General features: G+C 42.6%; 2 protein-coding genes and 1 long non-coding RNA gene across 10 annotated transcripts; 1 reads left to right on the forward strand and 2 right to left on the reverse strand.

Moving 5' to 3' along the window:
• Positions 1 to 32,176: 32,176 nt before the first annotated feature.
• Positions 32,177 to 159,543, reverse strand: PTN (pleiotrophin). 2 transcript variants are annotated; one of them, XM_038400344.2, is made up of 5 exons: positions 159,330 to 159,543; positions 68,461 to 68,570; positions 64,376 to 64,549; positions 62,096 to 62,257; positions 32,177 to 38,310 (listed from the first exon to the last, which is right to left on the reverse strand). In XM_038400344.2, the coding sequence occupies exons 2-5, from the start codon at positions 68,567 to 68,569 to the stop codon at positions 38,258 to 38,260; spliced, it is 498 nt and encodes a 165-aa protein (XP_038256272.1). In that variant the 5' UTR covers position 68,570; positions 159,330 to 159,543; the 3' UTR covers positions 32,177 to 38,257. The 2 variants fall into 2 exon arrangements, with proteins under 2 accessions (XP_038256272.1, XP_038256264.1); XM_038400336.2 differs by lacking the exon at positions 159,330 to 159,543 and adding an exon at positions 158,629 to 158,956.
• A 21,240-nt stretch (positions 159,544 to 180,783) lies between these two features.
• Positions 180,784 to 211,272, forward strand: LOC119855030. 2 transcript variants are annotated; one of them, XR_006282662.1, is made up of 4 exons: positions 180,784 to 181,345; positions 199,919 to 199,984; positions 206,260 to 206,342; positions 209,902 to 211,272. It is a non-coding gene; the product is annotated as an uncharacterized LOC119855030 (long non-coding RNA). The 2 variants fall into 2 exon arrangements; XR_006282663.1 differs by lacking the exon at positions 199,919 to 199,984.
• Positions 183,198 to 487,305, reverse strand: DGKI (diacylglycerol kinase iota). Of its 6 annotated transcripts, none has more exons than XM_038400320.2 (34): positions 486,925 to 487,288; positions 388,705 to 388,813; positions 376,130 to 376,225; positions 373,220 to 373,294; positions 357,511 to 357,567; positions 352,562 to 352,627; positions 346,694 to 346,765; positions 345,941 to 346,057; positions 330,237 to 330,332; positions 329,858 to 329,932; positions 329,366 to 329,461; positions 325,950 to 326,032; positions 313,291 to 313,351; positions 309,529 to 309,642; positions 308,446 to 308,583; positions 307,162 to 307,240; positions 302,515 to 302,570; positions 301,397 to 301,459; positions 300,896 to 300,969; positions 299,752 to 299,863; positions 295,111 to 295,310; positions 271,751 to 271,851; positions 255,419 to 255,498; positions 253,100 to 253,144; positions 246,374 to 246,443; positions 244,653 to 244,693; positions 242,706 to 242,833; positions 242,150 to 242,275; positions 224,965 to 224,990; positions 202,924 to 202,961; positions 199,809 to 199,929; positions 192,945 to 192,981; positions 190,906 to 191,005; positions 183,198 to 189,225 (listed from the first exon to the last, which is right to left on the reverse strand). In XM_038400320.2, exons 1-34 carry the CDS (start codon positions 487,122 to 487,124, stop codon positions 189,109 to 189,111), a joined length of 3,069 nt encoding a protein of 1,022 aa, XP_038256248.1. In that variant the 5' UTR covers positions 487,125 to 487,288; the 3' UTR covers positions 183,198 to 189,108. The 6 variants fall into 6 exon arrangements, with proteins under 6 accessions (XP_038256248.1, XP_043374545.1, XP_043374549.1 ...); XM_043518610.1 differs by lacking the exon at positions 486,925 to 487,288 and adding an exon at positions 435,004 to 435,582; XM_043518614.1 differs by lacking the exon at positions 486,925 to 487,288 and adding an exon at positions 429,498 to 429,574.
• Between the last annotated feature and the right edge of the window lie 9,797 nt (positions 487,306 to 497,102).

A 497,102-nucleotide genomic window follows, 5' to 3' on the forward strand; every position in this document is an offset into this window, starting at 1 on the left:
CTCTCTTAGCAGCACAGGAATGTAAAGTTTATGAAACAATGAGTGAAATTCTATTGATTGGAGAGAGGCTTCCTCAGATGTACCTGGCTGGTCAATGTCATGGTGTAGCCCTTTTAAGTCAAAGCCTGTCAGATGTTGAAGACTGATAAGTTGTCACAATTACAGGGCTAGCTGCATCTCTGATGCCTTGCTGGTCTGGGTGCACTCCAGAAAGACCTCATGCAACTACCCTCCTCGAATAGAATCCCACCATTCTCCCACTCTGAGTCTAAGTGTTAGGTTTCAGTACCATGTGTACCAATGCTTACTCTGCAATGGGCCCTCCTCGACTCTGTCCCTGCTGTTCATCCCTTTAGGAGTTAGTGACCAGTGGTGAATGAATACAATGATTCAATATCACCCTCTTAAAACAAGGCATTGTTTAATCTTAACAGTAGGAACAAAGCTCAGCATAAGTGAAAAGTGATTTTAAAACAAAAATATCTACATGCATATCTAACTTACCTGGAGTCCTAGGCAGGCCTATCTTCCTTCATAGCCCTACATTTTAGAAATCTGTCAGTCTCAAAAAAAAAACCCTTTGTCTCCCTTTATTCTCCATTTTCTGAGCTTGGTTTTGGGTAGTAAGTCCAGTTTGGTGAGATCTGCTAGAGAACAACCCAGAGCATCAAAGTGAATGGCTCTTGCACTGTCTCAAATGTTTACTTGAGAAGGATATGATAGAATCCACTTCCCCTTTCATCGGTGCATTTCCCAAGTAACCTGGTAATGAATTAGCTGAATACAGTAATCATCACAATAACTTGATCAAAATAGGGTATTCAAGAATCAGTCCAGGCAGCGCAGAATCCATGACAATGTCATATTTAAAGCTTGGGTAAAGCAAAGGGCTTTTCTACAAATAGATGAAACTATCATACCTTTAGCCCAAGAGCAGAGGTGTCCAAAAAATAATTGGAGAAAGAATTACAGAACCAGGAGTAGGAATGCAAGATAGTGCTGAGAAAGTCCATGGAGCTACCTTGCTGATATTTCCAGATGTGGTAGTCTTCAGAGGACAAAACCACTTGCAATACTGTGAACATGTATCATCCAAATGCAGCAATTAAATGAGAATGCCATGGAACCTAATACCTCAGTGGAGAAGCATACAGGGATTCTCAAAACAAGATCTCAACCAGGGTTACCATCAGCTTGAGCCAGACCTTGAATTCAGAAACCTCACCACAGTTCACAATCGTTGGCATCAGGCCCAGTGAAAGAGTGTCATTTGGAATATCTGTGGTTGCCTGACAGAAATAATCAGTCCTGTGAATAAAATGTGCTGAGCACAGAGATGACTCTTGTCTTTGGCACAACAAGCGCTAGAGAGTGTCCTAGAGTCTGAAAACACGACACTACTTTTTAAAGTGTCTGTTAGTCTTCCATGTATTTGCTGGGAACAGAGTGGCCTCCCCCAAAATATTTGTTGCTTCTGCAGCTGTTTGGGGGGTTCTTCTGGAATGTGCATGACACACTCTCGGTCAGAGAAGCAGCTTGCTTGTTCACAGATCTTTCATCCAGAAAATGGAAATTCTACTCTGTTAATGTAACAGCTGGGAATGGTACACAGATGTGGAATAAAAGAACATGTAATTTACGTGATTTCATTTTTCTGAGTGAGGCAGTGGCTGCAGTGTCCCAAAGGTAGAACCACCCCTGGGAGCGAACCTATCCCTGATAAAGGCCTTGATCCAGCGAAGCAGATGAGCATGTGCTTCACCCTCAGTACATGTTCAAGCGCTTTATTAAAATAGGGACAGACTTAAGCAAATGTTTAAAGTTAACGTGTTCTCAATCTGGCATGTGTTTCAGTGCTTTGCTGGGTTGGGGCTGCAGGCAGGAGGAGTTGTCCTAGCTTTGCCCCAACTAGGAGTCACTTACCATCAACAAGCTTTACACCAGTGGTTTCCCCCGCTGCTTGCTGATGTCTGAAAAGGTTCACAGCTCAAATTTCAATAACATTAAAACAGGCTGTAGCTCAGCATTGATTAAACAACAGTATTCTTTAGGAATTATTCACTTCATCCCACACACTGACACTAACTTTGGGTAATTAATATTAATAAGTGCAGAAGGAATTAGTATTGACTAGACCATTATTCTACAGTGCTTCTGAAGCCCTTGTGAGAAAAAAAATAAAAACAACCCAGCCAAGATCCCAAGGAGTTTAACAACCAATCATAAGATGCCACAGTCTGACATGCAAACCTACCCATGGAATAGTTTTGGTCACTGCAGTGTGGAGTATTCAGACTAGCATAGATAAAGAAAGAAAATGAAATATTCAGAAAGAAACAATGAACACAGAACAAAGAGAAATGCACGTAGAACACAGGAAGTTATCTGCCATTTTTATTTGTTTTGTATCACCTATATTTGATCTATCTACCTATGTCCCTATACAGTCCTCATCACCATAGCATTGAGTGTCTCAAACAGTGAACTTATCTCCTAACTCTACTTTGAGGTACGGCAGGATCACCCCCATTTGGAGATGGAAAATTGAGGCACAGGGTGATCAAACGACTTGTCCAAAATCACAAAGGAAATCTGTGGCAGAGCTAGAAATAGACAACAGGATTCCTGAATCTCAACCAGAACCACAAGGCCATCCTTTGGACTCAGTTTTCCACCTGGAGAATATTGCCATTGGATGACGATTGGTTGGTGAAGAAGTCAGATGATATAGTATGTCATTGCATAACAATCCTCAGGATGTATGCAAGGGGAGAAGAATGCAAAATCTCTCATAAGGAGTTTATGCATTGATCATTGGTTCATTGACTTGAGGGAAGGGGAAGGGCCTTTGATGTTTTTCTGTTTGACCCATTAGCTGAGGGGGGCAGAGAACTACCATCATTTTATTTAGTGTAGTGTTCTGAAAATTCCATAGGTGAGAACTCACCAACGTAAATTGTGTTCATGACCGAAGGAGTTTTTGGTTTGAGGGAGGTTGTGGGAAGAGTTACTTTTCCTCCCCTTTACTTCCTCATATCAGTGTAGCCCTTCTCAAGGCAAAGAGGATTCCATGTTCTCCACCACTCCATGATGTAGCTGGGGAGTGAAGAGGGCAGGAAGAGAGAGCATTCAAGAATGACAAGAGGCACTTCTTCCATTAAGGGTGATCCTGGGATTCAGGGAGAAACCCAGAAACCAAACCCATGGAATTCCTCTGTGTTTATTACACCAGGAAATCAGAAAAGATGAAATGTCAGGTCCACAAAATTTGCTAATCTAGACAGATGTGCAGCAGGCCAGGCTCATTTATGTGTAGGGTGTGGCCTCCAAGGTGCCTGTGTGGCTCCTTCAGGCAATCACCCTCACTCCCTGACAGATGGGCTCCATTGGAGTCATGCTACCAGGGTTTTCCCAGCCCAGGGCTGCTTATGGATCCCATTTATTGATCCTACTGTGGGAAAATTAATCCTGCCTGAGGCTACATTACCCTTGCACCCTCATTTCCATGGTGATAGTGTGGAAATAGTGTTCACTCCTGTGGCCACAACTCTATCCCATCACTCCTTTCCCAGCCCACCCACTTCTTTCCCCTGGGTGGTAGCTGGACCCCACAGCTGAGTTTAAACGAGGCAGGCAGTGCTAGCCACTAACCCCCCCACACACCCCGAAAGGCTTCTGCAGCATGCACTGGGGATAGCCTATGCCTGGCATGTATTCTCTGGTGGGGAGATGGGGGTGGGGAATCTGCTCAGGTTGTTCCAAAGCCCTGCTGTGGAATCTGGAGGAGGTATGAGCAGGAAATACCATAAACTGGCTTCTATTCTGCATTGGACACAGAATGAGGAACAAGGACAACTTGTAATATCTTAAAATTAAAGATATTGCTTAAATATGCCAGAGTCTCAGACACTCCTAGCTGTAATCAGAAGCCTGAGTTTCAGCTGCAATGCCCAGAAGCACCTCTTATCCTGTGAATGGCTGCAATGCTAGGCTGACTCAGAGTATGGCGGAAGGTGGTTTTTTAGTGCCTTGTTGTGGAGAGGGGGAAGAAAGCAGACCCTTCCAAGGAAAGCTCTCTATTTTCCACTCTTCTTCTCCTTTATTAATTCAGGCTAGAATATGCAATCCTTAATCACACTGGTGAGCATTTACTCCCTCATGTAGTTTTTTTTTACTTCTGTGGGGTGGCAGGGAATACCCATGTGAGTAAGTCCTCACTACTAAGTGTAAGGATTGCACAATCTAAGTCCTTTATTTGTAGTTTCATCTAGGTTTCAGCATTGGAATAGCAGGGCATCTTGAAGTGCACTGGCAAAGCATCTACTTGCCTACGTCTGCCTCTAAGCAGTGCTAAAAGAACTGGCTTTTTTTTTTTGGTCAGCAATTTGCACTAGGTATTTTTGAACTCACCCCCATGCAAATCTATGTGGTGCATTAGCTCACATTTATTTCCTTGCAGGTGTGCACACAGCAGAGGTCATTTTAAAAACGATTGCCATCAGATATTGTCAGAGTGGGAATGGATTGAAGTGTTAATAGTCAGCGTCATTATCCCTTATTCTCTTGCCATGAATCAGCGCACTGCTGCTTGTTTATTGACTGACAGATTATCAGCAAACTGCTGCCTTTGTGTCCAGGAATGCTCAGAAGAAAAGTCCAGCAACTCTAACTGCCATTATTATAACTCCATAGCCTGGCTTCCTATGAATTCCTATGATACAGCAAAATCTCCCATTCACCGGAGGTCTGATCCAAAGCTCAATGAAATCAATAGATGCATTCCAGTTGACATTAATGAGCTTTGTATCTGACCCCAGACACCTAAGGTTAAGGAATCAAAACAATTCAAGAGGAGTAAGACAAAAAGTGCTAGTCTTCACTGCACAAAGGCCACATTTTTCAAACCAGGGAGCCTAAATTTAGGTTCCTAAATCCATATTTAAGTTCCTAAATAAGAGATGCCTGTTTGTCCAGGTGGGTTTTAATCACAGAGCTTTGAGTATGTACTGATAATGATAGCACTAAAGAACATACTATAGGGACCAGCCCTGCACTGGCAGGGGCATGGGTCTAGCTTAGTTTCATTCAGCTCTACCTCCTGTGAATCAAAGTTGAGTAGTTCTATTGGAAAGGGAGAAAAAAATTGAAGAGCAAACGGCATGCCTAGAAATGCTGTAGCGGCCGTATGCTCAACTGCCAGGAAGAGACAGGAGAAACAGCATTACAGAAAGTACCTTTGGGGCCCTATGCCACCAATCGACAGCACTGCTGTGAAGATTGGTCTTGCCTTCAGTACTCTGATTGGCTAGGGGATGGGCAGCCTGGAGGAGATGACTTCACCACCCCCACCCATCCCTAGTTCCTGCTGCCAACTCTCTTCCCATCGGAGTAGGGGGGCATGATCTGAGACAGACTGGGCAGCCTGCAGGAGAAGGCATGTGCTGCCACTGCAGGGACTTAGCCAGCCAAACAGAGCCTGATCTCAGAGCTCAGGGAGAGGCCCAAGTTGTACGGTCGCTAGGAGTCTGCACTAGACATAAGAATCAGCCACTGCCCCATGGGAAGGAGGTACGTTAATCTGGGATTTAGGAGCCAAGATTGAAGGGGCAGTGGAGACTGTAATTGATGGAAGCACAGTTCCTTTTAGGCATTTTATATTTATGCCATAATCTCATTGACTGCTCTTTGCAGTGACACTGGGGTTTTGTACATGCTAGTAAAGCATTGGGTTAGATCTGTGCATTGGGTAAATTTCTTCTTCTCAAAAGATAGTAAAAGTTTGGAACAATCCACCATAACATCCAATTAAGAATTGGAATTGGACTCAGAGTCTCATGCCATGCACCTCACCTGGAAGGGTGGTACCTCTGAATTAAAGACAACTAACGAGACATTTTTCCAGCTGCAAAACCAGTTGCTGCTCATGATGGTGGCAAAAGGAAGACATAATATACCTGCAGTATGCTTTTGTGTCTCTTCACATTGAATTGTGGCTACGTGTTACTTAGAATAGACTGCCCTATATAAACTAAAGAAGGGTTTGAATTCCTGGGGGAAATAAGTACAAAATGTGATGGCATAAAAGAAGATTGTTCTCTAAATAGCTTGCTTTCCATCAAGCATCTGCTGTCCACTCTATTAGATAGACTAGTAAAAGTCTCTCTCTCTCTCTCTCTCTCTCTCTATATATATATATCTTTGTAAACTACCATTTTAAATTGAACCCTGCAACAAACTGGAAACCAGTGAAAACTGGGAGTAACAGGTATAATGTTTTCCCTGAGAACAAGCTATCTCTTAACAAACAACCATTGCACTCTACACCAGCTGAAGTTTGATGATTGTAAGGTGTAGCCCCAAGCAGAATACATTGCCACAGTCTGCTCTCAAGGTGAGTGATGACACAGGCATGAACCACTGTGACGAGGTCACTGAACTAAGGCTAAAGACTTACTAAGTTGCCTACGACTAGGTCCACTTACCAGAACTTTCAAGATTTTTGATCACAGGTTTCAGAGTAGCAGCCGTGTTAGTCTGTATTCGCAAAAAGAAAAGGAGTACTTGTGGCACCTTAGAGACTAACAAATTTATTAGAGCATAAGCTTTCGTGAGCTACAGCTCACTTCATCGGATGCATTTGGTGGAAAAAACAGAGGAGAGATTTATATACACACACACAAAGAACATGAAACAATGGGTTTATCATACACACTGTAAGGAGAGTGATCACTTAAGATAAGCCATCACCAACAGCAGGGGGGGAAGGAGGAAAACCTTTCATGGTGACAAGCAGGTAGGCTAATTCCAGCAGTTAACAAGAATATCAGAGGAACAGTGGGGGGTGGGGTGGGAGGGAGAAATACCATGGGGAAATAGTTTTACTTTGTGTAATGACTCATCCATTCCCAGTCTCTATTCAAGCCTAAGTTAATTGTATCCAGTTTGCAAATTAATTCCAATTCAGCAGTCTCTCCTTGGAGTCTGTTTTTGAAGCTTTTTTGTTGAAGTATAGCCACTCTTAGGTCTGTGATCGAGTGACCAGAGAGATTGAAGTGTTCTCCAACTGGTTTTTGAATGTTATAATTCTTGACGTCTGATTTGTGTCCATTCATTCTTTTACGTAGAGACTGTCCAGTTTGGCCAATGTACATGGCAGAGGGGCATTGCTGGCACATGATGGCATATATCACATTGGTAGATGCGCAGGTGAACGAGCCTCTGATAGTGTGGCTGATGTGATTAGGCCCTATGACGGTATCCCCTGAATAGATATGTGGACAGAGTTGGCAACGGGCTTTGTTGCAAGGATAGGTTCCTGGGTTAGTGGTTCTGTTGTGTGGTGTGTGGTTGCTGGTGAGTATTTGCTTCAGATTGGGGGGCTGTCTGTAAGCAAGGACTGGTCTGTCTCCCAAGATCTGAGAGAGCGATGGCTCGTCCTTTAGGATAGGTTGTAGATCCTTGATGATGTGTTGGAGAGGTTTTAGTTGGGGGCTGAAGGTGATGGCTAGTGGCGTTCTGTTGTTTTCTTTGTTGGGCCTGTCCTGTAGTAGGTGACTTCTGGGTACTCTTCTGGCTCTGTCAATCTGTTTCTTCACTTCAGCAGGTGGGTATTGTAGTTGTAGGAATGCATGATAGAGATCTTGTAGGTGTTTGTCTCTGTCTGAGGGGTTGGAGCAAATGCGGTTATATCGTAGCGCTTGGCTGTAGACAATGGATCGAGTGGTATGATCTGGATGAAAGCTAGAGGCATGTAGGTAGGAATAGCGGTCAGTAGGTTTCCGATATAGGGTGGTGTTTATGTGACCATCGCTTATTAGCACCGTAGTGTCCAGGAAGTGGATCTTTTGTGTGGACTGATCCAGGCTGAGGTTGATGGTGGGATGGAAATTGTTGAAATCATGGTGGAATTCCTCAAGAGCTTCTTTTCCATGGGTCCAGATGATGAAGATGTCATCAATGTAGCGCAAGTAGAGTAGGGGCATTAGGGGACGAGAGCTGAGGCCTCGAAAATGAAAAATGTGGCCCAAGAACAAATCCGCACAGACACCCCCCTGGAGCCGCGACCTGGGGTATTCTATCTGCTACCCAAGATCCATAAACCTGGAAATCCTGGACGCCCCATCATCTCAGGCATTGGCACCCTGACAGCAGGATTGTCTGGCTATGTAGACTCCCTCCTCAGGCCCTTCGTTACCAGCACTCCCAGCTATCTTCGAGACACCACCGATTTCCTGAGGAAACTACAGTCCATTGGTGATCTTCCTAAAAACACCATCCTAGCCACTATGGATGTAGAAGCCCTCTACACCAACATTCCACACAAAGATGGACTACAAGCCGTCAGGAACAGTATCCCCGATACTGTCACGGTTAACCTGGTGGCAGAACTTTGTGACTTTGTCCTGACCCATAACTATTTCACATTTGGTGACAATGTATACCTTCAAATCAGCGGCACTGCGATGGGTACCCGCAAGGCCCCACAGTATGCCAACATTTTTATGGCTGACTTAGAACAACGCTTCCTCAGCTCTCGTCCCCTAATGCCCCTACTCTACTTGCGCTACATTGATGACATCTTCATCATCTGGACCCATGGAAAAGAAGCTCTTGAGGAATTCCACCATGATTTCAACAATTTCCATCCCACCATCAACCTCAGCCTGGATCAGTCCACACAAAAGATCCACTTCCTGGACACTACGGTGCTAATAAGCGATGGTCACATAAACACCACCCTATATCGGAAACCTACTGACCGCTATTCCTACCTACATGCCTCTAGCTTTCATCCAGATCATACCACTCGATCCATTGTTTACAGCCAAGCGCTACGATATAACCGCATTTGCTCCAACCCCTCAGACAGAGATAAACACCTACAAGATCTCTATCATGCATTCCTACAACTACAATACCCACCTGCTGAAGTGAAGAAACAGATTGACAGAGCCAGAAGAGTACCCAGAAGTCACCTACTACAGGACAGGCCCAACAAAGAAAACAACAGAACGCCACTAGCCATCACCTTCAGCCCCCAACTAAAACCTCTCCAACACATCATCAAGGATCTACAACCTATCCTGAAGGACGAGCCATCGCTCTCTCAGATCTTGGGAGACAGACCAGTCCTTGCTTACAGACAGCCCCCCAATCTGAAGCAAATACTCACCAGCAACCACACACCACACAACAGAACCACTAACCCAGGAACCTATCCTTGCAACAAAGCCCGTTGCCAACTCTGTCCACATATCTATTCAGGGGATACCGTCATAGGGCCTAATCACATCAGCCACACTATCAGAGGCTCGTTCACCTGCGCATCTACCAATGTGATATATGCCATCATGTGCCAGCAATGCCCCTCTGCCATGTACATTGGCCAAACTGGACAGTCTCTACGTAAAAGAATGAATGGACACAAATCAGACGTCAAGAATTATAACATTCAAAAACCAGTTGGAGAACACTTCAATCTCTCTGGTCACTCGATCACAGACCTAAGAGTGGCTATACTTCAACAAAAAAGCTTCAAAAACAGACTCCAAGGAGAGACTGCTGAATTGGAATTAATTTGCAAACTGGATACAATTAACTTAGGCTTGAATAGAGACTGGGAATGGATGAGTCATTACACAAAGTAAAACTATTTCCCCATGAAGAAAAGGAGTACTTGTGGCACCTTAGAGACTAACAAATTTATTAGAGCATAAGCTTTCGCGAGCTACAGCTCACTTCATCGGATGCATTTGCCCATTTCCCCATGGTATTTCTCCCTCCCACCCCACCCCCCACTGTTCCTCTGATATTCTTGTTAACTGCTGGAATTAGCCTACCTGCTTGTCACCATGAAAGGTTTTCCTCCTTCTCCCCCCTGCTGTTGGTGATGGCTTATCTTAAGTGATCACTCTCCTTACAGTGTGTATGATAAACCCATTGTTTCATGTTCTCTGTGTGTATGTATATAAATCTCTCCTCTGTTTTTTCCACCAAATGCATCCGATGAAGTGAGCTGTAGCTCACGAAAGCTTATGCTCTAATAAATTTGTTAGTCTCTAAGGTGCCACAAGTACTCCTTTTCTTTTTAAGATTTTTGATGAAAGCAAGAAATTCTCTCATTGCTTCCCATGCAGCTATAGCACAGATGACTTCACAAACTCTGTGGTTAACTGGTCAGATTCAAACCAGGACTTTTGTCACTAGCATTCTACAAATCTTCTTCCCCACTGTCTTTATACCAAGAACATCTATGGGGACAAAGCTGAGGAACAAACGAACAGGAGCTATCCTATCGACAGCTGTGAAGAAGAGAGTATTTATTATGTCTAACATGGCCATTGAGAGAGCAGGCTACTCATTGCACAGTAAGCTTTCAATCCAGGTACAAAGGCAGACCCATAACTCAGGTCCTTTTCCTGAGTGGGAAAGTGCACTCCAACATCAAAATGCACCAGGTAGTGACTACGGTCCAACCCCCACCTCTGCCATGTCAAGTCCCATCACTAACACAAGAGCTTCCATTTCCCCAGCTGCTAAGACAGCACCTTTCTCTAGTATTAAGTAGGCACACATTCATTGTATTTATAGGTGTCTAAGTCTGTAACCTGATTCATATCATTTTGAACCTGGTTGTCACCCAGCGCATGCTTCCAATTTCTCTCCTTCTCCAGGAGGACCTCAGGGAGACTCCTATATACACTAGTTTGAGGCAGAGACTTGCTGGAACACATAGCCAGTCACTTCTGCTGACTCTTCCTGAAGTGACTGTTAAATCTCCACAGTTAAGACCTGTCAGATTGCAACAGAGCTTCACAGAACTCGGTTTGAAAGAAGCCAGAGAGGGTGAAAGGAAGAGGAATTCTTTCCAGCTCCTTTTCTCTTTTGTCAGACTGATGGTTTTAGAGGGGAAAATATGAGACCTTGATCATTTAAAAAAACAAATTGATTACACAAAACAAGAGAGAGATTGTGGAAAGATATTTTAATGGCACCATCACTGGTAAGTTGCTGTTGGGATGTCTCAAAGTATCTAGAGATCCTCGCATCAAAAATCTCCTTGGTGGCTTGCCAGGCATGCCTTACACTCTGAGGCAAGCATTATGGGCTCCTCAAATGCTAGGTTCCTGGTTTTCCCAGTGAGAAGACACATTCAGCAATAAAGTCCTAAATATGATTCAGGGGGGAAACCAAATAGCATGTTCTAGGACAACCTAGAGACTCTGGGCTAGGCTTCTGATCAGGACGCTCTTATGTCCAATCTTCTGTTGCCTGGGACCCATGCAGCATCTAAGGATGTTAATGACTCCCAAGTTTGCCCTTGCAGCCACTGGGGCACCTTCCTTGGCACCAGTTCTTAGTCAGAGATGTTCCTCAGCAGCTCCCCAGAGGTTCTATTGGGTCCACCTATTGCTGCACAGTTGCTTCCTTGCTAAACTCCTTCCCTTTTATCAGCCCCACTCTGGACTAGCTCAGACACATTCACAGCCATCTAGGAGCTGCTCTCCCTTCTCCTATCTCTCCTGAGATTTATCTGCAGTTCCCTGATGCCTCACCTCTGCTCTGCACATGACTGCAGGACTGCTCACTCCCTAGCTCCTTGAACATACTGTCTTCTGACAGATGGTTGAAAACTTTTGAATTTAAACCATTTGATAAAAACAAGGTGCATCCTGTTTTCTGATCAGACCTATGCCTGCTTCTCTCCACTAACTCTCTTCTTGATTCGCTGCAGCTGGGTTTTTGCCCACTCTATTTTGTTAAGATAGCAATCACGAAGGTCACTGATCTCCTCTAAGCCATGTCTAAAGGCTTCTTTTGTCCTTCCTCAACTTCCTCTGCTGTGTTTAATCCTATCTTAAGAACATAAGAATGGTCAAACAGGCTTCTTCCATTGGTCCATCTAGTCCAGTATCCTGTCTCTGACAGGGGCCAGTGCCAGATACTTCAGAGGGAATGGACAGAACAGGGCAATTTATCAGGTGATCCATCTCCTGTCATCTAGTCCCAGCTTCTAGCAGTCAGAGGTTTCGGGGCACCCAGAGCATGGGGTTGTGTCCCTGACCCTCTTGGCTAATAGAAAATTCATGGAGAATAGGTCTGTCAATGGTTAATTATTTTTTGAACATGTTATATACTTATATTTGTTCATACCTTCCACCTGAACATGATCTCCTCTCCCCAAGTCTTCGCAACTCTGTGCTTGGCTTATTCTCTTCCTGTCTCTCAGACTACTCCTTCAGTGGCTCCATTGGTGGTTCCACATCCTCTCCTCTGCCACTCTCCATTCTTCCTTGGCATCCTTCCTCTTCTCCCTCTCGCCTCCATCCCTGGGTGACCTCACTGATTCACAGCTTCACCTACCATCTCTCACGTGATGCCTATTCACTTCCGTCCTCTCCACATCTGTTTCGTTTCACTTCTGCAACTCTAACAGCTCCTGGATGTGCCATTGTCAGCTCAAACTCCACATGGCAAACTCCTCATCTCCCCCCATGTGCTCTCCTCCCATTCCCTTCTCGGTCATGGCTAATAATTCCACCACCTTCCTCAAATCCCAGGCCCACAATCTCCATGTCACCCTTGATTTCTTCATGCCTCACATCCAGGTCACTGTTAAATGCTGTTGCTGCTGCTTTCACAGCTCCTTAAAAAGTCTCTACAATATATCTGCATAATCCATCCTGTCCTCTCCATTCCTATTGTCAAAACCATTTTTAATTAATCTCTTTGTTGATGTCCCACCTATATACAATCATTTACAGTTTAGACTACTGCAGAGTATTTCCTTCATACCTTGCTATGAAATATCAAAAGCTAAAAGAAGTTAATGAAACACTGAAGTTGAGAAAGTCAGGAAATAGCCTTCCCACAGCAACATTAATTTGGCTACAGTATACGTATGTATAAAGGTAAACATATTATGGTGAAAACAAAATACTACATCATGAGCCAAAGTCTCTGCTGGGAAACTGCACTGAAATGACTCCATATGTGCAATTTGACATTTACATCACATTGCTGTGGGAACATTAACTTTTGTTTCATGACTTATTTGTTGCATGATTTAATAGATTAGATTTACTATAGGCAGATAGGCACTAAGGTACGAAATGAAGTATTTGCTGCCCCTACACAGTAGCAAAACAGCCAGAATGACAGAAACCTTAATGGAAAGAGATAGCAAAGCAATAAAAAACAGTCCAGCTCTGTCATACTGCCATGTTTAGCCAGTCTGCTGTTATCAGTTCTTTGAAAGGGGCAAGTTAAAATGGTGACTACAGGGCAGTTCTGTCTCCTGATAAAGGAAGCAAGTGTGTTGAATTTCCTTGTAATCGGAGCTGCTGGATTGCCTAGCTTTCACAATTCAATCCATTATATTTCTTATGGAAAATAGGGGGTGGATGATGGGAGTGTGGAGTTTGGAGGAGAAGGTCTTTCATTCTCTTTATCTGGCCAGTTTGGCTTGCTTTTGTGTCTTGCAGGGGAGGAGAGAGAGATGATTAGGTGATTTTATAAACTGATTAGTGGAAACTTTTTCTTATCAACATCAACCTTCATTTAAAAAAGAGAGAAAGAAGAAAAATGTTATATGCTCAATCGCGATTGCTGTTAAGAGAACCACGCCCCAACTCCCAGCCCCCCCACCACCAAAAAAAACCCACATAGGAGCTACACTAAGCAGCATTAAAGAGACATGAAACTAGACTCTCGGCCAGTGTAAATCAGCTTCACTCCATGGAGTAATGCCAGTTTAGACCAGCTGGGAATGAGGCCCAGTGAAGCAGATTCACACTTTTTATAACACTTTTATATTTCTCCCTAGAATCATTTCAGACTAGACTGGTTTAAACACTGAACTGATGTGCTCTCCAGAAAGGCAACCTACTTATGATGAAGTCTGTTCAAAACAGTGCAGTTCTAAAAATCTAAAGTCCATACACTGCACTCTGTCCACACACACATACACCTCTCTCCCAGTGATACCAAACTCAGTTACATTGAAACACCAATGGCAGTACATGGCTTTTAGGGCTAATATAGTCTAGTAGATGCCACTAGTCTTCCTCCTCACTGTCGAGGCTAGATCCTTCCCAATTTCTGTACTCTCTTTAACAGCAGTTTATATCTTGTGACTCAGACTCCAGCTCTCTCCCACAGGTGGGAGCTCTGTCATCTCAGTTAATCCTCAATATTTGGATATTTGCTCTTTTTGACAAATGGGACACAAACATGCTTGATAACTCGTTCAAAGCCTTGATCACCAACCTCGTGATTCTACTCCCTGTCCCCAATATAGATTTACAAAGCCTATCCTCACTGCTTTACACTTGGGCTGCTTATGCTGTTAAAATTATATGCCTGTCTGTTTCAAATCAGAGGCTCTCACATCCAGCACTTTCAAGCCTTAGGGGGCTTTAATTCCTGGACTTTCTAAACTGGAATCTCTCTGTTGCACCTCCCAGCTTTAATCCTGATCCCTGACTATCTCTCGTTCCCTGGCATTTATGAAGTAGCTTTCTCTGGATGTTTTCTAATCAATTCCCTAAAACAAACAGATAAGATCCTATAAAAATAGTCCTGACTTCAGCATCATCTTCCTCCATTCTAGGTATCATCCTGCTTCTTTCCAATGCACCCACTGTCCTCCCACGCCTGTGCCACAGCACTGCCCAACTACCTTTTCCTGCACAACTGGGCTGCTTTTTCTCAATATGGGCTTGCAATGGTCTCCTGTCCCCTGCTGGGTCTGGAGGGACTCTGCTGCCATTCCCCACATTCTCCTCATGCCCCACTGAGGAATAGAGCACTTACTACAGGTGCACACCCTCGTGGCTGGGTGTGGCATAGCAGCTCATCTCCAGCGCTCCCTCCAATGGTGGCTTGATCCTGTGATGGTCTCATCTGTTGCCCAAACCCTCCAGCCAGGTAACATTTTAGTTCTATGCTTTTGGAATAAGAGAAAGTCCAACAAGTAATTCCAAGACCTTGTGTTGGCTCTCTAGCCCCTGACTCTGGGCCCAGTGGCCCTATGCCACTCTCTCAGGGTTCTAAATCATCCACGTCTTTTCACATCAGAGGGCTTCATGCCACCTTCCCAGTGACTGGTAGGGGAACTCAGGACCACCTCTCCCGCTCCATCTACCCTGGACTCCAGTCCAGGAACCCTAGGATGAGCAGCCAAGGTCTGCTCTGTCAGACATCTTCCTGTCCTTCCTATTATTAGCCTTTATTTAGGCCTTTTCCTCAGACCCTTCCTGAGCTCTTTGTAACTAGCAACACTGCCCAGGGCTTCTTCCCAGAGGTCTGATCCCTGCCCTTGTTCAGAGTCAGCCACAGAATATTGCTCCAATCCTGTTTTTTCCAGGTATCTTCCCCTACCCCCACAGGGCTTTCTTCTAGGGAGCCTTCCTATTCACCACAGCTCTCCATTCTCTACCACCAGGAGTGTGACTGCTGAGTTCTTCATTCTCGCCTTGCAGCTCCTCAAACTTCAATCCAAGCGTCCATTAGGCTGTACCGTCACTGCGTCCATGTTCCTCCTGGCTCACAACAACCTGCCTCTGGCTCCCAGTCACCTAGGCTTCCTCCTGGCTCAGGACCTGTGGTTCTGGCTTCAGGTCTCCCAGGTTTCTCACAGGCTTTAACCCAAGAGAGGAAACTCCTGTCTACCTCTTTCTTTGGTCTCCTCCTTGGTCGGTTTTTCCCCCACTACCCTATGTGCTTTCCTTTATGGAGAACTAGCTCCTTCCCAGCTAAGTTTGATCACCAACTATGCCTACAACCCAGCCAGAGGACATCCAGTGGCCTAAACGAACTCATGCTCCAGCTAACCAATTGTTAACCAGTGTATTGTTTATATACCCCATCATATCCATCCTCCAAGCAACCCTCTGTTCCTTCTAGAAGATTAAGTAACAGTTCATCAGAAACACAGCAAGGCTCTTACCTATGCTGTTAAAAAAATAAACTTCCAGGGCCCCAATAAGGAAAGTGCAAAAGAAAACCCATCAACTACACATATATAAAGTGCACTAAACCAAAAGAGATTTCTGAAAAAACCAGAAAAACTGAAAACTGAAAAAAAAGATTTAGTCTTTTCCCAATCCCCTTTTTCCAACATCATCACCTTCAACTTATCACTGACCAACAGGCTGGGATTCTCTTTTTGTTATTATTGGGAAGAGACATTGATCATAAATGGAACACCTGGTATCTCTTTTGTATTAGAGGGTTTTCTGACACTGGCACTGAACACAGATAAACCAAAGAGTCAGGGAGCCTTGACAGCTCTTCCCCAATGCATTTTTAGCTTCTGTCTATGCACAGTTTTCAGACGGCATTAGCACCTTAGAGAACCATGTTACACACGGTTCTCACTGGGAAGATGCTGCTGACGCATTTTGAAAACTTTATTTGGCTGGAGCATAACCATGTTACAAAGCATGTAAACTGTTTTCTGATGCTTATTGGCCTGGTCCACGTGTACTTTTCAAGGAGCGTCAAGCAAGAGCTGTGCTTCAGCCCTGCAACAATGTGTGAAAACTGCTTATTGACAGGCGCTTGGTACCTATAACTACATAAGATTGTCATAGACACATAGGTGGCTTGGTGCCTTAGCTGGCATAAATAGCCTTTCAAAAGCAAGTCCTGTTTAAGAACTACTTGGGGATTTCTCATCTCTTGGGGAGCAAAGGCTAGGAGTCTTGCAGAAGCCCTTGGTCTTTGGAGGGAGATGATAGACAATGGGTGGGAACACGAGGAGGCATCTTATGGGTGTGGGGGGAAGAACAGCTCAGAGTAGCATAACAAAGAAATGATCTTACTCATTCCTAGATTTCTTTCCCCTTAGTTAAAAACCTCCCACCCTCACTTCTCTTCCAGACTTGCCAAATTGCTCATATTGGAAACCTCGTCCAAAGCCCAAACTCAGAGAAGTAGAAAGGGGGAAGAAACCAAAAACCACAGACAAGTAGAATTAGAACTCATCTACTGAGGGAAATAATCATTCCAAAACAGCTCCCCAGGTAGACACCATTTCAGAATAAAAGTCACTTTTATTCCAGAATAATTAGTGCTTTTCCAAAGCAATTTTTTTTCCAGAATAAGTGACTTTTATTCTGGAATTAAGTGTCCATATGGGGCACTATTCTGGAACAGCTATTGTGGAATCCATAATCACTATTCCAGTCCATTTCCTCATGTAGACAAGCCCCGTAGAAGAATTACCCACCAGCCAGCATGCCCCCTCATGGCTGGGCATAGCATAGCATAGCTGGTGCCCGCTTCTGAGGGCTGCTCCAGGATGATCAGCCTCTTCTTGTGACTAAGCCCTCCAAACAGGTCACTTATAATCTCCTCTTCTCCCCCCACCCCCAACAAGGTAACAGAAAGTCCCACCAACAAATAGTTTCAATGATCTTGTGACTGGTCTTCAGTGCCTGACTTTGAGCCCTCTGGTCCTTACACTCTCTTGTCTCAGGGCTTCCAATAGCCCTTACCACTTGTGCCAGGGAATTTCACACCACCTTCCCTGGAGGCCAGCAGGGGAACCCAGGCCCTCCTTCTTTTCTGGGTTCCAGTTCAGGCACCCTGTAGTTAGTAGCCAAGATCTGCTCCATCTGACCTCTTGCTACTTCCCTGAGCTACTTCCTACTTGGCCTGTGGTGGGCGCTTTTTCCCAGCCTCTTTCCAAGCTCCATAGAGTCCTTTCCAGCTCTGGTAGCAAGCAACACCTCCCAGAGCTTTCCACCTGAAGATCCAGTTCCTGCCCTTTTATCAAGACTCACAGCAAGGTTTGCACCACTCCCTGTGGTTTCTCAGTATCTCTCCTGACCTGCTCTCAGAATCCCTTAGCAGAAGAGGATCTCAACACCTACTCTCCCCCTGAACTTCCTTCTCCTTTCTGACCTGACATCCTTCATATATGAAGGATGTCATATATAAACCCACTCAGCTGGGTTTCCTCTTTAATTGACCCTGACATGCCCTATAGTTGCCTCCAGCTGTCACAACTGACCTGTCCAGCTCCAGATAACTCTTCCAGAGTCAGTCTGATGGTGTACACCCCATCACAGCCCTTTCACAATAGAAGAGGAGAAAGAGTGGAGCAAGAAGCTACTGTGGGCAGTGTGTTCTAATAAAAGCTGGGTCCAGCCCCACACTCCGTTGAAAGCCTCTCAGATCAGAAAATGTTTCCTGGAAACCTTTCACTGCCTCAAAGCCAGCCCCGTAATTGATTCTACATCTTCATTAACTCATCCATTTCCAAACTAAATATGGACTATATTCAACAGGCAAATAGCGGGAAGGAGAGAAGGGTAATGGAAATAGAATTGTTTTGTTTTGGGGTTTTTTGGTGATGTAGTTTCACTAAAAGCTCTAAATTAAATAGTATTCCATAAGGTCTCTCTCCCACCTGGCTGCCCATACAAGACATTGACCTGTTTGAGGGATTTCCCTCCACTCTCCCTTTAATTTTAGGTGCAATGTAAACTGCAGAGTTCACTGGACTGAGGGCTAAAACAAGCGGTGGGATTCTCAATTTGACACAGTGTTTACGAAAGAAATGTGCTTCCCGCAGCTGATAGTAAGGAAGAGGTGTCCCCACTGTTTACATTTCATAATTATGATCAGATAGCTTGGGTCATTTTTTCCCAACACTGTTTAGGGTCTTGTTTGATTTTCAGGAAAGAATGCAAATGCGAAGACCATGCCAGAGGCAAAAATTGCTTCTGGAAGATACCATTTCACCAAGGTTTGTATGATATAGAAGGCTTATACTTGACTAGGCAGGGAAAGCACAGATGCAGGTGGCAATGGTCTTGTGACTTGACAGAATAGAGGAAGGTGCTGAGAATAAGGATGGTACAGCTAGAAATAGCTCAAAAGATGCTCATGTAAAGCAGTTCAGTTTCCAAAATGAGTAAGATCCCTTTTAAAAATAAGTTTTGTGCTAGTGGATGGTGCCAGGATGCTTGGAAACTGAAGCCCCTTTATTATCCACACAGCAGGTACAGAACAGGACACAACGATGAAAGCTCTCCTACATCACCTCGCAGATGATATGTCTGGCTCCTGTTTCAGAAGGACCTGTGGGTAGGAGAGGAGAGTTTGGTTACCATGCCCATTCAGTCCTTGGAGTCACTCCTAAAAGGCTGGCAAATTGTGGTACCTGTTTCACATCAGAGGTGAAAGTGTTCTTTGTGCTGTGGACACGTCATAGCAGAATTGGCTGAATAATGACACTGTGCCTGACACTGGGATGGGGTAAATGAATACATTGTGTCTTTAATATTATTTGCTCTTCTATAGAGCTTCCTAAATAATGAAAAAATGATTTGCTAATCATTTATTCAGTAACATTTGTGTTGATTTATTTACACCAGGTCTAATCCATAGGAATTAGACTGAGGTCAGCTTATTTCACCATCTGCTGTCATTGTGGTTTTTGGTCAAACTTGCTACCAATCTACACTAGATTTTATGTTTCAGTCCTGACAGAAAAGAAAGACTGCATCCCAGGACTGGCTCTGTTGAGCCAACTAGCTATCTCCGCTCTCTTTCCCTGGAAGTTCATGTCCTCCTCAGCAAGATATAGCAGGAGCAATAATTTTTTACTGTCAGCTCACAGAATCACAATACATTGTACATCTTGCCAGCAATGGCTGGTTAGTTTTCACAGTGTACTCTGCCACTTAGTAAAGCGGCACATACTTAAAGTCTAAACACACTAGCAAAAAATAAAAGTACATTCCAAAGGAAGAAAGGCAATCTTGCTCTTTATAGTCAGGACATATCAGAATTATTAACTGTGCATTAACTGTGCATTAACTGTTCACTCTCCATTGAGGCTTTCCAGCCCACTAGACATAAAACAAAAGCTTTCAGAACAGAGCCAAATACTTCTGGGCCCAATCCTTCAGTCCTTCTGACTCAGGCAAAGCACCCATTGAGTTCAGTGGAAATTCAGCTGGAATCAGGAGTGCAAAACTGTATCCTGAATAAATTATAAATCTTAATTAATCTAGTGCAATATATTGCTCACTAATATTCGTTCTAATTTTTACGGTGTTCACTTTGACACTGCTCACACCCTTTTTGTGTTTGTTTTCCATACACTTGCAGAAATGTTTGTGGATACAGCAAAATTTAAGCAATATTTTAATCTGCAGTTAATAGTCTCACCAGCAAACTAATTTGAACCAGGCAAGGGGCAGAAATGTAGTACATGATTTACAGTGTGTATCCAATGAAAACTAACCAACATAGTTCAGATTTCAAATATCAAATTCTTGCCGTGTGGTGCTCATGCTCAATCTACAGACCAATTAACTAACTACAGAGTATATGAAGCTGTCAGCTCAGTGTCACCAAAAGTTTTGATATATAATTCTGAATGGCAGATACATTTGAAATGGTTATAAGTTGTTTAAGGACAGTAACTAAACAGAAAAATGCAAAATTTGTCCAAAAAAATTCACTGAGAATTATTTGCCTATTTTTTATAAATACTATTGAAAAACAAGGCACAAACCTGACAACTATTCTGAAAAAAATAAGGGTGATATATAGCATCCAAAACTGTGGGCCTGGAAGTGGGATGACCCCTCCATTTCACCTCTCTGCCCTTCTCTCTTTCTGTTTCTATTCTTCTGTCTACCAGAATGCTCTTTAAGATGGAGGTGCTAGAAGATCAAAGCAGTGCTGAATGGCCTAACCACAGTGTCTCCTGCGGGGCAGTGCAGCAGACAGATTCAATGTAGAGTAGTACTTTCTTCTGTCCTGAAGACTGTGCAAATGTCAAGTGAAGAAGAGAACAGGACTAGAACAAATCCAGATATTCCAGAGGTGATGAGAGCACTTAGGATGGCAGAGGGGATGCATAGGAATCTGGATTTTATTGGAAAAGTAGCCAGCCTCATCTACTCATCCCTGTGCCCAGTATAGACTCTGGATCAGCCCTACTTCAGCCCCAGCCTTCAGCCCTACTAAAAGAAATCCAACTCGTCCTCCAAAAATCTTTAAAATGTACATAAGTAAAGTGTTTTGGAGGCTGAGCAAGGAAAAGACTGAATTAAAAGATGTCACACACAAAATGCAGGTAAATTGAAAAAACTCTTAGTAGCATAAACTGACTGCCAAAGCTGCTTCATGCAGCAACCTGCTCAGAGGAGCTGAAGGCTAGAAGTGAAGCACCATTTAAAAACATATATTTTTGTGGTAAGCAGAGACAGACTAGGGCTTTCTGGAGATGGAATCTCACCAAGGAATGTAGAGTTGCATTCTGCATTCCCTTTGATATGACAGCCTGACTTGCTTGCCTTGTATGTTTATACAGCAGAATGATTCTGTGAATGTAGGGTTTATGTCAGCTCTCTGTTCCATACTAAAGGCATCTGTAATCCATTCTCCTCTCTATTAAACTCTTTGTTATTCAGAGCTGTTACTTATTTTGAGCAGGGAAAGGTCGAATTTTATGGGATCTGTTTAGCAAGGCCACCTGGCAGAATGCTTTAAAAGAAACTGTCATCAACTTCTGGCACAAAGATGCCTTTTCCTGTATTTCAGGAGTCCAGGATGTAGAACTGTGACCAGATGATGTAAAGTGGGTATGAAGAAAAGGCATCCTGCCATCTCAGAAACCCTATAGTACAATTTCCTAAGATGATAGTTCTAGCTAGTTTACTTTACCCCACTGTGCTAATGACGTAAGGCTGGCACTGCATCTCCTGCCAACATTATCCTGCTGTAACAGAACGGCAGTTTTTAGACTTTGATTGTAAACTCTTTGGAGCAAGGACTATGTTTTTGTTCTGTGTTTGTACATTCCATGACTGGGGCTACCACAATTGTTGTCATACTGGCACCTTGCACAGGAAGGCAGGGCTTTGCTGTTGAACCATCCTCAACTCAGGTGCTTGAACCAAGATGCAGAGCCATGACATGCTGACTTATGGCTGGTGAATCTTGATAGCTCCAACCAGGATATAAGAGGGGTTGGATTGTTTCGGCGGGGCAAGAGAGTTAGAGGTGGAGATGGAAGATCCTGCAGAGAAGCCCAAGGAAAAGCCAAGCCTGGGAACAAAAGTTCGGCTGAGGTTTATATTTTGTTAACATTTGAGTCACCAGGAAACCCAAACCACAGGAAGGGAATAAGTTTGGCCTATAGATGTTGTGTACAGATTGTTCAAAGCATGATGGGAATTTCTCCTGGCCAGAGCTGCATTTACCCATCACTGGGCCTGAGGCAAACACACACTTCTGTGCCCCTACCTTCTCATGAATAACAACAGCCACACAGTAGACTCACTGCAGCTAGGCTGGCCATGCTGCAGCTCTGCTGGGAACAGCTCCTCATCCTGCTGCTGTTCAGGATGCTGCTTAGCGTGACAGAGGGTGGCTGGGCCAAATCTGAGTCCGTGGCATTGTGACCTGGTTAGCCCCAGCCTCGTCTATCATGGTGAGAGGTGCTCCAAGCAGCAGTAGGATGAGTAGCCTGTCCTGGTGGACACACAGCATGGCCAGCCCAGCTGCAATGAGTGTACTATATGGCTGTTTGTTGGCCCTCCCCACCACCACCAGTTTGGAGGCACATGCCTAATTTGCCTTTGTGTTAATCCAGCCCTGCTGCTGCTTATTCCCTCTTATAGAATGTACCCCTCCCATCTCCTTCAGGAAAAACAGAAAGAGAATAATTTCAGTATAATAAGGATAAGACTCTACAATGCTGTATCAAGCGTAAGCAAATAACCATTCATTTGGGCTGGGACAGTTCAAGGTGTTGGTAATGGCCATGAGATTTGAATTTTTCATTTCCAGGCCACTGGTCTGAATCCAGTCCTTGTGTGCAGGAAAGGACATTTGGTCAATACAGTCTAATCATGCCTGTTCCATAACTACCATTTCATGTTTCTGTGCTGAGCTGGTTATATGGTTTTGATTTAAAAATTTTCCCTTCAAAAAAATGTGGTTTCCTCAAAACTGAAATTTTATGTGGGAATATGTTTTCAGTTATTTTTTCAATGAGGAATTTTAAAACAAAATGAAAATTTTCATTTAATTTCATTTCAAATTGAATTTTTCGTTTTGCTTGGTTTTGAAAAGCAAACATTCCAGATGTCAACACTCTGAATGTTGTCCTTTCCCGTCTCTTTCCTCTTTTGACTCTGAATGGAATGGAATGAATGACCAGGATTGACTGGGCACTGAAAGTGAATTACCCTCTCACCCTCACAAGGGCAGGGTTAAAGCAGATTGATAGGGCAGTGTAGGGGAAGCTTCCCGCATCATTCTCCAGGCTGTGCCTCTTCCACAATCTCAGGCAAGATCATCAGCTGGTATAAACCAGAACAGCTCTACCAAAGCCAGTGGAATGATACCAATTTTGCACCAGCTGAGGATCTGGCGCGTTATCTCAAGCACAGGGTTACCTTGCTGTAATGGGAGGAAGTTGCATTGTTAATTCCCATTTAACCTTTGCCCTTCACCCTTTCCTGCTTTACCTTCGTATGCGACTTTCTCTTGCAGGAGTCCCATTCACAGCACCCGCAAAGCCCTCTTTCACTTTCACTGACTCTGCTTAGGAAGCTTTCTCTGGTTGGAAGTGTAGTATCAGGCAATTGAGATCTATACCTTCAGAGATTGGTGGAGTATATGAGACTTAGCGATAGCAGACATGGCAATTCCCATCCCTTTATAGCTGTCAATTCAAAATGAGTTTCCTTTCTATGAACAAAGGCAGGAAAGGAAGTAACTGCCATCAGATGGTTTCCTGAACATGCGAAATTCATGAATTCCCCAGACTTTCCAACTGTTCAACCTTTTATAAGTCACAGCTGTGTAATCTCCTGTCTCCCCCATGCCTACACAGCGCCAGAGTCCCCTAACCACATCCCCCATTACACTGGATCGATATATTGTGCAGTCTTTGAATATAAAACATTGAAAAGGTGATCTCAGTACTGTTCTTGGATGGCCACATCTCAGATACTGCTAGCACAACTGGCTTTAATTGACAGCTTTGTTGGCAGCCTCAGCCAATAGGCCAGTTTCTTGGCAGAGGTGGTCTCTCCAGGCTGAGACAGAGGTACACTTACTAGAGAAGTAAGCTTGTTTAACCCACTGTTCAGTGTTTGTTATACATTTTCTGCTGTGCCTGATTCACAGAGGGTCTGAGTCTACTCCAGCTGCCAGCTCAGGAACTTAGGTTCCGATCCTCAAAGGTATTTAGATGTCTAACTCCCATTGAAATCAACAGGAGTTAGGGGCCGCAATACCTTCAAGGCTCTGGGCCTTTTATCCTTTAGATCAGGCTGTCAAGGCTCATGATTTAGCTCTGGAGGTCCAGGATTCAACCCCCAGTGACCAATGGTGATGATTGCACAGCAGCTATCCAACCTGCACCCATTTCGTACATGAATATAGGATTTTAGCTACCAGGATTGTCAAGCCAGCTCTTTTCACCTCCACGCAAAACTCACATAAAAGAAAAGTTAAATGAAGTTCAGCCTTTGCTTTCAGAGGTGACATCATTTGGGTTGGCTGTTTTCTAAAGGCATAAATAGCACCAGAGTGCGGAGAGACAAGAAGAAGTTAATGCAAATTTAGTAACACTTACAAAGCTCTAAAAGGCAGGGATCTCCCCATTTACATGCCTACCTAGCTTTTCTGAGTCCTTCCTGGAGGTGGGTAGCCCTTCTGGAATAGCAATGAAATCTGCCACCAGCTGCCCCTGGCTTCCTTCCTTTAGCATTCACACCTCCTGCATGGCAATGAAATCACAGAGGATGAATCTAATATAAATTTTGTCCTAACAAAGGCTCTCACATGCCAGGAATTTGGCTCAGAGTTCCTGTCATTTCAATAGAAGATATAGATGTGGGGGGAAAAGAACATCAGTCTGACAAGAACTAGCCTGTGCCAATCTGTAAGCAAGCGAGAGACAGGGATGAGAATTTGAGGGCCTGGTAGGGACTGTGTTGATAATATATTTATAAAGCCCCCTTTGGCCCAAAGGATTCAAAAGCTCTATACAACCTCTGGCCAAATCCTCCTTGGGACCTCTCATGAACAAAAGCAGTGAAGCCTCCAGTTTCAGATCTTGCAGGAGATACACAGAAACCTTGTGGGATCAAGTGTGTCAGTGGAAGAGAGGGGATGCATTTCTAGCTATGGAATGGGCCCTTCAGAGCTCTTTCCAAATCATCTTCATTCCCTCTCAATGGCATCCTGTTTGACTTGCTTGTTTCCAGGAGTCCTTCCACCTGCTGCTGAGACATGCCATTCACTCTTCTTCCCAGCAGCTTTGTGGATTTCACAGAGCAGTGGTGAACCAGGAAAAGGCATCAGAGTCAATTCTCCTGAGTCACTCTTGGGTGGAGTGTCCTGTCACACCCGCCATGTCACACAAGGAAGCAGAACACCAGAAAGAATTGTACTTTCTGAGCACCCAAGGTATCAAACAGCAGAATCCTTCCCTGGCTCTTCCTTTCCCTCCTTCCTGAGCTTCTGGGATGGGGCATGCTCCTGTTTTAATTTGTAGACTCCTGTGCTCTATTCTGGCAGGGCCATACCAGTCACTACACTAATCAGGAGCAGAGGGTGGGGGAGGTTAGACTCTCTGTTTAACCCCCCCACACTCTTTCTGGACCCTTTTAGAGGAAGTTGTGAATGGATTCTCTAATCTTTGCATTACATTAGAGAAAGGGTTGACTACGTTAGAACTGGGGTGTCCGAGTTCAATTTCTGTACTGCAATAAATACACTCTGTGGTCTTGGCTCATTCACATTAACCTCTCAGTGCTCTGGCTTTCTAGCAAAATGAGGATAAAAAATACTTACCTCACAGGGATGTTGGAAGCCTAATTAATATATGTAATAGTGCTTTGCGCTCCTTGGATCAAAGGTGGCTAAGCAAATGCATAATGATCCTAATAATAATAAATATTTTTCCTCCTTTTAAAATGAGGGTTTTCCACATCCTTATGTAATGGAAACCACTTGTTCAATGAGACATACCATTTAATATTATAGTATAGAATGGGTGGAACCTTCTGGGGGTTTTATGTTACTGCCCATTGTTCACTCCGTCCTATAGCAACCTTTATACTGACCCTGAGTTGCTGTCATGCACTGCACTAAAATAAAATATCCGAGTCTTTTTATTCTCATAGTGATAAATCAGATCACTTTTGGAAGCTTAGCTGATAAGGAGAGTGAGTAGCACTGATGAGACACAGACCCAGCTCTAATCCAACCACTTACAAAACAGTCTTATCACTGAGTCTGTATGTTTTCTCTTTGCCACACTCCAGCTTTGCAGGCTGCCATGTGAGACTTATCAACAGGAGGTGTTGCTAAGAACGAAACAGAACCTTTGTACTTAAAGTCAGTGTAATGGTAAATGAGGCCCCGAGGCTGCCAAGAGTTGCGCATATCCTTAACTATACACACTGCAAGTTGAAGTCAATGAGACTACGTGTAGTGTGTAAAGTTACACATGGGTAAATATTTGCAGAATCAGGGGCTACGTCCTTTGCATTCTATCAGGAATGTAACATATAAAACATAGCCAAAAGCCACTCTATAGTGGAACACAAATCCATTTAAGAATATCTGGCCTCAGAGAACATGAGAAAGAATCTCAGGCCTTCCTACCCACATCTATTTCTTGTTTGTGTAATGATACTCTGGTGGGTGCACCTGTGGTGATTGAATTGCGGACCTTTTGGTCTAAACACATGGGTCTGTACTGCTTGAGTTTAAGCTCCAGATTCATTAGCCCAAAGGCAGTGGCAGTCTCAAACCTCTCTTTGTGATACAATCACTAGAGGGAGATGAAGAGCCACTCTGTGTTATAGATTCATAGATTCCCAGGCCAGAAAGGACCATTATGATAGTCTAGTCTGTCCTCTTATATAACACAGGCCTAGAACATTCCCAAAATAATTCCCAGAGCAGATCTTTTAGAAAAACATCCAATCTTGATTTAAAAATTGCAACTGATGGAGAATCTGTCATAACCTTTGGTCAATTGTTGCAGTGGTTAATTGCCCTTACTATTAAAAATGTACACTTTATTTCCAGTCTGAGTTTTTCTATCTTTAACTTCTAGCCACTGGATCATGGTACACTGACAAGCCCATTATCAAATATTTGTTCCCAAGGTAGATACTTATAGACTGTAATCAAGTCACCCCTTAACCTTCTCTTTGTTAAGCTAAATAGATTGAGCTCCTTGAGTCTATCAGTAAGAGACGTTTTCTAATCCTTTAATCATTCTTGTGGCTCTTTGCACCCTTTCTAATGTGTCACATCCTTCTTGAACTGTGGCCACCAGAACTGGATACAATAGTCCAGAAGCAGTCACACCAGTGCCAAATGCAGAAGTAAAATATCTACTCCTACTCAAGATTCCTGTTTTTGCATTCATTAGCGCTTTGATCACAATGATGTACTGGGAGCTAATGTTCAGCTGATTATCCAGACCCAAATCTTTTTCAGAGTCACTGCTTCCCAGGATTGAGTCCCCTATTCTGTAAGTATGGCCTGCATTCTTTGCTCCTAGGTGTATAAACTTACATTTAGTTGTATTAAAATACATATTGTTTGTTTGCACCTAGCTTACCAAGCAATCCAGATCTCTCTGTATCAGTGAACTTGAACTGTTTTCTTCATTATTTACCACTTCCCCAATTTTGTGGCATCTGTAAACTTATATCAGTGATGATTTTATGTTTTCTTCCAGGTCATTATAAAAAAAGAGTTTAGAGCCAAGAATATATCCCTGAGGGACTCCACTAGAAACACACCCACTCAGTAACGATTCCCCATTTACAATTACATTAGCAAACCTAACAGTTAGCCAGCCTTTAATTTATTTCATGTCTGCCATGTTAATTTTATATCATTCTAGTTTTTTTAGTCAAAATGTCATGTGGTACCAAGTCAAATGCCTTACAAAAATTTATTACATCAATACCATTACCTTATCAACAAAACCTGTAATCTCATAGAAAAAAGATATCATTAGTTGACAGGATCTAATTGCCATAAATCCATGTTGATTGGCATTAATTGTATTCTACCCTCCTTTAATTCATTATTCATCAAGTTCTATATCAGTCAATTAGTTATCGTGTCCACAATCAGTGTTAGACTGACAGGCCTATAATCACTGGGGGTCATCCCATTTACCCTTTTTAAATATTGGCACATTTGCTTTCTTCCAGTCTTCTGGAACATTCCCAGTATTTCAAGGACTGATTGGAACATTAATATTAACAGCCCAGTTAGCTTCTCAGGCATCTCTTTTACAACTCTTGATGCAGGTTAACCCTGACCTTCTGATTAAAAATATCTAACTTTAGTACTCCTGTTTGACTGTTCATGAGATGATAGTGGAATGGAAAGGACTATTTCATTGATATGACTACACAGCTGTTTTTCCCCCTCAAATACCAGAATAAAAGATTTATTGACATTTCTGCCTTTAAATTATTTGGCAATTCTGCCATTTCCATTAGTAATGGATCATATTATCGTCTGGATTTTTATTTTCTTCCTAATATACTGTAAAAACCCTTCTTATTGCCCTTAACTCTTCTGGCCATAGAGTTCTCCTTGTGTCTTTTTGCTCCCAATTATCAATTTTCTATAAATCATAGCTTTGGTTTATGTTCATTACTATCAACTTCCCCTATATATACCTTAATTCTTCCCCACCAATCCCCCTCCCTGTGTTTCCCATTTCCTCCTGTGTTCTCAGCTTAATTTACTGACTGCAATATATCTCAGAATAAGGATTCTGGGCCAGATCCTCTGGACTGGGCATTTGCCACCTAGTGAATGTTAGGCAGATGAGAGAGCCACAGAGATTTCTGTAAGCCTCCTTTGTAGGTCTCTGATCTTTGGACCATTGGGGGTGGTCTAATCACAAAGAGCAAATAAATTGTGTTGAAGGCAAATGCCTAAAGAGCCGCTCCTGTAACCTCTGCCATATTTCAGAGGACCCCCACAGGGATTAGAGATATTCTCACACTGATTACTCTGTGACGCTTTTTCTATTAGTGTCAAATCTTGTCCATTATGTTATATGCTCAGAAGACTATTGCAATTTTAATGACAGGATTGTGCCTGCTTTAAAGATTATGGGATTTTCTTTTCTTTGGGGTTAGACGAACACTAGAGGCCAAGCAAATGTCCTTTGGGATAGAGCCTGTGAGCAAGTGACTTTCCCACCTGCCGTGAGACACAGCCTACATGACCTGCGTAAAGTGAAAAAAAAAAAACCTCTTCCCCCTTCCTACAGTTTGATTTTATTAGCAGACAGATGGATAATCAGACAACATTTGGGCCAGTCCAAGCCTTCTCCTCAGATTTAGCTGCTTGTAGTTCAGTCCATCTTTTAGATCCTCTCTGCCTCATATGCAAGCGTTCTCTGCCAGGGCACCCAGGACTGGGGATTGCTGCCTCAGTCTTTGTTCCTGCCAGCTGCAGGACTTGCTATTGCTGGCTGGTGTTGGGAATGGACTAGTTTTAGCCTCTTTCTTTGGGACAAGCAAGTACAGCCTTGGTCCAGTGTGGCATTTGTCCACCCTAATCACAGTGCCTTAAGAGCCTGACACTTGGCTTAAGCACTTGAACAAGGCAGCGAACTTTTATGAATATATACTGCAGGATGGCCAGCAAACCAAAAAGAGTTAAAGGAATGTCTTGGAAGTGACTGAAATACCCAAAACTTTTAGGGACACAGATACTCAGATGAGCAGCTGGAATTATTTCTTTGCTCTTTCACTGCTCTGGTAAATAGACTGTTGGGTTTTTTTGCTCCTTTCTCTGGAGCGTCTGGTGCTGGCCATTGTCAGACAGGATATTGGACTATGGGTCTGATCCAGTCTGGCAATTCCTATATTCCTATGTTAATAAGGCCTTAACTCTGAATGCTTCTTTCCCCACCAAACCCTATGAAATATATTTAGTAATAAATATTGTTCAGTTGGTCCCAGACCGCAAAGAACAAGGGTTACAGAAGCAGTACGCCCATCCCTTAAGGCAAGGATACTTTGATTGGCCACAGAGCTTCATTACAGAGTGACACAAAGTGGTGGCTTTCAGAGAATCTGTAGAGACTTGGGGTGTGCATGCATGTGTGTATTTTCTTCACAATGCACAAGTTGGTTTCTGTTAATTAATTCTAAACTTATACACTACATCAGTGTTATGATTTTTAACAAATCTCTCTCCCCTTAGAGCTTACATTTTGTTTGGTGCAGGCCAGTCATTCAGCATTGGGACTGTTCTACAGTTTACAAGGCCAGTGGTAGTTTTATGTGCAGTGTAACTTTACAAGGATGTAGCCTTGAGTAAGATTGTACTTTTAGCCAGGAATGCTGTGAACATGGTTTGTAAATGGAATATAGAACTTGCCCTGCTAGATCCGACCTATGGTCCATCTAGTCAAGTATCTTGCTTCTCTCTGTGGCTTCAGAAGGGGGCCATCCTTTCTGCCCGTTGGTAACTAGTGAGCTGAGAAACGTACATGAGAAGGGAAGGGAGAGAAGTCATTCCTCATCTCTGTGGCAATCAGCTGTTGCCGTGAAGCAGGAGGTCGGATTACCTTTACTTTATCCTACATAAGATACTTTATCCTATATTAGGCACCACATAAACCATCCACAGCCTGTGACTAGAAGTACCACTTGACTTCTATTCCCACTCACTACCAGGTATTACTGTATTCATTGGTCTATGTAATTAACACAGTGTATATAGCAATCTCTAGAGGTATGTAGAAAAGTGTCAGAAGAGGTGTTAGAAGCACAGAGCCTGATTCTCATATACACTAGGATCCTTTATGCCCTCTTCAGGAAATGTGTTCATAAACAGCCCTCAGAGAATTTCTTCTTCGGAGGGAAGCTACTGGTGTATAGTGCCATCGGGCTCTCTGCCGTCGTGTATATGGTATAGTGGGTATGTTTGGTGCAGGGCAGATGTGGGACAAGAGTGCCCTGCATAGGGAGAAATAGGAATCAAAGTATAAGTTAAAGCACCCTGAGGCTGCTATAACTTACACCTGGGTAGACCCCTGAACAGCCCAGAATACAGGCAGCACACAAAGGTATCTTAAAGCTGCCATAACTCCTCTCTGCTCCCAGTCTTATAATGTAAATGCTAGCCAGGCTGATTATGGCAGATTATTGTTGCATAAATAAAGAAGAGTAGGTAGCTGGTTTCCTTGTGGGCTTTGGCTTGCCAACCCCTTTAGCGATTTGAAGAATACAATGGCAGATTTCACAGCTTACAATATAGCTCATTGTCATCCTAACAATTCTAGAAGCCCATCTACTTTTCCTAGCTCTATCACCAATCCAGCCAACAACCAGCTTGAACTGACACTGCCAGACACAACACCTCTTGTCTGGTCAGTGGGGAATGGAACTGCCACTTCTACCCAGGAGCTGGTGGGGGAGTATTCAATGTATTTGATTATTTAAGAAAACAGTAGGGAAGGGAAACAAAACGGGAATAGGAAAGGCAAGAGGAGGACGACAAAGGAGAAAGACTTAAGAAGGAAAAGTGTAAGGGAGGTAGAAAGAATGGATAAGCCATCATCACTTTATTACCCCTCTTCTTTGTTCCTTAACAGAAATGAAAATATCTGATCTCCTTTCTGATGCCCAGTTACTTTCCCCACCACTAGCACCTCCCCGCCCCCCAAAATAATTAGACATGGCAGAAAAGGACTGAGGAGAAGATTCCATTCTTGAGGACTTGCATGATATTCTCATTTGAGACCATGAGAAAGATGGTTCCAAACTCCTCTCCACCTCTCAGTGTGTATCTATGTTCTGGACATTTAAGTGAGTTTATTAATAAAGGTTTCCCTTTTACATGACTGGGAAATATGGGAGGATTTTTGAGAGGACAGACTTCAGTCTAGATGCCCATGACATGACGAGAGGAGCTGCCAATCTCTGTTGCTTGGCCAGGCTTCTTCTACAAATAAAGACTCTTTCTAAGAGTTTATACAGAAAGAGGTTATTAAAAATGCAACACCCAAGGCTGACATCAAATTGACACCACAAAAAAAACAAACACCCCCTCCAAAACCTTTGGAATTTTCAGGAGACTTTCACAAGTCCATTATTGTTCAACAAGCAGATGTGACACCATGTACCTCTGTGATTTAGTTTGCATTAACATCTTCATCTCCACTAAGAGCAAGTAAGTATGTTGATTAATGGTAAACATATAATTCTCTAGGACCCTCCATGATCCTGTCAAGTAAGGAACCATAAGGAATGTTACAGGATTAATGCTTTCATCCTATAATGTGTATATATGGCTTTCATACAAGTTTAAAAAATATCAAAAAGATAACACATAGCTAGCTTACAAAATCAATATACAAATAAAAAAAGAAAGAAAAGGAAAGAACCCATGAGAAGACATCATAAGGTAAGGTTTTATGTACATAATTAGAAATTCACTGAGTGCAATACTCAGCCTGTAATTTGTTATTTTAATGTTCATTCCCTTTTATATTTTTAACACAACTACAGGGATTGGGAGGGTTTTATTTTATTTTATTTGCAGCAACCTAATCCATTCTCTCCCCCCTCCTTCCCCCCGGTTCCTATGTTCAAACACTTCTAATGGATCCCTCTCCTGGGAAGTTGCAGGAGGGTTGGGGGTGAGGGTGTGGGGGTGGGATGGAACTATGGTTTTCCCTTTACTTGGTGGTGGTAGAAGAGAACATCACTCTGAGACAGAGATCTTAGCCTTTGTTTTGAAGAATGTTTTGCACTCTGCTTGACTGCTCTTGGCTCTAACATAATAGAGTCACTGGCCATGATCCTCTGCTGGCTTGTATCTGGTGAAGTCATTGTGCTCACTTTGCCCAGGTGTAATTCATTACACAAAGGAAAGGGCCCTTTCTATTTTTATTGTTTTAGATTGGTGCTACAATTTTTTTAAGATACATTTTGAATCATGGATTCACTCTTTGTAGTTTCTATAAGTATGGTTGTTCTAGAAAGGTGTTGTGCCTGCTTAGTGACATCTTCATTAGCCAATTTCTAGCTCTGAGCATTAGTAGTATCTTGCTTTTCTGTTAAGACCCATTGATAACCAAAAAAAAACAAACAAAAAACCTCTGAAGAGTCAACCCTCCCTTTTCCAACCAGGAAAGTCTGAATGAATCACATAATTACCACACTGAAAGTATAAGGATTCACTGGGGGAAACTAGATAGTTCCTTGTTGCCAGACAGGATGAGGGGATTCAGGCTGTATAATTAATTATAGGAAGGTAAGGATGGATAGGAAGCAGAGGCTGTAAATTCTCTTACCTTTACCTCATGGAATTCAAAGCTGCAGCCTTCTCTCTGCAAACATCTCTTGCCCTGTTTAGAACCATAAATGGCCTTTTGAACTGGCTTTGTTTGGGGAACCCATCTCTTGGGTCTTCACCAAAGACCGAATATGGGCAATTGCTTTTGAAAATAGTAAGCTCATTTAATAAGAGAACTGTGGGTACAGTTGCATCATAGGCAGCAACTTCAGCATTCAAGAATTCAAAGGCTGGAAGTAACCAACTGGACTAAGGGCCTCTTTTGATTTTAAGGAGTTCTATAGACAAAGTAAAACATCAGGAAGGCCTCGTGCTAAAAAGTAATGAATGAGTAAGGGTTTATTTCTGCAAGCCATAACTTCCTCAAACAGTTTCTGACCACCCCTTAAGTTCTACCCCATCATCCTTAACCCCACCAAAGTTGTCAGGGTAATCTCCACTGTTTACCTTGAAAAAGGGGCCTTGTGGGTTTGAAGCGGTTCTCCTTTACATTGGAGTCCCTATTTTTCCATTGCATAGGATGTGTTCCACACTACCAGAAAGCCCCCCAGCTAGAGAAGACTTGTGAGGAAAGGACTTCACCAAGAAGCCCATCTTCCCATGTAATTTGACCAGCATCTTCCTAATTCCAGGGATCCCATTAATTCTCAACTTAATTTTGTGCAGGACTCATAAAATGGGCAAAAAAGCATCCAATGATCCACCGTAGCCCACAATTGTGTGTGCCAGGAAGAAACAAAGAGAGATTTTTGAGTGCAGGGACCTGCTGTGGGATGAAGGGGGCAAGTAGGGAGAACCAGAGATTTCTGGGGCAGGAAGTGGTAGGCTTGTGGCTGCATTCAGAGGAGACTTTTGGATCGCTCTCAACAAGAGCTCTTCCTCCCCCACCCACCCCCAGCCAAAAATTCTATTGCAGGTTCAAACCTCCAACCACCATTTGCTCAGGTTTGGAGAGGAGCCCCAGCAATGCCTTCAGAAGTCTGAGAGGAGCTCAAAGGGAAACCCTCCAACTCTGTCAGAATTTAGTGGGGGAACCTGCCTTTTGAAAGAATAACCCCTGGAAAATTATTCCAGGTTCACAGGAGATGCCACCTTGCAGGGCTTAAAGAATGGAAAGGGAGATTCCCCTTCCCCATCTTTTTCTCCACTGTAGACAGCTCTGGGAGGTTTGTGTTGAAATGCCAGATCTCATCAAATATTTCACCAAAAAAGACCTGGCAGGCTTACAGAAGTTGATATCGATGCAGAGCAATTTCAGCAGCACTTCAGTTCAGAAGACACAAACCATGTGATATACTGACACAGAGATAGTCCGGATTTGCAGAACAAGGGAACAGCTGCTTTCACCCCAAAGCTTTCAATCCTAATAACAATCACAAAGTAATCTGATAGTTCTTGAAGGAATTCCCCTACACAAACTGGAAGTATTATCATGCCCACACTCAGGCTAAAAGCCTGGTTAGTGCTGGGATATTGCATGTTAGGTGGCTGTTTTCATTCTCCCCTGGATCATTATCAATTAATGCACAATGCTTTATTTGAATTGCCTATCACCTGAGGCCAAACGATGAAGGAATAGCTATGCACCAAGGTGAGAGAAATATGTTATGAGTTCTTTTATCAGCATCAACACCACTTGAGTTCTTGTAGCTATGAGGATAATCATATTACTCCTTTCTTTTTATATTCCTTGCTAATGGTCAGCTCAGAGGGACTTCATTTCCCAGGCATGTCACTTGTGCTTTTAGTGATGCTCCATATTCATTTAGTTGCAGTTAATGCACAATTCAAAGACAGCACAGAAGCAGAACTTTTACCCAATTCCCACGTCAATCCTGCTCCACAGAGAGAAAGAGACATGAGAAGTAGACTGAAGTGGTGTTAATAGAACGATTTCTGAGTTGGCACCTAGTTATTCTGAACCAGGAGCCCAAGCAAGCTGCTGATTCCAATTGCTGATTTTTATTGTTCTCAAAATTGCAACATCCCTCTCCCCTGAAGAGTATCTCTGTAAGGAATGGCACTACATCATTAGATGATCCTGATTGGTGGGTGACACAGTGTTAGGATTACAAACAGGGGCCTCCCTTTCAGCATGGGGCGTTTCTGTCAGGTGCAATGTTAAAACTAGACAGCATCCCAAGCCACAGAATCTGGATCTGAATCTAGAGCCCAACGTCCCCAAATTTGCAGGTGTTTGAATCCAGGGTTTGCATTCAGATGCATCTTAAGCCAAATACTGGTCTTGAGTGTCCATAGGAGGTCATGTTATTTTAGGGATATTTATCATTCCCTCAGGGCCATATTATAGCTATAGCAAATGAAGACGGAAACCATTCCTGAAGCGAGACACTTACATCCACTTCTAACCCCTAAAGGCCTCTTTATAAAACTGTTAGCCCAGTGTATATCAGAGGAGAATGAGGCCATCTATCTGCAGTATTCTCAACTCCTGACAGCTCCTCATTTAATGGAGGCAAGCTACACCAATGTAAGAGCATCCATATGCAAAGCTGCACCAGTTTCACTACACTGGGACAACATCACATCTTTAGGCTATGTCTCCACTACAAAGCCTACGCCAGTATAGCTACATCACTATAGCCCCCTAGTGTAGACCAAGAGAACCCCGTCGACATAAGAACCCCACCTCCTGATATAACATAGCTATGCTCACAGAAGCACTCTTGTGTTAGCATAGCTGCATCTATACTGGGCGTGTGGTGGGCATAGCTATGTCTAACCAGGGGTGTGGTTTTTTCACACCACTGGCCAACATTCTTATGCTTGTATAAGTGTTAAGTGTAAACCAAGCCTTAGTAAGCTGTGCACATCTGTGTGTTGGCAAGCCTTCGAATGAAAGAAACTCTTTCCTCCTGGAACCACCTTCCTTTCTAGCAACTGCTCGTTTCTCTCACTGTTACATGCTGCAGGGGATGAAGGAGGGCTCCAGAGAGCAGTTTGAGAACTTCTGCCCTGCAAGACATAGCCTGAAGCATCCTTTCCATTCCAGAACCAGGGGGAGCACAAAGAGGGTGTGCCTAGTTTATTTGATATGGCGGTGGTGGGATTTTAGTGTGTTAGTGTGAGGAAAGGAAGTTCCACCATTTCTACAAGCCATGTCCCAATCCTGTAGCATGATCTGTTCAGATGGACCCCCCCTACACCCAGTGCAAAACCACTGACCTTGGCAGGTTCCCATTGATTCACATATTTTAAGTCCAGAGGGTACCATTGTGATAATCTAGTCTGACCTGCATAACACAGGGCATAGGACTTCCCTGCAAAAATTCCTGCTTTCCTATGCAGCCAAATCCTATCCCTTTTGATACTATAAGGTTGGGATTTTCAAATGCAAATTCAGTGGAATTTGGGCACTGAAATTCCTTAAACTCCTTTGCAAATCTAATCTAAATGTTTTCTTGGGTGAAAAACCAGTCTTCTCCCCAGTGTAGCCCTTTATGGGACTTTCCAGGAGCCAGTTGGGTAGCACTTTAGCTCATATAACAGAGGCCTTTTCCCTGGGCCTCCCAGTCAATTGAAATAGTGGACTAAAATAAGAAAAGATCAGCCCTCCTGTACCCTCAAAAAAAGGATAGATCCAATATCTATTAAAATGAGGGCTGGTCAATTTTTTTTTCAATCAACATTTCCCCCCTCACAAAATACTTTTTAAATGAAATTTTATTTTGACTGAAATTTCCCAAGTTTTAACCAAAAAAAAAACAAAAAAACCCCTTTCTTGGTTTTCACTTTCCCTTTTTTCTAACAGGATAAAAGAAAAGGGGAGAGGAAGGGGGTGAATGGAAAAAAATTGTTTCAAAAATCAGGTTTTTTTCCATTTTTGTTTTCTGGAAAAATCTGAAAAATTCCATGACCATTTTTTTAAAAAAATCATGTATTTCAAATTCTTCTGCTGAAAATACTATTTCTCAACCAGTTCCAATTAAAATCAATAGAAAGGCTCCCACTGACCTTAATGGGAGATGGGTAAGGCAAAAATCCAATGCTCCCAACAAGGCTGCATGAAAAGGATATCCCCGTACTGGGGAAGGGAGGGGTGAAGGTATTTTTGCAGAATCTGAGGTAAAGAGAGGGAAACATTTTTCTCTGTTACCTTGAATTTTTCATGAAAACAAAAGGAGAGTTTGGTGTTGTTTCAATATCACAAGCACTTTTTCAGCCAAGTGCCATACTAGAAATTGAGGAGTTTGCCAACCTCAGCTTTCTAGAGAGAGGATTTCACCATTCTTGCTGCCAATAAAGTGCCAGTGGTAGAAACAATGAGATTTTAAACAGTAGTATTTTGATCTGAATACTTACTGTCCCACTCCCCTCTTACTTTTTACCAGCAAATACTAAACCTTCCCACCCACCTCAAACAGACAGTTTCCACACAGTTCTCTAGTTCTGACAAGAATTTTAAAAGACTCCCCCCCCACACACACACTTCCACCCCCAAAGTCCTGTTTTAGTGTGTTACGGCCTGAATCCTACACATTACTGCATGTGGGCAAACTCCTGCTCCCATACACTGCCTCATTGACTTCCACGGGCTCAAGGCTCTGCCTTCATGGAGTAACTTGTCTGGATCAACACCTAAAATAAGACTTGAGGGGAAAAATACCTTAAAATACTCTACATTGTTCAATATACAGTAGTAATAATTTTCTGAATGAAATTACAGTTCTTTATTGCAAGCCTCTAAAATGTTGTTAGGGTTATACATTAAAAAATACTAGAGTAAAATTTTAAAAAGGTCTCTGTGTGTGTGTGTGTGTTTCCTCCTATTGTACAATTAAGCTATAAATAATTTTAGAGTAAATCGCCTAGATGTAAATGAAACTGTTAACTGATCATGCTTGCTGATGTCCCTTTCTCCTGCTGCCCAGCATGGCTTCTATTAATCCAACATCTTCTCCTGTTTCTTGCCTTCCTTTTTCTTCTTCTTGGGTTCTGCCAAGATGACAACAATGAAAAATATTAATAGATAAATACAGTACACACCCAAAAAAAAAACCACTTAACCCAGTGCTCAGGCAGGTAAGAGAAGCTTTTTTCCCTTATCTTCTCTATAGACACAAGAGCTGTTATTTCAGAGCCAGGGAAGAATATAAAAAGGAAGGAAGGATCAAGGAGTGCACAGAACCTTTTCTATCTGATTGGCTGACTCTGTTTGGCATGCAAGGCATTGTCTTGGGGACTTGCTTAGAAAATAAGAAAACAGCAGGCAGCAACTAGAGAAACCTGGTCACGGGTCAGTGGAGAGCTGGAGAAAAGCTTTGCACTCCCACACCTCCCTCATTTCCTTTCTGTTTCATTTGGCTTTCTCCGAACATGAGAGCGACTCCAGAGAGTAGTGAGAAAGCTCTCTCACTTCTCTGGGCCCTGTTCTGCCAGTGTCTCCCGTTTGTTCAGAACAGCACCTGTGCACATTTAAAATCCAGTCCAAGCTCAGACACAAAATGCATCCACTGTTGACTTGGGCGGTAGTCACCAAGAGTTTTGTCGCCAAGGGGTATGGAGTAGTACATGGCTAGCATTGGGTAAGTGAGGAAACAACAGTATCAGTTTAAGATTCCTATGTCATGGTCTTTTATAGATAAATCAAGTTCATAGTGTAGCAAAAGATTATGAACAAGAGGAGTTTGGGGGTTAGAGGAAGTGCATGGTGTGATGCTGGCAGACCAGGTGCCAGCTCATGACAAGGCTCCAGGCCTTACTGAACACATACAAATGGATAGCTGGAAACCAATCCTGCGTACCTGTGTGTTAGCATTATCAAAATAGATGTGAGATGTTATGTTACTAAGAATGTGTTTAGACTTTATAAAATGCTTGTAGGATGCAGCATGTATTGATCTCACGTATAACCTCTGTGGTTATAAGTAAGATCAATGGCTGTAGTTCATACTATAAAGTTCTGAGTGTTTGCCTTGTAAACCTCTGTAATTGTGTAACTCACTAAACGGGAAAAGAAGCAGTAATTAAGGCAAAGTGCTCAACCAGCACACAAGATGGCCCATTGTTGGCAAATGAGGTATTGTGGAGCATCAAAGAACAGAGAGAGACCTTCTTAACTGCTTTCCGAACTCTCCAGGAAGGAGAGACCAGTGCATGAACTCATCCTGTCACGTTTGGATTCTGGAGTGGAGGGGATAAAAATCCCTGACAAGGAGAAACTGAATCTCTCTTATGCTGTCTGGATTCGGAGGGACAAAGATTCCTAAACATAAGCAAAGAGATCCCCGTGCTGCTTGGCATGGGTTAGTCCTGAAAGACATTTTGAATGGGCAGATTACTACAGCTCTGTCAACTTTTGAATCACACACTGAAACTCATTTGTGTATAGATGCTTGCTTGCTCTGTCCTGTAAAGAGCTCTCTTACTTCTTATTCCTAGTTAATAAACCTTTAGTTAGTTTATTACAGGATTGGATACCAGCATTGTCTTTGGTATGAGATCTAAGGTACAAATTGATCTAGGGTAAGTGATTGGTTCCTTGGGACTGGGAGCAACCTGAATATTTTGTAATTTTCGGTGTAAGTGACCATTTATCACAGAATCCAGCTTGCCTGGCTGGCAAGATAGGCTGGAGCAGAGGTGGGCAAACTACTGCTCGTGGGCCATATCTGGCCCGCGGGACCATCCTGCCCAACCCCTGAGCTCCTGGCCCGGGAGGCTAGTTCCCGGCTCCTCCCCTGCTGTTCTCCCTCCCCTGCAGCCTCAGCTCACTGTGCCACCGGCGCAATGCTCTGGGTGGTGGGGCTGCGAGCTCCTCGGGCAGCACAGCTGCAGAGCCCGGTCTGACCCAGTGCTCTGTGCTGTGCGGCACGGCTCCCTGTCCTGGTGCTCTGAGCAGCGTGGCTATAGTGCTGCCAGCCACCGGTGCTCCAGGCAGTGCAATCAGGGGGCAGGAAGGGTTGGATAGAGGTTAGGGGAGTTCAGGGTGTGGATAGAGGTCAGGGCGGTCAAAGGGCGGGGAACAGGGTGGTTGAATGAGGGCAGGAGTCCCAGGGGGGCAGTAAGGAAGGAGGGGGGAGTTGGATGGGGCAGTGGGGGACAGTTAGGGGCAGGGGGTCCAGGGGCTGTCAGGGAGAAGGGGTGGTTGAATGGGGCAGGGGTCCCGGGGTGGGGAGCAGTCAGGAAGGAGACGGGGATTGGAGGGGGTAGGGGGGCAGTTAGGGGCGGGAGTTCCTGGTGCAGTCAGGGGACAGAGAGCAGGGGGAATGGATGGGGCAGGAGTCCCAGGGGAGCCATCAGGGGGCGAGAAGCGGGGGGAGGGGTCAGATGGGGCTGGGGGCACAGCCTCCCATAACTGGCCCTCCATACAATTTCAGAAACCCGATGCAGCCTTCAGGCCAAAAAGTTTGCCCGCACTGGGTTGGAATGTCTTAGGGGACTGTCTGTGACCCTGTTATAAAACTATTATAGTACTTTGGGAGTTCACATTTGTTTCTGCATTGGTAAAATCTAATTATAGAACATACAACCAGTGTGGGGTGTCTGCCCTGCTTTTTGACAGTCTGCCCTGAGGTTGGCACTCTTGGTCATGAGTCACTCCAGACAGCATGACACTTGGACTACTCTTGTATGTCATTTTTCATTGGTGGATCACAAGCCTCTCTGCAAATATTACTTAATCCTCACAAAGCCACTGTGAAATACAATACCGTATATATTTATACCAATATACATATGAAGAAACTGAGGCATGGCACAGTTAAGCTTCTTGCCCAGGACCACACAGCAAGTACTGGCAGAACTGGGAACACAACTCGAGTCCTAGCTGTCCAACCCTGCTTTAACCATTAGACCTCACTCTCCATCAAATTGCACCATCACCTCTTCCCTTTATAGGAAAAAAAATCCATATTGAAATCACAGGCCAAAAGGCAGCCTCCAAGCCATGAGTTTGCCAGGTGGGCATTTGGTTAGTGTTCTTCACTAGGCACTTGAGAGTCCTGAGTCAGACGGCTAGGTATGACTTTTTACTCTGATTGGATCATTCAACTTGATGAGCTGGGACTCATCCGCTGACATAAACCTGCATAGTTCCACTGAAGCTACCCTGTTTTACACCAGCTTAGGATCTGGCTCTGAGTATCTTGAGCAGAAAGATCACAGAGGGAACCTCTCTCCTATTTCTTGGTTACTGAAGCAAAAGGGGGGCACCAACCTCAAGAAAAGATAGAAAACCATGAAATCCCCAGAGCTCCAGCATCCATTTTTCACTTCATCTCCCTTGCCACCCACAGAATGTGCTAAGTAAGGGCTTATCTACTCTAAAAACACTGCAGTGCAGTGCAGCCGCAGCGCTTCAGTGTAGACCAGGGGTCTCAAAGTCCCAGACCGCGGGACATCTGCGGCCCGAGAACCTCCCCGCTGAGGCCTGCGGAGGAGAGACACATGCAGCCTCGCTGCCGGCAATGTCTGCAGCAGGCGCTGCCCTCTGCAGCTCCCGTTGGCTGGGGGAGAGGGACAGAGATACCATCACTAGTCGCCAGGCAGAGTCAGCCATGGAGGCAGCATCACTTTTTCCCACAATGAATATAAACAAGTCAAAATACTGAACACAACTATCTGATGCCCACCTTGCTGCAATCCTGCAGATTTCAACTGCTCAGTCACTGAGGCCAAACATCAACAAACTGACAGAACAGACGCGTTGCCAGATGTCTGGCAAACATTAAAACTCTCTGGCAGGCGAAGAATTGTATAAAGTTGTATGACAGTTTTATTATTTCTAAGAAATTCAAAATAAAAAAATTACAATATAAACATTTTCTTTTCTGAACACTATTTTCAGTCACATTATTGGCCCGCTGGGAGGATTTGAGGACTGGCACTGGCCCTAAGGTAAACTGAGTTTGAGCCTCCTGGTATAGACACTACCTACACTGACAGAAGGGATTAGGTTGATGTAGCTATGCTGCTCAGGGATATGGATTTTTCACACCCTGACCAATGTAGTTAAACCAACCTAATTTTCTAGTGTAGACCAGGCATAACTCGAAAAGTACATCTACACTTAAACCAGGTTTCAGAGTAGCAGCTGTGTTAGTCTGTATTCGCAAAAAGAAAAGGAGTACTTGTGGCACCCTAGAGACTAACAAATTTATTTGAGCATAAGCTTTTGTGAGCTACAGCTCACTTCATCGGATGCATTCGGTGGAAAATACAGTGGGGAGATTTATAGACACACACTGAGAACATGAAACAATGGGTTTTATCATACACACTGTAAGGAGAGTGATCACTTAAGATGAGCCATCACCAGCAGGAGAGGGGGGAAGGAGGAAAACCCTTCATGATGACAAGCAAGGTGGGCCATTTCCAGCAGTTAACAAGAACGTCTGAGGAACAGTGGGGGCTGGGGTGAGGGAGAGAAATAACATGGGGAAATAGTTTTACTATGTGTAATGACTCATCCACTCCCAGTCTCTATTCAAGCCTAAGTTAATTGTATCCAGTTTGCAAATTAATTCCAATTCAGCAGTCTCTCGCTGGAGTCTGTTTTTGAAGTTTTTTTGTTGAAGGATAGCCACTCTCAGGTCTGTAATCGAGTGACCGGAGAGACTGAAGTGTTCTCCAACTGGTTTTTGAATGTTAGAATTCTTGACGTCTGATTCGTGTCCATTTATTCTTTTACGTAGAGACTGTCCAGTTTGACCAATGTACATGGCAGAGGGGCATTGCTGGCACATGATGGCATATATCACATTGGTAGATGCACAGGTGAATGAGCCTCTGATAGTGTGGCTGATGTGATTAGGCCCTATGATGGTGTCCCCTGAATAGATATGTGGACAGAGTTGGCAACGGGCTTTGTTGCAAGGATAGGTTCCTGGGTTAGTGGTTCTGTTGTGTGGTGTGTGGTTGCTGGTGAGTATTTGCTTCAGGTTTGGGGGCTGTCTGTAAGCAAGGACTGGCCTGTCTCCCAAGATCTGTGAGAATGATGGGTCGTCCTTCAGGATAGGTTGTAGATCCTTGATGATGCGTTGGAGAGGTTTTAGTTGGGGGCTGAAGGTAATGGCTAGTGGCGTTCTGTTATTTTCTTTGTTGGGCCTGTCCTGTAGTAGGTGACTTCTGGGTACTCTTCTGGCTCTGTCATTCTGTTTCTTCACTTCAGCAGGTGGGTATTGTAGTTATAAGAATGCATGATAGAGATCTTGTAGGTGTTTGTCTCTGTCTGAGGGGTTGGAGCAAATGCGGTTGTATCGTAGAGCTTGGCTGTAGACAATGGATTGTGTAGTGTGATCTGGATGAAAGCTAGAGGCATGTAGGTAGGAATAGAGGTCAGTAGGTTTCCGATATAGGGTGGTGTTTATGTGACCATCGCTTATTAGCACCTTAGTGTCCAGGAAGTGGATCTCTTGTATGGACTGGTCCAGGCTGAGGTTGATGGTGGGATGGAAATTGTTGAAATCCTGGTGGAATTCCTCAAGGGCTTCTTTTCCATGGGTCCAGATGATGAAGATGTCATCAATGTAGCGCAAGTAGCACAAGTAGAAGACGTCTTCTTCTCCAAATGCAAACAGATGGACATCATACCAAAAGGACTGAAGGTAAAAAATCCATTACAATCTACATACCACACAGACTATGCTGACAGCTTGTGCCACACACTCTCAAAGAAACTGCAGAACCACCTGATCAACATCCTCTACAGCAAACAGGGAAAGATTAAGAATGCACTCTCAAAACTGGATACTCTCAAAGAACCAACTTTCCACACAAACTTCCTCGTGGCTGGACTTTACAAAAACTAGACAAGCCATTTACAACACACACTTTGCTTCTCTACAAAAGAAAAAGGACACTAAACTATCTAAACTACTACATGCCACAAGGGGCCACAACAGTGGTTCCCGTAACCCACCCAGCAATATTGTTAATCTATCCAACTATACTCTTAACCCAGCAGAAGAATCTGTCCTATCTCGGGGCCTCTCCTTTTGCCCCTTCAGCCCCAGGAACATGATACAGTTCTGTGGTGACCTAGAATCCTATTTTCGACGTCTCTGACTCAAGGAATATTTCCAACACACCTCTAACCAACATATTAACCCACAGAGACCTTCCTACCAACGCTACAAAAAGAAGGATTATGGGTGGACTCCTCCTGAAGGTCGAAACAACAGACTGGACTTCTACATAGAGTGCTTCCGCCGACGTGCAAGGGCTGAAATTGTGGAAAAGCAGCATCACTTGCCCCATAACCTCAGCCGTGCAGAACACAATGCCGTCCACAGCCTCAGAAACAACTCTGACATCATAATCAAAAAGGCTGACAAAGGAGGTGCTGTCGTCATCATGAACAGGTCGGAATATGAACAAGAGGCTACTAGGCAGCTCTCCAACACCACTTTCTACAAGCCATTATCCTCTGATCCCACTGAGGGTTACCGAAAGAAACTATGCCATTTGCTCAAGAAACTCCCTGAAAAAGCACAAGAACAAATCCGCACAGACACACCCCTGGAACCCCGACCTGGGGTATTCTATCTGCTACCCAAGATCCATAAACCTGGAAATCCTGGATGCCCCATCATCTCAGGCATTGGCACCCTGACAGCAGGATGGTCTGGCTATGTAGACTCCCTCCTCAGGCCCTACGTTACCAGCACTCCCAGCTATCTTCGAGACACCACTGACTTCCTGAGGAAACTATAATCCATCAGTGATCTTCCTAAAAACACCATCCTAGCCACTATGGATGTAGAAGCCCTCTACACCAACATTCCACACAAAGATGGACTACAAGCCGTCAGGAACAGTATCCCCGATAATGTCACGGCTAATCTGGTGGCTGAACTTTGTGACTTTGTCCTCACCCATAACTATTTCACATTTGGGGACAATGTATACCTTCAAATCAGCGGCACTGCGCTGGGTACCCGCATGGCCCCACAGTATGCCAACATTTTTATGGCTGATTTAGAACAACGCTTCTTCGGCTCTCGACCCCTAATGCCCCTACTCTACTTGCGCTATATTGATGACATCTTCATCATCTGGACCCATGGAAAAGAAGCCCTTGAGGAATTCCACTATGATTTCAACAATTTCCATCCCACCATCAACCTCAGCCTGGACCAGTCCATACAAGAGATCCACTTCCTGGACACTACGGTGCTAATAAGCGATGGTCACATAAATACCACCCTATATCAGAAACCTACTGACCGCTATTCCTACCTACATGCCTCTAGCTTTCATCCAGATCATACCACACGATCCATTGTCTACAGCCAAGCTCCACAATATAACTGCATTTGCTCCAACCCCTCAGACAGAGACAAACACCTACAAGATCTCTATCATGCATTCTTACAACTACAATACCCACCTGCTGAAGTGAAGAAACAGAATGACAGAGCCAGAAGAGTACCCAGAAGTCACCTACTACAGGACAGGCCCAGCAAAGAAAATAACAGAACGCCACTAGCCATCACCTTCAGTCCCCAACTAAAACCTCTCCAACGCATCATCAAGGATCTACAACCTATCCTGAAGGACGACCCATCACTCTCACAGATCCTCGGAGACAGACCAGTCCTTGCTTACAGACAGCCCCCCAACCTGAAGCAAATACTCACCAGCAACCACACACCACACAACAGAACCACTAACCCAGGAACCTATCCTTGCAACAAAGCCCGTTGCCAACTCTGTCCACATATCTATTCAGGGGACATCATCATAGGGCCTAATCACATCAGCCACACTATCAGAGGCTCGTTCACCTGTGCATCTACCAGTGAGATATATGCCATCATGTGCCAGCAATGCCCCTCTGCCATGTACATTGGTCAAACTGGACAGTCTCTATGTAAAAGAATAAATGGACACAAATCAGACGTCAAGAATTCTAACATTCAAAAACCAGTTGGAGAACACTTCAATCTCTCCGGTCACTCGATTACAGACCTGAGAGTGGCTATCCTTCAATAAAAAAACTTCAAAAACAGACTCCAGCGAGAGACTGCTGAATTGGAATTAATTTGCAAACTGGATACAATTAACTTAGGCTTGAATAGAGACTGGGAGTGGATGAGTCATTACACATAGTAAAACTATTTCCCCATGTTATTTCTCTCCCTCACCCCAGCCCCCACTGTTCCTCAGACGTTCTTGTTAACTGCTGGAAATGGCCCACCTTGCTTGTCACCATGAAAGGTTTTCCTCCTTCCCCCCCCGCTGGTGATGGCTCATCTTAAGTGATCACTCTCCTTACAGTGTGTATGATAAAACCCATTGTTTCATGTTCTCTGTGTGTCTATAAATCTCCCCACTGAATTTTCCACCGAATGCATCCGATGAAGTGAGCTGTAGCTCACGAAAGCTTATGCTCAAATAAATGTGTTAGTCTCTAAGGTGCCACAAGTCCTCCTTTTCTTTTAACACTTAAACCGCTACAGCAGCGTAGCTGCAGCAGCGCTTCAGTGTAGACATTACCTACAGTGATGGGAGGAATTCTCTAGTCAGCCTAGTTAATCCACCTCCCTGAGAGGTGGTAGCTAAAGAATTCTTCCATCAACCTAGTGCTGTCTACACTGGAGATTGGGTCGGCACAGCTACATCTCGTAGGGGTGTGGATTTTTCACTCCCCTGAGAAACATAGTTATGCCGATGCATGTGTTCAGTGTACGCCAGCCCTGAGCAATAATTGGTAAAGATGGGGCATAGTGTTACTGACCCTCCTGAATGATACAAAGAGCACTCTGAAGAGACCAGTCTCTCTCTCTATCTCCCCTTCCACTACAGCAAAGTAATAGCTACTCCCCCTCATCAGACAAGCCTTGGAATTTGTAAAATCTACTCAGACTCAGAGGTAGCAGAAGAAAATAATGCAGACTTCAACTAAAATTTGCTAAACGCATTGGAGATGGAAGAGGGTGAGTTACTTGTCCACAGATTCTTCCGTTGACCTGCTACTACCTCTTGGGGAAGTGGATTACCTACCCCATCGGCATAGGTAGTGTCTTCTCTGAAGCACTACAGCAGCACCACTGCAGCATTTTAACTGTAGACAAGCCCTTATTCTCACATGAGAAGGGGAAAGACTATGCCAATATAGTGCACCTTTCTGTCAATACAACTGTCTACACTGGGAGTTGTACTGGTATAAATGTATCAGTTAAAAAAAAAATCATACCCCTAACTGAATGTTATACTGGTACATAAACTATAGACCAGGCCTTAGGCTCATTTGAAAATCCCACCCCAGCTGCCTAACCATGGTTTTAGGAGTCTAATTTTAGGCAGTCAGGTTTGAAAATGTTGGTTTGTGTATTCAGACCCTGCTGGTTACTACTACTCATGTCTAGTAACAATTGCTACGCTCCTCTCCTTATTGCAGAGATTATAGATTGTAGCCTCTCCCCAGTTAACAAGTTGGGAAGCTGCTTTGAATTGTATTTTATTCATCTTTGCCCACTGTTCAACACACAGCTCTGCAGCTGTGTGGCTCTCATTTCCATCTTCCTCCTAATTCCACACTAGAAAAGTAACTTGTATTGTACAATAGCAAGTCAGCTTCTGGGGCCACAAAGAAACCCATGCCACCTTGCTCACTCAGCCCTGCGCTAGTTTCCTGCCTATGGCAGTCTGATGTGACTGCAGGGTCACAATGCTAGCAGTGCCAGAGCTGACCCCTTGTCAGGAAGCCCTGACTAGCTCACAGGGCAATGGCAAATTATCTGAACCCCCTACAATCTCATTCCCCCATATCTGCTGAACAAGGGGAAGCGAGGGAAAGATCCATTGGATACCCAATATCTGCTAAACCACTATTTCATGTTCCTATCCCAGGCATGAGAAGCGACCTGGGTCTGATTCACCTTGGCACAGATTGGACGCAAGATCTTCACTTCAGAACATTAGGTGGGGACCACATTTCCTATTAGGCTTTTTAATGTGGTCTCAGCCTGCTTTCTGCAGTAATCTGTCAAGCTGTCTCCAGTGATAATGAGCTTTTGGGATGGGAGAGTCACTGCACTGCTGTTGCCAGTGCTAACTGTCCCTGCACAGCAGCCTGATCTCGCTCTCTCTCTGCTGCGCAGCACTGAATCAGGAGATGCCAGGGGAGGCAGTACTGTCAGTGCTGCCGGCACTCCTAGAACACAGCCAGCTCTGCAAGTGCTCTGCGTGAGCAAGCAGGCTCCTGCAGCTTTTCCATTTAATGAATGCCATATTTGTGAAGAGGAAGTCACAGTCTCTGCACATCAGCTGTGCACTGGCCATGGGGAATGTGTTTGCACCTGACATGTGTTAGTTGTAAGCACCGGACCTGTTATGAGGAGCTATGAACAGATGAGAGGCAGGTGCCTACCCACTCACATGTAATTCTAACTTGAATTTACCCACTGCAGCATTCATTTAAAGGCACCTCAGGCACCGCTCACTGCAATTCAGGAGGAGCCCCACTAAAGAAGTCAATGGCATCAGTAAGGTAAAAGTTAACAAATAAAGGGCTTGATCCTCGAGTTCAGTCAAACTGTACTCAGCACACAGAATGGCAGAGGGGGCTGTTGGCCACATCTATGGTCTCCCATAAGAGCTATTAATCTGACTGGGGTTTGCTGGAATGTATCGGTAGCCCAGACCTGCCCTCTCCCTCTGGCTCTGCCCCAACACATACACTATGCTGCGGAGCCAGCGGAGGGAGTACAAAGAGTATTACACCATCTCTATGCCAGATGGGGATTCTCTCTTATCAGAGGAACCCTTAACTGCCCTATTAGGCCACTTTACATTCTCCTTGTATCACTGGAGCAGCAGAAAGGAACCAAAAGGTGGGCCAGGTATGGCCCCAACTATTTTAACTAAATCCAACTAAAGTGGATTTAACAGACCTCAGCAAAAATTTTCAAACTAATTTTTTTTCAATGCAAAATACAAATTCGGGTCAACCAAAACAGCTTCAGTTAAAAAAACTTATTTTTTCCCCCGGACATATTTTGTGTCGACATATTCAAAATGAAACCTTTCCTTTTTTTTTTTAAATCGAAACAACTTTAATTTGGAAATTTACTTCAATTTTATTTTTAAAAAATATTAGTTTTTAAAAGCTTGAAAATGAAACATTTTTGGGGACAATGAAACATTTAATTCCATTCAAAATTATTTATCTTTTCAATTGTTCAGTTCACTGAAAAATTAAAGAAAAAATTGTTTGGGTTAAACTCAAACCAATTTTTTTTTCGGTACAGGCAGCAAACCAAAAATATCAGTTATTCACACAGATCTAGTTATTAACATTTTGTCTGGATGTTTAGCAAAAAGTGTGTATCTAAAACTTGACACTATGTTTTCTCTCTTCCCCCCAATCACTTCTGAAATACTTCCCAATGCCCCTGTCCAGCTGGAAACCACAATAGTATGTCAATGCTCCAACCCAAGTAGAAACCAGAATATGAGGCAGTACACATGCAATGACAGAGTTCAGGACAACTGGTAATACAGACGCAGAATGGCAATCAAGTGTGCTTCACAGTGAAATAGCCATTTGCTGGAACCCAAAGCATTTCCTCCAAATAAAGAAATAGCCTATCATTGCATTGCATACAAATACACCTCAGAAAGAGCAAATTGTGTGGCTGTATATGGATTTAATCCTGCAACCATTAATCACACCAGCACTCCTTACTCATCAGAGTAGTCCCATGCATAAGGAGTATTCACTTGAGTAAGGGTTGCAGGCTCAGGAACTGTCTTTGATTAGAACAGAGCCACCATGGGTCTGATCCTGTTCCCACAGGGGCCAGTGACAAACATGCCATTGATTTCATTGGCAGCAGGCTCAGACCCTTATTTAGAAACCACCATCATTTGATAGCAACACTCTCTCTATGCATGTCTGAATCTTTCAAAATAAGCCACTTTTTACTCAGCAGAATGCAATAAAACATGGAAATCTTTTTGAACTGGTGAAAATAACCTTTTTCAGACCTAAATACAGTTTGACAAACATGGCTAACTGACAAAAATCTCTCTATTTCCCTCTAATCTGTGTCTGTCTTTTCTATGTACACTTTATGCTGTTTGGGGCAGGGATTTTCTACTACTCTTGTATGTGTAGCACTTAGCACAGTGGGGCCCCATTCTCAGTTGGTCCTTAGGCGCTACCATAATAAACATGGTTAAATAAACAATAAATACATAATAATAAATAATAATAATAATTTCAGTCACAGGCATTTTTCCCCCAAAAAATTGCCCTTTCATCATATTGAAACTATATAAGAGCATCATGGCAGAGGTTTAAAATTAAAAGAAGGAGCACTTTGAACATCTGTTTACCTAAAGTGGGACTCAAACCTGAACTGAAACTTGGAGGAACTAAAAAGTCCATTTACGCCATTTTAGTTTTTGTGCACCTCTGCACTTCCTGCATTCAGCGTGGATTCAGTGCTCAGTGCTATGATACCGTGAGAAAAGCAATGTTTTAATGAGATTTCCGGTCCTGGGAACATACGCCACAAGGAGTCAAACAAGTATTTGATCCAAAATGCTCAGCCTGTTCAGGCATATTCATGACACCAGAAAGCCAGTCACAGGAGCAGTATCACCAACCCCAAGCATTCAAAAATTAGGAGTAAGGCCCTGAAAAACCACAAAATTGGCTTTGAAATGATGAGATTTAATAATAAATAATAATAATAATTTGGGATTCCTTTTCTTCACATTCTAGTATTTAAGCCTTTAGGGTTACGCTCCGTCACATTTTCAGGCTTTTTTCTGCAACCACAAAAGCTAAGAACTTCCTTTTCTTTTAAAGTGAAAGCTGAGATTTTCATATAATTACCTGACTACAGGAGCTGGGGCTTTTAGAAAATACCAAATATCGTAAGACTAGTGATAAAATTGTTATTGTTGGCAACACTGCTGGAGCCTTTCCAGGTGTACGTGCAAGAAACATTCTCTGACTGATGTAGGAAGAAAGGAAAGTAATGATCAGAGGAGTGCTAAGTCCCCTCCAAGCATCCAGCAGGATTTAAGCCACAAAATCCTTGACTTTCAGACTCTCAGGAACTCTCATTAATGCCAATGGGAGGGTGTACGTGTGGATCCAGGACAATGTGTTGTTTCTGGTTTTACTCTCTGTGTTCACACACCAATCGGATACTGCTCAACAACAAAAAGCATCGCTCTAGAGTATTATACACAAAGGTGCATGTAGAAAAATGACTAGATAGCTTGACAGGTAGGCTGCTACTATATCTTATCCATGATTAGTAAATGGCAATTTAACAGAAAATAATTTGCTTGTGATTTACTGAAACTGGGGAAAGAATATTTGTTAAAGAGCTCTGCATTTCTCTGTCATGCTTGCTGCATCTGCCCACAGATTATATCTGTGTTATGAACTAAGGACACAGGCTTTGCTTTTATCAGTGATCCACACTCCAAGAAGCTGGCTTCAAGGCTTCTGTGACAAGAAGAAAAGACAGAGAGAAGGAGATGGAGAGAGAAAGAAAGGGGAAGAAGGAAGAATAAAAAGGAAGGAAGTGAAGAAGAAAGAAAGAGAAAGGAGACAAAGAAGGAAAGGGAGCTCTCTCACTGCTTGGAATGGTAATGAGTGTAAACATTTGCTGATGGCATATCTTTTATCCCAATAAATCCCACAGCTTCAGGCCTTTTCCTGCTGAAAGGCACTGATGAATGCCAAACCAGACTGGATGTGCGGCTGAAAGCTAGGAGGAGAGAGAGGCAAGGAGCATGTAAAAGTATCGGGATACTCAGATGGTTAAACTTTTCATGCACAAAGTTTTGCATTAAGGCTAACAGAAACCTTTGTGGTCCCAAAGGATTAATCAGCAGCCATATGGCATTTAGTCTTTTTCACCATTTGGGGCAGCACACAAAAAGAAATCTGATATACAAATCAAAAGATGAAAAAATGCTGAAACTCGGTATTCTAGGAAGCTCTTAGAATTTTGGGTTTTTTTAAAAAACCTCTGCAGGATCGTGAAATATCTGAGAATATGAGGTTTTGAAAAATAAAGTTCTTTCAAAGTGGGGAAAAAAAATTTGCCTCTTCTTTCTCCATCCCCTGAACACATTTTCTTTTTTCTGAATTAGAGGCGACTTCTGCATGGGTCAAACCACATAAAATGTTACCTTTTGATTCTATTAAGATGTTAGCAATTTGTCCAGCATTCAGATTTCTCAAAGGATATAATATAAGGAGGACAAAGCTGAAGGTCCCAAAGAGACCTGAGCAGGAAGTGCTGACAAGTCACCATCAAAGGCAATCAAATCAAGGACACCCCAACATTACCAATTGAGGGCTTCGCTGGCTCCTTGCCAGCAGCTCAAGACTAGCCCAGACGGTAGCCAATCTTTTCTTTTACAATCTACTCCCTGCTTCCATCAAAATCAATGGCAAAAATCTCCTTGACTCCATCTGCAGAAGCAGTGGCCTATACACAGAAATATGTCTCCTAGAGACTATAGTTCCCAGCAAGCGGTGTTCCATCTTGAGCTGAGTAGTCTTCCACCTAAGTCAAGATGGAACTCTTGGGGTAGGAGACCTGGATTCTAATCCTGGCTCTGCCACAGCCTTGGGACAGTCACCTTACCTCTCTGGGCTGCTGTTTCTCCTCCTGCCTTTTGTCTGTCTGAGCTCTTTAGACCATAAACTCTTCAGAGCAGCCGCTGTCTCTCACTTTGGGATGTCTACATTGCAGTTGGGAAGTGTGACTGGAGCATGTGCAGACATACCTGAGCTAACTTGAATCTAGCTAGATCAAAGCTTGTTTCACTAACAACAGCAGTGATGCCATGGCAGCAAGGGCTGTGGCACAGGCTAGCCACTTGAGAATGTACCCAGCGTCCCAGGTCGACTGGAATAGCTCAAGCCATTGTGGCTTCACTGCTATTATTACTCGAGCTAGCTTTGATCTAGCTCAGTGGTTCTCAACTGTGGTCCACTGCTTGTTCAAGGAAAGCCCCTGACATGCTGGGCCAGTTTGTTTACCTGCCGTGTCCACAGGTTCAGCCGATCATGGCTCTCACTGGCTGCAGTTCGCTGCTCCAGACCAATGGGGGCTGCGGAAAGGGCAGCCAGCACATCCCTTGGCCCATGCCGCTTTCTGCAGCCCCCACTGGCCTGGAGCGGCAAACCGCGGCCAGTGGGAGCCACAATCAGCCGAACCTGCGGACGTGGCAGGTAAGCAAACTGGCCCAGCTCACCAGGAGCTTTCCCTGAACAAGCGTGGACCACAGTTGAGAATCACTGTCATAAATATAAAGGGAAGGGTGACGACCTTTCTGTATACCGTGCCATAAAATCCCTCCTGACCAGAGGCAAAACCCTTTCACCTGTAAAGGGTTAAGAAGCTAAGGTAATCTAGCTGGCACCTGACCCAAATGACCAATGAGAGGACAGATTTCAGAGTAGCAGCCGTGTTAGTCTGTATTCGCAAAAAGAAAAGGAGTACTTGTGGCACCTTAGAGACTAACACATTTATTTGAGCATAAGCTTTCGTGAGCTACAGCTCACTTCATCGGATGCATCCAAATGCATCCGATGAAGTGAGCTGTAGCTTACGAAAGCTTATGCTCAAATAAATGAGAGGACAAGATACTTTCAAACCTGGGGAGGCAGGAAACAAGGGTTTGTCTGTCTCTGTGATGCTTTTGCCGGGAACAGATCAGGAAGGCAGCCTCAGAACTTCTGTTAAATTAGTAAGTAATCTAGCTAGAAATGCGTTAGATTTCCTTTTGTTTAATGGCTGGTAAAATAAACTGTGCTGGATGGAATGTATATTCCTGTTTTTGTGTCTTTTGGTAACTTAAGGTTTTGCCTAAAGGGATTCTCTGTGTTTTGAATCTGATTACCCTGTAAGGTATTTACCATCCTGATTTTACAGAGGTGATTCTTTTACCTTTTCTTTAATTAAAATTCTTCTTTTAAGAACCTGATTGATTTTTCATTGTTCTTAAGAGCCAAGAGTTTGGGTCTGTGTTCACCTGTACAAATTGCTGAGGATTCTTATCAAGCCTTCCCCTGGAAAGAGGGTGTAGGGCTTGGGGGGGATATTTTGAGGGAAGACGTCTCCAAGTGGGCTCTTTTCCTGTTCTTTGGTTAAAACGCTTGGTGGTGGCAGCATACAGTTCAAGGACAAGGCAAAGTTTGTACCTTGGGAAAGTTTTAACCTAAGCTGGTAAGAATAAGCTTAGGGGTTTTTTCATGCAGGTCCCCACATCTGTACCCTAGAGTTCAGAGGGGAAGGAACTTTGACAACCATTGATCTAGCTAGATCAAATCTGGCTTAGGGATGTCCATATGTGTTATAATAACATCTCCCGATTACAGGGTAGACATACTCTTGGTGTTTATACAGTGCCTAAAACAATGAAACCCACAGTTTGGGTCTGTTGACACTGCTGCAAACACAAATAATAAATACCAGGCCCTGCAGGTCCCATATGGCATACGTTGCAGATAAAGAGGAAGACCTGTTTGGGCAGCATTGTAGAACTCCGAGTGCTATATTTTCCAACCCTGGTATAGCACCTATTTAGCTGGAGTGAAAAAGAGAAGTTTCTCCCTCAGAGGATGGGAGCCATTTTTTAGGAAACCAACTCCAAGGTTTGGAAGAGCCCCACAATTATGCTTTTTCTTTTATTGTTTCACTGTCACAGCTGTTTGCCTAAAGTGAGAAAATCCCTCATTTTTATATCTCATTAGTTTGAGCAGCAACCTATTATTCTGCCTTCTATAGTAATAATTATTATGCTAGCCGCATGTATGCATGACTAATTACATTACATTACATTAAAGACTGGGAGTCCTGGAATTTACAGAGAGAGAAGGAGCCCAGACTGTGAGGCCTGTGATTTCAGCATCTTTATAATTTTTTTTTAAAGTTCCTAATGCTCCTGAATCTTTTCCCCCTCAGAAGTGGGGATATATATTTCATCCTTTATAATGGGAGAGGGCAGAGCACAGAGTGCACAGTCCAATCTACCAACATGGCAGATCATCCACTCCCACAACAGGGTCAGTCAGGTGGTCCTTTGTGCCAGTATGGCAGCCAGTCTGCTTGAGCAATAAGTAGTTATATAGCAGGCCAGTGATCCATTCAGACAACACCACAGTCCGCTCCTGCGACTAATTGGCAGCCAAGACATTTTGCCAAAATAGATAATCTGTTCTGGTGACACAATGGTTAGCAGTACATCCTGTCTGCAGCTGGATATCCAAACTCCTACTATGGTGTCAGATGCATTATAGCAACAGGCACCTGGTATATTTTGCTTCCAGAGCACAATCCAGCCTGACAGCTTAGCAAGGACCTGAAGAAGAGCCTCTGTGTACATCTCCTCTGTGAACACATCTCTCTTCCACCAACAAAAGTTGGTCCAATAAAAGATATTATTTCCCCCCGCCTTGTGTCTCCAGCATAGCAAGGAGGCAGACAGCTCATCTGATTGCTGGTATATCTGCTCAACAAGGTCCAGCTATATATTCTGGCACCTTCTAAAGGAAGATGTAAAATAACTTCCTGTCAATCAGCCTGAGTACAAACGAAACATTAGTATCTTGAAACTGCTCAGACTTCTCACTCAAAATCAGAAATTACAATGGAGACAGAGATACACCATATTTACCCTGAAAAATCGTGCTGTTTTAATAAACATGGGAACTGGAAACAAAAGGAAGCAGCACCCACTGCTCCAAGTATAGAACTTGTCAAGTGTTTTTGATTCTGTTCCTAGATCTGCCACTGGTTCTGTGTGTGACCTTGGACAAGTCATTTCTATATCTCAGACCATGCCTCTCCACAATGGGGATCATAGCAGTTCCCTCGCTTGCAGGGGTGTTGTGAGGATTACCTAATTGTTGTCTGTAAAGATTCTTAGATAAAACACACGATGTACTGCAGAATATTAGCATTAGTATTGTAAATCCCACCCAAGGTGCCCAGACGACATGATATAAGCAAGAATACAAAGAGGATTATATTCCCTCTGGGGTATGGAAACCCACACTGAGAAAAAGAGAGAATTGCATTGACAACTTGCCAGGAGCCCAAGGGCTGCCCCTTATCTGTTTTACTGGAGCAGACTACAGCCACCTTTACCTGTAATATGGAAGCCCACAGGTATTTAAGGTAACATAATCCAATGATCATAGAAGGTTGATCCAAGCAACCTTCTGGAATATTGGATGCTGGGACTTGAAATCTTCCTCAGGCCACACCCTGGCATTAAAGATGACAGTGGCTGGAAGTTGCAAATACAAGTTGGTGAACTGTATTTGGAGCATGAGCAATAATAACTGGTCATCCTGGCTGATGAGACTGAGTGGAGTAACAGCATGGTAATTCAGAGCAGATACATAAAAAATGTATAAAGAAGAAAGATGGGAAGGAGGAGGGGATGGGGAAGAAGATGAAAAATATGTGTAAAAAAATCAGAGAGAAAACATCACAATGGAGTTAGAAAGAAAGAGGGCTACATTGAAGAATGACCAGATAATGGTTATATACTGATGATTTAATCTCATATTATTTTAATCTGAAGAACAAACAGTCAAAAATATGAGAGAGAAAGATAGATTGGAAGTCAGGGAAAGTGAGAGGCAAGAAAGAGAGAGACCCCCCACTGAGACAACCAAGCTCAGTGAAAATAAATTATTCCCCTCTGAGAAGCAAAGGAAAAATATTTTCTGAAACCTGACAATAACTCATTCTTTTACTTTCTGGTCAACTGGAACCTGAACAATCATCAATCAAGTTTGGGTGGCCAGGAAGTAGGGCAGATGGAATTTATTGACAATGCTTTCCGCTCATCAACACAAGTTGGCCATTAGAGCAGCTGCTCACCAGAAGTTCCTGATTCCTTCATATCTGTCAGCATAGTTTAGAAAGACAGTGAACATCACTGGCATGGCAGACGCTGGTTAGAATGTATGATTATACATGCTTGACGAGTTTCAGTTGCTTCTGCTGGGATTCCATGATAAAAAATATTGCTTTATTTCTCCCAGCCTATTACATGTTTCCTCATGGCCTCATTCGTGTAACAGACACACAAACTATGGCATCTGGGATATCACAATTTGAGTGCTAACAATTTCCCAATCAACATGCACCAAATTCAAGAATGTATCAAATTTTTCATTCTGGGATATAGGTGTGTCAAAATATGATGACCCTACAACCAAGGATAAAGGCATTATCATCAGATATTGTAGCTCCCCAACAAACCTCCAGAGGAAAGTGCCCATTAGAAAATTTAGTGGGTTCTGATTCAGTAGGTTCTCTTGCTAAAAGTCAGCGGAGTTTCTTGAGGTGGAGGGTGTCCCAGACTACAATCAATACTTAAAGTTGGCAGCTATGCAGTACCAAGCAAAGAAAGAATGCTGAGGTGGATCAATTTCTGGTGAGGAAGAAATATAGGTTCATTTGAAACAAGCTTTCCAAGCTCTAAAATTGGTATCTGAATTAATGAAATTCCACCATCAGACAATGACAGATTGGACACAGCTTAAAGACCATTTTAAGGCCTTTCCACGGCTACTGATTAATAGTAAAGAAAATATATAAAATGGGAACAAAAGCCCAGGTCACCAGTTTCCCAAGCCTGAGGTTAATAAGTAGCTGCACTGATTTAGCTTAGCAGAAGTTTTGATAGAGCTCAAGCGGGTTCCTAGAAAAAAACAAAATATATACCTCCCAGTGGGACAGCTAAAGGGAAGTCTTCAATATTTATTTTTCTCCCTCTTTATATGCACTTTTCCTTCTTGCAATACAAAGAGCAATCTTGTAGAAAATCAAACAATGAATTTGTGAAGTGGCCAAGAGAATATTCACATTAACAATAGGAAGACATATGGTTCCATCCTAGGACCAGTGTTGTTCAATGTAATTATTAATGAGCTGGAAAAGGGGATAAGCAGTGAGGTAGCAACATTTTCAGATAATGCAAAATTATTGTCAGTTAAGACTGGAGATGACTATGAAAAACTTGAGAGTGAATTTCGTCTGTTCCATTCCCTTAACTTGGTTAAGTCTGTGCTAAAAAATTCAAAGTACTGCACACTGGAAGAAATAATGTGAACTACCAATACACTTTACTGGAGTCTAAATTAATTGCATCAATCCAGAGAAAAGACCTGGGTATCATTCTGGACAGTTCAATGAAGATCTCTGCTCATTGCGTAGAAGTGGTCATAAAAAAGATGCATAGTGAATGGGATGGTGAATAATAAAGAGACTATTAAATGTCATTATTTATATAAATCAATATATTTCAGGCCCTCACCTGAATGCTGTGTTCAGTTCAGTCAACTCATCTCAAAAAAGGATTTAGCAATAATACAGGAGAATTCAAGGAAGAGTAATAAGAAATATTAGAAGCATGGAAACACTTTTCTGAAGAGAGGTTGAAAAGACTGTGACTATTTAGCATAGAGAGAAGGCAAACAAGAGGGAACATGATAAGAGTACATAAAATAATGGATGGTTAAAGAAGGTAGATCGGGAGTTTCTATTCACCCTCTCTCATAATACCAGAACAGAGGGAAATTCAATGTAATTGAAAGGTGACAAATTCAAGGATGAAAAAAGGAAATACTTTTTCACCGAACACACAAGTAGCCTTCAGAACTCATTTCAACAAGATATCACTGAAGCTAGCTTGGCAGGATTCAAGAAAAGACTGGATGCTTACATGGATAATGAGAGCATCAGAGTTCTAGGAATAAATATTTTAAATGAAATTTTGGAAGGGATATAAATCCTCAAACTTCAGGGTGTAAGCCTATCTCTAATAACTGGGGCTTAGGAGGCTGTTATCCCACAACTGCTTACAGCAGGGCACTTACACCTTCCTCTGAAGCATTTGGTACTGGGCAATGTCCAGGGTACTGGACTAGATGGACCACCTGATCTAATATGGCAATATCTCTGTTCCTATGGTTTGAAATTGAGCCCAAATAATTCTCTCTCTATCTGTCTGTCTTTAAACAGGATAATCTACTTAGTATTTCCAACATTCAGTTGTTTGCTTGCTTTGTTTCCTTCCTTTCAGCCTAGTGCTGCTGGAGAGATAATCAGAGCTTATCTTCCTGCTGGTAAAGAACAGAGATGCTGTTCTTGAAGCATAATGGTTAGAGGTGAAAAAGATTAATCTGATGGAGAAGATCTCAGATACCAAACAGTCACTATACTTGCTGCCGCTTGTGATCCCTGGTGGGAGTAATAGCCAATCTATGACACTGCAGTTCACCCCCACTTAACAGGAGTTGCAGCATGTAGGTACAGAGCATTTCATGCACTATTCTGCCCCAAAACAATGTGTTTCTCTCCTCCTAACAAATTAAACAGGATCCCAGTCTAACTGGAGACAAAGTGCTGTTTAGTTGTTCCTCCATCTAGTCCCAGAGTCCATTCTAGGTGGGCACTGAAATCCATCTTACAATTCCCTCTTCCTCATGAAGAATGTAGTCACTTTCTGAAACAAAAATATAGTCTCACTCCATTCAGTATTTCAGCAGAGAAGACTTTGTGGGTCAGCTAAAAAAACTCCACCTAGATTTTTATGTCCTCCTGAAATACATTCTAATTTCTCACCCTACTCACCCACCATTTACAATCCAATTAACGTGGTGTTCCTGTTACACACACACACACACACACACACAAATGGGAGAATTCTGCTCTTAGATCAACTATGTTGATTTCTTGTCCAACTTGAGTTTCTCCATTGTATGCTACACTTGACTCTCACACAGCACTCCTGCCTATGCCTATGGAAGTTGGGCATGGGGGTAGAGTGCAGGAATGTTCCATAAAGATCTCCAGTGGAGATCTGAGAGTATAAATTATCCCCTCAGTTACTATAATTTTTAATTGCAAAGACTTACATTTACACCCATTTTTCATTTGCATTGTTTCAAAACACATGGAGTTGTATCTTCAGATTAAGTTATGCAGCACAGCCAGGCTTGCTGTAACCAGCATTTCAGCTCCCCAAAACCTTTGTGTTTGGAGTAGTCCAAACTTACATGACCTCTCTCTGTTCATGTAGCTCCATTCACTGATAGAGTGACTCAGTATCCTGATTCAGGAAAGCCAGTTCCAATTTAACAAGGGCTGCTACAATAATCCCAACAAAGCTTTCTTTTTTAAAAAAAACCCCCAAAGCTTAAAGGCTGCTTTTTCACCATCTGACTGCATCTCTCTCCCAAAGTGTTCTTCCACCACGGTTCGGCTTGTCTCACTCTGCCCCCTTCTGTCAGTCATTGATAGAAAATGCTGACGTGGCAAAGCTGCAGAACAGAGCAACCGACCAGAGGGGATAGGGATTGCAGAGGCCTTCTGGTAGTGTAGGATGAAGCTTTATCCAATAACCTCCCAAATGCAGCAAACTCAGCTAGTCTCCGAAAATCCAGTTTGGTCCTTTGAACATCATCATCAACACAGATTCTAGAATCATAACTCATCTGATAATTCTGTGAATGATGCACAAGGCAGATTAGCTACAGCTGTACTGATTGTAAAGCTCTCTCTCTCTCTCACACATACACACACACACACACACACACACACACACACACAAACAGATAAAATCTTTAGTTAAGGAAGTATGTATAATCTGATACATAAGGAGCAGACCATTAGCAAATGCTCTATGGACCACTAGTGATCCAATGATGACACTTTGGGAGTTGCTAATATAGGGGACACCTGTCATTTTTAATCATACACAGTATTTTTTTATATTTATTCAGAGAAAGAAAGAAATAAGAAACTCTGGAATCTACTTAATCTCAGCTGGTTTTTAAGTAAAATAGCATCTGTTCCAGCAAAAAAAAAATGGCCATGTGATGTGCCCTATGTGGTCTACACGAGGCATATTGTCTGAGACAAAGTGGTACTTCATGCAGTCTAAGCGCCCACTATAAATTATCCTGTACCTGCTGCTGCTGCAGAAGAGTTCATTAAAAAGCCCGAGTGATTAGAAAGAAAACAAGTTTGTCTGATATTGACCAAGAGAGTCTGAGACACATGGAAACAGGATGAATTAGTGGGACATATGGCTGTCCACAAACTGAGAATTGCATTGTTAATTGCAGCAAGAGACAACACACACAGCCCCTTCTTCCTGCCACCCCTGCATTACCAAACACTTCTCTTAGACTTGAGACCACTTGATCCAAAGTGCACAGAACATTCATTGATTTTGCAATGTTACTCTAGACACACTGAGCAGCAGGGAGAATAACCTTTTCTCCCCGTGACTTGTGCGAACAATGTTCCTTAAGCTAGTCCCATCACAAGGGAAAACCTTGGCTTATCAGCAGGCAGTTAAAAGTCTAACAAAAAGGAGATACAGAAACATTATTTGTATTGTTAGAAACATTTTCTCTTCCTGCTACTGGTATATTCCCATCCGTAGGGGTTGTGGGAAGAGCTCCTGTACCCTGAAGCCATGAGAGCATCAACACCCATAGTTATAACAAACTGGTGGCAGTACATTTGAAGTGGGGTTCAGTGAGGGATTCTAAATCTTCATATCACCTCTCTGTCAAGGCCCCACAGCTTCATGGCTTGGATACATACTCCTGGCTGGGAGATCAGAAGCAGTGTTGTGGCTGGGAAAGGACAAGAAATTACAATCCTTCCTCTACTCTTGACTTCCCATTAAGGCATCTGGGATTCCAGCAGTGACTGGATTTAAATGGAATCATGCATTACTGGCAGCAAATGAATTGTACCTTGAGGTTTGGGTTTGGTAAGCTTCCCACAGGGCTTTGAGATGGTGACAATTTTCTGGCAGTCAGCATTGTGAAGGGCTCTCTTCAGGTTCCCAGTTCGAGTCTTCAAGGCGGTATTCAGGTCACATTCTCCCCAGGCCTGGAACTGGTATTTACACTCCGCTGCAAAGAGAGTGTGGGAACACATCGAATTTTTAAAAAATAATCATGGAACATGAATAAAATGTTACTCAAGTGTAACCAGGCACATACTGCCAGTAATTTCAGGCAGGTGGATCAGACATCCAAAGAAAGAGGTGACTGGGGGCAGCAAAAATTCAAGGGACATTTTGGGAGGTAATTTTGCCCCCCAAATATGAGCAAATTTAAAAGCATAGCTATCTTGCTCTTGCATGTGTACGGGATTAATGTTATAAAAAAAGAAACTACATTTTAAATACTGAAACTACAAAAGAAGAGACAATTTAATGGAAAACATCCTCCAGATTCAAAAGGCCTCATTCTCCACCATAGAATCTCAGGGTAGAAAGGGACCTCAGGAGGTCATCTAGTCCAACCCCCTACTCAAAGCAGGACCAATCCTCAATTTTTGCCCCAGATGGCTACATGACCCCCTCAAGGATTGAACTCACAACCCTGGATTTAGCAGGCCAATGCTCAAACCATTGCATCTTGCGGCATCATTTACAAATGAGGTATGAAAACTAGCAAACCAGAATATTTTACACGTTTGCGCAGGTATAGAGGACTACACAAGGTATGAGAGAGAATCAGACCCTTAATATCTATTTTTTCTCATCAAGAAATTAAAATATATTAAACCAAAAGATTATGCCACTGTTTATCTATGACTCACTGTATAAAGTTGTATGGCTCTATTACTGCAGAGGTGGCCAGCCAGCTGATTACAAGTTAACTGACAAGACTTTTTCCACAGAATAGTTCTCACTAGTGAAGAGTTGGAGCAAAGAGTTCAGAGGATATGATCCAGCTCAGACGTGCAATTGTATGTATTTCTGAAAATTAACTATCCAAACCTCTTGAGTTTGCAAAATAGGGCCAGAAAAACCACAAGTGCCCAGGTGCAGCACTGGATCTGCCAAATCCAAAATTTCTGCACTAACTGTCTGCTGCATTCATTGTAGTGCCATCATCAGTTCAAGTCATCCAAGCTGTTTAGTAGAGAAAAGCCGAGTCTATAGGGGCAACCATATACCTGAGTCCTGATAACATAGCTTGTCCGGGATGGAAGGAAAAACACTGTCATATCTTAGTCTTTCATGGATTAAATGCTACGGCCTTTATCCACTCCCCAGCAAGTCTCGGCTGCTAGCACAAGGGGCTGCACATTTTATATCATGTTCCAGTGTGGAGACTGCAGTAGCAATGGGGGGTTATTCACAACTGTGGAAAGGCAATAGACAGCAACTTTAACATGCTGCTTGGCCTCTGGTTGGGTGGATGTCCTGCCAATAGGGTCCCTCTGATAGAGCTTGGTGAATATTAATTCATCATCATCATCGTCATTATTATTCAAATTCTAAGAAAAATGCAGTTTCAGAGTGACCAAAACCACTTGTGAATTACAGACAAATTTGGCAAATAGTTTCAGTCAAAGAAAAAGAAAGAGGAACATTTTTGTCAAAAAATGTTTAGTATTGACATTTTTGAAACAAACCATTTTGTTTTGAAATATTGATTTGAATTGACCCAAACAACTTTTTTTAAAAAAGTTTTTCATTTTGGCAAAGATAAAAAAAATCAGTTTCAGTTCAAAACTAACCATTTCTTTTTTTTTCAGATTTTTCAGCTTGACCACCACATCGACAAATCAGTTATTTGCTCAGTTCTACCCTCTACAGTGAGTATCCTGCCTTCTGATGGACTAAACCCAGGGTGACTCAAGCCCTGTCCTTGAAGGCCTGTAAAATCTGCCTTCTCCTATAGAGTATATCTCAGTGCATCACTTCCTGAATGGGCTGTAATCAGAGCTAGTGAGATCCCCCCTCCTTTGTCCAATCTTCAAAACTCAACAAAAATAAAACAGAATTTAAAAAAAAAATCACACAAATTTCCATTTTAAAAGCCATTTTTCATTTAAAAAAAAAAAAGTTAGTGAAAAATTTCCAACAAGCTCTAGTTGTACTGAACATGAAGCACTGCAGAGAAAGGCAGACCATACACATCGGCCCTCGGCCCAGGCTGAGCGCACACAAAGGGTCACTTCCCAATACTCAAGTTGGACATAAAGTGAATCACTCAAGACAGGGCAACCCTTACCTCCAAACTGCTTCTTCCAGTTGCAGGGGATCTTACATCTTTGGGTCTTCATAGTTTGTTTGCACTCGGCTCCAGTGCGAGTGCCCTCGCGAGTCCCTAGGCCACAGTCTCCACTGGTGGGGACACACACGCTCCACTGCCACTCCCCACAGTCGGACTTCTTCACTTTCTTCTCTGGATGGAGCCAAGAAAACCGAATCAAAACAAGAAAAGTGGTCATTACCCAGCCAAAAAAAGCCACTCTAAACAATCACAACAGGGAAACCAGTAAACAAGAGACTCTTGTAACATAACTGCCTTAAATTGATCAAAATTGAAGTTCTCTTCACAAGGTGCTGCAGGTTGTAGGTTGACTGACTTTCTAAAGGCTGACCTCGAACTGACTTCAGACCAGGGTGGATCACTGAGGCCAGGACAATTTCCCCGTGAGTGTGATGCCTCTGAGTCATTGCAGGCAGGATTCACCTCTCCAGAAAAGGGAGTCATCTAGAAGTCATCAGGGATCACTAATCTTCATACACACACGCTCACAAAAGAGGATGTTCTGCCCCCTGCTGGTGGCATATCAATATTTTCAGATTAAATATCAAGTACCACATGGGCCAGGAGTTTATGCATTAATATAGTGTTCCAAGGGGGATTTGGTGTATGCAGTGTTGTAGCCATGCTGGTTCCAGGACAGTAGACTGACAATGTGGGTGAGGTAATATCTTTTATTGGACCAACTTCTGTTAGTGAGAGATACAAACTTTCCAGTTTACACAGAGCTCTTCTTCAGGTCTGGGAAATGTACTCCATGGCACAGCTAAATACAAGGTGAAGCAGATTGTTTAGCATAAGTAGTAAAAATGTATTTCAAAGGACCATTCAGAATGAAGTGGCCACTTAACACCTCCCTAGACATAGGTGGAAAATGAGGGGCAATAAATAAAAATTAAAAAAAAAAACAAGCTGGGGAGAATGGGGCTTTGTGGATTATAGATTGTTATAAAAGGTCATAAATCCCGTGTCTCTGTTCAGTCCATGATTTTTAGTGTCTAACAAAGTTATGAATGTAAGCTCCCAGGCTCAATTTTTGAAGGTGTTGAACAGGTTTCCTTTGTGGATGAGGACTGAGAGGGGAGTGAGCGCTTTGTGAAAAGTGTTCACCCACACTCAAAGGACAGGTAATGGGGTACAGGCCTTTTATCTTTGTTGTATACTATACTTCATGTCAGAACACACTGAATTTTGGAGGCAGAGACGTAAGCTAGCAGGAGAAGGATGTGTCAGTATATCTGAACATGGATACAAATTTCATTACTGATGGCTACCCTACTACTTTTATAATGGTCCAAAATATATCCAAACACCTCCAAACATAGGTGTTATAAAGGTCCAGTGCACAAGAGTGCTGGTGAGAAACTGGACTTCATTTCATATTGCATGATCTTAGTCCGCTGAGAGAGATTAGCCAAACTGCCAACCCCAAGTATTCAAAAATCATGAGTCGGGCCTCAAAATATCATAAGATGTTTTAAATAATACATTTGAGCTCTTTTATTTGCCTTTCAGTTTTTTCACCTTTATGGTTCATATTTTCCAGTATTTCTCTGTACCCACAATGGCTAGAAATGCACTGTCTGTTTTGAAATGAAAGCTCAGATTCTGAAATATTCACAGGTCTCTCGGCCATAGGGCTTAAAGAAAAATGCCAAAAATCATGACTCTCATGATGCAAAGCATACGAGTTGGCAACATCCAGGTCTGAAATCTAGGTCTGAGTTTTCCAGCTCAGGACTGTCACTATTTAAAATAAGGACTGGGTCACTGCTGATCGAAAGCAGTTACCACCAGACGTGTGTTTGTCAGGTTCTACATGAAACAAAGTCTTAGTCCAATTCCTAATGGATGGGTTTCCATGTCACATAGACAGGATTTTTGTTGTTAGTACATTCAGAGTAAATAAGGCATTCATGCAGTTTTAAACCAGACAGTCCTCTTTATGTTTGGCTTGTCCAAGTTGTCCCTCATCCAGTACTGAGACAAAACCAGATGTGGTTTTGTCCGGGATCAGATAGAGGACGCCATTTTGAAGAGTGTGCCACTCTGCCCCTGCCAGAATGACCACACACATGCACTGTGTGTGTGAGGTCACGCCAGCATGGGCAGGGTCACGTTGGCAGGGGCAGGCCCATGCCATTCCCAGAAGTACCATAATGTCTGGTGTTCCGGGAATGCATGAGTGGCCACTCTAATTCAGAAGCCAACAAAAGAGCAAGGTGACTGAACCACACACTCTACTGGGGACCTCTCCAATAGCCCAAGTGATCTTGAGTCCAGGGCAGTGCTGGGGAAGGCTGTACTGTTGCTGCCATGCCATCCCTGTCCTCTGAGTAAAAAGAGAACTTCAGTCTCCACGGCTGTCAACCTGGCAGCTTTCACAGAAACTAATTTCTTACTCCCATTTAAATGAAAACATGTCACTGCAGCAAATCCCATCTGTGTGTCAAAAAGTTAATGATTATCCTGAATTTCATAACAAAACTGAAAGCATCTGACATTCTTCTATCCATGGAGTCTTCCTCAGGGAAAAGAGAGAGTGAATTAAGTTCAATCTTGGTATGCAATACCACAGCCATTGTGTACTAGGAAATAGTATGTAATACATAGACTTCCTAATGTACCTTAATCCTAATGCCAGTCTGTTCAGTTATTCCATTTCTGTGCACCACACACAGCTCTCTCAATGTACTCACACCTTCCTGTCAACTGTCTGTAATGGGCCACTCTCTTACCACTTCAAAAGTTATTTTTCCTCCCTTGGTATCCTGCTGTAAATTGATTTATCTCGTTAGACTGACCTCACACTTGGTAAAGCAACCCCCATCCTTTCATGTATTTATATCTGCTCCTGTATTTTCACTCCATGCATCAGATGAAGTGGGTTCTAACCCACAAAAGCTTATGCCCAAATAAATTTGTTAGTCTCTAAGGTGCTACAAGAATTCCTCGTTAGTTCTCCCACTGTACTTCAGTCTGGCCTTACAGGGACTCCTGCTATTCATTTTAGTTCTGGGTACCCAAATTATGGAAATGTACCTCAGACCTCATATGCACCACCCTGTTATTCCAGACTCGCTCTCTCACTCAGAAATCGCCAATGGATTTCAGACTTAATCTGCAATAATCCCTGCTTTCTAAATCCTGTGTCTTTGTGCACATTCCTGGCAATACACTTCAGTCTTGAGCTGCAGAATTCCTTGCTATTTTAGTCCTACCCAGCTATACAGTTCTGCCAATGCACCTTAACAGCAATGTACATTATCCCCTCCTAACATCGCCTCTTTCCTGAGCACAGTATCACTTTTGTCAAACAGTGTACAGGTTTATAATATGGACATATGTCCTCAGACTAGGTGACAGAAATTCTGAAGCAAGGAAGAGGTCAACATAAAATAAGAGGCAAATCCAAAAATCCATTCCAGCTGGGCACCAAATCCAGGTTACATTCTCTTTTTCTTTTTTCCATCTTTGTATTGAAAGGAAATGAATAACTCAAGGAATCTTCTCCCTAATTATTGCTAGGGACTTGTCCTGTTGGCAAATATTTTTTTTCAGTCATGGATGAATCTGTAACTCGGGTTTGTGCCAGCCAGGTTTGGATTCTGAGGTGGGATGGAATGTCACATCTATCCAATGGAGAAGAAGCAAATGGTACTCAAGAAACTCCCCCACATGTAACAAACTATTTTCTTTTAATTATTTGAAGGGGAGAAACAAGTCCATGCATCCCAAAGGTAAAATACAGTGAAAAAAAGTTTGTGAAACATACTGATAAATACAATAAAGACATTTTGGCCTAAATCCTCAAATATATTTAAACATCTAATTCCCATTGAATTCCAAAATCAATTTCAGTGGGTGTTGGATGCCTAAATAACTTTGAGGATCTGGGCCTTAGAAACTAGGAGCTTGATCGTGACCCCACCAAAGTCAATAGGAAAACTACCATTGACTTCAGTAGTGCAAGATCTGGTCCTAGGCTCCTGTCTGCTACCTCCCAGCTCCATATCTACTGCACAATTGGTTACTTTGTACCTTACCTGGTTTCTCTTTTTTGCCAGCCTCAGTAGTACCCATGGCCACCAGAACGAAAATGAATGCCAAGAGGGTGGCTGTGAACATTCGGCACCGTTGTTGTTGCTGATGCATTCTGGGGATGGGGGGAAAGTATGGTGAGATTCGAGTGAGGGTACATAGGGAAAGATATGTCAGACAGCTTGAGAGAAAAACTCCAATCAAACATTCTAATGGAGGGGTACTACCAAATGGTGAGAGACTATGCATTTCAGTGCAGCTATACTTAGGGACAAGAGGAGCTCAAACAGGTGAAGCACAGGATCAACCCATTGGCCAAATGTGTACAGAGTTTTCCACTTCCTGCACAGAAGACAAAGTCTTTGAAATCTTCTTTATAGCTGCAATTCCTTATTTACCATTTTCATCCCAAATCCACTGCATTCCCAATGCAACACTTCTGTTTTACCATGTAGTGTATATGTATATGTAGTGTAGCTGTAGCCATGTTACTCCCAGAATATGAGAGAGACAAGATGGGTGAGGTAACACATTTTATTGGATCGATTTCTGTTAGTGAAGGAGAACTGAAGAAGAGCTCTGTGTGGCTCAAAAGCTTGTTTCTCTCACTAGCAGAAGTTGGTCCAATAAAAGAGATCAGCTCACCCACCTTGTATCTCATAGATAATACAGTAATTCTTTTATGATTGCACAAGTGGAAGAAATTTGGGGAAAATTATAGACTAATGATTAAAGTAGGACACAGAGTAAGGATTCCTGGATTCTACTCTCAGATCGGAAACAGACTCATAATGCAATATGAGCAAATCACTTAACGCATGTCTCAGTTTACACATCTGTAAAAGGAGGACAATGCTACTTAACTGCCTAGCCAAGGTTCAAGAGGGTGTTTAAAATATCAATTACGTCAAAGTGCTTTGGGATTCTTTGATGAAGATTATAGAGATGAAAAGTGATATTTGAATCATCATTGACCATACATCATTAGAGCTCCCAGGTCATACTTACACTTTTCCTTCTCCTTAAATTAATATCTATGGATAAAATAGGTTGAACTAACATGCCCAGAATGGGCAAACCATAAACAGAAAGTGTTTTCCCCTAGACTAGACCACACAACTAGCCATGCTAAGTGATGTTCAGATCTGGACTCGAGGGACAACATTCAAACACAAATATGAATAAAAACATATTTGCTCAGTGGTGAAATGTCACTTCCTAGCCACCCAGCTGAATCACTGCACAACAACCAGGACTGATTGCAGAAGCTTTGTTTGGAACATCAGACCTGCACAGTCAAAGTTTTTCAGGCAAGACCCATTTCCTCTTTCACCTGCCTTGCTGCATTTTGTGCTGCAGTTTAGGCATTTACTGCCTAGGAGGAAGCAACAGGAAGTTCCAACTACCAAGACAGCCTTAAAATTCAACCAAATTTATATTACAAATAGTGTTGCATGAAATGTTGGGGGCAAATCATTTATTCGCTGAAAAATGCAGTTTCAGGTTGACAAACTATTCGCGAATTTGGGTTGAATTCAGCAAAACGCTTCAACTGGAAAAAAATGCAGGGAGAGGGGTTAAAAAAAGTCCAAATGTTTCATTTTGACATTTTCACAATGAAACGTTTTGGCTTTTTGTTTCAAAACGACATTGCATTTCAAAACGTAGTCAGATTTTTTTTAAGGGAGTAAAAAATACTAACTGTTTCATTTCAGATCAAACAAAATATTTCTTTCAACCCAAAATGTTTGGCTTTTTTTTCATTTTGTTTTAGCAAGAAGAAACAAAAAAATATTCTTTTAAGTCAACAAGAAATGAAATTTGTTTCTCTTTCCCAAAAAACAGTCAGGTAAATCATTTCTGTAGTAAGGATAAAAAAAATGTCAGTAGAAAACTGGGGTTTTGACTACACAAACAATTTCAAGGAAAGTGTCTGCCGCCTTGAAAAATTTTGATTTTTCCATCTAATAACTGACATTTTTTAGTTTCAGAAGTTATCAGGCAAAGTTTTTGGGGTTTGGAGGGGTTATTTTCTTTTAAATGAAACATCAACATATTCCAAGAAAGAAAAATTTTGATCTAGCAATGAATCAGTGATCTATTAGTGTCAGTCCAGTTCTTGATGGAGTGGTGTCCCTAAAACAAACACCAACAAGACAGGTGGCACTAATGGGTGCCCTTGATAACTTGTAAAAAGAAAAGGAGTACTTGTGGCACCTTAGAGACTAACAAATTTATTTGAGCATAAGCTTTCATGAGCTACAGCTCACTTCATTGGATGCATGCAGTGGAAAATACTGCAGGGGGGGGATTTTATATACACAGAGAACATGAAACAATGGGTGTAACCATGCACACTATAAGGAGAGTGATCAGGTAAGGTGAGATATTACCAGCAGGAGAGGAGGAGGGGGGGAGAAAAAACCTTTTGTAGTGATAATCAAGGTGGGCCATTTCCAGCAGTTGACAAGAACGTGTGAGGAACGGGGGGGGGGGGGGAGGGGGAGGGGGAATAAACATGGGGAAATAGTTTTACTTTGTGTAATGACACATCTACTCCCCGTCTTTATTCAAGCCTAATTTAATGGTGTCCAGTTTGCAAATTAATTCCAATTCAGAAGTCTCCCACTGGAGTTTGTTTTTGAAGTTTTTTATCCTTGCAACAAAGCCCGTTGCCAACTGCATCCATATATCTATTTAGGGGACACCATCAGAGGGCCTAATCATATCAGCCACACTATCAGAGGCTCATTCACCTGCACATCTACCAATGTGATATATGCCATCATGTGCCAGCAATGCCCCTCTGCCATGCACATTGGCCAAACTGGACAGTCTCTACGTAAAAGAATAAATGGACACAAATCAGACGTCAAGAATTATAACATTCAAAAACCAGTCGGAGAACACTTCAATCTCTCTGGTCAATCGATTACAGACCTAAAAGTTGCAATATTACAACAACAAACCTTCAAAAACAGATTCCAGCAAGAGACTGATGAATTGGAATTAATTTGCAAACTGGACACCATTAAATTAGGCTTGAATAAAGACTGGGAGTGGATGTGTCATTACACAAAGTAAAACTATTTCCCCATGTTTATTTCCCCCACCCCTACTGTTCCTCACACATTGTTGTCAACTGCTGAAAATGGCCCACCTTGATTATCACTACAAAAGCCCCCCCCCTCCTCCCCCGCTGGTAATAGCTCATCTTAAGTGATCACTTTACAGTGTGTATGATAACACCCATTGTTTCATGCTCTCTGTGTATATAAAATACCCCCACTGTATTTTCCACTGAATGCATCCGATGAAGTGGGCTGTAGCTCATGAAAGCTTCTGCTCAAATAAATTTGTTAGTCTCTAAGGTGCCACAAGTCCTCCTCTTTTTTTTTTTTTTTTTTTTTTTTTGCGGATACAGACTAACAGGGCTGCTACTCTGAAACCTGATATCTTGTGACATTTTCAGCAGAGTAACCAAGGAGTAAATGGGCCTGGAGGCTGAATTACCTCTGGGTAGTCCGCAGAGTTCAAGATTGAGGCACACTAGTAGTGGGGCATCTAATACGTGGGGAACATTCACGTTGTGGCTTCCTGTGCACAGTCTGTTCTCTGGATTGATAGAGAAATTTCCCTCTCTGGGCTAACAATCTGGCAGCATTCACAGGCACTACTTTCATTTGGGACCTTTCACCTGTAAAGACTTGCGCTGCCTTCAGAGAGCACTGAATCCAGCCCTTAAAGCATTTGTAAATTGAAGAATACAAACAGTGATTTGATTTTCTGGAGCCATCCTATATTCCTACTGTAGAATTCTATAGGATAGGTCAAAACCTATATCAAGGCAACCATTCCCTATTCTATTACGCAGGTTCTTAGAGTACTCTCCATGGACTCAACCCTATTAAAGAACCCTAATGGTTTCATTTTTTAATGTAAATTCTTACCTTCCCCATTCCAAAAGACAACAACAAACAACAAACATTAGAAGAAATTTACACTTGAGAGAGGGGTCTAGGTCTCTAAGTAATGTCTGTAAACTTCAGTTTAGAAGCATATATACACTATGTCTGGCAGTAAATATAGTAAAACAATATATGGGCAAACTGGAATACATTGGAAATCTATTCAATAACCAAAGAAACATCAGGTGATTTATTTTTACGTGTGTTTGGAGTCTGAAATGCTTTCTCTACAAACTGAAACCCTATGGAAGCTTGATTCAGAGGATGTGTCTGGTACCTCAGATCTGCCTGTGACAGCACAAGACCAACTTTGAAGTTTTTCCAAGCTGCTGAAGCAAAGTCTGAACCTGAGGGCATACATTTGCTTGTAGTAAAGGCTGGCAACCAAGTACCCACAGTGCCTCCTCAATGAAATGCAAGAAACGGGAATCATGTGCCATAACGCACAATGCTTTTCATTGCATCAAACAAATATCTGTAATCTGATGTCATTGGTTGCAACGACAAAGTTATAGAGGCTGGCAGGGATAGTGCTACAAACAGGCTATAGGCATCACAGTATCCCCTGTCTGGAGGAGCTGGTACCAGATGTAGAAGTTTCTCAGGAAGGTGGGAAATCCCAAACCAGGCTGCAATCATCTGTTGTCAAAAGCACACATGAGTATTTTCATACTAACTCCTTCAATTTTCCTTGCAACTATTAAAGCTTTCTTGCAGACGGGGGTTGTTTTTTAAACAAAAAAGGACATTTTTTTGTAAAAATGACTTATTTTGAAAATAAAATTTCTTGAAAAAATTGAGCTTTTTGTTTTTTTGGAAAAAAATGTGACTTTTTTATTTCGATACTTTTGATAATGTTTCCAAAGAAAATTTTGATTTAAAAATATTGCCCAAAAATGTAGCAATTTACCATTTCAAACCTTGTAAAATAGAAAGAACTTTGATAGTTATGAAATTTTTCACACATTTTTATTGTTTTTTTTATTATTATTATTTCAACAAACTCTCATAAATAGGGCTAAGTGTGCTGAAGGAAAAGCTTTTTCTAGAACCCTGTGTGAATGATTGGCAGCCACATTCACAACCAGCAGAAAGATGCAGACAAAATGGGAGAAAGAAAATGACTTTGGAAAAAGGTGGTTTTAAGAGGGGACAGTGAAGCAGTGAACGCATGATAGAAACAGATAAAAGCAGAAAGCAGTTAGGACAGTTTAAATGGTGTGTTGGACTGAGACTGATAAAAGGAATAGAAAGCATAAGACAGAAAAATCACAGACACAGCTAAAAGACGAAAAAGGAGTAAAATAAATTGAGAAGAGAAACAAATAACTAATAGAGTTAGTAAGAGTGAGAGAGTGCAGTGAAAACATGAAGCCGATAGTGAGAAGAGAGATGCAGCTTTGCTGAAGTTCATTGTAGCAAGTGGCTTCTCCTGAGGAAGACGCGGTACAGGAATTACTGTAATTTAATGATTCATTTCACAATCAACTCTGGTGGAGAGAGAAAAGTAAAAGCAAAACAGAAAAGTGGGTGGCAATCAGAAATGGATCCTATTTCATGAGTTCAGCTTCACATCAGGTGTCAGAAAATAAAACCAGCCAGAGATTCTGCAGTTTCTTAAAGGCCTTCTGGTTCTGGGTGCACCTCAACTATCCCAGACACCTCTCTTACCAACTCCTCTTAGTCCTCAACCCATATTTACCATCACACTCATCTCCCCTGACTTTCTTCACCATCTTGGCACATTGCCGCCTGTGATGGGCATAGGCCACATTAGTTCAAGCAGGGGAGGGGTTAATTCCCTGCAGCAGCCTGCCCACCCCAAACGTGCTTAATCTGCCAGTTAGAGGGAGTGTTTGCACCCAGGCCCATCAGAGCATATAGTTAAGCAGGAAGAGTTAGCTTGGGGTTGGTCACAGGAACAATATCCTGTGGCGGAGTGGCTTAATCTGACTAGAAAGAGAGAGAAAAGCAGAAAGGCTGTATAAGCACCCATGGGACAAATGGGAAGCCAAAGGACTGAGGAAAAAACCTTGAGAAGAACAGAAAGAAGTGGCCATGGCAAAAAGAACTGAAGGGGTTCAGTGCTTGGATCAGACACCCACTTCATTTTCAGGGCCAGAACTCCCTGGAGATGGTGGGCAAGAGCTGCTCTTCAATGCCACAATACCAAGATGGAAGCCTCACCCCCACCCAACCCCCCAAATTACTCCAATTTACTCTCTCATTCACATCCCTGTACCCATCCTCCCTTTACTTTCTCACTCCATGTCCACAGGTCTTTGTTGCTTCGAGACAATTCAGGGTGTAAACTGTGACATGGTGTCACCACATAGGAGAACAAGTGCCATACTGCACCCCTTTAACAAGCATCGCAGGTGTGACCCCAGCAAGAATAGCATGTGCAAAGGAAGGATATTGGACAAATCTGTTTATGCATCCCCCCATGCTCACCCTTCCTGTGGTATTGGTTCTATCTCATGAGACAATCCTGCAATTCTGAAATATTGATTTATGACACAGTGGTGTCCAACTTCTTCAGTCCAAGAGTTGAACAGAGGTCAAGGAGCCACAATCAATACTTCAGTGCAGATTCTCTGTCTTGTTCTGCTTAGGTGGCATAAAGGGAAGGGAAACCACATAAGTCCCCTGAGGGAGTGAGGGAGACCTACCAGGTCTGGATTTAGGGGCAAGCAACCGCTTGGGGTGCCAAGCTTGGGGGGTGCCAGGCTTGGGGTGCTGTAAAGTATTCAAAAGTTTAACAAATGGAGTGGGGGCATCAGAGATGCTCCTCATCTGGGGCACCATTTGGTCTAGGGCTGGCCCTGGTCCCTAGCATGCATAGTCATTATAGTCAGCTCCTACAACTTCATCCCACTAGCCTTGATGCAGGGACATGTCAAGAGCAGAGAAGGGGAATGGCTAGAGAGTGCTGTGGTACAGCTTTCCCCACCCAGTCTATAGTCCTTCAAGGACCACTGCCAGCTGGTGCAAGTCAGAGCAGCCTCAGGGAGCTTTAAACAGTGGTTGATTTTCAATTTCTCTTATTCCGCCCCATCCCTGGGCTGTTCTGGGTGGACGTGTGCGGCGGAATGGGGTGGGGGGAGGGGAAGGTAATAAGAGCAATTGAAAACCAGCCACTATTTAAAGTTCCCTGAATCTCTACCTTAGTGCAGGTTACAGTGCACTAGTCCTCTAGGCTCTGACAGAGCCTGTTGAGCTCCTGTCCTACTCTTTCTTGGGCTCCCACAGCCTTGCAGATAATGGAGCAACTAGAGCTACTCTCCTATGATGCAGCGGGCAATCACCAGGAGAGCTGCTGAACAACTGACAGCAGCTACTCAGAGCTCACACTAGAACAGCTTCTGGGTCTAAAGGGGAATGGTGGGAGGCAGTGCCCCCTGGTTACAGTGCTGATTCATACACTTCCATTTTAAAATCCAAGGGTGCAGCTTAGGGAACACATTTTCACTTTGCAATCAAATACACCATTTGCTTCTGAATGCAATCACCTTGGAGGGCCACAATTTAGAGACCTGAGGCCTGCAGGCTGAACAACACTGATATAAAATGAACAAGGGAACTGAGAACAACATGACAAGGAGAACCTAGGAAAAAAGTGATTAATATTAAAAGAAAAAGAAAAGAAAAGAAAGATTAAATTTTCTTAAATAATGCCCAGTTAACATACCCAATCTGGCTTTGTTCAAGTAAATAAACCAGAGTAATTAGTTTAGTTGTGGATCACAGTTCCCCTTGCCCGTGATATTTGCATAGTTGATTGCATGTTTGCCTTCAGCATCAAGCTAAAGCAGGTAGATATGCAGCAGACATTAACACTTCCAGTTCCTTGGGCATAATTCATAGTTTGGGTTGATAATAGGGGTCCATAGTTGCATGAATTCTGTCATTCAATGTACATCATACTTTGGGCTGACATAAAACTCAAAACTATAGCTAGTTGAACAATTTTCAACAGAGCAATTTTCCGTCAGAAAATGCTGTTTCATCAAAATTGAAATGTTCTGAGGAAATGCATTGGTTTCAATGGAAAATTTTCAAAACACTTCATTTCAATAAGGTTGGAATATTTTATTTTGAACTAGTTCAACAAAAACTTGAAACTGCATTTCCTTATCATGGGTGCATTGCCTTATGAGAGTTCTAGTTTGGGCCTCGATTGTTTCTATGGGCTCCCTGGAGGACTGTATCTCCCACATGCATTGCAAGACTCAGTGGACAAAACTGCATGTGGATTCAATGGCTGAACTACATCCCCATGATACACATGGAGTCCTGACTCCCCTGATGCACACATATCAACCAATATATAAGCCAGCTAGGAAATTGCAGTTCATGTTCTCTATCAAGCGGACCTGCTTTCTCCTGCCCCAGTAGATCACAAGCCTGAGGAGATGGGGATCCATCCATTTGTTGCATTCTCCTGCCTAGTCAGGTTTTCCATTAACTCATATCAATGTCACTATTTTTTCTCTTTCCCACTCCCTGGAATGCATCATCAGCTCTAACCATATTATGTTTTCTGCCTATGTTGCTGGAAATAAACAGTAACTTTCTAGTGGGGCAGATGATTTTCAAAGTGACCCTGAATTAGAGTTCGTCAAACCATGGAAAAAGCATGAAAAAGTTTTTTGCTTTCAAACTTGTTTCATTTTGAGAGTTCAAAATACAGGAACTCCTCACTTAACGTTGTAGTTATGTTCCTAAAAAATAAGACTTGAAGCGAAACGATGTTAAGCGAATCCAATTTCTCCATAAGACTTAATGTAAATGAGGGAGTTAGGTTCCAGGGAAGTTTTTTTCATCAGACAAAAGACTATATTATATTTATACACACACACACACACACACACACACACAAAGTATAAGTTTTAAACAAACAATTTAATATTGGTACACAGTGATTATGATTGGTTTCAGAGTAGCAGCCGTGTTAGTCTGTATTCGCAAAAAGAAAAGGAGTACTTGTGGCACCTTAAAGACTAACAAATTTATTAGAGCATAAGCTTTCGTGCATCCGATGAAGTGAGCTGTAGCTCACGAAAGCTTATGCTCTAATAAATTTGTTAGTCTCTAAGGTGCCACAAGTACTCCTTTTCTTTTAGTGATTATGATTGTGAAGCTTGGTTGAGGTGGAGGAGTCAGAGGGTGGGATATTTCCCAGGGAATGCCTTAATGCTACATGCATTTACTAGCAATTGTCTGAGCCCTCAAGGGTTAACTGTCACACTCTACAAGGCAGCAGGAAAGGAGGGAGGGCAGACAGACACAGAGACACACACCCTGTGTGTGTTTGAGAGCTAGAGATGCACATTTCCCCTTTAAGTATGAAGAGTGGGGTCAGAAGTACACTGCCTTGTTAATTAAATCAGCAAGCTGAAACCTGCCGCAGCTGCTGCCTAAGGAAGCAGCTCCCTCCATCTGTGTGTCCCCCCTGCTCTATGGAAGATGGGGTAAGCGGGGTGCAAGAGCAGGGGGAGTGGGACACCCTGACATTAGCCCCCCTCTTCTTCTTCTTCTTCTTCTCACCTTCCCTCCCCCCCCCCCAGCAAGCAGGAGGCTTGGGGAGCAGCTCCAAGGCAGAGAGCAGGAGCAGCACATGGCAGTGGGGGGAGGGACAGCTGAACTGCTGGCAACTGATAGCCTGCTGGGCAGCTGGGCTGCTCTACAGGGAATTTAGGGGAGCAGGGAGCTTATAGGAGGCTGCCGGTCCACCCTGGTTCCAAGCCCCCACCAGCTAGCTGCAACGGGCTGCTCTTCCTGCAAGCAATGGACAAAGCAGGCGGCTGCCAAACGATGTTAGAAGGGAGCATTGCACAACTTTAAAAGAGCATGTTCCCTAATTGATCAGCAAGTAACAGCGAAACAAGGTTAACAGGAACGACTTTAAGTGAGGAGTTCCTGTAGATGCATTTTTGTTTATTTTTCAAAAATGTTCATGAAGTTGATCATTCTATTTTTTTAAAAAACAAAAATAGCTATTGAAACCAAGTACTGAAAATTTTATTTAAGAAAATATTCATTTAATGAAAAACACTGTTTTCAATTAATGAAAAAATTTGTTAGAAACAAATCTAACAGACTCTCCTGAGAAACAAAAATTCTGAAAATGTCAACTATTTTTTTATGAAAATGTTCATTTTTTAAAGGAAAACTTTTCATTCAGAAAATTCAACCAGCTTTACTGTAAATAAACTGAAAATTGTAAATAAGCAATTGCCCTTTGCTATGCTCAGTGGTGCACTTTTATTTGAAACATTTGCTTACTACTGTATGTCTTCCCTTACACACATATCAACTCTCTCTCTCCACACATGCACACACACACACCCTTACTAACACAGGGTACAAAATATTGTGCAAGTACAAGACGAAGGAACAATGGCTAAAGAACCATTAAACTGAGAGTCTAAGTCAGTGGTGGGCAACCTAGGGCCTGTGACAGTAATCCACTGGCAGGTCATGAGACAGTGTTTACATTGATCGTCCACAGACACGGCTGCCTGCAGCTCCCAGTGGCCGCAGTTCGCTGTTCACAGCCAATGGGAGCTGCGGGAAGCAGCAGCCAGCACGTTCCTGTGGCCCACACCACTTCCGGCAGCTCCCATTGGCCAGGAATGGCAAACTGTGGCCACTAGGAGATGCCGGCAGCCATGCCTGCGAACAGTCAATGTAAACACTGTCTCACAGCCCACCAGCGGATTAACCTGATGCGCCGTGTGTGGCCTGTGTGCCACAGGTTGTCCATCACTAGTCTAAATAGATGCAGGTCCGAATTTCCAAAAACGACTAGATATTTTGGGTGTCTCCATTTCTGAGTGTCTAGTTTGAAACATCTCAAAGAGGGTTCATTTTCAGGGAGCTTTGAACACCTTGCATTGGACAATCAGGGCTCTTTGGGGACAAAGGTGGAGGGGGGGCTCCTCAGGATCTGCAACAGCAGCAATATTGAAGTATTCAACCATCATAGTTGGACGGGGGGGAAAGCATCCACAATACCTGGCCACACAATGGTTGGCTCAACTCAAAAGCCAGAGACTGATGACACCGGCTTATGATAACCATGCAGTTTTCCTCCTCCCAACATTATCACACTCATATACACCTTAATAACAAAGGTTGAGATTAAGAAATTAATTACTCCAGTAAAAAAGATAGATTTCCCCAAGTTCAGATGTCATTGACTAGGTTTCCTAGTATGGTCTATTTTGTTCATATATACTTTTCCTCCAGAGAACCTTAGGCAGAGGATTAAAAGCTTTGGGGAGAGACTAGTGCTGTCCCTATAAGAGTAGTCCCCCTTCCCGCTGGCCTGTATTAAACATAGCATGGGTACAGAGGCTGTTACTCATATGTAGATCCCAGACCAGTGCATCGAGGCCTAAATTTTTATAATTTGTCTTCAAAATCAATCTCCTGGAGGCAAAGTGAGGTCAATTATATTGTTCAAGTAATTTCCTTTGGCAGAGTCCCATCACACACACACACACACACACATCTCTATCTACCTTGAGGGGGTGGTCAAGTGGCCCTTGCTGGTGGCTATCAAGCAGTGACTAATACTGACCTCTGCATCTGTTTGAGGCCCTACAAAACCAAGGCTGCTATTTTAGTTCATTTTTTTGTACCTGTGGCTTCTTCATTTAATGTCCTGTGTAAGCCATTTCTGCTACAATGATTTTGCTCCTGTCCTCCTCCCCCACACCACCACAATAAGCACATTTGTTGAAAATATAAACATTTAATAATAATCTATGTTCAGTTTCTTTGTGCAGACATTTTAAAGGGTATTAAATATGAAACTAAGAGTAATGGATCTGACTCAAGCCCAGAGAGGCCAGGAAATTCCATGGGGAGAATACAAAAGTAACTGCCTTAATTTTCTGCACTTTCCTATTTCAGTGAGACCAAGTCAGAGCCATTGGGTCTGATTCACCTTTACTGCACACCAGCTTTACATTGTGTCACCCTCCCTGATAGTCAACTTCTCCCACAATCACTTCATGCCAGCTCTTATGAATGGCATGCACTCTCCCCAAAATTGGTAAGCCCACTTACCTTATTTTCCTCAATACTCACTTCGGTCGTGACGTCTTCAGAACGCAGCCAGGAGGTAATGGCTAGGCAGGCAAGCTACCCTGTGGACACAGCTAGCCTACATGATAAGATATTCATGGTATTGTTACCGCCTATTCCTGCTCTCCCATCCCTATCCTCTGGTTTTTTTTCAACCTCCAGTTCGGTCTTGTCATTAACTGCCTTTGTAAATGCTTTAAGGCAGAGACTGTCTCTTTACTTCATGCCTGTACAACATCTAGCACAATAGTGCCCACATCCCTGACTGGGGCAACTTGACATGACTGTAACAAATCATTAATAACCACAATAATATGGAACCAAAGTCAGTTCTAGTGTAGGTGGTGCAGCTGCCATTGACTTCATACCTCCTTTTTCCAGGAAGGGAGGAAAGAAAAGGCAGAGAAGCAAAGCTCTGTTCCTCAGCTAAAAGCAGCAAGTCCATAGATTCCCTTCCTCCTTGACTGGTGGAGGGAAAGCTCCCCTTTCTCTTCCTATTTACTTTAAGCACTGTCCATACTAACTCATTGTACTGCGGGCATTGTCAGTAAAAGAGAGTGTTTCTTTCCCATATGCATAAATCATAACAGTCCGAGCAACAATAACTACCCTGTTACAATGCACTGACAATGGTCTGAGCTACCCTCTCTGATGGTACTTTTGTTGTGACATGAAGAGCTGTCCAATAGGAACCAGGCTGAGAGTCTCTGCCTCATTCTCAGTCAGTCTCCATGTATGTCTCTCCTTCTGCACCAATGGGAATTTTTTTAACGGTTGACCTCAGACAAGTAATTTCACCCTTCTGTGACTCAGTTTCTCCATTTGTGAAATGTGGCTAATGATACTTGCCTCCTTTGCAAAGTGCTGTGAGAGTAGCAATGAAAAGCGCTATAGGGCTATGTGTTGTTATCCCACATTAGCCACTGAAAAGCTATTTGATTGTAATAATTTTTGCATGATATTCTTCTGAGTTGTATTAAATGATTAACCATGTAGTGAATTAAATTCCAATCCAGCATCTTGCACTACTTACGTAGGCCCCTGTGCCCATGAAGGACCCTACTGACTTGAGCAGGGCCCCACTGGACACAGGGATCTTCCCAGATGCGGACAGTTGCAGGATTGGAGCAATACTCTGCAACCAATTACCAGTCCTTCAAGTTATCAAGTCATCTGGGCAAAGCTATATGAAACAATAGTTCCTCAAATCTGTGTCAGCCTCCATCCATTTCTACTCTTCAATCCTTGTTATGTCCTTGAATTTACTGTGCTTGAATTGACTGAGGTACTTGAATTAGGGTTGCCAACCCTCCTGGTTTGGCTGGGAGTCTCCCGGAATCAGGTTCAATCTCCCAGAGGCTACTGAAGTCAATCTGGGAGATTTTAGGCCGCTAAAAGTCTGGCGGTGCAGCGAACCTAAGGCAGGCTCCCTACCTGCGCTGGCTCCGCACTGCTCCCTGAGACCACCAGCATGTCCGGCAACGGCTCCTAGGAAGAGGCACAGCTATGGGGTCTCTGCGTGCTGCCCCCACCCCAAGCACTGACTCTGCAGCTCCCATTGGCTGGGAACAGGGAACTGTGGCCAATGGGAGCTGATGGGGGTGGTGCTTGGAGGCAGGGGCAGCACGCAGAGCTGCCTGGCCGCCCATAAATCTAGGAGCCGCTGCCAGACATGCCGCCACTTTTGGGAGCCGCCTGAGGTAAACGCCACCTGGCCGGAGCCCCCTCCTGCACCCCAAACCCCCTCTCACACCCCAATGCCCTGCCCCAGCCCTGAGCCCCCTCCTGCAACCAAACTCCCTCCCGGAGTCTGCACCCTGAACCCCCTCCCTCACCCCAACCCCTTGCCCCAGGCTCAGCCTAGAGCCCCCTCCCACACTTCGAACCTCTCGGCCTCACAGCCCAACCCAGAGCCCACACCCAGTCCCTCAACCCAATCCCCTGCCCCAGTCCAGTGAAAGTGAGTGAGGGTGGGGGAGAGCAAGTGACAGAGGAAAGGGGGCTGGAGTGAGATGTGGCAGGGCCTCGGAAAAGGGGAGTAGTATGGGTGTAGCCTTGGAGAAGGGTCGGGGTTTGTGTGATTAGACAGTTGGCAACCCAACTTGAATGGTGTGCAAAAAAAGTGTTGTTTAGCCTTTCCCCCAATACAAAAAAAACAGGGGTCACCCGCTGAAATTAATACAAAGTAGGTTTAATACAAACAAGTGGAAGTACTTTTTTTACACAATGCACAATTAACCTTGTAGAATTCATTGCCATGGGATGTTGAGATGATCCAAAAAAGAACCAGCTAAGTTCATGGAGGATAGGTCCATCAATGGCTATCTGCCAAGATGGTCAGAGATGCAACTCCATGCTCAGGGTGACTCTAAACCTCTGGACTACCAGAAGCTGGGAAGAGAAGACAGAGGTGGATCACTCCAAGTGCCCTCTTCTGTGTACTCCCCCGAAGTGTCTGGTACTGGCCACTGTTGGAAAATAGAATACTGGGCCAGATGGACCTAGTATGGCAATTATTATACACTCATGACTCTCAATTCTGGATATTTTTTTTTCTTAAGCTTTTCAAAATACTTTATACTCCTAAAGAAAATTAGTTCTAATTTTAATCTCTTTTGCTCATTATACCTCCCCAGCTCCTTTCTACCCCAACCTCTCCCTCAGCTCCAAAAAATATGCAATGCCGTTGGAAAATTATTTAAGCTGAAAGCATGTGACCTTTCACCTATGCCCTCTATTAATTTTTGTGAAGGCATGTGAGCCATGCTTATTTTATCCTGGAAATTGCTTCCTTGCTTCAACTAAAAATAAAAAGTGCAGGGTAGCTGTGTAGAAATGAAAGAGAAAATTAATTCAACCAAAACAGAATGTACTGTGCAAATGACTTTTGTTTTTCATCCTCCACGTGATTGTCATGTGTGAATAGGTTTGGGTTTTAAATCATTTTCTGTAAGAGGAATTAGTGAAAAAGGAACAGGACTTAGATAAGAGGCTGTCTCCCACTTGCAAATCAGGAAGCAACGGCAACACTGTGGGACATGTTGTTTGCCATGATGCTAAGAAAGCAGTTGAGTGGCGTGTGCCTCATCGACAAGAGCCAAAGAAAGGAGTGAAGAACACAACTCCCCATCCTCTGCTAACAACAGACACTGTGCATTGGGATGGGCTCACTACCTGGAGCCGCTCTCTCCCTTTATTTCCTTGACCGCAAGTCTTTCAAAATAAAGTTCTCAAACACGAAAAAATTAATAGCCAAAGTCATTCCTTCTAGGGTTTCCTGTGGGGGCATGGGGGCTTCCATCCCTCTTGCAGAACCTGCAAACCAGGGTCACCCCTTTTTCTTCTGGGGGTCTGCAGGTCCGCTAGTAAACAGACACCCTTCCCCTCCCCCCACCCCAACAATGAGAACAGGAAGCCTTTGGAGCCGTTCTTCCCTCCCCAGGGTGTGCCTTGATTGGTTTGGTAATTGTTTGTACCTAGGGTGTGAAGGCGTCCATTTTTCCGGGTGTTAAAAGTCCAGTTGGTAGTGCAGCAGCGCTCAGGCATGCTCCACGCAGCTCCCGGAATCTACCGGTGTGTCCCTGCAGCCCCTAGGCGCGGCCAGTGAGGCTCTGTGTGCCGCCCCCGCCCCGAGCGCTAGTTCTGCAGCTGCCATTGGCCGGGAACCGCAGCCAACGGAAGCTGCGGGCATGGCTCTTGCAGGCAAGGGCAGCACGCAGAGCCCCCTGGCCGCCCCTGCATGTAGGGGCCGCAGGGACATACCAGCTGCTTCCAGGAGCTATCTGAGGTAAGCACTGCCCGAAGCCCACACCCCGAATGCCCCTCTGCACCTCAATTCCCTGTCCCAGCTCTAAGCCCCCTCCCAGAGCCTGCACCCCACACCCCCTCCCACACTCCAGCCCCGTCCTAGCCCTGAGCCCCCTTCTGCACCCAAACTCCCTTCCAGAGCACCCCCTCCCACACTCTGAACCCCTCGGCCCCAGGCCAGTGTCCCCCTGAACCTCAAACCCCCTTATCCCTGGCCCCACACCAGACCTCACACCCCTAGCTGGAGCCCTCATGCCCCCCACACCCCAGCCCCCTGCCCCAACCCAGAGCTCCCTCCTGCACCCTGAACCCCTCATTTCTGGCCGCCAGCCCAGAGTCTGCACCCCCCAGCCAGAGCCCTCACCCCCTCCTGCACCCCAACCCCCTGCCCCAGCCCAGAGCCTCCTCCCACAGTCTGAACCACTTGGCCCCACCCACAGCCCCCACCCACACCCCAAACCCCTCATTCTCAGTGCCACACCAGAGCCCACACCCCCAGCCAGAGCCCTCACCCCCTCCGCACCCCAACCCCCGTCCCAGCCCTGAGCCCCCTCCTGCACCCTGAACCCCTAATTTCTGGCCCCAACCTGGAGCCCACATCCCCAGCCAGAGCCCTCACTCCCTCGCACACCCCAAACCTCTGCCCCAGCCTGGTGAAAATGAGCAAGGGAGTGAGGGTGAGGGAGAGCAAGTGACAGCGGAAGGGGGGATGGAGTGAGCAGGGGTGGGGTCTCGGGAAGGGGTGACACAAGGGTGTTCAGTTTTCTGCAATCAGAAAGCTGGCAACCCTAATTGCACCACAAGGCTCCTGCTCCTGGGCCCTCAAAGAAATGGTAACCTTGTTTTCCTGAAGACACCATCCCTCCCTGAGACCATTTCCACTTTCCCAGCAGCTGCCTCTGCCAATTCCTAGGGTCCGTTTGCTCCAGAACCCTCTCCCTTAAAGGGCGAGGCTATCCGATTATAAGCATGATGGCCACACTCCCGCCACATAAAACATACCTGCAATTTCCTTGTGCCAGTTTTCACTTCCCCCACAAGCTCCGTGTGTGTGTACTTTAATCACTCAATTTTCTGTTATTTTATCCTCTTTTGAAATATGCTTGAAAAATATTTTTAAAAACCTCGTTAGCTCAAATATCCTGTGTAGTTTGATGTTCACCGTCTCCCCCCGCTCTTCTAATTATCCTTCAAAGTGTAATAAAAGCCTCATCTTGTCTAATCCCAAATGATTCTTCCCCTCCCTCTGGGGTTCCTGGATCTTTATATAATTAGATATCATTTCTGGATGGAATCTCATACTGAGTCAAGTCAGCACCTTATGGCTGCTTGAGATCACAGAGTTCTCTCAGGATGCCTAAACAACTTAACCATTGAAAAAACAATCGCCAAAACAGTGGGGACTTAGCAGGAGACCTGTATCCCTTTTGAAGACACCTGCCTGCCCTAGAGCACTTGCATCTTCCTTTTATGCTCTGCTATCTTCTTTCTCCCTAAAGAAAAAACTTATTGTGCTGGTTAAAAAGGTGGTTTGCTCTTAGTACTAGTAAAATTCAGCCATCTCACTAGGTGGTAAGTCAATACAGCGTTCCACATCAGAGTGAAAATTCACTGATTAATAAACAGAGCAGTGTGAAATTTGCAATGTGAAAGCTGCAATATTTGTGAATGTGAGGGCAGAGCAAAAATTCATGGTAATTTCGAGAGTTCGGTGGAGATTGTTTAGCAAAATATATTTTCAATGCCAATATTTCTTGTGAAATTTTTATTAGTTTAATGATAAATTTTTAGTAAGATTTTGTGCAATGAAGGGTGAAATCCTGGTTCCATTGAAGTCAATAGCAAGGCTCCCATTGACATCAATGGAGCCAAGATTTCACTCTTGATGTCATTTTAACTTTCACCAATGAAAGCAGCTTCCTGAGCTGTGCAAAAATCAAACCGGGAATACTGATGAAGACAAAAGGGCACCTTTTTATCTGCAGAAAACATTTTAATAGAAAATAGAGGGAAAAAGATGTAAGGCAAAACCACAGAAATGTTTCCTTCCTGGTGTCCAGCTTAAAGTGGCCTGATTTTCAGAGAGTGAATGCACGGCACTTTCTGACAATCAGGCCTCTTTAAGGTGCCCTAATTAAGGCACCCAGTAATCTCTCGTCACTTAAAAAAAAAAAAAAATCTTGGCCACGATTCCTGCATCAGTTTCGCCAGCCGAGAATGGTGGCTGGAAATGCTCAGGATATCTATCTGTGCGAGACGGGAAATAGTTGCACAAATGAGGTGCCATAAATATGCCAGCATGACCCTGTAGTGTAGATGCAGTCTACAGTGATGGAAGAGGGTTTGCCGCTACTGTAGGAACAGCACCTTCCCAAGTGATGGTAGCTAGGTTGATGGAAGCATTCTTCTGTTGACCTAGATGCCTTTACACAGGGATTAGGTCAGCACAGCTACAGAGCTCAGGAATGTGGATTTTTCACGCCCCTGAGCATTGTCGCTATGTCAACCTGAGCTGGAATGACAGTAGGTGTAAAAGGAACTAAGGGTGTAGCTTCACAACATAGTTAGCTAAAGATGTAAATCCAGTGTTACTCGTAACCTGACTCCCACCCTGATCCCAACAAATATCTAATTTGAGTTAAGTGGGGATTTAAACTGGCTCATGAGAAGGTGGGTGTGTTGGAGCTTGAGTACTGTTAAAGCTCAATTTGGTAATACAGTGGGGACTCATCTGTAGAAGAGAAGCAGGCAGTGGGCAAACAATAAAAAAATTATCAGATCACTTTGAAAAAATATTATAAAGTTATAACATTTGTCAATTTATTTGACCTGCTCTACTTAGAAACTGAAATGAAGCAAGAAGAGAACTGAACACAATGTATTGTTCCATCACCTAAGTTTGAGGGTGCTTGCTCTGGGATTGCAACCAAGCTAGGACCAAAAATGGGTGTAATGAACCCCTTCTCCACATGTGAGCTGGTACTTTTGAAAGTGATCAATGTTTTACTTAAGCCATTTCCCTAGTGAGCCACAATCCCCACAGGATGTTCCCTTCAATCCTATTCAGGAAAAAAATGAACAGAGCTAGAAATCTTCTCAATGCTTTATCGGGAACCTTGCATTCTTACCAAGTATAGGAAAATTACAAAAACAAAGCTTTCCCACTTCCTCATCCTCAATCCATTAAAAAATGCAGTAGATCCTGTTTCAAAACCAAATGGCAAGGCCCTCACACACTCTGGACCTAAATTCTGTGGCAAGGTCCCTGGCTTCTGTGGCATTTTGGTGAATATACTGAAAATTCTGTGGCAGCATGAGATAGAAGTCTAAATGGAGGAGTTTATATTGAATTAAATATGAACTCAAGTGAAAGCAAAGAAAGTTAGGAGCCTAAATACCTTTGAGAATCTGGGCCTTAGGGCCTAATTGCATGGCAGATATTGTTGGGAGGAAGCTGGAGGTTTTGGCAGCTGGTTAAAGGAGAATTAGACTTGTGGCATCCTGGGATTGTGTAGTAAACATCAGAGCTGGATATTTCTTCTAAAAGGCAGGCAGAGAAATAGTTAACATGGGCACGTACACCGTCATCCTTAGGTTTCAGAGTTAATGACTTATAAAGATGAATAGGGCAATTCACAGATTTTTCCCCATGTTGTCTAAAGATTCAGGAGGTGAAATTCTAAGTTTACACCTGATTAATTTTTTCAGTGTAATCTTTACAGTCATGAGGGCTAAAAACAATCATTTTAATGAAAGCTCAGACTCTGGAGCAAAATTATGTGGCAAGTGGTGAATTCTGGAACATATTACATGACCATGGAATTGCAAAATAAATATACAAGGCCCTAGAAATAGAGGTTTCTGTTCAGGGTAAAGGAAGCTTGCATTCTCTGCCCACAACAGGAAGTGGGAACAGCTCTAAAAGTAGTTAAACTCACAGTGGAAAAGTACTCTTGATTCAGAGTGGTTCCTATTCAAAGGAGGTTCCTATTAATGTATCAGTTCTTTTTAAAATGCATTTCCAATATTATATATTGAAATAAAGAACTCCAGCATAAAAACAGTATAGTAAAGCTCACTGCAATTCACTGGTGACCTACTGGCGGAGCCGCCCAGAGGGGGCAGCAAGCGAGGCAATTTGCCCTGGGCCCCACAGGGGCCCCGCACAAGAGTTTTCAGGGGCCCCCACAAGAGTTTTTGGCAGCACATCCTTTAGTGCCGCCGAATACACCCAGAGTGAAGGACCTGCTGCTGCTTCTTCCGCTCCGGTGGCAATTCAGCAGCAGGGGTCCTTCCACTCCATGTCTTCGGCGAAGTGCCCCGAAGACCCGGAGCGGAAGGACCCCCACCGCTGAAGACCCCAGCCCCCCTGAACTTCTGGGAGGCCCTGCCTACTGGTTGTTTTAGGCCACGAAAACTTATGCCCAAATACATTTGTAAGTCTCTACGGTGCTGGTGCCACAAGGACTCCTCGTTGTTTTTGCTGATACAGACTAACACGGCTACCACTCTGAAATCTACTGGTTGGTTGTTTTTCCCAAGAGGATCCTTCACACCTCTCTCTGAGCCCCTCCTTTTCCTAGCCTCAGGGCCTCACATCACAGTGACCAGGTTCTGTTGAAAGAATGCTGAACTAAGCTCCTTTTGAAACCTTGAGACACCTCTCTCTCATCAGAGAATCATCATAAATCTCAGGGTTGAAAGGGACCTCAGGTGGTCAGCTAGTCCAAGCCCCTGCTCAAAGCAGGGCCAATCCCCAATTTTTGCCCCAGATCCCTATGCGGCCCCCTCAAGGATTGAACTCACAACCCTGGGTTTAGCAGGCCAATGCTCAAACCACTGAGCTATCCCTCCCCCCTAACAAATTGTCCTCAATCTTGAAGCAGGGGCTTGAGGGGAACACCATACTCCCACAGCACTTCCAGTTCCTACTATTTTGGGAGTAGGAGGTTGGAATTTAGTCTCTGTATTTACCCCCTGCATGGTGCTCTGAGACTGCCAGCCTGGCCTTCCCCAGTGTTTGAGAATCACAACATTTCCTGTGAGCTGCACCATCAGAACCCCCATTTATGGATATGCCTAATCTAGAGATACTCCTTTAATAACATGCAGATTTACAGAGACCTGGACATTCTACTGACAGAACTGTGTATGAACATACTGGTTTTAGATCCTCTAGCTCTATTATATGCCCTAGAATGCTCCCATGATTCAGGCTGTGTTTCCAAATCAGAGATGTAGGTCCTGAGCTGGTGTAAACGGGTGAAGTTCTACTGACCCCAGTGGAGATATAAATTTCCACCAGTTGGGGGAGCTGGCACATAGCTTTTAATTTTTAATTCTTTCCCTCCTCGCTAAACAGGTGGTATAGTTAGAGCCACCATCTCCCCTCCTCCTGTTCTGCTGCTCCACTATGAGGTGCAGAAATTCAGGACTGTATTCCCATATGAAGAAATTGGCAAGGAGAGAATGTGTGCTCTTGGCAGAGCCTTCCCCTGGGGTTATGCCAATAAACAATGAAGGGATTTAAAGGTGTTTACCCTTCCCTTTATATTTATGAAAAGGTCATATGGGGTAGCATACCATTCAGGGTTCCAGACACTCTGACATATTATTGTGAGCACCTCTGGCCTTAGAATTTTTGGTGCTTTAAATAAGCCTTTGTTACTATTAGGGATGGCTTACCTGGTCTGTCAGGAATAAGAGCTTGCCCAATCTACACTCAATTCCTGACCTCAAATCAACCCTAACTTTAAAAGGAAAAAAAAAAAAAAAGGATGTATCCCCATTTCACTCAGTTCCCCTACACATGCAGATAAAGCTGCAGGGCCCAACAATTCTGGCTGCCTCCCTCTTGGCTGTAGTCTTTATGCTCCTCTTTAAACTATATATAGACAGCTGTGCCTGTGCAAAGGCATCATAAAATGGGTGTTAAACCATAGAATCAGTGAACAGCATCCACACTACTACTTTGCAGTGATTTGGTCCTTACGCAGATTAGGTGCTATTGTAGTTACACTGGCTGGCTCTGTGAGCCAAGGTGCAAACGCCAAACAGGGCAAATCTAATCCAAAAAGGGGGCATGGTGAGCAAAGATTTACACTGCATATATTCTCCAGTTGGGTGCCTTAAGTAACGATAAAAAATGGCTGGTGTAAACTAAAGCACCCAGGAGGCCACAGAGAGAACCCATGCCATAAGAACATCCAGCACGGCTATGCTCCACCTCTACCTCTCTGGTGATGACTGCTGATGGGACATGTTCCTTTCCATGCTCCACTTCCCTATTGCCTTTTTGGTTCAGGATTATTGACTGGCATGTAGACCATAACAAATGTGATGTCTGCATTGCATATAATAGGGAGTCAGATTTACAGAACACTATGGCATAGGTGTAATGTATGAAATCACCACGGGGATTTGTGTAGATAGGAGGTGTGGGAGAGAGAGAAAAAAAATGGGCAAAAGAGCTGAGATTATTGGCTGATAAAATGAGGCCCTTTCCCATTGCTTGTGGGAAGTGCGTAGTTGTCACTTTGCAAGTTAATACCACACTGATGTATGTTTGGGAAAACCTTGCTGAGGCAGCAGCCTGGGAGTCAGAGCCTTTTCAGAGAGGCTCTTTCCCTCTGTCACAGTTATTTGGTATTTGTCTCAAGAACTGTTTGCATCTCTTTCCACATAAAGCCAACTGAGACCCTTTTTACTTGTGTGCTATTCTTCAAATTCCCTGAACAGTAGTGACAGCAGCATCAGTCCAGGGAATATACTACCACTATGACCTGCTGCTGCAATGACAAACGAATGAACAGAAGGGAATGGGAGCATGGCTGAAAGGCCCACACCATTGGCTCCTTTCATTCCCCTGAGAAACTTCGGTTTGTTTGGAAAAGTACTGGAGAATCATGCTGTAATTTACTCAATTGTACTAGAATTACCTGTGGAACTGCAGCTGTGACGGCAGGAAGATAGGAGACTTAAAAGACTCAGTCAGAGAAGCCTCTGAGGTTTTAGTTGCTTACATCAAACTGGATCTCCAGACCTTCTGAGGTCAACATACAAAGTCCTATGCCCCTCATGAGGGTAGATGGTTGAACATATTTGAAGTTGGGAATGGCTCCGACACCTTAATGCACCCTGGAATCCTTTGTTTCAAATTCTATCACAGGGATTTCATAGGCAAAATCTTAGATAGATGTCATGAAACGATTTGAAGTGTGTAATCTGTGTGGAGTGTGAAATGAACATAAATTTATTTACCAACAATTTGTGTATTACTCCTACTTATTTTGGTGATTTTGTTTCAGCTAGGGGAATGTTACGAACAAAAACATTATAAAGAAAACTTCTTCAAAACTGCACTAGTTTTTCCACAAATGAAATGGAAATGATTGGGGGAGGAGAGGAGAGAGGAGGGATTTTGTTTTTTGATAAATCCATTGAAAAGTCAAAAAGAGTCTGCTTTTCTTTATAGATGGAGATTTTCTTCACAGATCTAGCGGGTGGTGCACAAGTCAGTTCATTATAGTGTCAGCAGCATGTCTACCATAGATTATAGGGATTTCTCTTATACAAAGCATGAGTCTATAGAGAAATCCCATCCCCTGGGTTCCAATCCCAAAGAGCTAATGTAACCCATCACAAATTAAAACATACAGTTGTTCCTTAATAGATTCCTTGCAATAATTAGTGGCATCTGTGTAGGTGCAATACAGCACTGCCCCCTCCTGGAATATGACAGGTGGATTCAGGTGCAAGAGTTCCCTCTGGTTGAGCTAAGGGGGATGAATTTTAAGTAAGTTTAGTGATGGAGTGTTAACATGAACCTTTGCAAACACAAATTAAGAAACAAACAAATGGACTAACACATTAATTAATGCTTATATTTTATAGGACCAGTGTTGGTATACACAGAACTCAGAGTACTCAGCCCTTGCCTAGACAGGCAACAACTGAACTTACAGGCTACTCAGTCCAAAATGCATTCTGCATTGAGCAGAATCTAAACATTGCACCCACCAGAGGAGGATCAGATTCATAATACCACAAGTGGGTAGAGACCTATGTTTCTGGAGCCTAAATCCTACATTTGAATCCCATTTCTCCTGATGCAGCATGGTGACCTCACTGCTTGTAGATGTGCCATCATAAATCACTGCCAACTGGCACCTAATTAGGTGGACACTATTACCCAGTCTTTTACTTCCTGACAGAAGGAAGTCTCCGCTCGCACCAGCTCTTCCTCTGGCTCAGGCAGTAAAGACCTCCTGCTGATGGTTCAGATAATACTTCTGACCTCTTCGGAAATGAACGTGGACACAACCTGATGACCTATTTCAAGAAAGATGTGTGACTGAGGAGAGGGGTAAGTAAATGCACCTCTAGGCTGATATAGAGCAAGGTTTTTTGGTTTCTTTTAATACTTTTGATCTAATATTTGTTGCCTCTCCACTGGCTTGCTGACTGTGAGGTGTAGGAAATCAAAAGCTTCGTCCCCCGTCCCCACACACACACACGCCTGGGATTGGTTGACTGTAAGCATATAATCAGCCAATCAAAGGATACAAACTGAGTTTTTTATTGCTTCAGTTATTAGCCTTGCTGATCATGCAAAATAAAAGAGGGGCATTTTGCAGCCTTGTGGCTTGATGCTTCACAAAGTGAGACAACAGCCAGAGAATCAAGACATCTGGTCATTCAGACTGCTACACTGTGACTGAGGGAATCCTATTTGAGAAAGCAAATCCTTTATTTTTGCATTAACCTATGAGGCACACTAAAGCCCAGTCCTCAGTCTATTTTAACCAATTATATGGTCCCCTTATCCCCTCTTCTGTAATACTAACCCCACTACTGCACGCCTTTCATTCCAGCCTCACTCAAACACTCAGCCTACTCATCTTGTTCTTCTCCATTAGTACACCCAGCATTCTCCCCTCACATAAACTTATCTGCAAAAATACCTTTACTGTTTTTAGACTTGTCTCTTTTCTATCCATCCATTCCATGTTCATCTTACTGTTCTCTGTAGGTATTATTAACTCCATTTCCAAAGATGCCTTCCCCTGTCTCTCTGGATGAGAGTCTCCACACTGTACTCTCTAAAGAATTCTTTCTTTTATCTGCCTCTCACTGCAAGGTATTCTGTGATTTTCTGTAGGAGGCTGCTTCCTAAAAAATAAATTGCATGATCATCGGTTTTCACTTATGCTTGATCTAATTAAGTTTTGCCACCATAACACAACATGGTGCAACAGTGGTGTTTCCACTGTATTAAACAGGGCTTTGTTCTTTTCCTGCTCCTTCCTTTCCCTCATATAGTCAAACCAAATGCAATGGTTGAGTTTTAATACGAAAATAATTAGTACCATCCAAGTGCAATAAAAAAATAAAAATCCAAGCTGTCTGAATTCCTGAATTGGTTGATCTCTCAGAAAAACTTAGACAACACCAGCAGTCAAGAAGAAGATGAAACAGCTCAACAGCATTTATTCACAAACCATAGAAGGTGATGCATTTAAATGCAGCAACAGGCTCATCTCTCCAGTAGCAAAAGAGCTCAAGGAGGGAACCATTAACTATTATGCTGTCAAAGGCCACATACTGGGTAGAAGACAAGAGTGATATAATTAGTGGTGAACTCTGAGATAGATTAAAAATTACCAAAATTAAAGTAACACTCCTAAATTCATATTTAGGCATTCAAATAAAAGCTTATCTATCTTATATAAACATATATTTAGGAGCCTAACTTTAGGCACTAAGGTTTGAAAATATTGACCTATGGCAATAAATGTATTATTATTTTTAAAGACTAATATAGCATCATAATTGTGCATGGGAATTTACAAAACGGATAGACGGAGTCCCTTCCCAAAAGATCTTATTTAAACTGAGGGTACATTTTAGTAACTCCCCAAGCAATTTATACAGAAACGTAGGGCTCTTAAGCTGTGTTTGAATGCTGCACCCCTTTGGACTCCCCCTGCAATGGTTTAACTATGCACTACTCATGGTGATCGGGGGAAGTCCCGGATGACTGGAAAAAGGTTAATGTAGTGCCCATCTTTAAAAAAGGGAAGGATGAGGATCTGGGGAACTACAGGCCAGTCAGCCTCACCTCAGTCCCTGGAAAAATCATGGAGCAGGTCCACAAGGAATCAATTATGAAGCACTTAGAGGAGAGGAAAGTGATCAGGAACAGTCTGCATGGATTCACCAAGGGCAAGTCATGCCTCACTAACCTAATTGCCTTCTATGATGAGATAACTGGCTCTGTGGATGAGGGCAAAGCAGTGGACATGTTATTACTTGACTTTAGCAAAGCTTTTGATATGGTCTTCCACAGTATTCTTGCCAGCAAGTTAAAGTAGTATGGGCTGGATGAATGGACTATAAGGTGGATAGAAAGCTGGCTAGATCATCGGGCTCAATGGGTAGTTATCAATGGCTCCGTGTCTAGTAGGCAGCCAGTATAAAGCAGAGTGTCCCAAGGGTCGGTCCTGGGGCCAGTTTTGTTCAATATCTTCATTAATGATCTGGAGGATGGTGTGGATTGCACCCTCAGCAAGTTTGCAGATGACACTAAACTGGAAGGAGTGGTAGATACGCTAGAGGTTAGGGATAGGATACAGAGACCCCTAGACAAATTAGAGGATTGGGCCAAAAGAAATCTGATGAGGTTCAACAAGGCAAGTGCAGAGTCCTGCACTTAGGATGGAAGAATCCCATGCACTGCTACAGACTAGGGACCGAGTGGCTAGGGAGCAGTTCTGCAGAAAAGGACCTAGGGGTTACAGTGGACAAGAAGCTGGATATGAGTCAACAGTGTGCCCTTGTTGCCAAGAAGGCAAATGGCATTTGGGGCTGTATAAGTAGGGGCATGGCCAGCAGATTGAGGGACGTGATCATTCCCCTTTATTCGGCATTGGTGAGGCCTCATCTGGAGTATTGTGTCCAATTCTGGGGCCCACACTAGAAGAAGGATGTGGAAAAATTGGAAAGAGTTCAGAGGAGGACAACAAAAAGATTAGGGGGCTGGAGCACATAACTTATGAGGAGAGGCTGAGGGAACTGGGATTGTTTAGTCTGCAGAAGAGAAGAGTGAGGGGGGATTTGATAGCTGCTTTCAGCTACCTGAAAGGGGGTTCCAAAGAGGATGAATCTAGACTGTTCTCAGTGGTAGCAGATGACAGAACAAGGAACAAAGGTCTCAAGTTGCAGTGGGGGACGTTTAGGTTGGATATTAGGAAAAACTTTTTCATTAGGAGGGTAGTGAAGCACTGGAATGGGTTACCTAGGGAGATGGTGGAATCTCCTTCCTTAGAGGTTTTTAAGGTCAGGCTTGACAAAGCCCTGGCTGGGATGATTTAGTTGGGGATTGGTCCTGCTTTGACCAGAGGGTCGGACTAGATGACCTCCTGAGGTCCCTTCCAACCCTGATATTCTAGGATACCTCTAAAGCAGACCAGCACTTAAAAGACACATTCTATCCCTTGGATCTGATTCTGCAGTGCCCTGCACCTTGTGTAGTCATTTACACCTGTGCAAAATGCTTCTGATCTAGTAGTCTTTTACACTCACTTGTCACAGGTATAAATGAATACACAAGGGGCAGGGCAGTGGGAAATCGGGTACCTGAAGCCGTATCCTCCTGTTATGATAATAACAGAACAGTGGGAATGCTCTAGGATTTCTAAAGAATTTGGTATTGGTTGGTGCCTACAGCAGTCACCATGGTCAGCACTTCAGACACTCTTAAGTTTGGGATTTATGAAATCATTGAGATTTTCATATACTCCCCTAATCCTACTCCACCACCTCACTGCTTAACCATTTGAATGCCAAACATAGCTGGATATATGGCCAAAATCTGCCTGGTGTATTTTCCCAGATACATTGCTTTAAATCGTCAACATTCCAATGAAACACTGATGCTTTCAAGATAAATAGCAACACAAGGGTTTATTTATGACTTGTTTGTATTTTAATGGTAATATCTCATTGTGGGCACTCACATATCTGTTTTCTGAGTTTTTCCATTTCAAATTATACTTTGGCAATTTCCCATCAGGTAGCGATGTGAAAACTATAAAGGAGACTGAGTACTTAGCAGTCCAAGTGGCCACAAATAAAATGGTGACAAAAATCACAGGAAATTTCTAGATGGCAGCTTCAAAAGCAGATGTAGAAGGAAGAGCTCCCAAACTGCTGACTTTTTAAATTCCTCTTTCCTCTCCCAGGGAATAAGCCTCCCTAAGGTCTTTGCACAGTACCTGTGTCTCACACCGATGTGTACAGGATCAATTTACCACAGGGATCAGAAAGCAAAAGCTCTCAGAGGCCAAACTAGAGGTGGGAGAATTCTGGCAGCATCCTGCCTGCTACCCCCTCCCCTGAATTAAATGTCACAGATAGAATAGGAACAAAACTAGGTTTGTTTTCTTTATAGTGGTACTATACAACTGGATTTGGAAATTAATGCCAGCAAGTGGGTTGGAAAAAAGTCTAATCTGGATTTCAAAAGATAGCACATCCGAGCAGTAACAGAGATATTTCAGCCTTTCCTTCAAGCCCTCTTTGTACCTAAGGCTCCTGTTTAGCTCCTGTCAGAGGTGCTGCCTACAGCCTGTGAGGGTTCCAGTTTGAGTCTCAGCTGCAGTAATGTGCAAGAAACACCCACATACCCCCACCACACATCTGGGCACCTAACAAGAGAATCCACTTACGAACCACATCCACTCCAGTGTCTGGTCATAGGTGGATAGCTATATCACCTTTATTTGCAAAGTGAGCAAATTTGCCCACTTGTCATTATTTGCAATCAACTCTGTCGAAAGAGCCAGGGATGTCTTGTCATTTTAAAAATTACACTCTCCTGACTGACGTTTGTCATACATACATTAATTCCTGGGAATCAAGGGACTGAATTATGCTTCTTTGCCAAAGGCCATAGTCCCAGAAGCACTGAACATCATCAGCCCAACCAACTTCAGAAGAAGTCAAATGCACTCAGCACCTTGCAGAACTTGACCCAACCTTCCCCCCACCTATTCTATTGCACAGACACTAATTTATTGTTGTAGGTTTCCATATGGGGACTGAGTTTACGAAATAGATTACCTCATATACAAGTTCTTATAATCAGAGAAGGGAGAAGAGCTGAAGATTTCATGAAGTCTGCTAGGTATCTCACTGTGCTGATCTAGTTAACCAGGTAGGCACTCAGATACTGTGTGGTAATTACAGCTGTTGTAATAATGTGTGCCAGCATACACAACAGGAGGCCTGATTCAAAGCCAATTGAAATCAATGGCATCTTTCCAGTGACTACATAGGGCGTTGAAAAGATCCAGATACATTAGTTTGTTATTGTCTGGTTGTTCACAACAGGTGGGCTGCTGGCACTTGTTTATTATTTTTTGCTGAGAAAGGAACATTACAGCGTTTGTGTGGGGTGGGAATCTCACCTATAAAGAGCAAGTATTATATAAGAGAGATGCAAAGACAAAAATAGGGATTGATGAATCTGTTCAGATAAAAGTAACAGCAAGACAACTCAACATTGTATTTGCAAAACAATTTACCAACATAATGAATCTGTGCAACACCCTTGCTAGGCAGGTATTTATCATCACACACACCCATTTCAGAGGTGAGCAAATGGAAGCACAGAGAAGTTAATTAATTGCCAAAAAAACAGAGCCATAACTAGGCATTTTAGCACTGGGGACGAGCAAGCGTATTTGCTCTCCCTACCAGTTTATTTTCACCATTTTTCAGTCCCTTTTTTGCCCCCGCTTTTTGATGTCCTGGGCGGCTGCCCGGCTTGCCCTGCCTTGGTTACAGTCCTGCAAAGGACAAAGAAGCCCAAAGGCAGAGCCAGAACTTGGGACTCAGGAGTTCCAGGCTTCCAGTTTCTTGCTCTAGAGTCTAGACACTGTGGCATCATTGAGAAGATAAGCAACTTGAAATTTCACCCAGAACTTGAATCCAACCTTGTTTGAAGTTCTGACCTATTTCAAGTATTTTCCCCCCAAGCCTACTGTGTTTTATGTTTGTATGTTTCTGCAATTCTCAGTTCCAGAAAAGCAAATGACAAAATGCACAAAGTGGTTTAGGAGGACAAAAAGGGGGAGTTTTGTTTTATCTGAACCCTTCATCTTTCTCTGTTACTAATGTTAATTTCCTCTTCCATGGTGAGAAAAGAAAGAGCGATCGAGTTCCATCATCAAGGACCATAAAGCTGGATCTCTCATGCTTATGTTAGAGGAAAAGCAAGGGAGCATGCCTGCAGTTAATTAGCCCTGGCTGCTAATCACATCAACCAAAGATGATAAGCAAATTAAAAACTTCAGCGGAGCAGTTAGCCTGATGCTTTTCCCTGAGCCCCAGAGCTAGTTAGCGGGATGCTATGGTCTGGATATCAGCCTGATGGAGAGAGAGATCACTGGTATGTTCCTGTTAGAATCCAGAGCCCGGCCTGCATTCCAGAGTGACAACAGTTTATCTTTTGGGATGAGCAGGAGTTAAGGGGGGGGAGGCGCACTCCACCTGTTTACTACTCAATTCCATCAGTTGTGAAGGATCACAGCAGAGTTGTGAACACTGAATCCCCCCATCCGCACCCACATCCATCTGTCCTGATGCCAAAGCCAGCACAATCAAAGAGAAGCAAAATGATTCATTTGGTACCTTCAGTGTCAACACTTCTTCACAAGAATGCACATCCAGACAAGTTTAGCATCAGCTCACAAATGAGTAGAGTGGAAAAACGATGGAGGATTTAGATTCAAAGATGTTGTATTTCCCCTTCAGCTAATCCTTTCAGAAATACATATATATTTTTAAATAAACAAAAATACTACTACCTTGGACTTCAACAGCACCTTTCATTCGAGATCTCAAATAACTGTAGATATTAATTAAGCCTTCAAAGTAGGCATTACTACCTGCATGTTACAGATACAAAAATACAAACACAGGGATGTTATCAGACACAGTGTGTCCAGTGGGGGACACAATCACAGTCCCTGTGCTCCGCCAAGAGTAGGGACCACTCCAGCCTGTCTCCACTAGAGCTGTGAGACACCCCAAAGTATGCAGAGATTCCACAATTATGACTGTTTATATTACAGTAGCTCCAAGAAGACCCAACCAAGATCATTACGCTAGGTGCTGTTCATACACAGAGAGAGAGAGTCCCTGGCCCTAAATAGTTTACAATCTAAATAGACAAGACTGAGAAAGAAAGTATTATCCACATTTTACAGATAAAGGAACTGAGGAACAGAATCATCCAAGAAATTGACCCTGGATACAAGGAACCTGGAAAACTAGAAGATAATTTTGTCACAGAATAATGGCTTTAGGGCTGGTGGGACAAAGCAGGACTCATAAAATGTTAAAAGACTGGAGATGGGGGTCCCAAATGTGTCAGCTGATCTTCAGCTCCACTTCTCCTAGTCTGTAGTTGAATTTTTCATCTTTTTTTAAAAACAATCTGGTTTTGTTTATAAGGTACCTATCACACAGCAGTATCTAGGATACTATACAAAGTAAGTCAAAACTGGGTTCTATGTTCAGAAGGACCATTATGCAAAAATAGGCAAAGAAAAAGTTTCTACCAAGAGAAGAGTTGGTGCAGAAAGGGGAGCCTAAATGATGAAAAGTGGGCTGCAACAAGAACACTAATTGAGAAGGAACCTCAGTACAGACAGCAGCCCAGCTAATCCCAACTGCTTTAAAGAGAGACAGAGACTGGGGTGGTTGTTCAAGCACCTCACAACTTGATTAGTAGGTTTTGGACCCTGATGAGTTAGAATTTAAAACCTTGATGAGGAAAATTAAACTGACTTTTCTTTCCAAAAAGTTTTCTTCCAACCCTAGTAGACTGTAGCTTAAGTTGAAACTTCTTAAGGGGAAGCCTATAAAGAAAAAGTCCTATAGAATATCATAGTAATGAAACAAATAGGACTCAATAGAAATTACTTTCAAAATATATTGAATTTAATTCTAAAAAAAAAAAAATCACAATTCTCTAGGTTTTTTTAAAAACCTTCCTGTAAAATTATACCATAGGAATTTAATTTTTTATTAAAAGTTGTTAAAAAAAACTTGAAAAGTGATTGGTTTTCATCACATTATATACATGTTTTCCATGAGAAAACCATCAGTGAGCATCTCCTTCTGAAAAGCTGAGCCCAAAGGCTCAAAGTACAGACTCAGGAGAAGAGCTACATGAATGTTTTTGTACAAACCCATTTTTCCCCTGAAAAATACCAATTAGGATTGACCAAAACAATTTGGGTCATTTTCAGTGTTTTTTTTCAGTTACAAAAAAGACAAAAGTAAATCAGAAGTGTCAAAACAGTTTGTTTCAGCATTTCCGATTAACTAGAACATTTATATAGATATGTAAGGAAACTTTTGTCAACATTTCAGTTCACCATAAATCAAAGAATTTTCACTCTGAGTCAACCCAAAACTCCCCAGCACCCAGCCCTCAATTTTCCAGATTTGTATGCAAACAAAATATTCAGTGTGACATTGAGCCAGTGAGTTAAATGACCAGCAGGCTAAGTGACTCAAGATCAACCTTTAAGAACATATTAGGGAAGTACTGAAAAGGTAAACAGGATTGTTTTTTCTAGATAATTATCAAAGCCATTTTAAATGGAAGAGGGTTCTGTATTGTTAGAGAATTAGAAGTAAATACTAATTATATTTGCCTGTGTTTAACTACATCTTTTTAGATGTTAACAATGTGATCTAATCAACTTGTAGATGCTAAACTTCTGTTCCTGTCTGTTACTATATCCTATTGATTCAAAGATCAAAAAGGAATATTAACATTTAGATGAAACTTGGGCATAATAATATCATTGTCTATGTTTCTCTTTGCAGTTTGTAATAAACTGTCTATGAACTGCTTGAATGGGTAACTACTTTATACAAATGAATACAGCTAATTACCTATGTATACATAGGAAATAGGTGGTTTAATTCAAAGTAACAATGTATATTACCTATTCTTCATCCAAGGAATGTCTGCTATGTTATCTGCTGTCAAGAGGCTATCGTAGCCTGCCAGAGATCTACAAAAGAACTTTAGGGCCTGATCCTGTCATCTGAAATCTGCTTGAACTTTGTCGGGGAAGTTTAAGTCACAAAACTGAAGTCTCCATCTTCATTCTGGATTACCCTGCTATTTCTCATGAAAGAATTTAAACAGACTCTACACATGGACTGCTGATTGGATTATCACCTATGGAATTGATTCTGAACGAACTTTTTACAACTCAGCAGCTCACCATCTATGCTATGAAACTGACCTAAGAACTTTGTTCATATCTATACACAATGATTTAAGGCAAAGATTTTGTCAGAGATATTTTTAGTAAAAGTCAGGGACAGGTCATGGGCAATAAAGAAGAATTTATCGAAGCCCGTGACCTGTCCTTGATTTTTACTAAAAATATCCATGACAAAATGCAGAGCCACTGGGCAGCTGTGGGGCCAGCTAGGCGCTCCAGTGGCCCCTACAACCCATGGGGGCTCGGAACTCCAGGGTGCCCCTTCCCCAGCGACTGGGAGCTGCCGGATCCCCTACTGCCTGTGGCGGCCAGGAGCTATGGGGGCCTAGCCATGAACTGTGGGGTTCCCCTGCCTGTGGCAGCTTGGAGCCCCCCAGAACCTGTGGCAGCCAGGAGGCCTGGGGTACCCCTGCCACCCATGGCGACCAGGAGCTCTGGGGATCCCTCCATGGCGGCTGGGAGCTGCAGTGTACCCCCACCACCCACAGTGGCTAAGAGCTCAGGGGCTCTGCCTTACTTTATATCTAGCTGCCTATAGTCTAAAGGCATTTTTGTCTCAGCAGCTAGGAATAGCCAGAACACAGCAGCACTCCAACCAACCCCCACATGCTCCTGGGAACATGTCTTATGGTATTCCCCCTCCATACAGTGATCTTCATCACTAATACAGTATTACTAGATCAGGGCATTTAGACCAATGATATTTAGACCAATCATGCCTTCTTGAAATGGCACTGTAGGCAGCAGGCCAACCTACTGCCATTGTTCTCAGTACACTGATGTGATGTGTGGAAATCTCCCCTCCCACACACCTTGTCTCTGCTTTAGGGAACAGCCCCCTCATTAGTCATTTATGTTTAAGGCATGCAGCCCCATGAAAACATTTATTTAGTGGGAGATGAAAGACTTCCAAAGGGAAACAGATCAGTTTGGTTTGGTTCTGTCTCAGATAAACGTATGTGGGTCTGGAGACTGCTAAAAGATTTAACAATGGAAGTCCTACATCAAAGGAGTGGGATTTCCAGCACCTGTTTCCAGATTTGTGATGAAGGCTGTTCTATCCCATTCTCTCTCTCATCTATTTATGGATTCTTCTCCCCCGCCACAAGCTGGGCTTTTAAGCCGCTTTCTGCCAAAACAAGCTCTGATGATTAAGCGAACTACCTCACAAGGCTCAAGCCTTACATCTCCCTATTTACTGAGCCAGAAATAACACTGGGAAATAAAAGCAGACTCAGAAGTTACATACACAGAGGTTCTTTAGGAAAACATTTCTGGGAGGTTCAGCAGATTCAGGTGGCCCTTCTCAGTCAGAACACTCACCAACTATGCTGGCAACAGTCCACTCTACTAGGGTTCAGGTGAGTGTTAGGTGAGCAGTAACTCTGGAAAACTAATATGGCAAAACAATTGAGCATTCCTTCAGCTTATAAAGCTTTGAGCCTTTCTTTACCTCCTATTCCATACATTGGAGCTACAATCTTATCTCACTTGCTCCAAAGGTAAGTTCTGATTGGACAGCTTTCCATCATTTTTGGCTTCTGGAAACAACCACTCCTAAAGTAGTGAGTAGCTGTAAAAGCTAGTCAAATTATTGCTACACTGGTTGTTCAAATGGCTTTAAAAATGTTCCCCATGGTCTCAAACCTCCAAATTTGGCCACTGATTTGAGGCATTAGCTGAAAGGAATTTGGGACTTTTACTATATTAACCAAGAGGGCTGGAAGATTCCTTTGGGAAGAAAGGAGATGGCAAGGAATTTGCAAATCAGAATTTACAGTCCTTGTCACAAACGATATGTGTTAATAAATTTGAGTCAGCACTACTGTATGTCACATGGAAGGTTCCCTCAGAATGCATTCATTTGAAATAATTTGTTAAAGGAAACACCATTCTCCTGGTAACAGAGAGCCTGGTCCTGCATACTTTTGTTGCTTATTCACAAAAGTAGTCACATGAGTAAAGACTGTGTGTATGACTAAAGATTCAAGGGATTGTGTTCACAGTTACCTCAGACTGACATTTGCACCCTGGAACTAAACCTTTAGACTGGCACTTGGATCATCACTCGTACATCAATGTCCATCATAACAACCATCCAGGGACAGCCATACAGCTCATCTGTCTCCTCATACACACATTTACCTTTGTTCCATGCAATTCCGGAGTGCTATCACTTTTATTACTGTAAAATGATTTGCTTCGTAATTGTGGCATCATGAGACTGTCGTTATAGATATAGGTTTCAGAGTAGCAGCCATGTTAGTCTGTATCCCCAAAAAGAAAAGAAGTACTTGTGGCACCTTAGAGACTAACAAATTTATTTAAGCATAAGCTTTCGTGGGCTACAGCCCACTTCATCGGACACATAGAATGGAACATATAGTAAGAAGTACACACACACACACACACACACACACACACACACACACGGTGGAAGTTGCCATACAAACTGTGAGAGGCTAATTAGTTAAGATGAGCTATTATCAGCAGGAGAAAAAAAAACTTTTGTAATGATTATCAAGATGGTCCATTTAGACAGTTGACAAGAAGGTGTGAGGATACTTAACTTAGGGAAATAGATTCAATATGTGTAATGACCCAGCCACTCCCAGTCTCTATTCAAACCCAAGTTAATGATATCTAGTTTGCATATTAATTTAACCTCAGCAGTTTCTCATTGAAGTCTGTTTTTGAAGCTTTTCTGTTGCAAAATTGCCACCCTTAAATCTTTTACTGAGTTGCCAGAGAGGTTGAAGTGTTCTCCTACCGGTTTTTGAATGTTATGATTCCTGATGTCAGATTTGTGTCCACTTATTCTTTGGCGTAGAGACTGTCCAGTTTGACCAATGTACATGGCAGAGGGGCCTTGCTGACACATGATGACATACATCACATTGGTAGATGTGCAGGTGAACGAGCCCCTGATGGCATGGCTAATGTGATTAGGTCCTATGATGGTGTCACTTGAATAAATATGTGGACAGAGTTGGCATCAGACTTTGTTGCAAGGATAGGTTCCTGGGTTAGTGTTTTTGTTGTGTGGTTGCTGGAGAGTATTTGCTTCAGGTTGGGGGGCTGTCTGTAAGCAAGGACTGGCCTGTCTCCCAAGATCTGTGAGAGTGATGGGTCATCCTTCAGGATAGGTTGTAGATCCTTGATGATGCGTAGGAGAGGTTTTAGTTGGGGGCTGAAGGTGATGGCTAGTGGCGTTCTGTTATTTTCTTTGTTGGGCCTGTCCTGTAGTAGGTGACTTCTGGGTACTCTTCTGGCTCTGTCAATCTGTTTCTTCACTTCAGCAGGTGGGTATTGTAGTTGTAAGAATGCTTGATAGAGATCTTGTAGGTGTTTATCTCTGTCTGAGGGGTTGGAGCAAATGTGATTGTATTGTAGAGCTTGGCTGTAGACAATAGATCGTGTGGTGTGGTCTGGTCTGGATGAAAGCTGCAGACATGCAAGTACGTATAGCGGTCAGTAGGTTTCCGGTATAGGGTGGTGTTTATGTGACCATCGCTTATTATTAATTATTATTATTATAGATACAGTTATTGATGCTAAAATAATTCATATCACTTTGTTTCAAGCTTCTATCACTTATTTTTAATGTGCCTCATTTTCATGCTTGCAGACTCACTTTGTCCTACATTTGGGCCTCAGGAGGTTGAGACATATGCAAACTACAGTCAACATCCCTGAAAGGGAAGCAAAAGCACAAGCAGACAAAGATTGCATAACCCACTTAGTAGTGTTAGCTCTGGAGAAGCAGAGAGCTTGAGCTGTCAGATTTTCCATGTAACCATACGGGCCATGTGGAAAATCCCATTTGCTTATCCCCAGGACCTCACTTCTTTGCATGAGAAACTGGATGAAAGATAATAGAGAGAATGAAAGATCAGATGGCAGAACAGCAAAGTGATTGGGTGGAGGGGAAGGGTTTAAATGCCAGGGAGAAGTCAGTTGCTGGAGAGGTGAACTTAAGTGATTTGTACAAGACTTGTGGATCATATTCCCTTTGTGAAACTGGATGCCTGCCTTATGAAATGCTCAGGGAATTTGTGTATCACAAGGCTTTAACAGACCGTTCTATAGGGATCCCCTCCTCCCTATATCAACAGGAACCCATCCCTTCCCATTTGGCCTGTTACGAAACAGCCTTCCCTTTCAGCAGAGTCCTTTTATCTAATATGTCAAAAGAGGCCACACCCTTCTTTGACCTTAAGCATGCCAGCTAGAGCTGGTCAAAAATTTTGCATTGGAACAATTTTCTGTTGGAAAATGCTGATTCAATGAAACTGAAACATACCATGGGAACATGTCAATTCCATCTAAACTTTTTATGGAAAGGAGGCAGGAAGACAAGCCAGGCTGCCTTCTTTCCTGCCACCTCACCCACCCAGCTCCCTGGGCTCTCCAGCTCCCCTGTAACACACCTGAAGGGCTGCTGAGAAATCCACACCCATTTAGTGACTGGGCTGCCTGACTCTCTGGGACCTCCAGCTCCTCTGTGGCCTGTTCCCTAGGTGCCCAGCTCCAGCTGACCAGTCAGGCAGCCTGGGGAGCATCCCCCGCCCCAAATCATAGAAATATTCCTGCATGGGGAACGTTTTGGTGAAATGCAATATTGCAGAATTACCATTCTGCAAAAAAGTTGGAAATGTTGGTTTTTCATCCCATTGGAGATGAAGTTATGTCCCAAAGCTTGACATTTTTCACAGAACAGAAATTCTGGTTTCCAGCCAGTTCTAATGGCAACATATCGGAAACTTTGCTGCAGGCATCACTTGTCCTATACCAGACAGTGTATATGGAACTCATGTTGACCAGTCATGAACTTCACAGCCAGTTGTGACAGGGTGCTGTTGACAACTTCAAATTAGGCTCTGTGGAAGCCAGCACTCTGGCCACTTAGAACACCCAGGGCACTGAGTGTGGTGAAGACAGCACTTACATCTGCAGGTAGCCTGATGAGTTAATGAGGTAATTAGCTCACCCAGCTAGAGAACCCAGGAAGAAAAACAGACAGTATAAAAGGCTAACCTAGGGAGCAGGAAGGGGGTGCCTCATAACTGCTGCTATATGGTTGTACTGTACTTGGAGCATAAGAAAGAAGACATATAATAAACATGTGGTGACAGTACTTTTGTGGACCTCTGCTGTTTACATCACCAAGAGGGCTTACCAGCTAGGGTCTTCCTGAGAAGAAGGGGAACCAGTGGTTTGAGCATTGGCCTGGTAAACCCAGGGTTGTGAGTTCAATCCTTGAAGGGGCCATTTAGGGATCTGGGGCAGATATTGGGGATTGGTCCTGCTTTGAGCAGGGGGTTGGACTAGATGATCTCCTGAGGTCCCTTCCACCCCTGATATTCTATGATCATATTCTTCCTAAGAAGCAGGTACCATCTAAACTCCTTGGTGTGAAGTACAGGGATGATAGGGCAAGTGACTGTGGGGAGCAGGATTAGTCTCAGGGATCCAATGGGAGTGTGAAAGAACCTACATAAAATTCCTACATAATCACTGAAAGAAATTAAAGCCTTTACACGGTCCTACGTGTCCCATACAACACTGACTACTTATCAAACTTCACTCCCCTCTTTTACAATTCATGAAAGACAGATATGAATAGAACAGAAGTAAGAAAAGAGCACAGGGATGATATGGGAAAGCAGGACTCGTCTAGGGAAGCAAGGGTTGATCTGAGTCAGGGAGCAAAAACAGAAGAGGGATGGGAAGTAGGGACAAACACTGCAGAAGAGGGTGCATAAATCCTCACACATTAATTGTTATTTTCCTTCCTTTAATTTTGATTTCAGACACTGCATCATATCTGTTCTGTTTCAAGTGACAGGAGAGTACAGAATGGTAGTTAAACTCTGACAATCTGCCCTAAGTGGATTCCAGACACCATAGAGGAAGCATCTAAAAATGAAAACACAGAGCAGGAACCAAATTTCCCATCTGGAGATGGAATGGGCCTAATTTATAACCCAGAATATATTTTAAGCGCTGCTACTGGTTCAGTTTACAGCCCACACACATTAGAGTAAACCTCACAGAGCTGATCTTTAGAGATGTTGAACTCCCACAACTCCAGCTGAAATCAATTTGAACTCCGAGTGCTCAGCACTTCTGAAAATCTGGGCCTATAGGTATTTCTTGAGGAATCTTAGATATGGTCATACAGTTTGTATATTATCATTATGCCTCAACACACTCATCAATTTTGGTGATTCTAGTTTGTTGTATTTTTCAGGCTCGTGAGCTGAGCTTACACTTAACAATAGGACTGTTATTCCATTGGTCAAACTGGAAGATATAGAATGGCATTCCTCCCAGTAATGGTATCAGTGAAATATGAGGGATGATTACTAAATATTTATTCTCTTGTCAGAGGGGAAGGTACATCTGTACCAGATGGACTCTGTGATACTAATTAGTGACAGGTGACTCTCAAAATGATAGTTTTTAAAGCGCACCTAAAAGTTTGGACATTTGAAAACATCTTAATGTTTTGTGCTTTGCATTACTTAGCTGGTTCTCGTCTTTCATTTCCAATTCTTCTTCTTTCTTGTCAGGCTAAAATGATCAAGAGGAAAGACTCTCCTCAGGTATTTTGGTATTTCCATTCCCAGCCCAAACTAGGAAGCATAGAGGCAGACCCAGAAATGAAGAAAGAATGATCTTCTCTTAATGTTATAGAGCCTTAAGCAAAAATAAACAAACAAAACATAAAAATTAAATAAAATAAATGATTCAAGAGATGGAGAAAGGTCCACACCATTTTTATCTATGCTGGTTTGCCAAATTTTTATACTAATGCATCATGCTTCAAAAAGATCCTTCCCTCTTAAAATCCTCTTTTCTCCAGAGAGAAAGAATGGTCTTCTGTTTAAGACACTGAACCAAGACTTTAGAGATCTCAGTTAAACTTCCAGGTCTGCCACAGACTTGCATGTGATCTTGGGCAAGATAACTGGCTGTTTGGTTTAAGAGTCTCATCATCATTCTGTGCCTCAGTTTCTCATCTGTAAGATGGGGATCACAGTATTTCCTTTCTCCTATCCCTTGTCTGTCTTGTCTAGAGCTGTTTGGGGCAAACACTATCACTTAGCATGTGTTTGTACAGCGCCAAGCACAACAGAGCCCCAGGCTTGGCTGGTGTCTCTAGGCTCTACAGTAATACAAATAATAATAATAATATGAAATCACAGATGGGTCAAAACATTTCTCTGTGCCCCATTTTCTTAGTCTTGGTTGTTAATCAAGGAGATGAAATTTGTTCACTGAAGGTGAGGGGGCATTCTCTCTGCACTACATACTCCATCCACATGCAGACTTCAGCGTGCAGCCTCACTGAAGGATGATGTATGGTTACACAAATGAATTACCTCTATATTAAGTCACCAGACATAATCCTGACAGAGATTCCAAGCACTTGGATTCCTCTTTCTATGCAATTTCTTCTTCCCCTCTCCTCGCTTTGATTCCTTTGACAGCCAAGTTCTTGGAGAGTTACTCTAGGTTACAATGTGTCACCCTTAATGGAATTCAAAGCTGTAATTCAGAAAGTGGCCACTCTTGACCTCTGACCCCACTGCCACCCACTCTGCCCCCCCCTCCATCTCCATGGAAATGAATAGCAGAGCAAAAAAAATGGGAGCAGGCGAAGTCTAAAGCTTTTCATAGAGCCCCTGAGAGAAAGATGAATGAACTCATTCATCACTGAGTGAGAGACCCAGAGAGCAATGGTGACTGAAAAGCAATCCAGGAGAGAGAGCAAGAGAGAAAGACAGAAATAGAAAAGGTTACCTCATGCAGGAAGTTATGTGATTTGAAAAAGAAAAGCACAGGACGTAAGTCCCCTTTCAAAAACTAGCATTTCTACAAAGAAAGAAGATGTTATTCAGGGTGCAAGTTATTTCCTCAGCTCCTTCTCCAGCTAAGAACTTTATTTTGGGGAGCAGAAAGGGATGGATATTTGCAATGAGTGTATGTGTGTGTCTCTCTCTCACACAGACCAAAAAAACCCCTCTTTTTTCAAGCATTAAGGATGGGCAAATCATTTCAAGGAAGAAGAAAAGCAAATTAAAAGACCAAACAAACCAGAGTGCAAACCATGGTTCTGAAACACTTCAGAAGGTAACCTAAGCCTTTGGAGTTGTTTTTCCCTTCATCCCCATCCCCTCTAATTGTGCCATCCCAGTTCTTTTTGTGCCCACCTTCAGAAAACGGAGATGTTTACACCTACCAACATCAAGTGCAATTAAGAGGTAATGTCTTTTTCATTTAGAAGCAGCAGTGCACATTTCCAGTTTCCCCACCCCTCCCAGCAGTGCTTGGGATAGTCTCCCTGCTTGAGATGCCCCTCCGGGAACAAGTCAACATGAAAAAATTCTCACTGCCACCAAGTGAAATGAGTATCACATCAGCAGCCTGGGCGAGTGAAAAAGCAAGAACATTTTTCTCACACTGAAGCTTTTTGGATTTGTTTTCCTTCCTCTGAGGAGAAAATGACCATTTGTTTTACAGATAGAAAAATATGCCATTACACACAGCTCTGTTGTAGATTCTAACAGCACAAAAAAGCAGGGAACTCACTGGTACTGCAGAGGGGATGGGTCAATACCAGACTGGAGATTCAGCAGCAGCAAGGAGTTTACATATCTGCACCATTTGATCTGCAGGACAGCAAAAAACTTAGTAGAACGCAAGAAGCAGTGGCAAATGACTCCCTAAAGATGACATATTTCCCCAAAGCCATAGCTTGGGAAAATACTAGACAAAGGATGCATATATTATAGTGGGGCACCTTTCCAGATGAAACACACTCCCCAAAACTAAACTTAAAAAGCCAGAATCCAGCCAACTGGCTCACCGAGGCGTAGGAGAAGGCAACAATAGTGGCTTCTCTAGAAGCTTAAAAATATCCTTACCTAACTCCATGTCCTTGAAGATTTTCCCATTTTCATCCTCAGCTTGACCCAGACTGTGTCCTTAATCCTGAAAACATCAGGCCTGCTTCACACGCCAACTCTGTTTATCCTACACAAACTGATAGTGATAGGACTGCTCTCTCCAAGAACAGCACCTAGGAATGGGAAGTGTCATCTCACGTTCAGGGGAAGTCCTGTCTCATGGCAAACCAAAAAACAAAATCTGTAGTGCCCACATAATAAAAATCCCCTCCTACATGGCTGCTTCCAACTCAGCCTCTCTGCATGAAACTAGCTAACACAGTGCTAGGAAAACACCCCAGGGCTCAAGCACCCATGGAAAAAAATAGGGGGTGCTTAGCACCTACCAGCCACAGCTCTTTGATGGGGCTGCCAATCAGCTGTTGGGTAGCTGGTGGGAGGCACTGGGGGAGGGTGGAGAGCAGTGACCAGCAGGTGGGCAGGGGGCATTGGGGAAGGGGCAGAGTGGGGCGGGAAGAGGTTAAGCGAGAGTGGAGCCTTGGGGCGGAGCACCCACCAGAAAAAGTAAAAGTCAGTGCCTGTGCTTCCTTCCATTTCTGACCCCAAAGCCTTGAAAAGCCCAAGTCCTCAAGCAGTGAACTAGGTCACACTATCAGACATCACATTGTGGTCAACCAGACTGAAACATCATCTAACTGTGAGGCTGCCACTGTGGTTTCTTCTGTGATGCCTATAAAGGGGAGGGTGCAGTCTCCCCACTTAGCATAAACATCTAGAAATAACAAAAAAATGCTTGTGCCCCTATCCAGATATAATCCAGACTTATACCTTTGTTGCTGCATGTCAAACATCTACACACTGGCTATATGGTTTCCTTGCTCATCATCTGCTTGACAACAATACCAAACCCTGACTACCACTCCTCAATTCAGCATGCTCTAGAGATCCAAACTGCTGTTCTGGGAGCTTGAATGCTCTGGGTCCTGGGAACAGTGAAATTACCACCAAAAACCTTAAAAGCCTGGTGTGGTTCTGTGTTGGTGACACAGACAAGGAACTGCACAGTCCCATTGGCAGGATGGTCTATCTGAATTCAGTGATGTTTCAAGACAGAGAGTTAACTGGAATAAAGCAGGATTTATACTCCCTCTGGCCAAGCCTTTTAAAGCTGCTCTCCCATACCCCAGGACCTTTGCTTGCAAACTGTAGTCATTCAGGTCTCTGGAGATTACTGTTCCCTGTGTTATTTAAACAATAAACACACCTAATATTAGGTTTTCAGAGGTCTAGCCATATAGACATCTCTCCACGGGAGAGATAACACAATCAAATTAACACTATTTCCTACTCTTACTTACAGAACAGAACCTGTTCCAAAGAACCCCCTATTTCTTTAGGCCATCCAATGAGAGTTCCCTGGAGTAAGGGCAGATTAAAGATTATGGGTTTTATCTGACTCCCATTGAACTCTTTCCACTGACTTCCACTGGCCCTAATTTAGACATCCTACACATAGCTTTTGAGTCTCAAGCTTTAGCCTCTCTCAATTTTCTGGACTATTGTAGAAGGCACCATCCCAGGCACAGCTAAATATATCCCAGTTTAATAATTATATCAATGCAATTATCACAAGGATAAATCAGGAAACAGTGGGTCCTGATAGACAATGGGACAGTATGATATTTGCTTGAAATATAGTTGGTGTAATAAGAGTTTAGAGGCTGCTCTAAGCTACACCAGAGAACTGGACCAGTGTAGAACCAGCCCAAAGATTAGGAAGTCTAGAACTGTACCTTTCCACCCCTGTGCCTCCATGCCCAAATATTATTAGGTGCAGCTGAGAATCTGCCCTAGGAAATGTACTTAATGGTACACTTATGCATTTTCAGGGAAATGAATTAATAGATCTTTCCTATCTTTTTATTCTGTGATTCTTCTAGGATCTGATCTTTCAAAACCTACTGACCTGATGCTTCCATTTTATTATACCTCATGTCAGTGCTTAAACTGAGCTAGATTTCAAATATGCTGAGCTTTGGCAGTACAACCAGCATTTCTCCTAAATTTGGAAACAGAACTTTCTCAACATTCCACTTGAACAAGAAAAAAAAACAGGTAAAGGTTAAAAGGGGCAAATAAAGGGCAAACAGAATAAAGTGCATGTGTAGAGGGAGACCAGCTGATTGATGGATCCTTCAGTGATCACTACTATTTCCATATGCCCCCCTCCTCAATCCCCCAATCACTGTTCTCCATTCCTGATTTCCTCATCTTATGCCAACCAGGCTGCAATATTCCTTCACTTTCTCATCTTACCCTCCCTGCTTATACCTATGCTGAGTTCTCTGTTTTTCTCTTCTGACCTCCCTTCAAAAGGGAAGCCTTCTCCCAGATCACATTTCCAAAGCCATATACTGTACAATGCTTCATACTAAACGACCCACATGGTATCTGCAACCTCCAGGTCTTCTATAACAAACAAAAAATGTAATGGAAATTCCATTTCTTCAGAAGGCACTTAATTTGCATTTAAGTAATATTTACAGTAATAAGCAGCTACAATTCTGCATCCTCACAAGCCTAAGGACCTCTTAGATTTTACTCAAGCAAGCTGCTTCTGAGTGGTGGACAATGGCAAGTACGAATACAATCCCAATTATGTTAGAGGAGGATGTGATTCTTTATTAAGTTTTCTACTCTGTTACTATTCTGACAAGTCAGTATTAATATTTTATGTCCCTAGCTGCCTACTGAATAAACATATAAGGTACCCAAGTGCACTGCCTGTGCACGGAGTAGTACTGGGATTACCAGGTGATCTATTACCCTGCTTCTAGTTTTCATTATGACCACTCATTACTATTAGTAGTAGTATTACAATAGCAACCAAGATCAGGGTACTAGGCACTGTTACAGACACATACTATGATAAAGTTCCAGGCCCAAAGAGATGACAGTCTAAAAACAAGACAGATAAAAGGGTAGGAGAAAGGAAGTATTATTTTCCCCATTTTACAGATAGCGAAGAGAGACACAAAGATTAAGTGATTTGCCCAAGATTATATAGGAAGCCTGGGACAGAGCCAGGAACTGAATCCATGTTTCCAGAGTTCCAGTCCAACATCTTTCTAATATAATAACGAGGTGAATACTCTGTTATGGAGGTCAGTGTCCTCCTCTCCTTGAAATCAGGTTATACTAATAAAAGGATTCCTCATGCAGCCCAGTTCTTTGACCATTCACTGTCAAAGCTGCTCGTTTGAACTTGGAGAGTACCTCACATCCACAGATGCCCAAAGCAGAGACAAGTAGAGCTGGTCAAAGCTCAGAATTTCCCTTTTATGGGAAATGCCATCATTTCAAAATTTGTTTTCATTGCAAATTGGAATGAAAATAAATATTTTCAGAATTTCCCAAAAGATGGAAATTCTGAAAAAAACCCTTTACTTCTGAAAATTTTACTTCAGAAAAAAATTGAAATTTCATTTCAAAATTAAATTTTGCTTTTTAAATGCATTTTATTTTTATATTTTCACATTATTTCATGACGTCTCTAGTAGAGTAAGTATTTGATGCCTGTTAAAATATGCAGCTCATAATAGGTTAAATTCCTAAAATATTCCCTAACTTGAGGTCTTAGTTTCAAGTTACATTACAAATATCAGCTGGCAATTTGATTGGCATAGTTAATTGACATATCCAATACTTTGTGAGAAGCAAATGGTTCTCTTATCTGCTCATTTAGGAAACAAGGTGCTTAATAGTTGGTGGTTCTCTCTCATTGGTATTATTTAGGAAAATCAGACATTTCCTTGATTACTTACACTCGAGTATATGTGAGTTATAGCTGTGATAAAATGCAGTACCAAAACTACATGTGCTCTATGTACATGTATGTAGAACATATTGGCTCTGAAGGCAAGGTTACCCTATTTGTTGTGAGAATTAGATCAGCAATACCAATTCAGGCACTGTATTATGTATAAACATTCAGAGGGGCTTTTGTGAAATTATGGACCTCCCCATACAGAGCAATTCTTTTGTGATCCCTCTAGTATCCCCATTCTTTCCCACCTTCCCACTTGGGTCTGTTAGATGGCAGTTTCATACCACATATCTCGGGGGAAGTAATAAAATGGTTCATATAGAATGTAATCTTCTGAGTCTTGATGGACATAAAAAAAAATCTTAAAGAATGAGGCCAGCATTGTTCATGGAGCAAGGTGGGGACATATGGGTCATAACACTATTGCTCTGGCTATGACAGCAATGGATTAACTCATAATTTAGTTCATATATGTGTAATTCTGAGGAGTAATCCAATTATTTTTCAGGCTGAAAGATAACATGAATTGCCTTTCAGCTACCTTACTTGTCAGCACTGTCCCAAGTGTGACTGATGAGCACAGAATCACATAATAGAAATGAGGGCTTGTAGGTCATCACAGGAAGCTTATAAATGGCGTTTGTGGGCTATGGCAATGAGCACCTTATAAAGGCATGTAATAAATAAGGAAACAAATAATAAATCAAACCCATCTATACGCACCTAGCACACGCTTTCTTCTACTCTGCTTCCCTGAGCATATTGGTTGACATGGTCCCCAGCTTCATGTCACAGATTCATAGAGTTGAAGGGATGATTAAATAATCTAGTTTGACATACTGTATATCACAGGCATGGCATTTTACCCACTTAATCCTGTATTGAGCTAATAACTTGTGTTTGACTGAAGCATAACTTCCCAGAAAGGGAGCCACAAGCTTGATCGGAAGACATCAAGAGATGGAGAATTCACTACTTCCAATAGTAGTTTGTTCCAAAGGTTAATCACCTTCACTTTTAAAAAAGTGTGCCTTATTTCCTATTTGAATTTGTCTGGCTTCACCTTCCAGCCACTGGTCCTTGCTATGTCTTTCTCCATTATATTAAAGAGCCCTTTAATACTCAGTATTTTCTCTATGTGAAGGTTCTCATACAATGAAATCAACTCACCTCTCTGTCTTCTTTTTGATAAGCTAAACAGATTGAGTTCTTAAAGTCTCTCACTGTAAGGCATTTTTCTCCAGCCCTCAAATACCTTTTGTTTCTCTTTTCTGCACCCTCTACAATTCAACACCTATTTAAACTTTGTGAACTTCAGAACAATATGCAATATTCTAGTATCAGTCTCAACTACACTATATACAGCATACATTCCTATACCCCTGTTTATTCCTCCAATAATCACATTAGCCTGTTTTGCCACAGAAACAAGCCTGCTTGTCCACCATGTTCTCTAGATCATTTTCAAGGCCACTGCTTTCCAGGATACAGTGTCCCATTCTGTAGGCATGACCTACATTTCTTGCTACTAGATGTATAACTTTGCACTTGGCTCTATATGTTCAGAGAGTGACTCACCAGCAGGATACAAAATAAATTGGGGAGAGGATGGCTTTCTGCTTAAGGTACTAGTTGGATTCAGATGACATGGGTTCAATTCCCAGCTGTGACGGGTCAGAATCTGATCCTTAAAATCAACTGATGTTAACAGTGTTTCTGAGGCTCAAGATTTTATCATGACTTTTACAATATTTGATGTTTTCTTAAAATCTCATTTCCTAAATTCATGTTATTTCATGAATATCTCCACATATTTTAAAAAGTTTTTAGAAGTTTCATGGTTGCAAAGAAAAGCCCTAGAGTACACTCAAGTCACATTAAAAAGAATTAAAAATAAAAAGAACCTCCAATTTTTTCTTTAATCTGGTGATTTTCAAGACAATATAATTGGGGAGGGGCTGACTCATGATTTTTGAATGCCTGGAGTTGGCCATTACTCTATTAAATGGCATAGCTGTACTGAATTAGTGCTAATGGATTTTTCCTCATTAGTATAATTAAAAATCAATATTAGTTTTATAAGAATGTATTAGTATTTAGACTTTATAGAATGATTGTAGGATGCTGCATGTATTAATCCTACTTATAATATCTGTATCCCAGGCTATAGAGTTATATTGAATGTTTGCATTGTAAACCTCTGTAATTGTGCAACTCACCAAAAGAAAAAGCAGCATTAATTAATGTAAAGTGCTTATCCTGCACACAAGAGGCCCACTGAAGACAAATAAGGCATTGTGTAACATCAAAGGACAGAGACCTTGTTGACTGCATTTGTAACTCCCACCAGGAAGGAGAGGCCTGCATATGAATTCATCCCATCAGTTTGGATTCTCCATCAAGGGGAGATAAAAATCCCTAACAAAAATAAACTGGGTCTCTTGATGCTGTCTGGACTCTCAGAAGCAAAGTTTCCTAAATATAAGCAAGAGATCTCCATGCTGCTTGGCATGGGTCAGCCCTAGGACATAAAGAGCTGCTTATTACTGAAGCTTAAATTACATTTTTAAATCTAAGTAACTCATTTGTGTGTGTATGTTTCCCATTTTAATCCTGTAAATAACTCATTTCTTTTTCCTAGTTAATAAACCTTTAGTTAGCTTATTACAGGATTGACTACAGACATTGTCTTTTGTTTGATATCTGAGTACAACTGACCTGGGGTAAGTGACTGGTCCTTTAGAACTGGGAGCCACATGAATATTTTGTGATCTTTGGTATACAGCAACCATCTATCACTAAGTCCAGCTTGCCTGGGTGGCAAGATAGATGGGAATGCCCAAGGGAATTGTCTGTGACTCCATGGTAAGACTGTGATAATGCTTTAGGCATTCACACATGTTACTGATTTGGGGAAATCTAATTATAGAACATACAACCAGTTTGGGGTTTCTGCCCTAAGGTAGGCACTCACAGTCGTGAGCCACTCCAGACAGCGTGACATATACAAACCTATAAGGGTCAAATGACTGCCTGCTAATATCTACTCTAGTGCCACAGGGTTGATTTCGCTCAGCCAGCCCCATTTTAAAGAACAGGTTGCAGCTGTAAATTGCTGTAATGCAGCATTCATATGACTGATGGATTTTCCCCCTCATTTATTTCATTTTGTTTTCTTTTGCTGTGGTGTAAATTAAATCCCATTGTAACTACTGGTTTGATCCTGCCACATCAATCCAAAGCCTGATAGATGGTTACATCCCTCATCTTATGCAGCTGTATGACTGGAACCATTAGGAAAAGAGATGGGTTATTTAACAACACAAGAGTCTAAGGAACACTAATACTAAATTCTTCAAATAGGCTTGTAACCATGCCTCTGTGAGTCACAACTGAGAATGCCAAACTCGAGACAAACTGCTGAGAAACAGGGCAAACACAACCCAAAACTGGTGGCTATTCTTCTATAAGATATACCAAACCAGCAACAAAAGTAAACTTGTTTAACCACATTGGCTCACCACATAAGTCATAAAAGCAGTTTCCTGAGGCATTCCAGTTCTTATGTCACTACCAATAACGCTGGATTTAAAGGTGAGTGGTTCTTTACAACCAGTCTCATCAAATAAAAGGTTCTCTTGATCCCAAAGGACCAGCCATACACCCAAGTCAATGTATAACTCAGATCTTAGCCAAAAATCATGCTGATGTCAATCCTTTAGTATCTAAAATCTAAAGGATTATTTATAAAATGAAAAGAAAAGAAAAGTTAAAATTGGTTAAAGAAATCAAATACATACAATTGTAAAGTTCTTGGTTCAGGCTTGTAGCAGTGATGGAATCAGGGGTGAAACTAATATTAATTCTTACTGGTATGGGGCCGGCTCCGGCCCCCAGAAGGGGCGAGGCCTTGGGCAGAAGGGGTGAGGCTGGGGGGTCAGCCGACCCCAGCCAGTCCATCTGCACTGCCTGGCCCCCACAGCCCAGGGCTCCAGCAGCGATTTAAAAGGGCCCGGGGCTCCGGCAACTGCCACAGAAGTGGTGGCAGTGGCCAGGAGCCCCGGACCCTTTTAAATCGCCAGCCCCAGGACAGCTGCCCCTTTTGTCCTCCTCATCAGCAACTGGGGGTGAGGGGGGGAGAGACAATGACGTTAAAGTGCCACGGCAGCGCTTTAACGTCGTTGCCCCTTTTGCCTCCCCCGTCGGCGGCCCTGCTGGTAGGGTCCCTACCGGCAGGGCTGCCGACAGGGAAGGGGCAGCGATGTTAAAGGGCTGCCATGGCAGCACTTTAATGTGGGCTGCATACAGGCTGGTACCGGCTTCTTACCACTTTCATTGCTGGCTTAATAAGTCTCTGGTTGCTTCCAAATCATTGGAAGGTCCTCAGTCCATTGGTTAGAATGCTCCCATTAGTATAAGTTCATAGTCCAGAGGCTTGCGCAGGACAGAGGCTGGAGCAGGATAAAGGCAAAATGGAGGGGTTTCCAGAGCCTTTTAGATTTTCTGCCATATGGAGGGAAATCCATTGTTTTAAACAAAAACCTCAGCACAGCTAGTGGAAAATTAAAAGTACAAGATGGGAGTTTGGAGTCACATGGGCAAGTCACATGTCCATGCCCAATTTCGCTCAGTCATTACAAGAAGCCATTACCTATACTCCAAACAGCACATTTACAGGACAGTCCATTCAATGTAGATGGGTATCTCCCACAGTCCATTGTGAGTTAAGCATCCTTTTGGTGGGGCACTCAATTTGAATAGCCAACACATCTTGGAGAGACTAACTACCACGTGAGTGTTACCCCAGGAGCAAACATTTGAAATATAGAGCTAATACTCATAATTTCAAATACAAAAATGATACATGCATACAGATAGCATAATCATAACCAGCAAATCGTAACCTTTTCATAGACACCTCACTGACAACCTTTGTACAAGATTTGTTGCAAATATATAACAGTGGTTGCAACAATGACCTATATGGTCATATTTTAATCAGATAACATCACAATGCTGCTGTCACATCTGCCATTCTCTCCACATCTCAAAGAATTCTTTTCTGAGTAGCTCTTCCTGTAGTCACAATGGCACTCCAACTACCTGTTCTTGCCTCCAAACAGAGCATCAGAAGGAATGTGTAGGATACATTTTTCTACCCCACTTTTTTGTTCTATTTTGATGCCAGCAGTAGGTTTTCATTTTGGGGGGGGGGGGGGGGGACAGTGGATGGAAAGGAAGGAGGATTTTTGAGAGAGACTGATATTGTACTATACAGAATCCAGAGGTTCAGGATAGGTGCAGTGTGGAGTTTTGTTTTGTTTTTTGACATCTCGGGTACTGTACGTTAAAAATGGAAAAAAAGTAGTCAAAGGCACAGAGGGAATGAGGGAGGGGAAAAAAGACTAGGAGTGGCCAGATCAACGTTTTAAAAGTTTTCAGAAACCTCTCATATTTTACATTGAAAATAAGACACTCAAAGCAGAATTCAGTGAAGCCACACACAAACTTACATCGGCCAAGGAACTGGTCCACAACATTTAAGAACTGGATTACTTTAGTGAACACCTGACTGCGGTGGAGAGAGGCAACTCCTGCCCACCAGCAGTATGAATAGGTTAAGTTTGTATCATTCCTTGTCTCATTACAATCCAATGTTCATGTCGTGCCTTTTCCCATTGGGATATTTCTCATGAGAATCACATTTTCCCCCTTTTAAGGATGAATGTGTTATAGAGAGAGAAGCATTAAACAGCATTAGCTAAGCCAGGCTGACTGCAGACAAGTGAAATGTAATCTTTCCAGACTCTGCTCTGTCTATACTTCTCCAATATCACCTGTAACATCCCTGCTGGGCCACCACATACCTGTGGCAGCAAAATCTAGTCAACTTGTAGCACCTCGATGTGTTCCATCCCTGTCCAAGACACAGAACTACCCATACACTGTAGCCCTAACTTGTAGCATTCCTACTGTTCCATTGCTCTGCTCCCTCACAGCACTGCCATTGCACCTCAGTCCTGATTAGTATCACCATCTGCTATTCCAGACCTGCCCTTGAATGAATAGAATAAGGTACTCACAGCTGCTTATGGTTGTGCAGTGGCTCTTTATTTTGTGCTTATATGCTTAAGCACCTGTGAGCAGCACTACACTTATCCCACCAGTGACGGAGGTGAAGCATCAATCAGACCTTGAAAATCCACGAGTTACAAAGGGGGGGGGGGGGGAGAATAGCAATGCATTGTAGTAGGTCACCCTTTCCAATGTTCTAGAATATGACTGGCTCACTACTGATTGGTTTTCTACTGGCACAGCTTTGGCAGCATCTCATAGCTCCACTGTACAAAGCACAGGCTTGAGGTCCAGTCCAGTATCCACTGAATTCAATGGAAAGATTCCCATTGGCTTCTGTTGGTGTTAGAACAGACTTTCTGTGTCTATCAATAATATGACAAAAATGATAGTATCTCTGGCAGTTTCCATTACCATCTGGTCCATATACTAAAGCTATTCTCTTCCTCTTTCCCAAAATCCTGCTGCTCTGGAAGATTAGTCCAGCCACTGAAGCAAGAGAATGAAAGAGGCTGTGAAAAGGTCATGGTGTCACTCAAAAGATTGGAGGATTTAAAACTATCAGAGCTTTTGCAGAGTGCAGTGAAAGGGGTGAGTGAAATGGTCAGCTACTTTAAATAAATGCCACAAATTGTCTTCTGCAGTTACCACTCACCGGAGTGTGTTGGCAGATGATCTAGAACAGGGGTTGGCAACCTTTTAGAAATGGTGTGCTGAGTCTTAATTTATTCACTTTAATTTAAGGTTTTGTGTGCCAATAATACATTTTAACCTTTTTTAGAAGGTCTCTCTGTCTATATATTATATAACTAAATTGTTGTCGCATGTAAACAAGGTTTTCAAAATGTTTAAGAAGCTTCATTTAAAATTAAATTAAAATGCTGATCTTACACCACCGGCCCGCTCAGCCCGCTGCCAGCTTGGGGTTCCATTCACCTAGGCTGGCAGCGGGCTGAGCGGGGCCTGTGGCCGGGACCCCAGCTGGCAAAGGGCTGGCAGCCAAAACCCCAGACTGGCAGTGGGCTGAGTGGGTCCTGTGGCCGGGACCCCAGACCAACAGTGGGCTGAGCGGCTCAGCCTGCTGCCACTCAGCCCACTGCCAGTCTGGGGTCCCGGCACTATCCACATAGAGTAGGTACCTACCTTCTCCCTGGTTCTAGCCATTCTCTTCCTCCCTTTGCACCGAGATGAGGGTGGGAGTGCGCTGAGAATAGGGCTGGGGGTGAAGGAGCAGGCTGGGGGTTGGCGTGCAGGGTCTGGCCAGGAGCTAGAATGAGGGGAGGGGGCTCAGAGTTGGGGCAGGAGTTTTGGGTGTGGAGCCCTTACCTGGGCCGCTCCCATTTGGTGCGAGGGGTGCAGGTGGGAGTGAGTGTGTGTGTGTGTGTGTGTGCAGGAGCTCCCGTTTGGTGCTCGGGGTGGGGGTGGGGATGTGGGGGGTGCAAGAGTCAGGGCATGGGGTGTGGGGGGGCTGGGTACGTGTGGGGGGTGCAGGACTCAGGGCAAGGGGCTGGGTATGTGGGGGGGGGTTCAGGACGGTGGGCTGGGGTCGTGGGATGCTCCCAGCCCCCTGTCCTGAGCGGCTCACGGCAGGGGGCTGGAGGGGAGATGCCGATTTCACCCCCTTCCCCAAGGTCCCTGGAGCAGAGAGCACTCTGCGGCTCTGCTTTTCCCTCTATAGCAAGGGCTGTCAGCTGATCGGCTGCAGGGAGGGAGAGGAGGAAGGGCAGGAACCCAACACGCTGGGGGAAGAGGCGTGGGGAGAGGGAAGCTTGCCTGCCCTGCAAGGAGAGAGCGGGTCAGGCAGGGCAGGATTTTTAATGGCATGCTGCTGTCAGCCGGGATAAAAATTGGCTCGCTTGCAGTCTTTGGCATGCGTGCCATAGGTTGCCGACCCCTGATCTAGAAGCACGACCATTAGGAGATGCAGGTAAACAGCAACCTCAGCTCACTTCCATCACTGCTGCTGCTTTGCCTCTCATAATACATCCAAAGGTGTAATGCTTTAAGAGAGGTTTCAGAGTAGCAGCCGTGTTAGTCTGTATTCGCAAAAAGAAAAGGAGTACTTGTGGCACCTTAGAGACTAACAAATTTATTAGAGCATAAGCTTTCGTGAGCTACATCCGATGAAGTGAGCTGTAGCTCACGAAAGCTTATGCTCTAATAAATTTGTTAGTCTCTAAGGTGCCACAAGTACTCCTTTTCTTTTTGCTTTAAGAGAGTTACATGATGACAAGCAGCACTAAGCCCGTGTGTCCATGGGCTGCATCCTACCTAAGAGCTACTTTAGCTGGTCAAGAATAGGAACAAGCTCCTTTGTAAATCCAGCATAATCCAATTAAATGGTTTATATGAAAATGCTGAGAGACAGAATTTAAGAGGGCAGCCCACGCTACTAACCTAAGTATGCATCTTTGAAGAGAATTAGGGAAAGGTAGTTGCCTACATTCAGCGTAGGGCCATGTGTTTTTTCCCCTCTTTTAGAAATATATTTGTTCTAAACCTTCTGTTCATTAACATCACTGGATTTAAGAATGGGTTCAAGTGACCTTTATCCCATGAGTGCAAAATCATCCTGTTAAACACTGCACCACATTTCTGATATTGACCTGTCTTCCGGATCAAATAGCTTTGGGTCTCCTGCTATTGGCACACACTTGTGCAAGTTGATTTGCTTCTGCAATGGTTGTGTCTGTGTAGGTAACATGAAAAAGAAGATGCACACAGATCTGGGAATGGCTTGTGAGTTGCATGCTAAGGTAATACCCTATATGCAGTGTAGTTGTAACCATGTTGGTCCCAGGATATTAGAGAGACAAGGTGGGTGAGGCAATATTTTTTATTGGATCAACTTTTGTTGGTGAGAGAGACAAGCTTTCAAGAGTAATGTATTGACATTTTTCCTTTATGTGGAGGTGGGAGGTAAGGGAGAGGCTACCATATTTGTTCTGCTGAGTGGAAAAAAGGAGGTGAGTCGCTATGCTGCTTCTCCACCTACCAAGTCCCAAAATGGAGGATGCAAAAAAATTTCCATGCAGAAAACTGCAAATGCCTTGGGATTGTAAACAGTGTCTCTGTAACATCAGCTTCTTAACTCTGCACATAAATAATTTTCAACAACAGAAGTAAGGGAATGTCAATGTGGTACAGAACATGAGTACCTCTGAGACTAAAATTAGGGACATTTTAGAGGTATAAGTATGACTTACTGAAGTAAGCATTTCAAAAAACAGTTAACTACATTTTCAGTGAGGTGCAGGGAAGGTAATCAAGCACCAGGGTTTTTTTAATGCATTTAGAGTTAGGGGAGGCAAATGGAGCTTGGCCAGTTTAGTAAGGGTAGAAGTACCCAGTTAGTTGTACCTGTTCCAGAATGATCATCTATTTACTATGCAACCATATACGATTTGGTTTTAGCATTGACAGGGAAGAAAACGAAGTAAGAAAGGATACAGCCGTGGGTAGGAGAATGTATATAAGGAGCGAGGGCGGTGTGGATACTAGTCTAATAGGTTATACTGGCTGTAGAATGACTGAGCCTAATAGAGTACAAAATGTGAGTGAGGCCAAACAGCAAAAATTAAGATGTTTGTACACCAATGCGAGGAGCCTAGGTAACAAAATGGAGGAACTAGAGCTACTGGTGCAGGAAGTGAAACCAGATATTATAGGGATAACAGAAACATGGTGGAATAGTAGTCATGACTGGACTACAGGTATTGAAGGGTATGTGCTGTTTAGGAAAGACAGAAACAAAGGTAAAGGTGGTGGAGTAGCATTGTATATCAATGATGAGGTAGAATGTAAAGAAATAAGAAGCGATGCAATGGATAAGACAGAGTCCGTCTGGGCAAAAATTACATTGGGGAAGATAACTAGTAAAGCCTCTCCTACGATAGTGCTTGGGGTGTGCTATAGACCGCCGGGATCTAATCTGGATACGGATAGAGCCCTTTTTAATGTTTTTAATAAAGTAAATACTAATGGAAACTGCGTGATCATGGGAGACTTTAACTTCCCAGATATAGACTGGAGGACCTGTGCTAGTAATAATAATAGGGCTCAGATTTTCCTAGATGCGATAGCTGATGGATTCTTTCATCAAGTAGTTGCTGAACCGACTAGAGGGGATGCCATTTTAGATTTAATTTTGGTGAGTAGCGAGGACCTCATAGAAGAAATGGTTGTAGGGGACAATCTTGGCTCAAGTGATGATGAGCTAATTCAGTTCAAACTAAATGGAAGGATTAACAAAAATAAAACTGCAACTAGAGTTTTTGATTTCAAAAGGGCTGACTTTCAAAAATTAAGGAAATTAGTTAGGGAAGTGGATTGGACTGAAGAACTTATGGATCTAAAGGCAGAGGAGGCCTGGGATAACTTTAAATCAAAGCTGCAGAAGCTATCAGAAGCCTGTATCCCAAGAAAGGGGAAAAAATTCATAGGAAGGAGTTGTAGACCAAGCTGGATGAGCAAGCATCTTAGAGAGGTGATTAAGAAGAAGCAGAAAGCATACAGGGAGTGGAAGATGGGAGAGATCAGCAAGGAAAGCTACCTAATTGAGGTCAGAACATGTAGGGATAAAGTGAAACAGGCTCAAAGTTGAGTAGAGTTGGACCTTGCAAAGGGAATTAAAACCAATAGTAAAAGGTTCTATAGCCATATAAATAAGAATAAAACTAAGAAAGAAGAAGTGGGGCCGCTAAACACTGAGGATGGAGTGGAGGTTAAAGATAATCTAGGCATGGCCCAATATCTAAACAAATACTTTGCCTCAGTCTTTAATAAGGCTAAAGAGGATCTTAGTGATACTGGTAGCATGACAAATGGGAATGAGGATATGGAGGTAGATATTACCATATCTGAAGTGAAACTGAAACAGCTTAATGGGACTAAATCGGGGGGCCCAGATAATCTTCATCCAAGAATATTAAAGGAATTGGCACCTGAAATGGCAAGCCCATTAGCAAGAATTTTTAATGAATCTGTAAACTCAGGAGTAGTACCGAATGATTGGAGAATTGCTAATATAGTTCCTATTTTTAAGAAAGGAAAAAAAAGTGATCAGGGTAACTACAGGCCAGTTAGTTTGACATCTGTAGTATGCAAGGTCCTGGAAAAAATTTTGAAGGAGAAATTAGTTAAGGACATGGAAGTCAATGGTAAATGGGACAAAATACAACATGGTTTTACAAAAGGTAGAGCGTGCCAAACCAACCTAATCTCCTTTTTTGAAAAAGTAACAGATTTTTTAGATAAAGGAAATGCAGTGGATCTAATTTACCTAGATTTCAGTAAGGCATCTGATACCGTGCCACATGGGGAATTATTAGTTAAATTGGAGAAGATGGGGATCAATATGAACATCAAAAGGTGGATAAGGAATTGGTTAAAGGGGAGACTGCAACGGGTCCTATTGAAAGGCGAACTGTCAGGTTGGAGGGAGGTTACCAGTGGAGTTCCTCAGGGATCAGTTTTGGGACCAATCTTATTTAATCTTTTTATTACTGACCTTGGCACAAAAAGTGGGAGTGTGCTAATAAAGTTTGCAGATGATACAAAGCTGGGAGGTATTGCCAATTCAGAGAAGGATCGGGATATTATACAGGAGGATCTGGATGACCTTGTAAACTGGAGTAATAGTAATAGGATGAAATTTAATAGTGAGAAGTGTAAGGTTATGCATTTAGGGATTAATAACAAGAATTTTAGTTATAAGTTGGGCACGCATCAATTAGAAGTAACGGAAGAGGAGAAGGACCTTGGAGTATTGGTTGATCATAGGATGACTATGAGCTGCCAATGTGATATGGCTGTGAAAAAAGCTAATGTGGTTTTGGGATGCATCAGGAGAGGCATTTCCAGTAGGGATAAGGAGGTTTTAGTACCGTTATACAAGGCACTGGTGAGACCTCACCTAGAATACTGTGTGCAGTTCTGGTCTCCCATGTTTAAAAAGGATGAATTCAAACTGGAGCAGGTACAGAGAAGGGCTACTAGGATGATCCGAGGAATGGAAAACTTGTCTTATGAAAGGAGACTTAAGGAGCTTGGCTTGTTTAGCCTAACTAAAAGAAGGTTGAGGGGAGATATGATTGCTCTCTATAAATATATCAGAGGGATAAATACAGGAGAGGGAGAGGAATGATTTCAGCTCAGCACCAATGTGGACACAAGAACAAATGGGTATAAACTGGCCACCAGGAAGTTTAGACTTGAAATTAGACGAAGGTTTCTAACCATCAGAGGAGTGAAGTTTTGGAATAGCCTTCCAAGGGAAGCAGTGGGGGCAAAAGATCTATCTGGTTTAAAGATTCTACTCGGTAAGTTTATGGAGGAGATGGTATGATGGGATAATGGGATTTTGGTAAGTAATTGATCTTTAAATATTCAGGGTAAATAGGACTAATCCCCTGAGATGGGATATTAGATGGATGGGATCTGAGTTACTACAGAAAAATCTTTCCTGGGTATCTGGCTGGTGAATCTTGCCCACATGCTCAGGGTTTAGCTGATTGCCATATTTGGGGTCAGGAAGGAATTTTCCTCCTGGGCAGATTGGAGAGGCCCTGGAGGTTTTTCGCCTTCCTCTGTAGCATGGGGCATGGGTGACTCGAGGGAGGCTTCTCTGCTCCTTGAAGTCTTTAAGGACTTCAATAGCTCAGACATAGGTGAGGTTTTTCGTAGGAATGAGTGGGTGAGATTCTGTGGCCTGCGCTGTGCAGGAGGTCGGACTAGATCATCAGAATGGTCCCTTCTGACCTTAGTATCTATGAATCTATATCTCAATAATGTACTTGTTTGCAACCAACATAAGGCTCTTGGATACCATGAGCAGCTTACTAGGACAGAGTTTGCTAAAATGTTATAAAAGAGACAGAGAGGCAGCCACAGTTATAGCCCAATCCAAAACACCCTGAAGTCAGTGCAAAGATTTCCACTGACTTCAGTTGGTCTTTGGATCAGGCCTTAAAGTCATACCACTTCAGAACTTGACAGTGTCTCTTAAAATGAAGCTGATGAAGCTAAAAAACTTGGCATTCAGGGAGCACCTGATGTCATTTCTTAAACCTACTGAAATAAGTATAACCAAAGCTACAAAGGAAAAATAGATTGAGTCACAGAAGTGAGGAACTGAAGGACATAGGATTCCATGAGGCGGAGGTGGGCAAACTATGGCCCGCGGGCCACATCTGGCCCTTGGAAACATCCTGCCTGGCCCTTGAGCTCCCGGCCAGGGAAGCTAGCCCCCAGCCGCTCTCCTGCTGTCCCCTCTCCCCCACAGCCTCAGCTTGCTGTGCCACCAGCGCTCTGGGCAGCGGGGCTGCGAACTCCTACCGGGCAGCACGGCAGCGTCCTGGTGCTCTGAGCAGCATGGTAAGGGGGCAGGGGAATTGGATAAGGGGCAGAGGGTTCCAGGGGGCAGTCAGGGGACAGGGAGCAAGGGGCAGCTGGATAGGCATGTGAGTCCCAGGGGGCCTGTCAGGGGGCAGAGGTGTGGATATGGGTCAGGACAGTCAGGGGACAGGGAATGGGGGGTCCAGGGGGTGAGGTCCTGGGGGAGGGCGGCTGAATGGGTCGGGAGTTCTGATGGGGGCAGTAAGGGGGCAGGAAGTGGGAGGAGGTGGATAGGGGACAGGCTGTTTGGGGAGGCACAGCCTTCCATACCAGGCTCTCCATACAGTTTTGGAACCCCAATGTGGCCTTCAGGCCAAAAAATTTGCCCACCCCTGCTATAGGGTCTCTCCAAAGATCTTTTCTAGGCAGAGAGGACCATTAAGAGAGTCTCTCTGACTACAGATCCTGACTCTTAAGACTACACCTATATTTGTGAGAGTATACTATAGGTCCACAAAACAGATTGGTGTAATGATGTATACACAATGCTGAGAGATCAAGGTGACAATGACATCTATGTATTGTCAGAACATTATATCAGGACACAGTTTGATAAACAATTCCTTGATACAGTAACCAATTACTTATTGGAGCACCTGGCTGTGAAGCTTACAGGAAGAAAGGCTACTATGAAGCTAGTCCTGAGTAACAGAAATGAGTTTATTCAGGAATTAAGTAATACTGAACTTCTAGACTGGGATTTTCAAAGCATCCTTAGGGAATTAGGATCCTGACTCTCAATTAGTTTCAATAGAATTTGGGTATCTAACTCCTGTAGATCCTTTGAAATTCCCACCCCTAAATAACAGTTATAATATTGTTAAGAAAAGGAGTACCCGTGGCACCTTAGAGACTAACAAATTTATTAGAGCATAAGCTTTCATGAGCTACAGCTCACTTCATCGAATGCATCCGATGAAGTGAGCTGTAGCTCACGAAAGCTTATGCTCTAATAAATTTTTAGTCTCTAAGGTGCCACGGGTACTCCTTTTCTTTTTGCGAATACAGACTAACACGGCTGCTACTCTGAAACCTGTCAATATTGTTAAGGTTGGCATTACAACTAGAAGATCATATCAACTCTGGTAGCATTAAACTTCAAGAAGTGCACCATTTGAGGTTTTAGGGGAATTTTTTTAAAGACAGAGTTCGTTGGAAAGAGTCTGAAGAGAACGTTAAGGAATAAAAATCCAAAAATATCAACATGCAGATTCTTAAAGAATGCCTTGATGCAAATCCCGAAGGTCTGCATACCTCAGGCCAAGCAAAAAAGGAAGATTGAAAAAAAAATAGTATAATGGCATGGCAAAGTACTAGATTTTATTCCAGGCAAAGAAGTATCCTTAAAAAAAGAAAAAAAAAAAGGGAATCCAGCCTTTGTGATACAAATAGAAAGGAACAACTTTGGCAGGCGAGATGGAAAATGGAGATTAAGAGGGCTAAGAGTAAATTTGAAGAACAAAGAGGCAAATAGAGAGCGACAAGTAATAAGGAATTCTTTAAGTACATCAGAAATAGAGAGCTTGCAGGAGAGTTGGTGGGCCCGACAGGATCCTGTGGTGCAAAGGGGGTAATCAGAGAGATGAAGAGATTTCACAGAAGCTAAATGATTTCTTTGTTTCAGTTTTCACCTCAAAGCATGAGGGGGAATGCATACCAGTGAACCGCATTCTAATACTGGGCGGGAAAAAATCTGAGAAAATCATTAAAGGTAGAGTTATAAAACATCAATACAGGTACAGAACCCACACAAACCATCACAGTATAAAACAGCATGGTGCAGCGGTGAATCCTGCCTCTCTAACTTGTAAGAGTCTGTTAAAAGAGTTATCCTGGTGAATAAAGGATTAGTGGGGTACATTATATAGTTTTTCAAAAGCCTTTGTATAATAGCCTCTATGACAGGTTTCAGAGTAGCAGCCGTGTTAGTCTGTATTCGCAAAAAGAAAAGGAGTACTTGTGGCACCTTAGAGACTAACAAATTTATTAGAGCATAAGCTTTTGTGAGTGAGCTGTAGCTCACGATAGCTTATGCTCTAATAAATTTGTTAGTCTCTAAGGTGCCACAAGTACTCCTTTTCTTTTTATAATAGCCTCTAGTGAGTGATTTTGAAGAAACCTGGTAACCCTGGGATAAAAGGCAGAGTCATGACATGATTTAAATTTGGGTAGCAAATAAGACACAAGGAATGAGAATCATGACCAGCTCTCAGTACAGAAAGGATTACTAATGGGGGTGCCTCAGCGATCAGCACTAGGTCTAGTGTTGTTCAATACAATTATCAAGAATCTGGAAGAGAGACTAAATAACGAGAAAAGGAGTACTTGTGGCACCTTAGAAACTAACAAATTTATTAGAGCATAAGCTTTCGTGAGCTACAGCTCACTTCATCGGATGCATTTGGTGGGGAGATAACGAGATGTGCTGATAACACAAAATTATTAGGTTAGTTAAGAATGGAAAGGATTATTAGGAATTCCCAAAAGACCTAAAGTAATTAGATAATTAGGCAACACCATAGCAGATTAAATTAATTAGGCAGGTGAAAGGGGTTATAATACATCAGAAGGAAAAATCTAAACCATCAGTATATGTTCATGAGTTCTGTATTAACTATAGCCTCTCAGAATCAAGATCTAAGAGTCATGGAATAACCTGCCTAAAAGGGAAATGACTTCCCACCCAAATCAAAAATATAACTTCTATAATAAGGGAAGTTTAGAGAAGAAGAACATAAGAATGGCCATACTGGGTCAGACCAAAGATCCATCTAGCCCAGTATCCTATCTTCTGACAGTGGCCAATGTCAGGGGACTTTGACTTTTCATTTTGGAAAAGAGATGACTAAGGGGGGATATGATAGAGATCTATAAAATCATGACGGGTGTGGAGAAAGTAAGTAAGGAAGTGTTATTTACTCCTCATAACACAAGAACTAGGAATCACCAAATGAAATTAATACGCAGCAAGTTTAAAACAAACAAAAGGAAGTATTTTTCACACAACTAACAGTCAACCTGTGGAACTCCTTGCCAGAGGATGTTGTGAAGGCCAAAGACCATAACAGGGTTCAAAAAAGAACTCGATAAATTCATGGAGGATAGGTCCATCAATGGTTATTAGCTAGGATGGGCAGGGATGGTGTCCCTAGCCTCAGTTTGCCAGAACCTGAGAATGGGCAACAAGGAATGGATCACTGATGATTACCTGTTCTATTCATTCCCTCTTGGGCACCTGGCATTGGCCACTCAGAAGACAGGATACTGGCCTAGATGCACCCTAAGTCTGACTCAATATGGCCGTTCTTATGAGGGAGAGACCCCTCATAGAGTATAGGAACCCAATTTTGAGAGGTAGAGGGTACAGATATCATTGTGAATCAAGATGAATAGATTCATAGATTTTTAAAGCCAGAAGTGACCATTATTGTCTTCTAGTCTGACCTCCTGCATAATACCAACTGCAGAATTTCATCCAGCCATTCCTCTGTGATCCAGAGCAAATCCTTTAGAAAGATTCCAGTCTTGATACATTTCAGAGTAGCAGCCGTGTTAGTCTGTATTTGCAAGAAGAAAAGGAGTACTTGTGGCACCTTAGAGACTAACAAATTTATTTGAGCATAAGCTTTCGTGAGCTACAGCTCACTTCATCGGATGCATTTGGTGGAAAATACAGTGGGGAGATTTATATACACACAGAGAACATGAAACAATGGGTTTTATCATACACACTGTAAGGAGAGTGATCACTTAAGATGAGCCACCACCAGCAGCGGGGGGGTGGGGGGGAGGAGAAAAACCTTTCATAGTGACAAGCAAGGTAGGCTATTTCCAGCAGTTAACAAGAACATCTGAGGAACAGTGGGGGGTGGGGTGGGGGGGAGAATAACATGGGGAAATAGTTTTACTTTGTGTAATGACTCATCCATTCCCAGTCTCTATTCAAGCCTAAGTTAATTGTATCCAGTTTGCAAATTAATTCCATTTCAGCAGTCTCTCGCTGGAGTCTGTTTTTGAAGTTTTTTTGTTGAAGGATAGCCACCATTAGGTCTGTAATCGAGTGACCGGAGAGACTGAAGTGTTCTCCGACTGGTTTTTGAATGTTATAATTCTTGATGTCTGATTTGTGTCCATTCATTCTTTTACGTAGAGACTCTCCAGTTTGACCAATGTACATGGCAGAGGGGCATTGCTGGCACATGATGGCATATATCACATTGGTAGATGCGCAGGTGAACGAGCCTCTGATAGTGTGGCTGATGTGATTAGGCCCTATGATGGTGTCCCCTGAATAGATATGTGGACAGAGTTGGCAACGGGCTTTGTTGCAAGGATAGGTTCCTGGGTTAGTGGTTCTGTTGTGTGGTGTGTGGTTGCTGGTGAGTATTTGCTTCAGGTTGGGGGGCTGTCTGTAAGCAAGGACTGGCCTGTCTCCCAAGATCTGTGAGAATGATGGGTCGTCCTTCAGGATAGGTTGTAGATCCTTGATGATGCGTTGGAGAGGTTTTAGTTGGGGGCTGAAGGTGACGGCTAGTGGCGTTCTGTTATTTTCTTTGTTGGGCCTGTCCTGTAGTAGGTGACTTCTGGGTACTCTTCTGGCTCTGTCAATCTGTTTCTTCACTTCAACAGATGGGTATTGTAGTTGTAAGAATGCATGATAGAGATCTTGTAGGTGTTTGTCTCTGTCTGAGGGGTTGGAACAAATGCGGTTATATCGTAGAGCTTGGCTATAGACAATGGATCGTGTGGTATGATCTGGATGAAAGCTAGAGGCATGTAGGTAGGAATAGCGATCAGTAGGTTTCCGATATAGGTTGGTGTTTATGTGACCATCGCTTATTAGCACTATAGTGTCCAGGAAGTGGATCTCTTGTGTGGACTGGTCCAGCCTGAGGTTGATGGTGGGATGGAAATTGTTGAAATCATGGTGGAATTCCTCAAGGGCTTCTTTTCCATGGGTCCAGATGATGAAGATGTCATCAATGTAGCGCAAGTAGAGTAGGGGCATTAGGGGTCGAGAGCCGAAGAAGCGTTGTTCTAAGTCAGCCATAAAAATGTTGGCATACTGTGGGGCCATGCGGGTACCCATCGCAGTGCTGCTGATTTGAAGATATACATTGTCCCCAAATGTGAAATAGTTATGGGTGAGGACAAAGTCACAAAGTTCAGCCACCAGGTTAGCCATGACTATCGGGGATACTGTTCCTGACGGCTTGTAGTCCATCTTTGTGTGGAATGTTGGTGTAGAGGGCTTCTACATCCATAGTGGCTAGGATGGTGTTTTCAGGAAGATCACCAATGGATTGTAGTTTCCTCAGGAAGTCAGTGGTGTCTCAAAGATACCTGGGAGTGCTGGTAACGAAGGGCCTGAGGAGGGAGTCTACATAGCCAGACAATCCTGCTGTCAGGGTGCCAATGCCTGAGATGATGAGGCATCCAGGATTTCCAGGTTTATGGATCTTAGGTAGCAGATAGAATACCCCAGGTCGGGGTTCTAGGTGTGTGTCTGTGCGGATTTGTTCTTGTGCTTTTTCAGGGAGTTTCTTGAGCAAATGCTGTAGTTTCTTTTGGTAACTCTCAGTGGGATCAGAGGGTAATGGCTTGTAGAAAGTAGTGTTGGAGAGCTGCCTAGTAGCCTCTAAGATTTCAAGTGATGAGGAATCCACAACATCCCTTGGTAAATTGTTCCAATAGTGGATTACCTGCAATGTTAAAAACTTACACCTTACTTTCAGTTTGAGTTTACCTAGCTTCATCTTCCACCCATCAGATTTTGTTATGCTATGTCTGCTAGAATAAAGAACTGTCTATTATCAGAAATCTTCCCATGTAGGAACCTATAGATCATGATCAAGCTGGCTCTGAACCTCCTCTTGGATAAAGTAAATAAATTGAGCTGCTTAAATCTCTCACTGTAATGCAGTTTTTTCCAGAACTCGGGTCATTCTTGTAGCTCTTTTCTGAAACCTTGCCAATTTTTCAGTGTCCTTTTTGAACCAGAATTGTTTCAAGTCAGTTTCATTTGAGATTTGTAAGACAAAACATTTTTAAAATAAGATGTGGGGGAAATGCTAGAAGAATGTTCAAAACATGATTAACACTTATTTTCTGAGTCCCTTTTTTCTGAACTACATCAAGTATGGACAAAAACATTGAGCACAGTCTGCAGCTCTGGTTGAAATGTGCTCAGCGCAGAACTCAAGAGGGGTGGGAGGACAAAGGTGGCCGTAGATTCCCCGATTCCTGGGTTGCCAGGAGCCAATTTGGCCATCAATCCAAATTTGAGCAAGCTCATGGCTGCTCTAACTTCCATCTACTAGTAACAGTCCAAGGGACAGTTATGCCAGCTAGGACTCACCAGAGTGCTGTCATAATCCAGCCACACCCCTTCATTAGCCATACCCACAGCAAATGGAGTGGGGAGTGGTAGTAGATGGCATAAAGCCAGATACACCAATACTTTGCCACCTAGAGACTCCCCCAAGTAAGGACAATCCTGAGATGTTTGGATAGAGTAAGTTTATGGGGCCTGTAGACTGTTAGAGAAACAGGGACCAAACTGGAGACTAGAATCTGGCTCCATTTCTACAGGTCACCAATACAAGATGAAAAATCTGAGATGAAAAGGACCTACACTGAGAATTTTAGAGTGGGTGATGCAAAAAGCAGATGGATAAAGCTGAGACTTGCTTCCCACTGTCTGTGAAGAAAATACTGCATCTTCATAATTTAGCTGAAGAAAAAAGAGTAAGAGGTGACAGAAGTATTATAATAAATTATGAAGGCTGAACTAGATGCTCCTCTTTAGCTTTTCCTAGAATACAATAAAAAGCATATTCAAATAAATTAACAGAACTTGGAAAAAAGTCCAAGGAAATAATTATACATTGTGTAAAATAAGTAAACTATGGAACTCAGTGCATCAGGATATTACTGAAGTAAATAGTTTAATACAAGGATTTTTCACCTAGGGGTTGCAATCATACTGTCCTTCCAATATTGCCAAATCGGACGTGACCCTAGATAGATCAGGCTCCAGGTATTTCCCTGTATAGAAATGGTTGAGAATGCAGCTGTCAAAAATCAGAAAGTCCATCCTGCAGGAAATTTTTTTATTTCTACATTAGTTTTTGCATCAGATTGGGATGAAAACTCAAAACATGAAAATATTTTGCTGAATGCAAAATTCTGGAAATATTTTGATTCAGAAATGTCTAAATGTTTTGACATTCCCAAATTGCACTGTTTTGTTTTGTTCTGAATCAGTTCAACCTCAATCTCAGTCTCTATTACAGGATAACCCGGCCAGGAAGGGGCTAAGGGAGTTTCCTCATTTCACAATCTGAGAGAGGCAAAGGAACAGTCTTTGGGGCTGTGTGTTGGTCAGAATTACTTTGTCTTTTTGTGTGTGTTTTAACTATAAATTGAGCCCTAAGGCAAGGCCCTGAAATGGCCTTGGACATGGTTCTTTCCCGGGCTGGTGAGACACTCAAATAGAGGCCAGTCTCCCTGAGCTGCTATGGTGCCTCATGGGAGTTATAGTTAGAATTAGAGCTATGCAGGAAACAGAATTTCTGTTAACTCCATGATTTTGAAATTTGTTTTCATTCCAAATTGGAATAAAAACAAAAAATTTGAAACTTACTGTGAAACAAAGTTTTTTGGGAAAAAATGTTCTGTTTTGATAAAATAAAAATGTTTCATTCCAATTTTAAAAGGTATTTTATTTTATTTATAATATAAAATAAAATTCAAAATAAAAAAGTTGCTTTGAAACAAATATATATATAAAAATGTTCCCATCTAACAAATGTCAAAATGCAATGTTTTAACATTAAGGAAATGCTTTCTTTCATTTTCTTAAAAACATTTCTTAGAAACATGGAAATTTTTTTACAAAAGTTTTGATTTGGATGAAATGCTATTTTGATGTAAAAATATTGCCTTGGAAAATGTTCAACCAGCTCTAGTTCAGTTGCCTCAGGCCTCATTCTCCTCTATAAGTGGGGCTTCCTGTCTGGACTAATCTCTCATGATGCACCATGGTCATGGAACTCCCATTGCATACAGCAGCAGGTCAATCAGAGGGAAGACTGTAGTGAATCATGAGAGATGTAGTTCAGACAGGAAGCCCATCCCAGAGAGGAGAAAACTGGCACATGTAGCCCCCAAACTACAACTCTCATGACGCACTGTAGCACCACAGGTAGACTCAGAATGACATTGAACTGATACAAATATTTCAGTATTTCCTAATGAAAAAATAAAAATAACATCTATCAAAAACAAAAATAAACATTTTGATAGAAAATTCCTAACTGTGATGCTTCCCAGGCTTGTGAGACACCTCACTGCCATCTGCCTTTAGCGTGAGGAGCCCTTGTCTGTGCCTCCCAGCGGTCAGCTCCCTGATTCCACCAGCCACAGTCAAAACAAGCACTTTCCTCTCAGCCTATGTATGCTCCACCATCCCTTTGCAGGTTAGCGATAGATACACTCCAACCACCCCCTCAAGTGTCCAACCCACTGAACATTCACAGAATTCATAGATCTGCTACTCTCAAAGAATAGTACACACCAGCATATCAGTTTCAGGATCACCATTATGCTTAACACATTGAGCACTTAGATTTGATTACAGAGAAAGCAAGTTTAAATTTATTTAACAAAGAATAGAGATTTGATAAGAAACAAGTAGAATTAATGGAAACAAACTGTTTCATATAAAATAAAATCACAACAAGCATTCTAGAGCCTAAACGTAACTAACAAGACGCCTCCTTTTTTGATTCAGTACTCCTTACCCAAAGTCCTCCTTCTCACAGTATTTTTCAAACAGGATAGCTGAATCCTCCTTTCATAAGACCAAGCCAGCTAGCAGCCTGTCTCCCCACATGAAGAACATACGAACTGCCATACTGAGTCAGACCAATGGTGCATCTAGCCCAGTATCCTGTCTTCTTGACAGTGGCCATATCAGGTGATTCAGAGGGAATGAACAGAACAAGTAAGCATCAAGTGATCAGTCCCCTGTCGCCCATTCCCAGCTTCTGGCAGAAGTTAGGGACACTTCAGAGTATGGTTTTGCATACCTGCCCATCCTGGCTAATAACCTTTGATAGACCTAAAAAAAAGAAAAGGAGGACTTGTGGCACCTTAGAGACTAAAAAATTTATTTGAGCATAAGCTTTCATAAGCTACAGCTCACTTCCTCGGATGCATTCAGTGGAAAATACAGTGGGGAGATTTATATACACAGAGAACATGAAACAATGGGTGTTACTATACACACTGTAAGGAGAGTGATCAGGTAAGGTGAGCTATTACCTGCAGGAGAGCGGGGGGGGGGGGGGGAAATGTTTTGTAGCGATAATCAAGGTGGGCCATTTCCAGCAGTTGACAAAAACGTCTGAGGAACAGAATACCCCTGGTCGGAGTTCCAAATCCAGATCCCACTGAGGGTTACCAAAAGAAACTACAGCATTTGCTCAAGAAACTCCCTGAAAAAACATAAGAACAAATCCACACATACACACCCCTGGAATTCTGACCAGGGGTATTCTATCTGCTATCCAAGATCCATAAACTTGGAAATCCTGGATGCCCCATCATCCTAGGCATTGGCACCCTGACAGCAGGATTGTCAAATCTGGTGGCTGAACTTTGTGACTTTGTCCTCACCCACAACTATTTCACATTTGGGGACAATGTATACCTTCAAATCAGCGGCACTGCGATGGGTACCCGCATGGCCCCACAGCATGCCAACATTTTTATGGCTGATTTAGAACAACGCTTCCTCAGCTCTCGTCCCCCAATGCCCCTACTCTACTTGTGCTACATTGATGACATCTTCATCATCTGGACCCATGGAAAAGAAGCCCTTGAGGAATTCCATCATGATTTCAACAATTTCCATCCCACCATCAACCTCAGCCTCAATCTCAGTCCACACAAGAGATCCACTTCCTGGACACTACAGTGCTAATAAGCGACGGTCACATAAACACCACCCTATACCGGAAACCTACTGACCGCTATATGTCCTACATGCCTTATAGCTACAATACCCACCTGCTGAAGTGGAGAAACAGATTGACAGAGCCAGAAGACTACCCAGAAGTCACTTACTACAGGACAGGCCCAACAAAGAAAAGAACGCCACTAGCCATCACCTTCAGCCCCCAACTAAAACCTCTCCTATGCATCATCAAGGATCTACAACCTATCCTGAAGGACGACCCATCACTCTCACAGATCTTGGGAGACAGGCCAGTCCTTGCTTACAGACAGCCCCCCAACCTGAAGCAAATACTCACCAGCAACCACACACCACACAACAGAACCACTAACCCAGGAACCTATCCTTGCAACAAAGCCTGTTGCCAACTCTGTCCAAATATCTATTCAGGGGACATCATCATAGGGCCTAATCACATCAGCCACACTATCAGAGGCTCGTTCACATGCACATCTACCAATGTGATATATGCCATCATGTGCCAACAATGCCCCTCTGCCATGTACATTGGCCAAACTGGACAGTGTCTACGTAAAAGAATAAATGGACACAAATCAGATGTCAAGAATTATAACATTCAAAAACCAGTCGGAGAACACTTCAGTCTCTCTGGTCACTCAATTACAGACCTAAAAGTTGCAATTCTTCAACAAAAAAACTTCAAAAAACAGACTCCAGCGAGAGACTGCTGAATTGGAATTAATTTGCAAACTGGATACAATTAACTTAGGCTTGAATAAAGACCGGGCGTGGATGTGTCATTACACAAAGTAAAACTATTTCCCCATGTTTATTCCCCCCCCCACCGCCGCTGTTCCTCAGACGTTCTTGTCAACTGCTGGAAATGGCCCACCTTGATTATCACTACAAAAGGTTCCCTCCCCCCGCTCTCCTGCTGGTAATAGTTCACCTTACCTGATCACTCTCCGTACAGTGTGTATGGTAACACCCATTGTTTCATGTTCTCTGTGTATATAAATCTCCCCACTGTATTTTCCACTAAATGCATCCGATGAAGTGAGCTGTAGCTTACGAAAGCTTATGCTCAAATAAATTTGTTAGTCTCTAAGGTGCCGCAAGTTCTCCTTTTCTTTTTGCGGATACAGACTAACACAGATGCTACTCTGAAACCTTTGATAGACCTATCCTCCATGAACTTATCTAATTGTTTTTTGAACTGTGGCATAATCTTGACCTTGACAACATCCTCTGGCAAAGAGTTCCACAGGTTTACTGTGTGTTGTGTGAAGAGAAACTTCCTTTTGTTTGTTTTAAACCTGCTGCCTATTAATTTAATTTGGCGACACCTAGTTCTTGTGTTATGAGAAGGAGTAAGTAATACTTCCTTATTTACTTTCTCCACACCTGTCATTATTTTATAGACATCTATCATATCTCCCCTTAGTTGTCTCTTTTCCAAGCTGAAAAGTCCCAGACTTATTAATCTCTCTTCATATGGCAGCCGTTCCATACCTCTAATCATTTTGTTGCCCTTTTCTATACTTCTCCAATTCTAATGTATCTTTTTTGAGATGGGATGACCAGATATGCACACAGTATTCAAGATGTGGGTGTACCATGGATTTATATAGAGGCAATATATTTCTGTCTTATTATCTATCCCTTTCTTAATGATTCCCAACATTATGTTTGCTTTTTGGACTGCCGCTGCACATTGAGTGGATATTTTCGGAGAACTATCCACAATGACTCCAAGAATTCTTTCTGGAGTGGTAACAGCAAATTTTGACACCATCATTTTATATGTATAGTTGGGATTATGTTTTCCAATGAGCATTACTTGGCATTTATCAACATTGAATTTCTTCCACCATTTTGTTACTGAACCAGGAGAGGACCTTTCCTCTTATCCCATGACAGCCTACTTTGCTTAAGAGCCTTTGGTGAGGGACCTTGTCAAAAGCTTCTGAAAAATCTAAGTATGCAATATCCACTGGATCACCCTTATCCACATGCTTGTTGACCCCTTCAAAGATTTTAGTAGATTGGCGAGGCATGATTTCTTTTTACAAAAACCATGTTGACTCTTCCTCAACAAATCATGTTCATCAGGGTGTCTGATAATTCTGTTCTTTACTATAGTTTCAACCAATTTCCCTGATACTGAAGTTAGGCATGTAATTGCCGGGATCCCCTTCAGGGTCTTTTTTTAAAAATTGGTGTCATATTAGCTATCCTCCAGTCATCTGGTACAGCTGATTTAAATGATAGGTTACAAACTACAGTTAGTAGTTCTGCAATTTTATTTTTGAGTTACTTCAGAACTCTTGGGTGACTACCCTCTGGTCCTGATGACTTATTACTGTTTAATTTATCAATTTGTTCCAAAACCTCCTCCAATGACACCTCAATCTCGGACAGTTCCTCAGATTTGTCACTTAAAAAGAATGGCTGAGGTTGGGGAATTTCCCTCACAGCCTCAGCCGTGAAGACTGATGCAAAGAATTCATTTAGTTTCTCCGCAATGTCCTTATCTTCCTTGAGTGCTCCTTTAGCATTTTGATTGTCCAGTGGCTCCTGGCTTCCTGCTTCTGATGTACTAAAAAAAAAAATTGCTGTTACTTTTTTAGTCTCTGGCTACCTGTTCTTCAAATTCTTTTTTAGCCTTCTTAATTATATTTTTCACTTCACTTGCCAGAGTTTATTCTCCTTTCTATTTTCCTCAATAGGATTTAACTTCCAGTTTTTCAAGGATGCCTTTTTTGCATCTAACAGCTTCTTTTAATTTGTTGTTTAACCACATTGGCACTTTTTTGGTCCTCTTACTATGTTTTTTTAATTCAGGGTATACATTTAAATTGAGCCTCTATTATGGTGTCGTTAAAAAGTTTCCATACAGCTTGCAGGGATTCTACTTTTGGCACTAGGTTTCAGAGTAGCAGCCATGTTAGTCTGTATTCGCAAAAAAGAAAAGGAGTGCTTGTGGCACCTTAGAGACTAACAAATTTATTTGAGCATAAGCTTTCGTGAGCTACAGCTCACTTCATCGGATGCATTCAGTGGAAAATCTTTTGGCATTGTACCTTCTAATTTCTGTTTAACTAACTTCCTCATTTTTGTGTAGTTCCCTTTTCTGAAACGAATGACTGTGGTGGGCTGCTTTGGTGTTTCTCCTCCCACACATACACACACACACACAGGAATGTTCAATGTTATTATGTTATGGTCAATATTACCAAGCAGTTCAGCTATATTTACCAGATCCTGTGCTCCACTTAGGACTAAATCAAGAATTGCCTCTCCTCTTGTGGTTCCAGGACTAGGTGCTCCGAGAAGCAGTCATTTAAGGTGCAAAGAAACTTTATCTCTGCATCCCATCCTGAGGTGACATGTACCCAGTCAATATGAGGATAGTTGAAATCCCCCATTATTTTTATTTTTATAGCCTCCTCTAATTTCCCTGAGCATTTCACAGTCACTATCATCATCCTGGTCAGGAGGTCAGAAGTATAGCCTTACTGCTATATTCTTATTATTCATGCATAGATCCTATAGTACAGTTTGTTTCATTTAAGATTTTTACTTCATTTCACTCTACACTTTTTTTCACATATAATGCCACTCCCCCACCAGCACAACCTGTTCTGTCCTTTCTATATATTTTGCACCCTAGAATTACTGTGTCCCATTGATCATTCTCATTCCGCCAAGTTTCTGTGATACTTCTTATATCAATATCCTCATTTAATATGAGGCATTCAAGTTCACTCATCTTAGTATTTAGACTTTTGGCATTTATATATAAGCACATTAAAAATGTCACTTTTTAGCTGTCTGCCATTATGTGATGTAACTGAATGGGACTCTTTTTCATTTGACTATTTCTCATCAGATCCTACCCGTATTTTATCATCTTCCATCCTCTCCTCCTTACTTGGATATAGAGAATCTCCATTAATAGGTCCTCCCATAAGGATGTCTCTATCTGAACCACATGCTCCTCTGTACCTGTTGGCTTTCCCCCAGCCCTTAGATTAAAAACTAAAGTCTGGGGGAAAGCCAACAGGTGCGAAGGATTACAGGGTCTCTCTCTGCACCCCTAGATATATTAGACTGGTCCTTTGTTCTTCACCTGTAAGCAACACCCACACAAACTGTTCACCTCTTCCTGTTAATTTCTTCTCCTGAAGTCCCTGCAGTCTCTTTATTAGCATTTGACTCAATATGCAAATAGAATTCCACTGTAAAACACACAATACTCAGTAGTCAATGAGGGACATAAGTGTCTCCTCCCCCAGTGTCTAATAGAACCTGTCTTTAGGAATCTCACCTCTGGGTGGCCTCCCTTTAACTTCAGGCTTTAAGAACATATTTTCATACATATCACTGTTTACATATTATCCACACATACATTTCACAAAGATTATAAAGATCAATGTGACACAGGTTTTCACTAGAGAACTTACATGACACTGTTTGGTGAACAAGAATGTAAATAGACCAGGTATCTCAAATAGGGGATCCCTTTATGCACTCCTGTTCCCTCTGCCAGCTGGCATCAGCCACCTCTTTATTCAAAACCACTGGTTTAGTAAAATTCAAAATAGGATTAGAACTTTATTGCATATGTGGGAAGTGTCAATTTAAAGAAGAGATTGGCTTGTCATTTACAAGATGTTTTATGCAATTGGGAATTCTAAAGTAAAGTGAGATCTGTGTGTTACACCTCTTTACTCAGATTGCTTCTCCAGTTCATTGATATTTCACATAATTGCAGATGTCTGGGATCTGGGAACAAAGTAGGAGAGTGGGACATATGTTTGTGTACACCTAATTCTTTTCCATGCACAAATGAACACACTCCATAGCATTTCTAAAAAATACTTCTAATCCCCACACCCTACAATTAACATACAAAATCAGTGGTTTCTAATTATAGGAATTCTTCCTAGTCCATATAATCATAAATAATTTTAACTAAATTACAGTACATGTCAATTAAATGAACAAAGAACATTTTGTAATGCATTATACCTTTTTTATTTTTGCTCATTTGGTTGTATGGTAATTTTAAAATTTCAGTGATTTTGAATAACTCTCCCTGTCAATGAAAATTAGTGAGGTTAGTGGAGTTCTATTGTGTTGTCTGTATATTAAAAAAAAGTTTTTTAAAAAAATTCAGGATCATTTTTCATATCGCTCTGCCTATAAAGCCAGGAAAATGAGTGGCCATGAGTCCAACTGCACAAGACTCTGAAGGAGCCCAAAACTTCTAAAGTAACTAAAAGAACTTTTCTATACAAACAGAATATTATATTTATATATGATCAAAAAGGAGGAAAGTCTTTTGTATTTTTTTCTATTTTTCCTCATTTTTTTCAAGATTTTGAAATATTTCTTCTTTTGAAAAATATTGTCCAGCTGCATCATATGAAAAAAACTGGGGAGGAAAAAAAAATCACAGATTTTGAAATGTTCCCATTTATTTTTCTAATTTCAACCCACTGTACTAAACATATGCCACCTTTAAGTATAGCATGTCAGCACCTTTCAGGGCTAGAAGCAAATATTGATCACACTGGAAAGCTGGGAATCTGTACTTGTCTTTAGTATAAAGATCCTGCCTTTAACCCAATCCCTGCCGGACTGTGATGTATCAGACTTAATCATGACATTTTTAGATGTAGAAAAGTTGTAAGTCGCCTATGGACAGACACAATTTCAGAGTGAGGGAGGGAGGAAGGAAAGTCCACATTTCAGGGAGAAGGGGAAAATATTTCTCTGACAGATTGAATTTTCTAAATAAATAAATAAATGAACCACTGGAAGCTGCTGTGAGGTTTGGAATGCTAGAATAAGTCCTGGGGGAGATGGTAAGTCAGGTAATCAAAAGTCCATGATAAATGTATTTATCACATTGCTCTGAAATTTATCACAGGGATTTCTGTGATGGGGTTGGGGATGCATGTATCTATCTATATATTATGATGATAGTCTATACCATTATGTTCACCACTTTTACAAGACTGATAAAATTTTCTACAAAGCATGCCTTGTGAAGCATCATTTAAAAAGTCAAACTGCTGAATATTCTTGTCCTGGTAAAATGTGTGTGACAACATTGTATGTACAGCTACAAGATTCTACTGTATAACATTGTTATAACATGCTCTAAAGTTAAGAAAAGCAGGCCCAAACCCATTTTTCAGAGACAAAGTCACATTGACACTCCAATCAGGTGCTAAAGGACTATCACCTGCTTAAGCAACCATTCACCAGCAGAGGGAAGGTGTAAACACAAAATTTACATTCCATCACAGGGATGGTTCAAACCTCATCTCACATGAGACTGTTTTGTCAGCACAGATGTTGCTAGTACAAGAAGTTGAATTATAAAGAGCGGACAAAAGGCTTGACTCCACTCCTCTTCCCATCTTTCTGCTCATGACATCACTGAATACCTGAAAGACACTGAACTAAGGGGGAGGGGTCCCAAGTGGAAAGGAGACCCAGCCTGTGAAACTTACTGCAGCGTATGGTGAAGAAAATCTTCACTTTGAATTCTGTTAATTTGTTAAGTTAGGTATTAGACTGTGTTTTACTCTTATTTTCTTTTGTAACCAATCCAGACTTTTATGCATCATCACTTGTAATCACTTAAAATCTGTCTTTCTGTAGTTAATAAACTTAATCAGTGTGTTTGGATTAAAGTGCACAGGAAACTCCATTTGGGATAACAAGTCTTGTGCATTATCATTTTCCTTTAATAAAATGACAGACTTTCAATGTGCTTGTTTTGAAGAGTACTGAGCAGTACAAGATGCAAGTCTTGTCTCCCCAGAAATGTCCGAGTGTTGTCTTGTAATTCATGAGTAACTGGCCAGAGTGCTCTTGTATTTATGTGGAAGTGAATTTGCATGCTGAAGGCTGTCGGAACAGATCAGGAGTGGCTGTTCTCACAGCAAAGCAGTGCAAAAGGCACCCCAGCATAGTGAGTTAAGGGGACACCACTGTTCGACAGTCCAGATTGTACCCTGGATAATGTCACACACACAAATATATAAACTAAAAGGTATGTCTACACTGCAATAAGGAGGTGCAATTGCACCAGACAGACCTGAACTAGCATTGATCTATATACAGTAGAACCTCAGAGTTACGAACACCTCAGGAATGGAGGTTGTTCATAACTCTGAACAAAACATTATGGTGGCTATTTCAAAAGTTTACAACTGAACATTGAGTTAATACAGCTTTGAAACTTTACTGTGCAGAAGAAAAATGCTGCTTTAAACCATCTTAATTTAAATGAAATAAGCACAGAAACAGTTTCCCTACCTTTACAAAAAAATTTTAAAAGTTTCCCCCTTTTTTTTTTTTAGTAGTTTATGTTTAACATATTACTGTACTGTATTTGCTTTTGCTTTTTCCCCCCTCTCTCCCCTTTTTTTTGTCTCTGGAGCTGCCTGATTTGGAACTGGAAGTACACAATGAAGGGTTGACTGGTCAGTTCGTAAGTCTGGTGTTCGTATCTCTGAGGTTCTACTGTATATCAAAGCTCGCTTGAGTAACACTAGCAGTGACGCTGCAGCAGGACAAGTGGCAGCCCTCTGAGCATGTACGCAGGGTCTTGAGTGGGCAGAGTTAGACCATGCAGCTGCTGCAGTGTCACTGCTATTGTTACTCAAGCTAGCTTAAATCTAGCTAGATCAAAGGTAGTTCAGGTATGTCTACACTTGCTGCAATCACATATCTTGATTGCGGTGTACACATATCCTTTAAGTGGTGCCATTGGCTTCAGTGGAATAACTCACAGTGCACAAAGTTAACCACATGCATAAACCTTGGCACAACTCTGGCCTAAATTTGGACAGAGGGGAAGGAGAGAGCATTCCTTAACACCCCCTGCACACACATACACGCTACATCTATACTTGGCGCTAGGAGTGTGGTGCCCAACTCAAGTAGGCATTCTTGTGCTAACTTTCATTGAGCTAGTGCATTAAAAATAGTAGTGTAGCTGCAGTAGTACAGTCAGTGATGAGCGGTGTCACAGGCGAGCTGCCTTGAGTACAAACCAGACCACACCCCCAGCTCCAAGTGTACATGTCACCACACACACCTACAACCATCTGTTATACATCCAGCAAATTTTAGTCCAGGGGTTCTCAAACTGGGGATTGTGACTGCTCAGAGGGTCACAAGGTTATGATGTGAGGAATTGCAAGCTGTCAGCCTCCACCCCAAACCCTGCTTTGCCTCCTCTATTTATAATCATAGGTGCTGGTACTCGGAGTGCAGGGGGTGCCACAGTACCCCCTGGCTTGAAGTGGTTTCCATTATAAACAGGGTTTACAGTTTGGTTCAATGGCTCTCAGTACCCCCACAATAAAAATTGTTCCAGCACCTCAGTTTATAATAGTGTTAAATTAAAAAAGTGTTTTTAATTTATAAGGGCTGGGGGGGGTGGGGGGGTCACACTCAGAGGCTTGCCGTGTGAAAGCGGTCACCAGTACAAAAAAGTTTGAGAACCACTGTTTTAGTCCAAAACTCAGAACAAACTCAAAATGAACATTTAAGTCCGGTGGCACAAAGGGAGCAACTCCCCTCCTTCCCTTCCCCTTCCCTCCCCTCCAGCTGGGTATTCTTGGGGAAGTTCCCAGTAGGCATAGATAGATCCACCTGCTACACCACCCCACACAGTTCATTCTCCCTGTTGCAATCCACAGCTGGTGGATGGTCTCTCTGAGCTTGTTACCAGCTGGCAGATTTTAGAGCAGCCCCCAGTCTCCTGTAAACTCTGCCAGGGTGTGGCCTACATAAAGTTGGCCAGAGAATCAGGGAACTGTAACGGCTCCCTAGTGGTTTCCCCCTCTACTGCATAAGTGAGACCAGAATGGAGCCCGCAATGAAGAGTGTATAATTTATCAACAGCAAAGGAACACTCTGTAAACAATGGAAAAACAATGTCTGCCAAGTAATCACTTTACTTAAGCAAACATCTCTTATGAAGATTAGCAAAAACATCTGAAAACACACGAGTTAGACAAGAAACATGGGCCAAAGGGACCATGCTGCAAAATAAAGATTAAGCAAGCATGATGCAATGAAAACAGGTTTCAGAGTAGCAGCCGTGTTAGTCTGTATTCGCAAAAAAGAAAAAGGAGTGGCATCTTAGAGACTAACAAATTTATTTGAGCATAAGCTTTCGTGAGCTACAGCTCTCTTCATCAGATGCAACGCTTATGCTCAAATACATTTGTTAATATCTAAGGTGCCACAAGTACTCCTTTTCTATGATGCAATGAGGCTCCCTGAATCAAATCTTTCTCTGCCTCTGAATGCCTCTAAAGCACTGAAAATTATAGCCATTGGCTTGGAGGGAAACTGTAGTAGTAGTTTTTTTCTTCTTCCATACTATTGTATGCTCAGCTGTGCCCGGGTAGGCTGCTAATAGAAACAAGAGACTCTCACACAAACAATAAACATCATTGTGACCTCTGGGAATGCAACAATCCAAAACAAGCCAGTCAGGTGGCACAAGCCACTGGGAGGCAATCAGAGCATCTCAGAGGCCTTCCCCCAGACCAGAAGGAAAGCTAATTCACTAGGATGACAAATACAGCTTTTTCCTGGAAAAGCAAAGGAAAAACCATGCTGGGCAGGCAGAGTAAGAAGCTTATAATATTTATTTATTTATTGAGGGAAGAGAGTTTCTGGATTCATATTTCTTATGATTCCAACTGAAGAGAGACACAATTTCTGTCCTATCAGCATAATGGAGAGTAACCGGAATGGAAGCATTTCTCTAGGACAAGATTCTGATAGCTGTATTCACTCTGAATAGTATCTCACTTTGCAAGTAGTCCCATTGCAATTAATGGGACAATTTGCAGTACAAAGTAAGGGTGCCAGAATGGCATTTTGCCTGTTTGCTATCAAGCTATGAAGCACTATTACAATCGTAACTTATTTTGAATAAAACAAAGGGGAAAGGTGTCCTTTCAGAATTATGGTCCGACTCCTGCTGTCCTTACTCAGGCAAAACTTACCCTTACTTCAGTGAGAGCTTTGCCTGAGTAAAAACTACAGGATTTGGTCCTAAATTAATATTTATTTCCACCAGGGAGGGGAGTGGGGAATCATTCTGAATGAGTGTTGGTAGCCATCTTGACACTGAACCAGAGGTTCTTAGTTCAAGTGCCCCAAAGCAGGCTTCAGACTTGTACCCAGTGCTGACTCTGCAGTGCTATAATTCTGTTCAGAAGGTATTACGTTGTTAGAGATGCCAACCTTCTGGGAAAACATTATTCCCAAATCCCTTCATGTTTTACTTCTGATGGAAGATAAAGATCCCATTGCACTTTCTGACCTAGATTCTATGATAAACCCAGTGTGTGTATAATGAACAACATTCCCCGTGTAACAAACCAGGGTCAGGGCATTCTAAGAAAGAATGTCTGGACAAAGGGGCCACTTGGGACTCTTCACATACACATCCTTATCTATATGTATTGTGTGTGTGTTGTGGAACTAAGATGTGTGTCATTCATCACCTTGATAACTTTGTATATTGTAGCCTTTTTTACTCCTTTCAACTGTTTTTTGTCATTTTAGATCTTCAGGGTTTGAGGCCAGGATTTGTACCTCCATATATATTTGCAGAGTAACTAGCATCTTTTGGGTACTTCTGCAATAGAAGTAATAACAACATCCCATGCTGTGAGATCATTATTGCTGAGTGCACAGTGGCTCCTAGATTTTCACTGTGCAACCAGTATCTAATTAACTGTGGTCTATAGCACTTTGGAATACCTGAAGTATGAAAGATATAAAACCCAGTCTGTGTGATCATTGTATAGTTTAAATGCTACCTGACTTTGACAACTATTTTATCTATAGTCTGGAGATCATCTTAAAACAACAGGTAGGCAAAGTAATCTCAAAGTGCTCATAACACTAAGATGAACAAAAACCAAAACACAAGACAGGGGGCTCACTATAAAAGGCATTATGCCTATCATTGCCTGAAATTGAATGTAACAAGCTTTCAGGTGGCTTAGACACATTTTGGAGTGTTATTTTAAACCAAGTAATGAAATGTAGTATGCTGATTTCCACAACCATCGCAGTGTGTGTCTTTTGTCTATATTTGGTAATTCCCCCTCCTCCTCCTTCCCAGCCCACCCAGCACCTGGATAACATGATGATGAACAGGAGTACATGTTTTGCACCCTCCTCACCCCATTACCGCAGGACCTCACTGAGCTCTGGAACTTATGTGGGGATCAGAGGTAGATTCTGTCCCTTGGAAAGCAGTCAGACCTTGGAGGGGAGCCTAACCTCTGTTCCAAAATGTACACTGAGGATATGTCTACACAGCAACTGGACACCCACAGCTGGCCTTACCAACTAACTTGTGTTTATGAGGCTCGGGTTGTGGGGCTGTTTCATTGCTGTGTGTACTTCCAGGCTTGGGTCCTGTCACTCAAGGGTAGACACTGCTGAATACTTCAATGCACTGAACAAGTCTTATGACATCAAGGTTATATGTCTGCCAGTATTGGCAATAATAAAGTGTTGGCACCAAGAGGAACTTTACCTTTTCCATACTGAAAAGGCTGTTGAAACTTGAGAAGGACTGAAACACACTAATGAATCGGACACTACAGAAGCAGCTTCTCAGCCAACTCAGAACTAATAAAAATATAAGCAGCAGATTCCATACAGATTGCCAACTATTACTTCATTAGCTAGGGAATACTTCTGGCACCTTAGAGACTAACAAATTTATTTGAGCATAAGCTTTTGTGAGCTAGGTAATTCTCATAGTAAAGATGCTGGAATCAAAGACATTTTTCTCTGCAGCTGATGATGATGATGTCGTCACACTGGGCACCACCTCAACTTCATACAAGATCAAATGTTTACAGTGCTCATCTAAAAATCCAAATGTAGTTGAAACCCACTGCCCTAGCCACGCTACTGACCCCAATTATAATGATTGTTTGAGACCCCCAAATGGTATTATATGTTCAAAAGCAGCCACTGTCTAGTGGCAAATGTTTAGATACAATTCTGCTGTTTATTTGAATATCTCCTCCTTCATTCTTTGTTATTAGTACATGCACTAATAATGGTGGCTGCCTTTATATAAAATCAGGATCTAATTTTTTAAGAGTTGGTCTACATCTGCTAACAGTACTTAGTCTTCATCTGAAGTCATTACTACTTTCTAGTAGTGCAAAATAACAATTATTTCCAAATCGTATAAAATTGTAAAGAATGAAACAGCAACAATTCCACTATCAGCAGTTGGTGCAATGCTCATATGGCAGACAGGGGAACAGGACACTGGTTATGGTGGAGAAGACTCTCTTGGTCTTGATGGTCTAATGTCCTACATTATTTATTACATTTGGAAAGAAATAAAAAAAATTCATTGCAGGAAACTGTTCTATAGTTAATCTAAAGACTATGATGAATGAAGGCTAGCAATTTATTCTGTGGAGCTAAAATATTAATTCCATAATTTCGTGACTAACAAATCCACCCCCAGGGCCAGGTGGCTTTGGTTACACTGTATTTTCTGAAAAAAAGAAAAGGAGTACTTGTGGCACCTTAGAGACTAACAAATTTATTAGAGCATAAGCTTTCATGAGCTACAGCTCACTTCATCCGATGCAAATACAGACTAACATGGCTGCTACTCTGAAACCTGTATTTTCTGAGACATCCTCCACTTTCAACTCAGTTACTAGGCACTTGGTGGTGGAGAATGCACTGCTGGGACTGCTGCTGACACAAGTAACTAGAATAGATTTCTCTCTCCCCACAAAGTTTGTGTCACCATGAGAGCTATTGTTTCTAAAAAATTGTTTGACCACTGCCATTTCGTATGCCATGTCCATTAATTGAGCCAGAGTAGCAATATTTCTATAGTAATAATGCACAAATTGTTATGGCTGGTTATTTTACTAAAAGGCAGTTATCCACATTTTAAATACCACAGCTCACCCCTGTACTTTTTGAGCCCATTTTCAGCTTACTCTGAATAAAGCTTTCTATATAAGACTCCAATTGAAGTAAGGCTCTTCCATTCTGGCTCCTCCTAAGCCCTCTGAAATCCACTTTAAATATCTTACAATATATACTTTTCTACTTCAACCTAAACAGCTCTACAGAGAAGGAACATTCTATGTACTAACATTCAGAAAGCCACAATTGAGAAGATTTTCAAAAATACCTCTGTGACAGCAGCCATCGGGGACTTTGGAATTTTTTAAAATGTTATCCTTTGTATCTACATGATGCTAAATTGCCCAAACTAACCTAAAATATGGGCCCTTCTGCTTATCTCAAAACACCTATTGCCTAAGCCATATCTGAAGTTTGTAGTTGCTGTTGACTCTCTGTATAACCAGGGCCATCAGGTAACACTTAACAAGCACTAACTAATGATATCAGGATATGGATTATAAATTAGAAATGCACACCCTAAATGGCTCTGATAGTTTCACTAAACATACACAGCAACACAGAATGATACTCCTGCTGTCAGATGTCAATATCTAGCTAGGAGCTTGATGGCACCATAGAAACTGGGACACATAAAAGTATGATATTGACTGGATGGAAAATGAGGCTGCAGTTTAAGTTTGAGGCTACCCAGCATGCCAAGAATTGTGAATAACTTGCCACATAAACTCCCTGTGAACAAGGCAGTCCAAGGAGGATAAATCAGAGACAACCATAGCAGGGATATGGATTGACCAAGTGCAAGTCACTCTAAGCCTATGAGGAGCAGTATGTATGTGTTACAATGACCTGGTTTGATCCCAGGACAGCATTTTAAATGGTTTATTATGAAGAGGCTTGACATATAAACACATTTCCTCAATTAAAGCCCTGAAACTAAAGCTCTAAGAGAAAAATGTTTTTGATGCACCGGTCAGCAAAAGGCCATAAATACTGAAGTGGAGGTTACACTGTTAGTCACAGACCTGCTCCCATAAAAAAAACCCCAAACTTATGGAGAATATATGCAAGGGAGATGGCCTGTGGAGGAAAACAAGGTTCATGAGCAAAGCAAGTTCCCTCCACAGTGACTCAGTGTTGCATTGTAATTCTCTATATAAGTCATAACCCCACTAAGGCACTGCACAAATGTTTTAAAATACCACAGACTGTGTGTGTCAAATCAGTATGTTTTCAGAGCTCATGTAGAAAGGACAGTTCTTCTGTGAGAGTACTCCGATCTAACAGACTCCAGCGAGACCAAGAGAAGGGAGATCAGATCTATCTGTGACATATTTTGGTGGAAGTGATGCTGCTGGAAGTCAGACAGCACCTCCCACAAGTCAACCAAGAAAATGCCCACGTTAGCAATGAAGGCCTCCCTTGTCTGCACCATTTGCCAGAGAGGGAAGGAAGATGCTAGTGACAAAAATAAAAACAAACAAAGAATGTATCCCTTTGTAAAAGACACAAACTGAAGCCAGTGACAAATTTCCCTCCCACCTTTCTGTCCAAGTGCCTGCTCCAAAGCCCACTAAAGACAAAGGAAGTCTTTCCTTTTTTCTTCAGTGAGTGCTGGATAAGGTCCCAATTGCTAAGGAACTTAGTCCAGAGAGACACCAACTTTCTACTTGTCCTTCCACACATACTTGCCAGTATAGATGGTCATTAAGTTATGCAGAGCTTTTTCCTTCTATCTGGATAACTTTTCCTTTCCCCTCCATCAAACTTACAACAACAAACAAACAGCTTTACCATGTCACAAATTACATATTGCCTTTTCTGGGAGAAAGTTTCCCTTTGGATCATTTCTGTTGATGGATATTTCAGTGTTGTTTTTGAGGGGTGAGGTGTTTATAATAGACGATAAAATGTAAAATTCCCATTGTACAGCAGCTGTCATGCAACATTCAAAAGGTACATAAAAACAACTATCCCCTTAGAATAGCCTGCACCTACAAGCATACCTGTTCCCTCAATCCATTAGCTACCCCAAAAGCTGAACTTTGCATCAGGCTCAGAACAATACCAAACTGAAGCTGTGATGGAACAATAGAAAGGTAGCAAGTTTCAGAGCTGAAGAACCTTTGGCTAAAATGTCCTTCCACCTACTCCTCTGACTTAAAGTACGCTGGATCTAGTCAGACCCACTCTTCTGGCCACAGTTGTAAGGGTATTGCATAGGGAAAAGACATAATATATACAATTTCACACTGCTTATAAACAAGACCAAGTGGACATGGTCATGGCAGGCTTAATTCCTGGTGGAATTTAAGCTTCAGAACATTCCACAAATGTATTATTCATTCATCTCTAAAGCAACCTCCTGTGATGTCAAAAACTGAGAAGTGTGACCTCAGGTAGAGAGCAAGCAACAGGAGCAGATGAACTTTTAATGAAGTGAAAAAGATTCCCATTGCATGTAAATAGCCCTAATATGTATAAGGAAGACAAATAAATGACAGAAACCAATAAGATATATCAGCAGAATTATCTCTATACTCAATGGGAGAAGTTATACTCTCACTTAGAAGTCAATGGTGTTACTGTGTATTTACACCAGTCTTACCGACAGCAGAGTTTGGCCCAGTTTTCCCAAGCCTTTATGATTTAAAACAAACTAACAATAACAACTCTACAACTGATCCATCAGTGCCTGTTGGAGTTACTTTACTGCCACTAAAATAAGTGAGGGTCAAACATTTCTCTAGGATAAGCAGGTTAACTCCCATTACAGTCAAACAGAGTTAATGTGCAAAAAGAAAAGGAGTACTTGTGGCACCTTAGAGACTAACAAATTTATTAGAGCATAAGCTTTCGTGAGCTACAGCTCACTTCATCGGATGCATTTGGTGGAAAAAACAGGAGGAGAGATTTATATACACACACACACAGAGAGAACATGAAACAATGGGTTTATCATACACACTGTAAGGAGAGTGATCACTTAAGATAAGCCATCACCAGCAGCAGGGGGGGGAAAGGAGGAAAACCTTTCATGGTGACAAGCAAGGTAGGCTAATTCCAGCAGTTAACAAGAATATCAGAGGAACAGTGGGGGGTGGGGTGGGAGGGAGAAATACCATGGGGAAATAGGTTTCAGAGTAGCAGCTGTGTTAGTCTGTATTCGCAAAAAGAAAAGGAGTACTTGTGGCACCTTAGAGACTAACAAATTTATTAGAGCATAAGCTTTCGTGAGCTACAGCTCACTTCATCGGATGCATTCGGTGGAAAATACAGTGGGGAGATTTATAGACACACACTGAGAACATGAAACAATGGGTTTTATCATACACACTGTAAGGAGAGTGATCACTTAAGATGAGCCATCACCAGCAGGAGGGGGGGGAAGGAGAAAAACCCTTCACGATGACAAGCAAGGTGGGCCATTTCCAGCAGTTAACAAGAACGTCTGAGGAACAGTGGGGGCTGGGGTGAGGGAGAGAAATAACATGGGGAAATAGTTTACAATGCATCCGATGAAGTGAGCTGTAGCTCACGAAAGCTTATGCTCTAATAAATTTGTTAGTCTCTAAGGTGCCACAAGTACTCCTTTTCTTCATGGGGAAATAGTTTTACTTTGTGTAATGACTCATCCATTCCCAGTCTCTATTCAAGCCTAAGTTAATTGTATCCAGTTTGCAAATTAATTCCATTTCAGCAGTCTCTCGTTGGAGTCTGTTTTTGAAGCTTTTTTGTTGAAGTATAGCCACTCTTAGGTCTCTAATCGAGTGACCAGAGAGATTGAAGTGTTCTCCAACTGGTTTTTGAATGTTATAATTCTTGACGTCTGATTTGTGTCCATTCATTCTTTTACGTAGAGACTGTCCAGTTTGGCCAATGTACATGGCAGAGGGGCATTGCTGGCACATGATGGCATATATCACATTGGTAGATGCGCAGGTGAACGAGCCTCTGATAGTGTGGCTGATGTGATTAGGCCCTATGATGGTATCCCCTGAATAGATATGTGGACAGAGTTGGCAACGGCACCTGTAGTAGGTGACTTCTGGGTACTCTTCTGGCTCTGTCAATCTGTTTCTTCACTTCAGCAGGTGGGTATTGTAGTTGTAGGAATGCATGATAGAGATCTTGTAGGTGTTTGTCTCTGTCTGAGGGGTTGGAGCAAATGGGGTTATATCGTAGCGCTTGGCTGTAGACAATGGATCGAGTGGTATGATCTGGATGAAAGCTAGAGGCATGTAGGTAGGAATAGCGGTCAGTAGGTTTCCGATATAGGGTGGTGTTTATGTGACCATCGCTTATTAGCACCGTAGTGTCCAGGAAGTGGATCTCTTGTGAGGACTGGTCCAGGCTGAGGTTGATGGTGGGATGGAAATTGTTGAAATCATGGTGGAATTCCTCAAGAGCTTCTTTTCCATGGGTCCAGATGATGAAGATGTCATCAATGTAGCGCAAGTAGAGTAGGGGCATTAAGGGACGAGAGCTGAGGAAGCGTTGTTCTAAGTCAGCCATAAAAATGTTGGCATACTGTGGGGCCATGAAGGTACCCATCACAGTGCCGCTGATTTGAAGGTATACATTGTCACCAAATGTGAAATAGTTATGGGTCAGGACAAAGTCACAAAGTTCAGCCACCAGGTTAGCCGTGACAGTATCGGGGATACTGTTCCTGACGGCTTGTAGTCCATCTTTGTGTGGAATGTTGGTGTAGAGGGCTTCGACATCCATAGTGGCTAGGATGGTGTTTTTAGGAAGATCACCAATGGACTGTAGTTTCCTCAGGAAGTCAGTGGTGTCTCGAAGATAGCTGGGAGTGCTGGTAACGAAGGGCCTGAGGAGGGAGTCTACATAGCCAGACAATCCTGCTGTCAGGGTGCCAATGCCTGAGATGATGGAGCGTCCAGGATTTCCAGGTTTATGGATCTTGGGTAGCAGATAGAATACCCCAGGTCGGGGCTCCAGGGGTGTGTCTGTGCGGATTTGTTCTTGTGCTTTTTCAGGGAGTTTCTTGAGCAAATGCTGTAGTTTCTTTTGGTAACTCTCAGTGGGATCAGAGGGTAATGGCTTGTAGAAAGTGGTGTTGGAGAGCTGCCTAGTAGCCTCTTGTTCATACTCCGACCTATTCATGATGACGACAGCACCTCCTTTGTCAGCCTTTTTGATTATGATGTCAGAGTTGTTTCTGAGGCTGTGGATGGCACTGTGTTCTGCATGGCTGAGGTTATGGGGTAAGCGATGCTGCTTTTCCACAATTTCAGCTCGTGCACATCGGCGGAAGCAGTCTATGTAGAAATCCAGGCTGCTGTTTCGACCTTCAGGAGGAGTCCACCCAGAATCCTTCTTTTTGTAGTGTTGGCAGGAAGGTCTCTGTGGGTTAATATGTTGGTCAGAGGTGTTTTGGAAATATTCCTTGAGTCTGAGAGGTCGAAAATAGGATTCTAGGTCACCACAGAACTGTATCATGTTCGTGGGGGTGGAGGGGCAAAAGGAGAGGCCCCGAGATAGGACAGATTCTTCTGCTGGGCTAAGAGTACAGTTGGATAGATTAACAATATTGCTGGGTGGGTTACGGGAACCATTGTTGTGGCCCCTTGTGGCATATAGTAGTTTAGATAGCTTAGTGTCCTTTTTCTTTTGTAGAGAAGCAAAGTGTGTTTTGTAAATGGCTTGTCTAGTTTTTGTAAAATCCAGCCACGAGGAAGTTTGTGTGGAAGGTTGGTTCTTTATGAGAGTATCCAGTTTTGAGAGCTCATTCTTAATCTTTCCCTGTTTGCTGTAGAGGATGTTGATCAGGTGGTTCCGCAGTTTCTTTGAGAGTGTGTGGCACAAACTGTCAGCATAGTCTGTGTGGTATGTAGATTGTAATGGCTATACTTCAACAAAAAAGCTTCAAAAACAGACTCCAAGGAGAGACTGCTGAATTGGAATTAATTTGCAAACTGGATACAATTAACTTAGGCTTGAATAGAGACTGGGAATGGATGAGTCATTACACAAAGTAAAACTATTTCCCCATGGTATTTCTCCCTCCCACCCCACCCCCCACTATTCCTCTGATATTCTTGTTAACTGCTGGAATTAGCCTACCTTGCTTGTCACCATGAAAGGTTTTCCTCCTTTCCCCCCTTGCTGCTGGTGATGGCTTATCTTAAGTGATCACTCTCCTTACAGTGCGTATGATAAACCCATTGTTTCATGTTCTCTGTGTGTGTGTGTATATAAATCTCTCCTCTGTTTTTTCCACCAAATGCATCCGATGAAGTGAGCTGTAGCTCACGAAAGCTTATGCTCTAATAAATTTGTTAGTCTCTAAGGTGCCACAAGTACTCCTTTTCTTTTTGCGAATACAGACTAACACGGCTGCTACTCTGAAACCTGTCATTATGCAAGAGTTAATGTGCTTATCAGAGCATAGAGTCTGGCTCTAAGTCTCTGGGATCAAAGTGAGGATATTGCTGGCACCTTAGAACCATAGGACTGGAAGGTACCTCAAGGGGTCATCTAGTCCAGTCCACTGCACTCATGGCTTGACTAAGTATTATCTGGACCATCTCTGACAGGTGTTTGCCTAACCTGCTCTTAAAAATCTCCCATGATGGAGATTCCACAACCTCCCTAGGCAATTTATTCCACTGTTTAACCACCCTGACAGTTAGGAAGTTTTTCCTAATGTCCAACCTAAACCTCCCTTACTACAATTTAAGCCCATTGCTTCTTGTCCTATCCTCAGAAGTACAACAATTTTTCTCCCTCCTCCTTGTAACCACCTTTTATGTACTTGAAAACTGTTATGTCCCCTCTCAGTCTTCTCTTCCCCAAACTAAACAAACCCATTTTTTTCAATCTTCCTTCATAGGTCATGTTTTCTAGACTTTTAATAATTTTTGTTGCTCTTCTCTGGCAAATGTGGCACCCAGAACTGGACACAATATTCCAGTTGACATCTAATCAGCACGGAGTAGAGCAGAAGAATTACTTCTCGTGTCTTGCTTACAACACTCCTGCTAATACATCACAGAATGATGTTCACTTTTTTTGCAACAGTGTTACACTGTTGCCTCATATTTAGCTTGTGGTCCAATATGAACCCCAGATCCCTTTCCTCAGTACTCCTTCCAGGGTAGTCATTTCCCATTTTGTATGTGTGCAACTGATTGTTCCTCCCGAAGTGGAGTACTTGTACTTTGCATTTGTCCTTATTGAATTTCATCCTATTTATGTCAGACCATTTCTCCAGTTTGTCCAGATCATTTTGAATTTTAATCCTGTCCTCCAAAGCACTTGCAACCCCTCCCAGATTGGTATCATCCACAAACTTTATAAGCGTACTCTCTATACCATTATCTAAATCACTGATGAAGATATTGAACCGAACCGCACCCAGAACTGATCCCTGCGGGACCCCAGGTAAGAAGGGCATCCACAGCAGGTTGCCTATCTCAGGTGCAAACTGCTGGCCTTCCTCTTGAGCACACTTGCTGCCGGCAGATACTGACATTTTTTTCTTTACCCTGTGTAAAGTTCCCCCTTCTGCCCCTTAGCTTTTCAATACTGCCACATACTGATCCGCCAGCCTTTCATGCCACGTTATGATCAAGTGGCTAAACGGAGCTGGGCAGTTGCCTCAAATCCGCGCTCAGCTGAGAGCAAGGAACTGCCCCGTTATCCTACTAGCCTGCAGAGTAATGCTCGCCAGCTGCCCCCGGCCTGGAAGGCAGCAGCCGGCAGAGCCAGCCAGGCGTGGGAGCTGGAGCAGCTGGGGGGGGGGGGGTTAAAGAGATCATCCCCCTGGCGTCCGTCAGTGCTACTCACGGGGGCGGCACTTCTCGGGGTGTCTGGGGGCTTCTTTGAGGCTTCAGTCGCCGAGTCCCGTGTCTGCGTGGTGGCGGGGAGCAGGCTGGGCTGCGGATACAGGTGGCTGGGGAACACCGTCGCCTACAGCCCCAAGTCACCGGAGGGGAAGGGGTGGGGGCTCTTTCTCTCCCCCCCCCCAAGAAAAACCAGACTAGTGTTTTGGTCCCTTGGGCGAGTCCAGAGCTCCTCGGCCACCACATCCCCTGGAGGAGACGCAGCCCTGGCCGCCACCAGCTGGCCCCGGGCGGGCGGGGGCGGGCAGGAGACACCCCACCAGCAGTGCCCGGAGCTCTGCTCCGCGCCGCCCCCTGGCGCCGCTCAGTCCCCTCCCCGGGACTCAACAGCTTCGGGGCAGGGATAGCGCAGCGGTTTGAGCGTCCGCCTGCTAAACCCAGGGTTGCGAGTTCAATCCTTGAGGGGGGCCATTTGGGGCAAAAATTGGGGCTTGGCCCTGCTTTGAGCGGGGGTGGACTCGATGACCCTCCTGAGGTCCCGTGCAAGCCGGAGATTCTGGGACTTGCTACCTGCTGAGGAGCCGCGGAGGGAGGACGCCCCCCCCCCCCCGCCGCCGCGAGAAGCCCTGCGGTGCCCCGCCCCCCCCCCGCAGAAAAAAGCGCCTCGGGCGCAAACCTCCCCCACGCGCGCCCCAGCAAACCCACTTCGACGGACGCGGAGCTGCTTTCGGTGCGCGGGGACGGGCTGTGGGCTCGGCGGGCTGGATCTGGGGGCTCCTCTCGCGACCCCCCCGCCCCGCCCCGCCCCGCGCCGGCAGCGCGCAGACTGGAGGGCGGCGGAGCGCGAAGAGAGCCCTTTGGCCTCCTGTGATCCGCTTGGGAAGCGGATGAAAAGCAGGTCACTCCCGCCGCGGCCGGAGGGGGACGGGAGAGGGGCCGGATTTGAGTCGCTCGGTTACGGCTAAGAAAAGGCAGCGGCCTTCTCCGCAGCGTCAGAGGCTGCGTGCACTGTTTCAGAGGCGCAGCCTGGGAGTCTGTATCCGCCAAAGGGACAGGAGGCCTTGTGGCACCTGAGAGGCCAACACATTTAGTTGAGCAGAAGCGTTCCTGAGCTCCAGCCCACTTCCCCGGCTGCATGCGGTGGGGGGAAAAGCCCCAAATGCATCGGAGGAAGTGGGCTGGAGCTCAGGAACGCTTCTGCTCAACTAAATGTGTTGGCCTCTCAGGTGCCACAAGGCCTCCTGCTCTTGTAAGGTCTGTGGCTCAGGGGAGCAAATAGTAGAGCTTTGTTGGGAAAGAGACGCTCTACAACACCCTCCGCTGATGGTGACAGGTCCCCAAGTTCTGTTCATTGGAGATGCCGCGTCAGCGCCCTAATGTTCTGGGTCAGGAGGGCTAGTGCCTGCGGGCCCCTGGGCCAGGTAACTTTTATTTTTAAAAAAAATCCAATTGACTCCATCTGCCTGTTTGCAATGCGCGCACACACCGAGCTCAGGTGGCTAGTGTGAATTCACAGTCAGCCACAGCACCTGGGAGATTCACATTTACGGCCCAGGTCACCGTGAACAAATCTCGGCAATTTCAGACCCAAAGACTTCTCTCACTTTTTGGCACTATGGGCCTGATCCAAAGCCCATGGAAGTCAAGAAGACTTTAAGTTAACTGGGCTTTGAATCCAACCTTATTTGAATCTCTTGGCTGTCCAGAATTGGGCTGGAAACATTGAAAGAAAAATATGTCTGGTACTTTTAATTTCCAGTTAGGCTGAAAATACCACAAAACAACGTATCTTTTTCATGGAATTTCATCACTGCTAGTGCTGTTGACTGCTTTCACTTTAAGGGCAGGCTTTCCCCACTTTTAGCCTCATTGCATCTGTTAAATGAGGATGCTCCCCAATTAAATTAAAAATGTAGCTGACATGCTAAAGTCAGGCATATTCTTTCTCATTTCTAAACCCTAGAGTGAGACCATTTCTTGGCTATAAAGGCACACCGCATTTGGGGTTTTGGTCTTCTTTCTGGGGTCATAAATTTTGGGTCCTATTCCAAGTTAGTGCAGAAATCCAGTTCAGGTTCTCCTGTTTTTAGAGAAATTAGCTAAGAAAGTCCTCTGTCTGGCAAAGTGTATATTGCATCATCTAACACCTTCCACCTGTAACAATAAAAGGCACTGTACAGTAAATCCCAGACTGGATAATTGCACCCACCTGGATTCTTTCTGGGTGCGGTAAACTAATCCCTTCCATTTCTTCCTTTGCTTTCATCACATAGCCTCAGCGGGATTTAATGATAGCAATGTCACTGAAGACAAACAACTTTGATCATCAACACAAAATAGTAGACTGGTTCAGATAGAACAGTTCTCTCTAGCAACTGGGTAGCAACATAAGCCAGGCCTCTCTGGAGTCAAATGACCAGGAGTGCAGTGAGAAATCTACTTCTTCCTTGTGTGATGAAAATTATGCAAGACACACAACAATAAAGAGGGATACTTAGTAGCTGGCTTGTGCAGTCCCTGGAGTGCTCCACCTGAGAGCCGGGCCCTATTGTGCTAAGCACTGTACAAACATAGTAAGTGACATTCCCTGCCCCAGATAGCCTAGAATGTTTGACACCTCAAAGATTTGTTCATCTGATTTCATCCAGAGCACACAGTTTTGGTGGCAGAGTGAGGTTGGAGCAGACTGGTGAGACAAGGGAAGAATGTTGCAGATTGACTTGTACATTATTCTGTGGCCTAAAGAGAAAACTGAGACATACAGCGGGTCAGAATTATGTTTCCCCCTGCAGAAAATTTCAATTTTTTGTTGAAAAAAGGAAAACTGAGGTTTTTTTAGGTTTTTTTTTAAAAGAGAGAGAAATTTTCTGCAGAAAAGCAGTCACTTTCCATTAAAATTTTCATTTTGTTGAAAACCCAATTTTCCACTGTAAAACAGTTTCAGCTGACACTTTCCCCCCAGTTTCAGCAATCCCTGGTACCTCCCCCACCACATCTCAGATCTGAATTTGCTGAAACTGAGCACACACATTGAACCAAATTCTAATCTTGTGTGATGTGACTTGCATTAGGATTTGGAGAGGCTAAAGACTCAATTGTATACATGATTATGCATCTGTTCAACTGTAAATGAATTAAGGTCTGAAGGAACTCTAATCAAAAATGAAAGCACCTCAATTCTGGAAAGTTAAGTAATATGTGTGGTTTTTATTATTAATATTATTTGTATCACAGTAGCCCCTAGAGGTGCCAACTGAGTTCAGGACCTCATTGTTCTATGCACTGTATAAACATAGTAAGACATATTCCTGCTCCAAAGAGCCTACAATGTTTGACACCTTTAACATTAATAGACCTATGACAAGTGACTTTCTAGACAGTCTCACAGCTAGTGAGGTGGGCCTCCCAAAGTACTTAAAGCAAGATGGGACAGAATCAACTGGACAGCATGGAGAAGAATGGTGATAAGGAACCATGGAAGATCTAGTCTGACCAGTTAACTGGTGCAACAATATTCTCCTCGTTAGATGCAGCCAGTGGATTCTGCCAAGTTCTGCTTCACCATCTTGTCTCTCACTGTCCCAAACAATGGTTTATTTCCTACATCTAGATGGTCTTCTTGGATGTTGGAAAGGGGGACATGAAGGCAAAGAGTTAAGTCTGGGTAACGTGAAGGATAAAAAAATCTATACCGAAAGGCAGCCCTTGGTTGTGAATAATCTGGTCTAGACACACAAGGAATCTAAATTTAACTAAAAAGGAGATCTTGCTTACAGGCTACTAGAGAAACTTGCTGTGTCTGGCTAGGTTTTAAATCTTTTCCCTTATGGTTTGTTTGTAGCTATCCCTTTTAGACTGGTAAAAAACAAAAACAAAGATAAAGAATGGGTTAGCAGCTACAGGTGTCAAACCTTTACTTTTGAGTAGCCTCTTCACTGACTGAAACAGTGTCTCCAAGAGGGAAAGAAGAGTTGTGAAGACTGCTCCCTTTAGAAAGGAAATGAGCAAAAATCAAGGGAACAAGTTATACAGATTTTTTTGATGGTTGATGCACAATGGTAATGCACAGTAAATGACCCCAAATATTTCCACCAGCTGATGTTCACAGTATTTTTGGAAGGGATGGGTTTTCCTAAAGATAATCAGTATTGGATTTCATATTAGAATTCATCTTGCTGATTATTTTCCTTTGAAAGGTGTTGAGAGCACACTCTCAGCTCCCTTTGACTTATATTGGAGTTGTAGATGCTCAGCACCTCTAGGCAAGGAGTTCCAAAGGTGTGAATAGGAGTTAGGCACCCAACTTTCAATGAGAATTGGGAACCTCACCTCCTTAGACTCCTTTGAAAATTCTAGCCCTAAAACCTGAGTATGAAATTTGGAGGCAATACCTTGTGCAATTTGCCCCCAATAAGTGTTTCATTGCCTTTATTCCTATCACTTAGCAGAAAGATGCCATGCATTTCTAAAACCAGACAAGACACACATGCCAGTTAACAGGTCAGCTTGGTTTGAACTTTGTTTGTTGGTTTCAGACATACTGTAAATATCAATTTCCTTCTCTCACCCACTCGACTCTCAGCTGCAGCCGCCACCAGGAAGAAATAATATAATTCCGGGAAAGCGGAAAAGAGAACACAAGAACAGTTAAAGATTTTTTCACCTTTTGCTCCATTGTTGTTCTCCAGGGTCTGGCTGCCAAAACCAGCAGCGAGTGCCCACAGAAGCCTGCTTCTCTACTAAGATCAGACTTCCATTAGTGATACTGAATTATTTAGTAGATGTATTGAACACTGGAATCAACTGCTTCTGAATTGCGTTTCCTCTCTGGCCAGCTTTATGTTAAGGCTGCACAATGGCATGCATATCGTCACAGAAATTATCAGCCCTATAATTAGAATGGGGGAAAATGATGTGGTTTAAAAAACAATAATCATTTGTATCACAAACTGTAGTTTAAAAGTGATCCACTCATTAAAACTCAGTTTTGCAGGCATATTGGTGAAGAATGCAAACCAAGAAACTGTGAATTCAATATTATTATTATTTTAAAGCACCCAACAGTGTGCTAAGTGCTGCACAACAAAAACCCGCACATTTAAAACCTCAAAGTATCAATCTTAGGCCTCAATTCTGCAAACACTTGTACTTGTGTGTAACTTAACACATTCGACTAATTCCATTTTCTTCAGTTGGGCTACTGCTCACCTCCATAAAGTTACTCTTGTGCATACATGTTATTTATTTTAATCTGTTCTTATTCTGTGCTGGGGAGATGTGCTGGAATGACAGTCCTGGAAAGAGAGGCCTAGTTATGCATTGTCTGAAATTTCTCATCAAGTAAATGCTCCTGCTGAATAACACAGTTTCATAAAAATTGAAAAACGTCATGGGAAATTGTCAATTCTGGCAAAAAGTTTTGCTATTTTTCCCATATGAAATGTCAAAACAAAAAAATCTTTGTGTCAACTCACCATTTTGAAATGAAACAATATTTTTCATTTCGTTTTTACTTTAAAAATCGCATTTCATTTCAGTTTTGAAGTTTGTAAAAACTAAAACAAAATGCTATGTTATGTTCAAATATTGATTCAAAACAACAAGTTGTGTTTTGTTTCAACTTAAAATGTTTTGTTTCATTTTATTTTCTGGTTAAAGCAATGAAAATGACATCTTAAACCAAAACAAAACAAACATTGTCATTCTGAACTGTTTTGAAACTTCTAGTGGGAAAATATTGAAAAACATTTGTTTCTGAATAATATCATTCAAAATTTCTCAGAGGAAAATTTCAGTTTTCTGACCTGCTCCATTATCCACTTAACAGGTGAAATGCAAGCAGCAGTAACATCTTCGTGCTGTCCTGCTCTTGTATCTCAACTGTGACATGGAGGACTCCAGACTAGGTACACTGGATAAATTGATTAGCACATAAACACAGCATTTCAATAGACACAGAGGCACCAATCCTGCAAACACTAATGCACATGCTTAGCTTTACTACTGAGAGTAGTTCAGTAGGACTAGTAAATATACATTTACTGCCATATAAGTATTATGAATACCATTGACAGCAAGTCAAATAAGCTACCACTCCATGCTAAATGAAGTTTTGCCAATTCTCACAATGTTATCATAGAGTCGCATGATATGAGTGGTTTTTTTTCTTTAAGCCCCAGCTTCCAGAGTCAGGTGATTACACAAGATGTTCATCTTTCATTTTAAAGAAAGTAGGCTTCTAGCGCTCCTGATTGCAGGGAAAAGTTTGAAATGTTAACTCTAGGAGGCTCAAAAACCTGAAGATAAGTAAAAAGACCCAAAATGTATTAGTTTTTACAATTTCAAGATTGTTAAGCCAATCTCATGATTTTTTGTCTTGTGCTTTTTCAATACTTTGGGTTGGCAGTATTGTAAATTTAATTTTTTAAAATATAGCAATAATCTTTTACTTCATTATGTCTCTCCATTTTTTATTCATCTGTTTCCTCCTCCCCTTCACTTTGGTGTTCTCTTTGGTTCTTCCTTCTTCACATTCACTCAGCTAGGCTAATTTTCTTCTTTGTCAGGCTAGTGTAAATCAAGTGCAAATCCAGGGAAATCAATGCAATTACACAAGTGTAAAACCAAAGCAAGTGAGAGAAGAGTCAGGCCCCGTGTCCTCACAACCAGTAGAAATAAAGGTTCTGATCCTGCAAATTAGATCTACACAGTTGGACTTGTGTGTCTGGGAATGGGTGACAGGATGGATCACTTGATGATTACCTGATCTGTTCATTCCCTCTGGGGCACCTGGCATTGGCCACTGTCAGAAGACAGGATACTGGGCTAGATGGACCTTTGGTCTGACCCAGTATGGCCATTCTTATGTTCTTGTATGGAGCCTCATTAACTTAAGTTGGGTAGTATGTGAGTGCAAAGATCTTCTCATGCAGATCAGATCCCAGTATCTGTCAAGTGAGCAACAGTTAGGCCTATGCTCAAGAAACCCTCTCTTGACATTGATGAACATGGAAATTATCATTTTGTTTATCATTTTTTTAAGTATTATTGGTGAGATTTTCACAAGGAAATTATCTGATCAAGTTTCCTTGAGCTGCTTTGTTCTGGGATTAGACCAGTGTATGGTATGGGGTTGTAGTGGTCTTGCTCGTTGATATTTTCAATCTAATGATCAATAAGGAGCAGCTTTTCATGCTGAGTCTTTTGATCTATCAGCAACTTTTCTGTATGTTCTTTGGAGCAATATTGTATATACAATGCCTAGCACAAAGGGGGCCCAAATCTTGGCTGAGTCCTATAGACTCAAATGTAATATTATTATTAATAATAAAAAATTCCCTTATTCATAGAGTAGTATTGAAGGGTTTGCAGAGTCTGAGAGGGAGAGATGAAATTGCAGTTCAGGAGCAACATTCCCATTGCTGTAACTTACTTTTAAACATCCTTTACCGCTACAAGAATTCAACCATATTTCTATTTCAAGCTATAAATTATTGTTTTCATCCCTCCTGGCCATTCCCTTTCCATTTATTCTGAATAAACACTAAGATATTGCACTGCAGACCTTTCCAAACAAGCAGACTGAGCTTTTGGTTTCCTCCCATGCCAGACTGCTTACAATGTTAATATAGGTCCTGTTAGTAAAGCATCAATTTTTTATATATACACACACACTCTTGTTTGACAATGGTGCAATTTATATATATAAATATATATGAATTGCACCATTGTCAAACAAGAGTCTACAGAAACAATAACAAAAGATTTGTATTGGGGACTACTATTAGCTGCCTTGAGGCAAGGTGATATTTAATAAAATGTTCACATTATTAATATAATCTAGCTAGTTACTTTTCATTCATGGATGTAGAAAATCTGAGGCCTGTTGATTTCAAAGAGGAGTTTGGGAGAATCAATCACATTGCATTATTGGCTTTTAATATGCTCTTCATCTCAATTAATTTTCTTTTATTGATTGTTATTGCTTTGAATGGGGAAGGATTAGAATGTTGATAAATGGATTGAAAAGTTGTTTAATATCAGCAGGTGCTGTTAGTGTCCTCTTCTGTTATGCTGCTTTGGAATGTCTTAAAGTGATACTACCAGTGAGGAAGAGCTAGTCCTACAAAGAATTGATCAAACAGGAAATTTGCAAACGTATTCATGGATTCAATCCCCAAGTGTGATTTACTGTTATTCATAGGATCTTATTAATAGTTATTCTCCAACCATCAGAGAAGTGTTGGAAATGTATAGACATTTTTGTGCAGTAGCTTTTGTTTTGGCATGAAATTAATTGGTGAAAACATCCCCCCACCCCAGGCCTAAAAAAACCCACACACTCAAGGTGGGAAAATGTCATTCTTCCTGGAGTCTGGTTTAATAACAGAAGGGTAATTCTAGATCAATACTATATGAAACCCCCAGCTTAAGCCTTCTTCACAGGCTTGGCTCCTTCTAACAGTTAATTCCTGCAAACTGTCTGTCTCAACTCTAGCATATACATGTACACACATTGCGGCCAACTGAAAAAACGGGGCTTAGCATGGGAGCTGAAATGCAACTTTAACTGAACTATTGTTGCTATAATATGTTGCACTTCAATAACAATATCCAGCTCTTATTTGGACTTTTCATCAGTAGAGGCCAAAACACTTTGTAAAGGATATCTGGATCATTATCCCCATCGTACAGATGGGGAAACCAAGGCCCAGAGAGGTAAAATAATTTGCCCAAAGTCATCCAATAGACCAGTGGCAGAGCTGGGAATAGAAGCCAGGTCTCCAGAGTACTGCTGTCCACTGTACTATCTCCTAGGCTACACTACCTAGAGTAACAAGGTTAGTAAATTTTCTCATCCCCACTTTACAGATGGAGTAACTGAGGTAAAGAGGCTAAAGTCAAAATTATTTTTTTAAAATGACTATGTATTGTAGGTATCGGTTTTTGGGTGCCAAACCTGAGACATTCTGGACCTGATCTTCAGAAGTGCTAAGCATCTACAACTCCTGTTAATAAAAAGACCCCCAAACCCACTCCTAGATTGCTGGTTAGAATCAGTCTTCCACCTGATGTAGACATGGATCGGTAGAAAGCATGTTGCAGTGCTGCAGGCTATCTCCTCCTCAGCCTCCTCCCAGTTTTCATTTGAAGCCCCAAGAAAGTGTGTGTGTGGAGAATCAATTTCCTATTTTCTTTGTGGTGGAAGAGATGCAACTTGTAGCTTGGAAAAAAAACCAGTACACAAGCTCATGAAACATTCCTCAATGCAAGGGAGACAGGACATGTCTATACTTCAAAAAATAAACCCAGAGCAGTGAGCCTCAGAGCCCAAGTCAACTAACTTGGGCTCAGGCTATGAGGCTAAAAATAGCAGTGTAGATGTTCCTTCTTGGGATGGAGCTTGGGCTCTGAAACCTGGTGGGTCTCAGAGCCCGTGTTCCAGCTGGAGCAGGAATGTCTACACACCTATTTTTAGCCCTGTAGCACAAGCCCTGCATGCCCAAGACAGTTGACCTAAGCTCTAAGACTCACTGTTGTGGGTTGTTTTTTGCTGTGTGGCCAGACCCTAAGGAAACAATAAGAAACAAGGTGACATCCACAATAGCAGTAACATTTATCAGGCATGTTCTCAAGTAGATAGAGATGAGAACTGGAATTTAGGGTGCTTGGGGCTGTTAGCAATTGAGGCATACACACGGCTGTTTAGCCAGCTGTAACATGAGTATGCTACTCACTGACTTCAGAGGGGTGGTGTGGGGCTTATTTAGTTAATGTTTATATAACAGTTTGATATCCTCAGATGAAAATGGCTATATAATTGTAAATATATTATATTTTCATCTCTGAGAGAAGCTTTTCCTCAGAGAGAGTAAAGATGGCTTTGTGATTAAAGCCAAGAACTGGCATCTAGAAAACCTGGCTTAATTTCTTGGTTCTACCACAGACTTCCTGTGTATCTTTGGGCATGTCCCTTAGGGCATGTCTACAGTGAAGCTGGAAAGTAAAATTTCCAGTGTAGGGAGACATACTCACACTACCTCTGGTAGAATGAGTTTGCTAAAAAGAGCAGCAGAGTCATGGCAGCATGAGCATGGGACAGGCTAGCTTCCCTGAATACATGCCCTAGAGTCTCAGATGGGATTGTACTCAGGGCAGCTAGCTCTCGTGCTACCTCAGCTACGCTTCTATTTTTAGTGTGCAAGCTCAATCGGAGCTCACATGGGTCTCGCTACCAGAGATGGAAATTGCACCTTCTAGCTCCAATGCTGATATAACCTTAGTTTCACTGGGCCTCAGTTTCCCACAAATAAAATGGGGAAAGTCTATTTAGACTCTGAGCTCTTTGGAGCAAGGATTCTCTCTTACAATGTCTTCATATAGCACTTAGCTGTAGGAGCGTGATCTCATTTGGGGCTCTAAGTGCTACTGTAATACAAATAATAATGCCAATTCAGAGTCTAATTTAGTAGGAAAATATCTTTGTGATGAAATTTCCACACTATAGCTAGCCAAAATGCAGCCTCTATGGGCTTGGCTACACTTGTGAATTAGAGCACATTAAAGTAGCCCCGGGTGCCCTAGCTCACTACCCATTCACACTGGCAAGGCATGTAGAGCGCTCTGACTCCACAGCTAGAGCGCTCCTGGTACTCCACCTCGGCGAGATGATTAATGCTTGTTGTGTCTTGGCTGAAATGCCTGGGCATCAGTGTGAACGAGGTGTTGCATTACTGCGCTCTGATCAGCCTCCAGAAATGTCCTATAATCCCCTTAAGTCAAGTGGCCACTCTTGTCATTGTTTTGGAATTGCTGCAGGAATGCGGATATGCCCTTTGAAAGCTCCGTTTCTGACAGCTGGCTGCTTATCTGCTCTGAGACAAAGCAACCATTAGTGTGGAATGTGTGTGTGAGTGAGAGAGGCGGGGGGAAAGGGGGGGTCTGCTGCTGTCTGAACTTACAAGACAGCATGTTGACATGCTCTCAGTCCCCCCCCAAAACCCACTCTCTCTCCCCCCACATGCACACAACACACTCCCTGTCACACCCCACCCCACCCCCATTTGAAAAGTACATGGCAGCCACTTGCATGCTGGGTTAGCTACCACAATGCACTGCTCTCTGTGGCTGTTGCAAGAGCTGCTAATGTGGCCATGCCAGTGCGCTTTTGGCTGCCAGTGTGGACAGATTGCTTCACTTTCCCTACTGCGCTCTACGAAGGCTGGTTTAACTCAAAGCACTCTACATCTGCAAGTGTAGCTCTGCCATTGTAATGTTGTGCTGGAAGTCATTAATAGCTGCCATCAAGTGAGTGTTTGATCCAAAGGCAATCACAGACTTGGTAAAACCTGATGGTTTTGCTGAGTACCCACCTTTCATTCTAATTAGAACGTGCAATTACGCCCATTCATATACTGAGATAACTGAAAACAATAGAAGCTACTGCCCAAAGCAATCTGTGGCATGGTGAGGCCTGTGGAAAAACTAACCTGAGTAGATTAACAGGAGTTTCCCTAATTGCAAAGGCAGGAGGTAAGTTTTTGTTTTTGTCTATAGTGGAGTCAGAGGCTGAAAACAAGAGCTGTAGCCATGAGCATGGCCTTCAGTGGGAGCAGAGGGACTGAGCTTCTTGGGCACAGAGCTCACTGGAACGGCATACTTGGAAATAGTAAGAAAAGAGACTGCCGACTGGTTAGTTCTACGTGTTCAGGGAAACAGGACTTTGTGTACTTTCTTTGTAAATAAACAGGATTGCTCCAAAGAATATACCTGCCTCATATAATCAATGTCTCCTCCTATCAGAAACAGCCCTGCAAGGCCCCAAGTATTAGCTAAGAGGTTGGGTCAAAAGCTCAGCAGTACTCTCCTCTACAGGAGAAACAACAGCTGTTCCTCCATATAGTAGCTGTCAGCATTCACCTGCTTTTGTTTGCTTGTGTTGTTGCTGTGAGTTAATAAGGATAAATGACAAAAAGCTGGAATGATGGAATGTTTCATGCCAATTAAGGCAATTGAGAAGCAGCAAGGGATCTGCACAATGAGTCAAGACCCTGAGGCTGCATCCAATGTCTGTACAAGGCAGAAGTGCAGCTCCGGGACAATTGTAGATGAGCATCTCAGTCTGTAAACTGCCAGGGGATATACAATATATAAAAGTTTGATCACTCCAATAGATGGGTAGCAAGAGAGATGCTGAAACTGGAAAAATTGGCTGTGTCCATTTCTGGCCACAATTGCTATGGTGTTTCTAAAAAAGAAAAGGAGTACTTGTGGCACCTTAGAGACTAACAAATTTATTAGAGCGTAAGCTTTCGTGAGCTACAGCTCACTTCATCGGAAATGCATCCGATGCTCTAATAAATTTGTTAGTCTCTAAGGTGCCACAAGTACTCCTTTTCTTTTTGCGAATACAGACTAACACGGCTGCTATTCTGAAACCTGTCATTATGGTGTCTCTGAATTCCACAACATTCAATCAGTAGTTAGGCCAGGATTTTCAGAAATAACTCATGATTTTTAGGTATCTTATGTTCAATATGCCCAAATTGACACATCTGATTTTTAGAAAGTTCTGAGCACTTCCTTTCTGTAATGGTTAAAGTCACTGTCAATTTAAATAATTATTATTAGCATATTAGTTATTTTAAAAGATTGAAATATAGAAAATTATGTCATGCTTCAAAAAATCCTTAATATCAGAAAGTTTGAAAATATTCATTTAAGTTTCCATTACTCACTTAAATGATACCTACCGATCCTAACTAGCATCCCCCATTTAGCTGTCAGCTACAAGTCACAGACTCCCATTATTGCACCAAAATAACTTACACACTGGCCTGTAGCACTGTAAAATGCAAATCCACTTGCTAACTAGACACCAGCAACCAGATCGTCCTGTGCTTTCATGGTACAGGTCAAAGACCACATCTCAGTGCTAATGTTGGAACCTTAATTTAGTCTGCCTAGAAATTCTGATGTATAGGTTTTTGAAATGCAGCAGACTTTCAAACAAACACACACTTATAATGTATGGATAAAAACATACTACCAATGTTGTTTTAAATTAATAGATGTTTTCACTCTACAACATTAATTATAATCTTGGTAACACTTCACCATAATATTAATTGTGGTTTTGTTTGGGAATAAATCTTAAATTGCAGTTCCTTGCTTCATCACTAAGTGGCAGATGGCTGAGAGCTATGGGAGGAACTGTGGGCAGGACTGAAAAGGCCATTGAGAACTTTAAATAGCTGCAAATGGATTGAGAAGCTGTTAGAGTTACTCATTGTTTGTTCTGCCATCTTTTTCAATTGGACACCACGGTTATGTCTGCCCTGCTGCTTTAAACTTCGTATGATATGGCAGAACAGAGAGAAAATGAGAAAAGGTGAATGTCCAGAATAATAATGATTCGTCACATTTATATAATGCTGTTCATTCCAACATATTCCAAAATGCTTTGCAGACAATATTTAGACCATTTCACCCACCAGTGAATTTCAGATGCCCCCCTGAATGTTTTTCTGCTGGCCTAAATTGTCAGAGCAACACTGAAATTAATTGGAGCTCTGCACATTTTTACCAGCAGAGAAATTGACCCAGTATGTGTATAAACAGACAGATATATGTGTTTGAAACAACCGTGGAATCACACCTACACAACACGCAAAAGTCTAGCCCCTACTGGCTAGTTATATCAGCAAACATAAAATCAAATCCTTGTGTGCCAATTGCTGTCCCAGCATGGGCCCCACAGCAGATGGTTTGACTCAAGGTGGAATAGGGATAGGGATACAGGATAGAAGAGCCAAAGCACAGTTCAGAAGTAGTTTTGGTTTTATCAGAACTTTCCCAGAAAGTTCCACCACCATTGGACTATTTCAGCTCTTTGGTAAGAGACACTCTGCTACCACTCTCAAAATAGTTTCCAGCTTCTGCAGAACTGTGCAGTCAGGGTTTAAAAGCCACATCTCCTTCTTTACCCTGGGATCAGCGAGAACTACTCAGAAAGCCATCTCCTGTTTTATTTTCTTGAAAGATACTTAGATGCCTTGAGGATGACAGATTGAGCTGCAATCACAAGGTTCTATTACACTCACTACTACTGATCTCCACTGGCTCTTTGATTAGACAACAATCTGATTGTGAATACTGATCATTCACAATCTTTTGTCTGGCTCTCTCTCAAGTTGCCAGAGAGTCCTGCTGGTTCCATGTCTCAGTGTATGGATTTTGTATGCTGAGTTTCAACATTAGTGTTTCTTGTCTCTGGGGAGAAATCTTTATTCTTTTGACACCTGGGCTGGTGCATGTCACATTACTGCTTGTGGAACTCCCCATCCTTGAGTATGAGCATAATAGTATCCTTGGCCATATTTCTTGCAAGGGTTCAGAGCACACTGGATCACTTGGTAAACTGGGCCCAAGCAAACAATAGAGTTGTAATATGGCTAAATGTAAATGTATATGTCTAGGAACAAAGAAGGTAGGCCATACTTACAGAATGGGGGACTCTATCCTGGGAAGCAGTGATTCTAAAAAAGATGTGGTGGATAATCAACTGAACATGAGCTCCCGCTATAGCCAAAAGATCTAATGAAATCATGAGATTCATAAACAGGGGAATCTCGAAGAGAAGCAGAGCGGTGATTTTACCTCTGTTTTTGGCATTGGGCCGACCACTACTTGATACTATGTGCAATTCTGGTATCCACATTCAAGAAGGATGTTGATAGATTGGGTCACACCTCCCCCACTTACAAAGCTGCAAGAGGGTTAGCCATTGCCTGACCAGCAGGTAGCAGGTCAGACCTCCTTTCCTGGACAGGGCATCTGCCACCACATTTTCTTTTCTGTTTATATAGAAGAAACCCGTTTTGTCACCTTTGTCTGCATATAGTCTCCAGGACATAATGTCAGAGAGCATCCCTAATTTCATCTACAGTATTGTTACAAACATTTCACAGTAACATTAATGACCAGTGTGTTATCAGCTGTCAAATAATATATTACATGTCGCCTTTTATATAAATATCATGGTAGCCATGTGAGACAAGAGTTGCTAACACAGCATATTGTCAAATGGGCCTCCATGGCATGCTGACTTGATTAGGGTCTAAGTGTCTACATTGATAGTGGGCTCTTCAATCTAGCAGAGAAAAGTATAACATGATCCAATAGCTGGATTTTGAAGCTAGAGAAATTCAGATTGGAAATAAGGTGCAAGTTTTTGACAGTGAGGATAATTAACTATTGGAACCACTTCCCAAGGGTCATGGTGGATTCATCGTCACTGGCCATTTTAAAATCAAGATTGGATGTTTTTTCTAAAAGATCTGTTCTAGAACTTTGTTGGGGGAAGTTGTTTAGTCTTATACAGGAGGTCAGACTGGATCATAACGGTCCCTTCTGGCCTTGGACTCTATGAATTACCCATTTGAATCCTTTCATGTTTGCTAAAATTGACCAAATTGTTTTGGTGTCCCCCCTCCCAAAGCATTTTCAGCCAACTTACTAGTTGCATATATATATATATATATATATATATATCAATATATATATATCACCCAGGTGTAGTCATAAATCACTAAAACCTACTTCATGTGTGTATGTAGTTAACATTTTCAGTGTATCATCTCTAATGGGACCATTTGTGGTTCCGTCAGAAATAATTTGCTTAACACTGGTGCCCTCCTATTCAAGGGAAACATGGTCCTACTCATCCAGTTCTCCATTGTGTACTCTCTTGCATCAAGAAAAGGAGTACTTGTGGCACCTTAGAGACTAACAAATTTATTAGAGCATAAGCTTTCGTGAGCTACAGCTCACTTCATTGGATGCATTTGGTGGAAAAAACAGAGGAGAGATTTTGAAGTGAGCTGTAGCTCACGAAAGCTTATGCTCTAATAAATTTGTTAGTCTCTAAGGTGCCACAAGTACTCCTTTTCTTTTTGCGAATACAGACTAACACGGCTGCTACTCTGAAATCTCTTGCATCAGTTCAAAGAGAGTGCAATGTGCTACCATTCTGATGTTAGTGTTTTACACCTAATTTGCACTGATGTAATTGACACATGGTGTGGAGTAAACCCAGTATGTTTGATTATTCTTTGGGGGGGCAGTCTTTTAAGATGAGATGTTGGTAAGAAGGGTGATCAGTTGCATGCATTTCACTGTATATTGCACAAATAAAACCTGTCAGCAATTGTCTAAGTGTACTTAATCCTGCCTCAGTGCAGGGGAATGGACTGGATGAATGTTGGAAGAATGGGTGGAATAGAGCCCAAGAAGTGACGCCCATTTTGAGAGACACATTTAAATCTTGGGAAAGGGAGACAAAAACAACGTGGCATTTGCCAGCCTTGTGGGATATCTCCATATTGTGAATTTCCAGGAGAACTATTTATTAGAAACCAGCCCTGCAGCAGCTAAACTGCCAAGTAACAAAGAAAATTATTGTAGCACCTGACGTGGTGGTTGAAATCGCTCATGCCACTATACTAGTGCTTGATTTTAAGTGCTCAGAAGTGTGGGATGCAGAATCAGTGGGATGTAAGACTGTCTAGCTGTGCTTTCAGCACAATCTGGAATGCCTCTTACACTGGATGCGACTGTGGAAGCAGGATTGCACCTTTCAGAGAGCACTGGGGTATTCCCAGAGAACAGCTCCTGCGGCCACTTTGTACCAGCCTGTCGGTGCAAAGGAGCCCCAGGACCAGTATGAATGTGGCCCTTAGTGCACATGAAAGAGAGGGACTGATAGTGCTGGCTAGAGCTAGCCACAGTGGGGGCAGCACTGTGTGCAAGTTTCTCAGCTCTGTTGATATGTAAAGGGATACAACACCGCACACAATCATGCCAAATCCACGCAACCGCCGACACAGAGTCCTGCACCCGCAGTAGAGTTAGTCATTTTTTTTTTATTGCTGGGCTGGCTCAAACAGCAGGGAAAGGGGGTTTAGGCCTTTAAGCAGACAAACGGAATGCTGGATGCTGATGATTCCGTGGAGTTGGTGAGATGGAGGAGAGAATAACAGAACGGTGGGTTGGCGAGATGTCTGTGCTGCAGCCCCTGCCCTGGGCAGAAGTGGCAACCGAGGAGGCAGAAGCCCCCCAGATACAATTTCATGAAGGGAGAAGAGAGGATGCCTTACAAAACTCAGGATTAAATAGGAGAGAGATACAGAGACTGAAGCCCTCTGGTTTAAAGCAAATAGAGATTGCTAACTGGAGCATGGAGGGGGGCGGTGCAGGACAGGAGAGCAAACGCCGGCCACCACAGAGACTCCTGTTGGTTGGAAAAAAAATAGACCCGATATGTGTCCCTGGGTTAGCAACCAAAACATTATTAAACCGAGAACCTGCTTTCCCTGAGTGACTCTTGGAAACTGGGGGCAGGTCACAAGCACAAAGCTTTTGAAAACTGGGCTCTTTGGGCACGACCTCCAGCTGACATATCGGCCCATGCACCTAGATTCATAGATACTAAGGTCAGAAGGGACCATTCTGATCATCTAGTCCGACCTCCTGCACAGCACAGGCCACAGAATCTCACCCACCCACTCCTACGAAAAACCTCACCTATGTCTGAGCTATTGAAGTCCTCAAATCGTGGTTTAAAGACTTCAAGGAGCAGAGAAGCCTCCCTCAAGTGACCCATGCCCCATGCTACAGAGGAAGGCGAAAAACCTCCAGGGCCTCTCCAATCTGCCCTGGAGGAAAATTCCTTCCTGACCCCAAATATGGCAATCAGCTAAACCCTGAGCATATGGGCAAGATTCACCAGCCAGATACTACAGAAAATTCTTTCCTGGGTAACTCAGATCCCATCCATCTAATATCCCAGTCCTGCTTAGCCTCTCTTGAGCAGCCTGCCAGGCAAGCTGAAAACTGGGGGTTTTGTGATGTGCACTAACAAGGGACAAGGATGATCACACCAAAAAGATTTGTGAAAGGCTAGCGCACTAACCTCTTATGCCACCATAAGGGAAAATTATATAAGCAGCCTTTTCTGACTCAGTTTGGAACAGGGATTGATCCCAAGCCCAATACTCCAAAATGTGAGTTTCTGATCCCTCACTGTGTCCCAGCCAGTGGGACTGGAGTGAGAGGCCCCCAGGTCCCTGGAGCAACAATTACTGAGGAACACTTGGAAAACAGGGAATGTGAGGAATGGGGCTGGAAGTAATGCAATCACATGGACAGAGCAGTGCACAGGATTTAGTGTAGAGTTCCACTTGTTCAACTTAACCTGCCTTCAGCTTCACTCTTCGCTAATGAAACAACACTCACAACCTCTTGTCCAGCCTCATGAGCTTTCTACCGCTTTTGAATCTCAAAATTGTTCTGCAGCACTGACAGCTGCAGCAACCTGGCTTCACTGGATTAACACAAGGAAACTTGGCCCAATCAATGAGTGAGCTTCTTCACTTTTATTCTGTACATTTCCACACAAGTCACGATACAGAAAAGGTGTCCAAAAGTAATAGCAACTGGTAATTTCATTGTTTACAGGTTTCCCTTGCTTTCTGGTTGGCTCACATTTAAAACCTCTTTCTAGCAACACAGTGATCAAGATACTTTGTATAAATAGGAACTGCAAGAAAAGTAGGGAAGAAAATACTTTGTCACTTTATTACAAAAAAAACCCTTCCTCTTTCCCCCTGCCATCCCCCTCCACTGCACCCTGATCCTTTGTTAAACATGTCACCTCACTGCTGCTTTGCTTGGATTCTGTCTGCCAGCTGGCACATTCCTGGTGGTGCACAGCTCTGGGGCATTATGCAGTGGGGTCAGACAGCATAAAAGAGCCCTTTGTGATGTTTTTACAACTCCTGGAACAGATGTGGATTTGAATACAGGATATCTACAAATACTGGAACTCTGGATGCCCATGAAATGCTGGCTGAAGATGGATGTTTATGCCTTGGCTTTGTTGTTTTATAAAGAGGAATAAAACTGTTAGAAGACAATGGTCCAGATTCTGATTTTTTGTTATACTGGCATTAATCTTGAGTGACTTCACTGACTTCCATAGAGTAACTCCAGATTTATACAGGTGTAACTGAGATCGGAATTTGGTCCTCAGGCTTCGATTTATCACAGTTCCCTGACAGGGGTAAATGAACACCCACTATATTGCCTTCTGGAAATCTCAGCCCTTTCACCATGACCACCATACCTCCCAATATCTCCTGGTTGTCTGATAAAACCCAAAGGTACTTTCACATTAGATCAGTCTTGTCCCTTTTTGGAAAAGAGATACTCAGTTCTCTGTGTTCCATTACTTACTATCCTAATTCTGGTTCATGTATTATCCCTCACTCCCTGGGTGGCAGGAGCATAAAAATCAGCCCTCCCAGGGTGGGTAGGCAGTTGAGAATGAATGACATACATCTTTCTTCAGCAACCCTCTCAGGCTAACAGAAAGTTGCAGCACCAGGCTCCAAAGGGTGCAGCGTTCAGTACTCCTTGGCTAGAGGAAGGGATGCTGTGACACCTTTGATGGTGGGGTAGAAACAACGGGGGTGGGGGAAGGTTCTCAGATGTTTTCCCCTCCACCCCCCCAAAAAAGAGACAGCCTGTGATCAGTGAACTCTTAATGCTAAGAAAAACAGATGTTCTAGAGTTTGGCAAAACATATCTAGTGTCAACTGGGTGTGTGGAGGGAGAGGACCACCTGAATACCCTAATTCAAAAGGAAACATCACCTGAGTAAACATTTTAATATGCAATATTTTAAACATTGAAATCAAGCATGAGAAGTGCAAATCTCCTTTTCAGGAACTTGTCATCTTCCAACACTATTCTCTACATCAATTACACTAAGATAAAATAAAAACATAGAACAATGCTAATCCTCTTCCTTTAAATTGTGGCACCAAAAGAAGCAGGATACTAAATGGGACAAACTTTGCAAGGCACAATGAAGAACTGTAATAATGATTAATAATATGTAGCACTTACATAGCACTTTTCATCAATAAACCTCAAAGTGCTTTACCAAAGTGGATAAGAATTATTATCCCCATTTTACAGATGAGGAAACTGAGGCACAGAGAGGTTAAGTGACTTGCCCAACATCACATTGTGAATCAATGGCAAAGATGGGAATAAAACCTAGCTCTCCTGTTTCCCAGTCAATTGCCATATCTATTGGACCACAATTCCTCTCTATAAAGACATGCTGATTACTTATTATTTACTATAAATGCATTCTCAGTAATGTGGCATAACCTTGTAAACACATGGTTATCTAGACTTAAATACACGAGGCACAAACATATAATTAACATGAGGATTAATTCCTATGTAAACTCTTTGGGGGTACTGTAGCAAAACCATGGGTAAAATCCACAAGTTGTTGCTCAGACAAAACTCCCACTGAGCTACTTGTGGACAGTCTTATAAAATGTCAGCAATTCCTATAGACACAGCATTCTCATAAACATGTAATAAGAGTTTCATGACTATTTAGATGGGTGTTTTTGTCCATATCAAACAATTTGTGCCCATACCGTGATCTCTTTAACGTGGTGCAAGGCAGAAAATTAATTGCATCTCTAAAGCTGTGCAGAAGCAAAGTATTAGATTTAAAAAAATACTAAACAAAACAAAAAACCTGTCATTTGCAGCAATAAGGTTTATTCATAGACTAAAAGGCAATACTGAAATTCCATAGATAGTTGGAAAGTTTGCCCAGTGGGTATGGAAGCCCAGCCCTCAAAATTCACCTCCTACCAGGCTGAAGATTTCCCACTGTTAAGTCAGGAAAGTGTTACAATCAGGTGCCTCACATGAACAAGTTTTCTGGTGGTCTGTTTACAGTCACTAATATAAGCTGGAGAACATTAGTGCACATTCCATCTCACACCAAGCAGCCAAAGATGGCTCTCCACCTTGCTGAGCTTCAAGGAGTGATATACTAGGAGTTGTATTACAATGACAAAGTTATAGCCTCCTTTAGGAAGGTACTTTAACCTCTGACTATTCAATTTTCCATCAGAAGAGGGGGTAATGCAGAATGCTCAACTCCTGGTGGTGGAAGATGTCACTTGAGTGCCAACATTTACAAGGGAGAATTCAGAGCTGTGGAGTTGGGAGAGAACTAGGTGCAAAACTTCCTCAACCAGAAGAGGTTTCCCTATTACCAGGGAAAGTAGAAAAGAAAATATGAGGATCTTGGAAGACCTCCCCAGAAAGGAGGGTGAGAAAAAGACTTACTTGGAGCTGTAGGTATTTAACTGAGGCATTTAAAGTGAGACTCAAAGACATTTCCCTGTGGCATCTCTGGGATGGGGAGTCTCTGAAGAAAGGTCACCTCCCCCTGCAGCATTGGTGCATGGCATGTGGGTTTCTCTGCACATTTAGGACCCAGTTCTATGAAGTTTTGATATAGCTCAGATAGTAAAACAATTATTAGACAGACTTCAGTGGGAGTTCAGAGCACTCAGCACCCTGCAGAAGTTGCTCAGCCTCTCACTTCCTTTCCCCCAACACTGTGAAGTGATTTAAGGAGTCAGCTGTATGGCAGGGAACCATTCTGCAGTACATGTGAATGAATACTAGAGGCCCTTATAGGTCTTTTCCATCTCTCTATGATTCTGTAAGCCACAGGCTGAGCAGAGACAGGACTTTCATCATACTGAGAAGTTTTTGAGAAAGGAAATGATTGGGGAAGAAGAAAGTTGGGGCAGTTTGATAGCCCAACCAACCCCTGCTCATCCAAAAACTCCATGGACATTAATCTTTTGGAAGAAGTTGGCACATCCTGCAAAACCTTCAAAGAACAAAACAATTATTTGCCCTAGGCAAAATTCGTCAGTGGGATAAAGTGGAGCAGGTGGAGGTGTCGCAGTCAGGGGGAAAACACAGCTAATTGAGAATGCTTTTCATTTACTCCACATTTAAGGTTAAATGATGGACATATCACAACCAAAACCATAAGTGCAAACTATCCCCACAGTTATGCTCCTGTCCTCATACACCTTAATCTTGACACATGATGGAAATTCCTCCTGCTTCATTCCACCACCAGGAACTGCTCTCTTGGCTTGAGAGCCCTGCCCATGAATGCAGGTTTCAGAGTAGCAGCCGTGTTAGTCTGTATTCGCAAAAAGAAAAGGAGTACTTGTGGCACCTTAGAGACTAACAAATTTATTAGAGCATAAGCTTTCGTGAGCTACAGCTCACTTCATCGGATGCATGAATGGTATCTCAGAGAGCCACAGCTCTACTCATGGCAGGTCTTGACTACTCAAAAGTGCCCCAGGAAGGATTATCTAACAGGAACCTCTCTGTGATGCTGGTCATGCAGAGGGGTCATAGAGAAGGTAGCAGAGCACAGTATATAGTATCGGGAGAAGCCTTTTCAGCACAAATAAAGTGAGCAGGAAGTAGGGAGGAGAGAAAGCGGTATGTGGCGAATGATTGAATGGAAAGAAATCTGATGGAGGTAATAAAGGAAAGAGAAGGAAGAAGAAATGGGCATGGGATGGAGGGCAAAGGGAGAAAAAGCAAAAAGCAGCCTGAAAGAGTTTAAAATAAGCTCACCTTAAATTATTTTCCATTCCCTGCCTGCTCTTACTGCTACCTATCCCACTTTCTCTACAGGCTCGGGGACTGATGCATACGCCCAGAATGCCTTGCACAGAAGGAATGTTACCATGGTAATGGCGAGCCCACAAGGAAGCACTGAACCAAGATGGACCAATTGCCAGGTGCACATATAGGTCTGCTTCCTATTAAAACAGACATAAAAAAACCTTCTCTCTGTGATCATGAAAAAAAATGATGAAAAGTTACTGGAGAAGGGTGAGGGGAGGGGTGTTTGTCTTTTTTGGTCTGCAGCAAATGAGAAAAGTAGAAGTTTGTTTCAGGGTGGCATTGTCAGCAATCTTTATGGGGAAAAACTCCTTGGCAATGCAGGGGAGGGGGAAGAGGGGCGAATGTTCAAAATTGACTATTGCTCAATTTACAGCTTTTCTTCAGTATTTGCAAAGATCTCAGGAGTTGAAAACAGAGAATTTCATGCACTTTTGGACTGCGAGGGCATAGACAAGCAGAACTTTAGTCTGTCCCCTCCGCCTTCAAAAAATAATGTAGGGATTGCATTAATAAAGAAAGAAAACACTGAGCTCAGAACAGCAGCTCACTGTTTCCACTTTATTAAAAGTGGACAAATTTAGTCATGCTACAAAACTGCTCATTTCAGTGATATTCAATGGCTTATATTGTATTTTTTTTTAACTCTCACTCCTCTCCCCCCAAAAAAATTGTCTATGGCCTTCAACTGACATCCATCCTTCAGGTGTCCTCATATGTATCGAGTTTAACTTCAGCTTTAGTTTTCCCACCCCCACCTCAAATATCATAACACTCCATGGAATAAAACATACCCTAGAAAAATGAAACTGTCCATTAGAGTCATAGTAACCAGATAAATAACTCCTGTGTCTGGTATTTTCAGTACAAGAACGTCTTGTTTTTCTCAGTAACTATAACATTACTTCCTACAGATTTGATAGGAATCAGAAATGCATTAACCCTCTTCCCTCTAGACTGAAGGCTCTAGAGAAATATGATAATTAACAGACATTAAGGCAGTTAGAACCAGGATGTCCTTAAGCATATACTAAGGATTAAGTGTTACTATGGTTCATATATTAAATTGTTGCTGTATGACACAGCACTTGTCATAGTATACTGGAATTTTGCAAATTAATAGATGCCCATTTTAATCTATTCAAAAAGAACAGGAGTTCTTGTGGCACCTTAGAGACTAACAAATTTATTTGAGCATAAGCTTTCGTGAGCTACAGCTCACTTCATCGGATGCATGCAGTGGAAAATACAGTGGGGAGATTTTATATACACAGAGAACATGAAACAGTGGGTATGGTACATTGTTTCATGTTCTCTGTGTATATAAAATCTCCCTACTGTATTTTCCACTGCATGCATCTGATGAAGTGGAAGTGAGCTGTAGCTCACGAAAGCTTATGCTCTAATAAATTTGTTAGTCTCTAAGGTGTCATAAGTCCTCCTTTTTTTTTTTGCGGATACAGACTAACACAGCTGCTACTCTGAAACTTATCTGTTCAACTAATTTGTTATTAGACACGTCTTAGTTCTTAAGTACTTTTTAATTATCAGTGCTGTGTAAGGGTCAGATATTGATACCTTACTCACAGTGAATAGACCTTTACTTCTGGAGTAGTCTCATGGATGGGACTAATTGTGGAATCAGGTATTACTCAATGTGAGTAAGGATAACAGAATCTGGCTCTAATACAGTTAATTATATAATTAGTGATATATTACTTAAAGAAATGGTGTCTATTTCTTGTATTTTAGAATATACATCTCCTTACTGTACGTATGAAACTTTGAGCTGCTAAATCACTGATCAGCTATAATTACACAATTGTAATACAGCACTCCCAATTCAGCTTCTGTCTATGTAAGATGATGGAAAGAAAATGAAAACCAATGGCTGTAGAAAATATTTCTGAGTGAATTTTCTGTTCTCCCATTATTTTATCTCTGCCATGTCTATTTTTCTTTGAAAAATATCTAGCCTTCAGGTCTTCACACTTCTCTGGGATGGTGGGATGTCCAACCATAATTGGATACATTTCAGTGGGCTAAAAATCAAATCTTTCACTGAACTATTGTGGTGTGCATGTTAAAACAAAGAACACTTTTGTTAAAAAGGATTCCTTCCTTTACATCTCAAAAGACTCCAGATGCTGCATCTGGATGGGCATTATTAAAGCACTTATAGAAGAGGAGTATTTTGGCTCCTTGCCTCCCTCTTGCTAACTGGATATATGTGCCTCTGTGGGAAAGACTCTTCTCTTTTTACCATGCAAGTAATGAAAGACATCACCGAGGGCTGGAATATATCAGTTTATAGAAAAGGTTGGCTATAAGATGCAACCTGATTGCTTTATGAAGTGAGATTATTCAGCACTTAGTCTGCCTAATCATCAGAGGCTTGATCCTGTGCACATTGAAGTCAAATGCAATTACTTTCCTTGGGCAGGATCAGGCCTAAGGGAGGGATTTTTTCCTGCCACTATGGCAGCCCTTAGCCAGCAGAGTGAAAATTCCTCTGACACATGCACTGTATAGGACAGCCATAGGCTTCACTCTGCAGACCCCATCACAAACCCTAATGTAGGAGGCATGCAAGAGGCAGGAGGGGAGTCCCTCTAGCTCATGCAGCTACAGAAATTCTCAGCAACTGCAGGCTACAAAGCAGCCCATAGACAGACCAGAGAAAGGGTACTGTAACTTATAATAGCCAATCATTGCTCTAAATTACTCTGGGAGCCATGGCAGGGCAGCTTAAAGCTACCTTAAAGACCCTTCTACCTACTCAGCAGAGCCTTCCATTTGCACTGCCTGGTGGAGATGCAGCACAGAATCCTGAGAATCTTTTCCTAACATTTAAAAGTCTAGACTTAGATGTGCCACAGTTAAATAATTTTTGGCACATTATTGGACCTACTTTAAAATCCACTTTAGTGTGTTGGGGAGCTCCTCCAAATTTTAAATGTGTGTTTAAAAAGCAATTGCCTATTCTGTTACTAAGAAATCAAAAGGAGAAGACACCCACCAGTTTGAATCCAGTACTATTGTTTGTTCTGTTCAGAGGCAGCCAGCAAGGCATGAATTTACTAACAAACTGTTCCCAGAAATGCTGCAGTACTAAAGACACTCCTGGATGATGCTTTTGGCAAACAAGGAAATTAACAACCTATTGCCAGGTTGGTTTGTGTTCCCAGAGAAAAAGGAGGGAAATGTACCATTTGACAAATAGGAAAGGTCAAACAATGCAGGAAGAAATGCTATTCTCAAAGTGCTAAGGGAGCTGTTACAAACAATGGAAAGTAAAACCTTAAACATCAAATTTACAAAGTACTTGGCCATGTCCCTTTATTCTGACCAAAACCAGAGACAAAAATGGGGAAAGAGAAAATTATGAACTTCAAAGGAATCAGCACAAGGAACCATTTTATCAGTGCAGTGCCCAAGAGGCATGGACAGGACTGCTGGACAGAATTTCTCAAAGTGTCTTCAAGGCATCCAAATATCCAGCATGCCTATATACTCATCGAGTGTCATTACATATGTGAAAGCCCCAGGGAGCTTAAGGCTACCAATTTACCTGCCCATTTTATACTTTTTGCCAGTTCTTCTCACTATGAATTTGATGCATTGGAACTATCAACACCTAGGTGCACCCAAGCGCAGCTTCTGGGATAGCTGGATAGAAAATAGCAGCTGGCAAGCCACGTCTATGTGAGACCTGGTATGTTGATGCTATTTATTACAATTCATGTCACTGTAACAATGAAACAGCAAAGTTAAAGAGAGAAGTGAGCAAAAGGGAGGATTAAAAAGTTCAAACAAACATATCAGGACTAAATGCAACATACCACCACCAAACTGTGTGCTCACTTGTTCATCCAAATTAGCACCAGCTACACATATACAATTGTTAAGATCAATGGCAACAAAACATTTATTTTGTTCTATTTTCTTTATGTATCTGGTGCTCTAATGGCCCTTCCTTGTGCATTACAGAACTGCCCATGAACAGTTCAAAACCCAGGCTACAGAACTGTGAATTGATATTGAATGATTCCATTGTTGTTGTTTTCACAATTGGGAGATACAAAGGTGAGGGGTATCAGCATAAGAATCTAGACAGACAGATCTCAGACTGTGAGATGGCCCCCAGAGCTCAGCCTGGCTATCACAAATCTGTTCAGAGTGAGCTGTACAATTACTGAGACATTTTCACTGACTATTGCTGATGCTATACCGACACATACAACACCCACTACATACAGAGGGCTGAGGGGTTATTTTATATTGAACTTCCATTTTATAACCAAGAGCTGTAATTTCCTTGAAATCTACTGCTTGCCATGGCCTTCTTCTTCCTACGTGGTCAACAATGCCTAAGGGATTCTATAGTTACCCAGAACCTTGTCATATTTTATCACATAATGTATATAGAGAGATATATTTATAGAACATTGAAATATGCAATAACAAAAATAACTAATGTTGTTAAATAACAAAATGGTTTATTTTATTAACATTAAAAATATTTTCTGCCCCTCAGTTGCACTTTAAAATGGGACAGTGCAGCACTCAGAATGGAACAATCCAGGAGCTGCTACATTCTACAGCAAGAACCCCTATACAAGCAGATTAACTAATAATATTCTACCAGTCCAGCAACCTCAATGGTTGATCATCCCTAAATTCTTTACACTTCTAAAACAATAGCTCCATGGAAAAAAATAGCTGCTGTAAAGATATTTTAATAAATTAAAATATTTAAATTTAATTTAAGTGGGTTTCCAGCCCCACACTAGAACTTGGGCACTGCCCAATGCATAGACTGCAATGCAGTGCTAGGATGGACACCAAACCCTCATAGGTTCTACACACATGTATAATATTAAACTGATGCCCAGTCTGCTTGCTTCTGATAAATGTCCAGAATCAAGGATCCTGTGGCACTTTGAAAAGAATAAGGAATAATCCCTGCTAGGGTCCTAACCCAACATTCCCTCTCTCAATGAGACAGGTTCCGATATCCCAGGCTGAGAGAGAGCCATTGCAGAGAATATATGCTTTGTTTACCTACATAATCAATATTCCCCCAGGATGTAACATGTTGTTTCTGAAGTTCATTGGCACACCTTGATTATTGACTATGTGGACAGCCAAGTTCTGTTCTATCTTCAGTGCTGGGTTTTGTTTTCATCATATAGTAACTGCTTCCTACAGAGTTCTCAGAGAGAAAAACTTTCCAGAGGCACAATGGTGTCATTCTAGTCATAGCATCATTTTCCAGCTGCAGGAGAAAAATAGAAGGCCAGATTCTCATTTGGGATCCAGCTCCTTTAAACTGTCTGAATAGCACAAAGGAGCCAGAATCTGGCCACAGACGCCAAGTGAAAACTCTCCCTGCAGAGGGGAATTCTTAACTGATGTAAATAGCCAACTGCTATGCCGACCATTTTCCCAGTTCTCAGGTCACATCATGGGAGAAGAGGAAAATCGGTGATCAGGAGGGGTGGAGCTCAACTCTGCTACAGTAATTCACAGCAACTGTATGGTTCCCTAAGGACCACAATGAGCTGTCATAAGTTAGAGCAGTCATTAAACTGCTCTAACTGATGTCTGGTCCTGGGCCAGGGAAGCTTGAGAATCAGGGAACTGTAACTGGCTCACCAACCATCCTGATCCCATGCCCCAAGTGTATCTTGGCACAGGTCAGAATTTAGCCCAAGGTACCAGTCCCACTTCCTCCATTTCTCACATATAGAATGCACAACCAAAAGCTAAAAAGCTGCATGTCTTTCCTCACCGCTGGGAAATAATGCCAGGACTGCAGTGACACCACAAGGGGAGGGTTCTTTGTATGGAAGTTTCCACACAAAGAGAAATTTTACTCTGCTTTCTGTCCTTGTATGTATACACTGGCCCTCCATGGAAACCCCTGAATGAGTATCCAAGGGAAGAACTTAGCCTTAACCTTTTGTTTTTAAATTAGAAAGATAAAGTGAAGAGAGAAAATAAGACAAAATACATTTCATGTCGCCATTGATCTGTAGATTACAAATATAATCTTCTTTCAGCGGAAGAAATACTGAACAATATTTTGCTCACATTGAATAGAGCTTTGAAAACAAGGTAAATGAAAAAGCTTATTATTCAGCTCCCCCTCCTCTGCCAAAAGAATCACTTGTTTAAAAAAAAAATTGGAGAGAAAAATTCACCAGAATCACATCAATTTCATCCCCACAACTACTATTAAAGGAAGAAAATGACCTGATGGGTTTTCCTGGGTTCAAAACTGTACATAGATCCTGTTTAGCACCAACCATCAAAAACCTACACCTTGCAAATGCATGTGAAAAGAGAGAGAGAGAGAACTGGATCTTCAATTACAAACGGTGTTGGAATTATTATGCCAGGATTGAGCCTTGACAATTCTCATGGGGGTGGTCAGACTAAGGAAAAGGGCAAGCCCCCTTAATGCTGACAGCTGAATTCCATAAGTGATAGAGTGTTCATGTTAAGGTTTTCTGTGTATATATGAGAGTATGTTTGGGGTGTGGAGGATTCCTCTGTTTGATGGCTGTATTCTTTGGGTCAGGAAAGTAAGGAGCAGAATAAAGAAACCATGACTTGCCTGTCAACAGCAAAGCAATACATGTTTTTAACCCTATGGTGAGCAATGAGAGGCTAATGGTTGACATTTGTCTTCTTTTGACTAGGATAATCTCTCTCTGTTAAAGCTTTGTTCCAAATCTCTCTTGGAATCTGCCCATCTGTTTTCATTGTAATTTTATTATTTTAAAAATGTCTAATGTGGTGCTCATCCTCTTGTTAATATCAGCAAGCTTCGACAGACAGCTGATGCTTTCCATTTGGTTTCCTAGGACTGTAAGAGTCAGTAAGTCAAAGTGGCAGCACAAGTCAGTCAGTCAACCACAACTGCATCCATCATACTCTGAACTCTCCCTATCTTAAAAACACAACTTGACAGAAGCCCCAGATGGCTAATTATAGGCAGGATTCAGACCTGAGCAGAATCAGTCTATCATTATCAGCAGAGTGGCAACATGAGACATCTTATTGGTTACTGTGTGGTCTGTCAGAAGACAACACAAAATGTCACACAGCAACTCCCTTCCACTTAAGTATCATTTCATCAGGACACCTTTAAGATATATTCAGAGACTGATAGAAGGCTAGCTCTTGTCAGTGCTGTAAAGCTAGCTCGATCCAGCACCCCACAGAAAAGGGCAGTAGAAAGAATTTGTTCCAAAAGAGAAAAAAACTCCCTGGCAATTAAACACTGAGAAGTCAACTTCTGAGAGAACAGTAGGTGAGGACTCAGCAGGTTCAAAAGTCATTTTTTTCTAAGGGCATCCAGAGCTCCTCAAAGTCTTGCCTATCACCTGTCCATTTGTGAAGAATTAATACAGAGATAACAGGTATTATTTAATTGGTGACAAATGAGTAGGATGGGAGAGGAAGGAATGTAGGGCACTGTAGAAATGGAGGAAGGGGTTCGTTGGGTTTATTAATGTCCAAGTTAGTTTGGTTTTTTTCCTCCCTTTCTTTCTTTTTTTTTAAATAAATTGTACAGCTGAACATGGGAGAAGTTCATGCTACTTGCTGGAAGCAGTAAGGGTAAATTTCCGTGGCCCATGGATTCCATAGACCTTTGAGTGTTTCACCTTATCCCCAATGGGCCACCACATGGGAACACAACAGTTCCGTGGCAAGATTCATTAGCCCTTAGAAACTGGTGGCATGTCCTCAGATATTTTGCATGAGAGCTGGAGACACGTTGATTCCATCAGCTTCTTCCTCATACAATGCCTGAGTGTCTCAGCTGCAGCCTTGTTACTTCCTAGGGTTCTCTTCCCCTTCATGGACATCAAACTGCAGTCTCCAGGTCCTCGTGGGAAACCATCTGATAGTTCTGACGACTCTCCAGGTAGGAGGCCAGATCTGAGTCCCCAGCTTGCTGAGCCTTGTCTCTAGGTGTCTGACCCTACAATCAAGGGACACAGATAGAAAGCTTTACACATACATTTTTAGAAGACAAGATGAATTTACATCCCACAGAAGATAACACTAGAAGTACAGAAAGAAAATTCAGAAGCAGAAATGTGAAGAGGCAGCTTGACTGGTGTGAAGTTAAGGTTCTCCATGAGAATGTTCTAATTTTACTAATTGCGTGGCACCTGGGACTAGTGAGCTCCTCGTGTCTTGATGCCAGGCTTCCTCCTACTTAAAGTCTTTACCAGATTTAGAATAAATCCTTAAACTTTACAAGACACTGTGTGGTTTGCAGTAGCTGACAAATAGTATATAGACACCAAAATAGATTTAGTAGAGTTCCCATCCAATGGCTGGACATACTGTGTGTGCATACTGCGCAGTACTGTAGCTGAGGCATGAAAAGAAACCCATACAGACCATAGACAACAATTCCATCAGGTGTGTGAAGAAGGAGACTCCCAATATCTGAGTCTGTAGAAGCCATGTTGAGCTGGCCTCAGTTGATAATCACTCTTTAGGGTATCTTACTGCTGCCAAGTTATTTTAAGGTTGCTATAACCTAAAACCAGGAATCTGGATCGTCAAACTTAGAAAAATATTGCAAATACATTAATAAACATAGGAACATCCCAGTCCCTTATACCTCTGGGTTGATAAAGACAGGCAGGTATCAGGCTAGTCAGTGTCCACTTGGCTGCATTTCAGCCTTTGCTGACAGTAGTATTCAGTACTATTGTCCAAAAGGAACAGATGAACCTTCTCTTCACAAGAGACTACTCTGCACTGCAAAATATGGTAATAATGTTTTTAAAACTTAATTTATCTGTAGAGAAGCAACAAACCTTGGATTCTGGATTCTTGAAGTCTTACTGCCTTTTTAATCACACCTTTCAACCACTACCCATAGGTTGTCTGCTGTTACCAACTTCTTGCCAGAAGGGCATCTTATGTAGCACCTTCAAAGGTGATTGTGGTCACCTGCAGACAGGTCAGCTGGGGTGATTAGAAACCCTGGTACTCAATGTAATGTGTCAATGGCCCCTCCCTGTCCATGCTCAAGTTTATTTATGTTTGTGAACTTCTTGTGGATGTTCAGTCAATCAGACTGACATAATGGTTGAATATTCCTAGCCTCTAATTTTGCCCATATGTTTTCCTCATGCTCAGACAGTCCCGTTAGGTCTGTTCAATTTTGAGTTTATACTAAGAGGGTGGGGGAGATTGTGGTTGGCCTTGCATGAGTGGACAAAATGGAAAGTAGGGACATAGAAGGGGGTTGGCCATCCCCACAAAATAACTAGATCACAACCACCACATTGCATAGTCACCATTGAATCAAACTAGAATTCCTAATCAGTGATCCGTACATCTCTTTTTACAGTGCCCAGTGATGATACTACTCTGCCCTGGAGATGCCTCACTGACACTCCATTTGAGAAAACAGTTTCAGGATAGGTTATCACTATGGCAAAGACGACCCAGGTTGGGGATTTAACTGGGGTCTCTTGTGTTTGTTTAAATCAAGATATTTTTCTAAATAAATGACTTGTTTGAAAAGAAATGCTCTTGGAACATATAGAGGCCCTCAATCATGCAGACAGCAGGAACAGTTGCTGATTGGTCTCGCTTGTCTAAAGTGTTTTATAATTGGTTCATTTGGTTTAGTTACCTTGGAATCTGTATTTCTTAGAGACGCTCCCGCATCCACCAAGAGCTGGCAGATGCCACGATGGTGCTGGCAGGCCGCCTTGTGCAATGCTGTCTCACCCCTAAACCAAAGCAGAGGAAACTAGCCGTAAGTTAAAATGAAAAATGCAGCATTTTTATGCAGATCTCTCCTGTTATCCTTGGCATAGACATCTACACTTTCTCCCTCAGCTTGCATGCCCTCTGGATCAGTAGAGCAGCTTATAATGCCCATATGTCAGATGGAGTGCTTCCGGGTGGGTGGGGAAGGGAACAGGAACTGTTGCCTTCATATATTTCCTTCATATTGGTACTCTTACAGAAACAGATCACCAGATTCTGCTGGCTGCTGGAAGAGCAAGTTAGCTGCCTTTCTGTTAATTCACTGTAGGGTAAACAGTGGTGGTTTTTTTCTATTATTTCCTACCCAAACTAAATATTATTACACTTTGGCTCTTGCAAGTAGGGACAGATAAATGGAAGTCAAACTCCTGCACGCCAAAGTCAGCGCTTGCACCATATTGTTGCCTGATCACTGATCCCCACCTCTTCCTGACCTCCATCAGTGAGTTAGTGTTCTAGTCCTCCACAGCTGCAGATCGGCACTCCCTTTAAAGCTCTAAACCATTCTGATTTTCACAGGATAGTCTTGATTTTGACTGCCTCAGTATCCTGTGAGTGGGCCTCACAGGATGCGGAGACTGTCTCACAATACCACTGCAGTTGAAGCAATCTTCCTCATATGATGAGGAAGAGGAGGAGAATGTGTGCTCTGGGTGGGAGATGAAAAGGTCAAAGATGCAGCACTAGATACCAACTGATTTCCAGCTGAGAACTAAGGGACAAATTCATGCCTGTGCTGGTGCTAGAGCTAGTGCAGGGACAAAAGGCAGTGGTATGCAACTCCCCTTTTCAGGACTAGATGGTGAATGGTTCAACCTATGGCAAAGGCCAGGGAAGCCCTGAATGCTGCCCTAACTTGCACCTCTGTTGCAATGGCCTCTTTGCACCATTGCATGGTGCAGAATCACTGGTGCATGGGAATGTTCCATGCATGCCTCTTCATGCCCTCTTCCAGAGTACTCTGGAATGCTCCCTACAGTGGAGGTTTCTGTGGAGATGGGGCAGAGTTAGTTCTTTGCAGGGCACTGGTACCCCTGTGACAAGGCTATGCTTACCCTATTATGGCCCTTTTGTGGCAGCTCAGTATAGATAGCACAAAGGAGTCATAGATAGGGTGACTAAATAGCAAGTGTGAAAAATCAGGATGGGGGTGGGGGTAATAGGCACCTATATAAGACTAAGTCCCAAATATCAGGACTGTCCCTATAAAATTAGGACATCTGATCACCCTAATCATAGAGTAGCTGTGGCTTAACCCTAGAAAGTCCAAAATGGTTTGGGTTCTGACTATTTGAGATAAAAATTCTCTCTGCTTGTGGGAAGGCATTGTCAGCAAGAAGTTTTCTTGCCTTTGGAATTTACTATCCCTCTTGGGCCCTCCGGTTCTGGATTCAGTAAGTGTCAGGATATTGCAATTTTCACCTGTTTTCCTCTAGAACTGTGGTTCTCAAACCTTTGCATTGGTGTCCCCTTTCACACAGCAAATATCTGAGTGTGACCCACCCCTTTTAACTTAAAAACACTTTTAAAAATATTTAACACTATTATAAATGCTGGAGGCAAAGCATGGCTTGGGGGTAGATGCTGACGGCTCGCGGCCCCCCCACATAATAACCTCTTGACCCCCTGAGAGGTCACGAACCCCAGTTTGAGAACCCCTGCTCTAGGAGAATTAGGGCAATTAGGAGATGGGGGGAGATAATAGAGTTTGTTTTGGTGCTTGGGAGGAGAGGTGTGGTGTTCATTGGGGTTGGGAATACTTTTTTAGAAGTCTGCCATTTTCACACATTTTTATTTTACTTTTGTACCGCACCAAGAGATTTCCAATGAGCACAAATGGAAGTAAAGTGAAATAAATCAATCATTAAAGGAAGTGGGTGTCAAGTAGGTTGCACTTACGTTTCACTGTCTGTCATATCCAGTAACTCAGATGGACCTGTAAAGAAAGTCACGTGTCATATGCAGTGGTATTGTAGCCATGTGGGTCCCAGAATATTAAAGAAACAAGGTGAGTGAGGGAATATCTTTTATTGGACCAACTTCTGTTGGTGAGAGTGACAAGCTTTCAAGCTTACACAGACCTGTAAGTGAGGGTAAGCTCGAAAGCTTGTCTCTCACATATGTCATATGGTATTCTTTACATTCTATGATTTACTGTTAGAACAATAATCAGCCAAACTGTGCCTAATATTGTGGGTTTGGTTAGAGGTGGGCATGGTGAACCTTTCTTTGAAGTTTCACTTCCTTTGGGTTCATATCCCCCAAATTCAACTTTGACTTTCAGGTTGAATGATCCTGCAAAATTTACAGCAAGTCTCATCTGAAACCACCAAGTTTTACACTATTCATTACACAAGCACAAAATCGAACCCCTCTTCTTTTCCTCTTTTGCTGTTTTCCTGTGGATGCATTGGGAGGGAGGAGAACAGGACCCAATGGTCTATACCCCCTCCCCAAACACAAACATTTTCAATATCACTGGGGGAAGCCAACAGGCTGTCTCCTGGGAATTGTAGGTGGCCCACTACCTTCCTCCTCCATCTTCACACTGTGGGAGGTTGGAAAAGCAATCCCATTCCCCATATCCTTACACTGTAGAAACCTTTAAGGAGCCCTGTGGCTTCACTGTTTGCCCCCAAGTTACCAGCAACGTGCTCAAATGGCTCCACTGGCTGCTGCAATGGCCTCGAACCTCATATGGGGATTTACGGCAACTGAGATTTCACCAGCTACTAGGGAACCTGCTCCCATAATTAGCTGCTTATTGGGCCCATTCCCCACACAGCAGGGACTGTGCGTGCTATAGGCATAGCACATTCCATTTCTACTTGGAAAGGCTGCACTGTAGTCCAACAATAATACTACAAACATATACAACACTTTGAAAATGTAAAGTGCTACACAGCATTAATCTTAATAAGGAGCAACAATGATGGATTCCACATTCAAACCTCCTTGACTAGAAAGGTAGTCAGATATGGTGATGGACCTAGGAGCATGGAGGAAGGAGGAAAACAGATGACTCCTTGAGGATCTGAAGCCCCTGCACTCCGATAAGCGGGAACATGAAATTTGAATGTTCTCATTCCATTAGAATCAGGCAACTAAAAAAAAAAAAATCTAATGTCTGTCAAAAGAGCATTCTTTTCAGGCAATGATGCTCTTCCAGCTTACCAGTGTTGCCATTTGCCAGTTATTGGGCTTAGACAATACACTGTAGCCCACTGGGAAACACAACTGGAGCTTTGGCCCTCCCAGATACATACACATTTCTTTTGGGCATGGAGATAACTTTGATTGAGTGAGGAGTGGTGTGGGGAGAGGGGAAGACAGTTTGACTGGGTGTGGAAAGTGCCTTGGAAGATAGAGTAAGGGTAAAAAGGGAAATTGGGCTAGGGTATCAGGGGAGAAAGGGCAGGGGTATGTGGTAATTGGTCTGGGGTGCCAAAGGAGCTGGGTTAAAGTGATGGGGGATTAGACCTGCTAAGTAGGGAGACGAAGGAGGAGGGAAAATTGGACTGAGATGGAAAGGGGACGAAACTAGGGTGAAGGGGGATAGGGCTGATACTGAGGGGCTCAAAAAAGCATTCTAAAAATATAAAAATAAGAAAGCCAGCACATGTTCTGCCACTTTAGGGAAGGGGGGTTTTATGAGATTACACTGAACTAAGCTATTTATCAGAGCATCCCAACTATCACAGCCAGCTTGAGGGTCAGAGACTGGTAGTATGCAATTCACAGAATATGGTACCCAGATTGTTGTTTTGTTCTCTTACGTTTACAGCTGAAACTGGAGGCACTGAGTCATGCATAATATTAAGCTGGGCCCTTATTTATGTTCAGTAGTGCTTCTCTTATACCATCTCACACCTTCCTTCTAATTCCCCAACCCCTCTTTTTGGGCCTTGTTTTTACATCAGTCTCCCTGACGCTGCCAGCCGACCATTCCAAATCCCCTTCTGGTGCAGGACAAAAGCTGCACAGATTTGGGAAAGGCTGGCACTGGGAAAGCTAACAGCACTGTCATCCTGGCCCAGTAGGGAGCTGCCAGTTTTACTGGGGACTAGAGGCAAAGAAAGAAAAGGGGACTGAGACACAGAGAGGGAGATGACAAAATAACCCAATAGAAGTCCGGAAGGGAAATGCATGAGTGAGAGTTCTATCAAGGAAAACAGCAGGGGTGAAATAAAAACAAAAGATAGAAATGTGTTGGGAGGTGGAGGAATAAAAAAAGGCCCAGGAAAATAAAATAGGGGACAGGGTCGGGGGGGAAGTTCGCCTGAAAGGAGCTGAAAAGCAAGAACTATTGAGGAGAAGACCAGCTGGGATCACTCTCTGTCCTTAATGTCTAATAGTAATTTCACACAGTAAGACTAACTTTTTTCTTCCCTCTCTCTCCCCCGTTTGCTTCACCAAACCCACTGTCTGAGATCTCAGAAGGCATAGCAGACTGGGTTTTGGGGAAGGACAAGGAGTGAGATGTTCAAAAGCAAACAGCTGCCCTTTAGCTGAGCTCATTACAACATAAAAGAAACTAACTGACCACATTTCCAAGGCATTTCCAAAATCTATGGCACCATGCAGGCTAAAAGTCCTCAATATATGCAGCAAACCCGACCCCTTCCAACTGAGGCTGTTAAAGCTACTCCTAAAGATTCCCACCTTCTGGAAGGCCCACAAACATTAACTTGTGTCAGTGAAATGCCCTCTTAACCCTCACTTTATAAAACTGGGGAAGAGGGATGGAAGATTTTCTTTAAAAAAAAAATAATAATAATGTTTGAGGTTGTCAGTGCCTCTGGATGTCTAGTTTGCTTTGTCTGGACAAACGCCTGTCAGATTTGCAGAATACCTTGAATATCACTTATATTTGGGGAACAAAACTGGCTTGGTTCTTATCCTTAAAATTGGGAACATTTTTAAAAGATATTTGTATGCAATGTTATAGAACCCCCCAGGTTTCCCCTTCAAATTTAATCCTAGAGAGGGGATAATAGTAACTATCTTTTACAGTTGATGTCTTTTTAACTTGACTCAGGGTCTCCCCCATGACTTAATGGTGGGGCGCTACTTCGAAAAGTGACATTGTGGATTTCCATATTTAATGTCTCTCAATAATTTCCACATAAAATTTGCTTACAAGTAAAAAGATGGATTTTCTATCTGCCAACTTCAAACTGGGATAACAAAGCTTAGGTACCTGATTTTTCAACAAAGATTTTGCAGGCCAAATGCTGCACTCAGTTATACCACTGCAACCTCACTTTCTACCAGTTATGCGCTTAGCATAGTTATGCAATCCCTGTGCTTTCAACGGGATTACATAGATGTCATTTAGGGCAGAATTTGGCCCTGTATTTGGAATTTACCTAATAATTCTGTTCATGTGAGCCAAAATAGAATCCAGTTTACACTCCCAGAACTGTGTTGTCTCTTCAGTGCTAAGAGTGGTAAAATTGTGTCCTTCTCACCAAAGTAAACTGATATGACTCTGAAAAAGGACAAAAATGGCACCTTCCTACTCAATAGATCTGCTTCCTGTGTATATTCAGAGTACAACTCTAATATTTTGAGGGTAGCAAGGCTGTTGAAGTTTGAGGTTAGAGGATTGTTCAGGACTGGGCCTACTGCTGAGGATACTGACTGACATTCCACAAGCTCTGCCTCACCTCAACAGAAAGTTAGTGCAATATCTATCAGTGTCATCTCACTATTCTACAATGCAATCAAGGTGGATGTCACCCATTTCCAACAGAAACAAGGTGGGTGTCCACCTTGATTGCCTTGGTCTCAGCACTACAAAAGTAATCAACTGTTGAGAATAGGCCACTTTCACCTTAAATGAATTGGCCTTGTTAGCACTGACCCCCCACTTGGTAAGGCAACTCCCATCTTTTCACAAATATACTACTTACTGTATTTTTCACTCCATGCATCTGATGAAGTGGGTTTTAGCCCATGAAAGCTTATGCCCAAATAAATTTGTTAGTCTCTAAGGTGCCAGAAGGACTCCTCATTGTTTTTGTTGATACAGACGAACATGGCTACCACTCTGAAACCTAGATTATTTAAGTGATTAGCTTGTCTAATAGATTTATTTCCGTAGTGTAACAGAGCAACTGTGCTTTTTGGGCATTTCTTGGTCCATTCAGAATTTCTAAAGGGTGTGTCTCCACTCATATGGGAAGGACCCCTGACTCTAGGAATTCTGGGAGGAAGTTCAGGGTTTTGTATCTGTTTTTCCTGCCTCTGAGAAAGAGGAAAACTTCTTTGTTACAGCCATACAAGAAACCAGCAAAGTGTTGCTTCTATACTCTTCTAGAAAAGTCTATTCACTGCATGTGCATCCTCTCCTGGCTGGGCAGGGTATAGCAGCTCTCCTCTTCCTTTGGTGCCCCCCACTGACAGCAACCTGGCCCTGTGGTGGTCTTCCTCTTCCTGTGAGTTGGCCAGCCAGCCAGGTCACTTTTAGTCCCGGGCCTTCTGGGGAAACACGAGTCCAACAGGCCAATGATCTGGCAGCATCACACCAGAGGTTCTGCCCAACTTCAGGCTTTTTGGGCTTGTCAGCCATAGGCTCTGTGGTGTTCATGCCCCTGTCCTAGGGAGGCTGGTAGAGGAACCCAGGCCTACCCTCTACTCTGGGTTCCAGCCCAGGGACCCTGTATGAAGCAGATGAGGTCTGTTTGAGATCCTCTGCTGTCTCTCTCGATTGCTTCCTACTGTGGCCTGTACCTAGGCCTTCCTCACAGTCTCTTAGCCTGCTGACTCTTCTGCTGGTCCCAAAACAAAGGAGAGACAAACCACTTATGAGAAACAAAAGAAACAGAGGTCTTGCACCTGGCCTATCTTTCCCAAGGGGGCTATGACTCATATGAGTCTCTGGTTAGGCTCTAGCCCTAATTGGCTCTTCCTTTCAGGCAGCTTCAAGGCAGTCTCTGGCCCCAGCCAAGGCTTTCTTCACAGGATTAGTTCAAGATATCTACTCCCTCTCTCAGTCAGCCACCAATGAACTGGGATTTTCCTCTTTTATCTCCTTCTTCCAGGCTTGACACCTTGCACAGGTGTCACAGGATGGGGCTGATTGGGTCACAGGCTCTCATTAATTCTCTCTTGCTCAGTATGGGATCTGCATATCCCATCACACTCACCTTCCAGCGATAAACAGATTTGATTCTAATGCCTACTGAGTTTGTACCTGCATTGTCATTCCAGGGACTATGCCGGGTTGTTCTAGCACACTAATAAATACACTGCCGCATTGCATAGCAGTATCTTTATATGACTAACCTATGTTTTTTCTTATTTGAGACTTTTTTCTTAACATCTGAAATGTTTCAGATCCAGATCGTGGAACAGCATCTCCTCATGATGACACTGGTGTGTTTGAAAGCGGAATATGCCCATCATCACAAAGGGCCTCTTCACATTAATGTGTCCTTTTCTCTCTTCCCCCACCTCTGAGCACGTGATTGGATTTGCCTTTTCTTTATCATGTTATGTTCACCTCCCTAGTTCAATATGAGGAATCTATAAATTCTGCCTAATCCTTTTTAACATTCAGAACATTTTCCCTATATGATTTAGTGCTGTATTTTCAGCAGCGTGTCCCGGAAGGTATTTTGAAGTATGACTCCCATTAACCTTAGCCATATCCAAGAGTGCATAGGCAACAGACACACTACAGGAGCACGTGACTGGGCAGGGATTGAGGCAGTAGCAGGGATAAAAACCATTCCAGTATCTTCTCACATGAGAAAGGATGATGGACATTAGCTAAAATGATTTACGGGGAAGCATGAGATATTAGGAAGTGTCAGAAAACATCTGAATCACTGATTAATACACTTCATGCTCTGAATACTGATAAAGTGCTGGGGCCACAATCTACATTTTAAAGTACTATAGAGAAGCAGAAACATTACACTGATGAACCTTCAGCAAGTTGGCTCAGAGAGATTATCAATGAATGAGAAGTGTCCTGTGTAGAAATGACTTATTAATTTCTTGGATGCAGGTGTAGAGAGCGAGTAGACCTCCATTAGTGCATTGCCAATCCCCAGTCAGATTCCCCAGAGACTTATACAAACAAGGCAGCTGAGACATCCAGAGGAAGAGGATCTAGAAAGGTTTCAGGGGGTTCCTGCCAGACTGGTGAAAACAGAGCTGGTGTTTGCTCAATGCTATGGGTGGTCTTTGTTTAATCTTGCCATAGCCTCCTCACACTTTCTCCGTTTGCTGAGGAGACTCCTTCTCATGGATTTCCTGTTCATGTCCCTGCTAGCTTCAACTACTACTTCATCTTGAGTCTTCACATAAGTCTAACTGTGCTAGAATTCCATTGGGATGCACACATGCAAGATGTGCCTGAGGGAAATATTGGGGAGGGATGGAGGATGAGTACACAGGCCAGGTGTGTTCTGAGAGGTAGTCTGGAGAGAGGGCTCAATGAAGGAAACCACAGAATTCAGAGAAGTCCTATGACCTGTGTTATGTAGGAGATCAAACTAGATGATCACAACGGTCCCTTCTGGTTTTATAATCTATGAAAATGTTGCATCTCCTATAAAGTTGTCCTGTTATACTCTTCACTCTTTCCCCCTTATCTAGGGCTAGCTTCAACACTTCTTCCAAATCCATAGCAACATGCTGCAGAAGGACAGATTGGTAAGGGGTTATGAGTAAACTTTTATTCTACCACAGTGACACTTACGGCTACTTCATGGAATGTGATTCTCTGTGGGTTTGCACACAATTACTTACCATGTTCTAAGATGTATTTCACAATTTCAAGGTGCCCAGTCTTGGTAGCATGGTGAAGCAAGGAACAGTGGTCAGGTCCCTGGATTAACAGATTAGCTCCTCTCTTACAGCATTCTATGAACTGGAATGTAAATGCACAGGAAGAGGACAAGAAAACTGTAGGACAAGGTGCACAGGTAAATAAACATGCAGGTAAATTAACTGTCAGATTTGCTAGCAGGTGGCTAAAAAGAGCAGTGGTAACCACTAGCCAAACCGTTAGGCCCTTACAATGCATAGCAAATGATTTTGACCTAAAAGTAGCAAGGCTTACGACACACTGAGTTAACAATGTCAAATTACATTTCCTGAGCAGTGGATCATTGATGATAAACTGTAGATGAATTATGCTTGCAAGAAGGGCTGGTCAAAAAGAAAAATCATTGAAATTATTTGAGGTTTTTGTTTGTTTGTACATTTTAATGAAAAATTGGGTTTCAAGTAAACATTTCACAAAAAGTGTTTGCTTTCTGTGGAACATTTTAACTTTCCAATCAAAAAAAAACAAACACAAGTAAACCAACAAAATTGAGCCAAACCCCCAAAAATTTATTTGGAAATACACAGTGCCTTATGGGAGTTGTAGTTCAGGTGCCTTATGCCCCAAGTCCATCTGCAGAGATTGGGATACGGATTTTATGTGCATGTCTTGGTTATGACCTATGCAGATGTGTTGTGGGGTGGATCGCTGTGTGTTTGTATAAATACATATTATTATAGTGGTGGTGCTACAGTCTAAGTCTGTATATGAATTTGTGAATGGCCTATGTGTTCAGGATTGGGTACACACTGTATATTGTGTGGAAATAGTAAATTGCTCTTTTTATTTTCATGTATATTCCCATGTATATTTTTAGCCAGTAGGGGCCCTAAGCAAAAAGAAAGAATCATTCCTAAATACATTTGTATGTATTTTGCAGCTGATATCATGGGAAGAATATTTTAAGAATTAGATTTTGGGCCTTTTCCCAAAGTCTCCCTGCCTTGCCTTTCCTACTGCTGCCCCGAGAAGATCTGAACCTCTGTAAGGAAACCAACATGCCAGAGATCAGGTGCTGTGCTGTACCTCCTATTTCCTTATCCATATATTTTACACACACACACACACACACACACACACACACACGTTTCTACTTGGATCTCATTGTAGGGGAAGATCTGCATTGGGAAGGCAGGAAAGAGCAGGTGATTGCTCCTTAAAGTTGCTGCAGGCTTTGGGAATTTGTAAAAAAACACTATAAAACAGTGTTGAGATGACATAATAATATTCCATTGTCATAATGCAATGACACAAAGTCATGATGCACCTGAAGAAAATTCAAGGGGGAGTTGCACCATATAAATTACAGTAGCCTTAAGGGATGGGGAAACTGTGCTGTAAATTTCAGAATAGCATGTGATATGAGAGAAAGGTCAACATTGTACAAATGAATGGTGGTTACAGTGAATCATCGCTACTGCTGTGGCCAATGGGATAGTGGGGGTAGAGGTATGTATCTATAGGCAAAGATCAGGAGTGACAGAATTGCTACTTTTTCAGATAGCTTCAAGGCTTTTTCCAGTTAATGTTGCAATTGTTAGTCACAATACTCACGCAAATTCAGGGGTATGTGTGCAAATCCCAACCACTTAAGGTACATCTACACAGCAAAAACCAAACAAAATACCAAAAAAAACCCCAAAACCCCCAAACAAACAAACAAAAAACCAGTGGTAGCGAGTTTCAGAGCCTGGGTCAACAGACTCGGGCTTGTGCTACAGGGCTAAAAATAGAACCCAGGCTGTGAGACCTACCCACAATGTCAGATTTCAGAGCCCAGGCTTCAGACTGAGCAGGAACGTCTACAATGCTATTGTTAGCCCCACAAGCCTGAATGATTTCAGAGTAGCAGCCATATTAGTCTGTATCTGCAAAAAGAACAGGAGTACTTGTGACACCATAGAGACTAACATTTATTTGAGCATAAGCTTTTGTGGGCTAAAACCCACTTCATCGGATGTATCCAGTGGAAAATGCAGTGGGAAGATATATATACACACAGAGAACATGAAGCAATGGGTGTTACCATACACACTATAACGAGAGTGATATAACTCTTGTTACAGTGTGTATGGTAACACCCATTGTTTCATGTTCTCTGTGTGTATATATATCTTCCCACTGCATTTTCCACTGTATGCATCCGATGAAGTGGGTTTTAGCCAACAAAAGCTTGTGCTCAAATAAATTTGTTAGTCTCTAAGGTGCCACAAGTACTCCTGTTTTTTAAGCCTGAGTGAGCTGACTCAGGCTTTGAGACTCATTGCTATGGGGTTTTTTATTCACTGTGTACATGCACCCTTAGCTACTGAAAAATAGGGATTGCAATCGTCAAAAGTGAGCTTCACACTTATAGGAATTAAACACATTCCCTCTGCCCCCTTTCCTCCTTCCTGAGAGAGTTGCCATTAGCTGATACTTAGGGCTGGGCCAAGATTTTTTGGGTTTCAAGCCCTTCTGAATGTCAGAAGAACTTGGCTCATAGTTAATCCTGACATTACAGTGCAGTGCAAAGGGGAGCAGAGACTAACTAACTATCAGAAGTGTCATCTATCGCATGAGATAGTAAACCAAAGTCCCTTCTTCATACCTTTGTAATTGTCTAGGTGGAAGTTAAAAATATCCTTACACTCTTTTAAATGAATTGGGAACAACTCCAGTGTTCTGACCAACATTCCCCTTTCAGTAAAACAAGCTTTATTGTGCAAGGCTGGCTTGGTGATACCGTATTGCTCAGCACTGCATTTGCCTACATAATCACTTCACTGTGTAATCAACCCATTGCTCTGTGAAGTACTTTGGGATTCCTGGAGTATGAAAGGTGCAGTACAATACCAGATTCTATTCACTTGAATTTCAATCATATCTCACTTGGCTGTTGTTCCTCTAATATTCAATGTACCCTGCAAGTGGCATTTGGCGATCAAGGTTTACAGCGGTATGTTTATGTTTTGAGAGAGGAGTAGACTATAACTCATAGTTCATTACAGCTGCAAATAGCTGAGAAGAGGGAGAAACTCAACTTGCGGTACTTACCTTCAGAAGATCACCGTCTACTACTGCTTGTAAAAGTGCTGCAAAAGACAAAAGACAAGACTAACATCAGAGATAAGGACACCAGTACAATTATTATTTACATAGTTCCACAGATGAGTACAGTGCTTGACAGTATTAAAAATACATAGGAGGAAAGGTCCCTGGCCCCAGCAAGCTTGCATTCTAGTGCCACAATCTTAAATCACCAGAGCCATGCTCTGGGTATGGCTACACAGGAGTTGAAAGTGCAAGTTCCAAGTCAAGCAGATGTATCTGTGCTAGCTCTGATCAAGCTAGTGTGCTAAAAATAGAAATGTAGCTGCAGCAGCATGAGCGGTGGGATGGGCTAGCCACCCCAAGTATGATTCTGTTTGAGACCCTAAGTGCATATTCAGGGAAGCTAGTCGCCCCTGTAATTCATGCCACACAGTGGCTACACTTCTATTTTTACCGCATTAGCTTTATCAGAACTAGTATGGGTGTCTCCTTGAGCTGAGAATCACCCCTTCCAGTTCCAGTGTACTCATACCCTCTGGCAAACATTACAGAATGAGGGACAGAGTATAAACTATATTGTGTCAAACACTACTAAAAGTTTAGGCAACGTTTTCAAAAGTGGCCACTCAATATGTGCGCCTCAATTTTTGAATGTCCAACTTAAGACATATTAGGTAATTTGCAATGTGCTTGCAGCATTGGTTTAACTCTATTCCAGCTGAGGTCAGCAGTGAAATTCCCATTCACTTAAATGGGAGCACAGATAGGCCAACACTGAATGCAAAGGTGGTACTTCCTGGGATCCTCTCAAGATTTATACTGATGAAGAATCAGTCCCAGTAGTGGATAGCAGAACACTCAGAAATAAACAAAGGGGAAAGCAGAGCATTATTAATAATTTAGAAGTACCTAGACACCCCAACTGAGATTCAGGTTTCCATTCTAGTAGACAAACGCATACTAAGAGACAGTCCCTGCAGCACTTGCAATAAACAGACAACGGGTGGGAGGGAAAATGGAGGCACAGAGAGGTAAGATACTCAGGGTCATACAGCACATCAGTGGAAGCACTGAGACTAGAACCCCAATCTCCCAGACCAGTGCCCTACCCTACCCAGTAGGTCACATTGACTCCCTGCATGCCTCTCCTGATCTATAAATCAGACTAGATGATCACAGTAGTCTTTCTAGTGTCTCATTTGGGGTGTCTAGGCACTTCTGTAATACAACAATTAGTTGTGAGCCAGTGGATAGGATGCTAGACTGGGGATCAGGGTTCCATTCCTGGTTCTGCCCCGATGGACTCTGTAACTTTGGGCAAGTCTCTTCTCTTCTCTTCTCTTCCCACTGTTTTTAACAGTGGAACAATTTACCAAGGGCTGTGGTGGATTTTCCACCACTGGCAATTTTTAAATCAAGAGTGGATGTTTTTTAAAGATATGCTCTGGTTCAAAAGAAATTATTCTGGGGAAGTTCTATGTCCTCTATTATACAGGAGATCAGACTAGATGATCACAACGGTCCCTTTTGGGCTTGGAATCTATGAATCCTCATATACTGCCTCCCCCTATTCCTAATCATATTACAAGAAAAGAGGGTGACAAGAGACCCGAGTTCTGTGTGTTTTGGTGATAGCTGAACTATATAACTCATAGGAGAGTTTCTACATTCTCTGGGCAATAAGTAACCACAAATAAGTTAGGGTGATACAAGTTTCCTTCCACAGAGCTATTGTCTCCTTTCTTTCCCTCCTCTTAGCATTACATATACAGCAAAAGTCAATAGTGAACTTATCTTTCTGGAAAATAATGTAATAAGGCCCATGAGACAGAAAAGCATGCAAGTGCCTAGGTCCATCTTTGTTTAGAATAGCACTTAAAGTATGTGCTTAACTTTAGGCAGAAGCCGTTAAGGATGTGCTTAAGTGCTGTCTGGATAAGGATGCTTTCCTGAATCAGGGCCTAAAGGAGGAATAAGAAAAACAATACCATAGTATTTTATCTGGCAAACACAGCACTGGAACCTCCATGGTGACTATTCCACAAGGATCTCATTACTACTCCAGGAATAACATCATAAATGAGTTAAACGCTGCAGGGGAGACAGGGGAGAAACCAACAAATGTTTATTTTTTTTAAAGCACACGGAAAGCTGTGTGGTATGCAAGAAGTGGATTTCTATTGCCTAAGCAATGTCATTTTTGTGCAGGTGATTTGGGAACCTTTTCTCACTTCATCTCCTGGCAGTGTAGCAGTGGAGAAAAGCAAAACTTCACCCAGCAGAGTTCTGAATTTGGAAAGCAGTGCTACAATCGCAGTTCATATTTATCCTGCCGCACTTAAAGCGGTTTCTGAGTGAGCATTAGTTAACAAACTAGGTATTGTAAATCACCTGGCAGCCGCACCTAGTTCTTAAGTAAAGAAGGAGACACAAAGCAAAGGATAAGAGCCAGAGTTGGGAAAATACAATTTTGTGCCTCAGACTCGGTTTTCACATACACTGGTTTAAATCCAGAGTTTCTTCTCGGTCTTCAATGGATTTATACAGTGCAACACAGCAGAATTTGGCCCTTTGTGCTTATTTGTGGCTCATTTTGTATTCAAGTCTTGTCTTTTGTCTCCTTGGAAAATCTGACCTCTTCAGAATGGCTGTCTTCTGGGTTACTGGTATTGTCTAAGATATTTATATAAATACTGTGGCCTCCCCACAAAATGAGGAGTCAGAAAATGGAGGTTACTTACTTTAACTTGAAGTTCTTCAAGATGTGTGGTCCCTATCTGTATTCCACACCTGGGTATGTATGTGCCAGAGTCTGAAGATTTTAACAAGCAGTATCCATTGGCCCGCACGTGCACAGCAGATGTCCTTGTGCTTCCCAGGGTATAAGATGCAGTGTGGATGAATACCCCCTCAATTCCTCTTCTCACAGCGAATCCAATCCACATCCAAAGGCAGAGAGGATGGAAACAGATAGTGGAATACAGATAGGAACCACACATCTCGAAGAACTTCCAGTACAGCAAGTAACCTCCATTTCCTCAAGTGATGGTCCCTGTGTATTCCACTCGTGGGTGCTAACATGTGTATGGAGTTCCAGGTGGCTGCTCTGCATATGTCCTGCATTGGGACCTCCTGCAGGGATGCTACCGTGGTGGCCTGTGCTCTCATGCAGTGGGCCATTTTACCACTGGGAGGTGAGCTGCAAGCCAGTTTGTTGTATCTGATAATTCAGCCAGAAACCCACTTAGAAATCCTCTGAGAGGATATAGCTTGACCATGGGATCACTCTGCTATCACAATGAAGTCTCAGATTCTTCCTGATGGGTGTGGTTTTTACAGGTTAAAGGCCAGTGCTTCCCTGTCATTGAGGGAGTGAAGTCTCTTCTCTTCAGACGAACCATGGGGTTTCAGAAAAAAGACAGGTAAGTGAATCCACTGGTTAAGATGGAATTCAGAGAAGACCTTGGGTAGAAATTGAGGGTGAAGATGAAGGGATACTTTGTCCTTTTGAAATACCATAAAGGAGGAGTCCACCATAAGAGCTCCCACTTCGCTCATCTTTCTGGAGAAAATGAGGGCCACTACAAACACCACCTTTATGAGTAGGTGGGACATGGAACATGTCACTAAGGATTCAAATGGAGGACCAGTAAGTTTTGACAGCGTGTGGTTAAGATCCCATAGTGGTGTTGATTTAATGACTGTTGGGAAGACCTTGACAAGGCCCTTCATGAACCATGTCATAGTTGGGTGCATAAAAACAGAGCACCCATCTACTGGAGGGTGGGAGGCACTAATGGCTGCTAGGTGGATTCATAATGAGCTGACTGAGAGACAAGAGTTCTTTAGAGACAGGAGGTAATCTAAAATGATAGTGCTGCACCCAGTCTCTCCTATCAGGCTGTCCCAAACAATAGGTTCTAGTGGATTGTTTTCTACTCTAAGTATAGCCTGGAGAGGTGATGAACAAAAGCGTTCTACTTCTAACTCCCATCCAAACATCAGTCTGTGACAGAGAGAGAGCCTGGGTTGGGGTGTTTGACCCTGCCCCTGTCGTCCATCAGGAGTTCTGGGAAGGGATGGATTTTGACTGGAGGAGGATAGGATGACATTGATAGAAGATCTGGAAACCAAAAAACTGTCTGGCCCATTGGTAAGGCCCTACGATCCATTGGTCCATTTTGGTCAATTTCACGGTCCATTTTGGTCAATTTCACGGTCATAGGATTTTTTAAATCGTAAATTTCATGATTTCAGCTATTGAAATCTGAAATTTCAGTGTTGTAACTGTAGGGGCCCTGACTCAAAAAGGAGTTGTGGGGGGTGGGGGGTTTGCAAGGGTATTGTAGGGGGTGGGGTTGCAGTACACTACCCTTACTTCTGCACCGCTGCTGGCGGCGGCATTGCCTTCAGAGTTGGGCAGCTGGAGAGCAGCAGCTGCTGGCCAGGAGCCCTGCTCTGAAGGCAAAGCCGCCGCCAGCAGCAGCACAGAAGTAAGGATGGCATGGTGTGGTATTGTCACCCTTACTTCTGTGCTGCTGTCTGCAGAGCTGGGCCCTCAGTCAGCAGCTGCCATTCTCCGACCACCCACCTGTGAAGGCAGTGCCTAAAATAACCTTGCAATGCTCCTGCAACTTCTTTTTGGGTCAGGATTCCCAATTTGAAAAACGCTGGGCTCCCCTGAGAAATCTGTATGGTATAAAGTAAAAGCACCCAAGACCAGATTTCACAGGGGAAGACCAGATTTCATGGTCCGTAATGCGTTTTTCCATGGCTGTGAATTTGGTAGGGCCCTACCAATAGGAGAATGGTCCTGGCCTCTTCACAATGTATCTCTCTCAGCACCTGTGGAAGCGGGAGATGGGAGGAAACTCATATCTGAGACCGCTTTTCATGGATAGTAGGAGAGCATTGCCTTGGGAGTCGTACCTCTGGCTTCTCAGGAACAACATAGAGGAAATTTTATGTTCATTTGTGACACAAAGAAGTGCCATAAAGGTGTGCCCAATCATGTGAATATGTCTAACAGAATGGAGTCCTGGATTTCCCACTCATGAACCTTAGAAGTGCCTGCTGACGTTGTCTGCTAATAGTTGTGAACTTCTGGGATGTATACCTGGATGGTGATTATGTGCCTTATGTACCAGTTCCAAAGCCTGATTGCTTCCAGATAAAGCGAGTGAAATCCCGCTCCTCTATTTGTTTGTGTAGACCACAGTGGCGATACTGTCCACCATCACTTGGATGTAGAGGGAGCAAATGAGAAGGATGGTGGCTTTGCATGCAAGGCAAACTGCCCACAGCTGCAAAATGTTGTTATGCAGTCTGGCCTCCCACACGCCCTGCACAGTGAGACTGTTCAGGTGGGTGCCCCACCCCAGAAGGGATGTATCTGTTACAATGGTAGGAGTGGAGAAGAGAACTCCCACTTGTACCTTGCCTCGGTTTGACCACCAAGTGAAGGAGGTGATGATCCTGGTCACTTGGGAGTTGATATGGTGTTTGTTGAGTAAGTAGACTGAATTGAGCCAGGCCTGCAGAGAACGTAGATGAAGCCTGGTGAAGGGTGTCACGTAAATACAGGCTGCCATATAACCTAGCAGCAATAGGCACATTCACATTCAATCTCTGGAAAATCTAATAAATTAGATTTGAATGCATCATTTGAAATCTTTGCATGGGGAGGAAGGCTCTGGCAGAAACAGAGGCCAATGTTGCCCCTATAAAGTTAATTTTCCTTATGGGAGATAAAAGGGACTTTTCTCCATTCACGTAAACTCCTAGGGCTGCAAGACTTTGAATCAGAAACTGAATAGCCAACCTGACCTCCTTTCAAGAGTGGCCTACCAGGAGCCACCCATCAAAATACAGAAAGATTGTGTAGCACTGATGCCTTATCTAGGCCACCACCATGGAGAAAACTTTCATTAGCACTCTGGGTGCTGTTGCAAGCCTGAAGGGGAGGATTTGGAATTGAAAGTGCTCCCAGCCCACCATAAGCCTTAGGAACCGCCTTTGAGAGGGCTGAATGTCTATATGATAATATGTGTCCTTCATTTTGAGAGCCATGAACCATATCCCTTCTTGAAGAAAGGGGATTATTGATGCCAACATAACCATCCTGAATTTCAACTTTCAAATGAAGATATTGGGTTGTTGAAACTCCAGCATGCGTCTCCTGTTTCCCTCTTTTCTGGGGACTGGGAAATATGGAGAATAGAACCCTCCTTCCTTGATACTGAGGTGGGACACACTATATTGCCCCTCTGTGCAATAGGGATTCCTCTTCCTGAAGGGAGACTGTGAAGGGGGTTTGTGAGGAGGGAGGGAGAGAAATTCTACATGGAGTATCCCTGACGGATAATCTCCAGGACCCAACTGCCCATCATGCTTTACCCTCCAGTCTGGGGTTTTTTGTTTGGAACCAGTTCCTTAGAATCTGTGCAGAAGGACTTGTCCGACCTCAGTGGGCTCAGAGAAGGAGCATGTCTCTTACGGACAGTCCTCAATGGGGATCTATCCTTGTGCCAAGAGAGCATCCCTTGCTCTCATGGAAAGACTTGGAGGAAGAGTCTTTAGACTTAGAGACCAAGGGCTCTTCCTTGAAGCACACGCTCGAGGGGTGTGGGGGGTGCACTGCTTGTTTGGTGAGGACAACGTAAAGAGGGGTCTCATGTCCTTTCCATTAAGTGTTTTCTAATGGCAAAGCTCACTGGCTTCATGAGTTCTTGGTGGAAATGAGTGACAAATGATGGACTTTGTCAAAATGTTTCTCACCGAGACAGTAGAGGCTGCATTGATATTTGTTGCTGATGGAGAAGGATCTAGGGCAAGGAATGCAGTTTTTGAAGCCCAGGACTCTGGGCGTAGTCCCCGACCATGGGAAGGGAATCCTTAGTCCAGGGAAACAAACTACATTAACTTTACTAAAAACTAACTGTACTAGGCTAAAAGAATAACTATTTACAATCTTATTTACAGGATTTTCTGAAAGGCTGAAGCAAGAGAGGACACTGGATTCCAGCGCAGGACCATCTTACCACCTCATGGCCTGAGTGGGCATTGACCTGCACTGCCTCTTATTCCCTTACTTAGGAACATAAGGAGAACATAACTACTGCACATCTGCGAGCCAATGGACATTGCTTGTTAAAAATCTCTGGACTTGGGCACTTGGAATGCATGTGTTCCCATGTGTGGAATACACATATGGCCCAGCACTCAAAGAATGATTGGTGATACCATTTCCAAGCTGTCTTACACTTCCCATTATTTCAACATGTGCTGCCTTAAAGTCCCTCTCCAAAAGCAAGATATATTTCATCCCATTCAAACCAAAGTGACCACCTATGGCTACAATTCTGAAAAGATAAGGGGTAGAGTTAGATGTAAATCAAAGTTTCCTAGAAGTCGCACAACAAACCTATCTTCCAGCACATATCAATAACAAGAGATTGGCTAGCGGCTCCTCCTTTACTGTGATGTGATTGACTATTGAATGTGGACTGGCTATCAGTCACAAAGAATAATTTATAGGATCTTTTTCTTTCTTTTTTAGATCCTGATCCAGCAAAGCACTTAGGCAGGGTGTTAGTTGATGCATGACTAGACCTATTGAAATCAATGGGAAGACTTGCATAGTTCAAGATAAGCACTTGCTTAAGTGCTTTGCTAGAATGAAATCTTTCTGCATAAATAAAATACACACATACATAACAAAAAACAAAACTACTGCTATAGTGAATGGATTGAACTATAAGAATTCAGTGCTGTGACAGAGGATGCTATGAAGTTTAGAATACTGGAACAGATAGAAGTAGTCAGCTTTTTGAGGCAGGGACCATACATGTTTGTGCACAGCTTAGCACAATGAGGTTCGAAACCCAACTGGAACTTGTGTGTTAGGATACTGATGATGACACAATAATAAAATTCACCCAGTTTTAAAACAGGCGGTCCAAGCAAGCAAATATATGGTATTGGTGATAGAGAATAAAGGGCGAAATCAAATGAAAATGCTATTAACATGCAATGACAAAAAATAAAAAACAAATGTGAGAACAATTTTATTTGTTCTGAGCAAAATATGTTTGTCACTGGTATAGTACAAAACATGAATTATGCAATTGTTTTATCATACCAAAAAAAACCTTCAGGTCTTAAAGAGTCTAAAATAATTACTTGATCTAAAACATTTAAATCAAATTGTTATTTTCTTGATTTTTCCTAAGATGGACATTTGCAATGAGTAACAGAAATGTTTTATTACTTATTTTTTGGTGTAAGTGGATTTACTGCAAATGAAAGCTACCAGATAGACAGAACTGGAGACTGAAGTCCTTTATCCATATAATTGGCAAACGCACAGTCTGCAACAGTGCTAGATTCCTTAGATTGCCTTCTCAATAGGCCTCAACTCTCTACTGGGTGCCAAGGATAGTTCATATTCCATGCCTCTTCAAACCTTTGACCTCTTTGCGCAGACTGCCAATGGTGCTGTGTTTAGACAGGGACACCCATCCACTATAAAATGCATAGCCAACAATTCATTTAATATACGTTAGCTGTCGTATGGTAATAACTTTTGGTCACTGAGTTAGGCAAAACCAATACCCTAGAGATTTTGGCAGCATCTCTTTAATTAATAAACAAATAAAAAAAATACCAACAGTATAAACAGAGAAGTCTACAAATTGTCAGTTGATAATGCTGTAAGAATAGAAAATCAGCCAACTCAAAAGTACTTTACAGTTCTAAGGTCAGACCCTGCCAATGTGCACATGAGTAACTTTGCTCACATGGACAGTCTCACTGACTTCAATGGGATTGCCTGTACAAGTAAAGTTACTATTTGTGGCATAAGTGTTTTCTAGCTCTGGACCTGAAGGGCACCCCTCTCCACTGGACTCCCCCCCACCACCATTGTACAAACTAATATGCCTTGGGTGCCATTCAAAATTTGTATCATTTTGAAAGCTTCTACCGTTCCTAGTGGAATTCCTCATGAAAGAACTAGGAAATATATCACTGGAAAGGACAGAAGCTTTCAAACCAACAAAAATTTAGAAGTGTACCCATTCTACAAGCGGATAATTTTATCCATGGTTGAAATGAAACCACTTCTGGGACAAAACTTATCTATTTAACAGTGCAGAACAGCATTATACAGCAGCAAATGAAGACTACCATGTCTAACTACAGGGGCAGTGTAAGCGAAATGTAATTACCTAAGCTTTGGCTAGAAAAATCGGGATAGATAAAACCTGTAATTCTTTTGAAAAGTGACATGAAATATTTAATGATCACATATGATCAGGACCTTGTTTCATCCTCTGAGATGAAAGACGGTACTCCAGCAGCACAGTGCCTTCTAATACCATGCCGGTGTTCAGAACTTACTCACCAACACCATTTCCTGCAGGACATACTTCAGGCACTCCTTGAAAGTTTCACCGTGAAATACTGACTCACCCCAACCTTGCAAGGTATGACAGGACTGCAGAAGGTGATACAGTTCAGGTTCTTGGAAGTTATTAAATTTAACTTTGATCATTAACTGCCAGAAAATTCTCAACCTAGAATTCATGACTGCTGCTGTAGACTGTGTGAAATTCATGAACTTAAAAATTGAAAGCAATTACTGTTTTTTATGTTGAAAAGTTAAAAGCTGAACTGAATAGCAACCGAAATGTGGTGTTTTCTTTTTATGTAGCTGGACTTTACCTACCAGCTAAGGACCTGTAGAATACTAAATAATAATAAGAAAAGTCTTCAGTCTCAATTTTCCATGAGATTTATAGCAATTAATTTATAGCAGTTCTCTTTCTGTCAGAAAGCTAAATTTTCCAGTGTGCGAGAGATCTACTTAGGTTGTAATTTATAAATATATCATTTTCTCTGTAAACACAGCCACTTAATTGTAGCAGCTTTGTACATTCAGGGGTTATAGGGATTCAGATAAGATGAAAGCCAAATATGAAATAGTGAAATTACATAATATTATTCAATATTATGTAGAATTGACTATTATATTGGGCTATGTGTTACAAACCAAATTACCAAGAATTTTCCTCGCTCTTCAATATTTTAATTTATTTTAGAAATTTAAAAAAAAAATACCAAAACTCTGCCAATAAATAAATAAAATAGATAATGAAAAGTACATTATCATTGAAATGTACATTTCAAATTGTAACAACCTAAAAAGCAACTGCTTTTATTCTTTGGCATAATTACTTGAATAATTAAGGAAATCATATATTACAATGCAGAGAACACCAGAAAGGTAAGACAGTTGATTTTTTTTTTTCAGAATTCTGAAACTGTAAATCTGAGTGTTTAGTTAAACCCACATCAAGTGGCTCACCTCTAGGAGACTCATTCGCGAAGAGATTTCAAATAAAAAAAAACCTTTATATTCATCAAAATCTGTTAACTGTAATTAGGTGCCTTCAGTGGCTGCCCACAAATCTGAAGATATAACATGAATATATTAGCCCCAATACTATGAAATTCAAGCTTTAGTACTGTTATGTTAGAAGGTTATAATGGCTGCTCATCAAGCAGGCCTTTGCTCTATAGACATCACAGACATCGTTAAAACTGATGGGTGGCTAAATGAAAGGAGCAATTAAGTGTCCCCCTCTGTAGTGATAGTTGGAAACAAAAGGAAGCCACTGCCCAAAGCAATGGATACCTTGCAAAGCCAAACAGAAGCTAAAGGATGCAGGCTGAGAGTTTGCTAGGGATTGCTTGGTTGAAGCTGTTTGTGTCTGTCTGAAGATATGCCTACACAGCAATGTAAGCCCAGGCTTGAGCGCAGGCTCAAGCCAAACCCCCCTTGTGTCCATACACCAATTGTGTTAACCTAGGGCTTAAACCTAGGGTTACAGACCCTGAAAGGCTGAAGGGTCTGAGCCCTGTTGCTTTCCTGTGTGCTCATAATCCCAGTTTGACTTGGGTCCCAGAAGTCCTCCGGAGTATTCCAGAGTTTGTTGGGGCAACTTCCTTAGTCCTCTTTATGTGGACAATCTGTGGTGCAGTCTATTGCACTCTATTGCAAAGGGAAGCCACACCTCCCTTTGCAAACAGCTACAGCTCAGGTCAGCGTCAACCTATTGTCTGCTGAACACTGGTCTGCAAGCACACTATCAGAGATCCTGGAGGGTTTTCAATGGAAACCGATCAGAAGAAGCTTTCTGCAAAGAGAGCTGCTTCCTGGTCATAAGAGCCCCTGCACACGCAGCCCTAGGGGAGGGCAAGGTTGGGGAGCAGAGAGTGGACCGGAGACTAAGTGGCTGCCCTGTAGGGAGGAGGAGTGACAGAGCTCCTGGCTCAGCACAGCCAAGGGAGGGATGACCCCCAACACTCTGGCCACCCCAAAATTCAGTGGTGAGTGGCAGTCAGCCACAAAACTTTTCCACAGCTTCCCAGGGATCCCTGGGAGGCTGGAGTTGTGGCTTGGGGGGGGGAAGCTGCGGCTGGGAGCCGAGGGGAGCTGGCACTCCCTCCCCACCCACCCAGTTTGGGGACAACTGTTCATTCTTTGTAAATAAACAGGACTGAACAAAAAAAAAATACCTAACTTATATAATCAATTTCACCTGCTAACAGAAACAACATAGCAAGGCCCCAAATATAGGCTAACTCCTCAGGCCCAAAAGAATACCAAAGACATGCAACAACCACCAGCTAGGGAATTTCCTCTTGTGGGTTGTTGCTATAATGGTGCATACCACATGCCGAGTGAAGAACACACTAATTTGCTCCTTTCAGCACTCTCAGGGCTAAATTTTCCTTTATAATTGTCCAAACAAAAAACATCCATGCACAGAGCAGCCATTTTTATATGTAAATCCTGTAAAATAGCATGCCTGACTAACCCATTTATACATGCAAATGAGTACATATGCACATTCTGCTTCTTCAATTTGAGAGACCATTTTTGGAAGATGTCAGTCCTGTGACTAAGTCCTCTTTTAATAAGATGTGCAACTTGGATTGCACACAATGGTATAAATTTCTCATCAATGTTTGTGGCTGCCTCTTAGCTATGAAACCATCTTCTTCATAAGCAATTTAAAGGCAAGAGCTAACACAGGCTTCAGTGCATCTGCCAACTAATTTGGGAATAAGACAAGACTTTTAATATGTGAAAAGCATCGATTGCTCAATGTAGGTATAAATTTATATCATAAATCTTTTTCCTTTTAATACTTTAGCTTCAAACAAGAGACCGTATCAAGCCGTTTGCTTAGAATAGGGAGGTAAGAAAAAACAACCACTATTCTGCCACACACATTTGCTGTACAACTGAAGGGCCAGACTCGCATTTATACCAAGGCCCCTTCTCACCTCTCTGGCAGTATAAAAGGGTCTTTAAATGGTTATGAATTATATTTACATCCAGTTTTAGACCCATTTACACTGCCAGAGCAGTGTAAAGGGGCCTTGGTGTAAATGAGAATCTGTCCTGGAACACTCCTGTAGAGCACAGCTAGTGTTGAGATAAGAGTGTAGGGATGGCTGAGGAATGGAAATACTTGATTGGCTGATAGTGAGGTGATGCTTTCCCTTCTTGCATGGGGCAATTCCAAACGGCTTTCCAAAGGAAGGGGTGACAACGAAGGAGAAGGACATTCTGTGTAAATGGTCCAAGAAACAAAGAACAGTTGCAGATAGAGACAGTACCATCTGGTTAGGGTGACCAGATGTCCCGTTTTTAAAGGGGCAGTCCTGTATTTAAGCCCTCCTGCAGGTGTCCCATCAGTACTGGCAAGTCCTGCTGCTGGCCAGATCCTTGCTCACCAGCTGCCCACCCACCGCAGTGGGGGACGGTCCAGTGACCAATGATGGGCTTGGGTCTGACAGGCTGGTGGAGGGGCAAAGATGCAGCATGCGAGGCCAGCCAATCACCCTGCTGGTCTGTCACTGCAGCCCCTGCTGCATGCTGGCTCTGCCCCCCAACCCATTTATGGTCAGTGGTGGCTGCACGCTGCAGTGGCTGGTGAGTGTGGGCAGGCACCAGGCAGCGGCCAGTTATGTTTCGTCTCTGCTACCCACCCATCGGCCTTTTATGTGCTCCTGGAGCAGAGGCCTAGCACCCTCTTCACCCCCCCAGCCCTTGGTCCTGCCCCCAGGGACCATGGGACTGCTCCATCCCCTAGACACCCTCCCCTGCTGAGAAACCTCTGGCCGGGTTCCCTGAACCCGTGCAGTCAGGTTCCCTGGTCCCTGATGCACAATGCATCCTTAGGCTAAACCCCTTCCTGCCCACGCTGTAGCCGGAGGCAGCTGGGCTATGTCGGTGGCCAGTAGGAGCCTGGAGGTGTTAGCTGCCTTTTGACACTGTGCAGGCAGGCAGGGACAAACTGCTTCCAGCCTCTCAGGGGAGGTGAGTGGTGGGGAGAAGAGATGAGCTCTGCAAAGACATGGGCCAGGTCATCCCTTCCCCATCTCGTCCCTTCCCTCCCACACAGTGCTGAAAGGCTGCTGCTGGCCACATTCTGATGTGAACCTTGGCAGAAATCTGGGGAGGGGGAGCATGTGACCCTGCGCCTGCCCCCACCCCCGATGTTGCCTCAGGAAGATGTGGGACCAGGTACCAGAAGAGCTGGTGTGTCCCGGGGGCCCAGCCAGGCATGGAGGGCGGAGCGCGCCAGGTAGGTAGTCACCCCCCACTTTGTATGTGTGAACCCAAAAGTCTTAAAGATAAGAAGTTGGATTATTGCATAGTTGGATTATTTTTATTTGTTTTTAAAGGGGCTCAGTCAACTTGATGTTAATTTGAATGTTTGTACTGCATAGTTCTGATTGATTACCATTGAACTCGCTTGAATACGAGTATTTTTACCAGGTGTCCCGTATTCAGCATACGAAATATAGTCACTCTACATCTGGCTGGCATCTTCACTGTATCCTAGAAAGCTATTTGTTTTTTTAAACCAAGACAGGAACAATTAATGTCACTTTCAGGAGTGATGAAATGGAGGAAAATGTTGCTGACCAAGCAAGAATGCAGACTAGGAGGATTTTAGCTGGCTAAATCCAGGCACTTTATCAGAGTTGCATTACTTTGGCAAGGGGAGAATTTTAAGCAGAATAATTAAACAATAACATTTTTTATTTAAGAAAAAAGATAGAAAGCAAAAGAAAGTTAAGGGCCAGACCATTCCCCCCCTTATGCATATCAGTGAGCAACTGCTCACACAAGCAGTCCTACTGAAGTTAGGGGCTTCTCTTCTCTCTTTTCCAGAGGCCTTTGCAACCCGACATCTGGCCCTGCTGTGCCTTGTGTCTGCCTGTCAATACTCAGTGAGTAACTGTTCATCAATAGAGAAAGGATTCACAAATGAATCCTAGCAAACAATCTGCAAACCAGTTCAAGCATTTAATTTTTTGCAGGCCTGTTGATTTTTTTTTTTTAATTTACATTGGCACTGTGATCAGATCCTAAGCAGAGGCACTGCTCGCTGTCAGAAAGAGCGACGAAAAGAAAAATCCATGTGTTAAGGACTTTCCATCACTGAGTTCTGCTTAGATCTGGATATTCTCTCACTCTGACAATGTGTGCCTTGATCACATACTTGCTTCTGGGATGAAGAAATAAGCCATATTTGGGAAATTACCCCCATTTTTCTCTTTTACTCCTCACTCTGAGCCCTTACACTCACCAGGCCTGTCCTGCCTTCTCAGAAAGGCTACCCATGTCTCACTCTTGGCTCTCCATCCCTCTATATGAATCTATATATATAGGATTCTATGATGAGAGGAACCTTGGAAATACTTAAGAAAGATCAGTACTACTCATGAGCCAGCTACAAGGGGTCCCGACAAAGCGATGTGAGGCCCTTCCTCCTGCTACATGTACAATCCCAGCTTCTGTTGACCTAGAGAATTAAGGAATAAGCTCAACTTCTGAACTCTGATTCCCCAAGCAACAGACGATTGGGGCTGGCCAAGGACACACTTTCAGAGCACTTTCTTCCCTAAGTGGTTAATTAATCAAAGTAAATACCTGCAGTCAGGAGCCTCCCCTGCTGTGCTCTCTTTGATTTGTTCAGAGAAAGCATTCCAAGACATCTTGATTTGTTGCTGTGTGAATGGCTGCGACTTCACCCTGAGTAGGAGCTGTGTGAAACCATCGATCGCTCATTTGAGAGTATTTGGCATTCAGAGCACAGCTTTTCCTCTCTCTTCCCTCCCTGCCCCCAGCCCAGGTTTACCAGCACTAAGAGGTTTGGGGTTTTATTTTATTTCTTTACACAACATTCCACTCAGTGTGAACAGGAGAGTTAAAAGTGGAGCAGAATTCCTGCGGAAAATATCCCTTTGCACACTAACACCAAACTTCGGATACCCAATGATTTAATGGAAGAGAGAAACGAGGGGACCTCTGACAGACTATGGCCCAAGGGAGTGAGGCTCAGGTTTGGACTGGCCCACAAGGTTACGAGGATATCAGGAACAGAGACAGGCTTCTCACCACTTGCTTTATGTTCGGGATGCAGGTAGCATTGAAGAATAGCCAAGAACAGTCTGTGAGTGCTGACTCCAGGGAAAGGAAGAAGCTACCCCTGCTTGAAGCAAGAAGATTCTCCCAGAAATCCATCATCCCACAGCAGCCTGTGGAAGCTGTTGGAGAACGTCCCAGCAGACCCCCTCCACCCTGACCAAGGCCTGAGGAGGGCACTGAAGAACATGTTGGCAATGGACCCTCTTCCCTGGAGGCCTATGCGGGCGGGAGGGTGAAGAATCTCCTTGCAGGTCCCCCGAGATACGGTGAGGTGGGTGAAGAACCAGGTGTCAGGAGTCTCTTTCCCAAGGCCTGAGGAAAGGGGTAAAGATTTGCCTGAATGGAGCCCTAGCCTAAACTGATTTGTTGCTCTGAAGAGGGATTGTTTTGATATGTCAATTCAAAGTCACAGACTCAACCCCCAAAAGCAAAAAATACCGCAGCCAAACAACATATCAACTGAAATAGACCCAATCAGTAAATCAACTTAATGATGCCCCATCCCCATTCCTGTTCCTGCAGAAATCAATTCAACCTACTAACCCTCAAGAGAAAAATCAATCACATCTTTTCTCCCCGTCTCTCCCAGTAGCTTTATGCAGAATCTTCTGCATAACGACCTACTTTTCCTGGATACAAGTCAGCCATGAACTTTTCACTCCCTTCCCACCGTGCAAGCACTATTGGGAACCTCTTCAGCCCAGCCCCCACCAGGCCTCAGCGGATAGGTCTACATTGCATCTGGGAGCCTCCCAGCCTCGGTGCACAGTGCGGCTTGTGGGGCTCACTCTAGCCTGCTAAAAATATTTGTGCAGACATTGCTTTGATGTTTTGCTTTGAGCTGGAGTGCAGCTATTTTTAGCACGCTAGCACAGGCCCAGGAAACAAGTCTGTAGACCTGGGCCTGGAGGCTCGCTCCCAGATGCAATGTAGACATGTCTAGGATGAGGGTGGGGAGTGCAGGGGTGTTCTTCAATACCTTTCGCTCCCCTCCCCCCCCCAATAAACCTCTGTTTTGCCAGCAGGTTTTTCATTGCCTCCCAAAGCCTCAGTGAGATGCCACTGAGAGGATTTACTTTCTCTATAGTTCGGGAAGCTTCTTTCATTTGACAGTGCTGGTGCCCACACTGCATTCTGCATCACTTCTCAACAGTACTCACACCATCCCTCGGAGGCAGCACCTGCTGTCTTACAGGCATGGGGCAGTTGGGAAAGCCTGGGGAAATAGGTACATCTTGCAACTCTTTCTAAAAGCATCCAGGTTATTCAACTAGACACTAATTCAAAGACCCATTGTTAAAACTCCACTATACTCCTAACATGTAGAAGGACCAGCCACCTCCCTTGCGCAGTCTAATGGCCTATGGTCTCACTACAGGTAGCCTGCCTCAGTTTCCCCACTTGCACTGTTCAGTAAACTCAAAAAACACTTTTGTTCACTCCCATCCCTTCTTATGTTCTGCTTTATTAAATTAACAAACGTTCAAAATAAAGTTTTCAAGTCCATCCAAAAGTCTACACAAACCAAAGGTTTCTCTTCTTCCACCTAGGCATTTCTGCCTAGGGCTTTTCCTGCTTTGGCAGGCCCTTCCTAGGCCCTGTCTGGCTGGAGTCTCAGTCCTGTCTCTCTTCTCGAGCCTTCTCACTCTTAGACATTTCTCTAATCCTTGAGCATCATTATTATTTTTTATTAATGATTATTATTCCTCCTCCACAATGATCTCTTCCAGTTATGCCTCGTTCTGTAATCAGGGTTGACTAGCACCAGCCCTTAAGGGGGATGCAACTCTGTTACAAACAGCATTAAATGACTCAGCATCAGCCAGCCTGAAAATACTGCGGAGAGCATGTCCAGATTCGGAGAGACTAAAAACTGACTCCTGCCAGGATATTAAACATTTTTTTTTAGTGTCTCCATATACCTTTCTAAACAGAAAATCATCCTCTATCTTCTCCCTTCACAAATAATTATTAGAGTGCATTAAGAAAACTGGCTCCAAACTCCTTTCAATCTATTGTTCTCATCTTAATTCATTTCCCATTTATGTCCTATTCCCTTGTGGACTCAGAACCTACTCCCAAGAAAAGAGGGTGAACTTCAAAATAACAGCTCACTGGAAATGCCGTTGGTGCAGCAAAGAATGTGTTGTCATGCCTGCTAAAAGAAAAAAAAAGGCAAAGCAAAATTTTCAAGGATTGAGCAACAACAGGGGTAACTAAATGAAGGGACAATTACTGGGATACAAAACTTGTCATCTCCATGTCAAAATTTGACTCAGGTGGATAGTGAGTAATCAATGTTGGGCCCAAGTGCACCAAAGGAGATAGGTGCCTGCATCCCTGTTTTAGGTGCCTAAGTCCCAGTTTTGGGACGACTGTGACGTACAAAACTCCTGCAGAACCCTGTAGGCACCTAAACTCACTCGGTGTCCACATTTTTGCATTAAAAGTTCCTTAGGTGCCTATGTTTCTGGCTCTGGGCATGTGCACAACACCTTACTCTAGGCATCCAGACACCTATCTCCCACCTAAGCCCCAGAGTGATTCACAAACCAGGGGAAGACAGGTGTTCAGACACCTACATTGTGGGATGTTCCCAATACAATAAACGTGCTCAGCAGTTGCCTACCCAGATTGGACCCCTCAGGTGAGTTCACACAAAGCAGCAGAAACAGGAACTCCCTTATAACTTTTAGCCCGGTGGCTAGAGAACTCACCTGGGATGTGGGAGACCCTGGTAATGGGGGAGAAGGGATTGGTCACCTCTCAGATGCGTGCTGTAACCACTGAACTATGGGATATTATGACTGGGGCTCCCTCAGTCTCGCCTGTTGAAGCTATTGCACTCTGGATAGAGTCGCTAGAGAAGGGGGAATGGATCCTGGGTCTCCCACCTCCCAAGTGAGTGCTGTGACCACCAGACTACAGAGTGAGTCAGTCTCTCTCTCTCTCGGAGTCAGAGTCATTTGCGGGCAAAGAGAGAGCACAAACGTGAGAATGACTCTATAGCCTGGAAGTAAGAACAGTCATCTGGCTTTTTTTTTAAATAGGAAAACAAAGTTTATGGTTCAAATATGCATGTCAGACTCCTACCGCGGTTGTGCAGTCCCTTTCAAGACCTTACGGAGGCACTTTTATTGCAAGCCACTGTTTCCCTTTCTGAGTCAAAACTAAATGGCCTTGTGTTGTAGCTGATAAAGGTGCCTTTAACATGTGTCCACAACAAGGAGCATTGTGTGTGTTCATTGGATGCACAGTTCCAGACTGATGGTGCTTTATCCCCACTCCCTTTGAAGACAGCATGATGCATTGTCCTAATAGGGATTAATAGAAGTGCTACTTGCATTCAATACTAGATAGTGGTAGTACTTCTGTAATAGTACAGACACAAGAACTTCTGCTTGCAACTCATGCTAGAATCATTTAATGTGGAGATTGAGGATGGAAGAGGAGGAGGACACTCAGATACCAAAGTGAGCTGGGTGGTACAAGAATCTATACAGACTAGAATGGAACAGATCACCAAGGAAAAGGACAAGTAAAAGGACAGACATGGGAGTGAGGAGGTGGAAGGATGGCAAAGACATGAGGTACCAAGGAAAATAGTGGGAGAGAAAATAAGAATGGAAATTAAAGAGGGAAAGAAGAGATCAGAGGCAAAATGCGAAGTAAAAACAGGAGATGGATCACACCAGAGACAGCACCTCATCTCAGTAACAGCAAGAAGCAATGCCATCAGAAAGCCAATTGTGAGATACTACTAGAAAGTGATCTGGGTGCTAGGGAGAGGCAGGATTCTGCAAAGGGGAGAAATTGAAGTATGGCCCCCTACTTTATGTCACCATTCCAGTTAACACATTTCTGTAGTGAGTAATCTTACCTACCATGGTGCTGCAATACTCAGTCACAGTTGGTTGAATGGCAAGCTTGGCTCTGAATTTATGGCTTTCATGAAATTACATCATCTCTTTTATTCCACTTGGGAGCCCTCCAATATTTGATACATTTAGGACTGTACAGTGAGTTAAGAGTGTGTCCAGGGCATCGAGCCTCTCCTCCAAAGAGGCAACAGAGCATAAAAATTCTGTTGTGCTTCAAGCAGGATGCTGATAAGCTAAACTTACTCCATTGCTTCGTGCTGACAAATTCAAATAGCTATTCCACTTCCACCATACAAAACCTTGTAAAGACCATGGTATGATAGGCAGTAGCTAACTAGTTAAGGGGGAGAGGGGGGGATTTATTACTCCATTTCAAAGCAGGCTTTTTTAATTTTTGGAGCGTTTAAGGATACTGATCAAAATGAAGACTTGTACCGTAGGCACAGGTGAAAGGTATTTGTGGGAAGAAGGAAACAATAAAAACAGTGAAAGGAGAAAAGAATGAGTTAGGAAAGGGGGAAGAATTTAGAGATTAAAGTTTAGATGATCATAAAGAAATAGACCATACAATGTCTGTTGCTCCATTAATAGAACAAATGCAAGCAAAACCTATAAGCAAGTACAATTAATCATTGATGAGCTTATCCATTGACAAGTAATTCAAGACCAGGTCCCAGAAATCCGTATTAAAATGTAATGTTTCTCCTGAGCATTGGAGTGTAGGGGGATGGTGTTCAAATTTTGCAAGGCTCCAATACCCCCAGCTTGAGTGGTGGGGAAAGAAAGAGGGGGCACTTTCTTTATTGGGAAATGTCATTTCAAGAAGATGAAGGAAATTTTTAACACTTATTTGTGCTTGTGTGTCAATTTACTGGCATTTGCTGGACTTAAGAGTTCTGCCTAGAACCAAGTACAGTGCAGCTGGGTGCTATACAAGGTTTCCTCATACTGTTTGCCAATGCACTTCAATGGTACCCTGCAAAATTCCTTGTTAATTACAGTTGTGGGCCCCCACAACACTTAGTCAATGCCTCTCAAATCTAACCTTCCCACGACACTCTCAGTGCACTCAGCCTTGACCTGTAACACTCCTTACTAATCCAGTCCTGGGCCTTTGTTGAGCAATGACTAACACTTGTCCTGCACTGTGGGAAATGGTGTGGTTATCTTATGAAGTATACGCACTGGCAGCCAGAGAAGACTATTAAACTCACTTCATTTGTGCCCCAAGATCGTGTACAAATCTTCAGAGGTAATTCAGCAAATTATGTCAAGCTGGTAACTACTTTATCTGCCAAATATTTCAGGATAGAACAGGAGAGATTAAGTTCTGTTTGAGCATGACACTAAATGAATGGAATTACATAGTGGGTTCTGTGGGTGCAGTAGCATGCATGATTTTGCATCTGAAATCATAATGTAATGCAATGCGACACAATAAACCAACACTGTTAGAATGTCAAAAATATGGATAAAGACTGACATTCAGTGGCTCTTTTACACTTTCTAAATAGGGATACGGAAGTTCCATCTCCATATTGTTTAGTACTGGCTTAAAATAGAACTACAAACACACAGCAACCTGATTCTTATTTATATTAAGGCCCCTTTTCATGAATCTGGCACTGGTAATTTACTCCCACTTCAAGGGCCCTTTACACTGTCAGAACTGTGAATCTGAGAATCAGTCTCTGAGAATCAGTCTCCGAACAATTAATTTAACTATTAAACATTACAGTTCTTTTTCAGGCAGCACTGGCTAGAATCCAGTAGTTGCTGCTAACTTACATTATTCCTGTAACCCCACAAGTTACCAATGAACTTAATTCCTAGCCTGTAACACCTCTTTCTGTTCCATTCCTGAGTCTCCATATGACTACTTCTTTATGCACCTCACATCTGACCAGCATCACACCTGTGTTTTCCATTCCTAAATTCTCACTCTTGATAGGCCCCAGTTCTGACCTTCCTTCTCTTCCTGATCTCCCATGCAGCTCTGCCAATGCACTTCATTTCTTATCTGCAACATCCCCTTTTATTCCAGTCCTGGGTTCCCGTGCAACTTTATTAATGAATGCATCTTCACCTGCAACTTAACCTTGGATTCTTACATGTGGAAACCATCAATTGTGCTAAAATCCATAGGTGTTCTGAGAGAACAAACATACAAGACCACCAAACTGGTTTTAGTGGTAGTCCAAATTAGCTTGAAAGCAAAAAACAAATGTACTCATTCTCTTCACCTTCCAGTGTATGCTGCCTCTACCCTAACAGTCATAATAGTTTAGCTGATCGTGATTTAACCCATGCAAACTCTTTTGAGCATGTACATTTTCCCCCCTTGGCCGAGCCCCAGTGGTGTTGAGATACATGAATCACACTGCAAATGTTTTTAGTGCCTCAAGTTTAGTTGAGCAAAATTAATTTTGCAGAATTTGGAGTAAAGACCTAAACTCAGACTTGGTTTTTACTAAATTGAACTTTAACCGATATAAATTTGAAATTACAGATGAACTAAATATGAATATCAAAGTGCTATCTTTGCAAGGTTGCTTTTCTCCATCACAGGGATTATCAAACACAGCTTCCTAACTGGTCTTCTGTTCCATTTTTTAATCCTTCATCAATATCAATAGAACAGGATCTTACCTTGATCTTCTGAAGAGACGGGTGGCCTGGAAGAAAACAACAAAGATCAGTCAATCTTTTGTATGATGAAAAGGCTGCAGACAAGATTCGGTATCACCCTAGAAAATGGTGCAGGCATGTTGGATATGAGGGAGCTGAGATATTCCAATCCCAGCTTCTCTCAGTAAGAATGTCTGTAAGAGGGGTGACAAGAAGGGAGCTCTCAAACTATTTCAGGAGCAAGCCCTCCCAGCCAGAGCAGTTTTATGGAATAGTACCACAGTGCTGGGCTGGTTGCGAGGCAGCTCATAGCTACTTCAGCGCTTAGCAAGAGTTTCTGTAGGGTCTAACTGTGCGGGAAGCACACACCTACTGCAGTCTTGGGATCTCCAAGCAGGTATCAGGGTTGGAAATATGAGGAATAATGGTCATGGTGAGAAAGTAGTTCTCCAATCCCACCAGGAATCACTGCAGGGAATTGTAAAGAAGTGCTGGCTGTTTGGAGACCTCCCCAGGTTGGGTTGCTAGAGGGACTAATGGAAGAGTAATGGCTGCAGAAGAACTCACAGAATGTACACCCCAGATTCTCCTAGCAGGGGATAGTGTAAAAGCACTAGCAGTAAGTCACAGAAGATGGGAGCATTTTAACAGAAGCAATGTATATAAGTTTAGATAATAAAGAGCCCATGAAATAGATCTGCTAAAACTTAGGATACAGTTAACTATTGTATAATACAACTCAAGAGCAGGGTTCTGGGGATTGAGGAGATATACAACCACTGACTGAAAGGTTTGAAAACATTCCAAGAGTGACGAGGTATGAAGTATGGTCAACTAGTCAGGTCCTCAGCTGGTGTACATAAGGATAGCTTGCCTTACATTAGCAGAACTATCCCAGTGTACACCAGCTGAAGATCTTACCCTCCATCACCTGTGATCGAAAATAAAAAATAGCACACATAAATTAATGCAAAGTACTGTACTTCATTTTTCTCCCAACATATTAGCATGGGGCAGCAGGGCTGGGGTTAGCCACGTGCACAAATCTAGGACATGCTTTGGCTATTTAAACTCAGTTTGGCAGCGTACTGTGGGTCAGACCATCACCTGAGCCATTCCTACAAGGTGACTTTAAAGTAAATGCACATTCTTGCTGCCAAGATAACACAAGAGCTAACTGCTAGCATGGTAAGGCTTCTGTTTTCTTTCTGACATAGTTTAATTTTACACTGATGCACAAACATTACAGATTAGCAAGATTAAACAAGTGTCAGCATTGCAGGCAAGGTGATCAAAGCTAGAGTCAAAAAAGCATCTCATGGTATGGGATGGGGGAACAGAAAACATAACAGGAGCAAAAGGAGTATGTGTGTGAGAGTAACAAGTGGAGATAAAGGGGTTAAAAGCTTTGAATTCAAAAGAAATTGAGAGAGGAGTCACGATCTCCTTTCATAACAGGGGTCTGAGGACGAAGGACTATAGGGCATCAGAGTCAAATAGGCATATGTGTAGGTGCAAACATGAAAGATGGAGAGCAAAGAAGGAAACTTCCCTAATGAGGTTTGTATTTTTTTTTACTTTTTAAAAAGAAGAGCTTTGCAGGGAAAGAGAGGAAAGAGTTACACTCAATTAGAGAAAATAAAGGAAAAAATCAGATTGCCTAATGAAGATTATGACCATGCCAATATCCAGTGTATCTGTACGGATCAGAATTAATCAACCTGCTGCGACTGTTAAATTCTCTGTCTGCTGCTGAAACATCCTAGCTATGTCCTCTGCAGCCAAACAGGCCAGGTATATCCTGCCATTCCAATAATTTCCATGCAACATGGCAAGACTGTAGATAACCCAGAGAATAGCATCCAAAATATTAAACATTTGAACTGCCCCACAGCATTAAGCAGTAATTGTCCCTTTCACAGTGTATTCCCTTCTTCCCACATGCCCCCAGTAAGGAATAAAATTCTGCAAACATAGAAGGCTAAGTGATGTAGGATTGCAGATACCAACAGGTGCAATTCCACTCTCCTTTTAGAAAGATACAACCAAGCAAATATTTACAGATAGGACCCTATCCAGAATTCTCAGCTGTTTTATCTTGATACCTCACCTGCCGAAGTGTTTTCACCCAATCTGAGCCATTTATTCTTTTTGTTTGTTTCTTAGTCACACAATTTTATCACTTTCCTTATGCAGAGCAACAGTACAAAACAGGACACACAATCCTATAATTCAGTTAGATTACACCTGGGAAGACATATGCTATTATCTCTAAAGCACCCACAAGGAAAAAAATACAAAAAGCAAGAGAGAATGCACATACACACATACACAGCAGGAGACCACTTTAGCAAGCACAAGACTTGTATTTATCATTTTTTAAAATAATGGTGATGTGTGTGCAGCTCTGAAAAGCGCTTGGAGAGCTATGGATGAAAAGCAATATATGACAAACATTATTATTATTGTTTTCACTTGATGGGCTGCAGAAGGGTTTTTTTTTGTAGGTGAGGTTGTTTGTTTTTTGTAACGAGTGTGAGGAGTTTGGTCTCTTTTAGCATTGTTTCGTTCCTTGCAATCTATATAGTGTAAGGCTGGGATTTTCAGCATTAGCCTAACTTTGCTCCCACTAAAACCAATGGTGTTTTACCAGTGACTTTACTGGGAGCTGAGTTAGGCCAATACCAATCACTTTGGAAAATGCATCCTAAATTGTCAAATGCTTAGTCATTCTCTGCCAGAGCTTCTGGTCCAACCAAACTATGCTCATCACAGGACTGGAGAAAGGTGGGAAACAAAAGTGGCCTTAAGCCTAATGGCTGCTTTAAATTATGCCCAGTTGCCCCAGAGCCAAGAGGGGCTGGGGATCAGCTGGATGCAGCCATTTTCTGTCCACACCCCCTGCACTGCAGACTGGATAGGGTTGTGACATAGAAAATGCGATGGTACTTTGCCACCGAATGATTCCTCCATGTAGGAGGAATTCTCAACTGGCTGGATCCACTGGCTATACAGCTGCTTAGCACCAGCTGACTGATGCAGTGCAGCTGCAGCATGAGCCAGAGTCTATTAAAATAAACAAAATATGGAGAGCTAAAGAATCAAGCTGCAACGCGTAGAGCCTGGTTGCATTAAAAGGAAAGGCGAGAAGACAGAAGAGTGTCCCTGATGCAAAGAAGTTAGTTGCCCTACAGCCAGTGATGCTGAGCAAAAGCCCAGGTGTATACAGCTTGCATGAAACAAGATCTTCATGAATTAATTCTTCTGAGCAAGGATAGCTCTACAATACAGGGCAGAGAAGACAGCTGTCCAGGACAGCAAAACAGAAGAGCAACAAAATATTTAGTGAATATTTGCTGTGTAACAGAGTTGTTGGTGAGGAGGAGAGATCTCTTCTAGTATGCCTAGGAAAACAAAGACCAAACTGTGTGTGTCTTGACAGGCAAAGCAGACTTTGCTTCATCCTCCTCTAACAGAACCGCAACCCACAGATCTTGATATTTACATTGCTCCCTCCTTCCCCTCTGTAGTACCAACAAAGTGAGCCTTGGTCCTACATTTCTGTCATTGCCTGGCTACCCAAAAGCTGAAAAAGCTGGTGAATTCTGGGAAATTGAACAGAGACTTTGGCCCTTGATTTCCAGCTGGATAGGGATGTAACTGCAGCTTTTCTGAAGGATACAGATCGGGATAAAATGTCAAAGTGCAGCCCCAGAGGGATACCGTGTAGTAACACCACCATTTTAATGGAATATACATACATCAAAAACTAATAGGAAGACAATGCCTATAGTTGCTTATTTCCAGGATAGCAATAACTAGTGATGCCAACTGTAAGATAAAGTGCCACCGCCTTGAGAGAGATTGCACTTGGAGAGTCTATTTCCCTAACACCTCTCTCACTCCCTGGCTTGCCACATCTGTGTTTGTGCAGAGCAATGCTCTGATGTGTTAGCTATGGAGGGGACAAAGATGGCTATGGTAGGGATGTGGGAAGAAGAGTGGTGGTGCTATCATGTAGCCTCCTTTTCTTTCCACATATTGCATTCTCCTTTTAATGGGTCTCCGACAGTTGAGTTCCCCTCTGTACTGCACAGTGGACAGCATGCCCCCGAATGGGTAATTGCACTTGCAATCACCAATATACAAGGGTAAACTGTGAGTTGACTGCACAATTATCCCTTTTGTAAGCACAAATGCACATTTTGCATGTATATTTAAATGTACCCCGTACGATCATTATCACAGCAAGCTAGACAGAGATTTAGCAGTGCGTTAAAAAGACCTGAATAATAATCATTTAAAAAAAACTGGTTAGTCATCATAATAGACACCTCCAGGAAATTAAACAGCCTGTGCCATGAGAAGCATGGTGTTCACCTGCCTACAACATAGCATCAGGGCCCAGGAATTAAGGGTATGATCCAAAGCTCATTGGAGTCTCTCCACTGGGCTTTGGATCAGGCCCTCTCACAGGATTAATCTCCAGTATGGCCAGGGCACCTTCAACATCATGTAAACATTCCACAATCAGCCAAGCACTTACAGCAGCTATTTCCAAACGCTCTTTTCAATCTGTGGTAGTGAGGTTTATTCAGCATTGGAGGGATAGGGAAGGGAACATTTATTTGTAAGAAGGGAAAATGGGGAGTGTTGTGATGTAGAGCTCTGTCTACAGGGGCTTGAGAACCTAGAGAAACCCAACCAGCCTCCGACAGGTAAATTCTAACAAAATTTCCGTAAACAGATACCTTTTTCTTGAAGACTAAAGCCCCTAGAGAAACAAACATCAAGCTGATGAAAAATAGCTATTTTTATCAATAAACCTGCAACTGAAATCATTTGCACCAGGGCTACTTAAAACAAACCGCTTACAATTTAAAGGCCAAATAGCAATGTGTGTGCAGCACTTACATTGTTTTCCTATGACCTCCCCGCCCACACACTTTTCTCTACTTAAATGATGTAATGCTGTAATCTTACTAACCCACTTTATTTTTTCCAGTAACTAAATGTAGTGGACTGGGGGGGGGGAGGGAGGGGAGGAAAGGGAAGGGATGCTTTAGACTAAAGCTGTTCCCTTTCATTTTATGTTTTTGTATATATCTTCAGAACTGTAAATCTCCTTCCTGATTTAAACTAATTCATTCAGACCTCAGTTTTAATCAAAGAGAAGGTTTAACATATTAAACGTTATTCAATGTGCGAGCTCCCCCACACCCTGGCACCTGCACCTGTCGCTGATACAGTCTGGGACTGGAGTAGCTGTGAGCTCCCATAGCTAGCACTTTACCAGTGTGCTATACCACACCTCCTGATGGGAGATACTCAGGCTGGAGAAGCTGCTCAATATTCCATTCCATGCAGCATCTCCTACTGGGAAAGGCGGAACTGAACTAGCCGTATTGGTCAAACTGTCACCAAAATTATTCCTCCAATAGCAACTAGTGGGAAATAGTGGAACCAAATAATTGTGAGTTTCTCCACATGCAGCACTTTTGACCTACATCTACTCTCTACAGTGCCTTCTGCTGTGAGAAGCTAGGAGCACTTCCACTGCACTTTCTCAGAAGCCAACCAGTCTGTCTTTCCTTCCTTCCTTTAATCTGTTTCTCTAAGATAATGGCAATACAGCTTAAAGCAGTAAATAAAGAAAACTCCTGATCAACAAAGCTCCATGCATCAAACAAAATCCCATTCAAATGAAGAACTGTACTATTATTTGCCAATTTGCAGACATTCATTCAGGGATTTCCAGATCGTCTGGACAAACAATACAGATAGCTCAATGCTTCTTATTAAATGTAGTGATCTAATTTTGGGGGGCATTTCCCTTCCTTCCTTTCACTTCTGTCTCCATCCGCACATGCAGACATTGAATTGAACTGTTTGCAGGCAACCTAACATTCAAGAGCCCAGTCCAATGCTGCTTAGTGGAAATGTCTCATGAAAATAAGTAAAAAGAAAAGGAGTACTTGTGGTACCTTAGAGACTAACAAATTTATTTGAGCATAAGCTTTCGTGAGCTACAGCTCACTTCATCGGATGCATCCGATGAAGTGAGCTGTAGCTCACAAAAGCTTATGCTCAAATAAATTTGTTAGTCTCTAAGGTGCCACAAGTACTCCTTTTCTTTTTGCGAATACAGACTAACACGGCTGCTACTCTGAAACATGAAAATAAGTGCAGCTCCAGAGCATTTGTGCCCTTCATATTGTTTCGTCTCTTTTCCACTGCTATCTCACTTTTTTACTCTTGCAATTTGTTTTATTTCTCTCCCCACTATAATGATTTTGCAAGCTGAACAGGATGGAGGGAAGGGTGCGGAACAAACTGGCGATACTTGAAGTTTTACTGCCACCTAAGGGAGTAGGGGCATTTCCATTCAATGGTAATCAAACAAGGAAAGGCCAGGAGAAAGATGCAAGGATACAAAGCAACAGTTAACATTGCTTTAACAGAAAGAGGCTGAAACAGCTCCATAAGCTACCCTCTGAAAAAGAGGGGAATACTCTCCAAAGCAGATATTTTCCCCTGAGACCAGGAGGGGAAGATTCCTCTGAGTACCTTGTACACCTGCACTTCCTTCAGTTTTATGCTGTTGGCTGAGGAAGACCCTGATGCCACTCCTTTTGAAAGGAAGGATCTCCCCAAATGACTAGCAGGATCAATACAGAGCTATGTGAGGTTCTTCCCTTCACCCTATTCACCCTGCTGCTCAAGTCCAAATCAAGGCGTGTTCTAAAAGAGGGAAGGTGAAACATCTGTTCACTCTGAGCCTGATCCAAAGCCCCATTGAAAGCAGTGGAAAGATACTCATTGACTTCAATGGGCGTTAAAATTCTCACTGATCTGACCGATGAGTCATTGACAGTGGTGGGAGACAAGGGGCAGGGAGAAAAGAGGTAGCTGATAGGGAGGTAACTCTAGTGGGAGAATATGGTTCAGTCCTATATGCAGGCGGAATGACACACTAGAAGGAATATAAGGCCGAAGAGTTCTGCTACCCATTCAAAACCACGAGGAGGGGGGCAAGGAAGAGGTGAAGGGTATGTAGGTTACTCAGCTTGCTCTGGGAAGCTGAGAAAAGGCAGCAATCAATCTGGTGGTAAATTCATTGGATTCTCTTGCATGACTAAGGGTGTTGTGTAAATGACCTTTTCCAGAGCCTGCGCTAGGCATAAGCAGACTAAACAATTGCTTAGGGCCCTGAGCAGCAAAAAGGGGCCTCCTATTAATTATTAGTATGTGTTGGAGGCAGGAGAGGGATATTTCTGCTTAGGGCCCCCCATGGGCTAGCACCACCTCTGCCCAGATAACCTTCTGTCATCACCGTAAGCTTTTGATATGGCCCAAAAAGGAATTGTTTGGTAACTGCAAAGCCATAAAGAAGGTCTGAAAGCTGCTTTGGAACAGATTTAATGTGCTGCAAACTTAAATAAAAACAAATTACCCCCACCACTCCACACACAACCGCAGCAGTAGGCAAGAGCTCAATTCACCTAATTATAAACCTGACCCTCAGGCTAGATTCAGCTAATGTTCACAATCCTCTTGGTGAACCTAGGCTGAGTTCTGAGTGAACCTAGGCCAGTTTAGGGGTTATAAAGAACCTGCAAACTATGCTAAACTGTTTTTTTTATCCCAAAACAAACATAGGAGTTTCACTTAGTGTTTTGGGGATTGTTAATACTTGACACTCAAAGGGAAACTCAGGGGACAAGATTTTCAAAAACAGATGCCTAATGCTGGGTTCTTAAAGCCACATTTTGGTACCTAAATAAGTTGATAGACCCCAGGACCCCCAAATAGCTTTAGGCATGCTTTTTAATAAATGTTGGCCAAGGCACATGTCAAATCCACATTGAAAAAGAAATGAAGGGTCATCTAAACCCCAAGCAAAGTAAAACTGCTGAATTTTGCACAATGCTGCTGTGGATTAACTAATGGAGAATGAACCATATAATGCTTAGAGGTTTGGGTGAGTCCTTTAAGGGGCACAGCACAGAATTCACAGTCCAGAGGGCTGGAGTTAAGGAGGCAGCAGTAATCCCTTAAAGTTAAATTCCCAAAGGTAATTTTCTCTTAGGGTACCAAATAGAAAGATGTTGCACTAAAGCTGATATTCCCATTTGTTCCCCTGCCCTCCCTGCTATAGAGTTATATTATTCTGTCACAGACACATCTCCTTCATTCCACCGGAAAGAGCTTGAAAGGAAAAAAGAATGAGGAGAGAGAGAGAGAGCAAGGTAAGTCATCTATTCTACTCTGGCCTGGACAATTAGCCAGAGATAAAGAGGAAGATTTGTGGCTGCTCTGGCAAGCAATGTGGACAAAACAGATGCACCCTGCTATCTCATCTCTGTCAAAACAGATTTCATCTTTTAAACTCATTCCAACAAAAACTTACATTCCACTTAGAAAACTCATTTTCTCTCCCTTATCTGCTAACAATATTTGGAGGGGATTTTAAAACCAAATTGCAACAGGCTGTCTCTGCACCAGGACAGTGGAGTCCTTAGCCAATCATGCATTTGTTCTGTTGCTTGGAAATCAGCTCCAGGGTGAAGTTGGAGGCTGGGTTGTTTGCATTTCCCTTTCAGAGAGCGAGATGCCAGTCAGCTATGAGATCTCTCTAAAGAAATCAATTTGTAGTCTCGTGATGTGTGGGTGTGCTTTGCGTTTCACTATCTGCCAAAACAATTTGTTAGTAGGGTAAGTTTCCTCAACTGCTCATCAGATGCTGAGATTTTACAAAATCATTAAGAGCCTTCATTTCCAGGATCAGGAAGAGGGAGAAAAAGAAACTAAAATCCATGCCAAATCTGTTCTGGGGGGATCCACTCTGTCTAAATTATTCACTTAGAAGAGGGGTGAAATGAGCTGGTACAGGCCAGTACGGCGTACCGGTCAGAAGCCGGTACCAGCTCATACACAGCCCATGTTAAAGAGTTGCTGCAGCAGCACTTTAACATCACTGCCCCTTTTGCCTCCCCCATCAGTGGCCCTGCCAGTATGGCAGGGCTGCCAACCGGGGGAGGGAGGGAAGGGGCAACAATGTTAAAGCGCAGCTGTAGCAAAGAACCCTCCTTAAATGTCCTTTAATGTCACTGCCCCTTCCCTGTCAGTGGCCCTGCCGGTAGGGACCCTACTGGCAGGGCCACTTATAGGGAGGCAAAAGGGGCAATGACGTTAAAGTGCTGCCACGGCACTTTAACATCATTGCCCCTTTTGCCCCTCCCTGGCCATCAACGGGGGCGGCAAAAGGGGCAGCTGCCCCGGGTCCAGTGATTTAAAAGGGCCTGGGGCTCCTGGTCGCCCCCACTGATACCGTGGCAGCTGCCAGAGCCCTGGGCCTTTTAAATCACAACCGGAACCCTGGGTGGTGGGGTCCGGGCAGCGCTGATGGGCTGGCTGGGGAAGGCTGATCACCCCCCAACCCCATCCCTTCCGCCTGAGGCCCTGCCCTTTATGGGAGCCGGAGCCAGCCCCCGGACTGGTAAGAAGTTAATATTACTTTCACCCCTGCTTAGAAGTAGGGATGGTGGGAAATATTATATTTAACAGTATACAGAAAACACTGTATTTCCATCATATACTGAAGGGCCAGAAACACAGATAGTCTTGTCAGATCCAGCAGCTTTCATTACAACCCCTTAGCACCTCAGTCCCTAAACAGCAGGAGGCAGAAGACCTACTTCCAGAGGAAAAAAACAAACACAACTTGTCTTGCAATCTTTTATGCAAATAGGTTTGTGTCTATGCAAATGAAAAAGACACTTTCATTTCCTTTTTAATTGCATTTATTAACAGCAGAAGAGGTGGCACAAGACTGATTTAAAGTTCGGTTATTATTGTAAAAAGTCTGTAAAATGATGATGTGGGGCTCCATATATATTGGGTCTCAATTACTTTCATGGAAATTTTACTCTGTTAAGTCAAAAAATGATTTCTCTAAATGCCAGTCCTGATTCGATAAGTCAAGACCCTGGCACTGTACTGACAGGTGGTGCCAAAGGCTCACCCATTTATAGGGAACAAGTGATTAACTTGAGTGCTTTCTGCAGCATCTGTGATCTTTCTGCTCATTTCACAGACTCTGTCACTCACTAGGGACAAAGGGCCAGTAAAAGCTCCTAAAAGTTTATACTGGCTGATGCCTCAGAAACCCTGCTGGGAAGAGCGCTCTTGTATCCCATAAGGTATACCATGATGTACATCACTGGTGGTTGTTGCCACAGTCTGTGTTGCAAGATGAATTTGTGCCATGGCATTTTCTGTTTTCTCAGTTCTATGTCGCCAGAAGGCAACACCATGATCTTCATGCACCCAGAGCTCACTACAAGACAGCAGGAGAATGGCTGAGCTAACTCTGAGCCTTTCAGAATCCTGAATTCTGACTGGTTATTCCTGTCATGTCTTCCTCCCAGAAATGGGGGCTGAATGGGAGCAGACAGGGAATTACAGCTCCTGGATGCCCAAACAGCCAAAGGTGTGTTTGTTTCCAGTTGGTCCTAATGGGGGGTTTCCTTGCTGACAGAGCCAAACTACCAAGTTTGAGATCTGAACTGAATTCATGAAAATCAAAAACATTTTTAAAATAAAAGGGGTATGGGCAGAGCCAGTCCTAGGCAAAGATGTGGTTTGGTGTCCTTCCTTCCCATTCGGTTCCCAATCTGTGCAGCTTTTCCCTTCAAAATAGTGTTCCTTTTTCTGCTCAGTTGTCCACATGAGGTGCCTTTAGTTCTCAGCCATGCCCTGGATTGCGTTTTATTCACCATGGTGGTGATTAAAGGAGATGTTGAATCATATGGTGTGAAGAAATTTGGTGTGGCTCTGAGGGGCACAAGAATAAGCCAAAACAGGGACACCACTCTGGAGAAGCTGAAGAGAGACTAGGTGTGCAGAAAAGCCAAACTGGAGAGGACTGGTTCAAAACTGGCCTGCAAGTGACTGACCAAAGCAGTCCAGACACATTTGTTATCATGCCTCTTTTGAGGTAGAATTCTGGATTGACCCATTTATCATGTGCCTTCCCCACTGACTTTGGGGTAAGCTTTGTAAATAGTAGCAGAACCAACAGGCGTTTTTTCCAGGAAAATTTTACAATAATTGGACACTGAAATCAGCATACCAGAGTATCAGACACAGATAGCTGCAGCAGCTGCCATTAAGAAACTCCTGAAATCCAATGGGCTGCAGCATCCTGAAAAGCAGCACAAAAAGCTGAGAGGGAGTTCAGAAACCATACTTCTTTCTGCAGTCAAAGTGCAAAGAGACTGAGTTTCCCTGAGGAGTGGTCCATTTTATCCAGAGACATCTGCCTCCAGTACTGCAGGATGAGGATTGTTCTTAGACATAGTTTACTGTACTAAGAAAAAAAAACATTATATATTTATTTATTTACTGAAATCAATACAGAAGAAAACATCAGAAAGATTCTGGCAACTTCTACCAAGCCTTTGATTTTGCAAACATAGGGATCACAATGGAAGAATAGATTATTTTATACCATTGTATTTAGCCAAATATTCAAAAATTCTTGTAAAGCCTTGCTATTATTTCTCAGTCTATAAGCCTTCTTTGAAGGCATACAGTGAAACTTCTGAAATTCCATTCATATAGTGCTGGGACTGTCTCTGATTTCCATTGTTTCACGGTACATAAAACTATTCAAGAAAAATAAGGCTAGGCAGAATTCCTGCTTCCGAGTAGAAAACCAACTGTGTTTGGATGCAATGGAGAATACACCAATACACCTTTTAATCTCTCTCCCTTCCCCTCCTTGGTCATCTTGGGAAAGATGCTAAAAATGTAGGCCTTTCTCATATGCCACATTAGGGTAATGAGAGTGGTCCCTTATAAGCTATCTTGTTAAGAGTGGAGGGCAATTCAAGAGAAAGAAAGAGAAGGCCAACAGATGGAAAAAGAGGATGAAGTAGAAGGGAGAAGCAGAGAGAGAGAGGGAGAGAGAGAGAAATTCCATTTCATCATGCTATTGTTTTTAAATTACATTTTACATGAGAAAGTATATATGGGTGAGTGGGTGACAGGTTGAATTTGTGTGCGTCACCCTCTAAATGTGATTGGGTTGAAAGCCATGACTACACTCACAAATACATACCTATGATCTTAAACAGGCCTGGAAAATCGGTTTCTAAGGGTGAGTAAACTGCTTTGATAAAATAATATCCCACTCAATCCTTAAATTGGCACCCAGAGCTTAAACAGAATCTGAACCAAACAAACCTTTTAGTGTGTGGTGCTGAAATACTACCAGACAGACTATTTGGAGGTATTTGAGAATGAGTTTTATGATGTTTCATGCTCAGTTTTTCAAAAGTAAGAAGCATAGTGAAACATCTGAAGTTTTAAATGCTTATCCAAAGCAAACCTCTGGTCCTCCTCAGGTGCACTCATCACTAGCAGCTTGCACCACACATTTTCAAACTGCACATGGCCTCTTTACATTTTCATAATCCTGTCACTGCATGAACATTTCTCTCTCTTTTCACATCCAAACTCACTTGCCTGATGCTCCTCTCACCTTGTGCTACACACCATTTTCTTTTAAAAAACGCTTGTAACATTTGTACTGCCACTCTGATTTCCTCAGCAATGATCCAATTCCTTTGGTTGTCATAAAGCACTTGACCTCCAGCCTCCTTTTTCTCTCCACTCGGGCACTCAATTATTATTACCTCATAAAGCAGTTGCTGTGTGATATTACTGGCTAATTAATGTCCACTTATTGTGAAGTGTTGCTGCCATCTTCAAGCCCCTGTAGGCATTTTTCTTCTTCTGTACAACTTAACCAGATGGTGTGCTGGCCAACCTTCTCCCACCCTTCACGAGCCATGTACTTTACTCAGATAACACATCTAACAGCTCTGGACACACAATGCCATTACAGCTGGATAGATGTTAGACAAGTTGCTATTAATTACCCTTTCCAGGGGACTGAAGATGAAGGAGTTTGGCTTAGAGGTTCTTTCATTCAGCGTATCACCAACCTCTATCAAGTACTGGTTACAGTTCACATCTTCCCTTTTCAACACTCTTTTTTTCCTCACCTGCAGCAGCTATTATGGCAGGGGTGGCCAAACTATGGCTCGGCTCTTTTACAGTTAAAGTGCAGCTTGCGGAGCCCCATACACCCCTGCCCCATTCTCCACCTACAAGACTCGGACAGGGGGAGCTCAAGGCTTCTGCCCTGCAGTGGGAAGGGGGATGTCTCAGAGCTTCAGCCCTGTGGCAGGCGCCTGCCAGGGCTTGGGGCTTCAGCAGGAGTGGGGAAGAAGCCCCGAGCCCTGGCAGGTGCGCTTGGCTCTAGAACTTCTAGAAAATTACTGTATGCGGCTTGGAGGGTCAGTGGGTTTGGCCACCCCTGGAATAGGGTAACCATCCTGTGGCTGAAGGTTTAAGTGAATAGACATGAATGTTCCCTGATGACAGACCAGCAGACAATTCTCTAATGATTCAGTAAATACTCTGAATTCCTCACATTGCTCTGCTGCCAGAGAACAAGCACATCACCTCTGCATTCCACAGATGGTCTTCATGGACCCACCGAGACACACATTTCAAGAGAGCATGCCTAAATCCAGCTCTTACTAATGAGAACTGGCAGCTCAGAGGTGGTTTTGGAGTTAGGAGGTGGGGATAAAGTGACATTCCTTGTTCGGTGCAAAGTCTTTCACATCCTATCGTATGTCCAGCCAAGGACTGCTAAGAAGCATTTGATCAGATGAAAAGCAATTACTTCAATGAGACAACTTATGTGCTTAAAGTAAAGCACCTAATTATGTACTTTGCCAGACTGAGGCCAGTGTTCAGCACATTGCAGGATCAAGCTCATCCCTCCCACCATAGGCAGAGCATTTCTCCAGCCCAACCCTCTCAACAGATGATAGAGTTTATTCATTCAGAAAACCTTTTTTCAAATGTAACTACAGGAAGAATTTTAGCAAGCCAGAACACAACTACCCAAAGAGGAAAATTTACATAATACAGGGGATACCTCATGTCTTGCATGAAGTTCCATCAGATCTTTTAATAGCTACAAGTGATCAGAGGCCATGTTTTACATCTCATCAGCAATACCGTACAACACCTCCAGCTATACAGCACAATATGCCTTAGCACTATACTAGGGCATTGGTCTAGCACTCGCTCTGGAGGAGGAAAAAGTGCCTTCAGATGATTCACCAGTGCCATTTTCTGCAGTACTCTGGGTTTTCCTTGGAGGTCTCTTTTTCAAGCACTGACCTGGGCAGACTCGTCTTAGATCATGAGAGCAGACCACATCCAGAAGAAGTATGGCTGATGGCTGTTTGGTGTGTCCATGGAATAAATATATACCACCCTTTAAAATGCTGTCAGCCTTTTTGAAAATGCGGGGACAGTTGAAAAGACAAGGTATGTAAACAAATGCCTTAAGTCTCTCCAATCTGAATGAAAAGATCTATAGAGAGAGAATCTGAAAATAATTACAGTGCTTGGCGCTGATCCTACTCTTAAGCCCTTGGAGGGGAAAGAGGTTTGATTTTAATGGTTCCTAGGCAGGGGTCTTTGTTAGAGAAAATTAATTACCCCTTTGTTTTTAATTAAGTGCGCTTCACGTGAGTTTATTTTCAGATGGCATCTGATTAATGATATTTCAAGTTTTTCTCCTACTCCCTTTCTCCCTACCCTTTGATATGGAAGAGTTGTTTGTGGCCAGTGCTTAGGAGTAGAAAGGACTGATTGCTAAAACATTAGCACAGTAACCAGGAGTCAGGCTCATTTTACGGCTGGTGAACATAGGCCCAGAGAGTTTAAGACCAAAATTGTCAAAAGTGCCCACTAATTTGGAGGTCCTGCAGACAACAGTTGCCCTTCACTACACAATCCTGATTTCTTGCTAGAGCAGCTGCATCCTGTACACTGAATAAATCAGGGGAAAATTGTATGTGACTATGTAATATAATTCCAGGTTCTGGAGAGAGGGTTCTCTAGTGATTATGGAACCTTCTGACCCTGTAACCCTAGCCTATCTCTGTCCCACTCTGCTCCTATGCACCCACCCAGGCTCCTTCTTCCTTCCCCCTTCTGTTCCTATCCAGCCCACACATTGGCTCCTTCCCCACCCATTCTGCTCCTATCCATCACCTCCATCCCCTTTTGTTCCTTCTCCCTCCCTCTCTGTGCCTGTATACACTCCCACCCACTACCAGCTCCTAACCCCTGTCTTGTCTGGTCCACCCCCTTCCAGTTCCTGAAATCTGATCCCCCTGCTTCCACCATTTCTCACTCATCTGCTTTCTAGTGTGGATGTTTCCTTCTCTTCCTCACTGCCTGATGTAAGCAGCAGAAGCATTCAGAGCACAGGACAATCTCCTGGCTCTAAATTCTTTATGCGTGGTACTGCAGTGCCCCTACTCCCGCTGGGAATAGCAATCATAGGAAAAGTCATGCTCTGCATCCCTGCATTGAAGCATGCTCAGTATGGCCAGAATCTTCGGATAATTTAGCTGCTAGACTCTAACAAGTCTCTACTGAGCATGTATGAAAATTTTCCAGAGGTTTATAAGGTGGCTAAATTTGAGTGAATTTTCATGGAAATGGCAAAAGGCACATCTCTGGAACCAGGATGACTAAATTTCAAGTCCCTGATCCAAAGCTAAAGTGTCTCAATGAAACAGTTGTAAGATTTTTTTGTAAAAACAGGCAAAACAAAGTACTTTCTCCTAATCTTCCTCAGTCTCGGAAACAGCTGAACTGTTTTAGCTGGAACTTTAAAAAAAAAAATCTGAGGCAAACTCCTGTTATGGAAAATTCCAGCCCAAACAGTTAAACTTTGACAACGTTCTAAGCCACTGAACACAGGGTCCTTGGAAGTATCAGGTAATTGGAAGTATCAGGTAACCTTAACGATAGGCGGCACGACCAGCTGTATCTGCAATAAATGAATCCCTCTAATAAACACCATTGTTGTATCTATGCAAATGTTTCTTTACACATCACTTTAAACAAAATCTATCCTCAGAGCTGTCAGAACATTTTTCACACCTAATTACCTTTATTCCACTTGGCCAGGGATTATTTTACATCATTCTAATTTCTTTCTGCTTCACATGCCCCAAGTTTAAGGCCCTACATTCTGGCCTGGGGAATACTGCAGACTCTCCCGAGCTGTTTAGGTTTCCCCCTGCAATATTCACAGTCCCTATCATTCTGGGGAGCACAAGATGAAGGCCAAGAACTGAACCAAAATATTCCCCATGACAAGGCAGGAGTCTGTGTGATCTCTATATGTAATTGCTCTTTCCTCTTCCTCTCTCCTCCCCCTCCCCTTCAAATTGCGGGTAACTGGAAATGTAAAGGAAAATTGATGTAAACCAATCTAAATCAGTTGCTATAGTAAAAAGATGAGATTTTCAGAACCAACAAGCGAATTCTGCAACCCTCCTCCCATTTTAGTTTCAATGGTAGTTGTGTGTCTAAATCCCTTCATTAGTATTTGAAAATTTCAACCAACAGGAACAAGCAGCTGGGCTCCACTTCTGCAAAAATTGGAGAGGGTGGGGAAAATGAAAGATACATGCACACGCAAATACACATCTTTTATGTAATATGAGTCAGTTAAGTCTGGGGTGTAGCCAAAGAATCATCTCACTGACCCTCCCCAAATCTTTAAGCTGGTCCTGAACATCATGGTATGATCATGATGGATAGGAATCTGTTACATTGTGGAAGTGGGACAGCAAAATTTTGTCTAACAGGGCTGCCCCAAAATGCTAACCTTGGCTCTGAACCCTTGGAAGCTGTAGCCTATAATTTTCAAAATGACTAGTGATTTGGGGTACCTCCGTTTTGGGGTGATCAACGTGACACACCTTAAAGGAGGATTTTTCAGAGGTTAAGCATTCAGTTTGTTCTGAAAACCAGGACCTTTAAGGTGCCTCTTGTTTTGCAACCAAAATTTGACATATCCAAAATCACTACTCACTTTTGGAAATCTGGACCAATGTTTTTAAGACTATGGGAGACTGAAAGCTGGAGAAAGAAAGTAATGGAAAAGCAATAGACAGAGAAAGAGGATGAAGCAGAAGGGAGAAGTGGGGAAAGAAAGAAAGACTCCATTTCATTCTGTCACTGTAACCCACTACATTTTAAAAGATGGTGATGGTGCAGCATCAAGCAGAGAAATGCAGAGGGCTCTTACTGCAGCATGTGTGTCTGGCTGGCGTCCTTTTGTTTTTCAGGTACCTCGTAGTGCGGGGAAATCTTGCCAAGGCCACTGTCGCTCAGCATCCGCTTTCGGACTGCAGGGTTCCACCGATCCGATATTCTAAAAACACAAGGAAGGAAGAGAAAGAGATGAATTCCTGCTTTTCACTCTCCAGTTTGAAGCTCCCTTACACTCATTCATTTGCAGTACTTTTCTAGCTGGATTAGCCCTACATAGCTCATTGGGAGGAGTGAGTGTGGGGTTTAATTCAGTGTGAGCATATATTGATCAGTCAACAGGACAAGGGGAAATGGAGACACTTCATTGTAATTCCCAGGTTCACAGGTCAATTTAAGACCCCATATACCAGTATCTGAACCTCAGCCCCATAGAGAAAGAGTTTGTAATTTGATCAACGGATCTGTTCACCCAACTCCTTACTTTAATATCTGCCTTTTCCTCTTCGTACTGTTGGAGCACAGGAAGGGAAGTGCCCACGCCTGGAAAAGCTGCAAAGGCCAGAGCCCAGCCTGGGAAAGGAAGTGCTTACCCAGAGGCCTGCTCCACTACCAGATCAGGCATTCCCGGCGGCGTCCCCATCTGCTGTGATATCACCAGCTCTGGGTCCAGGATAAAAATCTCGTCCTGCGAAATTTCCGTCACAAAGTGCAAATGTTCCTTTTAGAAGGAGATAGAGAGTCAATAATGAGTCACCAGCAATCTGTCAGGAGGCCAAACTGACTATCAGAAAGCTAGGTGAAAATTGGCCCACCCTGCAGGTAGGGCCGGCTCTAGGATTTTTGCCACTCCAAGCAAAAAAAATTTTGGCTGCCCCCACTTTTTTTTCGTGCTCCCCCACCACCGGTTCTGCCCATCTCCGCCCCTTCCCAACCCTTTCCCCAAATCCCCGGCCCTGCCTCCTCCCCTGGGTGTACCACCCCTAGAAATGTGCTGCCCCAAGCACCTGCTTGTTTTGCTGGTGCCTAGAGTCGGCCTTGCCTACAGGATTTCCCCCTCCACCTGCAGCAAGTATCAATTCTGCAACAATGTTTACAAGGCTGGTTCCACCTTGTCTCCATTGATCTCTATTCTACGTTCCACCAACAACTTAGAAACACCTCCCAACAGACAACTGAAAGATCCACAGAGTCTGCTGACACTGACATTTTGGCTAGACACTCCTTCCAGTGTTCAGGATTGAGGGCTGCCCAGAAAGCCAGAAATGTCTTTGGCACAGAAGGACATTTCAGAGCCTGGTGGGACTCTTCCAAGCCATTTTACTTCTTTTGTGCTTTGTTTGTTTGTGGGGGTTGCATTTCCATTATCACTGCCCCTCTCCTTCCAGTTCCTCAGAGATATAGAAGAAGGTTCAATAATCCCCACCCTTTTACCATTCTGGGAAGTTCAATGTGAGTGTGAGGGAGGGTAAATTTGCAATCCTGTGCTCAGTGGAAACATGATGGATCCTCACTTTCAGCCCCAAAGAGACATGGGGGAGGAGGGAGAGAGCAAACCCAAGGGCATCTATAGCATCATAATGAAAGCTATGCAAAACTCGGTAGGATCACATCCCTAGAGGTTCAAGCCAACATTTTATTTCATCTACTTCACCTTGCTTGTGAGTTTTCAGGTTCTCCAAACCTTAAAGTAAAACCTCATCCAAGCAGTCACCTGGCATTTTGTCAAAACAGCAACTTGTGTAAAGACACCCCTTCTCAGATGATCCACAGCAATTGAAGCTGGGACCCTCTGGTCTACAAGCATGATCCTCTATGACTCAAGCTACAGGATCATCTCCATCAACCTGGAGACAGTAGCAGACTCAGGAGACTTTTTGACATGGTCCAGAAGAGGGACAAAGACACACTTGCACAGTGTTTTACAGTTGCATGTTTGTGATGCTAAACCATTAAATGGTTTTACAGTTGCATGATTGTAATGCAAAACCATTAAACCAACCTGATTAAAAACTAAGTCCAGGGTCATAAATTATTCTCACTCTCAAATTGGAAATAAAACCTGAAACCAGTGGAGTTTGATAATTGTTTTCTGTTTCTTTGTGAGCATTTTATACAGCTCTAATCATAATTCGCCATTTGTAACATTGTAAGTTCCACAGCTATCGAATGTCATTCACAGAAGATTAGGTTTTCAGGTTTGTTATAAACAGCAGAAGATAAACTGATAAATATTCTGTTTGCACACATATGTCCTTAGAAATAGAGGATAAGGAAGAAGAATGCAGAAAACTATTTGAACATTAAAGTGTCTGTAGATAAAAGGGCAGATCGTCAGTGGGTATAAATCTTCACTGACTTCAGTAGAGCTATGTCAATTTACACCAGCTGAGGATCTGGCCCAAAATATATTTCAGTTTTTCATGAGGCATCAGCAGAACTTTAAGACACATAGGAACAAATACAGATAATTCATTTTAAGCTGTATCTGACAATGCTTTAAAAAGATCTATAGAAACAGTAAATGGATGAAAATTTACCTGAGATCTGTCAATGCGGTAAAAACGATCAGCAGAAGTTGCTGTAAGAAAGGGAAACAGCAGAGCTGTGTTAAAGAAAAAGATCTGAGCAAAACTGAATCCACACTGTAGATTGGACTAAATTCAGCCCTTGGGTAAAGGCAACTAGAGGAGTCGTGCCAGCTTTTCGTGAGTACTAATGTGGAGATTTTAAAGGCAGAGTTTAACAAAACAAAGGTCATGGTACTTTATTAAAAATCCAATCACAAACAATATCACACACATGGAGTGAACTTTAAGGGTCATTGTGAAGTTTAATATATTTTATAATAGTAATAATAATAATACTATAACAGCTCTTATATAGTGCTTTTCATCCATAGATCTCAAAGCGCTCTACAAAGGAGACAAGTAAAAGTCTTTCCCTGTGTTGTTAATAGAGCTCAGCAGATACTGCTGAACAATTTATTTGTTCTGACTATATACATATCTGCCCTTGTTTCCCCCCACTTTCTGCTAACATTTCCAGCAAATGATTTTATTGGCAGGAATGTTCACTGAAACAGCAAATTTTAGGAAAATAATGCAAAAAGTATGGAAAGCAAATTTCTGGTATGATTGACTCTTATTACAAATCTGAAACCTAATACAAAGAGTTGCCTTTCATTCAGAGAACAACAACAAAAAAAAGCCCATATGATGTATGGGTCCAACCATATCAGCTCAATTTTTAAATCAAATAAATCAAAATGCTTGTGAACAAGCTGCAGATCAAATAATTAGCTAATAATTTTGAATTGAAAATAAATTCAAGAAAATTGCAGTCTGTTCATGGCAAAGGTGAAGAGAAAAAAAAAGGGGAAATTATTGAGTAAATTATCTGGTATTATTTTCCCCAGTTCTATTTATGAAAGCAGCTTAGATTACTAAAATTGAAAGCATCTGAACTGTCTATGTTGTTTCTCACTATCTGTGCTATCTGTTTACCTTATATATGGCACTTACTTTGGGCAATGAAACTTAGACTTGCTAGTTTCACTTTGAGGTTTTTAGCATTTTGCTGCTGGCTTTTAATTTTCAACATTGCAGATGAAAGTTGAAATCCCAAAAGACCAAAAATGAACCAAAACCAACAACAACAAAACTTGTCTTCAAAGGCAATTTCAAAGGCCTGCTATGAACAGATGCAGCCATAGTGGGGGCAAAGTACGGCCAGGAACAACCATGTTGTTTCTTTCAAAAAGAGCAGATGATGAGGAGGATGCATCTACACAGCCCATGGCAGCAAGCCTCCTAGCCCAGGTCAACAGACTTGGGCTTGCTCTACCATACTAAAAACAGCTGCGTAGGTGTTGCAGCTTTGGCTGGAGTTTGGCTCTGAAGCCTAGGGATGGTGATGTGCTTCGGAGCCTGAGCTGCAACTTAAAAGCACTGTCTACGAAGATATTTTTAGTGCAGTAGTCTGTCAGCCTGGGCTGGGAAGCTCGCTGCTGTGGGTTGCCACGGGCTGTGTTGATGGGGCCTCAGCAGGCACACTAGTCAGGTGGGCCTCTAGCCACACACAAGAGAAAGGTCTTGCTCTGCTTCTGAGAAAGCAAGAGGCGGCACCGTTCTCCTTCTGACCTGCCTAGCACAGCAAAGGGCAGCACCTGGCCTTTACGCTCATAATTTTGGAAATACTAGTCTCTCAATGTGTATCAATGACAAGACCTGATCATAGCGCCAGAGGCAGATACACTTACCATCTAGGAAGCACCATCTAGGAGAGAGCCTCTGAACAGAAAGTACTCGTGGGAAGGAACCTTCCTGATCCTGGGTGCAGGGGAGGGAAAGAACATTTAAAAAAAAAACAAAAAAAACTCTTTGGTCTAAAACTGAATTATTTACCCATTTATTTTTCTTTGTTGACTTTACCCTAAAGGTAAAAGCTAATTAACTTAGTCCCACTTTTCTAGCTGTCAGTTCCTGTGTGCAAAGCCATTTTCTTTGCCAACACCAGTCATATCCTTTGGGATCCACTCCCTTCAGCTCAGAGGTCTCAAAAGCCCAATATCGAAACTAGCTAAGTCGCCTACTATGTCACATGGGAATTAATCATTTACAGTGGTGGAGACGATGATGAATATTGAGAAGGGAGGGGTCTAAAAACAGACACTGGAGACAAACAAACATGTCAGTAAGGATATGCCTACACTGCAAAAATAGGTGTGTTCTTAATCAGGTTAGCCAACGTGGGTTAAAATAGGAGTGAAGACACAGCAACTCAGCTTTTAACTCCGGTTCAGAGTTTGAGTGGAATCCTGTAGGGTAGCGTGGGGTTGAACTCAAGTGCTAATCTGAATCAAACCCAAATTCACTGCTATTTTAACCCCAGTTAGATAACGCAGTGCAGGTTAATACCATACTTTATTTTTTGCAGTGTAGACATGCCATTATACACCTGTCTTCACCCTGATCACAATGCTTGTACGTTCTGTCCTTCCCTCCATCTATCTTCATATTTCTAGTCTGAATGCTCATTAGGTTGGGGACTGTGTCTTCCTCTGTGTTTGGAAACATTAGCACTTTTGGGTGCTACTGTCATTTGAACAAATAACAATAATCCACTAACACAGTGGTTCCCAAACTATGGGTGCCGCTTGTTCAGGGAAAGCCCTTGGCAGGCCAGGCCAGGCCAGTTTGTTTATCTGCCTTGTCCACAGGTTAGGCCGATCACGACTCCCACTGGCAGCAGTTCGCCGCTCCAGGCCAATGGGGGCTGCGGGAAGGGCAGCCAGCACGTCCCTCGGCCCACGCCATTTCCCGCAACCCCCACTGGCTGAGAACGGCGAACCGCGGCCACTGGGAGTCGTGATCGGCCTAACCTGTGGACAAAGCAGATAAACAAACTGGCCTGGCCTGGCCTGCCAGGGGCTTTCCCTGAACAAGCGGTGCCCCTAGTCTGGGAACCACTGCATTAACACAACCATCCTTCTGGCTGAAGAGAGATGCCTCTCAAAGCCTGCCAATGCTACTACCAGAACTGCCCAGAGGAGAATTGATAAAGAGAAATATGAGACTTCCCCTGCACACAATAGCACCAAAGAGATGAACATGCTGGCCCTGCAGCACTCTCAGTCTCACCTGCACTGGGGAGCAAAGAACCCAAACTCTGATCCACTATAAGGTGCTGTGTTGTGCTGCCATTAGACCAACAGGCCAGCTGATTGCAACACTGTGCTGAATGATTTGCCAGCGTAGGAAATGACCCCGGTCCAATTGGTCATAAGTGAACACCCAAATTTCTGTACATTTAGGGCCAAATTCTGCTCTGATTTACATCTAGAGCAGAGATGTCCAGTAGGCTTGCATGGAGTATAAATCAGGGCAGAATCTGGCCCTAAATTAGAATGCACAATGAATAAGGACAACAGACTATGATAGGTACGCGCCAGGGTACAGGGAATGGGGATAGGTAACAGCACAAAGGGGAGAGGAAAGGCTTCATTTGAGAAATAATTGTTTTACAGGGAAACCATAGCATGCTAATAGTTTCGTTTTGCTCCAATTATATTTTGTTTAAAGATCCAGCACCAGAAAGCGAGTTAGAGCATCACAGACTATAAAGACAGGAGGGACCATTATGATGTTCTAGTCTGACCTGCAAAACAGCCCATAGAATTTCACCAAGCAGTTCTTGCATCAAATCTTTAACTTCTATTTGAGCTAGAGCAGCAGTTCCCTGACTTTTCAGGAAGGCCACCCACCAACTGCATCTTGTCTTTTTTTGTGACCCACTCATGGTCCAAATTTGTGGGCCCAAAATCAGGCCAGCATCCTTCTCCTCCTCTGCCACCACTACCTCCTCCTCGCCCTGCCAAAGGGGTACTGACCTCTCACAGAAGCACCTTCCACCCTAGCACTGCAACCCTACTCCGGGCCCAGTGCAGAGGAAAGGTGCTGGAGTGGGGACAGGAGAGTGAGCACACCCCACACTCACCCAATAGTGGCAGCTCCTGTCCCACACGGCTGGGCCAAGCTTCTGGCTCTGGGCATTGCAACCTGGTGCATGAGACCATAGCGCCACTCAGGTTTGGCCCATCCACCATTCCGCCATGATGGAGGAGCAGCTGGGCCAAATTTGAGTGAGTGGCACTGTAACCCTGCATGCCAGGTTGCAATGCCCAGAGCAGGAAGCTAGGCCCAGCCCAATGGGACAAGAGCTACTGCTGCAGGGTGAGTGTGGGGCAGGTTCACTCTCCACCATCACCACCACCCCCCAAGACCCCGTCTCCAACTTCCCCATGACCCACCATTTGGGAAACAGTGAGCTAAAGTATATTTTTTTTAGAAAGACAACCTTGATTTAAAGACTTCAGATGATGGAGAATACATCATACCCCTAGGTAAGGGTAATTACCAGTGATTAATTACCTTCACTATTGAAAATGTGCAGCTTATTTGGAGGAGGAGAATAAGGCTGCTTAATACACAAGAGGGAAGCTATATTAGGTATAGAAGGTAACATAATGGACAGTTTCACTTTATTGTGCACAAATAAGACATTTGAAGCTTTAATACAGATACTGTCAAGTACTTTGTTTATTTAATAGTTTTTAATTTGTGTGGATTTACTTGCCAATATTTGTATAATTTAGAAATGTGGAAATAACATTTATTCCCCTGTGGATAGTTTTGTTTTTCCTGCTTTGCAAATGATTATTTGTTTTCCATCTATCTGAAATATTTCTGTCATGTTGATATCCAAGCATTGAACAAAATTTGGAAGAAACTAAAGAATCTAGGGGGAAGGGAAATGGTGTTTCATCTCTCCATTCCCCTAGGTAGCAGAGCTGTGCAAATCAGGATGCTCAAGAATTTGTTCGTTTGTTTGTAAATTCCTAGGGAAAACCTCCGAGTGAACTGAATGAGGTTTTACTTTCAGCTAAACTCTAGATAAAATTAAACTTCTGGTTGATCAAATCACAAGTCACATTTCCATATGTTAGTGGGTATCATGCACTGCTTCTTCATTTATCTAAAGGCATTAGATGCTTCCTCAACACTTGGGAGATTTAATAGGGTTATTCCAGTACTGTACACATACACACATTCCCTGTTATTCTTGGTCAACAGAGTGCTTGCACTCTCTAGGCATTGTTTACAATAAGCTGTTCCCATGATTAGTGTTTAATGTTTTGATGGACTGTGTCTTTTGTTTCTCAGCCAGGTGGATGCATATTCGTTTGGCATGAGGCAACTGCAAGTTGTTAACAACTTTCCTTGGAAGCCTACCAGCTTTTGTAAGATTCATCTTATCAGCTTCTGCCTCTGGGCTTGATTTGTGCTACCTATTATTGGCTTCCTTTCCTGACTATCCATGAGGAAAAGGAAAAGGCTGCTCCAGACAACTTATACAACGTTTCGGTGCACTCAAAGGTATGGTAGTTTGCTCAGGTCCGAGGAGCAAACTCTTGCCTGAGTTGCTACAGGTTCACAAGTTTCACTTGATGAAAAACTTCTTACACATATTACCTATACCCATCTCTCCTCCCCAAAAAGTAAAGTTGTCTCAATTCACTCCCAAACTTGCATTTTACTGGAGTCTCTAAGTCCTGCATTCATTTATTGCCAGTGCTTATCTGTCCTTCCCTCCTTTTGTCTTTGCTCACCATACATTTCCTTTCTTCCATCCACTGCCCTATGTTTGAATACAACTGTACACATAAGTCCTTGAAGAGACATGAGGAGAAGGAAAGCAGAAAATCCCCACTCTGTTTATGTGCATACTTATGCAAAGACTTGGCTTAGTGGTCTAAGCATCAGGTTTGAAACATATAGAAACATGTAAAGCTCCCTGGAACCTGACATCTGTAGCTAACAGGACTGACTCAGTTATTACCCTTCTGAGTGCCTCGCAAGTAATTGGAAATAGGGGTAACAGTAACCATCTTTCTTCCATCTCAGCTTGTCAGAGAAATAGTATGCTTGGTTTATAGAGTTTGTTTGTGTGAGTGAGTGAGTGGGTATGCTGTGTGTCTACAACTTATTGAGGAAAACTATGGCCTAGAGGATTTTTTTGGATTTATTAATGTGTGTGTGTGTGTGTGTGTGTGTGTGTGTGTGTGTGTGTGTGTGTGTGTGTGTACACACATTTGCATACTACTACTTACCCTTGTATAGGGTGAGGACTAGAGTAAAAGAAGCAGGGGATGCAAATGAGGAAGAATCTGAGGTTATTGATGGGTATCAGAGGGGTAGATGGCTGAGGACAAACTGAAGCAGACATGGGGACAGATCCCTGGACCCTATCAGAAGATGCAGTGGAAAGGATAACATTGACAGGTGGAAATTCAAATCAGAAATCTGCATGTGCTTCCTCCATTAGTTCACTAAGGGCAGGCCTGCCTCAGTAGCTAAACCCAGATGGGCAGGTATCACTCATATGAGTATGCATTAAACATATCTGAGGAACAAACAGAATGAAAAAAAATCTAGCAGCAATTTTTGAATTTGCAGCAAGCTCACTGATAGAGTTTATGCTGACTCTTCTCATTTCCAACTGCAGAGGAAGCCCAAGAGAGAAATGTAAATGTTTATAAGATTTAAAAGTACCCGTGAAACCTTATTAGTGAGATATAAAGACAATTCTATCAGCTGAAGCACTTTACTCCTGCTCTTGCCCTGATTTCTCTTCCTTTCCATAATTTATAGTTGGTTGCCAACAAAATATGGAACAGCCCCCAAATTAACCTAACAAGACAGTTTGTAGCAAGAACCCACTGAAAATACACAGATGCCTGAACAATCAAGGATAAACAAGCACAGAAGACAAAACAAAGGCAGTTCCATTCAGAGTGAAACATCGTAAAGAATTGATAGACGTTTCAAGCTGACTTGCACTTCCAGAGCCAGTTAGGTGATTCATTTATATAGAGCTGATAACTACAGTTAGAGCTATCTCAGTGTTGTAGGGGGGATGATCTCTGACATTTCAGACTTTGGCTACTCTAGTTTGTGCCTGCATATACATACACATGTAGTCCAGCATTTTATGTCCAGTAGTTCTCTTTGTGTGAAGCAGCCAGCAGCCAGTCAGGGTAATTCTGGATATGTATTCTTCTATAATGAGCTGAATGGAATAATTCTCACTATTTTATTGTCTGATGTATAATGCTCAATATTTGGAAGTGGCTGATACAAATATCAACAGTATGATATTGACATTGGAAGGGGAACAACAGAACCAACACACAACCATTCAAAAAAGAACTTTCAAAATCATTTTTTTCCAAATGTACATTTTCTATTAGTATCTACCAGGGCTCAAGCCATATGTTGGGGATTGTGTCTAACTGGAGTCTATGTCACCTAGCTAATCAATGATCCTCAAAAAATAATCTGTTCCTAAACCATAATGGTTTCGTAACTACAATGTACTTGAGTGTTTTCTGTGACGTACTTAATACCCTCAGTTTCTACTGATTTCAATGGGAGTTGGAAACATTAAACCATTAAAAGGATGCTCATCACCTTGCAGGTTTGAGCCCTGTGGTTTGGATTCTATCACTGTAAATCTTTACTATATCATTACTAATCCATTGCCAATGACAAATTAGTGCAGGAGACAAAGTTAATCTCAGGTGGGCAGTCCCAGTGATATATTCTATTCAAATCCCTGTTTTCAATGTTAAGGCGGTACAGTGGACAGAATGATTAATTCCAAGAGAGCATTTCCTAATACAGAACCAGATAAAATACCCCGGGCACAGTACCCCAGTTATCGCATATGACAATGTAGTTAAGAAATACATACTGGAGGCCTAATTTTCAAAACTGGCCTTCTAAATTGCAAATACCAATGGAAACCATGCTACAAAGAATTTTGTTTTATGGGCAAAAGAAAGATTTGCATGCACAATTTAGACAACCAGCTTCTAAAATGTATCTGTGTGAATCAATTTAAAGCTGGGATAGATGCACATTCTGATCTGTGTGGCGCAGAGGTTATAAATGTTCCAGGATTTCTGTTTTTAATCTCACTGATATACTGTGTTATTTCAGGCTACTGGCTGTGTGAGATATTATATTATTGTTCCATTTATCAGAAAAAGTGAGTGTATCTATTCAGGTTTAGCCATTTGTCCTATAGGACAAACTCTTCAAACCACTAATTTGAGAAAAAAATGCAATGGTTTTGCAGTACAACCTACATTATGATGTTGTACCAACCCAAAATAATTTTGAGAACAGTTCCACAATCCAGGGTTTGCTAGATAAGGGGCTGTCTTGTGAGGATACAGAAACTCATCTCAAATTTTGGGATACATGGTAATTTAAGGCTAGTCTAAGATACATACTCTATTCAAAGTCCAGCTTCATATCTGGGGAGTGTAAACTGAATTCAATCATCATATTAACTCTTTGCTGAGACTAACTTTTCTCTACACCTTAAAGAATTAAAACAAAACGTGCTCTTCATATTTTACCTGGTAGTGAACTCTCTGCGTAGAAGAAGTTACCGACTGCAGGTCCTAAAGTGAGAATAAAAGAAATGGCGATGACAATGAATCCAAAACCAATTTACAAACTCCACACAAGAAATGCCTGCATTAACTCCACTCAGTTTATTTATTTAGCGTGTGCAACTCCACCCAAGAACAGGATAAAAAACACATAAGAATTTTGCAACTATTTAGTCACATATTTTAGAGTATTGGCTTTTATCATGTTTGCAACTCTTTTGTGCTCACTTCCAATAAGTATTCTAGCAAATAACTCTACTGGCTGCAATGCTTGCTCACTCAGAGGATCTGAAGTTAATACTGAGGATATTTGTAGAAAGCAAATTTTGCATTTTGAACTGTTTGGCCCAGAAACCCAATTCTTAGAGCCCTGTGAGGATACAAAATTTCTATCTGCATCTGATCTGCGATCTGCAAACATGGATATTTGCATCTCTGGATGTAAAAAATTCTAAGAATTAATATATGTTCATCCTAAGAGTGAACAATGACGTACCAAGTGACCTGTGTCGCCCTATTAAGACAGCTCAAATTTAGAATATTCACAACAAACTGCATGCAAACAAGAATTATTAGCAGATGCTTTTCAACAAATACTTTGGAATAATTTTTAAATTTAAGGAAATCACAAACTATTCACAGATTCTTTTCTGAGGTCTACTACAACCTAACCTCAGGGAAGGCACAGCATAATGGTACCAACAGCAAGTTCCAGGGAGCTCTTTTATTGTAATAGGCACTCTGTCCAATAGTCTAGGCCCAGGATATGACCTACCATAAAGGCAGATTAATCACTGGCCCTAACACAGGGGAGTCAATGGGCATAAGCTCCCTCCATCTTCCTGTGAGACCTGCTAAGATAGCAAGTGTGGGTATGAGGGGGAGTCATCGTACACTTAGTGGGGCCTCCACTTCCCAGCCTGTGAGTAAGTAGGTGGGGAGGGGGTGAGCCTTGGCCCCAGTCCATCTCCTCCCACATTGTGCTAGCCAATGGAACTCAGCTAGCATAAGCAAGGGAAGTTAGAGAACTAGTTACATAGTTCCCCCACAAACTGGAGCCAGAGATAACTTGAAGTCAGAATTCCTTTCCAGGGCTCTTCCATGCTGAATGAAGCTACTTTCCATCCTTTACCCAGGAATCTGAGCACACGATTAATGTATAATGTAATTTATAATCTAATGGGAAATGTCCTCCAAATCCTCTGCCTGCATCATCACTGCCAAACCTGTCTCCATATTAAGATATAGCACACTTCAGTTTTGTAGTCCTGAAATGTTATTTGCATTTTAAGAGCTCCATTTGCTGATGTACGCCCTAGCTAAATTTTTAAAAATAAGTGCTTAATCTTAGTCTCCTAAATCTGCATTTAGCTATCTAAATAAGTAGCTTTGTTTTCAAAAGGGCTGAGCACTATAGCAGCTCCAAGTGACTTCAAGGGGAGTGGTGTGATGCTTAGCACTTTTGAAAATTGGGCCAACACCTATGGTGCCCTCAATATGGACCTGGGACCCTAAACCTTACTTCTGTTTTTGAAGATCTTGGACAAAAAATAATAGAGAGACTGATTAATAAAACACCTATCAGAAGGTAAAAATAAAGAAACAGCTGTTACATCACATTAATGAGAGTCCATTATCTTGATTCCTAAATACATGTCTATTTCAAATTATGTTGATTGTTGTTTACTGAAGCATTTGGAGATTCTGTCTTCGAGACAGAATGTAATGTTTAATCAGCTCTTAGGAGACAATTTGTCAATAGAGGAAGTGCAGCACTTTTATTAACTATCTGGCCCCCAGAGTCAACAGAGGCTTCTGGAAATACCTAGTTCATACTTGGCATGCTCATAGCTTTACCACAGATATTAGCAGAGTCACTTCCATATAAATATTACATCATTTGCATAGTCAGCTTCATTTTACTACCATGATATCATTGAAGGACCCACATTGTTTTTGCAAGATTCATGGGGTATCCAGCTATTCTGATCAAATTCAAACATCAGTAAATATAATCCACCTACTATCTTTCATTCCTTTCTTTGCTTTAAATTGATAGAGTATTCTTTCTCTCACTTCCTGTCGTCCAAATATCGTGCAGTGCTGCTCATGAATTTATAATGGCTCCCATGTCTCACCCCCAAGAAGTTTCCGTTTCAGGAGCGAGCAAAGCGAAGCGTTTCTTATACATTGTGTCTATAGCTATAATTCTGTATCACACTCAGACTTGAGAAAAGGATGTCATAAATCAATAAGCAATAACTGAAATTCTCACTGACTCACCTCTTGTAGTCGGTCAATGTACATACGACAGGCCTCCAAGTCACAATCTCCTCGTATAACTATAATTCCCAGAGGGATGGCTGGGGGCAGCAAAAAGAACCCTTTCATTAAAATCACTCGCTGTCCAATGTTAAACAAACATTCTCAGTGGCATTCTCCTTTTACTCCCCAATAAGATTTTACTATCTAATTTTAACGTCCACTTAGAAACCTGACCTATTTTCCCTTATCCATTTTACCATTTTGTAGTTATCCAATCATCTATTTTTCTGTGTTGCTAATACTGCAGGTGCTAATATGGCTACAGTTTGTTTACATCCTTCTTTGTCTGCCAACAATACCAATTATGTTGACACAGCAAAAGGAATAGTATCCCAACAAAGGAGTCATTGGTGTTGAGTGTTTTGTTATGCATTGCAAAAAGCTGTGATTATTTTTTGAAATGAGACTCTGGAGCACTTTTAAAACAATTTAAAGTCAATGAAAAACAAATAACCTTGGAAGCCTAAAAGTTATAGCTATTTTCTAACCATTTTTCTTCCATTGACCTCTGACTCTCTCTTTTTTTAAAATCTGTTTTGCAGCTGTGCACATTGATATGAGATTGTAAGGCTGTTTATGATCTCCAGCCTGGGCATGCTGATTTATTTATGTAGATCTATGACTGATGTTGATATTATATTTTTGCATTTTATTTATTTTAGCAGAAAAACAGCTGAAGCATTTGTATCAGAAAGAAAATCTGCCAACAGTTGCATGGACTCTGTGATGAGATACAAGGGAAAAAAATTTGTTCAAATTTTGAGATAGCCAGTCTTGACCGCTGATCCTCTAAAATAGACATTAAGCATTCAGAAGTTATGGCCCACCAGATTATAATTAGAGAGGGTAGAAAATGATCTGTTGAACCATTTTTCAATGAATGGCTTTTTGACAAAAAAAGAAATGTGTTCACACCTCCCCTAGCCCCCCAAAAATCCACTTTTGCAGAAAAAAAATCACATTTTTGTTAAAAACCCCCAAACTCATAAACCACAAAATGTTTTCCCTGGTCCTGGAGGCATCACTTTTAATGGCAGAAGGGAAATTCAGTCCCTGTAGCTACTCTGTTCTTGGACCCTTCAAGGAGCCTGCAAATGAGGGTACTACCTGTCTTTAGTAAGATCTCACCAAAGAAGCAGGAGAAGGGAGACTCAGAAGTATTTGTATTTCTAAAACGGACTCATTTAATAATGTCTTCCCTCCCACTAGATAGGCTTTAACCAAACAGAGCAGCAGCAACTGGGGAAGCAGCAAAGCAACAGCAGGAAGAGATTAGAACATTCATAGGAAATATTCCAGGAGAGGATGATATCCTTATCTTCATAACCAATTTAGTTGATTGGCTAACAAGGAGTCATGTAAAGTTACTTTTAACAGTAGGGTAAATTGAAAAAAACTAACTGTGCAGCAACAGCAGCTGCTCTTGTAATTGAAATAGGACTTGATTAAGAGGGACCCTGACATGTTTGCCTACTGAGGAGCTCTTCATTCTGATAAGTAAAGGAAACAGACAATGACAAGAGATAATGAGGAGAGTCTTCATGGTTCATATTCCCCTGGCCCACTGAGGCAGGTTAGAGAAGTGTAGCAATCTCAGGCATGGAAGGAAGAGTTCTGCAGCGTTCAAGCTCTGCACAGGACCTACTGGCCAACACAGACCAGAGCCATGGCATTAACACCATATCCAGCACTATTGATTATGAGCCTAAGAAAAAAGTAGGATGTTCTACTCAGAGGCGGGGGTTGAGAAAAGAAGAATGGGTATGTGGAAGGAAGGTAGCTGAGACCAAGGCTACATCTTCACTACCCGCCGGATCGGCAGGTAGTGATCGTTCTATTGGGGATCGATTTATCGCGTCTTGTCTCAACGCAATAAATCGATCTCCGAATCGACGCCTGTACTCCACCTTGGCAGGAGGAGTAAGCAGAGTTGACGGGGGAGCCGCCGCAGTCCACTCACCACCGTGAGGACAGCCAGGTAAGTCTAACTAAGATACTTCGACTTCAGCTACACAAATAGCGTAGCTGAAGTTGCGTATCTTAGTTTGAACCCCCATCAGTGTAGCCCAGGCCCAATAAGGAAGGAAGAGAATATCTCACATTCCTTCTGAAGGAATGAAAAAACACATTTTCTTCTAGCAATCTCCCACTCACCCACACCTTCATTCTTACAAATTCCAGAAAGGAGGGATTCCAATGCTGATCCCTAAGACCTTTCATTACCAAGAAGAGTTGTTGAGGAGAGCCTATAGAAGAGCAATGCCAATTGTTATGTGCTTTTTATTTGTTTAGATGCTCTGGGTACAGATGAATTCTCTTTGCTCAATATTTATTATTGCTTAACCTGCCCTGAAAAGAGAACTGCAAGCACTTTGATGAATGTATTTAAAGGCTGTTTAGTTTCAATTCTGTAGGTCCCTCTATAGCCCCTGCTGAAATGGTATTTTGTAATGTTTTACAGCAGTGATCAGTGAATCACAACAGATATCACTCTGCCTCCAATAGCAACAATGCACGAGGGGACCGTCATTGGGTCCTACATTTTCCTCTTTTTAAAAAAGTTTCTTTTCTATTAACCCCCTCCATTGACTAAGGAATTTATGTGCCTAACTGGGACCAAAGGCTTGTCCTACTGAAACAATGCAACTAACCAAGGACTGAAGTTGTTAATTAACTAGACAATAATAATTCCCCATGACTCAGAGAGAAGGGACTTGTGAATGTCTGGAATTTTAAGGAAATCCATAAATCTTTCTGAAATGTAAGTGCTAATATGCAAGGGACAGTTCAGCTACGAAATTTCCTAAAGTTGAGTTATTTGCATGAATGGAAGAAAAGCACAGTGTGCCTTTTAATCTTCATAGGTGGGAGAAAGAACATTAATTATGTTCCATATATTAATTTTAACAGGGTATCGATAAAAGAATTTTATAAAAATCATAGTTAAGTGATTCCACCCATGAAATGATGAGAGTGACATTTACAATGGGTTTGTATAAGTGCCCTAGCTCTTATGTATGAATCCTGGGCTAGTGTGACCAAAAACTGAAAGGTTAATTGCTTATTTTATCAGGTAATAGTAAGTACTTTCAATGTACATGTCAGTGTTCGTCCAAAAATCTCAAAGTGCTTTACACTGGTTGGCAGAGTGGTTGTCATTAAAAGAAAATCATGGTTTGCTGAACAATACCGATAAGTGGTATTTAGGATACTGTAGTTATTGCCAATTCTAAATATAAGGAAATACTGTGGTATCTCAGATAACATGGGATGGTACCATTTGATAAATGGTGACCACTGTATGTGTTGTTATCCCCATGTTTCAGGTGGAGTGTGGGAGACGGAATAGACAACTGTAGACTAGAGATTTGTTCATGACCACACAGCGAGTGATAAATTAGAGAAAGTACACAAGATTTCCAGATTCCCAGTCCCTTGATCTAATCACCAGACTATGCTGCTTCCCAGTTCAGATAACTATGTGCATGGCAGAGCAATGAGGCAGCAGATACAAATAAATTGCTTGGAAAGATCACCAAAGAGATCCTCTGAAAGGAAATCAGTTTCCTAAAACAAGAAGGGACAACCTGAATTTTATAGATGAAAAAGAAATTAAAAACAGCTAAACATGGGAGAGAATTCTCTTCAAAACTGGAGCTGGCTGGAAAATTTTATCAACAACAATCCCCACACACACTCCTCATTTCCCAACCAGCTCCATTGGACCCTTATATGGACCCAATGTGCCCCCACACTGAGGGTGTCAAGACAGCAAAACATAAAAGAAAAAATAACCCTAGCAGTGAGTCTCAGAGAACAGAGAACATCAGGTCATGGGGCTCCTGCTGCAAAGCTAAAAATAGCAGTGTAGAGGCAGAGGTCAGGCTGCAGCCTGGGCTCCAAGAAACTTCTTCCTTGTCGGCCAGTGATACCCATGTTCGCTATAGTTTGTATAAAGTATGCCTTGTGAGATATTATTTGAAAACTCATAATCTGCTAAACATCATTGTACTGTTATGATGTGTGTAACAATACTACATGTGAAACTATGAGATTTTACTGTGTAATGTTACTAAAATGTGCTATGGTTCTGAGGAATGCCCTCAGAAACATACCAAAGAACTGATAAATGGTATTGAGAAACTGTTAACTGCTTAATCAGAGACTCACTATCAGGGGAGTTGTAAACAGGAAATCTACAATTCACCTGCAAGATGTTTGCAAGCTCATGTGTGCCATGGAACTGCCTGATCCCATGACCCAGCAAAAACTTTTCCAGCACAAGGAATTAGAGTATAAAAAGGGGGGCAAAAATGCCTCTAGACAGCTCTTCTCCCTCCATCTCTACTCACAGCAGCAAGATCATTTGAAAGAACCATCACTGAGCTGGTGGGGAAGTGAAAGTTTTGGGGTGAGAGAAATCATCTTGCTTTCTAATCTTATTTAGCTTGGTAAAGTTTAGAAATTAGATTGTGGTTTTATCTTTTATTTCTTTTGTAACCAATTCTCACTTTTATGCCTTAAATGCTTATAATCACTTAAAATCTATGGTTTCAGAGTAGCAGCCGTGTTAGTCTGTATTCGCAAAAAGAAAAGGAGTACCGGTGGCACCTTAGAGACTAACAAATTTATTAGAGCATAAGCTTTCGTGAGCTACAGCTCACTTCATCGGAGTGAGCTGTAGCTCACGAAAGCTTATGCTCTAATAAATTTGTTAGTCTCTAAGGTGCCACCGGTACTCCTTTTCTTTTTAAAATCTATCTTTCTCTAGTTAATAAACTTGTTTTATTCTTTTATCTAAACCAATATGTTTTGTTTGAAGTGTTTGGGAAAGCTCTGCTCAGGTTAACAAAGGCTACTGCATACTCATTCCCTTTGATGGAATGATGGACTTTTAATGAGCTTACCCCTTTTGGGGAGGGGGGTCCTGAGCAGTGCAAGATGCACATTCCTGAGGTGCAAGGCTTTGACCGAAAGATTTGTAGGTGTCACCCTATATATAGTTAATATATAGTGGCTGGGAGAGCATTGATGTATTCAGCTGAGAGTGACTTTGCATGCTGAAGGCAGCGTGAGCAGGCCAGGAGTGACTGTTCTGACAGCAAAGCAGTGTAAAAGGCACGCCAGGTTAGACAGTTAAGGGGACACAGTAGTTCCACAATCCAGACTGTATCCTGGGGGATGTCACAATGGACCCAACATCACCCCACACTGAGAGTGCATCAAGACAACAAAACAAAAAACAACCCATGGCACTGAGCCTCAGAGCACAGGTAAATTAACTCAGGATCCTGGGGCTCATGCTGCAGAGCTAAAAATAACAGTGTAGAGGCTGGGGTCAGGCAAAAGCCTGGGTTCTGAGACCTTTCCCCCTCGACAGCTTCAGAGCCCAGGCTCCAGCCCAACCTCTACCCCGCTCTCTTTTTTAGCCCCACAGAGTTAGCCCTGTGAGTCCAAGCCAGTTGACCTGGGCTCTAAGACTCGCTTTGGTGGATCTTTTTTTTTTGTTCCCTATGTAGACGTACCCTTAGTGACCGCAGTGGGAGAGCCTTTGAGTGAGGAAACCTGGGCCGGGAGAAGGGAGGTTTGGTATTTATGCATATTGTAGAAGAACCAAGGCAGAACCCATTTCCTGGACTGCCTCACGCTCTTTATTTGATCACTGTGAAGAGTTTGCGATGTCCCTTGCAGTAAGACAGTTTGGCTCAGAGCTGGTTCTTCCAGCCTTTTGATCCTTCACCAACAGCATTTGATTTAGTTTTGATCTGGCAATCTTCCAGGTTTTCTACCCCGTCTGCCCCTGGCCCTTGTCTATTTTGGCTGATGGATAGCTAGTGTGCAATTATGACCTATGTACATTAGAGGAGGGCTATCACCTAGACAATGAGTATTACTGGCTAGTCACAGGCACCATAAAGAACTGTCCAAGGGTACAGTCTTGGGTAGCACAGTATAAATGACTCAAAACTGCATCAGTCCACAGATGGTCCGTTCTTTGGCTCTTACCAAAATACACATAGATAACTTAATTATCTTCAGTGCCAGAGTGCCACTTCATGCAGGTAAAAGGTATGAGCGTGGGAGCAGCCATAGAGATGGGTACAGCTCCCTAATTCTCCTGGTCAGTTCCTGTGCGGATGAGAGTTAGAGCTGCTTCCCAGCCCCTTTGACTTGCACCACCATTGCAGGGTATTAGTGAAGCATAAGCATAGCAAAGCAGAGTTCCACTATGCCCACTCTCTGCCTTCTGCCCACTCCCAACATGTGTCTACACCAGGAATGAGGAGTGACAGCCGGTGAAGAACCCAGTTGCACTAGAGAGTTCCCTTCCAACAGCAGAATTCTCTGCTGGCCAATTGCAGCCAGTTTCCAGTGAGGGTTTGGATCTGATTACAGAATCTGCTGTATTGGATCTTGGACATAACACTCTTATTATGGTGCTGAATGCCATTTTAAGAATATAGGTAGATGAATAAGACAGGCAGAATATTTCAATTAGTTCACTTCGTGGACCATTGCTGATGAAATTTGTTGCCTATAATGGCACTAACTTAAATCAAATATCAACAGAAGGCTGGATTGGAGACACAGCAATGTGGCTGGTACCATACAGTAGACTTTGCTATGCAAATCACCCCAAATGCTGCCTGGAAGAATTATCAATGATTTCTAAACTCCTCATGATGTTAGTTGTGGAATGTACAAATAAAGGAGAAAATTCCCACCTACCATTCCTTCATTATGTTGAATCCCTGAAGCTAGTGAAAATTTCATATAGACACAAATGGAAAAAGACTAAAAATGTGGCATATTACCACCAAGAAAAGATAAAATTCAATTAATGTCCTCATTTGCTGTTCCTAAGGGATTCAATTTGTGATCTAAACACTGCAATTTACCTGCAAACATCCTGATCAAAACAAGTGTGATCTCCTAGAAATTTCATTACCTTTCGGGATTGTGGAGATTATGTGTTTGGCTGTGAACAAATAGAAGATCCTGTATATTTTAGCAAATAAAAGATCCTATATGTTCAGGATGTTATAAGGATATCATTTTCCTATGAGATTTCCACAGACGTTAGAAATGTAAAGGGCCAAATCACCACAATAAATTCTCTAGAATCTTGAGTTGGAACTGTAAGATAACCAGACACATATTAAGGGGTTCAGCTTGTAAAGTGTGGTTGTAGATCAAGAACTGAGTATTTATTAATGGCATCTTCTTATCACAAACACTCCCTGTCTCTGCTCAGGTCATTTCTGCTGATTTTACTGAAAAGAACAAGGTTGTTTTTTTGTTTTTTTTAACTACTGTCAGAACTAGTAGGCCAATGGAGCTGTGATAGAGAGAGCTGCATTCTGTCTGCGTCCACATTACTGGCAACTTTGCTGGTTAATTTCTAACAGTCAGATCCTAATTGCTAGTTACAAGGTAAGAACTGGGAAAAAACAGACTGATTTCTCTCTCTCTCTCTTTTTTGGGGGGGTAGGCGGAGGGAGAAGGGCATTCTAGGTTGAGTTTTCAGTGCAGATTGTTAAAACTGGGCATATTTGATAAGACACATCTGAGTACATCTACAGAATAAATATGAAACTACACATATAAACTAGATTATGAATGCTCCTATGCTGGTGCATGGATGGAGGTGCACAGAGGACACTACAAACCTTCCCCTATTGTCTTGTTAAGCAAGTGCCTGCCACAATGTGGAAAGTTAGCACTGCCAACAGCTCTAGCCTTCTCAAAAGGGTCAGGGACAAGGAATGGTCATAGCTCACCTCCACCTCCCGCACCAACCCTGCACCAGCAGGCAGAGTTGACTGGTTCACTGGATCATTGGGCTGCCATTCAGCATACATGCCAGGGAGCCATTAGCCAGAATTCTGGTGTTTGGGGCAAGGAGCTTGGTGGAAGAAAGACTGGGACTAGGAGTTGAAGGGGAGACTGGGAGGGAAATGGAGGGGGCACTGGGAACCAGAAGGTGGGGAAGAGACTAGGATTGTGTGAGGAGAGGCCGGAACTGGCTGGGCAAGGAGTCTGGGACTGGGAACTAGGGAGGAGGGAAGACAGGGAGACAGATCTGCTGAGAAGCCCAAGTGCAGGAAGAGAACTGAAACCCACTGGGACAAGGAGCCAGGGAGAAGGTGCAGAGGAAACTGAGATTGGATGAGGATATCAGGGATGAAGGGTGGAACTGTGAGCCAGAGAGGATGGGGAATGCAAGTATGGTGGTGATTCAGGAGTGGATTTACCATGAAACAAACCGTGCGGTGGCATGGGGACCCCAACAACAGGGGGTGCCCCCAAAATGAAAGACAAATATCTGACAACCTGTCCCTGAGTCCCTTCCGGCAGCGCAGCAAGGCTCAGGCAGGCAGGCTGCCTGCATACTGTGGACGATGGCCTCACGCCGCTCCCAGAAGCGGCTGGCATGTCTCTGCGCGCCCCTGGTAGGGAGGGAGATGGCTCCGCACGCTCCCGCTGCCCTCCTCCCCCCAAGGGGTGCACAGAGATGTGCCAGCAGCAGCGCGGCAGGGTTAAGGCGGCTCCCTGCCCGCTCTGCATCCCTCCTTCCCTCCCTCTGCACCACTTCACTCCCAGAAGCGGATGGCATGTCCCTGCAGCCCCTGGGGGAAATGTGTGTCTCCGCGTGCTGCCCCCACTCTGAGCGCCAACTCCGTGGCTCCCATTGGCTGAGTCCTGGGGAGTGCCCAAAAATGAAGCTGTGCACAAGGCCCCACTAACTCTAAATCTGCCATTGGGGTGATTGGAAGCCAGGGGCATTAGAGGGAGTGGGAAACTGATTGAATGGATAAGTCTGGGGACAAGGAGAAGGACATGGATGGGAAACTGGGAATGGCTGGGCAAGGAGACGGGGATGCGGAGACTGAAATGGGAGACTAGAACTGGCTCGGCAAGGAACCTGGAACTAGGACGGGAGATCTGAGGAGTGAAAACTGGCTATGGCTAAGTGAGGAGAATGGGACTTGGGTGAGGATCCAGGGGTGGGGACAAGATAGCATTTGGAGAGGGTCAGGGACAGCATGGCAGGGAAGGGCTTGGGGGAAACTGCATGCTTGATTTGGCAGGGGAACACACCTCTTGACATACTGAATCTAACAGCATCGGGTTACACTGCTTAGAGCACACAGAATGTTAAACAGATTCTGTTAGAGTCACCATGCAGTTCCCAGTCCTAGTGACCTTATTCACTACTCTGTCATTGTGGTGATAAATCTTAGATGGAGATACTGTGAAGAAACAGAAAGGGATGCAGACTGCTTAGTTCACTGATCGTGGTGTGAATATTCGCTGCATATCCCCACAATGATAAGAATTTCTGCTCCACAATAGGAAGGAGGGAAAGCATTTATGATGGTCAGAATCTGAAAGGTTTTTATTACTAAAAAAAATAAAAGGTGGAATAAATTCAGTTTATGAGACCAACTCAACTCCTCCCCACCACCCCACTTTGGAACTTACTCTCCTGTAGTTACAAGGAAAAGCAGAGAGGATATCCAGGGACAGATCGAGAATGCAGCCCTCCATACCTAGAAATATCATTCTGTGTCACTTATACTGGCAATTCACAATTATTCATAATCAGAGTGCATAGTCTATGGATGGTGGGTAACGTAGGTCACGGAGGCTAAGCCTCCCTTAACCCAGGCCAGCGGCCCCACCTGCACTCTGCCCTGAGGCCCCGCCATTGCTCCCCCCCCCTTAAGCTGGTGGGGGCTGGTGGCCAGGTGCGGGGGCTGCCCAGTGCTTGGGCTAGCGGCCCAGGGTGGCTGGGGCAGGCCAACTGGGGCAGTGGGGAGGGGGATTTGGGGCTCCTCTGGCCACAAAGGGGGGCCTCAGGGCTCCAGTGGGTGGGGGGGCCTCAGGGCTAGCCTCCCCAAAGTGGGGGTTTCACCTGCCACCCATGGAATAGTCAGTGGGCCAGAGAGAAAGAACTCACAGATTCGAAGGCCAGAAAAAAGCATTGTGATCATTTAGTCTGACCTGCTGCATAAGAAACCATAGAATTTCCTCCAAAATAATTCTAGTTTGAACACCTCCTTAAAAAAAAATCTGGTTTCAAAAACAGTCAGCAATAAAGAATCCACCACAACCCTTGATAAATTCTTCTAATGGTTAACTACCTTCACTGTTAAAAACGTACGCCTTATTTCCAGTGAATTTGTCTAGCTTCACCTTCCAGCCATTGGATCTTGTTATACCATTCTCTGCTCAACAGAAGAGCCCATTATCAAGTCTTTGTTCCCCACATAGCTACTTACAGTCTGTGATCAAGGCACCTCTTAATCTTCTCTTTGTTAAGCTAACCAGATTCAGCTCCTTCAGTCTATCATTATGCGACTGTCGCAACATGCGCAGCAGCTCAGGCTAGCCACCTGAGTACAATCTCACCCAATCCCTGGGTATGTACTTAGGTTGCTAGCCCAAGCTGCCAGCTGTGCTGCCACAGCCACACTGTACAGCAACACAAGCTGGGAATCACACCTCCCAGCTGCTGTGTAGACATCAGGGTTGGCTCTAGGCACCAGTAAAACAAGCAGGTGCTTGGGGCGGCACATTTCTAGGGGCGGCATTCCGGCGCCGGCCATACTGCCCCTAGAAATGTGCCCCTGCCGTGCCTGCTCACCTCCGCTCCACCCCTGCCTGCTCCCCTGAGCATGCCACCGCCGCTCCGCTTCTCCTCCCTCCCGCCCAGGCTTGCCACGCGAAACAGCTGTTTTGCTAGAGCTGGCCCTGGTACACATACCCGAGAAGGCAGGTTTCAGAGTAGCAGCCGTGTTAGTCTGTATTCGCAAAAAGAAAAGGAGTACTTGTGGCACCTTAGAGACTAACAAATTTATTAGAGCATAAGCTTTCGTGAGCTACATACATCCGATGAAGTGAGCTGTAGCTCACGAAAGCTTATGCTCTAATAAATTTGTTAGTCTCCGAGAAGGCAGGTTTTCTAACCATTTACTTATGCTCATAGCTCTTCCCTGAACTGTCTCCAATGTATCAACATCCTTCTTGAATTGTGGACACCAGAACTGGACACACTATTCCAGCAGTGCCAAATAAAGAGGTAAAATAACCTCTCTCCTGCTACTTGAGATTCTCCTGTTTATGCATCTAGGGACTGCATTGGCCCTTTTGGCTACAGCATCACACTGGGAGCTCATGATCAGCTAAGTATCCATCCCCACACACACACACTCCAAATCTTTTTCAGAGTCTCTGCTTCCCAGGATAGAGTCCTCCATCTTGTAAGTATGGCCTACCTTCTTTGTTCCTAGACGTTTACATTTAGCCATATTAAAACACATATTGTTTGCTTGTGCCCTGCTTACCAAGCAATCCAGATTAATCTGTAGCATTGATCTGTCCTCTTCATTATTTACTAAGATGTAATGGTTAACCAATTTTTAATTCATTTAATGTGTGCCATCTTAATTTTGTATATGTACAGTTTCTTAATCAAAATTGTATGTGGTACCAAGTCAAATGTCTTACAGAAGTCTATGCATGTTTTCTTCAAATTATTACCTTCATCAGCCAAACTCATAATTTCATTCAAAAAAATATCAAGTTAGTTTGACAGGATCTATTTTCCATACACCCATGTTGATTGACATTAATTATATTGCTCTCCTTTAATTCTTTATTAATCAAGTCCCATATCAACTGTTCCATTATCTTGCCCAGGATCGACGTCAGATTGACAGGCCTATAATTACCTGGATCATCCCATTTACCCTTTTTAAATACTGGCACAACATTATCTATCTTCCAGTCTCTTGGAACTTCCCCAGTGTTCCAAGAGTTATAGAAAATCAACATTAATGGTCCAGTGAGCTCCTCAGTCAGCTGTTTTAAAACTCATCGCTGCAAGTTATCTGGATGTGCAGATTTAAAAATGCCTAACTTTAGAAGCTGCTCTTTAATATCCTCCTGAGTTACTATTGGAATGGAAAATATTTCATCTTATCATATGATGTGACTATATCATCTGTTTTTTCCCCAAATACAGAACAGAAATATTTAATGAATACTTCTGCCTTTTCTTCATTATTATTAATAATCCTACCATTTCCATCTTGTAATCAATGTTTCACAATTCCTCACTTCTGATTTATATTCGTCACTATCAACATCCCCTTTCTTCCATTTGTTATCTATTATTTTCTTTGACTCCACAGTCTGGTGATTAGGGCCCTCCCTAAGGGAGACCCAGTTTTAAGTTCCTGTTCCAATGATCATTTAGTTATCTATAAAAAGAGGCACAGCTTCAACATGATGAGTGAGATACTGTTATGGCAGTCCCCTACAATGCAGAAGACCCACATTCAAATCCCCACTCCCTGGTGGGAAATTGAACCCACGTTTTCCCACATCCTGGGTGAGTGCTGTAACTAGTGGGGTAAAAGTTGTACAAGTCCTTCTCTAGTTGTGCTGTGAATGGCATCTAAGTTTGGGTGGAGAGAGGGAATTGATCAAAACTATTCATGTCAAATTTGCAAATATTTTTGGGACAACCTAAAACTGCATTTTTAAATGAATAAACTATTCATCAATTATTTTTTTTTGCCCAGCTTTACTTACAGCATGTGTGAGCATGCACACCCATATACACACTATTCTCAAAAGAATGATGCTTTAATAGTCAGGAAGCTACTCTTTTTCTCCTTGCTGTAGGGTGCAAGGTATCCCCTACATTTTCACCATCCCAGTGATAATATCCAGGGGTAGGTATAAGAAAGAAAAGGGGGAGGGGGAGGCAGATAATTCAGTAGCGAATGTTGGTGAAATGCCTGCTAAAGCAACAAGAAAAGTAGAGCGTGACAGGAAAAGAGAATCAGGTGCAAATGGTTGTGCCCTTCAGAGGACAGAGTGACACCATTTAATTGCTCAGAATGTTTTCGAAATGAGGTGTCTACCTCCAGTAGAGCATAGATTAATCTTCACTGAACTGTTGGCATGACAAGTTGTTAGACGGGGGAAAAAATTCAATTTCAGATGAAGCAGCTGATAGAATCAAATGAGTATTTCAAGCACACAAGGAGAGTGAAATGTGTTTATTCTGAGTTAGGGTGACTCAGATTGTTATGCTGATGTCAGAGCTTCCAAAACTCTATTATGGAGACATGTCATAGGCAAAAATCTTAATAGCTTTCCTGAAGTGTTCCTGCAGGGATAATAAAGTGGGTTGTTATTAACTGGTTTCCTTTTCATGTTCTGATTTCTGTTTTCTTCTTGGTGTTGGTTTTTTATTACAATAGTGGAAGCAGGAAAGTGGGCAGTAATTGAGGCATTCTTGACTTTCCATATCCATGTTTATTCTGTTACAGTACAGAAGGATGTGTAGATTGAGAACCACAAGGGTACAGAGTGAGAAATACACACTGCTGAAAGCCATGGTGTTACCGTGGGGGCATGACCGGATGCAGAGCAATTGGCACGCACTTCAAAAGTGAGCCTCTACAACTCAGAATTCATATAACAGGGTCTCTCTGCTTGGCAGCAAACAAACAGCTATATTTCTGTGGAATGTAGGGATGTATGTTTTAAAATCAGCCTTGCAAAATTCTACCCATCCATTCGCCCAGGGTAAGTGATTTTTCTTCTTTTGACAGGTGAGTAGCAGATCATATAATTTTCATTATAATTATCTTGGTAAAGAGCAGGTGAGCAGTTTTTGTTTTTTCACTTGGGCTGGTAATTTTTAACGATAATTTATTGCAAAAGGCACAGGTTTGGAACTAGGGGTGCCGCTGCACCCCGTGGCTTCAAGTGGTTTCCATCATATTCAGGGTTTACTGTTTGGTTCAATGGCTCTCAGCACCCCCACTACACAAATTGTTCCAGCACCCCTGGCAAAAGGAGGAATCTCACTGATGAAGACAGAGGTATTTGATATACCTGTCCAGACCCACTGAGTTACGACCAAAAAGCATTTAATATATATATTCAATAACCCACTTCAGAAATGCAGTAGTAATAGTTACCTGCATTTTTCAGCTAGTTGAAGGTTTCTGGTCTCTTCAATCTCATTCCTTGCCACACCCATAACTATGTTTTGCTATTTAGACATCTCGACAGGAGATCTATGCTGTCTAGGTCACAAGATAACTGGGAAGGGAGGTTATGTCATTATGCTCACTGGACTGCATAGATAACTTGTTTTCCTAGGTATCAAATTCAAGATGACTATAATTTATGAAATAGTTTGGTTTCTAGCATCTGTAGAGAACTCTTCTCTTCCCTTGCACCATCCTGAAAGTTGATTCAAACTCCAATAAACTGAAGTAAGCACAATTTTGAAAGGAAGTGTTTAGCTCTTGGTCCAATAAAGTACAAGTCTCTTGACTTTTAGGGTAAGTTTCAATGATTATATATTCACTCAGGACTTTTCCAAGTATTGTAAGGGAAGTGGGGAGGATACATGTCTTCTGTCGTCTATTTTAAGTTGATTGTGGGGGGCAGCTGGAGGGGGACTGGGCTTTTTTTGTTTGTTTTCCAACATTTTTACTACCACAAAAAACATTCAGAGGAAGGAAGGAAGGCAGCGAGTAGTTGGGTCTTGGACCAGGAAAAGGCTGGTGAGAAAGAAATGCTGTACTAAGAAGAAGGTGAGGAACCAGTGTGGGATCAGAGATGAAATTAGCAGAAACTCCAAACAGCAGGATGAAAAGATGAAGGAGCAGGGTAATATTTAAAATGGTCCCCACTATTTTAAGAATTTGACATCCAAATTTTTATTTTTAGGATGAATATAAACAAAAATCCAGCAAATGGCCAGATTCCCATACAAACAAAATCCAGATCAGAGATTTGACACATCTCTCATAATACTTATATTAGTTACTAGACATTTAGTATAATATCATTGTGTTTACCAGTAACAAATAACCTAATATGTGTTTACTGTTGTAACAACAGTATCCCATCTTCTAAATTGTTTGTTTGTTAAAACGGGTTTGTTTTAGGCCTGTTAAGGGATTTAAAAAAATTAGTGGCAATGGGTATGTTTTCATTTCCTCAAATGCTGAGACTATGCAACAGGGAAAAAAATCCAAAAGAGGCATCAGTTCATCCAAAATAACATTTTCACAGTATAAATGAATATTTATGATCTGGTCCCCTTTGTCTAGGGTCCATTGGACTCACATCTCAAGTTTATTAACAGAAGCTCCACTCTACCATCATCCACTCCACTCCACCATCATCTTATTATAATTCTCATCAGCCCTCTGATGGAGTCTGTAATTGCTTTAATTATGGCTGAAATCTACCAGCAGGAGCTTACAAGAGGCTGTCAGAACCTGTATTAGAATTCAGACCATCTCAGTTCTATTGCTGGAAGAAGTGATGGTGAGCCAGGGAACTAGGAAGGGATCGGAGAGAGAGACTGAAACAGTATAACTATCTTTCTACAGTAAGAAAAGCAAACCAATTAAAAGGCCTGCCATCCTGTAATTACCAGGGAGTCCTGTATTATAGAGGAAGCTACAGCTTTGTTACACAACAAACAGACTGCTTATAGTTTAACATGAATAATGAGTCAGATGCATGAGCAAGACTCTATTAAACTGTTGTCACAAGCAGCCATGTCCCGCTTTGATTAATGATTCCATGTGTCATCAAGGAAAGGTTCTTCATTTTGAAGCCTGTGGATCATCGTCATCAGTGATGCCAATGCAACCGGCTGCCTGTTTTCAACTTACACCCTGAATGTGGCAATTAAATCAGTACAAGAGAACACAAAACACTGATTATTTTTTTCTATCTGGAGGGCTGAGAGCTGTTAAAGATTAAAGGATTCGAGTTGTATGATTCACCTGCAGAGGCAAATGTATCTGCTTTGTGACCATCCTAGATGCCAGTGCAACTCCTAGATATGATATGATTAATCCAATAATTGAACGCCTCACTGGAAATTTTAAGTCAATTACAGAATCTTTAAAAATGAGTAAAATCCAATATAAAAGACACTGTTTTGTTTTGTTTTAAAGACAACTGTTTTCAATTAATATGCCCAGTACAAGCATACTGTCCTGACTTATGACACTTGTCCAAGCCTATACCTGGATGATAAACAGGGATCATTTATTCTAGGGTTAATGTAAATAACATACAAAATTCATGCCTAATTAAGGACACACTTGTATATTCCATGTACAAGCTACGCATAATGAATACTTGATCCTTGCACTTTTTCTAGTATCAGGTCTATTACAGACATTATCTGGCAAAAGAAAGCAATAACTAAATCAGGCACTACTGACTTACAGGCTTCACGCAGTTTTTCCTTGTCATAATGCAGCCCCTCGTAATCTTGTAAACTAATCCTGTTCACTCGGATCCGCAGGCGGTCTGGGATGGAGTGGGGACTGCAGTGGAAAAAAAAAAAAGATCAGTTAGCAAAGACTAAAATCTCAGAGTGAAAAGGGGGTAGAGTATGGGGAGATTTTAGATGAATGACAAGAGGGAGAGAGCAGAAACCTCACCAAAATCAACACCCCCTGGGCACATAGTTTTCCATCAACAGACTTGAGTTTTTAACAGATTATGATGACTGCCATGACCGGTGTGTCTTTAAGGACCAAATGGGTCAAGAAGATTCCTTACTTGCTGTGCAGTCTGGAATCACATTTTTTTCTGATCTTGATAGTTTTCAGTTTGATGCCCCTGCTAAATTTCCAGGAGACAATTGGTGACTGTGTACCTGGCTGCAATCCCACTGAGGTCAATGTGACTGAAAAGGTGTAACTGAAGGCAGAATGCCATCCTCCAAATCCTTGTGACGGCTCAGAGTATATAGGCCCAATTCTCAGGACTGGTCGTTAAGCACATAGGGCAGCTCAGGGAAGTAAGTTCACAAATGTGCCTAAGAGACAGATTTTCAAAGGTACTTAGGTGCCTATAGATGCAGGTAGGTGCCCAGTAGGATTTTCAAACATGACTATGCAGGTTAGGTGCTTAATTGCTATTTGATTTCAATGGGATTTAGCTGTCTAACTTGCTTAGGCATTTTTGAAAATCCTACTAGGCACCTCTCTGCATATTTAGGCACCAAAATATCTTTGGAAAATCTGTCCTTAAGATCCTTATTGTGAATCCATCCTTACCTCCATCTGACCCTGACCTGATGTTTTATTCTACTATTCAAAGGGGCTACTAATTGAGATCTGAAGTAACCTGGCCACATTTGCATTTTCCAGCTGTAAATTTGGGCTATTTGTCCTTCCATCAGAAAGAGTTCAGCAAGACTAAAGAGCAGTTCTTGGGGCTACCTGGAGCAGAAGGTTAGAGAACAACTCTCTCTCTCCAGGAAATCTGGATGGTGATCTTAACCCTGTACCCAGTGGACACCTGGCCTACAATATGGTCAGGAAAGACCCAAGATTAGAATATCAGAGTGGTGCCATAAATTAGATGTAAGATGCTACAACAGAAACCTTCTGGAGGTTAGCAGGTTTGCAATAGTAGGATTGACATAATCGACAAAAATCTGTCAAGGAAGCCCTCCTCACAGTATATGTATGCCATACACAGCCATGAAATAAATATTACAATCATGTTTTACACACAACAATGAATTAAATTTCACAGCACCCCATGTGATGAGTGTGATATCCATTTTATTGATGGAGAAACTGAGTCGTGCAGAATGTAAAATGACTTCCCTAAGGTCACATAATGGCTGACAAAGTTATGAATCAATTCCCTGTCCTGTGCGTTATCAAAAGACCATCCATCCTACTTACATTTCACTCAATAATATGTCAGTAATATCAGTCTGGCAATGTTGCTAACACCTTGTCATAAATATAAAGGGAAGGGTAACCATCTTTCTGTATACAGTGCTATAAAATCCCTCCTGGCCAGAGGCAAAACCCTTTCATCTGTAAAAGTTAAAAAGCTAAGGTAACCTCGCTGGCACCTGACCCAAAATGACCAATGAAGGGACAAGATACTTTCAAATCTGGAGGGGTGGGGAACAAAGGGTTGTCTGTCTGTCTGTGTGATGCTTTTGCTGGGAACAGATCAGAAATGCAAGCCTTCCAACTCCTGTTAAGTTAATAAGTAATCTAGCTAGAAAATGCATTAGATTTCTTTTGTTCAATGGCTGCTAAAATAAGCTTTTTTTAATTTAAGGTTTTGCCTAGAGGGATTCTCTATGTTTTGAATCTGATTACCCTGTAAGGTATTTACCATCCTGATTTTACAGAGGTGATTCTTTTATCTTTTCTTTAATTAAAATTCTTCTTTTAAGAACCTGATTGCTTTTTCATTGTTCTTAAGATTCAAGGGTTTGGGTCTGTGTTCACCTGTACCAATTGGTGAGGATTATTATCAAGCCTTCCCCAGGAAAGGGGGTGTAGGGCTTGGTGGGATATTTTGGGGGAAGACATCTCCAAGTGGTCTCTTTCTCTGTTCTCTGTTTAAAACAGTTGGTGGTGGCAGCATACTGTTCAAGGACAAGGCAAAGTTTGTACCTTGGGGAAGTTTTTAACCTCATCTGATAAGAATACGCTTAGGGGGTCTTTCATGCGGGTCCCCACATCTGTACCTTAGAGTTCAGAGTGGGGAAGGAACCTTGACACACCTAATATACTCATGGTCTTCCAAAAATTAAAATATTATGCATAGATATATTTGTATGAAGAGACATGGTTCTATACACTTTATTAAGTTTTCTTCTTGGTCCTTCTGCTTTCCACTGTATCTGATCTACAGGAATTGTTTTGCCTGTTGGAAAACCAGTCTCAATACTAGCTGTGTTTCAGAAAGGTAAACTTTTTATAAGTGTGCCATTATTCCCTTGTCTGCAAATACAGCTGACTTAACAAAACATGTTGTCTCTGACCTGTCTTGGTAAATCCACCGAGATGGCAATTAGCAAGTATTTCAGAGTGAGCTTATCGTATACTTTTGGTCTGTTGGGAAAAAACAGTTGTGCCACCTCTGGGTAGATGAAAAGAAAGAAATTGAAAATGAAGTCCCAGTTAAAGAAGCACCTTAGGCACAGTTGTCTTTGCCTGAAAAGTGACAAAGAATAATGAATTCAGGGTTCTTCTGTAACTGGAGAATAAGACAACACACTGTAAAGAGCTTTATCAAAGAACCTCCTGTTCTATACAGGAGTTTCTGTAGCAATGACACAAATGACCTGTACATAAAGTACAACTTCTAAGGAATCATAAATGTTAGCAGCAGCAGGAGTGATGCTTTTTGCAATATACAAGCTACCAACATTTCTCCTGTGCTGATTGACAGAGGCTGTGGTGTCCAGGTGCCCAGAGATGTCAGGAAGCTGTCCATGTGCAAGCGAAGCTTGTCACGGTTTATTTGACAGACAGCTGGGCTACTAACTTCCAGCACAGCTTCAGGGGACATCCTTCTAACTTAACTGGCATTATGATATTCCATATAACCAGTTCTCTCCATCTGCAGTTTTTACAGTTAGGCAGACCAACACAGAGACAGATATATAGATAAAGGGGGGGCAGTGAGCACATAGATGAAACAATATCTATATAATTAGATTTAGTCACTTTTTGTCAAAGACATTTAGTGTCAGACAGCTGGCTGGCTGAGAAATGAATACGATAGTCTGAGGAGTTATGTTTCCTTGCAAGTCATATAAAATACAGGTTCCTAAAATGAAAAATTGCCAGGGATTTTATTTTTAGCAAGAAAAGAAGATAAAAAAAATTAAGTCTGGGAATATAAGAATTTAATTGCATGGTCTTTGTCTGAGTGAAGGAAAACATATTTCAGTGAATTTATTCAAGTTTGTGAAAAGTGACAGATTGACAGCCCTGGAAACTGAAGTCTTTTGTCCACAGGTACAACATGTTAAGGGGAAGTGCTGGCTTCTCCATTATGTACTGTGTTTTAACCTAAGCCCCAGCTCTGTGATTATAAAGATAATTCACTCTCCCAGCACATGGGTGCTCAACCTGGGGCCCGTGAACAGGCCTGGAGGTGGGGGGTCACAATCTCCTTCACTTTCTTTATGGTTAGACTGTGAGGAGGGGCACTGGGGTTTAAAAAAAGCTTGTATCTCTATTGCAACACAGGATCACACTATCAAAAAGGTTGAGAGGCACTGTTCTATCTCATTCATTCTTCTTTATGAAATTGCCAATAAGGATTCCAGTTATGAAGGTGGTTTGTGTGATATGGACACCTGTTCACTAGGCACTCAACTGAAATGACTGACTCATCCCATCTCACAGAGCAGTCTGGTAGCAAAATCCAAAACCATACTGGTGACCTTCAGTCTACAGAAGTATTTATATGGCTCCCATGACCATCATTTCTGAGCTCCACACAAACATTAATGTATCCTCAAAACACCTCTGAAAGGTAACTAAGTATCATTTCCCTCATTCTACAGAGGGGGAACTCGGGCACAGAGCGATTAAGTGACTTTCCCAGAGTCACACAGAAAATCTCTGGTACTGTCAGGAACTGAACTCCACTCTCCAGAGTCCCAGTCTAATATTTTATCAACAAGACCATCTACCAGTCCTCTAAATTATTTAGTAGGGCTGGCTGAATTATTTTTGTCGAAACTGGTTTTCAATGGAAAACTGGAGTTTTGATTAAATAAAATTTTTCACAAGGATTATCTTCCTTCTGTGGAAAATTTTCAATTTTTTTATTGAAAGCTGAATGACTGAAAAACAAAATATTTTTCTTTTTGAATTTCCACTGAAAAATCAAAAATTTCCGTGGAAAATTTAAAAGGAAATTATTTTTGTTTGTTCTCATCTAAATATTCCAGAGATGGGGGAGAGAAATCAACCAGCTCTACTCTTTAGTTTCTCAGGACAGACCCAGAAAACTCTGTGGAACTATCCCCCAAACACAGGGCTTTGCTCCTAATAATCCATTTTGCAGGTAAGAATATTGAGATGGTGAAGCCACTTATGGTTAAAGCATCTTTGGCAATCCTCAGATTTTCCTGAGTCCAGCCAGCCTGGTGTAGTCCAGAAACTGCATTGATTGTGTTGGTTAATGATTTCCTTGGGGTAATGCAGTGTTTCCCAAACTCGGGACGCCGCTTGTTCAGGGAAAGCCCCTGGCGGGCCAGGCCGGTTTGTTTACCTGCCGTGTCCACAGGTTCGGCCGATCGCGGCTCCCACTGGCCGCGGTTCGCTGCTCCAGACCAATGGGGGCTGCGGGAAGTGGCGGCCAGTACGTCCCTCGGGCCGCGCCACTTCGCACAGCCCCCGTTGGCCTGCAGCGGTGAACCGCAGCCAGAGGGAGCAGCGATCGACCGAACCTGCGGATGCGGCAGGTAAACAAACCGGCCCGGCCTGCCAGAGGCTTCCCTGAACAAGCGGTATCCCAAGTTTGGGAAACACTGGGGTAATGGATGAAAACCTAATATCCTTGGTGATTCTTTTGATGCATCAGTTGCTTTTGACTCTTTGACCATAAGATTTTGGTAACATGCCCATCAATTCTAGGAAGGGTAGACAAGACAACTCAAGGGGCTCCTCTCTGTACTTTTTCAGAAATCCTACTGGGAACAGTTGGGTGGTGGCTCATTTACCCAGAAGGCATTTTCTTATGGGGTATAGAATCATAGAATATCAGGGTCAGAAGGGACCTCAGGAGGTCATCTAATTCAACCCCCTGCTTAAAGCAGGACCTATCCCCAATTTTTGCCCCAGATCCCTAAATGGCCCCCTCAAGGATTGAACTCACAACGCTGGATTTAGCAGGCCAATGCTCAAATCACTGAGTTATCCCTCCCCCCTTTAATGGTACAACTAACAACCTTTCTATGCACGAAGACCAGGGAAGGAAAGGCACAGAGACAAAACTACCCTCTCACACCTACATTTGGTCCTACTATGTCAAAGCTAGAGCACATTAGTAGTGCAGCTTTGGGACAGGCCGCACTTGTCCTGCTTGTCCCATACTTGTTCTGTAAATTAGAAAGGGGAAGAGGGGAAGCAGGGACCCCAAAGTGCAAGAAGTCCAATCTATGTTTCCACGTTCAGACCCAGAACTGGAAGAGTGAAGTGAGATCTATAGTCAGTGGCAAGTCTAAAATAATATTTGGAGCTCAGGAAGGCATGTATGTGTGCAGGAGGTCGGACTAGATGATCAGAATGGTCCTTTCTGACCTTAGTATCTATGAATCTATGAAAAAAACAAGCCATACAACATCCTCTGCAGTAAGAAACACCTTTTCACAAGAAAATGCTTAAGAGGGTGCTTTCCAAATACTATAAAAAGCATTGCTTTAATTGTATGGTGCATCTTTGAATTTGTTTTTATTAAAAAAAAACAAGCACATAACCTTGAAATATACTATTTAACTTCAGTAGACATAATTCCTTTTCAGTTCAGTCACTAGAGTTAGTTAGCTGTTATAAATCAACACAGCTGTTTTTTCCTCAAAAAAACCTAGTGCAGCACTAAGATGCACATTTCAAAAATAAGTTACAGCTGCTAAAATATGCAGCGTGCAAGAAAGAGGACATGCCATTTTAACCATGTTCAAGATGAATGCTAATACTAAGCCACAAGATGTTACCTTCTTGGAAAAAAGAGCTCTCTGGTAGCACTAGGCTAATATTGGAAGTTGCAGTGCTAAAAGGTACTTTCTAAGGAGCAAGATTTTTATGCATTTAATAAAATCTAGTCATATGTAAAAAGAACTGGAGTACTTGTGGTACCACAAGTACTCCTGGTTTTTTTGCGGATACAGACTAACACGGCTGCTACTCTGAAACTAGTCATATGTAGCACATCCAGAGTTTGACAAGTTATTCACAGTGAACTAGATCTTCAATGAATTTACCCCTATTGTCAGTTCATGAATGTCCTGAAAACGCACTTCAATTTCTAACAATGTGTTCATTTAAAATGTATGTGATTAATTGCTTTCTATTCATGACAGCGACTGCTTTCAGTATTCACTATTTGTAATTCACGCACATGCAGTGAGATATCCCTGCTATGGATTTCACCTATTCCCACATCATGCACCAGCACCACCCCCTCCAGGAACCAAGGAGTCAATATCCACTAGGTGTACAGCAGGAATCAGGTCTTTATCATGCTAGAGAAAGACTCAGTTCATTTGATGCAATTATTTTAATTCCCACCACCTCCCTAAGGGAAATTGCTTACTGGAGAAGTGACACACTTTTATCTAATGATAACCAGTCTTTAACCTAAACTACAGCATTCCTGGAATTCTGTACCTGTGAACTAACAAGCCTGCTAAAGAGCCTAGATTTATAAACTTGAGGGATTGCATACAGACAGACACACAGACAGACAGCAGTAAAACAGCCATGCTCCAAGCAGGGCAATTGGCATCATCCCACAACTGCTGGATGATTAACTGCTGGCAATACTGGGATCAGAGCTTCATCAAAAGATGAGTGTGTCCTACAGTGAGATACACTAGGTTCTGATGGTGGCCAACAGAATATGTATGCATGTATGTTTCATATATATGTGTTCAGACATGGACCTGGGGAAGAAAGTAATACATCAGTAATGCTGTCTGTCCCTTGTCTTTGTCTGAACTCATGTAGACAACACACACATACATATTCTGGCAGTCACCATCAAAACACTGTATTTCCATCCAGCAGTAAGGCACACTCATCTTGTGATGAAGCTCTGATCCCGATACTGCCCAGTTAATCATCCAGACATTAGTGGGATGATTCCAAACACCCTTCTTGGAGCACAGCTGTTTTACCTCAGTTGTGAGTTTCAGCCTCCAGTCAACCAGGAAAGAGAGAATAGGAGAGGTCAGGTTGGCTCCTGATCTTGGAGCTCCAGCGTGGTAATCAAAACACACTTGCGCTAGGACACCAGGTTGATTCAACAGGGGGAAAACAACTTGTGATATACACACCCTAATTCCCATTCCAATTATTTATAAATCCGATGAACCGTTTCTCCTTGTTCATGTCTACATAAAGATAGAAGAAGGAGTCAAAAAACAACCCTGCAGAATCCAGTGAGGTATTTTTCACAGAACTTTCCAAATACAGCCCACCTCAGACTATGCAAATGCTATTAACAACACTGTTAATGGGATTCACCAAAAAGCATCCTCAGCTCTTCCCTCCCTTTCCCTCCTGCCCCTCACCCCCCCCAAAGCCCCTAAACTTTAGAAAACACAAAACTCCTCTGGGGCATGTTTGCAGTGGCAGATTAATGAATTACCTATCTCCTGAAGAAGAAATAAACATGCAAAACTAATTAAATGTCCTTGTGTTTAGAACAATCAGGAGCAGGATAACAGCAATCAAAGGAGAAAAATAAATTAACCTCACTGCTAAGACCTCATTGGCAGAGCTTGGAAATAATGTATTAAAAATTAGGTTGCTTCTGACAGCTTATCTATTTAAAACATAGGAACTACCTAATGGAAAAGAACCATCTAGATGGTGTCCTGTCTCTGACAATAGGCAGTGCCAGCTGCTTCAGATGAAGTTTAAAAAAAAATCCAAAATCCTTACTAAGCTATTTGCCTAAATAATATCCTGCAGAAGTGAGTTCCAGTGAACAAACAAGTTTAAATATCTTAGCCAGGATCCAGCCAAGCTTGCTTCATTCAGGATTGGGGATTTTATGCCTCCTAACAGTTCCCCCATTCTGGAGCTGGCCCAATGCCCCAACACAACATAAAGTAACCTCAGGGCTGCTGTAAGTTGCACCAGGCTGACTGTGGTCCCAAGGGGTTATTTTGGAAGCTAGGAATCAACAGAGTGGAAGCGTTATCTGGCCAGTCCCCAGCCATGCCTTCTAAACTCTGTCCCAGCACTAAATTTACAGCCCTTTGCACTACAACAGTGTCACAAAGAAGCCAGAGCATGGCTGAAAATCTCAAGCTTTGTCTTTTAAATCCATTTGAGTGTTATAAAGATTCAAGCCTGATCATGACCATCTCACTGTTAACCCAGGAATCTACTACAAAAAGTAATACTAGAGACCACCATTCTCTTTAAAAAATAAAAAAAAGTTAACAATGGTCAACGTTCATTCAACTGTACTTACATCTAATTGATTTCAATAAGTATACGGGGCCAAGTCCTCTGTAGACTAAATTATCTCCTTCCAATCCTACTGCTAGTTCATGACATTGCTGTGTACTGGACATTATTCTTATCAAAAAGGATCATTTCAAATAGCCAATTCATAGTGTCAGCTGTTAAAGGCCAATCTTGCTAGGGAATCTGACGCATTCAAATCAGGAGTTAGTTGGAGTAAATGGTTTATTATCTGTCAGACATGTCATTTGCACAATATATTAATTTCTTTCCTTAGGGCCCAATTCAGCAAAGCAAATAAATATGTACTTAACTGTAAGCACTTTTGTTCTTGCTTTTGTCCTATCAACGTCAGTTGGACTTAAGCTTCTTCCTTACACTATCTACAGTGTGCCAATGGAACCCAACTGTACTACCTCATAAAAGTAGCATTACGCAGGTACAAGCCTCACTGCATGCCTTAAGTCAGAGGTTCTCAAACCAGTGGTCCGTGAGCTCCATGCAGGTGGTCCGTGGATAGTTCCCTCTAAGGTGCATGCCTGGGCAGCTGCACATGAGAGAATGAAGGGCCACCCACCTAATTAGGGGAGTCACACAGCCATGACAGTGGGTGACAAGAGGGGGTGGGGAAATTTGGGACGTGCAGGGCTGCGGTGGCCAGAGAAAGAGGCGACTTTCCCCAGCTCCAGGGCTGCGGCTTCCGGGGAGAGACAGCCCTCCTTTCCAGCCCCAGCTCCAGGGCTGCTGAGGTGGAGGAGAAAGGGAGAAACCCCCCTCCTTCCCAGCCCCAGCTCAGGGGCTGCCGCAGCGGGGGAGAAAGGGCACATCGATCACATTAGAAAGGTAAGACTACTGATATTAAAATATGAGTTATGTGCTTTTATTTGTAGAACAAAAAAAATTATTATTAAGGATTTTTTTTATATAGTGCTTTTATCCAAAGTGCTTTACAATAGTTAGCTAACGGTACAACCAACATTTGGGAAGATCATTAAGTGGTCTGCCGAGACCCTCAGCAATTTTCAAGTGGTCCACAAAAAAAAAAGTTTGAGAACCACTGCCTTAAGTGACATCGGATGGTCTAGGAAGGATTCAGAAAACTCACTTTTAACACTAGCCCAGTGTGAAGCACGGAAATTCTTTTCCCAAAGAATCAGGCAGGCACAGACAATACTGAAGAGGTTCATTTCATGGTACCGGGAAGACTGATAAACAGCTTCAAAAGTGTGGGGATACAGTGACCAATTATATACCTTTCTCTTATCACTTTATTTGCATTTATCTTATTCTTACAGAGACAAACATTGTTTCAGAGACAGAGAACGCACTTAACATGACAGTGACAGGAACAGAACATACGCATCAAAACTATTTTGATTACATCGATTATCTATAACTGCCCTTTAGGCAAAGGGGTGGGGTGGGGATGAGTGTTTACAAATATCTGGAGAGCTGTGAAGGGAGGGTTTGTTCTGTTCTAAGAGCCGAGTTACTGGACGGACATTTGATCATATAAGTTTATCAAATGTTTATCAAATGTTTACGGTCTTTGGGCCTCTGGTGTTTGTGTTTCTGACTCAGCTGCAAACTAAATTTTTAACTCTTGCCTAACACCAGCTAATGATCAACTGATTGAAAACAGAAAAAAGGACAAAGAAAAATGAGCATCTCAAATGCTAATAATTCATTCGGGGGAGGGGGGCGTGAGGGACCTCTTCAATCCTTAATTCCACTGTTAGACATTGACCCATTTTCTCTAAATCACCCTCTGCTGTCTTGTTTTACTTTGGTCCTCCTTATGCTTTTTCTTTTATGGTTAGGGTGTTTATTTGGCCCTTTCAAAGAGTTTGTAGTGCATGTGCACACCATACAAACAGATTTCTTTAGACATTCATATTTCTAAAATCAGAAATTGATTCCTTTCAGTACTTTTGTTGCCCACACAGACAAAAGATGAGAACATCGCTGTAAATATCACACACACCCCGCTAGCCAAGAATACTCATTATATTAGACAACAACTAGACAATAACAACATTTTTCTGTATGCAGATCTTAGTAGTAAATAATCACAGCATATCCACAGTGCTCCTTTTATGTATGAAAAGTTTGTGGAAGTTGGATCCTTTAGCAATGCTTACATCTCTAAACGCAGGCCCAAGTATGTCAATTACTTCTTGTTTTTCAAGTAGCCAATGCTAATTTTTCAGATAAATCCAAACAGTTACACTGCTTTGCATCAACTGCACAGCTCAAATACGATATTCATATGCATCATCCCAACTGAGCATATACTCAAAGATCTAAACATACACCCCACTTTAAAAAACACTCCACTAAAAGTGTGAGTACTCGACTCTACCCATAAGTCCTCAGTAAAAAATCAAGGCATATTATAACCAATCCGAGTTTCAAAACTCTCTACTGTTCATAATTCAAAGACAATATCCCCCAACAGTAGCCTTTTATGATTTTCTGGCCCAAAAAACTCTGCCAAAGATTTGATAATTTGAGAGTTGCTTGGCATAGAGATTTGGATACACATCTCTGACCCAATGGAATACAATTGTATCTAATGTTAAAAAGCGATTACAGACCTGAAGCTATGGCTCATTCACCAAAATACGTTTCAGATATACTAGTCCCCACACAGACTAATGGTAATGAGCCTCATAAATGCTGACCACTGTTGGAAATGTAACTCCCTTGGTATTCATTAGCTCGTATGTTTTGGGAGTGCCCCTGTATCAAGAATTTCTGGTATGAGGTGGGTCAAAGTAACAATTTGATATTGGATGCTAAATTGGAGCCCTCCCCCTTAAATTACATTCTTGGATATATTCTGGAAAGCTGGAGTTTACCTGGTAACAAAGCAGCATGGTTCAAGCTTTTGATGATTAAAAAATTAATCCTGCAAAAATGGAAATGTCGATCCTGACCAAATATTGATGCCTAATTCAGTGACACGGCTGACCTTGCAACTAACGAATGACTGGCACGCCGCAGAAAGGGAATGCCTGAAAAGCCATTTGGGCTGACTTTTTAGAGATCTATGATTAACGTAGACTCGGAAGATATATATGTCGCTTCCATTCCCCTCCTTTTATCCAAACCCTCTTCATGTACTTTGGGTATTATGATGAATCTAGTATTTTTGTATATTTGTTGTATTTCGAAAAATTAATTTAAAATATATAATTAATGGTGTGTGTGTGTGTGTGTGTTTCTTTCTTTCACATTCTTTGCCACCCAAAATTCAAGACTTATCCAGTCCACAGACACTGCTCCAGAAAACCTGAAGGTTATCTAGGGTCCAGGCTCTATCCCCAAAACGCCACAGAATCCCTCTTGCTGTACTCTGCTAACTGGAACACACATACTTTCCGCATTACCCAACAGACAAGGAACATTTGAATCTCAAAGCAATCACAGCCCAAATCAAATTTCCCTAACACCTCTTGGGTTCTTACTTCAATTAATCAGACACATTAATTGGCAGTCATAGTGCAGCTGCATGTTTCATCTATTTTTACAGATTTCAAGATACAGTGTATCTTTGACTTACAAATTAGCTTGGGTCCCATATGTCTTAGAAATACTGTTATCTTTCTGCCTTATCCTGACAGTTGAGACCAGCTGGGATACTCAGGCTAACAGTACTCAGATTTGGAGGTCATTCTCATTGGATGGCCCTTGACTCTGAAACACACTCCCCTGCTCCTTTGTCCCCAGGTTTGTTAACATTCAGGGCATGCAGGAAGGCTTTACCCAGGCTTTTTCTAGGTGCTTGCTTTGAGGGGTGTACCTGGTTTTATTAAGTGGAGGAGTTATTTTCTTTGTGTTAATATTTCTTCATAGAGCTGAGTGAATATGTTATAGCAATAATACATGATGAATGAGGATATTTTCTTGTCTGTCAAATATCAATGAGCTGCTTATAATTTTTTGAAATGTATTTGTTCTTTTTTTTTATTTATTCACTGAATGCATTGAGCAAGTAAGTCTTGGTTTGATGACAGTTTGTGTGCAGTTCACTGCAAGTACCCAATATTCACAAATAGAACTGGGTTGGTTAGTTTTCACTGGGCAAACAGGCCACACACAGCATTGTTGCTGTTCCATGATTGTCTAAGCATAACTTTTAGAATCAAGATTCCACTGTGAATATTCACAGTCACAGTCTGAAATTCACTATTCTCTAATATATTCTTCAAATTCATTTTTTCCACAGACCTGCTTGTCATTCAAAGTTGTCCAGCAGAACATTCACAAAACATGACAACAAAAGTGGTGCAAACACAAAACCAGCTGCATGACTGAATAGTAACAAAACATTTTTGAAGTCAAGCTATACATATGGGGTTGACATAGTACATGGTGGTTGTTTTTATTGTAAATGTGCCCAGGGTTGATAATAAGGCACATCCTTATTAAGGGAATGAGTAAATAAAGCAATAACCATTGTCTGTGCCTGCTTTTTTAAAAAATCACCAATTCTCCACATTTTTATAGAGATGTTAGATTCTTAAATGATTGAGCTACAGGATAGTCAGTACCACACTGGAGTTATTGACAGTCAAAATACTGCCAGGAAGGGTCTGTTTTATTTTCTAATGCAGCTGCAAACAGAACAGTAACTTTCCCTTTCAGACACAGGTGCTGGAACTAGGGGTGCTACCACAGGTCATTGCTTGAAGTGATTTCCATCATATACTTGATTTACAGTTTGTTTAATGGTTCTCAGCACCCCCACTATACAAACTGGTCCAGCACCACTACAGGAATAAGTTTCTGATTTTTACCATTTAGAAGGAGAAATGCTTATGCTTGGAGGGTGGGACGGGGTTGGGCTATTTTTGGTTAAAACTGAAAACCAAAAATCCCAGTTCTGAATCTTGTAAGTTCATGAAAGAGAAATGCTATTCACTTCATCTCCAGGGATGTTGTGTGACCATCAGAAAAGGAACTTCTACCTTTTCAAGAAAAATGCATTTTCCAAAAGTGCAAGCACAGATGCAGCAGTATAGTTCTAGCTCCTCAATAATTGGTTGGAAGCTGTGCTAAGGACTAATTAGTGAACAATGCCATAGAATAAACAGAAGCATCAGCACCTGCTTAAGCCAAGCAAATGCTCTGGGTGTGCATTTGAATATTTAACAATGGCTATGTTTGGGACATGTGCTTCTGGAGGAACCCCAGAAGGTCTTGTTCATTTCTCCTTGACTGGAGGGAAAACAGTCGTGTCTCCTTCCAGCACCTGTCAATGCTTCTCTAAGCATTAGTTGGGGGAGGAAGAAGGCACTTGAGAGGTGCTTCCTGCCTCTTCCAGGTGGGGAACTGAGACAAATGTGGTGCCTTCAAAGCACTCCTGGCTTCTGACAACCTGTAGGCCAGAATCAACCCCAGCAGACAAAGAATGCAGCTGCACTTAGGACCTGACATTCAGTAGGGTGACCAGATGTCCCAATTTTATAGGGACAGTCCAGATATTTGGGGCTTTTTCTTATGTAGGCACCTATTACCTGCCACCCCCATCCTGATTTTTCACACTTGCTATCTGGTTACCCTACATCCCACTCATGCAACAACAAAAAAAGATCAAACAGACAGAAACAACTCCTATTTCAGGCATTTATCACTGCATTGCTGAGTCTGCTCCTTTGGGAGAAAGACTGTCTTGATCGCATTGTTGCCGGGATGGTGGGTACAGTAGAAGAGTGCAACAGACAAAAGTTAAGGGAAGCAGACAGAACACACATTAAAGGGAGGAAGGAAATGAAAAGAAAAAGCAGAGTACTCACAGAGTGAAGGAGTCAGGGGGAGCCGAGACTCTTCTCAGGTCTGCAGAGTGCCCTTTTTGGAGACTATAGGCAGCAGGAAATGAGCAGCCAAGACAGAGTCAGCACAACAGCATGGACAGACAATGAAGAAGCCAGGCAAGAGAGAGAGAGAGAGACATACAACATTTAAACAGAAACAAAAGGAATGCATCACAAAACATTTGAATGAAGACATGTGCAAAGTTCCAAGATTGCTCTAGGGAGGCAGCAGCAACCCCTCCCCCCCACACACACACACAAAGCTGCAAACAGAACAAATGACAATGTTCACTGCAAAGTGACACAAAGGTTTTTTCTGAAGGCTGTGGACAGGCTAATGGCAAACAATGTGTACAGTTACACTAGGTGAGATTTCTGGGCCAGGGTCCCACAGGCACTGAAAGATCTTAAGTCTGTACAGTTTGAAAAGCCTGTGATGCACCTTGCAAGTCCAGAAGAGCCAAAGCTTAATATGATGGATTTGCCTCCCCAAATCTGCCAATTTTTGTTAATGTTTACAAAAATAGTCTTAATTGGAATTCTTCTATCCATAATGGCAAAATGCAGTCCCTAGTCTTCCTTAACATATCTTCGGGAGCCATGCACATTACACAGCAACTCCCAAAGTTGGTTTCTTTAGTTTCTATACTCAAAGGGGTCTCTGTACCTCTCTCAACTGTCCCAATGGAATGCTTCTATATTTAACCTCTGGAACAATTTTTGTTTCATAATAGCAGATCATTCTTCTTTAACCCAAACTGAAAGCCAAATACTCTCTCGGTAGGGTTTTGTATGCCTCTGATTAGCTACAACTTGCAGAGCAGTGTTTTAAACCGGGGTTCCGGATCAGAGAGTGAGTGTGGGAAAAGGTTTCAGAGTAGCAACCGTGTTAGTCTGTATTCGCAAAAAGAAGAGTACTTGTGGCACCCTAGAGACTAACAAATTTATTAGAGCATAAGCTTTCATGAGCTACAGCTCACTTCATCGGATCAGACGTCAAGAATTATAACATTCAAAAACCAGTTGGAGAACACTTCAATCTCTCTGGTCACTCGATTACAGACCTAAGAGTGGCTATCCTTCAACAAAAAAACTTCAAAAACAGACTCCAACGAGAGACTGCTGAATTGGAATTAATTTGCAAACTGGATACAATTAATTTAGGCTTGAATAGAGACTGGGAATGGATGAGTCATTACACAAAGTAAAACTATTTCCCCATGTTATTTCTCCCCGCCACCCCACCCCACTCCCCACTATTCCTCAGATATTCTTGTTAACTGCTGGAAATAGCCTACCTTGCTTGTCACCATGAAAGGTTTTCCTCCTCCTCCCCTCCCCCGCTGCTGGTGATGGCTTATCTTAAGTGATCACTCTCCTTACAGTGTGTATGATAAACCCATTGTTTCATGTTCTCTGTGTGTGTGTATATCAATCTCCCCTCTGTTTTTTCCACCAAATGCATCCCATGAAGTGAGCTGTAGCTCACGAAAGCTTATGCTCTAATAAATTTGTTAGTCTCTAAGGTGCCACAAGTACTCCTTTTTCTTTTTACTGTGGGAAAATTGATTCTTGGTGTCCCTTCTAATTCCTCTTCAATGGCTTCCACATAGAAAAATGTTGTCTGATTTGTAAGCAAAACCTAACTGCCAGCATCACATGCTTAGCCTGATCTCTGAAAACCAAGCTATGTTCTGTTTCATAAATCTCCAGCATCAACAAGAGAGATTATGGAATCAACTTAACTGGCAAGTCTTTTAATGATGTATGCAGCAGAACAGAATGCAGCTCATTGTTCTGTAGCAAAATTGATTCTGCTAGTCTGGCTATAGTAAAGTCTTACTTTTGCCACTAATCTTAACAAACTGACTCAGAAGATGAATGGAAATCAGATATGAGAAATAAACAAATTTACCATTACCCCGTGATCTGCCTTTTTCCTGTCAACAACTTGCACTGTTCCTGAGTGTAAACAATATCAATCAACATTGTACAATTGTTGCACCTAAAAAGTCACTTCTGGATTGAACCTCTTTACTGGTTCATATTTATAATACCATTATTTGTAATGGTATATAGAATAAGGCAGAGACTATGCCTTCTTTTATGTTTGGAAAGCACCTATCAGAAACAAACAATGAAGTGGTAGAAACATTATATGTGTGACCACGGTATATTGACCCTGAACATTGTCCTCCAATTGCAATGCAAACATTCTTTTTAACTTTTAAACCAATTTTCTTTGACTGTTAGGGTTGCCAAGTGCCTGGATTTTGCCCAGAAAATTTGGTCGAAAAGGGGACCTGGCAGTGTCAAGTCAGATGTACTGACCGGACACCAAAAGTCTGGTTACTGTGGGCTAGGAGTGGGTGGAAGCGCCAGGTCATCAACCTGTGCCAGCCCCTGCTCAACCGGGGCTACCTCCTACCTGCAGGCAGGCTCCATGTCAGGCTGCAGGAGCTCCCGTCCCAAGCCTGGAGCAGAGGAAGCCCCACTCAGGGGGAGGGAGGTGGAGATGGTCAAGTGATGGGGGGAGAGGTCTTGGGGGGAAGAAGCAGGGCAGGGGTGAGGCCTCAAAGGTCTGTTTTGCAGCCAATAGAAAGTTAGCAACCATATTGACTGTATTCGGAACTTTTTTACATTTTCTTCTTGCAAATTAGTTTAATTGGCAGGATGTTTGCAGAAGCAGAAAATTTTAAGAAAATATTGTACGGTATTTATTGAAAAAGAATTTCAAATTCATAATCAGAAGATGTTCAAACCAGAAACCTGATTCTGGTTAGTAGTGGTATTTTCATCCAATCAGAGAACAGAAACAAGTTTCAAATAGGAAATATTCAATAATGAACTGAACATTCAATGATGAACAATGAAGAGACAAACATTATTCTATGAATAATTTCAGATAATAAATACATTTGAGAAGATCACAATCTGTTCATGGATAACTCAGTAACCGAAGAGGTGAAATTCACTGGATAAATTATTCATTGCCAATTATTTGCCTAGCTCAGGTGGAATGCAACACATGTGAAACTGTCTGGTCTTTTAATAGCTGAAGGCTTGAATGAGGCTATTAGTGCTGCTGCAGTCAGCAAGGAAAGGAAATTCTCCTTCAGCTTAAGTGGCTCAACGGTACTGCTAGATTTGGATCCCTGGCTCAGATTCTATTCAAGAGCAGATTTCTTGTTCATTCTCTTTTATAACTTTTAAGACATTTTACTCTCAAAAACAAACATTAAATGTTGCACACTTCCCCACACCTTGGGATGAGATGAATTGTGAAATGACAGAGAGAGGAGATGGCCGTTAGATACTTAGATACTAGGGTAATGAGCATGGTATAAAAACCTAGATTAGGTAAATGGATGAGAGCAAATTTTTCAAAAGTGCCTAAGTGACTTAGGAGCCTGAGTTCAATGGCAAGTCAATGAGACTTAGGGTCCTAAGTCTCTTAGAAGCTTTTGAAATGTTATCCGAGATGAGTTATGAGATAGATAAGGTTGGTGAATTCACATTATGGAGACTACTCCATTAAAAAAAAAATCTATAGGGAAGCTGCTCTCTAAAGGCCTAATATTTATCACTGCCTCAACATGAAAATATGAAGGAAGAAAAAGTTAGGTTCACCAGCTTCCTAATATACACTGACAACTCACATCCTATGCCAGGAGGTAAATGAATTTACTAATCAGCACAACAAAAGAAAGACAACCCAAACATCCAGAAATCACAACAGCAGAAGAGAAACCAAGGGAGCCCATTTAATAGCAGTAGTCAAGGGAAAGTAAGATGCCTACAATGACCTTCCTCTTCAGTAAGAAAGGTCCCCACTGTGTTTCTATTTTCTAAGGTTAAAAAAACTATGACACTAGAATATCTTGACTATTTCTGTTGGATTTTCTCACCTGAGCAACTTGACTTCAAATCCTGCTTAGGTTCACCACTGTAACATTTATTAATATCAACTAACGACTGTAGCAGACAGATGCCAAAACTATCATAACTTTCAATACTCAGATTCCAAGGCCAGAAGAGACCATTGTGACCCTCTAGTCTGATCTCCTGTATAACACAGATCAGAGAACTTCCCCCCCCCAAAAAAAAATTTCCTAGAGCTGATCTTTCAGAAAAACATCCAATCTAGATTTAGAAACTGCCAGTGTTGGAGAATCCGCAATGAACCTTAGTTAATTGTTCAATTAGTTAATTGCCCTCGCTGTTAAAAATAATGCCTTATTTCCAGTCTGAATTTGTCTATCTTCCAACTGCCAGCCACTGGATCACGTTATACCTTTCTCTGCTAGACTGGAGAACCCATTATTAAATATCTGTTCCTCATGTAGGTAGTTATAGACTGTAATCAAGTCACCTCTTAACGATCTCTTTGTTAAGCTAAATAGACTTTGCCTCTTGAATCTATCTCTATACTGTTTGGATACTTCTGCTTGTGAAGAAAGGTTACTGGTCAGAATAGCATTAGAATAAGTGCAAAGGCAGAAATATATATTGCTCACTCCAAACACGCCTCCTTCTAGCCACTTATTAACACATTTCTATTCACTAGACCTGAGCAAAATTTTAAATTTCTATCCCATGGGAAATTCCAACATTTCAACATTTGCTTTAAACCTGAAATGAGACAAAAAGTTGAAATTTGGAAATTTTTCATGGTATGGTGAAAAATGTGTATTTGGAAATGTTCAAATTTGTTTCAATGTTTCTGATTGAAACAAAACGTTGTGACAGTCCTGAAAATCAAAATGTATCCTTTCATTCTGTTGAGTTGACCCAAAAGGCTTCCTTTTGAGTCAGATCAACCTTAAACTGCACTTTCCTAGCATGCTGCTTTATGGGAGTTGTAGTTTGGGGACCCATTGTGTCCTATGAGCCAGACTCTCTACAGGTGAGCAGTGTTTATAGGTTCTGAAGGAAGACACTGCAGGAAAATAGGCAGCTCTTTGAGTCTGAGGAGAACAAGAGAGTTGGGATAGGTGTAGGATGGAAGGGGAAATCTCTGTAGCCCTCACTCCTTCCAGCATATGCAGCCACAAAAAATGGTTCTGCTCTTTTATAAGATACTGTATATTTTAGTTAAATACACAGAATTAAGTACAAAAGAGAGTCTTGGGTAACTAATTTGTTATAGCCAGTTTACTATTGCACTTTTCCATTTGATGGCTTAGAAATTCATTCCTCCAGCAGGTTTATCCCTCTATCAAGGATTGACCCGAAAGAGTCTCACAGTTAGATCCTGTCAAAAATTTTCCATCGAAACTGTTTTTGATGGAAAATTGGGTTTTCAACTTACCCAATTTACCCAAGAAGTGTCAGGGAAAAAAATCCAAAATTCAAAAACTTTTCAGTTTTCTCAAAGAAAAGTCAAAATTTTCCACAGGAAAAAAAAAATCAATTCACTCTCACCACAGTATTTTAGGGCATGTGTTTTGCCTTAGTCCACAGAAAACTGTTTTCTTTCATAACTGTTAAGTACTTATACCTGTTATTTGTATAAGTGGATTCCACTGCCTTTGAAAAAGTCATCAGCAGGGCAGATGGTAAATTTACCATTCCCAGCCAGCCCTCAATGCTATAAAAAAACAGAACTCCAAAAGAACATATAATGGGAAGTCAGAAACACATTAAGAAACTTGAAAAAGAAAAGAAAAAACTTTCTCACTTGTTCCACTACATCAGACAAAATTCCAAAGGGAGTTTCTGCTATTAACCTCCTCCTCCAATATCATCAAAGTAATTAATAATAGCTTTCAGAATTAGTGTGATCTGAGATTATTTTTTAATCACTATGTGCAGAAAGCTCAAGAAAAGCTTCCAGCAATTGCAGATGCAGTGCCAGACCCATTCAGTAATCTCACACATCTATAATTCGCAGGGTGCACTTTCCCCAGTCTGAGGAGAAAAATCCACCTATTCTATCAATTGTAAAGATTTTGATGGGATGCCTTTAAATGCTGCAGACATCAGGTTAAGAAATGTATATGACAATGTAAAAGGGAAAACTTGGTGTCTGTGATCGGATTTTGCAGAACAATGTCATACTGGACAAACTCCAGCTTAGTCACTCTGACCTCTTCCTCCTATAATTCATCTTTATTATGCCAAGAAACTCAACAGACATTCCACCTCCCCGCCCATTCCACCTTTCTTCCTAACCACCCAGACACACTGACACACATGCCTCGTAGAGGTTTGAGATTGGGATTAAAGTCCTTGACGAACTGCCAGTAACCCCCCAAAAACACAGACTCCCAGGTAGATATTTCAGTCAAACCAAAAGGTACCTAAACAACAGAAGCTCTGAACACGATGGAGTTTGGCATAGCATATTCAAACCAATTCCACCATGAACAATATTCTCCAGGACTCAGTGAACCTTAATTACTGTACAGCATTACCACAATGGGGCAGATCCATATACCCCATCCACAGTTTAAACTCAGATGCCATAGCTCATGCCTGATCATGCTAATAACTAGACTGAAATACACTACCTGCTTTCTTCCCACTGCTGTGGCCTCCCTCATGGTTGAAAACAATGGCTCAGGATTGAATTTTTCCAGTTTGGACTTTGTAGCACGGTTTGAGGTGATGAAAAGAAAATTACAGGTCATTGCTCAGGGGGTGATAGTCTTCTATTCATCAGCTGTTCAAGGTGAAATTTATGCCTAACATATTTTCCAGACAAATAAGGATCTAATATGGCAAACACAAGCTTAGATTGCTGCTCCAAAACGTTTGTCTCATTAACAGAACTGAACATGCAAAACTGAATAGGGAAGCATCGGTTGGTACAGCAAAGGACTTGATTTTATGAATTGATACACTTCTGCTTAAAAAGGTTGGCAGCCACTGGATTTGCTAAAAGGAATAACACACTCCTGAGTATGTGGCTGTTTGAAACGAAACACATTTGTAGGGTGCTGGAGGTATTTGGCTTTAAACCTACGCTCAGTATACTGAAGGCCTGCCTTGTCTTTTGCAATTTAAATAATACATCATGAAGAAGTTGGTGTGGATGCTTATTAACTCCCATCGCAGCAGCACAGAAAGACTCATTGATAAATCAAGAATAATAGCATTTTTAATATTTAAAGTTTTTTAAAAAAATATTCTTATGCTATTAAAATGATCTCTTGGGGATTTTTAAAATTAATGTTTTAGTATAAAAAGATATTTTAAAAATTTATCTTCTCTTCTTTGCATGTTTTCTGGCTTCCACTTATTTCAACCTTTCCCTGTTCCTTTTTAGGCTACTCTAATGCCACTTCCCTCTCATTTGATAGCTTATCTCCTTACTTATCCATTCTCACTTTTGTTCCTTTCTTTCCTGGTTCCCTGATCCAGAAACTCTCAATCCTAATCTACCCTCAGATGCAACTCCCTAAAGCTAACACTCTCATTGTAATCTGAGTACTCTAGCTTTTCTTTTAGCAGACTGGGAGCTGCCAAATATACTATATCTAGTGTCTCACGTAAAATGCATCCCTCAGTACTTCCTAATAGACCAGGAAAGTCCCCTTTGAATTGCTGATATTCCAGTGGAACACTGACGCTTCCAAGAACACTGCAATGTTTCGCCACTGCTCCGAGACTGCAGCACAGAAAGAATTACTATTTATTTGAGAGCTATTGAACTCTCTCAGTTAGGGGTACATATACACTGCAGCTGGGAGCATGCCCTCCAGCACGGGTAGACAAACTCAGCTAGCTCTGCTTGAGCTAAAATGCGAAAAATGGTAGTTCGCCATGGCAGCATCTTAGGCTAGGCACCCAAGTACATACCCGGGTGTTACGTATGGTTGTATTCAGGCAACAAGGCAGAGCCATCACAAATGTCACCGTGGCCACATAGCTGTTTTTAGCACACCAACTTGAGTAGAACTAGTACAAATCTGTCTACCTGTGCTGGGAAGCATGCTCCCAGCTGCAGAGTCACCAGACCCTAAGGCTTGGCCTACACTACAGACTTTTGTCGATATAAATGCATTGCTCAGTGGTGTGGAAAATCTACCCCCGAGCAACACCATTCTACTGTAGACAGTATAGCGTACACAGTATAGTGACGGGAGGGCTTCTCCCATGTCATAGCTACCACTTCTCAGGGCAGTGGAGTAACTACACTAAGGGGAGAAGCTCTCCTGTCGGCATAGGTAGAGTCTTCTGTAAGCGCTTCAGTGTTGTATGTGTAGACAAGCCCTTAGTGATTTATACCAGCGCACTCTGATCGGGATTCCCCACATGGTGACAAACAGCTCTATTCAGTGAATCCTCCGGCTGGTCCCATTTGCACCTGGGAGCAGCGTGCTCCCAACACAAAGACTGCAATATAGCCTGAGCACATATGTACCCTGCAGTGGACTGTGGATATCTGTTGAATGGTCTCAGCGTGGGATCAAGAAGACTCATTAATTTCAGAAAGCAGATTATATGGCACTTTAAAGAGTGTGAGAGGCATATCTGCACAGCTTCTATGTGTGTTAGTAAGAGTCACACAGTAGAGTCCACTGAGACCTCCCTGAATAGTTACCCCTTTGGATAACTGAAAGACATAACATCTTTCTGAAAGCACAACAAAGGGAATCCTGTTAGTTAAAGCACAAACGAAATCCGGTAAATATTTACAGTGTGGAGGACAGGAACATTTTGGGGTTTCTGGACCTCTTTCTCCAAATAATCTGATGGTTCAGTCCATGCAAACTCCCTGTTTGAATTCTCTGCCCAGTAAGAGCCTCCTTGTATTAGGACATGAACAAGTCCAACTCACTCATTGAGTAAAGGCATGGATGTTCTCCTCTTGCTCTTCTGCACCATATTGGCCTGGTTCCTTAGAGAGATCCGAATGAGAGACGGAGCAAGTCGACATGGCTCCCCATCCACTTGCATGGGGATAGACTTGTATGTTAACAGAGTCACTTCCCGGCACTGATGCAACCTTTCTCCATGACCTCCCACCTGAAGAGCAGCCTGCAGAACAAGGACAAAGCAAAGAGGAGGAAAGCAATAATGTCACCATCCTATATCAGCCATGTGAGTTAGCTAACTCCTCCCTAATACTGTTTTACCCAGCACTCTATATCTTCTGCTACAAACTATTCCGTTTGCACATGAGACCCACTCTGTTGCAGTAAGTGGTTTGTTCTGTCACAGGGAGATTTACCTGCTTGTCAGAATACAGTCCAAAAGCAGCAACTGTCCACTAATTTGGAGGATTCAATGCAAAGAACCCACTATTCTAAATTCATCACCACTAGGAAATTGCATTTCAGGCCAACCCCACATTCCCCCCCCCATCTAAATTTGCAGAATGGCTTTCCAGTGAGAGACATGGGTGCACATGATGCATTAAGGCAATGTTCCAATCAAAGCTTTTCAATAAGCCATTGCAATGAGGCATGACCAATGTAATTCCATTCACAGAAAAGACATAAAATGGGATTTAGAATGCTAAAATAAAGTCCTGGAGAGAAGGATCAGTGGGCAGAGGTCAGGTGAAGCAGTCAAACATACATGACAAATTCATTGTATCACATGGGTATGAAATTTATCATGTGGAGGTTGCCTCAGCATATGTGGTGTATATCTATATTTAGAGATATAGATATACACATATGCTTGCACACATCCAAGGTGCATTTCTGTATATTTCTACATCTTGTTTTAAATTATGATTACTTGTGTTGCAGTAGTGCCTACAGTCTACAACTCAAGGATCAGGGTTCCGACTATGAGATCTAAATGCTTTTTCAAGCAACAGTATTAATAGAGATTTTCTTTCTTACCAAGGCAATACTGTCTTTGATGTGAATTAGATTAATCTGAAATACTTATTATGACAGTTTATAAAGCAATTCAGCATCAGGAGTAGACAAGCTGAAAAGAACAAGGAGAAAAATCTTGTTCAATAACTGCGGCTGGAAAGCAATTAAATGCTATGTTCAATAATTGTCTTGAAGAAACGAAATGAGAGAGCTGTACCATGTGCTTTCTGGGACACCCACCCACTGACCCAACATTCTATCCATAAGTTGACTGAAACAAGTCAACAGAAACAGGTCTGCATAGTTTTCATCAAACAACACCTTCTTGACCAACAGCTTTTCCATTTGGTGCTTTTCTAACTTAGAGAAAAAAAATTAGCCAGCTTTCCAAGCCCATCTCCTCTCTCCTACCTAAGTACATGCAACCTCTTTAAAACCCAACCCAGGAGTAAAGAAGCAGTGGAAGAGGCAAGGGGGATAAAAACATATCAGAGACAAAAAGATAGACAGAGCTTGTTAATGACTCTTGCAGGGCCCTAGAGATTTAGGCAGGCACCTTGCGGCAGAAACGCTGTATTTTAATAAAATATGTGAACATTTGTCTCTCAGATTAAAAAAATCTATATTAATACAGCATTAGCATCAAGAGTTACAGGAACTGAAGTCAGGACATTCACTGTTTTGTTTCCCACAGGAATCTTAACTGTCCTATTATGAATATTACACCTGGGCTATTGGTTACATGATGATCATCATCATCATCATATTACTTAACATTTATATAGCGCTTTTCGTTCAAAGATCGAAAGCATATCACAAATGTGGGCAAGCAGATCATAAACCATAGTGTGATGCACAAAATGTCTGCTAAGATGCAGAAAAGGTCTATCGTTATAGTGACTCTTCAAATCACAAACACATATAAAACCTTAACTCTGACCTCATCTCCTTTTAGGTAGAAATAGCTCACTAAGGGACCTGATTCTGAATTGTGGCCTAAATGAGTTCATGCAGCTCAGGAGAGGGGTGGCAAAGGTGGCTGTGCATCACCTCTGTGGCCCTCTGGAGGCAACCTCGAAGACTACTCTAACTCACTGTTGCCTGCACTGATTCCCTGTGGGATGTTACATTGTAAATACAGTTCAGTGCATTCCAGCTGCACCTTCTCATTCCTCCAATACATCCTGCCCCTTCCCTCAGTTATAACCTGACATACATCTACACCAAGCACTGCAATAGTGGGGGTGATGAAGGGTTATTCCACCAGACCTACACCACTAGGGAATTCCTCTGATGCTAGGGGTACTCCCAGTCAGTTGCCACTGGCTTTTTGGCATCTATATGATAGTTCCACCAGTATACAAAGGCTATAGCAGAAACCCCAATCAGGGGCATAGACATTTAAAGTATGTCTAGCAGTAAGGCATCTTAGTTTTGCTTATGATGGAGATAAAGTTTATTTTAGTGTGATTGTGAGGAATTAGATGCCTGCATTGTGGATGGTTGTATGCCGAAACTGAAAAGCACTTTGGCATAGAACTGTGGAGCCTGTGAATGTGTTTGGGCACTATGGTGAAAAGGTACAAAGACAGAGGTTGGTCTGGAGGGTAACACCACTAACTGGTGGTCTTGTGTTTTTAAGGTTTGTATTTGGGAAATGCACTTAGAGTTAACTTTTTTTTTGTGGGAACAAAAGAAAAACAATTACAGTGGCACTTACCTGATGCTTTCAAAGCACTTTACAAACATTATTCAATCCTCACAACAGCTTTGTTGGGCAGGTAAGAATTATCACTCCCATTTTAGGTTAAGACTACATTTGCTCAAGACTACACAGCAAATCGGTGTCAGAGGGGAAGCAGAACTCCTATATTTTTAGATCGTTGTTCTGTGTTCTGACCAGTAGACAACACCCATTTCAAAAAGTTTTATTCCTTTTCCACTAAATCACAATGTTCTATTATTTCTCAAATACCATGTTATCTTGCTCAGGGTTTTAAATGGCATAATTTTAATGCATAATTGAAAGGTGATGACACAGGGTTAAGGTTGCTATGGAAATGTTCACTCTGAAGTCCATGGCTGGTGCATATACAAATGTAATGCTTAATTATGCATCAGCATCATTTTATGTATTAATGTACTCCACATACATAGATCTTTTTAGGTAAATATTCATTATAACACAGCACAAAATAAATCAGCCTCACTGGCTTTAGGCAAGACTTCTGTCTGAAGGCACTATAGACCTTGAGAGCAAAGAACAAGTCATTAAAATTTGAGCTAACATATGCAGACTGTACAATTTTTTTAATAATACGTGAGCACCAGCTAGAAAACACAAATACTTAAAATAACAGTTGCACTACTCAATCAGGAGCGTCTCTCTTATGGTCTATGATCTTCTTAAAATTTCTCCCACCCCCTCACTCTGATAAAACAGGGAAAATGGGAATTTTCTGAGAATATTTAATGCAGTAATTGAAATTCTTTTAAACTATTCAGATTTTTAGCTGTGACTTTAGGTGGAGAACTTTTGCAATACCAGTGATGGTCAATTCTAGAGTACAGCAGAAAGGAATGCTCAATTTCAATATGGAGATGTGGCCTTTAAAGGCCAGGAGTCCCAGCATGTAATGCTCCATATTCCAAGTAAGATGCAGGCCACACCTACTGAAGACGAGGAGGGCTACCATATGTGTCTATCTTATGCAAATTAGATATGTCCTTTGAGCACCTGGTAATTTGACAACGTGGTACTTCTCAACATTGCTAAGTTTGGACAACCTTTAATTATGTGATTAGTACAAATGGTTTAGAAAGAGTAAGTATATTTCACAAAAAGTTTTTTGGGGGAAAAAGACCTAAAGATTTTCTTTCTTTTCTTTTTTTAAACAACAAAATTATCCCTCCACTCCACCCCACAACACACATGATTTCTTACTTTTTCATTTCTTTTCTCCCAGTGAAAAAGTGAAAATAGGATTTTTTCCCACAATTTTGACATGGAATATTTTGAAATTTTCAAAAAAGACTGTCAAAATATTTTGTTTGTTTACAAATTTCATCAAAAAAAATTTTTAATGTAATTTTTCTACACACAAAAAATTTTGTTGCTGGAACCCTATTTTTCAACAAAGAATGTCTGACCAGCTCTAATGTATATGGGACATATACAAAAACCCCAGTTGTGGTGGGGCTGGTAACAAACAGCAGTTATTGTGCGACCATATTAGTTTCCCATAGTACAAACACACATACACATGCACACACATCCCTTTTATAATACTTTAATCTTCTTTGATTTTGATTTGGGAGCATTTTGTAGCACCATTAGATATGTTCAAAGCAACCAGGTTTTCAGGGAGTACATTTTGATAATGAAATAATACTTCTCTTCCTTTGAAAACCATTATTTGTTCATAAAATTGAAAAAAAAATTGAGGCTAAAACAATTTTTCTCCACCTTATTGAATCCAGGAAAGCATAGGAGAGAACCTTTTTGGTATGAAACTTTGTGCACCCTAGTGTTGAGCCATGGACATGAGGTGTTTCATACAAAATTGCACACAGAATACTCCCAGCCCTTAAGCAGTGTGAAATCTACTGCATGCAAAAAAAATACTCAGCTTGGCAAAAATTCTCACCAGAGAGGCCATAGTGAACCCAATGACCTCAATGTAACCATCATCATGGCGCTGAGGTTCAAAGTCTCTGTGGTCGCCGGGGGTACCCCAGGGCATTGTGCCAGCACAATACCTGCAGAAAGAGGTTTAGAAAATGAGAGCTTTAGGGAGCATACTAAGAATTTGCCCCACTGGGTCTTACAACAATTAAAAGAAAATAAAGCATAAGTACTGGCCAGTTCTTTATCTTCTGGGTGAACAGCCATACATCTATTCCAAAAGGTCTTAGAATCCATTCTGGGGCCTCCCAGTGACCATACATATAATTATAGGAAAGATCAGACAGGAAACCTGCCCTCCAACTTTCAGGCTGGTGGGGTAGGCAATTAGTTTGTCTATCCCAACTTCTGGTAGGTTGCTGAGTGGAGATGGGAGGCAGCAGAGAGGGGACAGTGCCTTTTTGCAGTAGTGCTCAGGACTCTTCTCTCCCCTCTCCCACCCAGTCCTCCTTCAGATCAGCTGTTCAGTTGGATTTTCACCTGCAGCCTTCTGCCAACAAAGGCTGCTTCGTTAAGAAGAAGGCAGGAGGCTGAAGCTGAGCTTGCTTTCTGCAGACCTTAGTTTCCTCTCTCCCTCCTGCTCAGAAGGTCTGGGAGCAGAGGAGATGCAAAAACTGGGATAGATTGGGGGAGGGGAGCCAGACAGTGGCCTCCTACCTAATGGCTGCTGCTGCTTCTCTCTCCTGCCTAGGGAGATAGGGATATATGGGAGACCTTGCAGAGCAGGGGTGGGGAGAACTTTGGAGAGGAGACACCACAAAGAACCTTGCAGAGAGGGCAACACAGGAGGGAGAGGAAGTGAGTAACTTGGAAAGGAAATCTTTGGCAAGGGGACAGGGAAGATGGGGGAATATTGGGCTTTTACACACCCCACTCTTTTTGACACCCTCTGAGATGTTAGGAAACAGTGTTTCTTCCAAACCCATTTGAAGCTCTTCTATTTGGAAGGTACTGATTTTTTCCTCCTGCTTTGTGTTTCTAATGAAGCAAAAGACAACTCTATCTGTTGACTTCATTGTTCATGTATTAGGTGCACAACTCTGGAAATTGTATTTGTTAATTAATTGTTCCTATGGAGCCAGCAGTTTGTTGTGACTGGAGCTTACCTGGGTATATTTAAAAATACTATACATTGGAACTTCAGCTCCTGAATCTTTGGGGTCAGGTCTGTTCCATCACACTGCAAAAACCAAAGCAACAGAACAAAGAGGGGTTTGTAAATGAGGTCTCGGACAGGATAATAATTGCTGTTACCCCATTTTGTAACAACCTGCCCAAGAACGTGGATTGCATTTTAGAAATGCATATCTCTCTATAGCATAGTTGCTGGGCACCATTCACTCTCTGTGAGATAGGGAAGGGTGTGTTACCCAGTGGGCAATTGTCATGTATGTAAATTCCCAAAGGCTTTCTACAAAATGTGTTTCAAATGTCATGGTCAAAACTGAAAGTAACAATCAATGGTCTGGTGTGATTAGGTTTGTGTTTTCACAGCACTCTCTCTCTCTCTCTCTCACACACACACACACACACACACACACACACACACACACACACTCTCCATCTGTCTCACTGCACAAAATAATGCCATGCTTTCCTATACTTACCACAACTTTAACATGTTTGGATAAATCTCTGGAACTCCTCTGCAGGAAGTCTGAAAAGGCTGCCTAACAGACATATGAAAAGGGAGGGAATTCAAATCAGAATTTTTTTTTATTTGAATGATCTACAGCTTCTTCCTTTCACTTTCCTTCCTTTGCATTCCTCCCCAGATTCTGCCATCACATACCATCCTGAGCTAAACTCTTTTCTTTCCTGCTCCCATTGACAGAGAGTTTTAGGCCAAGTTTCTTCTGTTAGCATCCAGTCAGCAGTGCATGTTTCAAATTCTGAAGAGTCCCTTGAATCAGAGCCGGGGGGCGAGGACACAGAAGGGAAGATTGGTCCACTTGTTTTGCTGCATTAAGGTGCTGCACTAAGAAAAGGCACTCCACTTTAGAAGATTTACCATGGAACACCATTGTGCACCCAAAACATCATGCAAATTCTTGCTCTTGTTCGTTTGTTTTTAAAGCATAAGGCTTCTGGGTGTGATGACAGTGATAGAATCTGACAGCGGAAAGACATGTATGATGGCAAGTATTATCTAGTCAATGACCTCGTTTCCTAATTACACCTTAGAATAAAACTGAAGACCCATCCACTTCCCCCTTGGATAAGAAATGGTCATCTGATTTGTATATTCATGTATGAAAATGAGATGCTCCAAATAGCAGCTCTCTGTCCTCCTCCCCACTCTAGCTCCCAGTCAAGGAATGCTCATCAGGGGCTGAAAGATATGGTCAACGATTTTTCCTGTGTGCTAGCAATTTCCCCAGTAAATTCAGTATCCAAGTGCTGCCCACATATGAGAATAAATGTGAACACAACAGTAAAGCGCTTGCCAAGCTGCAGCAGCGGATTCAGGATATTATCAGTCCTTCCTCCAAATGCTGTAGCACTCTTCTGAACTACTAACTATTATGGGAAAATAATACTTCAATCCCTTCCAAACAGACATGGGGAGGCATTGCCAGAAGTACCTGGAAGCAAACTATGTACTTTTAAAGGTGATGGGCAAAAGAAATGATCATAACCCTCAGGAGTGAAAGGGAGAGGAAAGGGAATAAATAATTTAAGTAAATAAACCAAGGCTATTCTGTAAAATCCATTCACAACTCACCCCAGCATAAAACATTTTATTTCGAAAGCGACTGTTGAATTTCTCTGGATTTGCTTCTGTAAAAGAAGAAAAAGGAAGAAAACAAAGTTGTCATAAGGGAGAAAGTTAGCAAAGTACCCTTGCTGTTCTGTGAAGTTTCATTCCAAGCTTTCCTGGAGGCAGGAAGACAGATTTACAGCCTTGGCATGTGGCTAGCTTTCAACCCATGATGGGGAAAAGGCAAGGGAAGTCTTTATTTTCAGCACTATCTACATCAGCAACCCTAAAAGAGCAATTCCATGCGTACCGTACATACACCACCCATTGGTAATTAAAAGGTGAGAAATGTCAAATGAACTTTTATTTTGCAAGAATCTACCCTCTGTGCTATTCTTTGCTAGTAGATTTCTATTTAGTGTAGCCCCTTCTTGGTGTAAAGTAGAGTGGATAAGGATAAGGGCAGACAGCCCCCAAACCATGATTCTCTTGAGGGAAATTTACCACAACACCACCTTAAAGAGTCACATTGTCTGTCTCATGACCCCACTGTAAACTTCCAACAGCACAATCACAACTTTTCAGTGACACCAGTACTCACTGTACACTGAGTAGATCTCCGTTTGGATTATTCGAAATCTCATGAAACATTTGAAACAAAAATGAATGATTCATAGACTTTAAGGCCAGAAGGGACCACTATGATCATCTAGTCTGACCTCCTGCATACTACAAGCCATAGAATTCAACCTAGTGATTTCCATACCTAGCCCATCAACTTGTAGCTAAAGTAGAGCCTAATTAGAAAGATAACCAATTTTGATTAAGTTATGGAGAATTTATCACATACTTAGTAATCTGTTTCCAATTAATAATTACTCACAGACAAAACTTTGTCTTTTTTTCCAGTTTGAGCTTTCCTAACCAGCCATTGGATCTTTTATGCTTTTGTCTGATAGACTAAAGAGCCCTCTACTATCTGATATCTTCTCTCTGAATAGCTATTTATAAGAGTGTGTTTAAATCACTTCCTAGCCTTCTCTGCGATAAGATAAATAGAGTGCTTTTAATCTTCCATTGCAAGGCATATTTTCCAGCCCACAAACCATTCTCATAGCTCTTCTCCAATTCCTCTAATTTTTTCAGCATCCTTTTTAAAATGTGCACACCAGAACAGGATTCCAGCAGTGGTCTCAACAATTCCATATACAGGAACTCCTCACTTAAAGTCGTTCCAGTTAACGTTGTTACATTGCTGATCAATTAGGGAACATGCTTGTTTAAAGTGGTGCAATGCTCCCTTATAACGTCGTTTGGCAGCCACCTGCTTTGTCCACTGCTTGCAGGAAGAGCAGCCCGTTACAGCTAGCTGGTGGGGGCTTGGAACCAGGGTGGACCAGCAGTCCCCCTATAAGCTCCCTGATCCCCTATGTTCCCTGTGCAGCAGCCGCCCAGCAGGCTATCAATTGCCAGCAGTTCAGCTGTCCTTCCTCCCACTGCCATGTGCTACTCCGGCCCTCTGCCTTGGAGCTGCTCACCTTGTTTGCTGTGCAAGGAGGGAGAAGTGGGGGGCTAATGTCAGGGTGTCCCCCTCTCCCTGCTCCTGCACCTCGCTTACCCCATTTCCATAGAGCGGGGGGACAGGACAGGGCTCTGGACAGAGGGAGCTTCCTGGCAGCAGCTGCCATCTCAACTTGCTGATCTACTTAAAAAGACAATGTACTTAGAGTGGGGTCAGAGTACTTAAAGGGGCCTTGTGCATCTCTCTCTCACACACACATACGGTGTGTGTCTCTATCTATCATGCTGTCTCCCCTCCTTCCATTCGTGCTGCCTTGTAGAGTGGGAGGCTACATTATCAAGAATGGGTTAACCCTTGAAAGCTCAGCTGATTGCTAGTTCATCATTTAGCAGTAAGGCAGTCCCTGGGAAATATCCCACCCTCTGACTTCACCACCTCAACCAAGCTTCACAATCATCATTGGTGTGTACCAGTATTAAATTGTTTGTTTAAAACTTATACTGTGTGTGTGTGTGTGTGTGTATGTATATATATATATATATATATATATATATATATATATATATATATATATATATATATACACACACATACACACACACACACACACACACATATATATATAGTCTTGTCTCTGGTGAAAAAAATTTCCCTGGAACCTAACCCCCACATTTACATTAATTCTTATGGGGAAATCGGACTCGCTTAACATCGTTTCACTTAAAGTCGCATTTTTCAGGGACATAGCTACAACGTTAAGCGAGGAGTTACTGTACACAGGTAATATCACCTCCCCTACTCATGCATGATGATTCCCTGTTAATCCATCCAAGTATCATGATAGCCCTTTTGACCACATCATCACACTGGGACCTCATATTCAGTTGGTCACCTATAAAGACCCCCTAAGTCCTTTTATGAATCATTGCTTTCCAGAATACAGACTTCCATATAGTAGTGTGACCTACATTTTCTATCTGTAGATATACGACCTGCACTTGCCTGTATTAAAAACACATGTTTGATTGCACTCAGCCTGCCAAATTATCCTGTTTGCTTTGTTGTGGGTAAATGTCAAATGCAGGACTCTGCCAAATCAATTCATTCCTTGTCACGTGTTCACAAATCACTTGTTTTGTTGCATCTGCAAATGGCATCTCTATTTGCATTCACCTCAAACAAGTAACTGGTCACATAAGCACTGAAGTCACCACTGAAAAGGCAACGTTCATTAGAAGTAACATTTGAGACACTTACTACCTAGTCTACCATTTGGAAATACTCAACTACCTTAGAGGGCAGTTGCATTTTCACACTGTGAAATGCCCGAATGGACTAGGAGAGTTCAAGTCAGTATCTTTATTTATTTACTTCATGATATTTTATATCATTAACAATAGGTCTGAATGCAGGAATTTGCATGCACATTCAATTTATTGGACCAAATTCTGCTTTAATGAAACTAGTGTAAATCCAGAGTAATTCCACTGATTTCAGTGGAGTTACTCTGGATTTATACCAATTGTAAATGAGATTAGAGTCTGTTCCATCCTGATTATTTCCATAAACAACACATGACAGAGGAAATTAAATGAAACCAAACACACACAAGACAACAATGACACCAAAATGTAAGCTTTAAGCTTTTCTCCCCCTAACACACAGAACTCATTTTGTAAGTTTTTGTGTTCAAGAAAGTCAGAAAATAACTGTGCCAGCTAGAATGGGAACAGCAAATGCATGTGCTTTGCAAGCTTCCCCATCCACACATACCCACACACAGATTGCTCTGTGAGTATTTTCTCTCTCATCTAAATTTTTAAAACACTGGCATGTCTGGAATAACATTCATTCTTTATGTAGCTCTACAATTTAATAATTAAGTAATGCTTCCACTAAGCAAGAGGGTAGCCATGAAACTCATCTATACTGTATATTTGCAACCATATTAGGAATGCACACTGGGGTGCATTCATAAAGAAATGCATAGTGCTGTCATCATTTCATTCCTGTGCCCTTCTGTGTCCCTTCATTATTATTCCTGAAGCTTACAGCAGTCTTAAACATTATAAAATATGCATTAGCTCATTCCATCAGGCATTCAGCTCTTTATTTAGCATGGCATGAGGGTGCTATCTTTTTACTTTTTTAATGGCATTGTTATAGTATAAAAATGAGAACAAGTGAGGCTTCCATTCAAAACCCACACAGCTAAATCAACAACATGCTGACCAAGGAAAACTGAACAGCAGCTTTGGTAATATAAATATGCTTACCTAATACATGTACACAATGTTCTGCCTGTCAAGCCAAAACTCAGCTGTCTAGGCATATTTGGAATTCTGAGTTTCTGGCAGGACACAATCTTCATCAGTATGAAGAGAAATAAAGTGATACAACAGCGCAAGCTTGAACTCCTGGGGGATTTTTGTGGATTATTATGAAGGCCTGTTTATTTCCTTACGAACATAGTGGATCTAGCGCTCAGTATTGTCCAACTCAACCCAATAATACTATACCATAGCCTTTTGTAATAAGTCTCTCTCTAGTTCTTCTGTACACATGACTTTACTACTGCTGCCATCCACAACTTCACATCCCTATCACTCTCCCTCTAATCCGCCCCCCACACACACACACACACACATTGGGGGGAAAATTTGCACCCGATATAAATTTTATTTTTCCTTCTGCTGTTTCCTTATTTTTGTCCACATGCCCTCATTCTGGATCAACATAAGCCTTTTATAGTATCTACAGCTCCCTTTAACATCTCCTTTAGAAGCTTCAAAACTTCATATATCTCCCCTCTTATCCTCTTTTCCTCCCATGAATCTCAGCTCAGCTTTTCCAACCAATTTAATCAATCTTGTTATATCACCAAAATCTTTTCTACTTCTTCAGTATCCTTTCTTCAGTGTAATGGACAAAACTGGACACATTTGTCCAGCTGTGGCCTAATAAGTCCTTCAGAAACTAGTGCTAGAATCATTCTTCACACGTTTTTGTCTGGGACAGAAGTTTATGTGTTTCAGCATTCTCTTTAGATTTTGGGAAACAAGTTGTATAGCCAACCCTAACCGAAATTCAGAAGCCATTTGTCCATTCCTATGCTTCCCACTGTTAAGGGAATTAAGAGTCCCTCTCACCTCGGGATTCATGGAATTCCAGCGTGACATGTGCATCAAATCCAAGGCTGAAGTAATTATTGAAGACACTGAGTGGAAGCTGCAATCAAAGACCAGAAAGAAAACATATGAAAATGTTTTGGTATAGTATGCAAGAAAAAAAGACCAAACATTTCATGCCATCCCTCAAATTAACAGCTTCTTGAAAAGCTAAATAAGGAGAGAAGAGAAAGATGTGGGAAATTTTATATGCAGAGTTGCTATAAAGGCTGGAAACAACTTTCTGAAGATAATCAAATGCAAAAATTAAAGAACACAAACACATCTGCAGTGCTTTATAGCCACATAAGTGACTCTGTAAACATGACATCATGGGGTTCCCTATTTATCATCTCTCAGCAATCTCCTACTTAACATGTCAAAACAAAGATTCTCCTAATTGCTGGCACTACAAACTCAGCATGGCATCTGAAAATCAAGCTGTGTTCCTTCTGCTTCATATATCATCAGCAGCAATAAATATCCTGGATTCAGAATTTGGCTGGTAATTCTGTTGACGATGCATGAGGCAGACTAGAGCACATCTGGCCCTTTCACTGCTATATTGGCTCTATTAGGCTGACAGGAAGGAAAGCTAGAGTTCAGTAAGTAAACTTGAAATTATAACTCAGAAAGGGTAGAGAGGCTATGTGCGCAGGAACAAGGAGTCATTTTCACAGAATCTCTTTTCTGGCTATTGCCTTACTTTAAAATAATTGCAGATTAAAACAGGAGAGAACAGAAATACAGCTCCTCCCATGACAAATATTGCCTCACCTTCCAACTCGCAGACCAAACAGGGGAGGGTCAGCGATGTAACGGGACTGCACAGAGGGAAGGGGATGACAACCTCAAAAGACGGAGGCTAGCAACCCATACACAAAACCTTGCTTAGAGAACAGATAAACAACTGGTAACCACTAGCAGCAGCCCAAAGAATATATATACGCTTTGTGGTTTTTCAATCAGTTGAGGACTGGATCATTTCTCACCACAGCTAACAAGGCAAGGGGGAAAACAAATGAGATGCCACAGATTTTCACCCTTTGACCCAGTGAACAAGGAGTTTGTTCAAGCGCTCAGATATTGAGCATTATGAGAGACAACAAATGGGCAGCATGCTGTAACTGTGATCTACTTCTGAATGTGGTGACATCTATAAACTTGTAGTAGGGGGAGAGGAGAGTGGAAAATGTTTTCCTGTGTCTTAGAAACCTCAGTTTGCATCCTCCAGGCTCTCTCTGCTGTAAAACAGGCAGCTCTAACCTTACGTGCCCCGTCCTCGATTTCTTCCTGCGGCAAATCGGGGTTTCGTTCCACCTGGAGGTTCCAGCGGTCCAGCTGGACAATAGTCCCATCTTCTACATGACAGAGGATCTTCGAGACAGGCTCATCGGTGTAACCCTGGAAGCAGAATGAGCACCATCAAAGGCTCACTAATGGACACATCACATCACATGTTAATTACCTGACTGAGAAACCAATGAAAGTACCAGGCCAGATCTGCATGAAGGAACTTTGCATGAAATCCAGATTAAGTCTGCCTAATGGGTTCATAAATGTATGTAGACTGTGGATGAACGAGGAACAAGAAGTTTGGCAGGCAACTGTTGAGAATTACAGTCTCTGACTGGCACAGTAAGGCCAACAGTATATGGAGGTGACTTAACAGACTTTACTAACAGTGCCATGACCTCTTCTGCAGTCCACAGGTCCTATTTACCATAGGTGGCAAGATTCTGTACACACATGCAATGAAATCCCTGCCCCAAATTGTTCATAAGATCTTGCCTTGTTTCATCACAAACCTGAAACGCAGTATGGGTTTGTGAACCTTTGGGCAGATGCAATTGGAGTTTCACATAAACCTTTTCATAGATGTCAGAGAGGGTTTGATTGTTTCAATCACAAACCATGCCAAAACGTGTTTGTTTCAGATGAAATGAGCTTTGACTTTTCAGGCTTGCATAAACCCAAAATCAAAGCAAAACTCAGAGGATACAAATCCATAAGAACCAAAAAACAAGCAAAAGTAGCATTCAAGAAACCACATGCAGCTGCTGAAATTCACACAGTTTGTTTGCAGGATCTGGGCCAAAGCAGGCACTAGTTATCAGAGCAGCTGAGGTGCCCTGTATTTTACTTCATTGTGTGGGCTAGAGACGTATTCATCATCCGATGAAGCGAGCTGTAGCTCACGAAAGCTTATGCTCAAATAAACTTGTTAGTCTCTAAGGTGCCACAAGTACTCCTTTTCTTTTTGCGGATACAGACTAACACGGCTGCTACTCTGAAACCAATGAATAGCTGGTAAGTCACACATAAGAAGGTACTGGAGTCAGTGCTTACCCCTCCCCAGTTGAGGGTGCGAGCAAGGTCATTTCCAGTGCCAAGGGGAAGGATGGCAACAGGAGGCTGGGGGCTGAGCTGTAGCTCATCCAGGATGGAGAGGATCCAGCCCACCTGCAAACAAAGAACAGGAAAGGGAAAGAAATCAAATTGGGTGGATTTAAATGGTGAAAAAGAAAGAGACAGACAAACAGAATCTATCCTCATCGCACAGATAGTCAAGTGATATCAGTGGGAAATGCAGAAACGAGCACTGCTGAAAACCAACTGGTTAGCCACCCTGCCTTAGCTTCCTCTTCTGCAAAATGGGGATAACAGTATTTATTAGCCTGCCTCACATGAGTTTTACAAGGAGCAACTGGATGTCAAGTTGTATATAAATACTGATTATTAAAAATAATGAATGGGCAATATTTATTGTTATATTGATTTAGCAACAATCACTTCCACCCTCTCCCTGAACAGGAAACAAAGCACCTGGAATTATGGACTTATATTTGTACCTGACTGAACATTGCTTTGAGGTTTTTTTATTGAAATTCTTGTCATAAAACAAAAAGACCTCCTTGGATTATCTTATGCAGAGTACTAAAAGCAAAACTAGACAGAGTTTTAAAAAGCTGAATAAAAAAATTAAGTTAAAAATTACTAAGACCAAACATCTGAAACTCATCCTAATTATTTTTTCCCAGTAATAGCATTGAAAGTAAGGGTTAAAGGGCATTGTACCACTGAAGATGCCATTCTTTAAATGAGGCACAAAACCAAGGTCCTGACCATTTATGGTTATCAAAGATCCCAAGGTACTTTTTGCAAGAATGGAAATGTTAGCTTTGCTGTCCTGGCCAAATTCCTACTTGAGCCCCAGTAGCTAAAGAATTCTTGTTTACTACTGAGTAGTGTTGCTTTGTGCTGTTAAAAGGCTTTCACATTCTACCAATAGCTGTGGATTAGTGGTATGTGGTGATGGAAGTGATTCTTGTAGGTACAGAATTTTTAAAGGACTTTCTGCATTTCTTTGAGCTGAAAAGGGCTATTTAACTATATTAGAATAATGTAGAATTTACACTTTAAAATGGTTGTATGGGAAACACAGTCATTGAGAGCCAGATTTTTTAAGGTCTTTAGGCACCTAGTGGGATTTTCAAAATGGGCTAGGAGCCTAACTCCGTTATCTTTAAAGATCTGGCCCCTGGTGCTTAGAATAGGAGATGGAGTCAGGAAACCCTAAGGTGAAATCCTGGGCCCATTGAACCAATTGGACCACCACTCTGCCATTGACTTGCTATCTAAAATTGGGCAAGTCACTTCATCTGTGCCTCAATCTTCCGGTCTGTAGAATGGAGATAATATTATTAAATCGCCTTTGTAAATTGCTTTGAAATGTTACATAAATTGATTCTATTTGAGTGGCAAGCCTTATTATTTAGTGTGACCCAGTCTCTAAATATCCAACAGCAATCTTGGGGTTAGGGGTGGCAAGGCCTACCATCTTTTGTGAACTGTGTGATGGTGAAAGGAGCTCTGGAGCCTACAGCCTTCCATGTATCCCCCAGGAAAGGGAGAGCAGGCAGTGAAACTGGAAAAGCTACCACCTTCTGTTTCATGTCAGCAAGGCAAAGTGATATCTGGTCTCACTGAATATTCACTGAGTCTATCCGAGCAAGATTTTTCATTGGCCCTTTTGGGACAATGAGATATTAATTTGTTTCAAATTTAACAGCCGCAAAGATAACAGTCTAGAGTTGTTCACAGTAATGAGAAGGTGCTGCCCCCTATTGCTCATGCTGTGAAGTCAAGAGAAAACAAGAGTTGGTAAGAGCCAATCAAGATGCACTCATTTTTATATTAAAATTCTGTGGACCTAGATTATCTCACATTATAGTTTCAGCTCCCTTAGATGGCAGACTGCATACGTTTGACAAATAAATTGGAAGATTATCTATTTTCACTGTGTCCTCCGCTGAAACAGTGTCCTATAGGTTCTGGAGGAAACAATCCCTACTGAATCACAAAAGATATCCCTTTGCAGGACCCTAGCTGGTTCGCTCTTACTTTCTCTCCAACAGTGAAGGCACCCTTCCATTAATATTAATATTCACTAAGGCTGGGATTTTTAATGGGCCTAAGGAGATTAGACACCCAGCTCCCTCTGAAACTCAGTGGGAGTTGGGGGCCTCATTCTTTAAGGATCCTTTGAATATCCCCGCCTAAGTTCACTGTAACCAGTTTCAACAGATTCAACCCCCAGTGATATAATTTCTCAGCTTGGGTGGCAGAGTTCTGTCATCAGGGTAGCCCCTACACTTTATATACCACCCTGGTGGAAATGCTATCTCAGAAGGGACAGTGCAATGTTATACACGTTGGAAAAAAGAAAAGGAGTTCTTGTGGCACCTTAGAGACTAACAACAAGGCTGCTACTCTGATACACATTGGAGTATGACAAAATCACAGGCAATATTGAGAGAAGCTGATTATGAAGAAGGAAGATTCTATATTGGCTCACAAATAGGCTACATCTACACTAGGAAGTAGGGGTGTGATTTTCCTCCTCACGTACATGTGCTCCCACAAGCACTCAGTGAGCTAGCAGTGTAGCTGCAGTAGCACAGGGAGCAGCAGCAGAGACATGGTTGAGCCGTGCCAGACACATATCCACCGATTTCAGGGGCGGTTGTACTTTGCATGGCTTGGCCACGTCTCCACTGCAGCTACCTGTGCTACCGCGGCTTCAATGCTACTTATACTTATGAAAATTCAATGAGAGTGAGCAGGAGTATGTGTGTATGAGCAGAAGAATCACAATCATAATATATAATACTTCAGCACCTATATACCTTAGATATTTATATGGTTCTTGTCAGTGTAGAATCTGAGCACCCCACAATCTCGAATTTAGAGATCCTCATCACACCCCTGTACTATCCCCATGTTACAGATGGGGAATTGAGGCACAGAGGGACTAAATGACTTGCCTAATGTCACACAGGAAGTCTGTGGCAGAGCAGGCAATTGAACCCATGTCTCCCAAGTCCCAGGGTAGCACCCTAACCACTGAATCATCCTTCCTTTCACGCACAGATATCAAAATACTTTACAAAGGAATTGGGAGAGGAACATACAACTTGCCTGTAGTCACAAAGGGAGACAATAGCAGACATCGAATAGAAACTGGATCTCCTGACTCCGAGTCACATACCATGGGCATAGTTGGGCAGGACAGAGGACATTGCCCCCCCAAACTGCAAGCCTTGGACAGGCATGGAGTTTGCCCCCCACCACCACATATGGCCCTGCTGGCCTGACTGGAACTGCCCCCCAAATACAGAAGTCAAATTATGCCTACGTCACATACCCTTCCCACTGGATCATCAGTTTTTGTATATCAGCAACAGTCAGAATGGTAATACAGGAGAAGAAAAGACCAGTAAAATTGAATATTATTCAGTTGTAAAAGCTGCTTAAGGGTGAAGGAAGCTTTTTAGGCATAGTATCACGAACATATTTTATGCATAACAAGTATGTAATCCACAAATATTACAACAGATAGCACCTTACCACCAGATATTCTTAATCGGGGTGCAAGGGAAACGTTACAATATATTTTATCATGTTGAAAAGTCTCTTAATTATTAATGTTCCCTTCAAGCAGATACTGGACTGAGGTCTAACTTGCAGGGGCTTTTTTGTCCAGCTCTGTCCTTTCTGAGTTAATGGAGACAATCATCGAGTTTGACATGAAACGCGCAGAAGACCTACCGTTCCATCCCCACCGCAGGCCAGGATTCGCAGGTTTGGCACTTTTCTATACAGTTCGAGTCTGGCAGGGGAAATGAAGGGGGAAGGGGAGAGTCGTAAGGAAGAACATAGGATGGAAGTGAGCAATTAGAAATACAGTGACTGCAATAAGGGATGTTTCACTCATAGACAATAAACAAAACAATGGAGGCAGTTGTACATACCAATGAAAAAAATATTACAGAGTGCCAATTTTATCACTAAGAACAGTTACTTCACAGTGTAGAGTTCAGTATCTGAGATAGGCAGTGGGATGGAAAGAAAATCTGCCCTTACAACAAAAATGCTCCATGTTTGGAACAACTACCAGCCACTGCTCAAGAAAAGTTTACACCTGGAACAGCAAGGATGCTGTAGATCAGTGGCTTTCAACCTTTTTTCATTTGTGAACCCCTAAAAATTTTTTAATGGAGGTGAAGACCCCATTGGAAATCTTAGACAAAGTCTAAGACCCTAGAACCCCAACCTGGGGTATTCTATCTGCTACCCAAGATCCATAAACCTGGAAATCCTGGATGCCCCATCATCTCAGGCATTGGCACCCTAACAGCAGGATTGTCTGGCTATGTAGACTCCCTCCTCAGGCCCTACGTTACCAGCACTCCCAGCTATCTTTGAGACACAACTGACTTCCTGAGGAAACTACAATCCATTGGTGATCTTCCTAAAAACACCATCCTAGCCACTATGGATGTAGAAGCCCTCTACACCAACATTCCACACAAAGATGGACTACAAGTCGTCAGGAACAGTATCCCCAATAATGTCACGGCTAACCTGGTGGCTGAACTTTGTGACTTTGTCCTCACCCATAACTATTTCACATTTGGGGACAATGTATACCTTCAAATCAGCGGCACTGCGATGGGTACCCGCATGGCCCCACAGTATGCCAACATTTTTATGGCTGACTTAGAACAACGCTTCCTCAGCTCTCGTCTCCTAATGCCCCTACTCTATTTGCACTACATTGATGACATCTTCATCATCTGGACCCATGGAAAAGAAGCCCTTGAGGAATTCCACCATGATTTCAACAATTTCCATCCCACCATCAACCTCAGCCTGGACCAGTCCACACAAGAGATCCACTTCCTGGACACTACGGTGCTAATAAGCGATGGTCACATGAACACCACCCTATATCGGAAACCTACTGACGGCTATTCCTACCTACATGCCTCTAGCTTTCATCCAGATCATACCACATGAACCATTGTCTACAGCCAAGCTCTACGATATAACTGCATTTGCTCCAACCCCTCAGACAGAGATAAACACCTACAAGATCTCTATCATGCATTCCTACAACTACAATACCCACCTGCTGAAGTGAAGAAACAGATTGACAGAGCCAGAAGAGTACCCAGAAGTCACCTACTACAGGACAGGCCCAACAAAGAAAATAACAGAAAGCCATTAGCCATCACCTTCAGCCCCCAACTAAAACCTCTCCAACGCATCATCAAGGATCTACAACCTATCCTGAAGGACGACCCATCACTCTCACAGATTTTGGGAGACAGGCCAGTCCTTGCTTACAGACAGCCCCCCAATCTGAAGCAAATACTCACCAGCAACCACACACCACAAAACAGAACCACTAACCCAGGAACCTATCCTTGCAACAAAGCCCGTTGCCAACTCTGTCCACATATCTATTCAGGGGACACCATCATAGGGCCTAATCACATCAGCCACACTATCAGAGGCTCGTTCACCTGCGCATCTACCAATGTGGTATATGCCATCATGTGCCAGCAATGCCCCTCTGCCATGTACATTGGTCAAACTGGACAGTCTCTACGTAAAAGAATGAATGGACACAAATCAGACGTCAAGAATTATAACATTCAAAAACCAGTTGGAGAACACTTCAATCTCTCTGGTCACTCGATTAGAGACCTGAGAGTTGCTATCCTTCAACAAAAAAGCTTCAAAAACAGACTCCAATGAGAGACTGCTGAATTGGAATTAATTTGCAAACTGGATACAATTAACTTAGGCTTGAATAGAGACTGGGAATGGATGAGTCATTACACAAAGTAAAACTATTTCCCCATGTTATTTCTCCCCCCACCCCACCCCCCACTGTTCCTCAGATATTCTTGTTAACTGCTGGAAATAGCCTACCTTGCTTGTCACCATGAAAGGTTTCCCCCCCCCCCCCCCCGCTGCTGGTGCTGGCTTATCTTAAGTGATCACTCTCCTTACAGTGTGTATGATAAGCCCATTGTTTCATGTTCTCTGTGTGTGTATATATCAATCTCCCCTCTGTATTTTCCACCAAATGCATCCGATGAAGTGAGCTGTAGCTCACGAAAGCTTATGCTCTAATAAATTTGTTAGTCTCTAAGGTGCCACAAGTACTCCTTTTCTTTTAGACAAAGTCTGTGGGCTCCAAGGGCTCCGCAGACTATGGGTTGAAAACCGCTGCTGTAGATGAAGAACAAAGTGCCCCAGCAACGTGGTGTGGCTGAAGCTTGAACCGTGTCTGCCTCAAATAGTTTTGGTTCAGCCAGTGCTGATAGTAAGTCACCTTCACCAAAACATTCACTCCAGTATCCGACACTAGTAAAGCAGATCTCAGTCCACTGTAGAAGAGACTGCAGGAGATTGTTAGTTATCCTGGAGCACCCTCTAATGGTACTGAAAAAGGCTACAGAGCAAAGTTGTTCTCGTATGAAAGCTTTTCCATAAGGTAAAACTTCACCTCTTAAGAGCTTCATGCTTCATAATTCATTTCTCATAGATTTCACGTTTGTTCCATGTGCTGTGAAACGAAACAGCTTATTTTCCTGAAAGCAGTAATGTCTTTTGACTGGTATGACCATAGTAAATAGTATACTACCAAGGGTTAAGCGATATATTAGGCCTCTTTACCCAACTGATAGCTCAATTCAGCAGTAATTCTCCATACAGAGTCATGGAACTTGGTTTTGTGGAAGAAAATTAAATCCAATTGCTGCAGATATGACTATGAAAAATGAAAAGCCTACCAGGAAGCAAGCATGGGCTCTTTCTTCCATGGCTCACCAGGCCTTATTCAATTGGCTTAATTTTGGTTATTTAAATCTTCAGTCAAACTGAAAGGAGAATTTCTCACTCCAGCTCAGAAGCTGGGAAACTTCTGATTTTCTCCTTGTATAAAGCAAACAAACCTGAAATTGAAAATCAGACTGTAGGTTGAAAACGCAAACACTCACTTTCAGGCCTACTGAGAGTCCTGGCGAAAGTAGGAGTAGAGCTAAAGTAGGATATATCCCTTGCATTTGGGGCATTTCTCCTGCCAGCTCCCCTAACTCCCACTATGTTTCCTCTAGACTGCTAATCTCCCTCTTACTTCTGAAACAGATGATTATACTGTGGAGGCACACACAAATCAGCTGCGTGTGTTTCTGCTGTATTTACACAAGTGCCTTCCTACTAAGCATATTGGTGGGTTCCAGTCCAATTATTAAACTGAAAGGGAGAGCAGTCTGCTAGAAGTTTGAAGGTGTGCAGCAAATTTCATATCACCAGCAGGATTGGAGGGAGCTGAGAAAATGGAAAACAATTACAGGTTTGGTGGGAACAAGGTAGAACAGAGGGAGAAAGTAAAACTGGAGAAACAAAATCCAAATTTCTTTCCAGTGTTGTACAACGTCCTCTACCTCTGAGTGAAACTTGACAACGATGAATTTAGCAGGGCTTCAGCCATCACCATGGTGTTGTCTAAACTACAGAAATTTACCTTAATAAGTATTTGCTCCTCAAACAATTGTAACACACCTTGCATACATACACAAAAGTACTCCAAACAGAGTTGCCACCACCTGGGTTTTACTCGGAAAGTCCAGTCTTTGGTTTTCTGTGTCTGTTTGCCATTTAGGGTTGCCAGGTGCCTGGTTTTTAACCAGAAAGTAGCACCCGCACCAAAAGTCTGGTTACCGCAGGGCTAGGGGAGGTGCCAGATCACTAACCTCTGGCAGCACCTGCTCATCTAGGGCCATCTCCTACCTGCAGGCAGGCCCCTTGAGACAATCCAGCGAGTGACGGGGAAAGGGGAGAAGAGCTAACAATGGGGATGGGGCTTTGGGAACAAGAGACGGAGCAAAGGCGGGGCCTCAGGGGTTCAGTTACAAGCATTTAGAAGGGTGACAACCCTAGCTCCAAAGAGTTTTTAGTGGGGCTAAATAAGTAGATTATGCTTTGTCAGGGAATAAAGACTGAGTTGAATTATTTTAGTATTAATTGTTTTAGGGACAATGTAGATATAGAAAGCTGAAACTAGTCCTCATATTACCATCCCACAGTGCACTGATGGCCTTTCAAAGTCTCCCAGAATGCAGTGTTGTTGGGAGCTGTGCCAGCAACTCTGGGATAGGTAATCAGAGAGCTGAACTGGTTTAGGACAGTGCTAGTGTGGGTGTGGAGCTACCCTGCAAGGTTTCAAAGCACAATTTAGCAGGGCTAGTGAGGATGCACTAAGCCATTTGTGCTTAAACCTGTGTGATACAGGTCCCATTAGTTCCGTTACTGGTGTTTCATTTCTGTAGTGTGGATAAGGCCAACAACAGTTCATCGTGTTTCTTCACCACCGGATATTAAATCTGAGATGCCAATAATTTAGTCAAAAAGCAACGGTGATAAAGAATAGCTGTGATGAAATGATATGGGGATGGCAGATGACCATGGTGAAATGCAATCCTGATGAAAGACCACACAACTGAATAATGTGGATCCAGGTATGAGGGACCCTGGAGTATAAATTGAGGGGCTGATTCTCATTTACACGCAAGCCCTTTTACAGTGGTCTGACCAACTCAACTTACACCCACTTTAAGGCCTCATTGCACTGCCAGAGTGGTAGGAAGGAGTCCTGGTGTACATGAGAATGATGCCCTGAAGTGTTGGATGTATGGACAATAAAAAATGGGAATTGTATCTGTTGTATGTTCTGCATGATCTTAGGAAAGGAACGGTTTATAAATAATTAAATAAATTAAATGCCTCTTTTTTGGGTAACAGACAGAGACGCAATCATTTCCAGCCTCCCTCCTCAATGAAAGGGAAGAACTGAAATCCCTTGTCAGCCAGCCCCTATAAAAGGGGAGACCTGCTTACCTGCCTGGGGGAACACTATGAGGTAAGCTTTGCCAGCACTGTGCCTGTGGCCCAGGGAACTAAATTACTACGTGGGCAGAGATGGTTACATATAGTTGCCACACCTGGAGAGTCACATCTAGTCCCCTGTAATGGATAAACTATTAGAAAAAGGTCAGCCAACATGTGGCTGATGACTTGGGTACCCAGCAGAGATTTAGGCATGGTGCTTTCTTCAGTTAGGCTGCCCCATGACTATGGGAGTCTAACCACCCATCCTATGTAATAAGGAAGGTCCTTGATTGGGTGCTGAATGCATATAATAAGAAACTGATAAAAAGCTTTTGATCAGATAAAAAATGTTTTAGAGCATTAATCATGTAACATATCAAACAGTGTGATATGAAGTATGATTTTGTGTCATGACTAAAATGTGATATCCCTTAAGGGAAACTTTTGTCCTGTATTTTTCTACTCATTCTTGTCCTGTATTGCCTTGAAAAATAGCAGGTCACCCCATTCTTCAGCTACTCCCTTACCATAGGAAGTGCCATCTCTAACTATATCATTTCCAGACTTAGTGTTTTATTTCATTATTTGGCTGGGCTCTTTCAGAAAATACAAATCACCTTACAATAGGGACACCCACACTTTGCCCAATTGAGTTGGCCACTTGCCAGGACACAAAAGTTCACACCTAAATAGCATGCAATAGAACAGATTACACCCTCCCACCTTTATTAGGGTTGTACAGTTCATGGAGGTTACAGGTTTCAGCATACAATGCTCCCTCTTGATTAAAGTGAACTCCACTCCACTGCATGGAGGTTACTCAGCATCAAGATGAAGCATTGCAAGCTGGGCCCTGGAGTCTCCACACATCTATATAAAAGAGGCAATGGCAAAAAAATCCAACCCTAAATTAACACAAAGTTAAGGATGCTTGGTGGTGTATTGTCCCATTTCAGAATACTGAGTTGAGCAAAAACAAACTTCTAAAAACCAGGAAATGCACAATTAAGGCGCAACTTTAATTCTGCCCTCTTTCAGCCATGCCCCAAGATGCCCTGATAACACACAAACCTTTACTCTGCCACCACACAGTTGATTAAATGTACACGCTCATCCCCTCCCAACTACTGTAGTTCTCCCTCCCACATCACTAGCAGTGAATGCAGCTCTCTGAAGTGTTCATTCTCTGCTATTCAAAATTTCTATTACTCTTACTTCCCCTCCTCCTATAACTCAACTGAGTGAGGAAAACTATGTTACAGTGGAATGGTGTTCCTGGCTATGTTTCAGAATGGTTGGAGGGTGGAGTTTGTGGCAGGGCCAGTGATAGAAATCACTATTTCTGTTTCTGCAAGGTTTCTGTTCCAAATGACTGACAGTTTTATGTTTGAGAGAAAGATCCTCTAACCCTGTCCAACAGATGTACCCCATCTCCTAGAAACAGTGAAGTGCCAGAGCTTGTAATGTTTCTATGACATATATTGCACATTTTGCAGTGGGCCATGAACCCTTCAATTTCCCAAATAATATTCTTCCAACCTTATTAATAGATTCTGAATTGCCGCTGTAGCAGTTAGACACTGAGCCAAATCAGAGAAAACTATCACAGCTCCTGGACTGATGAAGTCCAAATCTGCTCTTATATATTGTATGTGGTGCACACCAGGAATAACGCTCAGATCATTTCAGCCCAAGTGAATCACCATACTCTATGATTGATCAAACCTCTTAACTCACCAGTTAGACATTGCAGAGTGGACAAAATACAGGCCCCCAAAACGACACCAGTGGAGGCTACCTCTCTCCACCCAAATTAGCCTGTAGTTAGCAATCCCCATGTCACTCATGGTGTACTCCTTGCTCTCCTGCAAACTTTGGGAACCTCGTGATCCAAGAATCACCCGGAATCCACATTAGCAACCCTGGCAGTGCACATCTTTCTTTCCCCTCAGCACTCAAGGTACCTGCATTGTCAGGTGTATGAAAATAAATAGAGGTCTATAAAACCTTGACTGGCGTGGAATAAATTAATAAGGAAATGTTATTTGCTCCTTCACTTAACACAAGAACTAGGGATCAACCCAATGAAATTAATAAGCAGCAGGTTTAAAACAAACAAAAGTACATATTTCTTCACACAACACACAGTCAATCTGTGTAACTCATTGCCAGGGGTTGTTGTGAAAACAAAAACTATATGAGGTTTCTAAAAAGAACTAGATAAGTTAATGGAGGATAGATCCATCAATGGCTATTAGCCAGGGTAGTCAGGGATGCAACCCCTTTCTCTGGGTGTCCCTAGTCCTATTTTTCCAGAAGCTGGGAATGGGGGATAGGGGAATGGTCACTTGATGATTACCTGTTCTGTTCATTCCCTCTGAAGCACCTGGCATTGGCCACTGTCAGAAGACAGGATACTAAGCTAGATAGACCATTGGTCTGACCCAGTATGGCCGTTCTTATGTTCAGTTCCAAACCTCCACCCTGTGTGTCTTTAGAAACACTACATTAATCTGCCCCAAGATCAGGAAGTAGCCACTTGCTTCCCTTCCCCAGCCAGAGGCCAGTAAAATACAGATTTTCTGAAATAACCAATCCAAGGCTTGCCTACCACCCGTCCTCATTTCCCAGCCTCTCTGCAGCCACAACCCCTCGCCCTGTCCGTGATTCCCCCTCCTCACCCTCAACACACACACACACCCCCGAAGTCCTCCGGCTCCTCCCCACCTAATAAAACAAAAAAATTGGTTAGACTGGCTGCTGACTATTCTGCTTTGTTCATAGTGAATCTCCACATAAAATAAAAACATGTTATCTTAGAACAGAGACAACTTGTAGCAAACAACTTATTAAATCTGTATTGCACAGGTGTACCAAGAATGTCAGTGGCAGATGCTCATCAGGGGCAATGGCATCAGCATTTTCCCTCAGACTACCCAGGCAGGCATTAAGTAGCTGCATAGAAACTCTCTCATAATCTTCTACTTTATTGGAGTGGTGTCAAAATTCTCACGGGGTTACTGGTCTAGACAGTCAGTGGGGCAGGCCGGGCCGGGGCGGGGGGAAGCTGTAAACATGATATATCGTACTTTTAGTAAGGCTTTTGACAGTCACACATAACATTCTCATAAGCAAACTAGGGAACTGTGATCTAGATGTAAGGTCTATCAAGTGGGTGCACAATTGGCTGAAAAAACATATTCAAAGAATAGTTTGCTGTCAAACTGCAGTCCCACAGGGGTCTATCCTGGGTTTGGTACTATTAAATATCTTAATTAATTACTTGGACAGTGGAGTGGAGAGTATGGTTATAAAATTTGCAGATGACACCAAGCTGGGAGGAGTTGAAACACTTTGAGGGACAGCATTAGAATTCAAAAACAACCTTGACAAATTGGAGAATTCATCTGAAATCAACAAGATGAAATTCAAGGAAGGTAAGTGCAAAATACTTTATTTAGGAAGGGAAAATCAAATGCACAACTACAAAATGGGGAATAACTGGTTGGACAATAGTACTGCTGAAAAGGATCTGGGAGTTATAGTGGATCACAAATTGAATATGTGTTAACAATTGTATACAGTTGCAAAAAATGCATACTATAATTCTGGGGTGTATTAACAGGAATGTCATATATAAGACACAGGAGGTATTTGTACTGCTCTACTTGGTGAGGCCTCAGCTGGAGTATTGTGTGCAATTCTGGGCACCTTAGGAAAGATATGGACAAAATGGAGAGAGTCCAGAGGAGAGCAACAAAAATAAAAAGTGTAGAAAACTCGACCTATAAATAAAAGTTAAAAAAAAAAAACTGGGCAGGATGAGTCTTGAGAAAAGACGACTGAGGGGGACTTGATAAAAGTCTTCAAATATGTTAAGCACTGCTACTAAGAGGATGGTGATCAACTCTTCTCCCCTTGAGTGCAGGGGCCTGGTCTAGATGACTTATTGAGGTCCCTTCCAGTCCAACACTTCTATAATTCTATGTCCACTAAAGGAAGGACAGGAAGTAATCAAGTTAATCAGCAGCAAGGGAGATTTTTAGATAGATATTAGATATTTTGGAAAACATTCGAACTAAAAGGATAATAAGCACTGGAATAGGCTTCCAGTGGAAGCTGTGAAATCTCCACTGTGATAGATATGGCAATGTCTTGACAAACCTTATTTAATTAATTTAAATTTTATTGAATTATCTTTAAGTATTTTAGGAGTCCATTGTATTAAAAATGCAAATGTTTGTGTGTTATTGTGGGCTTGTATGTAACTTGTCAGGAAGACATGACTATATAAACCCTGGAAAGTGTTAAGCCTCCAAGGACTTTTTTAAATAATGGGCTGAGACAAGAATGAACTGTTAGTTAAGGAGGTTTTCTACAAAATACTTGGGAGAAGAGCAATACAAATACCTACCTCCAGACCTAATCTTTTGAAGCTTGCCCCCAAAGAAGGGACCTTTGAATTACTTATTCCCAGGATCAAAAGGCCCAAATAGCATAAAGGAGTAACTCCCAGATTCACAACTGTTATGAACTTCTGACCACAGAGGGGTTTGAAGGATTGTTCACCAGCCAGAGCCCTTGTTGAAGCTGGGGTGATTCCTTGTAAGCTTATTACCATGTGTGTAAGTTCTTTCGTTGTTTTTAATATGTTTTCTCTGTAATCCTCTTCCCTTAAGAATAAATGCACTTGCTTAGAAAGAGCTGTGTGGCAACAACTATGGGCAGTTATGCTGTTTGTAGTCTCTGAGGAAGGAAGGCAAAGCAGGCCTGCTGAGATAGTATGCTTTGCTAAGTAATAACACAGTGTAGCAGGGAACTGTCCAGCCTGGAAAAACCCCAGTTGGCAGGGAGAAGTGGGTTTCCACCCAAGAGAGGTGATGGCTGGGGAGCCGAGATTTTGAGAATAGGTGCCTTTGCTAGACCATGAATGGCAAATACAGATGTAATTGCCCTAAACTGCGATACCCATCACTGAAGGTTTTTAAGAACAGGTTAGACAAATATTTGTCAAGTATGGTCTAGGTATACTTGGTCCTGCCACAGCATAGAGGGCTAGACTAAATGACCTCTTAAGGTCCCTTCCAGCTCTGTATTTCTATGATTGTGTGTGCACGGTTATCTTTCCAGACTGCACATTTAGCTACGTGAAGAAGTGAACACTGGCAGCAGGTATATTAGGCCAGGGAAGGCTCTCCCTTCCTTGGCTGGAGCCGCTGCCGCAGGACACTGGGCTGGGGCTACTCCGGCTGGCCTGTGGCTGGGGCTGCTCGGGACAGCTGGCCCAGGGCTGGGGTTGGCCAGCTGGCATCGCTAGAGCTTGGGTCGGTCGACCAGCTGGGGCTGGCCCAGGACTGAGGGCGGCCTGGGGTTCCTCTGGTGGCAGGGGGCAGCTTGGGGTTCCGGCCGGCCTGGGGGTTCTCTGGCTGTGGGAGAGGGTTGGCAGGGGGAACTCAGGGCTCCTGCCATGGGAGCCACATGTGGCAGGGGTGGGGCCACTGGACTAGCCTCCCCGAAGTGGGGGGGGTCCAACCGCCGCTCATGGAAGTGAACATGCTCTTAAACACTATTCACAATTTGGGTCCCCCAAAAACTTAGTACGTAATGCAATACCCAGTATAAAAATTGACTGAGACTATATTGACCCACATCACTGCAATATTTTTATCTCTAGCTCTGCACAAAGATGGAAAATACCTAGAAATTTTTTGAAAAATGGTTATTTTTTCTGGGCCTATATCTCTGGAATCCCTTGCTCAAATGACCCCCCCCCTTTATCCTGGCATTAACCCTACTCCACTTCCACAAGGCACAGCAAATTCCAAGAAAATCCACACAAGCACCTGGATTTTAGAGCACTTGGATAGTTGTCTTTTAACGAGGAAGGACAGATGGAGGATGAAAGTGAAAAGTTTCCCCTGCACATCGAGCTGCAGCACAAGAGACTCTGAAAGGCATGAAGTGACCTGTTCATCTCACAGTGATGCTCTCAGCTGCATGAGAATACTCCTGGAGATGAATACAGCCTGAAACAGTAGCTCTGAGATGTGTGAACTGTTCCATTCATCTCAGTGTGTGTTCTCATCTCCCTAAGGAGAGCTTTTTAGAGCCTGGGAAAAGTATGACTGTTCTCAGATTCCTACCCAAAGAGGCAGAACTTCCCAAGATCCTGGCTCACATGGGGGGCATGGATGGGGGCCTCATACCCTCCAAAATGGGCATGCTCCCTCCTGAACCCAACTCTCATGAGGTGGAAGTAAAGGGAGGCCAACCCCTGTAAATGGGCCCAGGGCCCCCAGATCCTGGCTCACACATGGGGGCAGCAAGAGGATCTCAAACACCACCAGTGGGGCATGGTGTCCCATATCTTAGCTCATATGAGGGAGGCAACAAGGGACTCAGACCCTCACTAGAGGTGTAAGAGCCCCCTAGATCTGGGCACACATCTGGGAGGGGAAATTGTGGGTTGACAGATGCCCCTGCTCCTATTCTCCCCCCGTTCTCCTGCCACTCACCCCCACATCCCCCTTCCCAGTGTTCCTCCACTTCCTCCACCCCCAACTCTTCCCTCACCTGAGCCCCCTCCTCTCTCACCCCTCCCTATTTATGTCCCTTCCATAACCCCACCCACTCACCCCTAATACCTTTCCCCTCCCACCAAGGATTCACGTCTCATTTTTTTACTTTGATTACATTCCCTCCAAAATAAAATTGCCACTCATGACTCACAAATTGAAGCAACTTCCAGCCACTCAGTCTCAAATTCTTTTTGCTTTAAGTGGGGGCTTCTGATTAATTTATCCTTCCTTATGATAACTGAAGGGTCAGGTCACAGCAATCAGTTTCAATGAGGTCTGTGCATCCAGTCATTAGTACCTTTCAGTTTAACAGAACAAGGCAGCAGAAGGAAACTCTTTTTGCAGGGGCTGTAACTTGGAAACCCATTGGTCAAATAATCCCAAATTTGGATCACTAATGCTATCCCATGCCCCCATGAGGCACTCCAAAATTTCAAAGCAATTCAAGTAACTGTCAAGATTTTAGAGCACTTACAAGAACTGAGCTTTAAAGTGTGTAAAATCGTGAGAATGGGAAACCTCTAGCTGTTTTACTGTAGTGGTGCATGCAAACTGCACAAAATGTACATTTTCTTAAACACCACTCTCAGTTTGGGTCTCCCAAAGATTTAGTGGGTGCCATGCACGACCTTGACTGAGACCATTTTGACCCATATCGCATCAATAGCTTGATCTCTAGCTCTCTGCACAAAAACAACCCACACAGAAGTTTTTGGAAAATGAAATGTGCAGTTAAGCAAGTACTTAAGTCCTTTGCTGAATAAGGATGGACACAAGGATGGACTTAACTGCATTGGGGAATCAGGCTCTAAACAGCGGCTCACACTTTGATAAGCCTGGCCAACCTCCCTATTACTATCAGGAAGCCCCATCCAACCTACCCTTTGCCCACATACTTAACAAGCAAACAAAGAGGTCGGCAATGTTAAACGCTTCAGTACTTACGCATCTCTTGGCCCTTCCTGAGAGAGATCGAAGACTTGGCGTGGATTCAAGTACCACATGAACATCTGGAGAACCTTAGTGCCCTGTTAGGATAGAAAATGGAAGGAAAATAAATGAGCGAATAAGCTAATAACTCTTATACGTAATAATATTTATTATTATTATTATAAGGCTAAAGAGGATCTTGGGGATAATGGTAGCATGACAAATGGGAAGGAGGATATAGAGGTAGATGTTACCATATCAGAGGTAGAAGCGAAACTGAAACAGCTTAATGGGACTAAATCGGGGGGCCCAGATAATCTTCATCCAAGAATATTAAAGGAATTGGCACCTGAAATTGCAAGCCCATTAGCAAGAATTTTTAATGAATCTGTAAACTCAGGAATAGTACCGAATGATTGGAGAATTGCTAATATAGTTCCTATTTTTAAGAAAGGAAAAAAAAGTGATCCGGGTAACTACAGGCCAGTTAGTTTGACATCTGTAGTATGCAAGGTCCTGGAAAAAATTTTGAAGGAGAAATTAGTTAAGGACATTGAAGTCAATGGTAAATGGGACAAAATACAACATGGTTTTACAAAAGGTAGACCATGCCAAACCAACCTAATCTCCTTTTTTGAAAAAGTAACAGATTTTTTAGATAAAGGAAATGCAGGGGATCTAATTTACCTAGATTTCAGTAAGGCATTTGATACCGTGCCACATGGGGAATTATTAGTTAAATTGGAGAAATGGGGATCAATATGAACATCAAAAGGTGGATAAGGAATTGGTTAAAGGGGAGACTGCAACGGGTCCTACTGAAAGGCGAACTGTCAGGTTGGAGGGAGGTTACCAGTGGAGTTCCTCAGGGATCGGTTTTGGGACCAATCTTATTTAATCTTTTTATTACTGACCTTGGTACAAAAAGTGGGAGTGTGCTAATAAAGTTTGCAGATGATACAAAGCTGGGAGGTATTGCCAATTTGGAGAAGGATCGGGATATCATACAGGAGGATCTGGATGACCTTGTAAACTGGAGTAATAGTAATAGGATGAAATTTAATAGTGAGAAGTGTAAGGTTATGCATTTAGGGATTAATAACAAGAATTTTAGTTATAAGTTGGGGACGCATCAATTAGAAGTAACGGAAGAGGAGAAGGACCTTGGAGTATTGGTTGATCATAGGATGACTATGAGCTGCCAATGTGATATGGCTGTGAAAAAAGCTAATGCGGTTTTGGGATGCATCAGGAGAGGCATTTCCAGTAGGGATAAGGAGGTTTTAGTACCGTTATACACGGCACTGGTGAGACCTCACCTAGAATACTGTGTGCAGTTCTGGTCTCCCATTTTTAAAAAAGATGAATTCAAACTGGAGCAGGTACAGAGAAGGGCTACTAGGATGATCCGAGGAATGGAAAACTTGTCTTATGAAAGGAGACTTAAGGAGCTTGGCTTGTTTAGCCTAACTAAAAGAAGGTTGAGGGGAGATATGATTGCTCTCTATAAATATATCAGAGCGATAAATACAGGAGAGGGAGAGGAATTATTTAAGCTCAGCACCAATGTGGGCACAAGAACAAATGGGTATAAACTGGCGACCAGGAAGTTTAGACTTGAAATCAGACGAAGGTTTTTAACCATCAGAGGAGTGAAGTTTTGGAATAACCTTCCAAGGGAAGCAGTGGGGGCAAAAGATCTATCTGGTTTTAAGATTCTACTCGATAAGTTTATGGAGGAGATGGTATGATGGGATAATGGGATTTTGGTAAGTAATTGATCTTTAAATATTCAGGGTAAATAGGCCAAATCCCCTGAGATGGGATATTAGATGGATGGGATCTGAGTTACTACAGAAAATTCTTTCCTGGGTATCTGGCTGGTGAATCTTGCCCATATGCTCAGGGTTTCGCTGATTGCCATATTTGGGGTCGGGAAGGAAATTTCCTCCAGGGCAGATTGGAGAGGCCCTGGAGGTTTTTCGCCTTCCTCTGTAGCATGGGGCTTGGTTGACTTGAGGGAGGCTTCTCTGCTCCTTGAAGTCTTTGAACCATGATTTAAGGACTTCAATAGCTCAGACATGGGTGAGGTTTTTCATAGGAGTGGGTGGGTGAGATTCTGTGGCCTGCGCTGTGCAGGAGGTCAGACTAGATGATCAGAATGGTCCTTTCTGACCTTAGTATCTATGAATCTATAATCTTCGTAGTACCTTTCATTCTTTGTGCTTTACAGAACAAAAGCAAACAAAAAAGGAGTATTTACTAGCAAGCCAAAACAAAAACCATCCATCGTGACAGATGATTGCCCTAGAGAACAATCACATGACCTATCCCACTCTTTCTGTATTTGTAGCCTCTTGGGGCAGGGACTGTCTTTTTATTCTGTATTTTTACAGTGCCTGGCACAATGGGGTCATGGCCCATGACTCAAGCTCCTAGGTGTTCAGGTAATATGAACAACAACAATAACATATGTCCATTGAATTTAGAATGCAGATGTGTTTTGGCTTCAAATTCACAGTAGAGCTAGTTGGAAAAACTGTGATGGAACCATTTTCCATCAGAAAACCCAGTTATGGCAAAATCAAGATGTTTTGTGAAATAGTTCCAAGTTTGCTGAAATTTTGTTTTGGAGAAAAGCATACAAAAAAAGTTCTGGCAATGTTGAAGCATCCCATTTCAACATTTCCTGAAACAAACATTTTTATTTTTCGTTTAAAAATGACGTTTCATTTCAACATTTTATTTTATATTATAATAGAATATAAATGTTTTAAAAGGTCAAAATCAAAACTAAACAAAAAATATTTCAGAATTTTCCTTTGCAGGGAATTTTGAAATTTTTGTAAATTTGACGTGTAAACCCACTCTTTACTTCAGCTGTTTAATTCAGCTCTACTTGCATGACTAAAGTGTTCAGCCTGCTGCTTACAGCTTGATAATGGAGCAATATGCCTAAGCAACAGTGTCATGCTCTGAAACTCAGTTTTCTAGAGCTCCGTTTCCAACATATTTACAGTTCAGGACTATGTGGCTTTACAACATACGGTACGTGGCCAAGGGATGTTGGGAGATTTCTCTGATTAAACCAAACCAATGGTAGGGCAGGAGGATGACTGGCAATTACTTAGGAGAATCGGAGAGATCCATTTCTGTGGAAAGACTGAGGTTTCCTGAAAGACTCCAAGCCACTATTCTGGTTTCCGCTGAAAGAATCAAAACCTGGGAAGAAGATCACACAGAACAATCCAAACCTCAATTCAGGTGGGAAGAAGATTCGCTGGGAAGGGTCCAGTCCTCCATTCTAGAAGTCTGCATCCCAGGTCACATGCAACCCTCCCTTTCTGTGCCTCATTGGAAATCACTTCATGACACATAATTTAAAGGAATTTGTAGAAACCTTCCCACTGGGATCAAGCTGATGCCTTTACCTGATTCCCTCCACTTTTTGGATTGACAAACACCAGCAGTGGTTTCATGAGAAGCGAAGAGATGGGCTTTATCACAAATGGTCGGCCCTTGTTTTCCTGCAAAATCAGAAGTGGTAAAGTACTTTAATTAGAGCTATGCAAAACTAATGCTAAAATCTCTATTAAAAAAAAAGTCACAAAGCAGTCTCAAATTTTGTTTTTAGATGCTTCTGTGGTCATGAAAGCCACTAGATTAAAAATACCTGTGACCTTTAGTCAGAAAACAGCTATAGCATATAGACGACAAGATTCCCTGTGCTCCCCCTCATCATGCCTCAACTATTCAGCCTAGCCTATTCTACCTAGAGAATGAATCTATGCAACCCATATAAAGATGGAAGGATAGGCCAACCTGGGCTGGCTGATCGATAGACATGCTGGATTTTAATTGGCAGGCTAGAGATAAAAATATCCATTCAGTCCACCAGTCAAATAATATTAATTAGGACTTACCTCATTGCTTCTTTTGCTGGCTTTTCTTTTAAAGGATGTTCTCTTCTTCCGCCGGGTTGAAGTTTTTAATGAGTTCTATGCAAAAGAAAAAGAAAAAAAAAGATGCATGGAAAGCAAAACAAAAATCAAGTCAGCCCCAGAAGTAGCCTCATTTAAGAAGCTCCTTCATGCATGGTCCATTTGGAGAATGATACAGTGTCTGGCACATGCTTGAAGTTTAGATCACATGCGTCTCATGCTTTACACTTCCACACCACCGTTGATGGAGAAAGCCACACACGGAGACCAGACTGGTGCTTTGGAACTGGAAGCTTTCCCACGCCGTGGGGAGAAAAAACTCAGATACTCCCATAGACTCACATAACACCACATGTTGTACCTGCCAACCCTCCCAATAGGGGTAGGAGACGCCCGTTTTCCCTCCAGGGCTCCAGTCTCCTTCCCAATCAGGCTCGTCTCCTGGTATGGAGACCACCTGCACAAAAAATGTAATAAAACATGATAAAATGAGCTATTTTTTCATGTTTAAAAAACAAAAAACAAAACAAAACCCCAGTTTGAACTGTGGTGACCACCCTGACTCAACATAATGCATGCCACCACTGCATAAGATGCTGGCAGACAAAGTCAAACCTGGCCTACCATGAAACTAGTGTAATAATCTGATAGAGAACCTCCTCTGAATTTTTAATATTTAAGGATTTCATTTTTCTAAAATAAAAAAACAAAAATCTCTGCTACTCTACTGCTGAAAAAATAGTTAAAACAAATAGATATTCTGTAGGACCTACCAAAAAATTCTATCAGCAACAGCAATTAACTGAAAATACTTGTCTTGCCATGAGTGCAGGGGAATGGACTAGATGACCTCTGAGATCTCTTCCAGTCCTACAATTCTATGGGGAAAAAAAAAAACCCTATTCCCCAGAATAGCGCGAACTTCATTGATGGTGGACCACAGAAATGTGCTGATGTGGTCAGGGCCACTTTTCTTTTTTAATTGCTGCAGTTGTTGAATTAAAATAGCCATATCCCTATACATTTTCTCCCTATTCATATAGTGCTGAGTTTCAGCTGAGCTGGAAACACTGCGAAAATGGACTTTCCCCCACAGTATTTCAGCTTAGTCTATTCAAAACTAGAAGTACAGTGGGGCAGAAAATTAAAAGAAAACGTGCAGAACTTCTAACCTCAAGAAGTGAACAAGTTCCATTCTTTTCTTCTACACAAAAAGTTCAAGTCAGTCTTATTTTATCCAAATTGATCTAGACATCCCTACTGAGAAAAGTTTCACTGGCCCGGAGACTTGTGAGTGGACACGGCAAAGCTATTCATCAGAATCGGCTGTTTTTACTCGTCTTCAGCCAACAACCCCATTGCATTAAATAGTGTATTTACTGGATTCATTGCTTGATTCCCCACGCACCAACTCTGGCGTTTCAAACCAACCAATTTTCCTGTTGCTTTTCACCATGCATAAAGGGATCGGCATTCACATCGCACGCCCCATCAGTACCCACCCAAGACAGGGAAGCTAATGATCCAACCAGAGGACCAAATTTGGTTATGAATCCTGGTCACATGCCACCTGAGGCATGTTGCACCTATGCTAAGAAGCAGGAGACTGGCTATATAAAAGTGCTCTAAACTTCCCCTAATTTGGTGCATATGGAAGTGCATAAGAAAGCATCATTTGTTATTAGACTACACTGACAGGGGTAGGTGGATGGATCATATATATCCTACTGATTTTTTTCACTCTCAAACAGTGCAATCAGACTGAAAGAGGATATGAAGTTTAAAATCAGTGTAATGAAGCAAAAAATATTTCTCCATCTGTAGTAATCACTGTAGAGATTCTTAGATTCATTCTTCAGATCTTCTCCCTGGGTGGATTTTTTCTTGAAACCTTGTCACAGAGCTAGACGCAGTGTGTCCTAGTGGACAGAGCACTGGATTGGGACTCAGGAGATCTGGCCTATATTCCCAACACTGCCACTGACCTGCTGGGTGACCTTGGGAAAATCAGTGTCTCCTCTTATGTAAATAGGGATAATGTTACTTATCTCCTTTGTAAAGGGCTTTGAGTTCTACTGATGAAAAGCACTATATATAAAGAGCTAGCACTATATCAGAGCCATTGATTATACTTAATTATTTTACAGGAAGAAGCTGACAATCTGCTCTTTAGTGGAAGGCACTAAACCCAGTACAGCTCTTCTGGATAAAGCTGGGACAATTAGCGAAAGTAGCATTATCCTCATTAAAAAATAACCATGTGTAAATATATTTGTTGCCAAATCATGTAGTAAGATAGCTGCTTTTTTGCCATTGTGGACAAAAAATACCCACATGATAACTTTATTAGAAGATCACGCCATGGTATCTGTATCTACCAGGATTAAAATATAATAGTGTTTTGTATCTGCACACACTGGCAAGAAAAGACATAATGTGGCTTTGTCAATACTATATTACACCACAGTGTTTAAGTAGGCCTATTTTTGTGATATTTAGAGAGTCTGAATGTTTGCTATAACTTAGCAACAGTAGTTATACAACAGGTAAGAGGCAGGGGTGCTGGTTATACATATGCAAACTTTCATTTCAAACTGGTGAAAGAATAGCAGCCCTGGGAGACCACTGGGGTCTACACGGTGTGACGGCGCAAGGCCAGATGGCTATAGAAAAGTAGTCTTATTGGAATCCGGGAAGTGGGCGGACAAAGCCCGTCCACCGCTAAAGGATCCCCCCCAGCCTAAAAGGGGGATCCACACGACCAAGATACCCAAAAAATTCCGGGGGACAACTAATAAAATAACAGGGACAGGAGTGCGGTCAAAGAGTCAAATGAAGGGAACCGGACAGGGACACCGAGCAGAGAACCCCGGACAGCGCCCACTGCTCCTCAAAGGCATCAAGGGAGTCAGAGGACGCCGCCCAGAGGAACTCTGCCCGGATACGTGAATGGACCGAGGATCGGAAATAGGCCCTACAGTCACAGAAGACTCCATCGGCCAACCTCCTCACTCTGGTTTTGCAGATGGCCATTTTAGCTAGGGCCAGGAGGAGGTTGACCGGGAGATCCCGTGACTTTGTGGGGCCACGGATAGGGAGTGCATAAATGAGAAAGTGAGGGGAGAAGTGCAGCCAAAAACGTAATAAGATATTGGTGAGGAGCCGGAATAGGGGCTGCAGCCTGGCACACTCCAGGTAGGCATGTGCCAGGGTATCCCTCATGCCGCAAAAGGGGCAGGTGTCTGGGATTGAAGTGAACCGCGCCAAGTACACGCCCGTGCTCACAGCTCCGTGAAGGAGCCGCCAACTGACATCCCCGGTGGGCCTTGGGACTAAGGTGGAATATAGGCTGGCCCACCGGGGCTCCTCACCCTCCAAAGGTGGCAGGAGGTCCCGCCATTTTGTATCGGGGCGGGACACGAGGGTGCGGGCGTGAAGGGTGTGGAGCACGAGCGTGTAGAGATGTTTTCTTGGCGTGGTTTGAAAGCAGACCGGCTGCATCTCGTGCAGCCGGCTTCTAGTGAAGGGGTGAAGGGGTCGGATGGGTCCACGGGGCAGAGGTCCAATTAAAAGGTCCGGCGGGCCTGGGGTAGCGGGTGGGCGGGGCGTGCCCTCGTGCAGGACCCGGTCGAGATAAACCCGAGCAGCGGGCGGCAAAGCGGCCTTCACCTCCTGAAGTATGCGCTTGGGAGTACAAGGTCTGGAAAGCCCCATGCACTGAGCGAAGGTTAGGGGATCCAGCCAATCTCCCCGGTCATAGTCCAGGAGGTCTCCGACTCTTGTGACCTCTGCCAGGACCAAACTCTGGCGCACCAAGCGGGACTCCGCCACCTGCACACGGAGCTGGGGGTTGTGTAGAAGGAGCTCCGCGAGGAGATCTGTCCCCTCGGTGGCCGCCACGGAACTGCTCATTGTAAAGAGTTTCCAGGTCCGGAGGAGGTTCTGGTAGAAGACCGGCAGCCCGGAGAGGTCTCGCGGAAGACTTCTCGGATTGAGATAAAGGAGCTGCCGGTCGTATCGGAGCCCTCGGAAGCGGCACAGGAAGGCGTGCGCCAGTATGCTCCACGCCGGACTACCTGCACCATAAAGGAGCCTCTGCAGGGTCTGGAGGCGGAAGACATTTTAGGCCCTGCCCTCCCTCCTCCACAGGTAGATGGAGAACCCCTGCAGGGACCCAGTGCAGTCCTGACCAAAAGAATTCCAGAATCGATGTCCGGAGGTTGGTCAGGAAAGCCGGGGCCGGGACCAGGGTGTTGAGCCGGTACCAGAGCATGGACAGGATTAGTTGATTAAGCACCAGCGCTCTCCCTCGAAGGGAGAGGCACCGGAGTAGCCCTGTCCATTTCCGGAGCCGCTCTATCACCCCGCCCTCTAAATTCTGCCAGTTCTCCGGTGGAGAGGGATGCGTGGCAGAAAGGTAAACGCCCAGATAGAGCAGCAGACCCGTGCTCCACCGGATGGCCTGAAGCGCGGGTGGGAGGGAGCTCGCCTGCCGCCAGTCCCCTACCACCAAGCCAGAACTCTTGACCCAGTTGACCCGTGCAGAGGAGGCTGCTGAATAGATGGCCTGGAAAGCCTCCACCCGCACCAAGTCGCCCGGGTCCTGGACCACGAGGAGCACGTCATCAGCGTACGCCGACAGGACCAGCCGCAGCTCCGGCTCCCTCAGCACCAATCCTGTCAACCTTCTTCGGAGGAGACAGAGGAAGGGCTCGATCGCCAGAGCATACAGCTGGCCTGAGAGGGGGCACCCCTGCCGTACTCCTCGCCCGAAGCTGACCGGTTCGGTCAGGGTCCAGTTGAGCCTTACCAGACACTCTGCGGAAGCGTACAGCACCCGGAAAAAATTCACAAACCTCTGCAGGCATTTGGATTCGGACCCAGTGCTCAGGAGATACCCGTGATCCACCCTGTCGAACGCCTTCTCCTCATCTAAGGACAGGAGGGCGAACGACAGACCATCCCTACACCCAAGTTCCAATAGGTCCCGGACCAGATATAGGTTGTCGAAGATGCTGCGGCCCGGGACGGTGTACGTCTGGTCTGGGTGGACCACGTACGCCAGCACAGACCCTAGCCTCAGGGAGATGGCTTTTGCCATGATTTTGTAGTCCGTGCTGAGGAGCGAGACGGGACGCCAATTTCGTAAATCGCGGAGGTCCCCCTTCTTCGGCAATAAGGCCAGCACGGCTCGCCTGCACGAAAGAGGGAGGACCCCGCTCTGCAAAGACTCGGCCCAGACGGTGACTAGGTCTGGGCCCAGGACGTCCCAGAACACGCGGTAGAACTCCACCGTCAGCCCGTCTATGCCCGGAGATTTATTGGTGGGCATGCGACAGAGGGCTTCCGAGAACTCGGCCAGAGTGAGAGGCAGCTCTAGCCGGTCTCGGTCGCCCACGCTGACCGTCGGGAGCTCCTCCCAAAGCACTCTGCAAGCGTTAGGATCGGTCGGATCCGGGGAGAATAGGCTTGCGTAGAAGGCTCTCGCCCTTTCGCACATCTCCACCGGATCCGTGAGGGGGGTGCCATCTTCTGCCAGTAGGCAGATGATATGTTTCTTAGCCCCCCTCTTTTTTTCCAGGGCGTAGAAGAAGCGGGACCCGCAATCCATCTCCCGAAGGAGACAGATGCGGGATCGAACAAAGGCACCCCGGGCCCGATGGTCCTCGAGGGTCCGGAACTCCTCCCGCTTCTCCCGGCACGCTCCGCAGAGGGGTGGATCCTCGGGGCTGGCGGCCAGACGCCTCTCCAGCTCTAAGACCTCCCGTTCCAACTGCTCTATCGCTGCATCCCTCCGTCGGCTGGCGCCCCGGGTGTAGTCCCGGCAGAAGAGCCGGGCGCGCACCTTCCCTAAGTCCCACCACCGCCCTGCCGAGGGAAAGGCACACCACTGCCCTCGCCAGGCCAGCCAGAACTCCCGGAAGGACGCCACGAAGCCCGCATCCTCCAGCAAGCTGTTGTTAAAATGCCAATAGGCCGGCCCCGGCCTCTCCACGCAGAGGGAGGCTGTCACGGTGGCTATGTGATGGTCAGAAAATGGGGCCGGCCGGATGCTGGAGGAGTGGGCTCGTGAAAGATGAAAGCGTGATAAATAAATGCGGTCCAACCGGGAGTGGCGCGACCGATGGGCCTCCACCCGGACAAAGGTGAACGTGGAAGTGTCATCTGGGTGGTGGTCGCGCCAGACATCCACCAGGGAGTGGTGTTAGACTATCTCCTGGAGGACAGCGACGGCGGCCGGGCTCTGCTCGGTCCCCAAGCGGTCCCGCTTCTCAAGGGTGATGTTAAAGTCCCCTCCCAGGACCAGGCACTCCTGAGGATCCAAGGTGCCGAGGAAGGCGGATGCCTGCTGATAGAATTGCAGCCGCTCCGGGCTCGCTGCTGGGGCATAGATGTTGACGAGGTTGACTACGAGCCCCTCCATGCCGACCTGGAGGTGCAGCAGGCGACCCGGCACAACCTCGGCGACCCCCAGCACCTCGGGCCGTAGGTCGGGGGAGAACAGGGTCGCCACTCCAGCCGTGCGAACTGTGAGGTGGCTAAAGTAGACCCTGTCCCCCCAATCCAGCCGCCAGCTGTCTTCAGCGGTCGGATCCGTATGGGTCTCCTGCAGGAAAACCACAGAGTACCTCCCCTCTCGAAGGAAGGAGAGCACCTGGGACCTGCGGAGACCTATCCTACAGCCGTGGGTGTTCAATGTTGCGATGGTAAAGGGTGCCATGATGAGGGCTGGGGGGGATCCTCGCTGGCAGGGATGCTCATGGCTCCCGGCGGGCCGCGCAGCAGTCCGTGACCCACCCCGTAGGTGAGTAAGGAGTCACGGAAGTGGCGGACCCGCTGGTAGGCCGCGGCGCCCTGCCTCCCGGTCCTTTTCCCCTCCCCCATGAGGGTCCTTGTGGCCCGGAGGATTTGATTAAAGTCCCCCCATCGCTGGAGGGCAAGCTGGACTTTGTTGCGGGAGCCATGGACGTCTTCTAGGAACTCCCGCAACTCCTCTCGCAGCGCATGGGGGGCTGGGATTATGGTCTGGTTGCTCCCCGATGGGGCCCTTGGTACAGCCCCGTGGCCCAGCGGGACGGGCAGACAGGGTGCGGACCCCCGACGGGGCTCTTGATGGGTTGACCTGAATGCTGGGGCGATAGGGGGCGGCGGAGGGAGGATAGCAGCCCCTGGTGGGTCGGGACGGGCAAACACAAAGGCCACTCCCTGGGAGTCATCTGTTGGAAAGGGGAAGGAGACAGTCCCAGGGGTGGCAATAATATCTCGGGAGGTGGGCAGGATAAGGGCAGGGGCAGGGGTAGAGGTGAGAGTCTGGGTTGGGAGAGGGCTCTCACTGATGCCGGGCACAAGCTCTCTGGTGGATTTGGCAGCCACGGCATCAGGAGGTGGACTTTCTTCTGTAGGGTCCTCTCCCGGAAAGGAGGTCGAATGCTCCTCACCAACGAGGGATGCCCCTGGTGGCTCAGGTTCCAGCCGCGTGGCACTGGCCGTCGCCTCAACTGGCTCGGCGGCTCTCAACGGGGTGCCCTCTGCAGCCGGGTTGATGGAGGAGTCCAGGGGCTCCTCGGAGGTGGGAGCAGAAGCAACGGTTAGGGGGAGGGAACATGGGGAAAGGGGGGCTGGAGTGAAGTCACCCAGATCGAGGCCCGCTGGCATAGGATCGTCCTCCCCCTGGGTGACCGGGGTCAGACCCAGGGCCTCGATCTCCTCATATATAGATGAGAAATTGTTTTCCGCTACCCCGGGATTCTCCCCGCTGGCACCTGACGTGACTGTTACTTCGGGGCACACTGGGGTTTCAGATGGTGCCTCGGGGGTCTTGGAGGGGAGGAACTCCCGTGGAGGGGAGATACTGCCTTCCAGTGCTGCCACGTCATCGCCAGCCGGCTCTGGTGGATGGAACACACCCGTGGGTAGAGCGGAAGGCTCGGCATCAGTGCCCCCCTTCCTGGTCTTCCGGGGGGCCTCCGCATCAGATGGGAGGAGCGGAGCTCGAGCCTTCCGCTTGCCCCGCTTCCCCTGGACTAGGGCCCAGCCCTCCATGGCATCATCCAGGGGCTGGCTAGTAGGGGTTGTGTCAGGGGGCAGAGGCGATGGCTCAGGGACTCGAGGGGGTAACGGTGGGGCAGCACAAGGGAGGGAAGATTCCCCTTGGGGTGAGCCCTCTCCCATGCTTGGTGGTGTCCCTGCCGCACCCTCCTCCACAGGCCTTGCCAGATTGCAAGCAGTGGCGGCGGGGTTCTCCCGCTCGTCTGGGCATAGTGGGGGAGATGCCCCTTGGGCCTGAGCGGGAGCAATGGTGGACTGGGAAGGTGGAGGGGCGGTTTCAGGCACCGGGCAGCCAGGGTCGTCGGCGATGACGGGGCCGGTGCCCTGCCAGGGCTCAGGGGTCCTGGATTCCCCTCCTTCCCGGGCCAGGGGGCAGTCCCTCCGGACGTGCCCCATCGCCTGGCAGAGGTAGCACCGGGCCTCCCCCGTGGAATAATGCACCCTGTAATGGGTCCCCTGGTAGGAGACTAGGAAAGACCCCTCGAGTGCCTCTCCGTCGCGCGCCGCCGGCGGCAGTTGAAGCTGCACTTGCCGGCGGAACGAGAGGACGTGACAGAGGGCGGGGTCTTTGCAGCCCAACGGGAGAGGGCTGATGACAGAGATGGTCTTTCCCAAGTTAGAAAGGGCGGGTAACTGAGCGGCATTGTGGAGAGAGGGAGGGACGGAGGTCAGGACCAGGCGGACGCCCAGGTCCTCTAGCGGCTCTAAGGGGACGAACACGCCCCCCACCGCCAGGCCCTTCTCCACCGCCTCCTGGGCGGCAGCCTCCGATGCTAAGAAGACGACGACCTTGCCATACATTTTGGAGGCCGCCACAATGGCCGTGGGCCCCACCACCCTCGCCAACGCCCGCACATAGGTCTCCACGTGGGGTGAGGCGGGCACCAGGAGGCAACGGACGCCGTGCTTCCTGGTCATGGTGGGAAAGGGGCCCCGGCCGCTATAGATGGTAGCGGAGGCGGTGGGCTGGAGAAATGACGTAGCGGCAGGCGAAGGGGCTGCCGCCACCTGCACGTATGCTCTGGGGGCCGGGGGAGGGACACCTGCAGAGCTGGTGGAGAGAACAGCGGGGAGGGGCGCCCCAGCTGGAGATGGGGCCGGGGCATCGGGGGCAGCCCCTGCCATGGAGGGCCTGGTCTTTTTAGCGGGGCCCTTCCCCTTCTTCTTCCCCTGGCCCTTCCTGCCGGCTGGGGGGACTCCCCCCAAATCTGAGGGGGTGATAGACGTGGCAGCAGTGGAGGTCACCCCGGTGCCCGTCGCTGCTGGTGCCCCAGCGGGGGCGATGGCAGATGGTTTGGCAGCGGAGGTAGAAGCTTGGGGGGTTGACAGAGGGGCAGGCGGGGGAGGGGAGCTCGGGCTACTGGAGAGGTCTCACCCGTCTCATCCCCCGCCATCGTGAGCAAGGAGGAAAGGGGGACACCAAAAGGAGGAGGGGAGAGGGGAAGCAGGTCGACCACTCCTCCCCGCTAGGCTGCAGGCAGGGGAGGAGGGCGCCAAAAGGGGTGGGCTGGACGGGGGGCAATCAGGGGTTAGGGGTCAGTCACCGACACAAGGTGGAAATTCCAGCTCCTCTTGGTGCACTACGGGGGGGGGGATGCAACAACATTGAGGGTGCAGTGAAGAGGGTTGCAACTAAAAAGGGGAATTGCACAAGCGCATGGGAGGGGGCATGGGCACACGGAGCGAGGGGCTAAGCGGTCTGGGGTAGAGAATGGGGTAGAGAATGGGGTGGGGGTGTCTGGCCCAGCCAGGGGAGCAGCTGGAGCAGCAGGGAGAGCTTAGGGCCTAGTAGCAGCAGGAGTAGCAGCTTCCCACCTCCCTCCAAGCTAGAAGGCTATGGGAGAGTAGTAGGAGGGAGAGGGAGGGAGAGAGAGAGAGAGATTAGCTCCAGGCTAAACAAATCCCTGGAACCAGGATAAGTGAAATGGCAGCTGCTCCAGGTCAATTAAGACACCTGGAGCCAATTAAGAACTTTCCAGAAGGCAGGGAAAAGGCTAGGTTGATTGGGACACCTGAAGCCAATCAGGGGCTGCCTGAAACTAGTTAAAAGCCTCCCAGTCAGTCAGGTCGGTATGCATATGAGGAGCTGTGGGAGGAAGTTGTGCTGTTGGAGAGGCTGAGTAGTACACACCATATCAGGCACAAGGAAGGAGGTCCTCAGATAAGGGTGAAGTGGAGCTTGAGGAAGTGAGGGCTGCTGTGGGGGGTGGGGAAGTAGCCCAGGGAATTGTACATGTCATGTTTCTAAAAGGTCAGCTACCATAGCTGATACTAATAGGGTCCCTGGGCTGGAGCCTGGAGTAGAGGGTGGGCCCGGGCTTCCCCCCAGCACCACCACCTTTGCCCCCTGATTAATCACTGAGACTGGGAGACAACGGAGACTGTGCAAGGAAGGGTAACTTCTCCTCACCTCCCTTGCTGGCTTATGATGAAAATGGCTCAGTAGACTGTGACCCTTGTCTCTAGAGAAAGAAGGGTTACATGGAGGGTCACAGTGAGCCTCTGAGGCTAGTGAAATCTGCCAGGAAATGTGGGACCCACAGAGGCAAGGACAGAGCTTTGTCACAAAGGTGAGCTAAAGAAGTTGTTCCATGTGCCATCTTGTCCATATCAAAATCTTTCTTCTCCACAGGAAGAGTATGGGGTGTTTTGACAAAAACTAAATGCTTGTCAGTGAAATTCCATCTACAGTAAAGAACACCTGTAAGTGGATAGACCTTTATGTAAGTCCTGGATAGTCTCTAAAAGAGGGAAAAAAATCTCCTTGGTGACAATAATTTTGTCCTTCTTCAAAGATAGAAAGCACAGATCATATTATGTCATGGTCATTGGAAGTGTTCCAAGCCCACTGAGATAGATTTATGGAAGGAGTAGGACAGGGCTCTCCTTGAGTAATGTCAGGTGGTGAACTGACAGTCTTAGGTAGATCCTTTTATCTAGAATGCTGCAAATTTAATTTTCAGAGGTTCTGAGCCTCAGTAGCTCCAAATTACTTGAATGGGAGCAGCAGGTGCACATCACCGATGAAAATCTGACCCTATGATCTTCAGGCAGTTCACAAACTGAAATAAGGCACAGATAACAGTCTCAAATCACTGGCTTCAGCCAGCAATAACATAAGAAGAGAGAGTAGCCCAGTAGTAGACAGCTTTTGCAAACTCCTAAGGAAGGTTCCAAAGAGAAAGGAAAAAAGCAGATTCACTCACCTTGATCATAAACCCTTTCTCAGCATTGGGACCCAGTTACAATTACTGCCTATACTTTGTATCCAGAACCTCAGAAGAAGGGCTGGCTTTGTAACTTCATCACCCAGATCCTTCTCATCAACTGCTCCTCTCTCCAACATGCACACACACAGGCACACACAGCAAGTCTATTTAACAACATTCAGGCTGCCCGGTATCAAAATATAAAAAAGGACACTAGCCACTGTAGATACCTGGAGTTGCTAACTGGAACAGGTAATTTATTTGAACTCCAGGAAACCAGAGCCACTAAAAACAGAGAGACACTACAGAAGAGGCTCACACAATGAACATCATGAAGGAGGTATTGAGAATTTGCCATCTATGTAAATGGGTCATTACATACAGGGATACCAACTGTTACAAAATTATCCAAACTGTTCTGAATTTCCTTCATCTTGCAAATAGAAGCTTGCAAGAAATAAAAACTCCCCATTTTAGTACAGGCAGCAAGTCAACTAGGGCAAATTGACCTTATGCAATTACATCAGGATGTTGCATCACCGAGACACTGCTGGAAGTGAGAAAGAGGTCTGTTCTTTATTTAAATAGAGTATTAGAAAGGTGGTGACCCATGGTCCATATAATGATCATGGAAAAACAATAAAAGCAGAAAGTAAAACTAAGTGAAGAGTCTCTTCATGAAGCTGTCTTGTTTGCTCAGAAACAACCACCAAAAGGAAGTAAGAGGCATTGCTAGAATCCATTTTAATTTAGTAGAAAATCCAGTCCAGGACTTACCTGTGACCAGTCTGAGTTGTTAATAAGTGGAGCTGAGCAAATAATTTACAGTAAAAATGTTACTAGATATATATATTATGGTCATGAAACATCTACAAACAAATTTGTTTCCACATATTTATTCATTCATTCATTAAATTTCCTCTAATTTATTTATGAGTTTTTATTTATTTTCCTCATGGATTGATTACTGTGAATGTCTGATACTATCAGAAATCCAGACTGTGTAGATGGGTTAGAAATGGTCAAGTCATTCACAAGTTAGAGCTGGTCAGAAACCAGTGGTGGGGGGGCAGTTTCAGTGGAAAATTTTGACTTTTTTCACTGAAACTGAAAGACTGAAAATTTAAAACTTTTCAATTTTTCAACTGAAAAGTCAGAATGTTCTAGAGAGACAACATTCTGTGGAAAATTTCATTTAGTCAAAAAGCAATTTCTCCATCAAAAAACAGTTTTTGGCCGTTTTATTTTTTCTGGCTCTTTTATCAGGAGGAGGGATACCTGAAGGCACTGGGACTTTGAATCTCCCAGGAAGAAGTGGCTAGAGCTGATCAGAAAATTATTTTTCTTGCAGCAAATTTCCTTTTAATTGGTTTTGTTTTGTTTTTAATCTAATAAACATTTTTAATGAAAAATGAAAATAAAACTGAACATAGTTTGGTTTTCAAAAGTGGTTTTGGTAAACAAATGTTGAATGTTTAATCAACAACTTAAACAAAAAAAAAAGTCAGGTTTTCATTTTTTGTCCAAAAATTGAAAAATGTCAGCCAAAATGGGGACTTTCTGAACAAATGTTTGTTATGGTCTAAAAGCCTTCCCACACTACCGCACCCAACTCCCTAAAAATTGTTCCTTTGAAAATATTTTGACCTGCTTGTGATGGGGCACACCCCCATTCCAATCTGGAGAAGGCTAACAGGTCCTCTGAGCTCAATCCTTACCAAACATACACACCTTCAGAGCCTGCTCCAGTTGAAGGAAGCAAGCTTAAAATGGAGAGCTGCACACAGGAAGAGGCAGCAACCAGGAGGGAACAAGCTGACTATTGTTACAGAGTAACTGAGAGGGAAACGGCTAACAAGCCTCTACTGCCCAAAGACTTACCAAAACCCCCAAAAGACCTTGGAAAGGTTGAAAGGGCTTTGAAGCTGCCTGAGTGTGACCCCCAAGAAAGGTCCTGCCTACCATACAGCTCTAGAGGTAGCATATAAACAGTGCTTGCTAGGAAACTTTTAAAATACTAAAGAAGTGGGTGCATCTGAAGAAGTGGGTTTTTTACCCATGAAAGCTTATGCCCAAATAAATCTGTTCGTCTTTAAGGTGCCACCAGACTCCTCGTTCTTTTTGTGGATACAGACTAACATGGCTACCCCTCTGATATTTAAAATGCTAAACCTTCCCCTATCTGGGTCACACAGACCTTGCTCAAGGCACTGTTATCCCAGAAATAAGGCTACTATATGATCTAGAGGCTAGGGGCAATTTAAAAGTAATTTTGTCTCCACACATTCAGCCAAAGTAACTGCATGTGCATGTATGATTTTAGTAGCAAATGAGACAGTGAGATCTTTTCTGACTTAGTTAGCTCTATGCCTGGACTCTGTTGCGAGTTTTTGGGAGCCCTGTCACCCTTCTGTACTAAGCATCATCCTATCAAATCTAAAAAACTCTAAATTGCTCAAGACAGGGTACTTCGATATCTCCCACAGAGTGCCATGGATTCAGGTGCAGCTTCACAGGAGATGTAATCTGGGGAAAATTGGAATGGGGACACATCCTCCCAAAACAGTCAGTGAGTAACGGGATGAAGGGCTTATGCTCTTCCTCCACAGTATAGGATATACAGAGCTAGTGAAGATTTTTTTTAAACATAATTTATTTTGGGTTTTTTTTTTTAAAAGAAAAACATGTTTTTTTGGCAAAAAATAATTAACTGGAACTGACTGAAAATTTTCTAATTTTGAACAAAAAAATTGAAAAACATGGCAATATTATTCAAAAGAAATACCACAGAAAATTTATCCCACTTTTTGACCAGCTATGGAACTGGTCAAAAACATTCCAAGTTAGACATTTTTCAAAGGAAAAAAAGACAATTTTTCCACAAAAAAATTTCCCCCCCATCTCCCAACCAGCTCAACTGTAATTGTGTTTAAAAAAAATTCATTTCAAAATATATATATTTTTTCTGACATTTTTATTAAAACATTATCAAAATGGTTATTGAAATGTTTTGTTTACCAACAACTAGAAGTTCAGTAAACAAAAAAATGCAATAACCATTTTGATACTATTCAATTTTTTTGAAAAATATCTGTTTAAAAAAGTCATGAAAGACTTTTATAAAGCTGAAAATGGGACCATTTCAAATACCTTGGATGAGAAATAACATTGACATTTTAAAGCCTTTTGTGAAAACAGGCTTTCATTTTTTAACCAGCTGTAGGGACAGGATAGTATTGCTGACACTAAAGAATGAAACCGGAGAGGGCAGCATGGAGACAACAGAGGGCAAGCAGCAGGAGCTCAGAAACAGCAGGAGGCACGCTGACTGGCCACTGCCTTTTCTAAAAGATACTTTTTGAAGTAGAGTGTATTTCAGAGAAGTTCTCCAGTCTGTATTATACAGGAGATCAGGCTAGATGATGCCAGTGGTCCCTTCTGGCCTTGGAATCTATGAATCTATACATTCCTACTAGGATTGGCTTTTCCCACCATGATTTGGTTTTGTTTGGTTGGTTTTTTACATTCCAGGGGGCTTCTGATCACACTCTGCCATTAGCATTCAGCCCTTTGAGAGGTTTCCACCACAAGAGAGCATCTATTCTGGTGGTTCTTCCTTCAAGCAGCCTGTCAGAGGTCTCTGGATCACTTGGTTAAGATAGGATTCAGTAATCTGAGGACTGGTGGCTTGGCATTTTTGTCATAGCACATTTTGTGACATAAGGTCATGGGGCTACAGAGACACAACACAGGCATAAAAACAGCATACTGCCACGGTGGGAGCCTGGGTAGTTAGACTATCCCACGCACAGGTTGTGTGCCATGTAGCACAGAATCAAGTCTCACTTATTGTGGCAAGGGGCCACCCTAAGCAGGATACCTGGTAGGTTCTGGGGAACTCAACACATGGGGCTGGCAAGAGAACTAACTTTCCCATCCGTTATTTCCCATGTCCCTTTTCTCGTCTATCCCAATAATTTAAGTTAAACGGAGTATTATCAATAAAAATGGCTGTGTCCTTTGCATCACAGATCAGTGTTGAACACTCACTCTGAATAGGAGTCCAGGGATAAATTACATCAAGTACATTGCATTTACTGTTGTGAATTATCGGTCATCCCCCCCACATGCAAAGTAGCTCCATTTGCTCGGGTTGCCCTATGCTTGAAGAATGCAGTCAGCGCCTTCTCTGGAAAGGGGCTCTGGAAACCCTTTTTCCCCTGCTGTGTTCAGCAATGTCTTATCCCATCTAAAATATAGCAAATCTTGTGCAAACGCTGACAAGTTGAAAACTCATTTTCTGCAAGCATTTGACCATGGAAGCTTAATGTTCAGCAAGCATTCATGTGAGTAAAACATGATCGTCCAAACATTAGTGGAAAGTGAATGCAAACGGGAAGTGAGCACAGTCACGGCCAATTCATGTTTCAATTCAACTGAATATTTGTGGAAAGCTTTTTTCCTGTATTTGCCCAGCTCTACTTAGTGAAACATGCTCGAGTACCTAAAACATAGAGGATTCTTGCAGTCCATTAGATGATCTTTCAATAAGAAGAATGAACTGGATTGCTTAGTGCTAAAATCAGGTTAATCACTTATTGCCCCAAACCAGACAATGAAAGAATCCTTCCGGAGGGGTAGATGAAAGAGTAAGATAGAGGTTCATAATCATCATGGGTGTAGCTGGGTGTGAGAGGCATGGACAGGGCAAACAAACATGCTTTTGTGGAGGAGTAACCAGGAGCAAAAGCCAGGCTCGCCTTGAGCTGCCAAACAGCATCAGAAATGGACATCAGCATGCAGTTACCTGAGCTTTCTTCACCTTAATGATCCAAGTGGGAGGCACAATGACAGCAGCATGAGCCCCCAGGGAACACGGCTCCTCGATGTGATGTAACATGAAGCAGGTGACTTTGTTGTGAAACTAGCGAAGGGAGAGCAGAGCCATCAGTGAGGTGGACAGAGTGCAAGAAAAAGGAGAAAGAGGGAGAGAGAAAGGTATGGTGGGGACAGAAGAAACAGGGAGATGTGTGAGGCACTGAGGACTATACCCAGCTCAACTTCTTTTCCCAGTCCTCTGGACCACGAGAGCCTCAGGAACATTAACAAAAAAAAATCCACCTCCCCATTTTCTCATCCCTTGTCAAACGTGTCCTCTACCCACAAAAGACACCCCTGCCTACATACAGATAACTGTAGTAAGACCAAATTCTAAACAGGCAATAGTATACAAAATGGGAATCCCTTGTTCTCTGAACCAGGAACAGCAATGGAGTGCTTGAGAGCTAACCCTCTCATTTATCCCAGGAGTGGCCTTGTTATACTCCAAAAGAAAGGAGCCACAGTCAGCTCTCCTCCTCCAGAAGAATAGACTACCCAAGTGTAGCATCCTTGGGGAAAAGGAATAAAAAGGGTGATCCTAGGGGGCTCTTTTCCCCCTAATAAATGAGCACATCAAACGACCAGGACAAATGAAGTCAAACATGATGATCCTGTGTGGGCAAAACTACCCCCACCATTTACACAGCCCCACCTCCCAACCTCAGTTCTAGCCACTTACCGCCTGCTTGCACCAGGAACAACTGATGGCCACAATCTCTTTACTGTGGAAGGAGAATTTTTGCTGAAATCCCTAGGATGGTAGGAAGAGATAGGAGAGGAACGGTTAAGCTGCTTTCCATCACATCCAAATACTTCTCATCACATGAGAAAGTTTAGCACCTTTAACTTTTGTGACATGACTGAGCTAGATCAGTACAGGGTGGTCATATACAGTCTTTCACATCTCTTGGATGTCCTATGAATGGACTAAGGTGCCTGGGGGCTCTGAACTGTTGCACATTACTGTAATCAACAGAATATCATGACATACACAGTTCATAAACACCCATCAGGTTAAATCCACTGTTGTTATTTAGCTCCCTACTATTATGGAGTGCCATGGTTAAGGTTATTACTGAGTTTCCATTGTATAACTAATTTTGGCCTCCATGATAAAATCTATTAACAACCTTAACCTTATTAACCTTATCAGTCTCAAAGTTAGAAGATTCTACCTGGGGACAAGATAGCATTTTATGGAAAATTTGAAGTGACTCCTATCATTTAACATATATAATATTGAATTATAATACCCTAAAAACAGAGGTGTTGGACGCACTTCCCAAATTTGTCTTCCCCCCGCCCTAACTTCGTAGCAATAAAAAGAAGACTCAGTAGAGAGAGAGAGAACCTATTTTCATATATTTGAATAGACCTGCATGAAATTTAGAATCCATCCTGCAGGAAATACCAATATTTCAACATTTGTATTGCCTCATATCTGAATGTAAAGTTAAAATTCCAATTTTTTTTTTATAGAATGTAAATTTCAAAACCTTTAAATTTAGATATTTTCGATCAAAGCATTTAAACAATCCCAAAATCAAAATGTTTCATTTCAGTTTGTTGAAATGACCCAAAACACTTTGCTCTGAGTCATTTCAACTTTAAATTGAATATTCCAATTGTGGCACTTTGCCTTGTGGGAGTTGTAGTTCATGAGGCTGATGCCTGCACTCTTCCATGTGGGCCAGGCTCCCTTGCTAGACTACCTCTCCCCTGATGCACCCAGAATCATGTGACACCCATGATGTACCACACAGAGCTTGGAAAGAGGAAAATCCACATGGAGTATGGGAAATGTAGTCCTCCAGGGAGCTCAGCCAATAGAAGAAAATGAGGGCCTCAACTATGACTACCATCAGCAATGTGCTGATAGGGAAATGCAGTTCAATGTTTATAGCGTGACCAGATGCCCCGATATTTGGGCCTGTGTCTTATATCCTTATCCTTTTATCCCCCACCCCCGTCCCAATTTTTCACACTTGCTGTCTGGTCACCCTATACTGAACTGATTCAAACAATGTTTCAGGTCAGCTCAACAAAACACAATATTCCAATCTGAGTCAAAACAAAATATTTTGTTCAAATTTTTCCATCAGAAAATCAATTTTTTCCACAAAACTGAGATTTTGCCATTGAAAATTTCAATTTGGCAGAAAATTTTAATCATTTTTAATCAGAAAAAAATCCCAATGGAAAATTCCCAACCAGTTCTATGCTTTAAGGCCAGAAGGGACCATTAAATCATCAAATATGATAGCTTGTATAATATAAGCTGTAAAACTTCATCCAGCTACCCCTTATTAAGCCCCGTAACTTGTGATTGATGAAAGTATATATTTTCCAGAAAGGCAGCAAGTCTCAATTTGAAGACCTCAAGAAGGTGGAGAATTCATCACTTCTTTTGATAGTTTGTTCCAATAGTTAATCATATTCATTATTAAAAAAACTGTGTTTTATTTCTAATTTAAATTTGTCTGACTAACTTCTCGCCTCCCTTGGCTCTTGTTATGCCTTTCTTTGCTAAGTTAAAGAGCCTTTTACTATCTGGTATCTTCTCCCCATGAAGGTCAGTGACTTATCCACTGTAATCATATCACCTCTCAATCTTCTTTTTGATAAACTGAGCAGAAAAACTAAGCTTTACTTGAATCCCAAAGCTGACATCCAATGTCCAGGTCCAAAATGGAGTTGTTTGAAGAATTATAAAATTTGGTTTAGTAACAGTGCCAGGGAACATCTGCTCCACTGCTTCAGTAATCAGGATGCCTCTTATCGTATCTTCTTTGTGAGGGAGGAGGAGGAGGGCAGGCAGGTGCAGAAGAGCAGGCAGATATTATTGTTCAGTGCCATGAAGAGAGAGAATTAAAACAATAATCAAAAATAATCTAACTAGATTATCCAAATTTGGGCCCTTCACTTATCCAAGTCTTTATCTGTTTTGTACCCGCAGGATGTGGTTTACGAGATCACAATCAGCACTCTGGAATTCTCTCTCTGCCTGGCCAATGTGAGAAGGTGCATATTGCAGCTGTCTGTCCAATACTTAGCCTAGGCTGTCCCATACCTGGTCTGCTGTATTCACCGTACACCAGAGCCCATGGATCAAATTCAGTCTCCTGAGGCATCACACCTTGGGACTCCACACCTATACCTGTTTTTTCTCCATGTTTAGTCCCCTACAATCTGTTGATTTCAGGACTTAGTGGCCCCTCTCTCACCTGAGGGGGCAGGCTTTTCACCATGGTGATGGGCTTCACCCACCAATCCTGTCTATGACATAGGCCCATTGACTTCACAAGCACAAATAGCCCAACTGCTTCCTGATTGAGCAAACCTAGTACATCATTTTATGCGGGCCTAAAAATCCAGTCTCAGATCTACAGTATGTATGACAGGAGTGATAGAGACTCAGGACTGACACTGGGCAGATTGATTGCTAACTAAGGGCTTGTCTACACTTAAAACTCTACAGCCATACAGCTACAGAGTTACAGCTGTGCCACTATAGCACTTCAATGTAGATGCTGGGGTTCTGCCATCGGCATACGTAATCTACCTCCCCGAGAGGCAGTAACTAGGTAGACAGAAGAATTTTTCCATTGATGTAGCGCTGTCCACTCTGGGGGTTAAGTCATCTTAATTACGTCACTCAGGAATGTGAATTTTTCACACCCGTGAACGATGTAGTTAAGCCGATTTTAATTTCTAGTGTAGACCAGGCCTGAGTTTCTTCATTCACTGAGATATGAGTTTCTTTTAATGTTTCTCATAAATTTAATTCCTCCTTCCTTTGAAAAAAATATTTTGGCCCCTGGTGGATAGAAAGATTTTTTTTCCAAGTGGATGGAAATACCTGTCTCCCAAACTTGCAACTAAGAAAAAACAAAATCTGGTGCATTTGTTCCAAGGGCCATAAGTGGTATTTTTTTAAATTGAGCAGCTTGCTTTGTTTCTGGGTAAATCATTTTTTTCATTTATTCTGTAAGCTACTTGATTTCTTACAGCGTTAATAGTGAAAATGATCCAGCAATAAAAATATAACAATGGTTACTTTGAAGTAAAATAGCACTAATCTTCCTCAAATTGCTTTACAAATATAAGCTAATCTCTCCTCCTGTCAGGTAAATTAGTAAATATTAAGAACCTGAATTTACATATAGGGAAACTGATGCAGTAAAGTGATTTATCCAAGGCCACAATGGGAGTTGGTGAAAACAGTGGGATTAAAATATTGGAGTTTCCCACTCAAGTTCCTCTGATCAGCCTGCTGGCCATTGCCCCAGGCTTCCTCCTGCCTCCCCTCTGAGTAAGATAGAAAACTAGAATTCACTTTTTCTTTGCTGTTCCTGGGTTGGGTTTGCCTCCACTCACTCCTGAAAGAGATAGAATTATCCCACAAGAAATACATTGCACGGTTTGAGAAACACTAGGATGGAGCACTAACTCCATATTTGAGATGGGGTTGTTCCATTAATGCCTGATTCACCCGTTTCAGGTGTAATATGTAAAACTACATGTTGTGAGACCTTCTTGTGAAAATAAATCACATCGGTGCAGGATGGAGGAAATATATTTGGAGGAACAGAGCTTCTGGATCCCCAGATTGCATTGGGAACACAACCTGTCCAAATAATTGGAGTCAAAGTCATATTAGCAGCTTCCCACATGTAAAGGAGCTATAGGCCACTGGTTAATCACCTCTGATTTCTGTTCCCAAAAAGAGTGCAGAGCTTGCATTAGACAAAAACAGACTAAGCAACTGCTTCAGGCCCCAAGCAACTGAAGGGGGCCCCCTATTAATTATTAGTATGTCTTGGTGGGGGGAATATTCCTGCTTAGGACCCCCAGTGGGCCAGCACCAGCACTGATAAGGTGGGATCTTTCATAAGAAACCTCAGGAAAAAATCTCATGAGACACTATCCTGTATTAGACCATCGGTCCATATAATCCAGTAACCTACCCCCCTACCTGGCCTCCTAGCAGTGGCCAATGATGCTTCAAAAAGAAGTAAAGCAAAAAAATAAGCTAACACACTAAGCAAATGATGTTGGCGGAAATTCATTCCTGACCACAGGCTTATGACTAGAAGTTTGAGATGGGATTGCTCCTAAATCTTTATCTCAGCTTGAATAATGGTAAGTATTATTAACGTTCATTAAAATATTTTAGCTATCCAATTCCAGCCATAGGATTTGACTGATGACCTCCTAGAATAATGAGATCCACAGAATGATTAAGCACTTCATGAAAAATACTTTCTTCTATTGCTCTAAATTTACTTCCATTTCATTTCAATGACTGTCTCCTTTATCTTGCATGACAGGGGAAGTTAAAGGATGGTTTTAAAGGCAGAAGCACAAAAAAAGTAGGAGCACAAAATAAACAAATATTTGGTTATAGAGGAGGTCACTTTGCCATTAAAATACAAAGACATTTTTCTTGTTAGTGTTTTCTTTTATCCTTCCTGGTTTCTGAACAGAGAGCTCTACCAGAACATATGCATGCAAACTTTAACTCTCTGTGTATTAATGTGCTATTCTCTTTGCACTTCTACTGACCTCAACCTCAGGGGAGCCATGTCTTTTGTCAATTCCAGTCCAGACTGGTCATGTAGATACCATGAATATATCAAGTGTTGGTTCTTGTACAACATGCACTGACTGTTCTACAAGCATAATGAATCCCTTTGACACCAGTACTGGAGATAAAAAGCAACTCAGAGAATGGCAGAGGCACAAGAAAACATGGCTCCAATGTCATCGTGTGTCATATCAGCATAAGAATGCTGCATGTAAGCCTCTCACTGCTGGTGCTCACATACCATCTGCCATGAAGAGGATACTGCATCTTACTGCAGCTAGTACCTTAGCTCAGTATCCACGGCCAGTTTGTTACATCTGATTTTCTGGTTCTGGCTAAAAAATACATACCACGGAGAACCTGACAAGACATGGGCTCTGCCCTTTGTCCACACAATAATTAACTGCTGAACCTGAAGAAAAGAGAGATTTCTCAGGAAGAGAAGAGAGAGACAGTAGCATAACCTAGTTCTGGAGAAAGGAAGTTATGCCTAGGTGTAAATTAATTTCAGCACCTCTTAGATGCTTGGAGGACTGGAAGATCTGGGAGAAAAGGTCCTATAGGTAGCCAAGTTTTCTCTTATTTTTTCTATAGCCTTTGGAAATGGGTTTTCAGAGTCTGTACATTGACATTGAGCATTCATTGACAAATCCAGTCTAACACACTGAGAACAATTACGTACCAGGGATGAAGGAATGGTGCTGGACTATAGTGCACTAGTGTTTCACTTCTGGAGATCTGGGATCAGATCACAAGTAAAATAAATTTGCTGTAACCACTTTGGTCCCCATTTGTGCACATCAGAAACCCATCACCCCACTTGGCATGATTATCATTCTCAGCTCAAGAGAGGGCTGGAATAGAATAATTAAATGGTTGGGAAGAGCCACCTGCTGAATTGAATCTATCAGTGTCTAGAGAATCCTGGCATAATCATTATCATGTACATATGCCACTTACCTTTCCACACTGCTTACACTTTCCTTCCTGCCTTCGCCTGTGCACCCAGTGATGTCGGACAAAGTTCTGCAGGAAAGGGACAAAATGAAAACATTAGTAAATGATAGCATCTTACCATTACAGAGCACCTTTCATTCCTCATCACTTTCCAGCCATATATATACAAGAATCACTTCAGCCATGACTGAATTGCAGTCACTTTTGGAACAAAACGTGGCAGCCGTTAAGCAGACGTACTACCCCCCAGTTTATATTGGGAAATTAAAACACCATACACAACTGAAAGTGCAGGAGGAATCTAGGTAGACAGCATTCATTACCCAAATTGGAATCTGAACAGAACAACCCCCCTGCTACTCTCATACAAAAAGAATAGAGTACAGTCCAGTAAAGACAATTACAATATCCGCCAAGAGAGAAGAAGTATCCTTAAAGCACTATGTTTACATAGCATAGGGCCCACTTCTACTCCCCATTAAAGTCAATGGGAGGGGAAGTTCATCAATTAGTTCAGTGGGAGCTAGGTTTGGTCTTATAAGGCAAGAACATGGGTTGGCCTACAGGTCCACGCAGAGGAACAAGGGGGTGTAAGGCGTTCCTTTACTCCACCACATGGACAACCCACACTACGGATCACAGCATGGAGGGAGGGAGAGCAGTATCTGCAGGGCTGCTACCTCCCTTTCCATGCATGGTGCCTCAACTTTTTCCCCTCAATACACCAGCCAACAGAGCTGAGCAAATGTGGAAGGGGATGTAATCTGCATCTAGCATAGGCGCCAACTCCATGAGTTCTCCGGAGAAAAATTGCTCTGCACCCACCGGCAGCTCCCAGCCCCGCCGTCCCAGCTCACCTCTGCCTCCGCCTCCTCCTCCTCCCCTGAGCGTGCCGCGTCCCTGCTTCTCCTCCCAGAGCTTGCTGTCGCGAAACAGCTGTTTTACAGCATAAGCTGTGGGAGGGAGGGGGGAGGAGCGGGAATGTGGTGCGCTCAGGGGAGGAGGCAGGGAAGAGGCGGGGCTGGGGCAGGGATTTGTGGAAGGAGTTAGAATGGGGATGGGGCGGGGGCAGAGTCGGGGGCCACAAGCACCCACTGGTGCCAGGAGAAGTTGGCGCCCATGGAATCTAGTATAGACTAGTGGCAGATTTCTTCCCCGTGGAGAAACGGAAGAGCCAAAGACATGCTTGTAACTCTAAGGGTATAGCTACACTGCAAGTGAAGGGATGACTTTAGCCTGGGTCAGCATACCCATGCTAGCTCTAATGTAGTTAACAGGGATAACAATAGTTGCGTAGATGGTCTAGCAAGCAGTGTATGTACCCATGTTCCCCAGTGGGCTTGCACTTGGTTACATCTACACTTGGAGCTAGGGGTGCGACTCCCAGCTAGCAGAGACATTTATGCTAGCTCTCCCCAAGTTAGCATGCTAAAAATAGTAGTGTAGCCAGAGTAGCATGGGCAGCAGTAAGTGGCAGCACAGGCTAACCATCTTGAGTGTGTACCGATGGGGTCCAGGAGGGTTTGTACTCAGGGCAGCTGGTAATACACTACTACTTTTAGCATACTAACTCAGTGAGAGCTGGCGTACATCTGTGCAAGCTGTGGATTGTACCCCTAGCGCCAAGTGTAGATGTAGCCTCAGAGCAGGCTTGGAAGATTTCAATTTTTATTGGTCAGTGTTGATAAATATCGATTTCACTGTACACAGACAAACCGCCGAAAAGTATTTCCATCGACAGTAATTGACATAGGCAAAGAAATATGCTGCTTGAGATCTTATTGCAGTTTGATTTAAAGCTATTCGTTTTGCACATTTTCACATATGATGCTGACAATTTGTGTTTTAACAGTTACAAAGCTTTAGCTTTTTGAATTTCAACATTTATTGTTAAATAATTATTGTCTGACCCTCCCATAATTCCCCAACTATGAAAACTTAAATTGATAAAAATAAAAAATGCTGAAAATCCATGATTTTGTGCAACTGTGAAAATTTAAGTAGACAAAAATAAAAAGACACTTAAAAATAATCATCAATATTTAAGGTCAAAATAATTAAAAAAATAAAAATGAAATTCTGCCAACCCTTCCTAAGAATCACCAGGTCTGCCCGTAGGACAGCACAACTATGCACTGTCCCTCGCTATGGGTTAAGAGTAAACTCTCAGTCTAGACAATAATTTATGCCATACCCTCTACCCTACACTTTAAAATCTTTTCCTGAACTCTGAAACTTCCTTTTAACAACTAGTACTATCTGGCTTATCAATAAAGCTGGGATATTACACAAGCAAAGCAGCTCTACTTTTTTCCTTCTTTTTCTTTATTTAAAAAAAAATGTGAAAGCCTGACATTAAAACAGGAAATAAGTTTCAACAACTATATTGACTCTACTTTGTTGCACATGTGCTTTTTTCTGTGCCTTTTTATTCTTCTTAAATATGTTCCTTAGGGTTTATGTCATTAGATACATGCATAAATACTGTACATGCATATACATGCATAAATACTGTAAAACATACAGCATCTGTAATGTGGCCAAATTCAGACTGCAGTTGGAATTTGCATTTCTTGAGATTTTGTCGTTTTTAATTCTGTAAGCTAACAAGAAGTGGAAGGTTGGACATATGACCAGGGAAGAGTATAAAAATATTGCTCGGGCATGTAGGAAAGATATCAGGAGGGCCAAATCGCACCTGGAGCTGCAGCTAGCAAGAGATGTCAAGAGTAACAAGAAGGGTTTCTTCAGGTATGTTGGCAACAAGAAGAAAGCCAAGGAAAGTGTGGGCCCCTTACTGAATGAGGGAGGCAAGCTAGTGACAGAGGATGTGGAAAAAGCTAATGTACTCAATGCTTTTTTTGCCTCTGTTTTCACTAACAAGGTCAGCTCCCAGACTGCTGTGCTGGGCATCACAAAATGGGGAAGAGATGGCCAGCCCTCTGTAGAGATAGAGGTGGTTAGGGACTATTTAGAAAAGCTGGACGTGCACAAGTCCATGGGGCCGGACGAATTGCATCCGAGAGTGCTGAGGGAATTGGCGGCTGTGATTGCAGAGCCCTTGGCCATTATCTTTGAAAACTCGTGGCGAACGGGGGAAGTCCCGGATGACTGGAAAAAGGCTAATGTAGTGCCCATCTTTAAAAAAGGGAAGAAGGAGGATCCTGGGAACTACAGGCCGGTCAGCCTCACCTCAGTCCCTGGAAAAATCATGGAGCAGGTCCTCAAAGAATCAATCCTGAAGCACTTAGAGGAGAGGAAAGTGATCAGGAACAGTCAGCATGGATTCACCAAGGGAAGGTCATGCCTGACTAATCTAATCGCCTTTTATGATGAGATTACTGGTTCTGTGGATGAAGGGAAAGCAGTGGATGTATTGTTTCTTGACTTTAGCAAAGCTTTTGACACGGTCTCCCACAGCATTCTTGTCAGCAAGTTAAGGAAGTATGGGCTGGATGAATGCACTATAAGGTGGGTAGAAAGCTGGCTAGATTGTCGGGCTCAACGGGTAGTGATCAATGGCTCCATGTCTAGTTGGCAGCCGGTGTCAAGTGGAGTGCCCCAGGGGTCGGTCCTGGGGCCCGTTTTGTTCAATATCTTCATAAATGATCTGGAGGATGGTGTGGATTGCACTCTCAGCAAATTTGCGGATGATACTAAACTGGGAGGAGTGGTAGATACGCTGGAGGGGAGGGATAGGATACAGAAGGACCTAGACAAATTGGAGGATTGGGCCAAAAGAAATCTAATGAGGTTCAATAAGGATAAGTGCAGGGTCCTGCACTTAGGATGGAAGAATCCAATGCACCGCTACAGACTAGGGACCGAATGGCTCAGCAGCAGTTCTGCGGAAAAGGACCTAGGGGTGACAGTGGACGAGAAGCTGGATATGAGTCAGCAGTGTGCCCTTGTTGCCAAGAAGGCCAATGGCATTTTGGGATGTATAAGTAGGGGCATAGCGAGCAGATCGAGGGACGTGATCGTTCCCCTCTATTCGACACTGGTGAGGCCTCATCTGGAGTACTGTGTCCAGTTTTGGGCCCCACACTACAAGAAGGATGTGGATAAATTGGAAAGAGTACAGCGAAGGGCAACAAAAATGATTAGGGGTCTAGAGCACATGACTTATGAGGAGAGGCTGAGGGAGCTGGGATTGTTTAGTCTGCAGAAGAGAAGAATGAGGGGGGATTTGATAGCTGCTTTCAACTACCTGAAAGGGGGTTTCAAAGAGGATGGCTCTAGACTGTTCTCAATGGTAGCAGATGACAGAACGAGGAGTAATGGTCTCAAGTTGCAATGGGGGAGGTTTAGATTGGATATTAGGAAAAACTTTTTCACTAAGAGGGTGGTGAAACACTAGAATGCGTTACCTAGGGAGGTGGTAGAATCTCCTTCCTTAGAGGTTTTTAAGGTCAGGCTTGACAAAGCCCTGGCTAGGATGATTTAACTGGGACTTGGTCCTGCTTTGAGCAGGGGGTTGGACTAGATGACCTTCTGGGGTCCCTTCCAACCCTGATATTCTATGATTCTATGATTCTAAGAGACTTGAAAAACTGAAAATACTATTGGCAAAGTGAGGGGAAGAGGGTGAAAGAAAGAAAAGAAATAATGAAGAGATGCAGAGATAGAAAAAAACTGGTTGAAAGACAGAAAATAAGAAAGGAAGAATATGAAATATAAGTAAGAGAATATGAAAAAAGAATGATTGGGGAGAAAAAAAGAAACTGGATGAGAGAAAGAAAGATGGAAAGAAAAGAAATTGATGTTATTGATATAACTAATGTGGCTATTTGTCAATAATTCATTTTATATTCCTTGTGAAGAAGAGAATGTGTCCCAAAGGGGGCCAGTTCTCTTTCTAAGGCTCCAGTGAGTCTAAAAGCACTGTTCCTACTCCAGGAACAGGTGCATAAATCATAGAGGGGAGCAATGGTTAGTCATAAATTACTTACTTCTCTTGGAGATCTGGAGCCCCCCTCTCGGAAAGTTGGTTTGCACCGGAAATTAATCTGCCATTAAAAGCAAAGCAAACAAATAGGAAAGTAATCAATATTGTATAGGAATGTAAACAGAAATCAGAGGTGGCTGTAAATGTTAACAATGTGTATGGTAATATAATATGTGAGAACTGTTCCCATATATTGTATTAGATCAGCTCTGCAAAATCCCCTTTTCAAAAACATACTAGCTCAACTAAAAATCCAGTGTCCCAACAAAGAGACCCACCTTGCTGTTAAAAGAGCATGTGTGTGCATGCACCTGCCCAAACAATCCACATCTTGCCTCCCCATGTCTCTAAACAGTCTTCTCTTCACCATGTTGTGACTGTCTGTTCAGTGTCTCTTCTTTGCCTGCCCTCCCCCTCTTAAAAGGCAGCACTGCATCAGTTTAACCTTGCTTTGCATGAGCAAGGTTACCTTTGCAACCAGAGGCTGAGCTTAAGCTTGGGGTTTTAAAGTCAATGAAAACTGGGCATCAAACTCCTTCAGGGCTCTATGAAAATCCCAGGTTTCCTCCTTTTTAAATGAAAGCTAGATTCTGCAGACCATTCACATGAGAAATGTTGGGACTCACCCTGAATGAATAAATAGATTTTTCCACCTCTTTATCAAGCCATTCCCACTTACCCACCCACAAATCCTGGCCAGACTAGGAGTGCCTCAAAAAGGATCAGCTACATTCCCTATTTCTGAGGGCAGAGTAGAGTACAGGCCAACAGGCGTTTTCATAAAACTGAAAATGTTAAACAGATTGGACACAAAAAGAAAGGATGAACCAAATGGTTGAACCAAATGGTTGTGGGGAAGGAAAAGGGAAGAACTGGGAGAAAGGGGGATGCAGAGAGAATAAAGAAGTAATGGGGGGAACACAGAGAGAACAAAAGGGAGAGGATGATGGGAGGGGTGGAAAAAGAAATGGTGCATTTAAACTGAAGTTACCAATGGACCTCAGGTTTGCATCTCCACTGTTTTCTCTTTCTCCCCATGCTAAGGGGCTATAAAAAGAAGAGTCAGATTATAATCCCAACTCATTTCAAAATTTATGTCAGTAGTAGCAACACAAAATTGTAATTCTTAATACCGGTTTTACAGGATGCAAAATGCTACAGTGTAAAAATTTTACACACACATCCTGCAAATCACCTAGATGATCACAGCTTTTGATCTATATGCATAAAATGTCCAGCAATCAAAATGCTTGCTCTTGGTGCTATCCTCTCAGGCCATCTCACAATACTTGCAGAATACACAAGCATGTTCAACAGCCACACTATGGTGTACTTCTAGAAAGTACCACCTTTAATATTACAGCATTGAACAGACATAAGAACTGATGCGACAGCATTAGTCAATCTGTGTGAGTCTGATGCTACAATATCCTTCCTGAAACAGTATTTATAAGGTCAGTACTTCCTCTTTCAGATGAGATATGATCCTCTCAACCATTTCTGACCATGGTGTCCCTACAGGAGGGATGTTAACTTCAGTATCCTGACCAAATTCCACTCTGATAATTGTGCAGTTTCCTTAAATTCCTCAAATAGTTTTAATTTTACACTGTTTTTGTCTTGATTTTCTGTCCAAAACTGTTGCGTAGGGATATTGTGCATTGCTAAATAGCTGATATGCTTACCCCAGAGGTGGCTCCATTTCTTTGACAGATCAAATGATTCTCTATTAAATTTGTAAAATGCTTATCCATGAAAGATGCCACAGAAATGTAAGTTATTATTCAATTAATGGAATCCATTGTGTCCCCCTTCGTCAGACATGTTCCAGTTTGCTCTTTATTTATAGGATAAATATTTTGCTTTGAACTAACATGAATAAGAGCTGTAAATCAGATTTACCTCAGCTGGATTCACAAACAAAAGGGAGATTCTTGATCTGAAAAACTGCTAAAAGATTCCCTCACGCATACCCAAAGTAGTAATAAAGAAATTACAAACATCTGCATTCCTTTCTTTCATCCTTATGGTAGGTTTCTCTACAGACAAATTTTCAAAAATATAAGTAACACACTTTCTGGACCCAAAAACCAAGAGTATGGCCCCACAATCCATTCATTTAAAAGGGAAAGTATACACAGAAAACTACATTGAATGGAATTGTTGCTTATATATGCACAGTCAATATACTGGCATGATTTTATTAGATGAGGAATCTTCTGCCATCAATAGGTTCAGCAGTTCTCAACCTATTTACTGTTGTGGGCTGCATATGCAGCTCTCTGTGTGTTATGTGGGCTGCATCCACACAATGTATATGCTGAGAGCCCGGAGAGTGTGGCTGTGGATCCTGCCTGCAAAGATGGGGAGCCCTGTCCAATGCAGGGTGCCCCCCAGCTAGGGACAGTCCCCCCAGCATCCAGACTCCCCGCCCAGCACTGGGCTGGCACACGAGCCCTCCAGGGACTGACCCTTCCAGCACCTAGTCCCCAACCCAGGGACTGCCCTCCAGGCACCCAGCCCCCCATCTAAGGGCTTCCCCCCTCCAGCAACTGCCCCCAGCATCCAGGCCCCCAGCACTCAATCCCTCCCATCCAGGGACTGTGCCCCAGCCACCAATTCCCCTACCTGGGGTCTGTCCCCCATGCACCAGCTGCACCCCCTGTCCCCACACCTCAACCTCCTACACTCCCCTCCCCGCAGCCCTAGCTCCCTGCACACCCCTCCCCCATGGTCACTGGTCTCCTACCTTGGCTGTACCTAGCTCAGCTGTGCAGCCCACCCTGCCCACCTGCTGCTGCGGGCCTAGTGCTGGGGATCCTGCTCCAGTCGAGGTCACTGGACCCGTGATTCTGCAAGGTAGGGGGCACTGAGTACCCAGGCCTCCTGCCAATGCTGCTAGGCCTGATCCTGCCAGGAGGCGGCTGACGGTGGGCTCAATCCTGTGCTGCCCTGTTTTTGCATCCTGCTACCACCTCTGCGCCCGGGGCAGATGCCCTTCCCACCCCACACTAGTTATGGTCCTGAAGATATCACATGAGCCACAGCTGTGTGCTGATTGGGCCACTAGTTGAGAACCACTGGGTTAAATGATAAATATGGAAGATGATACTAACAAGGGGAAGAAGCATTTCTGAGAAACTTAGACTGACCGTCAAAGTGAAACATAATTAAACATAAAAAGAAAAGGAGTACTTGTGGCACCTTAGAGACTAACAAATTTATTAGAGCATAAGCTTTCGTGAGCTACAGCTCACTTCATCGGATGCATTGATGATGAAGTGAGCTGTAGCTCACGAAAGCTTATGCTCTAATAAATTTGTTAGTCTCTAAGGTGCCACAAGTACTCCTTTTCTTTTTGCGAATACAGACTAACACGGCTGCTACTCTGAAACCTATAATTAAACATATCTCTCAACTGTCCATTATGAAGGCAGAGTGGTTGGGCTTCCTTATTATAGATCCAATTGACCTCCATCCCAAAATGAAAGAGCAGCAACTTCATTTAAGTGATGTAAAATTATAGCATTAGACATGAATAGAAAGTAGCATAAACTCTGGCAAGTCAGTAAAAGTATAATTAGGAAGGCCAAAAAAAGAATATGAAGAGCAATTAGCCAAAGACTCAAAAACTAACAGTGAAAAAAAATTAAGTACATCAGAAGCAGGAAGCCTGCTAAACAATAAATGGGGCCACTGGATGACCAAGGTACTAAAGGAGCACTCAAGCGCCAATATTTTAAACACTAAAACCATTGCGGAGAAGCCAACTGAATTCTTTGCATTAGTCATCACTGCAGAAGATGTGAGGGAGATTCCCACACCTGAGCCATTCTTTTTAGGTGAGAAATCTGAGGAACTGTCCCGACTGAAGTGTCAGTAGAGAAGGTTTTGGAACAAATTGATAAATTAAACAGTAATAAGTTACCAGGACCAGATGGTAGTCACCCAAGAGTTATGAAGGAACTGAAATGTGAAATTGCAGAACTACTAACTGTGGTATGTAACCAGCCATTTAAATCAGCTCGGGAGGAGAGCTAATGTGACATCAATTTTTAAAATAAGGCTCCAGAGGTGATCCTGGCAATTACAGGCCAGTAAGCCTAACTTCAATACCAGGGAAATTGGTTGAAACTATAATAAAGAACAGAATTATTAGACATATAGATGAACATAATTTGGTAGGGAAAAGTCAGCATGGTTTCTGTAAAGGGAAATCATGCCTTACCAATCTATTAGCATTCTTTGAGGAGTCAGCAAACCTGTGGATAAGGATGATCCAGTGGATATAGTGTATTTGGATTTTCAGAAAGCCTGGACAAGGCCCTCACTAATGATACTTAAACAAAGTAAGCTGTCATGGGATAAGAAGGAAGGTCCTCTCATGGATCAGTAATGGGTTAGAAAACAGGAACCAAAAGGTAGGAATAGGGCTGTTGATTAACTGAAAAAAATTCATCGTGATTAAAAAAATTAATCATGATTAATCACAGGTTTTATTGCACTGTTAAACAATAGAATATCAATTGAAATGTATTACATATTTTGGATGTTTTTTCTATATTTTCATGTATATATGGTATTGTGTTGTAATTGAAATCAAAGTGTATATTATTTTGATTACAAATATTTGCACTGTAAAAATGATAAACAGAAATAGTATTTTTCAATTCACCTCATACAAGTACTGTAGTGCAATCTCTTCATTGTGAAAGTGCAACTTACAAATGTTGATTTTTTTTTGTGTTACATAACTGCACTTAAAACCAAAACAATGCAAAACTTCAGAGCTTACAAGTCCACTACTTCTTGTTCAGCCAATCGCTAAGACAAACAAGTTTGTTTATATTTACAGGAGCTAATGCTGTCCTTTTCTTATTTACAATGTCACCCAAAAGTGAGAACAGCATTTGCATGGCACTTTTGTAGCTGGCATTGCAAGGTATTTACATGCCAGATTTGCTAAACATTCGTATGCCCTTTCATGCTTTGGCCACCATTTCAGAGGACACGCTTCCATGCTGATGACGCTCGTTAAAAAAAAGTGTGTTAATTAAATTTGTGACTGAACACCTTAGAGTCATAGATTTTAAGGTCAGAAGGGTCCATTATGATCATCTAGTCTGACCTCCTGCACAATGCAGGCCACAGAATCTCACCCACCCACTCCTGTAATAAACCCCTAGCCCCTAACCTAACTCCTTAGGGGAGAATTGTATGTCCCCTGCTCTTTTTACCCACATTCTGCCATATATTTCATATTATAGCAGTCTTGGATGATGACCCAGCACATTGTTCATTTTAAGAACACTTTCACTGCACATTTCACAAAACACAAAGAAGGTACCAATGTGAGATTTCTAAAGATAGCTACAGCACTCGACCCAAGGTTTAAGAATCTGAAGTGCCTTCCAAAATCTGAGAGGGACGAGGTGTGGAGCATGCTTTCAGAAGTCTTAAAAGAGCAACACTCCGATGTAGAAACTACAGAATCCAAACCACCAAAAAAGGAAATCAACCTTCTGCTGGTGGCATCTGACTCATATAACGAAAATGAACATGCGTTGATCCTCACTGCATTGGATTGTTATTAAGCAAAAGCCGTCATCAGCATGGACATATGTCCCCTGGAATGGTGATTGAAGCATGAAGGGACATATGAATTTTTAGCACATATGGTACGTAAATATCTTGCGATGCCGGCTACAACAGTGCCATGAGGACAACTGTTCTCACTTTCAGGTGACATTGTAAACAAGAAGCGGGCAGCATTATCTCCTCAAATGTAAACAAACTTGTTTGTCTGAGCTATTGGCTGAACAAAAAGTAGGACTGAGTGGACTTGCAGGCTCTAAAATTTTACATTGTTTTATTTTTAAAAACAAGATTTTTTGTTCATAATTCTACATTTGTAAGTTCAACATTCATGATAAAGAGATTGCACTACAGTACTTGATGAGGTGAATTGAAAAATACTATTTCTTTTGTTTTTTTTTTACAGTGCAAATATTTGTAATAAAAAATAAATAAAAAGTGAGCAGTGTACACTTTGTATTCTGTGTTGTAATTGAAATCAATATATTTGAAAATGTAGAAAAAATCCAAAATATTTAAATAAATGGCATTCTATTATTCTTTAACATTTAATTATTTATAAATTATTTCATAATTTAATTATTCTTTAATTTTTTTAATTGCTTGACAGCCCTAGTAAGACTAAATGGTCAGTTTTCAGAATAGAGAGAGGTAAATAATGGTGTCCTCCAAGGGTCTGTATTGGGACCAGTACTGTTCAACATATTCATAAATGATCCGGAAAAAGGGGTAAACAGTGAGGTGGCAAAATTTACAGATGATACAAAACTACTCAAGATAGTTAAGTCCAAAGCAGACTGCAAAGAGTTACAAAGGGATCTTACAAAACGGAGTGACTAGGCAACAAAAGGGTAGAAGAAATACGATGTTGATAAATGCAAAGTAATGCACATTGGAAAACACAGTCCCAACCAAACATACAAAATGATGGGATCTAAATTAGCCGTTACCCCTCACGAAAGAGATCTTGGAGTGACTGTGAATAGTTCTCTGAAAATATCCACTCAATATGCAGCAGCAGTCAAAAAAGCGAACAGAATGTTAGGAACCATTAGGAAAAGAATATACAATAAGACGGAAAGTATCATAATGCCACTATATAAATCCAAGTACATTCACACCTTGAATAGTGCATTCAGTTCTGGTCATCCCATCTCAAAAAAGATACATTAGAATTGGAAAAGATACAGAGGAGAGCAACAAAACTGACTAAGGGTATGGAACACCTTCTGTATGAGGAGAGATTAAAAAGACTAGGAGTTTTCAGCTTGGAAGAGATGACTAAGAGGGGATATGATAGTGGTCTATAACATCATGAATGCTGTGGAGAAAGTGAATAAAGGAAGTGATATTTACTCCTTCACATAATACAAGAATCAGGGGTCACCCAATGAAATTAATAGGCAGCAGGTTTAAAACAAGCAAAAGGAAGTACTTCTTCACACAACGCACAGGCAACCTGTGGAACTTGTTACCATGGGATGTTGTGAAGGCCAAAACTATAACAGAGTTCAAAAAAGAATTAGAGTTCATGGAGGATAGGTCCATCAATGGCTATTAACCAAGATGGTCAGGTATGAAATCCCATGCTCTGGGTGTCACTAGTCCAGTGGTCACCAACTGGTAGATCGCGATCGACTGGTTGATCATGGAGCCTCTGACAGTCGATCTCAGTCTTAGTCTAGGGTTGCCAACCCTCTTTCAGCCAAACTAGGAGAACAGCCGCTAACAGTACGGTGGCACAGCAGGGCTAAGGCAGGCTCCCTGCCTGCTTTGGCCCCGGTGCCACTCCTGGAAGCATCCAGCACATTCTTGCAGCCCCCGGTGGGTGCAGGGGGTCTCGTGCACTGTCCTTGCCTGCAGGCACCGCCCCCGCAACTCCCATTGGGAATGGGGAACTGCGGCCAATAGGAGCTGCGGGGACAGTGCCTGCATACAGGGGCAGAGCATAGAGCCACCTGTCCCTTCTGCCCCAGGAGCTGCTGCCAGACATGCTGGCCGATTCTGGGAGTGGCGCAGGGCCAGGGCAGGCAGGGAGCTTTCCTTAGCCCCACTGCGCCACTGCCCAAAACCACCTGAGGTAAGCACTGCCCGGCTGGAGCCTGCAACCCAACCCCCTGCCCCAGCCCTGAACCCCTTCCTGTACCCCAACCCCTTGCCTCAGCCCTAAGTCCCCCCAGCACCCAAACTCCCTCCCAGAGCCCGCACCCCACACCCCCTCCAGCACCCCAGCCCTGAGCCCCATCCCATACCCCAATCCTGTCCCAGAGCCTGCACTCCAACCCCCTGCCCCAGCCCCCTTCCAGAGCCTGCACCCTGCACCCCAACCCATTGCCCGAACCCTGAGCCCCCTCCCGGAGTCAGCACCCCACATTCCCTCCTGAGCCCCATCCTCCTTCCCCAGCCCCTCCTTCACCCAAACTCCCTCCCAGAAGCCACACCCTGAACCTCCTCCTGTCCCCCAACCTCGTGCCCCAGCCTCAGCCCAGAGCCCCTCCCACACTCCAAGCCCCTCGGCCCCAGCCCAGAGACCACACCTCCTCCCACACCCCAACCCCCTGTCCCAGCCCGGTGAAAGTGAGTGAGGGTGGGAGAGAGTGAGCAACAGAAGGAAGGGGGGATGGATGAGTGGGGTGGGGCCTCGGAGAAGGGGTGGGGCAAAGGTGTTTGGGTTTGTGTGTACTGTTATTTCTACATTTTCTTTGAGGTAGATCCTGGATTGCACTTACATTCAAAAAGTGATTTTGTGCTTAAAAAGGCTGGAGACCACTGCCCTTTTCTGATTGCCAGAAGCTGAGAGTGGACAATAGGGAAAGGATCACTCAATGATTGCCTGTTCTATTCATTCGCTGGCATGGGCCACTGTTGGAAGACAGGATGCTGGGCTAGATGGACCATTGGTCTGACCCAGTATGGCCGTTTTTATGTCCTTATGTTGGAACAGGAAACAAAGTCATAGAGTTTTAAAGTCAGAAGGGATCACTAGATCATCTAGTCTGACCTCCTGTATATTGCAGGCCGCTACCACCACCCAGCACCTGCACACTAAAACCAGCAATGGAAATGGGACCAAAGTAAATGAGACCCATGGGAAACTAGACTGTTATGTTCCACAGTCAAATATTAGGAGGGATCAAGGTGTACCAGTGCCTGAGGTCTCTACAATGGCAGGGAAATGATTAAGTGAGATATACCCAGATAATCCTAACAAGTGTCCCATACCCACACACTGCAAAGGAAGGCAAACTCCCATGCCCCCCAAAGTCACTGCCAACCTGATCTGGGGGGAAAATTCCTTCCTGACCCCATATATGGTGATCAGTTAGACCTAGCGCATGTAAGCAAGAACCAGCCAGCCATGCTCATGAAGGAGAGACTGCTTGGTACCACCTCAGTGCCCTGTCCAATGTCCCATCTCCTACTGTAGCCATCTCTGGTGCTTCAAAGGAAGAAGATTAAAAAACCTCCCAGAATACAATGGGGGAAGGAAGGGTTCCCTTCCTGACCTTTGCCAGTGGCCAACTGAAACCCTGAAGCATGAGCTTTAGGAACAAAACCAGAGTGAACCCCAGGGCTATTAAGCCCTCCCCCTATATCACAAGCAACCCCATTGTACAAGGGCACTCATAAATTTGTCCAGCTCTCTCTCTAAACTAATTAAGTTGTTTGCCATCACAATTCCTACTGGGAGACTGTTCCAGAACCTCCTCCCTCTGAAGGTTGGAAACCTTTTTCTAATTTCCACCTTTAATTTTTTTGTGACCAGTTTATACCCATTTGTGCTTCGGCCAACCTTGTCCTTTAGCTTAAATAGCTCTTCACCCTCCTTAGTATTTACCCCTCACCAATGTATTTAAAGAGAGCAATCATATCCCCTCTCAGCGTTCTTTTTACAAAACTAAACAAACCAAGATCTTCCAGACTGCTCTCCTAAGACAGAGCCTACATCCCCCAGTAGCTCTTCTCTCCACCTCTTTCAGTTTAAATCCATCTGTCTTGAATACGGGTGCCTGGAATTGTACACAGAATTACAAATGAGGTCTTATGAATGCCATGTACAATGGTATTAATACTTCTCTCTCTCTACTGGAAGTGCCTTGCCTAATACATCCTAAGATCGCATTTGCCTTTCAGAGCCGCACCACACTGGTGGCTCATACTCATCCTGTGATAGACCCACACACCTAGGGCTCTCTCCTCCTCGGTCACTTCCAAACTGATGAGTCACCAGCTTGTATCAGAAATTCTGACTATTAGACCCTAACTACATGACTTTGCACTGTGTACTATTGAATTTCATCCCATTTCAGTCACTCCAGTCTTCAAGGCCATCCAGATTTTTCTGTGCAATATTCCAATCCTCCTCTGCATTGTCAATGCCTCCCAACTTCAGATCATCAGCAAATTTCATTAGCGCACTCCTGCTTTTTATGCCAAGATCATTAATACAAATATTGACTAAGATTAGTCCCAAGACCAACCCTCCAAGAACTCTCTGCAGTCCAATAAGTCACCTTTCAGCACAATCCTTTGCATTCTCCCCTTTAGCCAATTCCTTAGTTACTGTACAATGCTTGTACTGATCTCCATCTTTCCAAATTTGACTAATAATTTCCCATGCGTTACCATGTCAAATGCTTTACTGAAGTCCAAAAAAATTGGATCTACTGCACTTCCCTTGTTGAAAAAAATCAGTTCTTTTCTCAAAGAAGGAAATCAGGATACTACAGCATGATCTACCTTTGGTAAACCCACACTACATTACTTTCCCTTTACCTCCATGAATTTAAATTATTCTTTTCTTCGCAGTTTTCTTTAAACCTGGCATTCTATTAAGGTCAGACTAATTGTTCGGATCACTTTTTTCCCCTTTCTTAAATATAGGTATGACGTTAGCTATTCTTCAGTCATATGGTACTATCCCTGAACAGAAAGAGGTATTTAAAATCCTTGTTACTGGACTAGCAATCTCGTGTTGGTTCTTTCAGTATTCTGGGATGGAATTATCTGATCCCCAAAATTGGAGATTTAAATTTTTCTTCCACCTCTGAGGTGGCAATTTCCATTTCTATATACTCATTTCTATCACCCACATTGTATTCATGCATGTGTTCCATATTACCATTGTTACTGAAATCTGAAGCAAAGTATTCATTTAGTTTTTGGGCCATATCTAGATTATCTTTAATCTCCTTCCTATCCCTCTGCATAGCACCCCAACCTCATGCTTCCATACTCTCTTTTTACCTTTTTTTTTTTTTTGGCAAGAGCTAAGTCAGCCTGACTTTTAGTAATTCTCACTTTATTCGTACATTTTCTAACCTCCACAACATGGCTTTCTTTGCTTATCAGCCCCTTTTTCCATTCCATATAGACTCTCTGCTTATGCCTAACAACCTTTTTGAGATGGTTATTTATCCAACTGGGTTTGGAGTCTATCCATACACATTTTTTCCCCCTTTCGCCGGATGCAACTTTCAGATAGTTTTTGTAAAACTGATTTGAAGAAATTGTAAGCCTCCTGTACATTTAAGTCCTTGAGTTCTTCAGTCCAGTTGACTTATTTAACTAATTCCCTTAAATTCCCAAAGGCTTCCCTTTAGAAATCAAAAACCACAGTTGATGACATGATTTTGATTATCCTTATATTTAATTTAAACTGAATCTACTCGTGATCACTCAATCCAAGGTCGTTTCCTATAAGCAACTCTTCTGTGATGTCTTCACTACTTACTAAAATCAAGTCTAAAATTGCATCAGCTCTTGTTGGTTCAGTGACAATTTGATGAAGAAAACTGTCATCTATCACAACCAAGAATAACTGGGTCCTACTGGTATTAGCAGCATTTATTTTCCAATCTATATCTGGGAAGTTAAAGTCTTCTATTATGACAATTCCCAAAAATATTTCTCTCTCTAATATTAAAGAGATGACTATCCATAATGGAGAGAGACTGACCGTGGGGATCTATAGTAGGCCCCTAAAACCATCCCAACAGAAACTCTTTTACCATCCTTCCACAAAGTGATTTTGGCCCAAACTGATTCTGTTTGGTCCATACTATCACTTCATATTTCTTTACAGTGTATTGCTTCGTTGATGTACAACACTACTCCACCCCCTTTGCCTTTATTCCCTTCTCTCCTAAACAGCACATACTCTTCAATACCTGTATTCCTCCAGTAATGAGTGCTATTCCATCTGTAATTACTATAATATCTGATTTGACCTATTGCACCAGTAGTTCCAGTTCCTCCATTTTATTGCCCAGACTCATTGCATTTGTGTACAAACACTTCAGTTATTTCACTCAGGCCTCACCCAGTTTTCTACCTTGTAGTGTCCCATTATTCCTTATTGTATCTTCATTTAGTTGATTTTCCTGCTGCTGTGTATTGAAGCCAGGTGTGGAGATTTCACGAGTCTCTCGCAATCTTCTCCCCTCATCTCCTCGTTTAAAGGTCTTCTTTTATCAGTCATGTCAGCAGGGATCCCAAAAGGATAATACTCCAAGTGTTCAAGTGGAGTCCATCAGTTGAGAAGATTCTTCTTTTTGTGGATGCCTCCCAATGGTCGATCATCCCCCAAACCTTCCTCATAGCACCAATCCTTGAGCCATCTGTTCATCTTCGTTACCTTGTCATGATTTTTCCCTCCTTCTCTAGGGACCTGAAGTATTTCACTGAAAATCACCTGAGCTTCCACTTCTTTAAGCATCTTACCCAGCCAAGCGCAGTCATCCTTGATCCATTCCAGTAGAAATCTAGCCATGCCGTTCATCTCAACATGCAGCACAATCAGTGGATTTTTTTCTTGCACCCCTCAGGATCTTCTTCAGCCTCACATCCGCATCTCGTATCTTCAATTCTGGCAGACAGCATGCTCGTCTGTTCTCTGGATCTGATCTGGTGAATATGGAATCCCCAGTCACACAGACCTGTCTCTTGCTGGTGCTGGTATGAATCTGTTTTTATGTTCTCTCTAGCAGTCCCTTGTACATCATCTTCATTCTTCCTTAGGCTATCTTCATCATCTCTTCCTCTCTTCTGCAGGGATTGGTTTCCCTTGGTTTCTTTCTCGCACCTCATCTTCTATCTGTTTCTCCTCTTCATTTTCCGGTGCTGCAGACCTGTCACTCAACTCAATTTCACCACCAATAACTGGTCTTTTCCTCTGCCTTGTCCTCATGGTCATATTCTTCCATGGATCACACTCCTCTCCTGGCAGTCCCCCCTCTAGCTCCTTTTGTTCAGGAAGTGTCCATAAATCTTGAGTTGTCTGTACCAACTCCTCTCTCCTTTCCTGCATTATTCCTTCAAATACCCATCTGAATTCCATTGTCTCCAGCTGCATCTCTAATCCTTGAATCTTCTCTGCCATGAACTCTATCAGGTGACATTTCATGCATAAGTAGCTTCCATCAGATATCCTCTCAAGGATGACGTACATCCCGCAGCTTCTGCATCCAACCATCTTGTTTCTGTCCTCTCCTCCTCGGGTCATTTCTTAATAGCTATCATTGTCTTCTTTTCCAAGACCCTAGAACTAGAAAAAAAGAAAAACTTCCCAACCAAACTCACTTACAAATTCCCACAGAAACTCTGCTGTTAGCTGCTGGTTGTTCACTTTTCCAACATTCACTAATAACTGGCTTTTAAACCTAGCCAAACTCAGTCAGTTCCACGTGCTCATTAAGGGATATCAGGAAGCTCTGAATCAAACTGAAGTTATTGAAAATATTTCTTCTGTGAAAACAAATTAATCTTGCAATGCTATTAACCCTCTTCCAATGCTGTTCATCTGGAGTCTTGAGTCTTGTTTCACCGTTGATCTTTGACAGGATGGAAAAAGTCACCTAAATTCTAATTATTTTAGTTAAAATTCACCCCAGGAGAGAGGAACAAGCACCACTGACATCCCATAAAATGGGATTGAAGAGATGTGCGGATCTTGGGATAGCCTCTACATTGGGGTGAATTTCATACCCTCTAGACTAGTAGAAACAAACTAACATTCAACTCAATGGCCTTCATCTGAGTGTGCACTTTTTCTTATTACTTGGGAAACCATGAACTAATGGAGATGTAAGAAATTATCATCATTTTTGGTAAAACAGGTCAAGAATAATGGATCAATAAGATTTTGTCTTATTTTACCTTTTGCTGTGTTAACCAGAATGTACTAAAACTCACTGAAAAAAGAACCCCAACAAATTTGTATTTAATGACATTTTGCAAAACTCATCCAAATCAAGAAAAACTAAAAGCCCTTTCTAAAGGGCTGTGACTGCAAATCTTTGATGTATCACCCACTTCTGTGCAAGAATCAGTGTCAAACAAAAGGGGTAAAATTCTGACCCCATTCAAGTTAATGGCAAAATTCCCATTGACATCAGTGGCACCAGGATTTTTCCCCATGAATCCTATTGGGAAAAATTCATCCTGTGATAGTTAATTTATAATCAGGAATATATGTATTACCAGATGAAGGTGCATTGATAGAGAACTGCAGTATATGATCAATATAGTATGGGATTTTGAAGGTTTGGGGACGTTTCTTTAGAGGCAATTGTAAGCAGAATGGATGTCAAAACAAATTATTTACAAAGACAAGGAAAGATTTACAAAATCTTTCCAGTTGTAACTCAAAGTGCTAAATTCCTAAAGTTTAGGAGCAGTGAGACTCTAGAGCAGAGGTAGGGGAAACTATGGCCCACGGGCCACATCTGGCCCATGAGACCGTCCTGCCCGGCCCCTGAGCTACCAGCCGGGGATGCCCCCGTCCCCTCCCCCGCAGGCATGGCGCCCCGGGAGCAGCACAGCTTGCACCCTCCCAGGTTTTCCAATAAGCCAGTCCTGCCGCTCTGAGCAGCATGGTAAGGGAGCGGTGGGAGGGGTGTTGGACTAGGGGCAGGCAGTCCAGTAGGACAGTCAGGGGACAGGGAGTGCTTAGGGGTGGAGGTTCAGGTGGGAGGGTGGCCAGGAGACAGGGAGCAGGGGGGGTTGGATAGTGGCTGGGGTCCTGGGGGGGGCAGTTAGGGAAGGGGTTTGTGAGAGGGGGCAGTCAGGGGACAAGGAGTAGGGGGGTTGGATGGGTCAGGGCTACCGGGGGGCCTGGCAGGGGGCAGGGATGTGGATAGGGATCAGGGCCATCAAGGAGCAGGGGGTTTGATGGGGGTGGGGTCCAGGGGGGATGGTTGGGGCGGGGGGGTCTCGGGAGGGGGAGGTCAGGGGACAAGGAGCAGGCGGAGTTGGATGGGTCAGGGGTTCTGAGGGGGGCAGTCAGGGAGCGGGAAGTGGGAGGGGGCGGATAAGGGGTGGGGGCCAGGCTGTTTGTGGAGGCACAGCCTTCCCCACCCAGCTCTCCATACTGTTTCGCAACTCTGATGTGGCCCTTGGGCCAAAAGGTTTGCCCACCCCGATCTAGAGAACCCTGTTAAAATGTTTATAGTGGTTGTTGATCTCGTATTCCTTTTAACAATGGCAACTGCCATAAATTGTGTTATGCTGTTGTAATTGTGGAATTCTGTGACTGGCAAGTATGTACGGGATAGGAAGCAGGGCATTTTCTATCTTTCATTTTTAGTCTACAACATCTTCCCCTTCAACTAGAGCAGGTTAACAATATGCTTTAAAAAATCAGTTTAAAAAAAATCATACTTTCAAAATTGTTTCTGTTTCACATGGTTCAAAATAGACCTGTTTTGGAAATTTTTCAAAAATTTTGATTAAAAAATGCGTATCAAAAGCATTTTTAAAACATTATTGAAAATTTCCATTTACTATAAGCCAATTTTGATAATTATTTAGGTTACAATTTCAGCTAAAACTGGTAACATTTTAATTAAAACATTGCAAAAAAATTCATGAAAACAAACATTACCTTAAAAGTCAATCATTTTTGAATTTTGTGTCTTTAAAATGGCTTTTTTTCTATCAAAAAATATTTCCATTTGAAAAATTCCAATCAGCTCTACCTATGATATTATGAAAGCATTGTAATGTATTTGACATACAGTACCAGAAATTAAGCTCATGGAATTTTCAGGATAATGCTCAGTTATGGATTTAAAATGTGTACTGTACATTCACTATTCCAGCAGGTGGTGTCCTCTTACCTTCTCTAACTGTTCCATGCACGCATTATGGACCACAATCTTGCAGGCAGCACACTTCCGTCGGAGAGCTGATTTCTACAACATTTAAGAAGAGTGTGGGTGAGAGTGTATGGAATGGGGAGAAATCATTTACAGAAGCCAAAACGTTTATCAGAAGCCAGGCAGTTTCTCTTTCCCGCATCTTATCCAACAGGTCTTCTGGATTGTCTTCAAAACCTGATTGAGCTATATGTTGAAAAATGGCTTGAAGCTGAATAGTCGAGAATAAAGACAAACAGGGTAACAAGGTGGAACATGGGACATATGGAATGGGCATGTGGACAGGAAACAGAACTAAAGGCATTTTTAAAATAGTAAATAAAGTTACTGATGACATTTTGAATAAGACTTCCTTATCAGGAACTGTCTGAAATGGAAAAGGGCATAGCTAGCAAAGAGACAAGGAAACAAACACTTTACAGAGAGTTTCAGTAATGACTCAAGCCAAACTGGGAAAAAAGTTCCTCCTCTATTGTTCATATGAAGCATTGAATTTGATGAGGGCATCTCTCTGACCAATGCCTTGCAGAAAAATCCTGTGTAATTTATTAGAGAATGATAATCGTCCTGCAGTATTTTGTTAACCAACCTATCAAATGTTATAGCAGGAACATAAATGCTCTATTAAATTCTTTAGGGCTGTTTTACAATTCTGTACAAAAGAAATCATCTTCTATTTTTATATATATAGGCTTTTACAGAAATTTCCATAGAATCTTATTGGTCAAATTCCTATTAAAGTGATCACTAGGTGTCCATTAAAGACAGAAAGCCTTTACCATAAACTTAATTCTTTCTTGTTCTTGCACATACTTAATCATTCTAATGAGTCTCGCAAAAGACATTTTTACAGAAACGTTTATGATTGAAAGACGGAAGGATTATCAACATAATAAATTAAGGCTGATTTGCTTGAAACTCTGCCGTCATTTTTATCATAGTCATTGACAGCTTGTAATTAATGTTTTCTTTATAATTTTCAATATGTTGTTAGCTAGATTTTGGAAGCAACAGCCCTTTTGTAGCTAACATAACTCTAGTAAATTTGCATATTGTCACATTATGATTTTTCTTCGGAAGTCTCTCAATTTTTGGTGTTTTTCTTAAAACGCCAGCTGATAGAATTCTGATATAGCATAAGAATCTTAGCTTTTGATTTCATAAAAAGTAAGTTTCTTAGTCCTTATGATTGCAGAGAAAAGCTTGAAAACATGGAACAAGCATACCCTAACAGCTTAAAGACCAGAAGAAAAATAAAAAGAACCAAACACTTTTTTTTAAAAAAAGCATCATGATTTGTAAACCAATCTCATGATTTTGGGCACTGGACTCGTGATTTTTTTTAATGTTGGGGCTTGCAATACCGATTCCAAGCATTAGTAAGGAAAGACTGGTGGATAAATCAGACTAAGTCTTTTCCATCTCATGTACTATTTATCATAAAGTGTCAGCTCCAAAGGGTGAGAGTTCATATCCTACTAAGGCCTTACGTTTATTAAAATTTCTATGCATTTTTCCATAAATGCAATTATAGATTAATTATTTCATACAACTTTTCCATTAAAAAAATAAATCTGATCTAAAAATATTTTATATGTAAAAAGCCACGTAATAGAAAGGCCAGTGCAGCCATAGAAAGATGTAGGATCTCTAAAAAGATACAAATTGGAAAACCATTAGCCATTTAATTGATCAAGATAAGCAAAACATAATTAGAGTTAACTAGATTCTCCCCACCTACAGTTCACATACCCACACCAGAAAGCAGCACAAGTGCTACTTTGTGTTACACTACTAGATTCCCCGCAACCAACAAAACCTTAAAACAGAAAAGAATTTCAGTCAAGAAAAGGCCAGGCAATTAAAAATTGTCTGTTCTCACATATGAATCTACATCTGTGGGCCTGTTGGCTAGAAAAGCCTTCCATCAACTAAGATTCCCACCAGCCAGAGATGGACTAGGTTTTTGGGGGGCCCTAGACCAGAGCAATTGGGTGTCCCTCCCCACCCCTTCCACCTGCAGTCTCCCCCCTTCTCGCCCCTGGTGCTCCTTCTGGGGGTCGGGGTAGGGGGCTTGCCTCGCTCCTTCCACCCGACTCTCATGCCAGAGAGCATGGTCAGGGTAGGGGGGGTTGCCCCGCTCCGCCCGCATTGCACTCTTGATGGTGGGGAACAGGGTCGAGGCATGGGGGCTCCCAGCAGCAGCGTCGGGCAGAGCGGGGCAAGCCTCTACACTCCGAATCCGCTCCCTGGCAGGAGCGCCAGATGGGTGGGTGGAGTAGGTTGGGGCATGGGGTCGCCCATTTTTCCAGGGGCCCCCAATAGGCCAGGGCCCCTGGGCTTGGGCCCAGTTGGCCCAGTGGCTAATCCACCACTGCCACCAGCATTTCCAAAATGGTCCTGATTCACCACAGTTACTACGGTTTTATTCCAGGGTAACAGCACTGATTTCAGTGGAGATGTCCCCTCATCAAATTGTAATAACACAGTAGTGAATTAGGCACAGCATACTTTTAAGGGTTTATACTACTTATTACAGGCAAAATTCTCAGGGGTCTTAATCTCAGGTCTTATTCAGGCAAACTTCTACTGACAACACTGGGAGCTTGCCCAGATTAGGACTCAGTAAACACTTCATATTTTGTACTATTAGTAGAAATAGTACAATTTTTGAGAGGTTTTTAAAATTTTGTTTAAATAAAGCATTTGACAAATAGTTTTGTTTCTTTCTTTCTATCTATCTGCTGTAGCAAGGCACCACCTGTTACACTAGGAAATGCAAGTTCCCAAGCTTCTGAAGTAGTCTCTTCAACCAAAACTGGATTCATTGCCCTACAAACAGATAAGAAAATCTGAAACTGTTATACTCACTGCAAATTTGACTTGGCAACTGTCCTCCCCTAGGTAACACAGGTCCCCAGAGACACTGGTCTCCAGCCACAGATGTTCTCCATTCACTGCATTCTCCTGAGAAGAGATGATTGTTAAATTGGCTGAGGTGAGTACAGTATGCTAAAGAATTTGAACGCTAGCTTAAATTAAAAACGACGATGATTAACCCATCATTGCTTGTGATCTAAGCCACAAGTTTAGTGGTCTCAACCTAGAACCAGTCAGATACTTTTCCACAACACAAAACCATCACACTGTGTTCATAATTGGCCATCCCTCTCACAAGAAGCCTGTGGTAGAATGATAGGGGTGCCGTAGGTCAGGACCTATGTTCATTGACAGAGCTGTTTGAAGGAACTTTGCCTAGCACCTGCCCACACTATACCTAGGTTAAGCAGTACCATCAGTTCCTCACTTTCATCAGTATGAAATTTACCACTATATTTAAAATAAAAATTAACATAAAAGAAGCAAAAGACAATGTTATTGATTTTATTAATTGCAGACTAGAGAACCAGCCCAGGAAGTGCCAACTATCATATCCAATGTAACTGCAGGGGTATTTAGATAGGAGCTCTGAACAAATCATTTCTACCTGAGTACATACCACCACTCTCATGAAAAATGCCATTGAAATGTTAATGGCCAGAAGCAGTGATGAGCTGCCAAAATCTTAACAACCGGTTCCCTATAAAAATTTCTGATTTAAGGGATGTGCCCCAGTATGTATTTTTTGTACCAACAGGGTTACCATATGTCCGTATTTTCCCAGATGGCGATTTAAGAACCAAAAAGCCTGATCTGTCCGGGAAAATATGGATGTATATTAACCCTGCCTAAAGTTCTTTTTTTAAAAAGATGGGCCTGAACTAGAGATAAGCGCCGTTTCACATGTATGGGTCCCCGCCACTCCCTGGGGGTGTGCTAGGGCGACCAGATGTCCCGATTTTGGGGTCTTTTTCTTATATAGGCTCCTATTACCCCCCACCCCCGTCCTGATTTTTCACACTTGTTGTCTGGTCACCCTAGGGTGTGCACATGTGTGGGTCCCAGCTGCTCCCTGCCCCCCTCATTGAAGTAGGTGTGCAGGGTTACTGCCCTGGGAACTGCAGGGTACCAGTGGACGTGGGGCCAGCTGCAGACAGGGGCGTGGGGCAGGGCTAGCTGGAGGCAGGGGGTGCAGGGCCGGCTGTGGGCAGGGCAGGGGGTGCGGAGCTGGCTGGAGACAGGAGGGTGCAGGGTTGGCTGGAGGCAAGGGAGTGTGGGGCTGGCTGGAGACAGGGGCAGGCTGCGGGCAGGGCAGGGGGTGCATGCGGCAGGGTTTGGCTGGATACAGGGCAGGGGGTGCGGCAGGGGCTGGCTGCAGGCAGGGCAGGGGGTGCGTGCGGCAGGGGCTGGCTGCGGGCAGGGCAGGGAGTGCGGGGGTGGCTGGAGACGGGCTGGCTGCAGGCAGGGGGTACAGCAGGAGCTGACTGGAGGTAGGGGCTGGCTGCAGGCAGGGCAGGGGGGGTGCAGGGCTGGCTGGAGACAGGGGCTGGGTGCGGGCAGGGCAGGGGCTGGCTGGAGGCAGGGGGTGTAGGGATGGCTGGAGGCAGGGCAGGGGTGGCTGGAGACAGGGGCTGGCTGCAGGCAGGGGGTGCAGGGGTGGCTGGCTGCGGGCAGGGAGTGCGGGGGTGGCTGGAGATGGGCTGGCTGCGGGCAGGGCAGAGGGTGCGGCAGGGGCTGGCTGCGGGCAGGGAGTGCGGGGGTGGCTGGAGATGGGCTGGCTGTGGGCAGGGCAGGAGGTGCGGGGGTGGCTGGAGGCAGGGGCTGGCTGCAGGCAGGAGGTGTGGGGGTGGCTGCGGGCAGGGCAGGGGGTGCAGCAGGGGCTGGCTGCAGGCAGGGGGTGCAGCAGGGGCTGGCTGCAGGCAGGGGATGCGGGGGTGGCTGGAGACAGGGGCTGACTGCGGGCAGGGTGGTGGGTGCTCACGGGGAGAGAGGCTCAGAGCAGCCCGAGCAGCAGGATGCAGCCCAGGCCCAGCAGAGCAGCTGGGGACCCACCAGGCTGCACCGGTAGCCCCAGGGCCAGGGGAGCAGCAGCAGCAGCAACAGGGCTCGTGCCCAGGGCCAGGCGACAGCCCACATGGCTCCCACAGCGCAGCGCCCCCAGCGGTCGGAGGAGGAATTACATCACTTCCCGGCTGGAGCCCATCAAAGCCTCAGCGCCCCCTGCAGGGAAGCAGATTAACAACTGGTTCTAAAACTGGTTCAAAATTTAACAACCAGTTTGCGCGAACCGGTGAGAACCGGCTCCAGTTCACCACTGGCCAGAAATAAAGATCTTGAGTTTACATCTGAAGAATGCCACCTCCTGCTGGCTATAGAAAGATTCCAGTTTCCATCCTAATGTTATACTAGCTTAATAGCAAAAATAAAATGTTGTACGTGCAATATTTGAGCAAAGTGAATAAGCAAGAATCTTGCTCTACTAGAATTAAAGTACAATGGAAAACGCTTTGCCAGTCTCTGACATTTGATTCCCACACTGCAGAAGTTACAAATGATGTTGCTTTCCATCCAGATGGTGTCCAACAAGAGGATGCTTCCAGCCATTTGGATCAAAATCCTTTATTTTAAATAGCACTGACAGTTTTCAACACGATGAGATAAAAGTTACTTCTCTCTCACATAAGTATATTTCAGGTAAGGCTTTTTAATAGGGAAAGGTAGCAGGCATAGTTTCTTTGAGTTCTGCAATAGAAATGCCTTCACAATAACTAGATCAATATAATTAGCATTTAAAAATTGCAAGTAGAAAATTGGTATGTGTCAGAACCATGGTGCCAATTTACAAGAAGTCATCAGGTCACAATCCAGAAAGGACAGTGGAGGAAAGGAAAAATAGGTATTTTTACAGTGACAGATCTGTATGTCCACATTTCGCTGCATAAACCAGAAATAAGCAGCCTAAGAGTGACCAAAAAACTCCTCCCAATTATATCAGACTTGATACTGTCCCTAATAGGGGACTGAATTAGGACTCAGGTTCTATTTTTGATTCTGCCACTGACCTGCTGTCTGACCTTGGGCAAGTCACTTCCCCTCCCTGTGCCTCTGTTTCCCCTCCCACCTTTTGTCTGTCTCGTCCATGTAAATTGTAAGCTCTTTGGGGCTTGAATTATGTGTTTGTACAGTGCCTAGCACAACAGGGCCCCAACCTTAGTTAAGGCATTTAAGTGCTATAGTGCAAATACGAATAATAAAGATGACTTTTCAAGACTTGAGCTCTCTTAGGAACTAATCATGCTTTCCTTACTCATATGAGCAATTTTACTGAATCCATCTAATTTTTCTCCAAATTCACCCTCACAGTAAAGCTGTAGTCTACAGGAAACGTGGTAGCCAGAACTGTCAAACAGCTTTTTATAGTACATCGGGGAAAACAGTCATTTTTCCCAGTCACCATCATCCAATGCCTGAAATTCTAATTTCCTGCCCAGTTTATGGGGTGCTAAATGGAACAGTGGGACAAAGAAGCAGATGAGTCTTCCACTGTCCTAAGTTGTTTGAGTGGGACACAAGACAATGTTCAAGTAGGACACCTTCCCTGTTAAAATAACCAGTGGTTAACAACATATAATGGCTCATAATATTAGCTAGTGCTTAATCATGTAGATTATAAAGGAAGTCCGTTTGGAACAATCAGTTTGGGAAGCTAAGCAAGAAAGCACACAGATCCCGAATCCTGATTTCTAATCAGGAATCAAAATTCCCTAAAAAGAAACAGAACCAATTAAAAGTCCCTCTATTCACATCATGTCTCTCCACCACTTTCCATTCAAGGTTTCTAAAGATAAGGTGGCCTATTTTCATAACCCAGTTTAGACCAAATTAGATTTTGTTCTCTGTTGTTCCTGAATGGATCATACATTCATAGGGCCTGGTTTTCTATCAGAAGTTTGAATAAAACAAATCTGTACTCTGCTACTCTTTCGGGCCTGTGTTACACAGGTCAGCCTAGATGGCCACTGTGGCACCTTCTAGCCTTAACATCTATGGGCCAGATTCTCTGTGACCCTGCACCTAGTAATTTACACCAGTACAAAAAAAGGACATAAAATTTTAGCATTCCCATCTGGTAGCATTTACACCCATTTTGCACTCACTTTCCTCTGGTGTAAATTACTCCAGGATAGAGCTGGTCAAAACTTGGAATTTCCATTCTGAGGAAAATCCTGACATTTGAATATTTTCTTCAGTCACAAATCAAAATGAAGAAAATGTCATGATGGAAATATTGTATCACCTTATCAAAAGACTTTGGCCCAAAAAGGTTGAAGCACTTTGGCTTCATAGTTTCTACTTTTATATTTTACTACAATTTATGATGGAGACCATTATACAATAGCATAAAAGTTGAAACTATAGGTGCTTTGACCTTATTGAAGCAAAACTTTGATAATTTTTCATCAAAAAATTTGAGGACTTTGATACAGCCCCACAAAACATTTCAATTCTATCAGTATTTCTCGATGGAAAAATATTCCATCAGAAAATATTCAACCAGTCTTACTCCACAAGGTGGGGGACAACAGAAAATCAGACCCAAAGATTTTAAGACCAGATGGTGCCGCTAATGGCATCTAGTCTGACATGCTGCATAACATGGGACCTAAAGGGTGGCAAAGTCCAAATAATTATATTTATATTTCTGATGCATAGATAATTTTCTGCTGGAGACTGAGTTGGGCGGAGTTTTAATTAATACTTTCAGTGGTTACATTGTTTTGCACTTGCTGGCGGAATTGTTCATGGGCAGAGATTTACTGTGTATCAGGAAAATAATGGAATAAGGCAAGTACAAATTCCACCTACAATTTGGGAAAAGCCAGAAACTCCTCCTGTTCAATATTTTGCAGTATAAGAGAAAACAAAATACAAAAAAAGTTACGAGACAGTCTTTTTAGAAATATCATGAATGTAACTTGTAGCTGCTATGATTGCACTTGTAAATTGAGACAGATCTCCTCCCTGAAGCAGAAGCAGCTGCTGTTATGTGTTCAGATCCAGGCTGTTATAGAGGTTACACAAACACTGTCCTCTCTCAGATGGAGACTTTCCATTTGTTTGGTCTTGTTTTGTTACTGACTTAATATAAAACAAAGTCCTTTTGGTATATGATTTCTCTTTGGGTATGGGAAAACAAAACACACACTGCCCCAATTTGAGGAGAAATTAATATCCCCAGAATGGAATTTAGGGGCAAGTGTAATTACTTGTGTTTGACCACAACTAGCTGTGCATATTTCTCAGCTTGTTAAATTTGGTTTCTCCTTTAAGAAGTGCCCCAGTCTAGTTCAAAGGCAACCAGATTTAGTGAAACCCTTTGGTCCCCGCATCTGTGACAGCTCTGCAAGCTGCAGTCAGAGTGGTTTGAAACACAATGCAAACTAAACCTGGATAATTTAATTTAGAGTGACAAGCAGCCATGGATATTCAGCCAATCAGATCACCCAGTTGGCTGAACATTCCAATTTCAAATGAGATATAGCATGACTTGTAGCAGAAAGGAAGGATCTTTCCATAATTCCTGTCATAGAAAGAGCTTTTCAAAATTATATATGAACGGATTTTTAAATAAACCATTTAAAGGAGGGAAAACTTTCAAACATGCCAGGCTAAGATATTAATCCAATTACCACATCCACCTGTAGTGACAGCAAGCAATAAACATACAATTATGGTCAGTGCATAATATTTGTTGCTCTAAATTATATAACAACAATTCTGTACTATTACCACCTTTAAGTTACTGATACATACTCTCAACCTTAATTCCAGTTTAATGCCATATATTTGGGAATTTTCTTGTTTGTTTGTTTTTAATATTTAAAAATACATTCATACTAAAGAAGAAGCCCAAAGAGATGAAACCATGTGATATTTCTAATAATTTGAAGATATGCAGTATCAACTTTATACCACTCTTTCTCTTAAATTTTAACTCTTAGGGTCAGATTCACTGGTAGGCTGCTTCACCTCACTCTGGAACAAAGCTGCCACTGCACATGAGCTAATTTCCCCCTCTTTTCTGTCTCCTACATCTGTCTATATGCACGCACGTGCCCCTCTATCCCTCCTTTCCAATCCCCTGTACACATACACATCAGTTTACCTTCCTATTCCCCCAGTTGAGTATATTTAGTGCAATAGGTAGTTTTTTAAATACATTTTCAAAATAGTCAATTTTGCCATTATTCTTAATAACAAGTTTACGTTGGCAGAAGCTGCATAATAACCTTTTTCTAAAGAGAGGAATGAGCTCAAGCTGCCCACAACTAAGCTGGTGATTCCCTGTGCTGTCAAATGTGCCATTATCTTAGTTGAGGGAGCTTGGCTTCACTCCTATTGTGAGCAATGGAAGACAATAGCTATTTTGAAAGGGAGCACTTTTGTTAAGGGCAGCTGTAATCTGCGTGCCCCTGAAGACAATGAAAGGTAGAACCCATTTTGAAAGAGTCCAGTCCTTCATGGAATTCTCTAGGAAGAACATTATGTGTCACAGAATCATAGACATGCAGAGCTGGAAGGGACCTCAAGAGGTCATCAAATCCAGTGCCCCCATGCTGAGACGGGACCCAGTAAACCTTGACCATCGCTGACAGGTATTTCTCCAACCTGTTCTTCAATCCTCCAATAATGGAGATTCCACAACCTCCCTTGGAAACCTATTCCAGAACTTAAATGCCCTTATATTTAGAAAGCTTTTCCTAATATCTAACCTACACCTCCCTTGTTGCAGATTAAGCCAATTACTTCTTGCCCTTCCTTCAGAAGACATGGAGAACAATTGATCACAGTGCTCTGTGTAACAGCGTTTAATATATTTGAAGACTCTTATCATGCTCCCCCCCTCAGTCTTCTTTTCTCAAGATTAAACATGCTTCATTTTTTTAACCTTTCCACATAGGTCAGGTTTTCTAAATCTTTTATCATTTTTGTTGTTCTCCTCTGGACTCATCGATTCATCCACATCTTTCCTAAAGTGTGGCACCCAGAATTGGAGACAGTATTCTAGCTGAGGCCTCACCGGTGCCAAGTACAGCAGAACAATAACCTCCTGTGTATTACATGTGACACTTCTGTTAATACACCCCAGAATGATATTAGCCTTTTTCACAACTGTATCATATTGTTGACTTATACTCGGTTTGTTATCCACTATAACCAGAGAACCCTTTCAGCAGTACTCCCATCTAGCCAGTTATTCCCCATTTTGTATTCGTGCATTTGATTTTTCCTTCCTAATTGTAGTGTTTTACACTTGTCTTGATTGAATTTCATCTTGTTGATTTCAACCAATTGTCCAATTTGTCAAGGTAATTTTGAATTCTAATCCCGTCCTCCAAAGTGCTTGCAACCTCTACCAGTTTGGTGTCATCCGCAAATGTTAAAAGCACACTCTCCACTCTATTATCCAAATCTTTAATGAAAATATTGACTAGTACTGGACCCAGGACTGACCCCTGGAGGATCCCACTAGACACACACTCCCAGTTTGACAGCAAACCATTGATAACTATGAGTATGGTCTTTCAACCAGTTATGCACCCACCTTATAGTCATTTCACCTAGACCACATTTCGCTAGTTTGCTTATGAGAATGTCATGGGGGATGGTGTCAAAAGCTTTACTACACACCAGGTATAGCACATCAGCTGCTACCCCCCCACCCCCACAGCCACTAGGCAAGTAACACTGTCCAAGAAGGAAAGTAGGTTGGTTTGGCATGATTTGTTCTCGACAACTCCATGCTGACTATTCCTTATAACTATATTATCCTCTATGTGTTTACAAATTGATGGTTTAATAATTTCTTTCAGTATCTTTCCAGGTATCAAAGTTAGACTAACTGGTATATAATTCTCTGGGTCCTCTTTGGTCCCCTTTTTAAAAATAGGTACTATGTTTACCCTTCTCCAGGGTTCTGGGACCTCACCCATCCTTCAAGACTTCTTGATGATAATTGCTAATGGTTCCAAGATTGTTTCAGCTAGTTCCTTAAGTACCGTAGGATGAATTTCATCAGGCCCTGCTAACTTGAATACATCTAACTTATCTAAATATCTTTAACCTGAACTTTCCCTATTTTGACTGATGCAAAATAGGCATTAAACACTTCAGCCTTCTTGATGCCATCAGTCATTGGCTCTCCTTCCCTGCTAAGTAGAGGACCGTCACTTTCCTTCATCTTTCTCTTGCTCCTAATGTATTTACAGAACCTCCTCTAATTGCCTTTTATGTCCCTTACTAGATTTGACTCATTTTGTGCCTTAGCCTTTCTGGTTTTGTCCCTTCATGCTTGTGTTATTCTTTTGTACACCTCCTTAGCAATTCATCCATGTGTCCATTTTCTGTAGGATACCTTTTTGATTTTCAGATAATTAAACAGCTCCTAAAGGAGCCACATTGGCCTCTTCCTGTTGGGAAAGTTTGCAGTTGAGCCTTTTATATTGTTTCTTTGAGAAATGCTAGCTCTCCTGAACTCCTTTATCCCATAGATTTTCTTCTCATGGGACCCTACCTACCAGTTCTCTGAGTTTATTAACATCTGCTTTTTATTTTTAAGTCCTTTGTCCTAATTCTGTTTCTCTCACTCCTTTTCCTTAGAATCATCAAATCTATCATTTCATGATCACTTTCACCCAAATTGTGACCCCCTTCAGTTTTGCAACCGATTCTGCCTTGTTGATCAGAATCAAGTCTAAAATGCTGAAAGAGAAATAGAAAAAATAATTTCTCATCCTAAAAAATGTCTTCAAATACAGGCTATACACAATCTCAGTGATTTTTAACTATATGGGAAGACTGGATTCACTACTACTTCTTGATATGAGAGCTAAAGAAGCAGCTAGCTAAACCACACTCCACTTTTTAAAAGGGGTAGTGACATAGCCACATGCATGGATTCCCCCTACTCATGAGCCTCTGATGATGTATGTCTCTTCCCATCTGCATACTCAGTTCCCAACTACAAGACTTAGTTTTGCAGAAGCGTTAATAGGAAGAGACATCATTCAGTGTACAAATTAACGGAGTATAAGAAATGATGATTTACAAGGGAGACCATAGACAAGGAAAAGAAAAGCATTTATCTGGATTAATGTTGTTGTGACAAGTTAATACCAGTGGGATTAGAGTTGATACACTACATTTTATGTATATATAAATGTGGAATATCAATATATACAAATACACACACATACTTCAATCCATTGTTCTTTAAGGTAAGGGGTCAATAGCTCTGACTAGAACCACATACCAAAAAGAGGCAGAGTATGATGGAGGCATACAGATTCACATGTATGGGTGTAAATACAGCCAATGGGCAATATGGACACCCTTATGGAAAAGTCCTATATAACTGAATAGGGAAAATAACCTTTTTATACTTTTTTAAACATCTAAAACTCTTAATTAAATTGTATAGTCTTACCAAACAATCCTGTATAGGCAATTAAAAACAGAAGCCTATGAAATGATACCATCCTCTATTATATTACATTGGTTTTTAGAATAATTTTAATAGAAACCTATTTCTATTGAATAGAATCCTACATGTTTCATTCCTATTAACTTCTACAGGACCTTTCCACAAGACTGTATAACATGGCCAGAGGGTTATAATAGTTTCCCTCTAAAGAACACTCAACGTACTCCATAGGTCTATATAAATTGTCCATTCACAGAATGTACACGAGGGTCCAATCCTGAATTTTGCTACTTCAAAGGATACAAAAGTAGACCCTCTATATCCATAAGTCCTTCCAATTGCCCCTTTAAAAGATGTGTATCATACAATCAAAGGCCAAAGGAGTGTTCCTTTAAAGAACATATATCATAGATCTATACACTGCATATTATTAATTATTATTATTATTATTTATTGTATTACCACAGTGCCTAGGAGTCCTAGTCATGGAGTAGGACTCCAAACAGAACAAAAAGACAATCACTGCCCCCAAAGAACTTACAATCTAAGTATAGACAAGAGACAATAGATGGATAAACAGACAGGGGAGTACAAAGAAACAATGTTGGCCAACATGATAGCCAGTCATATCAGCACATCAGCAGCCTAACGGTTGTCAATTTTTTGTAGGAATCATAGAAAAGGGAAGTTTTAAGGAACTTGTTGAAGGAGCATACGGAATTCATTTTGTGGATGTTTACAGGGAACTCCTCCCAAGTGTGTGGGGCAGCATGGGAGAATGCACAGAGGTGCTCATTTGAAAATCTAATAAGTGAACAATGGAGGCTGGTATCATGCACGGGCTGATCGGAAGCAGGAGTCACATACAAGTCAAACTTTAGCAACCCGAGGACCCCCATTTTTATTTCAATTTTTCTCAGACCCCCCCAAGCCCCTCCCCCACTCTACCCTGTCCCCCAAGGCCCCACCCCACCCCTGCCCCTCCTTTTCCCTGCCTCTTTCCGCCCCCTACCCCGAGGGCGCCCCATCCCTGCTCTTCCCTCTCCCTCCTAGCGCCTCCTTCATGCCGGGAAATAGCTGTTTCATGGTGTGCAGGAAGCACTGGGAGGGAGAGGGAGGAGTTGATCAGCAGGGCCAATGGCCTGAACATGATTCCAGCCCCTTCCCCAGGCACACTCTGTCCTCACTCCTCACCCTCCCTCCCAACGCCTCCTGCATGCCGTTGAACAGCTGTTCTCCAGCGTGCAGGAGGCAATGGGAGGGAGGGGAAGGAGTTGATCAGCGGGGCCAGTGGACCCCCTGGAGTACCCTCATGGACCCCGGGGGTTCATGGACCCCAGTTTGAGAAACGCTGCCCTACTGGAAGAATACACACCACATATCTTTAGGGAAGGGCATACTGCACATTGCCCTATGGCCATAAAAGCAACTCCTCAGTGGATATACAGGTTAAAGCAGTGCTGCAAAAAGATTTCACTAAGTTAGAGAGAAGCCAAAGGGTAGCAAGTTATAAAAAGCTTAGAAAATGTGACTAACGAAAGTGAGGTTAAGCTATGAATTTATACATCTGTGGGGAAGCAAAGAAAACCTCAGGAGCAATACCTTGCTCTTATATAGCACTGGTCATCCGCAGAGCTCAAAGGTCAGCATTATTATTTACTTATGGGGAAACTGAGGCACACAGAGGTGAAGCAAATTGCCTAAAGTCACCCAATAGGCCACTAGCAAAGCTAAGAATAGAACTCAGACTTCTTGAGACCCAGTCAAGTGCTCTATCCACCAGGCCACCCTGCCTTCCATATGTGACACTGACAAATAACTAGCAAGGAGTTAACAAAAAATGAAGGGTGTGAGCAGGGAATTATTTTCAGCCATCATTGTGGACACATTAAGGAAGGAAACATTTATGCTACAAATTTAGGCTGCACTTTTTGGGCATGATGTCAGTCAGACATTGGAATAACCTGCCACAGGAGGTCAATGAATCACCTACACTGGAAGTTCTAAAGGAAAGTCAAGACAGAACTGACAGGGATGCTGTAGGAATCTATTAATATTATCTTGCAGTCTTATAGAGAAACAGATTAAATATCAACATGTCCTTTCCAACCCTAATACAAATGAATCCAAATACTCCGTCGAAGAATTTACTGTACATACCATATCCCTCAGGCTGTATGAGTTCCCCTTGACAGGTGAGCAGTGCACTTCTATATAGGTTATATAAGAAACCACTTGGGAGGATATACATTGTACCGTGCTGTTTTTGAAAAGTGCAAGTAGTTGTATTAGGCTACGATTTAGCAAGGTACTTAATTGAGTTTTGGCCTAACTTGAAGCACATGAGCAGTGCCACTGACTTCAATGGGAGACTCTCATGCTTAAAGACAGAGGTGTTTAAATATCTTGCTGAATCGGGGACTATGTTTCCTCTGGAGCAGGATTTAGGTTTTGTAAGGCCAATCCCTTTGGGATCCACACAGGATCTCTGAAACTGAGAGGACTGAACTTTTTTAAATATTCCTCTCTGCACTCTATTATAAATTCATAGATTTTAAGGTTAGATGAGACCATTGCAATCATCTAGTCTGACCTCCTGTATTACACAGGCTACCAAAAAAATTCAGCCAGTGATTTCTGCTTCAGGCCAGACAACAGTAGCTGAGGCAGAGCATATCACTTAGAAAGACATCCAGTCTTTATTTAAAGGTTGTCTTGACCTAAATCACAAAACAACTTCAAAAGGAAATAAAATCTCTCTAATACACCTATAGTTGTCATCTTAGGGCTTGGTCCTGCAAGATGCTGAGCACTCAAGCATGTAATTTTGCTGGACTGGTGCTAAACTTTAAACATATGCAGTCCCATTGACTCTGATAGGACTTTTCATGTGCTTAAGTGCTTTGCTGGATAGATGCCAGAGTTCTCTGCACCTTCCAGGATCAAACTCATAGTGAGCAGAGCTAACATCCAACCCTGTTACATGCACCTTTACCTATCCATGTAAAAAATGAAGGTTAGAGGGAACATGGGCAGGAGATGTTATTTAGATAAATTGCCATGATTAAAAATAAACACCTACACTCCATTCTAGTGTTGTTCTTGGCTCCTTCCCTGGCCCATTGGCGATTGCGATGTTGAGGGAGTGCACAGGAGCCAGATGCTGGAGGCCTGACCTGGAGATTGCTTTCCTGCAAGATGAGAAGAAAAAACAAAAACAAAACAACAGCACTCTTTTTTTTGTCTAGAAAATCAGTAGAGGCAGCACAGCTGTAAATCTCAATTTGGTGGGAACAGTGCTAGGAGGTTATATTATACTGTAAAGAGCCAGAGGAGCAGGTAAGGGGTGAAGGAAAGTCGAAAGGGTGTGAGAAGAATGCAAAAGCAGCTTAGTAGAGAAATAAAGTAAATTTGATAACTGAAAAGTACTGTTTAATACAGATCAGTTACCCTTCTAGACCCAAGCATAAAGGGAAAAATCCATTGGCCAAATTTAGCCCTCTGCACTCATTGAAATGGAGTTCCTATTCTTTACATCAGGGCTGTTGGGCTCATTGTATAGGCAACTCAAATGAAGATTTGAGTTGCTTTTATTAAAAGGGGGAAGGAAGGTCTTCAAAAAGGAAGAAAACACCCTGTTTGCTTTACTCAGACAGCTTGCCATCTGAAAAAGAAACTCCACTTAAACAACAGAAAAACTAACACAGAAAACTGAGATAACCCTTGGGATCAGGAAAGGTTCACATGTTGTCCCTTTTTCGGTAAACTCCACCAGGGATATACTCCAGTTTCTTTCCCCGTTCACTTCACTTCCATCTCTTTGGGGCCCATATGACCGAAATTCTCTTAGGAGGGATAGCATTCCCTGCAAAGGCCACAAATGTTATTCAAAGCATCAGCCAAAGGCACTCCCACACCCCCAGGGCTGAGTGCTCTTCCACCATACACTCCCCAGCCCCTGCTAGAGCAGCAAGTAAGATCAGCCTTGAACTTTGATCCCTCAAATGGAAGCACATGCTATCAGAATACCAGGCTGCTCCAGGACTTAGGCTTCTTAAAGCTATAGGGCTGCAAAAATCAGGACAGCATGGCCTGATTGGTGACAACCAAAAAAATCTTACAAGTTCTTTCTTCAGCGGTCAGTGCTGTGAGGTGGGAGTGTGTTGAGGGGAATTCCTCTCTTTTCGCAAGCCTAACACATACCTTTCTCCCTCCCTCCCTGGAAATGAAATGACAATCTGTTTTTGCAAAGCACTTTTCTGCAATAACACTCTCATCATACTATAGCTATTTATAGGCTCGCCTAAGCATACAAATATCCCAAAGCAACTTACAATAAAGGTCAACAGAGCCAACGACGACAATTTAGCTCAGCCATACGCTAAATGAATGTCTTTACTGCCCTGTAAACATAGAGTGCACTGTATGTCGATAGCAGAGGAGCTCAGAGCCCTCAACTTTTCAGTGCATGTCCTGGAAATAAGATAGGGTGAGAGGAAAATTATAAATCTTCCCCTCCTCCCACATCCTCAGACTGATACCCTATTCTGTTGGTACTATCTCATTTAATGAACACATTGTACATTTATAGTTTCCAGTCCCTATCCCTTATGCCACTGAATGTCACCAATATGTTGGCATAAAAGGAAATTTTAAAAATGTTTTACCTTAGACTAAATCCCCTTTAAATATGGGCAGGATCCTGAGGGGAAAAGCTCTCAACAACTGGCAGAAGCATTATGAGAGAATGATTTAGTAGCTAGCTAGGCATCTGTACAATGCACATTACCATGGTGTGATCAATAGACCATAATCTGTCCTTTATGAGAACCAAAGGAAGTCTGGAGACTGAGGACCTTTAAAGAGCTAATTTCACACTACAGCAAACTTTACAATGTAAAATACAACATATGAATATTTATACATAAAATAGTTTCCGGTATGTGGCCAGTCTCTCTCGATATTCCTTTTGGTACCATTTTGGTTATTAGTGCTTGGCAGAGAACCATTGCCCAGTATCATCTTCTTGATCTTGCCACAAACTCAGTTCTGTATTTATGGCATCACAAGCTCTTGTTGGAAATGAGTGAGGTATTACAATTTCTGCATTGCATCAATAAGGGCAATAACAATCATAATTTAGTGGCTGCTTGAACTTGAAGTCATAATGATTGGAGTAAGTTTCTACATTATACAAAAAATGTGTGGAGAGCAGGGTCTGAATCACAAGTAAAAGTACAATTAAATTATTTCATGAAAATGGCAAACTTTGCCAACAATATTATTCACAGAATATTATTTGCTGAACTATAGAGTTATTGAATAATAAATGCAAATTATTTGCATCTACTGAATTTAAACATGTCTAAATTTGCAACATATATTACAGGCAATAAAATATTTGACACGCACTAGAGATAAGGCCTCCAGTGGGAAGATGAATTCAACAGAGACTTAAAAAGTAAATATGCCTAATGAATGGCCACAGACTTCCCAATGTCAGGCCTTGGATACAATTTAAAGCCAGGATTACATTTGCACAAACCTTTTGTAACGAAACCTGAGATTCGGCCCATGGTCCCTGAAAGGTTAGCTGAGGTTGGTGAGACTTTAGGGGGAAACTTGGCTGAGTTTTATGCCTCCCTCCCCATGCCTACCAATGATGGATTTATGAGTTTGGCTGGAAAGCATGCAAAACACAGTCACTATGATGATGTTTTTCATATTTGTTGGAACACAAAACCTTAAAATAATCCCATGTGTTGCAAACCCATATAAAACATAACAGCCCATCAATCCCAACACAAGCTAAAAATACTCAGTGTAGTACAAACTCTTGTCAGAACACTGCTGTGAGAGGTAAGAGATATGGAGTGCCAGAGCAGACTGAGCTGAGTTGGAGAAGGTCTATATTGCAAAGACACATACCAAAGAGAGAAAAACAAAAGGCCACATCAGAGAGAAAATAATTTCATGTTCTGATTTAAATGAAAAAAAGGTTACATGGCAGCCATCCTGGAAAGAAAGAATCTGGAGGAAAATGCAAAGTGGATAAAGTAATGGATTCTATAATCAGGTGAATGACTCAGATTGTTCTAAGTAGTTCATTAGAGCAACTGTGACTTTTCAGGCAGAAAGGTAACATTAATTACTTTCCGTTATTTTTTCCAGCTAAGTGTCCTGAGCATGTGTGGCAGCAAAAGGCTCACCATGCAGCCTTTACCCACGAAGCAAAAGTAATCACATTATGAGAAAGTAATAGAAAAATGTATCTGTATTTAGCTATAAATTTCCTTTCCTCAAAGTAATAAGGTCCATAGATCCATACAATGGGAATGTCTGCTGGCTTACAGCTTGGTGGCAGAACCAGACCGGCCAGTCACTGTCAGCAGGGGCATGCTCCACCTCCATAAAGTTCTGATCTATGGACCTTAACTCAATAAAAAATGAGCAATATTTTGCAGATTACTTTTTAGATCTAGTAATTTATATTAGAGTGCATCAATGCACTTATAACAAAACCTCTGGGGTATATGGATAGCATTGCATATACCATATAGAAAGTAGTCTGATACTAATTCCACAGTTTATACCATTGAGAAAATACTGGAACAGTCCAGCTAACCAATCTTGGAAACTCAAAGAATTCTGACATTCAAGTTCAAGAACTGCATATTTTAAACAGCATTACATTTTCTTCTTCATTTCACTGAGAAGTCAGGCGAGACTCAAAGGATACATATTTGATTAGGGGGAATTTGAATTTATATCCCAGGTCTTGAGTTTACTGAACTTCTTCACTCCACCCTGGGCAAATAAAAATCCACAAACAAGCTGTTTAGAGTGCAGCAATATGCCTAAATCCCCAAGAACCACAAAAAGGTAATTAATCAATGTTATTCTTCTCATGAAAGTATTCCCTTGGTGTTAAAAACACCTATCTGGAAAAAAAAAGGATACTTTAGTACTGCACATATTTAACAGACCATAATTATTTTGTTTTGTCACTTGTGTTTAGTGTGCAATCTAGCTGCAAAAGTGTACAAGTTTTTATTACAGGTAAAATACATCCTCTCGGAAGTAGGGGCATCTTCTGAGTTTAATGCTCAGAAACTGGGGGGGAAATGCAAAGCTAACACAATAATCCCCAAAACACATAAGGCCACACATTGTCATCACCACCCTGCAAGTCCAGGGTGGATCCTGTTTCTGTGGATGTGTATGGTGTATACCCACACAAGTTGGTGCTAGTGAAAATCATGGACAAATCGCTCTGGCTAACCTCTAGCATGGTTTAAGCTTTCAGCACTCAGCTCTGCCAACATGATGTGCAGCACCCCCACTCCCTTCTGGTGTAACCTTGGACTCCACAAGTGTATTATTCTTATTCTCAGTATCCCTATTACAACCCCATCTCTCTCCTGTGCGTCTGACGAGACACTGCTAATCTGGCAGTTCATGTCCACTAAAGATTAACCAGGAGACAGACACATTTCCACTTATCTAATTTAGGATTTGAAATAGGAAATCCAAAGGGGAAAGGTTACTACAGTAACTGCATTCTACAAACAGCCTCCAAAATCTCTGTTCTATTGTTTGGCTGGTACTGATCCTATGAAAAACCAGATACCACTATCTCTGTGAATGAATCAATTTTGTAAAAGCAATACCCAGGGATATCTTGACTGAAAACATGAGGCAATGTGATAGGAATGCTAAAGACCAGGGGTAGGCAACCTGCAGCCCGCGTGCCAAAGGCGGCACACGGGTTGATTTTCAATGGCACTCACACGGCCCGGGTCCTGGCCACAGGTCCGGGCAACTCTGCATTTTAATTTAATTTTAAATGAAGCTTCTTAAACATTTTAAAAACCTTATTTACTTTACATACAACAATAGTTTAGTTCTATATTACAGACTTATAGAAAGAGACCTTCTAAAAACGTTAAAATGTATTACTGGCTCGCGAACCCTTAAATTAGAGTAAATAAATGAAGACTCGGCACACCACTTCTGAAAGGTTGCTGACTCCTGCTAAAGACATATGCACAGTTTGACCAAACATCCAGTTTCCACAGCCCTTGTCGCAAAATACTCAATGTTGCACTCATGAACTGGGAAGGACAGAAAATGCAAAGAGCTTGTAACACACTATGTTTTGTTACGACAGGCAACAACTCTCTGTATAAAATGCAAAAGCCACTTTCCTTCTTGCTGCACATGAATTGATGCCTTTGAAAGGATCTGTGACTGTCTCAATGAAGGGGTTTTACACTCATTACTCTCCAAGATCAAGGAAATAAGCTGCAGACCATTTTTACCAGCACTTACACATCAGGATGATAAGTGTTTTAGAAAGAACGAACAGAATAGGTTGTTGCCTGTTGTTGGGTTGTCAGACGCATGCCTATTTCCTCCTCGTCATTGGATTATGAACATGCTTGACATCTGATTCTGGTTGGACAACGAAAGGGTCAGACAAGTCATTTGCTGATGATGTCTCCACAGTCCTACAATAATAGTCAGAGCTTCAGCTGGCTCCATAACAGCATGGATCAATTCTACAGTTTCATCTAGTCATAGATATCTCAAGCATGTTCTTGACTTCATCTTCATATTGTTTTGTATTCAAGAGACCCAGGAGTTTGGGTCTCTTCCAGACATTCTGAAGCAGTTGATTAAAATCCCAAAACAGGCACCTCTAACGTTTCAAATTTTCTAGTCTTTACCCCTTAAAGAGCGGATTATGGATAGAACCCTGCAAACCTGCTGATATCCACTTTATATCTGCTGACGCAGAAATCTGCGGACCATGTTTGCGGATCACAGATCGGATGAGGATACAATTTTGTGTATTTGTAATTATGGATTCAACTGGATCCAGAACTGTGTTGAACTTCTTGATCCCTCAGGCTCTCTCATTTATCCAGAGATCATCTTCCTAGATAGTGAAGGTGCCTGCCTTCTTTTATTTAATAGCCCTGGTGCTGGAGCACTGAAACTGGTTTTCCAGAAAACTTCTCTAGGCACCTCCATCATTCTTCGCAATCTCAGTCTGGAAACTGAAAACAGCTACTGTTGGGAGGGAGAATTTCCTGAAAAGCCATTTTAAAAAAGCCCATGTTGGCAAGAGAATATCTAAGTTACACAGTTAATCAAAAATTTAAGCCATAAGGAATGGTTGAGAGAAGCTAAATCTCAGGAATTCAGAATCTCACTCAATTTCTGATCTCTGTCGGCTAGAAAGGAGGATTGTAAATATCACTGAACAGTATTTAACCAAAACCTTCTCCCCATCCCCAGTTTTTTGTTTCATTTTGTTACATTTGTGGGTATTTTTACCTTTAATTTTTTTAAGCAAATCTACGTAATTTCAAAACAAAATGTCATTTTGAAATAGAAAGTCAAAACATTTCATTTTAAAAATGTCAAAATGAACCAGTTAGATTTTTTCTATTTGGCCAGGACTATTAGCCAAATTCAACCCGAATTTGCGAAAAATTTAATTAAACCAAAAATACATTTTTCAGCAAACTATTTGAAAAAAAAAATTTACCCAGCTCTAGGTCTGGAACTCTTCCCACTTCAGGTGCAGATGGAAAATAGATTGAAGCAAATTGAAGGTAAGTCTCATATAATTACACTATTTTTTTCTCTCATATGCTGAACAGCAGATGTTTATTAAAATCTGGCAAGGAAAATGGTTTTCTTTTCTTGCAAAAGAAATTCACGTTCTCCTGATGTTGCTCAGACTACTAGAAAAAAACAGGGAAGGTTTGCTTTTCCAAGAGAAATTTCTGGCATTCATTTGGAGATATCTGTGCTGCATTCTTTGCAGGTACTTCTTGGTGTTATAAAATAGGCTTCCTCTGATTTTTAGAACCAAAAAAAAAAAAAAAAAAGAGAGAGAGACAAAATCCTCAGCAACCTGGGACAACGAAAAAAATGACAAGAGTTTTTTTTCCTGACACTATCATTGTAGATATTTTTCAGCCTGTTTTAAACATCAGCATTCTGACATTACTAGGCCAGATCCTCAGGTGGCACAAATTATTTACAAAAGCTGAAATTTTTTTGTGGCTTAAAAGCTATATGACCTCATGCGAACTTTAACAATGAACTTCTGATTTTTATCTGTCCTGCTAATATAAAGCACATGTTGTAGTTTTATATTGGATCCAACATAACCTATAAATGTGGAATTCATAGATTTCAAGGCCAGAAGGGACCATTGTGATCTTCTAGTCTGCCCTCCTATATAACACAGGCCAGAGACCTTCCCCAAAAGATTCCTTTGGAGGCTTTTCATGTTTCCCTAATGGTACTGTGTGCTTCTCTTTATGTTTTCCTTCTTCCTTTTAAAAAACAAAACAAAATAAGGAAGAAATTCCTCTTTTCCAGTTTATTTATTTATACATTTTCAGTTAACCAAAGATCAAGTGCCAACAGTGATTAAGAACAACAGATTCTCTTCCTCTTTTCTGAGCATGTAAATAAGAACGTGGGAAAAGGTAACATATACTCAAGTTCTCTGTGCAAATCAGAAATACCTGAAGATTCTTTTGACTTTTCAAGCTTTCAAAAAAAAGTAAGTCTTGACTGCTATGCTGGTACAAACTTAGGTCTAAAAACAAATTGTTACAATGTAACAGTACAAGAATCAAGCTCTATTTCCTAGTTGCCCAATATGCTTCAGGATATCAAATTCAAGGGATGACTCAGAGCTACAGCAATCTTGACATCATTCCAGAACAAAGATTTCAAAGAAATCTTAAGACACAACCCATAAAAAGAAAAATAATATACTGAAACACATTCTCTTTCCCTCTCTCCCCAAAGCTATTAAGGTCATTGGATTTCTGAGTTTAATTGTTAAGACAGAGAAGAGTGTTCATGCAAGTAAGCAAACCTGAGAGGAGAAAAGGATGTTCTGATTGTGTCGCTCCCAAGCAGCGTGGATAGCAAAGCATATATTTACTTTTCATCACAATGACACTTGAAAAAAACTGACAAAAATAAGGTATTGTTCAATAACCACAATGAAAAATCTCAGTATCTTTCATAAGAACAGAAGCACAGAGATTCAGATTTACCAGAGATTGCCTCCTCCTTTCAGAACTATATGAAATACAGATATAGAACACAGGTATTCATGACTGTGTCTTTTTTCCCCACTATCCATCTATCAACTGCTTCTGTAATTAGTCTGCAAATTCTTACTTAGCTTGTAAGCTTCTTGAGCACAGTACCTAGCGCAATGGGGCCCTAAATTTTGACTGGGGCCTTTATTACACATCAATAATAAATAATAATAATCAATGTTCAGAGCTATCTACATGTTTGACCCCACTCTAGTCTCTCTAAAAGCACCCCCTCAGGTTACAAGCCCTGCACCTTCATCTCTCTCAGGCTGGAATCCCATGAGTCTCCCACCCTCAGACTGGGTCCCAGGGGTACAGTAACGTGTACTAATTGTGATTCCTCAAGTAGGCCCAAGCCTTGCTAGTCTTCTCTTCAGGAGTTATCACCAGGGTGTGAATACGATGACATAAACCAGCCTTTCCAAAATAAAATATGGTTTAATCTCAATAGAATGAACAAAGCAAAACAAGAGCAAAAACAGGTTTAACCCAACAAACTGTCTAATTGAATATCTATTTTACCTAAAGCTTAGAACAATTTATCTAGACGCCCCTATTGCTAGGACTGCCACCCTACAGTCCCTCTTTCTCTCCTGGTCCAGCTAGACCATTCTGGCCTCTGGTCTGTGCCAGGGAATTGGCCACTCCATTGGGTACTAGTCTGGGGCTGGTAGCCCATTCATTCTCTTCGACTTCATGCAGCAACATCAATTCACTACAGTGGTACAAGTAAGCCAGTACAGTCAGGTACGCCATACCATTAAGACATATATTGCTGGTACGCCATACCAGAAAGACACATTGCCGAGAATGAATTTTAGAGTTTTGCGTAGATACAAATTTATACCTGCGGATGCGGATATCCGTGGATAGAAATCAGTATCGGCTGAACTGCAGGGCTCTCCTGGGAACCGCAGTGGTGAAAGGAGCAGAACGTGGGGCCACCACTCCCAGGTGCCAGCGCCCCACGCCAGCAGCTCCTCCAGCGCAGTTGAACTGCCCCCAGCCCTTTTACACAGCTGCGTCCTCTGTCTGGGGTCTGTACAGCTCTGTCAAAGGGAGGGGCTGGGGGTGGTACAGCCACACTGGAGGAACTGCCAGTACAGGGCACTGGCTCCTGGGAGCAGCAGCCCCATGTTCTGCTCCTGTCGCTGATGCGGTTCCCAGGAGAGCCCTGAGGTTCAGCGGATACCGATTTCTATCCACGGATAGCCACATCCACCGGTATAAATTTGTATCCACCCAGGGCTCTAGTCACGGAATATGTTTTGTGAGGGGGATCAGGGTCGGGGGGTCAGTACAGTATCGGTAAGAGTTACAATCTACTTGCACCACTGATTCACTAGCTCTGATATTTTAAACTCTTTAAAGTCCATCTTCCTCCCTTTGCACATTTCTATTAGCTCATCTCTCTTGAACTGCCCGGAACTCATGTGTCCAGCCTGTCCTCCCAAAACAACCTAAAAGATCCACTCTCTGCTTTCAGTCTAAAAGCAGTGGTTTAGTTCCTGGCAAAAGCCCCCTTTCAAGCAGCTTTGCTCAATGCTATGCTGTGCTCACATGTTGCCACAAATTTGTTACAGTCTTGGCTGAGTTCCCCTAGTGGATGGTCACCAGACTGTGGTGACTGGATCCAACCTTTGCAACCCACCTGCTTACAAGCCAGCAGGATCTCGGCGGAACCAGATACTGTCTCAATCTCTGAGCATCTTGGACATACTCCCAGGTGCAGATCCCTGCCTGAAATCCTTCTTTGGGACATGGAACTCCACACTCCCACTGCCCTAAGCTCCAAACCAATGCTGAGATTTCCCAAGCCTCTCCAGTCACTTATGAATCCTCCCACAGAGTCCTACTTAGCTGTGATCCTTCTGATTTACAGTTTAACTGCTTGGGGACCCCATGGTGGTTAAAGCAAAGTACATAGCCTTAGCACAGCACTACTTTTCTCTTAGAAAGCGCCAGAGCGCTACAGTTCTAGGCAAACAACAAACACTTGTATGCAATCCCTTCTCAGAGTCCTCGCCTCTCCTGAGAGCCCTTGGGTTTGGTCAGTGTCCTTGGAGAAGGGCAGGGACCCTCTTCCCCCTGCTTCTCCAGAAATGTCTTCTGTTTCTAGGGGTGGACTGTCTCCCTTGCTTAGAAAGTCTATCGTATTTAAAACCAATTATTGACACTTTTCATGTTTCTCTTCTTCCATTGGGGATGCTCCATGCACCAGCCTCCTGTTGTCTGTAGGGCAGAGGGTTGTTAAAAGCCAATGGCTCTGCCAGTAACAATCCCATTGTTCTAGCAGGGTAGAACTATTCAAGTGTTGGTGGCCCCTGGATGGTCCTGATTCAGCTTCCCAGACAGTCTGTTCCTGCTACCAAATGGAGGTTTTAACCCACACAGAAAGTGACAATCATAAATGATATTAATAAAATGACAAGGGATTCATAAATTGACCAACATGTTCCCCCACCTATCACAACAATATACCTGTGCTTGACATAAATTGAAGAAGTGGAGTAGAGGAGGGGAGAAAGAGTATGAACTGCAGTAAGTGCAAAACCCGTAAACAAATCTGAAAGCAAGTGAAAGCTCCTCCAGTGAGGTTTTAGGTAGTCTTCTGCTCTGTTAGGTCCTGATCCAAAGCCCATCAAACTCAATGAAAAGACTCTCATTTACTTTAAAGGGCTTTAGATCAGGCAACAGAGATTTACGGGCAAATCCTAAACCTCTTACACAAGTAAAACCCATTTGAGATCCATGGAAGTATTGTCTGAGTGAGGAATGAAGGATTTTGACATTAAATATTTCACACTGGACCTTCACTGCCCTCCAAGTTAAGAAATAAGCAAAATAATTGTGCCCAAAGTGACTTTCCTGCTTGAATACGCAGAAAGTTGAAAAGTTAAGAAACAACATACATTTAATCTTTTAATTTTTTGGACTCAGTTATGAGTGACTGGATCTCTAGAGTTCCTTCTTTTCTCTTTTCTTCAGTCTGTTGAACTGGAAAAATTATGCCCATGCAACTGCTAACTCAAAAAAATTTCGGTTAACTCCAGCAGATCTAGAGGACGACACAGGTGAGTATGAGTTAGCACCAAAAATTGCATGTTTGCAAAATGTAAATTCATGTTCTTTTTTGCTCCTGAATAAGAATGAGCTCTTAGCTTATATTCTAAATTCACTTCTGATGGTCAACATTACATTTATTAAATTTCTGATTAGTCATCCAAAAATCGGAGTGCTCCCCTACCTTACCCTAATATATTGCCCCTAGGAAGTACTTTTCATGTCCAATTAAAAAAATACATGACGTCATGTAACGTTACATGCCTCATTAGAATTATATTGAGAGTCTGTTGCCTTCATCTAGAAGCTGCCACTAATACAGTGCAGCACTGAAGGTCTAAGGTGCTACCAATTAGAAGACAGTCTACTTTACTCCCTTATAACCCTGAGAGAGAGTTGTCATGGAGATGGGGATAGGTCTGTTTTGAGACTTTGATTAAGAGAGCTTTCAGGACCACAATACTAAAACAAGAAAAGTGCCAACATTACATTGGCTAGAACAGCAATCAGCATGGCAAAGGAGAAAGCCTGGGTCTTCAGTGCTCATAAGCAGCTCTGTTGGAGCCAATTAAACAGATATTGTCAAATTTTTTTAAATTGACTAGTTTCAGAAATTTTAATTTTCTGATAGGGCTCCCTATCTGTGTGTGTTTGTTTCGTTTAAATTAAATTTCTTTTAAATATATACAAGTGTGTTTTCCTGCTCCCCTGGTGACTGATTATACAGGGCAAACTGTGAAACAGATGATAAACAGAGAACTGTCAAATGCACAAAGCAAACAGAGAGGGGAAAGCAATTGTCTCATCCCCTTTTTGGTTACAGTATTCCTAGGTGTTGCTTGTAAATATAGTAGATTGAAAATCACATTTTTTGTCTGAAAATTTTCAATGTGACCATGTCCCTACAAAGCCAGGAAAACCCTCAGCTGAGGTTAACTGGCATAGCTCCACTGACTTCAGGGGTGCTGCACCAGTTTATACCAGTTGCGGATCTGGTCCTTAATCTTTACAGAGCATGACTGTGTGAGAACCTTCGAGCCACTATTAGCAGATGTGCCGCACAGCTTGAAAATATTTAAATCAGGGACAGAGAGCATGAGAGTACACCAGGATCTTCTCATGGCAAGCACCAAGATCCCATTTCATTGTATTACTATTAATTTTGGTCATTGAGAGAGAAATATAAATTTGAGATTAAAGGAGTCACCTAACAGGATAATCACAGGATTGGAGCAAAATAATCATATATATTTATTAATTATTACAATTCAATATTATTGCCAGTTGGTTTCTTTTCATTTAAATGAAGTGATCATTAACAGATGTTGATTGACAGCACTGGAGACAGAAGTCATCCATCCATAAAACTGGCCCAGCTCAGGTAGCAGCTGTGTGAGCTTCCTACACATTTCCTCACCAATGGGCCTCAACCTTGACCTAGAAGCAATATTTCTAGTAGTCAGAGGGCAGTTCAGTCTCCAAGTCCCTTCCGTCTTTGGTTTCAGCTTTCTCTAAGACTTCCTACAAGGCTGCCAACTGCATTCTTCCCCTCCTCCCCGGCCCTCCAATTTAAATAATTATCCACTAGGAGTTGGCATAGGTATGTCCACTGTCTCATTTTACATAGGCTACTGAACAGCCCCTAGATAGGAACGTTTTTAACTGTTGCAGTCTCTGATTGGAATGACACAAGTGTCTGAGAGAAGGTAGGTTCCACAGTCCATCACAAATGCCTTGAGCGGTCAGTCTTTCACGCTGTACCGCCTGCTAACACCCCAGCACTTGTGGCTCCGCAGCTGGTTATAGAACAGTATACTATAATGCCTTAGGAGGCTAGATATAACAGTATTACCATCAACAAGAAGTATTTGATCAGCACTGTCACCATCCGACAACATGGATATCTCCCAGTTGTCTTGAAGAAGGCAGTCAGGTTCCACTCCACTTGTTAGAAGGAGCAACACAGGCGTTCTTGATGCCTGAGGCTTAGCGATAGTGGCCTGACCAAGCCTGAAAAGAAGAGTCCTGTGAGACTCTTAGAAGGTCAAAAACATTATGGTTATGCTCAGTTCTTTACTTTACCCTTTGGGAAAGAGGGGACTGGTAGGAAGTTTTCTAGGGAAGCAGATGCATAGTACCCCAAAGTGCAGGGTTTAGCTGCCTGCCATTGGGCCCTGGATCGGAGCCCAGTGGAGAGGATGAGCGCAGGCTCCCCTACCATTCCCTAAAATGGGACGACTACTAAAGTCTATCCCTTGGCAGGAACCCATTTGACAGAAGATACTGAAGCTACAAGGGTCCAGATCATGAGAGGGAAGATTCAAGAGGGAAACCCTGACTCCTTCACTTGATCCTGATGACCTTCCCATTATTGGACTCCTTATATGTACCCTGAAAGGAGTGGACTTGAAAATGGGACCTGGCTGAGTTACCTGAGTAACTAAAAGATCAGACCACCCCAGGGTGGAGCAATACTGAAAAAAGAATGAGGAGTCCGGTGGCACCTTAAAGACTAACAGATTTATTTGGGCATAAGCTTGCATGGGTAAAAAACCCCAATTCTTCAGATGCAAGGAGTGAAAATTACATATACAGGCATAGATATACTAGCACATGAAGAGAAGGGAGTTACCTTACAAGTGGGGAACCAGTGTTGACAAGGCCAATTCAGTCAGGGTGGATGAGGTCCATTCCCAATAATTGATGAGGAGGTGTCAATACCAAGAGAGGGAAAATTGTTTTTGTAGTAAGCCAGCCACTCCCAGTCCCTATTCAAGCCCAAATTAATGGTGTTAAGATTGCAAATGAATTGTAGCTCTGCAGTTTCTCTTTGAAGTCTGTTTTAGAAGTGAAAAAAGGGAATGCATGGAACACAACTTGCCACATCCCCACCTGACCATTAGGCAGCACTGGCAGTAAGCATTGTTGCCTTTCACAATGCCCTCTCAGGCTGTCCTCAGAGTGCTCTATTTCACATATGTAATGCGATAGTTGTGAAATCTGACCTTTTAAAAAAAAATACACACACACACAAACCAGAAAACCAGACAATTTCAGAGCATTTGATCTAATAATATTGCAGTATGTGCATTCAACAGTATGATGTTTAGATTAGCTATGGTTACTACTAATGTCATATTCTCAGTGCTCAAAAATATACTGATCCATAACTGTGTTGAAATTAAATTATTTTGTAAATAAAATGCTAATTTCCCCCCGATGTTTCTCAAACAAACAAGGCCATTTAAAAAATAATAATAGAGGAGGGCTCAGCAGAGAGGGACATTTTACACTCGATTCCACTGAGAAGTTATTTCTTACTAAATTCCGGTGATCCTTCAGACATAGGGCCAGATCCTCAGCTGGTATGAAGCAGGAAAGCTCTATCGAAGTCAGTGGAACTACACCAATTGTAGTAACTGAGAATCTGGCCTATAATGTACGAATTACACTGCAGGAAATTGTAAATAAGTCTCTATTCACACAGCCTGGGGTTCTGATTCCTCAAACCACTCAAGCTTCGTTCTTATGGTTGCCAGGATCTCATCAGCACCCATGGATGTGTATAGCTCATGCCGGGGTGAAAAAGGAGAGAGGAAAATATACAAAGCTGTGAGCAAAAAGTTAGAAAGTATTCATCATAAGATTTCTAGGGAAATGTACTTAATTTCTGTGTTTTCTTGTACTCAAATGTACTTGTTAGCAAGTCTTCCCTTGATAGCAGTCTATCAATTAGTTACTCTTTAGTGACGGTAGAGAAAAGCTGTTTTAGCATTAAGATGGATTTTGATGATCATTTGATGAACTATAGATTGAACATTTTTAAAATAAAATGTTAAATGGTGAAAGACAAAGGGTGTGGTGGCATGTGTATGCTACTTTAAAGATAGAAACAGCATATGTATGAGTCTCTGTGTGAGTGACTAAGTGAAAGAGAGACCATTAAATCCCTCCAAGTTTTGCAAGCAGAAGTTATCTAGCTATCAAAGCTAATACCATACGAACACAAGATTCATCCTTATTAGGTAGCTCCTTTCCTTAGATCCCCCTCAGAGCTGATTGTCATGACAACTCTGCAGCCACTGCTACTTCACAACCGTAGCATTAAGGCGTGCAAGCCCTAAAGTGATATTAAAAGGTTAAGAAAAGTTTCTACAGAGGGAAAGCCACTAGGGAGATAATTACGACTGCTTGTTAATATCTTTGTAACTAGCAGCAGGTAATGTCTTTAAAGAGAATACCACAGCAAAGCACTTGAATGCATACAGTCCTGGAGCATCAGAAAGAAGCAATATCTTCTTACCTGGTGGAGGGAGAGAATGAGAATCACCTTAGAATTAACCTGACTAAAATACCAGCTTCACCAGAGTTTTCCTGAGTAACTTGTCCCCTCCTGTGAAATTTTCCACATGAGGAGTTGTTATGGCCTTACCTTTCTTTGTAACACTTGGAAGCCTGTAATAGCCTTGTTAAAAACAAAAGCTCAGTTCCTCGGATGGTTTAAATCAACACAGCTCCATTGACAGCAATGGAACACCACCAATTTTTAACACCTGAGGTACTGTTCCCAAAACTGCCTTTTCCATCTTAATGAGCAACTCATATACTATATTACAGTTTTTCGAAGTTATATCAGTAAAGTATTGCGTTAAAATCATGTCAGCATTTCGGGGAAAATTAATAACTTACAAAAATCATTGGAAAAAGGGTTAACACACAACCTACATGCGATGTTGGAGATAGTGAAGTACTACAAAAATACAGCAGAAATGACTGGACATCAGGAAAGAGAGCCTTACACCTTACTTACATGACAAAGCTGTACCAATTAGACTGATTTAGTTATATCAGTGCGAATTCTTGTGTGGATACTCTTATTCCAGTTTAAAAGTGGTTTATTGTTCAAACTAATTTGGTTTAAATTCACACTCTAGATTAAACCAGTGCAAACGTCTCATGTGGAAAAGCCCTCAGAAAAACAAAATATGTAAATTATGTACAATAGCATACTAACTAATCCACTCTGAAATGTACACCGACTGAGAATTATCCAAACTTGGGAAGGCAGTGAAAAGGAGCAGCCACAGGAGGGGAGCGGGCAAGCCTTTCAAATGTTTCCAGAGCCTTAGCTTTCTTTATTAAAAAAAAAAAAAAAAAAAAAGGCAAGACTCTAGCTATTATGGTTGCAAAGAAAAACCTAGCAAACCTAACCCATGTGCAACTGATGCCGCCATGTCTGCCTATATTGGCAGCAACAATAACTTTGAGGTGTGAAAGGGTCCAATTCAGCTGCCAGTTACAATATTTTACATGTCAACATGGTTGACTATTTCACTGCTAAGCAAAGCATGCGAGAAAGGAGAGGAAGTATATTATGAAGGTCCACACAACCTACTCCGAGGGCTTGTCTAAACTACAAATTCTTTTCTGGCTCATGCCTATACCACTGTAGCTACGTTAGCAAAGCCCCCAGTAGAGAGACAATATACACAGATAAAAGGAGTTATTTTCCCAGTATAGTTAAACCTCATCCCCAAATGACAAACTATACTGGCAAAAGGAGTCTTTTTCTATATAACTGTATCTGCACTAGGACTTTTTCTGACATAGCTGTGTCAGTTGAGGTGTGTGATTCCTCCCCTCCCTCCCCCCAGCTGACATACCTATGCTGGCAAAACTTGGTAGTGTACACCAGGTCTGCGTGACTCCTCACTTCGGGTAGGCCTTTAACAACAAATTGCTGGTTTGCAAAGTGTTACTGGTTTCATTTTCTTGAAGGAGTGGGGCTCAGTTTTCAAAAGTTTGGGAAATACTGCAGTATCTGATGAAGACTGTAATTCCATCCTGGGATTCTGGTAATTTAAGATCTGTTGTTGTGGTCTATGGTGTCACCAGAAACCCTTGATGGAATTACAGATGCATTATGTGCAGATGTGAGTATGTTACCTCCCGAGTAGTATGTTTTATGGTTTTTTTAGCAGAGAAAATAACACCTGAATCAAGTGAGGAATTATTTATTCTGATTTATTAGTTAATTTATAATGTGTTTCATAAATATAGCTATTAGCTCAAGTAATATTTTCTTGTTTAAATTCAGTCTAACTTAATTAGTAATAAACTTGTCATTTTTTTGACAGTACTGTAATTTGGGTAATTTAAGGTAGAATTTAGTTTCTATGGTGCCTTTCATACTCCAGGTTTCCAAAAGTGCTTTATAAAGCAATGAGTCAAACACTGGCACTGTGTAATGACTGTGCAGGCAAAATGGAACAGATGTTATATGCTCAGCAATAGTTCATTCCCACATGGACATTCAAACCAGTTTCAGTATGGAGGATGGCATCGGTCAGGGCAACTAATATTTTCAGCAAGTGCAGTGGAATTTTAATCAGTCACCAGACAAGAGGAAAAGGAATTTGCCTATGTATCTCATGTGAAGGAAAGTATTTCTAATTACATATATTGCCCTTGTTTTCTCATCCAATGTATATAAGTCTTAGTACTGAAACCAAATTCATTGCTGACATAAAGGCAAACCATTTCTGAGGACAAATTCACTTCAGTAGTGAAGCTGTGTCCACAACATCAAAAATGCATTTGATCTCAGACTGAGGCAAGAGTGCTGCCCCATTAAAGGTGGCTCATCTCTGAGAAATACTTCTGTGGACATGGAAGTGTCTGCATAGTATAGGGAGACACCACGAATAAGAAACTTTTAGAAGAGAGGCAGCCCCCAGCCTTGAGGATTCTATTACCATGCATTCTGAAACCACCCAGGCTTTAAGAATTCCCTTCTGTCATCCTTGAGACTAATGGGTGACTGAGCTTTGGTTGTGCTGTTCCTAAAATGGAACATCCCCACCCCGCTCACCTGCTCAGTCCATCCCTTCCAAGGTTTCAAAGACTTCCTGAAAAAAAGAAAAGGAGTACTTGTGGCACCTTAGAGACTAACAAATTTATTTGAGCATAAGCTTGCATCCGATGAAGTGAGCTGTAGCTCACGAAAGCTTATGCTCAAATAAATTTGTTAGTCTCTAAGGTGCCACAAGTCCTCCTTTTCTTTTTTGCGAATACAGACTATCATGGCTGCTACTCTAAAAGACTTCCTGAACATTTCTTTTTCTGGGGTGTTTTTCTTTTTCTTTCTTTCTTTCTTTTTATTTTTTCCTTTTTTTATCACCAACCCCGTTGCACTCTCTTTCTCTCACCATCCACACCACACACATAGTATGATTCCTTTAAATGATGGTTGCACAGTTTTAGGATGTTTTACTAATGAAGACAATATCATGCTTTTCATCCATAGAGCGCCAAGTGACATTTTGTATTCTCACTTTACAGACGAGGCACAGGGAGGTGAGGTGACACATCCAAGGTCACACAGCATGTCAGTAACTGAGATGGGAACAATACCCAGCTGTCCTGACTATCAGTCCCACGAAGGATCCACTGAACTGCAGCTGCCCCTGTGTTTTAATTGTCCAGTCTATAGCGTCTATTCCATGTTTGTATCTTGTTGTATTTTAGCTTTAAATTATCCGAACTGCTCCTCAGTCACCCTGGCAGGGAGAGAAGGAGCCATTTATAAATGTTATTTTTGACATTTAAAAAACAGTTTAATTATTGTCACTGGAGAGCTGTATAAAGGTTGTCATAGAAATAAGCTAAGTACAGACTTGATGTAAGCAGGTTCAACTTCCATTAAAGTCAATGATAGACACATTCTTTAAACCAGGTTGTAAATTTGGCTCAGTCGAGGTAGTGCTTTTTATTGTGCTATGTCAACTGGGGTGAAATCCTGGCCCTACTGAAGTCAATGGGAGCTTTGCCAGTGGTGTCACTAGGGCTAGGATTGCAATCCTGTTTTCCAAGAAATGGATTAAGCCCTTATAATTTTCTGTACTAGTATTTTAGCCTCTTTAATTTGACTTTGCCCTTTGTGCATTCTATCTAGGTATTTTTATCCTCCCAATGGCCCTGTCCCCCGGCCCTTCAGTATCTGTGAACCAGTATTGAATATTGTAGGTATTTTGCTTATCTTCTTAATCTATATTGCAACTAACCAAAATAATAATAATAAAAAAAGTCAAAATGCTACAGTATTCTACAACAATGGCCCAAAACAGTACAGCTTACGCAACTACATTAACATAGCATTTTGAATAATTACAATAAAATATAGCAGGAGACTACCAATGTATTTAATATATTAAGTCATGGTATGTGAGTGGTAGCAAAAAGAATTCAAGTCTCACCATTCAGTATGTTACCAATGCATTAAGATTTAACTAGGACACTGAAGAAATTATGCTACTTCAAAGACAGGTAATGTAGCCTTATCACTGCTTCAAAAATCTGCTAATAAACATACCATTTTTCAAATCATAAAACATCAGGGTTGGAAGGGACCTCAGGAGGTCATCTAATCCAAACCCCTGCTCAAAGCAGGACCAATCCCCAATCAAAGCACGACCAATCCCCAATATTATACCACTGGCTAGCCCCAGAGCAGGAAGAACTGATAACTATTGTGTTTCTATTACTTCATGTACTCTAACTGCATTTTTCAGAGTAACAGCCATGTTAGTCTGTATCCTCAAAAAGAAAAGGAGTACTTGTGGCACCTTAGAGACTAACACATTTATTTGAGCATAAGTTTCATGAACTACAGCTCACTTATGCTCAAATAAATGTGTTAGTCTCTAAGGTGCCACAAGTACTCCTTTTCTTCTAACTGCATTGTTATAGATAAAAAGCTGTTATTGGCAAATTTATCACTTTTGTAATTTTACTTAGCACAAGTGGAACTATTGTTTCTGAAAAAAGGACCATCATAAAAGAAAGATATGGAGCTGAGTTAACTGGATTGTCATTGCATTATACAGACACCCCACTGAATATATTTTTGATGTGTGCATAGACAGAACAAATTTGAGCTTTTGCAGGATTATTATTATTATGTATTTAAACATTTATTCTGTATCTGTTGCATCTTCTTCATTAAATGGTTACCAGTCTCTGCTTATAGGGAAATATATGTCTTCTTGTGTCATATTTACATGCCTATTAGTTTCTGTTGACATTGATCAAGGATAAACAGTAAATAAATACAGTGCAAAAATACAGGAGAGAGTAATAAGGGATGGAAAAGACCTTTCAGATCATCTAGTCCCTCCACGTGCCAGTGTAGGACTGATATCTACAATATATTCTTCAATGACTTATCCTATCTAGTTCTGACCCTCTCAAGTAATGAAGCTTTCATCAGCTCCCCTGGGAGACTACTCCACAGACTTACAGATGTCTATAGGGCAGATCCTTAGCTGGCATAGTTCCATTGTCTGCAGTGTAGCTATGCTGATTTTCACCAGCTGATATTTTACTGCAGGATTAGAAAGCTATCCATTTTTATACCTGCCCACCTCATTTAAAACAGTATCTTATTTTACGTTTCAGATCTTCTTGTTCCTTTTGTTTTAAAATATTTTAAAAGGACACAAAATGAATCCAGACAAATAAAGGACCTTTAAGTTTCCAAAGCCATTTCACTGGGTTTCCATGGAAATGGGGGCCTACCTCCTTAACCAGCATGACATTAATGATCAGGTGCCTGAAGCTGCACAAAGGAGAAAAAGGGACAGAAATTGCAAGCTGTCCAATGGTGCGACAATCTGGAACACAACCTCAGCAATTAGGGGTGAGATGTGATATGGCCACGAATTTCAGCAAAAGCAGTTCCTGCTGTGTCCAAATGGAGGAGGATCGTTATTTTTAACCCTGATGAACTAAGTTTGCTAACTTTAGAAATATAATAAATAAAACAATAATGCTGGCATCATGTGGGGGGGGAGAAGGAGGAGTGAGAGAAAGGGCACTTTTAATGAAAGCTATTCTATAAATGTAAGGTTTCAGAGTAGCAGCCGTGTTAGTCTGTATTCGCAAAAAGAAAAAGAATACTTGTGGCACCTTAGAGACTAACAAATTTATTTGAGCATAAGCTTTCGTGGGCTACAGCTCACTTCATCGGATGCTGTAGCTCACGAAAGCTTATGCTCAAATAAATTTGTTAGTCTCTAAGGTGCCACAAGTACTCCTTTTCTTTTTTCTATAAATGTAAAGCCATGTTCCAGCCCCTTACATTGTATCTGTTTCCCAAATTCACTCTGCCATATATAGTTCAACAGTGGGTACTAGAATGGAATAACCCAGTATGGAAATATTTACAATTTATTGTTATTATGGTAGCATTTAGAGACTTAAACCAGGAGAAGGTTCCTATTGTGCTAGGTACTATACAAACATGTAGTGAACCATATGCCCTGCCCTGAGGATCTTACTATCTAAATAGTCAAAGGGTGGAAGGGAAAACAGGTGAACTGACTTGACCAAGTTCATACAGCAGGTCAGGGACAGAGATGGGACTAGAACCAGGTCTCCTGAGTCCTAGCCAGGGCCCTAGTCACTAGACCACATTTCATCTGTAATACATAGCTAACTTTTTTCACCTCTGCAGATCTGTATTCCAGTCCTGGCTTAGATCATAAGTGTTTGTGTAAAAAGGTTGTTGCCTCATCCTGTATCTTCATGTGACCTTACTGAAAAACTATCGCATGAATAGCCATTTCTGCTGCTCAAAAGAGGGTACCGACTTTAAACCATGCATGGATCAGGTCAGGATTGAAGCACTGTGTGTGTGCAAAGCTTGCACAGTGAGTGCCCAAACTATAGGGCTTGAGGTGGGGGGGAATGTCACACAGGTTCCATGTGCTGATCTCCCCACTTATGAATAGAAGTGGGGAGGCAACTATTTCCATCGCAGCTGATACAGATCCACAGAGGACCCCCTACAAGTCCTGGAATATGCATATGGAGAGATAGCAAGGATGAGTGCTCTATGCTCATTGTGTAACCAGGGGGAAGTCAACACAGAAATACACACATGCACAAACAATTTTAAAATCTTACAGATACAAGCTTACAGAGCCTTTGTACATCATTCAGGAATAGGGTGACCAGATGTCCCGATTTTATAAGGACAGTTCCGATATTTGGGGCTTTTTCTCATATAGGCGCCTATTACCCCCCATCCTCTGTCCTGATTTTTCACATTTGCTGTCTGGTCACCCTATTCAGGAATATGAACAGAAACAAGAAAAGATATTTCCTCAGTAAACCTCTACAAGCATTAGATGAATCCGTGTTGGAACCCCTTGTCCTATCAGTGCCATAAACACGGATTCACTGAAGTACCATTGGGGCACTAGTAGACGTGGTCACAGCTACAAAAAACTCTTGGGAAGTAAACAGAACTATGTGATCTTTAACATAGAATTAACATTTTCAAAGTGCAACTTATATAAGAAAACAGGATGTGGGTTGTTAATAGAATTGTCAGTCAAGAAGAATTCACAGGGTTCAAATTTTGTTCCATAAATGAAAATCAAGCCAGATTCACTGATATGCTCATCAAAATACCCAAACCTATAGGTAGAGCTTTGCAGACAAAGGTAATTGCATTTTGCATTTATTAAAAATACGTCAGAATGTGATTTCATTCAGATTTGAAATGAAAACACAAAAATTTCCAAATTTTCCATGAAAGTGAAAGAAGCAACGGACTCTGGAATTGCTGGCGTCCTCAACTCCAAGGCAGTCCACACGGTGAGCTGCCCCAGTCCTGTAGGCCACGGAAGCCCTAGGGTCCTGATTCTTAGGCAGGCAGTCAAGGAGTTGGGTGGGTTAGTTGCCAGGAAACCAGGCAGGCAGGGTTCCATCAGACCCTTGCCTGGATTCCAATGGAAATTCATCAAAAAATCAAACTGTCTCTGCAAAATGTTTTGATTTTGATGAATCAGCAAATTCCAACAAAAAAAAAATGTTCTCATAATTTTTCCAACCAGCTCTACCTAAAGTTGAACATGGGCCAAGTTTCAGATTAAGCTGGGGTAACAGACAGTAGGAACAATGCCATTGGTTCATATAGTTTAGACCCAACCTGTTGCGAGTTCCCTTTGAAAACATTTGAAGCTGGAACTCTAAATGAATCTCATAGTTTGATGGTTCATGTGAACCCAAACTGGAAAAGATGTCCACATAAAAAACCCATGAACAGAAGCCACTGAGTTCCATACAGGATCTAGGTATTAACCTGGAACCAATGAGCATCTGCCAGAATACATATATACCTGTGTAAAGTTCTAGGAGTTCAAAGAACCAAGTATTACACCTTTTAAAGGGAGAAATACATTTTCAACATGTGCACACACCTGTCTGCAGCAAAATCCATACAAAGGACATGCCCTGGGAACAAAGTGAATTTGGTTACCCATTGTAAAAAATATTTTGCTTGCTTCTTTTTTGTTAAAACAAACTTACTCAAATCAGTAACATCCATCTTCAAAAAATTCCCAAAGAAAGAGTTTATGACTCAAGACATCTCAGATCTGGGAAGGGTTGGGCAAAGAGATTGGGACAAAGAGTGGGAAATGGGAGAGTTGAAAGGGGGAACTTGGAATGGCTGGAGAAGGAGACTGGGGCTGGGATAAGAAATCTGTTGAGGAGTAGAGACTGGAACCAGCAAGATGAGAAAAATGGGTCTGGAACAAAGAGCCAGGGATGGGGAAGAGACAGGACTAGGACAGGGACAGGTTGGAGGGGACAGAACCAAAGAGTCTTTGCCCACTAGAGAACACTCCCCTCCAGAGCCAGGAAAGGAAGCCACAATTCCTATGACAGGTTTCAGAGTAGCAGCCGTGTTAGTCTGTATTCGCAAAAAGAAAAGGAGTACTTGTGGCACCTTAGAGACTAACAAATTTATTTGAGCAGAAGCTTTCGTGAGCTACATGATTTCAACAATTTCCATCCCACCATCAACCTCAGCCTGGACCAGTCCACACAAGAGATCCACTTCCTGTACATTACGGTGCTAATAAGCAATGGTCACATAAACACCACCCTGTATCGGAAATCTGCTGACCGCTATTCCTACCTACATGCCTCTAGCTTTCATCCAGATCATACCACACGATCCATTGTCTACAGCCAAGCTCTACGATATAACCACATTTGCTCCAACCCCTCAGACAGAGACAAACACCTACAAGATCTCTATCATGCATTCCTACAACTACAATACCCACCTGCTAAAGTGAAGAAACAGATTGACAGAGCCAGAAGAGTACCCAGAAGTCACCTACTACAGGACAGGCCCAACAAAGAAAATAACAGAAAGCCACTAGCCGTCACCTTCAGCCCCCAACTAAAACCTCTCCAACACATCATCAAGGATCTACAACCTATCCTGAAGGACGACCCATCACTCTCACAGATCTTGGGAGACAGGCCAGTCCTTGCTTACAGACAGCCCCCCAATCTGAAGCAAATACTCACCAGCAACCACACACCACACTACAGAACCACTAACCCAGGAACCTATCCTTGCAACAAAGCCCGTTGCCAACTCTGTCCACATATCTATTCAAGGGACACCATCATAGGGCCTAATCACATCAGCCACACTATCAGAGGCTCGTTCACCTGCGCATCTACCAATGTGATTATGCCATCATGTGCCAGCAATGCCCCTCTGCCATGTACATTGGTCAAACTGGACAGTCTCTACGTAAAGAATGAATGGACACAAATCAGACGTCAAGAATTATAACATTCAAAAACCAGTTGGAGAACACTTCAATCTCTCTGGTCACTCGATTACAGACCTGAGTGGCTATCCTTCAACAAAAAAGCTTCAAAAACAGACTCCAACAAGAGACTGCTGAATTGGAATTAATTTGCAAACTGGATACAATTAACTTAGGCTTGAATAGAGACTGGGAATGGATGAGTCATTACACAAAGTAAAACTATTTCCCCATGTTATTTCTCCCCCCACCCCACCCCCCACTGTTCCTCAGATATTCTTGTTAACTGCTGGAAATAGCCTACCTTGCTTGTCACCATGAAAGGTTTTCCTCCTTCCCCCCCCCCCTTGCTGCTGGTGATGGCTTATCTTAAGTGATCACTCTCCTTTAAGATAAACCCATTGTTTCATGTTCTCTGTGTGTGTATATCAATCTCCCCTCTGTTTTTTCCACCAAATGCATCCGATGAAGTGAGCTGTAGCTCACGAAAGTTTATGCTCTAATAAATTTGTTAGTCTCTAAGGTGCCACAAGTACTCCTTTTCTTTTTACAATTCCTATGGCTCACCATTCCTCTGCTGTCAGCCACTATTTATGAACCACTGGCAAAGAGTCTGATTCCCTTCTAGTGCTGGCCCAGACAGAGGATGACAACTTACTACTGCTAACAGTTACTCTGTTAGCTCAAGTGGCAGAGGCCTATGCAATGAATCTAAAGGCTCCACTCTGATCATGACACATGGGAATCAATATGATGCCACATAATGGAATTTCTGGTTTTTCAATTTGCTTTTTCAAAAACCTAGGAAATTACTTGCAGAAAATATGTTAAAAGGAACATAAAAATTACAAAGTCAAGCACTCAAAAGTGAGGAAACACCAGAATTACAGTTGTCTGTGAAGATACTGTTGTGATGAGTACTATAGGAAAGCCATGAGGAAATTAATGATTCTGTCTTCAGAGCAAGATTTGAATAGTGTGCAGTAAATGAAGCCTAGGGTCCCACATTGAACAATAAGAAAAAAACAAAACACTGAATAGGTGCTCATTAAGTGAGCACCATCCCTCCTGTGCAGTGTATGAGGCAGGGGTCCTGTGTAAAAATAATATGTGATCATGTAATTAAAGATGGCATCATAATGCACTTGCACAAGGAGGCCAGATTAAGGTTCCATGGGCAATCCTAATTCTGATATTTCCTAATTTGTGTGCTTGACTTTGCAACCTGAGTAATGGTCTTTTGACTTAGGGGTTTTGTGTGTGTGTGTGTGTGTGTGTGTGTAAAATACATAAACACTCTTTTGAGCCCTCATCTCCAGGCAGTCAGATTGCTACTCCCATGCTGAGCTCCAGTGGCTTGGGGTCCATACAGATTCTTACTCCTGGGGGAATTCTGAGCCATTGTACATGCACAGAATTCATGTCTCCCACAGATTTATTTGCTTCCCTGCATAAAAATGACTTTCTGACAGGGAAGCAAACGGAAGCCACAAGAGCGGTCACGCGACCCTCCCAGGCAGTATGTTTTGGGTAGCTGGCAGAGAGATAAATTACTGTGGGGCAGGAGGCGGGACTGGGGAAGAGCCAGATGGTGGTTTCTACCCTGGGCTGGGCTCAGCTGCTAGTCCGGCTGGGCTGGGAAGGACAGAATTTCCTCTTCCCCTGCACAGCATCCAGGGCTGGGTCAGACCCACCCCATTTCTCCCCAATCTGCAAGAAGCTCTGCAAACTCCTGCACCCATCACTCCTCAGCTGCAGGGGGAGGGATTCCTGTACAGGGAGCTGCTCCCCCATTCGCCCAACCCCCATGCATCCAGACCCCCACACACCCAGACCCTTCCGCTGAGCCTCACCATCCCCACCCAGAACCCCCCATGCCAGCCCCACTCCCCCTGCACCTGAACCACCCAGATGAGTTGCCTGGATCCCCACCCCACTGAGCCCCAACAAGCTACACCTGGATCCCCATCCCACTGATCCCCATTCCCACAGCATCTAGACCCCCCCATCACCCCAACCCAGATCCCCCTGCAGAGCTCTATCCCCCCATACCCAGACTCCCTCCCACTGCTGAGCTCCTCCCACCGCTGAGTTCCAACCATGATCACCAGGACCCCCCCTGCAGATTCCCATTACCTATGCACCCAGAACCCCGCAACAAACCCCTGTGCATCCAGATCCCCCCCACATCCAGATCCCCCATTGAGCTGCCCACACCCAGTTTGCCCTACACAGAACCCTCTCAACCCACACCTAAAGCCCCCCACACTATGCCCCTCCACACTTGGATCCTGCCAGACTGAGCTGGCCTGCCCACACCTGGTACAGAGGAAAAGGGCCCTGGGGTGTTTCTAGAACAGGCCCAGTCCTTGCGCTATGTCAGGATTGAGTGCAGCCTCACCACTGAGTCTGTGTCCCATGCGGGAGCTACAGATTGATCTCCCACTTCTGTGCAGCCAGTAGCCTGTGCTCCCCAATGCCATCCTGGAGCCTCTACATTTGACAAATAAAATTTGCAGAATTTTAAAATATTGTGTGCAGAATTTGTAATTTTTTGGCACAGAATGCCTTCAGGAGTAGCAGATCCAGCATTCACCCCTTTGGAATCACTATGCAGGATCATGGCTATATAGAGAACCCTTATATAGTTTACACAGGATCTCTCACCAAAGTGCTGGAACCACTGGCACCAAGTGCTGAAAGTTTCATACAAGAGTATAAAAATAAACATAGTCTAATAAAAAACATTATAAAATACCCTTTCTTTAAAATACAAACACATCAAAAAAAAATAATGAGAGGGTCCAATGACAGGAAAGGAAGATTGAATGGTACAGCAATAAATATGGGGCCAACAATGGCCATTGTAAAAGCATCCTTTTAAAGGTGATTTTGGCCAGCATACACACTCCAGCACTCACAAACAACCCTACAATAAATGAGTATAAGTGAACCAAAAGGAAGAGAAGTCAGTCACTAAGGAAACAGATTTCCAAGCCTCCAATGGGTTATTGTAAACATCAGTGAGAGAAAAGATGAAAAATACCTTTGCAGTGTCTTTAAGGGATTATAAGGCTATGTCTACACTGCACTTTCATCGGTAAAATTTTTGTTAGTTAGGGATGTGAAAAAAAACACCCTGACTGACAAAAGTTTTACCAGTGAAAATTGCCTGTCTGGATAGTGCTATGTCAGCGGGAGATGCTCTCCCACTGACAAAGCTACTACCCCTCACTGGAGGGGCTTTCTTTTGTTGGCAGGAGAGCTCTTTCCTGCCAACAAAGAGCGGCTACATTGTGTACCTTACAGCGGCTATGCCACTGTAAGGTGCCTTACTTTTTCAAATTGGACTATAGGCCTGACATTCTGGTTCAGAAGACTTCTCCCCCTTCTCCCCATCCCTTCTTAATTCCTGCCTGCCGATAAAACATGTGATAATGAACAATTGGATTCCAATAGTCTATTTTTTGCCACTTGAAGCACTAAGTGGGCAGTTCAAAGGCTGTTGATACACATTGTTTCCTTTGCTTACAGAGATATACTTTGGTTTAAATTACTCCACCTCAAAACCAGCACAGTGACTCAAGTGCTCCAGAGGGCTGACTATTCCACATATTCACTTCCAGAAGAAAGACGGGGGGAGGAAGGGAAGGAAGGAAGGAAGGCCGGATTTTACATTTGTATTAAATATTTAAATACTTGTGATTCATCCAACAGTGTAATTTGATACGATACTGAACAAACATCATATTATATAGCGAGGTTTTAAAAGTGCTTGAAATACCTTTAATCTCTTCTACTTGTAAAGGGAAGGGAGGGGGAGAAATTAAGAAAACAAGTACTGTCATGGTTACAGGCTAGTTGCACCTCTGACCCCTCATCGTCTCACAGAGGGAATCCCTCAGACCTCAGGCTTCACACCTTCATCTCTTTCAGGGTGGAATCCCACAATTCCCCCACTCCTATACGGGGCTTTGGGCAACAGTAACCCGTGTATCAGCCCTACTTGCCCTGCACGTCTGACTGGATTTGGGCACCTGCAGTTCTTCCCTACAGGAACCGGTGATCGATGGATTACAGTCACCTCAAAATAATCTTCTTAAAACAAAGTTGTTTAATCTCAACAGCAGAAGCAAACCATTACAAAGGTCTACATGCATATCTGTCTTACATAGAGTCCTAGGCAGGCCTATTTCACTCCAGACTCCTAACATCTAGGAGTCTGGGCCATTCTCTGTTCTCCTTAAATCCATTTCCCCGTCTTTGAGAGCCTGTCTTTTAAATCCAAAGTTCTCTGAACTAGCTACCCAAAGGCAGTTTAATGAGCTACTCAGGGATCCAAGTTAAATGGTTTTTGCATCGTCTTTCAAGTGTTTGCTGCAATGTGTATATATGGATCCATCTCCCCCTTCCTGGGTGCCGTTACTGACCATTCTGTTATTGAAATTAACTCAATATATTAATAAAGTAACCATCCCAATAACTCAGCCAAAATATAGTATTCATAAATTAATACAGGCAGCTTCAAATCCATTATAAGTATCTCCTTCAGAATGTTCCCAACTAGCTTTATTCCATATAAGACAGTACCATAGTTATATATCTGACCCCTCTTTCCAACACTGATGTTCTAATACAGTGTATTAAGTTCAGTGGCGGAAGAGGAGGATTAAGCAAAGAACAGCAAAATACAATTAGTTAGAAAAGAGATGTCTATACAGTGAGAGCCAAATTTCTCCCAGAGTAAATTTGCATGTTAGTCCCATGAGTGCTAAGTTCACATAGGCACTGACAGACCATTAGATTCATTCTCTCAGGAACCCTGCTTCTCAAGATGGTATATATAGAATGTTTCAGACAAAAATGGAGAGCAAACACGATAATGTACCTGGTTATTTGGGGCAAGCTTTATCGTGGGTGGAAAAATTCCCAGATCGATCCAGTAAACCATTTATGTCCTGAATATGAGGTTTGCTTTCCTATACCATTGACTTGCACTATCCCAATTTAGGGGTAGATGTCTATATGGTATTCATTCAGATCTGTCCATTTAAAAAAAAATTCCCCTAATTATTTAATGTGGAAATTAATTCAGCAGGTAATACATTACATAAGGTAGAATTTCTTAACAATATTAAATTTGCTACCAGCTGGTTTCAGCAAGTGACTCTTGGGTGTAGCATAGCAAAGCATTCGTGAAGAAGAGTGGATTGGTTTGTTCTGCAATAAAACTCTTCTTCGGCATAGGGATGTTAGAAAATTTCACCCAAAGTGATTTAGAAGCCTAAATCCCATTTTTAAAAATGAAATGCACTCAGGAGCCTACGTCTCATTAAAAGTGCCTGGGACTTAGGTTCCTAAAATTTTACCCCTTGTCCACATGGGAAAGTTGCATTGATTTAATAAATTCATTTACTAACCTGTGACTCTCTAACTTTGGTTTAAAAATGGCTTATTTCAGTTGAGTTTAAACCTGTCCCCACTCAATTTAAGCTAAACAAAAAAAGAGTCACTCAAACTGAAATAAGAATGCCCAGAAAAGTGTATGAACCAGTTTAACTAAACTGGTTTAAGTTCACATCCTAGGTCACATGTGCTGGAACTAAGGGGGCTGCCGCACCCCCTGGCTTGAATTATATATAGGGTTACAGTTTGGTTCAATGACTCTCAGCACCCTAACTATACAAATTGTTCCAGAACCCCTGTCCTAGGTTATATCCATGCAACTTCCCCTGTAGACAAGGATTTACTCTTCTTCTCTTTAAGCTAAAAGGTCTGCGTCTCCCTAACTAACCCTGCTTCCTCTTTTCTTTGAGCCAACCAGCAACAAAATCTTTCTAGTCTAAATCGTTTCCTACTATGTTTAGAAGATCAAGGTAGATGAAGTATTTGAAATGGTAATGTGAAGGAGAGATAGGTAACAGACCTACTTTGACACATGAGATGTTTCAGATTGGAATCCTAGCAGGTCCTTCATCCCTGACCCATAAAAAACAGAACCAAGACCCAGTCTGTTAAAGATTCTAGAGCATTTCTCATACAAGAAAGGGTTTAGTGTCCCACACATTACACAAAAATGGAATTATGTAATGGATTTACGATCCAAGTGTCTCTGAAAATATTTCCCAAGAAGAAAGCTTTTCTTTCACAGCTAAGCCATAATGGGAATTCTTACCCCTTTAAACTGACAATAAATACATTAACAACAATACTTTGCTGTCATGTAAGCATTTTTTCATGGTCAAAGTGCTTTATAAAGCATTTTTAATCTTCTCATAGACCTTTCCTTCTGCACCACATCCCCTTCCTGTCATTGCCTCCAAAACCCTACCTATTTATGCCCTTCCTACTTGCCTGTCTTTTTTTTTTTTTAATTCCATCATTTTATCTGCCCCCTTTGTTCCACCAGTAATAACAGCATCTGTTCCCCACCTGTCTGTTTCCTGAGCTGGGCCTGTAAAGCTAATAGCTTCTCATTTATATCTCTCCTGAAGCCTCACTTCTGCAATTTCTACAAGAAAATAGCTTAATTCACTACTTATTTACTTAATTTAATTATTGTTTGAGTGATCTGCTCATTTATGCCGAGGAAAGGGGTCAAATGTTGGGAGGGAGGGTCATAGGAGCTGACGTTGGGGCTTGCTGCAAGGGGGCAGAAGGGAATTGGATAGCAAAGGGAAGGATGAGAGACGCAAGTGATCATGTTTAACAGAAATCAATCAAACAAGCTTGTAACTAATAAGCCGTGAGCACATGACCACCCTCATCTCTTTGCCTGCATGTTATATCCCCTTCATCTGTCTATTGTGATTACAGATTGTAAATGCTTTGAGGCAGGGATTCTGTGTCCCTCTGCTTTTGGAGAGTGCCTACCATATTTTGGAGAGTGCATACCATATACTATAATATAGATATAAACAATAATAATCCTCACAATAGCCCTGTGAGCAGGTAAATATTCTTACCCATACATTACAGATGCTAAACCAAACACAGATTGGTCAAATGACTTACTTAAATCCATATAATAAGTGACACACAAATTATGAGTGCCTAATTTCCAGACCTACATTTAATCCACTAGAACATATACTGATATGTTTTCTTTTTAATTTGTTCCCCTTCTAATACTAAAATGATATGTTTTATCCAATCCAACTTCTTGCAGAGTTTAGGTTCACCAAATCAAAACTGTTCAATTCATCTAAAGTATTAGAATGAATTTTCTTTCTTCCTTTCCCTTCAGAGGTGTCCTATAATGTGCCTTTTATCCATATTGCCCCATCCTCCCTCAAGATAAACAATAATTTAGAGTTTGACTTGTGGGTTTCTTTTTTCCTCTGTCCAATTGCCAGAATGTACAATATGTACCAATCTCTGTAGTTGTGGTAACACTGTGTACTCTGTTACTATGGGGTTAGAAATGTAATTGCTTTTGTGGTAAAATATTCTAAACAAACAGCAAATAAATGGGATTGGGGGGAGTATATTAGTTTTAAATGAGGAGCCTCACTGCAAAGTGTCCATTTTCTCTCAGTTTGAATCATTGCTGTATGGTACAAAATGTGATGGGAAGTCACTTTACCTTGGGGTGGGAAAGCTCTTAAAAAGGTTCTCTTAAAATAATCATCCAGACGTCCAGATTCTTATTTGAATTTATTTAGTCTAAGTAATAGGCTGGAAACCTTGTGACTAAGCACTCCTGTGAGATTCCCATGACATTATATCAGACTAGTCAGAAGAATATTATTAGTAGTATTTCAGTACTGACTAAATTGGCACCCCCATTGTGCTAGGAGCTGTACAAACATGTAGAAAAACTGTGAGGATAATTTTTGATGCAGTGTTTCCTCCTCTATCCTCAGCTACAACCAGCTAATGGAGAAGCTCAAAAAAATGTGATCGAGAAAAACTGCCCCTGAACTTTCAGAAACGGTTTAGATCAAGCTAGTTCATTCTTTCTTTCTTTAAACCACATTATTCTTGTCTAATGTAATGATCAAACTTCAGAGGATTGATGGAGAGCATTGTGTACACTTCTATAGGAACTGGTAATAGTAGGCCCACTTTTTTGGGGACTCATTTTTGGTAGCCTTGAAATCTATCAGGTGCCACATGCTGAGGGAGGAAATAGTTTTAAACTGACAGAGTCCTACGCCACAACTGAGTCTGAGGATATTGCCAAACTGAAACTTCTCACTGCATCCCTGACGGAGCCAGCCATGTACACATCGAGAGTCAGATCCTCAGCCGGTGTGAAGTGGCACGGAGCCAAGTCAATTTGCACCAGTTGAGGATCTGTCACCACATCTTCCTACCCAGCTTCACAATAAGGATGGCAACTGCCTTAAAAATAAAACAATCTTTTATTTCAGTTCCCTTGTTCTGTACTCACAATGGAATCCTGGCTTCTGCTACACTCATGCTGCCTGGCAGGCTCAGGAAAATTTAATTATTCAAACAAATCCTTAGTAAGGTTGAGGGGGAGGAGGGTTGGCCAAATTATGTGCCTCCTATAACAAAATGAGAACTAGGTGTTTGATGTTGATCACATAAGGCTTGTTAGGCCCTGTCTGTACTGTGGTTTTGACTGCATTTAACCCATTTTAAAAACATGGATCCAGCTGAAATGGTTTCCAAAACAGTTTGGATACTGGGAACCATACATAAAAATTGGCCTCTAGATTAAACTCCTGCCTCCTTGGTACTATTACACCATCACAAAAGGAGTTGGGCCATGTCTGTATTAACCAGCATCAGGCCATTTTTATAAAGCTGAGTTTAAATAGTCTCTACAGCTTTCTGAGAAGTTAATGATATCTTCTGCTCAGACTTATAAAGCTGATTTGGATTACCTGCAAGTCAGTATACCACCAGGGCTCCCCAGATAAGAAATGAAAGCTGGAACTACATACATGGACTCCCCCTTTTATGGCTTTTGATTAAACATCAATTCAAACTAAAATGCTGGATCTGAATTCTACTAAATTAAGGAAAAGTTTAGAGCTGTTCCAAACACAGCCACTCAGGCCCATCATTGTTGTGAGCAGTTTTTACAGTAGGTCTTAGGGATTTGTCTGAATACAGTAAATGCATTGTCCCACAAAGCCCCCATGTACTGTGCATCAGGTATTATCCATCCACTTATACAATTAGACCACACCCTGACTCTTGCTTGTGGATTCATCTCAAGAGACTTATGCTTTGGGAGAAGGAGACAAAGGAAGTGTAGGTAAGTATCCCCCTAAAACTCCCGTAGCATTATTGTAGTTTGAGGGGAGAAGGAAGAATATTCCTTAGCCACATAAAAATACAACACACCGATGTTAAAGCAAGACATCAGCGTGAAACCAAACAAACACTTTTATTGGAAAGTGGAAACCTCAGGCAGTCCTCAAAATTTTCCCTTTATTTCCACTTCCCCATGTGTCACTCAGGCTGACCTTTCCTCTAACTGAGGTGGGCTGGACAGAGATCCCTCTGAAATTTTTCATCGTCAGTTCTTGCTCGGTTAGAGGGGGCTGTTACTCCCCTCCTCTCCCAGGCCTACCTACCCAGAACTTTCAGCTCCCAAAGGCCAGGGGTGTCAAGGACAAGTCTTTGACCAAACTTTAGGCTACCTTTGTGTTGTAGCAGATCAGTACACTGCCCCCCGGATTACTGAGGCAACCCAGCTGTTTCTGAGCCGCCAGTGAATTCTGATACAACAACTATTTCCTATGGCCCATCCTGCAAGGCCAGTAAAGACACAAATTCCAATTGTGTGCAGGAACAATGGTGTATGCACCAACGAGAGAGAAAACTGAGGCATTCATGGGCCACCCTCTCATGGTGAAGATTTGGATGGGTTTTAGGAGAAGCGGACACATAAAGGGTGCTTAAAGTATCATTTTAGCCATTTGGCTTCATGAGCAGTGTTCATGGCAAAGAAATAAATCTGGAAGCTCTGTTGCATACATTTTCTATTCTTGCAATTCTCCTCGGTGCACTGGGCCATACAGGCAATCATTTTCTCAATGGCCCAGCAGTTCCATTTGTTGTCTCAGGATTCTTCCAATTTATACGTTGTTTTTGTTTTGGTTTTAAGAGAATCATTTTATATCATTCAACGGCACCTGTACTCTTCAGTAATGTGCTTTCATGGCTTCCTTTGTCTCTCTTCCCTACTTATGAACATCATAGTCCCCAGTCATGAGAGAATGGTGGCAGATCCCCTAGGCAATGCACAGGGGGCTTTATCCATGAGCTAACAAGTAACTTTGATCTTAAAGCAAACACTGGGTTTTGCATTTGTTTTCCAAGGGCATTTATTAAACATCAAGCAAAAGCCATGAAGAGAAACAGAGATGCAAGTCCCTCTCTCTGGATGAAACTCTAGTTTAAACACAGTTACCAGCACAGTTTCCTTAATCTGAGCAGGGTGGAGTGGAAATTGTACAGGAAACCATAGTGTAAGCCTTAGCTACCCTATAAAATACACTCATGCCAAGGGAAGGGGACATGGTTACAATAAGGGTATGTGTTGTGTCACAGATGGAATTGTGTTAACTGTGCTTTAATCCCCTTCCCAATAGGTCCAAGTCTTCAGCACAATTCAGAACTGCAGTTCACACACAACTAGGCCCTCCCTATACTAAAAAAATGAGACGCACTTTAACCATGCCGGGGGGGGAGGGGAGCTAGGTTGTAACTCAATTCCTGACATCTTTGTATTCGTTGTGCAGACATGTCCACTGAGAGAGGCGATAGCAGTTTTATAGCGCAGTGTTCAGAAAACCTCCCTGACGCCCTTCAAGCTGTGCTTAAGCACAGTTATTGCTGGCATAGGTAAAATATAGGGCTCACCAACACTACAACTGTAGCAAAGTCTTGAACTGAATCCTGCTACTCGAAATTTTAGTTACGTTCTGGGGAACGTGGGTAGAGTCTGTCCACATCGAACATTTTAATATGTTGTAACAAGGCCAGGGAATAATTGTGTTGTTACAGGTTTCACTATAGTGTGAGGGATCCATAGTGTAGCTGGGTCCTTAACAGTGAATAGAAGAGTTGCTGTATATATACCCCATCAACAAAAACAGATGCTTGTCTTCCTATAACTCAGTATTATCTATTGACTGTGACACTCACGTCAACCTTACCTGTGTGTGTCCTACACATAAGCCATATCATAATCTACAGGCTGTGCTGACACAGAGTGGCTTATGTTAAGGCACAAAAAAAATAATCTTAGATAGCAAATACTACATGAGCAATCCAGTAGAGTTAATTTAATAATTATTTAATACAGCCTCCCGCATGATGCATAGTCCATATTAGGTAACGCAGCTATACAGAAAGGTTCATATGTCTAAATAACTATGAGGCTGATGAAATGCACCTGGAACGAACATGAGGGTGTATAGGAAAAGTGAACCAGATGTGTCAGCCAGTACATAAATACTGCACTGAGAAGGGTTCCTTATTTGTCAGATTGAGAGAAACTCTCCAGAGACTGCAATTTTGTGCCCAAATCTGATAGCTTTATTTTTGCAGACTAGCGATTTACGAGGTACCTGCTAATGGCCATTGTACAAGTCAGATGCCTTCCAAGAGTCCTTCTGAGAAAACACAGAAATTCTAATAATAAAAGCTTATGCCAAACAGAACAACCAAACCAAACACTTTCACTTCCCTCCCCAATTTACCACAGCTCACAGAGCCTTACAAGGCTAATCTGGAGTCTCGATTGCTGGAGGATGACTGGGATCTTCTTCTCAACATTATTTATTTTCCTAAAGGATTCTTGGGGCAGAGGTTTTCAGTGTGGTCAGGGTACTCCTGCCAAGTGTCTCTAGAACCAAGGTTGTAATAATTTCAACTGTTAATAAATGCCCACTGGAGATCACCCTAAGACCCAGAAATTTGTCCACTTGTGTTCCAAGCAAATGTGAAGCTGCTGGCTCACTCCTGCCCTTGTTTGTGTACCAGGCGTTATTTCCCGGACTGGCTCAATAACACACTTCCAAGATAGCTAGATTGTGTTATATCTAAGGACAGAATTAAACCCAAATGTGGAAGAGGGTGAAGGATTAGCACACCAATCCCTACTCTAGCTTCTCCACCTCACATTATTTGTTTCTCAAAGTGACACTTTTCACAATTTAGGATTGTAAAAGAACCCTTCCAAACCTAATGTAAATAGCAGTTCTCACTAGGTTAATGCTAAGCACACATCTTGTCAGTTCCAGGTTTTTTTTTCTCTGTTTCTCACCAAGGTACAACGTCAAGTGAGCTGCTCCCATTTCCTCAGAGCCTCATCTGAAGTCTCCAGAAAACACAATTTCAGGTGCTTTTTGGTGAAAATCAAAAACAAAGTCCCTTACAGCTCCTCACTGGCACCCTGATACAATCATTCCTCTGGCAGAGAACTCCCATGATTCAATCACAATTCAGAAAGATTTTACCAATATTTTCTGTCCCTGAAGTGGGGAAAGCCTCATTTCTTGGAAATTTCAATAAATGTGCAAAATACTTATATGAATTGAACAACTTCATTTAAGACATGCACAAAATGGGCAAAAGTAGGGTGCAGGCAAAGTCTCTGAGCTGTTCAGTGCTTTTGCATCACCATGCAGTGCACGTTCTGACAGCATTTTTCTTCAAGAGATACTCTCTCATTCATTACTTTAAAGTAAATAAATTGATTCGACTCTGACTAATTACTGAAGATGTGGATAAAGGTAGATATCCAAATCCCACATCATTCTGCTCCTCAGATTTCTGTTTTATTATTTCCTCTATCCCACCTGTATTGTACTGAAGTATACAATTTTTTTAATTGCTGCATCCATGCTATGCAGACATCATCACTAAGCTACTCTCATGACTCTTATTCCTTAGAGAATCCACAGGTTCAGAACCTCATCAATGTACATGAGAAGTTAAGACTATTTTTGCCAGAATGCATTACTTTGTATTTAGACAAGTTACGTTTCAAGTGCCACTATCATATTACATAATCCCCAAAGCACTGAAATCTATCTCAAGCATTTCACAGCCCTCCACAATTTTTACTAAACACTTTATTTTTCAATTCTCTTTTATACTGACTGGCCTAGTGAAGTCCTCTATTTCTCTAGAAAACAGTGGCAGCATGAGCAGAAGCAGTGCAAATTTCTCCATACTGCCCTATCAATGTGTCTGGGCCCTAACATTGACGGATCATCTCTAAAGGCAAGAATGTCTCTAGCTGATTTAGTTCTTGGCCTCTCCTATTAGAATGCCAATTAAGGTGCCAATGAGGCATGTGGATTTTGTGATGTGATTCATCTGCTAGTAACTTGGCAAAGACTATCCAGATTGTTTCACATAAGCCACTGAACAGCTGATGGGTGATGAAAACTAGAGTCCTGCAAAATTTGCGGGGGGGACAACAACAAGCTTTCCACAAATATTCATTTGAATTTTTAAAAGAATGTGTTCCTATGTTTGCTTTCTGAAAATATCCTAGTGACAGGAATGTTTACTGAAACAGCACCTTTTATGTACACTTTGCTGAATTCAAAGCAAGGAAACCCGATTCAAAGAGTTATGCTCATCCAATTCAGGAAATAGAAACATACAAAATGTCCTGTATAGGCCCAAATCAAAAAAGATTGGAATGCAAGTATCTAACACTCAAAATGAACTACTCACAAACAAGCACAAGACTACGGCTGTTGGAAATTTTATGGGTTTATGAACATTTTTGCCATCATTTCAAATTTCTATGGAAAAAAACGGCAGGGAAATTGAAAAGAAATGTGGCTTTCTCCCCACATCAATTTCCGTCCAGCGCTACTAACAACCAAGAATTATTCACAGAAATTATCTGGTGAGTAATTTCAAATAACAAATCAGGGACAAACCATCCCGATGAGTCGAAAGAATAGTAAATATGGCAGGCGACCAGCTTGGCTTAATGGTGAAATCCTAGCGGATCTTAAACATAAAAAAGAAGCTTACAAGAAGTGGAAGGTTGGACATATGACCAGGGAAGAGTATAAAAATATTGCTCGGGCATGTAGGAAAGATATCAGGAGGGCCAAATCGCACCTGGAGCTGCAGCTAGCAAGAGATGTCAAGAGTAACAAGAAGGGTTTCTTCAGGTATGTTGGCAACAAGAAGAAAGCCAAGGAAAGTGTGGGCCCCTTACTGAATGAGGGAGGCAAGCTAGTGACAGAGGATTGTGGAAAAAGCTAATGTACTCAATGCTTTTTTTTGCCTCTGTTTTCACTAACAAGGTCAGCTCCCAGACTGCTGTGCTGGGCAACACAAAATGGGGAAGAGATGGCCAGCCCTCTGTAGAGATAGAGGTGGTTAGGGACTATTTAGAAAAGCTGGACGTGCACAAGTCCATGGGGCCGGACGAATTGCATCCGAGAGTGCTGAAGAATTGGCGGCTGTGATTGCAGAGCCCTTGGCCATATCTTTGAAAACTCGTGGCGAACGGGGGAAGTCCCGGATGACTGGAAAAAGGCTAATGTAGTGCCCATCTTTAAAAAAGGGAAGAAGGAGGATCCTGGGAACTACAGGCCGGTCAGCCTCACCTCAGTCCCTGGAAAAATCATGGAGCAGGTCCTCAAAGAATCAATCCTGAAGCACTTAGAGGAGAGGAAAGTGATCAGGAACAGTCAGCAATTGATCACCAAGGGAAGGTCATGCCTGACTAATCTAATCGCCTTTTATGATGAGATTACTGGTTCTGTGGATGAAGGGAAAGCAGTGGATGTATTGTTTCTTGACTTTAGCAAAGCTTTTGACACGGTCTCCCACAGCATCTTGTCAGCAAGTTAAGGAAGTATGGGCTGGATGAATGCACTATAAGGTGGGTAGAAAGCTGGCTAGATTGTCGGGCTCAACGGGTAGTGATCAATGGCTCCATGTCTAGTTGGCAGCCGGTGTCAAGTGGAGTGCCCCAGGGGTCGGTCCTGGGGCCCGTTTGTTCAATATCTTCATAAATGATCTGGAGGATGGTGTGGATTGCACTCTCAGCAAATTTGCGGATGATACTAAACTGGGAGGAGGTGGTAGATACGCTGGAGGGGAGGGATAGGATACAGAAGGACCTAGACAAATTGGAGGATTGGGCCAAAAGAAATCTAATGAGGTTCAATAAGGATAAGTGCAGGGTCCTGCACTTAGGATGGAAGAATCCAATGCACCGCTACAGACTAGGGACACCGAATGGCTCGGCAGCAGTTCTGCGGAAAAGGACCTAGGGGTGACAGTGGACGAGAAGCTGGATATGAGTCAGCAGTGTGCCCTTGTTGCAAGAAGGCCAATGGCATTTTGGGATGTATAAGTAGGGGCATAGCGAGCAGATCGAGGGACGTGATCGTTCCCCTCTATTCGACACTGGTGAGGCCTCATCTGGAGTACTGTGTCCAGTTTTGGGCCCCACACTACAGGAAGGATGTGGATAATTGGAAAGAGTACAACGAAGGGCAACAAAAATGATTAGGGGTCTAGAGCACATGACTTATGAGGAGAGGCTGAGGGAGCTGGGATTGTTTAGTCTGCAGAAGAGAAGAATGAGGGGGGATTTGATAGCTGCTTTCAACTACCTGAAAGGGGGTTTCAAAGAGGATGGCTCTAGACTGTTCTCACTGGTAGCAGATGACAGAACGAGGAGTAATGGTCTCAAGTTGCAATGGGGGAGGTTTAGATTGGATATTAGGAAAAACTTTTTCACTAAGAGGGTGGTGAAACACTGGAATGCGTTACCTAGGGAGGTGGTAGAATCTCCTTCCTTAGAGGTTTTTAAGGTCAGGCTTGACAAAGCCCTGGCTGGGATGATTTAACTGGGACTTGGTCCTGCTTTGAGCAGGGGGTTGGACTAGATGACCTTCTGGGGTCCCTTCCAACCCTGATATTCTATGATTCTATGATTCTATGAATTCACAAAAATCACAGTCTGCTTTTGGACAGTTAATGAAAAGCAATAGGAATAATTGTAGATGAATAAACTATTTACCCAGCTCTTACAACAGCTGTTGGTCACTACTTACCTGGCTAGATTTGAACCAGTAAGTTATCAGTCATAGGCTCGTTTCTCAATACTAGCCAACTGAACCATCCAAGCCCCCGGACCAAAACCATTCATGTCAGACTTCTCTCCACTTTTCACTTTCACCTCCCAAACGCTTCATAGAACTTCGCCCCAGCTACTGTGCATCCAGCTAACAACTTCACTCAGAAGCAGCATACATTGATTATAACTATTTCCTTTAGTTTAACCAATTTTGAGGGCATACCAAGACTTTGGACCCAAACTCCATAGCTACTCATTTTCTTTTATTCACTTAGGGAAAGCTTTTTGAAAAGCCAAGTAAATCAGGACCATTAAGTAATCTTTATTTAGAGAGAGTACACATATATTATTCTCCTTCTTACAATGTACTCTGTCCCCACCCAATCCTCCATCCAGTTTGAGATCTTGAGTCATTTTCTACATTAGTAGGTATATACACAGTAATGCTGTAAGCTAATAAGGCCTGTCTAATCAATTAATTGTGTCAAACAAACACACACACACACACGTCTAAGGTAAGTGAGCTTGGTACCATATAATACAGAGTGTCATGTTACACTAGAGATGGAGTTCTTCATGGAAGCAATGTATTATTAGGAGGAGGAGGAGGAGAGGGAGAGCTTGGTATACATGAAACACTTGGGGACAGCAGCCAAGCAAAACTGGCCACCATGTAAGAAGGAGAACAATATATAGCAGGTAACAGATACCTTCTTTCAGAAACTGTGCTGATTTGACCCTAAGAGTTTATACCTAGCCAAGTGTTAAACTATTCTGTCCTTAGACTCTCAGTCCGATCCTCAGAACTAAAAGGGGGGCTGTGTGGTTATGATTTTTGGGATCTCCTGTGGCTCCCTTTTGGAGACTGACACTACATTATTGACTTTCCAACTGTCAGGAACAGCTGCTAGTTTTTCAGGATGTATCACATGTTCTCACCAGTACCTCGGCTATTTCAAACTTTATTCTCGACAGTAATCTCAGATGAGTGTCATCCGGTTTATGTGATTTACCACTCTGCAGGTTCTCAAGTTGCTTTACAAAACATATACAGGTCTAAAAAAGTATCTTGTCAAAAATAACAGAAGTGAGTAAACAATAAAGGATTAATGTACTGTTCTCAATCTAAGTAAAGTCTATCATTTGCTTGAAGCAGTATTTCAACTTCAGCATACATTATGTTTATAAAGATATCTACTCATAAGTAACTTCCACTGTAGGACCAGAATTTGCCTCCAGCCCCTCACCCTCTCCACACACCAATTCTGAAGAAGCTTTCTTATTCTAATGGAAATATGATATCAGAAATGCTGAACCATGAAAGTGAGATGTATAAAACATTTCACTTCAAGGAATAAAATCCCTCTGAAAATTAGACCCTTTGAGGTGCTTCAAGCTGGCACCCAAAACCAGAGGCAATCAAAATTACTACTTATCTTTCAAAATATCAGCCCTAAAATCCAAATTTATAAACTTAAATAAATGGACTGACAGAGATGGAGTCAAGAGGAGCTGAGATTTCTCATCTCTTCTTAAAATCAAGATTCTTATTTAAATGCCTAAAGTGGATTTAAATGTCTAACTATACGCACCCAAATTTGTAAATTTGGGTATAGCAGAGTTACCCAGGATTATACTGAGCATAAGTGGCAAACCCCGGAGGAAAATTCAAAACTCCCAACTCCAATTCCTTTCTTTCATAGTTTCTTCCAGCACTGTTGCACAATTAATCCAGCACATGATTTTTTTATTTTTTAGGGGGATGGAGAGGCTGATTAAAGTAAGTTAATTATAGCATCTTTTTAAAGTATGCATCTGAGCACTTTTGCACGCTCACTCAGATAAAAGTGTGTTTCCAATGACTAAGTATAGAAGTGTTTGGATTTGGCTCAGACAAGCACTCTAAAAGCACAGTGTTTAGCTCACGGGTCTCAAACAAGGGGCCCGCGGGCTGCATGCGGCCTACAGGGTTATTTTCTGTGGCCTGCCAGCTCCCTGCGGCACCCACGCCCCCCAGCATTTACCTAGAGCAGCTCTGGCCCGGCGCACCTCCTCCAGGCACCTCCTCTGAAACTCCCATTGGCCGCGGTTCCCCGTTCCTAGCCAATGGGAGCTTTGGGGGAGGAACCTGGGGGAGCGGCCAGGGCAACACACTGACTCTGCGGCCCGCCCCCCCAGGTCCTGGCCGCTTCCCAGAGCGGCGCGGGGGCAGGGCGGGCAGGCAGGCAGGGAGCCTGCCCTGCCCCCCGGTGCGCGCCGGGCTGGACCCGCCCCGCAAACCCCTCCTGCAGCTGAACCCCATGTCCCGAGCCCCCTGCTGCACCCCACACCCCTCCTGCACCCCAATCCCTTGCCCTGAGTCCCTGCTGCACCCCAACCTCCTGCCCTGAGCTCCCTGCTGCATCCCACACCCCAGCTGCACTCCGACCCTCTGCCCTGAGCCCTCTTCCGCACCCCACACCCCTCCTGAACCCCGACCCCCCTCCTGCACCCCAAACTCCCTCTTGCCCCCTCCTGCACCCCAAGCCCCTCATCCCCAGCCCCACCCAAGAGCCCACACCCTCAGCCAGACCCCCCCACACACACCCCAAGCTCCTGCCCAGTGAAAATAAGCAAATGAGTGAGGGTGGGGGAGAGCAAGCGACAGAGGGAAGGGGAATGGAAAGAGCGGGGAACAGGGCCTCAGAGAAGGGTGTGGCAGGGGCAGGGCCTCAGGGAAGGGGGCAGGGCAAGGGTGATCAGTTTTATGCAATCAGATATGATTATGAGAGAGAGAAATACTGAACTTTGTTGCACCTGAACCCTTTGAGAAGTTTAAAAGTGGAAGGTTGTTTTACTCTACCCTGTTGAGATATCAGAAGTATGAAAGATAGGTATAACAGAATGGCAAACTTACTTGAAATTGGGGGGTTTTCTGCATGTTATGAACTCAAATAAGGGGCCTGTTTTACAAACTTTTCACTCTAAATGGATCATATCCACTCAACAAATGAATCTATTTCTGAGCAACAGCTGGCTTCAAAAATCAAATTTCACCCTTCATGAGGGGGAAAGAAAGGTGCAGAAAAATTTGAAGGGTACAAAATTTTCCAGATGAAACAGCAAACATTTTTGTGTAAGATTCCATAGAAACGCCAGTTTCACACTATTCAGCTAATTCATCAATTACTTTATTCTAGAGAGCTAGTTTAAATAAATAACTTGATGTTTGGAAGCATCTTGTAAAGAACTATTTGAGTTAGTAATTGATATTGGAAATTAGGCCTGGGAGAGAAATTCTTTCATTGATTATTGTCTGAAATATTATTTCTTTATTGGCTCAATCTCTCCTCACAGGCTGAGGCTGGAGCATTACTCCCCTGTCTCCTTTAGAAATGAAAGCAATTTTGATGGTGGAAAGGGGAGACTTTGTCAGGTCTCATCAATACATTTCATTACGATATTAATATAAACCCCTTTTCGAATACCTCTGAGAGCAAGCTCAGGAAGGGCGAAATAACTATTTTCTCTTAAAAGCAGAATCAAATGAATTTCACTACAATTGCTGATTAAATAGCTATGTCTGTAAAAATCCATTTGCAATGGGTGTAATGAAGTTTCTTTGCTTTTCTAATTAATAAACATTATTCAGTATAAATCCTTAGTTTTGTTTATGGTCCAGTTGGACAAACTCAAGTGCATCTGAATGTTTGGTCTCTTCTGGTCCTCTCTCAGCAAGACACCAAAATTGTGGTGAAGGTCCCAAAACAAATAACCTAATGGCATGGCATGATATGAAAAGAGCAAGAAAGAGAGAGGTTCTGCAATGGGAGATGTAGCAAAAGATCCAACCACTAGGCAAAGCAGCACCTCACAGGCACAGACAAAAGCTACACTCAGGGTTGGATGAAAAGCCCACTGAAGTCCAAGTAAGTCTTTGCACTGACTTCAATGAGCTTTAGTCAGGCCCTAAATGGGATGGTAGAAGCCAGATTAAAGTTGGCCCTGATGCCTAGCAGTGTCAAGCAGATGAACCAGGTGCTTGGCCCCTTGCCTGAGAGGGACAGGGATGCAGAAAAGTCAGAACCTTTAAACTAGAATACTTTACTTTGAAGGGAAACTCATTCATTGCTCCTCAGCCAAGACAGGGTCCAGAATTAGGCATCAAGAGCCAGGGTCAGCAGGGAAGGGAGAGGATTAAAACTAGACAGGTGGGTGGAAGAAATCTCCAGAATTTGGAGACAGACATGAGGGACCCTTGGGAGAAACAGTTACAATTTCTCAAAAGTGATTACAAGCAGTTTCTTAGCATGCAGCAGAAACATTGCTTGATTTGAGCTGTCTAAAGACTATAAAAAGAATTGTTTCAGAGTAGCAGCCGTGTTAGTCTGTATTCGCAAAAAGAAAAGGGGTACTTGTGGCACCTTAGAGACTAACAAATTTATTTGAGCATAAGCTTTCGTGAGCTATAGCTCATGAAATGCATCCGATGAAGTGAGCTGTAGCTCACGAAAGCTTATGCTCAAATAAATTTGTTAGTCTCTAAGGTGCCACAAGTACCTCTTTTCTTTTTATAAAAAGAATTAGCATTTCCAAGTGTGTGCTCTGTCCCCCACCTAATCCTCCATCCAGTTTGAGATCTTGAGTCATTCTCTACAGTAGTAGGTATATACACAGTAATGCTGTAAGCTAATATGGCCTTGTCTAATCAATTAATTGTGCCAAACACACACGCCTCTAAAGGTAAGTGAGCTGGTACAATACAATACAGAGTGTCATGTTGCGCTGTAGGTGGAGTTCTTCATGGAAGCATAATGACAGGTTTCAGAGTAGCAGTCGTGTTAGTCTGTATTCGCAAAAAGAAAAGGAGTACTTGTGGCACCTTAGAGACTAACAAATTTATGTCTTTAAGGTTCCACAAGTACTCCTTTTCTTCGTAGAAGCAATGTATTATTATTATTAATTATTATTATTATTATTAGGAGGAGGAGGAGGAGGAGGAGAGGGAGAGCTTGGTATACATGAAACACTTGGGGACAGCAGCCAAGCAAAACTGGCCACCATGTCACTAACAAAGCTAAGAAGCAGCCATTCCTGCAAACGCACACTTACCAGCTATCCAAGGAGCCTGACACAGACAATTTACACCTGCTCTGCTTCCTGCTGCTTTTACGAAAGAAATCCATGCACCCCGCACTCATAGCTTCCAGGAAAAGCCAAGACCAAAAATCCAGTGCCTAAAATGGCCAGGCTATATGAAAAGCAGATATGAGTTCAGTCTTCAGGGAAATCCCCTGCAAATTCACCAGTCAACTCCTTCCCCCACCTCCCATCTAGATAAACAAATCAAACTGAAAAAGGAAGCTAAGAAAAAAAGAAAAAGAATCCAAGGCCAATCTTTTAACACAAATGGTGCTCACAAGCTGATCAGCTCACAAGCTGAAGCAGGAGTCTGTTTAAATGATATATGGCTAAAAGGCAAGCATGTATACATATACACACACCTACGTCAGACTCTTCCCTGGCAAGTGAATTAACTGGCAGATGGTGTCAGAACCTGAGCTGCTGTCAAGAGCAGAGTTCACACAGTCCTCTCCACTTGCCATGCTTGAGTAAGAGAAAGCAACAAACAAAAATAGCCAGTGTGTATAGGGCATAATCAGCTTTATCCTGGACAAAGATGAGAAGCTCTGATGGCCCTTTTATTTTCTCCCTTCCCCACCTCTAAATCCCTTACATGCAAACTCCTGTCTTTTGGAGGAGACAGGAAATGACAGAAGTAAAAGCCACGGTGCAACTTCCATTCAAAAGAAAAATATACCCTCCCTTTAGGACTATAGGTGCCTGAGTTTTATACAAAGAAATCAGATCTTAGTTTTACCAACAAAAATAATAAAATCTGGGCCTGAGAAAGACGGAGGAAGAGAGAGAGAAAGAGTGAGAACACCTGGTTGAAGCATTGCCAAAATGTAAGAAAAAAAAAACGACTAGGATTGTCTAAAAAAAAAAAAAAGACAAATGAGGCAGATAACAGGCAGTTGGAAGGGAGGTAAAATTGGAGAGAGTCACAATGACATTTGTTAGAGAGTTTATTCCTTCACCCTCTCATTTCCCTAGTCCTTCTCACATGAACAGAGAGCAACAATACCCAAAGTCTGAAGGTGCAAACAAATAGATGTTTATTGGGGTGAACTTCCAGCAAGCAATTATTCCAATTTCATTCCTCAGTGTCCCCCTTCCCAGCTCTGATGCCACAGAGCCTTGCCTGTGTCCCTGTTCCCATTCCCTCCCTTAGCAAAACATTCCAATTTCCAACCCCCCTTCCACCCTATACTTCCTGATTTATTGCAGACTATATAGTAAAACTTGAGTTCTGCTTCGCTATACCTTAACCAATCATTTTACTGAAATGTAACCAACCAATCCTAATATATTGTAACATGATTATCTAACCAATTATATCCCACCACCTTAATTGGTTTACACCCAAAAAAATTAATTATACAGCAGACAGCAATAATCACAGAACCAGACAGAGATTATACAGACAAACAATAGGGAAATAGGGACTACAGTGATAGAACAACAAAGAAATGAGGATTTCACACCCCAGCTATTGATAAGTGAATTCTTGCCAGACAGGATGCTATCAAACTAAGTTTTCTTTCAATCTTCTAGGCTCTTCCTTTTCTCTGGAGGTGATAGATCGGATCGCCTTTCTAACAGCCCAAAACTGCCTTAATTCAGTGTGACTGGTGAGGACATGACTGTTCACTTTCCAGCTTATGGCTGCCTCTGCTGCTTAGCCAAAGACCTTAGCCTAAAACCAAGGCCTTAGACTAACAATAGTGAGAGAAGGCCTATAAACAGGCAGACTGATTTTGATTCTTGTTTTATACCTCTATAACTAGCTAAGTGATAAGAATACACCTAAATTCTTAAAGTCTAGGCCTTTACAGACAGGCCTGAATATCTATATCCTAACAACATTGTGCAGACATCTTTGTTATTAATAATTATTATTGGTAATAAACAATTGAGAGGATTTCATACTAAGCAAGAGTCCTTTCTTTACAATCCCCTGGATCCCACCTCCCTCTGAGCACCTGCCTTACATAGCTTCCCTTGTATTATCATTAGCTGCTTGGATAATTGATAGCTGAGCTCGTCCGTCCCTTACTAAGAAAAGAACTACATGGTACTTAAACATGAGCCTACTATAAATAAACACACAACATGACCAACATTTGCCAGTATCTGATGAAGGCTTCCCCCTAGGGTCCTAACGTTGGCTTGTTTCTGAGAATCAGAGACCCAAGTGAGAGTAAGGTAAAAACACTTTCAGTTAAATCTGCAGGGTTGAGGGAGAGGAGTACTTTCATATTTTATGTGATCCGAAAAAAATATCCACACTATCAAACGTTAAGCTTAGTTTGCTAGTCACATTTAAAAGCTTTACAATTTTTTAGCAGCAACGGTGAAGCTCAAATTGGCTCAATTGGCACATGGGCCCAAAAACTCAGAGGCAATATTTAAGGTGATGTGTGTTGTACATTAGCAAGTGGGTGCAAGGGAATCTCAGATGGTTTAACTCCATGGCTGGCATTAGGCACAGGCTGCTTAGGCTCCGACTCTGCAAGGGCACCTCCAGCCCTGCCACCACCTGGCAGCCATATTAACACTCGTCTAGCTCATGTCCCATTAAGGTGCCCCAATCCGCAATAGCAGCAGTATCCAGGACCGCCCAAACCAGCACAGCTCACATCTAGCTACGCCTAGCACACCCCTTGGAGTGATTCCTCTAGTGGGAAAATATCTACCTCTGGTCTTGTTTAACTCACACACTAAGGAGCAAGACAAAGGCAAGAAGATGCATTGTAAACCGCGTCTGACCTGCTTTAACATACACCTTCTTGACTAGTTGCTTTCCCTCCGCTTCCAGACCCTCTGCATCTAAATTACATCAGCTTACAATGCCTGACATATCACCTCTTTATTTGGCCCTAGCTGTTTAGCCAAACCATTTGTGCCTGCAGAGTCAGGCTGGAAATCACATAAAAATCTCCCCTATAAGTTTGCTGGTATTTCCTGCTTTTGGTCAGAATAGAAACACCATGAGAAAAGTTCTCTTTATGGCAGTTACCCACTTCCACCTCTGCTTCTGGCTGGAACCCACAAGCACACACTTTCATTTTTATGAGTTTGTGGGGAGGAGATTATTTTTATACGTAACTAACCCTATCCTTTTGAGATCCAGAATTCCTTGCTTCTGGATTTGGGTGATGGTTACAGTCAATTCTTATTTTATATGATCTAGTTCATCCACCCTTATTTTGTGGATCACAGAGTTTTTGAAAATGTAAAAGATCTTCTATTTCTGGAAAGTTGCCTTCTCTCTTCCTTCAGCGTCCTTTCTCTAAACACTAGATTAGGCCTTTTCTAATGGAAATTTGCCCCAATTTCAGCCATCTGTAGGCAACTACCAACAGAGCTGCACCAGTGTAAAACCTTAGTGTGGACAAGGCAAAGTGCAATTTACATCAGTGAAACTTAACCCATTTCCAAGCAGGTGTGAGCTCCATCAAGGCAAATTGTGACCTGCCTTGACTAGTCTAGGGATTATATTGTTGCAGCTATTTTGGTCCAATCCCTGTCATAAATATACAGATAGGGGTAGCATAAAATCCCTTCTGGGCAGCTGTATTGAATCTTTACCTGTAAGGGTATAAGAAGTTCAAATAACCTGGTTGGCACCAGACCAAAAGGACCAATAAGGAAAGAAGATACTTTCAAATCTACGGGGGGAGGTTTTGTTTGTGCTCTCTTTGTTCCCTCTCCGGACGGAGAGAGAAGCCAAGCAGGGACAACATCTCCTGAAAATATACCTGGAATAACCCATCTAAGAATTACAAAAATTGTAAGTGAGGCAAGGAAATGCGTTAGGTTATCTTTTGTTTTAGCTTGTGAATTTTTTCTATGTCAAAAGGTAGTTTTATTCCTGTTTTTTGTAACTGTCAAGCTGAATTCAGAGGGGAGTCCTCTGGGTTTTAAATCTTTTTTTTTAAAGTTACCTTCCATCCTGATTTTGCAGGTGTGATTTTTTTTTTTTACAATAAAGTTTTTCTTTTAAGAACCTGATTGATTTTTAGTGTCCTAAAAACCAAAGGGTTTGGTTTGTTCTTACATTGTAACCAATTGGTTGGTATACTATTCTCAAGCCTCCCCAGGAAAGGGGGTGAAGGGGCTTGGGGGGATATTTGGGGGGGAATAGGGACTCCAAGTGACCCTTTCCTGATTTTTTTTGTAAATCACTTGGTGGTGGCAGCAATACCGTCCAAGGACAAGGAAAGGAATTTGTGCTTTGAGGAAGTTTTTAACCTAAGCAGGTAGAATATAAACTTAGGGGGCTTTCATCTGTACCCCAGAGTTCAGAGTGGGGAGGGAACCTTGACAATCCCTATGGTAGAAAAGACATAGATTTGCCTCACAGCATCACCTTCCTGCCATAAAATCTGTGATGATGAAAAGGAGCAGAGAACATCTGAAAATTAACTGGAGATTCTTGAACTAAAAGTAAATGCTCCTGATCCAGGGGTCTGTATATCCAGTGGGTCACAAAGTCAAGAAAATGGTCAGTCTATTTACTCCAAAATGCAATGAAGGAACAAAAGCCTTAAACATTTGAGCAAAGCAAGAATGTACGTCTTACAGAAGTTTCCGCTCCTGAGTTTCCTTCTTCTCTGTTCATTGAGTCTCTCTTTGGAAAGCATGGCTGCTCCCCCAGATCTATAGGTTAATTCAGATTTATTTATTCCCAGACGAAAAAAAATACAGTAAAATGGAGTGTAGGTTGAGAGTACACACCAGTAAGGGTAAAAAACGGGTTTAAAAAACCCCACATTACAGGAATGTTTTAATTATCCCAAAAAACAGTTATCACAAGCCCAGGAAAGTCAGACTTAAGGCTACACTTAAAAGAAATCCAAACAGGTATGGAAATACACAGTTAAAACACCTAAACAACCTTAACTCTGTCCTAAAAAGACATCATGCAATAACCGTACAAATATGATTACAGCATTTTACTATTTGTGATCTCAGATTAGATTGAACTGATTTTTATAGAATACTAATAACAGAAACCCTTTAGGCTGTCACCAGTGTTGCCAACTCCACACAGGCATGGAAACTGGGCCTAGTAATCCACTATCTGTTCACTCTCCCTCATACAACCAATGAAACTGTTGCTTGCAAATTAACTATGGAGTACAGACGCTCCCCGACTTATGCAGTCTTTCCATTTCGGAATGCCTTGCATAAATCGAATTTTGCGTAAGTCGGAAATGTATATCCAACCATTGTGCAAAAAAAAAAAAAACCCTCCTATTTCTAGCTTATGGAACTTTTTGCGGATTTGCGTAAATCAGGTCTTGCGTAACCCAGGGAGCATCTGTAAGGATGTTTATTGGTTGAGTTACCTCTGATACCCAGTGGTCTAGGACTCTTGGCATGGCACAGATGAATACATGCATTATTGTAGCTGTACACTGCATGGTAATAATTTGTAAAGTCAAAGTGGCTGGAAACTTAAAAACTGGACGACAACAGACTGCACAACCCAGTGATGACTGAGCCCAGTGATATTGTGAATAAAAAGAATTCTCAAGCATACTGTTTCCATCACTTCATACTGACTCAACAAACATTCTAGGCTTCAGAGTGGCAGGGAGTGACAATCCTGAAATCTTATATTGATTAAGGTTTTTCCCTATTTTTCCTCTTATGGTGTTACTACAAGTGGTGACTGGTTGAGCTACCTCTGATTTCATAGCAACCACGCCTTATTGGGGCTGTTGACCTGACCTTGTACGTAGCCTACATACTCATAGCAATTGGATAAAATAATAGCTAATAACAATTTAGCTTAATTTCAACCTAATTTCTACAAATATAGCCTATGAGCAAGATTTCAATTAATTTTAACTATTTGGAAAGTTGGAAGAGTCTGTTATTCCATTATTAAGATCATTTGGGACAAAGAAAAGAATGACATACTTAAAAGACCCATTTTTAAATTAAACTCAAATGAATTCGTTGATTTACTTGTAAATTCATTTTGTTTTTAAAGACTATACACTGTAATTTGGGGGAGCGTATGCTGTATTCCTCATATATAACAATGAGGTCAACTCCCTGTTTTAAGTGCAAAACTGAATTCAGCTTCGCTATGGCATTATGAGTTGAACCTCCATAAAGAGAGCATATGAACTCCTTGAGTACAGCTGAGGATCTGTTCCTGCTTGTGCTGAGAAAACAGTAGTTTTGTTCTCTCCTCTTACAAAGGAGACACACACACATGCAGGCTCTCTCGTGCCACTTTTGCTTTTGTTCTTTCTTGGTATTATTTTCCTTAATCTGAAATAAATGCCATTTTAGACTGCAAGTATATGGTTGTATGGAAATAAACAACAATTTGTCCCAATTCCCAACAGAATATGCAAATAGAGATGGTCTGGCATTTTATGGCATTTAAGCCATTCAGTTTATTTGGGAGCAGTCATTATCTAGTGATGCACAGTCGTGGTCTCAGAGCAGCCACTCAGATTGCATGGTGGGAAGAGGAAAGAATCTAAAACCAATCCCATTGTGGTCATGTGACAGACAATGGGCACTTGGCAGGATGGATAGTACAACACCACACGACTTTAAAAAAAACATAACTTTAGATATCTGCATAAGTTGGAAATCTCATAATGAGAATCTCTTAGCCTAAGACCACCAAAAAAGCCACATAGTATAAAAGAGAATCCTTTTCTTCTCACTATCATTTGAATAGCCAGTGCTGGAGGGCAGGCAGGGAACACAGGGAAGGGAAAGAGAGTGAGATTGTTCAAACAGCTTTCTCTCTCACCAACTGAAACAAATACACACACAAATGGAAGCTTGAATATTTAATGTCTAAAACAAACAGGAAAAATTCCCAAAACAAGCGCTAGAATGGCAACACCAGCGATTAATGAGATAAAGTGTTTACATGCAGCCACAATAATACCAATCGGGGTAAGTAAAACCCCTAGAGATGAGAAGAGGCAGGTTCATTTTACAGGAACAGGGAGCGGAGGATCAGGCTGAGAGTTCCTGACCTTCTTTGTCTTTGTTGCGTGTCTTTGCACAATGTGGTTAAAAACCCAGACAAGATGGAGGCAGTTAACAAGGATCAGTGATGAGTCTCAATACATAGTGTTATTTTAAATTTTTATATAAAGAGAACAAATGAGCCCTCTTTAACTCTTGATTTAGTTTAATAGAGTCATAGATAAGAAAACCTGTATTATTTCCCTCTGGCCTGCATGCCAACTGTCCTTATTTAGGATGAAGAGACCCTTCCCCTACTTTTTTTAACAAACCATTATTGTTTTCCTATCATCCTTCCAAAAGCTTCTAGTCCAGTGTATTCCAGCTGAGCTATTTTATTTATCCCTATTGGCTCTAGATTTCAAAATGTTAGCCTGTATATTCTAGGATGATGGCACAGAGAACCTTCTGCATGAAGCATACAGGTGTGTTCTTGCAGCCAGGAGAGCTGTAGAAGTGTTGAGCTCTTATCGTTTTTACTGTGCAAAGGCAAGTCCACTTCATGTTGGATTTTCCACAGTACATGAGCAATGACCCTCAGCATCCTCCTCAGTTGTCAGCTAAAGCATATACATGGAGCATAGAGAAAACAGCTCAAAACCTGCGTATCCAAAACACAAAGTACCAAAAGGCCTGACGAGCTAATGGAACAATGCCCCAAAGGCCAACTACCAGAAGGAACTGATACACTTGAGAAAGCGTGACCTATTCCATCCAGTAGAGAGCAGCAGTTTGACAGGCTCACAAGCCTGTATACATCACACAGACCAAGGAGGTAATGACATGACTTCAGCTGTGTCGATGTAGCCAGCGCAGTATCGAATTCTGCCTTGGGGACCAGATGTAGCTGTAACGCAAGACCATTTCATTTCATACAATCTGTATCCCAGACTGCTTTACTGTTCATACAGAATTTCAGCAATGAGCACTATATAGAATAGAAACAGAAGAGAGAAATGTAAAGGTGTGGTAGAAATGGAAAATCAGGGAGGAAGAGCAATACATGAAAGGCTGTGCAGGATGATGAGAGCTGCAGAGGGAGTGGCTGTTGCATGAGAAGTTGTTGAGGCCAGAAGAGAGGCTAATAATACTGCAAAGGAGGCAAAACAGTAGTATGTAGAGAGACGAAGTCTATTGGATAGGTTGAAGCAGGGATTGAGTGGGGCAACGCCTTGCTTACTTAATTAGTAGCATCATTGTTAGATTTCATAGATTTCATTCCAATGAGGTGACTAGGAGCAACTCATACCTTCTGTCTGCCTGAAGACTCAGGCCGCATTGCTTGGGCTTCACATTCTTTTGATTCTGCCATGAGGACTAGAAACTTAGGGTATTTCTACACTGCAGCCAGGAGTGAGCCTCCCAGCCCATGTAGGTAAACTGGTGCTAGTGGGAGTCAAGCTAGCATGCTAGAAATCGTGTGGATGTTGTGACCAGCAGAGACTCAGGCTAGCCACCCAAGCTCAGACCCATGGGAACAGGTGGGCACAAGAGTCCAAGCAATCCATATCGCTAGTTTTAGTGGGCTAGCTGGAGCCCCTCAAGCATGAATTTGTTTACCTGGGCTGGGAGGCTCACTCCCAGCTGCAGTGTAGACATATCCTTACCGAGCCTGATTTTAAGAGGTGTCGCATACCTGCAGCTTCCTCTAGTGTTAGCAGAAGTTGTGGGTACTCCACATTTCTGAAAATCAGACTCAACCCTTCATCCCACCTTTTGTCTCTCAAATGGATAGATGAATTCTGTAGAAATAGAGCCCTCAGAAAAGGTCTGGTACTGTATACTACCACCTATTGGCTTACTCCAACCCTGAGCTACAGCAAGCCCATGGAAGATTTAAAAACTAGGAGGTGAGTTTAAAACTGGACCCTGAAATAAATGGGGAGCCAGTGGAATTTAAGGTGCTTCTGTGCATAACAGTGTAAGAATACTTAGCCAGAAGTGCATTCCTAAGGCACGTACATCTGCTTTTCTCGGCACATTACCTTCACAGGTACAACGCAGCAAGAAACAAAGATCTGAACAAGCTCATGCTGGAAATCGTGAGACATGTTCCTAGGGTACCGTCACAAGTCCTCTCAAAGTGCCTGCTGAGAGATTTGCCATGGCAATGGCGACATTTCTAGGAACTGGCAAGTAATGTGGGCAAAGACTTTTCCTGTGAAGACAAACCACTGTCTCTGCAGGAACTTTTCCTGGGTTCAGGAAGAAGATCTAAACTTCCATTCCCTACATTTCTAACCCCTACTTCCTAAGTGGCTCCAAACAAGAAGCATTACATGTGGCTCCCCGTGGAGCCTTCTGTGATTACCATGCCTGAATGAGGATACACATGTGGAAGCAATGCCATGCACCCTCTCTGGTTAGTCCTGCATCTTACAAGGCCCTGTGCTAGGGCACCCATTCTGTGAAGCACTCAAACTGTACAGACCTAGCTCTTGAGAATTGTACTGGCTTTTGCCTTTAGACTAAAACCTGCAAGGCAGGGTCTGTAAACAGTTCCATAATTTGCACTTTGCGCAGCCTCATGTACATGGATGGTTCTGTGTGAATAATGATAATAAAACAGGAATTAAAGTGTGCAGGTCCCAGATTTCTGTAACAAACGTGGGGGCAGGCAGATGTCGGGGGAGGTTTTCCCAGCTGTTTGGGGTGGGAGTATGCCATAGCTGCTGAGTTTTTGTTTCTTTGGGGAAGGGAATTTGTCCCCCAGGCTGCCCATTTAGTTGAAAACAGCACTCATTACAGATTCAGTGAAAAGGAAATACGCTTGAGGTATGAGCTCGCATGAACGTAACTGTGTAGCTTTTGATGGCTGTAAAATAAATAATGTGGTCCATCTCCCTTAGCTTTTGTTTCTTTTTGCCTTCCCCTGCTATTTCCCCACACTCTGCTTTCCTCTTCTACATCTGAGTTCACCTTTTTCTGAAGCTGTTGGTATCCAAGTCTCCCTCAGGTTAATCTTTTATCATTTTTCTGACTTTTTAAATGCATCTTTCCCTTGATAAGCTTTATTCCCTTCTTTCTTCAAGTCTTATTTTCTTCTCTGACTCTCTCTTTCACCTATTTGTTTCTTCCTTTGAGTATTCTCCTCTCTCTCCCCCCTCCCCCTTCTAACGGGTTGGGTGTTTTGTTTTGTTTTTTTTTTTACAGTTTAAGATTTTTCCCCCCTCTATTACTTTGATTTTCTCTCTTCTCTGTTAAACCCCTTCCTCTCACTTGCCTCCATTCTCCCTCTCATCTCCACATATTTTCAGCACTAATCTTTTGATCCCTCCCCCATTCTCTTTCCCTTCTCTATCTCCCAGCCCCAGATCCTCTCTCCTGCTTTCCTCCTACCACAATCTGCAGCATTTTCTCTCAGGTGTCTCCCTTCCCCAGTTTTACAGCCCACTGCATTTTTTTTATTCTATTCCAGGATTTCTCAACCTTTTTTTGAACCAGGCCCCATCTGAGCATATGCTTTTATTTTTTAAACTTGGAGCGCTCCCTCCCAAAAAACAATATTTGCATGAGTGGTGGTGGTGACCTGGTGCTTTGTCCCCTCCCCACACTTTTACTATAACTACAGAGTTATCAGAAAGCTCACCACTCCCGCTAGATATCCCCTCCCCAGTTCAGAACCTATTCTATTTAGGTTCTTATGCTTCATCCTCAAAATTTCATCCGGTCTCTCCAGCCTCAGACTCCCACCTGCACTTCAATGCTTTTCTCCATCTTCTACATTTTCCCTGTTCCCATATTCTCTTCATCCCGCTCCCTTCATTTCTCATGATCACCTGGTTTCTCAGTCTCTCTGCATGTCCAGCTAATCTATTAGTGTTAATAACCACCTCCTGTCAGAGTTCTGAACATCAGGGCTTTTCGGATCAAGGATAAACTCCCAGATCACAGGGGGTCCCCTAAAACACACAGCCTTATGCACTATACAGCACCGCACTCCACACACACCTAAGGCTAGTCCTGTACGCAGTTTTCTCCTGCTATCCTCCATCTTCAGCTTTTAAACCATCATTAGGCACAGGTAAGTTTTAACTCTGTTTAGCTGGTGTAGATGAGGTCCCCAAGGCATACTCTCTATTGTGTATATAGCCGACTCACTCATTCCCTCTATAGGGAATTTGTTAGCCTCTATAGGGCAGTCACACATACAGGTGGTTGACATCTTACTATTAACATCACAGATGGCCACATCGCAAGTCAGTTTGACAAGATCTCTCAGGTCCCCCTTGTTGACACACCCTGGTACATGTACACAACGTCTGCCAGGGAAATGCTCTATTCTCACTTAATTGAAAGCCACACCAATATTCTGGTGTTGAAGGGGAAAATATTCTTTCACAGGCAGAGAAATTATGTTTGCCAGACAGACGGAGGATTATAATGATTTATTTAAAATGTACAGTGTGAGAAAGTGAGTTTCAACAAACAAAATCCAATTAAGGAAATCACTCAATCAACCTCCCTGAGGCTGGGGGTTGGCAAAAGAGCCATTCAATAGGCCCTCCATTATAATATCTCTATCTAGGCTGTATGAACCTAGTTATTTTCCATGTTGCACTGATCTCAACAAGAGCTATACTTAACCTCTTTCATCCTCCGCTCACCTTGAGAATCTAATGACTAAGTACTTACGCTTTTATAATTTGTTTTTTAAATATTAGTTTGGAGCTGAAGGGGCACAGAGCTCACAAAACGAGAATTGAGATTGTGGAACTGAGAGATTTTGAGTAAGGCAAAAATTTTCTACCAGACTTCTTCTCCCATGATGCACCATGGCTGAGAACTCCCATGATATACCACCTCTCCTCTCCAAGATGAGAGACCATGATGTATTGCGAGACATAGTACTCTGAACAGGCATAGAAGAGAATGGGGGCAAGAGGCATGCAAGCTACAACCCCCATAAAGGTACTGCATCAGCATTTCCAAATCAAAATTTTTCAGTTTTGAGCCAAAATGTTTTAGTATTTGAATTTCCCCTGAAAAACTGAAGTTTTTCACACAGAAAACCAGATTTGACCAGATCTAGTATTGCAGTAGGGTGGCCAGGGTGGCAGAGCAGAAATAGTGGCTGCTTTCCTAACACAAGGGTGTTTGAGGAGATTCTCATTGGCATGTTTAGGGGATAGTTATTATTAGTTCAGTTTGTATTATGGTATCACTTGAGAACTCCAGTCAAGTTTCAGGGCCCCATTGTGCTAGGCACCTTTTAGATAAGAAATGAAGAAGAAAGTCTCAGACCCTGGAAAGCTCACAGTCCGCATGGCGGATAGGACAAAACCGACACACTGGGTGGAGATGGGTTGGGAGGAGGAGGAGGAGCTGGTGGTAACCATAAAACAAACAGAATTTAGCAAATCAGCAGAAATGTCACTTGTCTAACTAACCCCAGATGGGAGTGATTTGTAGGCTTCGCAGCAGAAGTTGGTTTTGAGGAGAGACCTAAGAGAGGATACACTTTACAAATGGTGAGGGAGCTGTCTCCAGGCATAGGTGGGTAGTATGGGAAGAAGGATGGCAGTGCTTGAGGCAAAGCAGATAAGCAGGCAATGAAGGCTGCATCGTTGTCACAGCAAAGGCGAGTGCCAGTGGTTCACTAAGTTAGTAGATAGGCTAGAAGGGGTGGGGCTAAATGGTGATCGGTCTTAAAAGGACAAAGGAGCCTGTGCGTGCTGCAGTGGAAGAGGGGGAGTCAGTGGAGGGCTGCAAAGAGGTGGGTGATGCAATGAACATCATCCAGTGCTCAGCGCAGGAGAGAGGGAGTCAGGATTCATGAGCTCTACTCCCAGCTCTGGCACTGATTTGCTAGGTGACCTTGGCCAAGTCACTCACACCAGGATTTTCATATCCATATATAGGCACCTAAATAACTGCCCTGATTGTCAGTGCTGAGCACTCCACAGTTCTGACTGACTTGCGAGCGGTGGAGTTTCAATACCCCTGAAAAATCAAACCCTCACTGACCTGCTATTTAAAGACCCTAGACACCCTGCTTTCATTTTTCTCCTCTGATCTCTGTTCCTCTCTCTCTTCTTCTGAAACAGAATACTGCTGCCCCTCCAATCTTCCACAGATGCACACACCATTTTAGTCATTGGCCTCACTCCTTCCTCCTGCTCCCATGATTTCACATAACATAAGCAGGGTCAGGCTGAACAAATCAGCATTGAGTCTTTCTACAATTACTCTTCAAAAATGCAGAATCAGCGCCAAATTCCCCTCTCATGCTGGCAACAAACCCACTGAAATTTATGGGACTGCACCTGTGTCAATGAGGAAAATTTACCCCTTAGCTGTTGAATCTTTCTATAAACAAAAAAGCCAGATAGGTCAAAGGAAGAGACAGCTTAGAAGAGAGTAATGAAAGAATCAGCTGAACTGAACTGGCCTGTGTGCACAGAGAATGAGAGAGAAGGGGAATGAGGAGGAGAAATTGAATTTAGCACAGCAAGGCAGAGGGGTTGAAGAAATGTTTGTCTTTATAACAGAGACTGAGGTACACCAACCTTTGTGGATACCTTCACAGCTAGAGTCCTTCTTAAAGCATAATAGAAATACAGATTATTCTGTCTGTGAACATAATCCATGGAAACAATCCTAATGGGTTTATGCCACATGTGCACTTACTCTTCCCTAGACTGGCTAGGGGCTGCTTAACCCTCTGGTGCACATTGTAGCAGTCTGAATGCTGCTCTAACTTACATCTGGCTACCCACAGCCTCACTTCTTGTAGCTGACAATACCCAGCAGCATTCCACCCATGAGTCCTGGAGAGCTTTGTGTTGAGAATCATGTAGAGCTAAACTCTGTGTCAGTCAGGAAAGCCCTCTATTACAAGGGGAATTCCCCAGGAAACTGGATCCATGAGCTTTATGGCCTCTTTGCACAGCTGCCATTGGGCAGTGGTGAATTGGACCTTTTATCTGTCTCATTCTCGCTCCTCTTCTCTCATTTTCCACTCTATTCCTCTAAATTGCAGAGCACAGGGACATAAATTGGGAGATTCATATGGATGCTCTGCTTCCAGTGTTTGGGCTGATATCAAAGTATGCTCTGTCCATCCTTCCCATGTTTGCTACCCCTACTCTTCTACAGCCAACAGCCATTCTCTCTCCCCTCTGCCAAACCGACACAATCCCTTCTTTTTCCCCATTTGATGCAAACCATGCAACAGTGGGTCTGTCTACACTGCAGTCCCTGGGTGTGACTGCAGCTCGTGTAGACATACCTAAGCTTTTAATCTACCTCGCTCAGGTACTGGACTCGCAGTGAAGCCATAGCAGCATGGGCTGTACAAGCCTGCTCAGGACCCTGGGTACTTACTTGAGCGGCAGCTAGTGAGATTAAAGCTAGCCCAGGTGTATCTAAACGAGCTGCAATCACACCTCAAGACTGCAGCAGTCAAGTGGTGAGTTTTTTTCAGGACATTGGGGCCTGTCCTAAATCAACTCATTCTTCCCTCTCTCTGCCCCAAATTGTTAGTGTGTCTTCTGGCAGCCTGTTGCCATAAGAAACCTTATCTTTATCTGCTTTGCTTGTTAGACGGGCTGGCATCAATATATATCCTTCCTGCGGCTCCCATTCCGCCTCCTCTCTCCTTGAGGGATTGAAGGGAGGGGAATATATTTGACTCCCTCTCTCTCCATCCTTGAAAGAATCTGATCTTTTAAATCTTAATGCACCACGCTTGACAGAAGCAACCGATGTTGTGCAATGAAATGTGTTAGGTGGGTATGCTGCAAGGCTTTGCAGATACAGAAAGGGGAGATGGGAGGGAGAAGGGCACCAGGTCAGACAAGAACCAAAAAGGGTGCCTTTTTGAAAACCAGACACTACAGCGGCAGAGGGCTTTCTGGTTTCGGAGTGCACGATGCCAATTATCTAGGTAGTCACTTTATATCACAGCTTCCTCCTCACACACAGTTTTCAACAGCTGCACTGTCCCCACTCCTTACAGAGAGCACATTTAATGGTATCAGAGAGGGGGAAATGACAAGGCATGTTTCGGAATAAGAAGTCTAAAAGGGCAAGCAAAAAATAAAAGCCAGACACAGGTGAAATGCCAGAGAGAGGTGCAACAGCAAGGGGTTTGCAATGACCCAGAGGTTTGTTAATGTGAAGCAGGCCTTTCCCCTCTGAGGGCCAGAGATAAAGGCCAGAATTATTTAGGTCACAAGTGAAATTTGTTTGCGTTGGTCTTAAAATAATCCTTACAAGAGAATAGTGTCCTCTCAGAGACAGTTTACACCAGTGTACTCTACTTGGAAGAAAGACCCAGAACTGAAATCACAGGGGAAGCTGCAAGTCAGGAATGAGGTGAATCAGTATAGTTGTCTGGGAGCATGTGCATCATACAGCAATGCCACCTATCTCCCCCTCACCACACACACACAGATTAGGGTTTGGGGGTTTTAACATTCTTGGGTGGGGAGGGGCTTAATTTTATCAGAACAAAGAGGAATGAGTAACCATTCATCCTATGGAACAAAAATCTAAAAAGAATGATCCTGGGATGGAACATCAAGTAATAGAGGGAGATGACGGGGAACACAAACCCCGTACCACTAAGGAAGGGGTTAAGCTGCTGCTCTGGACTCAGGTAGCCCCACCCTGACATGCCTCCCAAGCATGCATGGCTTGAAAGAGGAGCTCAAAAAGAGCAGGCAGCTCTGCTGGGGAAAAGCAGTGGAAGGAAGCTGACCTGTGCTCTTGAGAAGGAGCACTACAGGAGCTCTTGTTGCCTGAGGCCTGGCAATTCTGACAAGCCTGCCAAGGATGGACTGGGGATTGTTTTTGAAGGTCAGAAACTTTCTTTGGTGTTCAATTCTTTAATTTACCCCGTAGGACAAAGGGGACTCTGGTAGGAAGTGATCCAGGAAGGCAGCTGCATCACATTCCAAAATACAGGACTGATCTGCCCACCATTGGGCCCTGGATCAGAACCCAGGGAAGAGGACAGCCCTGGGCTCCCCTATCAACCCCTAAAGAAGGAATAATGATAGGAACCTATCCCTCTTCAGGGAACTTAGTTGGGGAAGACCTTGAAAGCACAAGAGTCCAGACAGCAAATCCCTGATCCAAGGAGAAAGCCCTTCCTGAAGCCCTTGCAGATATCTGAAGACTTCCCCATTATTAGACTTTCTTTTATGTATCTCAAAAGGGGTGGACAGGAAGGTGTGACTTGGCCAGAGGACTGAATCATGGAAGGGCTGGATCACCACAAGACCAGGGCAGCTGCCAACAGGGGCACCAGGAAGAAGAGGACCTGCCTACCCTGCCTGAACACTGGCATGTTATACACACACACACACACACACACACACACTGTACTAGCATATTGGTATTGTATTCTGGTAAACCAGAAAGATGTAACCTAGATTTGTCCAATACACATGTATTTATATACTGGCAATCTAGCATTACCAGGTTCTCTCTCAGGGTATCAATTTCTGGATCATTTGGGCACCCCCAATGATTACATGATTCCAGCAGCTGTTCAGAAACACTTATGAGTCATGGTCATCACTGAACTCCTCACAGAAAACTCATCCGGCACCAGAGGGTAAGGACATGACTCCTACAGCCAAGGGTTTGCTGATTTCTAATGCAAGACTTGAGTTGGCTTGTTGTGTGGATGAGAGTTACAGGGGCCCAAGTAGTCCCCTCCAAACAACATTGCATCTCCAATGCTCTTTTAAGACTATTTGTGCTAGCTGCATTCATTGCTGCCTGTTGTAGTTTATTCCAAAGAGATAAACAATAACTCTTCCTTCTAAAGAAATTCAGCTTCAGTTTAGCTCTTAGTGTTGTTTGCAATCATGGATTAGTTCTCCCATCCTATTTCCATATTTAGCAGTAGTTCCAATAGGCCTTTGTTTTTTAGTGGAAATGTGTATCTTTCAGTGAGGTCACATCCTAATTTGGGATCGAAGGAACCTCAATATGATCAGAGTTCAGGTTCAATTCAAATACGCACCCAAATGGCCAGGTGTTTTAATACAAATTGTATTGACAATACCCGAACTCTTGAGTCTGCCAGACTGGGTCAGTAATGTCCTAAGAACAGGGTCTCTTCAGATTTGATTCTTCTTGCTTCCTGATGGACTGGAACATCCCAAAACAGTCCCCATCTCGTATTATTTGTGCATGTCTGGTGATGCCCACAAGCAGGAAGTGCTAAGACAAATGGAAACCTTTTTTCTGAACTTTTTTTTCAAATGCGAAATCAAGTTCTGTTGAGGTTCATTTGTATTCTGTGGTGAAGGTTCAGGCCAGCTCCTATTTTAATTGAACCTGTCCCCACTCCCAAGCCCCTCTTTCCCAGTAAGCACAGTCATCTTTCTTTAGAGAAAAGAGATCCTCAAGCTCTTCTATCAGCCTTTTCTCTCTGTGCTAAATCCTGTAGGGTTGTTTTTATAAAGAGGTGAACACAATATTCCCCGTGCTAGCCCCTTTAAACATAATGCATGTTCCAGATTAAAGTCGTGCACAAATAGTCAGTCATATTTTGTGGGGATTGGGGTTTTTTTGGTTTCAATCCCCCTGAGTTCCCACCCCCAGAATTTTGTTCTGAGCTTTGTGGCTGAACAAACCCAAAATAAAACTCAGTTGAAACGATCAAGTTTCCATTTATTTCATATCAGAGCCGCGCAAAACAGGGGAGGGGAAAAAAGGGGGGTGGAAAAATCACACATTTTGCAAGATTTAGGCATGAAGCCATACATCATCCCATGCTTGTTTGAAACTGGTCCCCTGATCACTTGAGAGGTTTGCACCCTTAACAAACCTTTCAGCAACATGATCTGAATTCAGAGTTTGCTACAAAATCCAGAACTAGTGAGTTTCACATGGAGCTTGAGGGTTTTTTGCACAGCTCTGCTTACACAAGGCCTTCACAGTTTATATAGTACCCCTCCATTTATGGATCCCAGAGTGGCTTGCTTGCCTTCTGTGCTATAGCTGCTCTGCCGTCCCACCCCAACATCCTTCTCCCACTCCCTCAGTGACTCAGCCTCATTAGGATATCTTCCCTATTCTGGTTCATCATTTCCAACACGATTACCTTACATCTCAATACATAGCCCACACCTATGTAAATCATTCCTCTCCCTCCCCATCTAGTTCCTTTCCTTCTAGCCCCTCCTGACCCTTCCCCTACCCTGCCCCTGTCAGAGCTAGTCAAGTGCTGCTAAACAGAGCTCTTGAACGTTCACTCAGATTCTGAACCGCTGCTCAGTTCAACCATATTTGTGCCGCCTTGTGATTTGCTGTCTGAAAACACTAGGGCAAATAGAGTTATGTTCTCATGAACATTTGGGGGAATAGCTGTTCTTCATCAGGACACTCATATCCACCTGCAAGCAAAGAGACGTGTGCATGAGCAAGAACATTTGTTCATCACCATTCACTACTCTCCTGTTTAAAATGTTTCAGGCAGGAGTCACTGCTCATTGTGTGCTAGCTGGGCCTAAGCTCCATCAATAATACACAAGTTTTCATCCACACTCTGGATTCAGTGTAACCTGCGTCTCTCGGGTGATTGCAGGGTGCACCGGGGGGGGGGGGTCATAGTGCGGACCGAGCAGCTCCAGCCTCAGCTAGAGTCTTGGCCGTACGTGGGCTGTAAGCAGCAGAGAGATCAGATGCAGAGAGGGAAATACAGGCCTTCTATAGAAGGTGGTAGGAAGGAGGATTAGTCTCCCAATGGCAGGGTATGGGACTTGTTGCACATAGTCACTGCTGCTTCTGCACCTTGTCTTCCTGGAGCAACAACAGATGGAGATACGGTTGGGAGAGGTGTCTTGGAGATGAAGGGGAGTTTGACAGGGGATTTGAGTTTAAAAGATTCTTAGTCCAGCAGAGATTAGTAGGGGGAGAGAGGAGTTTCTGAGCTTGATCTTCAGGGATACACATGGGGAAAAGCTGCAAGCCTGGCACGATCAGGTTGGATCAACAGGGTGTTTTAAGGACAGAAAGAGGAACGGTTTTGGTGCTGAGGGGAGAGAGAGTGCTCTGAGCTGTGGTGCTGTTGGATAGGAATAGGGAGGGATTTCTGCATCTGGTGGGGATGAAAGGGAGAAAGTGGGAGAGATTTGAAACAGAAGGTATGAACTGAGAAGACTTAAGGAGGGGTTTCCAACCCCATCCCTAGGACCAATTTTGCTCCCTACTAAATTAATTGCTTACAATCCATTACCATGGATTAAGAGATGAAGAATGTTAATATCTGGAGCAAGCTACTGTGTGCCACAGTTTCATAACCTACTTTTTTTTTGGTTAATTCATGTTTAAATTGAGTATTCCTGAAGATGAGGGACAGGAAGGACTGTCTAGAGCAAGGCATGCTATAAGCAAACTTCCTCAGTTTCTTTTCAAACAGTTTTGCAGTTTCTTCTGCAACCACACCTCCATTCCGACCTGTTCCACGCCCTGCTATTCTAATCCTGGAGCCTTGGTTGGGAAATGGAAATCAAGCCCAACTGAGTTGTGATGTGTATGTGTGACACCTGGGATAGAATTTGAATCTCAAGGTGAAAGGTCTGTTCATTAACTGCTTTGCAGATCCTTTACAAATTTCCACTCCAGTTGAATGGCTCTTTAAATTTGCATTGTACTATTCAGCTTCATGGAAAAAGTGAGTTGGAACCACGCTGCCCCTCACTCGGGTGGAACACACGCCCAGCATATATATTCTCTTTTCATGTGCCAACATGTGCAGCGTAAGCCTTGCCCACATAAAACATAGCATCTGAGAGAAACAGTGCCGAGGGGGATAGACATGGAAGAAAGAGGGAAATGATCCATTCACCTCCTCAGACTTTTTGGCAGGTTGCAAATTTCACACTGTCAGGGTGCTGGGTTGTTAGGCCTGGAAAGATGTTCAGATATTACAGTGATGGGGCTACATAACTAGACTGATCAATAAGAAAGAAGTAAAGTCCTATCATTCATAGAACAGATAAGGCATGAGCAATGGCAGGGCAGCATTCTCCATACCACCCTGCCAGTATGACTGATCTCTGAGACAAAAGCACCATTCCGTAGAGATAAATGGGTGTCAGCCTCTGAACCCATTCACACCTTGGCTCTCTGCTGAGACAGCCAATAAAGGTGCCAGTTACTGTTAATTGTGGTGGTGGATGATTTGCACTGAGCATAATACTTCTGTAGGGAGAACTGATCCCTTATCAAGAGAATTGGGTTTACTTTGATTTACAGTTTGGAATACCCACATTAACATCCTCCTTCATACTTTTCTCTTTTATCTCAGGAGGTGTGTGAACAATCAAATCCCAAGCAGAACTGGAAATCTGTTTTTTGTACACATCAGTGTTAAATTACCTAGTGCACCTGTCTGTTATGGCACAACATTTTCAACCTTTCCTCCCACCCTATCCCCCTATTATGCTCTCCTGGAGAAAAACTCCATCATCATGACAGAGTGACACCTACTGCAAGTCAGCTCTGAGCCGCATTTGATCCCTTGCCTCTGTCCTTTCATCAGTTACAATTGCATGGTGGGATCTCATTTTGCAGACACCTGAGGAGAGTGAGAGCATGCTCATCCTGGAAGTGTCTGAATGCATCACCCACTGGAAGAGCCTTGTTTTGTTAATTTAGTTTTAAATTCAAAACATCTTTCTGGTTTGCTTTTATGGGTAATATACACTGCCAAATATCCACTTGCCAGTGCCATCTCTCTGTCAATCAGCTTAATTTGACTACAGGGCTTGCACTGAGGGATGGTGCATGAGTATATGCCATATACCTTCTTCTCCCAAGCTGCCACCTTGTTTCAGAATTTAAAGTAAACCAACAAAAATAATACTAAACCTTTCAAACATGAATCAAGTTGAACTTATGCCCAAGTTTGCAGAGAGCCTGAAAATAGCTCTGAAAGGTATGAACAGTCCTGTTCAACTCAGTGATGTGTTAAGGCAGATGTCCAATAATATATGATGTCCAATTGTTATGGAATGTCAAAATTATTAACTGTTTCACTGCTGATCAAGACATGTACGAAAAGAAAAGAAATGAACTGATCACACATCAGCCAGAATACATGCAAACTCCCCCACCCCACTCTGATTAAGGCATAGACAAAGCACCCTTTGTTGGTACCAGAGTACACCCCAATCCCTTTGCATGTTTCCCAGCACCAAAGAGAATTAAAAAGAAAAACTGGAGGTGGAGACACTTTCTTCTGCCTAAAAAGTGTTACCATTATAAAGAGCAAATGATGTGACATCGTACATAGCATTTGCACTCAAAATAGGAGCAGAGAGGTCCAAAGAGAGACTTTTCTCCCCTCTTCTAGTCATTTTAGGGCTGATACCAATAGAAGCAGCAGCAGACACTTCAAGTAGCCCCAGGTGACTCCACTTCCATTCTACCTGTGTGGGGCTTCTAAGTACCAACAGGTCAAGAAAGGAGAAAGTCAGAGACACTAAACATGCAAAATTATTAGTTTATATATGTATACATTTTATTATTAATTATTAGTAGTAGTAATAATTTGTTTATTTATTTAATTTCCAAATTTAGCTTTTAATCAAACTGATGCTCACTTTTATGAAAGGAGAGGAACAAGTCAAAAACCAGCACAGCCTCATATTACTGCTTTCCTGGGTACCATTTCCTGAGTTCTACTTCTGCTTGTTTTACTGTAGACTCTGTCTCACCATTTCCTCCTCACTGGATTCTATAAATCTGTGCTTTGAAGTCACAAGATACAAAATACTATTCATGAAAGCAAGGGTTTAAGAGTTCTTTGTGCAAATTTGCTGTTTTTATTCTACGAAAAATGTACGTCACAAAACTGAATGAGGCTCCCAAATAAACACAAGTGTGAGTGCACAGCTCATGCACACACACACAAAAACACTCCAAATTCTAGATATGGCCAAATGAAAAAACAGATGCACATTTATGTAGTTGCTCTGCATTGCAGTTAAGATTCTGAAGCTGCCTTTGTTTCAGCACTCCTGTAATGGCCATGCAGGAGTAATCTATAATCCAATTTTCAGGAATGGCTCCTCATTTCTATCTTCTATTTATACATTTTTCTGGTTTTATGGAAAACAGCATCCTTGTCCCAGACCCACTTTTTAAGAGAAGCTTGTATTCTTACCCAATGCAATTTTCTCTTGTCATTCTATCACAAATCAGAACAGTAAATGTGCTTGCTTTATACCACTTTCAACAACTGGAAAAACCACACACTCATGCACAGAATAGAACCAAGCTAGCAAAAATCTGGCTGCCAGCTACCAAAATAAAAAAACCCACCACCCACACACAGCTAATGTCATTAGAGGATTATATATTTCATGGCTGTTAGGTCATACCCATGAATTAGACTATTTTTGCAGTATAAGAGACTCCAAACAACTCTTGCAGCATCATATTAATTTATATAGAATTTACTTTCCTGCTAGATGCCTGGCATCTGGGAGTCTCAGTTTTTAAAACCAAACAAATGCTAAGACTGCTTATGTGGGTAGCTAAGAAAACCAGTTTTAATTGATATTACTGCAGCATGCAATGAAACTAAAGTCAGCTGTAGTGGCCGTTTAGCTTTCACATCATAATCTCCATCTTTATCCACACTATCAAAGAAAAAGGAAAGTAAAAGTTTAAAACACATTGCAAGAGTCTATCTCCTATTTTACCTGTTCAATTACACATGGACAGGAAGTTTAGAGAGTTGGGTCCAATTCACCATTGTCCTGTATCTTGTGTAATCATTTACATCAATTCAAATGGAGCAAAAAATGCTACCAAGTCAGAATAGTAGCATTTGCAGCCACTCAGCACTGGTGTCAGGGCCCAACACACTGAATATTTAAGGCACAAGAAGTCTTAAGTGACTACACCAGGTTCAGGGAAATGGTGAATTGAGCCTCCAGTTTTTAATCTTGGATCAGATATTGATTTGCTGTAGGACACGGGGGAATCTCTCAAATTCGCTGAGTCTTTGGTTCTCCATCAATAAAACTGGGATGTAACAAGGTAGCCTGTCTCCTCTAAGGACAGTGGGCACCCAGGAACAGTCAACTGTGTCTCAAGGCATGGCCCCTTTAGAAACAGGTAGTTCCAGGAAGAATTAGGAGACTAACTGTGAATAAGGGCCAGGCACTTAAGTTATGTACCTACCAGCAGAGAATTATAAAAGAAGAGCTCTCAGTCAAGTGGGAACCTAGAATTAGGAGAGACCTGCAGGGAGGCTAGGAAACACTGTCAGGATTCAAGCATAGCCTCAAGAAGGAGGGCTGTGGAGACACTACCCCAAGGGAAGGAGTTTGAGCCCAGGGCAGGAGTTAGGACTTGAGGGAATGTCTCTCCAGAGAGCCCCAGGTGCCAGTGTGGCAACAGCAGAGCTCCCCTGGCTCAGAGGGAACTGGGGAGCTGAAAGAGAGCCAGAATTTGGAGTCCTGGAACAAGGGAAATTGGAAGCACTGAGAAAGAATGGTTTGAGCATAGAAGTACTAAAGAACCTATGTATGTTGTGAAATCTTAATAAAATTAGACCCCAAGACAGGGAAAGTTATATTCAACTCCTGGCTAGGGGTGACTGAACTGAAGAATTAAGAAGGTCTTGAGGCAATGTGGTCAATGTGATCAATGCCATACAGAGAAGGGGGAGTTTGGGGGGAGGGGAGGCACATGCAGGTGACATGCATGGGTGGGGGTAGGGTCATAACGATCTCACCTGGTTAATAATATTTATAAAGTGCTACATAAACTATTATTAAGACCAGTAAGTAATAGAAGTGGAAATAAAAACTCATGATTTCCTTGTTCCCAAACCAACCCATGCTTACTCCATTATGTGGGTCTGAGGAGCATCCCCTCCATCTCCTCCTCACCTTAACTTCCAAATCACTGACTGAATTTCTCAATTAAAAATGGCTTTTTCCCCTTTCCACAAACACCCATCGCAACAAATATTTTGCATGACATTTCTTGAAAAAAAAATTTAAGTGCCTCTAAATTGAACAAGTTTTACAAACTCAGAACTATGGTACATTTGAACCAAAAAGAGAAACCTGTTTTGCCCAGCTCTCATTGAAATATAAGAATAACACACTCCACTGAGACAGATTAAATAGTGCCTTGTATATTTACGGGACCCATCCACTAACAATATCAGAGGAGACTGGCATGGAGGAAGGAATATGCTGACAATCAAACAAACCCAATGCCCTGTGCTTGTTCCCAGTGGATCACCCAGCAGCGCAGTTGGCATTTTAACAATGTGGCAGTCCTTGTTCTAGGGCAAATGAGAGACTTGGGACCAGAAGGATAAAACAAATTTCATTTGTAGGGCAGGTCAAATTTGGGACCTCTCGCCCTTGGCAATGCCCCTTTAACAATTTTTTTTCCACTTGCAGGCATAAACTCACAGGAGACTATTAAAAGTGTAATATTATTCAGAGACTGCTAAGTCCCTTGCCACACTCCAGCACTTCCAGTGTTCAACAACATCCATCTAAAGTAGTTTTAGACTTTGGTGACAGTGAGAAAGAACTTCTAATCTCCTCCCTTTAACATCATAACAGAGACCAAAAACATGAAGTGTTTATAAACATAAAACATCATATGTTCGTATATTACATGTACACTATTATTATGCACAGACAGTACATTACACACACACACACACACATATATTAAACTGTCCAACCTCCTTGCATTCCAAGGATGCTTGTCTTTCCACCGTTCCCACATTCCTGGGGAGCTCAGCAGTACCCCAGCCTCGGTACTCACTACTTCAACCCTCTATGTGTGGTGTCCTTCTCCACTGCTCACTCCATGTGCTGTCACTAACAATGGCAGGAAAGCAATCCACTCTGAAATATTACAGGAACTTCCCTGTGACTGCCCTGTTGTGCATGTGTGTGGGGGGAAGGAAGGAGGAGATGACTCCTGTGACATCATTAGAACTGTTGTCATAACAACAGACTACTTCCCTTCCTAGTTTTTTAATTTTAGGTCCAAACATGAGTAGTAATAACCTTTAAAAAGGAACAAACCTCCTTGGACATATTTTTTCCATGGAGAACCTGACAGTACGTGGATATCAGGACAATAGACAGGAACTGAAGGTTCAAATACACACAATTTCTAGTGAGTTCCTTGGACTGGAAGTCTTACTGAGTCCCAGTGGAAGTAGTAGAAAAGGCACCAAAAACTCCAGGTGCATGGAACATCAAAAGGTTAAATGGGTGGGACTTCTGGATTTGGAACCTCCTGCCCCATCCAGCTCACAACCAGAGTGACTTTGAATGGACAGCTTGACTAGACCTTAGGAAGGTCCAAATAACATCTCTCTACAGTGAGTACAAGGCCAAGCCAAAGTTCATCATAATAGAACTTTGCATTTATATAGCAACTCTTATCGGTAGATCTTTCGATAGGTAGGCAAGCATCATTATCTTCTTTTTACAGAGAAATTAAGAGATTTGCCTGCAGTCACACAATAAGTCAGAAGCAGATTTTGGAACAGATTTGCCTCGTTCACAACAAACAGCAATAGTCCATCCCACAATAATGACAACTCTCCTGCTTTTTGTCAGTATGATCCAATATGGGAAATTCCTTGCTCTCCAAGTCTTCCAGTTGGGAATTTTGGTTATTTTTGCACCACACAGCACCAATTCTTCACCACTAGGATTCTCCAGCTCTACACTACCTGGTATTATCCTTATGGTCCAACCCAGTCTTTTCCAGAAGGGAAACCTGATCCTGATATAAAATCTAGGGAGTGGATAAGGAAAACTGGAGAGAAAGAACACTTTCATGGATGTCTCTTTAATCTTTTCACTCCCTGTATGCAAGCTTCAGGTAATCATTACTGTCCACCAGTGAAAAGGATTGAACTAAAATCTTTCCAATGGACGTATGACAGAATTCTTATTCTCACCAAACCTAGGGGCATCACTGTCTGCCATTCTCCCAGACCTTGAAAGCTCAAGGTGCAAAAAGCTCCACTACTGCTACTGTTTAGCACTGCTCTGAAGGCTAGGGAGCCAGGTCAGCTGATCAACAGTTAATGCCTTTTTCTCTATGATCCATGCCATCAACCACCATTACTGATGCATCTACACCAAGTAAATCAAGGAAACCACAGACCTGAGCTTTCAGTGCTGACCTTAATCTATTCTTTCACCTTGAATAAACACAGTGTCTGCTATAAATGATCACTTCAATACACTGGCACAACAATCATCCCAGAGAAGCACCTTGCAATATAGAGCAGACTCATCACTGCATGACCTAGTCTCCGTCTAACACATTCTACCATTCTTATATGTGGATAAATAAATTCTCATCTTCTCTCAGAGACTGTGAACTATTCTGAAATATTTCCATTCAGCATTTTTTCCAAACAGCTTCTTAAAATGTCTTTTTATAAAAAACAAAGCTGACTCACCCTTTAGTGCAGGATATTCTCCGACTTTTTTTTTTTTTTTTTTTTTAATTTAAGCCCTTTGGTCTCAGTGGCTTATTTTGGTCACTGTCTGGCTCACCCACAGTTATATTGCACATGAAGAGGGCAGGGAAGGGAAGGAAGAACATACTTTCAACACTCACTCAGTTCAGCCCATTGAGAAATACACTCAGGATAAAACTGCACAGAAAGGAAAATTGTTATAGCAGCCAGCAACCTATTCAATATTAGAACAGAAGTGAAAATTTGTCAGTGACAGAATTTTTCTCTTTCATATCCCAAAATTCAGATGAAAAGGAAGACTCCACATGGGAACTATTTTGCTTGAGGGGGTTCTTTTTTGTGGTTAGCTTCATCAGAATGCTCAAAATAAAACTAACCAACATAATTCAGAAATAATATGTCAAAGAAACAAATAATTTTTCCACACATCTCGGAGCATAATTTAGTCATTAGTGCTGGTAAAATATGCCAGACTGACAGCCCAAAAAAAACTCAGGGCCAAATTCAGGCCAGGCATAAACTGCAACCACTTACTCCTGATCTGAACTTGGTTAAATCTTCTGTTTGTCCATTGAACAGGGACAGCACATGCAGTGGTAATGCAAGATTTCCTACCAATGTCCCACAATCGTGACTAGAGTGTACCCTGATGCATCCCCAGAATACAGAACATACTGGTACTTCTCAAACGGTGTGGGCCTGTCCCCACCTACATGACCCACCTGCATTACCTCACATGCAAGGTGGTGCAAGGTCACACCACCAGGTGAAGCAGTGCACTCTGCAGCATGGTGTCCTCAGTGCATCCACCGTGACACTGGACAAAACCATGCCCAGTTTTCTATCATGACAGGACAAACCTTACAAAAACATGACTGTTTGAATTAAAACCAGACAAATGGCCTGCCAAACCCTGACCCTTGAAGGACCCCTGGAAGGGTCAGAAGAAATCCATAATTCAGATTTCAAGGTATTTTCAAAGGAGCTTAAGGGAGCTGGGGGCCTGGATCCCATTGAAATCCAATGGGAGTTGGCCACTCTTTAATCTACTTTGAAAAATCCCAGCTCTAGTCTCCCTGGCCTATTCAGTCTTTGGCCTAGCTGTTGAGATAGTCAACAAGAAGGCCAAAGAAATGTAGCAATATTTTCTTTTCTGGGTATTTGTCCGCTAGGAACTAGACTGAAGCCATTGATGCATCTCACATATTTATTATTATCATTATTATTATTAATTATTTGCATTTGTATTACCTACAAGCCCTAGTCATGGACCAGGACCCCATTATACTAAGCACTGTACAAACATCGCACAACAACGGTTCCTGCCACTGCACTGCTTTCAGGTTGTAATAGCTCTCAGTCATTAGTAATGGGGGACAGATTCACGTTTGTGACCTAGAAGATAAAAAGCTTCATAAGACAGAATAAGTGCCTCAATTCATCCCCCAAGCAAAAAGCAGATTTCTTAAATAGGATTGTATTTTTTGAGTCCTGCTCTTAATAAATAAAATAAAAATGACAGTGAAAGAAGAGGGCACAGCTTAACAGAACAGACAAGTGTTTATTTAAAATAATAGAAGGAAGCAGCATTAAGCTTTACTTTGTTTGTCTGTTTTTATTTTCTTTCGGGGTGCGAGGGGGAAGGTATAAGAAATCAGTCATCCAAAAAAACGGTTTTTTGCTTGTAGCAATTTTCACCTATTTATTAATGGACAGGAAAAAAAAAACCCTTTGCTAACGTAGTTCCTTTCTGTTTTGACAAAAGAAGTTAAAGCCCATTCCTGCTGCCCTCACATTTTTAGGGTTGGTTTCTTTTTTTGTATTTTTGTTTTTTTTAATTCTTTTTTAGTTTCTCTGCAACCCTGAATTCCCAGGCCCATTATTCAATGGACATTTTTATCAGCCACAGCTAGGGTGACCAGATAGCAAATGTGAAAAATCGAGATTGGGGTGGGGGGTAATAGGTGCCTATATAAGAAAAAGCCCCCAAAATCGGGACTGTCCCTATAAAATTGGGACATCTGGTCACCCTAGCCACAGAAGACAAGCTGTTCCATAGAACTAGATGCTGGCACATGGAAGAGGTTCTGACCCTCAGATGCAAACTCCTGAGATGTTTACATTCTCTTTGGCCTAAGATGAGAGTGAGCAAAAAGTTGCTACAACCTGAAAAACTTACTTGGTGGCCTGTTTGAAAGGAGTGCTGCCCTCTAGTCAGTTCCTCATGGACAAGGGAGCCACCTACAAATGCTGCTGTCAACTGGCATCTCTGTGGTGGTCTCAGTATGAGACCAGAGTCTGAATGCACAAGGAGGTTCAATTTCCCTCTTGCAGATGAGGCAGTCAAGGCGCAGTTTATCACATAGCTCCAAAATTTACCACGTGGCCGTGACAACTCCTGAGCAATGTCATCATCCCAGCCTCACAGAGAGTCATGTATACATACTTTCTCTTTTATTAGAGCATAAGCTTTCGTGAGCTACAGCTCACTTCATCGGATGCATTTGGTGGAAAAAGCAGAGGAGAGATTTATATACACACACACACACACACACACAGAGAACATGAAACAATGGGTTTATCATACACACTGTAAGGAGAGTGATCACTTAAGATAAGCCATCACCAGCAGCGGGGAGGAAAGGAGGAAAACCTTTCATGGTGACAAGCAAGGTAGGCTAATTCCAGCAGTTAACAAGAATATCAGAGGAACAGTGGAGGGTGGGGTGGGAGGGAGAAATACCATAGGGAAATAGAAAAGGAGTACTTGTGGCACCTTAGAGACTAACAAATTTATTAGAGCATAAGCTTTCGTGAGCTACAGCTCACTTCATCGGATGCATATGCTCTAATAAATTTGTTAGTCTCTAAGGTGCCACAAGTACTCCTTTTCTTTTTGCGAATACAGACTAACACGGCTGCTACTCTGAAACCTGTCATGGGGAAATAGTTTTATTTTGTGTAATGACTCATCCATTCCCAGTCTCTATTCAAGCCTAAGTTAATTGTATCCAGTTTGCAAATTAATTCCAATTCAGCAGTCTCTCATTGGAGTCTGTTTTTGAAGCTTTTTTGTTGAAGTATAGCCACTCTTAGGTCTGTGATCGAGTGACCAGAGAGATTGAAGTGTTCTCCAACTGGTTTTTGAATGTTATAATTCTTGACGTCTGATTTGTGTCCATTCATTCTTTTACGTAGAGACTGTCCAGTTTGGCCAATGTACATGGCAGAGGGGCATTGCTGGCACATGATGGCATATATCACATTGGTAGATGCGCAGGTGAACGAGCCTCTGATAGTGTGGCTGATGTGATTAGGCCCTATGATGGTATCCCCTGAATAGATATGTGGACAGAGTTGGCAACGGGCTTTGTTGCAAGGATAGGTTCCTGGGTTAGTGGTTCTGTTGTGTGGTGTGTGGTTGCTGGTGAGTATTTGCTTCAGATTGGGGGGCTGTCTGTAAGCAAGGACTGGTCTGTCTCCCAAGATCTGTGAGAGTGATGGGTCGTCCTTCAGGATAGGTTGTAGATCCTTGATGATGCGTTGGAGAGGTTTTAGTTGGGGGCTGAAGGTGATGGCTAGTGGCGTTCTGTTGTTTTCTTTGTTGGGCCTGTCCTGTAGTAGGTGACTTCTGGGTACCCAGAAGTCACCTACTACAGGACAGGCCCAACAAAGAAAACAACAGAACGCCACTAGCCATCACCTTCAGCCCCCAACTACACAATGCTGGCTGGCAGCATTCACAGTTGTATCACCAGCATTCCAGTCTGGTCTGGACTTTGCACATTTTCACAACCTCAGAGCACAGAACTCCCCAAATTGCCTGCGCTTTGCAAAATTGCCAGGCTTAAAATGAGAAGGAAAAAAAAGTGTGTTTGGTTTTTTTAGAAATAACCACCACCCCCTCACACTACAGAGCTGTTTCGCAGTTCAACTAGAAACCTGTAGGGCCCAGAGTGTTCCTATAGTAACAGCTCTCCATTATTCCTCTAGTGGAAAATCAAATTCTGCAAAAGAAATTAAACATACACTTGGAGAGCACCTTATTACTGGACCCTCCCATTCAAATGCTTCAGGGCTGATTATTATTATTATTAAATACTGCTTGGAAAAATAAGGGTTAAAATACATTTTCAAAATATGCAAACGTCAGATGGCAATTAGCACTGGAGAATCAGGGGTTGCTCTGCTTGGAAGAGTCAACTGGCTGGCATCCATATCTGGCACAAAAATCTACCAGCAAATTTCTAACCGATAGCAGAACTGGAACAACTAAAGTGGCCCCTTTTCCCTAAGCAGCTGCCTCTACATCTATGAAAGAAAGAGGGGGGGGAGGGGATTTTCCAGAGCACTGTATCCTATCCAGTAAAGGTAAGTTGCAGGTAAGGTACTGTATCCTATCCAGTAAAGGGTTGCAGGTAAGTGACACCGAACACAGAGGGAAAAAGGTATGTGCCAATCTACAGCACAGGGGAGAAGAAAAGAGGGTTTCTCCCACACTGGGGAGGATGAGTAACACTACTCCTCACAGCCTTCACATACTACTTCTCTCTTAGCACTTTGCAAAGCTAGGTAGGCATTGCTGGGGCAGAACCCTTGAAACCCGGGCCCTACAATCAGAAGGCACAGATGGAGCATGAAGGAAGAGTAGCAGGCAGCAAGCATTACAATGTGCCTCCTATTGCTCCTTGTCAGATGCCAACTGGGCAGAGCTGGGTTGCCTCAGCTGGAAGGAAGATCAAGGACTCCATGGAAGACAATAGAGAATCTATATTGGGATGGCTGGGCTAAGTAAAAGAGCTCGTCAGAGAGGCAAAGATTATTTTCTATGAGGTTTTAGTTGGGTTGGATTTAGGGACCATTTAGTCTTAATCCGCCCCGAAACTGGATGCAAATATAAGAATGAGGTCATGCAAGATACCATGGCAATTCATGTATTCAGATGCCAGGCAAAACAAGTATGTTCAATTAGTACAGTTAGACCAAGACAAAAAAGGTCATTGCCAGACAGATATACAGCACTATCACTTTCAAAGCCCCAGAAGTGCAGGAGAAAACACAGGGCTTTACAAGTACTGGCCAGAGTTTGGGATTTAATCCATTGCCAATCATTTTTAAAATATTAATTTTTGCATTAACTAAACAAGCTCTTGTGAAGTTCATACAGTATCTGACAACATGCTCCTTGGATGGAATAAAGATGGCAACTTTGGCAAGCCCCTGTGATTGTTTTTGTTCCGTCAATTCATACCCATAAAAAGCACCATCAGCTGCTGGGGAGAGAAGAGGACTCATGAAATTCTTGGATATAACTTTGGTGTAGGAGGTAGATGTTTTGTGGTAAGGCAAAAAGGTCATGCATGCTTACGGGTAGGGGGAAGGAGAAAAGGTACAAACTCTCAGATTCTGTTCATGAAACATTTCAGGTTTGCCCATCACTAATTACACTCCTTTTAACTTTGCTCTAAAAGGCTTGTGTCAGTGATCTTCCAGCAAGGATTTCCTCCAGAGTGCATCAGTGCTTCTCCTTCAGTCAACTAGGGGAGAGAAGGGACAGAACTGGTCAAAAATGGGGGAAAAAATACCAAAAAATATATATTTCTCCATGTTTGTGTAGAAATTATTTTTCCATTGTCAGTTTAGGGTGGTGGTGAAGGGTTGCTTTAGTTTTTTAGTTGGGTGGGTTTTGACCAGCTATAGAGACACAGGGCCCAGTTCTCTTCTGATATGGACCCATTTTGTTGCTTCACTAGTGCAAATGGGCCACAAAACTGACAGATCTGCCCAGCTGGAAACTCCCCTGTGTAGGGCAAATACATGAGTGGTTTAGATCAAGATAGCAACTCTATATGCCCCAAGCCCCTACCACATCTCCCAACGAGGCTGGTAAAAAGAGAGTGTTGTCAACACTACTTTCTGGTTGTTCCTGTCTATCAGAATGGCCCTCTAAAGCCATAGGCGGCACGGTTTAAGTCACACTGAGGCTGCTTTAATTTACTCATTTACAAGATGCCTGACTCTCTCAGGCCCAGGGCTGCTGCGGCAGGGGAGAGATGCCTCTCTCCCAACCCCAGCCCCAGGGCTGCTGCAGCCACGGAGAGATGCTCTACTCCAGCCCAGGTGCTGCTGCGGAGAGAGAGGGCTGGGGGACTTCTCTCTCCCTGACGCAGCCCTGGGCAGCCTGCACCCCAAACCCCTCATCCCTGACCCCACCCCAGAGCCCGCACCCCCAGCCGAAGCCCTCACCCCCTGCACCTCAACCTTCTGCCCCAGCCCTGAGCCCCCTCCCAGATCCTGAACCCCTCATCCACAGCTCCATTCCAGAGCACACACCCCCAGCTGGAGCCCTCACCCCCACATCCCAACTCTCTGCCCCAGCCCTGAGCCCCCTCCCACATGCTGAACCCTTGGCCCCACCCCTGCTGCACATCACCTCCATATTGGTGCATATAACAAAATTCATTCTGCACATGGATGGGAAAAATTAGAGGGAACATTGACCAGGTCCCTAGAAAAATCTGCTATTCTACATTCCATTTCCCATACACACCTCCTCTGCCCCCCCCCCCAACACGAGTTAACTAAGCGACACTAGAGAGAAACAAAACAGAAGCAACAAACTCGTGCCCACGCATAAACCTGCAGGCACTTTCTTGCCAGCAGTTCCCATGCCAGTGTCACTCTTGGCTACTCTCTTACACCACATCCACACACACCCCTCCCCTTGTTATATAGTAATAACTGCTCTTCTGCTAAAACTGTCTTCTGCTAAAACATCGCTGCCTGAGCAGTCTGGTCACAACAGCAGGAGCAGCAGCAAATCAAAATGAAGCAGTTGTTGTCTGGCTCTGACAGAATGCAAGACACGCTGACTGGAGAGAAGAAACCAGCAGAATACTAGAAAGACAATTCAAATTCTTCCAGCTTTCCTGTGTAAAACGTACAGAAAGATAGCAATACCCTCATCACCCCATCAATGGAAATGGAATGGTCTACTGTCCATTGCACTGACGAAATAGGCCACAGGGGCTGTTGAAAGCAAATGATCTAAATGGCTGAACATTTCATAAAGTGCTTCAGGTCTGTTCCTAGGAGCTTGGGACAGAACATCCACACTTGCCTGATTCAATTTGCTCTCTCTGCTAACTAGCCTTTAGGAGCAAATGAGGCAAAAGCTAAGCTATCAGACACCAATTCTGCAATATTCTAGCTCCAGAAGTCATGATGTTCCTGATACAACCAGCTACAAAGACAAAACTCATTGGAGGTTAAAGTGGCCTTTCACAATCATGTCAGCAATAAAGTGGTTAAGCTACTTTGATTTCAATTCTTTTAAAAATGGTGTTACTTTTAGGCCCCTGTGTTTATTCCTCAAGTAAATTGTAGTAGAACATTAACCCCAATGGCATTTTTCCACACCTAAAAAGGGAAATAAAAAAATACATAGGAGAAGTGCATGTGGATTCACACATGGATAGTCCATGTCAGGGAAATCTGTGGCTCTCTCTTTTTCTCTCAAGCTGGTTTACAAAGCTGCTAGCTGATACATCCTGGAAAATGTAAAGCAATATTTTTTTTAGAAACAATTCTGTTCTTCTATTGTATATTTACTGCATTTCTCTGAGCCTTGTTCTTTATTTGGAACAATGTTTTGTATAAAAACAGGAGCTTTGTTTTGTTTTTTAAAATGCATCTGTTCCAGCTGCTTACTCCTCACTTAAAACTCATAATTAATCCTCTTTTTATGACACCATAATTGTTTCCGTAGCAACCAGTTGTGATGTCAAACAGGATTATAATTTTAGGTAGAAGCATAAGTAGAATTAGCTTCTTATTTATGTATTTGTTTAAATCCGTAACAGCTGTTATGCCAGATCAAACCACTGACCCATCAAGTCCAGCATTTTGCTTCCAGAGGTTGCCAATACCCGATATCTCAGAGGTGGGCAACCAGAAAAACAAAGAGCAATGTACCTGGTCAAGTGTGGAAAGCTATATCTATATAAAGAAGACTATTCCTCTCCAACCTCTGCAAGTGACTCCTTTGCACAGTGAAGCATGAAGGTTGGTAACTATTGTAACTTTTTGAATGTAGACAGTAGTGAGCCTGACAGCAGATGTGATTCATGTGCATATTGAAGTCTCATACTTCTTTGAATCCTGCTAAACATTTTGCTTCAATGATTTCCTGCAGCAGTAAATTCCCTAATAAATGCACATGAAACAAACAATTATATAGGGCGAAGAAAGGAGAAGCCCCCGAGCACGCTTATTTTATATCTTTTTATTCCACTCAAACTAAATAACCTCAGTCTAACATCTTTCCTTCTGCAGAATAATCACAAACACTCCAATGCCTTAAGTAATTTACAGTAGCCTTCTCTAGTCCTTTTCCATTTCAGCTGCATCTTATTTTTGAATTTTCTAGCAAACAAGAGTTACAAAGAGAGAGAAAGAAAAAGGAATCAAAAGACCCAGATATCCGCAACCATCCAGACAACATCAATTACCATATCAACAATTCTTAAATGTCATTGATGAGGTATAAATATTTGGTTTCCCCTTTAGTTTTTTCTTAAATTTAGTTTTTATCATTCCAATGAGGTTAATAAATGTGGGTCATTGATAAGAACTATACTCATTTTAAGGGGTGACTGGCCCATAAAAGTGGAAACATGGGAGCTGTAAAGATGGGTGAGTGTTACATCCCAACATACACACCTTTCACCAAGTATATACAGTCATTCCCAACTGCCCCAGACTGGTTAGACATGGACTATTTAAGCCCAGCACCTATTAGGCCTGATCCTTCAGGGAAATGCCTTTTCAGCCCTAAAATTAGAGATTAATTTCATTCTATGTACCTATGTAAGCAATAATCATAACTGAGCATCTAATCCCAGTTATCCCCACAAAACAAAGTTAATGTCCAATAATGGCCTGTTTCTTTCTTAAATCCCATTGAGGTGGATTCTGACAAGAGCAAAGAATTCCAGACAGTAAATATTCTCTGGGAAAGGAAAAACAAAATAACTTTTAGAACGTAACTTAAAATCTTTCTATTATTCATTTAGTCTCCAGAAAAGCTGGTTTGACAGCCCTGGGGAATGAGCTCTCTATTTATCCACAGACAGGTATGGAGTAGTATGGACAACAATAGTGCCGGCTTCCCCATGTTGCCCTGTCAATGTGCCTCAACCCTGATGTGGAGGGTCCATCTCCCATGGTCAGACAGTAGTTCAGTCTCCTCTCTGCAGAAGCTATCGGTGAAGGTATCAATTAGTGTTAAATCTAATACTAGTTCCTGTAACAGATCCTTTTCCAATGGAAAAATTAATGACCTAACTCATTTCATATAGGCCACCAGCCTTCAATAATTACTTTCGGCCATTACTAGAGTTAGCTGAAACTCATTCTGAATCGGAACAAAAACAAAAATTTCATAATATCCCACTTAAGTGAAATTGGAGGGGTGGGGCAGCAGGGGATCATTTTGGGTCAATCATTCCAAGTCTGACTTTATTTTATATTATGATCTAATAATATAAAATAAATATCAAAATGCTTTTTAAAAAAGAAATGTCAAAACAAAATTGAATCAAAACTGACACATTCCCACTGAAAGTTTCAATTTCAACAAAACAGCATTTTCCAATGGGGAAATGTTCCCTTAGAAAATTTAATCAGCTCTAGTCACTATCAACCTGGGTCAGATTTGAACTACAATGGCATTATATATCATAGTACCTCCACAGACAGAGAAGAGGGAATGTGAGCAGCAGATGCTATGTTTTAATTCCGATAGAGAATTTTTTGTTTTTGTTATTATTTTGGGAGATACCCATGTGTTTTCTCATTGCTGCTTTGTTTGAATAGCTCCTTTACAAAAGTCTCTCTGCAATACCTCTTAAGCTTTTACATACATACACCCACTGCTCAGAAGACTCCACTGTGATGCATTCTTTAAGCCTACCTGCTTGCTTGTATTATCTACTTGTTTGTATACCTCTGTCATTAAAGAGCTGAGAGTTGACAACCTCTATTTTGTCTGTGCATGTTTAACGCTACCTTGAATAGATAGTCTGAGATGATCTCACTATTTTGTATTTATCCTGGTATTATTTATATTTGATACATAATAGAAGATGCCTTGTGTGAATGTATAGTAAATTTTCCTCATTGTTTTACAGCCTTACTGTGAAGAGCTGTTAGAACAGATTCACAATGGGCCCAACATTTCCATCAAGCAAATAGCATTCTCAACACCTGACAAATTGTGACACCATCTTCAGAATGACTGAATCAGAACAATGCTCCAGCTGCAACAATCAGATAGAGGAGGGGTAGAAGATGATACCCAGTCAGAGAGAATCATAAACAAGGTCTTGGGGCGTGGGGGGGGGGGGGGAGACTGCCAACTCATGGACTTCCCTGTACAAGAGCCAGAAGACTTTCTAGTTCAGAGCTGCACTTTCTGCAGTACTGTCAGTGTGAAAGGAGGACTGGAATCCTGACACACTGTTGCATGACCTTTCTGAGACAGCAGTGTGCTTCTCCCACACTTCATGTCAGGAGTGGATTAGCAGAAAACTGGGACCATGGGCTCAAAGGGAAAAAAGCCCTGTCCCCCCCCCCACACACACACACACGCACTAATGGACTTTTCTAAGCTCAAAGCCATGCTGATAGATAGCCTTATCTGTAGTACCTGTTCACAGCTGGTACCATCCTTTCTGTACTCCAATCTCCTCTCAAATTTTCCCCTGTCCCATCGTTGCTTATGTGAGCTTTCTGAGAGGGTAAGGATTGGGATTCCAACATTAACGAGCTGAAAATGCCTGAAAGTCTGATCAGGGCCACAATGATGACTCCCTGTTGGTGCTTCTTTCTATGGCCTGACATTAAGCACCTGTCTGAGCTTTCTGAGCACATCTCCTCATGCACCCTGTGTCCTATAGGAGGCATGGACCCAGGGCTTTCATTCAGAGAGATGTACAGCTGTGAAATGTGGCAAAACGAGCATTGGTGACAGAAGGGCAATACCATCTCATGGCAGCTTAACAATCTACATAAAAGGAGCTGGGCTCTTGTCTTGTCCCTTCCCTAGCAAACGAAATCCACTATTAAAAAGATGGCACCCTCTTGGAAGGCTCAGGAGAGAGAGAGAGGCCAATGGCTGAACAGAAATTAAACGATCCTCTCACTCCACGAACTTGGGGCTGAGGCATAGTTAGTGCATGACGGAAGGCTACACGGCTGCTATCTGTGGTGCTCCTTTCTTGTGAACAAACAGAGGCCCTCAGCTTCTCGGGTGTATCAGTGCAGCACCCTTTATAAAAAACAAGACTGACTTTTTTTTTCCCCCTCTAACATTATGTTATTAATTACCATCACCATCAGAGGAGAAAGTAGTATAGAACCCCAATAGAATCAGTGACAAGAACATTTAGATAACAACACCTGTTCCTTCATCTCCTTCAAAACCTCTATGTCCAGAACGCAAAATGGCAGAGAAGGGGGGTAAGCAGGAAGGGAAAGGAAGGAACCAGTACTGAGGGCTTCAATGGCTATGGGTTTCTCTTTTTCTGCACCAAGTTTTTATGGCTGCATTACTTTAATTCAATAAAACATCAGATTTTAACAAAAACACTGAGCACAAAACCTCCCTCAGAAAAGAGGGAATTGCAAAGCTAAGCAGCCATTGACTGACAGGTAGATGGTGTTTTCACAATCCTATCAAAGCAGATGACAGAACCATATTCAGCTATCTTCGTCTTCCACTCTGGGGAAAGGAGAAGGGACAGCATGATCAGTGAGAGAGATTAGAGGAGGCTTTTCCCTAAACTTCATTGGTACCTGATCTCTGGCACCTTCTCTAGATTTGAGATGAGAAATTGCAATGAACAGCTTGGAGCCTAATGCACCACTTGGAACTGAATTGACTGAATCTTGTTTATCTGGATGACCATACTGTCAAAACAAAAACAGCCGAACACTGCACTAGAAATCTCTCCTGGCTACAAAGAACAATCAGCAAATCATCTGAGGTCTCTGTCTAAACATGTATTGGGCAAAAGAATAGAAACTGACTTTAAAAAAAAAAGAAAAACCATGCATGAGTCCTATGTGAAACAGACATCTTAGCTGGAGAGCACACACTCCGGGCTAGATTGTACCCTGCTCTGGACAATACAGGTGCACAACAGAAAGAAAAAGAAGACACAAGAAGTTGTCTCCAGCTTCAAACCATGCACTTCAGCCTGATGGAATGTAACTGGGAAGCAGAGGTGCAGCTCTTGGTTAGTGTCATTGGTGGTGCCAGGCTCCCCAAAGGGGCAAAGCAAGGGGCAAGGCCATGGACTTTGTCATGAGCCAGCAGAGCTGAGCCCACTCAGTGGTAGTGCATCCTTTCCAAAAGGTGGTGGAACTTCTCCCCCAGTATACACTCCCCTCCAGAGCCCAAGGAGGAATTCTGAGCCAGCCACAATTCCTCCAGCAGTCCCTGCAGCTGCACTGCTTCCCCACGTGCCCCTCTCAAGGGGGCTTAAAATCACAGCATACTCCTCAGTGTACAATTGTTTCCTCCACACACAATTTTGAAGACTACCACTTGGGAGACTGGATAGCTCAGGGAACGGATAGTGAGGGAAGAGGTCTTTCACCTCTAGGTCATTGGTTTGATCACAGACCAAATCAACGGTGTCTGAACATGATCAGTTAGCTGCTTGAAAGCCTATGTGAAATGAATTATTGGTCTCAATCCAGCTTCTAATGGACACAGTGTTACAGCTGACACCAACTATCCCTCAACCCTCATGTCAGTCTAGTCAGTAGTCCTCTCCTCACTGCCGACAGTGAAGCAGGCAGCCACATACACATTGTGCACAGTGCATACCATTGGCAATGGTGCCAAGACATCAGTGTTGGACCCTCCTGGAGCAAGAGCTGGCCCCGAAGAAGTGGTGAGAAGCAGCACTGGCAGCTTCACTGCCCACCCACATTTGGCCCCCACAGTCCCTCCATCATAATGTTTGGGAGCTCCTTTGGGGCCAAATCTGAGTGGGTAGTGATGTAGCCAGCACTGCTCCTCCTTGCCACAGTCATGGGGACAGTTCCTGTATCAGGGTTTTCCGTGCCCCTCAGAGGCCTTCCTGGCCTCACCCCACTTCTAGCAGGATTCACTCAGTGACAGCTTCAAGATCCCTGCTACAAGTATGGAGAGCTGTGGTGAGTGCTTCCATGGGGGAGCCCTCCGGGAAAGGGGCAGCAGGGAGGCCTGCGGCATACCATGTGAAAAATTTCTGGAGGCACCCCTGACTGTCCATATGATGAAATGACTCATCATCTTAGCAAGATGATGACTTACATCCTGGAAACATGAAATGAAAGGCAGGAAGCTGATCCAGATCTCCAGGGACAAAAATAGCCCATCAAGTTGCTCTACAGCACCCAAACGAGAATGAGCATAGTGTTCAAATTGCTATCCAGTCTGGCCTCTTGTTTGCTTGTAATATGGATCCTGGTTGCAATATGACCCAGGATTCTCCACACTGATGGTTTCCAGCATTCCCCACCAGCAGCTTTATGAAAGGGTGCTTTTTTTGTGGGGGGGAGAAGAACAGATTTCTCTCATGCTGATTGGGGAAACTCCAAAATCAGGCTCTCTCATCCGCCTTTTACAAAGAAGGTGCCTATACCAGTTTGTGATCACTGCAATATATCCTGTCTTTTTGGACTTAAGGAATTCCATAACTGCAAACATAACACAGTGGGGGAAAACAGCTTATGCTGAGCTTCCTGACTGTAAAGCCACAGAGCAGCATTGAACTATCAAGCCTATGCCAGCCACAGGAGACAGAAAGAAGCTGATCTCACGCAGGTTGAATAACAAATATAGCCATTCACTATGGAATGTGAAGTGCAGTACATGAACACATGGGTGTTCTTCATCCATGCCTCCACACCCTGCTGCCATGCAACTTGGGGTACACCACGCTGCGTGCAGAGCATAGCTGTGCTGGTAACCATTGGAAAGCATCAGGAGGGACAACAACAGATTCCAGGTAAGCAGAGCAACAAGCCAGGGAAGGAAACAATGATTGTACAGCGACACACTGGGGGTGGGGGGGAGGGAGGAGTCAGGGAGAAGGGAGGGCAAGAAGAAATTAAATGTTCTATCATGATAAAAAAAAATCCAGAAACAAAAATAAAATAAGAAACTATTCAACCCAGAGCAAAATATATTGGCCTGGAAGAAAGAGTGACAGCTGAATCTGCTGGCTACCTGCAGAGGCAAAATGAAAAATAAAACATGGCTTTCCTCTGAGCTGACACAAAGCCCAATGCTCCTGAAGATTCAGGCTGCTTGGGCACTGCTGACTCCTTCATCAATGTCACTTTAAATCATATAAAGGCCTGAAGGTGACTTCAGCACCACAGTGGGGTGCGAAGTCCTGTGAGTCTGGGCAGCAGAAATTACACAGGTACTGTATGAGAAACATCCCTTCAGGTAAAGGCAACAAAGGCACTTTTCCTTTGCTTCCAGTCTGCGTGGGTTCATACATAGCCCCTGCGTTTCACTTTGTGTTTCAGAGTCCAAATACCCTCAAAACTCACAATGAAACTTGTCCACATCTGTGGAGTTTAACTTGATTTTGGGGAAGCCATGGGTCTTAACTAGAGTAAATGATGGATTCTCTGTAACTGAAGTCTTTACATCAAGATTTGAGGACTTCTATACCTCAGTCAGAGGTCATAAGCGCATTGCAGCAGTGGGTGGGTGAGGCTCTGTGGCCTGCGATGTGCAGGAGGTCAGACTAAATGATCATGATGGTCCCTTCTGGCCTTAAAGTCAAAGTCTATGACTCTTAGTCTCCTAGCATGTCGACTCAAAACTATAACTCAGCCTAAAATCTGCAAAAACTGAGGGCCTGATCCTGCAAGCTCCCCACACAGGGAAGCTCACTGACATCAGTAGGAGAGATCCACACACAGAAATCCCATAGGAGGCAGTCCTTAGTTTGTAATGAAATCCAGTGGGTTTTCACAACAAAAAGTCTTGCACAGACATACTCATGGGATCATTTGGTAATTAGATAAGAGTGTAAGAACTACCCCTGTCACCACCCCCAGAGGAAACTCATTAGCAGGCTAATGAAATAAAGTATCATGTCAGAGAAACATTCTCATCATCTTTTTATGCTAAAAAGCTTAAGACCCATTTCATTTTCTCTGTCTTCCCCAGCCCCCAGAGTTATCCCAGCACCCGGGAGAGCAAGATAAAACAGCATAAGGGACCAGTTTCTAAACATAGTGGGCTTCTAAGTGGCACAACTCTCATCAGCTTTGATGGGATATGTGCAGTTCAAACTTCCCCTACCACGCACCACTCTGAAAGTGTATCCCAAAGGGTCAAATTCCCATATGGCATACAATTTGGAAAGGACTATCAGGCCATCAGAGCATGTGATTTCATTTCACCTTTAAGAAAAGACCAATGCTGGAGCACTTGTTTGAGGAGTGAAGGAACATCACATAAAAAGCATGATGTCTTTCACAAGCAAAAGATTTACACACCAAGTTGGTTTTAACACCACAAGTTCTTCTGTTTCTTCCTGTGAAGACTAAACATGTCCCAGCCAGAACTTTCCCGCTCATTCCTCTTACACACCGTGACTAGACATAGCCTGTTTCACACCCACATGGCATACTCAATCCTTCTGGCAGTGAAAAGGTGGCATGATTTTTAAGGGCATATCCACTTCTTAAATTGACTGAAGGGGATGATGCTGAGAAGATTCTCGCCTCCCTGCCCTTCTGTGAGACGAGCCCCAAGGTCTCCACTCCCAGCTCCTGCCAGTCAAGTGTTTCCCAAAAAAACCAGAAATAGAGCCCATGTCTCCCAAATGAGAGTGCAGGGTTCCCACCACTGGATAAATGGCCCATCCCAGCAATACTGTCTTTCACGTGGATCCACACTGTATAACCCAGTCCTGTTCTAGGGTCACTGCCCACTATCGCCTGTGCAATTACACACTGTTTTTATGTAAATTCAGTGCTGGTGAAATGTGTGTGACTGGCAGCCCAAAAGATTGAAATCCTGTATGTACTCATGCCCTGTATTCCTTCACACAGATATAGGATGGGAAATGGTAGTGTCAGAGTACATCCCAGTGTCCAAAGGCACCCACCTTTTATAAAGAAAATAACAGAACTATAGCCAATGATCATGAATTCCTTACAGCCAGTTAGGAAGTATTTAATAAAGCTGCTAGTCCTTAACTTTCACACTGAGTCATCTTAGTGTGCTACTTGCAAGATCTCAGAAATCTGGGACACTATGCTACCCAATGGTGGCTTGTGGCTAATGTAGTTCTTTCAAAATGAACTGCCACAATCATTCAACATGCAAATAATTTGGAACCAAAAATTTGACTATGTGCACGCCACTAACGAGATGAAGTGATAATGTTCTTGCACCTGCCTGCCCTCTGACTCTCCCCCTCCCACATTTTTTCTGAAAGTCTGTCTTGATTCTCTTATTTCCTTTTGAGGAGAAGGAACTGTTTTGTCACAGACTTTGTGTGTGACCTTGAGCAAGTCACTTTATCCTTCTCTGTCTCAGTTTTTCCTATTTATAAAATGGGGATAATACTTCCCTACGACTGAGAGACTTTTGTACAGCTTAATGAATTATCTTTAAAGCACTTTGAGGGCCTTGGGTGGAGCGTGACAGAGAAGTATTAACTTTTGAGGCTTGTCAAAGTGAAGAACCAATCATACCTGGACCAAGCCGGCATGACAACAAATATAGTGAAGGGTTTTATTTTTCCCTACTGAAACTCTTCTATTGCACCCAAGTCCTGATCCACCACACTGCCTGCTAATTCACTTATGGGCCTCTCCTCAGCAGAGACTTCCAAGAGTGCCATGTTGTGTGATTGTTTTGTAACATGAACAAATTCTCATTGGCAGCAAGGATAAGAATCCCTAACAACTTTCCCAACTCTGTCCCCTAAAAATGCTACATTTCATATAAAACCAGAAAGCAAAACCAGGTTTCAAGAGGACAATGGACTGGCACATGAACTCACTTAAATTTCTCATCTTTCTTGTTTGATAACATACAGACATAACTAGACCATCCTGATAGCTTCACTGGAAGTTCAAGATGCTACTCATTGAGACACCCCAGTAAAGCAATGATTCTGAAACCAGTGGTGAGAGGGAGGGCGAAGAACCAGTCAAATACATTCGATCCCCTGTACTGAGGATGGTTAGCTGGTGCAAGGAATAAGAAGGGAAACTATTAGAAGAGTAAGAAAAAGGAGCTGTCTAAACCAGGAGAAGCCTCATCAGTCTGGTTTAAAGTCATTAGTTGTCAGCTCTGAGACGTGACTCTTCTTGGCGTAACACCTTCAATCAGAAATGAGATAGTTCAGAAGACCAAGGCCTTCACTCTGCAAAAACATTCACATTCTATTTACATAAATATGAATGGCCACAGCTGAAAGGAAAGCTGAATAAAGGAAAAACACAGTAATCCATATACAAGGGTTAGCAAAACAATTGTTGCTAATGATGTCCCTTCTTATTCCTCCATATACATTCACATAAAGCACACATGTACAGAGCCCAAAGAATACACAGCCCAGACCTATGTTCTCACATTCATAGGCTGTACCCCACACACTAAGCCCACAGATATATTTAGTACAGAGATAAGCTCTCTCTCCATCACACACACACACCCCACAGATAATTTTTACAACACAGCCTACAAAATACATAGCACAGGTCAAATATACACAACATACACATCTACACCGGTCAAAAATACACACACACACTCAAATATACACCCTCCTGCATACAGATGAAGTAATCCACACATCATCTTGCCTGCCCACACAAACAGAACCCCATGAATTACTCATCACAGACCCATGGTCACAGACTTCTACAGCCTCTGTGTACACACACGCTCACAGAAATACATTCCATTTTCTCTCCATTTTTTGATTTGCCATTCTTCACCTCTCCCACACCTAGGCAGGTTCTCTCTGATGTGGGTGATGATTGATCAAACTGCTCAGAAATCCCAGCGCATAGGAAAGAAAACCTGTTAAGGCACTCAGGTGAACAAGATGATTGAGCAAATATATCATTCCAGCCAAAACATGTTGTGCAAACCCTTGTAGACCAACACCAGCGAAAGGGGTTCCTCTACCCCACACTTTGTTTCATTTCAAGACAAGACTCCTCTTGACAACACTGCAACTAGAAGAAGCTGCCAAGAGAGCTGCAAGTCTCTCCTGCCTGCTTTTCTTTTTTAATATCTGGGAAAGCCTTTGACTGATTTTCAGTGTCACATGCTAGGACTGTGCTGGATTTACAGCAAAATAAACCAGAGAATTAGTGAGTTGGAAAGAGCACAGAAGGTAGTGTTGTATCTACATGTCAGCTTCCCAGCAGCCCGACCAGAGAGCCAAGTTCAACCAAATAAAAAGCTGTCAGGAGCCACATGAGGTTGCAGGCAAATCATTCTGTTAACACTGATACTGTCTCAGGTGAGACATGTGGATTATTGGATTAGGTACTCCATGGGAATAACAATAATGAAGGTGTTCTCACCCTGTGTGGCACTGATTCCACTTTCATTAGCTAATGCTTTTCACCTGGGGCTACAGTTTTGTACCTGTATAACACTTTATTATGCACTTATACAGGCCCCAATTCATCAAACCAGGTAAGCATGTGCTTAATTTAGAGTAGTTCCATTGCAGTCAATGTGACTACTTATGTGCTTAAAGTTAAGCACAAGTATAAACTGTACCTTGCTGAATCTGGGTGATGGTGACTTTCATCCAAGAATATTACAGAGGTTTACAAAAACGAACAAGTATTATCCCCACGTATCAAATGGGGCAAGTGGGATACATGGTCTAAATTTTCAGATGTGGCCATTAATTTTAGGTACCCATATTGAGACATCCAGGGCCTGATTTTCAGAGGTGCTGAGCATCCACAACTCTAAAATGAAGTCAAAAGACACTGTGGGTGCTCAGCATCTTTGAAAATCAGACCCCATATACATTAAGTTGGGTGCCTGAAAGCTAAGGTACCCTATTGAAAGTTTTTGATCAAGTACTTTGTTCCAAACATTACACAGCTAGTTAGTGACAGAACTGGGAATAGAACTCTGGTTTCCTCAGCCCCCGACCTAAATGCTAGCCACTAGAACATATTATTTCCCTGGCTCTCCAATGATTTGGTGCAACCTACCCAATGTAATTCTCTAACAGACTTGATTCTCCTATACATCATCATGGAGCACTACACTGCTATGCCACTAGCTCAGTCATCTTGAAGGTATGTGTCACAAATCAAAATAGAAAAGGAGAGTGAGTACAGGAATAGGAAAGGGTCAAATTTTGTAAACTTGGGGGACTTGGTTCCCTAAAGAAAAATGCAACAAAAACATTTTACCCATATGGGGTTTTAAATTAATTAATTCTGCATTAGTACAGCACTAGACTAGAAAATTTAGTAGGGTTCCCCCTCCCCCATCTTATTTTTAGGATTCATAGATAATGGATATATTAAAATTCCCAAGTGAATGGAAAGTTTTAAAAGCAACAGAAAACTTGGTGCGCTGGGTGGCGAGAAGCAACTGCCCCAGAATAAGGCTATTTAGCCATGGTATTATTTGTGCCTCTGAATAGTCATAGCCTCTCTTCATTTACTAAGCAGAACTCAGAGCCTCCACGTCCATTTTCAAAGCATTATAAATAGTTTAAAGGAAAGCTCTTTGGAGGCCTCACCATGTACGCAAAAGCATGAAGTTGATGCATTTTGCAGTAAATTATAAAAAAATTGGTAATGCTTCAAGGGGGAAAGCAAAGTAGTTTGAAACGTCATATGTCAGTGTGTCCCATAACGGCATTACATGAAACTCAATAGAAGAAGGTTGTAAGCTGTCATGGGATTGAGCCAGTACCTGAAACTTACTTTCCGACATGTGTTAAAGGATAAAAATTTGTCTCTTGCCATTTTGATGTAGGATTACCTCTGTAATTCACGTTGCTGACTGGGAGACCCATTAAGGATTAGATAATGTTGAGAGTAAGCAAACAAAATGATTAAAAGATCAAAGATACTCCATCACAGAAGGTTATTTTATTTTATTTTGACAAATTTAATTCAGTTTTAATTATTTATAATGCTTCATGGTACACTAGTAAATGTGCTGTCATATTCTATAAAAGTAATGAAGTCTTAGTAGTATGAGATATCACCACAGCACTGTCTCTACTACTCAATTTTCACTGAAGTGAAGTGAGACCTACAGGAGTTTTGGGAGAATTATCATGTTTGCAAGTGAGTGACATGAGAATTACAGAAGTTCTGGTCTATTCTTTGCAATTCTGTTGTGGTCCAGACTCCCCCTTAGCTCCAGGATTATCCAGCTAAGTATTTATACCACATTAATCATTGTGGTATCAAAGCACCTCATGGTCTTTGCCAGTGACTAGTTCCATCTGACCAGACCGGGGTTTTGTGGCCATTGCTGACAAATAATAATCATGGAAATTCCAACTGCCAGCTTTAAAGAGTCACTTTTCTGAGTGGAACTAGACTTTAAACAGACTCAGTAACACAGAAACACCACCCCCAACCGCTTCCATTAGTAAAACTGAAACAATATTGTTTTCTATCAGGGCAGGCTGCATTAGCCTAATACAATGCATGATGCGTGAGTAGCCAGACTGCTACATATTAGCAGTGCAAGTCTCATTCATTGTAGCTCCTGGTCCAAACATCCTTGACAAACCCCTGAGCAAAAGCCATACACTGCTAAGGTTTCTAATGCCTGTCTAATACTCCATCAAATAAAGGTTGTCTCCCACAGGTCAAGGTGAAGACAGAATTAAATTTATGGATAACATAACCTGTTCATAGGAAAGTTCTTTGGTGAATTTCACTTTAACTCTTAAAAGACAGCAACTGACAATTTTTAAACAAGCAGAAAACCTTACCTTCGTATTCCATGTGTCAAATACTTCATATTTCTCATACCACTAAGTATTAGAAGTGAAAGAAGTTTAAAGAGCCAATGTGCTTGCCAAGTTTTATGCTGCTTGTTTACTTTTTAATATTTCTCTCCATTTAAATAATGAAAACCCACTTACATAATGATGACCAAGAGAGTGCAGTTTCATTTTTGTTTATACTCAGTTTAATTTTAAGGTTTATAAACCTGCTATGGTTTGGGATTTCAAATGTGTCAGGATGATGTCTATCTTAAACCTTTCATTGACTGTTTTCTTTAGTGGAAACATTTCTACTGATCATCGGTTTGACAAAAGCTGCTTTTAACAAAAAAATAAAGTTTGGACTAAAGTTAAGTTGACAGTGTCCCTTTTAAGTGAAATATATGAAGTTTGCAGAAACAAAATTCCGGGTTGATGGGGGGGAAGCTTTCCCAGCATCATAATACGTGATAACATGCAAAGAACTCAACACAGCTAATTAAATGTCCAGGTAGGTCTTGTGATTTGAGGGGTAATGCTCCTCGAAGGACCAGAGTTAGCGGAGCTTTTGCTTTGTGGGAGAGGCATCTGTTTTTGCCAATTTCTGTGGAGGATGGAGGTGAATTTTTCATTAAATCAATATATTTTAAAAATGATAAACTTAAATTTGTAAGCCCAATATTCATATTTAGTTGCTTATGATGCTTACCACAATATTTGGGCAGTAAAAATCAGCACTAAAATGGCTGCTGGGGTGCTTTATTCCAGTGTAAAGTCCCAGATATGGAAGAGGATTTCCCAATGTCGGTGCCTGAACTGGGCTCACAAGGCAGACCATTTCCTCAACTTTCATCTAGACCAAACAGCCATTGGGCTGGCCACATATCCTTGATTTAGAGAAAATGCCACACACCCACGATGCTTTTTTACAGTCTTGCTAGAGAGACTGTAAGATACATGTTACTTGATAGTTAAGGTCTAGCTGCAAAGCCCAGAGCTTGCTTCACATACCTATGTATTGAGACTTCTCCAAGTCTGAAAATGACTAATCAAAGTTAGAAGGGCAAGTACCCCATCTGCAAATGAAGATCTACTTAAACTGACTGTACATATGCACATATACATACTCAGCATACATACTATCTTATGCAAAAGCACAGATAAGTGCCACATTCCCACTGTGTATATAAATATACTGCTGGGAGGAAAACAGCAAGCAAACATCTATCCTAATAGTATGAGCAGCTTTTGGAGTAAACAAAACGTTTCTTCCTCGAGTAGCTCTGCCAGCATTCTCTTGGTATAGACTGCATCTGGTATATGAGAGCTGGCAACACAATACACTTAATTGATTTTGGAGCACTATGAGCAACATGCCTAAGGACACAAAGCAATTTCTTATGTGGTCTTCTCTAAATGCCAAATACAGATTAGATTTCACTATATAAAGGGACAAATATGCCCATGTATGCATGGCATGTATATATATATATATTACACAACATCATTCCCAATTTAATAAATCAATCCCTGCACTCAGATACACTGGTCACATGAATGCAAACATTTATATCTGAACTAGGCTGTTTATTATAATTATGGCATAGCCCCTGTGAAACTAACAAGTTATATTTTCACAGTAACTACGTAATTACCCTAACTAGATCGTCTTACAGCGAAACAGTTGTTGCTTAGCGACTAAATGGGAGGACGAAAGGAATGGAACTAAGAAAAAGTAACCAAAATTCATGTACAACACAGGTTGCGTATGATAGGAAAGAGGCATACAAACACAGCACTTTAAAAAAAATTTTTCTTTCTTTCTTTCATTTTTCCCCCTTGCCCCTTTCCCAGAAAAAATCTCACCTCCTTCCCTGCCACTCATGTTCCACTTAGCCACTTGTCATCAATGCAGTTTTTACATTTATTTGCATGGGTCTGAGCTATTTTAAGCATGTTCCTGTTATATTCTTTTATGTACATATACAGATGTACGTTTGTGTGTCAATATAATACACACACAAAGACAACCCTAAATGAACCATTTGAAAGCCAGTGTGGTGCTTTGACTAATTTTTATTGTACTATTGTGTGAAGGAGACTAAGTGCCAATATAAATAGAGTTTCCTGCACATTATACAGTCATTTGCATTTATAAATCCATTGCAGCACCATAATTTGCAGAGAAAAAAAGGTAGTAATTTTAAGAGGGGAAAAAACCAAACTCATCAGCAGTGCTTTGTACAAATCTTTGACTCTGGTGTTTGCTCTGTGAGTAAATGAAAAAAGGAGCATTCCTTGCAGGAAATCAGTTCCAAAAAAAAAAGAAGAAGTGTGGGGAAATCCCAGGATGCATAGAGAATTTATTTTCCTTTCCTCAGTCTAAATCAAGCAGAATGAATAATATGCCTCCAAGTTAAATGGTTATTTAAAAGCTACTGAGAAAACCTCCCATTTCTAAAGGTTCAGGACTTGCTGCACGCTCACACATATGTGGGGAAAGGGTGAGGGGAGAAATCCCACCATTCCTCCCAAGCTACATTTATTATGAAATCCTTACATATGCACAGTACAGAAATGCGGGGGACCCAGTGAAAAGGCTCTGCATACTTCACAGTACCAGGGAAAGAGAACATGTTGCAAATAGATTTGTAAGTGTAAGATACCCAAACTAATCAAATAAAGTGAACATATACAACTTGAATAGAAACACTTCCCAAATCTACTGCAAACCACATCCCTCTTGCACCAAAAGCATGTTGGCTAGCAGATATCAACATTTAGAACTGACCCTCCCTGGCTTATTAACCCACCTGTGGAGTTTCCGGTCTTCAGCTGCAACTGGCACAAGCTTCTGCCACAAAATGTACAATTTTTTTAAAAACCTACTGTAATAAAGTTATAAAAATATTGAAAGATGCTATATATACAAAAAGTTCAAGAGGAGGCCAGTGTCACTCACTAAGGACAGCCTAGTATGAATCACTCACAGCTTTACTCTCATCAGCTAAGCAGTCACCCCTTACTCAAAGTCAGAAGAAATGTTCTCTATCCATACATGAAGTATTATTTAAATTCAACTTTAACTATGGAGCAGCAACATCTCCCCACAAGTATGTAATTACATACTTTTAAACCATCACTGAGTGAGTGAGAGTGTGTGTGTGAGAGAGAGAGAGCAGCATTATTAACCTGACTAGAATATAAGGGGACAGCCCCAAAGTATTTTTATGAAGCACCTCAGTGCTAGTGAAAGTTGTTGAGCTGACAGCCCTGGACACAGAAGTCCTGTTTTATTCTAAAGGCAGAATAGTAGCAGCTATATGATCTTCTTCCACCATCACAGTTAATGTGGCTCACCACTGACAAAGGTGTGGGGTCACACTATGATGGGGTTGGGGGGGAGATATGTGGTTGTAAATCTTCTAGAACTAGACTGAGGCCACCAATTTCTCTGACATGAGCCAAACACCTCTCACATAGTAACAATTTTCAATAGTTACTGACTTGGGAACCGATGGTAACTGGTAACCTAAAAAAGGAAGGACTCCATTAGCATGCCCTGAGTTATCAAGTGACAGAAATATATTTTTGAAAGAGGAATCTAGTTGTTTGAGTATTTGGTGTAAATGCATTGTGACAAAATGGAAAAAAAAAGTCATAAAAGCAACACTATACTTCAGTTATACCAAATGCCCACACTTCCCAGGTGTTTGGACATGCTTGGCCTTTGGTCTTCTGCCTCACAAATCAGCCAAGTTGTGTGGGTATTCAGTATAACCACCCACATACCTTGTCATCTGCTAATGCTTACATAATGACTCACTTGGGGGTTGAGGGGGAGAGAAAGAAGACTTTCTCTTCATGACACTTTCCATAAAGAAATCCTGATCAGAAGCAGCAATGCCACAGGAAATGTTTTTGTGACCCCTTTCTAATAAATGTTTTGAGGCCCAAGAAATGATTAGCAGCCTTAATTTTATTCTAAACAGCAAAATTCAAGAATCACTCCCCTGATAGTCAGGCAGTATTTCTGACCCTCTTTGGATAATCCTGAAGTCTGCGCACACACACACACACACACACCCTAATGCTCTCTCCCTATTTGGAAGGTTATTGTAAACAAGATCATGGGGTTTTTTTTTAAGTGTAATCCAGATTGACTGGGGAAAATAAAAGCAACACAGACAATTATGGTGCTGCCCTCACCCTAATCCCTGACTCTGCAACATCATTCTGACAGCGTAACTCCCACAGCCTGCTGTCAGGGCACTCCGTGGAAACACTACATCAGAACCAACTGCCACAATATAGCATGTTTCATGGACAAGCATACTAATATACCTACACACATATATATAAAACACATATATGCATGCATACACACACACACTATTTATATACACATTTTTGACATTAACTTGACCAAAAGATTATTTCCTATGGCACTTTCTCTATATTGTAGCCCACTGAGTAAGTCTCTCTCTTGGGGAATCTCTCTCCCTCCCAAACCCCACCACCACCTACCTCAAAGCTGTCTGCTCCTGGAGACCACCAGAGCCAGCTCAGTGGGCTATTGGGGGTCCCCACATCTCAACCTGAGCTCCCCCACTGGCCCCTTCCTACCTGCTGGAGTGGTTCAAGCTACCAACTTGGTGCCTCCTCTCAGCTATTTCCAGGGCGGCAAGAACGCAGCGCTGAAGCGGGGAGCTTGCAGCCACCAGGGAAACTTCCAAGGCTGGAACCCTTTCCCTGCGGCTCCAGGAGTCCCCCCATCCCATCCCCCGAGGCTCACCCACCTGTAGGACACCTGCTTCCTGAAGGTTAAATTCCTCAGCTTTTCTTCCAGGGACTCTTCCTTCTGGCCGGCGACTCCCATCTCCTCCTCCTCGGCGGCGGCCGCCGCGCTCCTCGTGTCCCCGCCGCCCTCGGCTCCTCGGCAGCAGCTGCCGCTGCCTGCAGCCCCCTTGTCCTCACCTGCTGCCGACGGGGGGTTCATTGCGGGGCGGGAAGGACAGCAGCCCCCCGGCGCCTGAGCAGCAGGGAGCAAGCGCGGGGCCGGCGGCGGCTGCAGCCGCTGAGGTGCGGGGCCGGGGCCGGGGCCGGGACGGCTGCTGCAGCTGGAGCCGCTCGCCGAGGAGGCTGCAAATGGCAGCACCTTCCCGCAGCATCCATCGGCGGCTGCCCTGCAGCGGGGCATTGTGGGAAACTCTCTGCCTCCCCCTCCTCCCGGGCCAATCAGCGCCCGCCTCCTCCTGCTGCTGCTGCCGCTGCTGCTCCTGCCACGCCCTCCTAGGACGGGAGCGGCGGCATCGCCTCCAGCCGGGCCGGGCGCCCGGGAGCGGGTGGCGGACGCGGCTCGGGAGCCGCAGGGCGTTTCGTCGCACTCGGGGGAATGGGCCCGGGAGGCGTCAGGACAATATTACGGGGGGAGGGGGAGGAGGCTTTTTTTTTTTTCAGGAGCCAGTGAGGGAAGGGGGGGGGTCAATGGGAGCGGGGAGCTCTGGAGAGTTTGGAAAGGGGAGGGAGAGATATGGGGGGGTTAGGGTCCCCTCTGAAGATTATAGGACGATGGAGGGGGAGGAGAGAAAGCAGCTGGGGGACAGGGCGTTCTGCTGGAGCGTTTAGACGGGGGAAGGAAGACGGGAGGGTCACGGCTACAGCAGCTGATTAACGAGCTCTGCTCCCCCTGAGTGCGCGCACACACACAGCCCCAACTCCTCCAAGGGGTTTCTGACAGCTGCTTTGGGCACACGTCCTGCTGGAATGGGCTCTCATGTATCCATCACATTCGTTACAGAGAGGGAGCGACCAGGCTGCCCGCGAACTGGCACCTGTGCCATATTTTAAATGAAAAACCCATACAGAAAAACAGCCTTCCTCCCTTACAAGGTGTTGGAGTTGCGAGGGCAGGGGAGGTACAGAGCAGCAATGAATTAAACATGTTCTCCTGAGAAAGCTCTCCATGGAACCGCTGTTTTTTATTTATATTAGACTTTCTAGAGACAGGGCCAGGCTTTCACCTTTATTTCTCCACAGGATCTTGACTCTTGTCTTTTATTTATAAGACATTACAATCAAACCTTATTCTGCTTCGATTAAACTGAGTTTAATCTGTAAAAATTTAAAACCAGGAGGAAATTGTCCAGGTGATGACCCCAGGATACAAGGGTAGGAAAGCTGGAGAGGGAGGCAGACAGGAAGTATTAATGCACCAGCCCTAACGAGAGACCCAATGAAATTGTACCAAGGTAGGGGAAAGGAAGGGAAATCTGAACACAGATATAGGAGGAAGCAGTTAATATGCACTTTCACAACTAAGGGGAACATAGGAAAACTTCAGCAGAAAACATTAGTGATTGGACACAGTAAGTAAATATGACTTACATGGTTGCATCTTAAATATGTGACAAAGAACAGACAATTCCAGAGACATCAGCCATCCCTCCACCTACTTCAATAACATTTTTTCCATAATCCACTGAAGAAACCTCAAGCCCTAAGAGCAGCCTTGACTTCCCAGCCCCCAGCAAATGGATTTAATACACAAATATATTCTTCCATGTCAAAATAAAATATAGAGCTGCACATGACTCCTGGACAACTGCAAAAGCTTACTGCTGTTCTCCTCCTCACTCTTCCTCATCTCTCACCAGTATTTTTCATCTAAAAGTTTGGCCCAGGGCTGTAAACACTGACACATACAAAAATGCTCATGTGCATAAATGTACACATGTGTAAGTGTGTGCAGCATTAGAACTTTAGTTTGCAAATTCTTCAGACGGGCCACGTCTTTCTATTTGTATTGTGAACTGTCTAGCACACTCTTGGACACTATACAAATAGTAACAAATAAGTCTGGTTTCTTCACAATATTGATCCTTCAACAACTGTACCTGCCAGGTACCTTTGAGTACCTCCAAGATGCCCCTTCATAATCTGCTCTTCATTCCCTGTCTTCTTTTCTTTTAGAGAAATACTATATTATTCAACAGGAATGATCCAAAAGCAAAAGCACTTGGACAATGACAATAGGATACTCACAGCCGCCCTTAGAGGCAAGTGGACAGGCAATCAGGGTGGATCCCAAGACTCAGGGGGCACTAACTCCCTGTTCCCAATTATTTTGGGTGTAGGTATGTGGTTGTGTGTATTTTTTTCCCCTCCTGGGAGACAAAGCACCTCCAACCACCCACTCCCTGACAGTAGACCAGAGCCAGTGCCCCGTGTCAGAGGAGGTGGGCCCACTTGAATCAATTAAAGGGGACAAGGCTACACCTAAGGTTATAAAGGGCTGACAGAGGGCAGGGAGTATTGGGATAGGCTGTGCCTGGGGGAACAGAGCGGTAGAGTTAATGCCTGTGGTGGATCCCCAGAGCAAGAGGGGAAGGTAGCCCTATGAAACACTAGAGCAAAAGGTGAGCACATTTTATTTGTTTCTCATTGCACAATAAACCTTCTTAAAGGAGACTAGACTTGGCAGTGAGTATTTGCTAAGCTGGGGAGATGTCCTACCCTGTGACAACCCCATTTTGGACCTTCCTTCTGACCAAAAATTGTTGGATGTTCTTCCAACATAAACCAATGCTGCTCACAGCACTGGCCACAGAGACATCCAGGAGGTTCTTCTGATATGCCCACCTCCCTGTACAGTATAGTATTCCCAGTGCTAGTTTGGAAAGCAAGGGACTGAGGTTGGGCCCTGAACTCAGATCCCCAAGTGGCAGAGTATCATATTGTCCCTGCACTAGCAGAAATAAAAACAAACACTTAAAATAATATATTGCACCCTTGGAAAAAGGGATCAAACACACTTCTAGCAAGTCCTCTTTAGCTGCATCTACAAAATTAATTGGCGATGCAGCTTGTGACACTTGCCTGCCTTAACCTTGTCTCATTTATTCCTAGAGTGATTAAAAATGCCTTCATGAGAGGTAGGTCAAGTGGCCAAGAGAAATCAGATGCTGCCCTAATCCTCTCAGAGTGTTTGTTTATGCATTAATCTCCTCCAATTTTTCCCCCATGCAGTCTGTTTTTAGTACACTACTGAATCAAACACCTGGCTCTAGCACAGAACCTATTAACAAATGAAATCCCCCACCCCCCTTTGTTCCCTGCCTCACCCTTTTGTTGGCCAGCCACAGTGTAAGAAAAAGTCACAGCATAGGACTGTTTAAACACCTGGGATAATAGTGACAATAATATTAATTTAAGAATATAAAGGTTGAAGGTGGGGCTTTGAAGAAATCCCAGAGGAATATACCCAAGCACCTGGTTTTCAGTGTCCAGAATCCAAAGACAATGTGACAAAAAACCACCCCTCCCCCCCCCCAAAATCCCTATCACAAACACCACAAAAACACATCCATAAGAAAAGAGGGACAGGGTGAGCAATACTGTTATTCTAACAAAGAAAATCCAAAGAGAATACTTTAGGAGCACTTGCTGTATAAAAATCACACTGTGTGTTGGAGACTTTTGCAATGCACTCAAGCTGAGGTGATCCTTAAGGGCCATTTAGAAGCTTCAGTTAGTGCTGATTGTGGCTGCCCACCTTGTAAGTAGGGCAAACTGGTGAGAGCTTATTACTGCTAGAGAGCATGTGTATACACACACACACACACACACACACACACACACACACACACACACACATTCACTCACTCCACTGCCTTGCACTTCGTTTTTGGGTAAAATTCAGTGTGCTTGTTACGCTCTACAAAGCCCATAATGCTATAGAATCTAGTTACCCCAAAGACTCCTCTTGCAATGCTCCACCATGTTACTTTGAATCAGAACAGTGCAGCTAACTATCCTATGGGTATAACTGGAGGGGGCCAGGGCAGGACACCACAGGGAATTCATCCCTGAACCAGAGCTTGGGGCAGTTTAGGGACAGAGGGGAGGCAACTTGCACTTCCCCAATGCTGAGACTGCCAAGGGAAAGAATTGCTCCTGCCATCACTACATGTCTATACTATATTATGGGATCACCTATTTTTGCTATTGCTGCTGAAATTTGCATGACTAATTTGCAACATATGGTGATAAATAAGCTTCCAGTACATTCTGCTTTATATTAGCAATGATGAGCGAATCTGAAGTCTAGTAAGGTAAGGCCTTGCTCATACAATTACAACCGAAACATGTCAATGTTTAAAGAAATGTAGCAGAAACTTCCTGAAAACATCAGAGATTTATTCATAGATTTCTATATAGACTTCATTCCCTATGGCTAGCCTAAACTGGAAGAGATTAGTACACAAGAATAGAACCTTACCAAGCTTTGACAACATCTGGGAGTGTTGTGCTGGCAAAAGGTGCTGGATTCCAACGGCGGGTATAACAGTGCACAGGTTGGCAGTGATAGAGAGGCTCAGGCTTTGGAATAAAGGAAGTACTTTGCATCATTTTGCAGTGACTCCTCTGGCTGGTTTGGGAACATTGATGGGCTTCAGCAGGTGCTATGTTAAGTCTTCTTTTAGGCAGTAGGTTCCTGGCTGCAATGCCTGGCTTGAAGAGCTGAGTGGATGGTATGAATGAAACCGGAAATGCTCAGACAGAATTAAATTCATCTCTGTACAGAGGGCCAGGAAAAAGCCTTTGTACTATTTTAGTGTCACTGAAGTCCTATTCTGAAGGCTTCAATGGTGCATAGTGTTACTCTATGTGAATAGAGGTATTGGGATCTGGCCCGGAGTAGAAATAGTAACAGATTTTCTAAAAGATGGTATGTACTGGAAGGTGACAAGGTGTGAGCATGAAAGTCTCATGGCCCAGCATTTACTTCTAAGATGTGGCTATCTGGTGTAATCACAAACTGCATGCATTACCATTTATCTCATGCTGCACTACAGGTCATAACTATGATGACCATTGTTGCTTAATTCAATATTGTTAATAGTGACCTTGCATTTTTATTCCCAAGGCCTATTTTTCAAGGGGGCAGAGCTCAGCAATAACTACTTATGACAGAAAGAAAAATGGCCATAATCGGTCACCCCCAGATGATTTTCCGTTAAGATTTTTCTGCTCAATTTCATGCTTGTAAAATGTATCTGGATTAATAGCTATGGCATCTGATAGTCTCTAGTCAGAGAACTAGCCTAGAGAACATTCTCTGCTGTGGCAGTCAGGGAAGGATGGTTGTTGCAACATGGTCTCAGAGTAGTGAAAGCAGAGGAGAATGAGTGAGATGCCTAGGACTCCCACAAGGAGATGGTATATCCTCTTCTCAGGGAAGGCAGAACTAGATATTTAATTCAAATGCAGTGGCCAGTCAGGCAGGCATAAGCCCAAATTTCAGGTGAGTTCCTGTACTCACCTTTGCTGCTCTCATGCCCCTTGACTAAAGGCACTTCTGACAGAGGTCTTCAATCCCCGGCTGTAGCAGCCTGGTGGTTCAATTAAGTGCTTCCATTCCACTAGGAATGTATACCTGTGCTTGGTACAATCTGGGGCAAGGGAGCAGCTGCTGCCACCCCATGGACGCTTAGTCTAGAAGAGCTAGTCTGCTGTACCATGAGATACGAACAGTATTCAAAAGACTGGAGGGAAAAGAAATGTATGTTAAGCAACGTTATTTTCATTTGAGCCAATGGCCTACCCAACCCAAACAAGGATGGTCTCATTTTTTTCCCAATTCTTGCCACAGACTGCCTGCATGACCTTGGGCAAGTCATTTCATCTCTCTAGTCAAGATTTTCAGAAGTGTTTAGATATATTAGTTGCCAGACAGGACAGCTACAAGCACCCACTCTCTGAAAATCACTCTTAAGGTGTCAAGATGGGTGTCCCAAAACAGAGCCATACAAAATCCAATTGTCTCTGCTTCTGTTTCCCATCTGTAAAATAAGGGTTATAACTTCTGTTCTTCCACCTTTTGTCTGTCTTCCCTAGTTAAATAGTAAGTTCTTTGGGTACACAGCATGTATCCTGATCTTGGTTGGGAACTAGTGTCATAAATAACATCAATAGCAAGACCTCCCTGGAAATGTTAATTTCTTATTTGAATGATGCATGTCTATTCCCAAGCTCCATGTATTGGCCGTGTCACCATAGCGAGGCTCTCAACTGGGAGAGGAGAAATGGAAACTTATACTACAGTGTGATCCTCTCTCACTATAGAGCAATACTGATTGATTTGTACCAGGCTTCTGGCTGGATGCTGCTACTTGCCATGGGGCTCCTGCCTGAGGCCTTTTGGAAGGGAAAGAATGTTCCTTACATCAGGCAAGAATAACTTTTAAAACAAAATGGCAGCCTCCATTTGAAAATTGTGGTGGAAACCACCACAGGAACAAAGCGCATTTTCCCCTGTACATATCATGTGTGTCAGAATAGACTTCAAGCTGGGGAGGACCCTTGGAAATTGGTGAAAGGCCAGAGATACATTGCCCATGTGTTTTATCTGCAATGTCATCTAGATTTTTTTCAAGGATGCTTTAGTCTCCCTTGTAGATCAGGCAGTGGAGTTCTTGATCCATCCACCCACTCAAAACACTGAATATGTCAAAGCCAAAGTATTAACCTGGATTTTGAGCATTCATCCCAGAGGCAATGGATATTCAAGGGCAGATCCTTAGCTCTTGTAAATCAGGGCACACCAATGAAGCTCTGTCAACTTACACATGGTGAAGATCTGATCCCCAAAGTCAAGAGTCAGACAATATTACCTGTATGTAGTTTTTTTTAAATATATCTATGAATTTAGTATTAACATAGCTAAGTTGCATCATTCCATAAAAATGCTATTAATATTACAAAAATGTTACCATCACACCTCCACCACGATTAACAAAAGCAATTCTACAGTTTCAGCAATCTTGGTAAGAGAAAGGGGCAGACAGTTACTGTAAAACACACATATCACTGCTTTTAATCTTCTTCCAGTTCAGTGACATGTTAGATAACCAGATTAATTTTAAAAAAAAAAAAAAAAAAGTCAGACAGCACATGATCTTGTACTTGCAAAATACAAGAGGAGATCAGATTTTAAATAAATGGAAAGACAAAGGAACTATTTTTGCTTTTTTTCTACGTAAAATATTTATTTGCAAGAATGAAAAAGCATAACATACTTTAGTTTTTTACTTAACTACATATATATAATCCTACAAAAGCATTTAGTTTTATTCCAATAATTGTTTGCTGAATTCTACAAAAAAACAATTTCTTTACACCAAGAGACATGTTTGCAGTGTGAACAACAAGGTGGGAATGTATCCAGATGAGCAGTGCATGTATAGAAGTCATTATAAAAAGAGAGAATATCTAACCAACATGCGCACACAGTTAAACATATGTTTGGCAAAAGAACATAGATGTTAGCAAAGTCAAAGGAGGCTCTGTTACAGTTTACTGAAAGGTTTGGTGGGTTTTGTTCTTGCAGAGTCCCAAATAACTGCCATCTTTTTCACAATGGATAGTTTTGTTTAATATGCATATGGCAAACCACAAACATGTATGTTATCTGTATTTGCACACATACAGAGAGAATAATTGAAATGACATAGGGATGTACCCTGCAGGATAACATTGGTTTGGATGGCCTGAAACATCATATCGGACCCTCCAAAGGGAAGTATTTCATTTTAGAGGAGAGGACTCCAGATGATTTGTCCTCTGGAACACTCAGGGGGACTGGAATATACCCACAATTTGAATTGATATAATTTCAATCACTGCATGGCCCTTTATATGCCCAAGAAAATTCTCTGCATTCATTTTTATTGAGCCTAACATGGTTAAGAGGGTGTGTTCATGGGAAAGGAGGATCCTTTAGCTCTTGTACCAGAAGATTAAATTGTATTCCTTGAACTGTCACTCCCAGACTTCCCATCTTATGGCCTTCTAATTTACAGTCCTAAAAAACATGGCTGAAGCTGTAATTCCACGAAACAAAAGTGACACCCAAAGGCTAATTAGGGTAAAACCAGGTACATTGCCCTGTACTTATCCAGAGCTGTCTACAGCAGGGTTGGTTTCAATCCAGGCTCTACTGACATACATCTTCATACAGAGTATGAGATAACACTTACAGAATGTGACAGGACAGCTTTCAGATCGCGAATATCACTGCTAATCCCATTTGCACTGGGGTTCAGATAGAACTTTCTATTGAACCAAGTGGAATGTGTGCCAACTGTTCAGATAATGCATAAATGATTATGTATAGATGAAAAGCCTTTATTTAGAATGGATTCTTATTTTAAGAAAACTCTGGCATGTGTCTTTAAAAATCACTCAATACACACACAGAGTATTGTTAACTATATCAATCTAGAAGATGGGATTCCATTACTTCAGCATCACTGTACCAGAATCAGCTATGTTCAGATATGAACACAGATATTTTAAAACAGAAGTCTCATTGTGACTCATCCACTTCTACTCCTCTTTTCTATCCTTACTCACCCCCTTATATGAACAATAAGATCAAATTTATTTTATCCATGTTGCATGAGAAAGTGGAATCCACTGAAAAGGTCAGCCCCATTACCCTCCATGCACAGGGCTATTTAATTAAAAAGGTAAGGAAGGAGAGAAGGTAAGATTTGGGGAGGAGTGGGGGGATCTATCCAAACAAAGATTTTCCTTCTTGGCTTGAAGAAATTCTCTCTTTGCTGCTGGAGTCCCTCCATCTCAGAACTATTCCACCCCCTTTGAGGCAATTTTGGAAATCCAGTTTTCCCTTACTCCATATCTCCACATTTTACTCTTTGAGGGATGGGTTGGAAGTCAGCTGTAGGTCAGAGCAGAGACTGGTGGCAGTAACTAAACCAAAACACAGGCCCATTTCCGGTCTCATGAGAGTTTCTTGCAAGACCCAAAGCAACACAGGCTTAGCAAATAGGTGGCAAAACCACATGTGTGCCTTTATAAAGAAAAGCAGATATGTGATATGCATATGAAAAAACAAATTCCTGTCTCACATCTAAGGTCCCTCTGAATACAATTTATCATGGAGGCAAGGCAGTTAACCTGGATCTCACCCACAATGTAAGACTGAATGTCCATAGTGCATCTGCTGGGTTTTAAGATTATTGGGCATGCACTGACAGAACCCAGACACATTTCTTGATGTATATAATGCACTTGTGTGGCCAGTTTATCCCCACACTCCCAACAGTCATTTGTCCTTAACACTGATAAATAGTAAGTGCAGCTACAGTGCAAAGCTGAACAGTTATGGGAGGAATAGAGTAGTTAAAGCACCGCTAAAATATACTGCTTTATTCCCAATCACCAAAACAATGACCTACTGTTTCACCTTCAAAAGGCAAAACAGTCCCTTTTTAATTAGTGCTTTGAGAATAAAATATTTTAGAGTATAAAAATACTAACTATATTTCTGTCTTTATGTGTGGGGGTTTTGTACAATGGCCTGTTGGCACTAGCTAGAATCTAGAGCCCAAATACTCTGTGGAAATCCCTCTTGACGGGGCAATTAATATTACTCATGTATTTGACCTACACTGTAACTGTGTCTAGACAATGTCCACTGCTGAAAGTAAGTTTTTATAGGAGTTACCCAAAAAAAAAAGGGGGGGGAAAGAAGGGCAGACAGTTAAATTTTAGTCTAAAAATATATTTTGATGCAGATAAAACTATGGGGTGTCACAGGATAGCTGGTCCCTATGGATAGACTGAGCCCTGCACCCCTGGATCAGAGCCAGTGAGTCCAATCCAGCCAATTAAAGAGGGCTGAGCTACATCTGGATCTATAAAGGGCTGCTAACGGGGCAGCTGGAGGACAAATTGATTGAGACAGGCTGTGCCCTGGAGGAGGTAAAAATCACACCAGAGTGGTGCAAACTCCAGTGGTGGGACCGCTGGAGCAAGGGGGCCAGCGGCTGATGGAGACAGCCCTGAGGCTGATTCCCCCAAGAGGGAGCAGAACTGGCCAGAACTGGGAACCTGCCAGAAATCCCTGAGAGGGGTGGAGCTGGAACCTGAAAGCCAGGACTGAGTTAAG

The sequence above is a fragment of the Dermochelys coriacea genome, chromosome 1 (genome assembly GCF_009764565.3).
Source record: "Dermochelys coriacea isolate rDerCor1 chromosome 1, rDerCor1.pri.v4, whole genome shotgun sequence".
Classification (NCBI taxonomy): Eukaryota; Metazoa; Chordata; order Testudines; family Dermochelyidae; genus Dermochelys; species Dermochelys coriacea.

Coding starts and splice junctions, on each gene's coding strand:
- DGKI (XM_038400320.2), bottom strand. CDS start 487,124: ATGAACCCCCCGTCGGCAGCAGGTGAGGACAAGGGGGCTGCAGGCAGC. Junction 346,058..346,693: donor GTTCCTGGTGCAAGCAGGCG/GTAAGTGGCTAG, acceptor TCCCTTCGCTAG/TTTCACAACAAAGTCACCTG. Junction 246,444..253,099: donor CGCAGAGAGTTCACTACCAG/GTAAAATATGAA, acceptor CCCTGCACCCAG/GATCAGGAAGGTTCCTTCCC.
- PTN (XM_038400336.2), bottom strand. CDS start 158,870: ATGTGGTGGCCGAGGAGCTCTGGACTCGCCCAAGGGACCAAAACACTA. Junction 68,571..158,628: donor CCCCGAGAAGTGCCGCCCCC/GTGAGTAGCACT, acceptor CCCCATCCCCAG/AATGCATCAGCAACAACAAC. Junction 38,311..62,095: donor TACCAAACCCAAACCTCAAG/GTACAATTCATT, acceptor TCATCTTGGCAG/AACCCAAGAAGAAGAAAAAG.